This window comes from Sorex araneus, chromosome X (genome assembly GCF_027595985.1).
Source record: "Sorex araneus isolate mSorAra2 chromosome X, mSorAra2.pri, whole genome shotgun sequence".
Classification (NCBI taxonomy): Eukaryota; Metazoa; Chordata; class Mammalia; order Eulipotyphla; family Soricidae; genus Sorex; species Sorex araneus.
The window spans coordinates 182,821,108-183,365,374 of NC_073313.1; the positions used below are offsets into that span (position 1 = coordinate 182,821,108).

General features: G+C 46.6%; 2 protein-coding genes, 1 non-coding gene and 1 pseudogene across 27 annotated transcripts; 1 reads left to right on the top strand and 3 right to left on the bottom strand.

The window, feature by feature from the left end:
* Nucleotides 1-106,578: 106,578 nt before the first annotated feature.
* Nucleotides 106,579-108,026, bottom strand: LOC101540639 (heterogeneous nuclear ribonucleoprotein A1-like; annotated as a pseudogene).
* Nucleotides 108,027-128,796: 20,770 nt separating this feature from the next.
* Nucleotides 128,797-187,978, bottom strand: TFCP2L1 (transcription factor CP2 like 1). Its single transcript, XM_004608149.2, has 15 exons — nucleotides 187,917-187,978; nucleotides 183,601-183,752; nucleotides 152,404-152,480; nucleotides 151,804-151,909; nucleotides 151,083-151,189; nucleotides 149,523-149,675; nucleotides 144,307-144,417; nucleotides 143,306-143,397; nucleotides 141,390-141,438; nucleotides 141,202-141,295; nucleotides 137,358-137,448; nucleotides 136,594-136,697; nucleotides 133,957-134,099; nucleotides 130,125-130,176; nucleotides 128,797-128,843 (listed from the first exon to the last, which is right to left on the bottom strand). Exons 1-15 carry the CDS (start codon nucleotides 187,976-187,978, stop codon nucleotides 128,797-128,799), a joined length of 1,440 nt encoding a protein of 479 aa, XP_004608206.2.
* Nucleotides 187,979-229,340: 41,362 nt separating this feature from the next.
* Nucleotides 229,341-472,092, bottom strand: CLASP1 (cytoplasmic linker associated protein 1). 25 transcript variants are annotated; one of them, XM_055123306.1, is made up of 42 exons: nucleotides 471,995-472,092; nucleotides 433,531-434,006; nucleotides 384,707-384,785; nucleotides 382,975-383,078; nucleotides 382,155-382,246; nucleotides 378,289-378,364; nucleotides 370,593-370,690; nucleotides 364,884-364,951; nucleotides 347,421-347,573; nucleotides 343,041-343,114; nucleotides 342,154-342,246; nucleotides 340,908-341,053; nucleotides 339,721-339,856; nucleotides 337,614-337,684; nucleotides 335,738-335,797; nucleotides 332,550-332,627; nucleotides 330,246-330,413; nucleotides 328,173-328,222; nucleotides 326,730-326,900; nucleotides 324,146-324,169; nucleotides 318,554-318,658; nucleotides 315,902-315,928; nucleotides 313,554-313,721; nucleotides 306,329-306,436; nucleotides 301,844-301,906; nucleotides 298,809-298,912; nucleotides 296,596-296,619; nucleotides 294,844-295,088; nucleotides 292,683-292,746; nucleotides 289,488-289,651; nucleotides 284,785-284,863; nucleotides 283,672-283,815; nucleotides 274,738-274,881; nucleotides 273,760-273,866; nucleotides 270,420-270,536; nucleotides 265,292-265,442; nucleotides 264,260-264,506; nucleotides 262,079-262,269; nucleotides 259,765-259,893; nucleotides 241,176-241,382; nucleotides 239,554-239,670; nucleotides 229,341-232,577 (listed from the first exon to the last, which is right to left on the bottom strand). In XM_055123306.1, the coding sequence occupies exons 2-42, from the start codon at nucleotides 433,723-433,725 to the stop codon at nucleotides 232,491-232,493; spliced, it is 4,728 nt and encodes a 1,575-aa protein (XP_054979281.1). In that variant the 5' UTR covers nucleotides 433,726-434,006; nucleotides 471,995-472,092; the 3' UTR covers nucleotides 229,341-232,490. The 25 variants fall into 25 exon arrangements, with proteins under 25 accessions (XP_054979281.1, XP_054979280.1, XP_054979284.1 ...); XM_055123305.1 differs by lacking the exon at nucleotides 324,146-324,169 and adding an exon at nucleotides 324,645-324,692; XM_055123309.1 differs by lacking the exon at nucleotides 324,146-324,169.
* LOC129400205 (U4atac minor spliceosomal RNA) lies at nucleotides 385,320-385,445 on the top strand. Its single transcript, XR_008627524.1, has one exon. It is a non-coding gene; the product is annotated as a U4atac minor spliceosomal RNA (small nuclear RNA).
* Nucleotides 472,093-544,267: the final 72,175 nt, after the last annotated feature.

The window sequence follows — 544,267 nt, forward strand, 5'->3', positions numbered from 1 at the left end:
ATCACTGGGTGTGGACCAAAACACAAGCAAACAAAAAACTTCATGTTTTACAGTAGTGGAGGGAAGCTGACACCAACGGTGGGATGATGTTAGGACATCGTATGTCTAAAACTCGACTATCAATGCCTTTGTAAATCGTGCCATTTAATAAAACAATTTTTAAAGATAGCTGCTCATTTACTTGGGCTGGAGAGATAATATAGCATGTAGAGTGATTGCAGACAGCCCAGGTTCAATCCCTGGAACCCCACAGGGTCCCCTGAGCCCAGCCAGGTGTGATCTCTGAGCACAGAGCCCGCAGGAAGCCCTGCACATCCCTGGCTGTGTCCAATCACAATACTAACGGTCAGCAGAATCTCAGGCTCTGCCCGAGAGGCTTCCCAGACACAGCACCCTCGCCGTCCCCCCACCCCGCCCCATCTCTCCCAGGAAAGGGTCACGGCCCAGCTGGTCCCTCCTCTTCCTGCAACTACACCCCTACTCATGGCCCCCAGCCCAGGTAACCTACACAGCCTTGAGCCGGAACTTCAGGGCTCAACCCCCTTTCTTGATCCTAGTCCAGGCCAGGCCCAAAGGGAACTTGCCTATACAGCTGACACTTCCCTTTCCTTGTATGTGTGCTGGTGTGTGTGTGATTATTGTAAAAAAATATAAATTATAAAAAGTAAAAAATTTATTTTTTTTAAGCACAGCAGGTAGGCGTTTGCCTTATACGCGCCAACCTGGGTTTGATTCCTCCATCCCTCTCGGAGAGCCTGGCAAGCTACCGAGAGTATCCTGCCCGCATGGCAGAGCCTGGCAAGCTACCCGTGGCGTATTCGATATGCCAAGAACAGTAACAACAAGTCTCACAAAGGAGACGTTACTGGTGCCCGCTTCAGCAAATCAATGAGCAACGGGATGACAGTGAGACAGCGATACAGTGATATATTTTTATTACTGCTGTGAGGCCAGGGGTCCAGGGCCACCAGGGCCACTCCAGGTGGTGCTGGGGACTGCCCCAGGGCTGCACACTCAGGCCACCCCCCACCCTCTCTGTGCTCTGCCACCTAGGGTCTAGCTCTCTTTTCCTTGCTCAGGAAGCTACACTGCTTGGCCCCGTCTCTGGTGTCCTGCCCAGGCCAGTGCTCAAACAGGCCCACATCACTAGCCCAGAACGCTCTTTCCCTCGCCTGGGAGGGCAGGTAGTCAGTCCATTGCGAAATGAGGGCGAATGCTTTCTGTTCTCAAGGTTTGGCTCCATGAGGGCGCCAGCACACTCCCCCCACCCTCGGAACGACGAGAAACCAGCACCCACCGAGCAAACATCCTTGGCATTCGGGAGCCAGCGGGGCGGGCCCTGGTATTCCGGGGAGCCGGGCACACTGCCTATCTGGCAGGGGGGACGCCCCTGATCCCCCTCCAAGCCAACCACCCAGACGGGCTTTCCAACACAGAGTTCTGGGGTCCGCACCCAGACCCAACACCCCACCCCAGCACAACCCCACCCCCACCACACCGGGCTGGGCCTCTTGTGCCGCTAAAAGGGGGGGGACGTAGGGGCAGTTCCTTGCCAAATGCCAGGGAGGGAGCTCTGACCCCATCCCTCCACCCCCGCACCAGCCCAGAAACTCTCAGATAGGTTTTGGAAGATCACGCACCCATGGAGACTCTGCCCCCAACCCACACGGAGCCCTCCCCCCTCCCCCAGACTGCGGCTGCCACGTGACTGACCCTGGGCTGTGGCCATCCTGGGCCAGTGCTAAGCCCTTTGGCGGAAAAACTGTGCCAGGGTCGGACCTGGCTGGTGCCTGCTGATGGGAGGCGCGGAGCGGAGGAGATGCGGTGGGAAGGTGGGAACTTGTCCACGTCCTGTTTATTCCCGTTTATTCCCTACATTCCTTCCCTGGGCGTCCTCCCCCGCAATTCACCCGGCAAACCTGAGATTGCGCCAAGGGAAGGGGAGGGTGGAGGGAGGGAGGGAGAGAGAGACAGAGACAGAGACAGAGACAGAGACAGAGACGGAGAGACAGAGATCCAAGTTTTCTGCCCCGGTACCCCAGCAGGCCTGGTCCTGCACCCCCAGACAAGGATGCGCAGGTCTGAGCGTCGGGGACCAGGAGCCGGGGATGGGGTGGAGGCGGGGCGGAGGGGAGAGCAGCGCCGGTGGGGGCTTTCCAGAGGAGAGCTGGCCGGATGTTCAAGCCACCTCCCGAGTCCTTGAACTCCCAGGACCGGCAGCAGATGGTCGTTAGCGGGTTAGGGGAGCCGGGAGGGGAGCTGCAACGGGCCGTTTGCCAGAACAGCGCGCTCCGGATCAGTCTGGGTCGGCGCTGCAAGGGCCCCGCGCCCCTGGTCCTGAGCCAGGGTGGACGGGCTGGAGCGGGGCTGGGCAGGCGCCTCGAGGCAGGAGCCGAACAGGCTGTTGGTAATTATTATTATTACTCTTTATTAGGAGCGCGGCTGCCCAGACCATAAGGCCACGTGTGGGCCCCCCTCTCTCTGCTGGAGCGTCATTAGGGGAACACATTTGGGTGAGACTAATGAGGTTGGCTTCGGTTCCGATCGGAAATAAACCGGGCACCCCCGGGGGGCTGTAGGGGGAGGGTTCAGGCCACACTTTGATTTGGAGGCAGCACGTTGCTGCCGGCTGAGGTGCTCGTTAATGGACCCCAGCCGCCTCTGGGCGTTGGGCTCTGAGATGCTACAATTTATTCTGATTATCGGGGCCTTGACACGGAGAGGCGGGCTGGAATTTCCACTCTGATAATGAGGAAGGCGGACAGTGCCGCTCTTAGGGTCATTTTCTTTTCAATCCGAGTAGGAGGAATTTGATCTTGGCCTCCGGAACTCTCCTTGGACGTCCCCAATGCAATGCAAGGGGCCCCTGTTGGGCCCGGCCCGAGCGGTGTCCACCCTGGCTGGTTTATTCTCTCTCCATCATGCAGCTGAGCCCTGAGCCTAAATCCAAACAAGGTACCCCCCATTCGGGGACACCCTCTCCGGAAGGAGCACAGGACTGTCCAGAAGGAGGACACAAGTCTCTGCAAAGCAAAGCTATCTTCACTTGAAAATCCTGGGCTGGCCTTGTGAGGACCATGATGGGGGGGAGTGCAGGTAGCTTGAGGGGAGGCACTCTGGTGGAGGTGTTGTCAAAACATTCATTGCATGCACGAAACTCCAGCACTAACAGTACTATAAATCATGGTGCCTAAAATTAAAAAAAAAATTTTTTTTATTAAAGAAAAAAATCCTTGGCTGGAGAGACAGTATTGTGATTTTGGTACTTGCTTTGCAGGTGACTGACTGTGGCTTGATACCTGACACTGTATGGTCCCCCAAGCACTGCCAGGAGTTATCCCTGAGCACAGAGTGGGGACTAAGTTCTGGGTGTCACTGGGTGTGAGAGGAAAAGAAGGAAATAAAGGAAGGAAGGAAGGAAGGAAGGAAGGAAGGAAGGAAGGAAGAAAGAAAGAAAGAAAGAAAGAAAGAAAGAAAGAAAGAAAGAAAGAAAGAAAGAAAGAAAGAAAGAAAGAAAGAAAGAAAGAAAGGAAGGAAGGAAGGAAGGAGAGAGGGGAGGGAGGAGAGAAGGATGGATGGAAGGAAGGAAGAATGGAAGGGATGGAGGGAGGAAGGGAGGATGGAAGGAAGGATGGAAGGAAGCAAGGATGGAAGGAAAGAAGGATGGAAGGGAGGAAGGGAGGATGGAAGGAAGGAAGGATGGAAGGAAAGAAGGAAGGAAGGGAGGAAGAGAGGGAGGAAGGAAGGAAGGAAGGAAGGAAGGAAGGAAGGAAGGAAGGAAGGAAGGAAGGAAGGAAGGAAGGAAGGAAGGAAGGAAGGACTCTAATCAGGCTTGATCTTGGGGCTTTCTGCAGCACTGGGCTCCAGCTTCCCGTGGCCCCCCTGCCCTGCCCTGCTCTGCCTGTGGGGTCTCATGTCTAAACCTGCTTGCCCCCAGTTCCCCTTCTTTGTGGGGATCCGAGGTACGGGTGTCCTTACAGCTGAACCGTGCAGCCGGGCTGATTCTGGGGGCTTCATCCATAGGGGCACTTCACATGAGTTAGGCCCCCCAGCCAGCGGTCCCTCCATATTGCACACGTCTCTCTCTGGGCACTCCTGGCCCTCTGAGACATGGGGCTGGGATGGCTCTTCGGTTGCAGGTCCTGGTGCATGCCTTCACTCTGCAACATGCCCCAGGGACCCACGTAGACAGGGAGCAGGAGACAGGAGGGCCTGAGGAGCAGTCAGCGGCATTGAACTCTGAGCTCCATGGGGCCCGAGTGCTGCAATCATTACTAATGTGTGCAGGGAACAAGCGTGTTGAGTGTTCTCTTACTCAGGATTCATCTAAGAGCCCCGCAGGTCACAGGGAATGGGAACTGGGGCTTATCCTGGAAGCTTCAGTGGGAGCAAAGGAAAGACTCATCACAGTTGCTCTATTTTCCTTTGGGGGGGGTGGGAGAGGGGTGACAGAGCAAATGTTTGGTGAAGAATGTGCAGAAGGGGAAACCAAGGCAGCCGAGTGCTGTTCTGATGCTGGCTGAGCACTGAGCACTCAGAGAGACACCCAGGCTTCCCTCCCAAAGCACCCGGGCCCACGTCCCACTCAGCCTGACCCCGCAGGCCTTTCTTCTACACCTGATAATGCTACCTGATAATGTAGCCAGTGAGGTGGAGATTCTTGGGTTCAACATCCAGCAGGGAGGCTTGCAAGGAGGCGGATGTTGGGCCCCTTCCCCTCCACTTACCCCCTGTCCTCACCTTGGCTTCCTTCTTTTTGCCCACTCCATTGCCCAGAAGCCACCCGCTCCCTTCCCCCTCCTGTGGGCCCAGGCATCACGCTCATAGCCATCAGCCCCTCCCTGCTCTGCCTGCTTCTCCCCCCGTGCCCCCCACCACAAGTCCCCACTCTCTCTGTACCAATCTCCCGAGGTCGCCCACTGCACCCCGCACCCTCAGTCCTGTGTTCCCTGTTTAACAGTTCGTTCCCTTTCCCCCATCCTTGGCGCCAAGCCACCCTGCCCCTGCCAGCAGTCTCTGTTTTCCTCTCTAAGCCCCTTCTCGCTTCTTGCTCCCTGCTGCCTACCTGGGGGAAATGCTGAGATCCTGGGACAGAGGGAGAGGTCTGAGAGCTCACCTTTGCTCCCTAAGGCTGGGGGCTGAGCCCCTCAGGGTCTGGGCAGCTGGCACAGGTACAAGAGAGTCTGAGACAGTGCCTCCCTGGAGTATGCCCACTTCTGGTCTCCCGGCTGTCTCCAGCTGGATGTGTTCTATGCCTTGGGGGCCACCTGCCCTCCCCTCTCCCAGGACAATCTTCCAGGGAGGCTATGGGCCTGGGCACTTCCCTGCCTGACCCTTCAGATCTCCGTCACCCCTAAGTGTTGGAGTCCCCTGGCTCGGTCTCTGCACCTGTCACTCTCATCTGTCCCCTGGGGAATTCCTGTATCACATCCCACATGTGACATTGCCTGGGTGCCTCACAGTGACCATACCTGAGCTTCTGGCTGGTCTCCTCCCACTGTACTCTAATCCCTTCACCTGAGGCATCACCTTCCTCCCCTGGGGTATCAGAAGAGGACCTGTGTCCCTTCATCACCCCCAGACCCACCTCTGGCCTGGGCCCTTGTGACCATTCTCATCTGTCTGCCAGCGCTGCCCCTTTGCAGACCTTTGTGCACAGAGAACATGTTGTGAGGCAGTGCTGCACACCCTTTTCCCTGCAGACTGGCAGCAGAGGGTGCTCTAGGGCAGTGCTGTTAGCCCTCTAGACTGGCAGCAAAGGACTCTCTAAGGCAGTGCTGTTACCTTTCTAGACTGGCAGCAGAGGGCGCTCTAAGGCATACTGTTACTTTTCTAGATGGCAGCAGAGGGCGCTCTAAGGCAGTGCTGGTACATTTCTAGACTGGCAGCAGTGGGCGCTCTAAGGCAGTGCTGGTACCTTTCTAGACTGGCAGCAGAGGGCGCTCTAATGCAGTGCTGTTAGCTCTCTAGACTAGCAGCAGGGGGCGCTCTAAGGCAGTGCTCTGTGCCCATTGCCCCTGGGCTCTGCCAACAAAACCAGTTCATCAGCACTAGCTTTCAGGGGGAGCAGGGAGCGCCATGCCCTATGCCCCACACCACAGGCTCCTTCTGCGTGAACTTGCTGGGACCAACTCCCTGGGGCCCCTTTCCTGGGGCCCCCTCACTCACAATGTGTCGGCCAAAGTAGCCTTTCCGCCACCCAGCCTCCTGGCTTTTCTTTTCCTTCCTGAATGTGTTTCCAGAGTCTGGGGCCTGAGCACGCGGGGACGGGGAGAGACCTTGTGAAAGGACAGCCCCGGGGGGAGGAAGGACCCATCACCACGTGGATCTGTCTCAGCCTCTGAGCCGTCCGTGCTGGGGTGACCCAGGGGAGACCCAGTACCTCCTCCTTGGGGCAGACTCCTTGCCAGGGAGTCTGGGCGGCTGGAGGGACCCAGAACCAGATTCGCCCCTTGGATGGAGATCAGCAGCACCCAGGGTGGCCTCCACTAAGCAGAGAGGGATGCTGTTGCCCTTCGAAGTCTCTGTCTCGCTGAGCTGGCACAAGAGCTCCCTGCTCTAACCCCAGCTCTGCAGTTGGGCTGAACTGAAGCAAGGGACACAGGTCCCCCAGTACACCCACACTGGGGAAGCCAAGAGACCAGCCCTCCCTTCCTGACTCAGCGCTTGGGAAGTACAGGCAGGTCCCTCGGAGACCAGGGGAGCCCAGGGCTTGACTCCTCGCGCCGCTAGCTCTGGAGGCCAGGAGGGGAGGCTGGCGGGCGAGCCAGCTCCAAGGCTTTTTCATTTCTGGGCAGTTAAGGGAGCTAAGGTGAGGGGCAGTCGGAGAGACCTGTGCACCCTGCAAAATGGGCTTAGTTGGCCGAGTTGCAGCCTCACTAAATTCTGCACCGCGCCACCTCCCTCCCCCGGGGTGGGCTGCTTCTAAAAATGCACGGACTTCCGAGGCTTGGCTCCGCCGAGAAGCTGAGACTCCCCGTCTTTGCAGCGCTCACCGCCCTTTAGGAACCCGGGTGGGTGCATGGTGGGGGCGGGACTATCGACACTTTTCCCCCCACCCCCCCACCCCTCCACCCGCGGTTCCATCCCGCCCGCGCGCGCGAGCGGGCGCTGCTGCCAGCGGCGTGATTTATAAGAAAGGGGCCGTGATTAATCAGCCAGTCAGCACGGGGTGCACCCATCTTCTTTCATTTACCTGCCCCCCTGACCCCCAGCGCAGTCCCAGGCAGCGCCGGGCAAGTGTATTAATCATGCACTTTAAAAATATTTAAAGGAGGCGCGGGGCCCCGAGCGGAGTCTCCTTAATGGACTGCGTTTCCGCGCGGGGGAAGTATGCTAATGAGGAGATAAAACAAACCGGCTGTTTGAAATGCAGATGAGCCCTCGGCCCTCCCGCCGCCCCCCCACCCCGGGCCCGGCTAACGCGCCCTCCTCCCAGCCGCGGCTGGCTCGGTCGCCGCCGCTTAACCAGGACAGATAGCGCCTGGTGGCCGAAGAGAGAGGCGCTGCGCTCGGGCTTTCTCCCCGTCGTCTGCAATTAAAGAAAAAAAAAAAAAAAAGGAGCAAAGACGCACGCACGCAGGCTGGTGTGTTTGCAGAACCCCGCGCCTGCCTGCACGAGCGCCCGCACACCTCCCCCCGCGGTTCTCACCTGGCGCATCCAGCCGCGGGGCCGCCCCCTCTACCCTCTCCACCTGGCGCCCGGCTGCTGCGGGGTCAAAGCCTGGGGCAGTCTCCAGCGCCCTGGGACAGACATCTGAGCCTTCCCGGCATCTCGGCCACCTCCTCCCCTCACCCCGCACCAAGTCCTACCCCCGCCTCCCACGCCCCCACTAGCGTGGACGGGACCTGACCTGCTAGCCCTGCCCGCTCCGCCCCCCCCCCCCGCTCCTCCTCATCCTCCGGATTCCCGGTGCGGGGGGAGTCTCCGGGGTCTCCCCGCTCGCTGCCTTGCACGGTCCCGGCGTGTTTGCGTTGACCGCTGACATTCAGTCACTCGCGGTACGGAACAGGGCTGCCCACCGCAGTGCTGGTCCCAGGTCCCGGGTCCTGGCAGCGAAGGCCTCCGGGGCAAGGGAGTCGCTAAGGAAGCCGGGGAGGTGACCTGGGCTAGGACTTCCCGCCCTGCACCTGCGGAGGGAGGACTCCAGGTGCGCGCGCTCGCCGTGGGGGGCAGCACCTCACTGTCTGCGCCCCGCCTGCTTTTTCCAGCCGGCCAGCTGCGGGTGGCCCGCTCTGCCACTTCGGTAAGGATCTCCACGCACCCACCCACCCGCCCCCAGCCCTGGCCGGCTCCCCACTACTTAAGAGTAATGTCTCTCTCAGGGAGGGGGACACTTGCCTTGGATGCGCAGCCCCATATGGTCCCCCCAGCCCCATCAGGAGTGATGCCTGACTCAGCACTGCTGGGAGTGCCTCCCCACACACACACCTCAAAAACGGATTCTCAACATTTCTAAGTCCCAGCTGCTCCAAGTCTGCTCTCTTTCTTCCCTGGGCCTCGCTGAACGGGTCCCTCCCCGACCCCCAAATTAGTCCCTTAGATAGACTCTTCTTTGGGGCCAGAGTGCTAGTACAGCAGGGTAGGGCATTTGCCTAGCACCTGGGTGACTGGGGTTCGGTCCCTGGCATCTCATACGGTCCCCAGAGCATCACCAGGAGTAATTCCTGAGTGCAGAGCCAGGAGTAAGTCTTGAGCATCATAGGGTGTGGCCCAAAACCAAGCAAAAATTGAATTAGATAAATAGACCTTCTTCAAGTTATTTCCTTCCACCACCCCAATTTTCTCCCTGCACTGGTCCCTTCACTGGCATTCCCAGATTCCTCACGACTCTTCATCCAACTGAGCCTCAGGTTGCCTTGTGGGAGGCAGATTCTGAGGAGACCATAGGGTGAAAAAAAGCCTTGAAGGATTCTCAGAGAGAAGCTGGTGGATGGAACCCTCAGAGCCTGCACACCCAGCAGAGGGCGCTGGAGCTACAGGTCTGGGCGGGGAGACCTGGGTATGGTGCTGCGAGCTCGGTCATGGTCTTGCGCGTCCAGCAGAGGGCGCGGGAGCACGGCGAGCAGGTCGCGGGAGCCAGGCTTAGGGAGACAGCAGGGCAGGGGTGTGGTACTGCGAGCTCAAGAAAAGACTGAGCGTGGATCCCAAGTTGGCAATGCTCACAGCTGAAGGCTTCCCACAAGATACGCTGTTCACGGGCAGGCCGCAGCAACAGTACAGCAGCTAGGACGTTTGCCTTGCATGCAGGCGACCCATTCCAGGCATCCCAAACGGTCCCCTGAGCCCCACCAGCAGTGATCCCTGAGCACAGAGCCCGGAGTCACCCTGAAAATCGCTGGGCATGGCACAAATGCAAAACGACAACAACAAAATATAATATGCCGCTCATAGGTGGGCGGCAATCCCCTGCCCAGGGGCCCAGAGCGAGCCCTTGTCTGCCCTGGGCAGAGCCCAGTTGCGGTCACGGCTTGTGTGAGGAGCTGGGAAGATTGCTGCAGAGAGGAAGAGCAAAGCCCAGAGATGCTGACTGAGTTGGCCGCCCCGGGGTGACTGATCTCCTGCAGAGTACCCCCAGATGCACCGCCCACGGGCTCCTTCTCCCACCCGAGAGAGAAGCCACACAAGGCATTTCTCCATCTGCAGTTGGGTGATGCCAGGGCTAGGGACAGACATTTAGGAGCAGTTGGGGGCTGGACTACATGGAGAGTCGTGGGCTGGGTGAGTCCTCCCGAGGAAGGGGGTGAGATGTGTTTGGGTTGAGCCCTTAAAACTGCTCCTGTGGGCCTCCCGCCTACTGACTGTGATCCTGAGGTCTCCTAACCCATTTTGGCACCAGAGCAGATTCTTGCAGCCATGCATTTTGACTGTGAACTGAACTACAACCTCGTGCAGCCCGGGGAGGGATTTTTTTCCCTCTCCACCCCATTTTTCTGAGTGAAAATGGCGGCAGCGGCAGCAGCCACGCGGTGAGAGCCACCCTCTAAGACCCCTACACCAGGAGGTAGGACTTTCTTTAGTGACGTAGCCTGTAGGTGATCCTGGGAGGGGGGGTGTTCCCGGCGCGCCTTCCGCCCAGAGATGAACCGACAGCCTCGGCACGAGAAGCAGAGCCTCCCGCCTACTGACTGTGATCCTGAGGTCTCCTAACCCATTTTGGCACCAGAGCAGATTCTTGCAGCCATCCATTTGACTGTGAACTGAGCTAAAATATTAGAAACCCAAAACCGCGTGGCCGCAATAGCGGCCGCGTGGACTCAAAGTCTTCACTTTTACCAAGGAAGAGAAATTATTAGATGATGCTTATTCAGCAGGCCTGATTGTTGGGGAAAATTTCCAATCAACAATAGTGAGTTCTGTATGGAAATATGAAATGTACTCAATATATAGAGAGAATAATGGGAATATCATCAGCTACTTAGATGGGGGATGGGGTGGGAGGGGGGTGTATCGGGGTTCTTGGTGGTGGAACGGGTGCACTGGTGAAGGGATGGTGGTTTAATCAGTATTTGACTGTGACTTAAACCTGAAAAAAAAAAAACTGCTCCTGTGGGCCAGAGTAATAGTACAGCGGGTAAGGTGCTTGCTTCGCACGTGGCCAACCCCAGCATCCCATAGGGTCCCCCAGCACTGCCAGGAGTGTTTCCTGAGTATAGAGCCAGAAGGAACCCCCGAGCATCCCAGGGTGTGGGCCAAAAAACAAACCAACCAACAAAAACTGCTCCTAGTTCAGACATGGGGAGGAACCAGACAAGCAACAGAAGGAACAACAGGTTCTCATGTTGGGGCATAGAGAGAAGGGGCTGCCTGGTTGTGTGTCTGTTCTGCCAGCAAGGAAGGCAGAGGGGCTGCCATGGGAGGAATGTCACCCTCCGTGTGTGTGCCTTCACTTGCGCTTTTCTCTTTCAAATCAGTTGCAAAGCTGTTGGCTGAGGTTCCTGGCAAAAGGAGAAGCCACTGAGGGCTGAAGGGAACGTGAAGACAAGAGGGAGCCCCCCAGAGCAGAGGGTGGGACTGTGTGGACTTGCTCTGTCTCTCTGAATGTGTATATACACTTCTATCTGCATACATGCCTGTTGCTCCCAAGGTTTTGCACTCCTGGACGCTCAGAATATTTCTGCCGGGCTGGAGCAATAGCACAGTGGGTAGAGCATTTTTCTTTCACGCAGCTGACCCTGGTTCCATTCCCAGCAACCTATACAGTCCCCTGAGCACTGCCAGGAGTAATTCCTGAGTGCATGAGCCAGGAGTAACCCCTGTGCATTGCTGGGTGTGACCCCCAAAAAAGCAAAAAAAAAAAAAAAGAATGTTTCTGCATCTGGATAAGGAACTGGGGCTGAAGGGTTATTCCCAGGTGGGGATCAGGGTGCAGGTAGAGGATTATTGAGAGACTCAGGGGTGCATTTCATTCTATGGCTCTTTCCTGACCTCTGCTTTACACAGGTCACAGTTGTCTCTTTTGGGGGGGGGGGGTGCACCCAGCATGCTCAGAACTTACTCCTGCCTCTGTGCATTGTGACTCTCGGGTCCCTGCTGAGGAGCTGCGAGCCGGAGGCCCCAGCAGACCCGCTAAAAGCAAGGAGGAACCAGGCACAGCACAGTTCACCGGATTCACTGTGTCTGTCTGATGGGCGAAGGTGACCTCAGCCTTCAGCTTGCCTCCCGCCCCAACTGCCTGCCATTCTGGGGGGTGGTTTCTAGGTACTGGTGCAGGTGGGGGTCCCGGTGCCTGCGGACTGAGTGGCTGAACGGGGGCCCTCCCTGGGTGGTGACTCCTGGGAGCCCCCGTGTTGTCTCTCTCCCCAGAAGGGGCCTTCACAGAGGTCTCTGCCCCCCTACTCCCATCCTTGCAGGCACCTGCAGCTGGGGCTCCTGATAGATGGAGCGGCCCCGAGGCGGGAGGAGGGGGGCCCCCGGGTCTGTGCGGGGAGCTGTGTTGGGCCGTGTTCTGCCTGACACCTTTATTAATCGCTGGGCCAGGAAGATAAACAGCTTGTTAATTAAATTTGCAGATGGGGCGAAGTTGGGAGGTGTTGTGATTATTCCATCCCAGGAAGATAGAATGAGCCCACGTGGCCCTCTGGAGGGGTCAGCCTGGCCTGAGGCCTGGACGTGGCACTGAGGCAGTGTGGCTCAGGACCACAGCGAGGCCACTGGCCGTGGAGAGTCTCCCTGTGCGGTGCTGGGGTCTGAAGTGGCCTCGAGCCTCGCAGGTGCAGGGCCTGGAGCTCCCTTGCGGCTTCCTCAGACTGGATTTCCCTCATCTTTGCAAGGAGGGGGCCCGCCAGAGGGGCCAGATGTGAGCCTAAGTGTTCTCGCTCACAAGTGGGGGGAAAGGCTGCTTCTGGGTCAGGGCTGTCAGTGACCACTGCACCCTCATCAGGCTCCTGCAGGGTCTCTCGGTGGGAGCAGGATGTGTGTGGTGGTGGCAGGGGGGTTTCAGGAGACTTGGGTCTTGGCAGAGGAACATGGTCTGTCTGGATGGCCCAGACAGGCTACAGACCAGCTATATAGCAGTTTGCAAGGGTGTTGAGGGCTGGATACCAGGGGGCTCTAGAGACTGAGGGTTTAGCATTGATCATTCTCAGAAAACTGGGGTTTGGGGCCAGAGCCATAGCACAGCGGGTAGGACACTTGCCTCGCAAGCAGCAGACCCGAGTTCGATCCCCGGCCTCCTGAATAGTCCCCTGTGCATGACCAGGAGTAACACCTGAGTGCAGAGAGGAGCAAACCCTGAGAATCATGGGGTGTGTGCCAAAAACTGAGAGAGAGTGAGCGAGAGAGAGAGACAGAGAGACAAAGAGAGAGAGAGAGAGAGAGAGAGAGAGAGAGAGAGAGAGAGAGAAAGAGAAGAAAACCAAGGTTCCAAGAGTCCAGAAAGTTCTCAAGGTGAAGCCAGCATGGAGTGCATACTTGAAGGGGGCCTAAGGGGAATTAGAGGGGCCCAAGGGGTGTGTGAAGGTTGAGGGGAGGTCGAACGTTCGGAAGTCTTAGTCTGAGGGGGAGGGTATAGAGGTTCTGGGATGGTGTGAAAAGATTTGGGACATCTAGTGTCTAACACGTGATGCTGGGGTGTGGGGAGACAGGGATCCTGGGAGACGGGACCCTGGGGTGTCTGGAAGTTGGGGAGGCTTCCTGTTTAGATATAGTCTTGGGACTTCAGGACAGCTGAGACTAGAAGTTTGCAGGTCAGGGGTGCAGAAGCCCAAGGATGGTGTTGGCAGCCGAACGCGGCTCAACGTCGCCACCTACTGTGCGTTCCTCCACATTACAGGCAGGAGGGCGGGCAGGCTTTCCCGTGCGGGTCCCGCAATCTCCCGGACACTCCCAGGACCCAGGCGGGCGGAGCCGCTGGCAGCAGCATCCTCAAGCACCCGGCAGGACGGGCAGAGAGATCATCGGGTTGGGACTGCGGGAGCAGCCGGGGAGCTGTCGGCTCCCAGGGAAGCTGTTCGGAACAAACACTTTGAGAAGGGGCCATGCAGGCCTACTTGGGGACTCCTGGGGGGTCTCTGGACTCAGGAAATATGGGGAGGGCGCTGAAGATGGGGACCGGGGTGCTGAGGGGGGGAGGCAGAGCCTGCGGGTTATGGCCCTGGGCATGACACGCTGCTTCCTCGGTTAGTGTCCTGGTTGCGGGTGGACACATGAATGCAAGTAGCCGCAGAGGTGGCAGAGGGCTTATTAGTGCTCCAGAGATCCTATTGATAATTGATAGTAGCACTGTAGCACCATTGTTCACGGATTTGCTCGAGTGGGCACCAGTAACATCTCCATTGTGAGACTTGTTGTTACTGTTTTTGGCATATCGAATATACCACGGGTAGCTTGCCAGACTCTGCCGTGTGGGCGGGATACTCTCCGTAGCTTGCCAGGCTCTCTGAGAGGGACGGAGGAATCGAACCCGGGTCGGCTGTGTGCAAGGCAAACGCCCTACCCACTGTGCTGTCGCTCCAGTCTGATAATTAATAGTATTCATGAAAATGGATATTCATGCTTGTGTGGGACATTATCAATATGCTTCTTCATTGAACCTATAATTAAAATTAATTAATGCTTTCAATATTAATCACAACGATGACAATGACGGGGTAATTACGGTGTTCCGTGGATTAGCGCACTGAGTGCTTTTCTCAACTTGATGATCAAACAAGTCCCCCGAAGCCACCCAACTCCGGAACAGGGTTCAGCCAGGACCCCTAACCCCGAATACATCAAGGTGAAGCGGAAGAAACCTTGGGGGGCGGCCTAGTTCTGAGCTATGGCCCAGTCTTCCTTTCCTGCTCCCCTCCCCTCCTCCCTTCCCCCTTCCCTCTCCTCCTCTCCCCTTCCTTCCTCCCTCCCCTCCCTTTCCCTTCTCCTTCCCTCCTTTCCTTCTCTGCCATCGCCCCCCCTCACCCCTCAGACTGAATGCAGATATGCATGCAGGAGGGCCACTTTCAGGGGGCTTTGGGGGCACCAAGCCCCCGCCCCGTCCTGGGGTTCAGAGGAGGCAATACGCAGCGGCATCCGTCTCCCTAGCTGACCCGACCGACTCGGGTAATGGATAATGAAGTGTCCGTGGGTGTGAAGCAGGCACGGAGAGTTAATTTCCTCCAGGAGAGGAAATCCTTGGCACTTCAGCCAGATGATGAGTGGGTGTCTGATTCCCGGAGTGGGGAGGGGGTGCTTGAGCTCAGCACTTGGTGGTTGCTCGGACAGACTTTTCGAAGGGTGACTGGCTCAGTGGGTGGTGGGCGACCTAATGCCGGCACTTGAGATCTGGCATCTTCAGACCTGCTTTGCAGCGGCTGCCATGGCCTCCATGGGGCTGGCATGAGTTACTGTCCAGGGGGCTGCAGGGGCTGTAAGCCGTGACAAGGAAACCACTGGATTTTCCCGTACATGAGAAGACTCAGGGTTTGCCTGCCAGCTTATGTTACATGAAAGTCTTCTAGGGGGAAAAAAATCATTTTGTCATCATGTCTGGATTACAAAGGTTTGAAAGATTTTTTCCCCCAGAGGGAAATATGCTATTTTTTCCCCATAAAGATGTAATATCCCAGGTTTGTGTCAGCTCAAGAGGCAGAGGGACTGGAGGGAGAGTGTGGTGGGCAGGGAGCTTGCCTTGCGCACGACCAACCTGGGTTCAATAATCCCCAGTATCAAGGGTCCCCTGAGCACCACTTCCTGGATACACGGATTCCTGGATGCAGAGCTGGGAGTGGCATCACCCGAGCATCGCTGGGTGTGGCGACAACAGACACGAGAAGCGGTGGGCCTCGTGCCTGCCTCCACCCCTGGCACTGCTTGGCCAGCTGGGTTGCTCCCAAGTTGTCCCGGGTTCCCCGAGCACTGCTGAGCATGACCGGATGAGGAACAACTAAAGATGAGGCTGTAGAGATGGTCCGAGGGTAAAGGCGCTTCCTGGACACGTTGCCTCCCCAGCACTGTGCATAAAGCACCGCTGGGAGTGACCCTGGCGTTCCCAATACCCCCAGACACCCCTAACCCCCTAGGTGGAAGTCAAAGCTGAAAGTCTGCCACAAACCTCTCTGAGCTGCCTTAGCCTTGGCATGCACTGTCCTGGGGTGGGGGTGGGTGAGGGTGGGGTGGAAGGGAAGGGGAACCCCTCAGCAGAAAACCCAGGGTCTCACTAGCCTCTTTTGCAGGGGAGAAAGGGCTTGAGGGGGGGGAGCGTTCCACAAAAATTATTGGGGGGGGGGTGAGGTATCAAGCCCAGGGCCATGTGTAATCTGCGTGAGGCCTGTCAAGCCCTGCACACACCCAACGCCAAGCTGTCCCGTGCATCTGACCCCCTGGAGTGGCAGAGACCAGAGTGTCTCCACAGTCCTGGCCCTGGCGGAGGCCCGAGCCCCAGGGATGAGCCGTGCCTGCCCCACCACTGAGGCTGCTGGGAATCGCGTCTGGTCGCAGGCTCGGCCTTGAGCAGCCCGTGGTTGTCCCCTCTGTCTTCTCTGAAGGGGCTCACTGCCGCCCTGAGGACTCGCAACTCCCCTGAGGCCTGTCCTTGCAGCCGCAGACTATTCCCTGCTGGACCCAGGCCACAGGGCCCGGCCGAGGCCCTCCGCCTCTGTCATCCTGTGGCTTGTGCTGAGTCAGCAAGAGGGGGAGACAGGAGTTCAGTCTGCCACGCCAAGGCTTCTGTCATGCTCAGTCACGTCAAAGAACCTAGTTGCAGGCAGCTCCGCGCCGCTGGGAAGCGGTTGGGAAGTGGTTCACTGTAGTCCTGGAGACACGAGTGTCCCCAAAGGCCTGTCCTCTCTCTGCTTGCTCTGCGATTCTCAGATGCTGGGGCTCCGGCCAGCCTCTCCCTCTTCCAACAGAACCACAGGCATCTGGCCATCCTCTTCAGAAATGTAGGAGCTGGGGGTTGGTGCCGGCAGCAGGTCAACCTGTACCCCCAGGGAGAGCACATCAGCAGCCCGATGGTGCCTCCAGGCTTCCTGAAACCCCAAAATTGCCACTGTGCCTCTGGCCAGACCCCAACAACTTGGACCAAGTTTGCCGAGAAATTAAACGGCCAAAAGTTAGGTATGTGGGAGTCACGCTCACAAACCACCTCCAGCTCAGCTATACAAGCTCATTTATCAGCCTGGCTTCAGAGACCTGTTAATAAGTCTGGAAAGAGATCAAAAGCCGCAGTTCATCTCGAACACTCGAAGGACTGAACAGACCAGGGTAAATTGGAGGGGGCAGGTCAGCTTGGTGCCTGCCCTGGTAGAGCCCCTGGCAGTCTTTTGCTTCCACAGTCTAAAATTGCCACCATGTCCCTGGCCGGACCTCACTGAGATATAATCTGCTGAAAATTGGGGTATGCAGGTTTTGTGACTGAAATCTCCAGGCTTTCTTGGGGCTGGGATGGACCACCTCCTCCGACCTCCCTATACTTCCGGAAGCCTTGGTAGTCACATCCACACCTCAAAGCTGCCACCAGTTAAAATGCTACTCTGGTCTTCCCATCCTGATAAAAATACTGAATGCCCTGAACAAGCACCATGACCTCTTAGCACCTGTACTGCAAACCATACTGCACAAAAGGAAAAGGAGAGAGAGAGCAAGAAGGAAAGTGCCTCCCATAGAGGGAGGCTGGGGTGAGGGTGAGGGGTGGGGGTGGGAGGGAAACAGGGGACATTGGTGGTAGGAAATGTACACTGGTGGCGGGGTGGGTGTTCTATCATCGTATGACTGAAACCTAATTATGAGCAGCTTACTAAAGGTCTATCTCACAGATATTCAATGAAAAAATTTTAAATGTAATGTGGAGTTTATCCCGGCTTCAGCCAGCTTAATCAGTGGCTGAATAAACAGCAGTACTCCCACATTTTAAAAAAGAAAGAAAGAAAGAAATGTAGGAGCTTGGGTTGATCATCACCTGCTGGTGATGAGCTGATGCTGGTTAAGGTGTAGGATTTGCTCTGCTCTGTTTCCAGGGAGCCTGGCCCTGATCCCATTCATTCCAGGTCTTGTCCACAATTAACAGCTTCCTGTGCACTTTTCAGACTCGCTGAATGTCACATTTTCCCTCAATGTGTTTTATTCTGGTGAAATGTACACAACATAAAGCCATCTTAATGGCTTTATCAGCCATTATTCTATTAGCAATTATTTATTTTATTGACCATTAACCAACTGATGAATCAATTCCAGCAATGCATTAAAAGAAACCACGATCACATGGAATTTGGTCATGGGTTTCTTTTAATAATCCAATTATTCTTTTCATAATTCTTTTATTAATTGTTTAATTATTCTTTTAACAGTTCTTTAAATAATTCCTTTTTAAAATTCCATTTGGTCATACACCATGACTGAATGAAATTTCTCCCAGGTGCATGAATGATTCAAGGTATACATGTCATACAATTATATCAATATACCATGAACATTTTTGATTTTTTGGGCCACACCCGGCAAGATGCAGGGCTGACTCCTGACTCTGCTCAGGGATCATTCTTGGAGGGGCTTGGGGGGACCGTAAATGGTGCTGGGCATTGTACCCGGGCCAGCTGAGTTCAAGGCAAGCTCCCTACCCCATGTATTATTGCTCCGGTCCTTGGGTGGTTTGATGGTGGTCTTCCCACAGCACGAATTGGTGAGGGAGGGGGATTAGGGTGCTGGTTCAGTGCTGGAGATACAATAGAAGTCAAGGCGGGGAGAGAATTATCAGCAAACACGCCTTGCAAGTACACTACCTGCCATACCTGCGCAGGCCAGCAGGTGGCAGTGCAGGGTGGGAAATGAGCCTCTTGTGGGTTCAACTGCTCCTTTCCAGAGAGACTTGGTGCTCCTTTTATCCGAGTCCCACAGCACTGGGGCAGCTAGTTGTGGGGCACACTGCCTAGGCCTTTGCAACTGACTTTCACCCCTTTTATTCGTGAGCACGGTGGCCAGCACCATCCTGGGCACAAAACCCAGATTATTCTGGGGAGTGTGCCGGCGGGGGCCATGCTGTGGCTCCTGTGTGCCTTGGGACAGAGTCGTTCTGCAGATGAAGTGAAAATTTTTAAAGAATTACACAAGTTGTTTTCCTCGATTTTTGGAAAATGTATTCTACTTCAGCTTCTGTGCTTGCAGCACAGCAGTGAGCTGTACTGTGGACACTCACGGTCGGTCCCCTCACCTCCCTGCCACGGGAGCGCCCCGGACCACCTACTGTCATGACCCTAACCCTAACCCTAACCCTAACCCTAACCACCCCCGTTAGGGGTCAATATGTTTTACAACCTTTGGGGGGCTGCGTGCTCTAGCAGTGGGGAGGCTGGTGGACGTGGGGGCGGGGCAGCTTGGACTGGAAATGCTCCAAGGCGGCTGAGACTGCCGACCTCGACCCCCAGGCCTGTGTGTGGGGGCAAGGCGGGGCTCGTCATTCTCTTTGGTGGCTGGTTCACCCCCACGCCTGACTGTGCGCTGACCATTCAGCTGCCTTGACTGGATGAATCAGTGCAGCCCTCTAGTGTTAGGCTGTGCACCCTAAACACGCTTCCTTGAGGGGATCTCTGGATGCCTGTCACTTTATTTTTTATTAAATTTATTTATTTTTAATTAGTGAATCACCGTGAGGGTACAGTTACAGATTTACACTTTTTGTGCTTGTGTTTCCCTCATACAATGTTCGAGAACCCATCCCTCCACCAGTGTCCATTCTCCACCACCAATGAACCCAGTATCCCTCCCACCCCCAATCCCACCTCCCTCCACCCCACCCTGCCTCTGTGGCAGGGTATTCCCTCCTGTTCTCTCTCTCCAATTGGGTGTTGTGGTTTGCTATAGGGGTATTGAGTAGCCATTATGTTCAGTCTCTAGTCTACTTTCAGCACGCATCTCCCTTCCTGCGCGGGATCTCCAACCACATTTTACTTGGTGTTCCTTTCTCTATCTGAGTTGCCCTCTTCCCAGCATGTGAGGCCAGCTTCCAAGCCATGGAGCCAACCTCCTGGTACTTATTTCTACTATTCTTGGGTATTAGTCTCCTGCTGTTATTCTATATTCCACAGACGAGTGCAATCGTTCTATGTCTGTCTCTTTCTTTCTGACTCATTTCACTTAGCATGATACTTTCCTTGTTGATCCAGATGCCTGTCACTCTTATTTTCTTTCTTGCCTTGCACGCTGGGTTCAATCCCTAGCACCAAATAAGGTCCCCTAAGCATCATCAGGAGTGACTCCTGAGCACAGAGCCAGGAGCAAGCCCTGAGCACGACTGGGTATGGCCTCCACTCCACACCAAACCACCAAGCAAATGAGAAGCCTTCATATCCAGGGAGGGGAAGCCCACATTCCAGGAAAAGAGCCGGGAAGGGAATTGGAATAGTTGGCGAGGCCCCAAGTGATTCTCACTCCCAGGGAAGATGGCCCCCTCCATCCTGCCTCAAGGGCAAAGGAGTAGCTGGGGGTATCCGTGGCTCTCTGGGCCCCCAGGAGGAAGAAATCTAAGAGTGAGCCCAGGAAAGATGATGCGTGTGAGGGGGGGAGGGGAGGAGGCATCAGCGTCATCACCGAGGCTTTCCCCATGGCAGAGCAGAGGGGATGTAACCAGGGAAGGTTCCTTTCCCTTTTATGTCCCCATTTCGTAGCAATTAACACTCAATAGTGCTGGGGTGTTGGGGGAGGGGTCTACCTGGTGATGCCCATCGTGGCTATGGGCCCTGATGGATCCAGGGACACCAGGGCCCTTGGTGGTGGTGGTCTGGGGGGTGGGAGGCCGGAACAACAGGGCTATACATGGCCGTGTTTGGGGGGGGGTGGAGATGCGGTGACAGGGATTGAACCCAGGACTTTGCAGACGTTGAGCTCTACCACCTGAGCCATATCCCCAGCCTAATTTCACCCTTTCTTAGAGGGTGGCCTCTCCGGGGGTGGGGGGGTGGGGGGGAGGTTTGGGGGACACGAGCAGAGGGACTCTTGGGCAGGTTCACTGTGGGGAAGGGCAGGTGACCGACGTGTCAACCAGGCCCCGCAGCAGGTGTCTCCTGATCGGAGAAGGGGCCCGGGGAAGAGCCTGCTTTGCCCGCACCCTGGCTGGGGCCACTTCCCATCTGAAGTCCAGCCAAGTGTCGTCGCCCCCAGGCTCTTTGTTGCAGCCCTTTTTCCTCATGGCAGAATCCCACGGGGTCAGGCCCGTCCCGGCGCTTCCTGAACCTTTCCTGGGCGGAATGGGGCACTTAGCCCTGATCCCCGAGGCAGGTGTGTGCAGGCAGCCAGGTCTGAGCGCGCTGCACCCCGGCGCGCAGAAACCCCCGCATCTGAGCGCAGCGAGGTGAGCGCGCGCGCCTGGGCACGGCGGACCGGCTCCGCGCGCCCTCTGCTGGCCGCGGCTGGAGGAGCCTGCCACAGCGAGCTGTGGCTTAGCCCTATTTAAAATTGTAGAATTCCTGGATCAACATCTCATACTCTACCCCACTGATGTACCAAACGCAACACACCGTACATGATGGGGTGTAAAGTAGAATAAAACCTATGGATATTAATATATATTTGTAAGATATAACAACCTTCACACACTTTCCTCTAAGGAAACTTTTGGGGATCATTTTTAGCGGATTATTCATAACAAACAATACAAAATAACTTTCTTTAATTAGAACTTGCGTTGGGGCCAGGTTTGAGTGGGGGGATTGGAAAATTCAAAATAATGATGATGGGATGGTGGAATGGTGTCAGGGTGGGTGCTGGAATGTTGGATGTAAAAATGATTGTGGAGAACTTTTAATTTTTATTTATTTATTTATTTGTGGAGAATTTTTTAAAAATCACTGTATCGCTGTAATCCTGTTGTTCATCTATTTGCTCAAGTGGGCGCCAGTAGCATCTCCATTCGTCCTAGCCCCGAGATTTTAGCTGCCTCTCCTTACTCGTCCTTCCCAACGGTGCTGCATTGGAGGCTCTTTCAGGGTCAAGGAAATGAGACCCGATATTGTTACTGTTTTTGGCATATCGAATACACCATGGGGAGCTTGCCAGGCTCTGCCCGTGCGGATGGGATACTCATGGTAACTTGCCAGGTTCTCCGAGAGGGAGAACTAGACAATAAGAAGTCACTTCTGGGAGCTTTGTTTGATAGTCTCTGGATCTTTCTTGTCCATTGAAAATAAAATAAAAAAATTAAAAAATTTTTTTTAAAAAATAAAGGTTTAGACGCACCTGCTGCTCTCTTAGAGCAGGGCACCCCCCTCTCCTTGGAGTCACCCCTCAATCTCCCTACACTTGTCTTCACATTTACTCTGCAATTCCTAGCAGCTGTCCGGTTTGCAGAAATATGCATTCCAGGAGTGGGGTGTGTGGCTGGTGTTAGGGGTGTCCCCCTCTCCAATCATAGCGTCCAACAGCAGTCAGCTGGCTAAGGTTCTGCTCTCTGCAGTAGCTCTTGTTCACAGGGGTGAAGGTGCTTACATGTGGGGACCCAGTTGGATCTGTGGCACCGTCCCCCCAGGGGTCACCCCTGAGCACAGAGCCAGGAATAGCCTCTGAACGTTTTCAGGGTGAAACCTCAGAGCAAACTCACTAGCTAAATAAATATCTAATCGCTAGGGCCAGAACATTCCGCTCCTAAGCCAAGCAATTTCTGACTGGCATGCAAATGAACCACTTGTGGGGCATAGAAGCTCCTGGAAGGCTGGTCCTGGGCCTCTGCAGCTGGGCATCCTGGCCGGGCTCGACCTAACATTTCCCAGCAGTGAGAAGTAGGATGGCTGGGCCTCTTCTGCGTGGCCAGAAAGGACACGTATTTCTAGAGATCTGACTGTGTGCTGTCACCTTGCCCTATGTGGATGCTGCTTCCCACCTACCACAGCATTGACAGTTGTATTTCATGGATGAGTCAATACGGCTCAGAAAGGCTGACTCGATGGCCCCACATTGCTCCAATCTGGTCTGAGCCCAGGACACCTCCCAAGCCGACAGCCTTCTGCTCGTGGAAATACTCCACTTCCCTGCAGGCTGCTGCTCTCTCGCCACCACCCTAGATCTGGAGCACGCACTGCCCCTGCACATGCTCCCTTCTTCTCATTCCTCGTCTCTTTGCTCCCAGCCCCACCCCAGTTCTCACACTGCGAGCCTCCTTGGTGGACAGACGTGGCTGGCGTCCTCCCAGCCAGACAGCTCTCCCAGCCCCGCTGGCCTCCCCCTGCGGCCCCCTTCTCCAAGCCTTGCACCTCTCCTTGGTGAGAGGCTGCATAAATCTGCACCTTGGGAGGCGGTCACCAGATGATGAGCTTGAGGTCTCCTGCCCGCTAGTGCATGTGGCGGGTGCTCGGCAAACTGTGTCCTTCCCAAGGAGTCAAGCCACAGCCACTCGCAGGACAGGGCCTGGACACAGGCTGTGATGAGCTGCTGCCAATGCTCGTTAGGTCTCAAGTGGGCACATTTGTGTGTGGGGTGTGTGCAGAGGCGGAGTGGAGGTGTATGTGTGTATGTGCGTGTGTGCGTGTATGCTCATGCGTGAGTCTGCAGAGCCCTGAGCTGTCACTCACCTTGGGTGGTTCGAGACCTTAGAAACTTACCCAGGTTACCCCCACCCCAGTCATATGCAAAGAAGGCGGGTCCCTTCTTTGGAGAGGTTTGGGGAGTGCAAGAGATGTTTCTCTGGTCCCAGCAGTGCTAGGTAGGCGAAGACCTTAAATTTTCATGCTTGATCCAGGAAGGTGGCATGGGACTGGAGCATGTGGAAGCCTGGGTTCTATTCCTCCGGACAACATGGTCCCCTGACACTGCCTACTATGCCTCTCATCCCCATGCTTGGAAAAAACAAAAATCCATGCTTCAAGCTGGGATGTGGCACATGTGTGTAAATTGATGCCAGTAGAAGAGCATACATGGTGGCACTAGAGTTCGCCTAGTGATCTCTGCACCATAAATAGATATATATGAACATACACACACACACACACACACACACACACACACACACACACACACACACACACATATATATGTTGGGGGGGGGCTGGAGTGATAGCACAGCGGTAAGGCATTCGCCTTTCACACAGCCAACCCGTGTTCGATTCCTCCGCCCCTCTCGGAGAGCCTGGCAAGCTACCAAGAGTATCGTGCCCGCCCAGCAGAGCCAGGCAAGCTACCTGTGGCGTATTGGATATACCTAAAACAGTAACAATAAGTCTCACAATGAGAGATGTTACTGGTGCCTGCTTGAGCAAATCGATGAGCAATGGGAGACTTGCAAATGGCCCTCACTTTTTTCCTACGTTTTGACTTTCCAGGGCCTTAAAGTTTTGTCTTAAAGGTTTCTGCCTGCTTTAAAAGTCAGTGATTCGAGAACTCACTGAAAAATAGAAAGAAACAGTCTGATAAGAATTACCAGAGGCTGGGGTCAGAGAGATGGGACAACGGGTAAGGCCCTTGCTTTGCATGTGGCAGAGCTGGGTTCAACCCCCAGCACCACACATGGTCCCTAGAACACCTCCAGGAGTGATCCCTGAGCACAGAACCAGGAGCAAGCCCTGAGTACCACTGGGTGGGGTCCACCAAAAAAAAAATTACTTGTGGGCTACATCCAGTGCAATAGGGATCACAACTCCTTTGTTTTCCAGGGAGGCACCATCCCAATTCAGGTGTTATAGCTTCAGAAATTCAGACCTCAGACAACCAGAACCTCTGGGTACTTCCTTAGGCCATGCCTTTAGCAGAAGCTAAAGCAAGAGGCCTCTCCGACATGCACCCTCAAGGCAAGGGGTTGGTTTATGGGTGGAGCAGCCCTGTGAGACTTCTGGTGGGATCCGACTGCCCCCAAAGTAGATGGCTGAGGGGCAGGGCTGAGTAAGAGGGGCTGCACAGTAAGTAGAGCTTGGGGACTGCAGAGCAAGGTCTGCACAGGGCCAGACGCACCCACCCTCTGAGGACCTGAGGAGACCTTCGAACAACAGAGTCCTCTGCCTTCAGTAGGAAGAAAGACGTGGTTGGTCAGGATACAATCTGGCATCTCATGAAGTCATGAAATTTGCTTACAAATGGATAGACATGGAGAGTATCATGCTAAGTGAAATGAGTCAGAAAGAGAGGGACAGACATAGAAGGACTGCACTCATTTGTGGAGTATAGAATAACATCACATGAGGCTGACACCCAAGGACGGTAGATACAAGGGCCAGAGGGATTGCCCCATAGCTGGAAGACTGCTTCATGAGCGGAGGGGAGAAGGCAGATGGAATAGAGAAGGGATCACTAAGAAAATGATGGCTGGAGGAACCAGCTGGGATGGGAGATGCATGCCGAAAGTAGATAAAGGACAAAACAGGATGACCTCTCAGTGTCTGTGTTGCAAGCCATAATGCCCAAAAGTAGAGAGAGAGTATGGGGAATATTGTCTGCCATGGAGGCAGTGGAGGGTGGGAAAGGGGGAGTATACACGGTATATCGGTGGTGGGAATGTGCACTGGTGGAGGGATGGGTGTTAGATCATGGTGAGATTGTAACCCAAACATGAAAGCTTGTAACTATCTCATAGTGATTCAATAAAATAATATTTAAAAAAAAAACAATCTGGCATCTCAATGTTTGAAAACAGGGCCGGAATAGCTGGGGGCATAAGATGCCAGGAATCAACTCAGGGCCTCTCACTTGCTGACATGTGTCTGCCACTCAAGTCATTGCCCCCGCCAGCCAATACTATCGGAAAGCTCTGGATTTGTTCAAGGCTAATAACTTCTCTGATCTGACTTCTAATGACCACCCCCCGCCCCTGCCCCAGGTTGCCTGTCCACTCCAAGCCACCCAGAGACACAAGGTGAAATTAGTCCTTGTTGGCTGTTCTAAATGACTGCATGCCTGCAATCTTCTTTCTACCTCAATTCCCAAGTGATCAAACTAGCTGTGGGAAATTTATTTATTTCCTTGCCAGGTGAATGATTCAGTAAATTTTCCATGTGGGTTTATAATGCTTGCAAAGGGAGCCCAGAAAACTAGACGTTGGCGGTAATCAGGTATAAGCAGCAAAAAAGTCTGAAACACTAGCCTCTTTCCTCTTTACTTGCTGTCTTCTTTTTGCAAAAATTATAATTTTAAGATGGAAGAGGGTGGGGAACTAGAGACATTGGTAGTAGGAGGTGTGCACTGGTGAAGGGAGGGTTTATTGGAACATTATATGACTGAAACCCAACCATGTAGCTGTGTGTCTCACAGTGACTCAATTAAAATATTAATTAACTAAAAACTAATTGTGAGATGAGACCAGCTCACAGCAGCCACACTGGGTGTGTCTTTCTCTGTTGTGTGCGTGTGTGGTGTATGTGAGTGGTGGCAGAACTGGTGCATGTGTGGATGTGTTTAAACGCCATCCTGATTCGAGTCATGGACCATTAATAATGTCTGACTGCAAAACGAAGGAGCCACTAAATATTATACTATTTATAAGTAATCGACTGCCCAAGGCATTGAGCTACTTAATGAAGCTTTGAATTAATGTGTAACCTAAGAAATAGATCATTCTACGAATATAGGTTACCAGAAGCATAATTTAAGCTGTTCTGTTTACTTCGCCACTGAGGTGGGACCAAGAGATGGACTAATGAGTAAAATAAATAGCAAATATAATAATAAGAGACAAAATATATTGAGCCAGGTATTACCCGAATGCATTTACATGCAAGATGTCCTGTGGCTGTCACAACAACCTTAAAAGAGACACAGCTTGGGGCGGGGAGTGGGCAGGAATGGAGCTCAGTGGTAGAGCACTAGCCTTGCCTGGGTAAGGTTTGGTCCCACTGCAAATACAAATACCCATATCTATCCATCTATATGATAACACACTGCTGTGTTTCTATTTACAAATGTAGAAACTGAGGCTTACACAGGCGTGTTAACTATTCCAAGATCAGCGAGTGGGATTCAAATCCAGATGCATGACTCTCACAACTGCTTGCTACTACATCTCCAGAGTAGAAGGAATGAGAAAGAGGGCACGTGTGCTGGGATGTCCATCGCTTCGCCTCTGTGCAAGAGTGGAGCGTGTTTGCTTAAAGGATGGTGAGGGCTGGCTGGAGAACTGTGCTGGAATGTGATGAAGCCGGGAGCCTCACCACACCGCTCTCGTCATCCTTGGTGTGTGATTATTTCCCACCTGCTGACCAGGAATGGTCAGCCCGTCTTTGGATGTCCCAAGGCTCAGGGCTGACTCTAGAGCACCCCCCCCCAAGACATTCCAGCCTGGGAAAGCTGAGACCCACACTCATTTTTGGATTCTGCAGTGCCTGGAGCTTCTGGTGATGCCTCAGATTCTAGACCCCAGAGTGTAGTGGGAGGAAGGAAGCTCCTTCGAGAGAGGCCAGTTCCCCAGATGGGGGCCTCAGTCCTCATTTCTGGAGCTAAGAGACCTTCTCCCTGGGAACTGTCCAGCAAGTGGCCTGCTGAAGCAAACCTCACTGAGCTGCAGTCCTCAGCTTGGCGGGGTGGGGGGTGGGGGGGTGCTGTCTCGGCAGGGAGCTGCTCCCCAGCTCCGAGTGTGACCTGTAAGCCTTTGAATTCCTCACTGCTGGGGAATTCAAACAGCCCAGGGGTGGATGGAGGCCCCCGATGCAGGGGAACTTCCACTGCTAGACTTTAAGTTTCAGAATAGAGTGATAGAAAAGGGAAGGATTGTGCAAGCACCTTCTATTGTCATGTGACCTGGGAGATCCTGAAGGAGATAGAGATCTCCCGCACTCAAAGCTGGTGGAGAGTGGCCAGGGGCCAGGTCTTATCTCTAAAGTTGCCCATTCTCTGCTGATACAGTGAGTGTATGTTTAGAGCCAAATTGTTTTACTACCAACTGCCAGTTTTTCTGGTTCTTTATCTCATTTAAATGATGTTATTAAGTATTTACAGTCTGCCCATGCCTGCTTTAAGAGCCTTGGGATGATCTTCTAGGAAATGCAGGATAGTATAGTGGGCAGGGCGCTTGCCTTGCATACAGTGACCTAGGTTTAATCCTTGGCATCCCATGAAGTTCCCTGAGCTCTACCAGGAGTGATACCTGAGCACAGAGCCAGGGGCATTTTCAGAACACAACCAGGTCTGGCACAGAAACAAATAAAACAAAAGAATCGTTATAAAACACATTTCATTTATTTTTTACAACTTCAACATTCAGTTATGTCATTCCATAATGGGTCGCACCCATCAGGGGAGCACTGGGGTCATTGGGGGGGAAGGGGGGTACACTGGTGAGGGGTGTAGTGCTAGAATTTGTACACAGGAAATCCTCATTAACAATATTGTCAATCACAGCACCTCAGTCAATTTTCAAAAAGCCTTCAAAAGAACTTCAGGAACTTCCGTGTTGGAAAGAGGGTTGGGGGAACCTCTGACAGTCGATCCGTCAGCAACACTGATGATAATCTGAGCTTGTGGTGGGCGCTTGACATCTTAAAAGGCAGATGGAGAAGCGCTGATTTGTACAGGTGGGTCAGAAGCACAGGCAGCTGCATCTGTCGGGAAGGGAGTCTGGGAGACGGGGTGTTTCTGCCTGGAGCCTGGCCCAACTGCAGGCAGGCAGGACCTGGCCTCTGAGAATGACTTGCTGTGGGAAAGACCCCCCTGCCCACTGCAGCTGTGCTCACCACGTGCCTAATGGGTCTCTGTTTGAACCATCTTTTTCAAACTGATTGAACTTGATTTGAATAAAACAAATGGTCTTTTTTTTTTCTTTTTGGGTCACACCCAGTGATGCTCAGGGGTTACTCCTGGCTCTCCACTCAGGAACTACTGGCAGTGCTCAGGGGACCATATGGGACGCTGGGAATTGAATCTGGGTCAATTTACCTTGCCGCATGCAAGGCAAATGCCCTACCTGCTGGGCTGCCGCTCCAGCCCCCAGACAAATGTTTTTAAAGGCCTGAGAAGTTGTACAGGGGCTAGGGCACTATGTGCCTTGAATGCGCCCGGTGCAGGTTCAAATCTTGGCACCGCATTTGATTACTCTAGTGCTGTGAGGAGTGATCCCTGAGTACAGAGTCAGGACAGTAAGCCCTGAGCACTGCTGGGTGTGGCCCCAAACCTGAATTAAAATCATAAAACTCGCAGGGCTGGAGAGGTAGTAACCTGACTTGCACACAGTCAACTTGGGTTCTTTCCCCGGACCCACAGATGGGCCCCTGAGCCTCCCAGGATTGATCCCTGAGCAGAGTCAGAATGGGCCATTAAAGCCAAATGACAACAACAATGACCAAAAAATGCAATTCAAACAATTCCAGGACCCCGAGAGTCCTGTACCTCGTGTGCCCAGGGCAGACATGGGTCAGGGAGCAAGGGTGGAAGGCAGCTTTCCTGTTCCTTTTCTTCCTTTTCTTTTGAGTTCTGAAGAATCACATCCATTTACCTTTTTTATAAAGGAGGCAAAATCCACGTACACATAAGTAAGTCAAGGCTCATTAACCTAAGAAAAGGTTGGGCAAGGAGAGAAAAAAGACAATCCACAGCTGAGTCAATATGAGTGGCCAGTGGGCCCTGCAAAATGGTGATGGGGACATGCAAATCACACAGCATCGGGGTTTAACTGGCAAAAGGAAAACTCCTGGCACCGTGCGGTGTTGACAGGGCGTGGGGACTGGGCTCCCTCACAATGAGAGGGGAGTGGTAATGGGTTTAGTCTTTCAATAGGGCAATTTATTGGTGTTTATCCACATATAAAATGCAAATCTCCTTTGACAGGGCACATTCACTCCAACATCCTCAATAGATAAAAATAATCTCCTAGAAAGTTAAAAAAAAATCATGCATGAGGTATATGTAGGATAGCATTGGGTGGACAATGAGAAATAACTTAAATATCTGTAAATAAAGGAAATGATTAGCTATTATGTGCAAAGGGCATCCTGCAAAAATAGTCCATGTCCAAGCTGAATTGAGATACAGCAAGAGAATACTGCATTTTTTTTTTCCTTTTGGTTTTTGAGCCACACTTGACTGTGCTCAGGGCTTATTCCTAGCTCAGGGCTCAGGAGATTGAAGCCAGGTGGACTACATGCAGGGCAAGAGCCTGACCTGCTGGGCTCTCTCCAGCCGCTACCGTATTATCATATGAGGGAAGCCACTTGTAATCTCCTAAGCAGAACCCAACCCAGCCATAGATGTATGTCTGTGCAGATGGACAGGTGCCCCTCAGCCTGAATCCCGGCTCCATTGCAGAGCCTCTACACACTTATCTCTAATTTAGTTATTGCTTTTGGGTGATGCTGGGGGTCCCAGAGCTCACGCAGACACTGCCGACCTCCACCATGGAGTCCGCTGGCCCGGCTTGCAATGCTTCTCACACACCTGGCTCCAGAAATCCATCCCCTGGGCACTGCAGACGGCAGAGCTGCAGGGATCAAGCGGCAATGCTGCCAGGGTCAAGCTGGGCACACATGTTGCCACCAGAGGCCAAACCCTCACTCCCTTACCCTTGCACTAGGGAGGGCCACGGGCCACTCCCCTTCCCTTCATCCCCCAAGAAACTTTAAGAGAATGACTGAAGAGGGGGCACAGGTGTCCACTCAAGTGGGCAGTTCCAAACTGGCCAACATGTCGGGCAGCTACTCCCACATCTGTGTTAGCTGTAGGTTGTTCCCTTGATGGTCCAGGGCTGCCCCCACCTAGTCACGAGGTGTCAGGCCCTGAGAGATGACCCTGCACCCTGCCTGCCACCCTCACAAGCATGTGCCACACCCAGGAGGCTCTGAGCACTCCCCGCCCTGCTCTCTCCTCCCTGGCCCCAGCGTTCCCCACACCGTGCTGGCAGCGGGGGGCCCTTGGGGCCCAGACTCTGAGAGCCCACTTCCCCCCCCACTAGCCGCTGCCCCCCGTGCTGGCTCCAAGTGCTCTTCTGAATCTTCCTCCCAGGGATGCCACTGTTCCATCTCAAGGGGGCCGGGATGGGGCATGAAAGAGTTGAAGGGTGCCTAATGACAGGTCATGCTCTCATCCCCCAGGACCTGAGAAATTTCCAGCCACCTTGTCTGGAAATAGGCCTCTGCAGAAGGAGCCAAGGGAAGGAGGCCCGGAGAGATGTCTGGATCCAGGAGGGGCCTCTCCTTCGGAGGGAGATATGAGGCCAAGACACAGGATCAACCCTGCCAGCTCCCTGATTCGGGATTCTGGCCTCTGGAACTCCAAGAAGAGCTTCCAATTGTGTCGGGCCAGGCCTTACTAAACATTTTCCACTCACAACCCTTTCCACCCGAGAACTATTTACACAACCCCGGGGATGTTGATTTATCAAACAAGCCTTACCAATCAAACATTTACTGACAATAGATCAGAAAGAAAAGTATCTAAAAGTGACCCCCACATTCAGTAACGTGACCGCCATATCACAGTGTAAGAAGCTGGGATAGACACCGATAAGTTGTTCTATGGATCCTACTAATACTTACATGCATCATAAAAGGGAAGAGCCATAGAGCCTGGATTGACAGTCCAGCAGGTGGAGCACTTGTCTGGCATGCGGCCGACCCAGGTTTGATCCCCAGCACCCCATATGATCCCCTGAGCACCTCCAGGAGTGACCCCTGAGCACTGCTGGGAATGGCCTCAAAAACAAAACCAAAATAAATAAATTATGAGGCACAGCACATAGGGTCATAATGCCACATTTCCTCACTGTCCACGGGGACCTGCAGTGAATCATCTGCTGTGGCGTTGGCCCGCAGACCCCCTCTCCTTAGCTGCCCAGTCCTGAAAACAGAACAGCTGGCTTTCAGCTTTACTTCCCAGACCCCTCCTGGACAGCTGTTTTCTGTTTGCTCCCTGGGTACCAGCTTGCATATCTCTTTAGCCGTTTGTTGCAGGAGGCAGGCCCAGCGGATGCCGTCTGCGGCCACAGTGGGCCTAGTCCGTGGGGTTCCTACAGGAGTGTGGGTGGAAGGATGGAGAAATGAGCGTCTACCTCCCTGCTAGAGTCCTGCCAGCCTGTGGCCACTGCTGGTATCTGATGCTCATTTTGGTTGCCGGCTGGAGCTATAGCACAGCAGGTAGGGCGTTTGCCTTGCACACAGCTGACCTGGGTTTGATTCCTCCACCCCTCTCAGAGAGCCCGGCAAGCTACCCAGAATATCTCGCCTGCACAGCAGAGCCTGGCAAGCTACCCATGGCATATTCGATATGCTAGAAACAGTAACAAGTCTCACAATGGAGACATTACTGGTGCCTACTCAAGCAAATCGATGAACAATGGGACAATAGTGCTACAGTGCTATAGTGCTGACCAGGTACCTCGGCCTCCCCACCCTTAGACCTGCTGGCATCTCTGTTCAAGATTCATTGTGCACAGTTCATCTCTGCACAGTTAAACCCAGGAGGACCTCTGCAGCCCTGGCTGATCTGTCTCCATGCCTCTGGCTGTGAGTTGAGGGTCTGTCCCCAGTTTGGGGGATATCAGCAGTGCCCCCGACCATGCCCCATTCCTAAGCTGGTGAACCCTGAAAGTTTACTTCTACTGGAGAATTTGAAAAGTGGCTGGTTTGGAGGCAACTCCCACCTAAGCCAATACTGCAGTGGACAAAAACAGGTCTGAATTGGAATCCCATGTGATTTGGAGAAAGCCCTTTAAATGTTCTGAATTTGGGTTTTCACCTTTGGAATTGAGGTTATAGGCACCATCCTCTCAGGTGGCTTTGATGATTAAATGATTAACTCTGTGACTACTGAGTGCTAGGAACAGAGCTCAGGGCGGTTTAGCATCTCCCTGGCCCCTCACGTGTGCCCACGGGAGAGGACAGATGTCCCTGTCCCCATTTTAAAGAGAAATGGGACCTAGAGCACATCTCTGTAGCCATCAGGGCCTGAGAAGGACAAGAACTTGGGTCTGTCCACAGGCCAGGGGCTCTGGGACACAGCAAACATCCTCTGCCAGGCCCATCCTGACTTCTGGTATATGAGGGTAAAATGACAGAACATCTGGATTTAAAATGCTCCAGCAAAACCCCAAAGAGTTGGTGGGAAGAAGGGAAGCTTAGCAAAGCCCGGTATAAAGAAGCACCAACGCTGATGGCCCGAAATCACTCTCCTGACCTCTGGGTGCATTTTAGATTATCTGTGATAAGAACTTGCCTTTGACCGACCCGGGTTCAAATCCCAGCATCCCATATGGTCCCCTGAGCACGGCCAGGGGTGATTCCTGAGTACAGAGCCAGGAGTAACCCCTGTGCATCGCCAGGTGTGACCCAAAAAGCAAAAAAAAAACAAAAAAAAACAAAAAAAACAAAAAACTTGCCTTTGATAAGAAATTTCACCCATGACTGATGAAACCCCTCATGAGAAAATAGTGTGAATGGCAAGGTGCAGAACTGCATTTGTGTGACGATCCAGGCTGTATGTGTGTGCATGTACATGTGTACATGTGCATGTGTGTATACGTGCATGCATAGTATGTGTGTGTGTGTGCACGCACACACGCATGTATATGTGTGCATATCCACCCAGGTGAGAGAAACAGGGCATGTTGATTCAACCATGTTCATCTTTGGTTAAGGACCGATTATCTTTGCTTCTTATCTTTATTTCCCAAGGTTTCTGAAATGAGCATGTATTAAGCATGTAATCAGCAAGGTAGTTATATTAAAATCAACATGGGAGGGCTGGGAGATAGAACAGCAGTCAGGGTACATGCATGACTTTGACTGACCCAGGTTTGATCTGGGCACCACAGGCCCCCCTACCTCCCCCCCCATGCATCACCGGAACTGCCTTGGAGACCCTTGATGCCACCTGGGTGACCCAGGGAACCCCCCCTCCCACCACAAGACGAGCAGAATTGCATCCTTGAGCCCTTGAGTCTGAACCACCCACCCAGTGAGCTGTAAATCAATTGGGGGGCCCCAGCCCTCCTGAGACCCCCGGCTTGGGAGGGGGATTCCTTTGGGGGATTCCCCCCACACACCCTAACCGACATAATAGCCTACCTTTGCTACACCATGAAGCAGGGGGTCGGAGGCCCGGGCCATGCTGAGTCCAGGGTCCCAGATGGAGCCTGGCGGGGCCTGGCCCTGGCAGGACGGGGGTGGGCAGAGAAGCGGATGCCTGCCACTGAGCAGAAGCGGGTGCCACAGTGACAGGGCACCGCTAGGGCTGTCCGCCTGCCCTCCCACCCTGGTGTCAGTCCTGGGCGTCCTGGCCTGTGTGTGTTTCGGGGCTGCTCCTGCCCGGCGGCCCTGGCTGTGCCTCAGGGCTGAGAGCACGGGAGGGTGAGCCAGGTGTCGGGCCGGAGGCACAGCTGGGCAGGCGATGAGGCGCCTAGTCTGGCACCGGGACTGGTTTCCTCACCTGAGTCCGCCGTGAGGGCTCTGGGCAGGACACAGGGGCAGGAGATGCTGGCCAGGCTGGGCCAGTGTGGCACTGCCCCTGGGCCTGGCTGTTACTGAGGCCCGTGGACGCCCCGGCCCCTGAAGACACAGAGCACCGGGCCCCTCTGACAGGTGGTGAAGTCGGGGCTAAGAGCTCCACCCACCTAGTTGCACGGCCCCAGCCGCAACGGTGCTTTGTTTGAGATGAGGAAGGAGCCCAGCTCTGTCAGGCCCGAAGCCAGCAGTGCTCAGCGCTTGCTTCTGGCTTTGTGCTCTGGCATCCCTCCTGGCAGGGCTCAGGAGGCCATACTGGTTGAACCCGAACCAGCTGCATGCCTTACTCCAGCCCTTCAACAATCATTTATATCAAAATCCCAGGGAAGGTCGGAGTCATATTTACATTCCTGGTTGAGCGGTGCAAAGCTCAGAGAAGTAAAGCAATTTCTCCGATGTCACACAGCAGGCTGACACCAGAGTGAGGACTAGGCCTCCGCTGTGTAGACCCTTCCTATGGCTAAGCCCAGCTCTGTAGACTAGATTTAAAGATAAATTCAGCAAGCAGTTTGTGAGCGAGACCCTTAAAAGTGTGAGGTCCATCGCACTCACCACAGAGCGGGCAAGACCTTTATTCTATATTGAGATTTGCAGATTAAAAATGGAATTGTCTTTTGGAAATGACCCAAAACACGTAAAGCCTCATTTGGTAAATGACATGGACTATTCATCAGGGCGTGCTGTTTGTTTTTACCTTGTTCTCATTGTTCATGGATTTGAGATCAGGTCTTTCTATAAAATGACTAAGAAAAAGAAAACAGAAAGTAAGCAAATTCCAAGAGGGGAAATTTATGTTTAAACTAAAAATAGGGCAACATCCATGCATTGCAAGGATGCACTGACATGGGCAGCACATGTGATCCCGATGCAAAGCAAAGAGGAAAAATGGTCAGATTCCACATGTTCAAATTTCACAAGATGTAAACAAATAACGTGTCCAGAAGCACTGGCTTTCAGGAAATGGAAATCTGAAAGTAGTTTCTCTTATTGCTCCAAATAAACATGTTTATAGTCTATTTATAAGTCCCATTGGACTGAGGGGCCGTATCCAGACAAACATCCCTACAAATATGAGTTTTTGGAGCTCCTTTTAAAATAGCATCCTTGCGTACTGGTGGTAGGAAATGTACACCGGTCAAAGGACAGGTGTTGGAACATTATGTGACTGAAACCCAATCATGAACAACCTTGTAACTGTGTATGTCACTGTGTTTCCACAAAAATAAGTACATAAATAAAATACTATTTAAAAGAATAAAATAAAATGGCATTCTTGGCCAGAGGGGGACTGGGTAAAGAGAGAACACAGAGGTTCAGGCTGACTCTGGTTGGATCCTCGGCACCACAGATGGTCCCTGAGCACTGCCAGGAGTGGCCCCCGAGTACAGAGCCAGGAGTAAGCCCAGAGCACCACTGGGTGTGGCCCAACCTCGCCCCCCCCCCAAGAAATAAAAATAAAGAAAATAGCCTCATCCAAGCACCACATCAAAATGTAATTCAGTAAACTCCTGTCCAAGGGGTGGTCAGTCTGGACCAAACTGGTTAGTCAAGAACAAGGAGTGCGATGAAGGCTCAGAGACGAGGAAATTGATTTCCGAGAAAACTGGGCAGCTGGCCGCAGAGAGAAGCATGACCCAGGCGGCAGGAGGCAGTGTGGCCCTGCCCACGGAGGTGAACCTGGCGGAAGGGCGCTTTGCGTTTGGAAAAGAACGTTCCACCATCACGCTTCGGGGAGGGTGGGTGCAGGGGGCGGGGGTGGGAGGGAGGGGGGTTGTGTGTGTTGTTTTTGTGGTTTTTTTTTTTAGATTTAATTTATGAGGCTGCATCTTTGAATCTTGTGCCTGGGCAGCAGACTGTCATGGTTGCTGACCCTGAGAAACTTCGGGCTGAAGTGGTGACTCACCTTCAGGGCTGGGTGTCAGCAGACCGGGACATGAACCCCAACTCCGAGGCTCTGCGGCTTGGCAACCTTACCTGGACACTTTGAACCGAGGTGCTTCCTTTGCAGAGTGCACCTCTCTGACAAAGATGCTTGCTCTGCGGAGAGAGGGGCGGGGGGCGGGGGGAAGACAGAGAGAGAGAGAGAGAGAGAGAGAGAGAGAGAGAGAGAGAGAGAGAGAGAGAGAGAGAGAGAGAGAGAGAGAACAGGAGACGGCTGGTCCAGTATGGGTGCCAAGGGACAGGAATTTGCAGGGTGAACACTGAGGGAAGAAGTTTCTCCCTTCTCCTACCCCAAGCTCAACCCCTCTCCCCCGCCTCTGCCTGGCGCCCCGCACCATCACCCCCAATGGCCCTTCAGGCCTGTAGGGCTTCTGGGCACGGTTGGGGTCTGCCTTCAGAAGGAAGGAGCCTGGGGAGGAATTTTAATGGAAGTTTATTAGCATTTTTCTCCCACTTCTTAGGACTTGCTTGAGAGTTGGGAGGAATGTTGTCTCTGATTAGATAAAAGTCGGCCTCCCCACCCTACCCCTAATCCAAGAACTGCAGCCCCTCCATCTAAAGGATCCCCTTTAAGATGCTATTTGCATGCCCATCTCTGACCGGCCATGTGCCTCTGTTTCTGGCCCACGATGTGGGGGACACTGGCTCGGCCCCACCAGGAGCTGTCCCCCTGCGGTCTGTCTGGGAATGTGCAGAGCTGACTCTGTCCGAAGGTTGCCTGGAGCCATCGCCCTTGCTCAGCTTCTGATGGCCCTGTCGGTGGCCAACCTGCTGGCCAAGTCTCAGGCCCCTTTCGAAGACTCACGGCTCTGTCAAGCCGGCACTCCTGTCCCCCAGAGTTGACAGACGGTGCCCACGGGACAGCCTGCAGCCTGGTCAGCCTGCACTGGTCCTGGGCTCCTGCCTGGCCCTGGCACCGCTGATGTCTCTGGGCTTGTGTGGGGGTTGTGTGCACGTATCTATGTGTAGCGATGTGTCTGTGGGCATACTTCCCTGGGCACTGCCTCCAGCGCCGGGGCTGCCCCTGACTCCTCTCTCGGCCCCATCCCAAAGCTCAGCCGTCTCCGCCACTCACGTCCAGAGTTGTGCAAGTCCGTCTGGGCCCTCCCCAGCCCGCCTCGCTGCTTAACCCAATGGAAGGAAGCCAGAGTAGAGCTCCAAGAGCCCCGGGTTGAGGATCTAGCTCGCGTAGGAGAGTGGCTGGCACGCATGTGGCTCCGAGACTCCCCATTCAGCTCGTCCCTGCTCCAGACACAGCCAGGGGTGGCCCCGGGGCACCCCAACCCCAGCACCACCAGCCTGAACCCTCCCCGGCTGTGCTGGGCTGAGCGCTGCTGGGAATGGCCTCGTTTAAAGCCCCATCCGGCTCCTCAGGGGTGCAGGCTGCATCTTCAGGGCCCTGCATCTGGCCACCCTATGGAATAGGGCAGGTGTGGATGCTTCCATCACTGTAGAAAGTTCTGGAGGGCAGCATCAGCTGGAGCGCTAGGTCTCTCCACTTGTTTTATGTCGGGGCATGCAGACTGGCAGCAGGCTTGGGTCCCAAGGTACTGAGGGCAGGTGTCTGATACAACCAGGACTGGCACACTTGTGCCAGGCAGCCTCTGCCTTCCTTCCCTGAGCCAGCTTCCCCCTCCCCCCAACCCTGTGCTTGCCATTCCCCCGCTCAGAAAGCAGGCTGCACAGACACTTCCAGCCTACAAGGTCAGCAGCTCCAGCCAGGTGGGACTCAGGGGGGCTTCTCAACGGTAGAGCTCAGGGGCCCTGTTGCATTGCACGGCGGTTGTAGACCTCCACCCCCAGGGGCAGCCGGACACTCGAACCCCTGTGCTTTGACTCATTTGCCCATCTGGGCCTCTCTTCCCAGTTCCCAGTGGGAGAAGAGCCCCTAGTTCAGCTGGGTCTGTCTCAGAGTCAGTGTGTGCCAAGTGAGAGGCCCACAGGCCTCCGCCAGCAGCAATGGGGAGTAGCCGGGGAAGGCCCCATGGCTAGGCAGTCACGGGCCCTTCCTGCTTGCCTGGGGCAGGACTTCTGGCACTTGCCTGGTATAAAGCCAACTGGGTTGGCTCTCTGGCATCACGTATGGTCCCCAAGCCCTGAAAAACCTCTGAGCATAGAGTATGGAAAAAACTCTGAGCATAGCCAGATGTAGTCCCTAAACCAAAATAAAACAGAAAAATGGGGGTGAGGGGAGTGATACTACAGCGGGGAGGGCATTTGCCTTGTACCGGACAACCCACGTTCAATCCCTGGCATCCCATATGGTCCCCAGATTCCTGCTGGGAGTAATTCTTGAGTGCAAAGCCAGGAGTAACCCCTGAGCATTGCCAGGTATGACCCCAAAAAACGCCAATCCTCCCCCCAAAAAAACCCCAATAACAAAAAATATCCAAACAAGCAATAAATAAACAACAAAAAAAAATCCCACTTTTTCATGGGCTAGAGAGATAGCAGAAGGACTATATATATATATATATATATATATATATATATATATATATATATATATACATATATATATATATCTCACTATCATCCTGTTGCTCATCAATTTGCTTGAGTGGGCACCAGTAACATCTCCATTCATCCCTGTCGCAGTCAGGGTCAGGGAATGAGGCCCATTATTGTTACTGTTTTTGGCATATTGAATATACCACGGGTAGCTTGCCAGGTTCTGCCGTGCGAGATTTTGCATTTCTCTCTTCCGGGAGCTTTGTTTTGCAGTCTCTGCTCTTGGCCAATGATGAGATTACATGGCACTGGGGGCAGTTTGTGGGTGTGACTGCCTAGCTACTGAAAAATGGAGGATCTGGGTGGAAGAGCAGTCCCGATCCGAGCAGGCTTGGAGATCTCAGCCATGGGTCCCACATACCTGGGTTCCTCTGCTGGTTCCTTCATGGGTGAGGCTTGTCCAAGCATGTGGAGAGGGGCCTTGACATGGCTGTGGTTGGGTTCAGAAGGTTTTTGGCTGCTGGGACTCTGCTTGGGGCAAGGAGGGAAACCCCCCCCCCACCCCAAGGGGCCCTGGTGAAGACAGCCTGGTGCAGGGGCAAATATATATGTATTTGAGCCTTAGATGGGGGGATTCGATCTCCTGGGGCTCCTGAGGGAGTTGCACCCCCACAGCTGGCCATGCCTCGGGGAAAATCCTTAGCAGAGACCCCAAGAGAAGGAGCCGCAAGCTCGGAGAAGAAAACCGGAGAGAAAAGTGGAAAGGGCCTATGGTGGGTGCACTGACCCCCTCAGTGGGGCCCCCAGGAGATGTCCCGTGCCCCCGACTCAGACTCCCTGAGGGTGCGGGCAGGCCCGAGGCTGGCAGACAGCTGTGCACCCTGAGTTCATTTTCAGATTATTATGATTAAACACGGAAAAAAATGGAGAGAGACAAAAGAAGTTTGTTTTGGCAACTTGACTTTCAGCTTCAGGAAAGTCGTGGCCCAGGTTCCCCCCCCTAAACCCCGCGCTTTGTTCCCCTGGGTCCTGGGTGTGTGGGGGAGGAGGCCAGGGACGGTGGTGCCAAGGCTTCAGTCACACAGACACTTGTTTTGCCTCCGGGACACCAAATGACAGACGGGACTGGCTGATATTTTTCAATTTCCACGGCACAAACCGGGAAGCTGAGATTTGCTTTGGGATTGTTTTCGCGGCTCTGTTTGGCCGGCAGAAACCCCTGGTGGCAGCTCCCGCCCAGCGCCGTCAAGAGTGCTGAGGCCCAGGTGCTGTTCTCGCCCTCTCATCTATAAGGTGCCTCACCTCAAGAGGTCCTGCAGGACCCTGGGCTGTCTGTGGGGACCCCTGCCCAGGTTCAGGGCACCCTTAGACCTCTCATCAGGGGGTGCTCTCCCTAGGAGGTCATCTCCAACCTTCTCACCTTTGATTCCCATGAAATGTTTCCCAAGACCTCACCCCAGTCCCACCTTCCTCAGAATGCTGGCCTGGGGCCCTTTGGCTGCTGGCCACCCTCGAATTCTCCTGCCTGGCTCCACACTGTCCACCTGCAGAGAAGGGTCTGAGCCCTGAACCCGGCTCTCACCTTCCCCGGCTCTCGCGGAGGTCACTTGCCTTTGTGAAGGCAATTAGGCCTTATGGGTGCCATCGTCACTGATCTGGGAGACACAGCCACCATCTAGGAGCTTCCTGTTGAGCAGGACCAGAGCAGGCCACCGGGACAGAGATAGGCAGGTGAGGGACACTGCTTACAGGAGCTGACATTTAACGCTGAGGGTGTGCAGAGCTGCATATTTCTCGTACCCTGCATTGTGATGCCCATGTCCTGGTCCTCAGGTGAAGCCTGCCTCAGCCTACAGCTGGGTGCATCTCATTCTCAGATGCCAATGGATGAAGGTAGACCAACATGAAGGGCTCTTCTTAGGTCAAGAAATTATTCCAAGAACAGAGAGATAGTATAGGAGTCAAGGTGCCTGCCTTGCATGTATCCATTCCTGGTTTGATCCCCAGCACCACTCTTCATCCAAGCCCTTCCAGGAGTGATTCCTGAGCACAGAGCAAAGAATAAGACCTGAGGGTCATCAGATATGGTTCCAAAAACAAAATAAAGAAAAAGAGAGAAGAAGAAGAAAGGAGGAGGAGGAGGAGGAGGAGGAGGAGGAGGAGGAGGAGGAGGAGGAGGAGGAGGAGGAGAAGAAGAAGAAGAAGAAGAAGAAGAAGAAGAAGAAGAAGAAGAAGAAGAAGAAGAAGAAGAAGGAGGAGGAGGAGGAGGAGGAGGAGGAGGAGGAGGAGGAGGAGGAGGAGGGAAAGAAAGAAAGAAAAAGAATAAGGAGAAGAAAGAGAAGAAAGAAGAAGAAGAAGAAGAAAGAAAGAAAGAAAGAAAAAGAAGAAGGAGAAGAAAGAAAGAAGAAAGAAGAAGAAGGAGAAAAAGAAAGAAGAAAGAAGAAGAAGGAGAAAAAGAAAGAAGAAGAAGAAAAAGAAAGAAGAAGAAGAAAGAAGAAGAAGGAGGAAAAGAGGAGAAGGAAGAGAAGGAGGAAGAGGAGGAGGAGATGGAGAAGAAGGAGGAAGGAGAAGGAGAAGAAGGAGAAAGATAAATTATTTCTTCTGTAATAAAAGCAACTGTTAATTGCATAGAAGAGAAGCTGGATCCAGCCCACAAAGCTCCCTTGGGCCACTGACATTGTCACCATCGTCTTCCAAGATGCCAGAGAAAAAGAAATGGTGTGGGATACTCATGAAAAAAACTTACGTTAAGAAATCATATCAAAAAGGGAGGAGAAAAGGAGACACATTCAAGAGAGAGTGTGAATGTCTCGAAAAGGGAGAGTGAACCCAGGAAGTAAAAGAGAGGGTGGATGCGCCCCGTGTGGTAGGATTGTGCACCCAGCACTGGAGCCTGCCCGCATGGAGCTTTACAGTGACAGCACACCACAGTGGCTGGCTCTGACTGCGCTCACACTGGGGCAGACACGCCAGAGAAGAGTGCACAGCCTTGCCCCTGAGAAGTGGATCATTGTCTCTGGCCTGGGCTTCAATGTCAGATCTTCTTGCTTCTGCATTAGCTTCCTGTCTGAGCAGGAAAACAGTATTTTTCTTTTGGAATACAGAAATCCCAACTTCTATTTTTCTCCAAAAAACAAAACCCTATGTGCATTCTTCATCGGTTCCATTGCCCACCCACCTTCCTCTCTCTGGCAGCTGCCATGTTAATACCCAAAAAGGTACTCCTGAGCCAAGTCTGCATTCCAGACAGACAGCAAGAGCAAGATAAGTTTGCTTGGTTCCAGAAGTCTCACCCAGTCCAGCTGCTAACCATTCATTGGCCAGAACTTGGTCTGTCTCCACCTACCTGCTGAGGAGTCTGGCAGATGTGGCCTTTCATTTGAGTTTTGGTGTCTTCATGTACAAAAGAGGTATGAAAACACCTATTTTAATACCCATTGAGGGTGTTCGAGTGAGGCAAATACTATCCTAGTAATAGTAATAATAATAATAGACTAGTAATAATTGTGCTTTAGTACTGGGGAAGTTAAGCACTTGCCATGCATTATAAAACTTCACTCCTTGAGAGAAAGAAAAAAAGTGGGGCAGGGAGTGTGTGTGTGTGTGTGTGTGTGTGTATGTATGTTTGTGTGGGAGGCGGAGAAACTTGGTGATGGGAAATGTACACTGGTGAAGGGATGGATGTTGCAATATTATATGATTGAAGCCCAATCATGAGCAAGTTTTTTTTTTTTTTTGCTTTTTGGGTCACACCTGGCGATGCACAGGGGTCATTCCTGGCTCATGCACTCAGGAATCACCCCTGGCGGTGCTCAGGGGACCATATGGGATGCTGGGATTCGAACCCGGGTCGGCCGCGTGCAAGGCAAACGCCCTACCCGCTGTGCTATCACTCCAGCCCCCCCCCGATCATGAGCAAGTTTGTAACTGCGTATCTCATGGTGATTCAATTAAAAATATTTTTTTAAATATCAAAAATCAACTCCTTCAGCCACCGCCTTTTAACTCCTTTGTTTTTTTCCTATGAGAAAGATGAAAACTAAAGAGTTAATAAGTAATCGAGTTAAGGTTTAAACCTGTGGTTTGACGCCAAGACCCTGTTTGCAATCCACATTTCATTATTTCCTGTAATAACTGGGAACTACCAATGTACAATTAAAAGAACTGAAGAGTATACACCTAGTAGAACAGCTAAAAATGAAACACACTAGCTCAGGGATTCAGAGAAATGAGGACATTCTTGGTGCAAAAGCAATACAGAACAGCTACCAAGAAAAACCCTGCATGGTTTCTTTAAAAGTCAGACATATGTTTTCTACATGACTGTAGAAATACTTATACACCTGGGCATTCTCCCCTAAAGAAATGAAAACAAAGTTTAATTATACACCTGCACAAAATATGTCTATAATGTGTTTCTCGAATTTTCAAATCCTGGAAATAGCCCCAGTGTTTTCAATAGGTAAATGACCAAACATGGAAATGCCAATTGTGTAGTACGCCACAATCAGAAGGAACAAACCCTTCATTAATGAAAAAGTAAGGATGAGAGGCTGGAGCGATAGTATGGTGGGTAGGGAGTTTGCCTTGCATGTGACTGACCCGGGTTCAATTCCCAGCATCCCATATGGTCCCCCGAGCACTGCCAGGCATAATTTCTGAGTGCACCCTGTGCATCATCGGGTGTAACCCAAAAAAGCAAAAAAAACCAAAAAAAGTAAGGATGAATTCTTACTTTTTATCTTTTTTATACTGAAAGAAGAAACATGAAAGACGACGATATAAAAGGAGATACTGGTGACTCCTAAATGTAAATCATGACACTCTGGAAAAGGCAAAATTATAGGATCATAAATGAGATAGGTTATTAGGAGTCGAGGTTGGGGAGGGTTTGACTGCAGAGGGTCCTAAGGAGTGTTTGGGAGTGATGAAAATAGTTTATGTCTTGGCTATAGTGGTAACTATACTATAGTAATTACATAAATAGGCTTAAGTAAATAATTAAGTAAATAAAACACAAAGTTGCACATGAAAAAGGGCATGTTGGGGGGTGTTTTTTCTTTTATTTAAGCACCATGATTTTGTAATAATGTGATTTAGTGGTGTTTCAGGCCCGCAGTGTGCCAGAGTGGCTGTGTTCCTCCATCAGCATCCTCAGGTGTTCACCTGTTCCTCCCCCCCCCTCCTCAGCAAACTCTGTTCAGTAGAATGACTCTTAGAGGCCATTGCCATTTGTTGCCATTTGTTGGCCATTTGTTGCTGCCTTACTATATTTCTTCATATTCCGCAAATGAGAGAGATCATTCTGTATCTTTCCTGGGCTGGAGGAAGGCGCTTGCCTTGCATGCAGCCACCCCTGGTTTCTGCTGGAGCACCCCATATAGTCCCCTGAGAACTGCCAGAAATGATCTCTGAACAAGGCCTGGTGTGGCCCCAAAACAAAACATTCTGTATCTGTCCTTCTCCTTCTAACTAACTTCACTCAGTACGATGCCCTCCAGTTTCATCCACATAGCAACGAGTCGTGTCATTTCACCTTTTTCTGATCACTGTGTGGTATTCCAGTGTGCATCTATGCCGCAGTTCATTCACTCATCTGTTCTTAGAAACTTGGGTTGTTTTCAGATCCTGACTTCTGTGAGTGGGAACGCTTTTCTGTGCTCAGCAAGTCAAGTGCAAACCTCTGTGGCAGGGCTTGGAGGGAAGGGAATTAAGGGGAGTCTATTGACCCCACCAGGGCAGGGCTACGCACCCTCTCGCAGGGAGTGAGAAGAGCCGGTCCTGTGTGCAGGAGACAAAACAGGAAAGCCTGTGAAGAAAACAAGAACAAGAGCACAGCAGAACTCCATAGCCCCGCTGCCTCCGGCAGAGAAACCCTGGGGCTCTTTTGCAAGTTCAGAGACCAGAGGACACTGTCAGGATACCGTCTCAGTTGGACCACCCTCCAGCGGAAAGAAGGAGCCTGGGCGGTCAGTTATCCCAATCACAGCCATCATGAGATTGGTGATGGGTGCAGGCATGCACGGATGCACGTCTAGAGGATGAACTGGATGGTAATAAGAAAACAAACAACACCTTAAAATATAACTCCTAGATAGAATTACATGTGACTTCATCAAACTTCTCTGTATTTTCCAGATTATTAAATGAACAATATAACTTTGGTGCCCTAGTAGGTAGAAGTGAATGAAGTAAAGGGGCATTTAATAAAAACTAAAGCAGGTGCATATGCTGCCCGAGCCCGTGTGCTGCTTGCGCCCATGTGGCCGAACACATGTGGTGCCCGAGCATGTGTCGCCCGCATCTCCCCTCTTAAGATGTATACTTTTATGCTTTCCTATCTAATGCTGGGGTGTGTGTAGGGGCGCTCGCCAGCCTTGGAGAAGCCTGCGTTTTCTCTTGGGCGCGTTACTCTGTGTCTTACTCTCCACTCTCTCCCACTTTCTCTTCCTTCTTCCCTTTAAAGATCCTCCAAATAAAATCTGTTTTACTGAAGATCCGCGCGAAACGGACCCTCTGCTCCTAAAGACTATGATCCGAGAGGTCTTCCAACCCATTTTGGCACCCAGAGCGGCTTCCTACAGAAATTCATCTAGACTGTGAGCTGAGCTAAAATACCAGAAATCCAAAACCAAGAGCTCATAGTCTTCATTCTCAGCAATGAAAAGAAATTATTAAATTATGCCTTTTCAGCAGGCCTGATTGTTGGGGGGAAATTCCAGGCAATAATAGTGAGTTCTCTAGTGAAATATTGAATGTATTCAAAGTATAGAGAGAATAAAGTGAAGATCATTAGTTACTTAGGTGGGGGGCGGGAGGGAGGGGGGTATATTGGGGTTCTTGGTGGTGGAACATGTGCACTGGTGAAGGGATGGGGGTTTAATCATTATATGACTGAAACAAAAGATGGAATTAAAGTGGAATGTTTTTAAAACGAACCATTAAATCAGTCATTTAAAAATAATAATAAAATCTGTTTTACTTAAAAAAAAACTTAAGCAATACAATCTTTGTAGCAAACCAGTACTTCCACAAGCAATGCAGCTTGGAGCAGGGAGACAGCTCACAGACTTTCACAAGGAAGCCCCAGCTTCAATGCCTGGCACTGCCCGGTCTCCTGGGTACCGTCGGCAGTGACTCTGGTACTGACCTGTGTGGGGGCAGTCCCCACACCTCTGGGTGTAACCCTCCACACACACCCACAAATAAGCAAACAAAAAAACAAAAAGCAGTTAAATTAAAGAGCACCCCACTCTGTTCTCCTGAAAAAGACTGGAGATCCAGAAACCAGTCAGACCTGACCTTTAGGAGGGAGCCATTCAGAGATGTGGCCTGCCCGGCCCGTCTCAGGGTAACTGCTCCGGACACACAACACCAGCCAAGAGCTGCCAGAGCTCTTGTGACAAAGATGCAGGGGACCTGGCTCGCTCGCCCTCCCTCATTTCCTTCCTTCCTTCCTTCCTTCCTTCCTTCCTTCCTTCCTTCCTTCCTTCCTTCCTTCCTTCCTTCCTTCCTTCCTTCCTTCCTTCCTTCCTTCCTTCCTTCCTTCCTTCCTTCCTTCCTTCCTTCCTTCCTCATTTAATTCTGTGGCTTTTTTTTTCTTTCTAATTTTTAAAATTCATTTCAGGCACCATCATTTACAATATTGACAATGGCCGGGTTTCATGTAAAAAACATTCCAACACTATACTCTCCACTGAGGGATCAGTTTCCCTTCAACATGCCCTTATACCCTCATATACCCTCACCCCCTTAATATGCTTCCCATTAAAGACCAGTTTTCAGTTCCTGTTGCCTTGGGATATTTGTTATTCCCCTACTATGTTTCTTTATATTCTACATATGAGAGAGGTCATTCTGTATCTGTCCCTCTCTTTCTAACTTCACTCAGCTTTATACTGTTCAGATGCCTTCACCTACTTACAAAATGCATGATTTTGTTTTTTCTTATAGCTAAGTAGCATTCCATTATATATATATATTATAGTTTCTGTATCCACTCCTCTGTTCTTGGACACTTGCACTGTTTCTAGATTTGGGCTATTGGTTCCTGAACAAATTTGCCAATGTGGAACCAAGAGATAGCAGAGGCTAAGGCCCATGCCTTGTGTGAGGCTGAATGAGGTTTTCTGAGAATCAGCGGGAGCCCCACCTCCACCCCAACCTCCCAAACACTACACTGGAGATCCTGCAAGACACCAACTTTACGCCTACTCCAGACGGAATACCAGTGACCAAGAGCTTCCACCAGCAAGGCCCAGCATGTGGGCTCCGGGACTAGGATCTCCAAGATGCATGCAGCAGAGGCATGGGGCTGCTCCTCCCTTCTCTTGGCCTGCTCCGTGGCCTGGTTTTCACGCCCACAAGCTTCCTCCGGGAGCCATCTTAGCGCACCAACAGCCCTGGCCCAGAGACTCCCATTTGAATCCCCAAATGGATTAGTGCCCTACAGAGATGTCTCTGGAACCCAGCCATTTACAAGTAGGACCCCAGAAGCGCATGACTGCAAAATGGAAAAATAAATTATCTAGTGTCTGCCCCTGGCAGGCAGGCTTGAATGGTAGTGGAAAAATTTGGGCAAAACATAATGCCCCAAAGTAGAGAGAGAGAGTATAAGGGAAATTGTCTGCCATAGAGGCAGGGTGATGACTGGGATGGAGAGGCGGGAAGAATATTGGGACATTGGTGGTGGAAAATGTGTACTGGTGGAGGATGTTTGTTCAATCATTGTATGGCTGAATCTCAAACATGAAAGCTTTGTAACTGTATCTCATGGTGATTCAATAAATTTTTTTTGAAATGCAAAAACCAAAAACAAACAAAAACTAACACCAACTTAAAAAAGGAACCCTTGGGGCTGGAGCAATAGCACAGCAGATAGGGTGTTTGCCTTGCACACGGCCGACCCGGGTTCGATTCCCAGCATCCCATATGGTCCCCGGAGCACCGCCAGGAGTAATTCCTGAGTGCAAATCCAGGAGTAACCCCTGTGCATTGCGAGGTGTGACCCAAAAAGAAAAAAAACTTAAAAAAGGAACCCTTGAAACAACCTCAAACCTGAATAGATAACACAACTCCCTCTCTCCACTCCTGACCTCCAGTTGTTTATTCCCCTTACTCCGCTTCTAAACTGGTGCCTATTTCCTTCAGCTTCTGAAAGGAGCACTTTCCCTTGTGAAAGTTGGTGTCACTGAGGGGCTGGGGCGATAGTACAGTGGGCAGGGCGTTTGTCTTGCACGCATCTTACCTGGATTTGGTCCCTGGCATCCCATATGGTCTCCCAAGCACCTTCAGGAGTGATTCCTGAGTGCAAATCCAGAAGTAACCCCTGAGCGTGGCCGGGTGTGACCCAAAGAGCCAAAAAGAAAAGAAAGGAAAAAGAAAGTTGGTGAAACTGAACCTCAGAGAGACAGGGGCAGCACTGGGACTGAACTGCATGTTTGCCCAGCAATCCCATCAACCAAAAACGTGGTGGGCCTTGGCCTCTGAGCTGCTGCGCCTAGCCCGGCCTTCTGACTGCCCTAATCAGAGCCAAGCAGAAGGGAGAGACAGCTGACCTCTCGCTTGCTCTTCCTCAGAAATGTTTCCTTTCCTCTTGAACGGAGTTCAGCTGCCACATTCCTGCCTCTTCACGGGAATTCCCAAGTTAATCAACAGCCCTGACCTGACTATGCCAAGAAATCACAGAATGTTTTCTTTTGTTTTGATTCAAGACCAGAGAGAAAAGGGATAAAGTGTATGTGGTTTGAGGGTCCAAGTAAGACTCTAGAAAGCGCCTTCAAAGCAAAAAACCAAAAAACCAAATAAACAAACAAACCTGAACTGCATTTGTTTCCTTGGTCTATGAAAGTAAGAGGGGAAGGAGAGATGGAGAAGGAAATGTTGACCTTACGGCAGTTTCCTCCTCGTGCTCAAGAACCGGCCATGGCTCCCTATGACACAGCATTAAAGCTGAGGAACTATTGGTTTCTGTTACCCAGCGTAGCTCTAAGGAAGGACCAGCTGTCTCTCCATCTGCTTGGCTTTAGTTAGGGGAGCCCGAGGGCCAGGGACAGGCTCAGCAGTCAGAGACCAATGCCCACTATCTTCTTTTTGACTAAAGGGATTAGTTCTTTCCACCTGGTATTGTTCCTTCCGACACTCCCCCAATTCTGTGACTTCTCCCCTTGCAGATAGTCCTGCATCATCACCACAAGCCTGCTGCTCTCAACTGTGTCGGCAGCAAATGCCTGGTGCCTTTGGGACAGACCAGCCCCACAGCCCTGCCCCTATATAGTCATTGTAGCACCAACTCCCTCAAAATCCTCTAGTCTCTTGCTTGAGTCCTTCAAAGCTGAGCTTGGCAAACTGAATCCCATGGATGATGTGCTTCAGCATCCGTTAGGGGAGGAGAGGGATGTGAACCAAGGGGTAGAACACAAGCCCCACACATGTAGGTCCCTGGGCTCAGCATCCAGCAATGAACAATCCCTTTGAACATCACTGAATGTGACCCAAGTGACCCTGAGCATCTCTGGGCGTGACCCTCACAATAATTTTTTTAAAAGAGTGGGACCACAGCAATAGTACAGCGGGTAGAGTATTTGCCTTGCAGTGCTGACCCAGGTTTGATCCTTGGCATACCATATGGTTCCCTGAGCACTGCCAGGAGTAATTCCTGGGTGCAGAGCCAGGAGTAACCTTTGAGAATTGCCAGCGGTGGCCCTAAAAAACAGAAAATTGAAAACAAAAAAGAAATAGAAACTCTAAAGATAGCTCAATAAGCTGAAGTGCATGCTTTGCATGCGTGAAGCCAGGTTTGATCCCTGGCACTGCATGGTCCCCCAAGCACCATGCCAAGAATTACCATGAGCAGTGCTGAGTGTGCCCCCGGAACCAAAATAAAATAAAACAAAAACAATTCTGGAGGCAAGGGAGAAAGAGGGGCAGAATGCAAATCCCCGACTGGAAAGATCATTACAGCAACTAAGATGCTTGCTTGCTTTCCATGCAGCTGACCTAGGTTCAATCCTTGGCACCACTTATGGTCCTCCCAGAACCACCAGAAGTGTTCCTTGAGTGCAGAGGCAAGAATATCTTTGAGCATTACCTGGTGTGGCCCCCAAACCAAAGAAATGAATGAAAATTCCAGAGCTCTCACTAGAATTACTAAATCATGCTGCCTGGGGGTGGGCAACCGAGCCCTTGCATTTTAATAAACTCCCTGGAATACTTACACACGAGAGAATTTGAAATGCCTGCTTCAGATCTGGTTCAACTGACCCTTTTGCAAAATCTCTCATTCCCCACAGTCTACATGCCCAACCTCTGCCTGGGCTGTCTAGGCATACCCAGAGAGGGGATGCATGGGCCTTCACCTTAGTTCACCTTCACCTTGTTGCATCCTTTCTTCTTCACTTAGTTTTCAGTTCCCACATTGGTCATTGCACCTGCCTTTCTCACCGTGACACTAGTCTTTAGTTAAAAATGAAAGTCCTGGAGCAGGAGTGATAGCACTGTGGGTAGGGCGTTTGCCTTGCACATGCCCAACCCAGATTCAATTCCCAGGATCCCATATGGTCCCCCGAGCACCACCAAGAGTAAATCTCGAGTGCCTGATCCAGGAGTAACCCCTGTGCATCGCCGGATGTGACCAAAAAGCCCCCCTAAAAAAATAGTCCTAGTCCCCCAAGGATGGGGGAAGTTTAGAGAGCAGAAGGGATGGAAAGATAGTACAGCGGGTGAGGCATTTGCCTTGCATGAGGTCTTCCCAAGTTCTATCCCTATATCCAACATGGTCCCCCAGGCTATGCTAGAAATAATTCCTGAGTGCAGAGCTAAGTGTTACCTAGCTCTAAGCATCGCTGGCTGTGGGTCCTAAAAAGAAAACAAACAAAAAAATTACTCACATAGAGAGGTTATAGAGGTGTGAAGTTAAACCTCTGAGTTTCTGCAATATTGCAAACCAACCATTAGTTGGTTAAAAAATAAGAGTTAAAAAGTACCACTCCTGTAGTATTAGGACTCCAAGCCCATGACCCCATTTCACCATAATTGCTTCTTGATAGCCCTATCTCTAGGAGCCGGGAGATGTTCAAGGAGTACAGCACGTGCAAATGCAAAACTCTGAGTTGGATCCCCAGCCCCACAGGGCCCAAGTCCCACAGAGTGCAGACCTGGTGGATCCCATGTACTGCACCATGAAGACTGGGCACAACCTTAGAGGCCCCTTGGCATATCCATACCTATAAATCCCGTCTACAGATTTCACACTGCATACGGTGTTTACAGATGAATGTGGGAGAAACACAGTTCGACGCATAACAATATTAAGTTGCAATAGTAAATGATTGGAGAAAACTCAAGCACTCATCACTGGGGGCACTAGTGGCATAAACTATGGACATACAATGGTAAACCAGAATAAGGGAGATTTCTGTAAACAGGATGGAGTAAAATCTAGCACATGCTTCTCAGTGAGAAGAGAAAATTGGATCAATGTATGCATTTTTCTTACCACTCACATAAGACAAAGGGGGATTCTATTGTCTGTGCTGACATATATAGAAACTAAATGGACTAAAATACCAGTAACCCAAAACCTCATATGCTCTTCATTCTCAGTAATGAAAAGCAAATTATCAAATGCTGCCTTTTGAGCAGGTCTGATTTTGGGAGGAAAATCCCAATTAACAATAGTGAGTTTTCTGTTGAAATATTGAATGCAATCAAAGTAAAGAGAAAGTAAAGTGAAAATCATCAGCCACACAGGCAGGGAAGGGAGGTGGGATGGAAGGTATACTGGGGTTCTTGGTGATGGAACTTATGCACTGGTGAAGGGATGGGTGTTTGATCATTGTATGACTGAGACTTAAACATGAAAGCTTTGTAACTTTTTACATGGTGATTCAATTAAAAAAATTAAAAAACAATTAAAAAAAGAAAAACAAAAAAATTTTTAAAAAATAAACTAAATGGAAAAGAAAAGCATTCTTGTAAAAAATGGTTACCGGGGCTGGAGTGATAGTACAATGGGTAGGGCATTTGCCTTGCACGTGGCCGACTGGGGTTTGATCCTCGACATCCCATATGGTCCCCCAAGCAATGCCAGGAGTAATTCCTGAGAGCAGAGCCAGGAGTAACCCCTGAGCATCGCTGAGTGTGACCCAAAACCAAAACAAAGGAGAAAGGTTACCTGTGGAGGAGAGAACAACCAAGGTGAAGGAAATGGGAAGAGAGGTATGTTTCCACTTTGGAGAAGCCTGTGTTCTCTCTTGAACATACACTTCTCCCTTTCCCTCCCCTTACATCTTTCTGGTAAGTTTTAAGAAAAAAACAAACAAACAAACAAACAAAAAAACTATCTTTTTTTTTACAAAAAACTAACCAAATACAATTTAATAATTGGACATATCTTTTAGTGTAAATAACCTACAGATGGAAAGAAGTACTTCAAAGTACTTCAAAGGATCCTGAATACTCTCAGAGAGCCCGGCAAGCTACCAAGAGTATCTCGCCAGCGCGGCAGAGCCTGGCAAGCTACCCATGGTGTATTCAATATGCCAAAAACAGTAACAGCAAGTCTCACAATGGAGACGTTACTGGTGCCTGCTCGAGCAAATTGATGAGCAATGGGATGACAGTGACAGTCTCTCTCTACTTTGGGGCATTATGGTTTGCAATACAGATACTGAGAGGTTATCACGTTTGGTCCTTTATCTACTTTCAGCACACATCTCCCATTCTGAATAACCCCTTCAACCATCATTTCCTTAGTGATCCCTTCTCTCTTTCAGCTGCCTTCTCCCCCAGCTCATGAGACAGGCTGCCAACTATGGAGCAATATTCCTGGCCTTAGTGTCTACTGTCCTTGGGTGTCAGTCTCATATTACATTATTTCATGTTCCACACATGAGTGCACTCATTCGATGTCTGTCCCTCTTTTTCTGACCCATTTCACTTAGCATGATGCTCTCCAAGACCATCCACTTATATGCTGCTGATTTTTTCACCAGCACCCGGACCCTCTATGAACACCCCAGTTAATGGTTGATCTTAGCCTGGCCCAAAGATCCTGAAACCTGATGGGAGGCAGAACAAGGGCAGAGCAAGACCCACTCACACATCTCCTCAGAACCCTCAGGCTGCTGTTCCTAAAGGGTCTGTCTCATTCCACATTGTTGTGTTTTTTTTTTCACTTTTTTTTCCTTTTTGGGTCACACCCAGCAGTGCACAGGGGTTACTCCTGGCTTTGCACTCAGGAATTACCCCTGATGGTGCTCAGGGGACCATATGAGATGCTGGGAATAGAACCCAGGTCGGCCAAGTGCAAGGCAAATGCCCTACCCGCTGTGCTATTGCTCTAGTCCCAGGTCTGTCTCATTCCAGAGCTTGCTCTGCCAGCTTCTCAGCTCAAGTACCTCTGGGATCCACCCCATCTTCCACGGGTGCTCAGTCCCTCCTCCACATTCTGGGTCAGAGCCAGTAGAATACTGAGGCTTCAGTACCACAGGAAGGAAAGCTATGGCTCTAATGTACTTTACCAAAGAAGGACACCCACCCCCCCCCCGCCCTGCCCAAAAGACATGTTCTTAAGTGCTTACATATCTTGAAGTGCTTGACATATGAGTATAGGGGAAACAGTTCCTGGCATGTTGGTTTTAGTCCTTTGTTGGGAAACCAAACCTAATCTGGGACCTCTACACAGGTCCCAAACTCGGAGAGCACCTCCAGAGAGAGATGAACAGACTAAGTCTAACCTTGTTTGCACTGCCCTCCCCCCAGGCTATGGTGAAATTGTACCAGCCTGGGATCTTTCTAAATATTCCCCATCCCAGGGTTTAGATTGAAAATGCAGAAACTCAAAGAAGGAAAAATAATTCACTTCTGAGTACTTACCGCCTCACTGGCATTGGGCTAAGCCCTTTACATGAGTACTTTGTTTACTTTCTTTCTTTCTTTTTTTTAATTTGCTTTTCCTAGCAACCTGGTTATTAGCTCTCATTTTTTAGATGGGAAACTGCTCCTCCTTAAGAAGTCAGGGCAATTGCCCAAGGACAAAAAGTCAGTCTGGCATCCCCAGCTCCAGTTCTGACTCCAGAGAGGAAGTGTTCCTGGTTTTTAAACTGAGATTGGAGGGTCCCTGGGGGTTCCCAGACTGGACAAAGTAGGGGAATGCTGTGTGGTGGAGCTCTGGGCCCAGCCTTGCTTTGTTCCAGGTAATCCTACTTATTGAATGATTTGCCTTTCATAGGCGTTTCACCTGAGGTGATGTCTTTTTCTTAAATCTTTTGAGCTAATCCAACCTAACCCTCTAGGTGACCCAGAAAGGAAAGGGGCTGTGCTTGTGGACACACTATTACAGTGCCCAAGCTCTGGTCCTAGCTGGATCGTCTTTCAGTGACTTTTCCAAGAGACCTTGAGGAGGATGGGAAAAACCCTCAGTTTATGCCCTGAGCTCCCAGGACCCCTATAGGATACCTGAAACCAAATACGTAGTGGAGGAAAGGGGGGAGGGTATGTTTCCAAATATAAACTAAGGTCCTGGAGGTGTGGCGGGAAGCTCTCAGCACCATGCAAGACTCAGTGGTTGGATTGGAAGGAATTATCTCTGCTTGAGGAGAGCATTGGGCACCTGCCACCTAGAACTTCTTCCTCAATGAATTTCCAGCACTGAGCACTGTATCCAAAGAAGGCAGTTGCTCTGCAACTGTTAGTTGAATTGCTCTGAAGGGTGCTCACTCTTCTTAAGTCCCTACCTTGCGCTAGACCTCAGCTAGGACCCTTTGCCTGTGGGTCACGTTAACCTACAACCTGAGTTACAGGGTTTTATGTGGTTATCACTGTGGCCCCTTTTAGTCCAGTGTTAGGAGAGCACGTGAGAGGCACTGAAGTAGGAAATGACAGAGGCATGACAGGTAGTGGTCAAAGGTGGAAAATACAATAATGGAAGCACAGCTGAAGTTTGCCAAATTACACTTTCTGCAGAACAGCAATGAGCTAAATTCCCTCTCACTGAACTGTGGCAGCCCCCCTCCAGGCACTTGAGAGCGCCTGTTGTACAATGGCTTGGTACAGAGAAGACTTTGTCACCAATGAGACCACAAGCACTCGCAATTCAGAGAGATCAATTCAAAACAATAAGCATTGTTGAGTGCTTACCCAACGATGTGTGCAAGTTTCTGCAGAGGAGCTGTCTGTGCCAGATGGAAAACTAACATCGGAACAAGAAACCAATGTACTAAATAAGCTAGTTCTAAGGAGTAATAGATGCAGTGATCAGAGAACAGAATGACATGGGGAAACCAGCATGCTTACATTAGAAGGCAATCACTGGGGGCTGGAGCAATAGCAGGGCAGGTAGGGCATTTGCCTTGCATGCGGCAGACCCGGGTTCGATTCCCAGCATTCCATATAGTCCCTTGAGCACCTCAGGGAGTAATTCCTGAATGATTGAACCAAGAATAACCCCTGTGCATCGCCGGGTGTGACCCAAAAAAAAAAAAAAAGAAAAGAAAAAGGCATCACTGATGGTGAAGGAAAAACAAGGGTAAAAAAGCACTGGAGGAAAGATGATGTTGGCAAGAAAATCAGGGTGGCTGCAATAGATAAGGGAGAGAGATCAGGCACATGTCTCACCACTGTTATTCTACATAGTATTAAAAATGAATATTATCTCAATTAAAATATTCAAAATATTTGAAATTAGCTTCCCACCTGACTACTGCTCTCTCTGCAGGCCCAGCTCCACATCTCCTGGACCGTGGCAGCTCTGCTCATCACACCTCCCACTGCTCACACTGACACTGCCTGTCACTGGGTGATGAGGGGCAGGGAAGGAAATGAGCAAGTTCCAGCTTCATCCCTCTGAGACACCCACGTGGGTCACAAAGATGCCTCCTCAGCACAGTGGGACCACAGCAAACACCGTCTGAAGACGAGCAGAAATTCATCAAGCTCAACAAGTGAAATTACTAACAGAAGGCTCTGCCCAAACCAACCGGTTCTGTAAATTCTCAGACAGTGATTTTAGTGACACCATGTTGAGGGGGTTTAAGGAGCTTAAAGAAATGACAACGTAGGGGGTCAGCAAAGTGCAAGAAAGTCTGAGAACAAAAATGATAAAACTGTAATCAGAAATGAAGTATACGGTAGGCGATTTAAAACATTCAGTAGAAAGACTGAGCAGCAGAATAACAGCAGCTGAAAAAGAAAAAGAACCGAAGAGCTCCAAGATGAGATATAGGAAACCTGTAGAAAACAACAGAATATGGGTGGGGGAAAGGAATAAATAGCACACCAGAGAACTATGGGGTGTTTGAAGAGAAACAATATAAGAGTCATCAGAAGAACAACAAAGCGAAATTAATGAAAAACTGCTAGTTAAAGAAATAATAGATACGCAACAGAAAAAATAGAAGAGTAAAAGGATAAAATTTTTTAAAAAAAGAAAAAAAGAACTGATAGATAAGAATTTCCCAGAGTTGAGAAGTGCAGGCACCAAGATCCAAGAGTCCCAAAGGGTCCCAGCAAAAATAGATTCTAGGGGCTGGAGCGATAGCACAGTGGGTAGGGCATTTGCCTTGCACGCGACCGACCTGGGTTTGATTCCCAGCATCCCATATGGTCCCCTGAGCACCGCCAGGGGTAATTCCTGACTGCATGAGCCAGGAGTGACCCCTGTGCATCGTCGGGTGTGACCCGAAAAGAAAAAAAAAATAGATTCTATAGGAAGCCTTCCAGACACATTATAATCAGAATGACAGAATCCAAAGATAGAGACAGAATACTGAAAGTAACAAGGTTGGAAAGGAACTTATATACAAAGAAAAACCCATAAGATTCACAGCAGATCTATCAGACGGGTCTCTAAGATCCAGAAGAGAATGATGGGATATATTAAAAATAAAACTTAACAAACAACAACCAAAAAATAAAAAATAAAAATCCAAACAGCTCTCCAAGAGTACTCTATGCAGCTAGATTATCATTCTGACTTATAGGAATGATGCAGAGCTTCAGGGACAGGAAACAGCTTAGGGAATTCATAGCCTTGAAACCAATTTTACAAGAAGCACTAAAGGAACTTCTTTAAAAGACAAGAAAAACATCTCAGCTCTTTGCCTCTGAGTATAGCATACATTTGTGGTATTAATGGTTGCCCTCTGCAAGATTAAGAAAGGTCTGTTTAAGAGATAAACAAATGGGACTACATTAAACTAAGAAGCTTCTGCACTGCAAAAGATACAGTGACCAGAATACAAAGACAGTCTACAGAATGGGAAGGGATATTCACCCAACACCCATCAGATAAGGGGTTGATATCAAGGGTATATAAGGCACTGGTTGAACTCTACAAGAAGAAAACATCCAACCCCATCAGAAAATGGGGCGAAGAAATGAACAGAAACTTTTCCAAGGAAGAGATACGAATGGCCAAAAGGCTCATGAAAAAGTGCTCTACATCACTAATCATCAGGGAGATGCAGATCAAAACAACCATGAGATACCACCTCACACCACAGAGACTGGCACACATCCAAAAGAACAAAAACAACCGCTGTTGGAGAGGATGTGGGGAGAAAGGGTCTCTCCTTCACTGCTGGTGGGAATGCCGACTGGTTCAGCCCTTCTGGAAAACAATATGGACGCTTCTCAAAAAATTGGAAATTGAGCTCGCATTTGATCCAGCAATACCACTACTGAGAATATATCCTGAAGAAACAAAAAAGTATAGTCGAAATGATATCTGCACTTATATGTTCATCGCAGCACTATTTACAATAGCCAGAATCTGGAAAAAACCCAAGTGCCTGAGAACAGATGACTGGTTAAAGAAACTCTGGTACATCTATACAATGGAATACCATGCAGCTGTTAGAAAAAATGAAGTCATGAACTTTGCATATAAGTGTATCAACATGGAAAGTATCATGCTAAGTTAAATGAGTCAGAAAGAGAGAGACAGACATAGAAAGATTGCACTCATCTGTGGAATATAAAATAACAGGGTAGGAGAGTAATATCCAAGAATAGTAGAAGTAAGTACCAGTAGGTTGGCTTCATGGCTTGGAAGCTGGTCTCACATGCTGGGGAAAAGGGCGGCTCAGATAGAGAAGGGAACACCAAGTAAAATGTGGTTGGAGATCCTGCCTGGGAAGGGAGATTCGTGCTTTAAGTAGACTAGAGACTGAACACAATGGCCACTCAATACCCCTATTGCAAACCACAACACCCAATTGGAGAGAGAGAACAAAAGGGAATGCCCTGCCACAGAGGCAGGGTGGGGTGGGGGGAGATGGGATTGGGAGGTGGGAGGGATACTGGGTTTATTGGTGGTGGAGAATGGGCACTGGTGGAGGGATGTGTTTGCAAACATTGTATGAGGGAAAAACAAGCTTGAAAATGTGTGAATCTGTATCTGTATCCTCATGGTGATTCACTAATTAAAGAATAAAATAAATTTTAAAAAATAAATAAAATTAAAATAAAAAATAAAATAAAAAAGAAAGGTCTGTTTAGTCCTAACTTGCTATGATAGATAATAGAGAGATATGTAATAGATACCTCTATTACATATTTGTAATACATATTACATATTAGAGAGATATGTAATAGATATCTCTATTACATATTTGTAATACATATTACATATTAGAGAGATATGTAATAGGTATCTCTATTACATATTTGTAATACATATTACATATTAGAGAGATATGTAATAGAGAGATATCTATCTACACATATTTGGTTTGGGGGCCATAACTGGTGGTGTTTAGGTGTTACTCCTAGCTCTGCACTCAGGAATTACTTCTGACAGTGCTTAGGGACCATATAGGATGTTAGAGATTGAACCCAGATCAGCTGAAGGCAAGGAAAACACCCTAACTGCTGTGCTATCACTCTTGCCCCTTTTATACTTCTTCAATAGTGAACTAATGTTTCATTTAGATTGGATGTTTAGTATCTGTTCAAGTGATTCTTTTTGCATTCATCACTGTTACTGTCACTGTCATCCCATTGCTCATCGATTTGCTCGAGTAGGCACCAGTAATGTCTGATTGTGAGACTTATTGTTACTGTTTTTCGCATATAGAATACAACACAGGTAGATTGCCAGGCTCTGCCGTGTGGGCTCGATACTCTCGGTAGCTTGCAGGGCTCTCTGAGAGGGGAGTAATAGAGGAAAGGCAAATGCCCTATCACTGTGCTATAGAATTTTCTATTAAAAATCTTTTATACTTTTTAATGCAGTTACTTAAACATTGTCAATAATGTAATATTTTCTAACATAAAGCCAATATTCCCCTTCTTGGATAAAATACACTTTTATACTTTTAAATAGGCCTATTCAGATTTTAACTTTAAATATTCTTGGTTCTCCTCTGACTAAATTGTATGTGTGTAGGATTGACCTATTTCATGTAAACTTTTAACTGTACTATCATGTAATTATTTATAATACTAATTTTTATTTTACATACCTGTAAAACATTTTTCACAGTTTCTGCAAAATGTTTTTATCAACTTATCATTTATTTACATTTTGTGGAACTTTGGGAGCTTAGTTTTATTCATTTATATGAGCTCCTGCTTGCCTGAGTCACGAACACATTATGGGATTGAGTCTTCAAAATAATCTTCACGAATTTTAAAATTCGTGAAGTCCATGTGAGTCCCTGAATTCAGTTCAAGGGCACAGAATGAATATGTAACACAATAATATTAGCAAAGCACCTGTCATCATTCCCACTTAAGAAGATGGAGTACCTAAAAATCAGAAGGACAATGGAGCCTGTCCACAGTCACACAGATGATGTGTGAAGGGACCAAATGTGATCATGAAAGCTGCAAAGCTTTTCCACTGACCCTGAGCCCTTCCACACCTCCCTGGGCTCAGCCAAGGAAGGAATGTGATGGATGCACAGGGCTCAACCTCTGCTGCACATTAAAATAAAATCCTATGTGCAAGAGCATATATAGGGCCAAAGTCAGAGTCACCTTAGAGGAATCTGAGCTCTGCACAGGGCTGCCCGGGTGGAGTGAAAGTGGATGGAAGGAGGGTCCTGAGGAAACAGCACCTGAGCCCTTTTAAAAAAACACAAACATGACTTAAAAAAAAATTGTTTGCTATTTTTAGGTCACACATGGCGATGCTCAGAGGTCACTCCTGACTCTGTGCTCAGGAATTACTCCTGGCAGGGGACCAAATGGGATGTCAGAGATGGAACCCAGGTCGGCCTTATGCAAGCAAAGCAGACGCCCTACCCACTGTACTATTTCTCCAGCCCCCCAGATTAATTTTTCTTGAGTAAACCTTAGGAAATAATGATGAGAATGTGAGCATCATTCTTTTTTTTAAAATTTTTATTTTATCACCATGTGGAAAGTTACAAAGTTTTCAGGTTCATGTCTGTTATACAATATTCAAAAACCATCCCTTCACCAGTGCCCATATTCCACCACCAAAATCCCCAGTATACCCCCTGCCCCCGCCCCCCACCCCCAACTGTATAACTGATGAATTTCACTTCATTTTCTCTTTACCTTGATTACGTTCCATATTGCAAAACAAAACTCACTATTGTTGTTGGAGTTTCCCCCCAAGAAAGACAGCCCTACTAAGGAAGCATTTGATAATTGGTTTTCCATTAAAAGATTGTATGTTTTCAGATTTTAGACTAGGTTGCACGGCCGCCTTAGCAGCCACGCGGTTCAGATGTGTCCCAGTTCTGCAAGCCGAAGCCGTGTTAGTTGCTGCTCAGTGTCGCCAGGGCTCCATCTGGAGAAGGTGTGCTGGCTGTACCTCCTCCGTCTGGATCCCCGGTGTTGTTGGCCCGGTTTTGGGTCTGGAGCATTTCTCCAGCCACGTTACTCACCAGAATGCCTGGCCTCTTCTCTGTTGAATGTGGCAAGATGGCGCTGAGGGTGGGTTGAGGGCGTGACTTCCGGCGGCCGGGACCACTTGGAGGTTGGGCTGGCGCCACCCCACTCCAGTGCCCCCCCGAGGCTCGGATGTGTCCCAGTCCCGCAAGCCGGTGAGCATCATTCTTGACATTCTATTACCAAGGGTTGTACATCCAGGTCCCACAGGGCGGCGTCAATGTATTTCAGAGGTACCAGAGAACCATACGCACAGATGCTCTTACCACTATCATATTTCAGTGCAGCCCCATGGGGGACAATCCCACCCAGCAACTTCCCATCACTCTAATACCAAAGCAGGGCCCAGGCTGGTCCCTCCCCCACTCAGTGCTCCCCACAGGGTCCTGCACAGCAGGGTGTGGTGTGCCTCATCCCTTTGGGAACTGTAAACAGCAAGCCCTTCCTTCAAGGCTGCTCACCCTTCCTCCTACCTTGGGTTTCTTAAATCCCCTCCCCTCTCCTATCTCAGGGTCATGCCTGGCGCCAAGCACTTGCTCCAATCGAATCAGATCTGCTTTGTGATCCTCCCTTCCGGGTCACTCATGAAATGTACAAGGACCCCAAGTTCAGATGCAGCCCACCCCAAGGCAGCTGGTTCTTGCTGGCAGCTCCTTAGCCACTTCACGGGGCTGAGTTCTATTCCACAAAGCTCTCTGGCCCCTTCACCTCCAGAAGTGTCTCCTCCAGAACTTCATGCCACACTGGCCCCAGGCTCACGCCATTCTAGCCCCGCTCTTCCCTCCTCATCCACCATCTGTCCCATCCGCTTCCATCCTAGAGGTTCCATTTCCCAAACATCGGAATCTGCCCCAGTCTTTTTTGCTGGAGGTTTCGCTTCCTAAGTTCTCTTGCGCTCCACTCCCAGCCCCTGCTCTGCAGACGAAGCCCAGCCAGACATCCGCCAGCAAAAGAGACTTTCCTCCACGCTTGGAAGAAAGCTGGGATGTTTTGAAGCACCAACCTCCCTCCACACAGAACAAATGCCTGGATCAGCGGATATCAGCCCCGACTCTGTGGGTACTTGCAGGAGCTGTGGAGTCAGAGCACAAGGTCTCAGGTCAGAGATGCATCTCAACTATAGAATGTATGCCTCAGGGTGATTCATTTAAAAAAAATTTTTAAATAAATAAAAGAGGAGGAAGAGTGGGAGCTGGAGGAGGATGTGCCAGCATGTCTGGCACCACCCAGCATTGTGCCAGCACCTGTTAACTGCCGGGTGGATGGAAGCCTGATCACCCTCCTTGACTATGATAATAGTGAAAACTTGGACCTGGCATTCGTCCTCTGAGAACCAGAACATGATGGAAGGTACTGGAACCCAATGATTGGAGAAAATGCCTGTTCTCTGCAGAAAACAGAAACTAGGAAGAAGGTGCTGGACTTTGGTTGGTTGCTGGAGGTGGGGGCGGGAGGGGAAGAGGGTTGTTTGTGGTTTGGGGCCACACTGGTGATGCTCAGGGCCTCTTCCCAGCTCCATGCTTGCAGGGGAGGGGGGCTGTCCTTACAGTGCTCAGGAGACCATGTGGCATTAGGGATAAACTCAGCCTCCCACATGTTGCATGTTGAATTCCACATGGGCTCAAAAGTCCCCAAAGGTGCAGCTGGATCTCAGGACCAGGCATAAAACTGTGATGCAAGGTGAGATTGCACCCCAAGTTAGAGGGGCTCAGCTCTAGCTAAAACAACCCCCTCGAGGCCCTTCCCTGAGCCCATCTGCCTTTCCCCCGAAGCTCCTCTGTCTCTTCCTGCTTCTCATCATTTTCTCTCTCTCTCTCTCTCTCTCTCTCTCTCTCTCTCTCTCTCTCTTTTGCTTTTTGGGTCACACCTAGAGATGCACAGGGGTTACTTCTGGCTCTGTACTCAGGAATTACCCTGTAGTGCTCAGGGGACCACATAGGATGCTGGGAATCGAACCTGGGTGGGCCATGTGCAAGGCAAATGCCCTACCCGCTGTGATGTTGCTCCAGCCTCTCATTTTCTCATCTTATCTACAGTTTCTCTGATGATTTTTCAGGGAAAACTGTTAGCCCAGATGAAACAGCACTGGGGCTGGAGCGATAGTCCAGCAGGTAGGGCATTTGCCTTGCATGAGACTGACCTAGGTTCGATTCCCAGCATCCCATATGGTCCGCTGAGCACCATCAGGAGTAATTCCTGAATGCAAAGCCAGGATTTGTGTGTAACCCTTGTGTGTCGCCAGTGTGACCCAAAAAGTAAAAAGGAAAAAGAAACAGCACCTCTGTTGCTTTGTTGGTGTCTGTCTGTGTCCATCTGTCTGTCTCTCTCTCTGTCATCGAACCCTTGGGCAGTTACCAAGAAGTACCCACTACCCACTGGCAGGCCTGTTCTCAGTGTGCGCCCTCTGTGGGGAGTGGACCCAGAAGCTGGCACTGGAGAAGCCACAGCGCCTGCTTCTCCCATAGCCAGGCTGCAAGAGAGGACCTGCAGGGGTAACCAGGCCATCAGAGGAGCAGAGGAGGCCAGGCCGAGCTGTGGGGATGCCAGGAGACCCCGTGGGAAGGAGCAGAGGGGGAGCTGGCAGAGCCTTGGAGGTGCTTCTGAAAAGCAAAGGCAGGCCAGGTGAGAGAAGTGCTGGGACTCCTTCCTAGCATCGCCAACAAAGAGAGGGCATTGATGCCAGAATATCAGAGGAGGGACTCTGCTGCACTGATTTTAGAAAAATCTTTTTGGCCAGTGAGCTCGCGTGGAAGACCAATTAGAAAACAGGCTCGTTCCACAGGATTTAGTTTCTGCTCATCCCCAAGTGCTGAAGTGATAGCACAGCGGGTAGGGTGTTTGCCTTGCATGTGGCTGACTCGGGTTCGATACCTCCATCCTTTTCGGAAAGCCCGGCAAGCTACTGAGACACGGCAGAGCCTGGCAAGCTACCGTGGTGTATTCGATATGCCAAAAACAGTAACAAATCTCACAATGGAGACGTTACTGGTGCCCACTCCAGCAAATTGATGAACAACGGGACGACAGTGCTACAGAGTTACAGTGCATCCCCAAGTGAGTGCCAGGCTGTGGGCCCCCAAACCAATCCATCCCTCTGTGTCTTCTGCTCTTTGTACACCTTGGTGACACATTCATCTGCCCTGGGCCCCCCCAGCGCTCAGTTTCTGCGGGGAAGACAAATATGTCAATGGATGCCATACAGTGAGGTGTGCATTCAGACACGATGCACCAGCAAAAGTGGGTGCCTTCATGTATGTTCATCGCAGCACTATTTACGATAGCCAAAATCTGGAAAAAACCTGAATGCCCAAGAACAGATGACTGGCTAAAAAAACTTTGGTACATCTACACAATGGAATACTATGCAGCTGTCAGAAAAGATGAAGTCATGAACTTTGCATACAAGTGCATCAACATGGAAAATATCATGCTAAGTGAAATGAGTCAGAAAGAGAGAGACAGACATAGAAGAATTGCACTCATATGCGGAATATAAAGCAACAGAATGGAGGCCTAACACCCAAGAATAATAGAAATAAGTACCAGATTTGCTCCATGGCTTGGAGACCAGCCTCACATGCTGGGGGAAAGGCAGCTCAGATAGAGAAGGGAATACCAAGCAAAAATGTGGTGGGAGGACCTGTTCGGGATGGGAGAGGTGTGCACGGAGCAGACTATAGACCAAACATATTGGCCACCCAAGACCTCCATTACTAACCACAATGCCCAAAGGGAGAGAGGGAACAGAGGGGAATGCTCTGCCAATAAGGCGGGGTGGGGAGGGGACTGGGGTGGGGTGGGGTGGGAGGGATTATGGGGTCATCAGTGGAGAACGGGTACTGGTGGAGGGATAGATACTCAAGCTGTATATGACTGAAACACAAGCATATGTAAACCTGTATCTGTACCCCCATGGTGATTCATTAATAAAAAAATTAAAATTAAAAAAAAAACAAAGGTGGGTGCCCTGAGCAAGTCCCAAGCCCGGGTCACCCACAGAGCCACAGAGGGCAGTTGGAAATAATCGGGGACTGGGCAATACCCTGGAGTCTTCATCAGTCCATGTGAATTCTCACCTTGAACATTTCTAGTCTGGCTGTGCATGTAGAAAAAATTGTAACTCTATGCAGGAGCTAATTTACAACACATATTATTTAAATGCATAATTCCATTTATATAAAATTCTGGGAAACGCAAAACAGATGACTGTCTTTTCTGGAGCTAGAGATGAGCGGGGAGTGGGGGTAGGGGGAGGAGGTTATGGGAAACTGGGGGGATGGTAGAGGGCGTGTTTATTATCCTCATTGGGGTGGTGATGTCATGGGCGGCTTTGCGGGTACAGTTTATCAAGGGCAGACCAGCTGTGTGCACCAATTAAGCTTCAATAAACAAGTTAAACATACAAGCAGGAAAGTCTTTTCACCTGGAAAGGGTGGGGCTTATGATGATACCTGGGAGCTTCTGGGATGTAGAGAAGTTCTAGTTCTAGCTTCAGTGGGGGTGACACAGAAGTGGCCCTTGTAATAACTCATTAAGCTTAATATGGCATTTTAAAAATGTCTGCTCTGGGAAGAGAGAGAGACAGAGAGAGAGAAAGAGAGAGAAGAAAAGCACCTTCCATAGAGGCAGGCTGAGGGGTGGGGATTCCGGGGGGTGGGGGAGTGATGGGAGGGAAACTGAGGACAATGGTGCTGGTAAATGTACACTGGTGGAGTGTTGGGTGTTGGAACACTGTATGACTGAAACCTAATCACGAACAGCTTTGTAAGGGTCTATCTCACAGTGATTCAATAAAAATAATTTTAAATAAATAAGTGTATCCAACATTAAAAATGTCTGCTCCATTTTCTATGATTGCTATATTTCTCTTGGGTGGAAGTAGGGTCACACAGGATGTGATCAGGGCTTATTCTTATTTCTGTGCTCAGGGATGACTCCTGGCAATGCTCAGGGGACCATATGGGGTGCCAGGGATTAAACCTGGATCAGCCAATGCAAGACAAGCACCTATCCCACCCTACTATCTCTCCAGCCCTATGTTTTAGCAGCTTTGAGATATAATTCATGCACCATGCCATCCACCCACTTGAAGTATACTCTCCAGAGTCTTTTCGAAAAGTCTTAGGTATTTGGATTTAATACCACAGTCCATTTTAGATAATTTTTTATCAGATCAGAGGAAATCTTGAGAGACTCACTAATAAACCTCAGAAGAGATCAGCAAGCTGCAGAGATGCCTTCAGACCCCGTGCCAGGCTGAATCGCCTCTCTGGTGCCATATAAGCTCCTTAACTGGCTGTGAACCAGAGACTCACAAATAAATCTTGGAAGAGATCAACAAGCTGCAGAGGTGCCTCAGACCCCAAAGTCACCATCCAGTTAAAAACTTAACTCCAGCTGTATCACCTTGCTTAAAATTTTAGAATTCCTGGGCCATGCAGCTGCATTCTTATACTTCATACCACTGATGTACCAGAAGTAGCATATATTTGGTAGGATGTAAAGTAGAAGGCAGTCAATATCAATTTTAAAAATATTAGCGCACCAGATAAGATCTGGAGCTGCCGCACGCGAAACGGACCCTCTGCTCCTAAAGACTATGATTCGAGAGGTCTTCTAACCCATTTTGGCACCCAGAGCGGCTTCTTACAGAAATGCATCTAGACTGTGAACTGAGCTAAAATATCAGAAATCCAAAACCAAGAGCTCATAGAGTCTTCATTCTCAGCAATGAAAAGAAATTATTAAATGATGCCTTTTCAGCAGGCCTGATTGTTGGGGGGAAATTCCAGACAATAATAGTGAGTTCTCTATTGAAATATTGAATGTATTCAAAGTATAGAGAGAATAAAGTGAAGATTATTAGCTACTTACATGGGGGGGTAGGTGGGAGGGGGAATATTGAGGTTCTTGGTAGTGGAACATGTGCACTGGTGAAGGGATGGGGGGTTTAATCACTATATGACTGAGACTTAAACCTGAAAGCTTTGTATTTTTTTCACGGTGATTCAATAAAATAAAATAATATATATATTAGTGCACCAGGTTCAGCCTGTAACAGCATGTTAGTAATCTCTTCACATACTTTCTTCTAGGAGCGATGGCACAGCAGGTAGGGCATTTGCCTTGCATGTGGATGAGCCAGTTTGATTCCTCTGGCCCTCTCGGAGAACCCGGCAAGCTACCGAGAGTATCTTGCTCGCACAGCAGAGCCTGACAAGCTACCTGTGGTGTATTCGATATGCCAAAAACAGTAACAAGAAGTCTCACAATGGATATGTTACTGGTGCCCATTTGAGCAAATTGATGAGCGATGGGATGACATTTAGTGATACTTTCTTCTAAGGAAACCATTTTGATCATTTTTAGAGAATTATTTATAACAAGCAATACAAAATAAATTCCTTAGGATCTGTAGTGGTATCGGCTTATATGGTGGTTGGGAAAATTCAAAATAATGGTGATGGGTAAGGTGTAATGGTGATGGGATTAGTGTTAGAATATTGAATGTAATAAATTATTGTGAACAACCTTAAAAAAAAGAAGAAAATTTTGTATTCTTTAATTTTATGTGGATGTGCGGAAAACCTCTGCGCAGTGCTCAGGAGCAGCTGAAGAAGCCTGATGGCTCAGTGCTCAGGGCCACCCAGCCGTTGAAGGGGTCATGCAGCACCAGGATCCCACTAGGGACTTCCACGCCTGAGGCATGCGTTTCAGCCCTTTCATCTCTCCCCTGGCTGGAACTTTATACTCTTCAGAGATTCACCCCACCGCCTAGCCACCCACTCACAGTCCAAAGCAACCTCTGCGATACTTAGATTTTTCTATTCTGTGCATTTAACAGAAATAGAATCATTTAATGATTGATATTTGGGAGACTGGCTTTCAGAAGCATAGTGTTTTCAAGGTTAATTTCTGTTGTGGCACATATTCCTGTTTCATTCCTCCTCACTAATATTCAGTTCATGGATACAGAACAATTTGTTTATGTTCTCACCAGTGAATGAACTTTTGAGGATTTTTTCCCCCAACCTGTTTTATGACCTATTTCTGAGCCAAGGTTTGGGGGCTATGGGTGAAGTCAATGATGAACTTCTGTCTTGGGGGTGTCTTTACTCTAACCGCTGATTGATGAACCAACCTGGGATTTTCTTAGTTTTCTTCTCAGCAGAGGAAACTTTTGCTCATAAACGGTTGCTCATAAACTTTACCTCATAAACTAGGATGCAAAACATGGAAATCAAGTGACTACTGTCAAAAAAGTCATCTGTCTTATTAAACTATCAATTTCCTGGCTCTTTTGTGAAAGAGAACAGATATAAAAATTTTAATACAGCTAAATATGACTTAGATCTTAAACATTTGTTACAATGTTTAACACCTGTACTTGGCATTTTGGGTCCTGCCTCTACCATCACAAGATCAGGATATGGTAGACAAAGAAACATTAAGACCCAAGAGCTTCTCATGATCACCCCTTGGGTCCCAAAGTCCCTAATCAACCTGCCTTCTTCTCTCTACTTTCTTAGATCATAGTCTTCTCAGGGTAGTTTCATGTCTAATGCCTGGACTTTTCACTGTGCTAACTAGGATATATTACATATAAGTTAGCATCTTTCATGTCACATCCGAGCTATGGAACTTAATGTGCTATGGAACTCAAAGGTCTCCATTCCCCTTCCTGCCTGCATTTGGACACAGTCTTTTTTTTTTTTTTTTTTTTTTTTGCTTTTTGGGTCACACCCGGCGATGCACAGGGGTTACTCCTGGCTCATGCACTCAGGAATTACTCCTGGTGGTGCTCAGGGGACCATATGGGATGCTGGGAATTGAACCTGGGTCAGCCAAGTGCAAGGCAAACGCCCTACCTGCTGTGCTATCGCTCCAGCCCCTGGACAGTCTTTGCCTCATTAGTTCTCAGAGAAGTTAGGGAGAAGACAATGGCAGAAAGGATTTCTTTTTAGTATTTTTTTAAATTTGTTTTTGCACCTCAAATACCTGAGCTAAAGCACCTCAAATACCTGAGGTGCTTTGAGCTCACTCCTGTCTATGAACTCAGGGATCACTCCTGGTGGATTCAGAGGAACTATAATGGATGCCGGGAATCAAATCCAGATCAACCCTTTCCTTAGCAATGATTAGGGTTTTATAGTCATTCTTAAGGAAACAATTGGTACATATACTAAACACCTCAGTCTTTCAGTGTCACTAAATCTCCTGGGAGAAAATGACTGCCAGCTCCAGGTGCACAGTGACTTCAGGTGGTTTTGTTTTGCCTCAAAATTCATTGGCTGGGGCTCTGGAGAGATCGTGCAGGAGTAAGACACCTGCCTTGTGTGCAGCTGACTCAAGTTCTTTCCCCAGTACCACATGCCCGGTCCCCTGAGCAGAAATGATCCCTGAACACAGAGCCAGAAATAAATCCTGAACCCCACCAGCTGGGACCCCAAAGACAAACAAATAATTAACTAAAACCAAAAGGTTCATTGAGCAGGGGCCTAGAGAAATAGTAGAGGGATGAAGGCACAGGCCTTGCATGTGGTTAAATCCCATTTTGATCCTTGGTATTGTGTGGTCTCCAGAGCTTTACTGGGTGCACCCCTAGAGGCCTCTGAGCACTGTCTGGGGGGTCCACAGCACTGCAGGCCCTTGAGTAGCACTGCATCCTCCGGCCCTTGCATCGATCCACTGGCCTTTTTGGTCAAGTATCATTAGTAGGGATCTCCTGGCTTCCTCCTCTCTACTTGGGAGACCTCCTACAAAAATATTTCACTGGCCAGCTCCCGCATGTTCCAGGCCTGTGGAAATTCAAACAGCGTTAATCTGCTCAAGGTGGCAGGGATACACAGGAACATCTATTAGTGTAATAATTTTTTAGTTTTTGTTTTTAGGGCACACCCGACAGTGCTCAGGGATTACTCCTGGCTCTGTAGTGAGGAATCACTTCTAGTGAGCTCAGGAAACCTGAGATCCATTTGTGGAGTACAGAATAACATCCCATGAGGCTGACACCCAAGGACAGTAGATACAAGGGCCAGGGGGATTGCCCCATAGCTGGAAGACTGCTTCATGAGCAGAGGGGAGAAGGCAGATTGAATAGAGAAGGGGTCACTAAGAAAGTGATGGCTGGAGGAACCAGTTGGGATGGGAGATGCAGGCCGAAAGTAGATAATGGACCAAACATGATGACCTCTCAGTGTCTGTGTTGCAAGCCATAATGCCCAAAAGTAGAGAGAGAGTATGGGGAATATTGTCTGCCATGGAGACAGGGGGAGGGTGGGAAAGGGGGGTATACCGGGGATATTGGTGGTGGGGAATGTGCACTGGTGGAGGGATGGGTGTTTGACCATTGTGAGATTATAATCCAAACATGAAAGCTTGTAACTATCTCACGGTGATTCAATAAAATTAAAAAAAAAAGGGAAACCTGAGATCAGGGTCTCAGGGCATGTAAGACCAGTGCCTTGCCCACTATACCATCTCTCCAGACTCATAGTGTAGCAAGTTTTTGAAGGAAATAATAGAGAATTCTGCCAAATCTTTGGCTGACCAGGTAGAGATAGGTCAAGGTCTGTCTGCAGACTGTTTGGCGTGAGAAGCCGTGCTGTCCTTGATGAGAATGTTCCCAGCTCACCTTTGGAACTCCAGTTGGTTCCGTTGGGCAATCTGCAGAGGTCGGGCCTTGAGGTCTGCTCAGCTCCTGCTCAACGCCCCATCCCTTGTCTAGACTCGCCATAGTCTGAGGGAGCGGAGTTCACTTTGGCCCCTTATGACTTGGCTGTAAAGCTTTATTCAGTCCCTTACTAGCTAGTATGACTTTGGTCACAGTCCCTAAACAATAAACCTCTGTTACTTCCTCTATAAAATTGGAATGGGAACTAACTTATAGAGTTATTGTAAGTTAAATTAGAATTGGCATGTGTGGTCCCGGTATGTAATTTCCATTTGACACACTCCAGCTATTATAGTTAAAGAACTCCAGTATAAATAAATGGTCTCCAGAGTAAATATTTTAGATATTGTGTGTGTGTGTTTTTTTACACACACACACATTTGGGAGGGGGGTACTTGAAGTACATGTTGCATACAGCTATTAACTTCAGTCAGCTCAGTTTCTCAATATGTTCTTGACTCCCCTGCCTGCTTCCTAAAACCTGGAACCAGCCAATTTATTGACAAGGTTATATTGTCCTTATTTTTTCCACATTACGTACTTAAGATGCTTAAAATTTCCTATGCCAAAGGAACATTCTAACCTCACAGCACACAGTCAAGCATTGAGACAGAGGCATGTTAAAAGGATTTCTTCAGCTACGAGTAAGCATGAATGGAGTATAGTTCTTAGCTAATCGTGGATTAAAGGAGCCCCCCTCCCCCTCGGATCAGCACACAAACAAATGAGTCCTTTGTTGTTATGATTACATTAGCATCACTTTTTCCATTCACTTTTCTTAGGTGAACTGTGAGACTCCTGGGAGCAAGTCCTCAGACGAAACAGCTCATCTGACTTTGATGTTCCTAGCCCTTGGATTCATTGCCATTTGGTCTCGATAAAATTCAATCATTCAAGCATAGTCATAAATCTCAGAATGACAAGTAAATTTAATCTCTTGTGTCGTTTCTCATTGATTTGGAATGTCTGCTGGAGAAGTTTACTGAGGCCGGTTCTATGACCTCGACCAGCCCTGTCTGTGAAAAGGAGCTTCAATGGATTAGTTTATCCCAATGGACTGAGAAAGCAGGTACCTTGCCTAGTGGGTGTTGCCATGCCCAGTATATTAGAGCCAGTGGACAGCTCTTCTAAACAATAAAGTAAAGGCTTCAGTTGTGAGCTAACTACAGTGTTTATCACATATCCACCTACCTTCTCTTACTCCTCTCTTCCCTTTTATTTAAAGAATCATTGAAGGGATTGGAAATATAGTACAGTGGGTTGGGTGCTTGCCAATACACACAGCTGACCCAGGATCTATCCCTGGCACCTGTTATGGATATGGCCCCCCCCTCCAAGCCCTGTCTGAGTCCAGACCCAGGAGTAAGCCCTGAGCACCACCAGGTGTGACGTCAAAACAAAACAAGCAAAAGGAATCATATAAAAAAGTGAAAAAAAAAAAAAAAGGAAAAGGCTCTGTGGGGTCCATTAGCAAAAACTCCTGCTTAACGAACCCAAGGCCATGAGTTCTATTCCCTATGCTGTCCAATGCTTTGAATGAAGTCTCAGCAGTTCTGCTCTTGGGCTCTCTGAGGCTACTACAGAGTGAGTTATCTTCCATATACCATGGCCCAATGTGTGACCCCCAGCAAGTGCAACAACTAAAATGTGCATGAATTTGACCCCTCCAGGGAACATGTGTGTGGACAACACAGCTGAAAGGGTGACTTCCCACATACAAGCACATATGCACCCCCAAGCTAGAAGTATGGAGCCCCCATATGAGAAGGGTGCAACCCAGCAGGCACTGTGACCCCTGTATCACAGCCAAGTGACCTGTCCTCATGCAACAAAACCAAGGGGAAGTGGAAAAGGAAAATTAAAACAATAGGAACTTGGGGCTGGAGTGATAGTACAGCAGGTAAGGTGTTTGCCTTCTGCGCGGCTGACCTGGGTTCGATTCCCAGCATTCATGTGGCCCCCTGAGCACCACCAGGAGTAATTCCTGAGTGCAGAGTAAACCCTGTGCATTACCAAGCATGACCCAAAAAACAAAACAAACAAACAAACAAAAACAATAGAAACTTGTTTTATCCATTAAAATCGAGTCTTGGAGTGGGGGCAGAGCACTGGAGTTAGCAAAGCAAAGCATGTGCCCAACGCCAGTTTGATTCCCAGCATCCTTTGGCTTCTGAGTTCCACCAGGTGTGGCCCTGATGGTCTCTGGCACCTCAGATCTTAGCACTGAGCTGCCCAACCTGGTTGGCCAAGTTCCTGCATGCCAAGTGGCCTACAGCCCTCTGGAGCACAACTTGGGAATCCTACAATAAAGCAATAAAAAAAAAAAACATAAAAATTAAGTGGAGTGATAGTACAGTGGCTAGGGGGCTTCCCTTATCTATGTCTCACCCCAAGTTGATCCCCAGCACCCCATATGGTCCCCTGAGCCTGCCAGGAATGATCCCTGAGTGCCAAGCCAGGAAGAAGCCCTGAGCATTGCTGGGTGTGGCCCAGACCTCCCCCCGACAAAAAAAATATTTAAAAGTTTTAAAGTTGACGTTAATGAGGAAAAACAATCGAATGTGGAGTAAGCCTTAAAGATAATGCAGCTCACACACCAATATCATGCAGAGACCCTTCTCTTTTCTACATTGTCTGTGGCAGCTTGCACCTTATAGAGGCGAAACTGAGAGGGAGAGATAGGGACCACATGGCGTGTAAACCTAAAATATTTATGGTTGGATCATTTAAAAGAATTACTGATGGCCATAATGCCTAAAATGAGGGAGAGAGAGAGAGGAAGAGAGAGAGAGAGAGAGAGAGAGAGAGAGAGAGAGAGAGAGAGAGAGAGAGAGAGAGAGAGAGAGAGAGAGAGAGAAGAAAGGTGCCTGCCACAGAGGCAGGTGGCGGGCGGGATTATGGGGGTGAGAGGGAGACTGGGTGACATTGGTGCTAGAAAATTACACTGGTGGAGAGGTGGCTGTTGGAGCATTGTATGACTGAAACCCAATCATGAACAGCTTTGTAATGTTCTATCTCATGGTGATTTAATAAAATTTAAAAATTTTTAAAAATTGCTGATTTGTAGTCTGATTTGTAGTCAGTTGAAGACATATGGAACCCAGCCACAGCCATGCTCAAGGCCACTCTCCACACATTCAGATGAGCCTCATGCATGAAGGAACTGGCAGATGAGTCCCAAGGTGTGTGGGACCCGGGGCCGAGATCTTCAAGGCTGCTCAAATCAGGACTGGGCCTCTTCCACCCAGATTCCTCATTTTTCAGTAGCAAGGCGGTCATACCCAGAAACTGCCGCCGGCACCGTGTAATCCCATCAACGGCAAATATCCAGAGACTATAAATCCAAGCTCCTGGATAGCCTAGTTCTCCCACTTGGAGAACCTGATAAGCTACCGAAAGTTTGTTGCCCACACAGGAAAGCCTGGCAAGCTCCCCATGGTGTATTCATATCCCAAATACAGTAACAGATATATACATACCTCTCGGAGAGCCTGAAAAGCTACCGAGAGTATCCTGCCCACATGGGAAGAGTCTGGCAAGCTTCCCATGGCGTATTCGATATGCCAAAAACAGTAACGATAGGTCTCATTCCTCTGACCCTGAAAAAGCCTACAATCATTGGGAAAGACGAGTATGGAGAGGCTGCTAAAATCTCAGGGCTGAGAAGAATAGAGATGTTACTGGTGTCCACTCGAGTAAATCGATGAACAACAATGGGATGACAGTGATGACAGTGATACAGTAGTCTTGATTATGATAATTTGATACATTTTAAAATCTGGTAGGATTTGTACTCCAACTTTATTCTTTTTTTTTCTTTTTGGGTCACATCCAGCGATGCTCAGGGGTTACTCCTGGCTCTGCAGTCGAATTACTCCTGGCAGTGCTTGGGGGGCTATATGGGATGCCAGGGATCGAACCCAGATCGGTCTCATGCAAGGCAAATGCCCTACCCGCTGTACTATCACTCCAGCCCCTCCAACTTTATTCTTAAGTTTCAAAAAATTTTTGCTGTTCTGGAGCCTTTGAATTTATATGTGGGTTTTAGAATAAGTTTATTGATTTTTATTTTCAACAAACTTGCTGGTGCTTTAACTAACATTCTGTTGACACCATAGATCAGTTTAGAGGAGAATCAATACCCTGGCTTTTCCAACCCATAAACAACTTGTATCACTTTATTTAGTTAGTTTCTTGCTCTTGAAAATATTTTGTGGTCCACTCTATAGGTTTTGTTCATCTTTTTAGCTAATTAAATTTTTACTCCCTCCCCCTTACCTCCTTTTACTGTTGTGAATGATGCTGTGGTTGTGAATGACGCGAGGTTGCATGTGTGCCTCGCTGTGTTGCTAGAACACTGGGCTCTGCATATTTTTCAGTTGCTATTTGTTTCAGACTATATAGAAAAATAATAAATTTGCACATATTGGCCTTACACATATTGACCTTACAATCTTACTAAGCTGGTTAGTTATAATAAGTTTTTCATGAATCTTATCAATTTACCATCTTGGATTCATTATGTGGGTAGTTTTGAATTAAGTTTTGGTTGTTGCAGGGCCTGGAGAAATAGTACAGCAGGTAGAGTATTTGCATTGCACACAGCAGACCCAGATTTGATTCCCTGTACCCCATATGGCCCCCTGAGCACTTCCAGGAATGATTTCTGAGTGCAAAATCAGGAGTAAGCTCTGAGCAACACTGGGTGTTCCCCTCCCCCTTCAAAAAATATTTTGGTTACTGCATGTTTGGAAACATTTTACTGTTATCAAATTTTTCATGAATACTACATTCAGTTATATGACCCCACATGGGGTCATGACCCACAGATTAAGATGCTAGTCTTTAGACTGGGTATTCCGTTTCTTCCTCCTCCTCCTCCATCTTCTGATGTTCCCATTATTCTAATATTTCCTCTCTCAGGGAGTCTGATAGTTCTGGAAGGGTGTCTTCATTTTTACCATGAATCTTCGCCCCCCCCTTTCCTCTGCTGTTTGAATAATTTCTAGAATTTTATCTTCAATTTCACTTAATTTTTTATTTTGAAATAAAGGAAATGTCCCAAGCAAAGTTTAGGGGACCTTAGGGTCTCTTGTGGTGTAGCATAGCCAATCAGGTTGGGCAGGACAATACTAGGGTCCAATGATGTGGCACTGTCAGGACATGGGATGCTGGGGGCCAACAGGGCCACACTGGATGAAGTTTGGGGAGCCACGTGATCTAGAACTAAGGTCCTTTCACATTCTTATGTGTGCCTTTGACCCCCGAAGCAATCTTCCCCACCCCCTCACTTATTCTTTTATCTGCGAAGCCGAGTCTACTAGGTGTGAGATTTTTTAAATTTGATTCACTGTCTGCACACTCAGTATCTCTATAAATTATTTATTTGTGATTTGGCGGGCACACGCTGTTGTGCTCAGGGCTTACTCCTGGCTCTGTGCTGAGGAATCACTCTTGAAGGTGCTTGGTGGGACCATACATGGTGCCACAGATTGAGGCAGGTCAGCTGTGCACCAGGCAAGAGTCTTAGACGCTATACTACCTCTCCAGCCACGGAATTTTTATTAATAACTTTAGTCCCTGGTATTGTTCAATTATTATTATTTTATGGTGAGGAAGTCCCTCTGCTCTTGAATTTGCTATATTATCTCATCAGTATTTTATATGGTGCGTGTGTACATTTGATGTATTTCATTGATTTTCTTCATAATATTCCTTTTAATACATCTCTGTTAGACTCCCATTTCTAACACACTCTGATGAAATGTCAGAAGATGTAGTTCATATTCATTTTGTCAGTGGTTTTGACCTTCTTTGGCATTTGTTCTGTTTTTCCACTAAGAGTCAATGTAGCTTTTGGTTTTAAATCCTGCTTTATTTTACAGGACCTTGGTAAGTGAGGGTCAACCTCTGGGGCTTCTCCTTCAGTTGCTGTCTTGAGTAGGAAGGGCCAGTCTGGGTATGAAATCCCCTGCTTGTCCCCCTCTTCTTATGATCAGATCCATCCAGATTCCATAAGAATATCTACCCACCCCTTCTCATCGCAGTCTACAGATGGCACACTCTGGTAGTACCTTGGTTCAAGTCCATTTATATCTTCAATATTGCTAACATTTTGAACATAATGAACAGCCTTCTATGTTGATTCTAGCATTTGTGTCATTTTTAGGTTGATTTCAGTTGACTGAGCTATCTCTTGATTATGTGTTGCGTTTTTCCTACTCCTTTAAATGTCTGGTGATCTTTGGTTAGGTGTTAGACACTATTAATTTTATCTTCTTGGGTGTTGTTGTCCTGCAAATATTCTTGGGATTTGTTGTGGGGTATCAGTTAATTACCTGAGAACAGATTGACCCTTTCAAGTCTTGTTTTCAGGAGCTGGAACGATAGTACAGTTGGTAGGGTACATGCAGCTGACCGGGGTTCAATCTCTGGCATCCCATAAGGTCCCCGTGCACCACCAGAAGTAATTCCTAAATGCAGATTCAGAAGTAATCCCTGAGCACTGTTGGCTATGGCCCAAAAAAGCAAAAAACAAATAAAAAAAACCAAGTCTTGCACTCATGATTTTTACAAATTTTAAAATTCTTCCTTACTAATGAGGCAAGTCCCTGAGTACTCTACCCAGCATTATGAGAGCAGCTTCTTCCAGACTCTGTGTATGTTCCCTTAGGGAAGTGTTACCCCTCTCTCTTTTCTGACTGATGTGTTTTCCTCATTAAAGTTCAGAGCTTTATACAAGCTCAGGCAGACCCTCTGTCTCTATGATTCTGTGCAGTCTCTCCTCTCGGCCTTGTGGACTCGATGTGCCTCAGTCTCTCTGCATTCTCAGCGTCATCTCAGCCCACAGAGTCTTCCAGTGGTCTCTGCATCGTGGGCTGGAGATGCTCTTCAGATTAACAGGTACCAGTGTAGAGATTACTTCCATTGTCTCCCCTGCATCCAAAATCACTGATCTTTCATGCCCTATGTCTAATATATTTAAAACCATTGTTTCAAATAGTTTATCTAATTTTTTAGGTGATTTGATAAGTCTGGTTCCTGTTTCTTCATTTCATCTGAGTTATGAACAGAATTTCATGATAAATGCAATTAACGAAAAATGTCCAGCTGGTGACCCTGTGTCAGATAGAAAAAAAAAAAGCCAAATAGCCAGATAGGAATGAGAAGGAACTTCCAGGAACATAAAATTTTGATGTTTTAAAAATCACTCTACTCTTACTTATGTCCTCCCACTGTACTTCTGAGGAAGTAAACTCCAAGAAACTGTGGGTAAATGCTCAAGGAGTGTGATATCTGTCTCCTCTACCCTTGGGTCTTTAGCTTCGGTGGAATTTATCACGAGCAACAAGGTCTTATGTCTTACCCTCAAGGAGGCCCTTGTTTATGAGGAAACCCCCAGTTCCTCGATCTTCACAGCAGACTCCACTGTCACTTTCACCAAGAAGACGTTGCAGGGGCTGGAGGAGCTTGGGAACTGCACGGATTTCAGTGCCAGCACCACATGCTGCCCTGAGCACCACTGGAATGACACCCCTCTTCCACCACTGCCCCACAAACACATAGCTGGGAGTGGCCCCTGAGCACAGTTGGATGTGGTACAAGAAACAAGCCAAAGAAGCTCTATCAGACCTAAGGCTGTGAGGGATGCTTCACCCCACTGCTTCCATAGTTCCTAGGCCTGCCTCCATCAAAGTATGCATTATGCTGTGTAAATTATGAACATATCTGGGTCTCCAGTCAGAGAGAGAACCCTGGAACAGGACTGCTCAACTCCTCGCCATTTCCACACCTAGCACACGCAACAGCCCAGAAGCAGCACCGGGAAAGATTTGCTAGGTAACTGATGATGAAAGGGATGGAGAAATAAATGAGGGGACTGGTGGGTCCCTGTTTGGTCCTCTACCTCCAGTCACTTCCTGTGGCTCCAGATCACATACCTGTCTTATCTAAGGGCCTGCCACAGACTTCAGAAGGTAGAAGATAACACCAAACAGCCCTTAATTTCAGGAAGATAGCTGAGTCCAGGCCTAACTCTCTCCCCAGATAAAGTCCTCCTGGAGAGATTGGGGACCGAGCACCCTGGCTGTCAGGCTGCTGTGAGGTTGGCTCTGCTCTTCTCCCTGGGAGTCTGCAGGATGCAGGAGGGAGGTCAGGCGGGGCGTGACTTTGATTTGCCGCCAGGTGGGCTGCAGGCGAGGAATGGATCCTGAAGGTCTAGGCTTATGTCTTCCTACTTGTGTGTTCCCTGGCCCGTGCCTCCCTCTGCATGAGCCAGTGATTGAGCAGGAATGAGGAACTTCAGCACACACCAGTTGATGGGCTTGCCCAAGGCCATGTAGGTGCTCAGGGAAGGATGCCACTAGAATGTTCAGATCTCATATTCCTGGTATGTGGGGTGGGGCAGCCTAAGTGGATATCCCATAGGAACTCCCCCATAAGCGCCACTCCCCCCACCCCCCGCTCTTCTGTGTAAAGGGCACGCAAAGGGCACATGACCCACGAATCCCAATTTGCTCCAAGAAAGATCTTTATTTGAAACAAATAAGGTCAACTTGGACAACCTCTTCCATTACTGGCTCCAGTCCTTTTTCCATTCTATTTTTTCCCTTTTGTACAGGAACTTCAGAGAGTTATGTTAGACTATTTGAATTTGTCCCCTTAACTCCTGATGTTCTTCTTTGGGGGAAAAAGAAACCCTGGGCTGGAGCGATAATGTAGAGGGTAGGGTGCTTGCAGCGCTCAGGGTCAACGTGGGTTTGATTCCTGGTATTCTATATGGTTCCCCCAAGCATGATTGGGGAATGCCAGGAATGATTCCTGAGCACAGAACCAACAGCAATCCAGAAGTGAGTACTGCTAGATGTAGTCCTAAAACTAAAACCAAAATGAATGAATAATCCACAGGCTATGTTTTATTTTACTTTATAACATTTCCTATTAAGGGACTGGGGGAGAGAGTACAACGGAGTAAGATGATTGCCTTGCACATAGTCGACCCAGGTTCCATCTCCCGCACCTTACATGGTCCCTCGCTAGCCCAGACAGGAGTGATCTCTAAGCACAGAGCCAGGAGTAAACCCTGAGCACTGCTGGGAGTGGCCCCCAAGCCAAAACAAAGACAGAATATATTCTATCAAATCAGGTCCAGTTGTTATCATGGAGCTTAACATTTTGTGATAGGAAGGGTGGCGCCACCTGCTCAACAAGACTGAAACCTTCTGGAAATGTGAGTGCGGCTGAGCCTCGGGGCTCACTGGCCAGCTGGCTTCCATTGTGTCTGCAGAATGCTGGGACTGATGGACTGATGGGGAGGGGGGCAGGGAGCGGGGAGGTGCGTGCAATGGGAGCAGAACTGGGTCAGGCAGACCCTGCCAACGTGCTGCCCATGGTCCCCTAGGAGCCCGCCACAACTGGCTCAGCTGCTCCCTCTGTTCTGCCTGTTCATGCATCAGGAAAACCACAGACTTGACTCCTTTCCACCTCCTGGTGGTTCAGAGGCCTGGGCCAAGAGCCTCTTCTTCCAGTTCCCGCAGCCCACCGGGCCAGGCTGTGCTCCCAGGCGCTGTCAGGAAGCAACCACACTTGCTACTCAGGCTCTCCCTGCCAAGAGTCATGACCCCTGCTCCCGGAGGTGAAGGGTCAAGGGAGAATTCAACCCAGACCCTGATGACCATCCAAAGATTGTTTAGGAAGACCACAGAGCCTTGGCGCCATACCCTTCCCAGATCTAGGGCCCCTGAGGTGCTGGGACATGCAGCAAGGCTGTGAGGAAAGAGGGTAGGGACTCACCATGTCCTCCTGGTGCTGTGCTGGGTGAACCCATTTATCTCTGCGCGACTCTGGCTCTGAAGAACGAAGGTGAGAATAAGGCCTATTTACAAGGCCTTGGGAAGGAGCGAAGAGAAACATGTCCCGTGATGGGCCCCTGCCTGCTCCAGCCAGCCTCAAAGCTGGCATCTGTCCCTGCCTTCCTTTGCTCTCTCTCCCTGACTGTGTCCTGGTGTCCACACTCTCCACTGCCCTGTCAGTAAGAGAGGAGTAGGAGGTGGAGGTGAGTGCAGGTCAGGAAGTGAGGCCTCCAGGCATGTGCACAGGTGACAGATTTCCGGAAGCGCCCAGGAGACTTCATGCCGGATGGCTCTTGGAGACCTATCGTGTCAAGCTCTCTTTTGGAAAGTGGAAACGCTCTCATAAGGCTCGCCAGTCAAATCCTTTGAGCTTTAGTGTGGAAGTCTAATTGTGTATAATTGTGTATAATTGTCTTATGATGAACAGGGATGGACATGAGAGACGTAAGGGTCAGCGGCAGGAGAGAGAGGGAGAGAAGGAAAGGGGGTAGTGAGCATCAGCCAAGCCCACCTCACCAGGTGGCATTCCAGCGTGGGGTGTGGGGTGTGTGAGCTGTGGCTGACCCTACACTTCCGGTCTTATGATGGTCTGAGTAACCCCAGGCTTGCCAGAGCACACGCTTGCTCCCTGGAGGCTGGGCCGTCTCAGGGGACAGACTGATGCCTAGGGACACCCTGATGGAGCCCAGGAAAGTCTCCCTCAGGGAGGTTGTTCGGGGCCCCTAGACCACGTTGCTCAATCCTACCTCAACACCCTCACATTGGCTCTTCTCTGACTGCTCACTCAGTCCTTCCAGTTCTTTTCCTGGACTTCCTTAATTGTTCTTAGTTTAAATGTCACCTCCTCAGGGACACCTTCCTGGTTCTCTCTCCTCGCCTCTCTCCTCAAAGTGCCCCCTTCCTTCCCTTCATGGGTCCCACAAACTGGTAGTTGGGGGTGAGGTGACACTTACTGCTAGGACAGTCACCAAAGGCCTGTGAAAAATGAGCCCTGGGGAGGTGTCTGGGGACACCTCCAGAACTTTGCTTCCTGGCCGGAGCTTGGGGGAGCACAGCACCTGAGGGGGGACTCTGGACAGAGCCGGGAGACCGCGGGCAGGTGCGTGAGCAGTGGGCCGCGTGTGCTGCAGGAGCGAGACACAGACCTTTCAGCCAAAGAAAGGGGAGGGGTGGCGGGCTGGACTGAGAGTACTGCAGGCAGGGTGCTGGCCTTGCACGCAGCTGACCTGGGTTCTATGCACAGCACTGCATAGGGTCCCCTGAGGCTACCAGGAGTGATCCCTGAGCACAGAATCAGAGGTAAGCCCTGAGCGCTGTTGGGTATGACCCCGCACACAAAAAGAAAGAGAAACCCAAGTGAATTGGGAGCCATTAAAGATCAACTCTCCCAGTGAAATGAAGTCCCCAGGTAACATTGAATGTGAATTATGGACAATGCACATTATCCTTCCCACCCCTGGACGGGAGGAATGACAGTCCCCCCATCTCATTCCCTGGCTCGGCTGGACTCTGCATTCTGAGCTCGACCATAAGTTCTGACAAGGTGTTCCCTTCACAGCCAGCAGCTCCCGGAGCAAACACGGCACTTGGCACGTGGTCTGCACTTAAGGAGTCTTTGGGGGTGGGGGTGAGGGGGATGTGGCTGGCTGATGAGCAGCGATGGGTTGAGTCTCTGCAAGCCCACCCCAAGCTGGACTCCATGTCCCAGAGGTGTTCTTTCCCTCAGAATCTGGGTCCTGCTTGTCCGGACCCCCTTCCAGACCTGTTTTCTGGGAATTGGCCCAGGATCAGGTCCCGGCTGCACAGCCCAAGGCCTCTAAGGAAGCACAGGGAGGGTAGAATTGGTCTCTTCATTCTCTGCATCGTGGGGGGCTGAGTGGCTGCTTGACAGGTACCTCTGACAAGCTGAACCTGTGAGGACAGGGGGTCCAGGCCAAACCAGGGGATGTGTCAGGAGAGATCCCGGAGGCGGGGGGCATGAGGAGAGAGCCCCTGGGAGCAGGCCTGAGCTCCTGGTCTCCAGGTCTGCCTGTGTCGTCCATGCAGGCAAGAGCAGCCGTCAGGGGAGCGAAGAGATGGGAGCTGAGGTGGGCTCAATGCAGTCTTGGAAATGAGCAAATTGGTCCTCGGAGCAACCAGCCTGCAAGAGGCTAAGACGGTGGGCGAGGCTAAGATGGTGTGCGAGGCTAGCCAGCCCTGGCAGCATGCAGATTTGGCCTCTGAGCCTCCACCATCAGTCCTCTGCCTTGTGGGGCTGGGCCTCGGGGCACTGCCAAGTTTCTGCCTTGCCAGCTGACCCTATGCGACGGTCTGCCAGCTACTGAGAGGCAGCAGGGTCAGCCAGTAGGAGGCACTGTTGGGAGACTGCAGAAAGGGCCAAGGAGCACACAACATACCTGTGGGCTAACTTTGCCATTTGGGGATCATTCCTCCAGCCACACTTTGCCCCGGCCACAGCAGCATCTTCATACAACAGTTTTCAAACTGTCCCATGGTTCCCTGATACTCTCTTCATTTTTCTTTTTTTTTTTTTCCACCTCTGGATGCTTTTCTTCACTTAGTACACAGATTCATTCCTCTGCTTGTGTCATTCTGTTTATTCCCTCCATTGTGCTTTGCTTTGTATTAGTTTGGGGGCCACACACACCAATGCTCAGGGTTACGCCTGGCTCTGCACTCTGGAACCAATCATGGAGGTGCCAGGCATCGAACCCTGGTCAGGTGCATGCAGGGCAAGTGTCTTACCCACTATACCATCCCTTCAACCCCTCCGTTGTGGTTTTTAAAGTTCTTCTGCTATGCTCTTTCCTATTGAAGCCTTCTCATGAACCTTCTTTCCTTGTTGAAACTGTCCTAGAGTGTTTCCTTCAAATCCGTGGATAGTCTAATCACTGTCACTTTTAAATCATCAGTGATATTAGAGAGGTCTTATGTGCTTGGATCTTTCAAGTCTCTTATTCTTATCCATGAGTGCAAGTGAGCTTCTCTGCTTCTTCATATGCCTAGTGCTATCTCAGGGCTCGTAGAAAAGGTGGCACTCAGAAATCTCTCTTTTGTTAAAGAAAATATGGTACATCTACATAGTGAAATACTATATAGCTGTTAGAAAAAATGAGGTCATGAAATTCACTTATAAATGGATGGACGTGGAGAGAATCATGCTAAGTGAAGTAAGTCAGAAGGAGAAGGACAGACATAGAATGACTGGCTCATTTGTGGAATAAAAAAAAAAGAAAGAAAAAGAAAAAACAAAAACAAAAAGTCATAGTATAAGACTAACACCCAAGGACAATAGAAACAAGGGTCAGAGGGGCTGGAGGGGTAGGGCATTTGCCTTGCAAGTGGCTGACCCAGGTTCGATTCCCAGCATCCCATATGGTCCCCTGAGCATGGCCAGGAGTAATTCCTGAGTGCAAAGCCAGGAGTAACCTCTGTGCATTGCCGGGTGTGACCCAAAAAGCCAAGAAAAAAAAAAAAAGAAAAAGAAAAAAACAACGGTCAGATTGAATGGTCCACAGTTGGAAGTCTGCCTCAAGGGCTGGGGTATGGGACAGTTAGGATAGAGAAGGGACTATTATGACAATGATGTTTGGAAAGAATCGCTCTGGATGGGAGATGTGCACTGTAAGGGGGCAAAAGACCAAATATGATGGTCTCTCAGTATCTGTATTGCAAATCATAATGCCCAAAATGAGACACACACACACACACACACACACACACACACACACACACACACACACACACAGAGGAGAGAGAGAAGAAAAGTGCCTGCCATAGAGGCAGGCTGTGAGTCTGTGCGGGGGGTGGGGGGGGTAGCAGGAAGGATACAGGGAATATTGGTGGTGGGAAGTGTACACTGGTGAAGGGACAGGTGTTGAAATATTGTATGACTGAAACTGGATCATAAAAGCTTTGTAACAAAGGGCTGGAGTGATAGCACAGTGGGTAGGGTGTTTGCCTTGCACGCGGCCGACCCGGGTTCAAATCCCAGCATCCCATATGGTCCCTTGAGCACCGCCAGGGATAATTCCTGAGTGCATGAGCCAGGAATGACTCCTATGTATTGCCAGGTGTGACCCAAAAAGAAAAAAAAAAAAGCTTTGTAACTGTATCTCACAGTGATTCAATTAAAAAAGAAAAGAAATCGCTTACACTTCTCTTTCAGGCTTGGGGAGATGAGGAAGGAGATTCTCTTGGTCTCCCTGGGCAGGGGTAGGCAAGCTCTGCACTCATCTCTTCCCTAGGAGTCTTGCACCATCCCCAGATATGAACTGAAATTACAGTCTTCTCATCACTTTATTTGGGGACCACACCCACACCCTTTGCTCTTTCCATCTAAATTCTGTTATCAATCCATGCTCTTACTGAGATCATAGAAAAAAATCTTAGCTGAATGATGCGACACACCCACCCCCAAGCCCACAGAATGGAATTGGGGCTGGGACAACAGTACAGTGTGTAGAGCACTTGCCTTGCACATGGCCAGCACAGGTTTGATCCCTGGCATCCCATATGATCGCCAAAGCCCCACCAGGAATGATTCTTGAGTTTATAACCAGGGGTAAGTCCTGAGAACATCTGGGTGTGGCTCAAACACAAAAACAAAATAGGAAGGAAGAGACTACTGCTGAATCTATTATGTCTAAAGGAAGGAAGGAAGGAAGGAAGGAAGGAAGGAAGGAAGGAAGGAAGGAAGGAAGGAAGGAAGGAAGGAAGGAAGGAAGGAAGGAAGGAAGGAAGGAAGGAAGGGAGAAAGGGAGAAAGGGAGGGAGGGAGGGTAGGAAGGAGGAGGGAGCTAAGAGGGAAGGAGGGAGGTAAGAGGGAAGGAGGGAGGTAAGAGGGAAGGAGGGAGGTAGGGAGGTAAGAGGGAAGGAGGGAGGAAGGAAGAAAGAAGGGAAAGAAACAGAGAAACAAAGAAAGAACAGAAGGAAGGAAGGAAGGAAGGAAGGAAGGAAGGAAGGAAGGAAGGAAGGAAGGAAGGAAGGAAGGAAAGAAGGAAAGAAGGAAAGAAGGAAGGAAATAGAATTTTTGGAAAATAAACTCTTCTCAACTGTCCCATATAAGCAGAACAAGTTGGCAAAACTGAAGCAAAATAGTACTTATTGAAGAAACTTTAAAGAAATGTGAGGAGAGAGAAATAGGGGAGGAGGTGGTGTTCAAGAGAGAATATTGACTTCTCCAGAGAGGAAAAAGCAGAGAATGACTTTTGAAAGAAGGTGATATATAACATCTCCAAATAATCTTGGCCTCAAGTTCTCTGCATAAACGTTAACTTGGTGTTGTCACAGGTAAAATCTTCAGCTCTTTCTTTGGGGGGTGGGTTGTGGGGATCACACTTGGTACTTACTCCTAGCTCAGCACTCAAGAACCACTCCTTGCAGTTTTCAGGAGACCATTTGGGATGACAGGAATCAAACTAGAGTTGACTGCATGCAAGGCAAGCACCCTACCCGCCGTACTACCACTCCAGCCCGGGGCTTGGAGTCTTGATGGTCCTTTCACATTCTTATCAGGACCTTTAGGTTTCCCTGTAGCTAATCCTTTTCTGAGGGGATCCACCCTTCTCTGAATTGTGCCTCAGTTTCTGTGTCTGGGTGGTGCCTCATTTAGATGGGCAAAACCAAATATTCATAGACAACATCTATAACAAACTAGGTGATAAAGGCTTCCCAAGAATCACCTGTGGATGAGACCAACCACAAATTGCACAGCATCAACACAAGCTGAAGAAGGCGTTTGGGAGACAGTTGGTCTTCTGATGCCATAAGGACAGAGAGCCCGAGTCAGTAGTGGGAACGACCAGCGAACACTCTGGGCCAATCTAGAAGATCAATCAAAGCTGGGAAGGCTTTTGAAGGGTCCCTTATGTAGCTGCATGTAATGGGACCGGGATGTGGTAGAGTTGATAGTGCTGGGTTGTTCTATAAATATGAATTTTAACAACAACAAAAAAGGATTTAACGATCAAAGATTCTCATTGAGGAGAAACAAGTGGGAATGAATCCCAAATTGAATAGGACAAAAATAATGGCTGCAAGAGAAGAGACGTTACAGAGGAAGGTAGAGGAGGTACAGAGTTAGCAGCCAGGTTTTCAAATCACCTTATGGAAACAAGCATCGAGAGAGATCAAGAAAGTAACATTTAAAAAGATTTTCTAGCGCACATTTCCACATTTAAGACAAAAAAATGTATTGGAGATGAAAAGTTAACAATAGCAAAGAAGTAGCCAAATTTTACCAGCAGCTAATCATTCTGAGAAAATAAAAGCATTATAGTAATTTTATAATAGATATAATGCAATATAAATATCAGAAAATAAATACCCACCACAATTAAATACCAGAAAAATGTAGGAGAGAGACATAAATTATAATCAAATGTTAGAAATAAGCCAATGTACTATTAAAATAACTAAAAATTCTAAAAACAAATTAGCATTGGCAAACTATATAAACTTAATAAGGAAAACAGAAATATTTGAAAAGAGAAGTGGCAGAACTCAGGTTATAGTTAGAAAATATGGGAATTTATTTCAAATGAAGAGTGGCACAGAAGAAACACAATAATTAACAAACACCAAAAAATACCTTCAGATAAACAGGTGAAAAGTAATACTTATTTCAAACCACTTTAAAAGAGAGAAAGGGATTAAAAGAAAAATGGTATTAGGGGCCAGACTGATAGTACAATGGGTAGGGCATTTGCCTTGCATGCACCTGACCTGGGTTCGATCTCTGGTACCCCATATGGTCCCTCAAGCAACCCAGGAAAAATTCCTAAAAGCACAGCCAGGAGTAAGTCCTGAGCATAGCCAGGTATTAGGCAAGTAAAGACTCACATAGACATAATAAAGGACTTCTCAAGGGCATACTGAACCCATGGAAAAGAACGAAAACAAAAATGTATAATTTATAAAAGATTCCCTGTAATAAGGGTGGAGCGATAGCACAGCAGGTAGGGTGTTTGCCTTGTATGCAGCCAACCTGTGTTCGATTCCTCTGTCCTCTCGGAGAGCCCGGCAAACTACTGAGAGTATCCTGCTCTCATAGCAGAGGCTGTCAAGCTCCCTGTGGCGTATTGGATATGCCAAAAACAGTAACAAGTCTTACAATGGAGACATTACTGGTGCCTGCTTGAGCAAATCGATGAACAACGGGAGGACAGTGATACAGTGATATAGTTCCTGTAATTAAAAATATATATATATGACTATATAGTGAGTGCTTGTTACATATACTGTAAATGTTGGGACAGTAACCAAGATGTCCAGTATCAAGATATATTCTACTGAAATCATTGGACCTCATGAAAAAAAGTATTTCTTTCTCTTCTAGTTCAGTATCTGCATATAGGAATGTGACAGGTTTTAGGGTCCTTATGTCCATTTAATAGATGTGAACACCAAGGCTCATGGCCCTGTAATAACTGCTCAGTGCCTGTTTCCTCAGTGGTGGGGAAGGGCTAGAGTTTACCTCAAGTTTGTTTGACAATGTGACCACCAGCCCAGCGGCTGCCCCCCCCCCTACACACACACACACACACACACACACACACACACACACACACACACACACACACGGCCAATCCCATGACCTGGGAGTGACACCCGAGTAAAATAGCTTTCTTGTCAGTTTGTGGGGAGCAGTCCAGTGGGGAGAAGATTATTTGCTCACCTGGAACAGTTGGTGTCATGCAAAGACAAACGTGTATTGAGTACAAACAACAAGACACCCAGGACTGGCTGCCAAGGAGCTCAGGACTGCCGGGAAGGAAGAAGCTCGGGAAAGGAAGGAGGTGAGGGGAGTGGGGGAACAAAGGTCTGGGTGAGCCCCACCCCCAGGGCCGACAGAACAATGACGAAGAGGACAGCAGTAGGGCGCTCCTCTCTCCCTTCGCTGGCTGTCACCTCTGCTGAAACTGGGGGGTCCTTTGGGCGAAGCCTAGCCCTCCACCCTCTAGGAGCTGATGCAGGAATCTTTGGCCCCTGCCGGGGAGAGTGGCACATCTGCCAGTCACACACTCAAGGAAGGAGATGGTAGATATGCTGGGCAGCCCCCCTTCCATGCCCCCCAGCAAATACCCCAGCAGTGCTTAAGAGCTAAATGAAGGGACTGGAGCGATAGTTCAGCAGGTAGGGCATTTGCCTTGCATGCAGCCAACCTGGGTTCGATTTCCAGCATCCCATATGGTCCCCTGAGCACCACCAAGGGTAATTCCTATGCATCGCCGGGTGTGACCCAAAAAGAGGAAAAAAAAAAAAAGAAAAGAAAAAGAATTAAATGAAGGAGGGAAAAAAAAGTGGACTCACTGTCCTGGAATCTCCCAGTCTAGAGGAGTGGCCAGTGATGAAGACTGGAAGAACCCCAGAGAGCTGCCTGCAGGGGGTGGGATCCACGTTAGACGTGAGGTAGAGAAAGAAGGTGGGGTTGGCACCAGAGCGATAGCCCAGCAGGTAGGGCACTTGCCTTCCATGCAGCCAACTCAGGTTTGATTCCTGGCGTGCCACAGTACCACCAGGAGTAATGCCTGAGCACAGAGCTAGGAGTTAACCCTGAACATTGCCAGGTGTGCCCCCGCTGGCCCCACCTCTGGATACAAAGAAAGTGGCACCTGCTCTGACCGTGAGGCTTGGCTTGATCCCCCAGCCCTTCAGCGCTGTTACCCCAGAGTCTAGATTGCTCCTTCACCAGCACAGAGCAGAGAAAGCAGAGACTGCAGCCCGAGCACCTCTCAGCGGCACTGCAGAGGAGGAAGCCAGGGCTGGGACAGAGGACACGCCGGGTACCAGGCTCCTGGGGTCACCCACACTGCCTGGCCTGGAGCTGCTGCTCTGCTGGGTGGAGGCAACCACAGAAGCCTTGTGAGGCTGCTGGTGCTCCCCCCAGGAGGCTGTGCCCACCTTCTCCACCCTCGGACACCATGGTGCCCCCTGAGGCATGGAGCAGCCTTGACCAAGGTCAGCCAGGTTTCAAGGACCAGAGTGAGCCCGGGATCTGCCCTGATCCATCCCAGTGACCCTGCTGGGTTGTCACTGGGGCGGGGGCGGGGGGGGTGCTGGGGGGTGGAGCCATTTGGGGATCAGGTCCCATTAAGCCTGTCTGTGCACAGGCTGTGAGCCCACACCTAGCCAGGACTGCGGGAACGCTGCTCAGCAGGAACAATGGGTATTGATTACTCTGGCAGCGGCTTCGGGCCGGCCGGGACAGCAGCTTGGTCCAGAGTTTGGGGTGGGTCTTATTTGGAAGCTGCAGAGCAGTTCCTCATTGTTTTGTGTGCTGTCCAGATGCTCGTGCTACCGGAGGGGCTGGTGGGGACAGTTTCCAACTGGGCTGTCCCACCAGGACCCCTTTCCTTAAGGGACGGTCATATGACTGACCCATCTGGCTGGGCCTGGCCTGCCATCGCCTCTGGGCTGGGACACTCCTGGCTGGGACCTCCCATCCTTCTTTGTCCTGGAACAAGCATACTGAGAACTTTCTAGAGAAGACTGGTTCCATGCTCCACTTCTTGGCCATTCCAAATGCACTTGTCATTCCAAATGCATGCATGTATGTATGAGCTTGTTGCTCTCTCTATTTCTCTCTCTCTCTCTCTCTCTCTCTGTCTTTCTTGTCTTTCCTTAACATATGCACACACACACCCCCACACTTGCACCCTCTCACACATACATGAGATACACATACATGTATGCATATATGAACATGTTCTCAATCTCTCCCACTCCCTCTATCATCACCCCCCACCCCCCTCCCTGCAGTCCCCTCAGTGGTCTGGGAGTCAGGTGAACAGTACCTTGAGGGCATTCTTGGGTTCCATTCAATCACCAAGGCATGCTTCCCCCACCCCCACTCCTATCTAAGCCTCAGTCTCCCCCAACCCTAAGACAAGTACATTGGATGCTTCAACCACTCGGCACAAACTCAGACCTTCTGGGTCTCAGCAGCTCCCCTTTAGCTGCCTCTGTTGCTCTGTGCCCCACTCATTGTTCTTGCCCTTTGGACACCCACTTCCTGGCAGCCAGAGCCTGAAAGGGTTGCGGGGTGGGGGCAAGAGCAGAGGGATCACTCTCCCCCTTGATCCCCCTTCTTATGAGTTTGGGCAGCCCTATAGGGTCTGCCATCAATCACAGCCATCTCTGTTCCTCCTGCTAGCCCCTGTCCTTTGTTCCATCTTCCAGGGGGGTGTGGTGAGGGTGAGGAGAGATAGTACAGGTCTTGCATTGGATGCGGCTGACCCAAGTTTAATACCTGGCATCTAGTACTCCTGGCATCCCTGAGAACTTCCAGGAGTAATTCCTGAGCACAAAGCCAGGAGTAAGCCCTGAGCATCACTGGGTGTGGCCCCCAAATGAAAACAATCCAAAGATCTGAGGGCTGGAGGGACAGCACAGAGAAAGAGTCTTGCCTTGCGGGTGACTGATGCAGGTTTGATCACTGACACCCCATATAGTCCCCTGACCACCACCAGGAGAGATTCCTGAGCTTAGAGTCAGAAGTAAGACCTGAACACCGCTGGGTGAGGCCCCAAGCCAAGTCTTAACCATTGATAAATATAAAGATCTCAAAGAAAGACTCCATGGGCTCTGTTTGAGCTAAAGTGGGCCAAGAGAGTGGGTTTGGGAATTTCTCAGGTCTCTGTCCAGAAGGATATTTTCTTCAGGGGCAAAAAATGAATTCAAAGATGTGGATTGCCCTCTCTCCCCACTCCCTCACCCCCACCCCGACTCGTCCCTGCTTCCTGTGCTCGCCCACTGGTGCTGGCTACCTTTGGCTACCTCACTGACCCTTCCGGCTTCCTTCCTCGGTAAAAGGAAGCTGAAAGCACTCAGCTGCCCCAACGCCACAGTGAAACAACACGAGGTCCAGCAGATGCTCAATCATGTAAAACCGGGCAAAAACAGCGCTCGATATGACCCGCATGCACAGCCAGGCTGAGTCAGGAATAACCTCGGGGAGTTCCCAGCTGTCCTCAAGTATGCACAGCAGGCTGGCCATGGCTCTAGGTGGCCCCACATCCAACCAGGAGGGTCCAGCATGCACCCTGACCTCCCTCCCTCCCTTCCTCACTGGCCCCAAGTATCGCCTTCACCGTCTGCACAATGAGCGCTGGGGAGCGAGCCCAGAAACGGGGCCAAGATTCCGGCAGACACTCAAGATCAACAAGCTTCAGGTTTCCTGGTGGAGGTCATGCACGTACAGCATGTTCCCTCTCCCCAGAAGGGGGGAGCAGCCCCCGGACCCAGCCCTCACACTTGTCTGTCACCGTGAACCCCTGCCGCCCCTCTGCCCTCGGTTTCCCCCCAGTTTCTGCCACGGTCCATCCCCCTGAGCAAATGGAGCACAGCCCGCAGGCATTTCTCAGTGCAGTGGGCCCCAGAATAGCTGTGGGGTCCCCTCTGTGCCCATGGCCGATGAGACCACTGATAGAGGTCAAGGAGAGAGAGGGGCCAGGGGATCTCAGGCCTGCTCTACCAGAGGTCAGTGTGTACCCCCCATTTGCTGCACCAACTAGCACTGTTTCCCAGCCTTTTGGCCAAAGGTGTGAGCCATCAACTCACCCCCATAGAGCTGTGTGGTTGCAGGCAGCGCCTGAAACAGCCACAAATCAGCTCAGCTGCTCTTGGCCCCCAGCCCCACCCAGCAAGTCTCTCTAACCTCCCGGCTCTCTCCAAGTGGTTTCTGTGAGAATTTGAAATCGCTGCTGCTGTTTCCCATATTCCCAATATCACCCTGCTCTTGGTGACTTTGGTCTTTCTCCAGGAGCCACAAGTCTCCCAAACTTGCCCACCTCTACAGAAAGTTAGTTCCCAGAAGGTAACTCACATCTTGTTTGATCCTTTGCTCAGAGTCCCTTTTTGTGGCTTGCCAGGCTTTAATAAGGTGATCTGAGTTCTCCTTTCTTCCCAGTACCTCCTTTCTCTTCCCTCTGCCCTTGCTCCCCAGAGGACACTCCTATTCTCCCCACACACCTTGGTTTGCTTCTCTTTTGGGATTCGCTTCGCTTTTTCTTTGCAGATAATCACCAACTCATCTTTAGAGACTCAGCGGGAAACCTTGTGTGTTTCCAGGCTGGGCTGGGTTGCTTCCTCTCACCTCATGGTTGGGCTCCTTTCTTTTATAGCTATCATCTCTTTGGTGTTATGATTCCATCTGTTGGCTGAGTTCCTTGAAGACAGTCTCAATGTTTCCTTTATCCCCTGTAGTTCAACAAAGCTGCAGAATAAGTAGACCACAAAAAAATGGATGGACGGGTGGATAAATGGATAGATGGATGAATGGGTGAATGGAAGGAGGGATGAATAGATGATGGAAAGATGGATGGATGGAAGGATGGATGAATAGATGAATGGATAGATAAATCGAGGGATGGAAAGATGGATGATGGAAAGATGGATGATGGATGAGTGGAAGGATGGATGGATGATGAAAAGATGGATGAATGGATGATGGATGGAAAGATGAATGGATGGGTAGATACATGGACAGACGGATGAGTATAGTGATAGATGAGTGGACAGATGAGTTAATGAATTACCTATCAGCAGCACAAATGTCCTAAATTTCTTTGCAGTATCTATAATCAATAAAAGCATTAAAAATAATTAGATTAAATGAATTGAAATGTTTCCACCAGAATGTTGCCCTTGGGATACTGACCTAATTCCCTTTATTCATATAGTCAGCAAGCCTTTATTAAGTTTATTTTTTATTGAAGTAACATTGGTTTACAAGAGTGTAAATGTTTATATTTTAGGGATTTACAAGAGTGCAAATGTTTATGTTTTAGGGTACAATGTTCCGATGCCACGCCTGCCTGCCACCAAGTGCCAATACCCCTCTGGCATGTTCCATCAGACCCTGTCAGCTCACTCCCTGCCCCCTTGATAATACCAAGGAGTACTTTTTGGTCATGATCTAAGGGTTTGTTTTCTTTGGATGTTGTCTGTTCCCCTGCTTTGTTTTTTTAATTATATCTCACATGTAGGTGAGATCATCAGTATTTGTCTTTCTCCTTCTGACTTATTTGACTTAGCATAACTCTCTCCATTTCTAAGTGGTAGCAAATTCCAAGGTTTCACATCTTATTAGAGCTGAAAATTATTTCATTGTGTGTGCAAACACCACAACATCTTTCCCCACTCGTCTGTCCTCTGACACTTTGGTTGTTTCCCAGGTCTTGACTATTGTCAATAATGTTCAGAATGTTTTTTTTTTCTTTATCCTCCTAAATCTCCTGAGTGCCCCAAAGGAGGAAGAATGGCCAGTCTGTGAGAAGTCAGGGTCCTGCACACAGGAAGTTGGTGTAACCACCTTAGCGAGCTCCTTCTGAGAGTTACACACAAGTGCCCACTGGCCTTCTAGTGAGTGGAGCCAGGAGGTGGCAAGGAGAGGGAAGGGCCAGGACAGAGGGTCACTCAGAGCTGCTCTCTGGTGACCCACAAATTCTTCCAAAGTCTGACTCAAGCTTCCACATCCAACAGCTGAGCAAGAACATGACCCAGAACTTCGCAGCTAACCCTCTGGCCCTGACGTGCACGGACCTGCATCTCAGCCTTATCCTTAAGGAGAAGTACTTAATCTGGCCCCGACTCTGACCTGGACCCTGAGTGGGTCAGATGGGAACCCACAGAGAGTAACCCCTGGATGACAGTTACCACACTCAACCTGGAGACCCTCCCCAAGACTCTGGTAAAGGGCAGAAAGACGGTCAGAGGCCCACCACAGCTCCAATCAGTCTCACGGTCTGTGCCCAGGCGGGTACAGGGGAGACACAGCTCTTCAACTCGGGGCCTCCCACACACCGGGGGCAGGCCAGGTGCCTAGGAGCCAGAGAGGAACACTGGACTCTGGCCTGTGGCTGTCTCCTTCCCAGCCTGACTGTCCCTGCCTGTGCTGGGCCCATTTCTGGGAGAAACACAGGACGATCTTGCACCCCAGGACCAGCTCTTCTGGAGGCAGAGTTCATTCCCTCATTCATTCCACACTGACCACGCATCTGCTACAGGTCCCAAGGTCCCAGGGAAGTCCAAGACTTTGAAACTCTGATCTGGGGACACATGATATTGCATCTCTCAGAATGGCTGATGCACAGTTTCTAAGGATTAGTTCTGAGTGTAATGGAGGCCAATCTTGGCCCATGATTTGGTTCCTTCTCCCTTAAAGATCTGGCTAGATCTTCATCAGAAAACCAGCAGCCATTGGAGGCTGGATAGGTAGTACAGCAGGTAAGGCACTTGCCTTGCACATGGTCAACCCAGATTTGATCTCCAACACCCCATATGGTCCTCTGAGCCCTGTCAGGAGTAATTTCAGAGTGCAGAGCCAGGAGTAACTTCTGAGCATCACTGGGTGTGGCCAAGAAAGAAAGGAAGGAAGAGAAAGTGGGAGGAAGGGAGGGAGGGAAAAAGAGAGAAAAGAGATAGAAAGAGAGAAAAAGAGAGAGAGAAAAAAGAGGAAGGAAGGAAGGAAGGAAGGAAGGAAGGAAGGAAGGAAGGAAGGAAGGAAGGAAGAAAGGAAGGAAGGAAGGAAGGAAGGAAGGAAGGAAACCCGCAACCATCTGAAATAGAGAAACCTGGATAAACTTAGCTGTGCTCCCTATGAGTCCTGGAATTGGACAATGCTTGAACTGAAAAACTTACCTCTCCCTCACAACAGCCATGAGTGCTGCTCACATCTGCCTCTGTGCCCTCTGATAGACACAATCCTTCTTTAGATGTAGTAGCAGACAGGGATATATCTGCTTCGAATAACTGAGAGTGTTTCTTTTCAATTCACTGACTCATGTAACTAAAAAGGCTGCTGTCCCTCTGTACTTCACAGCAACATTCCAGTTAGAAAGAAAAGGGAAGGGCCAAGGACCCAAATCAACAACATCTGTCCACCCCTTCGGACTTTATATTCCTTTTACTCCCAGTGACTTTCTAGACACAATCTCTAGAGACAGCCTATGTACCAGGATCCAGGTCTCTGTCACACTTATTCTCAAGGAGCTGGAGAGCTGAGTCCACTGAGGAGTTTTGTTTTCTGGCCTCTAATGGAAGAAGGCATGGAGAAATGATAGTGGCGGAAGTAGGGCCAACAGTCTGGGGGTCATGGACAAGTTGTGATTCTCCCTCAGGGAAGAGCAGAGCTGGCCGTGCAGGGCACCGTGTCCCCTGGAAACCGCATGCTTTCCTCTCTGGCCAATGTCGTCACCTCCCGGCTTTGTCTGTGTGGGGGGCACCTCTCTAGGGACCCCAGACACTGAAGACTCCTCTGTGCAGGTGACTGGCTCAGTGCTGGGAACTACCAGGTTCGCTGGGTCATAGGTGCTGCCCCCTCAGTCACTCCCAGCGGGGGTCAGAGCTGTAGTACAGAGGGTAGGATGCTTGCCTTGTGTGATGTTGGCCCAGTTCGAACCCTGGAATCCCATATGTTCCCCCCAAGCTCACCAGGAGTGATCCCTGAGTGTGGAGCCAGGAGTAAGCCCTGAGCACCATTGAGTGTGGGCCCCAAACAAAGGAACAAAAACCAGAATTGCTTCTAGGGCATTCTAAGGACACGGGCTGTGGTCCCAAGCCACATTTGCTCTCTCCTGTGGTGGCCCCGCTTGTCCTGTGCACCTGCACCTGCCTCCCCATGGCCACCTCTGGCAGGAGTCTTCCAGGACTGCCCCTCTTCTGCACCAAAGCCCCTTCCACCACCCAGGCAAAACCTCAGCCCACCTGGTCCAAGGCCCTGCGCGAGCCCCACTCTCAGAGACCACCCTGTGTGTGGGAGGTCTTTCAGGCTCCACGGTGACCCTGTCCCTTCCCTGTCACCCGCAGAACTAGCAGGTGTATCCTTTGACATCTGCCAAGGCTCAGCAGGCACTGGCCCTATTCCATGGTATCTGTCTGAGACTCAAAGCCCCCATATCCCAGGTCCTATTGCAGACCCCTTAGTGCAGGGGTCTGGAGCCCACCGCTAGCCTAGCTGCAGACCCTAAGAGTCTAGGAGGCAGGCCCAGTGCTGGCTTCCTCTCCTCCCTTCCCCCCTCCTCCCACCAAAGAGAATTGCCCACTGAGCCATGTGCCCACCTTGAGCCCAGGGACATGAGGGGGAGGTGCTCAGAGCTGCTGCAGTGCAGGAGGCCCAGCGTGGACAGGGCAGCCTGAATCACAGAAGGGTTGCAGCAGAAACAGCTGCTGGGGTTCAGAGGGCCTTGTCACAACTGCCCATTTCCCTGCCATGATAGATTGTCACTGTGCCCTCATTGAATCCCACACAAGCCCTCTGTGCCCGGTGATGCCCATGGGCCCAGGGCACAGTGCTGCTCTGTGATGCCACGTGTCTGCCCCTGTAGACCCCTCCCTTCCCTGATTGGAGGCCTCAGACCCACGTTCTCAGAGGAGAGCGGCAATTCCCACACTTGCCCATGGCCATCACGGAGAGATGCTGATGTGGGAAGGAATGGGTGGGTGAGGGTGTAAACTCGGGGGAAACCAAGGTGAAGAGCCTCCCCACCCAGGGAAAGCACCTGCGTTGTTGCAAGTGTGAGTCCTGGGGTTCAATCCCAGCACCAAGCTACCGCACTAAGGAAGACCCCTGAGGCACGGCCCTGTGGGATTTCCACCCCACCACAAAGTGTGGGAGCTACTAGGCTCTCGTGGTGAATACATGTTTAAGAATCACACCAGGGTGAAGGGAACACAACTGTGTGTGACCCTGGTCATAGAATCAACAGCGACAACAACAAAAAGGGGAAGAAATTTTAAAAAAGAATATCCTCACTGCAGGCCTTCTCAGTGTCTTCAATGTGCTGAGGTGTAGTAGCTTGCCAGGAAAACACTGGGGGATGGCACTTTCCAAACTTATTTGGACGCTGATTGTGAAATCCTAGGATATCTGTGCACAATAGTTTGGGCAACTTTGGAAGAAAGAAATGCATCGTTCACTCATGTATTCACTCATTTACTCAATAATTGTGTTCTTGGGGGCTGGAGCGATAGCACAGCGGTTAGGGCGTTTGCCTTGCATGCGGTCGACCCGGGTTCGAGTCCCAGCATCCCATATGGTCCCCTGAGCACAGTCAGGGGGTAATTCCTGAGTAAAGAGCCAGGAGTAACCCCTGCGCATTGCCAGGTGTGACCCCCCCCAAAAAAAATAATTGTGTTCTTGGCTTTGTGTTGGGAGGAGCAGGAAGGAGGCAGATGAGGCCTTGCCCTCTCGGGCTTACATACCCGCAGTGTGACCTCGCTGCTCTGTCTCCTGTTCATCCCCATTACAGGTGACCCTGATGTGCTGACACTGGAGGCAGAAATGAACACCCCGAGAATGCGACTCTCGGGAGCTTCATCATTGGCTGAGGGGACAGGCACTCTGGCTGGGGACAAGCACAGGAGGCAGGGGATGATCATCTTTGCAAAAGGAGTGTCAAGACGTTTTCCTAATTCAAGCTGCCTCACCCCCTCCCTCTCCTATTCCTGACTTAGTCCCTGCTTCATTCTCTCCTGAGTCCTTCCCCCATGTGGTCAAGGCATCCACTGGTCTGGGGGCAGCTTGGCAGAGAGCTGGGTTATAGCCTTGGGAGTTGGGCCCGGCCACAGCATGGAGGCAGCAATCACCGACTCATGCCGGGGAGTCTGGTGGTGATTCCAGCTGGGTCTCCCCTAAGCCAGGCTTCAGAGAGCTCCCCTCAACTCTTCCAGCTGAAACTGGTGGTCCAGGATGGCTGTAGGGAATGGGGGGCGCCCGGGAGCAGATTTAGGGTGGAGGGTCAGCATGCAAGACATTAATATTTTTAATTTTCATTTATTTGGAAGAGGGTGGGGGTTGGGCCACACCCAATGATGCACAGGGGTTACTCCTGGCTCTGCACTGAGGGATTATTCCTGGCAGTGCTGGGTGACCATGAGATGTGGGAATCGGACCCGGATCAGCCACATGCAAGGCAAACACCCTTCTCGCTGTTCTGTCACTCTGGCCCCACTCTCCTGAGTCGGGGATTTGTGAGGGAGCCCTCTGGGGATAGGAACAGAGTGGGAGAGAGAAGAAAGTGGGTGGAGACCGGGAGCTGGACTGGGTGACTCAGGGTCTCTCTTCACTGGAGCCAGTGTTGGGAGAATGCGGGCATACCACCTCCAGAAGCTCAGACAGAACCACCCCCCTCCCTCCCACAGTCTCTTGTTTGTTTGGTTTTTGTATTTTGGGGCCACACCCTTCGATGTTCAGGAGTCACTCCCGGCTCTACCCTTAGGAGTTAACTCCTGGCAGTGCTCGGGGGACTATTTAAAATGCCTGGGATCAAATTCAGGTAAGTTGCAAGGTAAACACCCTACTCACCCCACAGTCTTTTTTTTTTTTAATTAATTTTATTAAAAACAGTGTGGCTTACAAAGTTGTTCATTAAGTTGTTTCAAGGATTTAGTGTTCCAACAACACCAGTGTGACCTTCCCTCCACCAATATCCCCTGTTTCCGCCCAATCCCAACCTGTCCCCTTAGGCACACAACAAATTTACTTTATGTTACTTATTCCAACAAAGAATTAAGAAATGACAAATAGAATGTTCAGAAGATAAATCAGTTAAGAGCCAATTTGTGATTATGATATGATGTGACCTTTGTAAATAAGAAAACTAAAATGATTTAATACAATATAATAAAATGTCTATCCTCATCTACATACATATGTTTTCAACTCTGGAATCTAAAGTATATTGCACTAAATTTTATTTTATACTTGGATCTCAGTATGGTAATGATCGTGTCTCACCTGTCATTAATAACACCTTAAAAAGCAATTCTGTGTTAACTTATTTTGGAGTTTACATGGAAAAGGGAATATGTAAAATTTCCCCTTACACTTTATATACACACTGCCACCCCATGGTCTTAAGGCGAGGTCAAGGTGAGACCTGTCAGTGCTGCCCAAGTCTTTGATGAAACGGGACAGTTAGGGCAGAGCACCGGCTTTGTCACTCATCAGGCCCGATCAATCCCAGTGCCTTACTTCTGCTGCCACACCCTGGGGAAGGGGCTCCCCACGGGTGACATTAGTGTGACATGTGTCAGTGGAAGGCTGCCTGGAGGAGGAGACCCTGAGCTGAGTGGTGAGGGAGCTGGGGGCTGGGGTGGGCAAAGCTTTGAGGATGTAGTTGTGGAGAGCCGGGTGGGTGCAGGAAGTGAAGGCAGCTGGTGTGTGTGCAGAGGGAGGAGAGGTTGGGCGTGGACAGGGGCAGGTCACAGAGGGGCAAGGGTCCAGCAGGAGAAGGTCGGCCTCGTCCCACCCTTTGGAAGGACCTGCATGTGCATCTGCCTTGTTGTCATTCGGCCTACGATTGTTCAGGGCACATGGGTTCTGGCCGCCCCGAGCAGTCTGTGCGAGTGAGCTGACTGCACCTCCACAATGCGGCACAGAAACAAGGATTATTCGCACCCCTGTTTCCCAGGAGGTAAAAACTGAGGCTCAGAGAGGCTAGACAGGGGTGTAAGGTCACACAGCGCCGAAGTGGCTGTCTGGGTGCAAAGCATACAAGCTTTGGTTTTGTTCTTGCTCTTGGCGTGCAGGGCTTCCTCTTGGCTTGGTGCTCAGTGCTCTTAGGACCAAACCCAGAGCTCTAGCATGCAGGGCATGTGTTCCAGCCCATTCCCCATGCCGCAGAATACATGCTCTTATTTTGTTGCTTTGTTTGGGGGCTGCAGGGGGTGGCAGAGGGCTTACTCCTGATTCTGTGCTGAGGGATCTCTCCTGGAGTGCTCAGGGGACTCTGGAGTTGGGGTCAGCTGCATGCAGTGCAGGGGCCTGAATCAGAGCACATGCTCTTCGCCCCAGGGCCACCACAGCACAGAAGGTCCCCTGGGTGTTAGGGGCCAGAGTGCCAGCGCCCAGAGCTCTGTCCCGGCTTAACTACCTGCCAGGCAAAAGATGCTGCTGCCTTGACCCAGCAGTGCTCCATACCCTGAAAGGGAATATGTCTTCCAGAGACAATGGAGTAGCGCAGGCCGAGCCCCGGCGGGCCATGGGCCAGGGACATGGTTTGGCTCTAGAACAACCTTGAGCCATTCGCAACACCTTCCAGCGCCCTGGAGCAGCCAAGGGAGGCAGGTGATGTGCACGTCTGCTGGAGGATGGCCAGGTATCGGGTTACAGGGGGGTGCCTAGGTCCTGGCAGGAAGGGGTGGGGGTCATCACACTCACACTCTCCCCCTTGCCCTGTGCATTGCCTGGGACCCCCGGAGTCAAGGTCAGCCATCCTACGACCAACTCCTTCAATGCCCTGACTCCACTCATTAGCTGCAGTCAGTAGTGACACCATTCCTTGTGTGCAGAGTCTTCTACCTGGGGCTCGGGGTGAGGGTCAGGGGGTGCTGGCTGGAACCTGAACTGCCGTGAGCACCCATCAGCTTCAGCATGGAGGATGGATGGGGTCACACGAGCAGCAGCTACTATGGGTGGCTGAAACACTACCCATCTAAAGCAAATCATGCTGCCCCGGGGATCTGCCCTGTGCACGGGGCTGTTTCTGGGTCTCCCCCACTTCCACAGGGTTTACTCCACTCCAGGCCTGTTTTCGAAGCTCTTGCAGGTAGCAGGAAAAGCAACCGGCACAGTCACACTCTTGGCAGGTACCAGGTCTCACCTCCAAGAAACTCTCAAGCCAGCAGTGGGCCTGCCCTGGAGCAAGCTTCTATGCGGGATTCCCCTCTGAATCTCTGCGCTGTGCACGACTGTCCTTACTGGCCAGAGGTGAACCCAAGGAGGAGTAGAGAGGTCAGGCAACTTTCCCAAGCTCACAGAGCAGCCCTGATGAAGCAGGAACCCAGTTCTGGAGCACTCCCGAGTGCCGGTGGCCAATCCCCTAGCGTGCAGCCCAGAGGGATTCCTGGTGTGGGGTGGCTGGAGCAGGAAAGAGGCCAGGAGGTGGGCAGGGAAAGGGAACAGAGAGAAGAGCTGTCACTCAGCGGAGACGTCAGAGACACTGTCTCTGGCTCTCTTAGCCCAGCCCTTGCCCTCCCTGTTCCGAGGGTTCCCACGGGACATTCTGTTCCCCCTGAACTTCTGACGGACAGGACAACTTGGTTCTCCTCCCGGAGCAAGGTCAGTGCTGCAGACTGGGGCCATACACAGGACTGGAGGGAAATGAGTGAGAGGACGAGCCGGCCTCTGACACGCAGCTGCCAGTGCACAGGGGGCTCAACTCAAACCTCGGCTGCTGGGCCGGAGCGATAGCACAGTGGGTAGGGCGTTTGCCTTGCACGCGGCTGACCCGGGTTCGATCCCCGGCATCCCATATGGTCCCCCAAGCACTGCCAGGAGAAATTCCTGAGTGCAAAGCCAGGAGTAATCCCTGAGCATTGCTGGGTGTGACCCCAAAAAAAAAAAAAAAAAAAAAGCAAAAAAAAACCTCGGCTGCTGCTCTGAAGTCCGGTGCCCCACCCCCACCCCCACCCCCAGAGTCAGTGTGGAAGATACCACGGACATCCGTGTACTCCCCCCACCGCCCTACCCTGCCTTCAGGTGCCCACACTGCTCCCGTGGCCTCCTGGCATAGAGCATGACACTTGGGTTATGGCAAAATAAAAGGTTCTTGCTTTATGAAATGCCCACAGCTGCAACCTACTTGAAACATCTTAGAAACAATTTATGATAGATAGAGAGAGAGAGATAGATATGTGTTGGTAGGCAGATAAAAGGGAGAGAGGCAGAGACACTACATGGAAAACGTTGACATTTTCATAAATTGAGTGAGAGGACATCTTGCAAATTCTTTATTCTATTTTGCAACTTTTCTGTTTCAAATTATTTTCCTCAGAATGCTGGAAAGGCACCCGAGGGACAGTGCAGTGGGTATAGCACTTGTCTTGCACATGGCCAGCCAGAGTTCAGAGCCGATGGTACTGCACATGAGCCCCTGGGCACCTCCAAAAGTGATCCCTGAGTAATACCGCTGTCTGTGGCCCCCAAACCAAATCAGTTAGTTAAAATGCAGAAAATTCAGGACAAGAAGGACAGCTTAAAGGGGGTCAAATGCATGTCATAAAGCCCCAAGATGAACCCTAGCAACTTCTGGCTTCCTGAGCACCACCAGGATTGGTCCTGGGTTCCTTCCCATAAGCTGGGGAGTTCAGAAGAATAATGCAGAAAATTGGAAAGAGAGTAAGTTTTGGAAAGCTCACTCACCTTGATCTTCTTCTTCAAAAGATACACAGGAACATTCCTACAAATGTCCTGCACTCCAATCTGCCCCTGTGTCTGCTTCCCAAGAACCTTAAACTCCACAAAGTCCCAAACTACACAAAGACAAAAATTGTTGGATTTGGTTGCCTTATAAAAGAACTTTTGCAAACTTGAGTGCCCAAACACAGATGACTGGTTAAAGAAACTTTGGTACATCTACACAATGGAATACCATGCAGCTGTTAGAAAAGATGAAGTCATGAAATTTGCATATAAGCGGATCAACATGTAAAGTATCATGTTGAGTGAAATGAGTCAGAAAGAAAGAGACAGACATAGAAAGATTGCATTCATATGTGGAATATACAGTAGCAGAGAGGTACAAGCTAGCAATGATGCAACTTCTGGCAGAAATTCCTCTGGACTTAGTTACTGAAATACTAATATACAGAAATCCAAAACCTTGAGGCCGCTATTGTGGCCACACGACCTCATATCTCTTCATTCTCACCAATGGAAAACAAATTATCAAATGCTTCCTTTCCAGCAGGTCCGACTGGGGGGGGGGGAAGGAAGCTCCAAACAATAATAGTGAGTTCTTTATTGAAATATTGAATGTAATCAAAGTAAAGAGAAAGTAAAGTGAATTTATCAGCTACACAGGCAGGGTGGGGGGTTGGGGAGGTGGGAGGTCATGGGGGAGGTATACTGTGGTTCTTGGTGGTGGGACATGTGCACTGGTGAAGGGATGAGTGTTTGAGTATTGTATAACTGAGACTTAAGTCTGAAAGCTTTGTAATTTTCCACATGGTGATTCAATAAAAAAATAAAAATAAAATAAAAGAACTTTTGCTGGCCATTAGCAACTTTAGAAACAATTATCTTGTAGTCTGACTTGATTTCAAGTTTAGTACCTCCATATTTTTTTAATTGAAGCATCACGATTTACAGTTATTCATAGCTGAGTTTTAGATATACAATATTGCAGCACTGATCCTGCTATCGGTGTCAACTTCTCTCCATCAAGGTTCCCAGTTTCCTCCAATACCTGCCCCAACCCCCAACCCATAGCCTGCCCTCCTAACAGGCACCTTTCTAAGTTTTGTTGTTAAAGTTTGGATCTCTCTCTTTTTTTTGGCGGGTGAGGGGTCACACCCAGCGATGCACAGGAGTTTCTCTGGCTCTGCACTTAGGAATTACTCCTGGCAGTGCTTGGGGGACTATATGAGATGTTGGGAATTGAACCCGGGTCGGCCGCGTGCAAGGCTAAAACCCTACCCGCTGTGCTATCACTCCAGCCCTAAAGTTTGTATCTCTTGATTTTAGTGTTGTTGTTTGTGTAAAAACATAAAAGAGGAGAGGGCCAACAGGGCTCTATCTCTCCTGCTGCCCAAGTTCCCGCGTTCGGTAGTCTCACGCCACTTCCCCACCCCGGGGGAGGTTGATGGTGATGATTAGGCAGGCGAAGGAAGGAAGAAGGCCAAACTGGTTGCTCAATCAGTTTAATTCGTTCTCTCTCTCTGCTTCTCTCCCAGTTCTCAATCTCTCTCCATCTCTCTCTCTGGATCTTCCTTTATCCCCCTTTTCTGCCCCGCTCACTCTCACTTCTTTCACCTTGTGCTCTGTTTATGTGTGTGCCACTGTGCTCTCTTCTGTCTGTCTCTCTGTCTCTGCCTTTCTGTGTCTGTCTCTCTGTGTCTGCTATCTTCTTCCTCTGTCTTCTTCTTCTCCCTCTCTGTCTCTTCTATCTCTCTGTCTTCTTCATCTGTCTCCCTCTTCTGTCTCCTTCTTCCTCTGTCTCCCTTGTCTTCTTTCTCTCCCCCTCAGTGCCCCACAGTCTTAGTTTATATAGCAAATTACATAGGGTCGTGACAAAAAGGTGGGTTGAACATTAACAAATCAACAAAGAAAGGTAAAATCATTTCTCGAGGAGATTAACAAAATCGCATCTAAGGAAATCTCATCTAAGAAGATCCGCTCAAGGGTGGGGGTCCAAACAAGGGTATGTCAGGGTGTGAGCTAGTAATCTACTTAGGTAGTTATAGTAAATCTACTTCTAACATTTCTAGCAATATCATTCTGTATGAGCACAGTAAGAGATATAACCTCAAAGTTTGGTTCTTCCTGAGGACATTCACTATATAATTCAGACCACAGTCCTCAGGCCAGGTTAGTCTTCCTAACCCCAGCAGGATCCTAATCTTTTTGTTACTTTTGGATCATGACAGCATTGTCCATGATCATGCCCTCAACTTATAGATGAGTATTGTGGCGCTTTGGCCTGGCCCATTTCTATGTCAGGGTAGCTCACAGCTTGCCCTGGGTCCATTCTATCCCTTGTCTGGACCCTGCTTTTGGGGTGTTATGAACTAAGGGCAACTGAGTTGAGAAAGCAGATGCTCAAGAGTAAATATTATTGGAGTCAATCAACTCCCAAGTTATAAGTGTAATATTAACTGTCTTCCTGTGTCCATACAGAAAGGACATTGCTTTAAGGTAAACTATGCAAAAGACACTAACTTATAATACAAGTTCAGAGTCCTTAGAAGGATCTGATCTTACAAGATAACATAATCTGGTTAGGAAAAGGTGATTAACTGGTTGGAAAGGAGGGTGCAGAGAAGAGTTTACAAATAAACAAAGGAATGGGAATGTCTCCAGAGCACTTAAACCTAAACTCCTTGTGGCAAGGGAGGAGGGATAAACCAATGGTATCCTACAGTTGTTGACTCTCTGGTTTGGATATTTGGTCTGTCATTCCTTAACACCACCTGTGTACCTGACTCCCCTGACCTGGCCCCTGTTCCTTCTCATCTCTCTTCTCCCCCTCCCCTCCACTCTTTCTTTCCTTCTCTGCCCTATAAAATGTTGACCTGGGCATCCCCCTTTAAAGCATTGCATTCGCTCATCCAGTTATTCTAAACACCACATATAAGTGATATTATCTTGTGTTTATCCTTCTTCTGGCTTACTTCATTTAACATGATGTCTTCCAGTTCCATCCACATTGCTATGAATTGCATGATTTCATAATTTCTTACAGTCGTGTAGTATACCATTGTGCATATAGACCACATCTTCACAATCCACTTATTGGTCATTGGACTTCTAGGTTGATTCCAAATCTTAGCAATTGTACAGTGTCTTGCAGTGAATAATGGTGTGCATACACTCTTTTGAGTTTTTCCTGCCCGGGGGATAGATACCCTAAAGTGGAATTGCTGGGTCTTTTGGGTGCTCAATTCTGAGTTTACTGAGTACCCTCCATACTGTTTTCCATGGGGTTGGACCAGACAACATTCCTACCAACTGTGGATGAAGAGGTTTTAAAAAAGAAACCTGAGACATTTATTAACATATGTCATTATATTAGTCAATAATTAATTTTATATGTCACAGAATGCTTATCACATAAAGTCTAGAGAATATTCATCATTACACATAGTCACACAGCTTTTTTTTTCTTTTCTGGTTCTTGGGCTACACCTGGAAGTGCTCAGGGCTTACTGCTGATTCTGTGCTCAGGAATTATTCCTGGTGGTGCTCAGAGGACCAATGGGGCTTTGGGGATTGAACTCCGGTCAGTTGTGTATAAGACAAGCACCCTACTATCTCTCCAGCCCCCTTGAAGAGAGATTTTAAAAGGTACTCTGTTAGTAACTTTCAAATATATAATATAATATTATCAACCATAGTTTCCAAGCTATACCTTACTACCCCATGCTATATGTTTTATAACTGAAAATTTATACCTTTTGACCTCATTCACCCATTTGCCTATCTCCATTCTTTTGCCTCTGGCAACCACCAATTTGTTCTCTGTGTCAGTGAGCTCAATGTATTATTGTTGTTTTAAGCTTTGAATAAAAGTGAGGTCATATGGTATTTGTCTTCGAGTATTTCACTTAGCATACTGCCCTTGGGTACATCAGCTGCCACAAATGGCAGAATTTTCTTTTCTAGTGGCCAAATTAATTGTATATATGTTCTACATTTTCTTTAGCATACATCTATCAAAGCATTTATGCTATTTCCATGTCTTGGTTATTCTGAATAATGTTGCAGAGAGCATGGGAGTGCAGATATTTTTCCAAGTTAATGTTCTATTTTCTTTGCATAAAAACCTAGACTTGGTGGGAAGGAGAACTAGTACAGGAGTTAAACCTCTTTGCCTCGAATATAGCAGACCCCAGTTGGTCCCTGGCCTATGGTCCTCTGAGCACAGAGCCAGAAGTAAGCCCTGAGCATAGCCAGGTGTAGTTCAACCATTCCACCTTCAAATCCCCAGACTTAGAATTACTGGAGATATTTGTAGTTCTTTTTGAATTTTGGGGGGAGCCCCATGCTTTTTTTCACAATGGCTACTCCAGTTTACATTCCCACCAAAAGTGGACACAGTTCCTTTGCTTCCCATCCTCACCTCCATCTGATTGTCCTTTGTTTTGAGAATAGGCTATTCTAACAGATAGGAGATGATCTCCACAATAGTGACTTTGATTTGAATTTTTTTCATGATCAGTGACATGAGTATCTTTCTGTGTATCTACAGACCATTTATACGTCATCTTTGAGAATCTAGTCCAACTTCTAATATGACTACTTTAAAAAAAATTTTTTTTGCTTTTTGGGCCACACCCAGCGATGCACAGGGGTTACTCCTGGCTCATATACTCAGGAATTACTTCTGGTGGTGCTCAGAGGACCATATGGAATGCTGGGAATAGAACCCGGGTCGGTCGCATGCAAGGCAAATGCCCTACCCACTCTGCTATCGCTCCAGCTCCTTGACCACTTCTTTTTTTTTTTTTTAAAAAAAAGACACATTTATTCAGCATCATGATCAAACTATTACATTTAGCAATCAACAGCATGGGTAAAAAAAAATCTACATTAAAACCCTTTGTTGGAATGCTTTACACTTTCCACAGAACAGAAACTAAAATAACCTGTTATACAATTAGTCACAAAAACAGTCCTCGAGTGTTTGCCCATACACATGAGTATTGTCTAAAACATGTCTTCTTTGTAGCAGCTAGGCCCTGCCACCTCTGTGCTTGGCTGAGTTCACAAATCTGTTGTAACCTGTAGCTTCCCTGTCACTTCTCTGGCTCTCCTCTCCTGCTAAGCTTTGTTTCCTGGCAAGTAAAACCTTCTGCTACTGCCATAGCTGCTGCTACTGCTGGAACCACCATAGCCACCTTGGTTTCATGGTGTAGTGAAGTACTGGCCTCCACCACCATAGGGGTCTGAGCTTCAACCTCCAAAATTTCCACCCTTCGTGGGTCCAAAATTTGAAGACTGATTGTTGTAGTTGCCAAAATCATTTTAACTTCCACCACCTCCAAAACTGCTTCCACTACCACCACCAAAGCTGCCTCTGCCTCCTCCATTGTTATAGCTGTCATAGCTGCCACTCCCGCCATAGCCACTGCCCTGGTTTCCATAACTCTGTCCACCACCTTCATAGCCTCTGCTTCCTCCAGAGTAACCAGGGCTGCCTCCTCCATAACCACCATCATTGCCAAATCCATTATAGCCATCCCCACTGCCACCATATCCACCACCACCTCGGCTGCCACCAAATCCACCTCGCCCTCTGAAGTTTCCTCCTGGACCAAAGCTGTCATTCCCACCAAAACCAACTCCACGACTACCACCAAAGTTTCCAGAGCCACTTCAACCACTTTGGCTGGATGAAGCACTGGCCATCTCTTGTTTAGACGGGGCTTTTTTTACTTCACAGTTGTGGCCATTGACAATACGTACTTCTGAATGACAATCTTGTCCACAGAATCATGGTCATCGAATGTCACAAAAGCAAAGCCTCTCTTCTTGCCACTACCTTGGTCAGTCATGATTTCAATCACCTCAATTTTCCCATACTGTTCAAAATAATCTCTTGGGTGATGTTCTTCTGTGTCTTCTTGGATGCCACCGACAAACATCTTTTTCACAGTTAAGTGGGCACCAGGTCTTTGAGAATATTCTCTCAAGACAGCCCTCTTTGGTTCCACAACTCTGCCGTCCACCTTGTGTGGCCTTGCATTCATGGCTGCATCCACCTCCTCCACGGGTGGCGTGGGTGACAAACCCAAAGCCTCGGGAGCGCTTGGTGTTGGAATCTCTCACTACCACGCAGTCCGTGAGCGTGCCCCATTGCTCAAAATGGCCTCTCAGGCTTTCATCGGTCGTTTCAAAGCTCAGCCCTCCGATGAAGAGCTTCCGCAGCTGCTCAGGCTCTTTGGGGGACTCGGACTTAGACATGATGGCTGTAGAAAAGGAAACCTCGACCATGTTTACTCGGCAGTGGCCGCGAGGAGAAAGGAGTAACCGAATGAATTGCTGGGCTCTATTTCCCTCCCCCTTTTCTCCTCCCTCCACCTCCCCTCTTTCTTCCTTTCCTTTCCTTTCCTTTCCTTTCCTTTCCTTTCCTTTCCTTTCCTTTCCTTTCCTTTCCTTTCCTTTCCTTTCCTTTCCTTTCCTTTCCTTTCCTTTCCTTTCCTTTCCTTTCCTTTCCTTTCCTTTCCTTTCCTTTCCTTTCCTTTCCTTTCCTTTCCTTTCCTTTCCTCTTTCGTGATTTAACATGAGAGATGTGACTTGTGCATTTTTCTCCTTATTTTTCACTACCTCTCCAATGTAGGTTGTCTTTCTATTTGGGTGGTTTATTTTGCTACGCAAAAGCTTTTTGTTTGGTTGGTTGGTTTTGGTTCGGGGCCACACCTAGAGGTGCTCAGGGATTGCTTCTGGCTCTGCACTTGGAGATCACTCTTGGTGGGGCTCGAGGGACCATATGGGATGCTGGGGATCGAATCCAGGTCAGCCGCATGCAAGACAAGTGCCCTCCAGCTGTACTGTTGCTCTGGCCCATATGCAGAAGCTTTTTAGGGAGATGTGTTTCTGTTTTTTATTATTCTTGTTTTTGACACCAGAAAATTATCACCAAGACCAAGGGATTTATTGCTTATGCTTTCTTCTGGGAGTTTTATGGTTTGGGGTCTTATGTTCAAACATTTGTTCTATGTTTGACTTTGGTATATAGTGTAAGATAAATGGTTGAGTTCTCTGTTTTTACACATGGCTGTCCAGTTTTCTCAGCACCATTTATGGAAGAGATTGTCCTTTTCCCATTGTATGTTCTTTGCTTCCTTTGTTGTAGATTAATTGACCATATTTGTGTGTGTGTGTGTGTGTGTGTGTTTCTGAGATTTCTATTCAGCTGCATTTATCACTGTATCTATTTTTATGACAACAGGTTTAGGCCAGAAAAATAGTACAGGGGTCAAGGCACTTGCCTTGCATCTGGCCAAACTTCGTTCAATGCCTGAGACTATATATGGTCCCCTGAGGACCTCAGGCATGATCCCTGAGTACAGAGCCAGGAGTCAGCCCTGAGCATTGCCTGGTATGACCCAACCCCACCCACCAGAAGTGTCTGTCCAAAGAACAAATATAAACAATACTTGAAAAAGTAGAGGAAGTCATGTTGACAATGACATGTTAAGAGAGAATATCAGTAAGAAGATAAAAATGGCAGTGTCACTGTGCCACCAGGCTTTCTTACATGGTAGATGCTGGTACATGCAGACTCACACATGCTTTACAAACATTCCATTTGTCCACAACATCATGGCCACTACTTGAAGCGAGATCAAGCTGTGCCTAGATCAATCTGCAGAACCAAAGACATTAAATTAAGGGATGGGCACTATTGCCATGGATCTTTCTTCCGCTATGTCCAGGCTCTGGGTTAGAAGAAAATAAATGTGCTTGAGTCTTTCCCCTTCATTACCTGTAGACCTGAGCATGGGCAGAAAGCTCAGGATCCATGATAGGAGCTGTGCATACTCTACTGAGGCTGGGCTTCCGGGCCGACCCCGGAGATGCACCTGGAACTCAGAGCAGACTAAGTCAGGTCACTGTGCTCTGGGAGCTCTTGAAGAGTCAGCATCCTTGCTGGGGACAGCCCAAGGGTCACAGGAGGGAGACAAGAGGTGCCTGATCTAACCTGGGTTTGCCAGGCCAAGAAGGGGACCAAAGAATACTAACCAAAGAGCAGCACAGTCAGGCTAGGGTCGGGACACTCTAGGCCTGCAGAAAGTGAAGGTAGTGTCAGGTCAGGGGCTCCAAGATTGCCTCCTCTCTGAGCAAGCACAATGCCAGTGACTACATTGACCTTGGGAGGTTTCGAGGGACTGTCATTAGTCAATGGGCCCTGAAGCAGAGACCCAGACAACAGGTCAGAGGCAAATGTGCTCCAGTCTGGACCAGAGCAATAATACAGCAGGCAGGGCACATGTCTTGTACGTGGCTGACCCTGGTTCTATCCCCGACATCCCATTAGGGTCCCCTGATCACCTCCAGGAGTGATTCCTGAGCACAGAGCCGGAGTTACACCTGAGAAAACCCAGGTGTGGCCCAAAAGGGGGAAAAAATGTGCCCGAGTCTTTCCCCTGAGTTACCAGCAGACGCGAGTGTGGGCAGAAAACCCAGGCCCGATCATAGGAGCTGTGCCCTAGCTCTGAGGCTGGGTTTCCGGGGCTGAGTCCAGGGCTGCAAAGATCCACTGAGCACCATCATTGTGAGCTCCCCTGTCTTTGTTTCCGCCAAACCCCGCGCTGCCAGGGGAAGAATATGGAGAAACATGCTGGGTCTTGCTTGGCATAACTGTTGTTGGAATATGAAGTGTGGGGCTCCCCAGGGAGGGTCCCTGCAGGGAAGGGCGCTGCGTCTCCCGCTCAGGCTAGCTCTGGGAACTGAAACCAGCAGGAGAAAGGCAGGAATGCACAGAGAGGAGACCCCGGCAGAAGTGTTCCTGGACTCGCATTTGTTTGGTTTGGTTTTGGTTTGGGGGTCACCCCCAGCTGTGCTCAGGGGGCTTCCTCCTGGCTCTGTGCTCAAGGATCACTCCTAGCAGGGCTTGGAAGACCACATGCATCTGGAGGACCAAATGGGTCTGTGGTTGTAGTTTCTCTGGGTCCGTAGGAATTGGACAGGCTGGCTGGCAGTGTGGTTCTTGGCTGAGTGGTCTGTTTCTTGCACTTTCTCTTTTCTTTTTTTGAACCTATTTTATTGTGAAATGCAATCAGCCTACAGAAAAGGACGAAAACACACATGGCTCAGTGACTTATCACAAAGCCTGCCTTCCCTTAAACCACCCCCTGCGGGGCTTGGGGCTGTGGTTGGAGCACTTACTCGCCTTGCGTGTGTGAGGCACTGGCTTCTGTTCCTGGCACTGGCACCAAAAAAGTAAAGTCTGGGCAGGAGAGATATTCAGGGTATATTTCATGTAGCTGGCTCTGGCTCCATTTTGGGGACTGCATATGATTCCCACTGGGGCTGCACCCTGAGTACAGAACAAGGAGCAAGCCTTGTTGATTTGGGGTCTGCCACGTACAAGACACGTTGACTAAAGGAACAAGCCTGAGCACCACCAGGTATAGCAAAACCCCCAATAGCCCCCCCCACCCCCGCCAACAAAAGTGTATCACTGTCATCCCGTTGTTCATCGATTTGCTCAAGCAGGTGCCAGGAATGTCTCCATTCATACCTGTTGTGTGTTAGTGCAGCCACTCAACAACCTCTGGGCACACTCCATCAACCTCAAGAAGATCAACCTGAGGCCACAGATGTCCAGGTGCTGCCCAGAGACGCAGGCGGGTGCGTGTTTGTTAGTGTGCAGATCTTTACAACATGACAGTCAACCAAAAGCTTACATTCGGTAGCTTACATTCTGGCTCTGCACTTGGGGATCACTCCTGGTGGGCTCGAGGGACCATATGGGATGCTGGGGATCGAATCCAGGTCAGCCGCATGCAAGGCAAGTGCCCTACCAGCTGTACTGTTGCTTTGGCCCATATGCAGAAGCTTTTTAGGATGATGTGATTCTGTTTTTTATTATTCTTGTTTTTGACACCAGAAAATTATCACCAAGACCAAGGGATTTATTGCTTATGCTTTCTTCTGGGAGTTTTATGGTTTGGGGTCTTATGTTCAAGCATTTGTTCTATGTTTGACTTTGGTATATAGTGTAAGATAAATGGTTGAGTTCTCTGTTTTTACACATGGCTGTCCAGTTTTCTCAGCACCATTTATGGAAGAGATTGTCCTTTTCTCATTGTATGTTCTTTGCTTCCTTTGTTGTAGATTAATTGACCACGTGTGTGTGTGTGTGTGTGTGTGTGTGTGTGTGTGTGTTTCTGAGATTTCTATTCAGTTGCATTTATCACTGTATCTATTTTTATAACAACAGGCTTAGGCCAGAAAAATAGTACAGGGGTCAAGGCACTTGCCTTGCATCTGGCCAAACTTGGTTCAATGCCTGAGACTGTACCTGAGGACCTCAGGCATGATCCCTGAGAACGGAGCCACCTATAAAGGCGATGAGAAGCCACCCCAAAAGCCTCTGTCCCTCTTGGAGAGCCCAGCAAGCTACCGAGAGTATCCTGCTCGTACGGCAGAGTCTGGCAAGCTACCCGTGGCGTATTCGATATGCCAAACACAGTAACAACAGCGGTCCTCATTCCCCTGATCCTGAAAAAAAAAAGTGAAAAAAATAAAAATCATCCCTTGTGCACGACACAGTGCTGAGGTTCCCCAGAACCAGCGCCAGCCTGGACTCCTCTCAGGCCGTCCTTCCTTCTTGCAGACAGAACCAGCGGCCGCATTCCCAGGAACCACTTCCCTGCCTGGCCACAGGGTCTGACGCCCGAAAGCACTCCAGTGCCTCTTAGCCATGAGGAAACTCCTGGGGAAATGCCTCCTTCCTAGCTCCTTCTTCCCTCTGCCACCCGTAGGGCACAGTGATGTGCAATTCCCAGGAGTTTTTTGTTTTTTTTTAACTAACATTTCCATTGAGAACCCCTGTCTCCAGTCTCCTACACTTGGAGGTCCTGCTATGAACATTGTGGATCCCCCAGGGACCCCGCCAGGGCTGACCTGGCCTGGACAGCACCCCTTCACACTCCAGCAGGATTTTCAGAGCTCACTCTGGGATCTAGTCATCACCACTTTCTATGTGTTTCTGAGCCAGACTTTCCTTCTCTGTCCTCTGTAGATGGTGAACCACATCCACCTTGCAGTGAGGGTTTAAGAATCAGAGATATATAAAGTAACAGAATGGGAGACTAACACCCAAGAGTAGTAGAGGTAAGGACCAAGAAGTCTGCCCCACGGCTTGGAAACCGGCCTCACATGCTGGGGGGAAAGGCAGCTGAGATAGAGAAGGAAACACCAAGTAGAGGATGTTGGGAGGACCCGTTTGGGTTAAAAGATGCGTGAGGAAGTAGACTATAGACCGAACATGATGGCCACTCAATACCTCTACTGCAAACTACAGCACCCAAAAGGAGAGCAAAAGGGAATGCCCTGGCTGCAGAGGTGGGATAGGGTGGTGGGGAATGGGATGGGAGTGGTGGGAGGGATGCTGGGAACATTGGTGGAGGAGAATGGGCACTGGTGGAGGGATGGGTAAACGTCACTGTATAACTGAAATGCAAACACGGAAGTTCAAAAGTTTGTAACTGTACCTCATGGTGATTCACTAACAAAATAAAATTTTGAAAAAGTATGTATCAGCATAATTATCTGTATGGCAGTGAACAAAATAAATCTGGAATGTTAAAAAAAAAAGAATCAGAGATATTGGACTGGAGCTACAGTATATTGCAGTAGGATGCTTCCCTTGCATGCAACTGACCTGGGTTCAATTTCTGGCAACACATATGATTCCTAAGCATCACTAGGAATGACTCTTGAGCATAGAACCAGGAGTGAGTCCTGACCACAGTGGAGGTTGATCCAGGAACCCAAAATGTAGTCTCTGGGGCTGGAGTGATAGTACAGCAGGTAGGACATTTGCCTTGCAAAACCCAGGCTAACCTGGGTTTGATCCCTGACATCCCATATGGTCCCCCGAGTACTGCCAGGAGTAATTCTTGAGGTGCAGAGCCAGGAATTACCCCTGAGCATCACTGGATGTGACCAAAGAGCAAATAATAATAATAATAATAATTAATAATAATAATAATAATCTCCTTATTTATACCCCCCACTGCCCCCACCATGGCATAGTGGAACTAGTTGGTGTAGAGGTCTCACTGACATAGAGAAATGGAATTGGCACCCAGGCACCCTACTATTTCTTGGCAGCATGTCACTGCTGGGCCCCAACGGGCTGGAGTATCAGCAGGACGGCTTGAGCCACTCTCCCTGAGACATGGAACCTGGCCCTAGACCATGAAAACAACCACCTCAGGCACTGTTTTCTACCCAAATCAGGAAGCCCACTGGTCTGGAGTGCAGAAGGGTCCCCCAGAGGAGAAAGGCATAAAAAGGTGAGAGCCTGGCACAGCCAGCAGAAACCCCGCTTCAGAAACCCTCTGGGGACAGGGTCCCCAGCAGAGCGAGATGGGGAGACAGTCCCCTCACGTGGCAAAGCCATTATTCACTCTCAGTCCCCCCCCCCACTGCCCCCTGTCCCCCAGCGGCAGGGTGAATGGTCACCATGAGCTCCCTGTCTCCGCCAGTCAGGGGTCCACCATCGTTGCCCGCTGTAGCTTCTTCCTGCACCCCTGGTTCTGGGAAGGTGGCCTTTCCCCTGATTTCTGGATCCAGTGCCAAATCCCTGGAAGGATGGCACAATGCTTTCCCATGGAGGGACCCCACCAGTGCCTTCCTTGCTGTGGGTGCATCCTCCCCGCAGTAGCTGCAGCCCCATAGGAACAGGTCAAACCTGCTGCTTGCCCACCCAGCTCCACTCAGTCCCTGTCCTAAGTCCATGAGCCCCCCCGCCCACCACCATTCAGCCCCCTTGTGGAGCCTTTGGATTGGCACCACCACACATGGATTCCCAAAGGAAGGTTTGGCGGGGACACCGTTAAAGACCACGGGCCAGGGGCTGGAGCAATAATAGCACAGGAGCTTTTGCCTTGCACATGGCCGACCCGGGTTTGATTCCCAGCATCCCATATGGTCCCCCGAGCACCACCAGGAGTAATTCCTGAGATGCAGACCCAGGAGTAACCCTGAGCATTGCCGGGTGTGACCCAAAAAGAAAAAAAGGAAAAAGAAAAAAAAAGACCACGGGCCAGGGCAGGAAACACAGGACAGATGTAGGGCACTTGCCTTGCTAGTGTCCAACCTGGCTTTGATCCCCAGCACCAGAGGTGACATAAAAAGAGAGGTTAGAGAAGGAGAGAGAGAGAGAGGGAGAAGAGAGAGAGAGAGAGAGAGAGAGAGAGAGAGAGAGAGAGAGAGAGAGAGAGAGAGAGAGAGAGAGAGAGAAGTGCCTGACACAGTCAGTGTGGCAGGCAGTGGGACAGGGTCAGGGACAGGAGGGAAACTGCTGCTGCTGAGGCCATTGGTGGTGGGAAAAGTACACTGGACAAGTGTTGGAACATTATATGACTGAAGTCCAATCATGAACACCTTTTTAAATGTGTACATTACTGTGATTCAATTAAAAAAATTAATAAGGGCCTGGAGTGATAGCACAGCAGGTAGGGTATTTGCCTTGCGCGCGGCCAACCTGGGTTCGATTCCCAGCATCCCATATGGTCCCCAGTAAAAAACTAAAGCATGCCGAAGGGCGTGTGCACTTGCAGGCTCTCCAGGCGGCTCTGTCTCACTGCCCATGTTCGGTGCCTGGAACCGCTGTGTATGGGCTGGATCGGGACGGCTGTTGGCCAAGGACAGGCGAAGGAAGAAAGAACGAGGACCAAGTTGATTGCTGATTAGTTACTGTTTATTCAATCTTCCATCTTTCTCATCTCCCGCACTCCCAGCTCCGTCCTCTCTCTGGATCTACTGCAGCCTCTCTCCCCTGTCTCTCTGTCTCTCTTCCTACTTGTCTCTCCCACCTTGCCCTCTAGGCTACACCCAGCCAGGTAGCAAAATCAACATAAGAAAGCCCTTCCTGAGGGTAGCCAGGTTCAAAGGGAACACTACCTAAGGGCATTCCAAAGCCCTTCTTCTTTCTTTAGTCCAAACATTTATTAACATCTTAATACTAGTTATTTTTGTATGGACATAGCAAAAGATACATTGAGGCTTGCAAGGCAGCTCTCCTGGGAACATCTTGCCAGACTCAATTACAGCACTCAGGCCAGATTAATCATTCCTCACCCTAGCAGGGTCCAAATCTAGTTATCACTGTTTGGATCATGACAACATTTGTCCATGATCAAGCTCTTAACTTATAGTTAAGCATTAGGCACTTTGGCCAGGCCCATCTCGATGCCAGGGTAGCACACAACTCACCACTTGCCCTGGGTCCGTCTTGTCCCTTGTCGGGACCTTGCTTTTGGGGGTGCTAGGGAGTAAGGGCAGCTGAGGCTTAGGTTGAGAAAACAGATGCCCAGGAGGAAAATATCATGTAGAGTCAAATGACTCCCAGGTTACAAAAGTATAGCATTTGCTAAGCCTCCCTGTGTCCATACAAAAAGGACATTGCTCTGAATAAACTATGCAAAGAACTCAAGGAGAAGAGAAAAACAGTATTTACAAGTCAACAGAATACCAAGAAAGAAGTTACAAATAAACACAGAGGAATGGGAGCACTGTGATGGGAGTAACCCAATAAACCTAAACTACCTGAGGCTATGTAATCCTACAGTACCCTGAACACCGCCAGGAATGATTTCTGAGTGCAGAGCCAGGAGTAACCCCTGTGCATCGCCAGGTGTGAACCAAAAAGCAAAAAGAAAAAAATTAATAATGAAATTTAAAAAAAATTTTTTTTTTTTTTTGTGTGTGTGTGTGTGTGTGTGGCGGGGTGAATGTCATGACACTTTGGTTGGGGGATGGGGTGAGCAGTGTCTGTGTGCATCAATACCAGTAGCTTGAACATCCTTGTAGCCCTATTCCCTAAGCTACAATATAAATAGGACACAGACCAGGGACTTGGGAATGAACTGTGCTTAGCATGTTCTTGCATCTGCTGGAATTCAGCTTGACCCTGTGCAGATCACCCCAGCTTCCTCCATCTTCCCTGCCAGAGATGCCCTCTGTGTATCTCTGCATGCCACCCCCAGGCCAGCCTCTGTTTTGTACACAAACACGCGTGACCGTGCCCTGGCAGCCTGCAGGCTGACTTTGTCATTCCCACAACAAGGCGCTTTTTCCCCTTAAAGGCACCCGAGCATGCCCTTGGGTTAGACAAGTCAGGGGAGGCCTCCAGAGAAGCCCAGGAACCTGAGAAATGGCTCAGCGGCAAACCCAAACCCAAATCCAAACTCTGGCCTCGGAGGGATGAGGCCAAGGGTTACATGTGCCACACAGGGGGCCCAGCAACTTTGCTGTGCAAACCCCCGGCCCTGTGACAGGGAAAACTCCGGCACACTCAACTGTACGCGGACACTGCTGCTGAGAGATGGGTGAGCACTGCACCAGGAGAGTGACCGCCCAGAGCACTGCAGCAAAAAGCACAAACACCACAAATAAACGAGTGCAACTCGCAGCAAGCATGAACAAGCCCCCAGGACCCACTCCTCTTCGTGTACAACACAGGGGAGCTAAGAAAAAGGAAAAAAAAAACAAGTCAATGAGAGAAATAATATTTTTAAAAGAGGAAGGTGGAGAAGCAAGGGATACCCAGCTTACAGCCCCACCTCTCCCTTCTCCCTCCCCAGCTAAGAGCGGCTGAACCTCCTGCTACAGGAGTTAAGGGGTTAGGGGTTAAGTCTCGGTCTCGAATGCAGCTGACCCAGGTTTGATCCCTGGCATCCCATATGGCCCCCTGAGTGATTCCATGAGTGATTCCAAGAGTAAACCCCAACTGGGCACTGCCAGGTATGGCCCAAAAACTGAAAAAGAAAGGGAGAGAGAGAGAGAAAATGAGCATTGATAGGAACATTGAGGCAAGATCCTAGAGAGAGATCAGGCTGCTTTTGATCTTGTTATTTCTTTTTTTGAACTATTAAGAATCTTGAGGAACACAAAAGTAGCATTATTTACCTCATAAAGCCATCAAAGGATATCGATTTGTTCTTGGAAAAAATATTTTCAACTTCAGGATGAAGCAATAATCTAGCAGATGAAACATTTGCCTTGCACGCAGTGACCCTGACACCCCAGATGTTCCCCCAAACTCTTGGGTACAAAGGCAGGAGTAAGCTCTGAGCACCACTAGCTGTGCTCCCCAAACAAGAAACTAACAAACAAAAGAATATCTCCAATTTTTTTTTTGCTTTTTTGGTCACACCCAGCGATGCTCAGGGGTTACTCCTGGCTTTACACTCAGGAATTACTCCTGGCAGTGCTCGGGGGACCATATGGGATGCTGGGGATCAAACCCGGGTCAGCCGTGTGCAAGGCAAACGCCCTACCCGCTGTGCTATCGCTCCGGCCCCAAGAATATCTCCAATTTCATTTAAAAAAAGTAATTCCTATCATAATGCTATTTCAAAATTTAAATCCTTCGAGGGATTTTTGGATTTTGTTTGTTTTGGGGTCAGATACGGCAAGGCTCAACTCCGTACTAGCTCTCTAGGCCATAAAATGTTTTTAATGGTCCCTAACTATTTAAAATGTTTTTAATAGTTAGGCTTTCCTAACTAGGATCCATTCCTCAGAGTTTTAAGGCACTGCCAGCAAAAATGGCACCGAGACATTACCCAGAGGACAGGCTATGCCTGGGGCCGAGGGCTCCCCCCTTTTGCAATTCTTTTCAGAACGCAGAGGGCGTGCTTGCCTGTGGGGCCAAGGGGGACATGGCGGGCAGCCAGCATCCGACACCCACTCCAGCGCCCCGCCGCTGAGAGCAGGCTGGAATCCTGGGGATGTCCCCTCCCCGCAGCCCCCCTGTGGCTGTGGTTCCCCAGGGCCTGTGACAATGTGGTGGGGGGGAGCTGTCGGGAGGGAGGGAGCTCTGGGCTCTGCCAACAGAGTGCCCCACGGCACCTAGAGCCGACTCCCCACACGCCGACTCAGATCCCCTCAAGAGCCAGGCTGGAGGGGACCCCAGAACTGGCTTCATGTTGGGCAGAGCCCTGGAGGTCAGCCAACAAGTTAACCTGGGCACCCCCAGGGACTGGCAGTGTGTGTCCTGCGAGAAGGGTGCTGGGGTGAAACTGGAGATCTAGAGCATATGGGAGGAGAGACCCCCGCCCCCCCCACACACACACACACATACACCCGCAGGACAGGCCTCCTTTCCTGGGCCAGCACAGGGCCAGCCCAGGCCCCGTGGTGGATATAGGGAAGAGCCCCCACTACATAACCCTTGATGGAGCTGGGGCTCAGAACCCCACGTCAGGGCTGGGTTCCACCCTGGCTGGTGGGAGGTGGTGTTCTGTTGCTGTGCTGGGAGGGACACGGGACCTGCCCACCTCTTTGCGAGCCTCAGGGGGTACCGTGGGGCAGAAGCAGCCGAGGGATGACCCTGGTGCACAGGCTGTGCCAGAGCAGCAGCTGCTGGAGGCAGGGCAGAAGGTCCAGGCTCCGGGCAGCCCCGTCCCCGCCTCTCCTTCACTCCTTCAGCTGCGCCCGCAGCACTGCCCTGCCGGCAGCCCGGCCCCGGGTCAGGCCCAGCTCTGCACCCCGAAGCCTGCGTCTGTGAGGACTGCCGTCTCGGGGCCACTCGGCCCTCCCCCTGCCGTCAGGAGGGACACACTGCTCCGCTCTCCGAGGTTCTGTGACCGAGGGCGGTGGACACATGAGCAAGAGAACAAACAGGCTTTGTCCTCCTGGGGATGTGGAACTCACAGACACTCGGGGCATCCGTACCAGCCTGCCAGGGCCAGGGCAGGGCAGACGGCACTCGGGAACGGAAACTGGGAGGAAAGAAAGGGAAACAGCGCAGGTTTGTGACTACTCTGGGTTTTCTCCTGGGTGACGCTCTGACCTCGCCCGGGGTCAGGCCCGTGGGACCCTCGGGGAGTGGATGATGGATGCATTATGGGGCGGAGGCTCTGCTTCATGCAGTAGAGTTCAAAACTGGGGACAGACCAGCAAGTCCTCATGGTGGCGAGCTCCAGAGCCCCCCGAGAGACCCCTGGTGCGGGCAGGTACTAGACAGGGTTGGGGAAACCCTCCCCAGACCCCTGCCCCAGGCTGATAAAACCAACACCCCATAATCAGGAAACTCCCCAGTCTCTCTCTGCCCCTGAATGCGGCCCTGTCCCCACCATCTTAGCCCCACATTCCAGATGAACAAGATAGAAACACAGTGAGGACACAGCAGCTGGGGCGTGGTCCAACAAGTCAGGAGGAGCTTTGGGGTCCACCCCGACCTACCAGGCAGCTCATTGCCACAAGATAATTCAGAGACCAAGCATTCCTGGAAAGGCTGGACCCCAGAGTCAGAGTGATGAGTCACAGACCAACATCTGACCTGCCCAGGAGGAGCCTGCTCCATCTGGGACAGGGCCACAGACTCCATGACTGCTGTGGAGAGAACTGGGTCCACAGAGGGAAGGGAGGAATATAAGGTGAGAGGGAGGGAAGGGAAAAGGAGGGAGGGAAAAAAAGAGAGAGGGAGAAAGATGGAGGATGGGGGGAGGGAGGAAGGAAGGAAGGAAGGAAGGAAGGAAGGAAGGAAGGAAGGAAGGAAGGAAGGAAGGAAGGAAGGAAGGGAGGAAGGAAGGAAGGAAGGAAGGAAGGAAGGAAGGAAGGAAGGAAGGAAAGAAGGGAGGGAGGGAGGGAGGGAGGGAGAGAGGAAGGGAGGGAGGGAGGGAGGGAAGAAGGAAGGAAGGAAGGAAGGGAGGGAAGAAGGGAGGAAGGGAGGGAGGGAGGGAGGGAGGGGAGGAGGGAAGGAGGGAGGGTGAGAGGGAAAGAAGGGAAAGGGAGCAAGGAAAGGGAGAAAGAAATGAGGGAGAAAGGGAAAAGGAAGGAAAAAAGGGAGGAAGAAAGAAAAAGAGAGAAAAGTAGAGGAGGAAGGAAGGAAGGAAGGAAGGAAGGAAGGAAGGAAGGAAGGAAGGAAGGAAGGAAGGAAGGAAGGAAGGAAGGAAGGAAGGAAGGAAGGAGGGAAAGAGGGAATGAGGGAAAGAGGGAGGGAGTGGGGGGAAGGATGAAGGGCAGAGGGAAGTAGCCCCCCCTTTCCCCCAGATCTCTCTGTACTGGAACACCCCGCCCCCATTCCTTGTCAGCCTCTCAGATTATCAGATAACCCAATAGCTGCTCCTGCCAGATAAACTCTCTCCAGATAACCCCTTTCCCTTGTAATTGAGTTTAAATATTGATCTGGCCCAATCAAGGTGGGTTAATAATTCAACCCGCTGAGCTCTGGGAGCCTCCCAGCCACCTCGCACCTTTCCCCAGGTGAAGGGACAGGACCCTGAGAAGGGGCGGTGGGGGGGTGCAGCCTTCCCCAGGACACATAGCTTCTTGGGGAGCTGGCCTGGGCCCCTCCACAAGCCGGTCCCTGCAGCATGGCTGCCCTGGCCCCTCCCCGAGCAGACCCAGGCAAGGACAGAGAACAGGCCTTCTGGGAAGTGTGGCTTGTTCTGGTCAGAGACACTCAGAAGGGAAGCCGGCTCTCCCTCGGGCTCCTAGGGGTCTGGCTATGGTGACTCAGCCTCCAGGGCCATCATCCTGTGTGACACAATCTCAGGGAACTCTGCACCCACTCTGCTGACCTCTGGTCGTCCCTGAGGGATACCTCAGTCAGTGTTGTGGGAGCCAGACTGTGGCTCCCCCAGGTTTAGAGGATGTGGTTAGGCCGATGTGGGTTCACAACTAGGCTTAGCCTAGAAAGGAATCGTGTCCCTTCCTAAGCGAAGGGCTACTCTGCAGTTCTGCTCTATACCTGAATACAGTAGAACACACACATGCACACTCATTCACTCATAGACATACATACACCTCTCTCACACACCACTCATGCATGCTCACACATCTCTGTCTGTCTGTCTGTCTGTCTGTCTCTCACACACACACATACTGACTCACAAATATAACATCTGCCAGGCCCAGTTTGAGCGTCAACATATGGGCACAGGCACCAGGCAAGTTAGCCACCAGGCAAGAGTTGCCTTAGGAAAGTTTTGTTCTCTTGTGGGAGTGTCCATTCACGTAAAAATTCATCCAACTCACCATTTCATCCAACTGGAAGAAACAATTGTGCGGGGACAGATGAGGGACACAGACAGAACACAGACAGATGCATGGCAGGCCAGCAACTGGCCCTGGGTAGGGAGAGGCTGCCCAGCGTAAGAAGCCAGGTTTACAGAAGGCGGGTGCTGTGACTCCAGCCTCAGGCACCCGAAAGGGTCCCATGCAGAGGCAGACAGCTGGTGGCAGGAACTGGGGCAGGGCAGGGGGTGGGAATGGGGACAAAGCCTTCCTGGAGGAGGATGGTGATGGTATTGATGTGACTGTATTTCACACCACTGTCAGTAAGCCTTGAAAAAACAAAAACAAAACGAAACACATTTTTATTGAGGTATCGGGATTCACAATACTAGTGGTCACACTTTTCATGTGCACATCATTCCAACACCAGACCCAGCACCAACACCCTCTCCCTTTTATGTTTTCAAGCCACAACCCTCAATGCTCAGGGCTTACTTGAGGCACTGCACTCAGGGATCATTCCTGGCAGGGACTTGGGGAACTTGACCCTGGGTTGGCCACATACAAGGCAAGTGTCTTACCCACTGTACATCTTTCCAGCCCCCTGGCAGTACACTTAAAAGTAGTCAAAAGCTGGAGAAAATACTACAGTGGGCAGGGTGCTTTGCCTTGCATACAGTTGACCCTTGTTGGATCCCAGTTGGATCCCAAACAGGGTCCCTTGAGCCTCATCAGGGGTGACCCCTGAACAGAGCCAAGAGTGAGCCCTGAGCACTGACAGGTGTGACCCCTAAAGCAAAAGAAACAAAGAAATCAAGACAATAAATGCCATGTGGGATGCATGTTATCACAATTCTTTTGTTTGTTTTGGGTTTTATTTGCCTGTGGCCATCCCTGGCAGTGCTCAGGGACTTACTCCTGGCTCCGTGTTTAAAGATCACTCTTGATGGGCTTGGGAGACCATCTGGGGTGTGAGGATCAAACCTGGGCCAGCCACATGCAAAGCAAGTGCCTTAGCCACTGTTACGATCTCAGGCCCCATCACAGTTCTTTATCAAAACAGAAAGGTCCCCCGAGCACCACTGGGAATAATTCCTGAGTGCAAAGTCAGGAGTGACCCCTGAGCATTGCCAAGGCATGGCACTCCCCAAAACTAAAACAAAACTAAACAAAAAAGGGCCAAAGGATGGAGAGACAGGACAGCAGGTAGGATGCTTGCTTTGCAGCTGTTCAATCCCTGGCATCCCATATGGTCTCCTGGGCACGGCCAGGAGTAATTCCTGAGTGAAGTCATTAGTAGGCTCTGAACATTGCTGGGTGTGGCCTAAAAACTTAGGGGGGAAAAAAAAGATGGAAAGAGCAAAGGTCTGAAGCACAGTGGTTACAAATGAGTTTGTTTTATTTGCATTCCAAGCACAGATCCCACATACAGATTTTGTGTCTGCACAATGGTATAGTAACAAGTGCAAAATATGCTTTATTTCAGATATAAAAACAATGTGGCAGTATGACAGCTTCCGCCTGGATGCCCACCTCCCCATGACCTATGGTGTCCCCATGACCCGGCCCAGGGCCACACGCTCCCAAGACAACCTCCCACCACCATTAGGAAAGAGCCCCCCCCCCAACCCAAGAAAGGTGGGAAGTGACATTTTAAGAAATCACTTAAAATCCGTGAGCCTTAAAGAGCACAGCCACCCACTTCCACCCAGTGAGGGAGTTGGGGACAAGCACACTAAACAAACTTTGGTCAGGATACCCACCGCAACGTTCCCCGATCTGGGAGCGCTCCACCAGGGGGAAGGGTCTGGAGGAAGCTGCACGTGGAGGGCACTGGTCAGGTGACTGCCTCGCCCTGAATGCAGGGCAGTGCCAGGCAGCAGGGCAGGGGCTTCCCCGTGACAAACCACTGAGCCCAAAGGCTGACAGGGAGCAGCATTCACTTGGGCGACGCTGTATCACTCAAGGACATGGGGCAAGAGACACCTGGCAGCACCTCACTGCCCCCAGGCCCCTTTGAGGTTTCACTGCCACCTCCAAGACTTCAGGCCTCCTAAAAGTCCCGCCCTATTCCCAGGGGATGACGGCAAGGGGTTGCTGAGAGGTGCTCGGAGAAGAGGGACCTCGTGGCCATGGTAAGATTGAGGGAAACCGGGAATGGCCAACAGCCCTCAGACCCATCTCATCACCAAGCCAGCCGAGACGGGAGAAGGGTGCAGCCCTGACTAACAAGGGAGAAGACAGAGCCATTCCCTTGGGAGTCCTAAGACGCCTCCTGACTCTCGTCCTCTCCCCCCACCCCCGCCCATCATGCAGCACCTCAGACACCCAACCCCACTCTCCTCATAGCTTTTTCCACCTTCTCTGAGCCCCAGGGGGTTTCCTCCCTTCCTGAGCACTGACAACAGCATAAGAAGCTTTTGCATTTCCCCCCCAAACTTGTTAATGATTTTCAGACCCTGAGTGACTCGGGTCAGCCCCGGAAGCCAGGCTGCATGCTCGGAAACTCAGAAACTTGTGACACACGATTCAGCTGGTTCCAATCTGCTCCTGGGCAGGGTCCCTCTCGTTAATGGCCTCCTGGGACAGGTCACCAGGGCAATGCCTGCCCTTTGCTAAGGACCCCAAGTCAAATCCTCTTAATCCCCACACGTTGGATATTTCCAAAGGCGCATCACCCCTGCTGAAAGCAAATGCTTTTGCTCCCCATTCAAAAGTCGCTTGTCTTTAATTTTTAAGATGACAATGAAAGAGCTCAGCATTGCAAACAGGGACTTGCCTGCCGAAGAAGTTTCATGGTCTCGGAATAAAACATTCAGCATCAGATTTCTCACTTAAGATAGAAAAGTGAGCACACGGTGGGGATGACTTGTCTCCGGGACCACAGTGATAAGTGGCTATGGCCCAAGTGAAGTCCCAGCCTGGAAAACTGGGGGCAAAAAGGAGGAAGTGAATCTAGACTTCTGAATGCAGGGTCTACAGGGAAGACAGTGGCTGGAAGGAGGAAAAGCTGCAGCTTATCTGAGAAGGAAGGGGAAGGAAAGAAGGAAGGAAGGAAGGAAGGAAGGAAGGAAGGAAGGAAGGAAGGAAGGAAGGAAGGAAGGAAGGAAGGAAGGAAGGAAGGAAGGAAGGAAGGAAGGAAGGAAGGAAGGAAGGAGGGAGGGAGGGAGGGAGGGAGGGAGGGAGGGAGGGAGGGAGGGAGGGAGGGAGGGAGGGAGGGAAGGAGGGAAGGAAGGAAGGAAAGGAAGGTAGGAAGGAAAGGAAGGAAAGAAAGGCCAGCTAAATTTCATTTCATCTGATTCCTGTGGAAGGGACAGTCTTCTGATCAGGGAGTTAAACATTTCAGTATGGATTCACCAAATGTATTTTGGTGGGGGGCATCTATGGCTTTTACTTTTTTGAGTGACAAAATTTTTATGAAAAATGGTTAAACAGAAGTAAGGAGTGCGGCCAGCAGCAGGTGTTTTCAGAGCTGGTTGGGATCTACTAACAGCCAACAATCAAGGCAACACAAGTTTCCTTATTAGACCCTTCTTTGGAATTGAGAAAAAAAACAACCTATTTTTTAACTTAGCCTCAGTAGTGGCACCCCTTAGGTCTGTGACTACAATATAGCAAAAGCTTGCAAGGCCTAAGACCAAAGGTCTAGTCCTGATTCTCTGTGACCTGGGGCAGGTTATTCCAACTCTAATGTGACTCAATTTCCCCACAATTTGTAAAAAGAAAATAATGCATCTTGACCTTTCCCTAGGACTAGTACAGAGAGATAGGCCAGGCACCAAGAAATATTGCGGGGGTGGGGGGGGGTGGGGGGTGGGGGAAGAGAAAGGAAAGAGAGAATCCAGTATGATTGAGATAAAGGGGAGATAGCAAGAGTAAAATGGAAAGCCAGCCGGAAAAATCAAAAGTTTACATGGATTGAATTAAAAAAAAAACTAATAATGAGGGGCTAGAGCAATAGTACAGAAGATAGGGTATTTGCTTTACACGCAGCTGACCGAGGTTCAATCCCCGGCACCCCATGTGGTCCCTGGAGTCTTTGTGACCAGGGACCACATGGGTCCCTGAGAAGTGATGCCTGAGCAGGAGTAAGTCCGAGCAATACCCGGTGTGGCCCAATTTTAAAAAAATTAAATAATGAAAAAGTGAGCTTCTCCATGACAGTCCCATACCCCAGAGGAAAATATCCAGTAAGAATCTTGGGGCCTTAGCAAAAGTGACAAGGTAATTGCATGGTGATTCTAAGTCTTTCCACATACTGAGGCTAGGATAACCAGATTGCAACTTGCAAAGAAATGAAGTTGGACCCTTACCTCACAACAGAGACACACATGAACTCAGTAACTAATCAAAGACCATTGTGAGACCTAAAACTATGTGATTATTAAAATACATGTATAATAACAAACCTTTTTTTATTTTGTTTTTGAGCTGTACCTGGTAATTCTCAGGGCTTACTCCTGGTTCTGAACTCAGGAATTACTCCTGGCAGTGCTTGGGGAACCACATGGGATGCTGGGGGTTGAACTGAGATGGTGTAATAAAATCTTGGACATCATCAAAAATTTTAAACTTGGGTGCTTCAAAGGATAAGCAACACCAGAAAGAAGGAACATTTTTACAAGTCATATATCTGATAAAAAAAAAACTATCCAGAACATACAAAGAATTCATACAACTAGGTAATAAAAAGACAGCCCAGTTAAAAATGGGCAAAATCTATGAATAGGTATCTTTCCAAAGATGTACAAATGGTCAATAATCACATGTAAAGAAGATGCTCTGTATCATTAGCCATAGGGAAAACAAAAAAAATCAAAAACCACACAGACATACTAATTTGCACCCACTAGGATGATAACATCCCATCAGTCAAAGAGACATACAAGAGCAAGCATGGTGAGGATGTGAAGACAGAGCCCGCAGACACTGCAGGCAGGAATGCGAAACAGTGCAGCTACTTTGGGGAAAAAGTTTCTCAAAATGTTATACATAGTTATTATATGATGCAGAAATTCCAGTCCTATGTATATGTCCAAAAGAAATGAAAACATACCTGCACACCAAAATGTGCACGTGTTTATAGCAGCATTATTCACAATAGCCAAAGTAGAAATGACTCAAACATAGCCACCAAGGGATGAGTGGAGGAACAGAACATGGCAGAACTGTCCAATGGGAATATTCTCCAGCTCTAAGGAGGGCTGACGTACTTATAGTCTTCCTGGGTGGTCTTTGGAAACATTATGCTAAATGAAATAGCTAAGACTGAGGTGGGGGACCCACAGATTGTATGATTCCATTCAAATGAAATGCCCAGAATCTTGATAGAAAACAGATTCCTGGTAGCCATGGGCTACTCGAGTAGCAGGGAAGGTGGTAGAGTGACTGCTAAAGAGAGAAAGTGCGTTTCTTCAGGGGCAGTGGAAATGTTCTAAAACTGGCTGTGGTCATTCTGTGAGTTTACTAAAGAACCACAGTTGTCTAAGTGGATGAGCCTAATGGTTGGCGAACCATATCTTGGCCATGATAGTGCCTGCACCCATGGATGAGGAAAATGTCCTCAGAGGAAAGGAACAGGACTCGGGAGCCTGTCCCCAGTGCTGGGGGCCCTGCTGTACCCATGGCCTTCCACACTCAGAAGCCCCTGGGCGGTAGAGTCAGCTTCTATCACTGTCCTATCAGGTGGTATCAGGTAGGTGCGGCTGATCCTCTGTTCTTTAGTTTCCCCATCTGTAGAACAATGACATCACATTTCTGATCATCTTTGGCCCAAGCACTGTTATTTCCCCCTAAGCTTGACTCCAGAAACTATAAACTCCTGCTCCATTGGTCACAGGGTTCCCCATGCTTTGGGAGATGAACCCCAAACAGGGAAAAGTTGGAGCCCTGGACCATAGAGATCACCAGCAACTGGGAAATGGACCAAAGGCTTAAGTTATGCCACTTAGAAAGATGTTCCATCCTTGCCAATTTCGGCAACTTCCGGAATCGATCACAATTGTCATTGGGTAAAGGTCGAGAGATTAAGAAAAAGGAAAGGAAAGAAAATTCAACCATTAAAATGCAGGCAAAATGCCCTAGACAGTTCCCTTACCAATGAGAAAAGATCAACATTTAAACAGGGAGAAAAATCAAATGTCCCCGAGGAACTTGGTGGGTTCCCCAAGGCTGACTTATCTAGGTTGGATGTCGTTAGTCCGTTCAAGGGGGTCTGGAATCACTTTATCAGAAAATTAAATGTTGACGTCTTAGCCTTCCTTACCCCTTAGGAAATTATACCAACGGAGCAAAAGAGGAATCATTGGTCCTCATCTCTTGGATACTTCTGAGAATGTGCCTGAAATGGCCTTTCTCTCATTCGCCTCCCTGGCCCAAGGTCAGCATGGCAGCTTCGATGTGGGCATGGTGGTCTCTACTAGGCCCTGCAGAGCTGTGAGCCCCTCTCGGATCCAGGCAGCAGCTCAGAAATCAGGGAAAGATGAAAGAAATGAAAGGCACGGAACCGAACCCCTCTTTCCATCCACCTGCCCAAGAGCAGCAAAGATGTCTGCTCAGCAGGACCTCTGCGAGGGGAACCCAGGTGAAAAGGGAAGAAACCGCCCCCACGCAGCTGGCAGTCTTGGTCCCAGAGCCAGTTCCCAGAGAAGCAGGTGAGGGTTTAGGGCGAGGCAGGGCTTTCTCCGGAGGCAGCAGAGTGATCAAGAGGAACAATGCGGGCGGTGCCCAGATTCCCCAGTGAACTCGCCTCCAGCGAAGGGTTTCCAAGGCATCCTGCCCTTTGACCCTCTAGAACAGCAGGGCTGGGGAAAGGAGTGGGGATGATTCAAAGGCTGGAGGCCAAGAGGAAGGGGGAGAGGAGCTACCAGCTTTCTATGCACCAGAGACTTTGCATCTGCTGGTGGCTGTGGCCTCCTGGCCTGGGGCTTCCAGACAGTCGGCCAAACCCCTCCTGGCCACAGCTCACTCGCTGGGTGAGGTTTTGGCTTTTTGGGCAGTGCCGTGTCTACATCCAAGGGGGTCTGTGGGGCCGGGGTCGGAGGCAGTGGCATGCTTGCTGTCTCAGAGGCCACACTTCAGGATGATGTGGTAACCATCATTGCTCTCAGCTGCAAAAGAGAGAAACACAGGGTGTTTCATGGGCAGCAGGGCACGGGGTGGGGGGAAGGGGGTGTACACACACAGTGTTGGCATCCCAGTGGAAGCCCTGCCACCAACATGGGCAGAGACCACCAAAGTCAGGTTGCAAGAGCCAAGCATGCAGGTAAAGGGGGGTGGGGGGTGGGATGTCAACGGGTGTGTCTCCCTGTTGGATCTGCTTTTTTTTTTTTTTTTTGCTTTCTGGGTCACACCTGGCGATGCACAGGGGTTACTCCTGGCTCTGCACTCAGGAATTACTCCTGCAGTGCTCAGGGGACCATATGGGATGCTGGGAATCGAACCCGGGTCGGCTGTGTGCAAGGCAAATGCCCTACCCGCTGTGCTATCTCTCCAGCCCCTGGTTTGGATTCTTGTATGTTGGCCTTCCTACCACACACAGCCCAACGTCCAAGGACTAAAGGACCTAAGTTCTCCAAAACAGATTCTGGACAGTGTCAGTTCTCAGGGCACCTGGCTCTGTAGAGCTCCTCAGCCACCTGCAGTGAACAGTGGGTGGAAATGACCGATGCCTTCAGTGCAGGGCCTACCGCCCAGCCTGTCAGCTTCCAATGCTGACATACCCCAGAAACTCGCCTGGCCCCGAGGAAACGCACGGATGGCCTCTCCCTTCTCCGCCCTAGCAGCTTCCTCAAAGCCCTTCCTCGGATACTCCATGCCAACCCCAGGTCCCCAAGTCCAATCCACAGGCCTGCAGACTCCATGACCACCTTCCCCCTGGCGCTGTCGGGGTAGCCCTATTTCCAAACGGGTGAGCAGCGTCTAGCCCAAGAACTGTTCAAGGTCTGCAATGACACGATGTCTGGCCCTGGGACATGAACTTGGGCTGTTCGTCAACTGTCTGCAATCTGTCTGCCTATAGTGTACGGCCTGCAAACGATGTTACAAATATCCAAATGACCCTTTCAGGAGAAGAGGCAAAACCCTTATTCTAGAAAAACTGTTGCATCTCTCTTCTACGTGGCCTGGACTCATAAAGACACCATCGTCTGATAGGGATGTCCCTCTCAGAAGTGACCTTGTGGGCCCAATTCTCCTGTTTCCGGAGCTATGTGGTATGACAGGTAGTTTTGTTTCCTTCTCTCCAGAGGATGTTTTCCAGGCGACATACTCTTGGAGTCAGAAATGCAGAAAGGTGAGGTTACCCCCCCCCACACACCCCCAGCAATACAGGGCCTAGACCCCACTCTATAATCCAATAAGAAAGGCCGGGGGCGAGTGGGGGGACTTACCTTTTAAGGTACTGAGGACAAAGCACGATTCATCTTGGAAATTCTGCACCATCTGAAGGGCAAAAGAGAGACCAGCTCCTTTAATAATGAGTTTGGAGTGCACAGAGGGTCCCAGTGACTCGTGAGTCAGCCAGGAGAAAGAGGGCCCGGGGCTTCCACAGGCACGGGGCAATGTCCTAGTGAATCTTCACTGAAAAAACCACAATCAAAGCAAATACACAAAACAATCAGTTTTTCATAGTAACAAAATACTGAAAGGAAAAGAACCTGGAAAGTCAGTGAGATATTTAATCACTGTCACTGTATCACTGTCATCCCATTGTTCGTCGATTTACTCGACTGGGCACCAGTAACGTCTCCATCCGTCCCGGCCCTGAGATTTTAGCAGCCTCTCCTTACTCATCTTTCCCAACGATTGGAGGCTCTTTCAGGGTCAGGGAAATGAGACCTATCATTACTGTTTTTGGCACATCAATTACACCACAGGTAGTTTGCTAGGCTCTGCCCGTGTGGGTGGGATACTCTCAATAGCTTCCTGGGCTCTCTGAGAGGTGCATATGTCACTGTCACTGTCACTGTCATCCTGTTGCTCATTGATTTGTTCGAGCGGGCACCAGTAACGTCTCTCATTGTGAGACTTATTGTTACTGTTTTTGGCATATCCAATATGCATGGGTAGCTTGCCAGGCTCTCCGAGAGGGGCGGAGGAATCAAATACTGGTCGGCCGCGTGAAAGGTGAACGCCCAACTGCTGTGCTATGGCTCCAGCCCGAGAGGTGCATATATGTGTATTATATATACATATATATAATACCATACATATTACTCTCTATGAATTGTTGTCTACTGTCTGACCTCCATCAAATATGGTGTGGTAATTGTGGAAAATGGGTAGGAAGTGTCTTATAATGTGTCTGGAAAGCGGCCTGGAGCGTGGCGGCGATTGGGTAGTGGAGGTCGGCTGCCGGGGCTGGGTCCCTTGGGACGGGGAGTGTCCTCACCTGCCCCCCTCTGGGGCACCCTGACGAAAACAGCCTGGTGCGGAGTCCAGGCATGGGTATGCTAGATATGGGCTTAAAATTTATTTCAAAACTAGAATTTTAAAAATGTATGGACATTTAATAAGAAACAGAAGGTACTGTTTGTTTGCCTGTTTTCCCCCTTGGTACTGAATCCTCCAATCTCTATAATGGACGCATGTGTGTGTGTGTGTGTAATAGCAGAGAGAGAAAATTAAAGTGGTAATAATTAAAAAACAAACAAACAAACAAAAAACCTGGGTAATTAGCAGGGTCCATGTATCAGAGCCTTAGCAGGGCCAATTATAAAATGCCACTCCCTGTGTCCACAAACATGGCAGGATTTGAAGCATTAGTCACCAGCCACCTCTCTGCAGGAGTGCTCCTGAGCCCGCCGGGTGACCTTGGCAAGCCAAGCTCTCTCATTTCTGCCCCAAGCCCTCCCTGCACAGTGGGGTTGTTCTGATGAGCGGCTATGTGTATAAACCAGGATGTGAAGCAACAGGACCAGGTGGAGAGGGGTCTCAGCTGTGACCCGCCCAGAGGACCTAGGGTGGCCCACCACACATCTCCCACCAGCAGATGCCCTGAAGCTGGCCTTACTTTTGTTTTCTTCACTCGCAGCCCCTACATGCGTGGCTCACTGAAGCACTGCCAGAAACACCTCAGTACTTGTGACATGTGTGAGCAATCATATCTATTTTGGGTTGCCATGTAGTCAGAAGCCGTAGGTTCTAACTATTTTTCAGTTGCAGGACCACATGTGGAATTTCAACATTTTGAAGCATCTTTTCTAGGGGCTGGAGCAATAGCACAGCGGGTAGGTGTTTGCCTTGCACTCGGTCGACCCGAGTTTGAGTCCCAGCATCCCATATGGTCCCCCAAGCACCGCCAGGAGTAATTCCTGAGTGCCTGAGCCAGGAGTAACCCCTGTGTATTGCTGGGTGTGACCCAAAAAGAAAAAAGAAGAAGAAGAAGCATCTTCCCACACATCCTGCCCTTCCGTAGAGTTGTTTCCAGCTGCTAGTTAGAAGTGTCTGGTCTGGTCTGGTTGAAGGAGGCAACAGCAGGCATGTTCGGGAATGGTGACTACAAAACTCAGACCAGCCATCAAGGGACCAAGCAGAACAGAAGATCAGCCTATCAAAGGGCATCTAACATGACAATCTGCATATCCGCATGCGAATATTGGGCACTTTTCTTAGTCTTTGAACCGTACAAATAAGTTTCCTATACTCTTTGTATACATCTGTTATATCTCATGCTTTCCATTTAAAGCCTACTAAAGATGTGCAGAAATACAACACACACCAGACCACAATCCTTTCCAAATTAAAAGAAAAAAAATGCAGCTTACATTTTATTGCCTGCCCTGGATTATTGCCCCAAATCTTGCAACTCCACCACCTGTTGACCCCTGCCCCTCCCCACAGCACCTAATGATGCGTGAAGTACATTTATTCTATACTGAGGACCTGCAAAGGCCTAAGCAGAGCCCACTTCAGGCTTAATCAGTAACTCCCTTGTTTAATTAAATGCCCTTGCACCCCAGGGGCCGGCTCCTCGCCTGGCCAGGCTGCCTCCAGCACTCCGGGCAATTAAGAGCCAAAGGTTTCCAATTGATTCGGGTTAAAAGGCAAGGAGACTTGGGGGACTAAGAATGGCCTACTTTGCAGAGGTGGCATTTGGTGGAGTTCTGTTCTCTGCTTCATTTGCTTGGCTGCCTGCTCTGGAGGGCACTGGGCAAACTGGGGAAGGAACTTCCCGAAGGGCCCCAGGGCAACTGCAAAGGTTGCAAGAGCTCAGGTCAGTCTTGGCTTTGGTCTTGCCACACACGAAATTTTCTCAGAATTGCACAGTGACACGCTTTCCTCGCTGGGGATAACTGCCCGTTGCTCAGGGGCAGGTCACCTTTCCTGAGGATTCTACACTGATTCTCTCGTGTCAGGGAATTTGGGCCTCATTTTGTTCATGTGTAAAGTGAGTGTTAAAAAGAAAAAAAAAAGGAGGAGGAGATGGAGCCATAATACAGCAGGTAGGGTGCTTGCCTTGTATGTGGCCGACCCGGGTTCGATCTCCAGCCTCCCATATGGTCCCCTGAGCATCGCCAGGAGTAATTCCTGAGTGCTGTCAGGAGAACAGGAGTAACTCCTGAGCACTTCCAGATGTGGCCCCCCAAGCTGATAAATGTGGAAGTCATGCCCAGAGAGGAGTTCCGATTTGGCAACAAAACTAGCAGAAGGCGGATGATTGGATAGCAAGAGCTTTGTGGGGGGTTTACCAGTCCACCCAACACTCACAGAGGCACACAGCCAACACTCCCAATGGGGAGATGACGGGGGAGAATCACACCATCACCCCCACCCAGAAGGACCCTGGGGGTAGTGGTACAGCTGTTTCTGGCTCCTGGCAGGCAGCTGGCCAAGAGTGGGGTCACAGAGGACCCTCAACCACTACTCAGCCCAAAGGCTTAGAAAGGGCCAGAGAGACAAAAGAGTGGGTAAGGCTCTGCACAAAGGGGAGCTGGGTTCGCTCCCCAATACCAGTAGGAGCACCAGGAGTAGGGCCTGAGCACATCCCAAGTGTGGTCCAAGCCCTTACCTGCCTCCACTTCCCCAAACACCCAGCCAGAAGGCTCAGGACACTCCCTCATGCTAGCCAGCGGGCCCAAAAGGCTGAGAGTAACAGGCATGAGGTGAAACCAGTATCCACCTTGGGACCTAGGGCACTTCCAACCCCACGAGGAGTTTCCTGGTGCAGGTCTGCCGTCTAACCTCAGGTCCCCCTCGCCCACGCCGGCCCTTGGGGCTCACCTCGTTGCTCACCACCACGTGGATGCCCGTGGGGCCCTGCCGGTAGACTCGGTGAATGTGCTGCGGGGAGATGCTGTACAGGTTGGCGATTTTCTCAATCAGCTCCACCGTGGTGAGCTCTTCCAGGAAGATGGCGTGGTACACTGCAGAGGGGAGACAGGGGGCCTTCCAAAGACCACGGTCATAGCAGGCGCCTCCCCAGCCTTTCCGGAGATGTCATCCCTGCGCGGCATTGCAGGCTCTGGCTGCCATGGGCCCCCCACCACGAGCTGAGCTGGGCAGGTGCTGGGCCTCCATATGGCCCCATTTACAGGGGAAAAGCTGCCACGAGGCTGAACATGCTTTTTACATGACACCCAAAGCAGCTAGGGAGGAGCAAATCCTACTGGTGACCTGGGCAAATCCCAGAGGTGACCTGATTCAATGGTAGGGGGATGCATGTTCCTCAAAAGTAAAACCTAAATGAGTTTCTGGGCTTCTCCCTCAATCAAACCTTGGTTTGAAACCTTGGTGCAAAAATCTCATCTCCTACTCTCTTCCGAAGGGACATATAGCAATAGCACAGCAGGTAGGGCATTTGCCTTGCACATGGCCGACCTGGGTTCAATTCTTCCAGCCCTTTCAGAGAGCCTGGCATGGAGACATTACTGGTGCCCTCTCGAGCAAATTGATGAACAACAGGACAACAGTGACAGTGATACAGTGGACATTTTATATATTTGATATATATGATAACTGGCACAGACCTAGGCTAGATAAGCCCTGCCAAGACTGTTCCCCAAGGTTCCCCTCTTTCTTTTTAGTTTTTGGGCCACACCTGGCAGGGCACAGGACTTACTCCTAAATCTGTTCAGGGATCACTCCTGGAGATGCTCAGGGGATCATGTGGTGCTGGGGATCAAACCTGGGTCAGCCACGTGCAAGACAAGAGCTCTACCTACTGTATTATCTGGCCTTCCTAAGATCTCTTTTCAGAGCAAAATTTCATGTACTTTCCTTCCATTGTTTTACTTTGCGGTGCCAGAGATTAGACCCAAGACCTCATATATGTAAGACAAATGCATTACCAGGGAGTCACATGCTTGCCCCTGTCACTTTCCTTCCACCTCCCACCCACCAACTTTGCAGAGGAGGTCCCGCTTTTGCTGATCTTATTCCTCAAGCAACTCAGACTAGACTCTGCAGAGAGGGTGGAGAAGGACTCGAGACAGGCCCCTTTGGTGGCACTCATCTCCCCCTGCCTTCCGTGCTCCCAGCTGCACACTGCGGCCACCAGGAGCATTGAGAGCCAGCAGAAGGTCAATCAGCCACTGCTTGGGACGCCTCTCCTCAAAAAGCATGTTCTGTTTCACTTTGCTTAGTTGGGAGACAATATGGCGGGGGGAATAAGAGGCTCTAAAAGGAGCAAATCCTGGGTTTGACCCACACTGTGCCACCCACTGGAAAACAAGTTCTAGGACCTGCCCACTCCCTGGAGCCCAGGCTGTGTGCTGGGGCAGCCCCCACACGGGCCTGCCGCAGGGAGGTTCACACAGGCGCCCTGCGCCCTTCCCCCGTGCACTCCCCCCACAGTCTTAGATGTGTCCCTCACCCGCCAAGAGCTGAGCAGCCAGCAGGGAGGAGCTGGGCAGTCAGCGGAGACAGACAGAGACCTGAGTGAGGGCGGGGAAGCCAGCAGCCAGGGTCTGGGTATCTGGATCCTAATATTGCCACTGAGTGCGTGGGGCAGTTACAGGCGCTCTGTCTCCAACTCCCCATCACGAAAGAGCATTTTCTACAGTCCCAACTAGATGGGGCAAGGAAGTGGAACAGAGGGACAGGAGCTTGCTGGGCACTGATACTGACCTGGAGGCAGTGCCCAGCGGGGCCTGCAGGGGTGCGACTCTCAGCTCAGCATTGCTCAGAGGCAGAGAGCCGCCTCCACATCATCCCACTGAAAACCCCTGCGCTGCCACGAGACAGGCACTGTCTCTATTTTACACACAGAGGCTGAGCCCAGGTCCTCTGCCCAAGGCCACGCGGTCAGTAACAGGGGGCATGGCTAGCAGCACAACCAGGGCCAGCCACTCCAAAGCCAGTGTCCTCCGCCCCACCAGACTGCCTTAAAATGGCACAAGTCTCCACACTCCTGAGGAAGACCAGCTCTGCTCTACAGTTTTTGGGGAGCAAAGGCCCAAACAGGAGAGACCCCATGGGCCTGGGTACCCAGAAACAGGGTCCCAACTCCCAGCTTGAATATAACACCTAAGTGGCCCTGGGGGACATAACCCCTGTTTTGTTTTGTTTTGTTTTGTTTTTCCCTAAAGATTCGGTAACTGGCGTGGGTGTTCTGGAAGATGCTTCCTTTAAACGTTTTGATTTAGGGGCCAGGGAGACAATACGGATAAGGATGCTGGCTGCCTTCCCTGTAGTTGCCCCTGGTTTGATCCCCAGCACTGCTTAGTCTCACCAGGAGCACAGAGGCAGGAATAAGGCCTGAGCACATCCGGGTAGGGCCCCCACACCAATCAGGATGAAGATTAACAAAACACCGCCTCGACATGAGGTGGGGAAGGAGGAGTATTCTTGGGGAGAGGTGTGAGGCTATGTTCTTCTCTGATTACTCTGCCGCCTGAGCGGGGCTCCCCACAAACTCACCACAGAGACTGCTGTCTCCCCCACCATCCCGCTTCTGCTGTAGGGGAACTCGGTTCTGCTCCAGCTCTTGGCACACATAAATGGTCATCTTTGGCCTCACATTCCTGCAGTGGGAGAGGGAATAAATAGAAGATGTGGGAGACCAAGCTCTGTTGTTCCAGAATGTTCCAGACTGTCCCAGAACAAAGAAGTTTTCCATTCCAGCCATGAAAACTCAGAGAGGAAGGGGAAGGAGACTACAGAAATGCAAAATGTCTCTTATTTAGTGGCAGGGGAGATGTGCAGAATCCAACAGAATTCTCTCGCTGCAGAATTGTGCTTGTCCATTAGTGGCTCTACAAACTGCATTTAAGTTAAGCAAAATGTAAAACTCAGTTTGGAAGTTGCTTCTGCCTCGGATCAAGTGCTCTGTGGCCATGTGTGGCCAGTGTTACTGTACTGAATGTTGCCACGTGGCAGTAAGTTCCACTTGACCCAGCACTGCCCTGAAGACCGCTGTATGGGGCTGAGTAATCCGCCCTAGCTCCCTTCCCTACCTGGAGGAGGCGCTTCAAGCCCAGGACTATGAAGGCACCTGAGAACCCAGGGAAACAGATAAGGAGCTGAGATTCGGGGACCATGGCTTCCATCACCCTGAGATCAGCGGTGGCCAGTACTGCTTCCCATCCCAGGGGCTCACTCCCCTGTCACACCATGTGCCTTCGCACCACTGAGAGAGGAATGAGCTTCCTCCATCCCCTGCCAATGCTGGACACTGAACCCACCTGCCCTTGATGGCATTGAAGAGCCGGATCCCATCTGCGGGGCCGCAGATCTGGACCAAATCATCTCGAGACATCTTTAGCAAATCAGCACCTGTGCAGGCAAACAGGGCGGCTTGTCATATGTGGATACCAAGAAAAGGCTCTATCCTTGGGCATCTGCAAAACCCCACATCCGGGGCCTGGGGACTGGGGATAGGCCTGGGCACTTAGTTGGGGGATAAAGAGAGAGAATATGAAAGTGAAGAGCTTAGATAGCTGAAGACTTCAGCCCGGAAGCTGCAAAAGCTGAGAGACAGTGTCCACAGAATTCAGGAGGGTGGGAGTTGGCAGAAGCTGGTTGGTCACTACGGCCAGCGCCTACCAGCTCACCCCTGTGCTTTTCAGGCACAAAACACTGGTGCAGGCATCTCCTCCGTTTGCAGCACTGACCACAGGGACTTGGTTTGTGGGAGCAAAAGCTCACGGGAGGAAGAAAGAGCCAGCACCCAGCATAGACAGCTAAGGTTCTCAGAGATGCTGCTTAGCTGGTCAACAGATGGAACATTCTGCCCACCACGGCAAGGGCTCATTATCATGTGAAGTCACAGAGCCTGTCAGCCTATTTATTTCTATATAATGGTCAGAATTAATAACAGATAGTTATAGGGGCCAGAGCGATAATATGGCAGGTAGGGTGTGTGCCTTGCATGTGGCTGACCTGGGTTCGATACCCAGCATCCCATACGGTCCCCCAAACATTTCCAGGAGTAATTCCTGAGTGCAGAGCCAGGAGTAACCCCCCGAGCACCACTGGGTATGGCCCCAAAAGCAAAAAAATAAAAAATAAAAAATAACAATTATAGACAATTATAATTATGATTGAATGAAGAAGGATTCTGATTCTTCCATTCTCTTCACTGCATGAATCTGCCATGGCTCACGTTCCCTCTCTCTGCCGATGGACACAGGAGTCCTTCCAGCTGGGAGCTAGAGTGAACCTGCTCTGTGAACACCCTTGGGCATTCACAAGAAAAGGGGTCCCTTCCTCCAACCCCCAGGAGCTCCCAGAGAGCTGTTCCCTGGTGCTTTCTCCAAGGCGCATGGAGGACCTGCTGGGGATGGAGAAAGGATCACCATGATGATTGGAGAGATCGCCCAGGATGGGAGATGTGTGCTGAAAGCAGACCAAGAACCAAACATCATGGCCTCTAAGTATCTGTATTGTAAATAATAACGCCCCAAATTAGAGAGAGAGCAAGAAGGATTGTTATCTGCCACAGAGGCAGGGGGTGGGGTGGGGTGGGGTGGGGGTGGTGGGAGGGACACAGGGAACAATGGTGGTAGAAAATGTGCACTGGTGGATAGATGGGTGCTCGAGCATTGTATGACTGAAACATAATCATGAAAGTTTGTAACTGTATCTCACAGTGATCCAATAAAACTTATCTTAAAAAAAAAGGTGCATGGAGGGCCTCAGCCTTCTGCAACAAACCAGCCAGTACCCACGTGGCCTAAAGCCTCTTTTCCAGTTAACATGTGGCTGCAGGCCCAGTGGCTTCTCTCCCCCCGAGAGTCAGAGCCCCACATCCTTGCCTGGTCCTCGCAAGGCCCTCAGTGCTCTCTGACCTTCGCCAGGGCACTGGGCACCCTCACCCAGGTCCTTTGCTCAGTGGCACAAGAGGTGGGCACCCAATTTAGTCGTCACACTTTTCCTCTTCTGGGAAAACCTGCTCCATCCCCAAGACCCACTTGGCCGATTCTGTCGCCTCCTTCCAGCCTTTGCTTGAGGACACAGTGAGGTTCACCACAACCAACCCGCTCCAGACTGCAGCTGACACCCTGCCCTGCTGCGCTGGCTGGCAGGCCCCTCCTCGGGTCCCACCCTTGCTGCCCGTCACATTGCTGGGGCAGGTGGAAAGTTGATGCATCTGAAGGATCCTGGGGACAGAGCCCCCATCTGACTGCTGAGACTGCCACTCCTGACACTGAGGACATTCTCAGAACAGTTAAGCTGAAAGGGGACAGTGGGTGTGGCTTTGGTTTTTCTGGTTTGCTTGTTTGTTTGTTTGTTTGTTTGTTTGTTTGTCTGGGGGCTACACAGGCAGTGCTTGTGTCCATCTCAGGAGACCCAGTGGTGTGTATGCGTTGGGAGGGGCAACACCCTGCATGCAAGCACGTGCTGGGGGCACTGATCCCTCTCCTGGCCCTAGACACTGCTGTTTTCGCACAGGTACAGATGTCCCTGAGAGGATGGTGACGTCTATGCTTTCTGTCCCTTGAGACTGATTCTCCGTGGTGGCAAAATTCAGTCCTCAGTCTTCTGAGACTGGCCCCGGGGATTTTCATCAGTTGGACCCATCAGCCAAGGCTTCAGAATCTTTTTTTTCAAAATTTAATATTAAATTTTTATTTTATTGAATCATCATGAGACAGAACATTATGAAAGTGCTCATAACAAGTGCTGGTATGGATGTGGGGAGAAGGGGACTTTCCTTCACTGTTGGTGGGAATGCCAACTGGTCTAGCCTTTTTGGAAAACAACATGGGAATTCGTTCAAAAACTAGAAATTGAGCTTCCAGGTGACCCCGCAATGCCACTTCTGGGAATATATCCCAAGGGTGAAAAGAAAGCACGGTAGAAATGACATCTGTCATTTATGTCATGTATGTTCATTGCAGCATTGTTCACAATAGCCATAATCTGAAAACAACTCGAGTGCCCGAAAACAGACAACTGGTTAAAGAACTGTGGGACATCTACACAATGGAATACTATGCAGCTGTTAGGAAAAATGAAGTCATAAAATTTGATTATAAGTGGGTGGACATGGAGAGTATCATGAAAGCTTTGTAACTGTATCTCACAGTGATTCAATAAAAATAAATAAAATAAGACTGTTCATGATTGGGTTTCAGTCATGCAATTTTCCAACACCCATGCCGCCACCAGTGTAATTTCTCAGCACCAATGTCCCCAGTTTCCCTCCCCCTCCTAAAGCATCCTCCACCCCTGCCTGCCTCTGTAGCAGGCACCTCTTCTCCCTGTCTGTCTGTCTGTCTGTCTGACTGTCTCTCTCTCTCATTTTAGGCACTATGGTTTGCAATACAGACACTGTCAGAAACCCTTAAAGAAGAAAGAAGCAGCTTTGCTTGTTGCCTGCGGCTTCACTCCGCACTCTGCTGGAACAGGGCCCAGTGGCATGCTGGGTATGCTGAACTGTGGCTGAATGGAACCCAGCCCAGGAGAATCCACAGGCCCCCAGGCTCTGAGGGCAGGTCCCGCAGGGAGCTGGTATTGTCAAGTCTTTCCAAAATCCCCAGAGCTTTGATATTTGGCTCTGGGGTCACACCCGGCAGTACTCCTGGCTCTGCACTCAGGGATCCCTCCCAGTGGGGCTCAGGGTACCAATCACATGTGGTTGTAGGGAATCAAACCTGGGTCTGCTGCATGCAAGGAAAGAGTCTTACCTGCTCTATAATCACTCTAGTCCTGATTTTAAGAAAGAAAATGGGGTCAGAAAGATAGTGGAGTGGGTCAGACACTTGTCTTGCATAGATCCCCGGCACCCCATATGGTCCCCCCAGCCCACCAGGAGTGATCCCTGAGCACAGGGCCAGGAGTAAGCCCTAAGCAGTGTGGGGTAAATTGGAAGGGATGTGTGTGTGTGTGTGGGGGGGGGGGGTACTTTTGAGTCACACCCTATAGTGCTCAGGCTCTGTGCTCAAGAGGGACCCCTGAAGGTGCTCAGCAAACCGTCAAGTAGTACAAGCCCCTCACCTCCTGCACAGTCGCTCCAGACAGCCCCCCTGGGATAATAACTCTCTGGGATAATAATAATAATAATGGCAGCGGAGGTGAACTCACCCGAGAAGCTGGCGAAGAGTCGACAGAACTGTGAGAATCTGTTGCGGTGAAGCCACTGCTGGGCATCCTGGATGGAGGTTGATGGGAGCAGGTGCTGCGGGGGGGAGGAAGGAAGGGAAGGGGCTTGAAAGGACCGCTCAGGTCTCTTCAAAGGGACAGAGAGCCAAACAGGCCGCCCAGACACTTACATCAGTGCCCAGGGGCAAGGCCTCCACTGGGTGGGTCGGAGAGTTGTTGCTGCAAAGAAAGAGATAATGGCATGAGCGAGGAGGACACTAGTGGGCCCCAGTGACCGCTATTTACACTCCCTGGTCCCCGCCCTTTCCTCTGCCCAAGTGTAGCAACTGGGCTGCAATGAGTGGGACCCCCAGAATTCCCCAAGTCAGGGGCCACAGTGATAGTATAGTGGGCAGGGAGTTTGCCTTGACACAGCTGACCCAGTTCAATCCCCTGCATCCCATATATTCCCCCGGGCACCATCAGGAGTGATTCCTGAGTGCAGAGCCAGGAGGAACCCCTGAGCATCACTGGATGTGACCCAAAAGGCCAAAACAAACAAACAAAAATTCCCCAAGTCAGACAAAGGCAGCCAAGTAAATGTGGTTCACAGTAAGTAAATGACACTGCGCTAGTGAGGACAGCTGAGTGAGACTGTTAGGACCCACGTTCCTTTCTACTTGGTTTCTCTCTGAGCCACAACAACAAGGATTTTGTCCTTTCCGTTATTTAGTTTTGGAGGGAGGGTCCAGGCCCACACGCATAGCACTCTCGGCCCGCTGAGCACTCTCTCTCCTAAGAAGCATGGCCCCATGGTGCCCCAGGACACCTAGACTCAGGGGCTGGACAAGGGGACAACCACTTTCCCAGTGCAGTGACATTGGGAGGGCAAAGGAGTCCTTCGGGGCATGATCCTGCAGTGAAGTCATGCCCACACCTTAGCATCATGCCCAAGGAAGACGTTCTCCTGGTTGCACACAAAGGCAGGCACGCCAGCACTCCCTCGGGGCTCACTCAGCAGAGGCCCAACTCCAACACGCTGAGCTTTCCAGTTAAGAGAAAGATGTTTATGAAGGCACCAGCGGAGCTCAGCCTTTGAGCCAGCAGCCTTGCGCGTGGGGAGCCCTGGGTTGGATCCATAGGGCTGCTTGCGCTGGGACCCCCTCCGCCACCACCCAGGAATGGCCCCCACAATGGAATAGAAAACTTCACCCTCTCCCCAAAGGGTGAGGGCACAAGAGAAATACACTTAGTGACACGGACATGTGGCAAATTTCACATGACGTATATTTTACCACCAACAGAAAAAGACCCATTTGGGTGGTCCCGAGCCCAGCGCCCAGAAGAGCAGCTGCGGTTTAATCAGTGTCCCGAGTCCTTTGCCTTTTTCATGTGACTCCTGCCCTGTCCTGACCCTGCATGTGATTCTTAGACTTTTTTTTTTCTCTTTTTTTTGGAGAGGTGGGGATTGAGAGGGGCACACCAGGCTTTGTCCAGTGACTACTCTTGGCTGTGCTCAGGGGACCATATGTGGTACCGGAAATGAAACTGGGGCTGTTTGCCAGCCAATCGGCTTTCCCCTGTACTATCTCTCCAGAGTTCTAGAACTCTAAATCTCTTTGCTGTGTGAAATAGATGCTGAAGGAAGTGAGGCCTGCCGCACCCCTTGCCCTGCCCCCCTCCCCTGAGAAGGTGGAATTCAGACTGGGGCTGCCTAACTCTAACTCAGCTGTCTCCCGGGACCGGAGAGATGCTAACTGGGGAGATGGCCCTGACACCTAACATTTCCAAAGGCCATCCTGCTTTAACTGGAGCTTGTGTGTGTGTGTGTGTGTGTGTGTGTGTGTGTGTGTGTGTGTGTAGGGGGAGATTCTGGGCTACTTCCCACCAGACCTTCTATACAGAAGCTTACCCAAGCCCTTGGATAAAGTTGGATAATGTACCCAACTGGTACTTTTCCCAGAGCTGTGCGCATACCAAAAATTATCATAAATAGATGGGGAGGTACCTGAGGCCCACGCTGATGCAAGACTCAGAGGCTGACTGAGAAAGGGACCTACAGCCACCTGCATCCCAGGGAGTCCAAAGGGAGAAAGGTCAGACGTACCCTTCGCCGAGGCCAAAGCTGTTCGGAGAGCCGTTGTAGCTTGGGGAAGGGGCGCTGTTGACCTGGTAGGCTACATCAGGCCATGGCGAGCACTGCAATCAGAGCACAGAGCAGGCTGAGGGAGGACTTCTTGGAAGCAGCTAGAGTTACCAAGCCACTGAGACTGGCTCCTCTGACCCTCGTGAGCCAGTGTCCAAAGCAGGAAGCCACTGCCCCTTTCCACAGCCAACCTTCATTGACCCACATGGACCAGGGTCTTGCTTTTCCGGGACCAACCCGGAAACACATCACACGTGGCTACCAAGAGACCTAACGTACAGGGAGCCAGCCCCAGAGCAGGCACCATTTAACATGTGTGTCTCTGCATCTCCTAAGAGTCAAAGCAAAGAGAGAAAGACAACTCACAGAGTTTTAAGGTCTACAAGAAAAGAGTCAAAAAACAAACAGGAGGCAAGAGAGGTAGCACAGCCAATAAGGCACTTGCCTGGCAAATAAGTGGCTGGCCCCTGTTCTATCCCCGGCACCACACAGGGCACCCTTGAGCCCCATCTGGAATGATCCCCCTCCCCCCCAACACAGAGCCAGGAGGAAGTTCTGAGCAGTGCCACATATGGTGCTCCCACCACCAAAAAAAAAAAAGGAAAGGTCGCTAAATAAATACACAACAAAAAGTGGCTCCATTTGTAGAGAAGTCAGGACAGACCCCAGGGGAAGCAGGCTGGCACCTGCCCGGGGGGAGGGGGAGACGGTGAGCTGGAAGGGGCCGAGGGGCTGTCTCTGGCAATGCTCACACGCTCACATGTTTAGGACTATGTGGATACAGTGCGCATCTGCAGCGAATGTGGGTAAATGATTGTGGGCAGTAGCCCTGACCACCAAGAACCACCCTGGACACTGAGCCTGACTCGATGCCACACACTGGAACAGGCGCCCTGGGAAGCTTCAGAGGTGGGAGATGGTCCCAAGCCTGTCTCCAACCACAGTGCCCGCGGCCGGCTCACCTCTGTGAGGATGGTGGTCTCGTAGGATGGCTGGTACTTCTCTTTCTCCTGCACAGTTCTCTTCTCCATCTTCTCCCGGTCCGTCTTCTGTTTCCGGTCGGCCCCCTTGGGCTGCAAGAGCAGACTTTAAGGACCCGATGAGTCCCCTCCAGGCAGAGGAGAAAGGGAGGAGGAAGATGCACACCAGACACCTCAAGCTGGCAGGCTCTCAGACTTTCCGGGGACCCAGTCCAGGCTGGTGCCACAGACAGGGCCAGCCCCATGATCAGATACACTTCTCCTGCCAGGAGCTGCTCCCACCCAGGGGACTCACAGCCACCCTGACTGCCCAGACCCCTGGTCCACGGGGATCCACGGCGGGGGTGGGACTCTGCATGGCTCCGGGATGGAGCAGTTTGGTCGAGCACATGGAAGACCCCCAGGGTGAAACTCTTCTCCAGCTCAAAGGCATCTGCCTCAAAAAAGTATAATCGAAACGACATCTGCACATGTATGTTCATCGCAGCACTGTTTACAATAGCCAGAATCTGGAAAAAACCCAAATGCCCCAGAACGGATGACTGGTTGAGGAAACTTTGGTACATCTATACAATGGAATACTATGCAGCTGTTAGAAAAAAGGAGGTCAAGAATTTTGTAGTTAAGTGGATGGGCATGAAAAGTTTCATGCTGAGTGAAATGAGTCAGAAAGAGAGAGACAGACATAGAAAGATTGCACTCATCTATGGTATATAGAATAACAGAGTGGGAGACTAACACCCAAGAACTGTAGGAATAAGTACCAGGAGGCTGACTCCATGGCTTCGAGGCTGGCCTCACGTTCTGGGGAAAGGGCAACTCAGAGAAGCGATCACCAACTATAATGTAGTCGAAGGCCATGCGGGGGAAGGGAGTTGCGGGCTGAATGAGGGTTAGAGACTGAGCACAGTGGCCACTCAACACCTTTATTGCGGGCCGTAGAAGCTAAATAGAGAGAGAGAACAGAAGGGAATGCCCTGCCACAGTGGCAGGGTGGGGTGGGGGGGAGATGGGATTGGGGAGGGTGGGAGGGACGCTGGGTTTACTGGTGGTAGAGAATGGGCACTGGTGAAGGGATGGGTTCCCGAACTTTGTATGAGGGAAGTATAAGCACAAAAGTGTATAAATCTGTAACTGTACCCTCACGGTGATTCTCTAATTAAAAATAAATAAATTAAAAAAAATGGAAAAGTATATCTGTAAGCATTTTAAGTCCCTTTAATAAAAAACAAACCCCCCCCCCCAAAAAAAGGCATCTGCCTCTCCCCCAGGGGAGGAATTTGGATCCCAGCTTGAGAGTTTTAGGGAAACTGCCTTCCGGGTGCTACCCGTGCTGGGAGGTGGCTGGAGGGGGCACACATGGCAGGTCCTGTGCCCAATGGGAAACCAGGTGTGGGACAGTCATACCCCACACCGGGCCTCCCCACTACCTCTGTGCTTCCGAGGGGAAGAGGCATTCTTGCCAGACTATGGCAACGGATGCTAACGGGGAAGGCTCTCAGTGCCAGGGAGGCGAAGGTGGGGGTGCAGGGGATCAGGAAGAGGCCCCAGCAGTACACATAGAACCCCAGGCCACAGTTCAACAAGCCAGGGGGTCCCCAGTGCTGGAGCACCCTGGGATGCAGCTGGACTCTGGGAGCTGCTGCTAGGAACAGAGAGAGCAGGATGGGGTGACGCTCCTCCCCCAGCACTGGAGAGTTCATTTGGGGAGGGGTCTTCTGCTTCGCTTGTTTGCTTTTGCAGCTAGTACTCAATCGACCCCTGGGCATGCATGATGTGCCCTTTACTGTTGAGCCACATCCCAGGCCTCTAAAGAGCTGATTCAGATCATGGAGACTCCAGCTGCCCCTGGAGATGATATTAACCCCTCCCTGGGGTCATTGCAGGGCACCCACCAGCTCAGTGCCCACACAATACCTAAGCAAGGGGTCTCGTGGGAAGACCCCACTCATGGTGCAGAAAAAAAGAGTCTGCGGGAGTCCCAGGAAGGATTGGACACCCCATAAACACAGAGACCCTTCCCCACTGACTCCCCTCTCCTGCCAGAGCAGCGTCTTATCCCAGAAGGCGCAGGACCAATGGGCTCACGGGGAATGGCACTGTGTGGGAACACGAACATATGGGCAGGAGGACAGCGGGTGGGATGGAGGACTCCAGCGGAGACAGTGCTCACCGCGTCGCCTCGTGGAGATGGCCATGAACCAAAGTCTAGAGCAGACTAGGGGGCTGTGTCATGCACGGCAGAGGGGGTTGTGGCCTGCCAGAGACAGTCACGCCCTGATCCCTAGAAGCCAGAGGCAGGCACCCAACAGGGCAAAAGGGGCTAAGCCTGCAGCTGGAAATCGGGCTGCCGACAGTGAGACTAGCGGGAAGCGGGTGCTGCATCACCCCGGAGTGGGGGGGGGGGGCGTTCCAGCCCCCTCGGCCCTGAGATGCAAAGAGGCATCCATTCCCCTCACAAGAGTGAGGGTGGCCACTGCTGCCAAAGACAGGACAGAGCAAGCAAAGCAGGGCAGGGTCAGCACATGCCTTAGATGCACAAAGAACCGAGTTCAATTCCTGACACCGCACAATCCCCTGAGCACCGCTGGGTGTAGCCCTGGAGAGTCCCAAGCACTGCTGCATGCTGCATCACTGGCCAGAGCAGTGAACCATGAACCCACGTTGGCTGAGTATCATGGAGAATAGCCCTGGGTCCCTGAGCACTGCTTGGGAGGTCTCCAAAGATGGAGGTGGAGGGGAAGTAACAGGCATTGCGGAGAGAAGGGAACACATAAGCCCCATTGGTTGGATGGTAAATTGGTGTCACCATTATGAAAAGCAGTAAAGTTGGGACCAGAGCAATGGCACAGCAGGTAGTGCATTTGCCTTGCATGCAGACAACCCAGCTTGTACCCCCTAGTACCCCAGATGGTGCCCCAAGCCTGCCAGGAGTGACCCCTGAACATAGTAAACTCTGAGGACCACAGAGTGTACCCCCAAAACTAAAAACTAAAAAATAAAAAAACCAGTATGGAAAGTCCCAACAAGTTAAAAATAATTCTAGGCCAGACAGATGGTACAATATTGTAGGTAAAGCATTGTATTGCACTCAGTCAATCTGGGTTCAATCCTGGGCACCCCAAATGGTCCCCCCAAGTCTGCCCCAAATGATTCCTGTGTGCAGAGCCAGGATTAAACCCTGAGTACTACCGGGTATGTCTCTGAAACAACAACAACCACAACAATATAATAATCATCTCAATAATCCTACATTGGGTTGTATATAAATACAAGAGCACTAATTTTTTTTTTTTAAAGAATGCATCCAAGCCCATGTTTTGTTTTGTTTTGTTTTTGCTTTTTGGGTCACACCTGTTGATGCACAGGGGTTAACTCCTGGCTCTGCACTAGGAAGAACTCCTGGCGGTGCTCGGGGGACCATGTGGGATGCTGGGAATCGAACCCGGGTCAGCCATGTGCAAGGCAAACACCCTACCCGCTGTGCTATTGCTCCAGCCCCCCAAGCCCATTGTTTATTGGAACATTATTTCTATTTTTTTTTCTTTTTGGAGTATTATTTCTAACAGTCAGGATCTGAAAATAAGTGCTTGGGCCAGGGCTAGGTCCCAAGTGGCAGGGCACAGCCCCAGTGGGTGGGAGGCCCCACCACCTTGTCAAAGCGGCACCACAGTTCTGGTCTTGAGGACCAAATTACCAGGCCTACTTCCCTGGGCAAGTATCCTCCCAGGGTCCCTGAAGACCACTGGGGATCCCCCTGCCCCAGCTCCACCACAAAGGAAACAAAATGTATCTGGTGCATCCTGACCTCCTATGTGAGAGCAGCATAATGGAAGTGTGAGGTCCACAGTGTGCCCAGAGCCAACGGCAGGTGACCCCTGGACATCCCAAACACAAAAGCTACAAGGGAAGAAGAAAGGGGGCACCAGCATGTGTGAACACAGCTCAGGGCCTGAAGGCACTTTCTAAAGGCCGAGCAACCTCTCATACTCTACACCACTGACCTACCAAGAGCAGCACACAGCATTTGGTGGGGTTTAACAAACACGTCTGTAATCTTTTATACAAGGGATTAATGGATCCAGCATGAAATACAACCATCATCACACACTTTCCTCTAAGGAAACTTCACTGGACCATTGTTAGTGGATTAGTCATAACAAGCAATACAAAATTAATTGGTTTGTTCTGCTTTGGGGGACACGGTTTGGGATTTGGGGTGAGAACATTTAAAATATGTTAGTGGAAAGGTACAATGGTGGTGGGATTGGTGTTTGAATATTAAATGTCATGAAATATTGTCAACAACTTTATAAAAATGAAATAAAATTTAAAAAACAAACAAATAAATAAATAAAAGTTAAAAATAAATGAATAAATAAAGGGAGCTCCAGCCATCACATCAACCCCACCCCAGGTGGCACCAGTCGTTGCCCAAAGCATCTAGACTGTGGCTGTGGGTCTCTCACGTGCCATGGGCTCTTGCTCGGCTTCTCCTAGCGCTGCCTTGAGCACGCATTCCCCATGTCACTGTGGTGTGCACACATACAACCAGGCCCCTGGCCCTGTGGAAGGCAACGGTACAGTCCCTGTCTAGCTGGGCAGTAGGTGGGTGCCAGATGTTGTTCTCCCAGAGTATGTATTTCCATGCCCACCCCAGGCTCAGGAAATCGGTGCCCATCTGGCCTCTCTTGCAAGCCCCTTCCTAAGGCAGCTCACTCTGGGCTCTCATGACGCAGCAGAGAGAACTGTATAGCCGGCTCCACGTGTCCCCAGAGGGGACAGAAGGGGACACTAGAGACGGCTCTGTGAATGCAAGCCATCTCTCAGGACGACCTCCCCAGGCCCATGACCCCCGGTCCCCCCAGAACGAGTCAGGCTCCACCACAACCCCACCTTTCCCCCAAACCAGAGGAAATCCACGCAGACAGCTGATGAAAAACTAGACTTGGGACTGCATGGGGTGAGGCGATAAAAGGAAAGAAGGAGGGACGGGCTGTTTTTCTCCACAGGACGGTGGGGGCAGAGGGGCAGAGGGGAGCACAACCAGGGGCATCAATGGAACTTGATGGGAGGAGGAAAGCTGAGTGGGCAAGAGCAGGGACTCCCAGGGAAGCCTCGGGACAACCAGCATGTAGGCAGGGCTGCAGGGTGCAGGCGAGGTGAGGGCAGGGCTGCGGGGAGCGGGCAGGGCCTACCTTGAACACCTTGATCTGGCAGCTGGCCGAGTGCAAGTGCTCCGTGTACTCCCCGTTCTCGTTCTGCTTAAAGGTGTCGATCTGCACCCGGAAAGGCACGCCCTTCTCACCCCCGTGCTTCCTCGGGGTGAACTCCGTGCTGATACAGTGCACCTGTGGGGACACGGGGCGGGGGCCGAGGGGAGGCGCTGGACTCCAGCTGGCCTGTGCTGGACTCCGGCTGGCCTGTGCAGAGCCCCACCTCGCTCCCTGCTCTTCCCAGCCTGGTCCATGCCAGGGTCCAGACCCATGGCCTCCTGGTCCTCTGGACCACAAACAACACACACACACACACACACACACACAAACACACACACACAACACACACACACACACACACACACATACACTTTTGTCCCTTGAGCTGAGCGGCCTGGACCTGACCAGCCAAGTCCTCCTCACTGGCCCAGGCTCACAGTTGCCAGCGCCCCGCCCTCCTCCCTCACCCTTGGGCCTCTCCCTTGTCAGACCTACAAACTGTGGAGCAGAGACAGAGCAGGTCAGCAGAAGGCTGGAACCACTTCTGCAACGAAGGACCTGCTGCAACGCAAAAGGCACTTGAGAGAGAGCCACTAACACTGGGATAATGTGGTGGTGATCCTAAATGTGGTGCTATCATAACAAAGTCAGAACAAGTTTTGAATACAGTAAGGATATTGTAACGAGGAGGAAGAGAAATACTGCTAATTTTTTAAGGACCACACCCAGTAGTGCTAGCAGGTGGTGCTGGGGCATGGTTGAGGGAGGTGGCGGGGGTGGCCTTCAGAATCACAGTCAGGAGTGCTGGGGACCGACAGGGCTACAGCCGACAACAATAGGGTAAGGGGCTTCATGGCAGGCGTGCTTGCAGCTCTCCAAAACTAGGGCAAGGGACTGTGCAGTGCCGGGGGGGGCAAACTCAGGAGTGTGTACATGCAAGGCATGTGCTCAATCTCTGCAGCTACTTTCTGGGGCCCCACGATCGCCACCTTTGACAGAGCACAAACACGATAGCTTTATATTCCTGGGTGGGACAAGGGGGTTCGGAGAGACGGAGCGGCTGAGAAGGGGGGACATGATGCAAGTGAGCAGACCAGGTGAAGCTCAGAAGCCCGGTGCACTGGCCAGAGCAGCAGTGTTTGCCTTGCAAACCGTGGCTGATCCCCAGCAGCCCTTAGGGTCCCCCTGAGCACTGCCAGGAGTCATTCCTGAGTGCACAGTCAGGAGCAGGAGTCACCCCTGAGCACCACTGGAGAAGGAAAAAAAAGCAGCACAGAGCTGGCTGGTCCTGAGCTGCCTGGGCTAACACAGGCCATCTGTACACCCAAGGCTTAGCCGTTCATTTATCAAGGGGAAAATTGGACTGGAATGACTTGCACTGGGAAGTACTTCTTTCTTTTTGAGCTCTGTGATGAAGCAGAGCTCCGTCTCCTGCTGCAGAAAACAGGGACCCACTCGGGCCCTGAAGATGAGCAGGCTTTCGGGAACTGCAGGTGCAAAGGTACAGAAGACAACCTGGCCTGCCGCCCAACCCCCGCTTACCTGAATGAACGCAGAGGCTCTCTTTGAAGGATCCCACAAAAATTCGACTGTGTTCAGCTGAGTCGGGCTGGCCCTGGGGTCCAAGATACCAACAGACAGTGGGATATCTGCACACATACACACACACAAAGGTGCAATTGTCAGCCACTCCCGAGGAGTGAGGGAAAGACTCCCACTGCAGGTCCAAAAATTCCTGAACGACAGTTTGAAACGCCGAGAGCTCTGAAGCTAAGTTTTGACAACTCCGCTGGCAGCGAGCCTGCTGTGCATTGCCAGGAGGCTCTTTGGAGTCTCTATCCCGCTCCCTGTGAATAGTCACTTTATTCTGCTGCAGAAACATTAGCGTGCCTGATTGCCCTTCAGAGGGGTGACCCAGCCTACGGGCTTACACACCTGTGTCATTACAACTCCTAGATTCCACCTGGCTACAAGGGTGTGGCTAAAGGGCTTCTGGGCCAGCACTGGAGCCCCCCCAAACTCCATTCCCCTTGTCCATCTCAGTGACGCCAATCTTTCCTTTGTCGTGTACCCAAAGCCTCGAAAGCCTGGGCCAGAGCTTTTCCTGACACTCCCCCACCGAAAGGGGAATGCAGGCCCAGGGCGCCATGCCCTCTGCCAGTGCCCAGTGTTCTATACAAGACAGAAGTCCACAAAGGAGGGCAGACAGGACTCCCAACAGCATCCAAACAGCGCCGGAGCCATCCTGGTCCAGAAGACTCACCAATGTCCAGGATCCGGTCCCCAGGCCGGCTCCACCGCCAGCCCTCCAACTGCTGGTGCTCCGTGTACTGCAGCCGGCGGTCATGGAAAACCACGCGGATGATGCTCTGGGGAAGGGAGGTGGCAAGGGACAGGTGAGTGGGGGTCCGTGGCAGGAGCAGTCCACACGCTGCCTTCCCCAGCCAGGGCAAGCCTGGGGCCAGTCGTCCAGCTCCGCCCTTCTCACCAGCACAATAGTGCCCACAGTAAGAATAAAGGGGACGCCCCTTCTCTCTGCAATCACCAAGTGCCCCACATACCTAAGCCACTGGTTAACACTTTCATGCCGATGGACAGACTTCAGGAGGTAGCAAAGGCAGACCTGAACCCAGTCCGCCCAGTGCTCACTCACGGCGTCCACCCACGCCACTCCAGCTCCCAACTGACTCCGTGCCTCAGATAATACGCCACAGGGGACAGGCACTCACCTGCCCCTAGGAAGCGTTTCCAAACCGCCCAGCCCCTCCTGAGAGGCCTACCCCACCCCCACCCACAAGCTTCACTCCCGCCAGCCCCACGCCAGCCCCACCCCGGCGGGAGGGCAACCTTCCAGCAGCCTCACCTTGACATATTTTGTGTTCAGATCTTGAAAGTCTCCCAGCTTCCGATTCTCCAGCAGTCGGATTTCGTAAGACTGACCTGGGGTTGGGGGTGAAGGGTTCAGTTTCCATCTCTGAGTGTTTTCAAAGGTGCGGCTTCACCAGCGAGAGGCCATTTTGGCACATGCAGTGTCCAGCCAGGCCCCGGAGCCCAAGGAGCCCACAAAGAAGACAGTCCAGGGCCACTTTCTGGACTGGAAACTCCAGGTTGCTGACCTGACCTAACTGGGCTTAGGGCACCCCAGAGAACATGACATGTGACCCCCTAACAGATAGCACATACATGACTTTCAAAGAGTTCAACAAATTAAGTTCTCATGAAGTCTATGCAACACACCCCCGTATTTCTTTATAAAGAACACTGCCCCTCCCCCGACACCTGGCCAGAGAATACGGTGACCTAAATCTCCCGTAAATGACTGACCATATGCTCGCAGTGAGTAGCTTAAAAGGAACGAATGCAGGCCTGTTAAACATTGCCTCTAACTGCAGAATGAAAAGCATTTTTCCAAGTTCAAAGAATTTCATGTATTTGGATGGGTGTGGGGAGTCCTATTTAGTGACATATAACTAGCACAGGCTAGTTAAAGAATATAAATGGGAAAAAAGTCCACCCACAGTACCAAAATTTAAAAAAAAACTTTAAAATTCTGTGAATTTAAAAAAATAAACAATAACTATGAAGAACCTGGGGAATGGGGAGCGGGGGGCAGTGAAGGAGGGAAATACATTATTTAACTAGAAGGTAAAATACAACTGGAATCATAGGGCAGTCGAGAAGAAATAAGGAGCAGAGCGATAGTTTAGCGGGCAGGGCGTTTGTTTGCTTTGCACTCGAGCAAAATGGGCTCCATCCCAGTATCCCATATGGTCTCCTGAGCACAGCCAGGAGTAATTTTTGAGTGTAGAGTCAGGAGTAACCCCTGAGCACTGCCAGGTGTGACCCCAAAAGCAAAGAAGAGAGAAGAAATGATTTAACAACTGGTGAGTCTAACCTGTTTTTGTTTATTTTTGTTTTTAAAAATTTTTTAATGACTCTGAAAATTTAAGTTATGAAAATAGTTTAGAAAGATACAGAGTAAAAAAAATTTTTTTCTTGGAAATACCATCCATTTTTGGTTTTTTGATTTGGGTTCTCTCTCTCTTTTTTTTTTTAATTGAGTCACTGGGAGATAGATCCTTACAAGGCTGTTCACGGTTGGGTTTTGGTCATGCAGTGTTCCAGTGCTTATCCCTCCACCAGTGTGCATTTCCTGGCACCAGTAACCCCAATTTCCCTCCCATCACCCCCTACCACCCATTTTGAATACCATCTCTTCATTCAAGTCATATTTCTCATGTAACTGCAAAAACTGATTTTTAAGGTGCATTTTCCCCTGAATCCCAAATAGACTTCAGAAGTACACTTTAAATATATATAAAATTTGAAAAAAGGAAAGTTCTGGAATACTATCTCCACCACGGTTATATCCCCCATGTTCTCAATGTTACCACAGACAGGAGTCGGTCCTTTTTTTCAGCTCCTCATCACATAGCAAATATATAAACAAGTTTCTCCTAGATTAAAAAGCCAATTTTGTTTTAACACACATATAAAATGGGTGGCCAGGACTTGCAGGCAGTGCTCAGAGGCCGGAGAGCCCCATCACTGATTCTCAGCCACCAGCCATTGGCTTAGTGCAAGGGCCCATGGATGCGGTGCTGTGTGGGTCCCCAGTGCTGGGGATACCTGGACCACCCCAGCAGTGCTGGGGACCTCCACGGACACACCCCATGACACTCAAGGGACCATGTGGTACTGGGCGAATTGGAGTTGGGCACTTGCTAGGCATGTGCTCTAACTGCTGTACTATCCAAACAAATTTTATTTTACCTATCAAACATTCAATAGAAAAGGATGTTCTGAATCTGAAAGTGAAAGAATCTAACCACACACACACACACACACACAAAACACACACACACAACCCCTCTTAGATGCAAAAAAAAAAAAAAACCAACTAGAAAATACATAAAACCAGTGACCAGCAGTAATGATGTACCTAAAGAAGTACAGTATCAGCCGGAGCAATAGTACAGCAGGTAGGGTGCTTCCCTTGCACACAGCCCACCTGGGTTCAATCCTCGCCTTCCCATATGGCCCCTAAGCTTGCCAGAAATGATTCCTGAGTACAGAGACAGGAGTAACCCTTGAACAATGCCATGTGGCCCAAAAACTGAGTGGAAAAGAGAGAAATACAATACCTCAGGTGGGGCTCAGTAGTAGAGCACACACCTCACAGGCATGAGGTCCTGGGCTTGATCCCTACTACTACAACAAAATAGAGCAACACTACAAAAATACATGACCCCTCCCTTTAGCAGGTTGAATGGTAGACATATACCCACTTCCCCTTAATGTATGTCTTATATATACCCTAATCTCTTGTCAGAAGCTAGAAAATTACCTTATATCTGGAGGAACCCTTTGCAGATGCAATTACGTGAAGAATATTGGGAGAGAAGTTGGAGAGAGTACTTCAGGAAAGGTGCTTGCCTTTCGAGCAGCCAACCCAAGTTCAATCCCCAGGACCCCCATGTATGTGCCCCCCTTGCCCAGCACTACCAGGAGTGATGCCTGAGCACAGAGCCAGGAGCAAGCCCTGAGTATCACCAGGGTTGTCCCCAAAACCAAAACCAACCAGCTGAAAAATACTGAGATTGGAAGAGCATCCCGAAGAGCAGAGGTGCAGAGGAGGTCACGTGGCCACGGAAAAGATGGAAGGTACAGCCACCAGCCAAGGGATGCCTGGAGCCACCAGTATGCAGGAGGCAAAGAAAGGCTGCACCAAGTCCCGGTGGTCTGTGGCCTGCCAGACACTCAACTTCTAGCCTCCAGGACTGTGAAAGAACCAACTTCTGCTTTAAAAAAAAAAAAAAAAAATTGAATCCCTATGAGATACCAGTCGCAAAGCTATTCTATTCATGATTGGGTTTTCGGTCATGATTCCAGATTCCTTATGTATGTTTCCGAACTTGAGAGCTAACACACCCTGGCCAGCACCAAAGGCAGCCTCCCATACCCTAAAAGGTCCGTCCAGTGCCCCCCCCCACCCCCTAAGAAGAATGCTGGGTGCTTGGGATGCTGGCTTTGAGTGGTCAAGGTCACCCTCAGGGCAACTGACCTGACAAACTCAGCTTAGGCCTAGCCATACAGCCCCCCAACCCCCCGCCATGCTTAGGCCTCCAAGAGACACTCAGCCTCCCTCCCCTCCCCGTGCCTGCTCCAACAAGGACGAAGAGCCAGGCAACCTCCCCTGCGCTCACACAGCACAAGGCCATCAGAGGGCCATCAGAGGGCCACCATCTATGACTAGCTGATGAATGAGGGCACGTGCACTGAGCAGGCATACATGTCTCTGCTTGGCCCACATCCCTCTGGACAGAGGTGGGAGCCATGCCCTGTGGGATCTGAAAGGCCCAGTGCATGTGTGTTCTGCTCGCAGCCATCCTACTCGACATGTTGCAGGTACGCAGCAAACACCCCACCATGACGCCACACTCTTTGCAGCCAGAAGTGGTGTAATCATTGCCCTGTTCTTAAGTCAGACCAGCACAACTTGGGGAGGGGGAGGAGCTTTGCATAATGGTCACAACCCACTTTTTAACCAAGCAACTTGGCATAAAATCTGATGCAGACTAGAGCTTGCAAAAGAAAAGACAGCACACCAACTCTCAGAGGACTGGTAACCTTCTGCAGTGTTCCAGGTAGCTAGGAGAGCACAATAAAAGCAAGAATTGAAAAGATCCCAGCAAGAGGAGATGCAGAGCCCCAAATGGGCAATATTCCTGCAGAATGGGAGCTAGGTCGAGCGAAAAAAGGTCTGAACCAAGAGGATGATAAAGTGAGAGGCAGAGCTTGGGAGCAAATGCCTGCCAACCTGTTCCTGTTGGTATGGGAAGGAATGGATAAGGCACTCTGTGTGTGTGTGTGTGTGTGTGTGTGTCTGTGTGTCTGTGTAGTGTGTCTGTGTCTGTGTCTGTGTCCTCTGCTCTCAGTAGTCACACTACATCCATTCCCCACTGCCAGCCCATTTGTGCCAATGACACCTTGGAGACAATGCCAAGAAACCAGGAGTAAAATTCATATTGATCACATGGCAACAATGAGCCTTCACATACCCATGATCTTCCCCTGAAATTTAAAACTACCTGCAGTGTCTTTTTATTTAATGTCAATTTTATTTAATGACTTACTTTTGAGAGGATGGGTGGAGTGGGGAGGGGAGAAGGGGACAGGGTGGACAGCATGTGACAGTGCTCAGGGCTAATCCTGTACTCAGGGATCACTTCTGGCAGTATTCAGGAAACCACATGAGCTGCCAGGATTGAATCTGAGTTGGCCACCTGCAGCAAGCACCAAAATTCCCCTTACTATCTCTCTGGCCTGGTGACTCACTTTTTATTTTAATTTATTTTTTAGAGGCCCATACCTGATGGTGCTCAGGGTTGACTCCTGACTGCACTCAGGGATCACTTCTGAGGGCTCAGGGGACTATAAGGGGTATTGAGGATAGAACCCAAGTCGGTCGTTTTCAAGGCAAGTAGTGTCCTGCCCTCTGTACTATCAATCCAACACCCAAATGCCTTACTTGTTAAACTTTAATTTCCCATATCAAGCCTGCATATGGGAAGCCATAATCAATCGTATATCACAGGCTGTTTACTATCAAAATCATATAGATGTGCAGTGACCCGTGTCCTACAGACTCCTAGAAGTCCTTGGGAAACGTAATACCCCAGTTTGGAGTCTGTTCTCTGTGTCCACCACTAGTGGGTAAATGGTTCCATTTACAACTCTCAGTTTCTGTATTTGCAAAATGGGGGCAATACTGATATGAGCTCAGAGAGCTACAAGAAGATTGAAAGCCCACCCAGCAGAGAAAGGGATGTTGGCTCCCTCTATAGTGTGAGATTCAATTGGAGACAAACCCAACCCCCCCCCCCCAACTCCCCTCCCCTGTCCTGGGTGGCAGCAGGCTGCCTTGCTCCAGCCCCTACAAACAAAGCCTTCAAAGCAATTCCCGCCACAGTGCTGGAGCTTACAGCTTCTCTAGGGCTATTAAAAGTCTTTGCAAAAAATAAAAAAAAAAAAAAGGGCTGGAGCATTAGTACAGCGGGTAGGGCTTTTGCCTTGCACACGGCTGCCCCGGGTTCGATTCCCAGCATCCCATATGGTCCCCTGAGCACCGCCAGAAGGAATTTCTGAGTGCATGAGCCAGGAGTAACCTCTGTGCATTGCTGGGTGTGACCCCAAAAAGAAAATAAATAAATAAATAAATAAATAAGAGTCTTTGCAGGTCTGGAGTGAAATGCAATAGGCCAGACACTTGTCTTGTAAATGACAAATCTGGCTTTGATCCTCAGCTTCTCCTATGGTCCCTTGAGTCTTCCAGGAGTGATCCCGGATGCAGGCTAAGAATTAGCCCTGAGCACCGATAGCTAGGTGTGCCCCCCCCCCAAATAAACAACAACAACAACAAAAATCTCTGGGACATTTTGCCCTCTGGAGAAAAAAAGTTTTTCTCTCTTGATCACATATCTCCTTGCCTCTCACACTTCTCAAAGTAAATTTCTTTCAATCAAAAACTATTTTGCTTCACTAAAGAAAGCAAGCCTGGGATAAGAGTGATAGTACAGGGGCTGGAGCGATAGCACAGTGGGTAGGGCGTTTGCCTTGCACGCGGCCGACCCGGGTTCGAATCCCAGCATCCCATATGGTCCCCTGAGCACCGCCAGGGGTAATTCCTGAGTGCATGAGCCAGGAATGATCCCTGTGCATTGCCGGGTGTGACCCAAAAAGCAAAAAAAAAAAGTGATAGTACAGTGGGAAGGGCATTTGTCTTGTCTCAGTCCCTAGCACCATATATGGTCCCCCAAGCCTTCCAAGAGTTGATCCCTGAACACAGAGCTTGGAGTACCTGGCCCTAAGTACCGCTAGGAATGGCCCCAAAACAAACAAAAAGTCTTTGGAAGCGACCTCACTCTTCAGTGCCTCCAGCTGGCCTAAACACAGCTGAAGGAGAAAGGTTAGGTAAAGGGGTCTATCACAACTCATGCAAAGCCAACTGCACACAAACTGACAGGTGGTAAAACACTGAGGAAGCGAAAGGCTAGGAAGATGCCCACAAGAGTGCACCCCCTACTGGAGGGGTAAAGCATCGTTACAGGCAGCAGTCCATGAAATTAGACATTATCAGAAGCCCACTGAATTTCAGATTCTCAAATTTCCCTTCCAGAGTCTCGTGCAAAATATTGCTCAGAACTTCAAAACAGACCTGCTTCTTTGCAAGAGGTAAGCAAGGTTAATCTGATTGGCCTTTTTGGAGACACCAACCTGTGTGCTCTCCCTGCCAAAAGACATCGAGCAACATTCTGCCTATTATAGAACTTGCTTAAGAATCCACTAAAGGGGTCAGAGTGATAGTACAGATAGTAAGGTGCTTGCCTTGCATGCGACTGACCGGGGTTCGATCCCCAGCATCTTGTATGGTCAGTCCCCTGAGCCCACGAGAAGTGACCCCTAAGTACAGAGCCAGGAGTTAAGCCCTGGGAACAGCTGGGTGTGGCCACAAAGTGGGGGGGGGGGGGGATTCACTATAATGAAAACTGTTTCATTATTTTTAAAAATTTTGCTTACTCTTTTTCCCAGACTGGAATGATAGCACAGCGGGTAGGATGTTTGCCTTGCACACAACCGACCTGGGTTCAATTCTTCCGTCCCTCTCGGAGAGCCGGCAAGCTACCAGTGATGTATTCGATATGCCAAAAACAGTAACAAGTCTCACAATGGAAATGTTACTGGTGCCCGCTCAAGCAAATCGATGAACAACGGGACGACAGTGCTACAGTGCTACTCTCCTTCCTGTTATTGGTAGATCTGAATGTTTGAGTTTCCCCCCTACCCACCCCATGGGGTCAAAGGTACTGAAGTATATAATCACAAATAAAAAATAGGGAACAGAAAACCAGGTATTGGCAGTTTTCCCATTTCCATTTGTGTGTGAATTTTTTATGAAAATGTGGGGATATAAAGCATTAATGAAAATCAAAATGTTTCCATGAATGAGATTCAGAAGTTCAACTTTCTAACAACTATAAATAAACCTGCTAGGGGCAGGTGAGAGTACAGCCGGTGAGGCATTTGCTCTAGTTGTAGATTGGTCCCGGGAACCATCAGGAGTGACCCCTGAGTACAAAGCCAGGAGTAAGACCGAGCACTGCCTGAGGTGGCCCCCAAACAAAACTAAATAAATAAACAAATAAACCTGTTACCTTTTTTCCGGGATTAAAAAAAGCCTTTGAAAGGTGGGACCCACAGCCAGTGCTCAGCAGGCAACTGTCTGCCCAGCCCAGGAGTCAAGGTCACCGAAGCAGAGAGAGCGGGAGAAGGGGGGCAGGAGGGCAGTCTCACCCCATGGGCCCAGGGGCCAGTTGCGCCCTGGCAGACTGCCCCTTTATTCCAGCAGGGGGTAGAGGGCTCCCCAGCTGAATTGAGGCGCAGTGGAAACCACTACTCAGATAAACTGCTTGGATGTTGATTGTTTGGGTTTTTGTTTTGTTTTGTTTTGTTTTGTTTTTCGGGTCACACCCAGAAATGTTCAGGGGTCACTCCTGGCTCTGCGCCCTGGAATCATGCCCGGCGATGCTCAGGGCACCATAAGGGATGCCATAGATCAAACCTGGGTCAGCCACATGCAAGGCAAAAGCCCTACCCACTGTACTATTGCTCCAGCCCCAACAGCTTGGATCTTGAGAGCGCCTCAAGACCCCAATTGTGCCCGGCCTCCCTCCCCTGCTTCTCCTAGTCCATCTCACAGAAGGAAGTGGGGGAGAAGGAGGACAAAGCGCATGAGAGGAAACAAGAGAGAGTTTCTTTTTCAAGCATGTTGAAAGAGGCATGCCTGCGCCAGCAATCCTTTGCTTCCTCCATCTTCCACTTGCCACCCGCAGTACTGATCAACTAGCCCGGGCTCAGCACATCCATTTACATAAAGGGCTGATAATTGCTGTCACTCTCTAGGTCCTAAGACCTGTCACAACTCCTACTGAGGCCATAGATGATGCAGGAAAGAATGGCATACTGCATTCCACTAAAACTGTGCTTATGGACCCTGAAATTTGAACTGACATATAATTCTTATTCTTACTCTTCCTATGACCCTTTCTTCCTCCCAACATTTCTTGGGGGTGGGGGTTGCTTTTGGGCCACACCTAGCGATGCTCAGGGGTTGCTCCTGGCTCTTGCACTCAGGAATCACTCCTGGTGATGCTCTGGGACCAGACCCAGTTTGGCCACAGGCAAGGCACACACCCTAATACCTGTTGTGCTATTGCTCTAGCTCCTCCCCACAACTTCTTTCAGCATTTAACATCTTTGCCCCTTGGCTTCCTGTGGGATGGTTAACTTGAGACTCCCTAATTAGACTAAAAGCACTGTGAGGATCACAGCTGCCTAAACCACCAGATTTGTGTACACACACACACACACACACACACACACACACACACCTTGCCCCTTGTATAATAATGTATAGCAATGACAAGTTTTTAACTTGTCATTTGATGTAAAATCCCCGACAGCAAGCCGCAGAGCTGGAAACGTCAGCCCAACCAAGGGCATGAAGAGATGCTCAGCCCCATGACCCAAAACTACCGAATAAAAACAAGGCAATGCCAGTTCCATGCATCAGACTGGCCACACTTTAACAGATTCACAGTATCCCACTAAGATAATGTAGGGAAGTGGGGCTAGAGTGTGTGGGATGTGGCAGATCCTACTTCACAGCCGACTGGGAGGATGGACAATATCTGCCAATACCAAAAACACACACAGCCCATGGGAACAACTTCACCAGGATTCTAGTGGACAGGACTGCTCACGCAGCCTGCTTAAAAAGAGGTTGAGGCGCCTCACTGCAGCAGTACTATTAGAGGGGAAACTGGAAATAAACTGAAAGGTCAACAGCACTGCAGACACAGCCACTAGAGAGAATAAGGCCTCTGCCTTACCCATGGGCTCAAAGTTAACATCACTTAACGTCACCTGCCTGCTGCCAGGGTTATTCCAAGAAGGGCACAGAGTCGATAACCAGTGTCCTAGATGCACTGCCAGACACCCAAATTGAGAACCGGCCACAGATCATCTGGTCTGTGTGTTTCAGCAATGCTGACATCAGGAGAGAGACAGAAAGGCTGAGGACCTGTCCAGAGGAACGGGGAGCAAAGAAAGGGACAACAAAACACAGTGCCTCATGCTGGACAGACTCAGGGCAGGATAATTGCTAAAATGGACAGTCTGGAAACAACGGGTCCCATTTTAATTTGGCTGTATATAGGCAGTGGGACCAAACTGATAATAAATGTCCTGAGCTGATACCAGAATTGTGGTTAAGTTAAAGAGTACCCTTGCAGAGTAATCGCTCAAGGGCTTACAGCGATGGCCTTAGCAGCGTAAGGTCATAAGTTCCAATCCTCGAGTGTGGGAGACTGAGCATGAGCCCGCAGTAGAGCTATTTGTGAGCAGATTCTGGCCACGCTGTGGCCAGATGCGCGCGCTCGCGAGCGAGCACACACACACGGGGTGGAGGTGGGGATGGGGGGAACCCCGGCTAGCACTGCAACTAAAAATGATGAGCAAGCAGCATAGGCAGAATGTGCAATTCCTGTTGGGCACCACAGACATGCCTGCTAGGCACAGTTCCGTGGGATTCCCCTAGAGTATGAATATAATACATACAGAGTAAAAGGAGAGATCTAGATCTACAGTAGAAACATTCACATACACAGACTTATCAATGAGTGTGGAAAACACAAGTTCCCAAACAGTCTATATATGATAGACTAACAACTATTATTTTTGAACATTTTCCACGGGCCAGAGAGAGCACTCAATGAACTGAGTGCTTGCTTTACATGCGGGAGGCCTGGGTTTGATCCCCAGTACCATCTGGTCCCCCAGCACTGCTAGGGGCAACCATAAGCAAAAAGCCAAAAGGAGCTCTCAGCATGCTGGACTTGTGTGTGCCAAACCTTGTGGCCCCCAAACAAATTAAAAGTCATATGTGTACACTTAAACATTTTTAAGCCTAATAAATGCCTGTAATGGTGGATAAGGACCCTTCCCTCTTAAATTATATCAATTTTCATCACTAAAGTTTGTTAACTAGGAATTACATGTGCATTTGGAAAAATATAAAATAACATTAAAAAGGGGCGGGGAGATTCCCATTTTGCCACAAGCATGCGACTGATATAGAGTGACAGTGATGGGTACTTTTAACCCCAGCATCAGGCTGGTACCCCATTGCTGATTGGACAGGCGGGCATCTGGGGAAAAGCAGTCCTTATGGCATCAGTAGAGCAGTAAGCACACACAGACGAGGTTGGACACTAGCTGTGCAGATGGAATGAGGGCATTCCTTCCAGCCTTGCACGCCTCTCTACCCAGCATCTGGGAGACCACCTGTAGTACCACCCAGCAGGACTCAGGAAAGGGGAGGGGGCACGGATCCCATGAAGCTGAAAGTAACACAGCAAGTTAGTGGCAAACTCAACAGCCTGTGACTCCGCTGGGAAAGATGGGCATGAAGAGGGAGAGGTGCTGGTCAGGCTGCCTGGGCTGAGCCCAGACCCTCCCACATCCTGGCAAGTGCCAGACCTTCTACCTATCTCTCTGCATCTGCAAAATGTTCTCTGCACAATGGCTGTGCAGATGGAATGAGGGCATTCCTTCCAGCCTGGCACGCCTGTGCCCTGGCGGAGCGCCTGTTTCTTGCCAGTACCACCATCTCTGGCCCCAGTGCTCAGAGCCACGGTCCTTGAGCCTCTGGCCCTCACCACAGTTGCACCCACTGGAAGACCCAGAGCCCAAGGCCGCCCAAGGCCACCCAAGGTCATGCTGCAAAGAACAGCCCCTCAGCACCCACACAGGTGACCTGACTCTTCCTGATCCTGACTGAGGGTCCTGAGGGGAAAGGGGGTGCATGTTTGAGGAGACCCCAGAGCAGTCCCAGCCCAGCCTGACTAACCAGGTCCAAGCCCAGCAGACGCTCCTGGAGAGAGGCTTTGCCCAGTGAATGGAACCCAGTGTGGGGCCTCCTGCCCGGATCACTGTGTTCCCAAGAAGGGGAGGCGGCAGCTGCCCAGGCCAGTTGTTTACTTCCCCACGGGTACTGGTTTAGGTAATTAATGCCACATAAACATAATGGAGGCCACCGCTACCCCAGAGAAAGGAGGGCTGGAAGCCAGCAGGCTGGCCGACAGTGGGTAATACCACAGCAGGTGTTCGCCACATGTGTCCTCAGGCTTGGCTCTGGCACAGGTGCATCATGAAAGTGTGTAGCACAGAATCTCGGAGAAGGCTCTGCCATCCACAAACCCAAGTTCTAAGTGCCTGTAACCTCCCTGACCTTGAGCATTGAACCTCCAGGCAGGCCCTTGTGAATGACACAAATTCAACTTCCAGCACAACATGTCCCCAACAAATCGTTGGGGATAGTTAAGTTCAGAAATGTAAGAGTCCAAGAGATAATACAGCAGGTAGGACATTTGCCTTGTACATGGCTGACCCAGATTTGACCCCCAGCATCCCATATGCTCCCCAAAGCACCACCAGGAGTAATTCCTGAGTGCAGAGCCAGGAGTAATCCCTGAGCATCGCCTGGTGTTACCCAAAAATCCAGAAAGAAAAAAAAAGGAATGTATGTACCAAAACCAAAACTGTCCACCATGTCCTGGAAGCTCCTTCAGACAAAGGATTGTTTCCAGAGCCAGAGCAGGGCAAACATAAGATGGTCATCTTCACGCAAAATATCTTGTAGTGTCCAAGTAAAAAAGTGCTAAAACCAAGGATGGAGGTTTCCATGGCCAAAACAGAGAGTCATTAGCTCAGAATATTTTTTTTTAATTAATGAATCACCATGGTTCATTAATTAAACCATTCATTCATAACAGATATTATTAGCACTGAATCTAACCCCTGGAATAAAATGAATAGCCACCAGTCTACGGACATGATAAGTAAATAAACATTAACTAATGGTAGAGAAGAAAAAGTGCTTTCTTCAAGTAGCATTCCAATGCCTACACAGAGAGAAAAGGAAATAAATAGAATAAATAGAATTAGGCAAACACTGAAGCAAAAATTGTCAAAAGGGGCCAGGAAGACAATATGGGGGTAGGTGCTTGCCTTGAACATGGCCAGACCTTGGAACTGCATATGGTCCCCCGGCCATCACCGGTAATGATACCTGAGCCGGGAGTGATCCTGAGCACCAACGGGTATGGCCCAACCCTACCCCTACCCATGCCTCACCCCCCCATTAAAAAAAAATTGTCAGAGACAAGATTCACCAATATAAAGTACAATTAATTAGCTAATGTTTGAAGATAATCACACTATCAGCAGTCTCCCCACGCTATCCATATATCTCCGCACCCGAAGACATTAATAATATTTACTCATTACAGAGGGGCAAACCCTAATGTGGAAATGGAGAAACACTGGCAGTCCTACTGAATGCTCAAGGTTACCACCAGCAGCAAGCTGACAAATCACATCTGTTTCCCAACAGTAGCGGCCTGGGCACAATGTGACTTGTGCCTTACTCCTGTCTAGACATTCAGGCAAACCCAAACTGAGGGACAGTCAGCAGGCTACCTAAGCAGTAAAAAGTCTGAGGTCACCAGAGATGGGGGTGGATTGAGGGACAGGCTGGAGGGCTGAGGCATGACAAGTGCCCATAGGTTGCTGCCCTGGATTCTGAAACAGAGCAAGAGAGGGGCTGGAGAATCAGAAAACTACGAATAAAGACTACAGGAGCTGGAGTGATAGCACAGCAGGTAGGGCATTTGCCTGGCATGTGGCTAACCTGGGTTTGATTCCCAGTATCCCATATGGTCCCCCAAGCACCGCCAGGAGTGATTCCTGAGTGCATGAGCCAGGAGTAACCCCAGTGCATCACTGGGTGTGACCAAGTAGCACTGTCATCCCCTTGTTCATCAATTTGCTTGAGTGGGCACCAGTAACGTCTCCATTGTGAGACTTATTACTGTTTTTGGCATATCCAATATACCACAGGTAGCTTGCCAGGCTCTGCTGTGCGGGTGGGATACTCTCGGTAGCTTGCCAGGCTCTCCAAGAGGGACGGAGGAATCGAACACGGGTCGGCTGCGTGCAAGGCAAATGCCCCACCCACTGTGCTATCGCTCCAGTCCAGGGTGTGACCAAAAAGCAAAAAAATAAAAAACAAAGACTGTAGTCAAATTAATAGAATCAAACCAATAGAATGTTGGTTTTTTTTTCTTCAATATTTTGCTAAGATCAGATGTAATGTTAACAGTATGGGAAACTGGGTAAAAGGGATAAGGAGCTCTCAATTCTATTTCTGACACATTTCTTGACATCAAAACTTATTCTAGGGGCTGGAGTGATAGCACAGCGGGTAGGGCGTTTGCCTTGCACGCAGCCAACCTGGGTTCGATTCCCAGCATCCCATATGGTCCTCTGAGCACCTCCAGGAGTGATTCCTGAGTGCAGAGCCAGAAGTAACCCCTGTGCAACGCCGGGTGTGACCCCAAAAGCAAAAAAAGAATAAAAATAAAAAACTTATTCTATTCTCTCTGCCCTGCCCCTAAATTGCCCTGAATTCCCAAATTCCACCCAGCACTATGGAGAATAGATCTGATGGCCCCCAGCCCCCTGCCCCACGAGCACTGCTGACTAGCTCCTGGACCACGGGGCCCAAATAAGCAATTTTTAAAAAATTGTTTGATATGATAATAGTGTTTTATTGTGCTCAGTTATACCAATTAACATAAAATTCATTCATTTTGCAAGTTAAAACTCATTCATTCCCACTGCTGAAGGGAATGCTTATCTATTAAGATGAACAAGATGAAACTGCAGATTGACAGAGGGAGGGAGGGAGGGAGGAGAGAAAGATACAGACTTTGTGGGCAGTCACTGTCCAAGTAAGCGGGTCTTTCTGGTTCAACCCCACACACCCAAAGTCTCCACATTCCCCTAGTGCCCAGGACTTTAAGGAGAGTCAGCACCTATGGACCATCCTGGGGAACTGCTCTGTCCTAGATCTGCCCTGATTTACAGAGTAGATTGTACTGTGATAAAACTCCTTTTATAAAGCAAGACTAGATTGAAGTACCATACCGAGTGACCCAGGCAAAAGAGCACAGCCTCGCTGATCCTCGGTTTACCACCTACAGGCTACATCAGTGCTTCTCAAACTTTAAATCACTTATGTTCCACACCATACCTTGTGAAAATGCAGGTTCTCATTCACCTGCCTGCAAAAGACCAAGATTCTGCAACTCGAAGCTTTCAGGAGATGCCTGTCCATGGACCACATTTTCAGCAGCAAAATATTGTTGAGCTGAAACCTTGGGATACATATAAAACTACACTATTATCCCCTCCACATATATACAAAGGGCAAGCAGGGACCAATGTGGAGCAGTGGACCACTTCACATTGTTAAGTAGGTCATTTTAATAACCAAGAGAACTTGAATTTTCTTGACAAGAAACAAGATAAGTGGTTTTCCACATTTGCACTCCAAAAGTTTATGTAGACAGGATGGGAAGACAAGTCCAGTAACAGGGTACTCATCTTGCACATGGCCATCCCTGGTTTGATTACCCAGCACCGCCAGAGGTGATCCCTGAGCACAGGGCCAGGAATAAGCCCTAAGCTTTGCTGGTGTGACCCCCAAACCAAACAAAAGTTGATGAGCTGATGTAGAGCCAGCCTTCCTTCCTTCCTTCCTTCCTTCCTTCCTTCCTTCCTTCCTTCCTTCCTTCCTTCCTTCCTTCCTTCCTTCCTTCCTTCCTTCCTTCCTTCCTTCCTTCCTTCCTTCCTCCCTTCCTTCCCTTCCTCCCTCTCTCCCTCCCTCTCTCTCTCTTTCTTTCATTTTTTCTTTCATTCTTTCTTTCCTTTTAGGGTCACACCCGGCAATGTTCAAGAGTTACTCCTGGAGATGCTCATGGGACCATGCCAGGGATTGAACCTGGGCCAGCACATGCAAGACAAACTCCCTACATGGTTTACTATTGCTCCAGCCCCATGAAGAGGCCTTCTTTACCTGGAGTTAGTTATATACATTATTCATAGGGTCTCAACAATACATTTTATCCTAGGCCTATACCCTTGGCAAAGCAAGGGAATCACACACCCCAAGAATAGGGAAGGAAAGAGAGGTACCTCCAATCACCCCCCACACCCTGCTCTCTATCTACAGGCAGAAAAAACCTCCTGTTTGTTTTCTCCAACAGGCCCCTCAAGGATCCCCAAATAGTCATGGCAGACCTCTTCCAGCCCTAGTATTTCAATAATTTCTATGAATTTCCAGAGCAGGTAATGGTCTCTCCTGCCATTTGCGACTCACAGGGACTTCTAACCACCCAGATGGAAGCTTCCAAGGCATGGTCACAGGTTGGAGAATGGCAGAGAATGGCCAAGAATCACCCAAATTTGCCTGAGCACAGAGCACCTAGCTGGGCCCAGGACAGGTCCAAGCTGTAAGGCCAGAACCATGAATGGGGCAGGAGTCATGCTTTGCTTCCAAGGAGCCATCCTCTATTTCTGGAAGAAGTGGAGAACTGTAGTACCTTAAAGGCAACTTTCTCATACCTAAGTGTACCTAACTTCCGGTCACTGGGGGTTAATGGGAACACATCCTGGGCCCTCCCCTCCTGACAGTGCAGGAAGCACAGGAAATCCCGACATGATACCCAAAGACCTAGTATTTCCTTGGTCACTCCCAGAAATGACTCCAAGAGACCATCAGAAACCCACTATTCGTGCTCACAAGCCCATGGTGAGCGTGACCTCAGTTTTCCCTATCAACAAAAGGGGCTTGAATGAGATGCTCCAAAGGATGTTCCTGCATAGAACAATGTGAAATCAAAGCAGAAGGAAGGCAGGCCCTCAAATAAGTAAGTGAGTAAATAAGTAAAGGACATCTCAGAAGAAGGCAGTGCAATGTAGCTGGGTATATGGAAGCAGTGAGTGGTTTGGATGACACCCAGCAGCTTCAGGAAAGCCTAAAGTTGCCTATCAAGAAGATGCTAAAGGGAAGGATGGAGGGAGAAGCTGAAGTATAGAAGATGTGACTGAGCAAACTGAGACACGTGGGGAACTGCCGGACAGTGAGGAGAGAGCCTGTGAAAAACCTGTGAGCTTTACAGCAGGAAGACGATAAACTCCCCACAAAATCTTAAGAAATACAGGGTATTACAAATAGGATTTGAAAGAAAAAGGCTGGAGAAATAGGACAGAGGGTAAAGCACTTGCCTTACATGTGACTGACCCAGGTTTCAAAATCCCCCAGCACCCCATATGGTCCTCTGAGCCCTAACAGGAATGATCCCTAAATGCAGAGCTAGGAGAAAGCCCTGAGCAATGCTGGTCAGACGTGGCCCAAAACCTAATTATAATAATCATAATAATAATCATTGTCACTGTCATCCTGTTGCTCATTGATTTGCTCAATCGGGCACCAGTAATGTCTCTCATTGTGAGACTTATTGTTACTATTTTTGGTATATCAAATATGCCACAGGTAGCTTGCCAGGCTCTGCCGTGCGACGGGATACTCTCGGTAGCTTGCCAGACTCTCCGAGAGGGGCGGAGGAATTGAACACGGGTCGGCTGCGTGCAAGATGAATGCCCTACCGCTGTACTATCGCTCCAGCCCAATAATAATAATAATAATAATAATAATAATAAAACCAAGCCATCTCCTCCCAGAGCAGGCAACTGTCCCTTGTAGAAATGCAGAAAAAGAGCGAGATTCAAAAGTCTAAGCAGCTGGGGTCAGGGAGAGAGCACAGTGGGTAGGGCATCCTGCCTTGTACACAGCCAACCCAGGTTCCATCCCTGGCAACCCTCATGGCCCAAGCCTGCCAGGGTTCATGCCTAGAGTGAGCCTTGATCACCACTGGGCGTGGCCCCCAAACTGGGGTTGGGAGCAAGGTCTAGCAGAAACTCCTGAATTACACCTAAACTAGACCAAGAACACAACATGTAACTCGGCAGCCAAACAACAAAGGAGAGAACTTGCTGCTTAGACACAGAAAGAAGCTTCTCAGTGCATATGAAAACATTCAGCTTATACATCAAAACGTGGACTGTAACATACAGATGGCCCGAAGGCCAGGAAGATCAGCTCCCAGGAGAAAATAGATCCAGCACGTAGGTCGGTGGTTACAGTGTATGTGCGAAGACTCAGGGTCAATCCCTGACACAGCAGTAAAAAGAAAGTGGACTATGGTTTGAATCAGCGTTACTCAGCTTTTTTCTCACTGTGGCTCCCTTTCCTTCTTTCCTTCTTTCTTTCTTTCTTTCTTTCTTTCTTTCTTTCTTTCTTTCTTTCTTTCTTTCTTTCTTTCTTTCTTTCTTTCTTTCTTTCTTCTTTCTTTCTTTCTTTTTTCTTTTTTAAATTTTATTGAATCACCATGAGATAGTTACAAGCTTTCATGTTTGGATTACAATCTCACAATGATCAAACACCCATCCCTCCACCAGTGCACATTCCCCACCACCGATATCCCAGGTATACCCCCCCTTTCCCACCCTCCCCCTGCCTGCAAAAAAGCACAGAGAAATAACATCTGTACCTATATATTCATCGCAGCACTGTTCACAATAGCCAAAATCTGGAAACAACCCGAGTGCCCTAAAACAGATGACTGGTTAAAGAAACTTTGGTACACCTACACAATGGAATACTATAAAGCTGTCAGGAGAGATGAAGTCATGCAATTTGCTTATAAATGAATAGAAATGATGAGTATCATGCTCGGTGAAAAGAAAGGGATAGACATAGAATGACTGCACTCATTTGTGGAGTATAGAATAACATCACATGAGGCTGACACCCCAAAACAGTAGATACAAGGGCCAGGAGGATTACCCCATAGCTGGAAGACTGCTTCATGAGTGGAGGGGGGAAGGCAGATGGAATAGAGAAGGAATCACTAAGAAAATGATGGCTGGAAGAACCAGTAGGGATGGGAGATGCATGCCAAAAGTAGATAATGGACCAAACATGATGACCTCTCAGTGTCTGTGTTGCAAGCTATAATGCCCAAAAGAAGAGAGAGAGTAAGGGGAATATTGTCTGCTATGGAGGCAGGGGGAGAGTGGGAAAGATGGGTATACCTGAGATATTGGTGATGGGGAATGTGCACTGGTAGAGGGATGGGTGTTTGATCATTGTGAGATTGTAACCCAAACATGAAAGCTTGTAACTATCTCACAGTGATTCAATAAAATTAAAAAAAAAAAAAAGAAATCTTTTCTAGAATTAAAAAAAAAAAAAAGGGGGGTAAGGGAGGAGAGGTAGCTAGATTGAAGACTTGGTATTCAGCTTTTTCCAAGTGGTTCCTTCATGCCTACTGTTCCACTTGCAGCCTGCACAGAAGCCCAAGAAATTCATGTACTAAACTGTTTTCTGAGATTTGGCAGTGCAGCTCAGTGGTACAGGTGCTTGCCCAGCATATGTGAGACATATGGGTTCAACCCCCTACACCACAATACATCAATGTGTAGATAGGTCGTAGCACTGTTGTAGCACTGTTGTCCCGTTGTTCATCAATTTGCTTAAGGGGGCACCAGTAACGTCTCCATTGTGAAACTTGTTACTGTTTTTTTGGCATATCAAATACACCACAGGGAGCTTGCCAGGCTCTGCCATGAGGGCAGGATACTCTCAGTAGCTTGCTGGGTTCTTGGAGAGGAACGGAGGAATTGAACCTGGGTCAGCCACATGCAAGGCAAACGCCCTACCCGCTGTGCTATTGCTCCAATCCCTGTATAGATACGTAGACAGAATTCTGTCAAATTCTGAATTGGCAACTAAGAACTTTGAGGATCCTGTCCTACCATGGGTTAACTAACACTTAGAGACAGTAAATGACTAAACTTCACATCTTTCACAGGCAAATGGCACAATCCAGAGACCACCCCAAACACCTCCTCCACCGGGTTCTCACAGGCCTTTATGTGCAATGCCACAGTTCCCCGTCCCTCCAGAGTCAAACACCAGACAATGCGCACAGTCCTAAGCCAGTTTACTCTGACCGTTCATTCTTTCCCCAGCAAACCTCCGCAAAGGCTCTTGTCTATAACTCTCCCTTAATCCTGCCCCTGACTGATGAACTCTCAGCTTTGCCCTGTGCCCTGGCCCCTCCTCTGGGATCTCTCCAATTATCTCTCTGCCCACCCCCCCTCCACCCCCGTTCTGTTGACTTCACAGTACCTGGAAAATAATAAAACCTACGTGTATAGCAGGTCAGAACCATCCTCTGCATCATCGGGTTCCTGGGAGTTTGTGAGGGTTTGTGACCTTTGAAAGCTCAGGGGAGCAGGGTGATGGCAGATGTGATTCAAATCTGTTATGAAGGCCAGACAAATAGCACAGTGGGTAGGGCACTTGCCTTGCACGTGGCAAACCCGGGCTCAATCCCTGGCATCACACAGGGTCCTCTGAGCATTGCCACTACTGATCCCTGACCACAGAGCCAAAAGTAAGCTCAGAGCACTGCTGGGTGTAGCCCGAAGACCTAAAACCAACCCCCAAATTTGATTAATTTGATTTGATTCAATAGCCAACCTCCAAACCTATAAGACATCAGTTGTTTCTTCTCTTTAATTCTTATTGAGGCCTGTTTCACTCAACATGGTGACTGAGGCTGCACTTATTCTCACTGAAGCTTTAATATTCATACTTGCCAATATAGTTTTCAGAAAATAGACGTCACATGCATAGTCACATAGGCAGAGCTGGGGGTTTGGGGAGGCCTGCAGAGCTGGGAATCAAACTTGCAAGGCATGTGCTCTGCCACTTAAGCCAGGCTCCGGCCCCCAGAAAATATGGTTATAATTTAAACAAATATGACATTTCAAATTCATTGGGATAATTTTTTTCATTAGTCCATGACCAAAACATAATTGATATTCTGACATGATCAGGAAGTGACCTAGACTAAAAAATTTTTTTAAATTTGGAAAAATAAAAAATAATAATTTTTTCTTTCTTCCATGTTTCTTCCGCTAGTATCTGGAATTCTTGACAATTAGCTATTGAATTTTCTTCGCTGGTGTTATCATTTCTTTCCTATTACTGTTCAGATATAATTTTAAAAGATCACCGTCAGGGGCTGGAGCGATAGCATAGTGGGTAGGGTGTTTGCCTTGCATGCGGCTGATCAGGGTTCGATTCCCAGCATCCCATATGGTCTCCTGAACACCACCAGGAGTAATTCCTGAGTGCAGAACCAGGAGTAACCCCTATGCATTGCCTGGTGTGAGGCAAAAAGAAAAAAGAAAAAAAAAATCACCGTTAGCCACTAGACCCCTTCTACCCTTGCTTCCTTTCCTTACTCTCTTCTCCCTCCTTTGCAATCTGTTTTGTTATCAATAGCCAATTTATTCTCATTTTGTCTTTTCCATTCATCTGCTTTGTTTCCTTATATTGCATTCATAGGTGAAATCTCCCAATCATTTGTCTTTCTCCTTCTGATTTATTTTGCCTCACCTAATCTTCTCAAGTCCTTTCCAATTTGTGGTGAATGGTAGCATTTCATGATATATATACATACATACATATATATATATATACACACATACATACATACATATGCACTTTAATCCAATCATCTATCAATGTACATTTCAGTTGTTTCCATGAATTTGTCACTGTGAATTATATTGCATTAAACATTGGGGTGTACCTAAAGCTCATCAAGCTAATGACTTCATATTCTGTGGATAGATACCCAAACACCAAATGATTGGATCTTATGGTAGCACTATTTTTCAGCGATCAGAAAAAGCTCCATAGTGTTTTCCAGAATGTCTGCACCAATTTAGTTCCCATCAATAGTATCCAAGGGCTCCTTTTTCCCCATAGCCTCACCAACATTTGTTGACTCATATCAATGTGAGTCATCCTCATGGATATAAGATGTCTCACATCCCAAGTGTCTCATGGGAGTTTTGTCTTGCCTTTCCCTTATAAATTATCATGTGCATTTTTCACATGCCCATTAGGCACCTGTGTGTGCTCTTCAAAGAAGCATCCATTTAGATCTTCTGCCTGTTTGTAAATCTGGGGTTTGATTTTGTTGTTGTTCAGTTGCAGGAACAACCCTTAGAAAGCAAACCTTTATCAGCTAGAGGATATACAAATATCTTCATCCACTCATTCTAGAAATGTTTTCTTTTACTGTACAGAAGATTTTTACTCGATGGTGATCCCTATTGTTGTTTGCTTTTATTTCCCCATTGTAAGGGTCAAGTTCCCCCAAAATCACCTCTAACACTAATTTGTAACAAATCACTTCTGTGATTCAACCTGTCTTATGGCTTCAGGTTTTATAATCCTACAGGCAAAAGCGTAAAAAAAAATTATGAATTAAACATTCAATATTGGGGCTGGAGGGGCTGGAGTGATAGCACAGCGGGTAGGGCGTTTGCCTTGCACGCGGCCGACCCGGGTTCGAATCCCAGCATCCCATATGGTCCCCTGAGCACCGCCAGGAGTAATTCCTGAGTGCAGAGCCAGGAGTAACCCCTGTGCATCGCCGGGTGTGACCCAAAAAGCAAAAAAAAAAATATATATATATATATATTGGGGCTGGAGATATATAGCACAGTGGGTAGGGTGTTTGTAAACATGCAGCAGACTTAGGTTTTGATTCCCCGGCATCATATATGGTCTCTTACACACCACGAGGAGTAATACCTGCATGCAGAGCCAGGAGTAACCCCTGAGCATCACTTGGTGTTGCAAAAAAACCAAGCCAAAACACAAACAAAATCCCACAAAACAGTACAACTTCATCACAGGCAATATGGTAACAGCTATCAAAATGCTATGCTAGCAATTTTTTTTTTTGTAGAAATTTATCCTGAAAGTAATCTCACTACTGCTTAAGCACCTAGTTAAAAAAAATTTTTTAATGGAAGCAAGTCCATCAAGAGAAAAACCTTTACAATATCCATCCAACAGATAAATGCAACCAGTAAAGATCAGTTTTGCTTTGTTTTGAATGTTCCCACATGAAAAGACTTTGGAGATATTGTCTGGAGGAAAAAAAGGTTGCTAAAGAGGATTCAGGAACTATTTTATTTCTCATAAGAGAAAAGAGACTCAGACATTCCTATAAGTATGTGTATGTATTTACATAACACGTGGGTTAATATATGCTGAAAAAAAATCTAAGAAAAGGAATTATGGGAAGATTTCTATTCTCTATAGTTTGGCAGTTCTGTTTTATAAGTATATGCATCTTTCTCAGAAAAACAAAAAATGTTGCAAATGCATTTTTTTTCTTTAAACTAATGTATTTAAAGGTCATTTAGTTTACTCAGTTTATATTCCCAAACTCCAAGCTAAAAATTAATCTGGAAAAGAAAACTTCAGCTACAGAGAAAAGATAACCAACCAAGTAACTAATCCCTTTGCTTCATTCCTTAAATTCAAAGCCACAGATATAATTAGGGAGCCGGGGAAAACATAACCATAAAAATCACCAGCCATTTATTACTCACTTTATTTTCAAGACAACCCCCACCAAATGAAGCTGTCCTGATTCCACAGACAAGAAAACAAGACTCTAGAGATTAAGGGGTTTCCCCAGAGCAGAAGCTGATTTTAGAAGAAAAAAAAATCGGCTAGCTGCCTTTCAGTTTTAGTTTAGGAGCAAAGACACCCCTGGAGCTTTTATCTTTTGAATTCCCCAGGGTCTTTGTCTACAGAAAGCATGTGCCTGTGGGGTTGGGTCTGGGTGGGACAGGCACAACTGATTGGGACTTTTTTTTTTCTCCAGGGAGTATTTTCTCCTTGCTCCATGGTCCTCTCCTCTAGCAAATGTCATTCATATACCTTCCATCTGGGCTGCACCGGGAGTATCAGACAGACACCGCTCATGATCGCCAAGCTATCATCTTGCCCCTCAGAAGTACCAGGGGAAGAGTCTGAAACTCCCTTTGTAGGTGTCTTTAAGAGTCCTCCCTCCCAGCTAAGTCCCTCCATTAGCACATCTTTGATCAACCACTCCCCAGGCCCGCCTGACTAAGGGCTATGGAAAGGAGAATCTATTTGACCTCGATAGGCTGTAGCAAGGAGAATCTAGCTCGCTGCGCCTAGATCAACAGCTAGAAAAAGTAGGAATAGTAGCAGAATTATTCATAAGCAATTATCAGAAAATGTTTCATAAACTTTTCCCATTCAGCTGTGTTATTAAACACTGTGGTTCACAAAGATTTGTTACAGACATTTAACATTCCAACACCAATCCCACCCTGTCACCTTCCCCCCACCAGTCTCCATTTTCCCAATCACCCCGCAAGTTTGCCCCTCCCCCCCCCCATAGCAAGCCCACAGTAATTTATTTTACATTGCTTGTTACCACTAAATGGTTAACGGAATGATGAAAAAATATTTCTGTAGAAGAAAGTTTGTGAAAATTGTTGTTTCTCACCCCGGGGACATTATGTCCTTGTGTGAGGGTTTACTAAGCTGTTATTGCAAGATAAACCTTCTGTGTTTTTGTTAGTTGAGGTTGGTTGGCTTCTGTGTTACATCCCCATTAAATTCTATAATACTAAAGTATCACAGGTATCATCCAACAGATTGATTTTCCAAATAGTCATCCCCAATACAATTCACATGGAAGAGTCCTCATACTGGGGCTGGAGTGATAGCATAGCGGGCAGGGTGTTTGCCTTGCACTCGGCCGACCCAGGTTCGATTCCCAGCATCCCATATGGTCCCCTGAGCACTGCCGGGGTAATTCCTGAGTGCAGAGCCAGGAGTGACCCCTGTGCATCGCCGGGTGTTACCCAAAAAGAAAAAAAAAAAGAGTCCTCATACAGCAGGTAGGGCATTTGCTTTACAAGGGCTAACCAGGGTTCAATAGCCAGCACCCTATATGGTCTCCTGAGCAACACTAGGAGTGATGAGCACTGCTGGGTATGGCGCACACACACACACACACACACACACACACACACATCAGTCTGGATCAAGGACTTTTCTTAGACTGGTTGGTGGCTCAAGAGTGGCTCAGTGGTAGCATGCCTACCTTCCATGTGTGAAGCCTTGGGTTCAATCCCCACTCAAGAGTTCTGGGCTTTTGGCGTCATGATTTGAAAGATGGCATTTTAATACCCATTGGACTGGAATGATAGCACAACAGGTAGGGTGTTTGCGGCCGACCTGGGTTGATTCCTCTGTCCCTCTCAGAGAGCCCAGCAAGCTACCGAGAGTATCCTGCCCGCACAGCAGAGCCTGGCAAGCTACCTGAGCTACCCATGGCGTATTTGATATGCCAAAAACCATAACAAGTCTCACAATGGAGATGTTACTGGTGCCCACTCGAGCAAATTGATGAACAACGGGATGACAGTGCTATAGGTAAATTCTCCTTGGTGTTATGTCTATTTTCTAATCTCTGAGGAGATAAAGAGCAAACAAAAAAAAAAAGGGAAAAAGTGTTTTTTTAACTGTCCCCAAATTACCATCTTTCCTTTTATTTACTTATTTATTTTAATAAGTTAATTAATTAATTAATTTTAATAGGATCCTCAACCTGACGGTGTAGGTCCCACAATTTGGTGCTCAGTCTAATGGTCGGGGCCCACCCTGAAGTGTTCAGGGGCCCATGCAGTACCAGGGAATAAATTTAATCTTTTAATTCTAAGAGGTACAATTCTTAGTTTTAGGTGCAACCCTGACTTATTTAATCTTTGAGTTAGAAAAACAGATAAAATAGTAAGAATTTTCAAATTCTAACCTGATGATCTTGTTGACTTTAAAAATAAGAGAAATTTATGTCCATTTCATTAATAATGGCAAATACATGGTGCACTTATAAGTGCCACACACTGTTTTCAGCACTCTATATGCACTAAATCATTTTATCCAGATATTAGCTCCCATGTTTAGGCATCTTATTTTCCTCTGGCTTGCAGATGAAGAATTGGAGACACAGAGAGGTTAAGTGACTTGCACAGGTGGCTGCCCTGTGGCTCAGCCTTAGTGAGGCGGTTGGAGATCCTGGCCATCTGGTCTACTGCTCCAGCCGTATCAATCACATACCTCCAAACCCTAACTATCCTGAACTACACAGGATTCTATTTAACAGCACCCCCAAACCCCATACCACCAACACACACCCTTGCCCTTTTTTCCCCTCACTATAACTTTCTTTTTATATGATTGTTTATTTATTTTATTTTTGCTTTTGGGGTCACACCCGACAATGCACAGGGGTTACTCCTGGCTCTGCACCCAGGAATTATTCCTGGCAGTGCACAGGGGACCATATTGGGATGCTGGGAATCGAACCCGGGTCGGCCTCAAAGCAAACGCCCTACCCGCTGTGCTATTGCTCCAGCCCCACTATCATTTTCTTTCCAAAGGAGTGGGAAGAGTTTGTCTTTTTGGGGGGTGGGGGGAGTTTGGTTTTTTTTTTTTTTTTTGCATTAATGAATTAAAGACAGAATCCTGTAAAACCCAAAACTCGGTTAACAATAAGATGTAAGAGTTGCCTTTGTAGGAAATAGCAAAGCTTTCTCCATAACAAGCCATTCTTATAACCTTGTTTCTTATCTCAAAGCAAGGAATTCTGCACACAGATTGCCTGGGGTACTTTTTTCTACTTCCCCACCACCACCCATCTCATCCCTCCCCTCTGGCTCCAGCCTGGAGGAAAGATGGATCCTCAGTGACCTTTGGCCAACTAGCAAAGCTCCAGGCAGCAGCTTGCCTCCTTCTGGCCTCAGGAGGCTATTTCAGACTAGGAGACACTTTTGTTTTCACCAGATCTGAAATTAGCCTTTGGGCTTGATGATAGGATGACAATATGTAAGAGATTTGGTGTCCAGAGCACATGATAGCAAAGCACCGGTTAGCGCTACACAAAAACATCTGAGGGTTTGAGTGACTTTCCAGTGTACAAATCCCTTCCACGTTTCAGAGAACTTTAACACATCATTACGAGAGGACATCAGATGAACTTTTTTTTTTAATTTAAATTTATTTATTTTTTAATTAGTGAGTCACAGTGAGGGTACAGTTACAGATTCACACATTTTCGTGCTTGTTTTTCCCTCATGCAATGTTTGAGAGCCCATCCCTCCACCAGTGTCCATTCTCCACCACCAATGAACCCAGTATCCCTCCCACCCCCCCAATCCCATCTCCCCCACCCCACCCCGCCTCTGTGGCGGGGCATTCCAATTTGATATCTCTCTTTCCTTTTGAGTGTTGGGTTTGCAATAGGGGTATTGAGTGGTCATCCTGTTCAGTCTCTAGTCTACTTTCAGCACGCATCTCCCTTCCTGTGCAGGATCTCCAATCACATTTTACTGGGTGTTCCCTTCTCTATCTGGGGTGACTTTCCCCCAGCGTGTATAAGATGAACTCTTGCAACTATAATAAACGTCATAAAACCAATGCAAAAAACATTAAATGCTAAATAATAAACTTTATCATTGAGGCTGGAAGAAGGGCGCTTACCTTGCACCCCATTGGCTGTATTTGATTCCTGGCACCACATAGAGCCCCAGAGCCCGCCAGAAGGGCTCCCTGGGCACAGAGCCAGAAGTGAGCCCTCAGCACTGCTGGGTATGGCCCCCAAACAAAATAGAAAATAAAATTTAAAAAATTTTAAATAAACTATAATAAAATGAAATGTTTGAGAGTTAAACTATTTTTTTAAAAAACAGAATCAATGCCTCTCTTTGTGTCATAAATATAGGTTACTTCAAATAAGGTATACTCTTTCAAATAAGCTATCAGTAGAGGATTACTGATGACAGTGATAAAGGGACAGAAGCAGAGAGAGAAGAAAAATAAAATGAAAATAAAAGAAATCTTGTCAGGTCAGAGGCAGAGATCAAAAACTGGAGTGCTTATTTTGTATGTAGGAGCCCTGGTTTGAACCTTAGCACCAAATGGTCCCATGAGCACTGTCAGAAGAGCACCCACATCGCGTATGGCTCCATCCAAAATATAAAAGAAACCATGTTTATTCTTTAAATATTCTGCATATTTATGGGGTACCTACTATAAAGTAAAACTACCACCTTAATCTGGGGATATAGTATTTTTTTTTTTTTTTTTTTTTTTTTTTTTTTTGCTTTTTGGGTCACACCTGGCGATGCACAGGGGTTACTCCTGGCTCTGCACTCAGGAATCACCCCTGGCCGTGCTCAGGGGACCATATGGGATGCTGGGATTTGAACCCGGGTCGGCCGCGTGCAAGGCAAATGCCCTACCCGCTGTGCTATCTCTCCAGCCCCAAGGGGGATATAGTATTTTTTAAAAAATAGAGCTCTTGGCCTGGAGTGACAGCACAGCGGGTAGGGTGTTTGTCTTGCATGCAGCTGACCTAGGTTCGATTCCCAGAATCCCATATGGTTCCCTGAGCCCTGCCAGGGGTGGTTCCTGAGTGCAGAGCCAGGAGTGACCCCTTTGCATCGCTGGGTGTGAATCAAAAAGAAAAAAAAATAGAGCTCTTGTTCTATTATGAGAAAAAGACACTACAATAATTATTGTAATTTCTCCTAGCAGTTATGACAATATTCTGTCCAAAATAACAAGAATAGTGAAATAATATGCAGACATCTAAAAATAATATCAAAGAGGTTTTAATAGTAAGTGATATTACAAGAACTGTGTTTAACAAAGGCCAAAATTAATTTTATGAAGCTTGGGTCAGAGCAATAAATAGTACAGCAGGTAGGGCATTTGCCTTGCATGAGGCTAGCCCAGTGTCAATCCCTGGACTCCTAAACATTGCCAAGGGTAATTTGTGAGGTAAGAGTAAGCCCTGAGCATCACCAAATGTGACCCCAAAACCAAAACAATATTTTTTTAAAACATATGACTTCACCAATGTTTATAAAAAGGTAGAGAATGTCTGTAAAATACATCTATAAAAATAAATGGTAGTGGGCCAGAGAGATAATATAGCGGGTAGGAGCTTGATTTGCACATGGTCAACCTAGGTTCGATCCCCAGCATCTCATATGAGAGAGACAACCTCCCACCAGGAATAATCTCTGAGCTCACAGATAGGAGTGAGTCCTGAGCACCACTAGTGTGCCCCCTCCCTCCTCCCACATACACATGCCACATACACAAAGTGATTGAGAGAATGCCTTATAAGAATTATGAAAGCACTTCTATTCTCAAACAGGGAACCTATTTCACAGGCCCAATAGTTTACAATAATTTGTTTAATGAGAAACAGTAAGAATTAATGAATATGAGAGGTGCAGGACAACCACCTACACAATTAGCTTCTTGACTAATGTCTTGAACACTGTGTTTCCAAATGTTCAAGAGTTATGTTTTAAATCAATGAGAATTAACTAAACTATACAATGACAACAGATAGTTAGAAAAATAAGTAAATGTTGGACTGGAGAGATGTAGTACAGGGGTGAGCCCTGTACTATTCTGGCCCTTTTCTGGCAGGTGGTGGACCCTAACTGAATCCTCAACACCGTGATCTGATGCCCAAACATATAGCAGGGATCCCTGAGCACAGAGTCAGGAGCAAGTCCAGAGCATAGCTGGATGTGGCAGGGAAGGAAAGCAAAGCGGAAGGGGAAAAGGAAAGTGAAAAGAAAATAAAAGGCGAGGAAAGGAAAGGAGGGGAAGGGAGAGGGAGGGAAAATTCCTGATTCCTGAGTATAGACCAGGAGTCAGCCCTGAGCACTGCTAAGTGTGGGCCAGAAAACAAAACAAAACAGAATATGAAGAAGGTGTAAAACCAATCAATCACCACTACATTGCAATTCCCCTGTAATGAGGTGCAAGGCTCCAGAAACCATTGTGACCCCAGGGCCCTCCTCCACCCTGATTTTAGAGTGTCCATGAGGGGGAAGGGGTGGAGAGGGAAGGGGAGGGAAGCTCTATAGTAAAGCTGGGAAATATACACATATATCTTGTTGGTCTAAAATACATAATCCACTGAAAATGTATCAAAAAGCTTTGTAACTGTATCTCATGGTGATTCAATAAAGATAAAAGAATAAATAAAATACATAATCCTTAATAGTATAATTAAATTATTGATCACTAGGTGTCCCCCAGAAGTCCAAATGCATTTCAATTTAAAATTTAGAAACCATTAAACAAAATCGCAGTTACTAGGCTGATTTGAGTATAGGCAGGCATAGGCATAAAGGAAAAAACATTCTAAAGACCAAATATTTGACCATAGGCGTTTAAGACACATTTATACACAGAAAAACAATCATGACATATATTCCACATCACAAAGATATTTTTATAAAATAAACCACAAATAATATATGCAATTAACATAGTTGAATGGCCATCAACCAACCATATATGCCAGCTACATGGGTGGTAATCTTCGTATATGTTATGCTCTTACAACAATTAAGATGTAAACTTTCTAACAGGCAAGTGCACAAAGAATAAAAAAAAAGATGAGGCCAGAACAATAAATAGTATAGCATGTAGGGCGCTTGACCTGGGATCAATCCTCAGCATCCCGAATGGTCCCCCAAGCACTGCCAGGAATAATTCCTGAGTGCTGGGTGTGGCATAAAAAAATTATATATATATATATACAAAGAGAATGTAAATCACCACTACATTGCAATCTCCCTGCAATGGGGTACAAGGCTTCACAAACCGCTGTGACCCCAGGACCCTCTTCTGCTTTTGGCATTCGAAACAGAGGGTCCTCCTCCACCCTGATGCTATGAGGTGGCCCAGGAAGGAAGTGCACTAGACAGAGAGGCACAGACCACAAAAGCACCATCCCTCAGGACACCGACCCACAGGCCCTGAGTGGGAATCAGCAGCTGAACAGTCATTATCATGCCGCCACCTCACACACCTGCATTCTTCCCAGCGTCACACAATTCTGCTTCTCATTTTACACAGGGACCCACGGAGGCCCAGGGAAACTGGAAAGGCGGCTCAGAGCCACGGAGCGGGGAAAGCGCTGCCACTGAAATCCAAACTCCACAGCCCGAGTTGTCTCTCTCAGAACATGGTGAGAGGATTTTGTCCCTGCTGCCACAATGGCCTTCTGTCTTGGCACGAACGGAATTCAGCCCCTCTTATGTGTCAGAACAGGACCTAGCTTCCCACCTCTGCCTGCTGCAGCTTGGGAAAGAAGAGCAGCCAAGCACTGGCAGGACAGTTCGACGGGCTGGGGCGCAGGCTTTGCGCACACAAGGCTCGGGTTCCGTTCCCTAGCCCTGCATATATGGTCCTCCAAGCAGCACCAGGAGTGACCCCCGAGCAGGGAGTAGCCCCAGAGCACCACCAGGTAGAGCCCAAAGTCAAAAAAAAAGGGTGGGGGGAGGAAGAGCAGCTTAGAATACTGAAGGGAGTATTCTGTGTCCAGGAAGGACACAGTCAGTGGACCTCGGTCGCGAGTCATTACAACTTTATATGGCTGCCAATCACTGATCATTTGCTCTGTCAAGCTACCGTGGAAATGTGAACTTTATTACCCACAGTTGGCCTGAGTAACAAAATACTCATGAACGCATGAGTTCATTATGTCCCTTTTTAGGTCAGGTTTTTCAGTTTGGGGCCCACACCTGGCGGTGCCCAGGACTTACTGCTGGCTCTGTGTTCAGGGACCACTCCTGGTGGGGCTCAGAGGACCCTAGCATTCGGGGAACAATCTGGGGTTGGCAAAATGCAAGGCAAGTGCATTTAGCTCTCTGGCCCTTAGTAATTTTTGTCTCTTTTTGGGTCACAGCCAGCGATGCTCAGGGATTACTCCTGGCTCTACACTCAGGAATAATCCTGGCAGTACTTAGGGAACCATATGGGGTGCTGGGGATCAAAACTGGGTCGGCCTTTTGCAAAGCAAACACCCTACCCACTCTTTTTTTTTCCCCCTCCAGAAGACAGTGAGGCTCAGAGAGTTCTCCTGGCTAGGAAGACAAACCTGCCCCAAGCCCACCTCTCCCCACTCGGTGACCAGGGAAGAAGGCCCAGATGGCCATGGGTCCTGCTCCAGGGAGTCCCCCAACTCCTTCCAGCAATCGCTGCCCTCCCCCCACCCCACCCCATTCTCGCCACTACCTTGGTTCAGGTAGGTCAAGGTCTCTTCATGAAGCTTCACGGCGGGAGAAGTAGCTGCGCACAGCACATACTGCAGGGGGGGCAGGCGGGCTTCATTCTCGGGGGACAGCTGGGGCTCTTCTTGCTTGAAGATGGGCAGGGCGAGCACATCGCTGCAACACACAGGAGGGAGGATCAGGAGTCTGTTTGCAAAGATGGAGCCAGTGGCAGAGGGGGCTTCGGGCCCCAGCGAGTGCAGCGGGTTAGCTGGGCATCTGATACTTCTTACCTCCCATCACAAAACCCTGAGATGTGGGCACAGAGCGGAAACCAATGCTTGGAGACTCTCCTTTCACTCAGAGGCCTCAAGAGTCTCTCAACAAGTCATCAAAGAGGAAGAAACGCAACCAAATCTAATATTCACGAATTGGGCCACAGTGGTCATGCAGCGGGCAAGAAGGTTGCCTTGCACTCGGCTAACACGGGTTGGGTCCCCCCCGCCCCCAAGTCACCAGGAGTGATCCAGGAATACAAGAGCCAGGAGTAAACCCTGACCACAACTAGGTGTGGCCCAGAAAACAGAAAGTAAAAAGTTAATATCCTTGAATGACAGAAATATTAGAGAAAGGGATTCGCGGCCAACAAGGGTCCTATATATGCAAGAGTATTTCTCCTGCATTCAGACACCGCACATGAAAGTCTTGCTGGTAAGGTTAAGGACTGGAACCCAAAACTGAGTTTTGAGCCGCAATTCAGACCCCTTCCACCCTGCCCTCAGGGTTCTGCCAACTATTCAAACGCAGTAGCTCTCCTGTCAGCTCACACAACTTATGACACTCGCTAGGCAATTCTTTCAAAAACAAAACCGAACCACCTGACCCATAAACCCTATTTTAAGGGTCATTGATAGCTCCTAAACACAAAACAGGGACAGATCTTTGTTTCAATTCCAGAAAGAAAGAGGTGGCCAAACATTCTCTTCCTCTTCCTCCACACAAAATCCCCCTATCAGATCCCCAAATTCAGCCCCACATTAGCTGGTGACCAGAGAACTTATTTCTAGTTGCTTTTTTTTTTTTTTAAATGCCCTTGAAGGGGAAAGAAATCCCTGTGAACAAGCAGTCTCTGTGCAGCAGAGATTTGCCTAAGACCTCTCAAGTCAGAGCGGCACAGGAACAGGTGCCCCCCAAGTGCCCACACCCATATCTTGATGACCCTCCTCCCTCCCTGTGCCGGCTGATGAATCAGATTTGCTGACCCCACTTCATTCTATAAACAGCAGAGTCGCTGGAACAAATTGTTCCTCATACAACACAATAAACGAGTGTCTCTAAAGCAAAACCTGCACACACCCCAACAATATCTAACCAGTGCTCGGAAGGGAAGGTCTGGCTCGGGCAGCACCTGCAGCCCCCTCCCCCAGGCGGCGTCGCCCCTGCCACCCTCCACTGCTCTCCTGGCTCCTCCACACCCTCTTTCTTTCCTTTTTTTTTTTTTAAACCAAACTAGGCATATTCCCAGTTGAAGTGTATATCTAGGAACACTGGAGAAGTAAGCAGGCCTGCTCACCTCGGCATTGCATAATTTTATGTTTGCCCAGACCATGTTAAGTTAATAATCCATGGGCTTCTGCCTTCAAGTTAAAAAAAAAAAGGGGGGGGTGGGGGCAGGGAAGGATGGTGGGTAAGAACCATCACTCAACAGTAACTCGTTTCAAGCCTGGCATCCTTATTTGCCAAGAAATAAAAGTCACGAGAACATCAAACAGAGGAAGGGAAGGAGGGAGGAAAGTCACTCTGTGATTTGGACCATGCTTTTGGACCATGCAACCTGCAGAAGTTTTGAGAGAGGCAGGGGCATCCAAAACTAAAATACAAAAACCAAGAGAAAGAACAAGCCAGTCAGTGGCCCCGGGAGACCGACTCACTGACCCCCCCACCTTGGCCTTTAATAAAGCTGATTTCTACCAGAGCAAAAACCACAGCTTCCAAAAAGCAACGTATTTTTTCTCTTTCTACAAAGATGATTTCTTTTTTCCAAATTTGGGGCCACACCTGGCCATGTCACCCAAGGCACACAAAATGCCCTACCTGCTATACTATCTCTCTGGCCCCTTCTAGAAAGGAGAGCTTTTATAAAGAGCATGCACCAGGGCCAGACAGATAGTATAGAGGATTAAAGCGTTTCAAGTGACCCACCCCGGTTTGATCTCCCAGCACTACATATGATCACCAGGGGCCATCAAGAGTTATCCCTAAGCACCACGGGGTGTGGCAAGGATTAAAATGTCTCTCAGTCCGTCATCCCAAAATGATCCCAGAAACCAGGAAACCTTCCTTGGCGCCTTTCCTGCAATTCCCATGCCCTTCCTCACTTACTGCAAAACCCAAATCCTAAAAACACATTCTATGAAGGTTCCAGGATATGGCTCGATCATAGAGACATGCCTTGCTCCATTTGTGAGGGAGGTCCTGGGTTCAATCCCATGCACAGACACACATCTTCTACCCCACACCCCCAAGTTACCTAGTGTTCTACAAATTTCCCTGTTGGTGGTCAGTGGCACTCTAGCAAAGACAACACTCAGGCAAGGAGAGAATTATTCGCTAATGGATGACATTTTAGGCAACCAGGAAGTTTTCAATATACTTACTCACCACTCAGGGTCACCTTCAAATTCATTTAAAAGTATGGCAAGCAACATAATTGACAGACACCAACTAAAATTTGGATCAAACTACAACTACGGGGCCAGAGAGCTAGTACAGTGGGGTAAGGCACTGTCAGCATACACCCGAAGCAGCTTGCTCCCCAACAACACATATGGTCCTTCTGAACACAGCCTGGAGTGATCCATGAGCATAGTCAGGAGTAAACCCTGAGCACTGCCGGGTGTGGCCCCAAAACAAAGAACAAACTGTACAACTATAACTTCCGCACAATAAAAATGCATTCAATCGAAGTGTTTTGGGTTTTTTTTTTTTTATTATGAATGAAAATCTACAGAGGATTAACATCTGTCTAGTGGGCCCCAGGGGGCAGCTTCCAGGAATCCTTGACCCCAAATTTATGTCATCTCCTTACTACTATTCTGGCCCATGAATAAAGAACAGAACCCACATCAGTTAAGCCAAATTCATTCCCTTGCCTTCTAAAAGGGTCATGTCTGCAGGGAGAGCAAACACCCATCAAAGGCCAGGATTACGAATACCTTGTACTACTAAATCTGAACGGGAACGCCTTGAAACCAAAAGAAAAAAAAAAAAACTGAAAGTAGTCCGGGCAACTCTCAGTTTGCAGCTGTCATTGGCTGCAACTCCCTAGGCCTCACAATCCACTTTCTCTGAGCCTATACCAAATGCCCTTTGGGTGAAATTAGGCACATTTCACAAACTGACTAGGATGGAAATAAAGACAGGTTAAAGCTGGTTCAGACGGGTTCAGAAAGTGAAATGACTGCCCATTAGTACCCGGCTTGCTGCAGAACTGGGTGTGCGTGTGCGTGTGCGTGTGCGTGTGCGTGTGTGTGTGTGTGTGTGTGTGTGTGTGTGTGTATGTGTAGGGGGGTGTGGAAATAATAATGATAATCCTTCAGGAACTGAAGCGAACGGTGGCAGGGGTCCTACTTCCTAAAAGGCAGAGAACTTTGCAAAAAGAGGCCAGACTTACGTTTCCCTCTGAAGAGCACTAGTCAAATCCCTGCAGAAGAAGAAAGAGTTCCATCAAGGGCAATAAACGGACAAGCCTCCGACACACGTTAAGACCACCAGCTGGAGCGCGGGGTGAGGCGGGGTGGGGGGATGGGGGTGCCACGAATCCTTGGGGACCCCGCCCGCCGCCCACCCGCGCCCGGAGTGGTGGAGCGCGGGTGTGCCAAGGCCACTCTCTCGCCCCTCGGCCCGACCTAGGGCACCGGGGCGGGCGCGCGGCTTACAGAGGGACCCGGGACGAGAGGGGCAAAGAGCAGGACTGCACGTTCACCGGGACGCGCCGGGGGGCAGGAAGTTTCCGTCCACGCACCGGGGCCGTGAGAACAGAGACCGACCCGGGAGGCTGCGGCCGGCAGGTGCGAGCAGTGCGCCCGGCTGCGGGGTGGTCCAGGGAGGAGCCGTCGTGGGGGGCGGCAGGGTCGGGAAGCCCGGCGACGAGGGGGTCCGCGCGTCGGGTCCCTCGAGCCCCAGCGGGGGCTAAGGGCGGGTCTGGATGGTCGTGCGCCCCGAGGCCGGCCGGCCTGTGCGACTCTCTAGTCCGCGGGTCCCGGACGCCCCGCCGCGCCGCGCGCGTCCGCGGCTGCTGGTTGCCGGGACCCCCCATCCCGGGGGCAGCTGGGCTCTTACCGCAGGTAGCTGCCCGAGTTGTGCTGGTTGTAGTGCTCGGGCTGCGTGTGCCAGAACAGCATGGCTGGAGCGCTCCGAGCCCGCCCCGGGGACGCCGCCCGCAGCACCTGGCGCCGTCACCTGCAAGTCGCACTCGCCCCGCCGCCGGCGCTTTTATAGCGGCGCGGGAGGGGCGGGGCCTCGGCCGGACACGCCCTCGGGTGGCCCGGCTGCTGGGTGGCTCCCGGGCGGCGGGCGCACCTGGCTGACCTGCACGGGCGCGCCCTTCCCGGGCCAGACAACGCCTCCCCGGCCTCTGGCCAGACCCTTTCCTCCCGCCCCCCCAGGGGGTCGGGCCTGCGCCACACGTCCACCGCTTCATGCACCTTCCTCTGAGCCTGGGCTTGGTGCGTGCATAAGGCTGCACCAAGGTTGGGGAGAGACACCACTCTGAGCCTGGATGTCAAGGATCAGTCCCAGGCATCCTCTACCTTGACCTTGCTTTTTTCTTTCCCTTCCCTCCCCTCCCCTTCCCTTCCCTCCCCTCCCCTTCCCTCCCCTCCCCTCCCCTCTCCTCCCCTCCGCTCCCCTCCATTCCCTTCCCTCCCCTCTCCCCTCCCCCCTCCCCTCCCTCCTCCCCTCCCTCCTCCCCTCCCCCCTCCCCTCCCCTCCCTTCCCCCTTTCCTCCCCCCTCCCCTCTCCCCTCCCCTCCCCTCCCTTTCCCTTCCCTTCCCTTCCCTTCCCTTCCCTTCCCTTCCCTTCCCTTCCCTTCCGTTCCCTTCCCTTCCCTTCCCTTGCCTTCCCTTCCCCCTCCCCTCCCCTCACCTCCCCCTCCCTCCCTCCCTCCCTCCCTCCCTCCCTCCCTCCCTCCCTTCTTTCTTTCTTTCTTTCTTTCTTTCTTTCTTTCTTTCTTTCTTTCTTTCTTTCTTTCTTTCTTTCTTTCTTTCTTTCTTTCTTTCTTTCTTTCTTTCTTTCTTTCTTTTATTTCTTTCTTTCTCACTCTTTCTCTCCCTGCCACCCCCCCCCCTCTCTCCCCCGTTTGTTGTTTTGGGGCGCCACACCTGGCGATGCTCAGGGGTTACTCCTGGGTCCTGCACTCAAGAATTACTCCTGCCTGTCCTCCAACTGCCATAGGGGATGCTGAGGATCAAACCCAAGTCAGCTTTGTGCAAAGCAAACGCCTTACTCGGTGTGTTGTGGCTCTGGCCCCTTAGCACATTACATCCTGACTGGTGTTTTATTTTTAGCTGTTTATTGATTCTTTTCCACTCAAATGTAAGTTCCAAGAGGGCAATGCTGGGACTCCAATTCACCAATTCCAGGCAATCACCTGTGCCTGGAACTGTGTTTGGGTGAGTGAGTGCTGGATACTTTTTTGCCTGTTTATTTCCGGCCACACCCAGCTATGCTCAGAGCTTACTCCTGGCTCTGTGCTCAAGGATCACTCCTGGTGGTGCTCAAAGGACCATCATGTGGAGAATCAAACCCAGGTAGTCTGCATGAGAGGTAAGAGCCCTAGTCCATGTACTATCTGTCTGGCTCCAACTAATACGTATTTGTTGAATAAACATGAAAAGAGGAATGCGTTAAGGGAATGAATAATTGGGGAAAGCTAACTAGAGAAGATGATATTAAGCTAATAATTTGTGACAGCAGAGGATGCATCTTTATGCCTATCAGCAAGAAAAGTGGTTCCAGGCGGGTGCAATAGTCATTGCAGAGGCCTTGACACAAACTTTTGGCATGATTGGACTGGGTGACCCAAGAGACACTTTATGAAATGAGATGGGAGAGTTGGGTAGAACCGATAACAAAGGCCCTAGGCAGATCTTGGCAAGGAGATGCAATTTTACTTGAAGTGTATTTTAAGCAGTGGAGCTGCATATGTGTCTTTTAGAAAGATCATGCTGGAAGGAATGGCTGGGGGAACATGGAAGGTGAGGGTCAGTTAGGAGGTAGGGGAAGTAATAGGACTATGACCACGCCCACAGTGTTTGGCAGTGCAAGAGCTGGGTGTGGACTGAATTAAACCCTGCAGAGAGCACAGGCCTACAACTCCCAGCTCCTCCTGTAAGCATGAAGGTAAGTCCATCTCTCCCTCTCTCAGCTCTCCCAGATCTCCTCCCTCCGGCAGCAGGTCACACACAGGCAAGCCACTTTGTCTGAGCAGTTCTCAGCGGCTCCTGCCTAACCATTGCTCTTCTGTCCTATGGGGAACACAAAAATGTGCCACTCAATCCACCTTCCAGAAAGGACTTATTACTCCAGCCACAGAGAGTGCTTCGAGCAGTCTCCCACCAGCAACCTTCTTGGACCACTGTAGTAAGACACCTGGCCCCAGGTCACAGCCCTGCTGGACGCTCCATGGAGTAAAAATGTCTTCCCAGGGGCCACAGAGATAATACAGCAGGTAGGGCATTTGCCTTGTACACATCTGACCCAGGGTTGCTCCTCAGCATCCCATATGGGCCCCTGAAAACTTCCAGGAGTGTTCCCTGAGCACAGAGTCAGGAGTAAGTCTCAGGGTCCAGGATAAACAGGCTTTGAATAGAAGGTGCCCTAGGATAGTGCAGAAAAAACACAGAGACCACCCCCCAGAACACTTGCCATGGGTCATGGATAACCTGGGATGCTGGGGTGTAAACTTAATTTCTAGCTGGGGAAACAGATGTAAGCAATAATTATATGACAGTATGTGATCAAAATTAACTAGAACCTGTTCTGATCATGCGAGAGAGGACTTTGGAGCTCTATAAAACCACCTGGGTAATGTCATTGATGTTTCCCCGGAAGTGAGATGGTCAGAAGCGAGGCCATCTGTAAAATAGAAGATGGAGGAGGGTCTCCAGCAAGCTCACAGTGTGTGTAAGGGCCAGAAGGAAGGGTACATACCCTGGGAAACAGATTACATTGGCTCAAGTCTGGGAGTGCCACCTGGTTGTGTCAGGACGTGTGACTCTGGGTGGGCTACACTGACCGCTGGCCACTTCTCTTATGAACTCCTGAGGTCTATTTCCCCTCATCCCAGCATCCATCTAATTCGCCTTGTGATTGGGTTTTTCTTAGAATGAAATGAAAGGGAGGCTGTCTTTGTTCCAGGCTGCTACCCCATTGTCTTGCAGTTCTGGACCATCACAGAGAGTCCAGCTGCCCCAGAACAGTGGGAGGGTCATGCCTAGCCATCACACAGCCATTCAGCCAACAGCAAAGCTTATCTGAAGTGCACTGATGCCCTTGCTCCAGCTGATGCCACATGGGAGCAAAAGGAGCACTATCCAGAGGCAGGTGAGGGAGCAAACTGATGGCTGTGATTTTAAGTCAATGCATTTTGGGCTGATTTGTGTCATTTTTATGGAGAAGTGAAACCCGGAGGCCTTGGGCCAAGGGATACTACAGTAGGGAGGTTCTTTCTTGCCTTGTACGCAGATAACTCAGGTTCTATCCCTGGAAGCCTATATGTTTCCTCGAGTCCCTCCTGAAGTGACCCTCCTGAAGCCAGGGCCAGGAGGAAGCCCTGAGCACAGCTGGGTGTGGCCCAAAACTGGAAAAAAAATTTAAAAAAAGAAAGAAAAGAGGAAGGAAGGAAGGAAGGAAGGGAGGAAGGAAGGAAGGAAGGAAGGAAGGAAGGAAGGAAGGAAGGAAGGAAGGAAGGAAGGAAGGAAGGAAGGAAGGAAGGAAGGAAGGAAGAAGGAAGGGAGGGAGGAAGGATTTTTTTCTTTTTGGCTTTTTAGTTCATCCGTGGTGATGCTCAAGGGTTGCTCCTGGCTCTGCACTCAGGAATCAGTCCTGGCGGTGCTTGGGGGATCATATGGGATGCTAGGGTTCGAAGCCAAGTCAGCTGCATGCAAGGCAAACTCCCAACCCACTTTACTATCGCTCCTGCCCCTATTGGTCTACTTGAAGGAAGGCAGTGCCCACAGAGATGGCATGAGAGTCACACTTTCTGAACAGGAAAGAGTATTCTTGCTTCTAACTCATGGCTCTTATAAGACCCACGTAACACTGTAAGGGCTGCCAGTCCAGTGAGGCACTGTGCAGGCAATAACCTACCAGCACCTCATTTTTATATGTAAAGTCCCCTAGTCACAGAAGGAGCCGTATTAACTTTTCCTCTGTGCCAGTCTAGAACCGTGCCCTACAGTCTTCCCCACAAGGAGAAGTAGGCACACGGCCTCATTTTACAGATGCAGAAACCAAGGCTAGGCAGGCTGAATGCCACAGCTGGGCTTCGAGGTCAGATCTGAAAATCTATGCTTTTGCCAAGGGTTACTTCCTGGCTCTGCACTCAGGAGTTAGTCCTGGAAGTGCTAGGAAGACCATATGGGATACTGAGGATCAATCCTGGGCTAGGCACATGCAAGGCAAATACCCTACTGGCTTTTTGATCTCTCCAGCCCCTTGTCCTTTGTTTTTCACACATGGTGAGGCTCACCTGCTGTGGTCAGTTACTCATCCACTCACAGGACGCAGCCTGCTTTTAAGTATCTGTCAAGGCCAGTGGCATCAGAGGCCCAAAAGGTGGCGTCGGAGAGGAAAGAGAAGTCTCATGTTTGCCTTCTTGAATATTCAAGTTGTCATATGTTTCACCTGGAGATGAAAGAACGCTTCTGGGTTTTGTTTTGCTTTGTTTTGTTTTCTGTTTGTTTTGACTTTTGGGTCACACCCAGTGATATTCAGGGGTTACTCCTGGCTCTGCACTCAGAAATAATTCCTGATGGTGCTTGGGGGACCGTATGGGATGCCAGGGATTGAACCTGAGCCGGCCGCATGCCCTACCCAGTGTACTAATGCTCTGGCTCTGAGAATCCCTTTAAAACAAGCAGAAAGGCAGGTATGGGCACCTCCAGAACTCCACTGGCTAGTGGGTGGCGTCTTCAGACACTACACACCTAGACTGTCACCTTCCCAGCCTATAAGTGGAGAAGAGGCTGCTTGATTTGTGGATAACTAGACAGAGGACAGAGACTCTCAACAAGGTCTGATCCTTAAAACATCATAGAACAAAGAGATAGGACAGGAGTTAAGGCACATGCCTTGCCATGCATCCCACTGACCCTGATTTCATACCAGGCATCATATACGGTCTCCCAAGCACTGCCAAGGGCCACTCCTGAGTATAGAGCCAGGACGAGCCCCTGAGTGCAGAGTGTGGCTCCTCCATACAAAACAACAATTCGTGTTAGTTACTTGGGTTCCCTGAAGGAGAAAGGAACTGAATTCCCTGCTATCCCTGCTGCTAACTTCAGAATACAGGCAAGCCGCTCTCTCCAGGAGCCCCTGGAGGGAGGCAGGAGCAATCTCCCCTTGGACAGATGGGAAAGCTGAGGTTTAAGAGAGTAAGGCAGATGGTCTGGAGCAATAGTACAGTGGGTAGGACGTCCCCCGAGCACTGCCAGGAGTAATTACTGAGTGACCTGCAGAAGACCCAAAAAGGAGAGGGGGGAAGGTGATGAGAGAAAGGGAGAGAGAGAGAGAGAGAGAGAGAGAGAGAGAGAGAGAGAGAGAGAGAGAGAGAGAGAGAGAGAGAGAGAGAGAGAGAGAGGAGGCAGGGGCTGAGGTTTGGAAAGCCCTGAAACAGAAGAAAAGGGGCAAAGGGCCGAAGGAGGTAGAAATAAGGGCACATGTCACCTTCCTGTAGCAGTTTCTCCTGGAAGCTCCCTCTTGGCAGGGGGCCTCTGCAGAGCTCAAGTGTAGGGTTTTCCTCCCCAGGAGAGCTTCTCCCATGGACCCTGTTATGCCAACAGGCTTGGCGGACCGTGAGTTGCCAAAACTTGCCAAAACAGCGCATGCATTCCTGGGCCACAGACCCGGCCAGGCCTCAGTGCTGTGCACAGACAGGAACATGGAACATGCCTGCTATGAGGAGGGGCTGGACATGATGGATCTGGAAGGGACCCCTCCCAGACCTGGTCTCTAGCCTGCTGGCCCTCCCCATTGTACCTGGGACCTTCACTTGCTTCGTGGGGCAGGAAGTGAAGATAAGGATAAGGAGGAAGGATCACCTTCAGAGCAGGGGCCCTTCATAAAGATTCACTTATTTGGGGCCAGAAAGATAGAACAGCGGGCTGCCTTTCATGCAGCCAACCTGGGTTCTATCCCCGGCATCCCATAGAGTCGCCCGAGCCCCACCAGGAATAATCCCCTGAGTGCAGAGTCAGGAGTAAGTCCTGAGCACCACCAAGTGTGGCCCAAAAGGGGGAAAAATCACTAATGAATTCAACCCCAACCCCCTCCCCTGAAGTGACTATCCCCGAAGGAAAGCCAGGGTGAAGCTGGACTGATTTCTCCAGGGTGAGGTGGCTGAAACCAGGATTTAAACTCAATCCCTTGCACTCTGAGCCTGGTTCTCAGTTCTGGTACATGCCCTCCACTCCCAACCTGGATGTGGGTGGGGCAGCTGTGTACCCAACAGCAGCAAAAGGTGGGGTCTCTAAGCCCTCAGAGGTGACAGCCCCCACCAGGAAAGCAGGGATGCTCCTGGGGGCTGTGCTCTGCAGGACTCTGGAGTTGTTCTCTTTCCTTCCTTCCTTCCTTCCTTCCTTCCTTCCTTCCTTCCTTCCTTCCTTCCTTCCTTCCTTCCTTCCTTCCTTCCTTCCTTCCTTCCTTCCTTCCTTCCTTCCCTTTCTCTCTCCTTTCTTTCTTTCTTTCTTTCTTTCTTTCTTTCTTCTCTTTCTTTCTTTCTTTCTTTCTTTCTTCTTCTTTCTTTCTTTCTTTCTTTCTTTCTTTCTTTCTGTCTTTCTTTCTGTCTTTCTTTGTGCCAGGGATTACTCCTGGCTCTATACTCAGGGATAGCTCCTGGCAGTGCTAAGGGATCATTTGTGGTGCCAGGGATTGAACCCAGGTCTGCTGTGAGCAAGGCAAGCACCCTGCCCACTGTACGATTGCTCTGCCTCCAGGACACTCAAGTATCAGGGCCATGCCAGGCTCAGAAGGGTAGACCCTGCCTCCAGCACAGGATCCATATGGAAAGGCTACTTAGGAGCTGCTGCTTTCACCAGACTGGCTGGAGTTGTTAAGAAAGAACCCACTGGCCCGGAGAGATCATCTAGCAAGTAAGGCCTTGCATGAGCCTGTTCCCAAGCTGCACCAGGAGTTCAGCTGGGTGTGGCCCCAAAATAAAATGAAATAAACACCATCCAGAGGGCTGGTGGCTCCCGGCAGAGTGCCCGCCTTGCAGGTGTAACACCCTAGTCTTGATCCCTGCCTGGCACTGCAAAAAAGAAAAAGAAAAAAGGAAAAGCATGCAAGTGCTTCAAATAGCACGACCTAACACACAGTTAATATTACAGGAATAACACAGAATGAAACGCAAAATTCCAGAGAGGAAAACATCTCCCCACCCAGCTTTCCCATGTGGACACTTTCCCACAGGCCTCTCCTGAGCTGTGTGGGTCTTTGCGCACACCTGAGTGTTCTAGAACCATCCCAAGACCTCAGAAGTGGGGGACCCAGGGAGGCTTCCTTGGGTTGAAAAAAAGGGGGGGTGGTTGGGGTTGTTTAGTTGTGGGCCCTAAGGAAAAGGAAGTTCTGACTGTGAAAAATGAAAGTTCTCCCTGGAGGAGTGGGAAGAAGCAGAGGGAGGCCGGAGCATGGTTCCCTGGGGACCCCAGACAGGAGGCGCTCGGGGGAGCCCCCTGGAGTCAGAAGGAGAGAAGAGACAAAGATCTCCTGCTTCCTTTGACTTTTTTTAAAATTAATTTATTCTTTTATTGAATCACCATGTGGAAAGTTACAAAGCTTTCAGGTGTAAGTCTCAGTTATACAGTGCTCAAACACCCATCCCTTCACCAGTGCACATATTCCACCACCAAGAATCACAGTATACCTCCCCGCCACCTCCCTTCCTTTGACTTTTGAGACGAAAACTGGCTGTGTTTCCTAGGTAAGTCACTTACCCTCTCTGTGGCCAATTGGGTGATTGTAACAGTTGCAGAGCATCTGTTATCCAGGAGTTGGGGAAGGAAGGAATGGGCAGAGCCACCTCCATTATAGGAATGCTGAGACTGGGACAGCCACAGAGCTGTCCCGATGCAGGACAGGGACCAGTCTTTGATAACGCACACTGGCTGGTCCTAGTCATAGACAGGTTGCCACAGGGGAGGGACTGTGATCTAAAGCCACGCAGCTGGCTCTGCTGGTCCTGGAGCTCCCCTGCGCCCCCTCCCCCAGTGCTAGCAGCTGTCCATGCTCCCTGCAGCCATAGGAGAGCACCCGCTCTTGCTGTCTGAGATGCCTGTCTTTTTATTTGGTGACTGGTGGTGCTCAGGGCTGACTCCTGGCTCTGTGCTCAGGGATCACTCCTAGCAGGGCTCATGAACCACATGAGGACCCAACCTGGGTGAGTCGCATGCAAAGAGACTGTGTACTGTCGGTACTAACTGCACGATTGCTCATGCCCCAGAGCTTTTATGTCGTTGTGAGGGAAGGGGAGGCTGCCTGCCTCCAGGAGCGGCTCAGAGAAGGCTTGGAAGTGGTGGTTGCATGCAGAGCCTGCCACCCTCCCGCCTCTCTGCAGTGCTCCCAGCCAGGCATGCCCCAGCTCACTTTCCATTCTCAAGTGCTCAAAAGTGTGCAGGAGATCAAAAACCCCAGCTACTAGTTAGGATTACATCCACTGCAAGTGACAAAAAAAAATCCCTAAATAGAAAATGACTTCAGTGAGAGAGAAGATTATTTGCCCCTCAAATGACCTAAGTCTTGAGTTCAAGTGGTTCAAGACAGGATCACTGAGCCATATGTGGCCATCCAGCACTTGCCATGTTACTGATGTTTACCAACATGCGTTAAGTGACCAGGATAACACCAATTCAAAGATTTCCTGTGAAAAGCATATAGCCTGCCATTAATTTTCTTTCCTTTTTTTTTTTAATTTTTTGGGTCACATCCAGCAATGCTCAGGGGTTACTCCTGCACTCAGGAGTTACTACTGGCGGTGCTTGGGGGACCATATGGGATGCCGAGAATTGAACCTGGGTTAGCTGTGTGCAAGGCAAATGCCCTACCTGCTGTACTCTTGCTCCAGCCCCCTGCCACTAATTTTAAACTGATCACATGACAAATGATCATGTTTTAAATAGAATTTAAATAGACTGTACTGTCGACATTAATCTCTCTCCATTAATTCTCATTTTTTAAAAGTGGCTACTTTGGGGGCTGGAGTGATAGGACAGTAGGTAGGGCATTTGCCTTGCATGTGGTCAATTGGGTTCAATCCTCGGCATCCCATATGGTCCTCTGAGCACTGCCAGAAGTAATTTCTTAGTGCAGAGCCAGGAGTAACCCCTGAGCATTGCCAGGTAGGCCCCCTCTTCCACCTCAAAAGAATGTGACCTTTTGCATGTTTGTTTGGTCTTTATTTCGACAGGTGGGAGGAGGGTAAGGAGAGTTAGGCCATACCCAGCGATACTTGACTCCTATTGGTGTTCAGGGGACCCTATTTGGTGCTGGGGATCATTGAACCAGGCTGGCCACATGCGAGGCAGTTGCCTTACATCTACTGTCTCTATCTCTCTCATCACATTTTTTGTCCTTTCAACTTTATTGACCAGCTGCTCATGGTGTCATCTCCATGACCATGATGGGGGTCAAGAATATCACTTTTCATACAATCGAAACAACATCTGCACATGTATGTTCATCGCAGCACTGTTTACAATAGCCAGAATCTGGAAAAAACCCGAATGCCCCAAAACGGATGACTGGTTGAGGAAACTTTGGTACATCTATACAATGGAATACTATGCAGCTGTTAGAAAAAAGGAGGTCAAGAATTTTGTAGTCAAGTGGATGGGCATGAAAAGTTTCATGCTGAGTGAAATGAGTCAGAAAGAGAGAGACAGACATAGAAAGATTGCACTCATCTATGGTATATAGAATAACAGAGTGGGAGACTAACACCCAAGAACTGTAGAAATAAGTACCAGGAGGTTGACTCCATGGCTTCGAGGCTGGCCTCACGTTCCGGGGAAAGGTCAACTCAGAGAAGCGATCACCAACTACATTGTAGTCGAAGGCCATGTGGGGGAAGGGAGTTGCGGGCTGAATGAGGGCTAGAGACTGAGCACAGCGGCCACTCAACACCTTTATTGCAAACCACAACAGCTAATTAGAGAGCGAAAACAGAAGGGAATGCCTTGCCACAGTGGCAGGGTGGGGTGGGGGGGAGATGGGATTGGGGAGGGTGGGAGGGACACTGGGTTTACGGGTGGTGGAGAATGGGCACTGGTGAAGGGATGGGTTCCCAAACTTTGTATGAGGGAAGTATAAGCACAAAAGTGTATAAATCTGTAACTGTACCCTCACGGTGATTCTCTAATTAAAAATAAATAAATTAAAAAAAAAAAAAGAATATCACTTTTCAAAGATGAGCTTTCAAATCAGAATAACGTGTGAGTTTGTTTAATAGCACTGGAGCAATCTCAGTTTCTTAACTTTGATAAATGTACACAGTAATCCAAGACTAGGTTAACAATGGAGAACTGGGCGAAAGGTGTTCAGGAGTTCTCTGTATTATGTTAACATTATTCAAAATATTTTTTAAAGATTTTTTTTCTAATTAAGGGACAGAGCAATAGTACAGCAGCTAGGGCACTTACCTTGCATGTGGCCAATGGGGTTCTGTCACTGTCATCCCATATGGTCCCCTGAACCCCACCTGAAGTCTCTGAGCTCAGAAACATGAACAAGTCCTGAACACCCCTAGGTGTTGTCCCCAAACAAAGAAACAAAAAACTCAAATAGTCCAGTCAACATATGTAGCCTGGGAGGTTTGGTTTTCCTAAAGCAAAGTTTGTCTACCCCATGGTCATTTATCATTTTCCCAAACAGCCCAGACTGGTGGATATCTGCGAACAACAATCTCCAGCCTGAAGCAGTTTCCCAGTCCTGAGCTGGTGCATTCTGTTCCCTAACCATTTAGTTCTCACAGTGGTCCTATAAGGCAGTGATGTGCCCATTTTACAGATGAGATGATGGAGACCCGAGAGACCAGGCAACTCAGTAGGAATATATGATTCATGAAAAGAAGCTGGAATTTGAAACCTGGTTCCTCCACCTCGAAAGATCCCACTGCTGCCCCCCATTTTTCATCTCCTCCTCCTCAGATTCTCCTCCCCTCTCTCTTTGGACATCCTCCTTCCGATCAGGGCTGCCCTGCTGTCCTCCTGCCCTGCATTCAGAGAGCAGCGCCCTGGGCGGGGTCAGCCATATGCTCTTTGGCACAGAGCCTGCCCTGCAGGAACCCAGCAGGCATCCTATTATCTGCCACCCCTCCTTGTGCAAACTTCCCCACTGTAAGCCAGCCTCTGCAGGAAAGGCCGCATACACCGAGCATCTCAGGGTGGGGTAGGGGTTGCTGTTACAGAGAAATGAGGGGAGCGATGAGGAGGATGAGAGCCCCTCCCCAGTGGCACAGCCACTGAAACTGCTCATTCGTGATCCCATTTTCCTTGGCATTACTGGTGCCCGCTCGAGCAAATCGACGAGCAACTGGATGACAGTGATACAGTGATGTTCTAGTGAGAGGCTCCAGGGTTCAGCCCTTGTACACACTCGCATAGCTGGAGGGTGGTGGGGCCAGGAGGGGCCCTGTGCTGTCTGGCTTGGAAGTCCCTTCCCCTGTCCACTCAGCCAGTCTGGAAGAAGAATGTCGAGCTGGGTCAGTGCTTCGCCCAAGGTTGATGAGACAGGTATGAAAGCCTCAGCGCCTACAAGCTTGAAGCAAGACTCAGACATAACCGGCTGGCGGCTGGAAAAAGAGTTTGGTGAGCAAGATGATTGCCTTACATGTGACCGGCCTGGGTTCAGTCCGAGGCACCTCATACCGTCCCACTGACAGGAAGGACAGCTAGGCAGAGAGCAGGGGTGAGCTTTTGCCCAGTTGGGTGTGCACACCCCGCCTCCACACTCCCATATTGCCACAAGTAAAATCAGACTCAGCCAATTTTCTATTTCTGTGTGCAGGCCATGCTTGGGGAACCCATGTAGTGCCAAGGAAACAGGAGCTCCAATCTTCGGAGTGGTTTTCCTGCAGCTGTTAGGAGAGATGAAGTCATGAAATTTGATTATAAATGGATAAACATGGAGAGTATCATGCTAAGTGAAATGAGCCAGAAAGAGAGGAACAGACATAGAGGGACTGCACTCATTTGTGGAGTGTAGGGTAGCATCACATGAGGCTGACACCCAAGGACTGTAGATACAAGGGCCAGGGGGATTGTCCCATAGCTGAAGACTGCTTCATGAGCGGAGGAGAGAAGGCAGATGGAATAGAGAAGAGATCACTAAGAAAATGATGGCTGGAGGAACCAGTGGGATGGGAGATGCATGCCGAAAGTAGATAATGGAACAAACATGATTACCTCTCAGTATCTGTGTTGCAAACTATGATGCCCAAAAGTAGAGAGAGAGTATGGGGAATATTGTCTGCCTTAGAGGCAGGGGGAGGGTGGGAAAGGGGGGCATACCGGGGATAATGGTGGTGGGGAATGTGCACTGGTGGAGGGATGGGTGTTTGATCATTGTGAGATTGTAACCCAAACATGAAAGCTTGTAACTATCTCACGGTGATTCAATAAAATTAAAAAAAAAAGAGCTTGAACAGTTAAAAGAAAAAAGAACTTTCTTACCCTTTCCTTCTCTTTAAGGAGCTGGCGCCCTGCCTTTACACACTGCAGTCTCCTGCCTGTGGGCCCCTCTTATCTCCTCATTCATCCCATTCCTGGAAAGAGAATGAAAGAAACCTTGCATCTCCCAGTAATCCTTCCTGAAATCTACCGAGACCAAGCGACACTTTCTTTTATTTTAGAATGTGTACACGAGACTATACATGTGAACCCCATTATAACCACACTGCCGAAACAATAATACATTTCTTTAAAATGAAATAAACCTTTAAGATCAACTCAATAAAATTGAAAGGAATGAGAGGGCACAGAAGCCAGGGATGTTTGAAATCTGGAAGAAAGCAGATGGCCAGTCCAGAGCAATGATGCAGTGGGGAAGGTCCTTGCTTTGCATGCGCCTGGCCCGGATTCAATCCCCAATTCGATCTCCATTCGATCAGAAATCAGATGGAGGAAAGATCAGGAGAGAGAGAGGCAGAACCAGAAGGGAGAAAAGTCTAGGAGCACCTCCCAGCTTTGTGTCACCAGGACCCAGAGGCAGTGCTGGTCCTCCAGGCGGGGCTGGGAGAGAGGACCAGTGGGAATCCAACTGGAAGAGTGAAGCTTCCTAGTCCCCAGGTATGAAGGGGCATGACTGCCACCCAGAGCACGTGCACTATTGGAGTGATATCCTTTCTATTTGAGGGGTTGGGATCTACCAAAAGGTGCCCAGGTCCCCTCCTGGTAAATTCCAGCTACTCTCAATGTGAGGGCCGGAGGATGCAGTGCCCCTTGGTCTTGGGGTGCAGGGAGGTGCTCAGGAGCCTCCACGGACACGCCCAGGGCTACTCCAGACTTTCCAGGACTGCACCTTCGATGGCTGGGGTGTCACGATGTGGGGCCGGAGATCAAGCTGTAGGCTCAAGGTACAGACCCTAACCCCCACATGATCTCTCTGGCCCCATCTATTGTTCGAATGAAAGCTTTCGTTTAATTTTTTTTTATTTTTCTAAATTATTTTTTTTATTAGTGAATCACCATGAGTTACAGTTACAAACCTGTGAACTTTCATGTTTGCATTTTGTTTATATCCGTCCACCAGTGCCCAGTCCCCTCCACCAATGTTCCCAGTATCCCTCCCACCCTCCCACCCCATCCCCGCCCCACCCCACCTCTGTGGCAGGGCATTCCCCCTTGTTCTCTCTCTCTCCTTTTGGGTGTTGTGGTTTGCAACAGAGGCACTACGTGGCCATCGTGTTTGGTCTGTATTCTATTTTCAGAGTGCATCTCCCATCCCGTGTGGGTCCTCAAACCACACTTTACCTGGTGTTCCCTTCTCTATGCGAGCTGCCCCTTCCTCCAGCGTGTGGGGCCAGCTTCCAAGCCTTGGAGCCAACCTCCTGGTACTTATCTCTACTATTCTTGGCTGTTAGTCTCCTATTCTGTTATTTTATTTTATATTCCACAGATGAGTGCAATCTTTCTATGTCTGTCTCTTTCTTTCTGACTCATTTCACTTGGCATGATACTTTCCATGTTGATCCACTTATATGCAAATTTCATGACTTCATTTTTTTTTTTTTTGCTTTGTGGGTCACACCCGGCAATGCACAGGGTTACTCCTGGCTCATGCACTCAGGAATTACTCCTGGCGGTATTCCGGGGACCATATGAGATGCTGGGAATCGAACCCCGGTTGGCCACGTGCAAGGCAAACACCCTACCTGCTGTGCTGTCGCTCCAGCCCCGCGACTTCATCTTTTCTAACAGCAGCATAGTATTCCATTGTGTAGATGTACCAAAGTTTCTTTAACCAGTCATCTGTTCTCAGGAACTTGGGTCTTTTTCCAGATTCTGGCAATTGTAAAGAGTGCTGCAATGAACATTCGAGTGCAGATGTCATTTCGACTGTACCTTTTTGCCTCTCTGGGATATACTCCCAGGAGTGGTATTGCTGGGTCAAATGGGAGCTCAATTTATAATTTTTTGAGAAGCAACCGTACTGTTTTCCAAAAGGGCTGAACCAGTCGGCATTCCCACCAGCAGTGTAGAAGGGTCCCCTTCCCCCCACATTCACGCCAACAGCGGTTTCGTTTAATTGTTTTCCCCTGCACAGCGATTATCAAAGGTCAGCACGATCCCAAGTTGCCTTTGGACCATTATGCTAATAATTCTCAAATGCCCAGTGCAGTTTCCTGTATTTTCCTGGGAAACGATTTCAGCAAGGGTGGCTCCCCCTGGGGCTTAATAAGACAAAGGAGCAGTGCCTTTGTGCCCAGCCTCGACAGGCACAGCAGAAGAAGCAGGTGTATTTTCTTTCTCTTTCTTTCTTCTTCCCCCCCATCCCTCTTACCCACCCCTCCACATACACACCTGGAGGTACTCGGGGCTTACTCCGATTCTGTGCTCAGGGATCTCTCTGAGTTGGGTCTGGGGGGCCATATGGGGTGCCAGGGAGCAAACCTGAGTCAGCTCTGTACAAGACAAGCCCCTGTCCTCTCTCCTAGTCTTGCATTTTCTGAGGATCTGGCAGGGGACCCGGGTGGAGGGCCCCCACCTGTGCTGCTCCTCCCACTCCTTGTGCTGGAGCCCGCCTGCTGTCCATGCACTGCCCGGACTCCTGGGAACTGTCCTGCAGCAGGACCTTGGCTGGCAGGGGGACTGGGAGACGGTGGCCCCAGAGTCCCAAGCTGGGAATCCCGGGGTGCGCCCTGCACGCTAAGGCAAGTTTGGTGATGCCATGTGAAAATGGTCAGCAGCAGCCCCTCTGCCACACCCCGTGGGCACTGGGAGGAGAGGCCACGGGAGAGCCCGGGGGATTGTGGGAGGAAGTCTGTCCTGCAGCTGCCAGGGGTGCCTACAGGAATTCTCAGGGGCAGGGGCACCCTCTGAAAAGGGCAAGCAAGTGTGTGCTTAAATACTTCACTTTGCAGTCTCGACCCTCTCTCCAGCCCTAGCTCTGAGCCCGCAGCCAGTGGGAATGTCCCAACCTCATTTCTGAGCATGACGTGAGAGGAAGTTGCTGGAAGAATGTGACAAGGGGGACTCCCCAGTGAAAGGATCCAGCTGTTGTCTGGGAGCTGGGTCGTGTCCTCTCCCGCGTGCTGAGCTGCTAATCCACCGCACTTTTCCTGCATCTGTGAGCTTGGGAATCATCACAGCAGAGAGTGAGATGGGCTCAGCAAAAGGGTTGGAGGCCAATTCCCTGGGGGGAGAGACCTCTAAGGGCTGGGGCTCATGCCTGGCATGCAGAGGCTACAAGTTCCATCCCCAGCACCACATGGTCCCCCAAGCACAACCGTGGAGCCCCCCCAACCCATCTCCCCACAAAGAGAGATCAAACCACACACATACATGGGTACAGGGGACTTAGACGTGGAATAACTGAGGGAAGGAGTGCCCAGAGAGAGGAACTACTGAGAAATCTCTCGGCGTCGGTGTTGACTGCACTGGAGCTTAGGGTGGAATAGAGGGGTCCGTGGCCTTGGAGGGACCCTCGTATGAACTGTGTATGTGTGCATTTACCCAGGGCCGCTGCCTTTGTTCCATGGTCTGCACTGTCTGCAAGACAGGATGTATTGACCAGTGGAGCTCTAGTCCCACTTATGCCCTTTGCCAAATCAGGTAGTCTCTGGGAATGGAATGACAGGACTGCCACCCAGAGCAAGAGAACTACCTGCTCGCCAATTCCTGTGTCATGGGCTGTGCGCACCCAGAACCAAACGTGCTCTCATGGGTTTCTATTCTGTATTTCTGAGCGTCAGCTTATTGCCTATTACTATGCCAGCTTCCTTCATAGCCTGTGCCTCAGATTTCTTCCTCTTCAGCCCACCTTTGCCTGAGTAACTTTCTTGAATCCATGCAGCTCCAAGTCACCTTCTCCAGGAAGCCTTCCCTATTCCCGAGTAGTACAGATATCCTGCTCCTACACTCTGAGCTCTACAGCAGCCTCAGGCCATCACCCCCTAACTCAGACTCAGACTCCAGGAAGGTCCAGGCCCACCAAGAAAGGAGTTTGGACTTTGGAGTAACAGGCCTGCCTTAAAATCCTTCGTTACTGTTTAGCTATGGAACCTTGATTAGCCTCTTAAACGCACTAGCTTAGGCTCCTATATGTGTAAAAGGGGACTTACTGCCCAGGGAAGTTTTGAAGAGTAACTGGAATACTGCCATGATGTGCCAGGCATGGTGCCAAACACATAGTAGCTGCTCAGTCCATCTTTGCTCTCTCCCTTGGGTTCTGTCCAGTGCAACAAGTGTATATTGGAATCCCTGTTGCCTGCTAGGCCCGGGCAGATAGCAGAGAGAGATAGCCCCGGCCCCACATTTGGTCAGAGTCTGCTAAGTCATCCCCTGGACACACACAGCCCCTCACAGAACCATTTCTTCCCATCTTGTGATGACCATATCTGTGGGTATAGCAGGCGGGGTGGTGAGTTGTGGATGCCTTTTAGAGTCGACACTACTTCTGCCTTTCCCCATGTCCAAAAATGTTGGCTTCTGACATTTTACCACTGAGTGCCTCTCCAGGACTTGTCTTTGCTACCATGTCCCCGTGGTAAGGGGAAAGGATCAGTGGACAAGGAGCAGCTCAGAGATTGGTATGTGGGGTAAGAAGGCTTGGCACCCTTGCCCCAATCAGGACAACTCCACAGGGCCATCCCAACATCTGCATTGCAGTTCAACTGTCCGTTCCATGTGGCCATGTCCGACCCTTAGACCCATCCAACACAGATCCCATTGATCCTAATGATGCTCCCCAGGGGACCACCATATGCCTCGCCAGCTCAGAGTCCAGTCCCGGGGCATCTGTCCTCAAATCGTGGGTGGGAGATCCACTGGAATGGAAGAAACTGGCAAGGCTCTCAGTGCCCCTATTCACCAGATCTGGGCAAATAGCTTCCTGGAGACAGTCGTTATCCCATGCCTCAGTCCATGCCTCTGATTAGATGCTGATTGAGCCATTCGTTTACGAGGATTTGCTGAGCTCTACTATCCCCCAGGTCACTATGCACAGACCCTATGTGCATAGCACCGAGGGTTGGGCAAGGGGAGGCCGACACCAGGCCCGTGGCTCTGCAGCCTGCACTGCCCACCCGCATCTCAATGCCCTGCCTTTGTCTCACCATCTGCAGGACCCCATTCCCTGGATCCCCAGGGCTCCCATGAGGTTTCTATTCTGTATTTCTTCTTGAAGAACACTTGGGAGTAACTCTTGCTCTACGGGGCAGCTCCTTGTCCTGCCAAGTGTGACCCCCAGGTCCTGAATGCCAGTCGGTGGGAAGAGGGTCTCTTTCCTCCCACCTGTGCAAGCCCCACATGAGCCCCCGTTTCCTCCTCTCCCACACTCGGTCTCCCAGTGGCCAGGAATAGGGAAACAGTTTTCATTGTCTCATCTAGAAATTCAGGAAGCCCCTGCTTAGAGTCCTTCTCCCTCTTCCCATGCTCTCATAGCATATTTGGGAACTAGAAGATGCTGCCATCAATCCGGACATGCACCTTTCTAGAGCAACAAGAGAAAATGCTAGTGGTTAAACTGGCAACTAAACTACAACAAAAAGTTTTCTAAACACTCTGTTTATCCTTGAAAGATCTTGTTTATATTTATTGAGGCAACTCTCTCTCGGAAACATTAAAAATAAACACACACACGTACACACACACAAGAGGGGGCCAGAGAGATAGTACAGCTCGTAGGGACATTTGTCTTACATGTAACCAAGCTGGAGTTTGATCCCCAGTGTCTTATATGGTCCCCTGAGCAGGAGTGACTCCTGAGTGCAGAGCCATGGGTATCCCCTAACAACCACAGGGTGTGGCCCCAAAACAAAACAAACAAAAATCACAAAAGCAAAATAAATCAGTTTATTCACTGATGCCCATATTATAATTCATATATAACTTTGGATCCCTTATGAAATCAGAGCTGTCTGTATTGTAGGTTCTGCACCCATCCTTTAGTGGCCTTGGGAAATACTGGGGGCAGCTGTATTTGTGAACAGTGTCCCAACACTGGCTTTTCTTCCAAGTCATTATGCTCTATCCACATCCTGTTGTTGGAGATGCTTATTCTGCCTCAGAGGAAAGTTTCAGGGAATGCCAGCCATGTTTTCACTCTGTTACAGAGCTGCCAACAGACAGAAAACCATCACCAGCTGTCAAAAGCATCCTGGTTCTGGAGACATGAATACATTGTGGGTCTTAGATTTAATGAAGTATGCAACTCATTACAACTTTGAACTCATCATCTTAAGCTCAGATTTTTTTTTAATGTAGGAGTACTGCTATTTATTCAGCCACTGATTAAGCTGATTGAAGCAAGCATAAATTCCACCATTACTTTTTCTTTAATTTCTAAATTTTACTTTCATAAAATTTTTCACAGTAATTGATTACATTCAACATTTCAACACCAACCCCACCACTATTACACCTTCCCACCACCATTATTTTGAATGTTCCCACCATCAACATAGGTAGATGCTAAATAATCTTATAAATAGGTAGATGCTTGTTATGAATAGTATGAGATGTTGTGCATCCATGAAAGTGGTGTGCTCCTGGAATTCTAAAATTTTTAAAAATATTTGGGATCTGGAGGCATCTATGTGGCGTGCTGCTATCTTCCAAGATTCACTTGTGAGTCTGAATCATGGCCATTAATGCACTTATATGGCACCCAGAGACAGTTCTTGGGCATCACTGCCAGAAAACCAGAAGGGCAGGGAGATGGGGAAAGGTCATCCACCCCGACTCCTGAAGCCGGGAATTTTTAGTTATTACTCCCGCATACCTGGGGTTTTCATGGATTAAATCTCATTCATGGGGGGGTCTTGGAACTAGTGTGAAGGTCAGTTGTGAGCATGGTGGTGATTGAGTTCTGGAGGTTTGCAGCTACCAGGGATCATTTGGGGCAAGCGGAGGGACACACACACCCTAATTTGAGGTGCCCTGGTGAAATCAGCCTGGCTCGGGGCGGGGAGACGTCTCTGTGATGTATTTCTCTTTTCCAAGAGAGACTCTGAATCATGGTTGGTAATGGGCTTAAGTGGCCTGATTTTGATCTTTCAAGATTTATTTATGGGTCTCTGAAGCAAGGCCAATAAATGAGCTGGTATATCTGAGCTGGAGGTGGTTTGTGAGTGTGACTTCCATATACCTAACTTTTGAGGCTGGAGCGATAGTACAGCAGGTAGGGCATTTGCCTTGCACACAGCCAACCCGGATTCGATTCCCAGCATCCCATATGGTCCTCTAAGCACCACCAGGAGTAATTCCAGAGTGCATGATCCAGGAGTAACCCCTGTGCATCGCTGGGTGTGACCCAAAAAGTGGGGGAAAAACAACAACAAAAAAACCCCATATACCTAACTTTTGGCCTTTTAATTTCTTAGGAAACTTGATACGATTTTTGGGGAATCAGGCTACTGTTATACTTGCCTCGCAGGTACAGGTTGACCTGCTGGGCAGCATCATACTCCCATTAAGGTCAGATTTTTACTTTTAATTATTTTTGGTTTGGGGCTACACCTGGTGGTGCTCAGGGCTTACTTGTGACTCTGTGCTCAAGGATCACTAGTGGCAGAGCTCTGGAGACTGGAACCTGGTTCAGCCTCATGCAAAACAAGTGTCTGTCCCACTGTACTATCCAACCCCCAAGACTGGATTGATTAAACCATACTTCGAGACTTTCTTGAAGACTTGTAACCAAGTTTTCATCAGTAAGATGTTCTTATCAAAAATCCAATTCAAAAGAAACATGAAGATAGGTCAGGGAGCAATCACTCATTTTGCTGGCACTAGAGGCAACGGAAAAGTGTTTCTGAGGTTAATTGGTGTATTAGGCTAATTAACCAGCACTATTCCCGAGGACACCACTTACACTTCCCTTTCCAGCCTTTCTAACATTTCAGCGGGTGATAAATTTATTTCTTCCCCAACTAATTAATCTTTCCCTCTTTCATTAAAAACTTTTTTTTTGGAATCACCATGAGATACACAGTTACAAAACTGTTCATGATTGGGTTTCAGTCATACGATGCTCCAATGCCCATCCCTTCACCAGTGCATATTTTTCACCACCAACCTCCCCAGTCTCCCTAACCCAATCACTCATCCCTCCCCAGCCCCTGCACTTTTCTTTTCTTCTCTCTTTCTCTCTTTCTCTCTTTCTTTCTTTCTTTCTTTCTTTCTTTCTTTCTTTCTTTCTTTCTTTCTTTCTTTCTTTCTTTCTTTCTTTCTTTCTTTCTTTCTTTCTTTCTTTCTTTCTTTCTTTCTTTCTTTCTTTCTTTCTTTCTTTCTTTCTTTCTCTCTCTCTCTCTCTCCCACCTCTATCTTGCTCTCTCTCTTTTGGGGCATTATGGTTTGCAATATAGGTATGGAAAGGTTATCATGTATAACCCTTTACCTACTCTTGGTATTCAATTCTTGTCCAGAGTGGTCATTTCCAACGATCATTGTCATATTGGCCCCTTCTCTATCCTTACTGTCCCCTCTACTCGTGGCAAGCTTCTAACAGTGGACCAGTCTTCCTGGCCCTTGTTTCCATTCCCTCTTTATTAACAAAATCTTAAGCTTGTTGGATTCCTCATTATGTGTCCAGCCTAAAAATCAAACAAACAACATTTTCCATACTATCACAGGCAAAATAAAATTTTAGCCAATGAGATATAAATAGAAGTTGGGCTAAGTTTTGGAGGAAATTTCACAGAAGGTGAAATGGCTTCAATATATCCTAAACATAATGACTCTTAGAATGGAGGTGGGGGGAGAATCGGCACCTTAAAACTAGTGCAGGGTTAAGGCACTCCCATGCAGCTGGCTGTGGTTTAATCCCCAGCACTGTGTGAGAACAAAGCCAGGAGGGACACCCAGACCCCGCTGGATATAGCCCAACCCTCCCACCAAAAAGAAACCTAGAGTTTCATTTTATTATTGTGATTGAATAGGTGCCCTAAACCACAAGGCACAGATTTAAAGGAAGTATCGTCAAAAACAGAATCACACCCTGAAGTGCCTATTTGGAATTATGAAGAGGTGACAAAAAGATGGTGGCCATATTAGCTGGAAAGGATTGCTCTAGGCAGGAACTGAGTCCTGGAAAGTGGTAAAGGGAGATCCATGAGCTTTCAGCACCTGGATCACAAAGCATAATGCCCAAAGGAAAGAGAGAGAGAAAGAGAGAGAAAGAGGGAAGGAGAGAGAGAGATCGAGAACAAAAGTGCTTGCCATAGAGGCTGGCTGGGGCTGGGGTGGAGGTGGGTGGAGGCAGTGGTGGAAGGGATATGGGGCACATCGGTGGTGGGAAATGTGCATTGGTGAAGAGACAGGTGTTGGAAAATTGCATGATTGAAACCCAATCATGAACAACTTTGTAACTCGTGGTGATACAATTAATCTTATTTTAATTTTAAAAAAGAAAACTAGTTTATAGAGAAGGGGTCAATATGACAATGATAGTTTTAAGGGGGCTGGAGCAGTAGCATAGTAGGTAGGGTGTTTGCCTTGCACACAGCAAACTTAGATTTGATCTCCAGCATCCTATATATTTGCTTGAGTATTTAATCCCTGAGTGCAGAGCCAGGAATAACCTCTGAGCACTGCCAGGTTTAACCCAAAAAGCCAAGAGAGAGGGACAGAGACAGAGAAAGAGAAAGAGACAGAAACAGAGACAGAAGAGACACAGAGGAAGAGGAGGAGGAGGAGGAGGAGGAGGAGGAGATAAAAGGAGGAGGAAGAGGAGGAGGAGGAGGAGGAGGTGGACATAAAAGGAGGAGGAAGAGGAGGAGGAGGAGGAGAAGAAATGAAAAGTGGGAGCTGGTGAAATAGCACAGTGGGTAAGGTGTTTGCCTTGCATGCAGCCAACCCGGGTTCGATTCCCAGCATCCCATATTGTTCCTTGAGCACCGCCAGGGGGTAATTCCTGAGTGCAGAGCCAGGAGTAACCCCTGTGCATTGCCAGGTGTGACCCAAAAAGAAAAAAAAAAGAAATGAAAAGTGTAGAATAGGAAAATATAGAAAGAAACCTTTGGTCTCCTGCTGTCTATTGATAACACTCCAAGTAATGGAAAATATTCTTTTAACTCTGTTCACAGTATTGCCTCCACAGCCCCGCCAATGGCAGGAGTTCCTGGGTACAAACTGCTAGTGCTTTTGTTGGTAATGTTAGCATTATCTAATATAAATATTTGACAAGCTAGGCCCTGAGCCTACTAACTTGCTTTTCATTTTTTTGCAGGTAAATTTTCAATTACCTAATCACTGATTTTTGTTTTATTTTGTATGTGTAATATTTGCCATGAGTAGTAATTAATGCTTTTTAACTGTGTAAGGTAATGCATACAGTCATGATCTTGATCTTGCACCTCGCATCATTCCCCTATGCATCTGTATGTCAAACCATCCTAGCATACCCTTTAAACACATCCACTTAGATCTGTCAACTATTCATCAGTGAGATTAGAGGTGAACAGGAATGAAGGTACATATTATTAACACCCATGCATATAATTCAACAAGTGTTAATTCTCCTCTTGTTTGATTTATGTCCTTCTTGGCTCCCTCAGATGTTGGTTTTATTTTCTTGAAGTTCTTGTATCTTAATTTTTAACTTAGTTTTAAATTTGGGGCCATACTGGACAGTGTTCAGGGTTACTTCTGGCTCTCTGTTCAGGGGTCACACCTGGCAGGGCTCAGGGGGCACCATATGGAATGCAAGAGATTGAACCTGGGTAGGTTGCATGCAAAGAAAGCAACTCACCTTTGGTTCTATCACTCTGGCCCCTATTGTCTCTTACTTTTAATTGGAAAACCCCCTTTTTGTGAAGTCTGAAATTGTTATAAATTGCTTTGCTGACCAAGACCAGAGTGATAGTACAAATAGGTAGGGTGTGTGCCTTGCATGCCACTGACCCACTTCAATCCCTGGCACCGTCTATGATCCCCTGCCAGGAACGATCTCTAAGTGCAGAGTCAGGAGTAAGCCCTGAGCTCCGCCAGGTGTGGGCCAAACTTTCCTCCCCTCCTCAGCTTCAATGAGCTTTGCCAATTAAATACTCATTGTTGAATATTTGTTTCCAACTGCCACTTAAATATTATATTATATTCTGCCGAGTTTTGAAGATCAGTAAATTTAGACAGATAGATATAGATATATATGTACACACATATATGTGTATATGTAAAATATATATATAATGTTTGTATGTTTATGTATCTGTGTGTTTGTGTATGTGTAAAAGTTCTCCATGCTTCCATGTGTTAACCCTCCTAAATTTTAGGAATCTTCTCATTTATTAATGTCTCCCACAGAACAAGATGCCAGGCTCTAGTGTGAAGCACGGGATCCTCTGCTCCTCCTGGGAAGGCAAGCCACCCTTCTGGAACATTCCGAGCTCTCACATTACTGGTGCCCACTTGAGCAAATCGATGAACAAAGGGAGGACAGTGCTACAGGGCTACAACCCCAAGTGAGAAACCCTCTATTCTGTTATAGCCCAAACTCTAAACTGACTTGAGGGTCTGGTCATTAGGAATCTTGTAGAGTTGAACATAACTGCTCCCATTCACTTGCTGAGAAGTGATGCCATCCTAATAGGGCATAAGAACATTAACTCCCAGTTTTTTTAGTCCAGTGAGAAATTTCAGCCAGAGGACAGACAGTCAACTTGGGTCACAGTAAGGTTGTTACTTCCCACTAAATTTACTATTTTATTTTTTTTATTTGGGAGCCACACCTAATGGTGCATAGGTTTTACTCTGGCTCTGTGCTCAGGGAGCACTCCTGATGTAGCTTTGAAGACTTTTTGTGGTTTGAACCCTGTAATATCTCTCTGGCCACTGAAAACCTTAACACAAAATACAGAAATATGTAGTGAAAATTAACTTTGAGAACAGCCACATGCAGGGAGGTGGTTAAATCTGGTTTAACCAATATGTTAAACCATATTTTCCTTATGTTAATAAAAAAAAACTCAAGTTGTAGAAGAATTTTTTTATTTATTAAAAAATGTGCAAAACCAGGTCAAATTAAACAATATATTGCTAAGTGATTTTGGGGGAGAATGGGAGGCTCACACAGCAGTGCTCAGGGGTTATTCCTGGCTCTGCACTCAGGAATCACTCCTAGTAGTTCCCAGGGGACCATACGTGGCAAACACCTTCCCTGCTACACTAACTCCCCAGCACCTGTAAGGAGATATTTAAGTAAGCACACAATCAGGATTGTGGGTGCCAGTGTGTATCAGGGGACTTAGGGGGCTCATTTTCTGTTTTATAATGTCTTTGTATATTATGTACATTTTATGAAATGCATGACATATTTTACAACTAAAAAAAAAGCCTTGGTGATGTGGGAAGCAAGTTACTGGGCTACAGTTACTCCCAGACTTGACAGGTACTCACCCCTGAACCAGAGGAATATACCTATGAATAGACTGTTATTATATATATGTATATATATATACACACACACACATATATATTAGAAATAAAATCCTAACACCTAACACTGAGGTCTTGCTTACCAGATAATTTGTCCTTTTAAGAAAATTTTTCATAAAGTTGTTCACAATAATGGATTACATTCAATATTTCAACACCAGTCCCACCACCATCACACCTTCCCACCACCATTATTTTGAATTTCCCACCACCACCCAAACCTGCCGAACAGGCAGATGCTAGATAACTTATTTGTATTGCCTGCTATGAATAGCATAGGATGTCGTGTGGCTGCAAAAACGGCCACACGCTCCTAGAAATCTAAAATTTTAGATAATTAGGGTCTGGAGAAATCTCTGCAATGAGCCACTCAATTCCAAGATTTTTTTGTGTGTCTCTGGATCATCTACGTTAATGAGCTTAAGTGGTTGCTGGAGGCAGCTCGTGGGTGTGACATCTAGGGTCCCATGGAAGCAGGGAGATGGGAAGGGCTGGCCCATCCCCTATCCCATGAGGCCTGGAGTTTGCTGTCACTAATCCAGAGTACCTGGGTTTTCCTTGGGTTCTGGAAGTTGGTGGCCACCAGGATTCCTTGGGGGTAGGTGGAGGGACGAGGCCTGCCCCCGTTTGAGGCATCCCTGTGAGATCAGCCTGGCACAAAGTCCAGAGGCATCTCTGCAGTGAGCTGCTAGGTTCTGAGATTCTTTTGTGGGTCTCTGATTTGTCCTTTAGTTTTGGGTCCCTCACAAGTCATCTTACCCCGCTGGATAGAACTGAACACCATGCAGGGAACGTCGACTCTGAGCAGGACAGGCTGGGCACTGCCTGGATGGGAAGAACGGGAGAGGGAGGCAGATAGCCTGAGGAGGGCATTAGGGTGAAGACTGTTAAATACATCCCATTTACACATGCCCTTTCTTCCTCGGTAACCGACTACAGTAACAACTACTATGTTTAGCAGACTTTCTAATAAATGGGGTGATCATATGACCATCTTAAAATCTAACTCAAGAAGCAACTACCTTTCTACCCTTGTGCAGGTCTTTTTCCTGTTGCCTGGATCATAGAGATGAGTGTTGGAAAAGCAGCAAATATTTTATGATGATAAGGTAGGTACCCTTGAGAATAAAAGCACCAATGTCTGTGTTCCTTCAAAATTTATGCATTAACAACACACACACACATGCACACACTCACTCTGTCTGTCTCTCTTTCTCTTTCCTTCCACATGCACTTCAATGAAAAGCCATGTGAAGACCGAATTGTCTGCCACGCAAGGCCCCTGAGCCAGGTGTGGCCCCAAAACAAAAATATGATGAGAGAGCCATGGGGTCTCATCAGACACAGAACTCTGCCAGAAGCTTGATTCTAGATTTTTTCAATCCCCACACACCATAAGAAAGGAAACTTTGCTTGAGACACCCAGTTTATGGCATTTTATTAGGACTATTCAATCTGACCCGGAAGAAAGTCATGTGCTAGTGATTGTTACAAAAGAGAGATTGAAAAAAATACATAATGAATTAAGGTGCCAAGAGATAAGAAAATTGATTAATAATACTTGGAGATGTCAAATGCACTTTCAAACATGTGTAAAGCGAGGCCGGTCAAAGACTAACAGCATCACAAATGATGAGACCGAATAGATTCTGGCCGGCTCCACAGATGCATACTCCATCAACCATAGCAGGAACATTTTGCAGGACACAGCTCACAGCAGATCATCAAACAAGTCTCAGCACATTTTATTTAATTAATTAATTAATTAATTTTACTTTAACACCCGGGGCTGGAGTGATAGCGCAGCGGGTAGGGCATTTGCCTTGCATGCAGCTGACCCGGGTTCGATTCCTCTGCCCTTCTCGGAGAGCCCGGCATGCTACCAAGAGTATCTTGCCCCCATGGCAGAGCCTGGAAAGCTCCCCAGGGTGTATTCAATATGCCAAAAACAGTAACAAGTCTCACAATGGAGACGTTACTGATGCCCGCTTGAGCAAATTGATGAGCAACGGGATGAGAGTGATATAGTGATTTTAACACGGGGGTGGGGTGGGGTGGGGGGGTGCTAAGAGGCCACTCCTGGCTCTGTGCTCAGGGGCCTTGCATGGTAGTGCTCAGGGGACCATACATGGTGCTGTGCAATCAAATCAAGTTTGGTTACAGCCAACCCTTAGTTTCTGAACTCTCTCTCTCTCTGGCACACAATATATTTACAATATCAGAATCATACAAGATATATTTCTCCACCATAACGGAGTTAAACTACAATTCAATAAATAGGGGAACATCTGGAATTTCACTAGTTGTGGAAATTAAATCTCCTAAGAAATATGCTTCAAGGGGCCAAATAAAGACTGCATCAAAGCAGTCACAAGGGAAATTAGACATTTGAGGTAGATGAAAATAAAAATCAACACATTGAAACTTATACCTGCTGATCAGATATCAGCAAGAATATCCAGGTCCTTATTCTCCACGGAAACATGAAATAAAAACTGAAGACTGGCTAAAGAAATTAGAGGAGTTTCTTTAGCCAGTCTACAAATCTACAGATCCACAGCAAACCACAGAAAGTGCATTTGACACCTCCAAAGTGAATGCTCAAGAGGAAAAAAGACCCAGTAGGAAAGTATAGGGTGCTTTTTGCTTTTTTCTTTCCCTCCCTCCCTCTCCTACTTCCTTTCACATTTATATTTTTGTTTTTGGGCCACTCTTGGCGGTGCTCAGGACTTACTCCTGATTCCTGACCAGCTCAGGAATCATGGGGTGCCAGGGATAAAACCCTGTTTGGCTGTGTGCAAGTGAAGAGCCCTACCCACTGTACTATCGCTCCAGCATCTCTCTCCCACCTTTCTAGAGACATTCCCTGGTATGACTTAATTCAGGGAAGCAGTGGCCTGTTTCCCAGTTTCCTCATGCAAACCAGACAGAGAAGATTCAACTATGTTTTTGACATTGTAATTCATCATGGGCCTGTGAGATCTGTGAGATTGGCCTTTATTTTTGTTTTGGGGCCATACGTGGCAGCACTCAGAACTTACTCCTGTTTCTGTGCTCAAGGGTCACTCCCGGAGGAGCTTGGGGAACCACACGCAGTGTCAGGATTCAAACCGGAGCTGACTCTGCAAGGCAAGCCCCTTAACCCTTGTACTGTCTCTCTAGCCCTGAGATTGATCTTTGTGTGGTTACTTGGAATTCAGTGACCCCGGCCTCAGTCTAGAGCAAACTGCTGAAAGCATCTAGCACAGTTTGTGAGCACTTCAAGGGGATCCAAACCGGCAAAACCCTCAGATTAGAGATTACTAACTGAGGGAGACAATAAAACAGATGAGGTTCCAAGGGAGTGAGTTGAGGATCTGAGGGAAACATAACAAAACGTTTAATGTTCTTGGGTCTGAAAAGATATAGCACAGTAGGTTAGGTACTTGCCTTGCATGAGTCCAACCTGGGTTCGATCCCTGGCACTCCATATGGTTCCTTGAGAACTTCTGAAAGTAATTTCTGAGTGCAGAGCCAGGAGTAACCCCCTCATCAAAAACTAAAAAAAATAAGAGACATAAATGAATCTTGGATGAGAGCAGCTCACTGTAGGGATGTCTCTGGAACTTGTGCCAGGCTGATTTCATAGGAGCACCTCAGACAGGAGTAGGCATTGTCTCTCCACCTGCTCCAAATAAACCCTGGTAGCTGCAAACCTCCCCAGTCGCTGCCACCCTCACGGCCAATCTTCACAGACTCATCCCCAGTCCCCTATGCAAGAGAATGAATCTACTGAAAAACCCAGGTATGCGGGACCAGTGGCTGAAAACTCCAAGCCTCAAGGAGCCAGGAACCGGCCTCCCCTTCCCACCTCCTCACCCTTCCGGGATCCTGGCAGTCACGCCCAAGAACTGCCTGCGGGTGCCATTTAAGTGCATTAACAGCCTGATCCAGAGACTCACACATGAACCTTGGAAGAGAGCAGCTTGCTGCAGAGATGTTTCTGGACCCCAATTATTTAAAATTTTAGAATTCCAGGACATCTCATACTTTTTTTTTTTTTGCTTTTTGGGTTACACTCGGGAATGCACAGGGGTTACCTCCTAGCTTTGCACTCAGGAATTAATCCTGGTGGTGCTCAGGGGACCATATGGGATGCTGAGAATCGAACCCGGGTCGGCCACGTGCAAGGCAAATGCCCTACCTGCTGTGCTATCACTCCAGCCCCATCTCATACTATTTATAACAAGCACTGTCTGTAGCATTGTCCTCCCACTGTTCATCGATTTGCTCGAGCAGGCACCAGTAACTTCTCCACTCTGAGACTTGTTACTGTTTTTGGCACATCGAATACGCCATGGGGAGCTTGCCAGGCTCTGCCGTGCGGGCAGGATACTCTCAGTAGCTTGCCAGGCTCTTCTAGAGGGACGGAGGAATCGAATCTGGGTTGGCCGCGTGCAAGGCAAATGCCCTACCTGCTGTGCTAAATTATCTTGCATCTGCCTGTGGGGCAGGCTTGAGTAGTGGTGGGAAAAATTGAAATAATGGTGGTGGGAAAGTGTAATGGTGGGGGGATTGGTGTTGAAATATTGAACATAATCAATTATTGTGAAAATTTTATGAAAATAAAATTTAAAAAAATTTTAAAAAAGGACCAATAATTGAATGTTCTGTGTTTTATATGTTATTCCATACCTCCCTCTTCCCTTTGTTGATGATGTAACAACTGGAGTTTGCATGCATGCCCAGTCAGTGCTCATAACTTTTTAGCTGTGATGTTCATTGGGAACGCATGGCAGATGGCAGGGCCACAGTGCTCACTGAGGTCTGTACCCCATTAACTCTGGCGCTGATACAGGCTCGCACTTAGTTGAGACACGTAAGTGATGGTTGTGACACTCTCCAGGGTCCCTGCAGCACCACACATATACGTGACAGAGGCTGCACTTATGACCCATGCACCTCACTTTTAGCTGAAGTGCTCACCAGGGTTCACATTCCATTTTGTGGTGCTTCCACACTTCTGGCAGCCAGAAGTCACTTGAGTACTGAGGGAAAGGAGTCACAAACACCAACACTGTTCCCAGGATGGTTGGTGCTTGTGGGACAGAGTGGGGTTGAACTTATGATCATACACTTGCAAGTTGGTGCTCTAAATCCCTGCAACTATTCCTCTGGTTCTGAAAATCAAAACATTTCAAAGTAATCATGTAAGTGGTCAAACACACACACACACACACACACACACACACACACACACACACACGTCCAAGGGAGATGCATGCCCAGAAAAGGCCTGAGAGATCTTAAACATCATGCAGATAGATTGGTGAAGGTCTTCCCTTGCTCAGAACCAGTTTTCAAAGACTGATATGGTAGTCCCAAGTTCAAATGCTCAATTTTTAGCCCCCTAAAAAGGATGTACATAGAGAAAATAAAACATATCTCATTTAAAGAAATAAATATGCCAAACCACCTGTGTTTCTTTAAACACAGGCATAGGACTTGCTACACAACTGTAACTTCTTTGTCAAATATCTTTATCAACTATCAAATAACTTTTATATTAAATAATTATAACTTAAAGTTTCAATGTCACAATTTTATTTGTCAATTAAGCCTCAGTAAAATTGGAAAAAAAACAGGATATAGCCATAAACTGTCTATAAACAATTTCTTTGATTTTTAGATTTGGGTAAATTGACAATAAAATGCTGTGGAAAAAATAAAGTAGCTATAATAAAATTTTAAAAGTGTACTTTAAATTTTAAAAGGTTACAAGAAACAAAGTATTAGAACAGACTATAATAATCAAAGATATGAAACAACTAGAAATATTATAAGGAGAAGCATGTTTATCCCAAACATTAAAGCTCTTTGTAAAAACAGCAAGAGACTTTGAAATCTCATTTTCAATAATGAATGAAACAAGCAGGTGGAATATAGATAAGAAAACAGAGGGCTTAAATAACACTACATAATAATAATATATAATAAATATATGCAGATTATCCATACCAAAGCTACACAATAACTAGTCTCTCGAGTACATCCAGAATATTCTCCAGAACAGATACTAACCTAGGCTTCAAACAAGTCTTTATAAATTCTCAAAAAGGTTGGGTTTTATAAAATATCATTGCTAGTGAAAATGGAATGGAAATAGAAGATAGTATCAGAAGGAAAACCATAAAATTTTTAGTCAAATGAGTCAAACATACACTTAAAAAAAACCTTAATGAATAAAGACTAAATCTTGTGAGAGCAATCTTCTGAGGGACCCGAAGGTTAGCTCAAGTGTTCTGCGTGATCAGTCCTAATGCCACATAGCCCCAGCACCACTAGCAGCAACACCCAAACACAGAGCCAGAAGCAGCCCTGCAAGTGCCTTCTGGTGTGGGAAAAATAAAAAAAAAAATTAAAACAACTGAAAACCTTGAGACAAGGAAAGTAAAACATAATAGACCAAAATGTATTGGACGCTTTTAAAAAATATATAATTTTCAGAGGAAAATAAACATCTTGGGATCAGAGATAGTACAAACTGTAAGGTACTGTCTTGCCTTGCCTCCCCCCAATCCTGGCTTGAATCCCCTGCATCTGTGTGGTCCTCCCAAGCTCCACCAGGGGTCACTCTTGAGCACAGCTGGAAATGACCAATGAGCACCACTGAGTGTGGCCCAACAGTGCCCCCACCAAATAACAACCTTTAGGAGGGAGGGGCCGCAGTGCTCAGTGCTCAGAGCTTAGTCCTTGACTCTGTTTAAGGATCACTTCTGGCGGTGCTGGGGGGACCATATGGCTGTGGGGGATTGAACCCTGGTCAGCTGCATGTAAGGCAACGCCCTCCCTACCCACTGCACTATCTCCTTGGCCCATAACAACCATTTTAATTTTACATACACAGCTGGTGAGTCTGGCTCTCTTGATGCAGCTGTCAACAAGGCTGTCACTCACCTCCACCGGCCTGACTGGGGCTGAGGGCTGCTCGCAGAAGGGTCTCTCAGAAGGCTGTTGGCTGGAGGCCTAGATTCCATGCCGTGGGCCTCTCTTCCTCAAGCTATGCATGTCCTTTCACACACCTGCTTGTTCCTCAGAGAACAAAGGATCCCAGAGAAAGTCAGAGGAAGTCTCTATGACCTAGTCTCAGAAATCCTACACAGCCACTTTTACTATACATGCGCTGAGTCATTAAGTCTAGCTCATGCCAGTAAAGAAATTAGATTCCAGCTCTTAAAAGGAAGAATATAAAAATTGTTGTGCACATTTTTTTTGAGCCACACCTAGCGATGCTCAGGGCTTACTACTGACTCTGCACTCAGGAATCACTTCTGATGAGCTCAGAAATTGTATGGGATGCTGGAGATCAAACCTGGGTCAGCTGTGTACAAGGCAAGCACCCTAAGTACTGTACAATCTCTCTGGCTCTGAGTCTTTCTTCCTCCTCCTCCTCCTCCTCCCCCTCCTCCTCCTCCTCCCCTCCTCCTCCTCCCCTCCTCCTCCTCCCCTCCTTCTCCTCCTCCTCCTCCTCCCCCCCAACCTCCTCCTCCTCCTCCCCCCCAACCTCCTCCTCCCCCCCAACCTCCTCCTCCTCCTCCTCCTCCTCCTCCTCCTCCTCCTCCTCCTCCTCCTCCTCCTCCTCCTCCTCCTCCTCCTCCTCCTCCTCCTCCTCCTCCTCCTCCTCCTCCTCCTCCTCTTCTTCTTCTTCTTCTTCTTCTTCTTCTTCTTCTTCTTCTTCTTCTTCTTCTTCTTCTTCTTCTTCTTCTTCTTCTTCTTCTTCTTCTTCTTCTTCTTCTTCTTCTTCTTCAATAGGCAGCCTCATTGTTCACAATAGCCAGAATCTGGAAACAATCTGAGTGCCCGAGAACAGATGACTGGTTAAGGAAACTTTGGTGCATCTACACAATGGAATACTATGCAGCTATTAGTAAAGATGAAGTCATGAAATTTGCTTGTAAGTGGATAGTCATGGAGAGTATCATGCTAAGCAAAGTGAGTCAGAAAGAGAGAGACAGACAGAAGATGACTGCACTCACTTGTGGAATATAAAATAAGGTAATATAAGACTGACACCCAAGGACAAGAGACACAAGGGTCAGGAATATTGCTCCATGGTTGGAAACCTGCCTCATGAGCTGAGGGAGAAGACATCTGGGACAGAGAAGGGAGCACTAAGTCAATGATGGTTGGAAGGATTGTTCGGGATGGGAGATATGTGCTGAAAGTAGATAAAAGACCAAGCACAATAGCCTCTCAGTATCTGTATTGCAAAATATAATGCCCCAAATTAGAGAGAGACCATGGGGGAAACTGTTTTCCATAGAGGCAGGGGGAGGGTTGGGATGTGAGGGGTATACTGGGGACATTGGTGGTAGAAAATGTGCCTGGTGGAGGGATGGGTGTTCCATCATTGTATGACTGAAACTCAAACATGAAAGCTTTGTAACGATATTTCACAATGATTCAATAAAAAATTTTTTTTAAATAGGCAGCCTCTATCAGATAAGAAAGCATCCTTGTATAACAAGCACTGTGACCACAGCTACTAACATTCTCTTCATGTTCGAAAGCCCCTAGTAAAGCAGAAGGAAAAGTTTTCATCACAATAAAACACATTTGAAACTGTATGGTGGTGAAAGTTAACATAGACTTTTTGTTTTTATTTTTTGGGGGGTCATACCTGGTGATGCTCAGGACTTACTCTGGGCTCTGTGCTCACTCCTGGTCGGCTCAGGGAGCCACATGAGGTGCTTGGGATTGATTCTTGTTTGTTTGTTTTTTTGTTTGTTTGTTTTTGCTTTTTGGGTCACACCTGGCGATGCTCAGGGGTTACTCCTGGCTCTGCACTCAGGAATTACTCCTGGCGATGCTCAGGGGACCATATGGGATGCTGGGAATCGAACCCAGGTCACCTTGTGCAAGGCAAATGCCCTACCCGCTGTGCTATCACTCCAGCACCTGGAATGGATTTCTAATGTTAAAAGCGTGAAACTTCATCATTGTAGTTTATTATAAGATTCAGTTTGGTGATATTTCTTTGGGATTTTTGTATCTATGTTAATGTGAAATTGGCTTGTAGTTCTCCCTTCTTATCATTTTTTATCTGTTTTGATATTAAGGTTATGCTGAAATGATCAGTAGCATTTCCTCTTTTTTTTTTTCTTTTTGGGTTACACCCGCCAATGTACAGGAGTTATGCCTGGCTCACACACTCAGGAATTTCTCCTAGGGGTGTTCAGGGGACCATATAGGATGTTGAGAATCGAACCTGGGTCGGCCGCGTGCAAGGCAAACACCCTATCCCCTGTACTATCGTTCCAGCCTCCCTCTTATTCCATTTTCTGGAGGAGTTTGTATGGAATTAGCATTTTTTCCTTCCTTAAATATTTGGTAAAATACACAAAGATAGCCATCTGGTTTAGTATTCTTTGTGTGAAGGAAGATTTTTAAATTCTGTGTTAATGGAACTGGAGCAATAGTACAGTGGATGGGTCATTTGCCTTGCATGAGGCCAACCTGGGTTCAATCCCCAGCATCCCATATGGACCCTTGAACACCACCAGGAGTAATTCCTGAGTGCAGACCCAGGAGTAACTCCTGAGCATCACCACGTGTGGCACAAAACAAAGAAAACTAACAAATTCTGTGTCCAATTTCCTTAAAAGCTAAATATTATTTACAAGTTCTTTTTTTCTAAAGTCAATTTTGGATTGCTGTATTTTTCAATTGTTTCTTCATTTTATCTTAATATTCTTTAAAATTCTTAGCATTTTAATATCTTAAAATTACATTTTATTTACTTATTTTTGGCTTTCTGCATCACACCAGGTGATACTCAAGCATTACTCCTGGCTCTGCACTCAGGAATTACTCATGGTGGTGCTCAGGGGACCATATGGGAATCCGGACATCCAACCAGGGTTGGCTGCTTGCAAGGCAAACTGCCTTACCTGCTGTGCTATCACTCCAGCCCAAAATTACATTTTAACACAATATTATTATGAGTCACTTTATTTTTAAATGTGCAATAAGTGAATTTAGTATTTCCATAAAGTAACATCACCACCACATAAATCCAAAATATTTTAATATCCAAGGAAACTTCATATCCATAAGCTCCTATTCTCTTCCTCTCTCAACTCTTGGCAACTACTAATCTATTTATAGATTACCTTTTGGGGGACATTTTATATAAAAAAATTGTAGCCTTCTGTGATTGCATTCTTTGACAAAGTATGATGATTTCAAGGTTCACCCATATTAGTGTGTGTTAGTCCTCCACTCCCTTTTATGGACAAATAATACTTTAATGCACAAATACATTACATTTTGTTTATCCATTCATAACGGGCACTTGCCATTGTGTCTTTTGGTTGTTCTATGGACCTATGTATTTAGTTTCCATGGGAAAATGTCAAGGTTTGAAGTTGCTAGATCACTGCATACTCTGTTCATACTGTTTTTAATTTTATGAGATGCCACAAGATTGGTTTTTTTTTTTTTTTTGGCTTTTTGGGTCACACCTGGCCATGCACAGAGGTTACTCCTGGCTCTGCACTCAGGAATTACCCCTGACCGTGCTCAGGGGACCATATGGGATGCTGGGATTTGAACCCAGGTCGGCCGCGTGCAAGGCAAACGCCCTACCCACTGTGCTATCTCTCCAGCCCCCACAAGATTGTTTTTTAAAGTGGCTGCATCATTTGATATTCCCAACAATAAGAGGGTTCCCAGTTTCTTCACATTTTTACAGAAATGTCATTTTCTTTATTAATTTTTAACTACATCCATCATAGTGGGAGTGGGACACAGTGGGGGTGGGGTGTGATAAGTGGTATCTCATTGTAGTTTGATTTGTATTTATTTATATTTTGGTGTTAGGTTCACACCCGGTGGTGTTTGGAGTTTACTCTGGCTCTTTGCTCAGGGATCACTTCTGGTGGTGCTTGGGGGACCACAGGTGGTGTCAGGGATGGAATCCAGGTCTGCTGCATGCAAGGCCTTACCCACTTCAGTATATTTCTGGTCCTTATTAATTTAAAAAATTACACTTAAGGGGTGAGGGTAGCGGGAGGGAAACTGAGGACATTGGTGGTGGGAAATGTGCACTGGTAGAGGGATGGGTGTTGGAATATTCTATGACTGAACCCTGACCATGAGCAGCTTTTTTTTTTCTTGCTTTTTGGGTCACACCTGGCGATGCTCAGGGGTTACTCCTGGCTCATGCACTCAGGAATTACTCCTGGCAATTCTCAAGGGACCATATGGGATGCTGGGAATCGAACCCAGGTTGGCCGCGTGCAAGGCCCTACCCACTGTGCTATCGCTCCAGCCCCAAAGCTTTGTAACTGTCTGTGTATACATGGTGATTCAATCAAAATAATAATAATAATAAATAAAAATTACACTTGAAAAGGAAAAAAGGAAAGGAATCTTAACTTTTGGAGCGATAGCACCGTGGGTAGGGTGTTTGCCTTGCATGTGGTAGACCCAGGTTTGATTTCTCCATCCCTCTTGGAGAGCCTGGCAAGCTACCGAGAGTATCCTGCCTGCATGGCAGAGCCTGGCAAACGACCTGTAGCATATTCGATATGTCAAAAACAGTAAAACAAGTCTTACAATGGAGACATTACTGGTGCCTGCTCGAGCAAACCTATGAACAATAGGAGGACAGGATGACAGTGCTACAGTGCTACAGTGTTTTTCTAAAGTGTTATGATGTATCTAGGTCTGACTATTCTATCACCCACAGTAATACCATGTTCACCCTTTGGTGAGCTCAGGCGAGGCTGGGGTGGACGGCAGCCCGGGGCACTGCACTGTCTGCACGTGGCTGCAGCCCTGCTCCTGAGCTCACAGTAGCAGATTCCTCACTGCTGTCTTTGGCAGAGACTGTTCCTGCTCCATCCTTTCTCCTCTGGGACTCCATGGCATGGATTTTACATCGACTTGTAGCTTCTAGGTTTTTTTGCTTCTGTGTTTTCCATCCTTTGGTTATTCTGTACTTCATTCTTTGTGGGTAAGGTGGCAGCTCCCAAGGAGTGCTCAGGGTACCCTGGAGTCACTTGCAGCAATTGGGGGCTCAGCAGGTCAATGGTTCAATACGAGGCCCTGAGGATGTGGTACTATTTGGGCCTTACGGTGTTGGGGACTGCCAGGGCCACCCCAATGGCCACCTTGGGAGCCTCCAGCATCAAACCCAGTAGGTAACCCTCTGGGGGTGACCCTCTAGTGATGTTGAGGGGACCATGTGGTCCTAGGGATCAAACCAGGGCACGCCAGGCACATGACTTAATATTCTTTTCTGACCTGCCTCCCGACTTGGCTAATCACCTTTTCAAGAATTCTGGGGACAAGGGTTTGGATGCCACGCAGCCAGGACAACAGCAGGCAGGGCACATTCCTTCCCAGATAAGGAGACAAACCCTGGGGCTGGAGGTAGGACACACCCTGGTGACCCTCCTGCTGTTTGGTAGCTACGACACTGGGAACAAGCTAGGAAGTGCAGCTGAGCTGCCCCCAAGAACCAAACAACACCATCGTGTGCATCCTCAGCACAAACTGCTGCTCACCTTGTAAGGTCCAACTCCTGGGCCCAGAAAAAAATTTCGATGAAAGAATTAACATCTCTCCCCTTAATACCCAGGTTCTGTGGGAATACTCATAGCCATGAGCTCAAGGCACCTTTCTATTCACGGGCTAATCAGATGAAGGAGGCAAAGAGAGGCAGGACCCTGTGTTGGCTTTTTCTTTTAATGGGCCCTTGGCCCCGCTTAGGGTCCACTTCTCTGGCCCTCCTCTGGGGGGCACTCGGCTATCCCACCCCTTTCCAAGGCTGCTGCACCTGGCAGCTGTTCTACCTCCTTTGGGCCTACAGCACATCCACTTGCCTGATCCACCAGAATGTGTAGGGCGGCTCCAAGGGAGTATTTCCTTTCAGTTGCAGTTTTTGACTTGGACCCCCCAAGCCCACTAGGTTCCATCTGGGGACATGGCAGCTGCAGTGCCAAAGTGGTACTCAAAGCTCTTGCCCTCAGTCCCTCCTGGTCACCACCTGCACAAACAGATGGGCTGCTTTGTGCCTTTAGGCATGGGTTCTCCCTCCTGGAAGGATGGGGCTGGCTGGCTGCCTGAAAACAAAATGAATGTGGGGTTGGAGTAATAGTGCAGCAGGTAGAGTGCTTGACTTGCATGTGGCTGACCCTGGTTCAATCCTTAGTACCACTGATGGTCCCGAGCCCTAACAGGAGTGCTCCCTGAGCACAGAGCCAGGAGTTAGAACTGAGCCTTGCTGGGTGTGGGTCCCAAACCAAAAAATACAAAGCATTTAATGTGGCAGTAGAGGGTGGGCCACACATTGTAGTGCTTCTGGCTGCTCCCAGAGTTGTTCAGGGACCATGCAGAGCCAGGGTGCACTGGGTGACACTCCTGACCGCAGTGCTCACTCCCCTGGCCTTGCATGAGTGTTGTGGCATGTAGGGGTGGAGTGGGATGGCTGGCTTGGTGCGTGTGGGTGCTTCTGGGAAGCAAACCCAAGGCTTCAGGTGTGCAAAGCAGGTGCTTCCAGCCACAGATCTGCCTCTAGGCCATCAGTTCTACTTCTTATTATCCGTGTGGCCCAGACTTGTCCCTGTCAACCCGGGTCTCTGTTCCTCAACTGTGAAGCAGGAAATCACCGTAAGCCCTCTGTCCCAGGGCTGCTGTAAATCCATCCAGTAACTCAGCTGAGTGCCGGTATAGAGCTTTGTAAACGGTCCATGTGGGTGATTGTTCCTGCAGGTAGAGGGCTGTCCTGTGTGGACAGGGCAGCCTGCAAAGCAGATGGGACCCGCTTCTGGCTACACGGGGAGCGTCTCAAACCCCGACATGTGGAGGTGGCCAGACTGGCACCACTCTTGCTAGGGAAATGGTTCTAAGCCAGACCCTGGACTGGGGCCGCCCTGGCAGGGAGGGCCCCAGAGTGAGGCATCCTGGGGCTGCCGGGCCACTTCCCCAGGGGCCCCACTCCTGTGGAGGCCCAATGGCAGGCGCGGCATCCAAGGAGGGCAATGGCGTGGAAGCATTTAAATGTTTTCAAATACATAATCTGGGATTAGATGCCCATTCACATGACCTTTGTCCGCTCTTGCCTGCAGCCACTAAAGTCTGAGTTAATAAATACTGGAGGAAACGGAGAGGCCAGGAGAAGTTTGCACGAAGGCTCTGTGGGAAGAGCTTTCCCTAGCGGCGAGCTCCTGCCTGTGCCCCCAGCACCGCCGCGCTTCCTCTGGCACCCTCTGCCCGCCAAAGCCTGGGTCTGGGTGATGCGACATGTCACCATCCATCACTGGTCATGTTGGACGGGCAGAGCGCTCAAGTCAGCCATGCCTTCTGCAACAGCCGTCCTTGAGGATTTGCCCTAGAGCGTGGGCCCAAACCACCTGTTGGGTTTTAAAGCCAATGTTCTACACAGGTTTCGGCAGCAGCGGCAGCGCCTTGGCACCAGTTGGGAATGTGCTGCCTCAGCGCCCCAGAATCTACGGCCCCCCAGTGTGGGCTCCAAGCCTCTGCTTCTGGGCCCAGGGACGGGCAGCTGCCAACTTCAAGAGCAGGAGCCCAGGGCCAGGCCCATTCTAATCCTATCAAGTTTTCTCCAGGTGCCTGCGTTACCTTGACTGGAAATCAGCTGTGCCTACACCTCCCGTAGTCCCCTCGCAAGCCTGGTGTGAAAATCAGCAAGGAAACTGCTGCTGAGATTTTAAGAGGTTTTAAAGCTTAGTGTGGGCATTACCGCTGCCTCTGTCCAATGGCCCCTCAGGGCCATGGATGGAGGCAGCGCAGAGCAACCTGGACTCACTCCCTCGCACCGCAGAATAATGCTTTTAAAGAGGATCGAGGGCGCCAGAGAGGCAGAACAGGGGTTAAGGTGTTGGCTTTGCAATGTGGCCAATCTGGGTTCGGTTCCTGGCACTGCATATGGTCTTGCCTGCACTTCCCGGAGTGATCCCTGAGCACAGAGCCAGGAGTAAGTCCTGACTTCCGTTGGATGTGGCCCCCAAAACAGAAAAAGTAAACAGATTATCAATGCCCTCCCCATTCCCCTACCCTGTCGATGCCTAAGAATGGCCAGTGCAGGTGTTTCAGCCACCAGACATTTGCTTTGAAAAGCTTGGGAGGTTCCTGAAACCTTCTATAATTGAGTAGAAATGTTTTTTTTTTATTTGTTTGTTTTTGCACCACACCCAGCAATGCTCAGGAGTTACTCCTGGTTCTGCACTCAGGAACCACGCCTGGTGTTCAGGACATCGGACGCTGCAGATTGAACCTGGGTTTGTGCTGTGTGCAAACACCCTACCCATGTTCCCAGTGTTCCATCTCTCTGCTCCCCACCCATTTTTGCTTTTTTGGGCCACACCCAGCAATGCTCAGGGGTTACTCCCAGCTCTGCACTCAGGAATTGCTTCAGGCACTGCTTGGGGGACCATATGGGATGCTGGGGGTAGAACCTGGGTGGGCTGTGGGCAAGGCAAACACCCTCCCCACTGTACTATCGTTCTGGTCCATTTCATTTTCCCTTCCAGACCGTTCATGCCCTAGCCACACTGTGCTTCCGAAACTGCTGATTGCATTTGTTTGTTGTCCCCCAACGTCCACAACACACCCTGGCCTGTGACAGTCTCAACGACGGCCAGGACTCAGGAAGGGCAATAGCTCCAACAAACAAGGGTGAGAACGTTGGGTCTCCTGCTCGCAGTCCCCACCCTTGGGGCTTTCCATGAGAAATGGATTGGTTGCCCACGTAGGCATGGAGCTCACTCCCTCCCGAGCATCGCCCCTTCATAGCAGGGGGCTGCCGTGGCCATCAGCGGTTTCACCCTGTCTCAAAGAACACTCACAAGCGCCTCTGTGAGCTGCTTCTCCTCCACAGGACAAATGAGATGACAAAGACAGGAAGTGACTGCTGCGTGGCTCCTTAGTCACGGGCCCAAGGAGGGGTGGTGGTGGTGGCCCCCACAGTTGGGGAAGGGGGCTCTTAGCTTCGGGGGCTGACGCTGGAGCTGCCTTGTGGGCCATGGTGGAAAACTCAGCAAAGCAAGGTTCAAAGAAACAGCTGGAATCACAGGGGTCAGGCATGCAGCCTCCAAACACCATGTTCTGCCACTCCCAAGCCCTCCCGAGGCCCTGGCTAGCACCTACCTGCTCTCGGGATTCTGGAAGCAATGTTCTCTCTGCTCAGGTGAGGAAAGGGGTGAGCAGGGGTGGCCCGGCTCCCGAAGCCCCAGCATTTCCATGCCGGAACCCGAACCCCTCTCAACTCTGCAAGCTGCAGCCCTTTGACCTATTTAAGGAGAAAGCAGCCGTGGGCCCCGTCCCAGCCATGTAGCTGCATTCCCAGGCCGGGGTGAGTGGGCGAGAAGGAAGGTGGCACCCACAACACAGGAAACTGAATTAATTTTCATTTATTCTAGGGCAAACTCAAAAGGGTCCTTTTTTTGTTTGTTTTCTTTTTTAGCAAATCCTAGCACATTATTAACAACAACAAAAAAATCTGTACATTTGCCATGATACACTTGAAAGTGAAACAAATAAGATATAAATACAGATATGGATTGTAACATGAAAAAGCCCCAAACAAAACCAAAAACCAAAAACCCAACCTGGGGGTGGAGGTGGGGGGGGGACGGGGGCCATGCGTCGTTGTTGTCAACACGGTGCCACAAACTATTTTGGTGGCTGAGACTTTTCAGGGTGATTTCTTTTTCTTCTTCCCCCCCCATTTCTAAATGTCATTGTTTGCCAAGTCCTGATGGGATGCTACCGAGTTTGTAGTTGCAGTTCTTTCTTGGGTCAAGTAAAGTTTGATAAATAATGGGCGGCGGGGAAAGAAAAAAAAAAAAAGGGATGGATGAGACCAAAACGAGTTGCATTGCCAGCACGGGCTGTTGAGAAGAAGCGAGTGTCTGACGAGCCACAGAAAGGCGGGCCCTGGGAGGGGCTCGGGGCCCCAGCACACACAGTGACCTCGGGAGCGTGCCAGGGGCGCCCCCGACCCTCGGTGCACTGTGGTCCAGGAGGAATGGCAGCAGCTTGAAGGAGAGCAGGAGCCTGACGACCCGGCCCTGTGGCTGGAGGGGTGGTGGTGGTGGGGGGTGGGTGGGTGGAGGGTGGGGGGGCCCTGCACAGTCAGGTAAACAGGGGGCGCAACCCCCGTGGCGGGGTCCCACGCCTTTGTGGTGGTTGCTGCGTCTGAGAGCCTTGTGGGGTGGCAGCGGCAAGGCAAGGCGGCTGCAGCTGGGGGCGCTGGGAGTGGGCGGCTCCGTCCGCGTGAGGTTGGTGGCGGCATGCGAGTCTCCTCCGCAGCACATCTGCGGGAGGCCCAGAGACCTGCGAGTGATTGTATGTCTGGGGTGAGAGACGGGAGGGTGGGCCCGGGGCAGTGAGGCCAGCCCTTTATGAGTGCAAAGTTCAAGGTTCTTCCAACTGAGGGGTGGGGGTGAGTGGGGGAAGGACACCCTGCAGGGACCTGGGCAGCCAGGTCTGCGCGTAGGAAGGTCTTTCCAGAAAGCATGGGAGGGAGAGAACTCATAAATAATTGGAACGCAGATTTCTACAACAGAGGAGTCATCAAGAGATGCTCCGACTAATTCAGAGTGTGGAAAGACTCCCTTGTGTGAAACAGGAACGACAACAAATAAGAATCTTATCGATCGAAGTAAGGTCTGTTCTTGTTAGGTTTGGAACCAAAAGTCAGCCAGCTACTTCATATATACCCCTAGGCTCCCTCAAACAGCAGCAGGGGCGGGGGCCTGACTTCCTCCATGTGCAAAGTGACGCATGCACACGTGCGTGCGCGCATACACACACACACACACACACACACACACACACACACCCTGTTGTCAAGGTGTTCCGGCTTCACTGTTTCTGGACCTTCATTTTCAGTGCCTATTTTCCCAGCAGAAGAATCTACAATAAATTATGAGTGAAAATGAGTGATGTTTGCTAGGGTATCTTTCACAGTCCCAAGGCCAATGAGAGGGTCTGTGGGGCTGAAGGAGGCTGCGGGGCCTTGGCAGGATGGCAAATGTTTCTTCCTCAACACTAACCAGCAGACAAGCATGTTTCTGATGGAAATGTCAGGTCCATTTGGAAGTGATGAAAAAAGACGAAGATAACAAAAGCCATCAAGATCGAATTCAAAATTCCCAGTTGGCTTTAAGAACGTCACTTGCAACTTATGAAGCCAGATGCCAAAACTACTTTTCTTGGAGCAATCAAACTCAACAGTTTTTAAAAGAAAGGAGCAGATTCTTCAGTAGTTTCTCACTGAAGGAAAAAGACTTTAAAAATCATGTTAAAATTTTTTTTTTTTGCAATCTGACACTCATCGTGATTACTTTTTCCTTAAACAAGGACTGTTCAACAGCAGATCAAGGAAATACTTCAGGCCATTTAAAAAAAAATCTGCTCTCTCACTTTGACTTTAATCCCCAAATAAACAAAGTTGTCCAAACTGAGATGGAAAAGATCTGTCAGATTAACGGAGAACATTTCAGGATCGAGCAGTTTAGACAAGGGCTGGGGAGAAGAGGTGGTACTCTCTCCGTGTCACCCGTCTTTTCACAGGACCTTGCCAGAAGTTTCCCCAAGATCGCAGGAGCAAAACAAATGAGTTTTCTTGGGTCTTCTATGCTTCATGAAATGCTACATTAGACAACCCACTGATCTCATAAGTTCACCTTGATTTCTGTGTCTGGATTTAAACTTTCACCATTCACCATTCTACATGAACATGGGGCACGCAGAGAGCTTCGGGAGCAGCTGGGAGGGGCCAGGGGCCAGGAGCCTGGCCTGGGAAGGGACCGTGGAAAGGGACTGTTCTAGGCCCAAACTTTGCCTCGAACCCAGAGGGCGAACTTCCATTTGCCTGTTTCTAAAAAGGCCACACTGTCCTTCAGTCTGCTCTTCACTTCTTGTCAAGACCCGTTCACAATGTTCGGAGGTCTCCGAAGGCAACTGGAAACTCACCCCACCTTTGCATGGTGTCAGGACGAGAGAGGTGGGCGCTGCCCGAACACAGGCCCTGACTGTAGAAGAAAGTCATCTGCGGTGTAAGAGAAACACACACACACACACACACACACACACACACACACATGCACATACGCGCACGCACACGCACGCACGCACTGCACCCAGCTTCCACGCATCACTAACCAAAGCGAACATGTGAGTTCTTCCCAAGTACAGGCTAGAGCTCTGCAGTTTAGAACCTGGGCATCCCCCCCTGACACACATAAGATTTCAGGACCACAGCAGGCTGTACAAAATGAGTCTGAGTATGGCTCTTGGCTTCTCTTTCTCCTTCCTGTTCGGTATGAAGGCTGCAATACAGGCCTTGCTTCGGATACATTCAATGCCAGAAAAATCCTACACAAAAGCTGGAAGGGACCAAAATACTGATTGTAATAAATATTTGCGGGCCTCCTTGCGTGGGTGGGCAGTCGATGACGGGGGGCGGGCGGGAAGGTCTCTGACAGGCACCACTGATTGCTTCTACTTAGGGCTACGGAGAGAGACTCGGGCAAGGCCATTAGCTGTGAGTGGAGACGTCCGAGGAGCTGCTGCTGTTGCTGTTCGTGGTCTGGGCCCTCTTGATATATAAGTTCAGTAGCTTCATCTGCAGGGAGAAAGGACAAAAGTGCATGAAGCAGGCAGGAAAGCAATCAGAGAGCAGGAAACAGGCCCCAAATCCACGGGACCAGAAGGAGACACCCTGGAATGAGAATCTGGCAAAGCAGCTCTCTGAGTGCCGTGTCCCCATTGGGACGGCTGCTGGGCGCTGGGCCACAGAGATGGAGTCCAGTTCAGAGTGCAGAGGAGGGGGCCACGGGGAGTGGACTGCCACAGGAAGGGCAGGGGGCACAGCTTGCAGCTCGGTGGGCCACACAGCTCCCTGCGCAAGGGGGGCACCTCAGGCGGCAGAGTCACATGCTGCTGGGGTGACAGCCAAGCCACAGCTGCGGTTGGTTTCGATCAAGCTACTGGGACAAGTAGGGTGACGGGCCACAGCCCACAGGGAACAAGAGGCTCCGCCAGGGTCAGGGGTCAAGTTTCCCACCCGGGCTGACGCGATTCCTCTTCCCAGCATGCCCTCTCTCTGTGCCCCCATCTCTGTCACTGAGACTGACCCTATGTTATGCGGCATCTGGGACCTTCCTCCGGGAAGCCAGCCCCTATTTCTCTCCTCATGCTCAACTGTTCCCAGGGTTGAGACCACTCAACTGCTCTAGTGGTCCCGTGGCACAGCCCCTCTCCGCCCCCCGCCCCCCAATTGCACACTTAGGTGCCTCAGGCTACAGTGAGCAGTGGCTCTGCTCCTTCGGGCACACCGAGAACACCTGCGTCCAGATGCTGGGCTGCTGCAAGTCCATCAACTGCCTGGTGCTTGCCGAGAAGGGCTTGCCAACTTGAGAATGGGGGTGCCTCTTGCCTCCCCACACAAATCAAACCACTGGGGACAGAGAAGGTTCTTAAATGTTTCCTGGCCACAACTAAGTTGCTACATTGATAATACACCCATTTTGGGGAGGTGGGTGGGTAGAAACAGAAATGCCCACCAGCACCTCCATAATACGTAGCTTGTAAATGCATAGGAATCCCGGGTGGGTCCGTGTGTAGGTTTGCCCCAGCCTGGCTCTACACAGGCTTAGACGATTCTAAGGCGATTGTGGGGAGTAGAATTTAGTGTCTGGGGGACTCAGGAAGAGATGTTCACTGCAGTGAGTGAGGTGTATGAGAAAGTCGGGCCTCCTGGTGACTAGAGGGCCAGAAAGAGGACTACCAGTGGCGCAAGACAATGTCACCTTGAAAGGTAATCCATGCCACCCAATGAGCTCCCAGACAGATGCAGAAGACACCAACAGTGCGCAGTGCTTTCCGCACAGGGAGCGTGCAGGGAGCACTAAGGGCAGGGAACACTAAGACCTGTGGCTTTGACCTCACAACCCACCTTAGGGATCGACCCACACTAGTCCCCACAGTGCTTGTCTTGCTTTTCTGCACAGGGAGTGGATAGTTTCATGTTCGTTCACAGTATACAGCGCAGTCTGCCTTTTTATTTTAGATTTTTACAAATGGGTAGTGAAAAACACGGTGCTTCAGAGCACGAATATGTATGTACAAAGTGAGGGAGCCTCAACACACCAAACCAACTGGGTATGAGGCACACACAGAACCCAATGAGAAAGCAGAATCTGCTGAGGACATACCATCGAGGCCAAACTCTGGGCCACAAGTGGACTCGCAGTAGGTTTCAAAGCCAGACATCACACAAATTATTTTTTCTGATGAACAAAACTGGCAAAACTTTAGCTAAATGTATTAATCAAAGAGAATCAGATTACTAAAATCATAAAATAACGTGGGGTCTTATTTCTGATTCTACAGAAATAAAAAGTTGGTAAGAGAAAACTATAAGTAACTATACACAAACATAGTAGATAACTTACAAAGAAGAGCCAACAGTAGGAATGTATGTTCTAAGAATCGTGTAGCTAGACAATTTCATCTTTGTGTGATCATAGTTGAAAAATATTAACATACTTTGATAACAAAAATACTCAGCTTGGGAGAGAAGACACATTTCAACACATATATGTGTGAAAAACCAACAAGAACTTGTATGTTCCATGGTGAAAGACTAAAACTTTTTTTCTTTCTCTGTTTTTCTTTTGTTTTTTGGGCCACACCTAGTGGTACTCAAGGCTTACTCCTGGCTCTGTGCTCAGGGATCACTCGAGGCAGGGTTTGGTGCGAATATCTGAGGCTGAGGATGAATCCTGGATCAGTCACGTGCATCTTTAAACCTGTCTTCTCTCTCCAGCCCCGAAAGTGTTTTGTTAAGGATACTAGGAACAAGGTAAGACGACCTATTTTAATGACTGCTATTCAATGTTCTAGTACAGAAAGTTCCAGCAAGGGAAATTTGGCAAGAAAACAAAGAAAAGACATCCACACTGGAAAAGAAGTTAATACATAAATGATCATAAATAAGATAAGTCCTAAAGACTCTACAAAAAAGGGATGAGAGAAATTATTTAAAGGGGTGAAATACATGCCTTGTATGCTTGAGGCCCTGAGTTTGACCCTCAGCACTACACGCCTCGCTGAGAATGCTTAGCCCGAGAGACCTCCAGCGTCTCTGGATGTGTCAGCCCGTCACGGCCAAGCTCCTAACTATGAGGCCCAGCTGCTGGGGGAACAATACCTCTACCCTCCCCTCCATAAGAAAAACATTTAAAACTGCAAAAACTGTTAACATTAGTCAATTACTTCAGCAAATCGATGGTATTTTTATACCTCTACAGTGAGCCACCTGAAAAGGAAGCTAACAATACCATTTATAACAGTACTGAAGAGGATAAAATATTGAGCTTTTTTTCTCTTTTTTTGGATCATCCCTGGCAACGCACAGGGGTTACTTCTGGCTCTGCACTCAGGAATTACTCTTGGCTGTGTTCAGGGGACCATGTACAGGGATGCTGGGAATCAAACCCGGGTTGGCCGCGTGCAAGGCAAACGCCCTACCCGCTGTGCTACTCCAGCCCCTATTTAGCATTTTTGGTTTGTTTTTGGGTCACACCTGGTGATACTCAGGGTCTACTCCAAGCTCTGTATTCAGGAATCACTACGGGCAGTGTGAGGGGGTTCCACGTGGGAGGCTGGGGATCAAACCCAGGTCAGGTATGTGTAAGGCGAATGCCCTACTGTCTGTTGTAAAGCTCCAGCTCCCAAATATTTAGCAACTTAACCAAGGAAATGAAAGACTTGTAAAATAAAAACTCCTGAGATTTGAATTCAATTTCTACTAAGTCCTAATGAGGTTCTTTGTAGAAACAGGAAAAGCAATCTTAAATTCACACGCACTTTCAAAGGAGCCCGACTGGCCCAAGGATCATAAAAAAGAATGTTAGAAGATTTACACTCCTAATAATTAAAACGTATTCAAAAGTTACAGTGATTAAAACACTGCAACGCTTTAAGACACAAGATAAATAGCACAGAGCATCCCCACCCCATAAGAAAATCCTCACATATATGTTCAAATGACTCATGACAAGGATGCCCAGACTGTTCAATGAGGGAAAGGATAGCAACACAGGGTTCTGGGAAAATGGAATTTGAGAGGAATGAAGCTGGACCCTCCCATAACAAAAATTTAACTCAAGAAAGAGCTAAATCCTAAATCCCTAAATCTTAGAGGAAAACACAGGGTAAAAGCTCACAACAATGAATTTGGCAATGATTTCTTAGACACTACAACAAAGGCACGAACAACAGAAGCCACTGACAGACAAATGTGACTTTATAAATATTTTTAAAATGTGTGCATCAATTCAATAAAACAATAATAAAAAAAAGACCCTAAAAAAATGTGTACATCAAAGGACACGATTGACAGAGTGAAAAGACAACCACTGAAAGTGTATCAGATAAAGGATCAATATTCAAAATACAGAGACCAACAAGATTCAACAAAAAAAATTCAAAATAAAATTCAAAAACACAGCAAAATTAAAAAAATTCAACAACAAAAATAATGCAATTAAAAATGGGCCAAAGACCTGACATTTCTCTAAAATAATAATAATAATAATAATAATAAATGTATATATATGGCTAAGAAGTACATAAAATATACTTAACATGACTAATCATGAAAGAAATGCGAATTTGAATTATAGAATAAAGGTAGCTGAAGAGACATATAATATTAGGGCTAAGGAATTTGCTTAGCTGTTGACCTGGGTTTGATTCCAGCACCCCATTTGGTCCCCAAGTACTGCCAGGAGTGATCCCTGAGTGAAAAACCAAGAGTAAGCCCAAGTACTCTCAGATGTGGCTTCAAAACAAAACAGCAAAAGAACAACCACAAAAAACCACTCCAGAATGTATGGAAAAGCACTTCACACCAATTATCAGAAGGGCTATGATCACAAAAAGAGAAAATAACTGGAATTCTTGTGCTGTTTATGTAAACATAAAATGGTTCAGTTTGGTTGTTAATCACATAAAAATAAGGTCTGAGAGGTATTTGCACACTTGTGTTCCTAACAGCATTATTGATAATAGCCAAAAAGTGGTACAATTAAAGTATCCTTTATGAAGAAACAGATAAGCAAAATATTAAGATGCACACACACGTGATACTGATCAGCTTTTAAAATGGAGAAAATCTGGACAGTGCTACAACACTGATGGACCCTAAGGAACCAGGTCATCAAAAGACAAATATTGTACAACAGCAGGGAGGGCATTTGCTTTGCATGCAGCCGACCCAGGTTCGATCCCTGGCATCTGTTAGTCCCCCAAGCACTGTCAGGAATAATTTCGGAGTGTAGAGCCAAGAGTAACCCCTGAGCATCGCTGGGGGTGACCCAAAAAAGAAAAAAAAATTGTGGTCACTGTTTTTGGGGACAAGCCTTCATATGTTTGTATGCTTTCACTTTCTGAGGCACCCACATTGTCAAATCCCAACACAGAAAGTCGAATGGTGTGGATCAGGGAAGAACTGGGGTGTCTTTACTGAAGGTGGCACAGAATTCCAATTTTCCTAGATGACAGAGTTTTGGAAACAGTGGGTGATAGTGGTGAACAGGAGTGTGGTCTGTGTCAGTCAACTGTACATTTAAAATGGTTAAGACAGTCAATTTTATGTTATCAATTTTGCAATACACATTTCTTTGAGAAAAAGAAAACTCGCTCAAGGTTACACAGCTGGTAAGTGGTGGGAGGGGAGGGGGCACTGATGACAGGCAGATGGTCTGTCCCCAAAGCTAGAGTTGCGGCCACAGCAATGGGACACTCTTAACACCTGCCCCACAGATTCCAGAACCTGATATTATTTATTAGCCTCATTTAAGCAGCGGAAGAGTGTCCTGACAGGCCCGGTCACATAGAGAAACAGGAAGCCGGAGCCTGGTTCTCTTTGTCTCCGGTCTGGGAAATTGAGACACGGACTTAGCACTGGGTTCTGTCGGTGACCCACTGGGGGTGGGGAATTGTTTATATTTTAGTTCATAATCACACAACAGGGTTTTTGTGTCTGAGCAATGTGGGGGCTAGGTTAACCGAGTTCCCAGCTTCAGAAGGGAGAGAGTCCGCCCAGCTAAGCCTCTGAGAGGACTGAGGCTGCTGTGGGGCGAGGGGCAGCAGCAGGCCGGGTGCAGGGCAGGAACGAGAAGGCGCCCATTTCTTCTCGGGCCCAGTGAGAGGACAGACCAGCTCCTGCTCTCGGGAGCAGTAAAAAGTGCCCAACAAGATCGAGCTCTGACTAATATTATTTTTGGATGCATTCTCTGCTTGGGAAATCACATTCCTTTTTGTGAAGACTGTCCTCTGGGTGCTGCCAGGAGCCACCGACAAAGCCCTGACAGCCAGGGAGAGGAAGGAGGCGCTGGCTGGGGCTCCCGGGTCAGTACTTTCGTGGCGGGGAAGGGACCGTGAGGCAGCCTTGGGAGGCCAAAGAAAGAAGAAGCTGGGCCTCCTTCACGGCCTCCAGCCATACTGCAGTTTCCCTTCTGCAAGAACAATGCAGCCTCCTCACCTTGTGGGGTGGGGGACATGTGGCCATGGGTGGCAATGCCAGGGACCATCAGCCCTGAGGCGTGCAGTGTGCTGCGGGACTCCTGTGGGAAGGGACGATGCTGAGCTTCCTACAACGCTGAGAACAGACCCCAGCCCCGAGTGATGCCAAGGTCATAGACCCTGTGGACCAAGGGGCAGGTGGGACCCAGTCTGTGCAGGACTCTGTCACAGGTATAGCGCTACGGCAGGCCCACCATTCCACTCTCACTCGGGTGAGAGAAGAAACCATGCAGGCCTGCATGAAGGGCACCTTGGTGCCCTCTGAACGACCTGCTTTTGTAAGACGTTTTGCTGAACCAAAGGCCCACCGGGTCCTCTCAGGCCTGGCTGGCCTCCCTCTGATCCCAGCGACAGGTACCAGGTGACAGCCAGGTGTCATCACTGCTGATGCCCACTCAGCAAGGTAGTAAATGTGGTCTTTGGGGCGTCCAGACTGAGGAGACAGCTCAGAGGGAGGAGCACACGCCCAGCATGCTCTAGGCTGGAGTGTGAGCCGGGGCGCCACTCTGCCCTCCCACCCCCCCAACCTTGATGCCAGCAGAGAACAGCCTGGTGGCTTCTGGGCACTGCCAGGCCCAAGCACCAAGGCATCAGGCCCGTACGGATGGCTGGGCATGGCTGGGAATGGCTTCAGGGCCCTGGGCACCGTGGGGGGGGGGTGAGTGCATGGCTCCTATTAAAAACTAATAATAATGATCACCCTAATTCCCTTGGTGCTCTGTGAGAGGGAACAAGCTGGTTTCGAGACAAAGTCAGCTCCCTCCCAGGGCTGGGCGAGCAGCGCCCTCTCACTCCCCAGGGGGAGCCGGGACAGAGGCCACCAGACCACGTCTGCGTCACTTGCGAGTGACCTCTCACTACACGCGGCCGGCCCCCCTGTTCCTGAGAGGAAAGGCTGCTGGAGACGGCAGACCCCGGGGGCGTCCAGGGCGGCAGAGTCTCTGCTTCTGAGGCGAGCTGGCAGGCGGAGGCCAGGTGTGCACCGAGGCCGGTAACTCTAGACGTACCTTGCTCCCGGTGAGCTGCGCGAGGTGAGGTTTCAGCTCTTCTCCGATTACGGAATAAATCGCCACTAAGCAAAACACGCTGGCCTTCCGCACACTGCTCTCGGTGTTGTCATAACCCTGGAGTCAGAGGGGGACACGCAGGGGAGACGAGATCAAAGATCGGCCTCACTGTCAACAGCTGCTCCCCGCGTCCCCCTCAACGCCCGCCCTCAGCGCTCCACACCAGAGCTGCTCTGCGGCTCTGCACGGACCCTGCCAGCTTCCCCCGAGACGGATGGAGACGGGTCGAGAGGGGTCGAGAGGGAGCTGGTTTGGGGAGGGGTGGGGGCGGGGCGCTGGGGGCTGCAGACCGAGGGGGCTCAGGCGCTGCCCCAGCTGTCGCCGAAGCATCCAAGAGACGAAGAGAAAGGGAAATGGAGGGGGCAAAACTAAGGAGCTTCCCCCACGCTGCTCCCCAGATAGAGGAAATTCCACGGGTGAGAGCGCCTGCGAGGGAGTGGAGACCACACGTCACTCACGCTGGGGACTCCAGTCCCACGGCCTGCCAGCCTCTCGCCACACCCCTGGGAGGTCGTCCAGCTGAAGCCCGGAGAGTTTCAGTCTTTGAGCCTCTCCCTCTGATGGGAGCCAGAGAAACTCAGCGCCCCACGGAGCACTGAATCAACTCACACGCTCAGCAAATACCAACATGGTTTTGTTTTTTTTTTGATCATTATTGTTATCATTACCATTTTTTTTTTTTTTGCAGGGGGCCTTAGCAGCAGTGCTCAGTGCTTATTCCTGGTTCTGACCTCAGGGATCACTCCTGGTGTGATCCGGCCCCCACAGCAGCACATTAAATGCGCTCTTCTCTTCTAACCTTCCCTTCTGCAATCTCGCTCTCTGGGGTCCAACTAGAAACCTCCTCTACCACGAGTCCTTCTTACCACTCTCCTAATCCAGAAAACACTTGTCTTGGATCTCGGCATTCTCCACTGCCCACCCCCCACAGAGTGACACAGTGAAACTCAGTGCAGGTACTGTCTCCTCCCCCGTCCCTCCCCCCCCCCCCCGCCCCGTCATCTCCACTGTCTCTCGGTGGGCTAATAATCCTGAAGGTAGTGGAGCAACACCGGAAATGTCTCTTACCTCCCAAAGTCTAACTCAATGCCTTTTGCTAAACAAGGTTTTACAATAAACCTCCGCTCCGCACAGGAGCCAGGACCATCCCTTGGCACTGTACATTTCAGGGTCCACCTTGCCCAGGGCTGGCGCCCACAGGACACATAGTTAAGGGTTTGTTGAAGGAACTGACTCCCCCACCCCCAAATCAAAATATGTTTATAGTAAACAAAGCTCATTCTGTGAGCCACAGTCGTGGGTTGCCAGGAAATCTCCCTGTAGGAAAGCGAAGGCCAGAGGAGAGGGTTTGAGGCGTCCAGGTCATGCGGCTTCAGAGGCCCTAATAGGGGGCTTGCCCGTTGGCTCCCCTGCCTGCCCCCCCACCCCTGCAAAACAACAGGAGCAAAGGTTTGTCACTTGGAAGCCTGCCGCCATAGCCCCTGTTTCACAGCTGCCATGGGACGGGGGTGAGGGGGACGGCGTGGCGTGGCGTGGCGTGGGGGGGGGGCGGTAAGTCCTACCTGCAGCAAGCCCGGGATGATGTCGGCGAGGAGCTGCAGCAAGGAGTCCTTGGCGATCCTCTCGACGACTTTGGTCTGCATCTTGATGGCGGCAAGGTTGATGGGGTAGTCAGCGGTCTGAATGATGGGGCACAGCACTTTGATGCACTGCTCCGGGTGGATGGAGCTGGCCAGTGTGGACGCAGCCTCTTCGGCAGCGCGCACCACCTGCAACACAGCACTCCCGGGAGTGAGCGACTCGGGCCAGGGGCGCACAGAGACCCAGGAACAGTAGGCAAACACCCTCCTGGCTGTACTACTGCTCTGCCCCTGTAAAGGTGTTTTTTTTTTTAAAAAAAAGACCCAGAAGAAAATTCACTTGGGAACACCCCTCATCAAAGGGGTGATAGGATTGTGATTTTTTTCATTGAAAAACTATTAATGTTCATTGAAAGGAAAATACATGCAGAAACATGGTGGCCCAATGTCAGAAGCCCACTGACAAGGACGTTACTTCATGCCAGTTTCCCCGGCTCTCTTGATTAGAGACAGCATGTCAGAGGGGCCTGGTTAAAGGGAGGGAAGGAGGGAGGGAGTGTGTGAGTGACTGAGTGAGAGTGTGTGTGTGTGTGTGTGTGTGTGTGTGATGGAAAGACACGTTCGGAGGGTTCAACAGAACACTCAGAAGAGTGCTTCTCTCGGGCGATTTCCATCCCTCTACAGCAGCATTCTAGAAGCATGACAGGCCAGGTGACACCCCGAACCTGCCAAATCAGAGCACTTGTGAGCGGCAACCCGGCAACCTGCTTTCATAAGCTTTTTTTTTTTTGGCTTTTTGGGCCACACCCGGCAGTGCTCAGGGGTTATTCCTGGCTCTGCACTCAAGAGTTACTCCTGATGGTGCATGGGGGACCACATGGGATGCCAGGGATTGAACGTGTGCAAGGCAAACATCCTACCCCGCTGTATTATTGCTCCGGCCCCAAGTTTTCGTAAGCTCTTGAGAGTCTTATTGCATGAGACTCTGAGTCTGCACAAGCTTAGAACCTGCCAGTATCAGCGCTTTCCACTGGCCACAGAACTGGGATAACTAGAGAGAATGACTTCAGCAGCATGTTTCCTTGGAGACACCTAATTGCCAAGCAGCCGACAGGTCTCTGAGGGAGCTCACTGAGAGTCCTCCTGAGGTCACCGTGCAGCGGGGCCTTCCCAGGAATCTGTGTTCATTATCTCACCTTGCACATTTAGGGAAGTGAGTAAAATGGGCACGGCCACTGCAGGCCCAGACCCTGATGCATCAGGGTACACCAAGTACCTACGCCACAGGTTACCAGAAAGGACACAGTGACACTCTGAAATAAAGGTGAAAGCCTTAAGGGGCGGGAGCGATAGCACAGTGGGTAGGGTGTTTGCCTTGCACGCAGTGACCCGGGTTTGATTCTCAGCATCCCATATGATCCTCTGGGCACCATGAGGAGTAATTCCTGAGTGCATGAGTCAGGAGCAACCCCTGAGCATCACTGGGTATGACCCAAAAAGCAAAAAAAAGGTGAAAGCCTTGGGAAAGAAAGGCATGAGGAAGTCATAGAAAATGCACAAGCTTTAGGCTTGGGGAGCAGGAATCAAAGTTCTGTTGCGCCATTCGCAAGGTTGACCTCCATGTCCTTCTCTGTAAAATGGGATCATTGCTAGGGCTCCTCTGTCAGATGGGACAGTTAGGTGGGTGAAGGACAGGTATGGTCCTGACAAATGGCACAGGCATAGACATGCAGATACTGGCTATCAACAGGTGTGCATTTGCTTACAAAGTACAACGACTTCCTAATGCGTCGAGACTAACCACTAGCTGTACCTTACACCGTCTCTGGCATGTCCCTAGTTCTGAGCGTGAGTGGGCAAAGCAGTCGGTCTACCAGGGCAGGGAGGGCAGGGGCCAGAGGGCAGCCTGAGCTCTGCGGTGGACACACACTGCCCAAGGTCACTCACAAGCAGGGACATGATGGAGGCACAGTTCCCCCAGCCCAGGGTCTGATCCCAGAGATCTCTGCACAGGGCCGGGGCCATCAAGCTGCTCCTTGCCCACAGCTGGGTGGCACTGACCTGTGAGAGCGCCCACGGGTGTGTCTGAGCCACTCTGAGCTCCACTGAGTCCAGGGAGCTCCTCCAACTTCGAACTGGGCATGTGTGGGGCGGGCCACACTCAGGGGGGCTGTTCACTGAGAGGTTCCACTCTGGCTCCTCACGCCCTTACACCCTGCAGGTAACACTGAACGCCAGCTATAAGGGCATTCACGTTTTTTTTTCTTTTTGGGTCACACCTGGCAATGCAAAGGGGTTACCCCTGGCTCTGCACTCAGGAATTACTCCTGGCGGTGCTCAGGGGACCATATGGGATGCTGGGAATCGAACCCAGGTCAGCCGCGTGCAAGGCAAACACTCTACCCGCTGTGCTATTACTCCAGCCCCCAAGGGCATTCACTTTTAATTTTATTTTTGTCTTTGGGCCACACCCAGTGATGTTCAGGGGTTTCTCCTATCTCTGTTCTCAGAAATTACGCTCGGGATGCTGGAGATGGAACCCAGGTGGGTCGTGTGCCAGGCAAACACCCTACTGGCTGTACTACTGCTCTGCCCCTATAAGGGTGTTTAAAAAAAAAAAAAGACCCGGAAGGAAATTCACTCGGGAACACCCCTCATCAAAGGGGTGATAGGATTGTGATTTTTTTCATATTTTTTCATCGAAAAACTATTAATGTTCATTGCAAGGGAAACACATGCATGAAGACTACTCCAACTGTCCTCCTGGGGCTTGGGGATGGCTAAATAAAGGCAGAGTGGTAGCAGAGCGGGCACCAAGGTTGTGAGTTCAATCTCTGGTGCCTTCCCAGGTGCCCTGCTGTGATCCTGGCACCACAGAGGATGTGTGCAACCTCCAGCACACTGCAACCAAGGGTGTCCGGCCTCCCTTGTGCCCCTCAATGCCGTGTCCAGGTCCTGCCCCCCCATCCCAACAGCTATGAGGCATGCAGAGGAAGGGGAAGGTGTGGAGAAAGGCTGGGGCTGAGGTCAGGGAGGACGGGCAAGATGGGCCATGTTAACTGACCTCACAGAAACCATGGCGGTTCTCCAAGCACCCCTCTGCCAACAAGCCCTTGGATAAGCTCCCCGCCCGAGTGCTCTCGCCCCAGCAACTTTCCCCTCAGCATTGTGAGTTTCTCTCCATTTCTGGCATCTAACGTAGGGACCCAGCGGGCAGAGGCTGGAAGTCCCCCTTTGCACCCTGAAGCAGCCCGCCGGGTGCCCGATGGACCGAACTGCACTCTGCATACCTGAGGACATTCCCCGTCTAAAGCAGCCTGATCCACGTGAATATTGAAGGCCATTTTTCTATCCTGTTGGAGGCCTTTAGAACTATATATGTATTTGGGGGAGAGGTATGGGCTGTTGGTTTTTTTTTTGTTTGTTGTTTTTGTTTTTGGGTCACACCTAGCAGTGCTCAGGGATCACTCCTGGCAGGGCTCAGGGGACCATATGGGATGCTGGGGATAAGCACTCAACTACTGCACTGCTGTTCCAGCCCAGGACTCGTTATTTTCGCTTTTTGGCTCAGACCTGATGGTGCACATGTGGGATGTGAGGACTCGAACCCGGGTCTATTGTGTGTAAGGAAAGCTCCCCCCACCTGCTCTACTATGGTTCTGGCCCCAGAACTTGTATATTTTAATTCTTCTTTTTCTTTTTGGCAGTGATGGGGATGGAAGTCAGGGCCTCACATAAGCAAGACAGCGCCCTAGCCCCTGAGCCGCATCCCGGCCCCGGTCTCGGCCTTCCAAGCAATCTCTGGGATGACCTGAGGCCAGGTGTGGCATTAGGTCAGACCCCTGCCCTCCAACACCTGGCCCCACAGCCCCACAGGCCGGTGGACACAGAGCCGACACCTGTGGGGGCCGACACCGGGATTAGGCATTAATCCTTTTAAGAGCCAAAATGGAGGCCTGGATCAACATGATTCAAGGGTAAATACCTGCACACGCACAAAAAAAAAGAAAAGCAGGTGTCGACGGCACCCGAGATTTATGTGTGCTTACTGTATGTGGGGAAGGTCAGCTGGGTGGAAAGCTGAGGACAAAGGCTGTTCTCAGAGACTCCCGTCCAGCAAGAAGCTGGATGGTTCGTAGGAACTTCAAAGCCCGCAGTTTTGCTCCTACCCTCCCTCCTCCTGGCTCTCTGGCACACTTGGTCATGCCCAGCCATGCTCTCGCCTCCCACCCAACAGGCACGGCGCTGGGCAGGGCAGGGGGGCCCACGGACAGGCGTAGCAGAAAGAGGTGGGTGCTGGCTGGTGGGATGATCCTGCAACTGGCTGGGGCAGAGGCTGGAAGGGATGGAGCGGAGCAAAAGGCTTCCCTGGTGTTGCTCTAGCTCCGGCCCTGGGCCACAGAGCTAGCAGCAGCTCCTAGCCCCCCTGTGGCCTCTCCCGGGCGGGCAGCGACACAACTTCCCAGGGTCTGTCTCGAAGAGAGCAGCCTTCCTCATCAGTGAGCCCCAGGGTCTGTCTAGAAGAGAGCAGCCTTCCTCATCAGTCAGCATTAACTTGCCACCACACCGATGGCATCTCGCTCCAGCAAACACCATGTGTGCGAATGAAGCCACTCAAAGCCCGCCCATGTGTGGATTTTTAAAGTGCAGCTTTCCCTCTCCTTCTCTCCCCACTCTTGTTCCTTTTTTTCCCCCCTTTTCTTGACCACCCCAGGCTGTGTTCAGGGTTTCTGACTCTGCAATCAGGGATCACTTCTGGGGACCACCTGGAATGCTGAGGATTAAATTCAGGATGGCCACATGCAAGGCAAGTACCTACCTGCTGGATTGTCACTCTAATTGCTAAAATGTAGCTGTTCCCCGCATCTCCCTCACGCCTTGGCACTGGTAAGCATAACCTTGAACCTTTTACCCCCAGAAAAGCAGCCTAGAGTCAGATGAATTTATTCCAGCCTTCCACCAGCCAAACCTCAGTTTAATCCCATAGCACTGTAACACTGTTGTCGTCCCGTCCCGTTGCTCATCGATTTGCTTGAGTGGGCACCAGTAACATCTCTATTGTGAGACTTGTTGTTACTGTTTTTGGCATATTGAATACGCCACAGGTAGCTTGCTGGGCTCTCTGAGAGGGATGGAGAAATCAAACCTGGGTCAGCCTACCCGCTGTGCTATCACTCCAGTCCACCGTTACTGTGGAGAGGAATGAATTTACTATGCAACCTCTGATTAATCCCATAATTAAAGAAAAATCTAACTGTTCTGAGCCTCAATTAGTAAAAAAAAATTCTAAAACGATCTATTTGCACCATTCCTTGGGAAAAGAGAAAAGACCCTAGTGGTTGCAGTTACAAGGTGCATGAGGGCTATGAGAAAGGCCCAGGTAGAGACGGGCGCAGATGCTGGCAGCATCGGCACTGCAGGAGGAAGCAATAAACCTGGGGCGTGAAGGTTCCCGGAGAGTCGAGTCCTGTCCCCAAACCCAGAGAAGCCGTCCCGCTGGGTCACATGCCAGACTGGACGGGCCTATTGTCTCAAGAATGCTAGCTCGACGACCATATCACTGTCCTCAGCCAGGCCAGCCTCCTCCTGCCTGACCAGTGGCATTTCCTCGCTGTCCTTCTCATGGGACCCTGCTGCCAGACTGAGGGCACTGTCAGCGGGAGCCTGTGTCCTGTCCTTGCTTTTCCTGCGCATCTTGTACTTGTGATTTTCTTCTGGCAAAGCCCAGTGGTCTTTTGGAACCACTTACTCAACAGAGCGCCAGCAAATCTCAGAGGCTCACCTGATTCCTTGCATTTTAATATTTCATTGGTTTATTTCCTTGTAATTATTAATATAGAGCTGGAGTGATAGCACAGTGATAGGGCATTTGCCTTGCACGTGGCCGACCCGGGTTTGATTCCTCCGTCCCTCTTGGAGCCTGGCAAGCTACCAAGAGTATCCTGCCTGCACGGCAGAGCCTGGCAAGCTACCCATGGCATATTCGATATGTAACAAGTCTCACAATGGAGACGTTACTGATGCCTGCTCGAGCAAACTGATGAACAACGGGGTGACAGTGATACAGTGAATTATTATCATTATTATTATTATTATTACTATTTTGGTTTTGGGTACCCAGTGGTACTCAGGGATCACTCCTAGTGGTGCCTGGAGGACCATATTCCCACATGCTAGGGATCAAAATTAGTTCGGATGTGTGATTATATAGATATTCGACTATATTATATAGGTATTATAACATATATCTATATAATTATAAGGCAATTATATAGATATTATTATAAGGCAATTATATAGATATTCGACTAAGGATCTAGTTCAGAAAATGAGGAGGTGTCAAACTATCCACAAATGACCAATGTGGCCTTAGGAAATACCAACAGTTCGAGGACCCAGTGGGTCCCCTTCCAGTGATATCCAGGAAAAGCAACAGGTCTGCTTATTGGAAAACAGACAAATTCAGGTGAACCTTCCCAGTCATGAGCGGCCGGAAGAAGATAAGCGTATTTCTAAGAGTCCATGCTAATGTGCCTTTCCTCCTTCTCCTTCATGCACTCCCCACCCCATCCGCCTACCCGAGGAAAGCCAAGCGTTTGGCATGTGGTGGGGGAGCGAGGGCAAAGGCACAAGACAGGGTCTCCCTTTTCTAAGCAGACATGGAATGAGCCTCTTGCTGGACACGATGGCCTCTCTGCAGGGAGAACTCAGTTCTTTCGGGATCACCAGAGGCTAGAGAGCTGAGTGACACGAGTGAGGAAACCTCGAGTCTTTAGGCGGGGGGGGGGGCGGGGGGGTCACGACATCAAAGTCAAGTTACTGAAAAAGCCACGCAGACACACTGAAGACAGCCGAGCCAAAGTCCCAGGAGAGGTTCCTCTGGCGCAATGCTGGGGAGACTAGGTGCCACCGGCATGGAGTGTCTCCCGGGCTGCAGCTAACAGGGGGCGGCCGTCTGAACACACAAGCAGGAGCTGGCCGGAAGGCAGGCACCTGGGCCCTCCCCATTCGGACCTGAGAGTTTGCCAAGGCAGGGAGGTGTTCCCAACTTGCCTCTATATGCCAACCCCTCTGGTTTCTGGCAAGCTGCCTGACTCGGGGTGAACTTTAGGTTTTGCCCCTGTGTTCTATGTAACATAAGAAGCAAAGATTATAAATGTAAGCAAGCAGAGAGCAAAAGTAAACACGGGCAGCAGGAAGGAAGGCCCTCAGTGAGGCAGGAGAGGAGAAGATACTGAAAAGGCGGCAGAGGCAGGAGGACCATGTAGAGTTCTGGGTTACAACCCACCACAGAGGGTCTAAAGTGGTTCCCAGTCAGCTGGCTTTGTTATAGTCTGACTAGAAACAGAATTCTCACTTTTCAAAGTGAGTGAAATAAGAGTCATAAGAGTGTCTCTAGCGGGGCCGGAGCGATAGCACAGTGGGTAGGGCATTTGTCTTGCACGTGGCCGACCTGGGTTTGATCCCCGGCATCCCATATGGTCCTCCAAGCACCTTCAGGAGTAATTCCTGATCGCAGAGTTGGAGTAACCCCTGAGCATCGCTGTGACCCCTCCCCCCCCAAAAAAAAAGAAAAAAAAAAGAGTGTCACTAGCTAGGAGGAATATCATTTATTTCCTCATTTGGCTTTTTTTTTTTTTTTTTGAGAGAGAGAGAGAGAAAGAGAATTACTCAGGATATTGATGAATGTTTGCTTAAAGATAAAATTTCTTTGGGAGCATTAGAACTTGTCAAAATTTGGACTGCAAGTTTCTGAGTTCACAAAGTTTGATTTGGCTCTCTCACAGATGTATCAGAGAAGCTAGGTCAGTAAAAAAGAGATGTTAAAGTTAGCAAGCATAACTTCAAAAACGATAACTGAGTCAAAGGACTCTTCTCTGAAGAGGATGATAGCCAGCCAGTGTTAGAAGCGGAGGGAGAGGCTGGCGCCACCTTCTGGGAAAAGCTGGAAACCAGCATTTCCCCTGGTTTTTTAAGTATAGGGCTTGACTGACAATCAACCCATTCCATTGAGCTGCGGATCCAACTCAGGCCTCACACATACAAGGCATGTGCTCTACTAATCTACCCTGTCCCTCGAACCCCCTTCCATTCCTCTAAGAGCATACCCCCAACAACTAGGAAGTTGCTTGGGTACAAATGGGAGTTGCCGCTAGAGATGAACTGGAGGCATCTGTGTTGTGTGCATGTGCGAACACACACACACACACGCATGCACGCACACACACCCTGCCTTGCATTCTGCTGCAGCTGTGCTTACACACACACACACACACACACACACACACACACATGAGATGGGTTAAGACAGGAGCCTTAGCCTGCCTCCTGAGCTGGGGAGAAGGCAGCTGGAATGGAGAAGGGATCATGGGATCACTAAATCAATGATGGAGGGATCTTTCAGGATAGGAGATGTGTGCTGAAAGTAGACAAAGGTCCAAACATGATAGCCTCTCAGTACCTGTTTTGCAAACCATAATGACCCCAAATGAGAGTATGGGGGAAATTGTCTGCTACAGAATCAGGGGGAAGGATGGGGCGGGTGGATACTGGGGACACTGGCGTTGGAAAATGTGCACTGGTGGAGGGATGGGTGTTTGATTATTGTATGACTAAAACTCAAACATGAAAACTTTGTAACTATCTCATTGGTGATTCAATAAAAAAATTTAAAAAAAAGAAAAAAGAAAAGAAATTCAAAATGAAATTAAAAAAAGACAAGAGCCTTAAAAGAACTCCCGATACAGTGGAGCTATACAAAAGGACAGCATGCCACAACCAAGGGCACTGAAATGAGAGGTTTCTAACTAGTTCAATGCTCTTAGGGGAAATCCCTCTTTTCTAGGCCTGCTCCCCTCAGCCGAGAAGCAAGGAGGGGGGACTAGAAGCATTTTCACATGGTTTTTGAGGATCAAACTTATTTTCTGTCCCTATCAACAAATGCTTTGGCCTGACATATGTGTGATACAGGAGACAGAGCCTGAATGCAACAAGCTCTTTTGGTCACTGCCACTGCCCTTGAGGAAAGCAGGTACTGACGCTACTCAAAGCACACGCTGTATTTTTGTTTCGTGGAGCCAGGAACTAAACCCAGGATTTCATACAAGCAAGGGGTACTTAGGAGTCACTAGGGTTATACCAACAGTGCTGGGGAAGGGGAAAATGGGGGGCATTGGATGCTGGGGACTGAACCTGGGGTAGCATGTGCACTGAAACTTGAGCTTATCTCTCTGGTTTCTTTCAATGGAGTTTTAAAGCTCATTCCATTCAATTGACTCTGAACAGGCTTTTTGGAAGCCCTCAGAGAAATGCAGTTAGAACTGTTCTATGTAAAACTTAAAATACTCGACAATCCTAATTCACAACTGGCCTACTTTCTTCGGTAGAAGACTGTTAAAAAAAATATTCCAGGATTTTTCATTTGCAGTGATGTTGACCACTGTTACATCACCTGTTATCACTGTTCGTGTGCCGGGCAGGCCGTGTAGGGCATGGCTTGTACCCCCAGCATTTCTGAGGCCCTAGGAGCTTGTGAGACTTATCCACAATCACAGAGCGAGCGGTCTAGCAAGGGTAGGATGAGGGGCCTGCTGTCAAATCCCACATCCAGAGTTCTGACTTAAAGTAACTTCCTGCAGCTGAGTGCTCTCTCCCTCTTCCTCTCCCTCTCCCTCCCTCCTCCTCCTCTTACTTTCTCTCTCTTCTCTCTCTCCCTCCCTTTCTCCCTCCCTCCCTCTCCACCCCCCCTCATCTTCTCTGAAGGTGCAGGGTCACAGCTCGTTCCTGAGCGTCCACGGCTCAGCGAGGACCCACTCTCTCAACGAGGCAGAGATGCAGTCATTCTCAGCGGGACTCAGTGCCTGTCACTCTTCAGCAGCCCTGTGCGGACACGGTGTTTTCACTGGTGTGTGGAACACAGCAGTCTTGCTTCACTGGGCTTCTATCCAGGCAGGTCTCCTAAGCCCACGCTCCTGCCCCTTGACCGCGCTGTCCCGGCTCCTGGCAGAACTCTCTCCCGAACTACAGCAGCTCTGGCGCCTTCCCCGCACTCACGCCCAATCCAAATGCAAGGAATTCACTCGAGTCACATGTTGATTCTGTTGCTTTAACTTCAGCTAAGTCATAAGCTCCTTGAAGACAGAGCCCATGCCTGTCCTCTCTCACAGCCAAAAGTTTGTTTTCTTTTTCCTTTTTAGGTTTTGGGGCCATACCCAGTGACACTCAGGGCTCACTTCTGGCTCTGCATTCAGGAATGAATCCTGGCGGAGCTGGGGGGATGTTCCCTATGGGAATCAAACCTGGGTTAGCCAAGTGCAAGGCAAGAGAGAGCCCTACCTGTGTACTATCGTTCCCGCCTGCAAGCAAACATTTAAACAGGGTTTTTGCTACCTACACAGTGCAAAACTACTCAAACTGTCAGTGTGGTCACCAGGGGTAGTCTCTTCGGCTAAAAACACCAAAACTTACGTAGAAAACAGTGCTTCTAACCATACCTCAAAATGAGCCCAGAGAGACCTAGAGGCTTAGATTCAAGGGACCTTTCGGGTTGGTTACTCAATAGGAACTTGTAGAATCTGGAGGCTGGATAAAACACTGATAAGCCTCTACTTCATTCCCTGGGCTCAGAGATAAGAAAAGCCAAGGCCCAGGAGGTTGAGTAAGGCCCAAGCGCCTGCAGGGGACTGTCGCTCCACCTCCGAGATCTCGCCCTGCTTGTGGTCTTCCCAGGCTTTCTGAGCTGCCAAGGGAGTTGCTCTGGCTTGAATTCACTACCAGAGGGAACTCTGTCTTGGATAAGAGACTGGTACAGGTTGGACTCTGAGAGGTGGATTCTCTAGAATCAAAAGACACGAGGTGGCAGCTGGGAGAGGAGCCCCTGGGTCGTTGCAGAAGGCTGGACTGGGGGATGTGGTCAGACCGTGATTTTCAATGGGATCCAGAGCCGAGCATCTCTAAGGCCTCTGGCACACTCCTGCTTCTCTGGGGTCCTGACGTTTGTCCAAAGGATCACATAAGACAGAACTACACTGGTTGGATTAAACAGAACCAGAAACTAGTTCTCCAGAGAGCCCTTTTTAATTTAAAAAAAGGAAAAAAATTTTTTTTTGGTCCAGTTTTGCTTTTTAAAGAAATCCTTTAAATTCTAGAACTTAAAAAAATGGATGAAGAAGTGCCCCTCAATAAAATCCCTGGAGATATAAAAAACTGGTTGGTTTATATTTCTCTAAGAACCAAACGTCCCAAATAAGCCAGGCCCACTTGAGTTGGATTCTGATGCCTTAAAACATGACGACTCCTCAGGTAAAGGTACTTTACTGGGAACCGGAGAGACAGCACAGGGGGAAGGATGTTTGCCTTGCACTCGGACAACCCGGGTTTGATCCCTGGCGGCAACCCACATGGTCCCCCAACCACTGCCAGGAGTAATTTCTGAGTGCTTGGTCAGGAGTAACCCCTGAGTAATGCTGGGTGTGACCCAAAAAGCAAAAGCAAAAAAAAAAAAGTACTTTACTGAGAGCTGTCATGTTTCTGCAGGTGCCTGATCAGTCCGGTGCTCGTGGGGTGGCTCAGTCCCTCCTTACCATCAGACCCCAGTGGGGGCTGCCCCAGCAGCGCACTCTTCTTTCACCAACTGTGTGGTGCTGTTCAGCGGCACTGTGCCCGCCGCAGACACTGCCTCTGCCAAGTCTCCCAGCCCAGCTGCTTCTCTACCAACCAAGTTGATGCCATACTTGGAATCTTGGTGCCCTCTCAACAGTGCTCCCAGAAGCTTCTCCAGCAGATTCCATCTCCAACAACTACCTTCTTCTTTACTTATTATGTTTTTGTTGTTGGGGGAGGGGGGAGATGGGTGAGGGGTCACATCCAGCAGTGCTCAGGGCTTATTCCTGGCTCGGCACTCAGGAATCACTCCTGGTGGGCTGAGGGGACCATACGGGGTGCCAGGGATCGAACCTGGCAATAGTGTTCCCTACCCACTGTACTACTGCTCCAGCCCCCTTCTTTGTTAATTCTCCTGCGTTCAGTCTGATCACCAGGACTACAACAATTCAGACACATCTAATTCCCAATCTCTTGAGAGTCCTACCAGATCTGCAGTTGCTTCCTCCACGGAAGTCTTGCCCCTTCAAAGCGGTCCACAGGGATTGGAATCTTCTTCCAAACACTTGTTACTATTGATACTTTGACCTACTTCTCAGTAGCACCAAGGCTTTATGTGCATCAACAGATATTTGGTGACTTGGTACAGTGACCTAAAATTATGCCACCATTTTCCTTTTGGTGGCAGGGACTTGGGCCATGCCTGGTGGAGTTGGGGGAGGGTTGGTGATTCAGTTCCAGTTTAGTGCTGGGGTATTGTGAGTGCTTGAAGACTGAACCTGGGGATTCCGACTGCAAAGCATGTGCGCAAACCCATTGAAGGATCTCTCGGGGCCTCATTTTCCTTTTTGAAAAGGTAATTATGTGCTTAATTTCAGGAAAAGCTAAGCCCGATAATCAGAAAGTCTCAAATTCAGAATAGCTTCAAGAAGTGGAGTTGCTTTCTTCAAGTAGGAATAGGGCATTTACCAATATTTTGGGCACTTCACACACGAGACATAATGACTGGGAGTATTCTGTGTGTGGGCTGGATCGATAGCACAGCGGGTAGGGTGTTTGCCAACCCTGTTTTGATTCCCACCACGCCATATGGTCCCCTGAGCACTGCCAGGAGTAATTCCTGAGTGCAGAGCCAGGAGTAACCTCGGAGCATTGCTGGGTGTGACCCCAAAAGCAAATTTTAAAAAAGTATTCGTGTGTGTGTGTGTGTGTGTGTGTGTGTGTGTGTGTATGTTTTAGCCTTGCAGCTTAAGGATAGCCCTTGCTGGGGAGAGGGGGGGCACAGATGTGGGGAGGAGGATCACACCTGGATTGGCTGAATGCCAGGCAAACATCTTACCAGCTGTACTAACTCTGTCCTGGCCCAACTAACATTTTTGTATTAAAAGTAATATAAGAGGGGCTGGAGCACTGCTAGGAGTAATTCTTGACTGCAGAGCCAGGAGTAACCCCTGTGTATCACTGGGTGTGACCCAAAAAACAAAAACAAAAAAAGTAATGTAAGAATTTTTTAGTTTATTAATTACTAAGATAGGGCTGTTTCTAAAATAGGTGAGAGGTGGGTCTGAAAAAGGTTTGTATAGCAATATAGCAGAGAATGGTCTTGAAGGGGTATGTCTATCTATAGCGTGATGCCTCAGGTCCCACACCAGTTGTGCTTGTGCTTGTCCAGTGCTTTCCAGAGATGTCAAAGTGAGAACACAGCTGGGTGGAGCGCTCCACTAACTAAGAGGTTTTTGTTGCAATATCCCTAACACACAAAATTCTCAGATGCTCATCTGTAGTTCTCAATTCTCCGCTTAAACTCACTCTTACTGATGGAGAGATTTGGTACCAGTCCTAACAAATATTACACCTTCTAAAATGAGAAGAGTTGAAAAAAAAAATGAACGAAATTTTCTAAAGAACAAAATGGGCTGAAGATTTAAGGTCACAGTCACAGCCCGATCTCCTGAAGATATTTACTCAATGCTAACACTACTGCAAACTACAGCAACTTCATCTATGAGGCACTGAGCTGGAACAAAACAAACTAGGGGGCTGTGGAAAAACTATGTTTAAGAGCTGACATCATAGTCTTTAAAAATAAAAGCTCCTTGAGCTGAAACAACAGTACAGCAGGTCAGGCACTGCCCTTGCATGTGGCTGACCCAGGTTCAATCTCCAGCACCCCATATGGTCCCCCTGAGACCTGCCAGGAGTAATCCCTGAGCACAGAGCCAGGAAAGCAAGGCCCTGAGCACTGTCAGGTGTGGCCCAGACAAACAAATAAACAAACAGATAAAAATAAAAAGATAAAAAATAAGGCCTGGAGAAACAGATCGGGGTAAGATGCTTGCCTTGTATGCGGCCAGCCCCAGTTCTACTCAGGCACCACCGGGTCACCTGAGCGCTGCAAGGTGTAGCACTGCAGTCCCTCAAAAAGCATCTCTGGGTAATCTCTGGCACTGCAGGGCTTTCCTAGTCCTCTCACTGAGCCACTGGCCCTGCTGACAAAATCACTGAGATGGTCCCCAAGGCACTGGGAGCACTGCTTGGGAAGCCTTGCAAAATCTGGCATTCTACAGAGCATCTATGTTTGTTGTGCTAGGATGGACACTATCTGTGACAGACTGACTACTGCCACTTTTTCAGTGGGCTAAGGAAAACTGGTTGTGCATGGCCAGCTCCTTACAGAAGACCGGGCTTTGAAAGAAAGCAGGTGCTGGCTTTCAGGATAATGAAATAAAACATCTTACCTTCAGCCCTATTCGACTCATCTTCCTTAAGAGCTCTGATGGTGATTTTCAATTTAGAGACACAGCATTTGAAGAGTTCGTCCTTCACTGCTCTAACCCTACAGCCAGATCTAGATTATCTACCCGGGCCTGGCCCACACCCCAGCCTCTGTATGACTGAGACAGTAACTGGGTCTAGGACTATTCAAGACTCCAATCAATGCCCAAATATAAGAAAATATGCCAATACAAACCTGACATGCATCTCAGTAGTCTGCCCTGAACAACACAGAGCATGGAGGCAGACTGATTAAAGACAAAGACTATCAGCATCTGTGCACAAACATGAAAGCATTCATTTGGAAAGATAGATGCACACCTGCGTTCTTTTCCACTCTAATACCACAGCATTAGATATGGAAACAATCCGAGTAGCTAACGATACACGCGTGGAAAAATGAAGCTGTGGAGTGGGGAACCTATTCAGCTGTCGGGAAAGATGCGATCTTATAGTCTGCTGTGACTTGGATGGAACTGGAGGGCAACATGCTGGGTGAAGCAGAGGGAGTGAGAGAGAAGGACAAAGCCTTGGTGGTGAGGGAGATCTCACTCACCTTTGGCATACAGATACATAAGACAAGGGAACAGACAGATGACAAATCTGTCCCCTTGGATCACAAAATCGATGATTAAGCCGTCAGGGGGAAGGGTGGGAAGAGAAGAAAAGAGCAGATTAGAGATGATAGGATGGGGTGGAGGGTCCTGGGCACTTCTGGTGGTGCTGAAGGTGCACTGACTTGGTATATCAATACCATCAAGACAGCAATACCATCAACACCACTGTAACCATGCTACCTAAACTACCGTTGAAAGTTTAAAAAAATAAAACACAGGAGAAAGGTTGGAAGAATTTTAAAGGAAAAGAACAACAAATGCACAGACCTGAGCTAAAAATGAAACATTCAGGCTCTCTGTATATTTATTTAGGAAGCTACTGGGAGAGGGGCAGGACGAAGTTTCCTAAGGAAAGCTACAAGGGCACCAAGTCAAGGTGAGTCTGAGAGCATGCAAAGCAGGGAAGGCCTGCCAATAAAGGCGCTCCTGTGGGGACATGGCGTCTCCTCCACCTGTTTTATCAGGTAATCGCTGGCGGCAGCGTGGAGACCCCTGGGTTACGGGAATTCCAGGGACTGACTGACGGCTGCTAAATAGACTTTATGGGGCAAGTTTCACCTCGTGCCTCTTGGGCAAACTGAAGGGACGTCACACCTGAGAATTTTCTCTCCAAAATACCTTGTTTTGCAGAAAGACACCAAACTGCAACCCTCAAGAAAAGCAAACTGCAAACATACTCTTCCATTCTGTTAATCTTTATTTAAGGGCCCACCCTCAAAGTTTTGGGGTTTCACACCAGGATGCCCCGTTCTAAAGGGGCAGTTAAGGCCACACTGAATTTCACAAAAATGCCACACTCTAGTGACCTCCTCCCCATGGAAAAAGCACACTGCTCTTACCTATTAAAAGATAGCAGTCTGGGTGGGTTTTTTTTTTTTTAAATCTTAAAGAAAGCTGGAGCGGTAGGGAGTTTGCCTTGCATGCGGCAGACCCAGGTTTGATTTGTCCCATTGCTCACTGATTTGCTTGAGTGGGTACCAGGTACAATCTCCATTGTGAGACTTGTTGTTACTGTTTTTGGCATATCAAATGTGCCACGGGAAGCTTGCCAGGCTCTGCTGTGCGGGCGGGATATTCTCGGTAGCTTGCCGGGCTCTCCGAGAGGGAAGGCAAACGCCCTACCTGCTCCTTAAGAAACTGATCTGGTGCTTTAACAAACAGCTATTGGCCTGCTCTCCAAGCCCAGGTGCTCCCTGGCCCGCAGGTCCTGCTGGTCTCCTTGCTTATTTTCACTCTGGAGAAGACTGTTTTCTTTCTCGAACACAGCATTTCCCCCTCTTCCTCCCCTCTCATTTCTTTACACTTGATCTTAGCCAAAAGGCCGAGAAGCGATCCTCCTCTCATTTCTCTCAATAAAAAATACTTGCTTCAAACACACAAAAAAACTAAACAAAACCAAAAAAAAAAGAAAGAAAGAAAAAACAAAAGGTTGGAGAGACAGTCCAGCAGGTAGGGTGTTGGCCTGTGGGTATGCGGCCAACTCGGGTTCAATTCCCAGCTCTTCATGCATTTCCCTGAGTACCGCCATGAGTGATTCCCGAGTCCAGAGCCAGCGGTAAGCTCTAAGTGTAGCTGGGTGTGGCCCGCGAAACAAAAACAAAGCACTACCTTACATCACTTAAAAAAAAAAATTAAATAAATGATAAATAAATAAAAGAAGCCCACAAGGCCAGTTGCTTCCTTATAGGAGATGTGTGACCAGATTTCAGTTTATCCTGCAAGGAATGACTGGACATCACTGAGCAAATTACAGAGCCTTCAGGACTGCTCCCCTCGGCCAGGAATTAAGCACACTGACCTCATTAGCTCATCTGGTCTTCAATTTGAAAATGGAGTGACTAAATAGTAAGGGTACTGATCAAACACGAGCGGTTACCACCATCACACAACCTGGCCAGATTTGGGCAATATCTGTTACCTCTGCATCCACTGGATGGTGCTCAGGATGGCTATTTGGGGGACGATACCCAGACAGAAGCAGCAACTGTGGCCCTTGTGGGGACTCGGAGCAGCCACATAAACTGGTGGCCAGGGCTTGTTCAAGGGGACACTGTGACTCAGGGTCAGAACTTTCCGCTGAGCTAGAAAGATGATGCGAGTCACCAGGGCCCGAATGCACAACTGTGAGCATGATCACTGCACATAAGCCAACAGTCTGAACTCAGCAAAGAGGTTTGGCCTCCCTCTGGGGTCAAATGTGTCATGTCATGATAAGGTAACAGAAGGTTCTGCTCCCTACAGTGCCTTTTATTTGAAGGTCCTTAGTGAAGTCACTTTTACTGAAGATCCCTCCAGTCTGAAGGTGTCTACGAAGTGGTGTCTACACTGTTTGAAACAATGAGAAGGCGCAAAGGCAACATGGTGATAACTGGCTGGGAGCCCAGTGTTTGCCCAGATGTGCCCAGGGTGCAGAAAACAACCTTCCTGGCGCTGGAGGTATAGAACGGTGGGTAGGGCACTTGCCTTCTAGGTGGCCGACCTGGGTTCAATCTTTGGCATTCTATATGGTCTCCTAAGCAGTACAAGGGGGCCGAGTACTGAGCCAGGAATAATGGAAGGAAGGAAGGAAGGAAGGAAGGAAGGAAGGAAGGAAGGAAGGAAGGAAGGAAGGAAGGAAGGAAGGAAGGGAAGGAAGAAAGAAAGAAAGAAAGAAAGAAAGAAAGAAAGAAAGAAAGAAAGAAAGAAAGAAAGAAAGAAAGAAAGAAAGAAAGAAAGAAAGAAAGAAAGAAAGAAAGAAAGAAAGAAAGAAAGAAAGAAAGCAGCCCTCCTGCTCTCCAGGCACCTGAGGTACCCAGACCTGGGCTCAGTTTGCTAGCACTTTCTGTGTCAGGAGCGAGAGGGAGCGGTGCGGTGGAATGCCTGCATTCACCCTGCATGTGCAGAGGAGAGACACCGGCTGGCTGCTGTGAAGGGCAGGCCTGGAATCACCTGGCTTTCTCGCTCAGTTCCTACAAGGCTCAGAGGAACATTCACCTCTGTCTTACACACAATTCATCACAAGAGGGATTCCCCAGCCCAAGGCTCTGGAAAGCAAGGAGAGCATCCGTTGTCCCTAAAACCAGCCTTGACCTCCCACACCAGGATGCCAGATGCAAGTGCCCTAAGGAGAAAACGGCAGATCACTCTGGTCAATGAAACTATGGGAATCACTGCCTTGGGAAACTCCTCAGGGTTGGTGGTGCCCAGTGGACACAGGGAACAGGAATGAGAGAACCAAGCAAGCAGCACTGGGTCTCCTGTGGCACTTTGCTCGGCCCCAGGACAGCAATGGGATTTTCATTCTATTATGGTATGGGCTGCTGAGTTCAAAGGAAGGGACCATTTTTAGTTGAATATTTTTTTGGGGGATGGGTGGGGTGGAAGGGAGTGTGGGGGGGAGGCAGAGTAGGACCATTTGCCCTTTGGGCTACACTTGGTGGTGATCAGGGTCTATTTCTGGCCGAGCACTTGGAGGACCATATGTAAGGCAAGACCATATGATTCGTGGTCAAGTGCTGATGTGCATTCCTCTCCCCTCACCGTGCAAACTACACCCCCAGACCTGTCTGCAGCACCCAGAGGCCAGAGGCCTGGCTCACCTCTTTATGCGAGTCTTTGTGGGCTTCCAGAGTCTTCATGATCGTCAGCTCAGCGTAGTTCTTAAATCTTGCTGGCTGGTTCCTCAAAATTTCCCGTAACACTCTCAGTGCCAGTGCTCGGATGGAATGCTGGAGGAAGAGGAGGAGGGAAGGCATCAGCAAACAAGCAGAGAGACATCCCCGTCAGTTGCTGAGCAATGCCATGCACCCAGCCTGCGTTTCCCTGACACCCTGTAGTCACCCTGCCCCAGAGCGCACTGCTTATGTGACAACGGCTTTCTGGAGGTCCGCTCCCTGAGGACACGCGCTGTGTCTGCAGGGGCCATGCCCAGGACCCAGCACTTCAGAGGAACTTGATGAAAGCTTGAACGAGTCACATGAAGAACAAGGGAAGACAAAATGAAGATGACGGCTCTCTGGTTCATTATGATAAACTGTGGAGATTTCCAGGATTCCTGAGGTTTGGGTGTGCAAGTAACCTTTTTGGAGCTGCCTGTGGCAGTGCTCAGGGCTTACTCCTGTCAGAGCTCGGGGACTACCATGTGGCATTGGCTGCACGCAACACGCCCCCTCTCCACTGTACTACCTTTCTGGCCCCTTTTGTTTCTTTGCTTTGGGTTTTTCTTTTTTCTTTTTTTTTGAGGGGGCAACACCTAGAAATTCTTAGGGACTAGGATCACTCCTGGCAGTGCTTGGGGGAACACATGTGGTACCGGGCAGTGTCCCTGTACTGTCTCTCCAGCCCAGATTACCTTTTTGTGAAAGGAACAAGAGCACAGGTTAAAAGCTTCTCGACACTTCCTGGGCGCACTCTATGGGGCTCTGGACTCCAGGGCAGCTGGAGCTCTGGGGACCGTCCCTGCCCTTTTCTACATGCCGAGGGGGGGACAGGTGCCTGCACAGGCCCCGAGCTGTTTGCGGCCCGAGTCACGCCTCTGGAGGAGAGCCACTCCAAACAGACTCCTAATCTCAATGAAAGAGAAGGGAGTTTACACCAAACAGAGCCAAAAAGTACATCCTGATTCTTTGTCACTCATCTGCACGATGCACACACTGCCCCACTGTCTGCCTGCTCCTTCCATGACATCATCTGGTCTCCGAACAGAGCCCGACCGAGCAGAAGGGCCTCTGTTAACACCGTTTGGTTTTATGAAGTTAATGGACCTTTGCTTTTTAAAATCACCACTCTTCCATGGTTAGTTCCACAGGGAGTCAGTAACCCCAAGCCCCAGGAAGCAGGTAGGGGTCCTGGTGCTATCGGCCGCCTTCTCCTCACGCCTCTTCCTCTGAGGTTTCCGTCATCAGGAGGCCGGGCAAGACCTGCACTGTGGCCTGAGTGTCACCACCCAACAGATCGGGCCTACTGAGTTCTTCACCCCTCTGGGTTTTGTCGCTGCTAGGCGACACTAAGGTCTGGGAAACAGCATTTTACCGCCAGGCAATGCCTAAGTGCACTGCGGCTGTGTATGAGGGCGAAGTTGCTGAGGTGGGTGGGAGAGGGCAGGTCCATGACAAGATCAGACACTCCTCTAAGCCTGTCTGCTGGGTGTCATGTGTAGTTCACACACCAGGCACAGGACTCAAGTGCTGCTAAGCCTGTCACATTCCTGTGTCATGGTATAAAGATACCTGAAAAAATAGGACTAGAAGCATCGTGTCTCTGGACTCTGCCATTTGATCCATTAAGATAACTGTGTACGTATACGGAAGTGTGTCAAGAGAATTCTATGGACATGTATCTTTTAAAAAGTGCTGCATCTCTATTTCTTAATTACACACGAAACATTAAACAGGGAAAATGTTCATTTAAAACATATCCTAGGGGCCGGAGAAATGGCTGAATGGGCTGGGGCAGAGGTGGCCCGGGCTCAAACCCCAGCACTATATGGCCCCCCAAGAACTGCCAAGACTGATTTGTAAGCAGAGTCATAAGTAGACCCAGAGCACCACCAACTGTAAACCCCAAACAAGAATAAATAAAATACAAAGCCCAAAGCAAACAACAAAAATACCCCGAAACAAAACTCAGTCTACGCTAATCAAGATCTTAGAAACTTTCGTGTTACAGTAACCTAACAGTTTCCCAGGACTACTACACACTCCGTAACAGGAAACCTGCATATATGCCAGGGTGGGCTCTCTCTGATAACACACCATCTTACTGATACGCGCTCCAAAAGTACGGGAAAATGGTCTGATGTCAACAGCAAAGCCTAATACAGGAATGAAAGCTGAAGCTAAACCCGGCAAGGACGGGGTGAAACCCCGAGCTGTGGGATGGGGGAGAAGGCGGGACAGAACACAAGTTCCTCACGTCTTTGTCCCCGAGCGTCTCCAGGAGCAGGAGCAGGATGGTCTTGAAGTGCTCCTCCCAGACGCCCAGGCTGTCCTCCCGCGTGATCTTGAGCAGCTCCAGCAGGGCGCCCTTGCGCTCTTCCACCCGCTCGTTGTGGTTCGACAGCTCTTTCAGGAGGTCCGCCACCAAGTCAGAATGGTCAATGGGCACTTGTGGGACAGACAGACAGACAAACTGAAGTCACTTCCAAAGGAAATGCCCGGGACAGTGCCCCCTCGGGCACCTCCAGCTCTGACGGGACAGGAAATGGGCACCTCTCAGAGTCCCTGTCTGCCCCACACGCGCATTTCCTGCTGGCGCCTTACCCCAGGGGCCGGGTACCCAGCACCAACCAACAGGCATTACCTTTCCCCTCCCTTATCTTTTCACGTCAACTCCTCAGAGGAAACACTGGGCTTTTAGTTCTTCCGTCTATCTCAAATGAAGAGGGGCAGCTCTCCACAAGGCCCCTCCCGTCAGCCCTCCTTCTTTCCCCCAGCCCTCTTCTCACCCTAGGCTGGTGTTCCCACAGGCAATCAAGGCCACTCAAACCACACGTTTGCCTCCAGGCTCTCCTCACTAGTGCATCTAACTGATGGACGTCCGTTCCCTTCTCAAATGTCCAGAGCTTAGTAACCAACTTGGTACACAAACATCAGTCGGTGTGTGAACTCTGCAGGATCGCTCCCGCCCACTGCCAGCCCTGGAGCAGGCCACCGGCAGAGGCACATCCTTTCTTTTCCTTAGTTCTTTACAGAGACCTCAACTCTGAGCAGTGACTTTCAGCTTTTAATCGAAAGGATGGAGAAGCAAAGACAAACGAGATTTCTCACATGCATGTTCCTTCCTAAGACTGAAGAACAAAACACCCTCCAAAAGTTTGAGAGGTGACAGACCTCTATGATTATGATTTCCCTCTGCTATCCCACCTTTCCCTTTAAGCATTTTAGTACACTTTGGTAAATAAATAACCCGAATCTCTAAGATATCTCCAAACCAAACCAACAGATGGATTAAGTTAAACGATCTACCAATTGTCTGAGCAAATACAGTAAGATAGCTCATGACTCCCAGAAAGAGCGAGTCATAAACAAACCCCCGGGCATCGCCAACTGTGTAGCAAGTGGACTTGGTCTTCTCAGAGCTGCTACCACCCACATTCACACGTCAGCAGCCCTTTCTGCTCTCAAACGCAGGACTTTGCTTCTATGTGAGCACTATGCTACGGTCAGCTCTGCCCAGAGCATAGCCCACCTTCTCTGTGGCCTTGTGTCCTCAGTAAGCCACATATTTTGTGATATAAAACAACTTAATTGTTTAGAGTTCACCTTTGAGATCCTATTTTAACTCTTTGCTCAAAATTAAAAAATATATGTATATATATATTATCAACAGAACTGGAAACAGAAATATCTAATTTGGGAGGAGAAATCAACTATTTTGGTTGAACTAAATAAAAAGACATGAACGTCTCAGCAAGGTCGAAAAAATAAGTAATTAAATTCCAGATAAAATTACCAGCATACCAAACCATAATTGGGACTTGATAATGAATCCTGGGTTTAACACATGAGTGAGAAGAGAACAGGCAAGTCCTGTTCTGTACACAGTATGTCAGATTTGGGGCAAGTAACTGAACCTTTCTAAAACCGTTGGCTAATCTGCAGAAGGGGTACCGCCCTGGATCCTGGTTGGATAGTATGTGTGAAATACCCGGCAAGGCCACTGCTCAACATGTGTCAGTCTTTCTCTCCCAAAGACAGGGCAGAGTCAACACAAAGTAGCTGCAGGAAGATCTGGACATGAGCCTGCTGCAGGAGAAGGAGGAGTTTTCCAGGAGTATATCGGGGTCTGGCTTGAGAACTCAGGAACTGGGAAGCCGTGCCCCACTGAGAGCTTCCTTTTACAATGGCAGAGCCGTGTGCGGGGAGGCTGCATCTCCACCCCTGCTCCCCACTCAGGGAGCCCCACTTCCCCTTGTCCTTTGGGTTTGGGCTCTGGAGCAGGCTCCTAATCTGTTCCAGCGACGAGAGTTAAGTGATGTGGGGGGGACTCTCCTGTCTCGGGGACCAGGAAACAGGCTTCTAGAGGTCAATGTGACAAGAGGGAGGCTGGGGGAAGGGACCTCTGGACCCGGGGACGATAACCAGGAGGACAAACCATCTCGCAGCTGGTCCATGTCGTCGTCAAACACGGCCTCCTTCAGGGCTGTCTTGTCGTAGGTGTTGATGGTGTCGGAGTAGGGGTAGGGGTTGTACTCCCGTGCTCGCGGCCCCGGGAAGGCGCGCGGTGGCTGGGTATTGAGGAGGGAGGTCTTGTTGTCCAGAGCCGTTCTGCCTCCTTCTACCACATCACTGCCGCCCCGGCCCTCGGGGGCAAGCGGGGCAACGCCACCGTCCCGGGACACCTAGGACACAGCACACTGTCAATTCCTTCTCAGGACTCTGGGTACATCCCCCCAACATTCCCTGAAGTGGTAGGTGAGTTAAGAGATTCCTCCCTTGAAACCTGCTTATCATTCCTATTTCAACTTGTGAGTATCTGGTTTGTCACAGACCTAAAAGGTGACTGAATAGGTTTTATGGTTTTTTTTTTCCCTTTGTGTGTGTGGGGGGGAATTTGTTCCCACAAACAACGGTGCTCAAGGTCCTAAGCAGTGCTCAAGTACTCCCGGCTTTGTGCTCGGGGCTCATGGCTGGAATGCTTGGGGGGATGACACGGGATGCCAGGGATGGAACCTGGGTTGGCAGCGTGAAGGTGAGCGCCTTACCTGCTGTACTCTCTCTTCAGCCCCTTAGGTTTATGCTTTTAACCTAGTAATTCATTCACTTACATGTCAAGTCTATTTTACTTAATAATTGGGGCGCTAATTTTACTCAGACAGTTTTTAAGAGACTTAACACCGCTCACTCGGAACAGCAGTCCTATGAGACCAGGAGGCAGTGTGCGTCAGCCTTGCTTCTACGGGAGCCTTGTGTACTAGCACTGCCTCAATTTCTCTCATTACAAATTGAGTGTTTTCTCCCTCGTCTTCCACTGCTGAGGGTGCTCCCTCCAATTACCATCCTGGATCTAAGGGCACGCAACCACCCACAAATTCCCTAGACTAAGCAGGGACCCCAACACGGGCCTCACGAGAATCAGTACCAACCATGTTGACAGGGGGCTCTCTCCGAGTTTGGGAATACTTACAATGTCACAGTCCTTCTTGCCATCCCGCTTAATCGGCTCATTCAGGTCCTCTTGGCTTCGAAAACTAAACTTTTCAATGGCTTCTGTAACTCCTCGCAAAGAACTATAAATTTCTTCAGAGTTCAAGTTCTCTGTGTCATAATCCAGCATGCTAAAGATCAAAGATAATTTTTTTCTTAAGTTAAAACATACACATAGTAATTAAGGCATGGGTCTATTTACTCCAAATAACTTACAAAGTGAATTTATATTGTTATTTCATTTTTTTTTTTTGGTGACTTGGAATGGAAAGGAGACATCTTTTGTTAGAACACAATCCACTGGACAACTACATAGCTTCCTTGTCAAATCTGGTTCCAAACAGATTACACAACAACACTCCGTAAGAACCAGTGGGAAACAACAATAAACACAAGAATGCATGAACTCAAAGAGTGACAACTGAATGCACGAGGTAATGAAAGTGGGAGAAAAACTTTCATATCTCGAAGATGGAAACAAACAGTTCGGCTGTTACTGGTCTCAAATGTACAAACTTAAAGAGGAATAGGTACTTGAAATAAAGCTAGTGTAGAAATTGCGGAAGAACAAGGCAAATACCTCCTAAGACTGGGTTATGCTCCCCAGAATCAATAGTGTCAGGGAACGATTCCTTTGGAAAGAGGACCTGCCTTGCATGGGTGAAGGCTGCAAGTTCCACCCACGGACCATCCCATATGCTGAGTGTGCTCCCAGCCACCCAACAGTTTATGATCTTTGGTGTACCACAGGCTAGGCTCAGCTAGTGTCTAAGTGTGCAACCACCAAGTGTGTGCAAGCCTTGGTCATGGCAGCAATGAGAAGGGGAATAGCCTTCTATATTAAAAAGCTCAAAATGGAAGAAAACAACCCTGTGATTCAAATTCAGACGCACCCTACAAAACGGCTCCTAAACCTCTCATCACTGAATCCAGGCGACTGTTGTGAATGGCAAACTCTTCCAGATGCGGGTGCTTGTAGTGCTCTGATAGAAGCATCTTGTGCCTTCAAGATGAGGCACACTGATGAGTGAGAATTTAAAAGCACTTTAAGAAACAAGAAATAGTTGTCTTTTAACAAAAAATGACTGTTAAAGGCTGTCCTTTTTTTAAAAAAAAATTGAGGACAGTGAAACAGGAAATGAAACAAAAGTATCCTAAATAGACTTTTGATATAAGGCTGCATGCCAGTAAGTGGCCTTCAGATGTCTGGATAGTGAACTGTCACTAGACCTCACTAAAAACAGCAAAAGTAAAGCAAAGCAGGGGACTGGTACATCAGCCTGAAAATGCAAAACACGGAGCGACAGTGGACCCAGCGCAAATCAAAAAATGATAGCTAAGTTTGATGTCTCTTATATCAAGAAAATATTCGTGATACGACCAAATGGATTTGTCTAATTTAACTTAGAAAAAAGTCATGAGGTCTGCCAGCATCACTCAAAGAATCCTTGGTTGTACTAATAACTCAACATTTACTAAGAGCTAAAGAAGAGCAATCTAGGGGCTGGAGAGATAGCACAGCGGGTAGGGTGTTTGCCTTGCACGCGGCTGACCTGGGTTTGATTCCCAGCATCCCGTATGGTCCCCTGAGCACCGCCAGGGGTAATTCCTGAGTGCAGAGCCAGGAGTGACCCCTGTGCATCGCCAGGTGTGACCCCCCCCCCAAAAAAAGGCAATCTATTCTACAGGGAAATGACTATTGTTTAAACTAAGCTTCCCACTGGCAGGAAACTACCCTCAGCCATCTCTGTACACTTTCGCAAAGGCAACCATTCTGTAACTTAAAACAAACACACAACAACAACAAACCCCAAGTAACATTGATTACGCTCCCTCTCCTACCTTTATTGTTATTATTATTTTGGCCTTTTGGGTCAAGCCTGGCGATGCTCAGGGGTTACTCCTGGCTCTGCAGTCAGGAATGAGTCCTGGAGGTGCTTGGGGACTATGTGGAATGCCAGGGATCAAACCCAAGTTGGCCTCAGGTAAGGCAAATGCCCTACTCAATGCACTATCACTCCGGCCCCCTTTCAAAAAACAATCTAGGAGTTTGGACAAGACAAAGTTTGGAGATTTTCCCCCTTGAGTAACCAGACCTCTACTGGTTTGAAGTCACCACAACCCCAGTGTTTTGTGAGACCTTAGTTCTTAGTTCTGCTGGAGTTGCCAGATCTCAGCTGAGTCTCAGAGATGGAAGCCCTTTACCAAAAACTGCAAAAAATGGCCCAGAGAGAACTCATTTTTCCCTTTTCTGATATATGAAAGAAAACACACACCCTAACTGTACTTGGAGAGATCACAAAAGTACACGCCAACTCAAAGACTGGCGCTGGCATCAAAGAAAATGAAATGTGAACTTGAACACGTTCACAGGTAAAATTCCATGAAGGTACTGACAGGAGGTGAAATAAAAACCTTGGACAGAAGTCAAGATTTCAACCCCTTCCAAGTTCACAGACTGTCTATGAAGCAATATTCCTTTAATGTGAAGAAAGCATGGTTGGGGAGACAGAGAGGCCCGTGACTCCAGTCTATACTCCACAACACTAGTTTACGTGAACAAAGGCATTTATACATCTGACCAGTACGCTACTATATGTATATACACGCACACACACATACACACATATACTGAGTATGGCTTAAACAAACAAAAAATATATATACAAGATGTAAAAAGATGCCTTAAATACTTTGAATCACAAGAACCAAAAATAACAGCATAGCCCATGCAAAAAGGGGGAAAAAAAACTCAAAGAATGACAGAATGGAAAGATTTCTGGCAGAACGTTCAACTTTTAAGGGATGTCACAATATTATTTTCCATGTCGCTTCAGATAAGGTGGGCTTTTATGTACTCAGTGTCATCATTCATTGTATCACTTAAAATTTTTCTGAAATATTTCCTTTCAGTTGTTATGATTAGATTGTTAGAGCAGCCTTTGGTAAAAAAATTAGAAAAATGAAGGATTCTGCCAGCTAATGTTCCTCCTTCTTCTTTTCAATTAAGAAGCCAACTCAGACTTCCAATTTGGGAGTACATGTGGATAGCCAAGTAAAATCAGCAACACTTTCAGATTCATCAGCTTGAGGTCTGAAGTATCTCCTTGGTATGAAGCAAAAAAACAAGTGAGCTCCAGGTGGGCTCACACAGAAACATGGCTTTCTTTTTTGCAATAAACAAGACTTTTTCTTTTTATTTCATGTTTGGGCTTGACCCTTTCCCTCCAGCCACAAGTGCTCCTCATTCTATAAGTAACAGGAAGTTCTGGTGAAGGCGATAAGGTAATACATTGGAGAGCAGCAAAGGGGACATAGAAACTTGACTTACAAGAAACCTGGACAGGGAAACCCCAAACTGTCACTGCCCCCACGCTCTGTCCTGTTATAGCTCAAAGACATAATCCTTTAGGTTAAAGGTGAGGTCCTGGGTAACTGAAACAATGTGATTAGACCCTGAAAGGTTTTCTTAGAATTCCTTAGATTAGAAAGACTTGCTCAATCTGTCAATATTCATTGGCTTAGGGTCAGGCCATGTCATCGCAACAGAATAAAGTCCCAAACTTGCCCGGTGTATGCATTAATTCTCTAAGAAAAGAGGAATTGGACATAGAAAGTTTGCCTTGTGACATTTTCTTGTCCTTTCGTAGGGTAAAGATGCTATGTTAGGGGATAATAATAATAAGGATCATTATTCCTTGTCAAGACATCAACTACTGCTATAGAGAGAAGAAATCAATTTCCTCTTTGTTTTATATAACTAAGTTGCTCTTAATCGTCTCCAGTTAACATACTCTGATGGCTAGCACACTGCTATGGGTATGAATTCAGCATTAGCACTAAGAGCAAAAGTGAATTATGGATTTGGGGGGGAGGGAGGCCCTTGGACAGGGGTTGCAGCTGAGTGCCCATTAGGGCACAGAGGCGGTGAGTGTGGTGGGAGAAAGTCTATATACCGGCTGTACATGGCAGGGAAAGAGAAGAGGGAAAGGGGAAGAGTGGAGGGAGAGGAATCAGGGAAGGGAGGATGGGGAAGAGAAGGAGAGAGTCAGGGCAATGGGAGAGGAAGGAGAGAAGACGCTGAGGTGGAGCAGGGACAAGAGGGAGAGAGGTGACATGCTTTATCAGCCAGAGCTGAAGAGAGTGGCTCTCTCCACCTCCTTGTGCCCCTGCCCTAACTGTGTATCCAGAAACAGTAATTACAGGATCTTCTTAGTACAGTGTTGTCAAAACATCTTTATTGTGTACAATACATACATTGTTTTCTATGTTGCCTGTACACCTTTATTCCACTGAGGGTACAAAAGTAGGAATGTAGACCTGTGCGAAAGCTTTCTATGAAGCACTCAAAAGTCTCATCTTACCAGAGCTCACAAACCCATCGGCTACACTGTCCCCACAAACCCATCGGCTACACTGTCCTCCCGGGGCTTGGAGTCTCTGCCTGCCGGACCTCTAGGAAAAGCACCAACGAACCCCCCAAACGTTCTCCACAGGGCTCCTCGGGGGTGCGTGTTGCAGCGCTGACTGAGAGCAAAGGGAGCCCTGTGTTTTCTCGGGCCTCCTGTGGCACGCAGGCGGGCCCAGGCTGGGGGCGGGGGCTGTTCGCTGGCGGCTCTCTCCCGGCAGCTGGCACCTCTTCAGGGGTGCCTGTTGGTTTGGTTCTCAGATCGTTGCCATGTGACAACTTCATCAGGAGAGAAATCTGGCCATGCCATCAAGGGGAGAAGCGAGAGCGACTGGTGCTGTGGGGAAAACCAGGCCTGTCTGATTCCCTGGGTCCCACCCCGGCACCGTGTTCGGGAAAACTGCCCACTCCTGCCTGCTGGCGCCTCTGCCGGAGCATTTTTTTCTGGGTCCTGATCATGGCCCGACTGACAAGGCTTGCATGGGAGCCATGTCCCGAGGCTGCTGGGTGGACGACACGGCCTTCTGTCCCTGCGACACACCTGCTCACACTTCTCACCAAGGCGCTACTCCCGCTGGCCTCAGCCGGAGGAGGGGCCGAGCTGGAGGCACTTTGAGGCTCTGGCCCAAAGACCTACGACGACCTTGGAAATGCAATAATATTGTGACACCTCAGACAAGTGCAACAGGTAGCGTGTTACCTGGGAGAGTAAGAGCGCCTGAGAGTCTTGTGGGAGGGAGCGGTGGGAATGGAGTTAGGCTGAGAAAAGGGAGGTGGGTGCTTCGATAACCCATCGGCACTCCAACCCCATAACCGACTGCAGTGATCAGAAGAGGAAAATCAGAAAGAGAAACCAAAAAAAGGCAAAGGGGGAGGGGAGAAAAAGGCACTCGAGTCTAAGTGTCTCAGAGGCTCCTCTTTGCTTAAGTTCTAGCAAAATAAATCAAAGAAGATTACTATTTCAATATATAAAGAAAAAAAACAAACAAACTTTGTCTTATAATTTGTTCTTCCCTGAGACATTTTTATTCTTTCCCCTTTTCAACTGCGTCCATTGACAGTTTTAAATCACATCAGATGCCAAAGCGAGATGAGTGTGTGCATATGGGTGGGCGCCAGGGACACCGCCAGCACCATAACGCACAAGGAAACAGGGCTCTGTGGTCTAGGGCAGTTCAAACAATTTTTAGAAAGAACCAAGAAGGCATTTGGGGTCTAAATTCACATGGAAGCACAGGAGTTGTGGCAGGAAGACCCAGCAGATGTGTCCATCTCACACAAGCACTGCAGCACGGGACCTTGTGCTTTGGCTGGGTCCGTGAACCCACATGGGACACAGGGGGTGGAAACCTGGGTCAGCCACATGCAAAGCAGGTGCCCTACCCACTGCACTCTCTCTGGCCCTGCCACCAGCCTATTCACTGAGAGAGCCATAGCACCACTAGAGGGCCAGACTCTCCATCTCGGAGATGGGGCTGCTCTAAATCACCTAGTGCCAGAATTCGAATATCCCCTCAGACAAGAATTAAAAGCCATCTGAGAACGGCCTTCTTCCACACGGTGAATGACAGGGTGACCTGGGCTTGGGGAGATCCTGACGGAAAGTTCTAGCAACTGGCTGCAATCCAAGCAGACTGAAAACAGAAGCCAAAGACGACAGGAAAGGGGTGAGTTGGACTGACCAGGGAGGAGACAGAAGGGCACCAGGGGGTCTCTGGGCCCCTGCTGTAAGAGCAGGGGGCACAGCCAGTCACAATCCGAGGATAGTTCTGGTCCCATTTAGGAAAACAGTGTAGGTAGATGAGAGGTCTCCAGACCTTGTCCAAGTCACTCTGGGTGGGCGGGGTGGGGGCTGGGGTGGAAGCTCTGCGAACGGGCGGGGGTTAAGCAAACCCCTTCCCACCCCCTGTGGGAGCCTGGCCTTCCCAGTGAAGGCCCACTCTGATTCTGTAGGGACTCAAGCCTATGACAGAATGAATCCAGAGTCTACACAAAATGACCTTTCACTGTCACACTGGATGGTGCCCAGGAGTTACTCCTGGAAAAGTGCTCATGGGGTTATTCCTAACAGTGCTTGGGGGACCTTATAGTGCTGAGGTTCGAACCCAGGGCTCCAGCATGCAAAGCATGTGCCCGAGCCCTTTAAACTATCTCCCTAGACCCGCTAGTCAATTCTGGGCTCTGATGGATTATGCTGGCACTGTATATTAGCAACAAATTATAACAACAAAGAACTTGAGTTTTCTAGAACAAAATACTTGAAATCTACTTTTTGCTTATCACCTACTACAAGGAAATTACCACTATGACAGTAAAATAAGTAGAAACTGTATTATAAAAGAATGTTATTAATGAGTATTGTAGAATGCTCCTAAGGAGTGCTATATCACTTCTACACCAGAGCACAATTTATACCATTTACACAGAGCACAATTTAAGGGGAATGTGAATTTCTATAACATTATCTCCCAACAGGAAAGAGACTGTCTTATACAAAAGTTGACCATGTTTTATACAAAAGGTAAACCATATATTTTAGATACAATTTTACCATCGGGGAAGAGTTGGCTAAGCCTTAGTCATATCTAGGAAATTTAGATAGTACTTTCATTAGTTAGATCTCAGATATCTAACTATAAGAACCTGCTGAAATCACTACAACACACGCCAAATTTGGAGATGTTTCATCACATGTAACGCTACTCAAATTAATGTGGGGGACGGGGAAGGGCACTTTAGAGATAAGCAGCAGGTAATAAAACAACTATACAAAATATTTTTTGTTCTTTAAGAAAACTGCAAATTTGTCAAGCTACAAAATATTTACAGGCAAATGAGAACTTCAGTGGTGAGGAAGGCAGTATTTGGAAGACTTGATGACCTAAAATCTTTTTTGCCATTGAAGGGAAAATGGCATACTTGCTGTACTTTTTAAAAATAATTTTAAGATCTTGATGTTAGCGAGTCCAAAGACTAAGTTTCCCGCATCCAGGCACTGGTGACCCCTGGGATCTGGAGTTCTTGTAGACAAAACACAACGTATATATGGTGTCACAGCTCCAGACACTGGCTCTGTCCCCATAAGTCTGATCCACAGGGACACTCTTAAGTGGAGCCTCGAGACTCAAGTCAAGGTGTCACTATGATCACCGTCCAGAGACTTCTAATGCTCTGACCAAATGGAATTAGTTTAAAGAGTCCAAGAAAAAGCATTTTCTAAAGTCACTGTCCTATGTTTAGGAGGCTAATGTTCACATGTGCTCAACGAGGAGTCTGAAAATCAAATTTTACTAATTTGATTCTTAATCCTTCTGCCAGACCACTGAAGTGTTCTACTTCAGCCAGAGTGATAGTACAGCGAATAGGGCGCTTGACTTGCATGCGGCCAACCTGGGTTCAATCCCCAGCACCCCATATAAGTCCCCTGAACCACCAGGAGCAATTCCTGGGCACAGAGCTGGAAGTCCTGAGCACCACCAGGTGTGGCCTCAAAATGAAACAAAAACAAAGTGTTCTGCTTCCAATGTGACCCCATGTCATTTGATACCAACTACACTTCAAATGGCCATTTGGTGGAAAATGACTCAAGAATATGTGTGGCTGGACTATGGAAGTCTTAGAAGACTCACTCCCCTCCAGGCACAACTATGGCTGCAGAACAGGTGGCAGGAGTCAAAGTGGCATCCAAGTGAAACCAGACTAAGTAAAACTTTTGATTTTAAAATCAACAGGGCAGGCCGGGGATGTAGCACTTTGCTACAAGGCAAAAGCACTGGGCTCTGGGCTTGTTTCCCAGCACTGCAAATTAAAATAAAATCTATAGGGTACTACTTGTGTTTAGAAGAAGCAGCAGCTCAGAGAACATTCAGGGAACTTTCACCACCCAATTTTCCCAAAACAATACAGTTAAGATGTGGGTAAGAACTAGACTCCCTGGTCTCCTGATACCAACTTGTTTTTGGTTTGTGTCTTTTGCCTACAATATCTGACATCTGAGGAGGTCTCCTTAGTTCCCGCACTTCCTGCTGAAATGGCATTACCTTGGAGAGAGGCCCCCGTGGGAACAGTTGGTTGGTGAGGTCAAAGGGCTGGTCCTGCTGCTGGTGTGTCGGGAGGGAGTCCGGCCAATCGTATTGCTTGGAGAACTCTGGGGTGAAGAAAGAATAAGCAGCATTATTCAACAGTTTCATATCAATAGTACTATGATTTTCTTGGTCTTCTAAGTCACATTTAAATCAGACGGCAAAATTTGCATAAGCAAAGTGGTAATGGTCAAGATTTAAGTACATATAGATAAGACATGAAAAACATTCTTAAAGCTCAACAATAAATATTTGATTTACTTCCAAAAGGCTGTACTAGAATAACGGATGCAACTGAGCATTTGCATCTTCATATTGTGGAGAAAACAAACAACCAAAATAGGACTAACTCAACTCCATGACTGAAGGACTAAACAATCCAGAAAATTTTAAACTGATGTTGGGGTTCCTGCTGGCAAAGCTCCAAAACCAACTGGACCGGCTCAACTGCGGAAATGCTCCCAGGACCCAGGTAGGGGGTGACAGTGGAGCTGGCAGGAACTCCCAACACTGGCTGAGCAACATAAAGTAAGAAAAAGGCCACACTGGGGCTGGAGAAATAACACAGCAGGAAGGGTGCTTGTCTTGCATACAGCTAACCTGGGTTTGACCCCTGGAACCACATGTTTCCCCCCACCCCAGGCCCATCAGGAGCGATCCCAGAGTGCAGAGCAGTAAGTCAAGCCTGAGCACTGCTGGGCATGCACCTCCCTCCACTCTCTCCTCCCCAGATCCCCCAAAAGAGGCCGCATCTAAAGGCCAGGTTGACTCATTTATTGGTAACCTGGCAGCATGAGACAACAGCCCCTTCCGGAGATTCACAGACTTTTAAACAATAACACGTGAATGCTGGTTCTTCTACTAGAACAAGTTCTACACGGTCCAGCCTGAGGTAACATCCTCCATCCAAGTACCCATTGCAACCAAAGCACTCACCACACTGGTGTTACTAGAATTCTTGAGGTGGTTATGAAGGAGTTTAGTGGCACCATCCTGGAATGTTTTTGGCAAGGCACCAAGTAACATGGTAAATTCCGGAGTATTCAATTCAAACAGAGAGATCAGCACAATTTGTGCTGCCTAAAAAGAAAAGAGAAGATTAATTTAGATAATGCACAATAGCATGTCTTGGTTCAAAAATGCTTCTTAGGATTGTTGTAAAAGAAAAACTGGGTTTCATGAGTAATGTGAATAAAGAGGACATCTTTGATATTCAGAAGCAAAACCAAAAAGGATCTGGGGAAAATGATGCTGCCAATTACAAAGAGTCAAAAATATCAAACTAGAAAGTAAGTCGTTTTCATTTTCGTGCCCTGGTTTTAGGATTTCCACAGCATGTTAATGAATTCTTATATTTTTTCCTTGGTTGCCTAGGAAGTTGCTAAACATATCAATAAAACAAGAAAAAATATGGGCAGTGCTAAGATTACTGAGTCCATTAAGTCAGCGCTAGATAGGCTCCCATTGTACCCTAGAAAGAACAAGTTTCTAAATGAACTACAGTATCTTTTGTTTTGGAGCCACACCCAGTGGTGCCCAGGGCTTCCTCCTGTCTCTGTGATCAGGGATCACTCGTGACAAGGCTTAGAGGAACATAGGGGAAGGGATGCCAGAGACCGAGTCCAGGTCAGCGGCATGCCAGGCAAGCACCCTACGTGTCGTACTAGTGCTCTAGCCCCTAGAGTATCTTTTTGGCTTTTGCTGTGTTATCTTAAGAAACTAGTCTCTTCTTTCTTTTTTCCTTTTTCTTGCCCCTCCCTCTGGTTTTTGGGCCACACACAGTAGTACAGAGGGCTTACCCCTGCTTAATGCTCAGGGTCACTGCTAGCAGTGTTTGATAACCACACATAATGCCAGGAGTCAAACTGGGACTTGCCATGTGTAAGACAAGTGCCAAAATGTCTGAACTATGTCTCTGGCCCTGAAACCACTCTTTCCACCCTGCTCCCAACTCAGAAATATTAGAATACAGATCTTAAACACATCTGAAAAATGCCCTACTTTAGTAACAGCTAGCTGAGAAGAGATGGCTTTTGGGAAGGCGAGCAGCTAAAAGAGTATACAGCAAAATCACATTTTTCTGCTCTTAAAAATGTTCTGCTCTTCTCCACTACTCAAAACAACACTCAACTGGACTGTGTGCAGTCACAGCTGCAGCGAGGCATGTTAAGCCATTAGCTGAAGCAAGTTGTTATCAGAAGAGAGCCAGGCTTCTCCAGCAAGTGATGTGCTTTCTATGGTACTAAGGGCGTAATGCAAGACTAAACAACAGTGCCTATGGGATGAGTTACAAAGCTTTCGATCTAGAAAAACTACGCCAAAAGAAAATTTTAGTAAATATTCACCAGCATTTCTTAAAAATTTCTAAGAGCCAAATGGAAAGAAAACTCTCTTGAGTATCTTTTGCCTAAAAGCAGACTGATTTTCCCAAAGATTGTATTTTTGCTTGTTTGTCTGTTTTGGAGCCATACCTGGTGATGCCCAGAGGCTATTACTGGCTTTGCACTCAGGAATGATCCTGGCGGTGCTTGGGGTTCCACAGCAGATGCTGGGGATCAAACCTAGGTTGGCCACATGCAAGGCAAGGGCCTTACCTGCTGCACTGTCACCCCAAAGGCTGCATTTTTATGGTGATAGCAATTATCCTAATATTTTCTTTAACATAGAAATTACATAAGAACATGGCTATTGAGAAATTCTTTGAAAAATAAATGCTACAAAACATTTCACTGCATTTATTTGCAACACTAAATGTAAGGCTAAATTAAGATAAAACCTGCTATCTGTTCCAGGAGAAGAAAGAAAAATTCAAATACACAAAAGGATTTAATCAAAAATAAAAATTCATCATGACTTTTAAAAGATCATGAAAAAAAATCTTTACAAAATTAAAAATATTTCAACATGTCTAAATTACGTATTAAGTAAAAATATTTTTATTCATTGTCTCACTTTTCCCCACCTTGACCTTCAAATATAAGTCACCTATAGCCATTTAATCCAAAATAAGTCACAAAAGGGGGTGTTCAGTCTGCTTTTAGGATTTGACACTATCATTACTGTTCTAAAATATACAATCTAGCATTTCATTTTGAAAATAGTCATGATAAATAATTATCAGGAAAGACCACATTTTACCACCAATGTAATTGTCACCATGGTATTATATATTTATGTAAGAGCAAATACCAAAACCATGCAAAGTATTATGTGCATTAAAATAAAAAAAATTAGATGTTAGGAAAAACACATGCAAAAAGAGAAAAAACTGCACTTTACAGAGAAAGAAGCTGTTTTGGATTTTAACAGGTGAAAAAAAAAAAATGTGTATTTTGGAGAAAGAGAGTGGGTTTGGTCCACAAATGCCTTTGCTCGGGGCTTACTCCTGGCTCTGTGCTCAACTCTGTGTATGTATGTATATTTTTGTACTATGTCTCTCTAGTCCTTAGAAGTTTATTTTATTTATTTATTTATTTAGCTTTTTGGGTCACACCTAGCAACTCACAAGGGTTACTACTGGCTCTGCACACAGGAATTACTCCTAGTGGTGCTGGGACGGCCATATGGGATGCCGGGGACCGAACCCGGGTCGGCCGCGTGCAAGGCAAATGCCCTACCCACTGCGCTATCGCTCCAGCCCGGGAAGAAGATAGCACTTTTAAATTATTAAACAACTATAACAACTTCCTTCTTATTGTCATTAAAATTGCTTTACAAAATTACCAAGAAGGTATTTTGAAACTTTCACATAGTTTGTAGTTTGCATCTGTATTATTCCATTGAAACTGGGAAGCAATCTAAGCTCAACATTGGCTGTTTCTTTGGAAATGAAGTTAATCATAAAACACACCAAAACACAAACATTTCAGAGGCACACGCACGCACACGGTATTATTTTTAGAATTCTTCAAAATCTTTCTGGTCTTCATAGGAGTAATAAATATTAATAAAATAAAACACAAACAGTGAAGTGTTTGGGTTTTTTGATTTTTAGAATTAGTAGACGGTTGTAAATCTACCTGTTTACAATTTTCTTCCAAGTTTCCTTCTCCAGGCCCAGAGCAGGTTGAAGTTGACCTAGCGGGGAAATCCTCACCTACTCGACTACGCTGAAGCGGGGACTGACAAACAGGAAAGGGGGCAGTTTAATCAGAGACACAGCAAGTGCTGAAACCATGGTCATCTGTGAGCTGACAAAGTACCTGCCTTCCTTTATGAAATCACGGCTCTCTACGTATATAGACTAATTGGGTATTTGTCATCTATATTTGCCATCTATAAGAATGTTTGTAAAAGGAACTACCAGTTTGAAACCTCAATCATTTCCTTATTAGTTTTTAAGAATTATGACCCTTCCTAAAAATAATCATGTTTTTGCATTTACCTGATGGAACGGATGACAAAGGGATTGACGTGAGACTCCAAAAAGGTGGTCACAGTATGGCTGAAACCTCATTTGGTGCCCAAAGCTTTGGCTTTCAGAATCAGTCTTGCTGCTTTCTAACCAGTAATCTTAACTTTTATTAGAAATTTCAACTCCTGCAGATGACTTACATTCCTGGCTTCCGGCAAGAGCATCTTATGAATCTCTGGTTTTCTTTAATATGCTTTCCTCCTCTCTCACATTTCTCACAACACTTGGGCTAAATCTATTTTTACACCTGACAGAATAGGTGCTAAACATTAGCAAATCACACATGACACGCAAACGTGCAGAGTTCTGCATCTGAAGCTATAAACACACCACTCAAAATTTCAACCACAATCCCTGTGATTGACTGGGTGGCGGGGGGCGAGGAGAAAATCTTCTAAATGCTGAAAATTTTAGTTCTACACACAGCAGCAGTAAAACCAAAACAATCCAATAATAACAGCAGTGATCTTTATTACTTCTCGTTTCCCCAACAGTGGCTAGGTCAATCAAGCACTATTATTCCCATCTTATGGACAATCAAAAAGAATGAGGCTGAATCACTTGTTCACACACTACCAAGTGACAGAGATGGAAGTGCAATCGAGAATGAACTGTAAGATGGAATTCTCACACCTGCAAACGGGGTGGCTGGCTACTGGGAAGGGGCAGAGCAGCTGAAGTGTGGACTGGACAAGGCCCACCCCCCTCGGCCCGCCCACCGCACTAGCGAGCACAGCCCGAGAGCACACAGCGCCGGGGCAGCATGTTCTGGTGAGGGCTGAAAGGAGCACGCCTCCATTTCAAAATATCAAATACCTCAACACCTCTTCTCACGAACCACCCCAAAACCCTGAGATGAGGGGCTGGAGTGATAGCACAGCGGGTAGGGCGTTTGCCTTGCACGTGGCCGACCCGGGTTCAAATCCCAGCATCCCATAGGGTCCCCTGAGCACGGCCAGGGGTAATTCCTGAGTGCAGAGCCAGGAGTAACCCCTGTGCATCGCCAGGTGTGATCCAAAAAGCCAAAAAGCCAAAACAAAAAAACAAAAAAACAAAAAAACCTGAGATGAAAATGGAAACAAAAGGTGAAAAAGCATTCAAGTCCACAAGCGAGAGCTGCATCAGCTGCCAATGTCTTGAAAGTGCCTTCCCAAACAGAATCTCATAAACATGAAGAATGACTGTCCGCAAACTCCCCAGTACCGTCTGCGTCAAATCAATACATTCTCAAGGGAGGAAGGGGTCAATATGAGAAAAACTTGAGACTCAGCGCTTTTCAAATATTTGGTATTAGAATATAGCATTGCCCTGCTATTAAGAAAGTAAGCAGGATACCAACAAGAGAACTTGGCTCCTAGTCACAAAGTATGTTTAAAAATATCAAGAGTTTTCCAGTACTTGATAGAATCTTGTACTAATTCTGCAAATAAAAGACGAGAAGACACACATATATAATTAAAATAGAAAAGGGCATTCAACTATGCAGCTGTTAGAAAAAAGGAGGTCATGAATTTTGCATATAAGTGGATGGGCATGGAAAGTATCATGCTAAGTGAAATGAGTCAGAAAGAGAGAGACAGACATAGAAAGATTGCACTCATATGTGGAATATAGAATAACAGAGTAGGAGACTAACACCCAAGAATAGTAGAAATAAGTACCAGGAGGTTGACTCCATGGCTTGGAAGCTGGCCTCACATTCTGGGAAAAAGGCAGCTCAGATAGAGAAGGGAACACCAAGCAAAATGTGGTTGGAGGCCACGCGGGGGAAGGGTGAAGCATGCTGAATGTAGACTAGAGACTGAACACCTTTATTGCAAACCACAACACCTAATTAGAGAGAGAGAACAAAAGGGAATACCCTGCCACAGTGGCGGAGTGGGGTGGGGGGAGATGGGATTGGGTGGGTGGGAGGGATGCTGGGTTTACTGGTGGTGGAGAATGGGCACTGGTGAAGGGATGGGTTCTCGAACTTTGTATGAGGGAAACATGAGCACGAAAATGTATAAATCTGTAACTGTACCCTCACTGTGACTCACTAATAAATGAAAAAATAAAAAAATAAAAAATAAAAGATGTGCCCTGAAAAAAAAAAAGAAAAAAAAAAGAAAAGGGCATTCAATTATTCAGAGTAAAAGGCCTCTCTGTTTCACATTTTAATAGATTTGAAATACAGGTTTTATTATTTGGCTTTGGGTATTCAGGGACCCTGAGGTACTGGGAATCAATCGAAGGCCTTCCTAATGCAATGTGTGCACTCAGCCCGTTGAACTATCTTCTGGCCTCTAAAGTAACAATTTTATTCTTTTCTAGGTGCCATGGATCAAACCCAGGGAATTTACTGCGTGAAGCATGTACTCTTCCAATGAGCAATGATCCACAGCCCCAAAGGTCAAGTTTAGCTCTTTGAGCACAGTGATCGATGGCATTGTGCAATTTTTAAATATAATTTAGAACTCTCACAATAGAATTAGGTACTACATTCATTTAGACAATCTTTCAAATAAATCTCAAATTCTTGGGTAAGTCAGTTGCCTCAATTATAACAGCATCTGTATTTTTAATACATATTCAGTGGGTACTTACATCTGAATAGAGTATTTAAATAAAAGGTGAACTTGTCTCCAGGTAGGATGAATCTGCAGTGCTTAGTACTGCAGTAGCATCAGGTAGTGGGTAAGCGGTAATAAGGCAAAAGAACACAAACTGTACCTTAACACACACACCTCTTTAAATCAAACAACCTTGCTGTACTAGTCAGTACTGGGTGCATACGGTACTGAAAGTCAAACAACTTAAAGCCACAGATAAAAAAAAAAAAAAATCCAGAGAAACTGAGAATGCAGAAATGCATCAGCTAAGCCGAACCTCATCCTAATGGGCACAGCTAGAGATCAAAAGAAAAAAGAAAGAGCTGGGGGCTGGAGTGATAGCACAGCGGGTAGGGCGTTTGCCTTGCATGCGGCCGACCCGGGTTCGGTACCCCCAGCATCCCATATGGTCCCCTGAGCACCGCCAGGGGTGATTCCTGAGTGCATGAGCCAGGAGTGACCCCTGTGCATCGCCGGGTGTGACCCAAAAAGCAAAAAAAAAAAAAAAAAAAAAAAGATCTATGCTTAAGAGTTAAAAGGAGGAGCGAGAGCAATAGTACAGCAGGTAGGCATTTGTCTTGCACACAGCTGACCCAGGTTCGATCCTTGGTATCCCTGTGGGTCCCCCGAGTACTGCCAGGAGTAATTTTTTAAGCGCAGAGCCAGGAGTAAAGCCCTGAACATCGCTGGGTGTGACCCTCACCACCACCAAAAAAACCCTGTAAAGCCAAAAAAAAAAAAAAAAGACTTAAAAATTAAAATTACCAGGTAATGCTGGAAGATTAGGGGATGGGAATGAAGCATAGGAATCAAACCCAGAGTCTCATATATGCAAGGCAAGTACAGCTGAGAGCTACACCCCTAGCTCCACTATGGAAGGCTTTGGCTAGCCAAAAAGAGACTGGAGGCATTGTAGGCAGAACAGATTTTGACAGAATCCCAAGATTCCTGTGCCCTGGTATGCACATGTGTATAATGCCTTGTTCAAGAGTGAGAAGGATCTGTGAGTGGGAGAGAACAGGTCTCAAATCACATGACACAGTAGACAAGATTCTGGAGGGAGAAAGTGCCTGCCATTGAGACAGGCTGGGGGGGGGGGCGGGAGGGGAACTGGGGTCATTGGTGCTGGGAAATGTACCATGGTGGAGGGATGGGTGTTGGATCGCTGTATGACTGAAACCCAACCATGAACAGCTTTGTAACTGTGTACCACACAGGGTATTCAATAGGTATATATATTTATTGAATAAGTATATATAAGTGTATATATACTTATGAAGTATGCTTTGGCATATGAATACACCATGGGAAGCTTGTGAGGCTCTCCCATGTGGGCAGGAAACTTTCAGTAGCTTGCCAGTTTCTCCCAGAGGGAGAAGTAGGTTATAAAATATCTTTAAGATATATATATAGAATACATATATATACATACACACATATATAAATTAAAAATAAATAAATAAAAGATTATTGAACCTTCAACTAAAAAAATTAAATAAAGTGAAAAATAAAGTCCCTCCCTAATTAAAGAACTTTATTCTACCCGCTGGAGCGATAGCACAGCAGGTAGGGCGTTTGCCTTGCACACAGCTGACCTGGGTTTAATTCCTCCGTCCCTCTCAGAGAGCCCGGTCAGCTACCTCGAGTATCCCACCCGCACAGCAAAGCCTGGCAAGCTACCTGTGGTGTATTCGATATGCCAAAAACAGTAACAAGTCTCACAATGGGGACATTACTGGTGCCCGCTTGGGCAAATCGATGAACAACAAGACAGCAGTGCTACAGTGCTACTCTACACGCTGCCTTCACCCCCTGTTGAAATGACTGAGTGATGACCAGGGGCCACACACACAAGCTTGGTTGTGGTGCTCAATGAGGCCCCACTCCGCTAAGTTAAGGAGCCTGCACGTGTGCTGGGGAAGGACACGCAGCTGGGGGCCTGGGCCCTTGCTGGCTATAGTGCTTGCCGGGCACTGGAGACTGCAATTCAGGGCCACACATCTTCCAGTTGTAGGACTCATGGTGGCTGTACTCTGCCGTTGTGATGCGAGCTGGCTCTGGTGTGGCCAGAACAGCAGAGGGCCGAGCTGCCAGACACCAGCTCAAAGAGCAAAGCCATCTGGACCACGTGCCTGCCCACCTGACCTCCCAAATCAAAGACGGCGTGTTACAGGCCTGGGGTGTGATCACAAGCTTTTTAATTTTTTTGTCCGCTTGTTTTGGGGCCACCTAGCAGTGACTCCTGGCTCTGTGCTCAGGGGTTGCTACCAGCAGTGTTGGGGATAATGCACTGCCAGGGATCAGACCGGAGTCAGCTCCATGTAAAGCAAGCAGGTTAATCCAGGTACTATGTCTCCGGCCAATATATTTTTACCCTTTTCAAATTCAAGAATTCATTATGTCTTAGCAAACATTCAACCCCAGTTTACTATTAAGCACCTTCGGATTAGGTAACCTTGGATATGTGATCACACCTTTGTGTTTCCACCTTAGGGGCAAAGGAATGATTGGTCGGTAAGTCTGGGAACAAGCATGGCACATGCCACAAAGCTGGTCTAAGGAAAACCAACGTCCTCGTGAGAGACAGTAAGCGACTGGTACTCATATTCTAAAACACAACAACATTAATGACTCTGCAGAAAGCCATGACCCTTCACACTAGACTTATATTTCCATTTTTATATTCAAAGATTAATAAGTAGGTGGAACTAGAGAGAGAAGGAGATACTAACAAAGCTTTAGTTTTCACAAGAAAAGCAAAACATGATAAAGGTTTGCATACAGTAGAATACCACTGAGTAATAAAGACAAGGTTTTCTAACAATGGTCTGTACATAATGTAAAGTTTAGTGCCCCTGGACATACCTTTCTCACGTCTGAACTCTTTGGTTCTGTTGTCCAAGTTATAATTCTAGAAACAGCAAGTCTTGTCTCACTGGAGTTCACAAAGTCTGTGGGATCCATCTGCCTAGCAAGAGACTCAATGTACTTCAGGATTGCGACTTTGACCTGAAAGACCCAACAGTTAGAAGCATCAGCACATGGTGTGGCTCTCTGAATAGAATTCTGAGTGAGAGACCAGCAGACATTACTGAGAGGGGCCCTTCTTTTTCCTGGCATTGTGTTCCTACCACAGGGGAAAAGGAATAACTGGTGCTAAGTCTGGCAGCTGAGTCTTCATTCCTAGTCTGCAGAGCTGACCAGGTGTCATCTTCACTCATGCCACAAGCCACTGACAGGGATCCGACTGAGTAGGTTGTGGGATTTCTAACACCTCTGTTACCAGAAAGGCACTCTGCACTCTGAACTTATTTCTGTCACATGTTCAAGAACATGCCTTGCAAGGCAGCATTTTCAGTCATCAAGCAGATACTCTGCCTAACTTCTCTGCTGAGCTCTCAGACCTTTTGACCTCAAAAGAAAGGGGTCACCCCAAATTCCCAAATCAAATTAACAATCAGGGCTGAGCCGGGGGCTCAGTGATAGAGCATGGGCTTCACATGTATCTGGGGGTCTATTGCTGGCACAATTAATAATAATATTCATGTATTAGAATGTGAAATTTTACAAAAATTACAATAAGATATCTACCTCAATAAAGAACACATTTCTAGTTTAAACATTATTTGTAAAAAAAATATATATCCAAATATTGGTGATGTTATGAAACAACCAGAGCTCTTATACTGCTGGTGGAAATATAATAGATGATTATGGTTTATTATTTCCTTTTTATTTTTAAGATAAGGTTAAAAATAAAGAGGAAAATATATAAAATAAAGTCAAATATATACCGACCCAATGAACAAGCAATTTATCTAATAGGTATCATTAGTAGCATTTCCACAGTTATATAAAAATGTTCGCAGCAGATTTATTCATAAGAGCCAAACACAAAGCATATATACAAATATACAAAGTAACACATGTTAAGCAAATGTGACTTGTAGAGGCAGAAGAGTATTAACAGTTACCAACCTTGAGGTTAGGAGTTTGTGTCTGATCCACAATAAATCTCATCAAAATATTAAATTGTTGATCAAATGGAAAGGAATCCCTAATGTTAAAAAAAGAAAGCTTGTTTAGAAAGATTACAAAAATAATGTCAAGCCATTATTACTTATTACTTATTAACAGTAATAAGAAACTTATTACTGTTAGATTACTATATTTCAAAAACAAGCCTGTACACATTTTGAAAGTACTTTTTCTTATGTTTAACTATTGATATACATTATATAAAAAATTTAGATAAATAAAAATTTTGTCCCAGAGTACACAGTACACTTCACAGTGCTATCCTAAGAATCATGGCTAATAAACTAGAGAAAAGATTCGTAACTGAATTCCCATGGATCTGGTCATCACCTCTCTGGCTATCTCTCTGACTATGGTTAACATGAAAACTCTTCCTATTCCAATCTCAACTTCTGTCCCAACTCTGCAGCTTTAGAGCTAGTGCTCGTTAAGTTAATAGCACTGTCCCCTTCCCTTGATCCTGGCTAGGTAAGTGCTCAGGATCTCTAGCCTGTAGCATCAGCACAGGAGAGCACGTAAGGGATACTTAGCAAGAAAAATTCCCCAGCCAGTTACCAAACATACAGAAGCCCGGGGTCTGGGCAGCCCTTCTCTTGCTCCACTGCTTTTCCTTTACTCATCTCATTTCTTGCAGTTAGCACACATCTTTAATCCAATCAAGTGACTGGGAGGGCTCTAGGCCTGTCAGTATTTCCCTCCCTGAAAATGCTGCAATCACTCCAATAGGAGTGATTGAAACTGCATGGAGTCCATGCGGATAATGCAAACGTTAATTTCCATGCTAAGAGGGAAGATAATGCAATGCAAACTCAATTATAATTGAGACTGAGTGATTTTCATTGCTTTCTTTGGCCTCTTGAAGATCTTTCTCAACTTACAGAAGGATTATAAAAAGAATAAATCTAGGGCCAGAACAAGAGTACAGTGGGTAGGACACTTGCTTTGCATGTGGCGGACCTGGGTGTGATCCCCAGCACCCCAGTCTCCCAAAGTCCTGCCAGGAGTGACCCCAGAGCACAGAGCCAGGATTAAGTCCTGAGCAAAGCTGGATGTGGCCCCCATCCCCACCAAAAAGCAAATAAAGAACAGATCTGTAAGATTCGGTATTTGAAAATTAAATTAAACAACGCAGTAAAAACACAATGTGTATGGCACAGAAATCCAGTATTACTATCATTATAATTTTTAATAGTCAAGTTGATCCAATAATCCCTCCTTTTTACCCACATTTATTTGCACACAGAAAGCTTTAAGGACCACTTCAGAAAGCAAAATACACTTCAGTACACATGACTTAAACAAGTCATACTAATTCTATAGTACTGACAGAGCACACATGAAAAGAAATCCCTTTCTTCTGCAGTAAGGAAGCACAAGAAAACACTCAAGGAAGAGTTGACCAGTGATGCCCTGCTATTAGTCACGCGAAGGGAAGGAAGCAGATGTGGAATCAAGTCTATCCTTTGGGCAGTAACTCTCACCCATCACTAGGACCCCCCCCCCCCCCCAACATGGCCACAACTGAGAGCAACTTTAAAGGCCTTCACACCTTTCTAGCTTTCTCTCACCCTTTCTTTCCTAGCCCTTATGACTCCATTCTACATAGTCATGTATGGGAACGCTCCAGAATCCCACTGAACCCCAAATTATGCAACAAAGTCTGGCTGCAAGCATTATACTGAATTCACTGAAAATTAAATGAAAAGTTTATAGGTATAATAAAATTCTATAGTGGTGCATGTGATAGTGTCAGATTTCCTTTTTCACTAAAATTAAAACAAATGGATACTTTGGTAGTGTAAGGGTGTGTATCTCCTGAGATCATTTTCTTTCTGTTTTTACAATGAGAACATATATTTGCACTGGCAAATAGTTAAAAGAATTCCAAATGATGACACACAGAGTTTTGTTTTGTTATGTTTTAACACCTTTTCTGGTAGGAAAACTTTTTTTTCCCTCAGGGTCAGAGAGAAAGTACAGCGGCTAGGCACTGGCTCTGCACATGCTGGTGCTGGTCAGACCCATGGTGTTGCAAACGGTTCCCAAACACTGCCCAGAGTGGCCCCCAAAACAAAACCAAGCAACCAAAACACTATCCTAATTTCTAGCTTGAGAGCTGGTATGGTTAGTAAGGCACTTGCCTTGCACACGGGGTCCCGAGTTTGATCCCTGACATGACATATGGTCCCCTGTTAAATGGCAGGAGTCCCTGAGCACAGAGCCAGGAGTAAGCCTTGATCATAGCCTGGTGTGGCCCGCAAACCCAAACAAAGAAACCTGCCTTTTTTCAAAACTTTTCTCATTTCAAAATATCCAGAAGACAACGGCCATGATCCCAGAGGCACACAAACCAATCTCAGAATGCAGCAGCTGCTGGCAGAAATGCTCCTGGACTGTGAACTAAGCTTTGGCCCCGTGCCGCCCCGGGAAGGGAAGGGTTTTTGTCCCTCGGCCTTTTCCCCTTTGCGGCAGCATGGCGACCGCCACTGGTCAGAGCCAATTGGACAGAGAGGTAGGAGCTTGCAGTGATGGGGTGCTTGGGAAATCTCGCAATGGGTGGGGTAGGGGGCAGTCCTGCTCCCCGCCCAGACAAGATCCCGAGTGACTGTCCACGGCTCCTCCTCTCCTGAACAGCCACGATCCCAGAGGCACACAAACTAGCGGCTGCTGGCAGAAATACCTCTGGACTTAATTACTGAAGTACCAGAATTCCAAAATCGCGATAGCAGCCACGCGACATCATTTGTTCTTCATTATCAGCAATAGAAAACAAATTATCAAATGATGCCTTTTCGGCAGGTCTGATTGTTGAGGAAAATTCCAAATAATAATAGTGGGTTTTCTGTTGAAACACTGAATGTAATCAAAGTAAAGAGAGAGTAAAGTGAAAATCATCTGCCACACAGGCAGGGTGGGGGGTCGGGTGGGGTGGAGGGTATACTTGGGGTTCTTGGTGGTGGAACATGTGCACTGGTGAAGGGATGGGTGTTTGATCATTGTATAACTGAGACTTAAACCTGAAAGCTTTGTAACTGTTCTCACGAAGATTCAATTAAAAAAAAAAAATCCAGAAGAGTTAGTATCCGTCTGTGTTATCAGTCTGCTAGGCAAGGGCGGCTGCTGGATGAACACTAGAGATTATGTGGGCAGAAAAAATTTCTAAAATGACATAAAAAATTAAGGTATTGAAATATTAAATTCTTCCAAATGGTGTCAATATTAGAAAATATTTTCTACTAGACAGAAAAAAAATCCATTTTAAAAACTTCCCATTTGTTTTTGTCTGTCCTAGCCATTCGCAAAAACCGGACCACTCATAGAAGATAATATTTCAGCTCATAGTGGGACATTTCAGAGAACGTGAGGATGGAGTAAGAGTAGATATTGTGTGGGTGACAAAAAAACAGTCATGAGAATCTTTTAACATGAAAATAATCTTTCCCTTCTAAAAAGACATCGTAGCAAAGGTGACGTAAAAGCATATGGAAATGTGCTCAAAGTCACTAATTATAGGGAAAAAGAAATTAAAACCACAATGACAAATTATCTCACACCTATTTGAATTGTCATTACCTGAAAGGTAAAAGATAAGATACAAGGGCTGATGAGAATACTGAGAAATGGGAACTCAAACACTGCTGGTGGAAATACTGCTACAACTATGAACATAGTATAAAAGTTCTTCAGAAAGTTAATACAAGTCTACTATGTGACTGGGGAACAGGATCAGAAGGAAGTAAAATCACTGTCTAATCCAACCACCCCTCCTTATTTTTTTTTTTAGCATTATTTATGACAGCTAAGACTCAAAAGCAATCTACAAGGCCACTGGGGGCTGAATAATAAAGGACATGAGTTACATAAACACAGGGGAATATTACTCAGTTGCTTAAAATGAAGCATTCCTGTCACAACATGGACGGACCACAAAGCGTTCATTTACTAAGCTAAATGAAATGAGTCGAAGAAGATAGATATTATATGATCTTGAGATGGACTCTGCTTTAAAATATATATATATATATCTCAAAGGACCAGGCTTGTGGCTCCAGCGGCAGAATACATGTTTTGCATGTAGGAGGCCATGGGTTCAATCCTTGATATTCATACCCCCCACAACCATCAACTGTTGGGTATATACAACAAAAGTTTAAAAAAAAGACAAAAACAATAAAACCACAACAGGGTTCGGGAGATGATAAAGTTCGAGCACATGCAGAAGCAACAGGTTTGATCCTTAGAACTGCATGGTTCTGAGAGCACTAACTCATAGAAAGAGAGGAGAATGGTGCAGGGTTGTCAAAGGCTAGGAGGTAAGGGAAAGGGGAGATGTACATTAAAATGTACAAAGCTCCAGTTATTACATGAGGAAGTTCTGAGGACGGAATGCATGGCATAGTGATTATAGTTAATAATGTATGCTATATTGGAAAGTTGCTAAGAAAGGGGATCTATGTTACCATAATATCCAAAAAATGGTAATAGGAGACTAAGAAAGTGTAGACTATCCTTATTATAGGTATCATTTATCAATAAATATGGTATATCAAATCATTCTGTTGCACATCCTAAACTTACCCAATGTTATCTCAATAATGTCTCAAGAAACTGAAAAACAATTGATAAACCTGCTAAACATTTACCTTGTGACATCGAGAGCCTTCTGAACTTTTGCTTGTACAGACCCAAGTAAATCTGCTCCCATTTTCTTAAGCAATTGTGTCAGAAGAACAAAAAGCCAGTCTTGCAAGTCATCTTTATGAATTATTATAAAATCCACGAGAGTCTCCAAAAACATACTGAAAACCTGGACACAAATAAAAACCAAATATTTCACATTCATAAATCATGATTTCTTCCAAGTCTATTAAACATTATAAATGTCCCAATTTGCTTTTCCCAGACTTAGAATTAGGTGACACTGTTAACCATTGGTCATGTTACAGAGGCATATGTAGTAAAGTAAATAAAGGAAAAAGGATGGAAACTTACTCTCTGTAGTGAATTCCACCGCAAAGCAGGCCATGCAACAAAACAAATTTCATGTTAGTTCACAGTGAATTAATACCATTTTCATGCAGTTTCTCATAAGATTTGAAAATGGCACAAATTGCTAACACTCTCTTCTTTATTACTAAGACTTTGAAAATCAATACAGAGAAACTAATCTTGCTGAAAAGTATCACTGTAATCCTGGAGGACTTCCTCTTTTTTCCCTTTCCTTCCTTTCACATTTGAATTCTATTCTTTTATTGTTATCTGGCACTGAAGACTATTAAAGAACTGGGGGGGGGGGAGGGCCACTCCTGTTTATTTTGTTTTATTTTCAATCATGTATCTTGATGTGCCAAGATACTATGAGGTAAGAAAGAGTATAGCTCAGAATACTGCTGGTTCATGGAATCCTCAAATTGCTATGTAATTATTACTACTTAAGGTGAGACAAACCACAGCAGAATATCTCTGAACCAGCTTCAGAGACATTAGCAGTGCTGTGCCTCTACTTGGGTCTACCGGGAAAACTCAGTCATCATTAACACCTACTTAATTTTGAAAGCAACTATTAACCACCAGGGGTCTCCCTTGAGACAGCTCAGAAAAAAGTCAGTGAGCCTCAGCTGTGAGATGACTTAACTGGCAAATATTAACTAAACTGAGACCCCCAAACTCACTGTACAAGAGCCTTCTGATGCAAACAAAATTCCTTCTTTAGTCTCATATTCTGGTGCTGAATCAGCAATCTAGAGGTAATGGGTAACAAAAGTTTCATCAATGTCAAAAACGATCTAATAGCCCTTATGCCACGTATGCTTTAAGTTTTACTGCTTCCAACAATAGCTTAGACTTTAAAATCTGATGATTCTATTTTTGGCTATCTGTGTGGCCATTAAATGCAACCTCTCCTGAATTTTATAGTTAACATTAACCTTGCTATGAGAGCACTGAAGACATGCTTCAGGATACTGAGTGAGAACTCTCCCAGCTGCCCCTGCACTCATCCTCTTATGCTCTTATGAACATCTAAGAAACAGAGCTAATAGGTTTCTGCACAAGGTTATCAGTAAGTAAGTGCTCAGTGATTGAAGGGATATTTTAACGTTACAAGGGCAATTCCTAGAAGGAAGATAAGACAGAAAAGAGGAGGGAGATCACAGTAACTGACTTTTTGGACTTTCTGGCTAAGCAAAGGTTTTTTTCCCCTTGTATGACTTTTAAAAGAGACCTAGTTTCACAATGAAAACCATGGCATAAGAGAGCTACATCGCACACATCACACACTTTATATGCTTCTGCTGATTTAAGATTCTATCAATTCATCAATTTCTATTCTGGTTTCTGTTTACCTACATGCTAACTTGCCCTCTATCACTACCTCCCATTTGGGGGTGGAGGGAACCGGGCCATACCCAGTGGTGCTCAGAGATTATTTCTGGCTCTGTGCTCAGCAGTCACTCTTAATGGTGCTCAGAGAATCATATGTGGTGCCAGGAATCGAACAGAGGTCAGCTGCATATAAAATACAGGCTTCCCTAATTTTTTTTTTCTTTTTGGGTCACACCCGGCGATGCACGGGGTTACTTCTGGCTCCCGCACTCAGGAATTACTCCTGGCTGTGCTCGGGGCACCATATGGGATGCTGAGAATCGAACCTTAGTCGGCCGAGTGCAAGGCAAACGCCCTACCCACAAGGCAAACCCACTGTGCTATCGCTGTAGCCCCAAGTCTTCCTTAATTCTGTACTATCGCTCTGTGCTCCCCACTCCAATTTTCTTCCCTAAAAAGCATCTAATAGCTTCCAGAAGCTTCCTTCTAAACAAAGGCATTTAGTACAGATCTAGACCCCAAGTAAACTTTTGCAAAGGCACTGCTTCTAGAAAGGCCTGTTCCCTGCCCCTGAATTCCCCATCAGGAGACATTCCTTTGGTAAAAAGACAGTCCTTAGTCTCAACGCCCTCCTTAGCCACAGGACGTAAGGCCAACCAGCTAAGCAGCCGTGCCCCAGCCAGTTCTTAGGGAAAACAAAATCCCATGGAGAGATATCGAGAACCTTAAAAAAACAAAAACAAAAACAAAACATTACATAAATGCTCCCATTTTTTTTCTATCTTGTCCTAAACACACAAATTTAATATGGGTTCCCAAAAAAATCAACCACTACTATCCTTTTTAAAGTCACTACACTGTTACCCAGCATTGGCCCACATTTTTTTTTTTTTTTGCTTTTTGGGTCACACCCGGCGATGCACAGGGGTTACTCCTGGTTCTACACTCAGGAATTACTCCTGGCAGTGCTCAGGGGACCATATGGGATGCTGGGATTTGAACCCGGGTCGGCCGCGTGCAAGGCAAACGCCCTACCCACTGTGCTATCGCTCCAGCCCCGGCCCACATTTTTTGTCAAACAGAAGGCACACCAAAATATCTGCTGAGTGACAGACTCTCTCTCCAGTGTTACTCTTACTTAAAACACACTTTAACTTGATGTTTTTTAAGTTCAATTGGTTGGGTAATTGGTTGGTTCAATTGGTGGAGTTTTGGTATTTAATTTTGCATGATCTAAACTTCACTATAGGAAACTATTTCTCATTCTTCTTTTACTTTTGGACCACACCTGGTGGTGCTCAGGGCTGACTTCTGGTTCTGTGCTCAGGGATCACTTCTGGCAGGCTTGGGAGAACAAATGGGGCCGGGGAGCAAATCCAGGTTGGGTGTGTTCAAGTAAAGCACCCTGCAGGTGGTACTATCACTCCAGCCTCTATGTCTCATTTTGAAGTAGTGTATTATACGGTTCACACAGACATGCAGATAGGAATGTAAAGCACGACTCTCAGACTTACCTTGCTATGAGGATCAGCAAACATTCGGGTGAAGATTTCACATAATCTTTTCAATTCTACTCGACTAGGGAGAATAATACAGAAAAAATATATTTAAAATGCAGTAAGTTAGCTGAAATTAGTTAAAGATCTGACTTTTTTGAGGGGAGGCATATCTGGCTCTGCACTTGAGGCTTACTCCTGGCGGGGCTCCGGGGACCACATGGGGTGCCAGGAACTGATCTCAGGTTAGCTGCGTGCAAGGCAAGCTCCCAACCTGTTGTACTATCACTCAAGTCTCATGTGATTTTATATTTTTTAGTTTTGGGGTCTCACCCAATGATGCTCCGGAGTCACTCCTGGCTCTGCACTCAGGAATTGCTCCTGGGGGTGCTGGGAGGGACGGGCATACAGGATGCCAGGGATCGAACTTGGGTCAGACCAAGGTAAGGTATGGTAAGCAAGGTAAGCGCCTTTCCCACTGGGCTATTGCTCCAGCCCTCCATGTGATTTTTAAAATCCCTTTATTTTAGTCAACTTATATACTTTCTTTTTATGATTTTTTATATACCAATAAGTCTTTTTTTATGAATTCATGATGAAGTTAAACAGGAAGATAAAACCACAGTGGTTTCTACCTTCAAATCCTCTTGTATTATCATTGTGTGATCGTAATCCAAACATCAAAGCTTGTAACTATCTCACAGTGATTCAATAAAATTTAAAAAAAAAAAGGATTAAAAAAAGATAAAGAAAAAAAAAACACAGTGGTTTTGCTCTCATCTTCAGATGAGAACACGGAGTTATTAGAGACTGACTGCCCAAGTTCACAGATGTAAAAAAAGACAAGGTCGTGAATGAAATCCATATCTCTCTCTCTCTCCTGCCACAGGTGAAAGACAATGGACTCAAATGGGAAAAGCATGTGTGTGGGGGTCCGACAGCGTTTAATTTAGTTCTACCACTGACCATGTACTCGGATATTTTTATAGCCAGATCATTTAGCAGGTCCAAAGCTCTCTCATGGCCGCTGAGGACTGAAGGAGAGAGCACATCTTGCCAACAACGTGCTGGAGGCAAAGCCAAAACTCATTTCATCCTAGCAGCTCTCTGCTTTCTCTCATCCTTAACTGTACTACTGAATCATTTGCTCCCCTTCATTGGGGGTGAGGAAAAAGTTTCGGCCACTCCCAGGGGTGATCAAGAGCCTCCTGGTTCAAGGGATCTTGAGCTGCTGGGAACCAAAGCCAGCGCTTTACACACACACGGCAAGTGCTCTACCGCTGAGCCATGTCCCAGGCCGCTGAATCCCACTCACATGTCAAGGCTGGATAGAAGGGTCATCACTTGCTGAAATCATTCCTGAATAACGTCCCCTCATAGAGACGAGACAGCTGGGACCAATGATACTTTGACGATATTAATAACTCAATCCATATTAGATGGGTGCTTACCAAGAGATTTCTAAAGAGAATACTATTACTAATTGATGGCCTCCATTTTAGTCTCTTACTATGCGAGTGTGTATATTTAAACATTGCTTATCAAATTATCCGAAAGTGTAATGAATGATTTCAACCTGCAAAGTTGCTTTATTTTTATTATTTTGGCTTAGGGCCCACATCTGGTGATGTTCAGGGGTTACCCTTGGCTCTGTGCTCAGGAATCACTCCTGGCCATGCTCAGGAGACCACCTGGAATGCTGGGGATCAAGCTTAGGTCAGCTGCGTGTGCAAGCGCCTCCTCTCTCTCTCTCTCTCTCTCTCTCTCTCTCTCTCTCTCTCTCCCTCCCTTCCTCTCCCTCCCCCTCCCCTCTCTCTCTCTCTCTCTCTGTTGGGTTTGAGGTCACACCCAGCCATGCTCAGGGCTGACTCCTAGCTCTGCGCTCAGGGGATCACTTCTGGAAGACTCAGGGGGTCATATGGAAGCTGGGGATTGAACCTGGGTTGACCGTGTGCAAGATAAGTGCCTTATCGGTTGTAATATCACTCCAGCTCTCCATCCCCCCACCCCACAAATACTTTCATGTTTTTGGAAGGCAAAGACCTTAGCCCTTTCAGTGTCTTTTTTTCCCAGCGCCTGAAACTGTATCAGCCCTCCATTAATGACAGAAACGAGTTAAGCCTGAGGAGTGCAAAACAGGACTCAAACTGAACCCACAAATTTGTCCTCTGGTCCTCACCTCAGCGTTCTTTGGCTCTTCAGTAAGTTCTGCAGGCCTAGAAGCCCTTCTTTCCTTTCTGACCAGTTTGAACTAGCACAGTGGTTGAGAACTTCCGCTACATCCTCAGTCTGCCGCAGATAATGGGGAATGCCACCATTCCTGGAGCCATAGGAGCGCTCAGAGCAAACACTCGAGGCATCACTGTTGGCATCGTCATCAGAATACATCCCATATGGCTCATATCTCCTCCTCACAGGCTTCTTCTGCCAGATCCAGTGAGAAATGGGGGTGATTGAGGAAGAAATGGAAAGGCGAAATGACCATGAGTCATACCAAACAAAATCAACAACAAAGAGTTTAAATGAAAAAGAAAAACACACACATACACACACACGCACACACACAAAACAGATAAACAACACACCACATTTTCCCTGTGCTGTTTATAGATTGGGGAAACAAAAACAGAAGAGCAGTCACCTAGAAGGTGTAGTAAAGTGAAAAACAGAGCGGTCCAGAGAAAGGAGCAGGTTCCCAGGAAAAGTGTGTATGGTGCCAGCCAAATGGACCTTGGGTGATGGTCCTGCTGCCATCTGCAGGGACTGTGTTACCCCCAGGAAGCCCGGAGCTCTTGAACTTCAGTCCTTATCTTTAAGATGGGGACAGGGTGACTTTTCACAGGCTTGTTGACAGGGCAAGATGTGTCTATTAACTGATCTGGCTAATCTCCTAATTTATGGCAGGTATATGCACCCGGCAACCTCCTCAGAATTAAGAGCAATGGATCATGAGGGTGATTAGTCTATGGGCAAATGTGCTCTTAATATTCAGGATTTCTTCAAGTATAAAACTGAAGAATCAAAATAAATAAAACTGATTATCAGTGGCAGAGAAACCTACATAAAAGACCCTTAGATCATCATTTTGTAACGTAAGGAGGAGGCTTCCTGTAAACTACAATGATCACTTTATTCATTCCTTTGAAGAGAATATGTTCATTTACTCAGAATTTAAAATCATAAAATACATAATGAATATATCAACAGTTATATAAAACTGATAAAAATTTTAATACAATTTTTTTTTCTTTTTGGGTCACACCTGGCGATGCACAGGGGTTACTCCTGGCTCTGCAGTCAGGAATTACTCCTGGCGGTTCTCGGTGGACCATATGGGATGCTGGGAATCAAACCCGGGTCAGCTGCGTGCAAGGCAAACGCCCTACCCGCTGTGCTATCACTCCAGCCCCCTTAATACAATTTTTGAGAATAAGTTCTTGGCCTAAACTATACAAAAATCATTTTCTAATAATGTGGTTTTTTTATATACTCCAATCAGCTCAGCACAGTTTTGCTTTCTGAGGTCTGCTATGCCATCATAATTATTAACAGCACCTCCTTCCACACTCAAAAGTATCTTTGTTAGAATGATAAATTGGTATTTATACAGAAATTAGGTTCCTAGAATAAGAGAAGAGTTGAATAAATCCATTCATAAAATAATGACATCAGAGTAGACACACACTGAGTTAATAAATAAAATGAAACATTAATTGGAACAGAAGAGCTTGACAATCAAAAGAAACACTAAAACAAATGTGAAAGGTGACTGATTCCATCACTAACAAAAGCTTCACCAGATTCAACAAAATCATAATTCAGACCAGAATTTCTAAACAATATTTTTTGGGGGGGTTGCTCTCACTAGCTCCTAAAATACTTGCAACAGCAAAAAATGAAAGTTGTAAAACAAAAGTTAAAGCACCGGTACCTTGCTCCTGGAGTCTCCTAACAGCTGTAGGCAGGAAAATATTGAAGGGTAGGGAAAAAGCATAGAGAATTATGTCAGAAGCATATGTGGGGATTGTTCTTGCAACAAAAGTGTACAGCAAAACATATCTGAGCAAACAAAAAATACAGGTTAGCAAGCGGTTCATATCAAGCGCATAATAATCAAGGAAGCTTCCACAAATGGCATTTCCTACACTCTCACAGCTCTTACAAGACCTGTGACCACTTAACTCTTTCTTGTAGTAATTAGTTGCTTAAACTGTCCTCCTACCCCTGAGGTGCCACTCTAACGTCACCATTTGTTCCACTGTCTATTCCTAAAATATGTTCTGTCTTCCTGTCCCAGAACTTCTCGTCTGTAAGGCAAAGACTGTGTACCGTTCCTGTGCTCGCTCTACTGAAGCAGCTCGCTTGGAGAGACGGAGAAGTATGGGCAGAACAGTGATGACTGCAATGGGAGTTAGAGCTCAGAAGAAAGTCCAAGTTCAATAACGCCTAAGCTCAAACTCTCACATCCTGTTCTGAATCTTACAGTCCCTTGTAAAGTTCTTTAAAGAACTATGAAACTCTCCTGCATTCACTTGGAAGATCCATTTAACAGGTGTTTCACATGTTCATCATATTCCACTTTGTTGACCTGCATTTCTGAAGGGTTCTGATTAGACAGAAGACTCTAAACCTGCTGCTTGAACTTCAGCAGTGTCACAGAATTGTCCCAGTGCATGAGACTCTGAAGGCAAAGGTCATGGAGAGGGTCATTACCCTGAATCAGGGGTTAAAAATAAAAGTAAAAATAAATAAAACCCTTCATGTATCAGGCTGAGGAATAGAGCTGGCCGGAAGCCTGGATTGCTCACAGATGTTTGTCAAAGAAAATCTGACAGAGCACGAATAAATGAGGAAGAGATGAGAAGGGACAAAAAATGAGAGTCCCTGGTGCTGTAGAGTGTAAAATTTATCGGAGAGAAAATGACTGTATTTAAAATGTTTAGGGTCTGGAAACAGGATATTTCCTAGTATCTTTTTTCCTTAGAACAGAGGAAGTCTTGAACTGCACAAGCAAGACCAAACAGTTCTCAGGAGTTCCCTGTTTTAGATGCCAGGCACATAAACTAATATGCAGAGACTGTCTTACTGCTAACTGGAATGTGTCTTTAAAAAGCCATTTGACTAAAATCTGGTTCTACCAAGGAACCTGTTTGCTAGAAACAGTTTTGCCATCACTGTCACTGTCACTGTCATCCTGTTGCTAATCGATTTGCTCGAGCGGGAACCAGTAACGTCTCCATTGTGAGACTTGTTTGTTACTGTTTTGGGCATGTTGAATATGCCATGGGTAGCTTGCTAGGCTCTGCCATGAGTTTTACCATTAGATACAGAAATAGATACCACTTTTTTTATGTGTTAGTTTATCATGAAGTAAAAATCTATTCTACCACCTCTTCATAGCCTGCAAGAGCTCATCTTAAAATCTGGAAAAGTGGGGCTGGGCTAGTACAACAGGGAGGGCATTTGCCTTGCAGGTGGCTAACCCAGGATCGACCCCCGCCATCCAATATGATCCCTGGAGCACAGTCAGGGCGACTCCTGAGTGCAGAGCCAGCAGTAAGCCCCAAACATAGCTGGGTCTAGCCCCCAAAACAAAACAAAATAGAACAAAAATTTAAGAGAATCCGAGAAAGTGTCTAAATAGTGACTCAAAGACACATTAAAAACCAAAAACTAGAAACATAAAATCATATGGAACAACTGGGAAGAGAATCAATAAAAGATTATGTTCTTTAAGCCTCAAACTCCATTACTTGACTGGTTTAACAATATGTTTAGACATGCCATCAGAGCCTGTAAAGCAACAGAAGCAGTAGAATGGAAATAAGAAATGCTGGGGATGGGGGGAGAGTGGATAAAAGAAAATGAGAAGCCCATGGCATCAGAGAAACCCGATGTCATCTAAACTTCCTTGTTACTTAGGAGCACAGGAGTTACACTGGACGATAATACTTTCTGGTGAGGCCATTTTCTCTTACATGGAGAAGGTAAACATCTATGAAGAAAAGCAATGCCAATTTACCCATACCACAATTTTCAAGACTGTCAAAGATGAGTTAGCACGTTGATTTCGAGGCAATTTCCTGTTAGATGGAGAAAAACATGAGAGGTGGGTAGCTCAGACACTTGATACACGACTCTTACCAATGCATCTGCAACTGCCGCTTCAAGATCTGTACTCGTGCTCAAAACCCGCATGGCGTTCACGGAACCTGGTATCCGGCCTGCCTGGCCAAGTCCAAACCGGTCTATTTAACAGAAAAAAATAAAAAAAACAAAAGATGTGTCACTTCAATTCAAATTTTCTCAGTTCTTCGCAAGGGGCCCTGCCTCTGCCCATCTACTGGATAGAGGCAAAGGAAGGTCTCCGGCCTGACGGGTGGTTTTAGCTACAACTGACTGGTTTATCAGTGGCTGAGGTTAAGTTGTTCGTATTTAAGAATATCATGCCATAAAGCATCCTGACCTTTTAAAGAGGCCTTCAGTGGGATTTTATTTTTGAGAAGTTGAGATACAGATGATGGGTGGGACCTTTTTTTAGAGGAGGGAGCAGGCTTATGAGCAAGTTTTCAAATCTATTTAGAAAGCATCGTGGTTGGACAAAAGTTCTAATGAAATGTGCAGTTTATTATTTTTTTTAAGATAGTATCTGAAACAAATTCAAATAACTGACTTGTGGAAATTATCATTAGTGCCATTACTTTTAGCCTTTATTAAGTGCAACTAATCTTAGGAACCTGTTAATAATGATAGCTGTATCATGAGTATTTATAAATAATTTTGTTAAAGAATTTTAATAATTACTACAAAAAATTAACATCTTCTCTGCAAAACATTAAACATTCAGACAAGACCAATATAATTTTTTCTTGAGTTCTGTATGGGGATTTAAAATGACAGTTTTTATACATGAAAACAAAATTTTAATTTTGTTTAAATTTTATTTAAAACAAGTTTTAGCTGTTCAGACAACTATTTTAAGTTTGCTAATAATGACAGATAAATAAAGATTAACTTGGGGAGGACAGGGACATAGAGGTGCTGGGGTGAAGGGCTTCTACATGTGTATGGTATGAGGCTATGTTCCAATCAAGATCACATCCCTGCCCAAGATGAACTTTTTAGAAGTCCCACTAAGCCTTCCTTAAAAAGTGCTGAGATTCAAACTATAACAGGAGAAACAATATAATTTATTTTTTAAAGTATATCAAGCTATCTGTTCATAATAGCTTATTTAAAATGTTATTTATTATTTTTTTAAAAAAGAACCTTTGGAAGAAAAAGGTTAAGGGGAAAAATATTTTGTCTGTTAACAAAGGAGAAAGTGTTTAGACAAGGAAAAATCTGTTAGCCATGTTCTAGTAAATAAAAGCTAGCTTTTGTTTTTTACAGTGCTTCTAGTAATGAAGCATTAGAATAAAAGCTAGCATTTCTTTCCTATAAAATAATGTATTTAATGTTTTAGCTACAGAGTAAGACATAACCTAAGCAACTGGTTAACTTTAAAAGTGAAATACTACTTTGCTTTTTTAAAATATCAATTTCAAAACATTACACTTTCCACTGCCACAGAAAATAAAAACAATTAAACATTGCTAATCAGAAGTTATATACAATCATGAATTTTATAAACAAAAATTGTATGTATACTATCCCCTTTTTTAATGTACTTACTGATTATAATGTCAGTACACTGAATTGTTTAAAATTAGTTATATTTTAAAATCTATGTGCCCTTAAAGACAAAATAGTGATGTCTACATATCTACAAATATACATAAATTTATCAGTTGAAATGAAATGTGAAAATTTTATGGTTTATAAACAAACTGTGTTTATTTTTCCATTAAAAAAGGGTAGATAGTAAGGGATTTATGAACAAAATGAAAATAATTCAGTTATAAGCCATTTAAAAATTACCCAGCATAAACTTAAATAGAAAGAGTTTAAAAAAAAAAAAGTAGATCTCATGCCAGCAATTCTTGCTCCAGGGATAATACTGATTTTTCAGACAAAATTAAAACTGTAAGAACAATGCAATTATTCTTCCCAGATGCATACTGCTTTGCCATACACAGTGACTGCAAATCATTTGATATCTAACATAGATAATTTGAATTTCAGATTTTAAGGACAAATGATTGTCTGGATCCACACAAAATTATAAGCCTTTGTTTTCACCAGACGTTGGTCTGTTTTGCATTCTCATTACGGTAACTCTGATGAAGCTCCATTTCCCAAAGAATGGATGCTTATGACTGTGCCCTCCCTCTGCAGGGGAATGGAATACACTCGTCAGAGTATATCTGATAAAATGCAAGGCTAGTCTCGGGGGAACACAGGAAACGCCTCACTCAGTGAACTCGCCACAGCTGTTACCATGGATAGTCTGCCTTTGAAAGATATGCCTCACTTAAGTTGCGGGTGACCAGCATATCAAAATGATAACAGCTAAATCTGGCAGACTGTCGTATAATTAATTGTTTGCTTATTGCTTTCTGCCCCAGTAGCTGATCAGTGGGATTCTGGTATTACTGACTGGGGCGGAAATGGAAGATTTTAGGGCCTGCAGGCTGCAAAGGCTACTACCTTTAGCCTGACTTTATTATCATTTAAATGGTGATCTTATTTTCCTGTAAAAGTAGTAGGACAATGAATTTATTTTTATACATATGAAATTCCACATACTATGATTTGGAACAGCTGGTGGCTAAACAGTGCTCCCAAATGATGAGCACCTTGACATTAATAACTTACACTAATAATCACCGCTTTATTGGGAGCAAAGAACTTTGGAGATGAAAGAGCCCATGGGATGATATGCATTCCCGAAGGCCAGAACGACCTTTCAAGATATTTATTTTTGGTTATTCTCCTTGGGGAGGGAGTAAAAAGAGGAAAAGAACGGCTTTCTCATTTTTGTTGTTGTTTTTGTTTTTTAACACAAATATGGACACTGGAGAAATGATATTGTCAAACAGGCTAAAAAGCATCTACAGCCTATTAACAGAACCATAAACATTCAACAACTTAAAAAAAATAAAGCACATCAGGGAAAAAAAACAAACATGAGGTGCATACATGCCAAGTGCTAGCCGACACTGATGAAAACAAATGTTCAATGAGTGTGAAACTAGAACATATGAAGAAGCCGAGTCATGCAGTTAGCACTTGTTCACCTGACTGCCCCACAGAGTCAGCAGTGGAGAGAGCACTAGTGGACCTGGAATGACGTCGAGAGGCTGCAGGTAAAAGGAACGGCAACACCCACAGGATTAACACAGAAGTACCGGAGACAGGAAATGCCACAGTCCAGAGGGGATGCAGGGACTGCTACCAACAAGGCCGTGTTTGCTCATGAAAAGGAATGGTGCTGGGTGTGAATGACGGCAAATGCCAAGTCCCAAACCTCAGGGCCACCTGCTGGCTCTCGCACAGCTATGAAACACACAGGCACAACAAAGGCACTCTGTGACATGTTCCATACTGTATGCATCAACTAACTCAGACTCCGGGTGGAGAGTCACGCCACGAAGCCTCTAGCAGCCATTATGGAAATATGCAACATGAAGAACACCGGGAGTCACAGTGTACCGTCTACACCCCAGAGTGGAACAGGAGGAGGATGGATTATTAACTTGGCTCACGAGATGTCTCATCAGTGTGTGATGCATATGCAACCATGCACCAAAAACAAAAGCATAGAAGTTCATAATGTTATTTGAACAGAAATAGAATGAAATCACAAGGGGGCTAAACAATTGGAATTCTTTTCCCCAATCTAATTTTTTTGTTGTTGTTCTGTTGCATTGAGTATCCTCATTATCAATGCCAATATAATCTGACTGTTGGAAATTTAGTTGTAACTGGCTGAATGACATTCTTGGGAGAGGCACTTGCTGTGTACTTTGGCTGTGAACAACCAGTTCTGAACTACAACTGGAGTCAAAACCTAGGTTTGCGGAAAATCAGCTATAGGACATAGGGCAAAGTACCAGATCTCCCTGTGCCTCAGTTTTCTCATACCCACCTCTTGAGAGTTCAAGGGATTAGATATTTATATACATATATGTATATACATATATATATGCACACACACACACATATATATATCATATAAAATGGTGCCAGAGTAACTGTCATAAAAATAGTAGGGCTGGTGGTGCTGGTGGTGACAGGATTGTATACGAACTCCACTTTACATTGAGACGTTAAACATTATTTTGTTTAGCAAATTTTCACAATAAGCATATCATTCACCATTCCAAGGACGTGCACGCTAACTCCATCACCATGGAGACAGCAACTTCTCAAGATAACCATGAAATATTAGCATTAGTTCAAAACATGATACCATTACTATATGGCTTTTCTTTACCTCAGGAAAAATTTCTTTTAGTAATCTGTAAAAAATATGATAGTACCACAGAAAATTCATAGGTTTAACAGAGTATTACTAAGCATGCAATGTTTCATCCATACAACTATAGTATTTGTATACATGTAAGCATATATTTAGTTATGAAATATGAAAACCTAAAACTCTTCAATAGAATTTAAAGTATTTAACTTCATGCCACTTTATGAAATGCTCATACCTGTGGTATATGTAGTATTAAACAGCAAAGATTACCTGATCAATAAGAGCAATTTTACCAGCATGCAGAAGTTAAAGACAAAATAGAAAAAGAAAATTCCTAATTCCTCATGCTGCACAAAAATAAATGGATAATCTCTAAGGCAGATACTCTACAGCTTTCACAGCACTGTATTCTGATAGTTTAAACAGAATACAGTACTTAAACCAAGATTTGATCTGAAATTTTCTTATAAAAAATTCTTTGTATCAATAGAATATTCCACAGCAAATCAATCATACGATGAGTCTCTGTCACATATGTTCATGAACCCTTAACAAAATTAACTGACTTAGATCTAAGTCTGATTTACAACAGTTCCTAGCCCATAATTTCATTTTCAAGTTTTCAGTGTCGTCATATATATTCGTGCCATTGAAATAACCCCAAATAATCTTGCAGTAAAAGTGTAAACCAGTCAACTATATACTCACTGTAAAACTTTCCCTGTTAATTAAGTGTAGCTGTATGAGTTGAAGGACAATAACACACAATCTCACCAATCTATAAAGGGAATAGGAAAGGTTTGCACCTACTCACACCCCTGAGCCTGGACTTCGAAACTCAAGTAACGGTAATGGTCAAGCTTTGAGGTCAGACCTGTATTCAAACTCCACCTCAACCTCTGAGCTATGTAATCTTTAGACAAAGTGACTTTGTCTGGGGCTGGAGAGAGAGTGGGGCTACCTGGCCTGGGTTAGATTCTGGCACCCCATATGATTTAAAAAATTAATTAATTAATTAAAAAAGCAAGTGACTTAATCCATCTTTGTTTTGTCATCTGTCATAGAGGAACAATATTGTCCTAGAGGGCAGACACAGCACAGGAGATTATGCCTATGAAATACTCAGAATCATACCGGGTGCATGCAAGCACCATTTTTTTTTTTAAATTGGACTACTAAGCTTCAGATTTAACTCACGGGGGGCTAGGGGGAGATAAAGAAAAGCCATGGAATAAAAATTCAGCTCAAACAATGCTAACTCTTGCCCAGACTACAACAAAAGACATGTGCTGATGCTAGCTTTCTGTAGGAAGGGGAGATAGTGGCTAATATTTTCTGACTGTGTATACATTTGTACATGACACATTTCAACATTCTTCAGCAGACATTTAAGCAAATTAATTTTTACCAAAGAAAAAAGTGAAAAACAGACTTAAGAGCACTGAACTACTCAAGCTTCAATCAGGACCTCAAGAATTCAGCACCTCTTGCCTGGTCCACAGACAACATGCGGGACTACAAAAGCTGCTTCCGTGGACTAGAACAGAAGGACAAGGACATGTATGAAATTCAGACGCCGAGCAGCTGCTAAGAGGCGTGAAATAGTCAGGAAAAGACTGGACTATTCACTCATACTAGGTTGCTGGGAAGGTCAGATGCTGAGCAAGGATGCATAGGTTTATAGCCTTTAATTAAAAGGAAAAATCACCAGTTCATTCAGGGAAAAAATAAAAATAAAAAAAGCAATCATCATCGTCCTGATTTGTTGAGAATTCTGACCTAATGCATCAGATTGCTGTGGGATGGCTAGTGTGTCCTGGGGAAGTGTCCTCTCAGAGTCCAAATGCCAGTAAGACAGACCGTCTCCTAAAGGTGCTTCTCTCACAGTCCAGGGAATCAGGGGGCAGGCCTCTGCATGGGCTGACCTACTCTTTCACAGCACTGCCTAAAGGACAATGAGTCATAAAGAAACATGTCAGGGCTTGAATACTGACACTGACTGAGAAAAAGATATTCAGAAGAAGTGTTTGACATTAGAAGAGGACAGAGGCAAATATTAAGACCTTCACTCTTTTGATGATAGTACCCATCTCCTGTACCGACCTTGACACAGTAAGAGACTGGCTATATGATTAGAATTAAAACTGCAGACTGCTCCAGTCCAACAGTTTCAAGTAACTTCAGGCCTAGGGCTAATAGCTATAAAATTATTTCCACCTATTACACTACCCCAAGAAGAAAATAAGGGCTGTAAGTACTTTGCCGAAGAACTAAAACTGCATTGACTGAAGAATACAAAGTATCTTTTTTTGTGAAAGTATGTATTGATAGTTATCTCTGAGGGTTAATAACTTGCACCAGGTGAAAAAGTTAAAATATGTCCATTTTAGAGACAGGGCGAGACTATTAAAACTAAAAAGAAAAGGTAAATGCAATATGTAAAGAATACAAGCTTCTCTTTTTATATGAAATCCTAAAATTTTGAAAATATAAATTCTGGCTATAAGAAAAACTGAGGGGATTAGAAGTGAGACAGCTTCATGGGCATATGGCTAGTTATATGAGATATTGCACTTACAGTACTTCCTGGCGAACCAATATTGATTGGGGTGGAGGGCAGGGCAGGGTGGGTATGGGGATGGCATCAGTCACAGACATTAAATAGCCTATGGATCCCAGGAAGAATAAAATTCTCTTGTGTTAACTGTGAATGTCATACAGTTTTGCATTGTGTTGCACAAACGCAGAAGTTTAAGCAAAATGCCATTTTAGTATGGCATTAAAGAAAGCTTGGACTCAGCAAAAAAACAGGGCTAGTATCGTCTTGCTGCTGTAAGACTAATGCTATCAACTCGTTTCCTAAATATCATTGTGCTTTTCTTTGGTTTCTTATTTGAACTCAATCACATATGGCCTAATTGCCGCTAATTTTTTTAAAAACAGGGCAATTCCAAAGTCAGTAATTACGGCTATGCTCTGGTGCAGCGTTACTTTTAAGCAGAAAATGTTATTACCACAGAGGGGCGTGCCTTGAAGCAAGTGGCCAACTACGATGGCTGTACAAAGTGAAGTGGTGCTTTTTTCCTCTAATAGTATCAAAATCGGAAGCTGCTGAAATTCAAGCATGCAGAGGGGGGGGGGAACAATGAAGGGGAACTAAGGAAGAGGAGAAAAAGAAGAAAAAACCACAAGACAGCAGAGGAGGGAAAGCAGGTCATTCCACCCGGCGGCGTCTCGGACAAGCGTTTGGAGCGGGGGAAGGGGCTCTCTGCTCCGAGAGCCAGCGCCTACGGGTACTCACCAAGCGGAGGGAAGCCCCGAGCAGGGCTCGTATCGCGGCTGCTCTCACGGCTGGTATCGCGGCTGCACCCCTGACTCATGCTGGGTCGAGGGATACGGCTGCTCCGTGCTAGTGTGCAGCATGAGGGGTTTCAGAGAAGTGAACAAGTTTAATGAAGGCAGAGAAACTCACAAAATGTCAAGTCATATTCTGTTCAAGTCATCCCGAGTGGCGACATGGCCAGCGTGAGGAGTTCTGAGCACTGAACACCGAGCCACGCTGGTCTTTCCCTGACTCACTTTGACAATAGGAGCGAATTTTGCAGGATGCTTCTGTTGCGTTCAAAGCCTCCAAAAGCTACACGTTTTAGTAAGGAAGGTGAAATAACACGCAAATGTTAGACATGAAAAGAAAAGCTTCCAAAGAAAAGACGGCTTTCCAAAGAGCAAACTGGCAATGGAAAAAAAAAAAAAAGCAAGATCCAAAAGTCTTTTGGACATGATCAGTTTTCATAGTTTTAGTAAACATCTCAAGAAGAGGATAAAAGACCAAAGCCATTTTCAAATGCACTAAGTTCTTAGATAATTTTAAGTGGATTTTAAAAACAGAAAAATAAGAAAATCTGGTCACTGAAATCCATGAACTTACCTAACTGAAAGGAAGAGTGTTCACTTTTCCCAGCCTAGCCTTCTTTGCAAAGAAGTCTAAGGGATTAGCACAGTTAGACACTGTCCATAGTTCAAACATATTATCTGAACCAGCAGTTAAAGAGACTGGACATTGCTGACCCACTTTCTCCTACTGGTCCCAATAACTTATCCCTGCTTTCCACCTCTGGTACTGTTAAGCGCCTTCACTAACCCAGCCCTACACGTGAGTTTATAGTCAGTGTACTGTTAAGTTCAAAGAGCCATATTAAAAGATCCCTCCACTGATTGAAAATTGCCAATTACTATGATTATTAATGGATGAGTTTACTACTGTCATGTGTAGAAAACTGAGAAGATAGTCACTCAGAGTGTAATGTCTAGTATAATCTGGCTATAATGCACAGAAAAGACCATAGTGCCCTGTTTTCCAACTTAATTGGAAAAAAATATCAAAATGCAATAAGGCAAATATACAGAAACAAATCTGCATAGTGACTATGTGTACTTATTTCAGTAGAGCCATTGCAAATAGTAATTTTTTCCATTTTGAAAGGACAGACTAATTCTGGACTATAAAGAAATACCTTTCAAAGAAATGTTAAAAACCAACTTGATTCACATACATAAACAGCTATTTTTACTATACAATAATAAGCATAGCCTATTATTTCAGAGCAATGGTCAATTTACTGGCCAAATTAAAACTGCAATGAACTGTATAGAAATTAAAAAAAAATTTAAAAAAAAACTGATTTCCTACTGTGTTCTCTGTCGATAGCATGCTAAGAGTTGAATTAAACCCTAAATATTGGTGAATAATGTTCAAGTGTTAGCTTTGGAGAGACAGTCTGGTGCCTTGCACACACCAAAACCAGGTTTGACCTCTGGCAACACACATGGCCCATACCCTGGTCAGGAGTGGTCTCTGAGTGCAGAGCCAGGAGGAAGCCCTGAGCATTGATGGGAAAGGCCCCAACAAACAAACAAACCACCAGGTTTGTCCTGGCAAGCACAGACAGGTCACGCACAGGAATAATACCTGAATCAAAGAAAGGTTTTGCTTGAGACTCTCTGTAAGGCATTCCTAAATCTGCTGCATGTGCCTTAGCAACACAAAATCCCTGAGAATTTAAAGTAGCTATGATGAACTGGTAGTTCTTGAAAACATTCTTCATAACTTTAACATTCTTATGAATATAGCTTTTATGTTAAGGACTAACGCAGCAGGTCCTAAACCAAATCCTTAAAAAACTAGGGACTATCTATTGACCCCACCAATATATAAGAATTTGTCTTGATTAAAATGCAATGCCGCTTAGGTTCAGAGGATTAATACCGGATTTACTTTATAAAATGTCCTTTCCAGTTCCACAGTAATTCACCAGTCCAGTCACTTGGCCTCTCTGGTTCTCAGTCTCCCCTTGAGAGGTTTAGAAAAAGTTCCATCATTCAAATGAGAAATGTATTATGAGGTAATGATCCCTTTAAAAAAAGCATACACGAAAGTCTTGTTCCACTCACTGCAAATAATCAATATGTAACTTTTAAACAATGAGAGTTTTTGGTTTATATACATACTCAATTGTGCATTTTCTTAGAGTTCTTGTCTGATTACTGAATTTTCACTCATCTTCCACTCCCTTATCATTGCTACATCAATGAGAAAATTCTGTTGTCTCCCAGGACTGTGCTGATTTTTTATAAAGATAATAAAAAACATGCAAAGGGAAAAGCAGATAAAATTTGAAAGTAGATCATTTAAATATATATGTGTGTATATGGACTGGAGCGATAGCACAGTGGGTAGGGTGTTTGCCTTGCACTCGGCCGACCCGGGTTTGATTCCTCCATCCCTCTCAGAGAGCCCGACAAGCTACCAAGAGTATCCCGCCCACACAACAGAACCTGGCAAGCTACCCGTGGTGTATTCAATATGCCAAAAACGGTAACAAGTCTCACAATGGAGACATTACTGGTGCCCGCTCGAGCAAATCGATGAACAACGGGACAACAGTGCTATAGTGCTAAGTGTGTATGTATATGTGTGTACATACACATGTGTATATATACATATGCATATACACACATATATTCATATATATGTATATATGCATTCCTTTCAGGGATTAGGGGTGGGCTTGGGGCCACACCTGGTGATGCTCAGGGGTTACTCCTGTCTCTGCACTAAGGCATCACCGGTGGCAGTGCTCGGGGGACCATATGGGACGCCGGGGACTGAACCCAGTTCAGCCTCATGCAAGACAGGAACCCTATCTGCTTTACTATCTTGCTGGCCCTATATTTGTAACAATGCTTATTTACCCCCTGGCATTCCAGGAAATTCATTCACCAATTCTTTGACAGGTCTAACATAAGGGTATAAGCAGGCATTCAGAAAAAGAAAAACCCTTCACAACCCATAGCTGTTTTAAACTACTAAAGTGGTTTAGTGGTGATGCCAATAGCTCAAATGTTGAATAATGTAACGCTTAAGAAGAAAAACATACACTGAAAACCACTTCCAAAGATCAACCTACAACGATTTTTTTCAAAGTATACATAGATAAATTAGATTACAAAGATTAAGTAACAAGATGATAAAAATTAAAAAGTAATATACCAAATCAATGGCCTCATTAAATGCCAAGACTAAGCACAGGATGTGAGATTATTTTAGGAAGGGAAAGGGCTAACAGGAGGAAAAGACAATAAAAACCAATGAATTTTCTAAAAGCTGTATTCCTCTAGAGCTTCTATGAAAAGCAGTAAAGTCTTTAAAAGATCTTATTTTTTTAAAATTTCTTGAGAGATACTCTAGACCCTAATATTTTAAGGGTAATCTCCTGATTTTGCCACTTAAGAAAGGGTCCTAGTAGAACTCATCAAAAGCAGAAGCATAAAGATGAGGGAGCTTGTTCGAAGGACTGGAGCAAACGCTCTGCTTGCCGGAAAGTCAGTCTAAGGGACCACCCGCAGCAACCCCGACCCCTGCACCAGGAGTGTCCCCAAGCAGTGCTGAGGGTGGCCCAAAAACCAAAAAGAAAAAAGCACAGAAGACTAAGAGCAATAATAAAACTACCCGAAAGTTCAACAAAGGAAATCTCTCTGTAGCACAGATATTTTCATGTTTTGGTCTTGCACAAAGTGATCTCAATTAATAACTGAAATTATTATTTATTTTCAATTATTAAAAAATATTTTCAATCTGTAAGTTTATTTCAGAAAATGTACTCTGTTAAAAGTAAAAAACTTTGGGGACCAAAGCAATGGTACTGTGGGTTTGCCTTGCATGTGGCTGACCTTGGTTAAATCCTCAGCATCCCGTATGGTCCTCTGAGCACTGGCAGGTGTGATCCCTAAGTGCAGAGCCAGGAGTAAGCCCTGAGCACCACTGAGCATGGCCCCAAAACAAATGAACAAAAAATTTTCCTATAGCCTTTTTCAACAGTTGAGTGGAGAAAAAGAAAATGAAAGGCAGACTTTCAAATATTGCTAGATATTAGCTATTCATCCAGATTTTTATTTGTCCAAAGTGGGATTCAAAACAAAGATAAAACAATTTAAATATATATTATTCTAAAATGAATAGTTTATGATAAAATAAAGAGTCATACTGTAGGGCCCCAAGCAGCACTACATCCTCCTATGTGCATTAAACCACTGGCTCATGGGGCTGGAGAGCAGGTAAGGCCACTACATGTGGACCCAAATAGCAATTTTAAAAATCAGGAAGCTCCAGGTGGTACTAAGAAGTGGGAAGAGAGGCTGGAGCGACAGCACAGCGGGTAGGGCATTTGTCTTGCACACGGGTTCAATTCTCAGTATCCCATATGGTCCCCCAAGCACTCCCCCCCAAGCACTGCCAGGTACAATCCAGGAATAATTCCTGAGTGCATGAGCCAGGAGTAACACCTGTGCATCGCTGAGTGTGACCCCAAAAGAGCAAAAAAAAAAAAGGTAGGTATATATAATTTTGTATTGGTGTGGATGTGCGCAGTCTCACAATATACAGAAATTTCTTCTCCAATGAATCTGTCTAAACTTCAAAGCCTTACAGATAACTAATTCTTTTTCAAAAGTATCAAATGTGGCTGATTATGGCTGATTAAATAGCAGTACTCCTACATTAAAAACTAAAAAAAAAAAAAAGTATCAACTAGGTCACGCTACTCAAGCTACTCAAAATAATGTTTCAAGTTAAGAATTATTTGGAAGAGAACAGAATCTATGTACTCCCTATGATAGTTCATAGTACAGCTAACAGGCTTGTTAACTGCAGTCTTTTCAACTCTCCACAACACAAACTTCAAGGTTAAGACCAGGGACCATCGGAGCTCAAGGTTACATTAGATAACTGGGTTCATCAATTTTCCAGTTTCAAAAATGTCAAAATGGCTTGTTTAGTTAAAAAAAAATAAAATCCAAAAAAACAAAAATTAAAAATATGAAATTAATCTGTATGTATTGCCAAGATTTATCTTGATTTATTTTTTTAATCTTTATTTGATATTCTTTATCTTTTATTTATCTTAACAGCTGAAGTCTCATGCGTAGAATTCATGAAGTCAAATGTTTCCCCAATGAAACCAAACCCACACAAATAAGACTACCAGCATCAAATTTGAAATTCAAGATACTCCAGTCAAGAGATCTTCTCTGGATTATCTTCTCTGGGCAACACATGTTACTCACTGTTACTATTTCCAAGTAACTTGTGGTTCATTTATGCTATGAAATACCAACAGAAAACTGGTTACCACACAGATCAACAAAGCCACTGCTCAATATTTCACCTACTATGGAAATGTCAGCCTGTCAACATTTTACTTCCACTTCTTAAGTATCTACCCCATGTTCTCATAGTTTACCCCCAAACCTGGCCCTCTTAAGTGTTATGCTTCTTTCTGGTGTAGGAGGGACACATGTGGCAGTGGTGCTGGAGGAACAGGCAGTGTAGGGGATTACCTGGGCTGGGTTCCTACCTGCAAACCATGCCCTCTCAGCTACCAAGCCATCCCATCAAGATTTGGGTTTTGTTTTGTTTTTTTTTGAGATGGGGGGGTCTTTGGGGGTCACACCCAGCGATGTTCAGGGGTTACTTCCGGCTCTGCACTCAGGAATTATTCCTGGTGATGCCAGGGTTTGAACCCTAGTCAGACGTGTGTAAACCTACTATCTTATCGCTCCAGCCCCCATCCCATCAAGTTTTATCTTGACACTTCACAAAGTACAGAAAGGAAAAATAAAGAAAAAAGAGGAAAGAAAAAGAAGAAAAAAATGTGGGGAGGGTAAGGGAAAGGTTTTGAAAAGCTGGGCTTATTGTTCCACTGTCCTAATCTCCCCCATCCCACTACACAAACCACCTACGCTTAAATAATCACTTGGTTCTGCAGACACATGCTACTCCCTCAGCTGCTAATAACATGCCCTCTTTACCCTAAGAATACCTTCCTAGTCCTGTCTCGCCACCACTGCCCAGTTCCTAATCTCACCTGCACTACATCTAAACAGTCTCATCTGGGAACTCTCACACAGCAGGAAAATCCAGAAGGGTTAGGGAGAAAAGGCTTCACACGAGGTATCCCTTTTTCTATGGTCTCAGAACACCTCTCACGGTATTCTGTCATATTATACCTCTGAGATCACATGCTCTTTGAAGCTAAACTTATCTTCTTTATTTTCTAATCCAAAGGTTAAGTAATGTCTATAGTCAATCACAGTAAATATCTAAGTGGTAACTGCTGAGAGGACAAATTATTAAGAAAAATATGCAAGTCTAAAAAAATATAATTCTCATATAGGCTTTTATCCTCAGGAAGCAGGAAAGGTGAGGGAAGGTACAAGCAGATGTTTTTTCATTAAACCACATACATAACTTCTATTTTTAAAAGGCAGCATAAATAAGAAATGCATGAATCATCAAGTAGTTAATAAAATTTGGTTAATAAACTGGCAAGCAAAAATTAAAAATAAAAAGGGTAACAGACCAATTAGCTTTTGAATATAAAATGTCCTTAAGCTCCTGAGTAATTTGTATTATTTTACACATTTGCAAAGAAATTAAAGACTATAGCACAAAAGTAAATATTATACATTTGGTTTTCATCTATGCTTAGTTTTTATATTTAAACAGTATTATGTACAAATTAAATAGTCTTTTGCCAAATATGCTTTTCACCAATTAAGTGAAGGAAGATTAAAATCAAAACAAACATTGCTCTACGAACTGCTTCTGAAACTTTATACAGGACAATGGTTATTAGGTGGTAATTAGTCAAAGAAAAACACAGCTTCAGAATGGGAGGAAAAGACGCCAGCCTGCTGCCAACTGTAATGCTTTTCCAGCAGAACTACAAAACAAATGCCAAAGCAATGTGATTCTTTTCTATCAACTTGAATAGTGAGCACTGCAAATTGTTTTGCATTAATTAAAACTTGAGTATGCCATAATTTTGTTAAAGGGACACAAATATATTTTAACACTGGCAGAGTGACATCCTTGCTTTGAAAAGACCCCATTTTTCTTCTTAAGACAAAGTAATTAGATTATAGCCAAACCAAAATGCTCATCAGGCAAGACCACTGGGAATCCTTACCTAATCCTATTCGGTTTGGACTTGTCTCTCGGCTGCAACCCTGACTCCGAGGAATCTTGCTTCGTTTTTCGGAAGAGGGTGTCACAGGAGGGCCTCTTGAGGAGCCCCCAGCGAGGCCACCGTAACCACTTCCCAGCAGTTTCCCTGGGGAACTTGATCGGCTGCCAGCTAAAAATGAAACAAAACAAAATGGGAGAAGAAATATAAACCAGAGCTCTGGGAGCCAGTTAATACAGTAGTTTGGATATAATAAAGATAACTATATAAAAATAGCTTTGATTTAAAGTAATGCTAATTTCTAAAATTCAAAAGCATAAAAGAATATAAAGCTACCATGAAAGAGTACTTATACACAGAAAAATTATATGTAGCATTTCCAGAAACGACCTTGAATATTTTAATTCGAAAGAGTAAGCCGAGTACAGAATGCTCCTGTTCCACATCAAATTTTTACAAATAATGGCAAAGGTACTCATTTTTCATTTTCATTTTGGGCTACTGGGGGTGGCAGGCATGCCTTGCAGTGCTCAGAAGTGATCCCTGGTGGTGGTCGAGGAACCACCTGCAGTGACGGGAATCAAACAGGATGGCCACCTACAAGGCAAGCAAACACAGAATCCATCGAGAGATGGAAAGATGGATAAAGGTACTTCTTTAACGCTTTTTTGGTGAGGCTTTTTTTGTTTGTTTGTTTTTCACTTTTGAGGTCACACCCGACAATGCTTAGGGGTTACTCCTGGCTCTGCACTCAGGAATTAGTCCTTTCGGTGCTCAGGGGACCATATGGGATGGCAGGGATCGAACCCAGGTCAGTCATGTGCAAGGCAAATGCCCTACTCACTGTCCTGCTTTGATTTTTGTTCTGCAATAGCTGATACATTAAAAATTTAAATATAATCGACAGAACAGAAAAGCAACCATTTTTAAACATTAATGGAATAAAATGGATCAGTGAAATTACTAACCTAACAAAAGAAAAAAGTATATAGAATGATAAACAAAAATGACAAATTAGATGGCAAAACACGATTAATTATAGCCGTCCATGTTCTGGATTGAAGTCCTGTGTTGAAAGACAGATATTCAACGCCAGAGTGACAGAACCACAGCTGACCCAGCACACATACCCTTGAGCCTAGGGCCAGAAGTAAGACCTGAGCACGGGCAGTGTGGCCCCAAATAATAACAACAGCAGAAAAAGAAAAAATTCAGATGTTTGGGATGGGTTTTTAAAAATAAAATGGGAGCTGGAGAGATAGGCCTGGAGTTAAGGAGCTTGTCTTTCATAAGGCCAATTCTCACTTCATGAATTAACCGCACTGCAGAGGGGCTCCCCAGCACTGCCAAGAGTCACCCCAGCATACAGAGCCAGGAACTGCCCCCAGAGAATGGTGATGTGGCCCAGAAGACCAGAAAAATAAACGAAATGAAATCCGTATCTAAAATAATAAAATAGGGTACACCACTAAAGAGGTGAAGAATATTTCATATTGCTAAGAGCAACTGTCCATAAGTATATAATTATGAATCTTTATGTACCAATTAATACAGCTTTAAAATATAAATGTGTGTATGCTACAAATAATAACAATATTTTCCCCTTTCCATCTATGGGTATCATAAAAAGTAACTGTGTATGAAGCCTCATTGTAAATCTCTAAAATCTACAAAGTATAAATCATATGGAACATATAAATTGTAAGTTACATGATAAAAGTAAAAATTTAAATGATATAATATGGTCAATAAACTTTATCAGTGACTAAGTATAGCTAGATACCTTTATGATCATTTTTATGGACCTAAATTCTTCCTTAGAAAACAGCAAAACATTAAGGACCATACCAAGACACCAAATGGCAGTCATTTACTTAGATCATCTTCTTTAGTAGAGAAGACAATAAAATTCTAAAACATAAAATGTACATAATTATATACCAGAACAGAATGACCTAGAGGTAAAAGACATTTAAACACTTACCTGGAAATGAAACAAACACCCAAACACATGAAAATAAATAAGAGGACTGCCCACAAAAACCAGGACTTTACAGTATTTTAACAACACTCTAAAGTGAAGTTCATTGTGAAAGTCAATAGTACACAGTTCATAAAAAAAAAAAATGTTTCAGGACTTGATAGTTTTTCCCATAAACTATTCAACTGTGTTAAAAGAGGGGAGGGTGGGGGAGGAAATCCACTTCAAATTCTAGAATTTGAACAAAAAATAATGAAAGCTTAATTAATCTCATAATAAAGAGAGCAATCAATATCATGCAAGGAACATAGGAAGGAGGAGAAAGCCAAAAAAAAAAAAAAAAAAAAAACAAGCAAGAGAAATGGCTTACCACCAGCAGGATTAGCAGATCTGGATCCTTGATTAGGAGAGCAGACCAAAGGACAGGCAAAAAGTGGATTAAAAGACAATAACACAATACAGAAGGTCAGCATGCAGCACAACACAAATGTCTTGGTTCACAAACACATTAGCAAAATCGCTATTTTTTTCTAAGTCTTCTGGACTACTTTGGACTTAATGTTTATTTATATTCTGTGTATGGGTTAGTACTGATATCAAGTGTGCTTGTGAAATACTTACAAATGTATTATGCACTAGGCACAGTGCTATCGAACAGAGAAAAGAAGTGCTCCAGTCTGAACAACTGGAGAGAAGTTAATTGTTTCTTAATCATCTGTGTACCACTGTCCCCCAAACACTGTTTACCATATGGGAAGTGCTTAACAAAGTTTAATGACTTGAAACAAACTTCCCTTAACTAGATTCATCTGAATTTCCTATGCTAACTCCTCAAATATTTAAATTTTAATCTGCTAAGGGTCCAAAATGCAGTAATAATAAAACCAACTTTTTATTAAATCAGGACTATGAATGCTATTACACCTGCACAGGTGTAAGTATATAGACGGATATATTTGCAGTTATCTGTTAAATAGATCTTAAAGTATTTCATTTTTGTGCACGGATTTAAGATGCAGGCTTGAGCATTTGCTGGGTTTTTCTCTCTTCTTGGGAGTGTAATGTGTCCAGTAAAGTAAAACCAAGGATGTTGTTGTTTTGTTGGCCAAAACAACCTTAAGGGGCAGAGAAGGAAGGAATATGAGGTGCAGAAGATTAAACTTGGGTCTTCCCAATGCAATGCATGCCCTCCGGCCCTTTGCATTCTCTCTCCAGACCACAGTGAGGAGATTTTAAAGAACCCCAGGACAGAATGGAGGTGTTCGTATGAGGCTGCAGAACTGGATCTCCTACATCACCTTTACCCCTACTACAAAAAGGGCTTCACTCTGAAGCACCTCATAAATTGAGAAAGGCAGCTGGAAGCACGGAGCCCTTGGAGGCTAATGCCAACCAACAATAAACAAAGGGATGTAAAATACTGTCTAACACTCCTGCTTCAAGAAAGGCAATGCAGGGTGCCGGAGCTACAGGGCTATACGTTTAGTATTCACTTTCAACAAACTGACCTATATTCTGAGGTTCCAATATCTTTTGATACAGAACATGTGGTGCTCAGGACCCCAGAGTGCCCTGAGGGGGTCACACAATGTAGGGATGGATCTCAGGCCCTCTCATATACACGAGTCAAAATCCCCAGGCCCTGGATATTAAGCAGGTTTTCCCCCAAAATTTTCTTTGCCATAAGTTCTGAGCCATAAGCATGAGGTCATCAGCAGAGTCTCATATCTACTATCAATGACTCCAGGAATCAACAGAATAATCACAACCAAGATGCTGTTCTCAAGGTAGAAGCTTCTAGATTACATTTTCAGAATCTGTAGTGTCTTTGTGTTGTGCAGTAAAGTGAATGATAAACGTCTGTGAGGCAAACCTGAATCACCAGACGCATTAGTAGGCTTGATCTTGTGTTTTCCTTCCAGACAGGATCTAAGTTCTTATACTTGAGGACTGGATTTATCAAAGGGACATGGAAAAGTAAACTAGGAAAGAGCTAATCGAGCCATTCTCAGTACTGAAAGAGAACCCAAGGTCTCTTTGAAGCGCTCTCTAGGCGAGCCAGGCGGCTCCTCGGGCTAGAAAGCAGCAGACACACGTCAGCACAAGAGTGCTCTGCTGGGGGAATCACACGCTGCTCCTGGCAAAGGGAGACTCTCACCCAGCCTCTCGCTCACCTTGCCCGGGAGAGCTCCGGCAGGCAGGTTTCTGCTACATGCACAGAGAGGGCTGGGGACTCCAGGAAGCTGGGATGTGGGATGCCAGTGTTGTATCCTGAGTGATCAGAATACACTTTCTCCAGCTATTCATTCTTTTGGAAAGCAGTGAGTGGCCACACCCAGCAATGCTTGGGGGTTACTCCTGACTCTGCACTCAGGAATCACGCCTGGAGATACTCAGAGGACCATATGAGATGCCGGGGATAGAACGTGGGTCAGCCAGGTGCAGGGAAAGCTCCTTACTGCTGTACTGTCACTGTAGCCCTCTCCAGCTACTCATTCTACTTTCAAGGTTAAAGGTACTAAACTAACTGACTGACATATACAAGAAGCAGTAATGGAAGCAAAAGCAGCTGAGCAAAGCGAGAGTCCACACTAGCAAGAGAAGAACAGGCTGCAACTATGAGAAGAGGGTTAGAGGGGAGTGACTCATCACCATTGGGAGGAGAACCTGGAATTCAGAGAAATCTCCCCAGGTACAGCCACTCAATGACATCAGAAGGATTCCTTATCGAAAGAAAAATGGGTTGTGCTTCAGATATGCTCCAACTGTAGAGTCTTGAAGGAGGGAGTAAAGCTCTATTTTACCAGTCATTTCTAAGCTATATGAAATTTTTAATCACCTGGAAAGGAGATTACGGTAAGGTTTCCCAACCAATGAAAGACAATGCACAATCTCATAGTCGAGGAAGTGTGAACTGTCCCACCCCCCTGCCTCCCTTAGGTCAAAGTAAATATGTTCAGCTGGAGAAAGGGCTGAGGGAGTGAACCATACAGTAACTGAGAGCATAAAATATACTTCTTACGCTGGGACTGTGAAACCACTTTCGCTCGGCTGCGGCCACGATTATCGGGCGTGGAGGCAACGTTGGTGGCACTCCCGGAGCTCTGCCGTCTCGTGCGGATCCGACCTGGAGAACAGAGCGAGACAAGGTTTCTACACTGTATCCAGTAAGTTCGAGCAACTCAGGAAAACACGGCTCACATCAGGAGCAAGGGGCACTGACGGGCCATCTGCAGGGGCAGCTGAGTGCCTCACACATCTCCCTGTGCACACAGGAGACTCACTCACACAATATGCACACACTGAGGAGGGGTCAGGCCCCCAGAGTGAGTCAGGAATCTACCAGGTCCCCATGACTCTTGCATATTCTGGCTGCAGAAAAGGAGAGGATATCTATTTGATAGTTCATATTTCCTTATTTGTCTATAAATCCATCCACTTTCCAGAAACAAAAATGTTAGTGGTCATCTTGAGGGGGAAAAATACAGAAAAAAAAATAAACGCAAACAAACAAGCAAACAAAAAAAACTCCACAGTAACTCAACTTCTATCTTAAAGTAGGCTTGCCAACAAATCTAAGCTGCAGAAGATGAAGAAGAAAATGAAAGAACTTCCTGTTAAAGAGTACTCAGGAAAGTAATTACCTAAAAAGAATTCGATGTTATGGAGATTTAATGAAGAGAATATTTTGACAGTGCGATGACACTTACTCACAATGAAGACGTTACTGGTGACCGATTGAGCAAATCAATGAACAATGGGATGACAGTGCTACAGTGCTACAGTGATGGCATTTGCTAAAGTAAGTAAAGCATCTACTAATGTCAATGGAATCAAAACTATAAAATCTTCGTTGGTTTTTGTTGTTACTGTTGTTGTATGGGGGCTACACCAGGCAATGCTCAGAGATTCCTTCTGACTGTGCTCAGGAATCACTACTGATGGTACTCAGGAAACCATAAGTGGTGGCAGAAATTGAACCTGGGTTGGCCACAGGCAAGTGATATTAGTATCTCTGCAGCCCTCGTATCTTTGATTAATTTTTGTCTACCTTAATTCTCCTAGTAAATGTTTAGTTCATAGGTTATAAATTTCCCCACCTTTCCCTTTCATCTGTTGTCGTCAAAGTTCCTACATCTTTATGATTCAGAATGATAGTACAGTGGGTAGGTGTTTGCCTTGCATGAGGCTGATCTAGGTTGATCCCTGGCACCTGGTATGGTCTCCACAATCTATCAGGAGTGATCCCCGAGTACTCCGCCAGGACCAAGCCCTGAGTACTGCCAGGTGTGGTCCAAAAAAACAAAACAAATAACAAGTTGATACACTTTCCCACTACTTTATTATACTGCTATAAAAATGCATGTTTCTAATTTCTTTGGAACATTTCGTTTCTTTATAGTATATAAAATATCTGAAATTTTAAAGGATTGTTTTTTCAATCTAAAGAATTAAAAAAAATCCTCGTAATCACCCCTTTTTTACTCAGGGATGAAATTCTGAACCACAAGCTCGTCATTTAACATATTTATATCTGTGGGAATCCTGAGGGACTGGATTCGAGAGTGGCTTTGGTATAAACACAGTGGTTTTTCCTGTCAGCCACCCTGTGGGTTGACCGTGCAGATCACTTTAATGTGCTCATCAGTCTGACAATACAACACTGTCAAATAATCAAAATTAACCACACTCAATAGAGGAGTGCTCTGCCACAGGTCAAGTAATACTGGCATTTCCCCTCTGCCCAAATAGATTTCATGTGAATTTGGAGGTAAATAAAACAAACTCTCAGCCAAGTGTGCACAAAGCTCATTTCCTGTCTTCCCTAGTGAGTCACTCGGCTCAGTAACTAGGCCCTGGGGAGCCCTTAAAGTCCATTTGGGCCGTTTGGGCCGGGTGGGGGTTAAGGGCCTCAGCTCTTTGGGTTCAGATGGATACATATTTTTGAATAGAAATAGGTTTCCTGTTTTTTGTTTCATCCCCATTACTGTTCTAATATTACTCAAAGTGTCTTTTCATGTTATTTTAAAGAGATGATACTGGAGTGATAGCACAGCAGGTAGGGTGTTTGCCTTGCACGTGGCTGACCTGGGTTCGATTCCTCCGTCCCTCTTAGAGAGCTTGGCAAGCTACTGAGAGTATCTGGCCCACATGGCAGAGCCTGGCAAGCTACCTGTGGCGTATTCAATATGCCAAAACCAATAACAACAAGTCTCACAATGGAGACGTTACTGGTGCCCGCTCAAGCAAATAATGAACAACGGGAGGACAGTGCTATAGTGCTACAGATATAAACTACTGTGGTCACTGGGAAAAACTGTCTACTAAGAAAATGTAACAAACCATCAAAATATACTTTGGTTCTTTATTTTGATTTATTAATGGAACATTCATATTTATTCAGTGTTTTCACGGAGAGAATGATAAATAGAAAGAAGACTGAGTAAGAAACACAGAAATGAGATAGTAGAGAGCTGTACCAAAAGAAAAAAAAAGAGAGAGAGAGAAATAGGGGAGGGAGAAGAGCTACAGCAACAAACCATCCTAGGCAGAGAACACCAAGAAATGGAAGCGGAGAGTCCGCCTACAGGCCTCCATAAACAAAGAAAATCCTGGTCTCATTGCAGCAAAATGAAGAACATTTTCCAATCCACTGTCATTCTTCCAGAAAAGTCCTCAAACAGGAAACTGAATCTATGTACCCGGGTTTCACTTAGAAGCATAATTTCCATATGTTCTGTTTAGCCAAAGGTAATCACTTCGATAATCTCTGATCACTGGTGTGGTCTCTCAAGGTTCAAAATTTCAACCAAAACTCAAGTTAAAGGTAATAAAAATCAAAACGTCCTCAAGAGAAATCTCAGTTATCATCATATGGGGATATTGTGTCTTCCCTCTTTTATAACTCACTGGGGGCATAATTAAATCAACTTTAATTATGTGGCATTTTGGATAAAATCAAAGCTGAGTAAAAATTGATCACTTGTGAGTCTTGCTGCCTATGAACAGTTACCATTCAAAGAACAACTTTCCTCAGCTTTTAAAAATACTTAAGGTAGAGAAATTTAGCACTGCTTTTGCTTCTTTATAAGCACATATGCTTTGTCCCTACACATAAGGGCCAATTGCTTAAAATTCAAAGATTTGGGATAGTCATTCCCAAGTTTTTTCCCCCAATAAAACTTTGCTAAAATATGGTCTAAAGGGCAGACAAGTTTAAAGAGTTTTTATTGTGTTAATCTTAATTCAAATTTTTAATAGTTAAGCAGGGCCTCTGACCACAATACTTATTAATATACCTATTTTCTGAAACTATCAATAAAAATATTTGTACCCACAAGTCCTCCAGGCCTTTATTATAATCCTTCATGGAAAAGTATTCAGTTTGGTGAAAACTATGAATGTGTTTCCTAAACACAGTAGATTAACAGTATTAGATGTAAATGCATTCCTTATATAATTTCAACATCTTTCTCATGAATAATGTAACAGATGATATATATTATTCAGCTCCCAAGACTCATAAATTAATGAGCAAAATAACAGCTTCTCAAAATAATGACAAGATAACCTAGAAATAAGTAAAATCTTTGGTTACTTATAAAAATTATTTTTTGAGTAGTACTCATAAATACCAGAAGGTAAGCCCCAAAGGATATAGATTTTTCTTGGGGCTGGAGAGATAGCACAGCGGGTAGGCCATTTGCCTTGCACGCGGCTGACCCGGGTTCGATTCCCAGCATCTTATATGGTCCCCTGAGCACCACCAGGAGTAATTCCTGAGTGCAGAGCCAGGAATAACCTCTGTGCATTGCCGGGTGTGACCCAAAAAGAAAACAAACAAACAAAAACAACACAAAGGATATAGATTTTTCTCAAAGTGAGAAATACTGAGATGCCTGAATTCAAGCACTCTTGTCAACATTTTGATTATTATTATTGGAGGTCTGTGTGTGTGTATGTGTGTGTTTTGGGGTCATACCTGGCTGGTACTCGGGCCAGTGCTCAGGGATCACTCCTGACAGGGCTCAGGGCCGGGAATTAAACTTGGGTCAGCTCTACCTACTGCTCTGTCGCTCCAGCCCCAACATTTTAAATGTAGAGCAACCGACTACTGATTTAAAAATCATCTTTGCCTACTAGTGATACAAGTAGCTACCCATCCTCTTGTCTCAGGAACCTGTAGCACCGTCATCCTGTTGCTCATCGATTTGCTCAAGCGGGCACCAGTAACATCTCCATTGTGAGACTTGTTACTGTTTTTGGCATATTGAATACACCATGGGTAGCTTGCCAGGCTCTGCTGTGCGGACGGGATACTCTCGGTAGCTTGCCAGGCTCTCCGAGAGGGGCGGAGGAATCGAACCCGGGCCAGCTACATGCAAGGCAAATGCCCTATGGGAGGTGCTATCGCTTCAGTAATCTCAGGAACCTAATGGATTAACAAACTTGGAAAAAAAGAATCCTATTGATTCCAAAAACTGTTAGAAAACAAGGTAAGTTGTGATTTATCCCACAGTCTTTATGTTTAATAACCACTGTCTTTTCTAAGCACCACCTCTCTTAGTCTCACTGCTGGAAGAGAGAACAGCTGATCCATGCCAGAGTTTACAGGTGCCCGTGGCCATATCTCTTTCCTTCTCAGCACTAAGTGAGGGGCAGACCAGCCCACACAGCCCTGGGAAGCCCAGAGATCCAGGTTCACAGGGCAAACAAGTTACTCTGAAGACTGGTGGGTCTCAGGAGATGACATTTTTCTCAATCTCAATAATTCTGAAGCACTGTTGTATACTGCATCCAAAGGCTTTCAGAATAACCTAAACTTCTCTAGCATGAGTTAGTCTAAGACCTGCACAGTTTAGAATACCATCTAAAATCCAAAAGACAATGCAAAATTCAGGGGAGTTTAAGGATCGCATTAAAAAAAAATAAAATAAAATTTGACTTGTGAATTTCTGTCACCATTGTATATCCCTGTGTATAGCATAGAGCATGAAACACAGAAGGCACTTAACCTACAGGTGATGAGTACATGAGCGAGTATATATGCAGGGGGTATGTGTAAAGGATGCAGCATCTTTGGGGAAAAGAAAGGCATTATTATTATTATTGTTATTATTATTATTATTTTAATTATCTGATAGAAAACCTTAACTGTCTTGGACTTGCATAACTGACACCCGTTGAACTTTTCTTTTGAGAACAAGAAAGGCAAATTTGGAGAGGCCCACAAAAGCATGAAAGGAAAAAGAAAACCAAAGGAAACCAGAGCGAGGGTGAAGCTTCTGTGCAGCCCAAGGGTTGAGGCCTATCCATGAGGAGGACAGCACACACCATGACATGGACGCTCTTCCCCAGGTGGGCCATCAACACCAACACAGCACACGTCAGAACCCAAAGAAACAGAACTTCGACGACGGGCGAAGGAGGAGTGAGCTGAGGTGGGGGTACGATCGGAAGTCAGCGGGGACAGAGTGAAGAAGAGTGAAGGGGAGACAGCGTGCAACGTGCCATGCAGGGGCCCGGGGCAGACAGTGGACACACCACACAACACTTGGGGTAACAGGACCGGTGGGAGGCAGACACACCTCATTCACAAAAACAAACCGCTTACCCTCTGCTTTAGTGGCAGTACCATCTTTAAGCAAATTAAAAACAAGGGAAGGGATAACAAGGGAAGAGTTAGTCACACTAAGAAACTAAAAAGCAGAATGTTATTAGCTACGCAAAATGCCAAAGTCCCATTGGAAATCAAATTCAAAGGGAAACACGTTCAACAGCGAAGCGGTGTCTGAGGCAGGTCAACCTACTGGTCTGGCCGAATTGGTCAGATCAGGAGGTTGTGCTCGGGCTCAGAGGACCCGAACCCAACAGGGCACCGGCGAGTGGATGGCGTGACTGCTGTTCCAGCTTAGCCAACGGTTTCCTCTTAGGCGTTCGTTTTCCTCAGGACAAAGTACGAGCAGATTTAGGGGTGAGGTGGACACGACTAAAGAGCTAAAATACTAGAGTCACCCAAGGGCAGAGGCAAGAAAAAAAGCTCAGAGAAGCTGATTCTAGCAAGGCCTATTCCCACTACATCTCGAGCAGCAGAAAGCTGGCCAGCATGGTACCTGAGTCAAGGCCTATGGACTCCGTATCTTCCCTCATGTGTCTGGACTCTAGAAGTTTGGAAAAGGATCATCAGCTTTAATACTACTACCCTCCTGCATGGAAGTCATATGTCAGCCTAAGCAGGAATTCTAAGAACAGCACAGAACTATTACATTATAGTTCACGTTTTTGTTTGGGGGGCCTAAAGAAGGTAGAGACAGTTCTCAGGAAATGGTCAAGTGTCTATTAAATATTAGCATGGGATCTCATTAATACTCTGGCCCTGTGAGCTGGGAGATCATGGTGGGATAAAAATTCAGCTTCAGCTGCTTCAAAAAGGTCAACTGGGTATCATCAAACCCAAGGACCTTAGCGCTAGTGTTGGCTATAATGACGAGGAGTCAATGTGATCCATACTAAAAAATTTCAAATAGGCACTGAAAATCAAAGTGTACTGAATACCCCGCAAGCTGCTCCTTATTCATGTTTTCAATTAAAAGACATACCTAAAATATAAATTAAGGTGTACTGAAACACAAGTATATACTTAAAAGTTGGACTAAAATTAATAGGATCTTTTCACCATAGGAGAAGTCTAACTTCTCCCAAACTCATTAATCTTAAGCGTCATAAACATACCTACCAACTGCTGGATAGTTAAACTGTAGAACAGCACCTAGATTCCTAGACTGGGTCATGACCCCATGTGGGTGTGTTCCTGAAGGTGGGGGTGATGAAAAATGTGTTTTAAAAATAAATCTCTGATTTATTAATAGTGATTATTTGATATTGTGTGTCCATTTTATATGTTGGGGTCTCATAAAAATTTCTCAGGTAGAAAGGGGTCTCACTTAAGAAGCCCTGGATTAGAAGAGTTCTTACTAAATTTCTTCCCAATTGAAATGTATGGATGTCTGAGTATTTCTATAAAGAAAATGAGATTGACATAACAAATCTTCGAAGAACATATACCTCTCAAATGAACAATGTTCCTACCGTATCCAGTTCCCTTCATCTTAGCATGATAATATTCCAAATGACTTTCACATAATTTGTGTATCCCTACTAGATATCTAAGTTACAACTCAGAAAATTATGACAGTTTATGGGTACAGAAAACAGGCTCCAAGATTCCATGACCTGATCATGGTTTACCAAGCAAATAAATAGCAGGCCTGATAACCACTTGAATTTCTCTTAAATGCTCAAAACATTTTAAGAATATTCATTTGTAAACTGTTTGAAATTAAGTCTGTAAGCAGCATGAGTAGTTCCATCTCAATATTTCATGACATTTAACTAATACTCATTACTTTAAAATTCAAGATAAAGATCGTCTAGCTAAGTCCTCATATGTTGGCTTTGAACAACTTTGCTCTTACAAAATGCAGTAAGCTATAAGCCCTGTAAGTACACACATACAGCCTGTAAACTTGTATGTTTATAGTCAGTGTTGAGTGTTGAAAAACTAATAAACTAACCTTTAAGTTTGTCACATAGTAATTCTTTAAAAAAATGTTTAGAAAAAAAACCAAATTTTGTACTATCATTAGAATAAGTGCACATGGAAGGACGACACTTCCTTGGGCAGGTAAGGTCATGGTGATAAGACCACCACAATCCCCTAAAGATCCCCCTTATTTTTGTCCCCAAATCCTACCCCAATCCCCCAACCTCTACCACTCCAACTACACTTTCACAGTGAAAACTAACTACAACTGCCTCTGGCAAATCCTTCACTAACATTGTCTGGCTCTGCTCCCACGAGCTTTGTGGGCAGGAAGATGGCCTGGGCGCTGGCTGGCCTGCGGTGCAGGGGAAGCCAGGTGGAGAGAAAGGTGGACGGTTCCATGTCTCCGTTGCCTGTCCCGCCAAGGGAACAGTGTACTCACTCATCACCACCAAGGACGAGGCTCCAGGGAAAGAAAATACCCAACAAGCAGGGCTGGGAACCAGCAGGAGGTGGACAAAGTCAATGACAGCCTTGCAACCTCGAGAATTTCAATTATGTGTTTTCCCCCCTAATCTGCTCATTAAATTGGAGCAGAGAGTAAATGTCACCAGATCGAGAAAAACCAGGAGCCGAGGCATCGGGGTGTGATTACCTAAGGACGCATAGGAGCCGGGAGGCAAGGCTGCTGCGGAGCTGAAAGGTGTCGAGCCAGAAGCCGAAGAGACCTTGGATTTGGCACTGGCTGCCGCGTTCACATCGATGTCACTTCTAGACCGCTGGAGGGACCCGGTCGTTGCCACCGATTTGGTACTAACTGTGGAACCTTCCATGGGGCAGGAGGAAACATCAGTAAGGACCACATTAAGATTTGACCTGTACTTTCTGCGGCTCTGCGGAGATCCCGGCCAGCCGAGGACGTTGGCTTCCGAACCTACCCACAAGACACCCTCCTCCACACTCTCCTGGTGAATAAAATGCTTTGATCCCCCCTTCCAAAAAAGATAAGATTTGACATGCATTGTTCGAAATTATTTTGAATTTCTTGAAAACAAGTAGCAAGCATTTTTTTTTTTAAATAAAAACTCCTGACTACTGACGACAGACTGCAGGTAATGCTGAAGGATATTAAAAGTGAACATGGCTATACCCACACACACTGCCATCTGTTCCCCCGTAATCAGAGACTAGAGGCCCCACAGAAAAGGGCCATATGACTGGCTCAAGCAGCACAGGCCGAATGCAAACTGCTTCTATCTAGCCAGGTTTTAATTTGCTTGGTTTAGTTAGGTCTGGCTTGGTTCTTGAGTCACACCCAGGAGTCCTCAGGAGTTATTCCTGGCTCTGTACTCAAGAATTACTCCTGGTAGTACTCAGGGATGCTGGAGACTGAGCCTGGTTCCAGCGCATCATGTGCAAAGCAAATACTCTACCCACTGTACTATCACTCTGGCCCCACATCTAGCCAGTTCTTCCGTTTTCTCTTAATGTGGCAAAAATTACCCAGAACCCCTCCCCACTGCTACCCTAAGCAGGTTCTCCTCACTTTCGTATCAGAGCAAAGGAGGGGAGAGAGATGGTCACACGGCTGTTTCTCTCGTGGAGGCCCTATGCCATGGTGCCAGGGAGTCCACAGAGTGCTAATCCAGGGTCGAGCACATGCAAGGCTTGTGCTCTGCCACGTAAGCATCTTCCTGGCCCCTCAGAGCTCAACTCCTTTCTGCCTAAGTCACCCTGGAAATGTCTCTGCCTTGCACAGAGTGACCCTGAGAAAAGTGGAGCTCGGACGAGGACGGTGAGAGCACAGAGCAGGGCGTCACCCCAGCACCTCTCAACAGGAGCAGAGAGGAGGCCATTCATGGGCCACTGGCAGCACAGCAGCCTCTGGACTTTTGGTGGTTAAGCCTACCACATTCTCCCCGAGAGACACCCCTGGTTTCTGTCCCCTCATCCCATTCCACCAATTCCCAACCTCTACCACTCCAGTTACACTTTCACACAGAAACTAGCCACAACTACCACCTTTGGCAAATCCTTCACCAGGGGCAGAGAAACAAGCCCGGCCCATGGACTGCTAATTCATGTCTGCAAGTCCTACCTCGTGAGGTGGTGCTTCCAGTGGGACTTCTTTTGGCAGAGAGTGGTCGGCTGAAAATAAAGAGACTTCTGTTTACTCTCAAGTGCACACTTCATCTGCATTTACACAGGTTAGACTGTACCTATGGAAGTGTACCACAGGAATATACCATAGGAGACTGTGATACTGAGTGATTATCTCAAGTTATTTCGGACTCAACCTTTCAACTCCTAATTTCAACAGTTTTAAAACTTAACTTTCTAAGCCTGAAAGACTTGCACCTAGAGATAAACTATAAATAAAGAGGGAAGATGATAAATGCTGCTCCTTTCCAAATTTGTCTGATTCAAGTTGAGTTCTCTTAAAAAAAAAAAAACCTTAAATAATTCATTTATACTACTCCAAAACTGTATCCTAGGATAGTGATATAAATTTTCCTAAAAACTAATATGGCAGGAAGATATTAGTTTTTTAACTGGATGTTTAACTGGATCAAGAAGTTATAATAGGGGCTCAGAGTGATAGTACAGAAGGGAGTGTGTTTGCCCTGCACACAGCCAACCCAGATTCGACCTTCAGCATCCCATATGGTCCCCCAAACATCGCCAGGAGTAATTCCTGAGTGCAGAATGCGGAATAATCCCCCTGAGCATCACTGGGTATGGCCCAAAGAAAGCATTAAAAAAAAAAAAAGAAGAAGTTGTGGTATACACACAGCGGAATATAATGAAACTGGAAGGACAAAAATCATGCAATTCCCTGTGACATGAATGCAATTACAGAATATTATACTGAATGCAGTCAGTCGGAAGGAAAGAAGTTGGAGTGACAGTATAGCAGGTAGAGTGCTTGCACTTAGCTGACCCAGGTTCTATCCCCGGCATCCTATATGGTCCCTCAAGCCCACCAGGAGTGATCCCTGAGTGCAGAGTCAGGAGTATGACCTGAACACTGCTGGGTTTGGCCACCTGCCCACCCCATCAAATAAAGGGTGGGAGGAGGGGGAGCGGGAAGGGAATAGGAAGAGGGGGAGGAAAAGAAGGAGGGGGAGGAGGAGAGGGAAGGGGGAAGAAGGGGAAGGGGTGATGGAGGGGAAAGGGGAGGAGGAGATAGACACAGAATGATCTTTCACATCTATGGGACCTAAAACAAAAAATAGCAATAAAGCAACAAATGGCCAAAAGCCCCAGAACCAGAGCTGTTTCACAGTTATCTTATAGGGGTGAGGAGCAGAGGTGGTGGGAGGAATAGAAGAGGCATTTGGGAACTTGGTGGATGGCATTCGGGTGGATATAGTGCTGAAATGACGTCTGCATGAAACTACCACTAACAGTATTGTAAATCACAGTGCCTCGATACAGATTTAACAACAAAGAAAACCCTCCTAGAGTAGAGACCAAGGCCAGTTATTTCCTAACCTAACCCACGGTATCATCCAGCCTGTCACATCTAAAGTTGGAGGGTGGGGGTGGCTTACAACAGAAACAGAACAAAATACCCAGCCAGGATTTGTGCAATTCTCACTACACAAAAAGCATACCTGCGACTGGGTCTGGTAGCTGGGCATGCCGCCCCAGAGGACACGCACCCCCCCACCCCCCACTTTGTGCCTGTGGAGGAGGGGCCACTTCGGTGTCTGTACAGGGCTGGCCAGGGTAAACGGGTTAGGAGGACTGGTCAGTGGTTGGAACTAACCACAAGTGTGGGACTGAGGGTAGGTAAGACAGAGAAGAGACGAGTGTGACAATAATACAGTAACAGCTGGGAATGATCATGCTGGACAAGGGAGAAAAGTAGGTAGGGGATATTCTTGATAACCTTTCAGTATCAATATTGCAAACCACAATGCCCAAAAGGGGGGAGAGAGAGAGAGAGAAGGAGAAGTCAGGGAGAAAGAGGGGTGGGGGTGGGGGGAGAGAGAGAGAGAGAGAGAGGGAGAGGGAGAGAGGGACACTGGTGGTGGGAAATGTACACTGTTGGAGGGATGGGTGTTGGAATACTGTATGACTGAAATTAATCATGAATGGCTTTGTAATGCTCTTTAAAAAATAATAATACTTTTTTTTAAAAAAGAAGCACAACTGGATTCCTTACTTCAGACTCTCTTGGGAGCTAGAAGAGGAACGATCGGACTGCGGCAGGGACACGATGCTATCCGAGTTCTTCAAGTGGGACTGCAAGGCTTTCTGGTAGGAGGATTCCAAGGTGTGGTATAAGTGCTCCGCTTCTCTGCTGAAGTGACTGTGGAAACCCCAGTAACACCTACGGAAAACAGACAACTTCCTGTCAGCTCCTGGTCGTCACAAGTGAGCGCCACAGAATGCCACTGAACACTGTTCAGGACCCTCAGAGGTGACCTGCAGCATGGAGTAAGGTGCAGAGCATGAACAAAGAAAGCCCTGAATTCACGGCGTGCTGGTTTTTGAACACTGGCAAGTTACTTAACTTCTCTGAATTCGAGACAAGTTTATAAGTGGAAAATTAAAGGACCATGGGTGCTGGAACATTGTAGGACTAAAACCCAATCATGAACAGCTTTGTAAAAAAAAATAATAATGATTAAAAAATATATAAACTAAAAAAAGAAAGAAAGAAAGAAAGAAAGAAAGAAAGAAAGAAAGAAAGAAAGAAAGAAAGAAAGAAAGAAAGAAAGAAAGAAAGAAAATCAAAGGATCTAACTTGAGAAACTTCTTAGGAAGATGGAGTCAGAACATTTCGTGTAGAACATGCTTCTCAAGCCCCAGGGGTTGGGGGGGGGGGGCAGAGCGTGGGCAGAGTGGTGATGGCCTCTGTGCAGTGCGGGGTGCTTTCCAGGGGTGCTTAGTAACTGTTTCAGGAAAGGGGACAGTGGGCCAAACAGTTTGGGAACCTCTGATGTGGAGCTGAGCAATCTGATATTCACTTTTTTTTAAAGTACTTGTCTCTACAAACAAAAATGGAAAGATGGTCAGAGCTTGAAATCTCTTTTACAACTAAAGAACTAGAAGAAATTGGGGGTGGGGGGAAGGAGGTGTGGAGAGAATAAAATACTAAAATAAAAGCAGCACAAGCAGATTATTTGAAGCTCCATTCTTACTAGTTCTTAACAACTGCTGAGTATACCAGCTACTGTGTAAGAACTCCCGAGACGAAGCTGTGGGGAGCACTCTGATGCTAAAGTGAGGATCTCAAGGGCCCTTGGCACCCAGGGAAAGGTAAGTCGACTAGGAGAGCAAAGAGCAGCAAGTACTTGGGTAAAAAAATGTATTTTAGCAAACAGTATTCACACGTAAAACAATAATGTTCTAAAGGTGCTAAGGGTAAACTTTAACCTATGTCAATTAAAAGAGCTTCTCAATTAAGGAGTCAACAATAGGCACAAAATTAGCAATACTGGGGCTAGAGAGTTCAGGGGTTAAGGCTCTGGCCTTGCACATGGCTGGCCCTGGTCTGATACCCGGCACTGCAAAAGGTCACCCACGCACCTCCAGAAATGATCCGTGAGCACAGAGTCAAGAACAAGACTTGAGCACTGTTGTCTCCTCACCTCTAGTCCCCACAGCCCTACCCCAGCCCCCGCCACTGCCTGAGAGAATCTAAGTCATAGCAGGATTTACAGTCTTGATGCCAAGATCATTCCCAGGGAGACAGTGAACAGCAGGGACACAGCCACATGACTGCAGCAACATCTGTCCCATCAGCAAAACAACTGCACTGGCAAGTGCAAGTCAATTGTGATGACGCCCAAGCATCATGGAGATCTGTTCCCCAAACCAGGAGTCACTAGTCACCACAACTCCTGGAAAGACATGAGATGTGATCACAGGGAAAGAATCTCATATCCTGATCAAATAAATCAAAGGTAGTACGATACATCCAACAGGCAATCCAGACCCTGGTTTCGTTAACTGCGAATCTCAACCCCTACGAGTCACAAATTTTTAAAAATTTGTTTTACAATATGGGGCCCCAGAGATAGTACAGTGGGTAAGGCCTTGCATACAGCAGACCAGGATTCAATCCCTGGCACTCTAGATGAATCTCCAAACCTAGCCAGGAGTGTTTCCTGAGTGCAGAACCAGGAGTTAGCACTGAGCACTGCTGAATGTGGCCCCAAAATAAAATAGACAAACAGCACCACTACTCCTTGACCCCTGAGCACGAGCATGCACACGTGCACGCACGCTCGCGCGCGCGCGCGCGCGCGCATACACACACACACATACTTCAAACTTGTTTTACAATAAGCATCTTGGGCCGTGGAGAGAGCTCTAAGGTCGGGAATTCATGCCAAGCATGCAGAGGCCCTCCGTTTAATCCCGGGTCCTACACTGTTCCCTGAGCATCTCTCAGGAGAAGCCCCCAAGCACCACCATGTGTAGCCCCAAATCTCCAACAGACAAATAAAGAAGCACTTACTTTCTGGCTTCTATCCTGGCTTCAGAATCAGCGTCATGTATTCCCTTCTTGATTGTTTCGGCTAATACTGATATATGTCTAGATATTTGGAAAAGGAAGTGGGAATAATCAATATACGGTTACATACAAATGATCAGAATTGTGCAAAAGAACTTGCCAACAGAGTCCTTATTGACCAGCATAGCAGCTTAAAAAAAAAATCAGAACTCTCTTTGTGGGTCTTTTAACTTTATCTTGTGTGCCACTAAGCTCCACTACCTGTCCTAAGTTCCTTGGTAACCCCACTCTCACAATTGAAGGCTTTAAATAACTGACACATTTTCCAGTTTGATCATTTCTGAACCTAAATCACAAAACCCTATTTTTCTATGGTTAGAAACTAGTTTCTATGGAAATTCAGAGAAAGATAATTTTAATACTAAAGAGATCATCAACGACACATATATTTGATGCTTTTTTCACTGCTATTTAACATAAACAATGCCATAAATTATGCAACCATTTTAGAAATAGTCTCTTGAGTTATGCTCTACCGTAGCTGAGAAGAAATCACAAATTGTCTCTTTGAATAATTAGCAGTTCTAAGAAATGGGGAATGAATGTAATGAAGAATTTCACTGAACAAAAGCTATTTAACCAAACTTACCAGATGATTTACTCTCATTTCATCAACCCTTTCAATAAGTGTTTATTGAGCATCTGCTAAGTGGCAGACGGAGATATATGGGACTCTTAACACTTTCCTGTGCTATCCACCTATGCACACATTAGTTCCCCTGTCCTCATTCCACTTCCAACCTCTAGATTCTAAAACTACAACTAAGAGGATATGATACTTGGGACTAAAATACAAGAAAAGTGCTGGGAAAAAAAAAAGTGACAAGCACTCTAGATTCAAAGGAAATTTTCTTTTTCTGGAGGAATTCTCTTACAGGTTTGCCTCTGTTTTATTTCTAACTCTAACTGTCTGGAATAGAACTCCCAAGAATATTCATTTGGGGAGGCTGGAGTGACAGCACAGCGGGTAGGGCGTTTGCCTTGCACTCGGCCGACCTAGGTTCGATTCCCAGCATCCCATATGGTCCCCTGAGCACCGCCAGGAGTAATTCCTGAGTGCATGAGCCAGGAGTAACCCCTGTGCATTGCTGGGTGTGACCCAAAAAGAAAAAAAATTCATTTTGTTCAGATCATTACGATGACTTGAAAAGACAGCTCAACTGGCTGAACAGATGTTTTGCAAGCATAAGTCCGGGTGTTCAATCCCCAATCACATGGACCTCTGAGCACCACTAGGAGCAACCTGGAGCAGAGAACTGGGAGCAACCCCTCAGCAGAGCCAAAAAAATCAAACAAATCCCAAATCCAACTACTACTAAAACGGTTTTTAATATGCCATAAAGGTCTTCAACAATACACTCTTAAAATGGATGGCACCGAATCACCAGTTGTTTCCAAATTTAACACAGAAAAAATGAAATGGCAAGGAATGAACCTCAGAAGAGAAACATGCCTCTTCAAGAATTCTGCCATATTAGGGCTGGAGTGATAGCACAGCGGGTAGGGCGTTTGCCTTTCATGCGGCCAACCAGGGTTCAATTCCCAGCATCCCATATGGTCCCCTGAGCACCGCCAGGGGTAATTCCTGAGTGCAGAGCCAGGAATGACCCTTGTGCATTGCTGGATGTGACCCAAAAAGCAAAAAAAAAAAAAAAAAGAATTCTGCCATAATGAGATTACCAAGCAGTGCAAGGAGGGAATAAGGGGAGAAGAGGAGGGCTAGGGAAACATAAAGATGACAATGGTGAGTCTTGGGAACTTTGCTACTGGTGGAGGTGTAGCAACTTTATAGATCAAAACCATGTAAGTCAATGCTATTGAAAGTATGCTACCAATATTGCAATTTTTGTGGGTTTTGTTTCTGTTTTGGGGTCACACCCGGCAATGCTCAGGAGTTACTCCTGACTCTGCACTCAAGAGTCTCTCCTGGTGGTGCTCCAGGGATCACATGTGATGCTGGGCATCTAATCTCCGCCAGCCCCACTCAAGGCAAGCACATTTCCTGCTATGCTATCTCTCTGGCCCCAACAATTTTATTTCGTTTTTACTTTTATTTAAGGTTAGAATGATAGCACAGTGGGTAGGGCATCTGCCTTGCATGCGGCCGACCCGGGTTCAATTCCTCTGTCCCTCTCGGAGAGCCCGGCAAGATACCAAGAGTATCTCGCCTGCACGGCAGAGCCTGGCAAGCTACCCGTGGCGTATTCAATATGCCAAAAACAGTAACAATAGTTCTCACAATGGAGACGTTACTGGTGCCCACTCGAGCAAATCGATGAGCAACGGGATGACAGTGATACAGTGAATATTAAAAAAAAAAGCCGTAACTGTTGATACAATTCTAGAATTAACATTGATTAGATAACAAAGTGAATATTAAATAGATATAGAAAATCCATTTATGTGAACATTGCTATTATCTGATTCACAGGGTTGTTACATCCTTGTCTAAAGATTTACTAAGCTGCTTGTTGCTTTAGGAGGTGTTGTGCAGTCCAGAGACCACTGTTGTGGCTATGGAGGTGGGATGGCTACTGGGGCTTCCGGAATATGGGGAGTTGTGGGGAGGCTACCCACCCCGACTCTGAAAAAAAAAAACAAAAAACAGAGTTCTCAGAGCCTGGGAACAAGGCCCTAAGATTTATTCGCCCCAACATTTTTTATTTTAATTAAAAGAATTCTGCCAAAATTCTACTTTGTATCATGATGGCGAGTCGCTGTATACTAACTTGAACAAAAATAAAACTGCCGACTTTCTTTCTCACACCCAAAGGGATCCAAAAGAGCTCTCACAAATGAAGAAAATCTCTGTAAGGACCTAAGAGATGCATCTTGCTACAAAGAGCAATTCTCAGCATTCTTCTCACTGGAACAGACAGGAATGATGGGCAGCAAGAGTTGATCCAGAGCCAGAGTTAATCCAGGCTTTGTCACTGTCCTCATCTCTAGGCACACAAATATCTCACTCAATGGAATTCACTAAAAGCTTCTATCAATACTATGTGTCTAACAAAAACTAACCGAAGTGGCAATGCAAAATCTCATGCACAATGTGGGTTAGACTGCTCACTGAGGTATTAAATCTCGAGATTCAATTCAGAAGGAAAACCATCAGCAAATGAGGTACTCACCTTTCCAGCGAATGTGTCTGCCATTCTTGTAAAAGTAAATCTAAAAATTCAAAACAGCGCCTAAAAATTATAAAAGAGATGACTTAGTAATGTCTGTGTTCATAAAAATAAAAGCTTTTTCCTCTTTCAAAGACCAACAGTACTCTTTACTGCTGGAAATGGTAACAATGCCAGTGCAAAACACTTTATTTTTTTAAATTGAATCCCAGTGAGCTACATAGCTACAGAGTTGCTCCTGGGCGGGTTCAGTAATGTAATGTTCAACACCAGTCCCCACACCAGTGCTCATTTCCCACCACCAATGTCTCTCTCTTCCCTTTGGGCATTATGGTTGTGCTAAGCACTTTACTAAGGCAGTTCCAGAGAACAAAATTCTAGTGATTAACACTAAAATCTACACTAAAATCCAGCAGTGGGTCATAACAAAGATCTGCACACTTCATAGGAACTATGCCTTCCAAGATAGAAAAGATTTCTGAATTTCTCCTGGAAAACCTAAAACAATAGTGAAAACAACAATAATAGCAAACTCTAACAATATCTACTCTTTATGAGACTTCTACCAAGTTTCAATCCCCTTCCTTAAATGACAGCAAAGTCACAGAGGAGACTGCACAAAGGTTCTCTGCAAACAAGACAAATAACAAAGCAGCAACAGAAGGGGTAAAACTTCAACAAAAGTCAGCCAGGTACTAAAGTTTATTTTTATCCTTCTACTCTGCACTCTGCTAACTGTATACTTTCATTTTGTGAGAGAGAGAGAGAAGGGGGGAGAGGGAGAGGGAAGAGAGAAAGGGAAAGAAAGGAGGGAGAGGGAAAGGGAAGAGAGGAAGGGAAAGTAGGGAGGGAAAGGGAGAGGGAGATAGACAGGGAGAGGGAAGGAGAGAGGGAGAGAGGGAGAGGGAAGGAGGAAGGGAGGGAGAGAGGGACAGGAACAGGGAAAGAGAGGGAAAGGGAGAGGGAGGAGAGAGGGGAGGGAGGGACAGGGACAGGGAGGGAGAGGGAGAGGGAGGGAGAGAGAAAGAAAGAGAGAGAGACGGAGACAGAGAGAGAGAGAGAGAGAGAGAGAGAGAGAGAGAGAGAGAGAGAGAGAGAGAGCAGAGAGTATTCTGCTCCACTCACTATAATCCCAAGGTCAGGAGCAATCCTCAGAGAGCGCTCTATTGGATTATTAATTTAGAAATTAAGGTGTTCAGCGGGAGCAGCCAATTTCTCTCTTCCTGGTGCAACAGAGTTGGATGCACCACGTTCCCCACTCCTGACTTTAACTTCCATGTATGTTCAAAAGACACATAAGGAGCCAATGATGCTTAAGGTGACATCCTGCCTGGACAAACCTGGCAGAACCAATGTGACAGGCCAGGGAAGGAGGAAGCAGACAGCTTGGCAAAGGTGCACTGCATCTTAAAGAGCATTTTTACCAGGCAGAATCTGGACTGAATTATGGGAAGGGGTTGGAGGAGCAGCAGCCTAGTCCTGCCATTTACTTCTCCTGCCTCCATCAGTACTGAGTAAACCACTAGTCAATTTTAAAGTGCTTTTCCCCTCCTGTTGCATGGAGTTACTGCCCTCACTCAGACCAACAACAGAGTAGACAATGTCAGGGGGAAATGTGCAGGGACAGGGGCTCCTTTCTTCTTCTCCCTCCACCCATTCAACTACTCACCCCTTCCAACACACAAATGTAAAAGCAACACAACACTGTACAAATTTACTTCCCAGACGAAGAATGTAGATCATGACCCTTCAATGCTTTTACTACAGCTCTCTTATCTAAGATTAAACTTCCCAAACATGAGCTTTCTTTTCTGAAGTCAATTTAATATGATCTTTGGATTTAAAAAAAAAATAATGAGGGAACTGTTTAAACATTTACCTTCTAACTGCAACAGACTTGGAGGTACAGTTGCTTGTTATGACAGGTATTAGCCTAGGGATGTGTGTATGCTGTGGAGAAAAACGAAAGAGAGGAGAACAGTTGAAAAGACCAAACCAAGACAATACTAATACAAGAGAGAGAACAGTGGGGAAGGTGCTTGATCCACAGCATCTCCTATGACACTCCAAGGAACACTACGAGGAGTAATCCTGGAACATCACTAAGTATGGCCCCCTAACGAAACAAAGACAAGGACTTTATTGCTAACCTACTGGAATTGCATATGCAGGTCTAAGAGTTTCATTGATTTGTTTGTTTTGGGGCCACAATATGCACTCAGGAATTACACTTGGCAGTGCTCTTAGAACCATGTGGGATGCTGGGGATTGAACCTGGGTCTGCTGCATGCTAGGCAAACATCCTGCCTGCACATCTCTCCAGCCTCACAATAATTAAAAAAAAAAACACAACAATTTATTGAACATTGCCAAAAATTATGATAAAGACTACAGATGCCATTATATGTCTATGAAGTAAGTGTAAAGTCAAAATATATTGTTTAGTAGCACTGTAGCACTGTCTGCAGCATTGTCTTCCTGTTGCACTGTCTTCCTGTTGTTCATCGATTTGCTTAAGTGGGCACCAATAATGTCTCCATTGTGAGACTTGTTGTTACTGTTTTTTGGCATGTCAAATATGCCAGAGGTAGCCTGCCAGGCTCTGCCAAGCAGGAGGGATACTCTCAGTAGTTTGCCAGGCTCCCGAGAGGGACGGAGGAATTGAACCCAGGTCGGTCATGTGCAAGGCAAACACCCTACCCGCTGTGCTATCGCTCCAGTCTAAATGATCTGAGCAGTAGACATCAGACTGAGTCAAAAGTGGTGAGCAGACCAATATACCTCAACATGTTTCAATGAAAATGTCCAATATTGTCCAGAATTTGATTTCACATTTTAAATTAGGCTGTTCAAAGCATCTACAAATAAAAAGAATACTAATCAACCTACAATGATGGTATATTTTAGCTGACATCAACAAAGCCTAGTTTCAAGGGTTGCTTCTGTAATAAAGGGACTTGAAAAGATGAGAAGGTGATGTGAAGAACATTTCATTCTAAGTCTTTCTAAACTAAAACCTGCACATAAATTACTTAGAGAATTGTTGAAATGTAAATAAGTGTTTAGAGAAGTTAAACAGCATTTTTGTTCTGTGTTTATACGCAGTGATATCTGGACACAAAAAATATATATTCATTCAGAAGTAGATACAGATGGCCACTTTTATTTTTTTCCGGTTTTTGGGCCATACCCAGTGATGCTCAAGGAATTACTCCTGACTCTACACTCAAAAATAACCCCTACAATGCTGGAAAAACACCGGAGATGCTGAGGTTGAAGCCGGGTTGGCCATATGCAAGGCACATAAGTGCCCAACCCACTGTACCATTGTTCCCCAAAATGGCCTCCTATTTAAAACCAATGGTGAGGCTGAGAAAATTACGCAAAGGGTGAGCACACACTGGCCCCCAGCACCATGGGCCTGAGCAGAATCCTACGTCCCAGCCAAGCAGTGAAAGTCAGGCTGGAGACCTGGGCTGGGCAAGCCTGAAATAGTCCCAATGCCCCTGAGCAATACTTGGGAGGCTGTAAATAAATAAATAAATAAAACCAACAGAGTCAATTATCAACACCTCACTCATGACACAGTATATCCTTAATTTATATTATAGAATGTATGTGTAAAAGTCTATGTTGTTATTAAAGGGGGGCATATTGGTATGCATATCATGATTTTTATTATATAAAGTCACTCTTGTGCTGGAGCAACAGCACAGCTGGTAGCGCATTTGCTTTGCATGAGTCTGACCCAGGTTCGATCCCCAGCATCCCATATGGTTCCCCCAGCACTGCCAGGAGTAATTCCTGAGTGCAGAGCCATGAGTAACCCCTGAGCATTGCTGGGTGTGATTCAAAAAGAAAAAAAAATATATATATATATATATATAAATAATAAAGTTACTCTCATGAAAATGCCTCCCATATTGATCAATCACTAATTAATATATCACATGCTTAGTCTATGTATAATTTCAAAATATGCTTACCCGAATGATTAACCTAACAGCTACAACACCAGATGTGGCCATGATTTTGGCACTGTTTGGAATTAAATTAAAGATAGTTGGCATAATGGCTTCAGCTCCATGGTCAAACTTATTCCCCAGGACAGATGATAGATGCCTAAAATAAAAAATAACCACTGTAATTTTACTTCTTACAAACAGTAAAATATACAAACCACCATATTTTAGAGATTTTATTTTTAAGTTACCTGGGGAAAAGGATAGTGGAATACAGAAGATACTTTTAAAATGCTTCTAATTACATGTGGAAGACTTGATATGGAGCCATTAGCTTAAGAGTTTGCTTCTTTTTTAAAAAATAAACCATTTCAAAAGTCTTAAAAAAGGAAGAAACAAATCCATCATATACCAACAAAATAGTAACATGAAGAATGATCCTTGCCTTTTTTTGCTTTTGCCACTTAGTTTATTTCTCTGGTTTGGGGGCCATGCCGGTGGTGCTCAGAGCTTGCTCCCGGCTCTGCACTCAGAGACTGTTCCTGGTGAGGTTCGGTGGACCATATGCAGTACCAGGGATCAAACTCAGATCAGTCGCATGCAAGGTAAGCACCCTGACCCCTGTACTATCTCTCTAGCTGCTCTTTTACTTTTAACAGTGTCCAAGTTTCTGTATCTGGCGCTAGACGAAACTGCAAACCAGATGCAATGCCTCCTTACTTAGGCTGCCTCTCTGAAATACGGACATACTTTCTACCACCGAGGCTCTAATTTCAAATATTGATTCAGGTAAGACTTTATTGCAGTACATGCCTCCTATCATTTTAACTTTATAGCTACAATCTTCTCCTAAGCCACAAACAGAATTTTGATAATCATGCCATATTCTTCTAGCTAAATCAATGAAAAAACAGGTTTATAAAATCACACTTTGATGTATCATGGCATCAAGCTTACAATAAAGGCTTCAGAGCTAAGTCACCGAATACAAGTGAAAATCTGTTGTGTATCTGCCACAACTGGCTAGGTACTATTGTGATCCCACTGGCAGAGAGTAACTGGAATGGGTCTCAGTGACTAGTCAGAAGTGAGTTCCAGAGACCTGGCAAGCACATTCAACGAGCCATCTCTGAAGCACGCTTGTGCCTTTCGAGAAATGAAGCATCAACAAGGGGTTTTATCATGAGAGAAATGAAACGAGAAATCCTTACCCCAAGGTGATACAAGCCTCCCGCACGACCTGAGAGCGCAGGTCCTTAGCAGAGAGTTTAAAGGCTCCATCCAGAAGACGCAAATGTTGAAAGAAGTTATCATACTCAGCAGCACCAGCCAAAAGTAAAGATCTGATCTTCTTCAGCTGGCGGGTAAGAGGACACTGAGTGTTAAACAAACCTCTTAAAACAGAAAATATGAGACAGCATATGTCATCAAATATGAGGTCAACATCAAGGTTAAATGACCAAGAAACACTTTCCAAAAAGATTCGGTCAGGTAAACATTAGCTACTTACTAAACAAATCTACATAGAACATTAAGAACCAACTATTCTGATAATGTAGTATTTGGTGATCACTCCTAAGTCATTTAAGCACTATAAAAATATTTTTAAACTAGGAAACAGGTTCTGATAATAATGATGAAGTAATCAAAACCTTTATCTCAGCTTGAGACAGCTCTCCCTTAAAGTAACCTTCCCCTACCCACTTCTAATCATAGAAGCAAACCAATCCTACAGTATTTTATATCACTATTAAAAGGTTAGTCTGAAATTGAAACAGACTATAACAGGTACTTTGTTACCTCTCTCCTTACTAGCCAATCAGTATCTAGTACCTTTCTTTTTCACAGATAAGCTAAAAACATCCTCACCTAAGTGCTCACCAGTGCATTTATTTTCATTAATCTACTCTTAAAAATAAAGAGGAAAGTGATGGAGTAGGGAAGAACTGGGGATACTGGTGCCGGGTAATGGACACTGGGAGAGGGATGGGTGTTGGAACACTGTATGACTGAGACCTAATCATGAACAGTATTGTAAGGGACTATCTCACAACGGTTTAATAATTTTTAAAAAGTAAAAAAGGGGAGAAAATTCTAAGAAGTAACATGAAGGAAGCAATCGAGGGACTTATACTAAAACTTCCGACAAGCCCCTTTTCCTGGCAGGCTCCCATAGAATTCAACCCATGCTAAGGTTAGAGTGCAAAGAGGAGAAAACCCACACTTAGGGATTTATTAACATAAAGTAAAAGCTATACAAAAAGCTGTAACTCAGCACATTTTCACAATAGAGTAGTGAGGTACTCCACCAAAATAGTAAAGTACAAGTGAACAATTATATTTTAAATATTTATGATTTAATCCACTAGACATTTGTAAGTTGTATATAACTTCATAAAGCATTTGGAAAATTCAGGTATATCAATGAAACTACAACTGCATGAGTCAAAGGCTTACAGCATTTACTCTTTGTTCCCAATCATGCTTGTCATCAGATAGTATTTCCCTGATCTTGTTTATGGATTCCTCAAGGTCTCGGCTGGAATAAATCTGCAAGCAACGTTAAATTTATAATCAACATTTTAAAACTTATAGAACAAACAATGGTTATTTCTTAACTACATAAAGTCAACAGTATAACAAATAGCAAATGAAATAATTTCTCCCATCTCATGAATATACATGCATGATTTTGACGTTTATGCATTTGGAAGACCTCAAATGCAAACTTTAAAATTAACTGGTGATTTTATGTACAAAAGAGAAAAAAGCCTACATAGGAATTATCACTGACATATAAGCCATTTACTACTCAGTATTATTTATAGAAACACATTCTAGCTATAACTATAAATACTTTCAAATCTACTTTCTCATTTATCCTCAGATCTTAGCTACCTAGGGAAATAATTGCCCAAGAAAGAGACATTCTTCAAGGTCTTAAACTTAAGAAGCCTGAACCTACAGTGCTTGAAGGAGGTACTGAGCCATTCAGACAAATACTGAAATCCTTCAATTTTACAAAAATAAGGCTTCTTTGTTCTTCTCACCAAATCTTACCAATCTGTTATTTTCCTGTCTTTTATTTGTCCTGACCTGAAATATGTATCACTAAAGCAAGTTACTTCTCTCCAATTCTTATTGATGAGTCATCTTGATTTTTGTGCTCTTGGCTTTAGCTGCTAAGGGCTCCAGCATTTCCTAACTTGCAAGCTCAGTTCTCCTCTCACCTTGAAAGTTCAAAATACCTTACATTTCAAAAAACCACACATACACACACTGCAAAGTAAAGTTTAGCCAGAGTAAACCTTACTTTGAATCAAACTCAGGTAGCCTCCACTCACCTGCACCACAGGTACATCATCAAACGCTTTGATAAAGTCCTCCTCGTCCACAGCACCAGCGCCTTCTTTTGCAGCTGTAAGAGATTAATTTTCAAGATGTAAATAATATGCACTAGAGTCTGAACAGACGGAACTAAAATTTCATTTTGGAGGACTTATAACTTTAAAAAAATATTTAAGTGGGGCAGAATTAACAAACTACTAATTCCTGATGTCAGGATGAAGTATCACTGTCACTGTCATCCCACTGCTCATCAATCTTCTCGAGCGGGCACCAGCAATGTCTCCATTGTGAGACTTGTTGTTACTGTTTTTGGCAAATCGAATACACCACAGGTACCTTGCCAGGCTCTGCCATCCAGGCAGGATACTCTCGGTAGCTTGCCAGGCTTTCCGAGAGGGACGGAGGAATCAAACCCAGGTTGCCCACATACAAGGCAAATGCCCTACCCACAGTACTATCAATCCAGCCCAAGATGAAGTAGTATAATTCTATAATATTACATACATTAACTTAAATTGAAAGACTATTTTTTCTCAGGAGGTGCAGCTTGGTTTTTAACTGCTTTAGATAATTTATTAAGATTCAAAACAAACAGGCATAAGGGAAAATTTAATTAAACTAAACTAGGTCAGTTGTGGAACCAAATGGCATGAATTTGTGAAATACTAACTTCTGAGCAATTTAACAATTTCACTTCACTTCATCTTCCCATTAGTCTCAAAACAATTGCATTTCCCCGAACTTATAACAGTGTCAATTTTTCATCCGTGCACTATTTAGAAGTGATGCTGCTGGGTCAGGGATGTGTCAGCGGTAGAGCATGCATCTAATATGTGTAAAGTCCTGGGTTCAAACTCAGCCACTGCATGTACACACATGCACGCACACACATGCATGGACACACACACACACATAACTGCTATCATTTGAAAGAAATTTTTCCATTTGTTCATGTAAACTCTACAAATAAAAACAATGTGGCAGTTATCAGATTTATTTTCCATAATAAAGGCTTGAATACTGACTTCTGAATTTGTACTCTCAAAACTATTTCACACTGATAGTTCTGAGAGTTTTGCTAGTTTTTCACAAGACAGGCTCTCAGAGTTTAAGTCAACATGACAACCAGACAGAAAAGGGCCTTCAAGACAATCCTTACTCTGACTACTCATACTACTATTGCCTGTTTTTCCTCATTTGAGAACATAGTATGAGTAGTCACAAGAAAAAGAAGTGTTCTAAGTCCTAAGTTTTATTCAAGGAACTTGATGTCACCAAGAGGAGAAAGAAGACAAGAAAGAATAAGTACTGATACATGCTACATGCTACAACATAGATGAATCTCAAACACATTACACAAAATGAAACACAGATCACTAAAGTCCATACACTGTATAATTCCTTCTCTAAAAATTATCCAGAAGAGGGACCAATACTACAGTACGGTGGATAGGATAGAGTGCTTGTCTTGCATGTGACTGGCCCAGGTTCGAATCCTGGCACCTCATATGTCCTCTGAGCTCACCAGAGGTGATCCCTGACTGCAAAGTCATGAGTCTGCCCTGAGCACAACCAGGTGTGGGCCCCCCACCCCCCAAAAAAAACAAATGAAAATTATCTAGAAGAAATAAATACATACTACAAAATACAGACTGTAAATGGGAGATTTTGTGAAAGTAGGAGGAAGAAACGGGGAAGCAGCTGTGAGGGGTACGGGGTTTCCTTTGGAAGCGACAGTTATTCTGAAACTAGAGGTTGGAGGTGCACGACCCTGCAAACAGACTAGAAGTCACTAAACTGTTCACATTTTTTTTTTTTTTTTTTGCTTTTTGGGTCACACCCAGCGATGCACAGGGATCACTCCTGGCTCTGCACTCAGGAATTAACCCTGGTGGTGCTCAGGGGACCATATGGGATGCTGGGAATCGAACCCGGATCGGCCGCGTGCAATGTAAACGCCCTACCCGCTGTGCTATCACTCCAGCCCCAACTGTTCACATTTTTTAAAGCTTTAGTTATTAATTTTTTTTATTGAATTAAGATGGTTAGACAGTTAAAAAGTTGTTCATGATTGGGTTTCAGTCATATAATGTTGTAACACCTTTCCCTTCACCAATGTACTTTTCCCACCACCAATGGGTTCCCGTTTCCCTCCCTAACCTGTTCACTTTAGTTATGTATTTATTTATTTATTTTGATTTTTGGGTCACACCCGGCAGTGCACAGGGGTTACTCCTGGCTCTGCCCTCAGGAATTACCCCTGGCGGTGCTTGGGGACCATATGGGATGCTGGGAATCAAACCTGGGTTGGCTGCGTGCAAGGCAAACCCCAACCCACTGTGTTATTGCTCCAGCCCCTAAACTGTTGACTTTAAATTGGCTAATCCTATGTAATGTGAACTTAAGTTCGAAATTAAACAAATGATAATTTTATATGATTAGAAAGAATTACATTAGATTAGAAAGAACTAAGAATAACAACAACAAATGCAAAAAAGAAAAGAGCAGCTTTTCCTGATGTGAACTCAGTCTGTCGGGGTAGGAGTCCTTTAACAGGTAGGATGCAAGTGATCTGGCAATAGCACCAACTGCAACTAGAATTCTAAAGCCAGTCAAGAAGCAAGACCAGCGTTCCGACAGGAATTTTCTCCTCCGCTTTCACCTTAGCTCACTCAGTCAAGCTCAAAAGTCCAGAGCTGAGCCTGAGTTTAAAAGCATGGCCAAGGGGCTGGAGTGATAGCACAGTGGGTAGGGAGTTTGCCTTGCACGTGGTTGACCCTGGTTTGATTCCCAGCATCCCATATGGTCCCCTGAGCACTGCCAGGGGTAATTCCTGAGCGCAGAGCCAGGAGTAACCCCTGTGCATCACCAGGTGGGACCCAAAAATAAAAAAAAATAAAATAAAATAAAAAATAAATTAAATAAAAGCATGGCCAAACATTCTTTTCAAACCCAGGTTAAAAAGGAGGAAGTCATATTTACATGCATCACTGTCACTGTCACTATCATCCCGTTGCTCATCGATTTGCTCGAGCGGGCACCACTGTGAGTAACATCTCCATTGTGAGATTTGTTACTGTTTTTGGCATATCGAATACGCCACGGGTAGCTTGACAGGCTCTGCCATGCGGGTGAGATACTCTTGATAGCTTGCTGGGCTCTCCAAGAGGGGCGGAGGAATCGAACCTGCGTCGGCTGCCTACAAGGTGAACACCCTACTGCTGTGCTACCACTCCAGCCCCATTAACAAGCATAAATTTAGTAAAATAAAAGAGTACAATGAAATAAGAGTTATCTGAAAGCCAGCACCACAGAATCAAGACAGATTAGGAGGAGGATTAAGGAAGAAATCTTTGTAAGTCAATTTTTAAAACCTCAAGGAGTTAACCCCTACTAAATCTGACTTCTGAGTTCTGGATGGTCTCAGTCTTGATAAACAGAAAATTGGTTTTTTGGTTTGGTGTTCCCCCTCCCCTTTAAACACTGTGGTTTACAAAGTTATTCACAATGATATGTTACAAGCATTCAATATTCCAACACCAATTTCACCACTACTGTGATCTTCCCTCTACCACTGTCCTCATTTTCCCTAACCACCCCTCACTCAAACTTACTTTACTTCTATTAACTGTTAGCAATACATGGCTAATGGAATGATCAAATAGCTCTGTAGAAGAAAATTTGTGAAAATTGGTTGTTATCTCACCATGGGGACATTAAGGCCTTGTCTGAGGGCTGACATGTGTTTTTATCTTTTCTTCTTCTGTGTTAATGTTTATGTTAATTGAGTTTAGCTGGTTTCTACATTATATTCCCATCCAATCTCGCATGTTCCTCCTACCAGGATGTTAGTCCTGTGGAGTTTGAAGATGTCGCTCCAGAAACTCCAGAATATTTACCTGGGCAGTGAACTTACATGGCAGTCATGATGGCATGTGGGTGTGGCAGCTGGGGCTTCAGGAAGTATAGGGGAGACTTATAGACTCCCCTATACTTAAGACTCCTCACTTAAGACTCCCAGAAGGCCCAGAATTTAACAGAAAATTGGTTTGAAAGGTCCTGTGGCAATTTCAAGCATTGCTGGATCCTAAATGATCAATGCCATCAAGACACACTCTTGGGCCTTTCTCTAGCTTGTTTTTACTCAATATTCTCCTTCAGGCTCTTGTCTTATCACACACAGGACAGCAACTCGCCACTTCCATCCTGCCAGCCTATACTCGTGGCCCAGTGCTCATTTAAAGAGCAACAGCAGAAATATACTATAAAGTTATTATTTCCTTTCTAAAGGGCAGGAGGGCAGGGGCCATGCATGGCTAGTTTTGAAAGCTTTCAGAGCTGGTCCCACACTACCTATCACACAAGGTCAGCCTTACCGGAAGACTTGGAGCCAAGAGTGGAAGATCCAAGCCGGCGGGTAGTCCCCATTCCAACGTTTCTCCGAGAGCTCGGCGGAGCTTTGGATGATGTAGAACTGGCAGAGGATGGTCTGTTACCATCCACAGAATCTTCATCATCAAAATTTTTATCTGAAGAGTAAGCACAAAAATTAATGGTGTTTTTAAGGTACTTTTGCATGTGCATTTACAACAGTGACTAGCCTTAGAGATGAGAGGCTTGACTATGCTTCTGGGAGCTGAAGTCCTAGGGATCTGGGACTCCAGGGTTCGGAAAGGCCTTTTAAGTCCAGAATGCAGCTACAAACATCATAGATGCTTCCACATAGCTAGAATGTTCTTCCACCCCAATACTGGAAAATAGACAAAAGACAGAAAACAAGCTCATAATGCTACCACCTAGAAAGTCAATTTCACTTGTTACTGACCAATATTCTTTCATGCACTTTTTAAAAATCAGCTGACATAAGCCTCTATATCTTTCTGAAATATTTAGAATTCCAGATGGTGAACTTCACTGGCACCATTTCTCTGTAGCAGGAAATTCTCTCACCTCTTCCCTGGTTCTGAAGAATAAACCCAGGGTCTCACACATGCAAGGCAAGTGCTCTACTATTAGGTGATGCCTCCAGTTTCACATATTCTTAAAGCGCAGGGCACATTCAAGGCCCTTCCCAAGAGTAAAATTTAGCTCAATGTTATAAACAAGAAGCCAAATGAGTCCCCCACTGAACACTGCCGCAGGAACAGAGGCAGGCGCTGATCTAGGCAGTCCTCAGAGGATCATCTAAATACGTCATTATCTGAAAATGATGGATAACAATTGTTACTAAAGTGTCCCAAACACTAACAGTTCCAATCTGTGGGAAAGGTAAAGAATGAGAAAATGAAGGCACTAGCATACTTCACTAAAAAATCGTGTCTGTTTTATTAAGTTTAGTTTTTCCAACAATGGCAGTGTTGCCATTTTAGAATTACATTCAGTTAGCAAAAATTATTTTTAGTGAACAAGTTTCTTTGGAATTCCAGGGATTTCTCCTTACAGCAAAGGTACACTAGCAATGACCAGCCCTAATCAGGTGTAGTAAGCAGCGTCCGAGAGACCACACAGAACGTGTGCCAACACAACAGGCAGTGCAGAATGGTGATCCCAAGAGAAGGCAAGATGATGGAGGCAGCACAGACAGTCACCTATGCTTGCAAACAATTCCTGGGCCCTAAGAACAGGGGACGGAACCGAAGTGAGCCTGATTACCAAATGAAGAGGAGAAAAAGACTTAGGGAGAAAAAGACTTAGGGAGGATGAAGTGGAAGTTTCAGGACAGTGTGCTACAAAGAAAAAGAGCTCTACTGTAGACTATCAGTCGAACACAATGGCCACTCAATGCCTCTATTGCAAACTACAACACCCAAAAGGAAAGAGAGAACAAAAGGGAATGCCCTGCCACAGAGGCGGGGTGGGGTGAGGGGGAGAGGGGTGGGAGAGATACTGGGATCTTTGGTGGTGGAGAATGGGCACTGGTAGAAGGATGGGTACTCCATCACTGTATGACTGAAACACAAGCACTAAAGTTTGTAAATCTGCAACCGTACCTCACAGTGATTCACTAATAAAAAAAAGAAAAAGTTCTACAAAGGAAGTGCTTCTAGGCAATGAATGCATGCAAATTCCTCATAAATTGAGGGGCTTGTGGGGAACTGACCCTACACGGAACAATTCCCAAAGGTCACGAAAAGGAGGAAGATGTTCACAGAGCACAGTTAAGTATTTTCCCAAGGGAAGCGCAGAGCAGGGAGACATCAGCAGTGCTGAAGAGCTCTTTCTAAAGCCAAGGCTGCGTCACATGGGGTTTGGGAAAATAAAAACAAAAACCCAAAGCATTCTTTTTCTTTAAATGTTTTATTTAATAATTTATTTCTTTTTGGGTCACACCTGGCGATACACAGGGGTCACTTCTGGCTCTGCACTCAGGAATTACCCCTGGTGGTGCTCAGAGGACCATATGGGATGCTGGGAATCGAACCCAGGTCGGCCGCGTGCAAGGCAAATGCTCTATCCGCTGGCTATCGCTCCAGCTCCAATAATATTATTTAAAAAAAAAAAAAACCTGTGATTTACAAAGTTTTTTGATAGTTGAGCTTTAGGCACATAATATTTCAATATCAATCCCACTGTCACTGTCACTGTTATCCCGTTGCTCATTGATTTGCTCGAGCGGGCACCAGTAACATCTGCATTGTGAAACTTGTTGTTACTGTCTTTGGTATATCGAATATGCCATGGGCAGCTTGCCAGGCTCTGCCGTGCTCTCCAAGAGGGACAGAGGAATAGAACCCGGGTCAGCGGCATGCAAGGTGAATGCCCTACCCATTGTGTTATCACTCCAGCCCACCAATCCCACTACCAGTATCAACTTCCCTCCATCAGTGTTCCCAGATTCCAGCCCCAGCCCCAGCCCCTGCCCGTCAACCTCACAGGCACATTACAGAGTACCAGTGGCTGCAGCTTAGAGATCATTTTTTCAGTTTTACTGAGTCTGTTTTGAATATATGGCTATGCCATTCACCCCTGTCACCAATATAACTAAAGCCCTGACACCTGTTCACCCATTACATCCCCCCCTCCTTCTTCCATCCCCCCTGACTTTTTCCCTTCTCTTTCTCCTCTCTGAACACCCAGGTCAAGGGAGATCTAGACATTCCCCGTTCACTACTCTACATTTCCTCATCCAGTACTCTATAGTCCACAGATAAGTGAGAACATCCTGTAAAACAGCAGTCTTTAAAGAAACAACAAAACTATGATATTCAACATGGTAACACTTAGAAAATACAATACCAATTCCAAATTTCCAAAACATATCAAGAAAGGGTTGGAGAGACAGAATATTGTTTAGGGCATTTGCCTTGCAGACGGCAACGTGGGTTCAATCCTCAGCATCCCATATGGTCCCCTGAGTACTGCCAGGAGTAATTTCTGAGTGCAGACCCAGGAGTAAGCCTTTATAATCGCTTGGTGTGACCCCCAGAACAACAACAAAAAAAGGAAAATGCAATAGTAACCAACTAAGAAATATTGGAGAGTGGAACAGATAAGAACATTAATACTGCCTTTTTAACTTTTTCTGAGGACCGACTGGATGTCAAGAAATTAAAGAAATATAGCACCAAGGCTGGGGGAGAATATGTGGGCACATTCACTGCATGTCAGAGCCCTGGGTTTGATTACAGGCACAGTATGGTACCCCAGAACAACTCTGGGAGCGAACCCCAAACACTACCCCAAAACAAACCCAAAAAACGGACAAAAAGCAGCACTGAAGAGAACATTCTGCTGCAGAATTAACAGAGTATAGAGTGCAGAAGGGAAAAAAAACTCAGCTGCTATAAGCATATAGCAACAAAATTTACCCCAAATTAAGCACAGAGATAAAATAGGCTGAAAAAATTATGAGGAAGAATCTCAAAGACCAGTGGGCCAGTATCCAGCAGTCTAACACACAAGGAACTGGACTTCCTTACAGCAGGAAAGGGGAAAAACGCATAGCATAGGAAAAAGGGATAAAATGACAGTGAGTGTCACCAGCGAGGACGTCAACCAGAAGACAACGGAGTAACACCTTGGGAACAGTGAAAAGGCAGCCTGAGAGATGGTGGGAAGGGCTGGAGCACCTGCTCTGACTGCTGGCACTGCAGTCTCCCAAGTACCACCAAGAGTCCCCCCCCCACGCCAAAAATAAAACAAGGGGGGAGGGGTGGTAAAAGGAATACTACATTGTATAGAAACATCTTTTAAGAATAAAGGCTAAGTCCCAGCACCCCATAGGGTCCCCGAGCCCCAGCAGGAGTGATGCCTGGGCACAGAGCCAGGAGTAAGCTCTGAGCACCACTGGTGTGGCCCAAACCTCCAAGAACCAATAATTTTTAAAATTATTCAGGCAAAGGCAAACTGAAAAAAAAAAAAAAAGAATTCATCACCAGCAACCCCACATTGAACCCCACAAGAAATGTTAAAATCAGATGGCCAGGCCAAAGGATGATGCCAAATGGAACTTCGGATTTACAGGAAGAAATAAGGAGCACTGAGGATAGTTGATAAATACGACTTCCTCCTCGTTCTGTGATTTCTGTACAAGATAACTGACTGAAGTGAAAAACATAGAGCATTCAGCATTTAGACTCCATTCTTTTTAAAACTCATGCTATGGGCAAATAGCCGGGTCAGGGACAACAGTACAGATGCGGGTGGCCGGGCTAGATGCCAAAAGGTGTGGGAAAGCAGAAAGAAGTTTGGATCCTGTGTACAGGGCCACAGAGACAGGATTCACCAGGCTGTGTAGATGCACTGCATGCAGCCAGAGGCACCTCAACACCGTGGGAGTGGTGCAGATACAAACAACCGAACAAAAACCAGATTTTGTGTAAAAAAGCTTTAAAAAAAAATCTGTCCAAATTTACTGACAGTTTTACACAATCTCATGTTTTCTCACTGATTTCTACACAGAAAGGCCTCACAGGGAAGGGGAAGCAAAGACAGAAAGGGCAGTCACTCTAGCAGTCAGTTTCAGAACTCAGCTGTCCAGAGTCCCACTTGGTTTCTTTTATTGGCCAAATTTCTAACCTATGAGAAACAACTAAGTATAGGAACAGTGAGGAGGGCGCCCTAGTTCGGCAGCAGGAACAGGAGTAAGCATAGTGATGGTAATAAAAAGTGAGCGTGAAACACCTTTGAGTTAATAAACTCAAACACACAAATGCACACACACAGAAATCCCCTAGGCCCCGGCCGCCTCGAGTGTCAGTGTCAGGACTGAGCTTAAGTCACACTTCTCTCAGTTAACAGGGCACAGAATTTGAAGCCACAGCCCTGTACCACGAGCTTATTCTAATATGATTTGCATTTTTAGGAAGCAGCAATTTCTACTTGAATTGGAAATCCATGGACCAGGGAAAAGGACATACTGTTTACTTTCGGACCAGTGAAACTTAGAGACCTCCAGTTGAAATCAGGTGGGTGAAGGATAAAAGTGGAAAGCTACTGGAGGAATGAATGCACCATTTCTCAACTATTTACCCTGTTTCCAAGTTTCAAGACATCCAGAAATTTTAAAAATGGTTGGGACCTGCGAGTCCCCATTTTCAGTTACCTGAGAAGCTCTTACACAGGAATATGTTGCTCCGTCAGCAGACAGACAGGCTGCCACTGAGAAGGGGGGTGGTGCAGAGCAGATGCCTGGCCTTACCTCACATATCAGAACAGTTCTCAACTGAATCAATCCATACCAAGCTCCACCAGTCATTTAAATCCCCAATTTTCTTTAGGCGTTCAGTTAAACAGCCATCTGTTAGCATGCAATTTCTTTCTCAAGAGCTTTAGCTGGAGCAAGAATGTGTGGGAAGTGAGTAATTTTAGCTATATGAGCTTGCAGTATTAGATTAATGTAAAATTTCCACATAATATAGCATATGTTACACGGAAAATGATCGGCAGAAGGGTAAATTCTCCCTGAGCCCAAAGAAATAATTATCTCCAGACATCTCTGCAAATACGGTCATCTAAAGGTCACTTCTCTCATTTCACAGTCTGAGGGGAAAATCTGGAATAAGCACATTGAAACCTACATTCTCTGCTGCTGTGACTTCACCTAAGTATCAATTCTTCTTTCATGGAACTAGGTAAGACAGTTAAAAATTGACTCCTGCAGAGGCTGGAGCAGTAGCCCAGTGGGGAGAGCATTTGTCTTGCATGCAACTAACCCAGGTACGATCCCCAGCATCCTATATGGTCCCCCAAGCACCACCAGGAGTAATTCTTGAGTGCAGAGCCAGCAGTAGCCCCTGACCATTGCTGGGTGTGACCCAAAAAACAAAACAAAACAAAATAAAATCAGAAGGTTTTTTTTTAAAAAAAGAAAGTCTCCTGTAGTTCCTATGGAGTGTCCTATAATAATTTCCATCCGAATTTCAATACCCAGTCCTTTGAAAACCAGTTAGTAGGCACAGTAGAGAAAAACAGCTACAAATGGGAAGAGGAAATAGGCTACTCATGTAAAAGAAAGTTTACAACACAGATGAGACGGAATCCTTTTAAAAGCAAAAATAGGTCAGAGTACAAACACAGTCAATCTGTCAGCTCAAAAAGCCAACAGGCAGAATTTTAAACTGGCTAAGTCTGTGAACTGGCCCCACTAACCATGACCAGCAGTTAAAATGCTCATGGAGGCTGGCCTAGGAGACACCGGGAAAGCAAAGCCTTTGATCGAGTCTCAGCTGACTGGGTTCTGGAACATTTGGGAGCACTAGCAGAAACCCAACTGTTCAGAAATAAACTTTTATTTATTTTAATCCCCAGAGAGATTGTCTAGGGGAGAAGAGAATTGCCTTGCATGTAGCTGACACTACAATACGGTCCCCTGAGCACTGCTGGGTATGGACCACCTCACCCCACCCCTGCCCCCCAAAAAACAAACAAAACAGAAATGAACTTTATTCAGGTACAAAGAGGGCAAAATAAAGCAGCAAGTCACAGACTCAGAGATGATTCTGCCTACATCTTTATCACTCTGCCTCTAGCTGTGGGTACAGAAGAGGCAGAGAAACCTACCACTCCCCAACAGACTGCAAGACAGATTCCAAATCTGCTGTTTGGGACCGAGAATTACGAGCTCCAGATATTATTCAATGGAAGACTACTCATCTCGTTTCAATTCTCATCTATTGTTCAGTGAGAAAATACACACACATCTCTGAGGACACAACGGCAAAGGAAATAAGAAATGTCTACACCATTGTCCATGGGCCCAGAAGACCAGGACCTAGAGGACAATGGTTTCCCTGCCTGTCTTCCCCTCAAGCAGGCTTGGACTGGACCGACATGGGAGGAAATTCATCATTTTTTAAAAATTTTATTTTATTGAATCACCGTGAGACAGTTACAAGCTTTCATGTTTGGGTTACAATCTCACAATGATCAAACACCCATCCCTCCACTAGTGCACATTCCCTACCACCAATATCCCCAGTATACACCCCCCTTCCCAACCTCCCCCTGCCTCCATGGCAGACAATATTCCCCATACTCTCTCTCTGTTTGGGGGCATTATGGTTTGTAATACAGATACTGATAGTTTATCATGTTTAGTCCATTATCTACTTTCAGCACACATCTCCCATCCCAACCAATTCCTCCAGCCATCATTTTCTTAGTGATCCCTTCTCTATTCTAGCTGCCTTCTCCCCTCCGCTCATGAGCAGGTTTCCAGCTATGAAGCAGTCTTTCTGGCCCTTGTACCTACTGTCCTTGGGTGTCAGTCTCATGTGATGTTATTTTATACTCCACAAATGAGTGCAGTCCTTCTATGTCTGTCCCTCTCTTTCTGACTCATTTCATTTAGCATGATACTCTTCATGACTGCCCATTTATAAGCAAATTTCATGACTTCATCTCTTCTAACAGCTGTATAGTATTCCATTGTGTAGATGTACCAAAATTTCTTTAAACAGTCATCTGTTCTCGGGCACTTAGGTTGTTTCCAGATTTTGGCTATTGTGAACAGTGCTGCAATGAACATATAGGTACAGATGTCATTTCTACTGTGTTTTTTTGCATCCTCGGGATATATTCCCAGAAGTGGTATTGCGGGGTCATATGAAAGAAGCTTCTGCACTTCAAAAGAAACAGTGACCAAAATACAGAGAGAGCCCACAGAATGGGAAGGAATATTTACCCAATACCCATCTGATAAGGGATTAATATTCAGGATATACAAGACACTAATAGAATTGTACAAGAAAAAAACCTCCAACCCCATCAAAAAATGGCTAGTAGAAATGAACAGAAGTTTCCTCAAAACAAATACAAATGGCCAAAGGCACATGAAAAAATGCTCCACATCACTAGCCATCAGGGAGATGCAAATCAAAACAACAATGAGATATCATCTCACACCACAGAGACTGGCACACATTCAAAAGAACAAAAGCAACCAGTGCTGGCATGGATGTGGGAAAAAAGCGACGCTCTTTCACTGCAGGTGGGAATGCTGACTGGTCCAGCCTTTCTGGAAAACAATATGGACAGTCCTTCAAAAACTAGAAATGCATCATTTTCTAAGGAAGAGAACATGGTCTCACTGTTTTGCTGCATTAGGGTCATTTTGTGGCTCCTGCGTCTGCTGGCAGGCTCGCACAGATTCACCCACTCCACAGAGATTCACCCACTCCGTTACTGAAATTCTCCCAGGAGTGAGAAGCTGAGTAACTAGAATCTAATCAGCATTCCCAAGAGAAGGCTGCACAGAGACATGATAATAAGCGCAAAGGCTGGCTGCTTTTCTGAGTATCGCCAGACATCTTCTTTTGTCCTTTTTTCTCTCATCTACCTTTCTGTTTTTACACTATTTTTAAAAACTACATGGCTTCTTTCTTCAGCCACTTTCATAGCTCCAAGTTATTGGTTATTGGTTACCGGTCTCTGCAAGCCTTCAATAGCCCAACACACTCATATGCACCCTTGAGAACACTGACCCTGCCCTGCTGAGATCTTGCCTAGCTCAGTCCAGAGAGCTGGCCCTAGCCTTCTCTGTGTCACATGGCCATGCATTTGTCCTAGAGTCCCTCTTTTTCTGCAGTGAGCTGTTTGTTCTCATCTGTTTCTTCTTCTGAACATCTAGAACGTAGTCTAGGTCATGCAAAATTCTGACAGTCCATTTGATGAAAGGGAAAGTATGTGTATGGAGGCAAGCCACTGATTATCATGTCTTTTAATAAAAAAGCTTTATTAAATTTTGTAAGGCCTCACTAGATCCTCAAGCAAGTCTATATAAAAAAAAAGAAGACAAATCCAAGAAAATAACTTTATTCCACCTATAAGTAATTTTAACCTTACTAGTCTCTCTGATAGAAATATTTGTATTCTCTTTTGATAAAAACACATGCCTATGCTTACTTTATTGGGGGGGGGAGAGAACCTGCTGACCCCTGGAAATCTCAGGGTTTACCCTCAGCTGCAGCTCGGGGGTCACTCTTAGTGGTGGTAAGGCTTAAGGGGGGCCATACGCAGTGCCAGGGGTCAAAGCAGGGTTGGCCACATGCAAGGCAAGCACCTTAATCTCTGTACTAGCTCCCAGTTCAAACATAAGCCTAAAAGCCAAAGTTCTCTAAGTTTCCTACTTAATGTTTCCAAGAAAAATTTCAGGTAGCAGTGACTGAGGGGGACAATGTGGAAGAAATTATCATTTAGAACCCATTTCTTCTCTTCTCCCCTCCTCCTCCCCCTTGCCTCTCCTCGTTCCTCCTCTCCCCCTTGCTCCTGCCTCTCATCACCTCCTTCTCCCCACCTCTCTCCCTTTCTCCCTCTCCCACCCTGCGACTGTCCCCTCTTCCCTCTTCCTCTCTGGCTACTCCCAGTAGAACAGAAGGACCTGTAGGGTGCAAGAGGTACCTAGGATTGAACTCAGGGCCTTGCTCCACTTAGTCTGTGCTCCTTCACTAACAATATCTCCAGCCCCAAACAGTCTTATTTAAACTCAGATCCACCAGGCTTTCTCCATGGCCTTTAATATGAAACAGCCAATGCTATTTTGTCATACCAGTAATTATTTTGCCATACTGCTTTAACAACAACAAAAAGACAAAACATGAAAGTTTAAGACAAATGATACTCCTGAGGGACACACCTACCAATCCTCTGATGAAGGAGGCCTCTAAAGAGGCCACATCAGAACGTGAATTATTTAACTGTGCTGCCAGGTATTGATTTTCTCCAGCAGCTTAACCTGAACCAAGAATACTGTGTGGAGGGAATGAAGTGAAAGGGGAAACCGTCACCGTGGGCTTTCAGTTCTCAGGTTCAAACCAGAGCATGCAGAAACGTGGCGTCTGAACACAGCCCTTTTCCACAAACTTAACCAAACTGAGTGCAAGAAGACAGATGTGCGCCTCTTACAGATCGGCCACAGAGCAAGGACCTGGCAGTACACCAAGGTCCCGCCGAGGGAGCACTTGTTATTGTGCGCAATTCTGCAGGTTTCAAAGGAAGGCTTTGGAAAGGCTCCTGAGGAAACACATTTAAGGCCTGTCGGGAAAGCCATCCCGCTGCCAAATGAGGCGGTGGTCCTGGCTGTTCCCAGGACGCCAGCTGCACTCTCCCTGCAAACAGCCAGGCAGCGCTTCCAAAGCCATGCCGGCGCCCTCCAGCCCGTGTAAACCGCCAGGGGAGAAGGAGGGGACTTATCAATAAGACCAACTGTAGACAATACTGCCTTTGGGGTTTCGGTTCTATTTTTTACCTTCAACACAGGCAGATCTTTAAAAGGGGAGGAAACACTTTAAACAAGACACTGGTAGCATCCCTGCACTACTATAATTTCTCTGCGTCTTGTCTGTCTACGGTGGGGAGCCCTGAGAAACTTTTAGGAAGTAGGTTCCTTTCGAGAAGGCTTATACTTTTTAATAGCTAATCCATGCACTCTGCATATGAACAGGAAAAATTTTACAAGCACAAGGCACAAATAGTAGCTGATGAAAACACACAACCATCCCCCAGAGCAAACAGCACCTACTCCTCTCCCCAAACCCCCTCAGTCCTCAAAGGTCAACATCTATTAACACTGTCCGTTTCATTGTACCTTGCCTAATTGCAAATATTAAGTCACAAAAAGTTATTGCTCTAAGCAGCAGAAGGGGTTTTCAGATCCCAAAGGTAGTACAAAATTTCTTAAAACATCATTTTTCCGGGCTCGCTGAGCAGCAGTAATTAGAAATGCTTTTCTGAATCGATCGAGGACCCTACCTTTCCCGGTCGTCATGACTGTCCGTGATCTTGACACAAACCAACACGACTCGGAAAGCTGCACCTACTGGCAGCGACTTAAGCTCCAGCACTCCCCACCCACAAGGCTTCTTGGTGCGATCCAGCACCAATGACAACAGCCACCCTCTTCCAAAATAAAAGCCTAAGATATGCAGCACAACAGGGCCGCTTCTTACAGGGGGTGTGGGGAGGTAGGCGGGAGTGGGCTGAGGGAGGAAAGTCACTTCATCTGGCTTTACTTATAGAAGAGCCTTCTTCTAGTGTTAAAAATATTTTATAGGCAATTATCTGATTTTTGCAACTAAAAAGCAATAATAATAATTTTTAAAAAAAACAACCTCCAATCTTCCGGATCTTAAATAAGAAGGCTGTTGAAGAGCAGGAAGCTATTAAATGATTGCAGCTTAAGCTACTCTGAGCAACAGTCTCTTATGGATTGTCATTTTAGCCCAGCCCACTTGCTTTGAAACATATTATTCTGAGCTTGTGACCATGGAAACACTTTCCTAAGATACTGAACCAGTAAGTATCCCACAGCATGCAGAGTCTAATAAGTAAGTGGGGGGTTCATTACCAGTATCTGTACAGTTATTATTGTTTTAAAGGACTAATCAAGATAATAGTGACCTAGCTACTTAATAAAGACAACAGATTCATCTACAAATTAATGCTCTGACCTAGCTCCACTGGGTGACATTGGGATCTTATCTCGTAACTTACCACAGGCCTATTGTCTTCAGACAGGCACAGGTCATTTCTCATCTCCTACCTAAAAAGGGAATCTTCTGCATCTCAAATTACTAAAAAATTTTAGTGAAAGTAGTCAGGCAGAGCAAAGTGTCTGGCAGCCAAGATAAAACCCTTGGTACATACATTCACATATAAGGACCAATTATTTATGCCTATCAGTTCAATAGTTTGTAGCTCTTTTGGCTAATACTGAGTATTTTTCTTGAGCTACAGATTAGGGTTTTTTTAAATTTTTTAATTTGTATTAATTTTTTTAATGAATCACTGTGAGGCAGATTACAGAGTTTTCATGAACGTATTAAGCAGCATACTTCTACTCTTTCCGCATAACCAGGTGAGGTTTGCTTAAGCTCAAAAGCATGCATATTTTTAACCAAATTAACATCCATGGCCTTGACTCAGTCAAATCCAATTAAAGATCATTAACTGTCTATGGACAAAGGACACTGACTAGTCTGTAATTACTGACTCTTTCATGTTGAAAAAATCCAATTCTTCTATGAGCATAAGCACATCTGCATGGTTAGAAAAACTTACATAGAAAATAATTTGCTTTTTGAAACCCATGGAAAGAAAAACTGTAATTTTTGCTTCAAGGCTCCTGCTAATTATATGGAAGTAGAAAAAAAAAGGGAAAAGAAACATTTATAAAACAATATATTTTTAACTGCAGATTCTTGCCATCCAATGCTAAAAGGCCTTCAAGTAACCTAGCAACAACAAAAAAATCATACAAAGATGAAGACAAGATGCTCATTTCAATTGCTACCCAGCTGCTTTCTCATTCCTGCTTTAGTCACAATTTTACACTTAAAAAAAAAAAAATTCAAGTTTAAGGATTTTTACATGATTGTTATGCAACCCAGAACAACATTTTAAACATGGTAAGAAATAAAGCTCTGGATAGACTCCATTTCTTCTCTAGGAAGTTCTGTGGTTATTTATAGTGACAGTTTCTGCCATGGGTCAGAGAGAGCGCACAGAGGTCAGTTAAGGCACTTCCCTTACAGGAGGATGACCCCACCGAATATAGGTCAAAAACAAAAAAACAAAAAGTTTCTCCCACCTTAGTTCAAATTATCTGTCCTACTCAAACAAGCACTGTGTTTACAACTACCAAAGGCTAAAGTGATTGACTTATTTCATCAATATGTAAAACTTTCAAATATCAAGTGAGTCAAAGATAACATGCAAAGTGAGGGGGGAAAAACTCACAAAGCTTACACTGAGACTCATATCTAAAACTCTGAGAAATCAATGACAACAAAGACAACTCAATTTAAAAACGGCCAAAAAGTCTGAGTTTTCCAAAAATCATCTGAAAATACAACAAGGGGCCAAACAGGCAACAGGACTGAGGCTCGGGCGCAGGTTCCATATGCGCAAGGCACTGGACTGAGCCCCTGAGCACCACACAAGAGGGCATCAGTTTCTATGCATGATTCCCCCCGTGTCTTAGCCCCCAAAACCAAAGGGGGACAGAGAGGGGCACTAAAGTGCATGCTTTAATGGCTTTTCCTACTTCTGACGTAGCCTGCAATGCAGGTGATAGCGTGCTTTATTGTGTGGTTGCTCTTCAACAGTCCTCTTATTTAAGATTAGGAAGACTGGGTGTTTGTATTTTGTTTTAGGTGAAAAAATCAGGTGATAGTTTATGAATTTTTTAAAACTTTTTTATTGAATCACTGTGAGACAGACCCTTACAAAGCTGTTCATGAGTAGATTTCAGTCATACAGTGTTCCAACACCCACCCTCCACCAGTGCACATTTCCCAGCACCAGTGTCCCCAGGTTCCCCCCATCACCCCACACCCACCTCTATGGCAGCTAGCTCGCTCGCTCACTCTCTCTCCCTCCCCCCTCCCCTTTTGGGTATTGTGGTCTGCAATACTGATACTGAAAGGTTATCAAGAATGTTCTTTAGCTACTTTTAACCCACAGATCTTGTCCAGCGTGATCATTCCCAGCTATTATTGCCACACTGGTCTCTTCTCTACCTTCTCTACCCTCAACCCCACACACACTTGTGGTTAGTTCCAACCACTGACCAGTCCCACTAGCCCCTGTTTTCCCTGGCCATGGAAAAGATATCTACTATAATAATTAGTATTATTATATAATTATATTATATTATAATATAATTAGTATTATTATATAATTATATTATATTATATTATATTATAATATAATATAATTATATAAGAATTATATACTACAATAATATATCTACTATATATTATTTTTATATACAACAAATGTATGCAGTAATTCTATATCTGTCCCTCTATTTTTTGACTCATTTCACTCAGCATATTCTCCATGTCTACCCAAGCTTATGAAATATTTTTTAACGCTAGTTTTGAAAAGGGCTTATCTGTAATTAAAGCCAGATGAAGTGACTTTTCTCCCCTCAGCACACTTCTATCTCCCCCTTTAAGAAGCGTCCCTTAGGGGACGGGCTGGTTCTTCTAATCCCTGACCCTCCATCCCCATGGGACCCTGGAGGTCATGCCCACAAACTGCCTCTGGCTGCTACTTAAGCTCCTTAAGGGCCATGATCCAGAGACTGTCACTGTCACTGTCATCCTGTTGTTTATCGATTTGCTTGAGCGGGCACCAGTAACGTCTCCATTGTGAGACTTGTTGTTATCGCCATGGGTAGCTTGCCAAGCTCTGCCATGTGGGTGAGATACTCTCGGTAGCTTGCTGGACTCTCCAGCAAGAGGAATTGAAGCCAGGTTGGCTGCATGCAAGGCAAAAGCCCTACCCGCTGTGCTATCGCTCCAGTCCTAGAGACACACATAAGAACCTTCAAACAGAGCAGCTCGCTGCCTAGACTTCTCCAGATCTTAATTATCTAAAATTTTAGAATTCCAGGAGCACGCAGCTGCTCTTGCACATGATATCTTATGCTATTCATAAAAAAGCAGTACAAAAAAGAGTATGGGGGAGATTGTCTGCCATAGAGGCAGGGGGAGGGGTGGGATGGGGGCCTTGGTGGTGGAAGATATGCACTGGTGGAGGGTTGAGTGATCGATCATTGTGTGACTGCAACTCAAGCAGGAAAGCTTTGTTTAACTCTATCTCGAAGTGATTAAAATAATAATATAATAAAAAGCATCCCTGTTGTGCACATGTAGTCCCTGGGTCCCTACAGGATTCCCCTCAAGCACCCTGGGGAGTGGCCCCTGACCAGTGTCAGATATGCCTCTACCTCCCCACCCCAATGGCCAGTAAACACATTAAAAATATGTCTGACATCATCTGTCATTAAGAAAAGGCAAATCAAAGCCCAATCACATGCCACTGCATATCCTCTAGGGTGGATACAATACTTAAACTTCCTTTTGTTTGCACACGCCTAACCCCAGTCTGATCACTGACGCTATGTGCCTGTCTCCCCTCCCTCTCAGCTCTCCCCTAAGTTATGTCCTTTGCCCAAAGCCTCCAAGCTAGACACCTTTCCTGAGGAGAAAAGATGGCCAAACTTATTTCGGATTCTCTTGGACACTGACCATGCTTCCCTGTGGGAAACTGTGGGCACACACACTTCAAACTGAACAGTGAAGCCCACGGCCACCGGCTATCACTCAGGGTATGTCAGGGACAGCTGCAGGCTGTTCCCCAGGACAGAGACTGAGTCACTGCCGGGAACCTTCTCCTCAGTTCTAGAAAATCCTAGAATTTTTCAGCCTAGAAAATCCCATCTGAGAGCACAGTGTTAGTCACATGAGACCGCCTTTAGCTGATTCAAACGTCTATAACCTGGACATGAGCCCCATCACGCCCATCCCTATTTCACTTCACTCTGCCTCTGTTCTAACTTTCACACTCAATGCTCCCGAATCTGGCTGGGACGGAAGAACCCATAGGAACAAGGAAAGGAACACAAGGACTTTATAGGCACAACATTCATATCTTATTCTCGAGCAAGATGGCACCAAGAGTCACGAATAAACCCTGAGCACTTTTGAGTGTGGCTCCCCCCAAAAATAATAATGAAAGAGGGGCCGGAGCGATAGCACAGCGGGTAGGGCGTCTGCCTTGCACGCGGCCGACTCAGGTTCAATCCCCGGCATCCCATATGGTCCCCCAAGCACCACCAGGAGTAATTCCTGAGTGCAAAGCCAGGAGTAACCCCTGAGCATCGCTGGGTGTGATCCAAAAAGAAAAAAAAAAAAATGAAAGAAAGAAAATTTTATATATATAAGTAGCTGAATTAAATTAAATTTTAAGGAAAATATTTACTGTTTCTTTTAATACTGTATTTTTATAAATAAAAAATAGAGCTTATAAAATCATTTTGGGAACATCATTTTATTTTTTAATGAAATCTAAAGCCAAATTCCTTACTGATAATCGTAGCAAAAATCTGAATTCTGTCCCTGCTTTGTACTTATGTATTAAACTGCCTTAGGTGATATTACTCAGTTTTTCACATATTGAGATACTCATTTTGAAATGTGACCTAAGCTCCCTAATAATCCTAAAACAGCTGTAATAAAATGACGCATCCAGAAAAAGAAACAATTTTGATGGCATCTGACTCTTTGGCAATTCATGTTCATTTTACCTCTCCCCTTCTAGAATTTTCCATTTATCTTCCAATAGCATTACCCAACATAATGAAAGGAACAAAGACACTGCAGATCATCGGTCACAATTTAAGTCTGTATTTCACTTATTTAACAATTGTTAAATCCCTCCCCTGGAGAGGTTTGTGTTCTCTCCTGAATACCCCTCTCTCTCTTTCCCCTTTGTCAAAGCAAACTTCTTTCAATAAAAATATTTTTGCTTCACTTTATTTAACTTATTTATTTTTGCTGCATTTCTACCACATTCCAGGATCTTTTGTTTGTTTGGGGGCCACACCCGGTGGTGCTAAGGGCTTACTCCTGGCTTTCTGTTCAGGGAGCATTCTTGGCAGGGTTCAGGGTACCATATGTGGTGCCGGGGATCAAACTTGGATTGGCTGCATGCAAAGCAAGCAGCCTTCTCACTGTACTATCACTTGGCCCCACCAGGAACTTTTTAAAGCACTCAAAAAAAGAGAGTAAAACAAAGCTCTTATCATTATGAACAAACAAACAAAAATGTTTGCAGTGATGTTGGCTGAGAAGGAAAATCAAATAAGGTACAGAAGGCCCTTGGAACATAGAACTGGTATTCTGGACAATCTTATAATCAGGTAATACTGCTACCAAGTCCTAAATGGATAAGGAAAAGAGCCATAGTGACACTTGGGGACAAATGTTTCAAGTAGAAGAAATCATAAGCACAAGGGTTGTTGTAGTAGGAAAAGCTTAGAATGTTAAAACTTAGTGAGGGGACCAAATGGGAGTCAAGCCATGAGAACATCTCAAAAGAACCAACCATCTACGGTGACATCAGAATGGTGCTTGACATCAAATCATGCCTGGCCCAGTGGATTACTGAGCTGGACTTCCTACCTACACGGAAACCTTTGCAGGATTTTAAACAAGGGTTAACGTCATTTCGTTACACTCTAAGAGAATTACTCTGGTTGTGTGGAAAAAACTGACACTCACGATATCCGAGAGAGTAAGAGCAAAGATACTGGTTTGGAGGTTACTACAGAACACCAGTAAGACACAACAGCTTATGTAGGAAGAGAGTGACAGTGACGATAACTGTCACCAGGATTCTAGATACCATTTTCGAAAGTCAAGTCGACAAGATTCAATATAGATTTAAAAAATGACTCAATAGTTTGGGGTTGGCGAAGATTGTTAAATGGAGATATCTCTGAATACACAGAGGCTCTTATCAAGAAACCAAGCCCACCTCTTCAGAAATAGCACAACATTCCTGGCATAAAACTGAAGGGCAAAAATAGAGTGAGAGCTTATTCTACTCACCATTTGCAGATTGTATCATATTGCCGGATTTTTGGACTTCATCAAATTTTGTAAAAATTACATTCAACCTGTGTGGAAAATACATACATTTATATGTCTATATGCTATCAATCATCATTATTTATAGAGAACTGTATTAAAACACTAACATGAACCTGAATCTTATAACCCGAAAATCTCATCCCCACCCTAATAACTAAAAGTAACCACAGTAGTATTAAACAACAGTCAACAATAACAGAGCTCTTAGGATCATCGAAATACTGGCAAAGAGCTACTCACAAAGATCTCAATCCTCTAAACAACTTTATAGAAGGTGATTATCTTCATGAATTAATAAAGGACCTCTACAATTAAGATGACTAAGAATGGGTGAAATCGCCAGTCAGAAGTATAAATAAATATACTGTGTGCTTTCAAACACTGTATTAAACTGAGTGCAAAATGCATATCTTAAGAAAGTATATTTTTCCCAATTTCTAAACACAGATTGTCAATTACTTAAATCAGGAGTTTTAAAATGCACTGTATTACAACACAAAGGCTTTTCGGTGACTTATGCTGAATTCCAAAGAGCTATAAATAATTTCTCTAGAAACAAATATTGTGACTGAATGATCTTCAGCTTCATATTCTCTATTAATGGATCATTTTCACTTTTGACTTTACAACTCAAGTAAAAGGTCTTGAGCTGGTTAATATATTCCATGCTAGTGAACCAAAGGTGAGAGGAAAATTGAGGGTGGGACTAACAGGAAAAAAAAGATGTTCCTAGGAAAGATTCGTTGGACTATGTGTACTATATGTGTACTATATGTGGAATAAGCATAACAGTTGAGGTGTCAACAAAATCTTGCAATTTAACGTATTTCAGAGACACAACAAATTTCAGAGGCCAGACAAATAAATGGTGTGCACTTTCTTACAGGTCATCCGTCATGCAAGTTCTAGTCATTTCAAATACAGTTGCCTTTTTTCACAACCAGGATGGAAGATCCCTGGGTAGGGTGATAACTGTTCTGATATTCAGTACACACCTACAGTACATCATGTAGGGACAGTTATATCACAGCACGAGAAAGCCAACACTTCAGCCAACACTTGTCCCTACACTCTCCATAGGAAACTGCAGTTATTCACATTCTGGTCTTAATGGACTGCCCCAAATTGCTTGATGCTAAATGTGTGGAGCACCCCCAGAACTTGTACTTCTTTACAGCCCATCTTTTGAAACCTAGAAGAGTCCTCAAAAACTATCTCAAAACTATTCCATGTACCCCCATCAATTAATCCAAGTTGACATCAGCTGCAAGTCAGTCTGTCTTGTTGGGGTCAGTGAAATATTGCTCACTTGTAAACCCAGGGGTGACTCAAGATCTGTAAAGATGCTTAGAAGCAGTTTCTGATGATGGTTCCGTTATCTTCCTTTTTACCAAAAAAAAAAAAACAACAAAAAAAAAAAACCTAGAATGTTGTGACAAGCCCCTAAGTAATTTCACTACTCAGGTTGCTAGGACATGTCCGGTCCGAGTCACCATTTTATTGAATCATAACCAAACCCACTGAGGTGAACATACTTGCATATGTGCAAATTAGTGCCTGGGAAATCTCTAGTCTGGCTATTTTTGAAATTACTGGGAGGAGGTATTTATTCTGTTCGTGGAACAACAGAGAAAAGGTCTGTAGAGTATATAAGACAATGTCTATTTACAGTACCTGCAACTGGCAAGTATGAGAACAGTAAAAAGTTTGGAGACACATACATGTGAATTCAGAATCCCCTCAGTAGACAGTCCTTTCCCTCAACTCTCACACTCCTGTATTGTTCCAAGTCAACACCACCTATCAAACGGAGCCTTGTAACAGGAACCAGATGCAGCCCTGTTTGATTCCCAACACCATATGGTCTCCTGAGCATCGATGGAAATGACCCAAAACAACACGTATGTGTGCGCACGCATGCATGCTCGCGCACACGCGCACACACACACAGACACACACACACTGGAAAGTCTGCAAGTTGACTTTGTGACAATTTTACACCAACAAAACATTCATTATAAATAATTTTTACCTGCTAGCTCTAATAACCATAGAAAATGCCTGTCTTGAGAACAGAATTTGCCTAAACCTAACCCAAATGAGCTTTAAACAAATTCAAAAGAACAGGTAACTAATCATTACCATCCAATCACCTTTTCCTCAGATGAACAAAAACTAACAGGGGTCTTTGGACCAGAGATACTGCTGGGAATAGACAAATGAATCCAATTATTTTCTGGAACACACAATTCCACGGACCACTTGGAGTCACATAGTGCAAGACCCAGCATTTCCCTAACAATGTCATCATTCTTTCAAAATACCATTGTTTGGATGTGTTCTGGACAAAATAAAGGTATTAGCCAGTCTCTCATCCTTACACTACTGGATCTTGGCTAAATGTCATGCAATGAATAGAAAGAAATATGAGGTTCCCACACCTTTTATCAGAATAAAGAACCTAGAACTAAGTTCGCCAAGCAGTGTTTGTCAGAGCTTTATAATAATGGTGGCAAACTACGCAGTTCCATTGCCTTAGATGGATAATGCTCCATTTGAGCCTGAATTTTTAGGAAGGATTTAAGTATCAGGATATCGCATAAATCTTCATTCCAACTGACAGAGGCCCAAATGTTTGTGTAATTTCTTTTAAAATAAGTTGTCTGTTGGCTTTTTAAAAAAGGAGAATAGTCTTGGAAAGAAGAGGAGTCTGGGCAAGAGTGATGTACAGTGGACAGGGTGCTTGCCGTGCACATGGCTGGCTCAGGTCCCATCCCCAGCACCTATGTGATCCTTAAGCACTGCCGGGAGTGATCACCTAGACCTCTGCATGTGGCCCAACCCTCCCACCCCACAAAAAAAAAAAAAAAAAAAAAAGAACAACAACAACAAGAGTCTAACCCCAGCTCTAGTTTGTTTTTATTTTTGTTTTGTGTGTTTTTTTGCTTTTTGGATCACAACCAGCGATGCACAGGGGTTACTCCTGACTCTGCACTCAGGAATTACTCCTGGCGGTGCTCGAGGGACCATACAGGATGCTGGAAATCGAACCCAGGTCAGCCGCATACAAGGCAAAGACCCTACCTGCTGTGCTATTGCTCCAGCCCCATCCAGCTCTAGTTTTAACTGTCTATGGGATCTTAAACTGATTCTCTGTGTTGCTGGAATGGAGGTGGGCATGGGATATATCCCTCACAGGCACTGGGTCCACCTCTAGGGTTTAAAACTTCACTATGTGGGGCCAGAGCCTTAGTACAGGGGGGAGGGCGTTTGCCTTCCTTGCACCTGGCCCACCCAGATTCGATCTCCGCATACCCTGAGCACCACCTGGAGTAATTCCTGAGTGCAGAGCCAGGAGTAGCCCCTGAGCATTGCCAGATGTGACCCCAAAAGTGAAAATAAGTAAGTAAATAATAAAAAATAAATAAAAATTAGGCAGTCTTGAAATTTTCAAAGTATAGTCACAATCCAATTATGATTAGTATAGCGAAAGGACCAAAAAATTAGCAGTAATAGGACAAAAACAAAAGTAGCAAAGGGAAAGGTGCTGGGGTGAAGTCCAGAGGAAACCAGGCACCAGCTTTCTAAACCCTCCCTGGGTGAGTCACACAGGTGTGCTTACGTCTCCCAGCAATTCTTGCAGCATATGGGCCCTGGTTCCATCCCTAGTAGCATCTGGTCCCCCAGCAGTGCTGGGAGTGACCCCACCCACCGTGCTAGAAGTAGTCCCTGAACACTGCCAGGTGTGGCTCAACAACTCCCCCTGCTCTTTCTGTTGAATAATAATAATAATAATAATAATAATAAAAGAATCTCCAGGGACAGGGCTTGCACTGGGACATTCGCCCTCTGGGGGCACTTGGGCTCAGCGCAGAGCCAGTGCGGGCCAGTGAGCTGCTGGGACCCGCTCGGAGAAAACTCCTCAGTCACAGCCACGAGGCAGGCCAAACTTGTGGGCCCGGAGCTGTTCTCTACTCACGTCTCTAATTTCAGCTTCACCATGTCATTTCCCTGGGCCGATTTGCTTGCTTGTAGGAACCTTCAAACTTCACAAAGGAACTCCCTGGTGTCAGGTGGCCCTTCATGGCCTGGGGCCACCAGGAGCTCTGAGCATAATGGAGGCCATCCGGAGCTACAGAGTGTCACACCTGCCCAACACCTGTGTTCTAACAATGCCACTGATGTCACAACTGGACAGCCTCTGCCACCCCTCCCCCTCAGCTGTGCCCCCCAAACCCCTAGAACTGTGGCCGTTAAATACGCAATTCTCCTTGGAGTTTTCTCACCAAGTATTCAAAGACCAAAAGGCTGAGAGACAAAGACAGAATTTAAAAAAAAAAAAGAAAGACATCTAGTTCAGGTTTCCCAGATTCCTTCTTTCAGCCTAAATTTAAAAATAAAAGCAGTTTTATGCCGAAGTTTCTTGCCATGAGTCAATAAGACAAAATCTAACTCCTTTCCTTGCCATGAGTCAATAAGACAAAATCTAACTCCTGGAAGAGTTGGACGTGACTACAGAATAGCAGCCTATTTGCATACTCAATGGAACCCTGACTTGAAGGCAAGGGATCCATCTCTTCCTAGCTGTGAAAGGACCGTCTGTCAAAACAGGAGTCCTATATATTTCCTATTCTAGCACATATCTAGATACTCACTACTCCAAAAACTGTATCATGAAGTAGAGACATTAAAAGGAGAATTTGAACAAAAGGGTTCCAATCTTTGTTATGACTCTTACTAAGTGCATAATGCTACTTAAGTCAGTTTAAGTCTCTGGGCTGGGCTGTTACCACAGACACCAAGACGGGCTTTCAGGAGCTGCTGTGAGTCTAGTCCAAGTCTAACTTTCCATAACTCGCCAGGATTTTCATAGCCCGGTGTCTCTTAAAGGATGGGGTGGGACACACTTGATTTTACACTAAGGTGTTCCTTTCATGGTTAAAGTGATAAGCATCTAATTGTTCTTTGTTTTCGTAGAAACTCTGGCAACAGAGACATCTGTGGACTCCCACTGCCTTGAATTTATGAAGAGGCGCTAGTTTCTCAATATTGAGACTGGCATCCAGGAACAGAAAATGAAAACATCTCTCATTTTAAAGAGGTCTTTCAGAATTATTCTATTTCTCAACACAGACTCATTCTGGGAGGATTTCATTCATTCAAACAAAATCTATTTATTTACTTATTTTGCTTTGGGGATCATATTCAGCATGCTTAGAACTTACTTCGGGCTCTGCACTCAGAGACAGATAACCCCTACCGAGACTGAAGGACTATATGGGGATTGAATCCAGGTTGGCCACATGCAAGGCAAGTACCCTACCCGCTAAATTATCTCTCCAGTCCCCAAACAAAATATTCTAAGCAACTATTCTATACAAGCCATAGACCCTTATGAATCAAAAGAATGCCAAATATTTCTACATTGCTTGCATGAAATACACTTCTGGCATCTTTAAAATACAGCACGGGACCTGGCTGGAGGTGTAACTGAGGTGGGACTCGAACAGAAATAGGATGGGGGACCTGGACAAGAACTCCAACCATCCATCCTTTAACCAAATACACTATTTGAGTAAAATTACAACAAATTAGTTGTGCAATTCAAGATATTGAATGAAAAGGAGCAGGGGAAGAGCAGAAGGAAGGAAAAGCAGCTGCACTCACCGAGACTGTGGCAATCCTTTCTTACTGAGATCTGCCCTCACACGTTCCCCTACGTGTCTGTAAATTTCCACTAAGCTGTTTATTGCTGCATCCCGAACCTAGATGGAAAAGAAGAAAACTTAGTGCTGCTCAGTGTCATTCCATAGCACTTCCTGCTGGGACCCAAAGGCTACACACATCCCAACCTTGTCACCCATTTACCAGTGTGGCTGTGAATAGCATCCCTTATTTGCACTGGGTTAAATAAAGCCATGTTGAACTTTTCACTCCATGGGTACAATTCCCAAGAAGAGAAAACTTTGAACCCAACCCTGTGTCCATGTTAAAGTAGACATCCCTTGGTTCTTTGTATTCTTCAAAGAGATGTCAGAAAGCTCAGGTTTTCAGAACATCTTGCCCAAGTGGGAAACACTACAATGATTGTACTACAAACAAAACATCATTAACGCATTAAATACTTAAAGAAACAAAAATAAAATGGGCTGTGTGGATTATAAAGAGCTCTATATTCAAGATGCTCAGAGTTCAAAAAAGGAAAAAGTAAGAAAACTCCATGAGGCCTATTTATAAACATACATAAATACAGGGCAGACTGTAGCAGGTGTCACCTACATCAGAATACAAAGACTGGGCCAAGGAGATAGTCTAGGGGTAAGGCGCTCGCCTTGCATGCTGCCAAGCCCAGTCTGAGCCCTGGTACCGCATGGGCCTCTGAGCACCACTGGGTGTGGCCCAAAATTTTGAAAATTTAAAAAAAAAAAGAACAAAAATTTAATACCATTAAGGGAGGGCAATAAAAACATGAGCGAATACCAAGAAACATTTAATGGAAGAGGAAGGAATGTTCTTAGACCAGCACTGTACCAGACAGGTTCCAGACAAGGCACATGGGATGAAGGCAAAGCTGCACAAGAACAAGCACCTGACCGGACACAAAACCAAACCAAAAAGCAAAATAAACAAGGCCCAAATGAGAGAAAAAACAAAAATAGCATGGGGAAATCTAAGTATAAACTCTACATATCCAATGTTATCATTGTACTAATCATGAATTTCTTGGACGTAAAAATGACATGTGGTTACATCAAAATATGTGTGTGATTAGGGGCCACACATCAAAACATCTAGGGATTAAAATACCATGGCTGTAAGGTAATTTTGTACAGCTTCAGGAAAAACACATTATTTCTCCATGGACGTGCACACGCACAGATTACAGAAAGCTAGAAAACAATGACAAGATGTAAACTAGTGACTATGGGAATCTGCTCTATTATTCCTCACTTCCTCTTCTAAATTAAAAACTTTCCAAGTGAAAGACAGGAAGAAAATAAACACTACCGAGGCCAGCCGAGGAGGTAGGGGTACAGTGAAGGAGCGAGATCTAGGGATGGGGAAAGAGGTAAAAGTAATTCAAGGGAGTTACATGATTTTAGATTTGTTCTCAAGCAATCAAAAACGCCCTACCCGCTGTACTGTAGCTACAGCCCCAAAAGCTTACACTATGGGTAACTGCATCCACCAAATTTATGTTGACCCCCTCAGCCTCAATGTGACTAAATTTAGAGACCAGACCTGTAAGATAAAGGCAATTAAAATTGGATGAGACCATAATAGTGAGGGTCTGTCAGGAAAAAGATTCTATTTTTGTTTGCTTTGTTTGGGGGCCACACCCAGTGATGCTCTGGGGTAATTACTTCTGGCTCTGTGCTCCGAAATCACTTCTGGCAGGGATCCGGAGATCCCTACAGAACTCAGGAAATCAAACCTAGGTCAGCTGAGTGCAAGGCAAAAGTCCTACCAGCTATACTGTCGCTCCAGCCCCTTTTTTCCTTTTTATAGGGTTACAACCTGCAGTGCCCAGGCCATAGTAGGGAGCAGCATGTGGTGGCGGACATGCACTGCGGGGACTCAAACTCAGAGCAAGGCATGTGCTCTACCGAGTCATCACCAGCTTCCAAACGATTATTTCTTTAAATAATAAAGGGCACCAAAGGGCGCGCACCATTCTCCTCACATACTCGAGTGTTGGGGGAAGCGCTCAGTGAGGTGTTTTTCTGTAGGCTGGGAAAGAAGCTGTCCCCCAACCCATCCACGTAAGGTCTGTGAGCCCAACCTTACAGACCCCGAATGGAAAAGAAAATATTGCCGTCTTTTAAGCCACCCAACCTATCAATCATCTATGACATCATTTTACGGCAACTAAGCTCATTCATCCAGATGTTGCTTATTTTGGAAGAGAATTTCTCATAGCAGGGAACAATTCTGTGCCAGAATGTACTTGTGTTACAAAGGCAGACAATCCCCTAGCATCCTGAGTGTCAGTCCTAAGAGTGGCACCTGTTTGCCTCCCAATGGTGGATTTGCTCCAAACCATCATACATCTGCTTCCTGGGGGAGGTGAGGGCAGGGGTGGGGGGGTTTGAGGATCAAACCTACGGGATGTACAACTGAGCTCCATTTCCTGCCTGAACCAGTCCCATCGATAAAGAGTAACTAGTCCTCCCTGTTGCTACTCAGAAAACTTAGGGCCATAGGGTATAGGTGAGTGAGAGGAGCAACTGCTGGCTTTGGAATCAAAAAAGTAAATTCGGGCATTGACTTGGCCACAGCAGCAATGTAACCTTGCACAAGAATCTTTAAACTCCAACTCATAATTTGCTCCTGTTCCCTAGGCTGAATGTTCGAGACCAGAAGACATGAGCAGGGGACTGGTCCAAAAGCATGGGCATGGGCCCCGGGCAGACGGAACAGTCTCCACCTCGGAGCCACCAGGGATGTGACACATCTAGTCTCTCAAGTCACGTGGACTACAAAGGTGAAATGAAAACACCTACATCGCATGGGTCCATCCACACGGTCCCCACGACAGCTGGAGGCACACACAGGTTGTATGCAAATCCCTCCTGCCCTTTGGGCGACAGCCGGTGGGGCTCCCCACACCAGAGGTGGGGACCTTTGGACACCGGCCCCAGTCTCTGGACTAGCAGCTGAGAACAACCATTGACCTGCTTCACGTTTGGACTAACATCCTTTGCCTTGAAGGTAACTTATCCTACAGGCTGTGAAAGTGCGAGGGGCAAAGGCCAGTTGAGGGGATGAGCGGCCCCTGACCCCGGACACTCAGGAGACCAGATTCTCCCCAGCACTACTCTGCTCTATGCTCGAGTCAGAAGGGAAGACCCAGCAGAACAGCTCAGCCCAGACTGCAGGGACAATGTCAAACTCACGGGGACACACCACCCAGTGGCTCCCAAACTGCCTGTGCCCACCCCACGGAGAGCCCAACATTTCAGGCCACCAAGACTGGGAAAGAGAAGTGCCGCCCACCCCCCCCCCACCAAACCCCCCGCCAGGCCTGAGCTGGACGCTGCTCTCTGGCATCCCCACAGAGCCACTGCCGGCTGGCGCAGAGTGGGATGCGGGCACTGGGAGGCCGGCCACGTCCCGGGGCCCACAGCAGGTGAGCGCAAGGTTGGGTACTGACCATCTATCTCTCAGAATGGGGCCCCACCACCCTTCTTCACTGCAGTACAATGCAGCTGTGAGGGGGATCAAAAGAAAGAGCTCCCTCAGAGCCCGAACATCAAGGGAGAACTTCCCTTCCAAGGGGTGGGTGTGTGGACAGGGGCACTGTAAGTCAGCTGCACAGCCCTGTGGGACACCAGCACGGTCCCCAGTCAGCTCTGCACAAAGAAGAGAGCCACACGGCCCAGTGCGGCTGCCTCCTCGCAGCCCACCATCCCCGCCTGAGTTTTCAGGAGGAACCTCCTCCACCCGTGAGCCCGGGCGCACAGCACAGCCTGGGGCCAGCCGCAGGGAGCAATGAGATCAAGGGCGACCTCAGACTTTTGAAAACATGCTTTTAGGTTTCGAAGATGCGTATAAGACTCCAGAACAAGATATACTGGCAGTGGGGCCCAGGAGAGGCAACCGTCACGGGCAGCCCCAGGCTAGCTGAGGAGACACAGAGATGGAATTTGGGGCTCTGGAAGACCAGGCACTTCCCGTGGTATCTGATGTTTCAGGCTGCCTGAAGACACAGCCTCGTCCACCATGTCAGCAAACACAGTCCTGCCCTAAACCCATCTGAGGCAAATCTCAGAGACGGCCATCCCTTGGGGCTGGAGAGAAAGGTCGCTGCATGTGGCAAATCCAGATTCAATCCCCAGCATCGCATCTAGTCCCCCAAGCAGCGTCAGGAATAACTGTTGAGTGCAGAGCCAGGAGCAAGCCTTGAGCAGTACCGAACAGGGGAGGGAGAAAGGGAGGGAGGGAGGGAAGGTGGGAGGGAGGGAGGGGAAGGAAGGAAGGAAGAAAGAAAAGGAAGGAAGGAAGGAAGGAAGGAAGGAAGGAAGGAAGGAAGGAAGGAAGGAAGGAAGGAAGGAAGGAAGGAAGGAAGGAAGGAAGGAAGGAAGGAAGACCTTCCTTTAATCTAAGTTCCTTCCTAGCAATGAACATATCAGGGAGGGGAGTAGGGTCTAATTTCCCTCAGTGAAGCGCAAGGCAGAACCATGGGAAAGCCAATGGAACACATTTTCCCACTGTTCGGAAGAGAAACACCAGAATCTCTAAAGATCATGAGACAAAGGGAAAAGGGAGACGATGAGCTGATATTTGACGATGTGAGAGAATCCTGACCTCTCAGGGAAAAGAGGCAATCAGATACCATACAGTATGTTTCTGAGAGAAAAGGAGTACTTATCTTTAAGGATATTTAAGAATTAAGTGAGGATGTTCCCAGAGCGATAGTACAGTAGGTAAGGTGCTTGCCTTGCATGCGGCAGACCCAGGTTCAATCCCTGGCATCCCATGTGGTTCTCTGAGCACTGCCACGAGTGATTCCTGGTTGCAGAGCCAGGAGTAACCCCTGAGCATCATCAGGTGTGGCCCAAAGACAAAACAAAACAAAAGAATAAACAGAGGACACTGATAAAGGGAAGGTCACTCTGGTGGTGGGACAGGTGTCGGGAACTCAATGCCTGAAGCGACTGTATTATGAATAACTTCACATTATGAATAACTTCATAAACCGCAGTGTAAAGAAGAACATGCAAAATTAAATGAAATGATGCCTAACAATTGTTTGCAAAAAATCTAAATCTTGCTTCAAAGTAATGGGGTGGAGAGGAAAAATAAATGAATGGAAAACTGGCTTTGTCACCGTTTCTGAGCTGGGCCGGGTGGCAGACACCTGGGGCTGCATTCTGACATTTTGAGACCAGAAGTTCATGCTGCTGTAGGAGCTGCAGCCTTCCAAGAAGCCAAAGGTGCCCAGAGAGGAGGAAGGCAGAGGGCGCCAGGCCTGCCTCGCACCAGGGGCCCAGTTATGCTCCCCATGCCAGGCTCGCAAGGGAGCAATACAGGCCAGGCTTCTTCCCACGCCTAGACAGATGGACTCGAGGTCTCTGGGACCAACTGAGCCCCTCACGAGTCTGATGTCCCCCTGGTGCTCCTCATTCAGAGTTGGGTTTTCCATTGGCTTAGAGCCGCAAGTCCTCGGCCCCTCACCCGTGCGCCAGTCCGAGCAGTCTTCCCGTGCTCTACGCCAGCCCGACCAATACTGAGACGATTCTGATCTCCTCTGCGGGGGAGTGCAAGTCACACTGAGTGCAAGTCCCCTCCGTGTCAGGGGCGGCCAGGAGGGCTGGGGAAGGACCCTCAGCCCCCAGGGTGTGGAGGAGGAGAGCTAGGGCTGACCACAGCATGGGACCAAGTGCACTACAGCACTGTCCAGTCCAGCTTCCCCGTTGCCGGTATGAGCCCTAGCCGCCTACAGGAAGCCACCCCAACGAGGATGCAATGCCCACTTCACCCCAGGCAGTCCTGGGACGACAAAGAGCAGCGTGTCCGACTCCTGACCTTCGAGGTTAAAAGACCAGTGTTCAAGACTGATGAGAAAATCCAAAGGAAGGAAAGCATGACAGCAGAGGCCCCGGGAGGGCGAGTCACCACCAAGTACCAGCAAGCGGGGTGGCGGCTTCCTGACAGGTGGGGTTCCGGGAGCTGTGGGCTGGATGCGCACGCGGCATTCCTAAGGCAGTTGTGAGTACACAGTCCTCACTGTGGAATCTTTGAGCTATAAATAAACCCTGTTAGGGTCTGTGGAAGGCAGCCCACAGAGCGCCAGACTCCTCATGGGCCCAGCAAGTCTATTCACCTCACCTGCCTGGCCCTGAGCCTGGGAACTAGGAATAAATCACCTCGGTGAGCCGCACCCACTCTCCTGCTCGACAGATGGGCACCAGCAACAGCAGCTCGGACTTGTGACAGCGAGAAAGGATTTCTCTCTCACACAGAAAACCAAACTGGAGACGATATCCAAAGCACAGGGTGGGCAGTCAAAAACCATCCATTCAGTAACAAAGCATTCTTTTTTTTAGATTTTATTTGGTTGGATGGGGCAAAGGGTGTGGGTTGGACTCCACCCAGAAGTGCTCAGGGCTTATTCCTGGCTCTGTGCTCAGGGTTCACTCCTGATGGGGCTTGCTCAGAATCCCTATGTGGTGCCAAGGATTAAAATGGGGTCAGCCACACCAGACAAGCACCTTGCCCTCTGTACTACCTCTCCAGCGCAAAGAAAGCTGAAGCTAGTGTGGACCATAAAAACATGACTTGGTAATAATAATAATAATAATAATAATAATAATAATAATAATAATTATAATAATAATAATAATAAACGTGTGTGTCTTTTATCTGCCATGTTAAACGTTTTCCATGAAGGCTGGATAAGGAGTAGATGAAGGGAAGTAGGAACGTGCCAGGGAGACCCAGAAGAACAGCAGTGAGCCAGCACTAGGAGATGGGAGAGAAAAGGGAAGGGAGGCAGGAGCCCAGCACCAGACAGAAGGGGAGAAAATGTGGCTGGAACTAGGGGCAAAGCTATGGACGAGCAGAGGGCTCGGACCACAGCCTCAGAAGTAGACGCAGGGCAAGATCTACTCACACATCCCCATAAACCAAGACTTGCAATGAGATGCCTGTTTACCACTTTTGTAAGTCTGTTCCCATTTTGGCGCCTTGACAGAGGGCCGTTTCCCCAGTGTGTGTGAGCTAACAAGATAAAAACAGTCGGTAAGAGTCGGAACAAGATGAAGCAAGAGGAGAGGCTCAGGAGCTGCCTGAAAAAGCTCCCAGAACTGGGAGCTTCTCCCAGAAGGCCAACTGCACCCCCCTTCCACTGAGGGACTGGGGCATTTGGGGCAGGGGGATGGGGGGGTTGCTTATCAAGTAAAATGCACACAGACTGGCACACCCAGTTCTAAAGGGGGAGTTCAAGGAGTTTCCGGTGCGAGATACCAGTGGGGCCACCAAAGAGTGAACAGGAACATTGCAGTTGCCTGAGAAGAGTGCTCAGGCCCTTTCCTGTCCATGCCACCCCCACAGTGGGCAACCTGTGGCGTGCTCCCGCTCCGGGCCAGGGGAGAGGGGCCCCGCAGGGACGCTGTCTAGGAGCGGCCTGGGCGACATCCCTTTCCAGGCTAGTGATGCCTCGTCCTTTCCAGGGCCCAGACGGGCCGGCACACTTACCAGGGCATCTTAGACATGCTCGTGGGCAGTATCTTATGGCAAACACACACTGGAAGTTCCCCTCCTCTCCCCCCCATCCCCCACATCAGGCACCCCCAGAATCCCCAAAGGCATCGTCATTGTCTGTAGCCATTTGGTTTCTCCCACCTCAAAATGCACTCACCTGGCTATTGGGATCTCCAAGTAAGTTACATATATGTGGCACTATCTTGTTTAGTGTTAAAGTATGTGCTCCGGAGCTGGGGAGGGGAAAAAAGAAAAGGATTGTTTTATTATTGGTAAGAAAGAAAGACACTTCCCTGCAGGGGAACAAGACAACCTTCCCCTTCCTCTTTACCTCAGGGTCCCACGGCCACCTCCCACCAAGGCTCTCTCCTTCCCATATGATTCCCAAACACAGACACAGACACACAAACACACACACACACACACACACGACAATCTCTTTATAGAGTTCAAACCCTTGAGGGCCTCTCACTGCCAGGTCTTCCCGCCGTCCCCTCCTCCCCCAGGCACTTGAGGGTCTCTCCAGTCTGGTCCCACCCTCTGATGCCAAGCCAAAGCCTAGACGTGCCCACAGTCCCGCAGGCCTCACTTACAGTGGTCTCAGAAACGACCACCCTAGCCCTGTCCTGTCCCCAGCTCTGCCCAACTCATCACAGCCAACCCAACAAGCCCCTGGCGGATTTGTGCCGCATTCTCCACCCACATGTCTCTCAGCTGCAGGGAGGCTGGTGAGGAGATGCTGAATGGGGACAGCTGAAACAGTCCCGCAGGACTCCGACTCGCCACCGCCCTACTCACTCCTCTCAGCTCCTCACCATCGAAGCTGCTAGTGTCGGCAGCCAGAGTCTTGGTGCACCAACTCTCACTGATAATCTGATTATTCCCTCAGGATAAACTTTCAGGAGTGGAAACTGCTGTGATTCAAGGCTAGAAACAGTTCTAAAATGGGACCAAGTCAATGGCATGGAAATGGCTAACATACTAAGAGGGAAAAGTTTCAAAGTAATAGAAGCAATCAAACACCAATTTCGGTTTTAAAAAAATAAAACTAGAGGCCAGAGCAAGAGCACAGCAGGCAGGCCACCTGCCTTGCACATATCGTCCCCTGAACCTCCCCAGGAGTGATTCCTGGGTGCAGAGCAACGAGGAACCCCTGAGCATCGCCAGGTGTGGCCCCCCAAAGAAACCAAAAATCAAATAAAAACTTATAGACTAGAAAAAAATACAATCCATGTTAAGAGTGACTGTGGGGATGAACCAAGAGCCGCGGCACGAGAAGCAGAGCCTCTGCGCCTACTGACTGTGATCCTGAGGTCTCCTAACCCATTTTGGCACCAGAGCAGATTCTTGCAGCCATGCATTTTGACTGTGAACTGAACTACAACCTCGTGCAGCCCGGGGAGGGATTTTTTTCCCTCTCCACCCCATTTTTCTGAGCGAAAATGGCGGCAGCGGCAGCAGCCACGCGGTGAGAGCCACCCTCTAAGACCCCTCCACCAGGAGGTAGGACTCTCTTTAGTGACGTAGCCTGTAGGTGATCCTGGGAGGGGAGGTGTTCCCGGCGCGCCTTCCGCCCAGAGATGAACCAAGAGCCGCGGCACGAGAAGCAGAGCCTCCCGCCTACTGACTGTGATCCTGAAGTCTCCTAACCCATTTTGGCACCAGAGCAGATTCTTGCAGCCATCCATTTTGACTGTGAACTGAGCTAAAATATTAGAAACCCAAAACCGCGCGGCCGCGGACTCAAAGTCTTCACTTTTACCAAGGAAGAGAAATTATTAGATGATGCTTATTCAGCAGGCCTGATTGTTGGGGAAAATTTCCAATCAACAATAGTGAGTTCTGTATGGAAATATGAAATGTACTCAATATATAGAGAGAATAATGGGAATATCATTAGCTACTTAGATGGGGGGTGGGGTGGGAGGGGGGTGTATTGGGGTTCTTGGTGGTGGAACGGGTGCACTGGTGAAGGGATGGTGGTTTAATCAGTATTTGACTGTGACTTAAACCTGAAAGCTTTGTATTTTTTTTCTTGTTTTCACGGTGGTTCAATAAAATATTTCAAAAAAAAAAAAAAAGAGTGACTGTGGATGACATGTATAAATATTACTAGTTCATAATCATTAAAAGTAACCTGTAATTTGTTTGATTTTGTTTTGGGGCAACATCTGACAGTGCTCAAGGGTCAATCCCAGTGGTGCTCAGGGGACCACGTGGTCTAAAGATCAAATCAAGGCCTTCCACTTGTAGAGCAGGTACTCAGTCCAGTGAGCTATCTCTCTAACCCTATCTAACATACATATGTATATACATATATATATATATTTTTTTTTTAGGAGATGTCATACTCAAAGGTGCTTAGGGTTTACTCCTGGCTCTGTCTGTGCTCAGGGATCACTCCTGACAAGGCTCAGGGGAACATATATTGTGCTGGGGATCAAATCTGGGTCAGTCGCATGCAAGGGTAAGCGCCTGACCCAATGTACTAACTCTCCAGATCCTACTATCTAATTTTTTTTTTTTTTTGCTTTTTGGGTCACACCCAGCGATGCTCAGGGGTCATTCCTGGCTTTGCACTCAGGAATTGCTCTTGGCAGTGCTTGGGGGACCATATGGGATGCCGGGGATCGAACCCGGGTCGGCCGCGTGCAAGGCAAACGCCCTACCCGCTGTGCTATCGCTCCGGCCCCTCTAATTTTTTAATACCTCTCCCATAAGCATATGGAAAAGGTTCAACATCAACACCCATAAGACAAATACAAACTAAAACTCAAAGAGTTATCACTATAAAGATACCGAAATGGCTAGGATGAAAAACAGTGGTAAGTCAACACTAGCCAAAATGTAAAGAAACTAAATGATACTTACATTGATGGTGCGACTATAAAATGCTAAAGCAAAACAAAACCCTGGAAAACAGCCTTCAGTCGTTTAAAAATTAAAATGGAGATCTGGAGAAACACTACAGGAAAAAAAGTCCTAGCATCACACGTGGCCGACCCTGGTTTGGTCCCCGGCACCACAGCACACCAAGGAGTTACTCCTGAGCACAAAGCCAGGAATAGCCCCTGAGCATTGTAGGCATGGCCCAAAAAAACAAATAAAATTACGTAAATAAAACAAAAACAGGGGCCAGAGAGGCTGCTCAGCTCTCTGAGTTCTGCCTGCTCTGCATGCAGGTAGGCCAGGTTTGAGTCCCGACAACACCTGGTCCCTGAGCTGCTCCGAGAAGGAACCCCAAGAACTGAGCCAAGAATAGCTTCTGAGCAGTGCCAGGCACGACCAAAACAACAACAAACCAAATGAGGGCCAGAAAGATGGCTCAACAGGAGTGACTGCAGATGTGCGTACTGGAGACATGAGTTTGATCCCTGGTACTGAGGAAATCATACTGAATAAAGAAAGCCAACCTCAGAGGCTTGCATCCTCTGTGATTCCATTTATATAACATTCTTGTTTCTTAATTTTGTTTTGGGGCCACACCTGGCAGTGCTCAGGGACCAGTCCTGGTGGGGCCTGGGGGGACCATATGGGGTGCTGGGGATCGAACCACCTGGATCAGAGGTGTGCAAGGCATGTGTCCTGCCCACTGAACTATCTCTCGAATCAAGATGTGGAGATGGTGACTAGGGGCTGCCTGGCGTTATGCCCAGGCTCTCTGGGGGATCATGATGATGCCGAGCCATGCAGATGATGATCACAGTTCCAGCACCCGCTGCACACGACTGCACAGAACTACTCCAGGCATGACCATATCTGAACACACATGCACACATATGGGAGAATAACTGCTGCACTTTGACGGAGCTCTAGGGAGGCGTATCAACTTGGATCTCCTGGTATTGAGAATGAACCACAAACAGACCGGAGGCTAACTCGGGGGAGGGGGGTGGGGGTACAATGCACCGCCCAGGACACGTCTCCTGCAACTTCCAAGAACTCTATTAGTAACTCAAACTAAGAATTGAAAATTAAAAAGCTCCCAGATGGAAACCCCCAGGCCCCGCCCCCCAGACTTACGCATTGAGTGTGGCGACAAGACAGAGACACGTGCCTTCCCGAGTCCGGAAATTCTTGTGTTTAAAGCCTCCGAGCATTCGATCCCACACGTACTGTGGATGGCAAAGGATGAGTGAAAAGGGGGACAGCGGGGCCTCCGTCACCTCCCAGCTCCCAGTGGTCAACAGGAGGGGGACCCTGCAACAGGCTAGCCCAGCCCCTCCAGATAACCCACTCAGTTCTGGCAAGAGCACCCAAAAAATGCTCTGCTCTGCTGCATGCAGATCCTTCCAAGTTGCATTTCACTCTCCCAAGAACCTCCCTGGGAGGGAAAGGATGGTGAAAGGAGGGAAGCCACTTTCCAGATCAAGTCCTCAAACGGTCCTCACAGCTGTTGCCACCTCCCGTTGGTCAAACAGCTGCTCATCTTTAAGGCCCGTCTGGGGGTTTCTAACGACATCCCGGACGCACCCGTCCAGGAGAACAGACAGCTGAGCCCCGGGAGGCAGCGCGGGGCTCCCCGTCCATCCCACCCCAGCTCACTCGCCGGCCGGGACAGGGCCTGCAGCCAGGCCTCCCGACTGTGCAGCCAGCACAGCTGCCTCTTGGCGGAGAACAGAGGGGGGTCAACTGTGTAAGTGAGCCCAGGAGTCTGGCGGAGGAAAGCAGGCACTCATCACCTAGGTCCAGCCCGCAGTGTTAGCAGAGCATATCCTCTGCTGCTGACATCATGCACTTAAATACCCTGTATGGGGGTACGATAAGCTTTTTCCCCCTCTGGACTCGCACACGGATGTCATGTAGACACAGAAACACCAGCGAGGCACTTTACTGGTCCTACCTGGGGATTAGCAGCTTGATCCATGATCTTCAGCAGCAGAGTTTGGTCTTGCTCCCTCACGGAGTCTTTAGCATCTCCCAGTCGGTCTATTAAACTTGGCAGCACTAGAAAGCAAAACGCACATTGATCCAGTGAAAACCTCCAGTGGGAGAGGGGGGTCTGTATCACCCACTCCTCATACTTCAGCCGCGGGAAAGACAGAACCCCGCCTGAATGCTGGTCTCAATTCTGAGTCCACTGGTCATCAGAGCTCTGCTCTCTGTGCTGCAATGCGAGGATGTTGCTCTAAGAATCTGCAGAATCCTTTGCAACGAGCAGACACAGCAGGTGTCTTACCCCACCTTCCTCCACCCTAACATACTTTAAGCCGTGAAATATCACTAAAAATAAATGCCAATGAATGACCTCAAAAGGAAATGCAGGTCAGAGAGCGGCGTTCTGGTCTCTCTGCTAGGGCCGGGCAGTTATGCAGCAATCTCTCAGCTGCGCTGTGTTCTCAAACTTATGTAACACACAAGCACTTCAGAAGGGGGACCAGAGCGCCATCCCTCTGCCACACTTGGGTGCTGCCAGCAGCAACTGCTTCAAGGGCATCTGCGTATACCTGGGGTCAGCTACTCTGCATCTCAAAGAGCCTATAAAAACATCCTTTTACAAGAGATACTACTGAACAATTTGACTAATGGAGGAGAAAAATGGAATGCCATAAATATACTAATTTTCTAAAGGTGAAGGAAATTTTTATTCATTTGATGAGTGGAGTACCAGAATGGAAAGAGTTTATGACCTTATGTAAAGCAGCATTCTGGTCAGATAGTTAAAGGAAAGAACACACGTGTGCTGACTTAAAAGGAGAAATTATAAGGAAACGCACAGCCACTTAGTGCTAATAGTGCCCTTATGAAATGTCATCATGCCAGAGCTGCCAGTTTAGAGGCACTTAACTCACCTCTAAATGTACTAGATCTGTGGCTGTTTTTATTTCATTTTGCTGACATGGTTTTCAAGTCAGGAGGGAACACTCACTTTACATGTGTAATGACATTTATAATCAAAGTGCACAATGTCAACAATAATCATCGAGGGGATATATGGGAGCATCAGATTTGCAGGAATTCTCGGGAAAAAAAATGTCTCTCAAACGGGAGGAAGTTGGGAATAAATGTGACTCTAGCTGAGCCATGTGAGTGTGGTGGTTAATCTGTGTAAGAGAAAGGATCCGGTGGCCGTTGAGATAACACCAGGATTGAGGCACCGGTCTTCCCGGCAGCAGGGACCCCGGGACCCCTGCTTGGCAGGGCCCAAGCAGCGCCCCATCCACCGAACCACAAGAAGTCCCCGGGCCTCCAGAGAATCTTCAGCAGGAGAGGAGAAGAAAGAGGGAGCGAAAGGAGGGATTAGAAGTAATGGTGCAGGACGATCAGTAACATCCCTTATTGGAACACGGAGTTGGGGAGAAGGGGTGGAGGGACAGGTGAAATTGGAAGCAGCTTGCAGAAGGGGTCCAAGGACCAGCAACCACCCTCCAGAAGAGAGTCAGGGATGCAGATGCAGCAGGGGAGACTGACTGAGTAGGGGGATGGCGCGGGGGCTGACAAGCTAAAGGGGAACTCAGGGGAGCTGGCGGAAGGAAGAAGGCTAGGGGACACTGGGAAAAATGTGGGGTCAGAGGGGTGGAGACCTTGGGAGCACCCCTTTCTTGCCCCGCCCCCCCCACCTGTCCACAGCTCACCTGTGCCAATCTGCGCCTTGAACCGATCCTGCAACCGGGTGACCAGTGCCGACAGTATGTCCATGCCCAGAAGAACCACCTGCAACCAGAAACACCAGGAACCCGTTAGCCTTGGTCCCTGGGGCTCAGCGCTCTCGCGCACCCGCTCCCGGGACCCCCCCGCATTTCTGGCTCCGAGGCTGTCTGGAGCCCAGCGGGATCGTGCCAGCTAGGAGGATAAGCGCGCTGATGCATAAGGCGGCTGTTCTTGTTTTGAAAAATCGCTGTTTGCGATTTTATGGTTTTAGCCGTATTAAAAAAAAAAAAATCTGCCAAGACCGCGCCGCCCCGAGAGCCAAACCACGCCCCGCGCCGCCCCCTACTGGCCCCAACCTCAGAGCCGTATGCAAATGAGACGTGGCGGACGCTTGGCCTTCTGGGTAAAATCGTGCGGTCTCTCTGCCACCTTCAAAGGCCTCGGAAAACACGGAGTTGACGGTAGGTTTCCGGAATGGTGGTCCGAGCCCATACAAAAACTGGCTCTGGGCGGCTGGAACCGGACTGACAAATTAGTCGCCGCAACCCAACCTGGTATTGGCCCTTCCCGCATGCAGAGCAAGCCCAGCCTCAACCAACCATCCTTTTCTTGGGGTTGCGCTACTGTCCAATGAACGTCTAGTGAGGACAGTACTGCTAACACCTAAACAACACGCTCGCATCAGTTAGAGCTCTGCTTTATCTTGGTGCAATTTTTGGAAAAAAGAAAAATCTCTTTTTCCACGACATGTAAGTTAAAAGTAGCTTGCAAATTACATGAGCTTGGTTAAACAAACTCAGCCACTAGAGGGTGTGTTGGGCATAACAAGTAAGTAAATTCGTCGCTCTCTATGCAGTGGATTTTAGGCGTCTAGAATAACAGTAGCGCCTTGGAGTACTATTAAGTTAACAGGGCAAATGAGTGAACTGTATTCTAGACAACTAAGTATTTCTTGCTATATACTGTCAACACCACCTGTGGTTTTTCAGCTACAAGGCAGCGAACAACTGCAGTCCTTTTACTGAATGAAGCTCATAAATTGCAGTGGATTGACTTCATTAAGATACTAATGTAATTTTTGAAGTCCTATTAAGTATTCATATGAGTTAATACGAACACTGAGTCGTCTTGTTGGTATGATGCACTGCACATCCACCTGTAATCATTCTCAAAATCTCTGCTAAATTCCATCCAGTAAAATAAAGAGAGGCAAAGAAAGCGTCAGCAGGAAGGTGAATGCCATTTCAGGCACCTTCACAGCAGAAAAAACAAATGCACTCTGGATCTACTGGAGGGATTCATACATATTGTCTATATTTACCCTTAGTCACAGCACTAGAGTTTAAACATAAATGTTTATGTTTAAACGTTGAATCAGGATCGTTTACACAACAAGCAAATCCAGTAGCGGAAGGGGCTAATTATCACTACCATATAGGTGGCGTGCTTGGCTACGCTTTGTCCAGTGCTTTGAATCCGCCTTGGTGTATATAAGGAGTGACTGCACACATCTGACTTACCACCAGATCGGCTGTGTCATAGGCATGGGTTCTAGATCGATCCTGACCAGCTGCCCAATGGAGGTCAGTTCCTCAGGACAAGGACTGGGCTAGCAGAGAGCTTCCCTAGGAAGGATTACACTGTGTGCACGAAGCTAATATTTTAAAATCTAGCCCCATGCCAAAGAGAGTCCTTTTGGCAAAAGGAAGAGCACATGCCAAGAGGTGAAGGTCAAACAGAAGATGCACAAGGGAGGCCCCTTCCCCTGCCTAGGATAAGGTCAGATCTTAAAACTGGTGGTGGATTGTGACAGTTGTAGGATAGATGTTCTTTACTGTCAGTAGTTTCCCCAAGTGCAGGCTGACTCCGGTTTCGGGTTTCTTCTCTCTCTCTTTTTTGTTTTTGACCACACCCAGCAGTCCCCAGGGCTTACACCTGGCTCTGTGCTCAGGGATCACTCCTGTCAGTTTTGGGGGGCTATATGAGGATAGAAGAGGCCTGGTCAACCATGTGCAGGCAAGTACCTTACCTCGGTACTATCTCTCTAGCTCCTACACTCTTTCTAGTGGTGTATCTGAGTTTCTACTAATGCATAATGACAAAATAATAACTTATTATAAGAAAACCTAGAAAAAAGTGTACTATAAAAATTCATAAATGAGTTTATCAAGACATGATGCAAAACCAATAAACAGAAAAATACGTTTTTATATAAACAAGCAAGAGTAATATTTTAGAGTTTCATTTTTAATTACATGACTATAAACACCTAGGAATAAATCTAGCCACAAGAAATCAGTAGTACCCCCAGAAGAGTGGAATGATTATTCTTAAAGACCCAAATAAATAAAAAGAGATATTACATATTAGAATTCCCAATGTTGCAAATTTTTAACTTCTCCCAAGCTGATCGACACATTCAATAAAATTCCACTGAAAATCCCAACTGTATTTTAGGAACTTCACAAGTTGATGTAGAAATGCAAATAGCAAGAAACATTTGGTAAAACAAGGTGATGAAACTTGCTCTCACTGAATTTCAAGGTTTATTTTAAAACAGCAGGAATTAAGGCAATGTGGTATTAATCAATCCAAGGAAAAGACAACTACATCAACAGAAAAGAAGAAACCCACATGTATACTGGGGTTCTCTAGGACAAAGTAAGTACTACAAAGTAGTGAGAGTAAAAAAGGTTTTTTGGAAGAAGATCTTTATAAAGACCCTTTATTCAAGACCTTCTATGCACAGTGTACAAGTCAAGTAATGGGCAAAGCAATACACACTTCACAGAAGCTAATAATAGCTGCTCAAGAGAGTTATTCACCTTCCATTTTTCAGAAGCAGAAATTACAAAACATGGTATTACTATAAACCCAACAAAATGTTAAAATTAAAACAGCTGACAAAACCCAGGTTTGATAAAAACTTTCACATGGTGCTAAGAACGGAAACTAGCACAAACAACACTTTTTAAAAAACACCTTAGGGGGCTGGAACAACAGCACAGTGGGTAGGGTGTTTGCCCTGCACAAGGCCCACCTGGGTTCGATTCCCAACATCCCATTTGGTCCCCCAGCACTGCTAGGAATAATTCCTGAGTACAGAGCCAGGAATAACCCCTGTGCATCGCTGGGTGGGACCAAAAAAAGCCAAAAAAAAAAACCACATTTACATCATTTGCCAAATTGGAAGCCACTCATTAGTAGGATTACACCCAACCAAAATACATGCACCTGTGCAACAGGTAAAATACACACAAATGCTCAGAGCAGAGCTATTCATAATAATCCCAAATTAGGATCCATATGCCACCCAATGCAGAGTATGGAAGTTCTGGTTTCCACACCAAGAAATACAATAAACACTGAAAGCAAGGGAATCAGTACTGTGAAATCTTGTAATAATAAGGAGCAAGACAGAGCAAATACATCTTTGAGGTTGAAAAACAAGCAAACATATAAACTAAAAATTTAAGATGCATACTCAGATATTCAAATGTAAAAGAAAACAAAGTGGTTGCCATAAAAGTCAGGAGAGTTTTTTATAACTTTTGATTGTTTGGGGGCCACACCTGGTGGTGCTCAGGGGACCATATGGGATGACGGATGGTGGGTTACACACATGCAAGGCAAATGCCCTACCAGCTATACCATCACTCCAGCCCCGAAAACATTTTTAAAACACTGTAAACACAATACCTTAATTAGAACGATTTTTTTTAAGTTAAGTCAGGAGAGAGATTATTTTGGGAAAGGCTGACAGTGTTCTATTTCTTGTCCTGAATTAACAAACCACTGTTCACTTTTTAAAAGCTCATTGAGCCAGGTCTATGTGTTTCTATTTAAAGAAGAAGAAAAAAAAGATTCAGAAACCAGAACGGTAGGAATGACCCAGGATCACTCCGCTGCAAGTCTAGGACTTGCAAGTCGATTCCTTGCTCTCGAAAATATCCAAATGGCACCACCTCAGTCCTTTTTCAGCCGTGCCTGCTCTCATCAAAGGAAGAACTTCAAAATCCTTCTCCCGGAGGCAAGAAGTCAAGTAAGAATAGGCTATTCCTGAAACTTTGAAGACCGGATTGGCTCGATTAAAAACAGTATCTTACTTTCATATTGTACTTCATTGTTTTTAAGGAACTTTTGAGAGAAATCTGTTTAATCTATTCTCACAGTACTGATGTTCTATATATTATCTTTGTTTTGCAAATGAAGAAAACAAAGATAAAGAGGCTAACCTATGAGCCAAATAGTTTAGTTACCATGTTGAATGCAAACCCCAAACCTCCTGGCCAGGCCCTTTTTCAGTCTCACAAAAGTACATCACACACACACACACACACACACACACAAAATCCAGGTTTATAGTGGTTCTCAGCTTGCAAGGTAATTTAAGATGTTGTGCAAATTACCACTGCGAGGCCAGAATCAGCAAACAAGACAGGTGGACTCAGCTCTAAACCCCATTATTTTGATAATGGCTGGGACAGAAAACAGACAGGGACTGGCACATACAGAGCTGGGTCTGAATGTCACCTCAACCACCCCAATAGAAACAACTTAGCTGCCTATCCCTCACCATGCACAACTTTCATCAGGAAATCCAAACTTAGAATCCATTTGCCTTAGAGGCTAGGAGGGAAGGTTAAAAGTTTTTACAAGGTGCCTAGGCACTTAAGGCCTGGGTGCTAGTACAGCAGGTATGTCCTGCATACATACTGGATATATATATAGCTGGATACCCCCCCCGCCCCAGCCATGCCAGGAGTGACCCCTGAGCACAGAGCCAGGAGTACACTCTGAGCACTGCCAAATGGGAGCCACAAAAAAAAACCATAACAAAACCAAAGTGTGTAGGCTCTTCCTAGTGCCTGGTGCTTGTTTTAGGAGAAGTACTTTACAAATTAAAAAAGTGTGGAGCCCTGGCTTACTAGGGAACGTAGGCAAAAATCCAAGGGAAGTAAGGGTACTGAAGATCTCAGCACCCAAAGATAATGCCGTGGAGGGAGAGTGAGTATCCCTCACAGACAACTTGGCACACAGACACACACACCCATGTATGCGTGCATGCATGTGTGTGCATACAAGGAATTTTGTTCTATGAATAGGCTCGGACCGGAGGGGTAGTGCAAGATTTCCAGGCACTGTCTTCCCGGCATCAACCCGGGTTGGAATCCCTGGCACCTCACACGGTCCCCTCAGCACTGCCAAGGGTCACCCCTCAGCAAGAGCCAGGAATAGCCTCTGAGCAACAATACACGTGGCTCGAAAACCCACCCTCCCCCAAAAAAGGCCTTCATAAATAGGCTCTTTATAATGTGTATGTTCTAGGCAATACTCCATCTCATATATATATACACACACAGTTATATATATATGCATACACATATTTATGTATCTGTTTCACTCAATATGTTCTAGAAATCTTCCCAAATCATAACTAAAGATGTATTTCTCTTTATTCAGTACTGTGTGATACAGTTGTATCTAAGTATTGTTGAGCCAATCTTCCACATCCCTACTACCATTCAGGTTCAGTTAGAATTTTTCACTATTTCCAACAATACGGTGGTAGGAATCTATGCCTACACATGCGCTGCTATTCCCTTAGTACAAACTGTGGGGAAGCCAGGAATCTGCTGGGCTTGTCACTTGGGTGCTGCTTCTCGAACCAGGCACCAGCTCTGTGCCCCCACCCCACTGCATGCTGCTGACTGCTATAGACACTAGTTGGCGTCTTAAAAAAAAAAAAACCTTAAACTGCAACCTTACTCGATAAGGCAGCAATTAACACTTCACAATGCACTCACTACTTTCAATTTCAAGAATAAGAATGCAACACAAAGACCAAAAAAACATTTGTGAAAGAGGGCAGGAAGAATTGCTCCTCCACATCAGCTGTCCTTCAGAGCTCCTTCCACACTCCACCCAACACTAGCGGTACGAGTCTGTCTAAACCCTTCTTCGGAGACGGTTCATAAGCCACAAAAGTTGTAGCTCCTAGTCTACTGGGGACTGGTGCAATACCAGAGTTTGTCTAAATATAAAGCTTTTCCCACTAAGAGGTCTTAGGCACGCTGAACCAACTATCTTGCTTGACAGAAGACCAGCAGTCCCGGAGCAAGGTTAGGAGGTGAGGTCTAAATGGCTGGGGAGACAGTCATAGTGCTGGCACGTGGGCATGCTTCAAGCCCTGGCACTGCACGGGTGGCTGGCATACGCATCCACGCCCTGGAAGACCAAGTCTGTAGCCTTTGTGTAAAGCTCTAGATGGGTCCAATACAACGTTCAGTAACCACCGAAATGTTCTGTGCTGTTGCCACAAGCCACACACACCTGCCAAGCAAGTAGCATGTGCCTGAATGGAAGGGGACAGGAACTTTTGACTTGGTTACTTCGGGACATAAGGCAGCTGGATGGCACCCCGAGGGAAAGCAGGACTCCAGGCCAATAGCTACACACTGCAGCAGACAGAAATGAGGCGGCAGTGGTCCCTGAGGGGGGACAGGGGACCCACAGAAACCTGCGTACCTTGCAAAGTTCTAATCACAGAACACCACGTCTGCTGAATCCCTGGACTCTCAACCCTGGCCACTCAGGGAACGATTTCCTAGCACTAAGGAGCCCGAATCAAATACAACTGGAGTCGAACTCACCCTGCGACTTCTAGCGTGCAGGGAGCCGACAGGCCTGGGGAGATGGCTCGATAGTGGAACACACACCGTGGCCTGGCTGAGGTCCGAGGAGTTGGATCCGAGGTGCCACATGCCCCCTTCCCCCAGTGCCTCAAGGCCCCAGCACACCCGCACCGGGTCCACATCACATGGAGTGGCCCTGTCGCTGTGCGGATTAAGCAGAGATCAAAGTCGGTCATGTTCACTTCCAAATTTCTCCATGGTACGTTCCACAGCTGAGTGATCTGACCTCCCCCAGACACTAACGGCCAGTTTAGCGGGGACCCCCTGCGCCAGGCTCTCTGCAAGAATCTCCCTACACTCACCTCCCTCCAGACCCTGGTCTAACCCCTCTAAGGTACCTTTCCAGAGAGGCTAGTGGCAGGGGGGTCCTGAGGATCTAGCTACCCCCCCCTTACACCCCCACCCAGGCCACTGCTTGCAAGAGCTTCACCCTAGCTCCTGTGCATGTCAAAACAAGCTGCAACCGACTGTAAGCACTCAAAGCAGGATTTGAATGAGGTCCCCTCATTCCTGCCCCTGTGCCAGAGACTGACAGGATAAGCAGGAGGGGAAGGCAAGGAGCAGCGGACACTTGCAAGCATCTCTTCCAGTTAATACTCTAAGACATAGAGTATTAACTATGAACCCGACCCAGGTTCAATCCCCAGCATCCCATAAGGTCCCCTGAGCACTGCAGAAGTAATTCCTGAGTGCAGACCCAGGAGTAGCCCCTGAGCATTGCCAGAAAGGAAAAAAAAAAAAGATATATATGATATCTTTTAAAGATAATATGGATTGGTTCTGGAGTTATAGCACAGAGGGTAGGGCGTTAGCCTTGCACGTGGCTAACCCAGGTTCGATTCCCAGCATCCCATATGGTCCCCTGAGCACCACCAGGAGTAATTCCTGAGTGCAATTCATGAGCCAGAAGTAATCCCTGTGCATTGCTGGGTATGACCCAAAAAGCAAAGATAAATAAATAAAGATAATATGGATCATCTTGTTTTTTTGGGGGGAGAGGGGGTGACAGGGATGGAACCCAGGGCCTCACACACATAAAGCATGTTCTCTAGCACTGAGCTACAGCTGAGGTCGTGATCCTCACCATGACACCTAGAGCCACATACCAAAGCCATAAATAGTCCTACATTACAGATAAGCAAACTAGGCCTGGTCATTCAGTGATTAGCTGGAGCAATCGCCTTACCACTGGGCACCGGGCTTACAAGTGGACCACGAGCCCGTGTCCAGAAGGGCAGCAGACACTCTAGACACTCGGGGGCGGGTGCGTAACCAGAGCCAGCCATGCAACCAGGGCTCACTGTGTTGCCCACTGTTTCTTTTTTTATTTTAATTTTTTTAATTGAATCACTGTCAGATACACAAAGTTGTTCATGACTAGGTTTCAGCCAATGTTTCAACACCCGTCCCTTTACCAATATATGTTTCCCACCACCAATGTCCCCAGTTTCCCTCCACACATCTCTCTCTTCCTCTCCCTTTTCTCCCCCTCCCTCTCTCTTCCTCCCTTCTCCCTCTCTTTCTCTCTCTCCATCTCTCTCGTCCTCACCCTCTATCCCTCTCCCTCTCCCTCTCCCCCTCTCTCCCCCACTCTCTCTTTCCCCACACCCCCCTGCCCCACTCTCTCCCTCTCCCTCTCTCTCTTCCACCCCCACCCCCACCTTTTGGGCATTATGGTTTGCAAAGATACTGGAAGGTTATCATGTAGATCTCTTTACCTGCTTTAAGCGCTCAGCTCTTGTCCAGAGTGACACTTTTCTACCCAAAAATGTGGTGCTCTAACAGTCAGAGACTGGAAGTGGTCCAAATAGCCATCAACTCAATGGCGGAGAGAAGGTGATAGTGGTGGTGGCACTGGTGCTGGAATACTAAATGCCTGCAACAAGTCATCACGAACACCTCTGTCAACCAAGGCGCTTAAATAAAGTGTGTGTGGGGGGGAGGGGGGTGGAGAGTCATCAACTCAAATGTAAGGGCACAAAACGGACAGAGCCATAGAATGAAGCACCATGAATAAAGAACTACAGCGACATGCTGCAGCCCAGAGGAGCCTCAACACATGGGGCTCAGGGAGAACAGCAGGGCCTAGAGACTACACACTTGGGTGTTCTTTTCTCCCTCTTGTGTGCTGGGGCCACACGGGCTGGTGCTCAGAGAGTGCAGGGACCTGGCAGTGCTCGGGATCCTGTGGTGCTGGGAACTGAACCTAGGATGCCAGAATTGGGTTGGCTACCTCTCTACCCGTTTGCTCCTGTTTGCATGAAACGTCAAGAAACGCTACAGGCAGCAAAAAACAGACTCCTGGTTTTATGCAGCAAGGAGAGGAACTGAGGACTGATTAGAAGTGGGTCCGAGGTATCCTTTGAGAGGGACGGAGAAGCGTTCTCAAATGGCACAGTGGGGGGTGGTTACACAGCTCAGCAAACCTGAACCCACGGGTCAGAGAATGAGCTCAATGACTGCAAAAGACCCGGGTTCCGTCTCTGATGCGGCGTGGTTCCCCTGAGTCCCCTCCAGGACTGCCCCCGAGCGCAACACCACTGCTTAGGGCACAAACACTGAATATAAAATAATAAAAAATTGAATCGCCGGGCTGGGGAGCTGGGGCTCTGTAGGAGAGCACATGCCTGGCCCCGCATCAATCTCTGTCACCAGCGAAAGAGAGAAAATAATGGGCTTGTACGCTTACATGTCATGGTACAAAACTTACTCTTCAATACAGCCCCGAGAAGCCTCAGCTTGCAGGTCACCAAGCGCTCATCCATGGTGACCGGGTGTCGAGAGAATCCAGCACCCCCGCCCAGCAGGGCTGTGTGGGTCCATGCAGAAATACTGCCTGTCAGACAAGGGCCCCGGGGCAGCTGTGAACCAGGAGGATGCACAGTCCCAATGGGGCTCACGAGTGCTGAGGCACACACAGACCGCAACCGTCTCAGGTCCCTTCCTCCCCGCAGTTCTCCTGAATGTGCCCTGTTCCTGCAGCGAGGCTCCCCGCCTGCCCCCTTCTGCTTCCCTCTTCCATCTGCTCCTCTGAGCATCAGCTCCGGTGTCCGCCACCACGTGGCAGAGAGTCCGTTAAGTCCAGCACACCCCCACTGTCCACTGCCCCCGAGAGGTCACTCCAGCACGATGACAGCGTTTTGTTCCGATTTGGAGGTCACCTGACTACAACACTATGTGTTTGGGTGGTTCCATTTCACACCACAACCAAAGTGTCTCTCCACCACGGTCCCCTCGGCTCCCGTCCAGCTCCCCTCCCAGCTCCAGCAGCCACCTCTGCCTCCTGAGAGCCTCCATCTAGATGCTCAGCTTCCTCGGGGCAGATTCCAAACCCCCTTGTTCTCTCTGTCGCCAGCATCGGCCAGAAAGCTGGCAATCTGCGGAAAGAGGAGGCGGCTGGCTGAGTGAGACAGATGATAAAGTGAAAATAACAGACGCAGCATGTTAATAACAGTCCCAGACAGCACAACTGCCCTCAAGCCATTGACAATTGATCCTGTTTGTATTCGTGGTTCCACTCTGGCTCGCCTCTCCCGTCTGTTCTCTACCTGCAGACTGTCCCTTTAAGAAGGAGATGGGGGCCGGAGAGCTAGGACGGGGGCAAAGCAGTTACCTGGTACACAGCCAACGCACGTTCAGCCCAATACCACGATGGGCCTCCCAAGCCTCTCCAGGAATGACCCCTGGGTGCAGAGCCAGGAATAAGCCCTGAGCACTGCCAGGGAAGGCCCCCAAACAAATCAAAAGGTGGTACCATTCCCAGGGGTGTTTTCTGCACCTGATGCCCTCAGTGTCTGGAATACATTTCAAGACATGCACCCAAGGGGCCCCTAGATCTTCTGCTTAAATGTCACCTCAGCTGGGCCCACTGCCCCACTGCTGAATATTACAGGCATGTACAAACAGATTCCCTATGCTCACTCCGCCTAATTTCTCTCTTAACGCACTTATCACTTTCCATTATTCTATAAAATTACTTCACTCCATGTACCAGCTTATGGCTTCTTTCCCAGAGTGGAATGTAAATTGTACGAAGCTGAGACTTTTTACTTGATAATCCACTTTATTTTGGCCCATCTTTTGTCCAGACCCTCATCTGTTTAATAAATGGATAAATTCCACTGATAGGTTTTATTGCTCTCTGAATTCAAAATTCCCCTGAATTCAAAATTAAGTTGAAAATGAATGAATAATTTGCAATGTAACTGGCTTCTTCCATAAAATTCCTTTAGATGGAGAAGAGAGAATTCAGCAGAAACCAATAGAAGGAAAGGCCTTGAGAGCTGTAGCACTGTCGTCCTGTTGTCATCGACTTTGCTCGAGCGGGCACCAGTAACGTCTCCAACGTGAGACTTGTGGTTACTGTTTTTGGCATATCGAATATGCCATGGGTAGCTTGCCAGGTTTTGCTGTGTAGGATACTCTCGGTAGCTTGCCGGGCTCTCCAAGAGGGATGGAGGGATCGAACCCAGGTCGGTCAAGTGCAAGACAAACGCCCTACCCGCTGTGCTATGGCTCCAGTCCTTGAGAGCTTGAGAGCTGTATGTCTACAAAAGGCACCATGCAAAGGCCCGAAGCCCGGGTACTGGTTCTGCCGCCAATAACTGCATGGCCACTTGTACTCTTGGGGGCTGATTTACCAAACTAATGCTAGTGCTGTCCAAAGTTGGGGGAGGAGGTTCAGATTCTGTTCTTCCTTCATCCTGCCACGGGGGTGCGGGCAGAGAGTACTGCCAGTCTGGGGCTGGCCGCTGCACGCAGGGACCTCCACCAGACACTGCCATCAGATTACTTTGTGTGCATATCGACTAATCATCTTGCACTATAAAACACACACAAAGCAGAACCTTGGTGAAGAGGAAGACTGCGAATCAATATCAACAGCAGCTCCATGTTCCCCCTGCAGCCCTGCCCCCACCATGAGTTCCAGTCTCCTGAAAGCAAGAGCAACGGGAGAGCAGAGCGCTGCGCCTGGCCCCAGCTGGAACCATAAAGGAACGACAGGACAGAAAGCAGCGCTCTCGCCTCCCAGGACGCCTCCCTCCGCCCACTGGGGCTGGAGTGACAATGAAAACAATATTACTCCTCAGTCATCGCAAATTGACTTTTATCGACGTACTGGCTGATAATTCCACTTGCTACCCCTTAAAGTTTCACTGGAGCAAACAATAAAAAGTAAATTTGTCATGTGCCTGCTAAGGGGACAGGCTGGAATGGGGGGCCACTGGGGGTTCTGGAGGAAGGAAGATCACACTGCTTGTGGGATTGGTGTTGGAACACTGTATGCCTGAAATTACTGTATCATGGACAAATTTGTAAATCATAGTGTCGTAATAAAGATTAAGTCCTTTTAGAAAATAGCATTATTGGCTGTGTGACACCTCCAAATGTCACAGTACTGACAGCCCAGAAGGAGCGAGCAAATCTGATGTGGAAGCCCACCAGGCTCATGCACAATGTTTATTGTTATTACACAGAAACTCAAAGAGTACCAACCAGATCAGAAAATTCCCAGACAATGACCTCAGTAACACCATGGTGAGATATAAGAATTATCACAAATTTACTTGTACTGATCTATTTTCTTATAATTCTGTTTGCCAATTTTTTGCAACAAGCAATAAGAAGTAAATATGCTTGTTCCTGGGAAGTGGGTGGGAAACGGGGGAACTGGTGGAAGGAAGGTCACGATGGTGGTGAGACTGATGCTGGAACGCTGAATGCCTGAAACAACGATATCATCAACAACTTTGTAAATCACGGTGCTTAAATAAATGAGTCAATAAATGAACAAAAAAGTATTTAAAAAAATAACATTATTTTCCAGTCCCTCAGACTACCAAGGACAAATGACTTCAGAGCAAGGCAGATTTTTGCCCAGTCTGTTCAGAATATCTAAGAATCACCTTAAGAACCAATGCTCATGAAGTCCTCCCGAAGTTGACCTAAAGGTTCAGGTCATTTTCTAACAATGACCGCTGTCTTGCCAAGGTACCCAATCTCGAAATTCATCAAAATTCATACAGAAATGCGATGAGCCATAGTAGACGATCTTGAAGACAAAAAACAAAGATGGGGGGACTTCCGCTGCTCTATTTTGAAATGTACTACTTGCCTGGAGGAAAAGCAGGAGGCTTAGAGCACCCACCTGCCCTGCAAACAGGGAGTCAGGTTTAGATTCCCTCTCCCCATGCCCCACGTACTCCAAACACAATCTAGGCAATTCCGCTAGTGGAGCCTTGTAACTGTGCGGTCTGTGATCACCGGTGCCACAGGCAACTACCAGCCACACCGTACGTAGCCAGGTGTGTGTCAGCACCACCGAAAAGAAGGGTACAACCTCCAGTGAGCACCTCAACAGGAAAAAAAAAAACGTGTACCCTGGTCAGGAAATGCATCAGTCACCCGAGCACCACAAGGAAATTGCAGGGCCAGGAGTAACCTCAGAGCCTCCTCAGGTGTGACCCAAAAAGCCAAAAAAAAAAAAAGAGAATGCAGAATCTAAGTAACTCAATGCAGTAACAAAAAGACTACCCAATTATAAAAGGGGTGGGGGGTGGAGGGCCCTGCAAGGGATAACCTCAGGCTAAACACCTGCCCTGCAGACAGAAGGCTGCAAGTTCGATCCCTGGGACCAATCTACATGCTGGTGTGATCTATTTGGGTTCCTTGGCATGACAATGGAAGTGTAGTGTCCGGCACACCCCTATACAACCCCTCATAAGCACGACTAAGGTGTGAGCACTGCAACCAAATAGGCAATCCAGCCGGCAAGCAGCTCAACCAAAAAGCATGCACCATACCCTAGGACACCCTCCCTGGCAAATACCACAGTTAAACGGCTCAAGCCCCCACAGAGCACCAGCAAGTGAGTGTGTGAGCACTACAAGCAAAGGTGCAAGCCCTGGTCATCACAACAACACTAGAAGTGAAAGGAAAGGGAAACTTTTTTTCAATTTTTTTTTTAGGACCTGGAAAGATGCACAGCCTGTTGGATTATATGAATTCAACAGAATTAAACTGAGGGTCTAACATCCCACATGGCCCCCTCAGCACCACCAGGCGTGATCCCTGAGAGCAGGGCCAGGAGAAACCTCTGAGTATCACCAGATGTGGCAAGGGGGGTGGGGAGAACTAATTTTTTACTGGGCAAAAAACTTGAATAAGATATACCTGCAAAGATACACCATTTACCAATTTTAGCACACAAAAAGAGGCTCAATGTCATTAGTCATGAGGAAAATGCAAATCTAAACCACAATAACTCTTCCCACTCCTGAAGAGAGCTAAAATTAAAACACAATGACAACTTTTGTAAGAATTCAGAGCCGGTGCAGCCCTGAGACTATAGGGAGGGCTGTGAAACAATACAGTTACTCTGGAAAACAACTTGGCAGCTCTTCTAAGCACTCAACACTCCACTTCCGGGGAAGGGAAATGAAAACCTCTGTCCACACGGGACCCCAATGTTTACTGTAGCATTATCCACATGGAGCGGAATGACCTGAAATTCATATAATTGAAATATTATTTGGCTGAAGTGCTGATTCATGCTAACTAGATAAATCTTGAAAACGTCACATTATGTAAAGAGGCCAGATATAAAATGCCAGATATTAAATGCCAGATATTATGTGATTCTACTTTATACAATGTCTAGAGACAGGGAATCTGATAGACTGATAGCAACAGAGAGCTGACTGCGGGCTAAGGGGATTAAGGCAGGGACACTGGCAAGTAGCTACTTATGAATGTGGAATTCCTTCTTGAGATGGTAGCCACTCCCGAATTAGTATGACTCTGAATATAAAAAAGAGCAAAATGAAACACTGAATTGTATACTATACAAGTGAATTTTATAACACGTGAATTACAGTTTGATGTAACAGTTAATTACCCTCCTCCTCATCATCATTTTTCTGGCTAAATGAAATAGGAGTATGGGGAGGGCAAGAAATACAGTTTTGTCAAGTTCCTTGTATTGCTACAATCTTACATTTTGATAAAGATAACATGGAACATAAGAGCCTAGTTCAGGGTATGTGGAAGCTAAGTGCAAGGTGTATAGGAACTCTTCCTATTATCTATTCCGAAGTATTAAAATATATATTGAAACAGCAACTGTGAAGATAATTACAGAACTCAATACTACAAAATATAATGCAGCCACTAAAACATCTTTGCTCAGCCTCTGTTCCACACGCAGGAAGTCCAGGCTGCCCAAACAGAGGTCCATGGTATGTGCAGGACACTTGGCAGCAGCAACAATTTTTAAACCCTGTCCTGCGCTGCATACATCACTATTTTATAACACTTTCACAAGCAGCACACATTAATCTATAGCTGATGAAAATCACAACCAACATCTCTTCTATTTTAAACACTGATTTGGTTAGGGGCTACATCCAGCAGTGCTCAGGGCTTACTCCTGGCTCTGCACTCCTGGCAGGATCAGGGTGACTACATGGGATGCCAGGGATCAAACCTGGGTCGACAGTATGCAAGGCCAGTGCCTTATTGCTGAACTATCGCTCCAGCCCTTACTATCTTACATTAGTTAACAAATAAACCTAAATCCCCAGACAGGCGGCTTTTCTGTCTTCTACCTGGCTTTCCTCTGCAAAGTGGAAGAGTCACAGCCCAAGAACATGCACCCGCTCCAGGGCTGCAGGAGTCTTCAGAACCAGGTTGTCCTAACAAGGCAGTACTGACAAGTACTGACACCAGGGGGTAGATTCATCACAACTGTCGGCCCATTGCTCATCGATTTCCTTGAGCAGGCACAAGTAATGTCTCTATTGTGAGACTTGTTGTTACTGTTTTTGGCATATTGAATACCCCATGGGTAGCTTGCCAGGTTCTGCCATGCGGGCGAGATACTCTCGGTAGCTTGCCGGGCTCTCCGAAAGGGACGGAGGAATCAAACCCAGGTAGGCCGCATGCAAGGCAAACGCCCTACCCGCTGTGCTATCGCTCCACTCCTTCATCACAACATCCTCCCTATTATGAACAACATCAAGTTTACACAAAAATAGAAAAACAATCTGGAACCTATAGCTTTGATCTTCAGGATCCATCTTCAACTGCCTAGAAACCGGGATTAAGATGGAGTAGGATTCTCTTGCCTTCCCCTCCATCCTGCAGGGACTATAAAGAGTTCCTTGGGATGCACTGACCACACCAGCAACTGTCACAGGGAAACTCAGACACTATGCACCACGGGAAGACATGGGTTTGGAGTCGAGAGGAGGCCTGGGGAGTCAGCTGCCTGAAACACTGGGCCTCTTGAATAATGAATGGATAGATAATGCGAGTATTTAAAGAGCTGTTCACAGGTGACTGGTTGAAGAAACTTTGGTACATCTATACAATGGAATACTATGCAGCTGTTAGAAAAAAGGAGGTCATGAATTTTGCATATAAGTGGATCGGCATGGAAAGTATGCTAAGTTAAATGAGTCAGAAAGAGAGAGGCAGACATAAAAAGATTGCACTCATCTGTGGAATATAGAATAACAGAGTAGGAGACTAACACCCAAGAATAGTAGAAATAAATACCAGGAGGCTGACGCCATGGCTTGGAGGCTGGCCTCACATTCTGGGGAGAGGGCAACTCAGAGAAGGGATCACCAAGTATTATGGGGTCGGAGGCCATGTGAGGGAAGGATGATGCGGGCTGAATGTAGACTAGAGACTGAACACAGTGGCTACTCAACACCTTTATTGCAAACTATAACACCTAACTAGAGAGAGAGAACAAAAGGGAATACCCTGCCACAGTGGTGGGGTGGGGTGGGGTGGGGGGAGATGGGATTGGGGAGGGTAGGAGGGATGCTGGATTTACTGGTGGTGGAGAATGGGCACTGGTGAAGGGATGGGTTCTCAAACTTTGTATGAGGGAAACATGAGCACAAAAATGAGTAAATCTGTAACTGTACCCTCATGGTGATTCACTAATTAAAAATAAATAAAGAATAAAGAACAAAAAAGAGCTGTTCACTCACCTATGAGTGAATCTATTCCTGGACCACGTGGCTACATTTGCAGCCATGTGACATCTCATACTTTACACTATTGATATACCAAGAGTAGCATACCACATTTGATGGAGTTTAAAGTAGAAGGCACCAATCTTAGGGGAAAATATATATACATATATATACATACACACACACAAACACACACACACACACACACACATATATATCTGTCACTGTCACTGTCATCCTGTTGCTCATCGATTTGCTCAAGTGGGAACCAGTAATGTCTCCATTGTGAGACCTGTTGTTACTGTTTTTGGCATACCGAATATGCCACGAGTAGCTTGCCAGGCTCTGCTGTGCAGGTGAGATACTCTCAGTAGCTTGCCGGGCTCTCCAAGAGGGGATATATATATTTATGTATATATATGCACACAAGGCTCAACCTATAAGAGATGTTACTAATCTCTTATAGAAGGGCTTAATGGCTCCTGAGTGAAAGACAACAATCTTCACACACTTTCCTCTAAAAAACCTTTTTTAGATCATTTTTAGTAGATCATTCATAACAAGCAATACAAAATAAATTATTTCTGCTTTGGGGACAGGGTTTGGGGTTCAGGATGGAAAAATCAAAATATGGCAGTGGGAAGGTGTAATGGTAGTGGGATTGGTGTTTGAATATTAAATGTAATCAAATATTGTGAACAACTTCATAAAAATAAATAAAATTAAAAAGGTAAAATAAAGAGCTGTTCACTGCCACCAAGGCTGGTCAGCGCTGTGCATGGCTCCATGAGTGTCACTAGGCGTGACTCGCAGTGACACCGTGAGCTGTGGCTCCCAAACTGAGTCATGGTGATGGTGATGGCGAGGATGTGAATAAAGAGTTGCTGCTCTGCTCTGTTTCTTAGGGCCGCAGAACTGCCGCACTCCCTCTGCCATCGTGGGGGAACCCTCAGCTCCTCCCCTCTGGGCTGTCTCCAGGGTCAGCCCTGGTCTGCAGGCAGCTCGCTCCAATCAGAGGGAAGGTGACCTTGGGAGGAGACCAGGAGCTCCCAGGAGAGGGTCCCACAGCGGCACTTATGTCAGTGCTTGGGGTCAGACAAGGCGATCTCGGTCTCCTGGGGAGGGTCTCAGGAGGAGCGCCCACTCTCCAATGGTGGCACCAACATCTCCCTGTGGTCGCCACACGGAGTGGATTCCTTACCTGGGCTGGGAGGGGGCCTGCTCAGCACCCTGACTTCTCAGTCTCCCTGGAGCAACGCCCGCCCTGGAAAACAGCACAGGAGAGGCGGCAGCGATCCCCAGCCCTGGGTGGAATAAACACCTGCCCAAGGTGCGCAGAGCTCGTGGCCACGTGCTGCCTTGTAAGTGCAAGGCCCTGGCTTTGATTCCCACAGCCCGTAACAACAAACCAATAAGCACTCGTTGGAGGAGCCCCCCCAGACTGGGGCCAACGCCAGGGCAAGTGCTTAGCACGTGGCAGCAAGCACCGCTCAACCCCACCACCTCTCCCCCTTTACCCGGGTTCCCCCTTTCACTGACTTACCTAGTCAAGCACCGGGAACAAATACCTCTAAAGCTCTCTGGGTGATAGAAAGTGAGAGAGAGAAGAGAGGTGCCTGCCATAGAGGCAGGCTGGGATGGGAGGTGGTCTGGGGGTTTGGGAGGTAGGAAACTGGGGGCAACGATGCTGGGAAACTACACTGGTGGAGGGCTGTATGTTGGAACACTGTATGACTGAGAGGCAACCATGAACACCTATGGAGTGCTCTATCTCACGGTGATTCAATAGAATAAAAAAATATTAAAAATATAAAGCTTTCGGGGCTAGAGCAAGAGCACAGCAGGAAGGGTGTCTGCCTTGCATGCGGCTGACCCAGGTTCGATTCCCAGCATCCCATATGGTTCCTCCCGCCCCCAGCACTGCCAGGAGTAATTCCTGAGTGCATAAGCCAGGAATAATCCCTTTGCATCGCGGGTGTGACCCAAAAATAAATAAATAAATAAATAAACAAAGAGCTTTCTGGGCTGGGGGCGTGGGGAGGTGACCCTGGGGCATGAGTGGGCAGTCTTGGGCAACAGACTGGATGGTGGTGAGGTGAGGTCACCGTGTACATCAAGACCATGAATGTCAATGACACTGCCAACACATTGCCTTAACTCTCAAGAAATTTAAAAATAAGCCAACAAATCATTTTTTGGAAGCCTCCATTGCCAGGTCCAGCTAAAGTAGCTCAGCACAGCTCCGCCTGGGAAAAGGCCCTTGACTTGCCTTCACAAAGCATCGATTGTGCAGAATATTGAACAGCTCTTCCAAATGTGCTCAGATAAATATCACTAAGAAAGTTTTCAGCTTTGGAGCTCTCCCAAACCCTTTAATTATTTATTAGAGGCTCAAACACAGCCCAAAAATATAGCAGGCTTGTTTTACTGAAACTGGGCTTCTGGCCTCCGAGGGCTTAGATTTGGAGGCTGTTCACATTTGAGGGCTGGTTTTTTTTATTTTTGTATATAGTTTTATTTTTGAATCTGTTGATTTTATTGAGTGAAACATGACTGAATCATTTTAAGGAAGGTTATAAAGCTATTTATATTTTAGCAAAATTACAGGTTCCTCTGTACCAATAAAGGTAATGGAATACCAGAGATGATAGCACAGCGGGTAGGGCGTTTCCCTTACAAGTGGCCAACATGGGTTCGATTCCTCCATTCCTCTCAGAGAGCCCGGAAAGCTACCAAGAGTATTGCGCCCGCACAGCAGAGTCTGGCAAGCTACCCGTGGCATATTTGATATGCCAAAAACAGTAACAAGTCTCACAATAGAGACGTTACTAGTGGCCGCTCGAGCAAATCGATGAACAACGGAACGACAATGCTATGACAGACAGACAGTGCAGTTTCATTTGGGGGCCACACCCAGCAGTGAGCAAAGCTTACTCTAGGCTCTGTGCTCAGTGATCACTCCAGGCAGGCTTGGGGGATGGTGGGGATTGAACCCAGGTGGGCCATGTGCAAGGTAAAGGTAACTGCCCTATCTTCCCCACCTCTCATTGGGATCTAGAGAGTCATCAGTCCCATCTAAAACTACCTTCTTTGTGGCAAAACTGCTGATGATTTGTGCCTACATCACCCCGGAAGAAGAGGCAGGAAGATAACAGGCTTTCATCAAGCAGAGGGAATCAGGAGCAGCTTCCCTGTGGGCTGGGCGACTCCGCCTCCATTCCCCAAGTTCATTCATGCTTTCAGACAAAGGGTACAGTAGACTCGCCAACAAATAAAAAAAATCACACATGCCTACACACTTGATGAATTCACTTAAGAAAATATGCCAACTTGTTCAAGCACAGAAGAAAGCTACAGGGCAGGCTGCAGAAACCCAAATAAATATGCTGCTCTCATTTCTTCTAACTGGGGGTAACTCCTCGCTCCACACAGGAGGGTCTGGTTTCTCCTGCACGGCTCCTACTCAGAACTAATCCTGAGTTCAACTTTCCAGAGTCGGCACTGCCACGCTGGGGGAAATGAGCAAACCAGAAGAGGCAAGAGTTGAAACGGGCAGCTCGGGATGGAATGTTCAGAAAAGAATTCACTACTCAGTCAAAAGTGAGAATGAAATGAAAAGAAAGGGGCAACTGAACAGGCAGTCACTCTCCGAAGGGCTCCACCAGAATCCACCTTCTATTTTGAGTCTCTGGCTCCCAATCTCTCTAGCAGGACACAGGTGAGCTCAGAGTGTGACCCGAAAGTGGTCTGATTTCTATAATTAGGGCTCCTCCTGAGCGCAAAACCACTGAACAGGAGTTATCAAAGGTTTGGAGTACGAAGGGCTTTGGACCTAATCCCGGGCCAGATTTCCCCTATCTCGCCAAACATGCTGAACATCTGAACTAAGGGAGTCTACCTTAGCCCCCCTTTCTCTATGGCATTCTTTCCTTCCCGTGGTGGAGAGAAGTAGAAATCAGAGTCCAGAGGCATGCCAGTAGGCAAAAAATAAACACCAAGCAAACATTTTGGGGCAACATTTACTTCTAATGACCCATCAAAAAAATATATAGAAATATAAAAGATTAAGGGCCAGAGAGGTAGTACAGTGGGTAGGGTACTTGCCTTGCATGCAGCCAACCCGGGTTTGATCCCCAGCATCCCATGTGGTCCCCTGAAGCCCCACCAGGAGTGATCCCTGAGCATCACTGAGTGTGGCCAAAAGCAATATACACCCCTCCCCCTCCAAAAAAAAGAACAGAAAGTGGGAGGGTGCTTCTTTTAATTTACTAATGGGAGGCCATTAGTAAATGAAAAAGAAGGAAGGGAGGGAGAGAGGGAGGGAGGGAGGGAGGGGAGGCCACAACACAGAAATGGCATCCAGAGACCTGCAGCACAGGTGCTCATCCACCCAGACCCTCGGGAAGCCCTGGTGGGTAGGCAGCCATGAGGCATGCAGGGCTTTGGGACAGTGCGGGTGCAGAGGGCTGGGGACTGCCCCAAGAGGAGGGGAGAGAGGCAGAGTGAACAGGTGGGGCCTGCAGAGAGAAGCAGCTGCGAGCAGACGGAACAGGATCCCCTTTGCACGACAGGCTTAGTTCTGCGACGAGTGTCTGAGTCAACAATCTATTACCTGCTCTGGGGGCCTTCCGCACTCAGAGGCAGCAGCAGTAATTACACTAGGTCAGCAGGCACGGGCAGGGCGGGTCCTGGGCAGGAGGGCCATCTGCTCTCCCGTCTCACGCACGCCCGCCGGGCAGGAACCATGCCTCGCTCTGCTCCGCAGTGCCAAGTGCAAGCAGGTTCTGCATCCGTGCTGGCCGAGCAACCACGGTTATTATCTTCACTCCTTCCGAGTCCCCCCCAGGGCCACCTCTGGGTTACTCCCACGGGGCTGCAGAGCCAGGAGATGCTCCCGAAGCCACTGCAACAAGTGCAGGCATAAAGCCACGGTGTTTAATTCTGTTTAATTCTGTTGGAAACACACCTGCCCGCAGCTCCAGCCAGTGAACTGTCCGAGGCTCCCCACTGAAGACATGGGGACCTGCGATGAACCCCCCCCCCCCCACATACACACACACACTCAGAACCCCACACCCGGCATGGCAGAACTGTGGGGAGGGCCGCGGATCTGCTGATGGCCCCAACCCGGCCACTCCTGGGCATTCTTTGGCTTAGGAGCACCAAAGATTGCCGGTCAGATCCACACACTCCGGGTATTTAAGCACACAGTCATGCGAGCCGGAACAAGGAGAAAGACTCTGGAACCTGTTTCTGGGTGTGTCCGTGTCAGGTGGGTCTGTGCTAAGTCGCCTGCAGGGAGGGCGTGAACATGAGTCCAGGGTTGTTCCAGCAAGCACCAAGGGCACAGGAGACAGGGGCTCCTGCGGGACCCAGCCCTGGGCACCTGGCCCTGGCCTCAGCTGGGAGTCCTAAGAAAGGGTCTCTAAGCGCCCTTCTTAGATTTCACCCGCTTACTCCAAACTGCCAAAGAATTCTGATGAGACGGGTTCATAAACTACCCAGCTGCCCCTGGAGCTTCAAGTGCTCCCATAAAGACGGGGATGGGGCGGCGTGAAAGAAGAGAAAGGGAAGGCAAGCAGCGTGACCTCTGTCCAGCCCTCAAGGAGCTTGGGATGCTAATATCAGATCACAGGTCTGACACACACTCTCATTTTTAAAATAACTGTTGGAAATATCAAAGAGTTATAAAAACTGGAACAACAAAATGATAGTACGTTTGGCATATGGTCTGTGCTGTGTTCTCCTTTGTGTTAAAAGTACCACTTTATTCCATTTAAACAGTTACTGGAAATAACCTAGGCCCCTCTTTTTCGGAAAGACATGATTGCCTTTTTCGGAGCTAGGGCGGGGGTCCATACCAGGTAGTGTTGAGTGGTCACTCCTGGTGGGGCTCAGGAGACCGTATATGCTGCTGGGGTTCAAGTTGGCTACATGCAAGGCAAGCACCTTACCTACTGGACTATCTCTCTGACCCCTGAAAGCTATTATTATCAAGTGCAACTGTGATGGAGAATGAAAGAACCTTAATTTTCTAAGCAAAATTCCTCAGATATGTGCAGACAAAAATATCTAAATTCCAAAGTAAAAAGCATTATAGAGAAAATTCACCAATATATATGCTATTGAAAATTTATGGTCTATGAGGGCTGGAATGATAGTACAACAGCTAGGTCATTCGCCTTACACGCAACTGACCCAAGTTCGATCCCTGACATTCCATGTGGTCCCCTGAACCCACCAGGAGTGATCCCTGAGCATAGAGCTAGAAGTAAACTCTGAGCATCACAAGGTGTGCCCCCTCCCCCCTACCCCCCAAAAAAAAGAGAAGGAGGAAGGAGGAAAGAAGAAAAAAGAAAGAAGAAGAGGAGGAGGAAGAGGAGGAGGAGAAGGAGGAAGAGGAGGAGGAGGGGGATCACAAGTAGATGTCTTGAATTACTCTCTGATGCCACTAATTCTGGTAAAAATATAAACATTCCAAAGCCAATGCTCAAATTATGACCCAACTTCCCCCAACATTCCAGTAATCAACTCTCAACTTCATTACCTCTCGTCCCACTCAACTCTGCTCTGGTCAAGCTCCCAGTGGTCCCCAGCTCAGCACAAGCATACTTTTCCTAACTTTGCAAAGTACCGCTCGGAATGCCTTAGAGACCTGGCCCCCAAATCTTTTCAGGACTCCCTCACTGTCTGTTTTTAGAAGCAGTTTAACTGCCTGTGGATGGCGTTCAAGTCTTCCAGTGCGGCTTTCTAGGAAGCAGGGCTCAGGTGAAGGATTCTGACGGCTGACAGCCCAGCCTCAGAGGCCAGTTCTACCACACCTCTTCTAGTAAAAGAGAAACTATAACAGTGACTAATGAGACAGTGGTGAGGGCTAAGTGAAATATTGTGCATACGAGAGCTCGGCACAAGCCTACAGGTAAAACGCATCAATAAACATCTCTCATCTCCTGCAGCTTCCTTCATCCAGACAACAAAGACGCGAATTACCCCAGGGAGCCGGGGACTGTTGTCCACATACCAGGCAGGGCGAGAATCCAAGTCCAGCTCTTCTGGGGCTTCTGCACAAATAATGGAGGGCAGATCCCACACACACCCGACCCAGAGCAGAATCCTCTCACCCTTTGACACACACCCACATGAAATAGCACCAAAAGTCCAAATGACAAAAGCAAGAAATAGATTATTTGGTCTACATATGGGTTTGGTTTTTTGGTTTGTTTTTTTTTTGTTGTTGTTGTTTGGTCTTTTTGGGTCACACCCGGTGTGTGGCTCCTGGGCTGGAGTGATAGCACAGTGGGTAGGGTGTTTGTCTTGCACGCGGCCGGCCAGGGTCCGATTCCTCCGCCCCTCTCGGAGAGCCCGGCAAGCTACCGAGAGTATCTGACCCGCAAGGCAAGCTACTCGTTGCATATCTGATATGCCAAAAAGAGTAACAATAAGCCTCACGATGCAGACGTTATTGGTGCCCGCTCGAGCAAACTGATGAGCAACGGGATGACAGTGACAGTTGTTTTTTGGTCTTTTTGGGTCACACCGGGTGATGCTTAGGGGTTACTCCTGGTTCTGCATTCAGGAATTACTCCTAGTGGTGCTTGGGGAACAACAGAGAATGCCAGGGATTGAACCTGGGTCAGCCGTGAGCAAGGCAAACGTCCTACTCACTTAAGTATCTCACTCTAGCCCCTATTTGGTCTACATATGAATAGAAAACTTTTATGCTGAAGTCATGCCAACAAGAAAATGAAAAGACAATTCACAAGACGATGAAAGGTTTCCAAATACAGTGAGGGATTTGCAGCCAGAATATATTGAGAACTTCTATAAAAATACTAAAAAGAAATAATGCAGTTCCAAAAAATGGTAAATGGTCCTGGCTCAGGCATAGTCTGCACCGTCAATGCTTACTTCCACTTGTGGAATGTGTAGCATTGCGGTGGGGCTTCCTGCCGGGAGGTCTGGCTGGGGCGTAAGCTCCCACCGAAGGGAAGCCTTCAGGCACATCTGCAACTCCTTCGTCTAGACAGCAGGAGTCCAGAACACGGTGCCGAGCAAACCACGACAGCTCTGCTGCTTTGCTGTCATCATGTACAAGACCATCGCAAGAGTAATCCTTTCGTCCAACTCTTGAGCCAAAGAACTCAAAGAAATATCTGGACTATAAAAAGTCATCAGGCTGGAAAAATAGGACTGAGGTGAAGGCACTGGTCTTGCATGCAGCTGACCCTGGTGTAACTCATGGCAGCACGTATGATCTCCCAAGCATTGTCGGGAGTAATCCCTGAGCGCAGAGTTAGAAGTAAACCCTCACCATGGCAATGGCCCAAAATTTTTAAATTAAAAAGAAGAAAAGTATCAGCAAAGAAAAGAACTACCATACTATCAGAACTCCACATATTAAGAATTCAGCGTTTCATCTCTGCAACTTCACAGAACGTCTCTTCTGTCATGTAATACCTTTCATCTTCTTAGACGAGATCGGCGCTTTGGCACGCTGGCAAACTTCTAAGTCCTCCAGCTTTCACGCCAATGAAATGAAACAGATTATTTAGGCCTTCCTTTTCTCATGATTAAATTTTCGCTGAATGCCAAGAGGGGAAAAGGTTCATGTAGAACAGAAGGATTTACACAATTGTCCAGAGGCCTTTTGATTAGTGTGGAACATTCCCTCAGGGTCACAGCGGGGACAGAGGACAGGCTGTCCATGAGGGCCAGTGTTCAAGAATTCTCTCAGGATCAGGAAATCCTCACTCCCTCCCTCAGGGAAGATTAGGGATGATCATGAACACAGCCGAGTGGCTTTCGGAGCCTCTGCCCTCATGGTCAGTGCCATCAGATAACAAACGCCCCTTGGAAAGCTCAAAAGGTCCTTGGTTTCAGATAAAGAGCATGCTGCATTCCAGACAAGCTCAGGAGCAAAGGAAAGAAACACAAATACATCTGTAAGAAGCTCAAATACAACTGTATCAACAATTCCCCAGCCGTGACGGCCCACCACGGGACGGCAGGACAAGTCTACCTGGACAGAGAATTTTTTTTCCAGAAAGTGGATGACCAACTCCAAATGTCTAAAATGTCTATCTGGTTTGTGGAAAGCTCTTAAAATGTACCATATAAAGTTACTGCAGAGAATACTCTAGAATTTAGACTTTCCTGATGATGTCAGGGTCACCAAGCTAAAGTTCAGGATTTCCTTTCCTGGATCATGGCCTAACCATAGAGCAGAGGAACCCTTCTGTAATTTTCAGGCACTGGGTAATCTTCTCCTAACTGCACTTGCTGCTGAAACATACTGGGGGGCTCTCTCCCCAAGTTTTAGTTTGGGAAGGGGATAAGTTTGGGGGAGTCGAGCTGACATGGTAGCTTCTAGCGGCCCTGAGCTGGTGGCATAGAATCTCAAAGCCACTGGGCTCTTAATGGCTGGTGTTAGAACAACCAGGGGCACTTAGAGACATGACTCTGTGATCACCCATTATGTTCATTTACTCCATTAATATTTACTGAGCTGGGGCTGGAGCGACGGTAGTACAGGCAAGGCGCTTGCCCTGAGAGTAGCTGATGCAAGCTCCATTCCCGGAACCCCACAGGATCCCCCAATCCTCCCAGGAGTGACCACCGAGCACAGAGCCAGGAGAAAGCCCTGAGCACCAATCTGACCGCCGCCCTCCCCCCCCCAAAAATAATACTATTTACCGAGCAGGCCCCTGGTATTGTTGCAGGCTACGGAGAAAGTAGTTAAACAGGACAAGGGCTCTTGCTAGTCTGGAAACACGCACCCAAGTAGGGCAAAGTTTAGACAGGGAAAAGTAACTAGCTAAGGGTCCAGACAACTTGTTACCCAGCCCAAGTTGGGGCATCCCTGCCCAAAAGTCAGTCACTTGAGACAAACGGGGGTGGAGGGGGAGATTGTACTTTTATTTAGGTGCCAAGAACCCGAGAAGATGATGGACTTACTCTTATTCCAAAGTTGGGGTGAGGAGTTAGGATAGGGCTGGCTGGAAAAGTAAGTTAGGATAAAAATGGGGTGTTGGGTCAGCAGGTAAAAGGGGCCTGGCCCAGCTGGTATCAGCCGGTCAATGAATCCAGGACCATGAGGAAGACAATGCACTCCTTATAAAAGCTTGACATAATATCTAATAATAACAATGAACATATATGACAGCCTCTGGGAATGTCTCTGGAGGCGCTGGTGTTTGCTCTTTTGCTTGGACCTTAAAAATGACGTTATTAAAATACACAGGTCCTGAGAGAGAGCGGGTCTGAGAATACTGTATGCAGGAAGCCTGGGCTCAGTTTTCCCAAAATCACACTGACCCTCGAGCACAGAGCCAGGAGCAGTCTCTGAGCACCACGCAGTATGGTTGAGGGTGTGAGCATGATTTGAAAACAAAAATCAAACCCCAGAAACCGGTTAAAACATAGAATGCTTTAGGAATAGGATTGGAGAGAGGGCAAAGGCCAACAAGGAGTGAAAGACTCTAGAAGGACAATATGTGGAGGTCCTGTTCACATACACACTGGGGGGAGGAAGTCCTCAGTGGGGAGGGATGGGTCTGGAACCCAAGGCTTCAGGAAGAAGGGATCTTCTAAAGCACTTTCTAGAGGCAGGAAAACCAGGGTAAAGCTGTGAAAGGTATCTGGAGTAGGAAGAAGAGCAAGAGAAGGACGAATTCCAGTTCTCAGCAGACGGTCATTTACACTATCATTTACACGTATGCTAAGTGTGACAGTAAAGTAGTAGCGAAGAAGTGAGAACTGACAGACTACACGCTGTCATTCAGGAGACTCTTGGGCCTGCCGTACCGGAGCCTCAGCTGGCCAATCCGTGCAGACGACTCTGGGCGGAGACTGTCTGCTTGTGGCCTGCGCAGTCAGGGACAGAATACTACCTCTACTGCCTCAGTTTCTTGATTTGTGTTGTGTAGTTGTTTGAGTTTCAGTTTTAAGGGCAAAAGCAAAAAAGAAATATAAGTATCTAAAATGGCAAAAGAAACATGGTGCTTATTTCAGAAAAGCTTCTAGCATACTAAGTCTCCTTAATTTCCTTCACTCTCTCTATCCCCCTCCCTCTCTCTATATACACACAAATATGGATATATGCATAGCTGATATATGCATATATAGTATATATACATATGTATCAGTACATGTATACATATATGTATAGTATCTGTATAGAAAGATACATGTATGTGTGTATATATATGCATATATATGTATACATATATATATATCCAGGGGAAATGAACCATTGGTTTGGTCTTACTAACAAAGTAGAAAAAGTCCCTCCTTTTTATTGTTGGCAGTTACTACAATACAAAGGAATACAAAGGAAACAGCATGCCCAAATTGTGAAGTAGAATTTAGCCCATCAGCCGGGGGGGGGGGGGGGGGGGGGGGACGACACATCATTGTTTCTGAAGTGAAGGCAATCTCCTGCCCAGGAAAGCATTTCCTCCTCTCAGTGAAGACCAGCTGGGGGTTACAGTTTTTCATGCTGGGCTTCTGAACGACATGCTCTTGTCCCACATGCCTAATTGTTCATTTCTAACAGCTACAGACAAAATCTAATGAACCTTTAATGATCCACAGGGCGGCCAGTCTGCCAGGCATCCTGTGTCACAGAACATACAGAATCCCAAGAACAATCAGGAAAGTCCAGCTTCCCCCTCCAAGAAGGGGCAGGGTTCGACTATGCCTCTTGAATAATGTTTCTTGAACAATGTCAAAACTACACTTTAAGTATCTAAATGCCCTTCCCTGGGACTTTCTTTAACACTTGTAGTTCTTCTAGTTAGAGTTTGGGGAGTACAAATCAAGGCCAAATCAAGTGCTAAAATTACTAACAAAGGTTAGGATGGATGCCAAGGCGTTCACCCAACCAAAACTCATTTTCCGGGTTTACTTGGATAGGAAGGAAACAAGGAATATTCCTGGCTGAATCTCAGGGGCCCCCTCCCACTGCCTACACCCCTCCTCTCTTTATCCTCATGAAAGATAAGTCACTTCTGGCAGTGGGAGGTCCATCAGAATCCTTGTGCCTGACAGGCACCATTTCTTCATCTCATCCTCTCTGGCTAATCCCTCTTATAAAGCTACACTAACCTAGGATATCACCATAAGGAAGGAAATTTGTCAGTGATTCTTTTTTAATGACACAACAGGTGAAACAAAACACAATTTTTTTTCAAAAAACTATTATCTCAAATGCATACAAACAGAAGATACTTATCAGACCACTGACTGTAATTAAATTTAATCATCAGTTACTCCATGGTGTTACTGTGCAAGCAAGGGTTTCAGGGACACAAAGAGAAATAAAGATACTGAAAGTGTAGCTAAGCGCACAAATGACTTCAATATAAAAAGCATGCTCTCCAGTCCTTTCAGCTCTCTGCCCAAAGCATTTTTTTAAAAAAGAAAAATGCTGGAGCGATAGTGCAGTGGGCAGGGCATTCACCTTGCACGCGGCTGACCCAGGTTCAGATTCCTCTGCCCCTTTCAGAGAGCCTGGCAAGCTACCGAGAATATCTTGCCCACACGGCAGAGCCTGGCAAGCTACCCTTGGCGTATCCGATATGCCAGAAACAGTAACAACAAGTCTCACAATGGAGATGTTACTGGTGCCCACTCGAGCAAATCGATGAGCAATGGGATGACAGTGATACAGTGATCCCTGCCAGGCTGGGATCAGTGGTGCTCAAAGGACCACTGGGCCAGAAAACATGGAATTCTAAGCACAGGACTGAGGCTGACAAAAGCTGACAAAAGCATACAAAGGCAAGTGTCACTGAGGTAACTGGATACCACTAGCTTTAAGCATACTCCTTTAGTTAGCAGTTTTAGAGTTCACTGAATGTCTTTCTTAAAGTGCCCTGGCATGCCAAGAATGCACATGCTAAAATCTTCATAAAACACCTGCTACATAATGACACTGCACTATTCAACCCTAGATATCAGTGTGTATTGATACATTCACAGGAAGTAAAAGGATGCTGCATTTCTCCTGAATCTATCAATTAGTTCTCTGATATCAAGTGTGCTATTATCCCATTTATTCTATTACTGAAAGACTGAGATGCTAGGTGAGGAAAGTTTTCAGTTCAAAAAGCAATTCGCAAATAGAAAATGGGCATAAATGAGGGACTAGGAAGTTACCCCAATGGGCCGGAGTGCATGCATGCCTGGCCCCAGCCCCAGTCCTCAGAACTGCCTGGCCTTTGACCAGGAGTGACCCTAATGGCCCCTGGCACGGCAAGAGATGCAGCCCCCAAATAATGAGTGTAAATAAGACTGAATAAATCTGATTATTGTTGAATTATATCAATCTCTGTATCCTGGTTATAAACCACCGTTTAGAAAAATATAAACATTTTTAGAAAAGTAGGCATTTGTATAAGGATCTCATTTCTTAAATATCAAACTATAATTATGCAATCATCTCAGTTTTTTTAAAGACTTCTTAAAAAATACAAAGTCTTAAAATAATAATAATAATAGTCCTGCAAAATCCTACTGTATCCATGAGCATCACTGGCACTGTGTCCACTGGACAGAAGTAGCCAACTCTGGGGCCAGGTCCAGTTCTGAGCACAACACGACACACTGCACTTCAACTACATTTCTCATCTATTCATGTGTAGGCTGGAGGAGGGAGGGCAGAGAGATACTGAGGTTTTGGTTTGTTTCTAGTTAGAAACTACTGTTTTGTTCTCAGTTTCATTTCATTTGTGCTAGGGAGTAATTTGATGACTTTTCATCTCTTCTCCTTACTCCTAGAGCACACACACACACAAACACACACACACACACACACACACACACACACACACACATATATATCTCTTTTCAGGCATCAGTAAGTAACATTAGGAGAGAGAAATTGCTCCTAACTTCAAAACAGATCTGTGCTTCCAGAGGAGACCAGTGACACAGCAGGAGGCAGGCAAGGCCCATCTGGTTGGCTTTCTGAAGATACCAGCCTGCGCATCCACGCTAAGCCTGTAACTGGAGCCAGCATTCTGCATTCCTGGAAAACATGCTTAAGAATCCACTATGGAGTCCAAGGAGATAGCTCAAAGGGATACTGAGCATGCCAGTGACTTCAGGTTTGCTCCCCAGGACCGCCCCCCCACCGTGACCCCCTGATCGCCCCCGGGGAGTAATCTCCGAGCATTACACAGAAAATAGCCCTTGAGCACTGACAGGTGATGTCCCCAAAAATAAAGGGAAAAGAACATTTAAAAATCCATTATGATGAGAAATATTTTATTCTCAAAATATGTATTTTTTTCTATTACCTGATAATTATCTAGATGGTAGGTATTTCCCCCTATGGGATTGTAGGTAATTCAGTATATGATTTCAAGTGAAAAATTTGAGAACAGATATCAGGTATTGGCAGCTTTGCAGGTTCACGTATGTTGATGTTTTTTAAATAAATGCAAGGATATAAGGCATTACTGCAAACCAAAATGTTTCAGTGAACAAGTTTTAGTTACAACAATTATAAGTGCTATATTTTTTCTATACATTGCCAAAATTTGGATTGTTTCAGAACAAATTCCGTAGAGGTGGCCAAATCAAATCAAATCAAAACAATCTAAGGGCTGGGAGACAGATCAAAGGGTTACTGTGCATATTGTGTGTGCAAGAGGCCCCAATTCAATCCCAAGCACCACATGGTACCCCAAGCAATGAGCAGGACTTGCCTGAGCATCACCAGATATAACCAAAAAGAATAATAAAATAATACAACCTAAGATGGGCAATCAGTTAAACCCAGCATAAAATCCTACAAGAAAAGTCACAGAACTTATACCCCCCTCCCAAAGAAAAATGTGGGCTGGGAAGAACCTATAACCAATCTAAAAAATAACACAATGTGTGACAGTATTTAGATATGGATTCTAACAAATAAAATGCAAAAGTATTTTGGAAACAAGAGAATAATTTAACAGATGGTGCTAAAGAATTTTTGGAAATTTTTTAGAGTGAGATTACGGGTAACAAATTTAGTCTTTATGTGGTTGAGATACATAATAAATTAGTTACCAGTGAAACGATATGTGTAGAATGTACATTAGACTACTCTAGGAGGAGTCTGGGGAGATGGCTCAAGGACTGGAGCACATGCTTTGCATGCAGGAGGTTCACAGAGGGGTCCACGGAGGGTCCCAAGCTCCTCCCTCAAAGCACTGTAAGTAATAATGCCCCCAGCACTGAAGGGTGAGACCCCAAAACAGAATGAGTAAGTAAATCAAACAATCAGGGGAAGGAGGACAAACAGAGGAAAGTGTGAGAATGCAAACAGGTTTTCAGCCAGCTGACGGGAACTTGGAGGTTCGATGCTTAGGTCTCTTTGTGCTTATGTATATTTGAAATCAATCCATGATCGAAAGCCGGGGTCAAAGATAAACACTTATGCTCAGAAAACGCCTCATAGTGCTGTTTCCATGGCAAAAATACACCTGTAACCTAAATTTCTAGGGGAGACAAAGTAGGTCAATCATAACATAAAGAAGGCTGTCGTGTGTAGGACAAGCATACAACCCCCCTACGGGGTCCAAGGAGACAGCTCAAAGGGCTACTGAACAACCGGGCAACTTCAGACTTTGAAGTTCCAGCCTCATGTGATCCCCTGACTTAGGAACTAAGTAACTAAGTTATTTAGAGATGCTTACTATCACTCTGGCCTCACAGTTATCACATGAAAGGGAGTAAGAAATGGGGGCTGGAGCCATAGCACAGGGGCAGGGTGTTTGCCTTGCACGTGGCTGACCCGGGTTCGATTCCCAGCATCCCATATGGTCCCTCGAACACCGCCAAGAGTAACCCCTATGCATTGCTGGGTCTGACCCAAAAAGCAAATAAAAAAAAAAGAGTAGTAAATGTTTTCCGTTTCTCAAGCTTAAACTGGAAATGAATGTATGGTTTGGGAGGCTGGAGATATGACAGCAGGCAGGGTGCTTGCCTTGTAGGTGGTCAACTGGGGTTCAATCCCCAGCCCCACCTAGGGTCCCCAAAGTCCAACCAGGAGTGATCCCTCAGCACCACTGGTATGGCCCCCCAAAATTTATATTTTGCAACTCACCCAAAATATATATTTAATTTTAGTGAGAAAAAGAAATTACACCTTTTATGGTGTTAAATGACAAAGTACTAAAAGTAACTGTCACAAGATCTGATATATAAGTAGACATATGTTAAAGTGGACACATGTTCAAAACATGTTAAAGGTCTTTTTTTAATTTGAAAACCATAAGGCCATTGTTTCCTTAAAAAGAAAAAAAAACACAGTACTTCCCTTCTCTCTTACTTTGTAACATAATATATATTTGTTTCATTTTAAAACTTAAAACAGGATTCATTCTTCATTAATCCATCCCCACGATGTTTCTTTTGGGAACCAATCACTGTAAATACTGCACTGTTAAAGGCCTTGGATTGTCTTCCCATAACAACATTTCAGATGTGACCAATCACTGGACCACATGGAATTTTTCACTCTCGTCAACTGTCTCTGGACTGATAATGAGATGTCAAACGATATTCTCTCACCACCATGTAATTTAGTATTCGGAGCACTAGAGGAACTGGTGCAGCATGTATGGACTACAGATTACTTCCTACATAGAATCCCCTCCCTTTCTTGCCTTGTTATTAAAAATCAAGATATCTACATAGCATAAAACCAAATTCATTCTTTTGAAAGTATAAAATTTAGCACCTTTCAACATATCTATTTAAGAATCACCACATCTAGTTTCAGAGCCTCTTTATGAACCCCCCAAAACTCGTACCCATTAGCAGCAGCTTCTCTCTACCGCCAGCTCCCCTTCCCTCCTCCTGAGTCCACCGCATCCATCCCCGAGGACTGCTAACCCAATTTTAATTTGGGAGAGTTAGATGGTAGAGGGGGTTGGGCCATACCCAGGAGTTCTTGGGGGCCCAGTTCTGTGCTCAGGACTGCTACCAACATGAGGGCCCCAGGAGCCTGGCTTCCAAAATACAAAGCATGCAATCCAGCCCTCAATTTTGATCTTTACTAGAGGCTAATGTGGAGGTGAAAGGGACAGGAAGACAAACATATTCCTTCACAGAAGATCTCCACTCTGTGAGGTTCGAAATATTCAAAGCACATGCTTCATCTACACATGAGTAGCTATGTATTAGTAAGGATAGTACATTTTCCCTCTTGAATTAATCCTCATTCTACTATAAAGTAGAAATCAAATCAAAAAGAAAGATTTGGCATACTCTGCATTGCTAATCAACTCTGAACAGTTGGCTACAGCATATTTCAAAATTCTAATCTCAAAATTCTGAGGCAAAAACAAAACATTTAAAATCTAGCAATTACCACAAAGAGAAAAACTAAATGCAAAAAAAAAAAGTAGCAAATTAAGTCATTAAGATACACTAATTCATACCAATGTTTGTTCATTTCACTGGCAAAACTTATCAAAACAGTTTATGCATTTACTTTCTACAGATTTTTTTTTCATCTTTGTAGAACAACTAGACAAAATCATTAAGAAAAGGTAGGGCTGAAGCAGTTGAACATGTTTAATGCCTTCTTGATTCTAATTGCAATACTGCTTGGGTACACCCACCTTAAAAATAATTTTTTTGGGGGGTCACACCTGGAGATGCCCAGGGGTTACTCCTGATTCTGCACTCAGGAATTACTCTTGGTGGTGCTCAGGGGACTGTATGGGATGCTGGGATTCGAACCCGGATTGGCCGCGTGCAAGGCAAAAATGCCCTATCTGCTGTTCTATCGCTCCAGCCCCCAAAATTTTATAAGTTATTTTACTATTAAGTCAAATCTAAGAGAAAGAAATAACCATAAATTGTGCAACCTTTACAATTGTGCAACTATCAAACACATTGCTTTTAGCAAAAAAAAAAACCTTGTTTATCTTTCATGTAGCAGATAATATAAATTATATATATATAAAATCTTTATCATAACCAATCTTCTCAATACGAGTTATAAAACAAAATTTTTAACTTTTATTTTTAAAGCAACCATGCCCATTATGGAAAACAAAAAAATAAGAAACATAAAAAGAAAAATTACAATTTCATCAGCTAGATTAACATCATTAATAGATTCACACCTCTTCCCAGAGCTTTCCCTACACATTTGCACATAGTTCAGATCTTTCTGTGTAGAAATTTTTATACCTGCATTTTTCACATTTCACGTTCCCTTAACATTTGCCCAAGTCACTGAAAACTTCTTAAAAATGACACTTGCGGGGCCGGAGCGATAGCACAGTGGGTAAGGCGTTTGCCTTGCACTCGGCCGACCCGGGTTCGATCCCCGGCATCCCATATGGTCCCCAAGCACCGCCAGGAGTAATTCCTGAGTGCAAAGTCAGGAGTAACGCCTGAGCATCGCTGGGTGTGACCCAAAAAGCAAAAAAAAAAAAAAAAAAAAAAAAAAGACACTTGCTATAAGAGCATACCAACTTCTACAAAGAAGATGAAAATAATTACACACATGCACCTTACATTCTCCTCATACTAACCTAGGAGGCTCGTTTCAGGCCTGAGAGACAGCACAGTGGATGAGGAGGCACACAGCTGACTCTGGTTTGACTCTGGCATCACACATGGTCCTTTAAGCACTGCCAGAAGTACACTTTTAAGCATCTCTGGTGTGACTCCAAAATCAGAAGTAAATAAATAAATAAAAGCCTCCCCTTTTTTGTTTCAAGCAAATTTTAAAACTGCTTTTTAAATGCACTCATTTATTTCATGGACACACACCCCATGCCCAGAAGCAACACACTTTGGCTCCCAAAAATATGGTGATTTTCAAGCATCTGTGATACAGGGCCAGTGCCAAAAGCCACACTCCTGTCTGTTGAGAAGTTGAGAAGCATCTGTATCGTTGACTTTGGAATGAACACACAACAGACCACAAATTCTTTACACCACTTAGAAATGAAAGGCCACACCCTTAATCAGTCAAAAAGCCTTCTCTCCTACCCTCAGCTCTGCAATCAGACACCCCAGCCCCCCATTACGAAGATGAATGATTCATTTGGTTTGCCCGAATGTCACTTTGGCAGTGGCTCTCTTACAGGGATGACCTTGAATTTCTACTTTAGAATCTCCTCTTAAGCAGACCAGCACTTCCAAAAGGTGACTGCACTGCCAAGAATCCACCCGAGAAGGCTGCACAGGCTCTAAGCCACCAGGCCTCGAGCACAAGAGGCCTCCAAAGCAAACACTTCAGGCCCTTTTCAATGATTTTGCCCAGACAAATAAAGACAGCAGCAATTCCCAATTACACGTTGTGTTCCCTCTATCTGCAGCTCTCCTATATGGAGCTACTCCTTCTATGAAGCTATCTCAGGTACTATTAAGTAGTACGAGCATCATTTCTCTCCCACCCAAATGGCCCTCTAGTTCTTCACGAGAAACAAATGGATCTTTTCTTCCTAAACTTGGTTTTAAAGTAACCAATGCACTTCTAGCCACCAGCATAAGGATGTTAGTCCACCTCAAATCCTTGTTTTTCCTTACTCAACTATGGATAGAATCAACTCCGGTGAATCTACTCCAATTTCCAGTCACTACGAAGAGATAGCTGTTCTTCCAGAGCTCTGCTGTTCTTCCAAGCATCATTTCACTTCCACTAAAAATTTATGCTCACTACCCACCTCCATTGGCTCAGTAGGAAATCCAAGTCTTTTTTTATTTTTCTTACCATAATCTTTCAGCAAGGTAGATTTATTACAGAGCAGTGACATCTGGCAGCCAGAAGCTAAATAAGAGTCCAATAGGCCTTCAACTGCTAGATTTCCATTCAAATTCCAGCCCAGGAGACAAAGAGATGATACAGTGGACAGGGCCCTTGCCTTGCATGCAGCTGACCTGGGTTCTATCCTCAGTACCCCCATATGGTCCCCAAGCATGCCAGGAGTGATTCCTGAGCAGGGAGCCAGGAGTTAGTCTTAAGCACTCCTGGGTGAGACCCAAAAAGTCAAAAACAAACCAAAAAAATCTAATTCCCGCCCAATGCTGACTCTTTGCATAAGATGAGTATATTTCAACTGAGGCCCAGGATATATATATTCCACGGGGTCTACAGGTACAAAAAATGAACAAATAAATATACGATGCCAAGGCAAAAGACAGTGAGAACCACTGCTCTAGGGAATAACCTTCCTCCTTTTCTCACCAGCACCCCAGCAGCCCGCCTGGCAGTTCTGACTGAGATGGCAGACCTGTGGCATCTCTGCATTCCCCTCAAGGAGTCTCAGAACTAACTAACCTCTGAGATGTATGGTAATATTGAAGAACAATGCATTTTCAAACCTACCATTTTTGACATGTGCCAGAAGATCAAATATCTACTGACTGTCTTTGGCTTCACTCAAACAAAATCATCTTCTTCCCACCACAATGCTCACCCAGTGCCCACACAGTACCCATGAGGCTAGCATCACTCCTTTCAAGTCCTTTTCTATTCTTGCTCATAGGTGTTCTCTTCCGTTCTTCACTATGGTCAGCCTATTGCTCACACAAGTGAGTGCGATTTCTCACAACACTTCAAGGCCCTGTGATGTGTGGTTTGTATCACAGCGCGGTTAAATCCTCCCAAGTGACTCTGACAGGACTCAAATAGGACTGCCGTTTTGTTTCCCAAAAGGGAAGGAGAAAGGAAGCAAGGAAAGGTTAGAAGGCAAGAAAACGGCACTATACCTCACAGTTCATTTTAAGAGTCATTTCAGCACATCGAGATCTCAATCAGTAAAAATGCAGTCACTACCTCACAAAGTCACGCAGCCAATGCTCCCTCCACTCCAGCTCCTGCACAGAGACCATTTCTGAACAACCAGACTGTTTATTCCTCTGTGGCCACTCTTTCAGCTGCTGCTGGTGGTCCTGGTGCCATTTTAATCCAATAAGATACCCAGAGCAAGCAGTGACTGTGAGGCACCAGTCACAAGACAACATGCCTGCTCTGTGCGTCAGGCTCCGCCTGTGCGTGGATGCACAGCCAGCAACTCATACCCTCAGAGCGACACTCACCCTATTGACAGATGAAGAACTGAGGCTGAGGATTAAGGAATTTATCCAGCATCCAGACATAGAATGAGGAGATGAGCATGGGAGATGGAAGAGTGGAAGGGGCATGGAATCTAACCCCAGAAGTCTGGTCCCAAGCTCTGAACTTTTCCATCAGAAATGGTCAATTCAGGGGGCTGGGAGCAGTACTACAGAGGGTAACGCATGTGCCTGGCACATGGCCGACCTGGGTTTGACCCCGACACTCCAGACAATTCGCCTAGCCCCACCAGGAGTGATCCCAGAGCAATGCTAGTGTGCCCCTAACCCCACCAACGAAGAAGGAAGGAAGGAAGGGAGGGAGAGAGGGAGGGACAGAGGGAGGGAGCAAGATGAGGGTCAACTATGACATGCTGAAATCCAAAATTACAAAGGGCTTCTTCCTAAAAGTCTCTACAGTGTGGGAGCAATTGAGGGGAAAATAAAAACAGCTGCAATATATAGGGGGAGGCCACAGTTTGGGAAAATATGAAAGCACCCCCAAAGTACGATTCTAGAACTCTTTTCCACAGAAACCAGGCACAGTAGCTCCCTGTTGTCAGTGTTCCCATTTCCAAATGTGCCCCCCTGTCCTAAGCAGTTGTCATCTCTAGTTTTAGAGATGACAAAAGGAGACAGATCCACTTCCCCAAAATAAAAAGAATAAAGAACTTCATCGGTAAAAAAACATTCTTTTTCCAAGGAACTCAAGATTTCTCTGCAAAATGCAGAAATGATGGTGAGTTCTAGTTGCCTTCTTGTTCTGCCACATTTGGCCTGTTCCTTTGTCAAGGGTAAGTCCTGGGCAGGAAGCAAACAAACATATAACCAATAGGAATAAAGCTGGCTTGTACAGAAATCTAACATTTTTAGGGTCCCGTAATCTTTAAAATAATTATTTATTTCTAAGGTCTTTTATCTGTCTTCTTATTGTTGTCTCCATCTTTCTTTCCTTTTCCTTTCCCTTCCCTCTGTTACGGTGGTAGGGTCACAGCGCTGAGGATCACTGCACCTCACACAGGCAAGGCAGGTCCCCCTCGACCAAAGAACCACACGCCCAGGCCCTAGAAAGACTTTTAACAAATGCCACTGTGTTGTTTTAAATGTTCACCGCGAATATTGGAAATAACGGTGGTGAGAAGGTGCAATGGTGATGGGATTACTGTTGGAATACTGAATGTCTGTGACAAATGATCATGAACAACTTTGTTGAGAAAATAAAGGACCAAAAAAATAAAAGAAAAGAAACAAATAAATAAATGCCCATCACGGGACCCTAGCAGGTAGGGCACTTACTTGATACCTGGCACCTCACATGGTCCCCTGAGCCATCTGAGGAGAGACCCCAGAGCAGAGCCAGGAGTAAGCCCTGAGCACTGCCAGATATGACCAAAACAACAGCAACAGAAAGCCTAAAAATGCCCAACACAATTATACAAAAAACTGAATATAAAACTCAAACATACCCCTGTTCTTTGGAAACTGTCTTTTACTTTGGCAGATATTTTACTTGGAAGTCTAGTATTGAAATGCTTAATTGCATTAAGAAAAAAGTCAGCCCCCCCTTCTGAGCACTCACAGTCCAGTGAGTCTGAGACTCCTCTTCTCAGGACATAAGGAATAACAAGGCCCAAAACAGATGGCCATGGGGTAGCGAAGGGACACGGCCAGAGAGTTAGCCCTTAGGCTATGCTTAGGGTAAACTCGGCACAGGTTCATCTGGTCAGACAGCTTTTTTCCCCTCGTAGAACAAGAAGGCTGGTTTGACTAATGTAAGTTGGTCAAGATCTATCCCAGAGAAGAATAGATCTGGCCCTATGAGAAGAGATCTGAAAAGGGGGTTAGGGGAGAGGGGCAAAGAGAGAACGACTCGTGTCTGAGAACGGGGACCTGGCCCTCACCCAAGAGAGATCTGAAAAACTACTTTCCTTTTTCCAGACACCCCCATCCCCATGGAACCTCCTGCTAATTCCCTTGATATCTACTTCCCCTTCCTTTCTTCCTCCATTTGGAGGAAGAGAAGGAGAGGGTCCCAAACTGGCTTTCATAAAAGTCGCAGTGACGAATAAACATGAAAGGATCAACAACACTAGTTCAAATCCCCGTCATTACTCCAACAGGATACGTAGGATGGGCCTTCCACGGGGCAGGCATGCAGTATGGACACTGAATCAAATCTAGGTCTGTCACGTGCAAGGCAAATGCCCTACCTGCTATACGATCTCTCTGGCCCCACATCCAACTTTGGTCAAGGTGACACAAGAACCTAAAGAGAAGACTGTGCATACAAGAACAAAATGTGTGGGGTCAGGAACACAGCTCAGGAGCAGAACACTTGCCTTTCATGTGTGAGGTCCTGAGTTTGATCCCTCCAAGAAGGGAGAGGAAAAGCGGGGAGAGAGGGAAGAGAGGTAGAGGGGAGAGATTCCACAACCATAGGTAGCAAATCAACCCTGGGCGCTGTTACTTTATGTCTGTAATACTGAGATTACTGCAGTGAATATTCTCCATTGGTGGGAAATTACGCACAGTATTTAGATGCAATGGAGTAACATGTCTACAACTTTATCCTCAATGCACTAACCATAGCAATATGCTTAGAGAGAGAATAGTAACGCATGTGTAAAGTGTTACAATGTGATCTAGATATATAAAAGTTCTTTACATTTAAAAAAAAATCCTGGGCTGGAGAGATAGCACAGCGGGTAGGGCGTTTGCCTTGCACGCAGCCGACCTGGGTTCAGATCCCAGCGTCCCATATGGTCCCCTGAGCACGGCCAGGGGTGGTTCCTGAGTGCAGAGCCAGGAGTAACCCCTGTGCATCGCCAGGTGTGACACAAAAAAGCAAAAAAAAAAAAAAAAAGCTAAAAAAAAATCCTGTAGGTTTGAATTTTATTTTATTTTATTTTATTTTTGCTTTTTGGGTCACACCCAGCGATGCTCAGGGGTTACTCCTGGCTTTGCACTCAGGAATTGCTCCTGGCAGTGCTTGGGGGTCCATATGGGATGCCGGGGATCGAACCCGGGTCGGCCGCGTGCAAGGCAAATGCACTACCTGCTGTGCTATCGCTCCGGCCCCCAGGTTTGAATACTTTCCAAAATAAGAAGCTAGAAAGTATGTAAGATGGGAACTCTACCGAGACCAATCAAATAACTATCTCAATAGAGAGACTTAGGAATCAGAGAGATAATACAGCAGGCAGGGCACTTGCCTTGCACAACCCCCGACCTGGGTTTGATCCCTGGCACCCCATATGGTCTTAAAATCCATGGCTTACTCCTTACTCAGAACCCTGTCTCCTACAGTAAGCATTGATTGTGAAGTACACCCTCCCGCTCTTTCCATCATGCTATGAGAAGCAAACAATAATACGGTTGCAACATTAGGAGACTAGCATTGCTCTGGATTGGAGTTCGCTCTGAAGTTAAGACTATCCAGATTAACATCCTGCCTCTCATACTTTCTATATATGTGACCCTGGGCAAGTTTCTTTATTTCTCTGAGGCAGTTTTACCAGTTGTAAAACGGGAATAATCACAGGGCTTATCATAGAGCACCTACCTAACGATTAAATGAAGCAACAATGTGAAACACTTAGCGGTCTCTGGTAACTGCTTAGTAAACGTAGCTGTTGGTAAATATTAGCTGTCAGGTACTCGTCAACCTCTTTGACTAAATCTCACACGAGCTGTTCTTCTTTCTTACTTTGATATCCAATGTAGTGATTCTTCAAGTACATGTATCCTGTTTAAATGTTTGCTTCCTAAAACAAAGTGAAGTGAGTTTTAAAAGAACAACTGAACCCATCCTAAAACAGGGTCCGTTGTCGCTGGGTTGGCTTTGACTGGTAAGTTGCTTCCCTTGTCTGGGATGAGGCTGAGGTTGTTTGTTTGTTTGTTTGTTCACTGAGGGAGGTAGCGGAGAGGGGAACACCTGGCCATACTCAGGGAAACACATGTGGTGTCAGGATTCAAACCATGGTGTCAGCCACAGCTGCACGAGGCAAGCACCTTAACCTTGATACTCCCTCTAGCCCCTTGACTGTGAGTTTTAAACACACACGGAATCCCTGGCCAGCTACTGCCTTGCTCAGAAATTTTAATAGCTACACAGCTCCAGTATTAGGGATCCGGGCTTAGGAATCCAGTCTGGAGCAATAGCACAGCGGGTGGGGATTTGGCCTTGCACGCAGCTGACCCAAGTTCGATTCCTCCGCCCCTCTTGGAGAGCCCAGCAAGCTACCAAGAGTATTTCGCTGTATAATCAGACCTCATCAGAGATGAGATAAGTCACCAGCTCAAAGGTCTAAGTCGGTGATCTCCAAACACCGGTCTCTGCTCATTGCAACTTTTCTACTTATGACAGAGCAGACTACTATTTTTTGTTGGTTTTTTTCTTTGTTTTATTTTTCCATTTGTTTGGGGACAACACACAGGGCTTGGTGGCCAGAGAGATAGTATAGTGGGAAAGGCGCACAGCTGACTGAAGTTCAATCCCTGTCACCCCATACAGTCCCCCAAACCCTACTAGGAGTGATCCCTGAGCAGCATCGGGTGTCCCCCACCTCACCCAGAGGAAAAAAAAAAAGCAGGGCTTGGGGAGGACCCCTCCTTCAGTGCTCCGAGGAACCATGGGATGCCAGGGCTCAAACCAGGGCTCTGGCACAAACAAAGCCTAAGCTCTGGTCCTCTGAGCCCTCCCCCCAGGCCCAATACCTGTCACTTTCAGTTAAACCCAGGGAAGTTCTGCAGCCAACAGGCACCCCTGCGGGGGAACATGGGGAAAGGTACTGCTCCAGGAAGGACTCGGCGCTTGATGGCAGCATGGAGCGGAGAGCCAGAAAAAGAAACAGAAGTCACTTCATCTGAATCCAATAATCTTTTCTGGCTCTCCTCTCAAGGACACGGGTGGGCGGGGGTGCGAGAGGGAGAACAAGGACAGTGAGAGCCAAGAATAGGGAGATGGGCCGGGAAGGGAGAAGACCTCCCTTCTCTGTCAACACCTTCCCCTGGCGCCCTTCAAGTGCACTTGATCTAGGGCAGGGGCTACCCCGTGCTCTGGACGGGCACATACGGTCCACTGACGGCACCACGCAGGCGGGGAGGAAAAGGAAAGGAAGAAGGGCTGGAGCCTCTGAAACCCATTCCCTTTGGGTCTACCCTCTACTCTGCCCCTCAGCCAAGGCCTCTCCAGCTAAGCAAAGCCTCTAGCGGAAGCTTCCTTCTCTACACCCCAGCACTGGTAAGAGGCTTTGGGGGTAGGATGTTCACCTTGCACGCGGCCGACCCGGGTTCAATTCCTCCATCCCTCTGGGAGAGCCCGGCAAGCTACCAAGAGTATCACACCCACACAGCAGAGCCTGGCAAGCTCCCTGTGGCGTATTTGACATGCCAAAAACAGTAACAAGTCTCACAGTGGAGACGTTACTGGTGCCCACTCGAGCAAAGGACAACGGGATGACAATGACAGTGACAATGACAGCCTTCACTGAGCACTTCCCTACATCACTTCCTTACATCACTGAGCACTTCTCCTACATCAAGGCCCTGCTACCCCCAGTTAGACCTTCAAGACCATTAGGGCAGTGGCAAAGTAAACATTCAAAGTTCAAACCGAGGCATGCACCTTGAAGAGATACATGCTTGGGAAGGAAGTCCTGGGCTTTGGACTTCGACAGCATGAGTCTGCTCATGCCATATCTGGTTACAGCAGGAACCACGCCTGCCTTGCCCTTTACTACAGCGGGTGCAGGACACCTGAGGTCAAGTCCCGTCATCTTTCGTGACTGGCCCCATCACCCACAAGGAGTGGTTTGGTTATTCTGAGCATCAGCATCCTCGGCACCAAGGCAAGTGCGCCGTGGGAAACATCAGGTTTCCAGAGCTTGCTGGGTTGTGGAAGAGTGCCAAGAGGTCTTTGGGGTCACGGCACCTGCTCCCCAGCGGGAAGCTTCGTGCCCACGGAGCACGAGGCCAGGCTGGTGGGAGCTGTGCCGTCTAGCAGAACTCCCCAGAGCCACTGGACAAGCCACACAGGGTGAGTCTCTCTCGGCTCCCTTGGCAGCCCCAAGTACAGTGGCCTCCCAAAGTCAGATCACTCTTGGGGCTGGCGTGATAGCACAGCGAGCAGGGCGTTTGCCTTGCACCGGGTTCGATTCCCAGCATCCCAGATGGCCCCCTGAGCACCGCCAGGAGTAATTCCTGTGTGCAGAGCTAGGAGTAACCCCTGTGCACCACCAGGTGTGACCAAAAAAGCACACACACACACACACAAAAAAAAAACCACCAAAGTCAGATCACTCTCTTCTGTGTCAGGGCCTCACCTGGCAGTGCTCGGGACTTAGTCCTGGCTCTGTGCTCAGAGGTCACTCCTGGTGGTGCTACAGGAGACATAGGGCGTGCAGCGAATCAAACTGGGGTCAGGCATGTGCAAAACAAGTGCCTTAACCCCTGTATGGTCTCTCTAGTACAAAATTTTTAACCCTTGTTTCCTTCCAAACGAGTCACAAATGGGTCCTCTCACTGAGAAAACGTGTTTACACAGAGTAAGTGCTCAAAATTTTAGTGCAGAGGTTAGCAAACCATTGTCCAGGGTCCAACAGGGGCTCTCCACCCACTTCTATAAAAGCTCTGGTGACTCCCTCTTATGAAACAAAAACACTAGCTAGAAACTCAAGAGAAACCTATACTTATAGGCCAGTTTCAAAAGCATTAGTAGAAATTACCTCAGGATGCTGGGTAATCTCAGTGACATATACATAACTCTGGGCTCCCAACAGCCACCTCTCAGGTGGTAAGAAGATTAAATGAGATAAGACCGATTAAATCCCTACCACGGGGCAAGCAGTAAGTGGTAGCTATTAAATTGCAATTAATACCAATACAAATTTGTCTACCACACTGAGAAAGATGCAAGGGTAAAGTAACTCAATCTCCAGACAAATATACTTATTTTGTTTGTTGAGCCACACTCAGGGAGGAGCTTTTCCCAGCTGGGTGTAAAGGGTTGCTTCTGGTAGTGCTCTTAAGAGGGACCACACGGTGTCTGGAATCATATCCAGGGCTCTGGCATCCAAAGCATGTGCTACAGCCCTTTGAACCTACGCCCCACAAACATACTTATAAATAAGACAATGTATTTACTGGGTAAAAGCTGATGCCTCACCCAATGACTGGCATTCATCTATATTCTCTGTTCAGAAAAGGAATATATGCTGGAAAGAGCACAGGGGGTTAAGGAATATACTTGCAGCTGATCCCAGTTTTACTAATCCCTGGCACCACATGGTCCCACAAGCATCACTAAGAACAGAGCCTGGAGCACAAAGCCAGGAGTAGCACAGAGCTACAGAGCATAACCACCCCTCAAAAATAAGAAAAGAAGTAGAAGAGGTTAGGGAGGTAGCGAAATGTGATGGAGTACATGCTTGGCATGCAGAAGGCTCTAAGTGCGATCCCTACACTGCACAACACCCCAAGTACCACCAAGCATGACCCCAGAGCACTGTGCCAGAAGCATCCCCTCCATCAGTATAATGGTGACTCCCCCACCCACCCAAATCCGGAAGAACAGTACCTACACACTATTGCTCAGGGAAACCAAATTATTTCACTTTTTCTCTTCTTTGCTTCTAGATCTTAATTTTAGAAAAGTATTTTGTTTTGTTTGATTGCTTAGTTTGCTGGCTTTAGTTTTGGGGTCACATGCAACAGTGTGCAGGGACTATTTCAAGGCTTGGTGCTCAGGGGGTCTTGGGGCACCTAAGATGGAGCACAGGCCTGCTGCATGCAAAGCATGTGCTATAGCCCACTGGGCTTCTCTCCCGCCCACCAAAGAAATGTGTTTTGTTGTTATTGTTGCTTTGGTTTGGGGCCATGTCCAGTGGTGCTCAGGGCTTATTCCTGGTCCCGGGCTTAGGGATCACTCATGGTGGGGCTCAGGAAACCACATGGAGTGCCGGGGATTGAACCCACGTGCAAGACAAGAGCCCTACCGGCTGCACTATCAGAAAGGTGTCTTTCTAAAAAGTCAAACTTCAAACAAAGCTTGGTTTAATGTAAAATGAATCCTTTGAATACATAATATATAAACATGTCAGATAAAAATCTAAAATTTACCTCAGCCTCAGGCTCTGAATGAGAAATTGTGATCTATGATGGGGGGAGGGGAGGGAGCAGGGGGAGGGAGGTTGGGGAACTCAAAAAAGTTGTTTCCAGATTTCATCATGCTGCCAGAAACACTTGCTGAGCTTAAGTCCAGACATCACATAACCAGAATTTGCTGAGAACCTACTATGTTCCAGCTCAGACAAGAAGGAAGCACTTTGTCACCTGCTTAGCTTATGAACAAGGGGTGGGAGGTGCTCAGCACTGTGTAAGAGGAGGAAGAAGCACCAAACAGGACTATAAGGCAAACATCTGCACTCCAGATGGGCAGAGAGATAAAGTTCAAGGTCAGAGGAAGTCAGGCAAACTGCCTTCTTGTCTTTCCATCACACCAAGAACTGTCTGGGGAATAACTCCACAAAGGGTCATATCTTCAACTTGTTTTTCTCTGTGCCAGAGAAACAAACGCCAGTGAAGAGAAAATGTTCCAATCAGCAAATCAGGATTCCTCTGCACATTGTCACTACTTTCCTATTTTTTTTTTCCTCCTCCCCACCAAATTCTGTGTATCTTATCACTGCACTCTCTAGACTGGACTATCACTATCTCTATTTATTTATTTTTAGTTACTTTGGGAAACATACCCAGCAATGCTCAGGGGTTACTCCTGCCTCTGCACTCAGGAATCACCCCTGGTGGTGTTTGGGAGACCATCTGGGATGCTCGTGTCCGGGGCCTCAGCTGAGCTGGATGGGATACACATTCTCTTACTGAGAGCTGACCATCTCCATGGCCAACAGCATCAGCAGAAGAGCTGATGCTGGGGAGAGGGTAGGAAAACTCATTCTGACCCTAAGCGACTCATTCACCATCCATGTCATCCCTCTGTCTCACAGGAGTCTGCACCTGCTCAAGTAACCTCCTCCTTCACAGGGCCAAAGACTATCCAGGGAGGCCTGACTCATCAGACCAGGAAGTTAGGGAGCTGTAGGGAAAGCACAGCAGGGAGGGTGCTTGCTTGGCACGTGACGGGCCCCGCTTTGATCCCTGGCACCCTGTATGGTCTCCCGAGCCTCACCAGGAGTGATCCCTGAGCACTTCTGGGTGTGCCCCAGAAAACAAAAAATAAAAGTAAGTTAAAAAATCAATGGGGCTGGAGCCATAGCACAGCTGGTTGGGCGTTTGCCTTGCATGCGGCCGACCCAGGTTCGATTCTCAGCATCCCATAGGGTCCCCTGAGCACCGCCAGGAATAATTTCTGCATGCAGGGCCAGGAGTAACCCCTGAGCATTGCCAGGTGTGACTCAAAAGGAAAAAAACAATTAAAAAGACCAAGATGTTAGCATGATTGTGTGATGGAACTCGACTGTCCAATGGGCAAGCAGAGTCCTTCTAGCCACACACAACATGTGCGTCTGCTGAGGAGCCTCTGAGAGAAGTTTCCTTCCCAGTCAATGACACAAGCAGACCCCCTCCTTCCTTGGACGCTGCCTTTACTATTTGGGCCTTATTAGATACGAAGGCAATTGCAGGAAATGGCGAGAGAAGGCAGCAGCAAAGATGCCCGTCGTGCATGCAGTCGATGCAGTGTTCAGTCCACCACACCACACATGATCCCCCAAGCATACCCAGGAGAGAGCCCTGAGGTCTGCCAGGTGTGGCCCAAAACCCATAAATAAATAATTGCAATTTCAGTTATTGGTTACTCTCAGTCATCAGTACCCTAACATGCACACAGAGGCTGATGGCACCATGATATCAACACAGACAAGGTAGCTTTAAAGACCTCAAAAGTGTGGCGCTTTCCTTTCTCCAGCCCCCTTCTTCCCCACCCCCCTCCATCACCTATGCCACACACAAACAGGCAGGTTAACTTCGGATGAATGAATAGAATTAAAGTACAGTTTCACAGATAGGAAGGTTATGTCTTGTTTCCAGTTACAAATGATGTATCAGGACACTAGGCAGCATCCTAAACAAGTATAAAGCTTGCTGATGCTCAGGAGAAACCAAAGTTTCATGTATTTGGAAAACAGTCTATTACATCAAACAAAGAAATCCTTTAAGAGCCAGCTTACAAGTGCAAATCAATCTCAGAATACCGGATCAATGAGGAGCAACACAAAAAAATTGTGTCTCTGTAAGTGCCTCTCACAATGTGTCCAGTCTCCATCAGCTGTCATACAAATGTCCCACTCTGCCTTCCAGCTCAACTTTGCTCCCCACGGGCCCCTCTTGGCATATATAAACTAAGGGGAAGGAGGGGGAGGAGAGAAAAGACACACTTCAGCATTTCAAGTTAAGTACAGCTTTTATTCATGAAATTTTTATTCATGAAACTTAATCCATCTTCACAACTCATTTGGGTCAAAAGGGCTCCCCCTGGTCCCTCCCAATCTCCCAAGCTTTATGACCAGGTTTGAGCTTTAAAACCCAAAGGATGTCCTCTAGTCCAGACCTTACATGCTGGTCACAAGAGCCCTGAACAACCCGTGTTTTTCTGGCCAGACACCTGGGCACTCCAAAGAACAGTGATCTGAAGGTAAAAGACCACACCTTTCATTGCCAGTTCATCCCCGAGAGCAAAAATCAGTGAAGACACTTGCTATTCTTCAAGGGTCACCACCAAGGTCTTATGGCCCCTTTGCTTCAAGACACAATCATTTACTTTAAAACCTCAAGGAGGGATGCTTGTAAACTTTCCAACACAAAAGCCTCTCTTTATTTGTTCACTTGTCCTTCTCTTGGGATTTTGTTCATCTCCAAGAAAAATCAAAGAAACCTCAACTTGCCCTAGAATGGAAAAGTCCTAATGCCACAGTCTGAGTGTCTCACTGGAAGCCAAGGCATGATGCTGACTGCTCACAAAGCATCTTTTCCCCCTAAGGACCAACTGTGATCCCAGGCGGCCCAGTCACTGCTAAGAGCGCCTTCCAAAGCACAGCTTACCTTGTAATTGCTAGAGTTCACCCAAGAGGTAGCAAGTCCATCCACAAGCTTATCTAACATGGTCTGGTCATGCTCAAGGTCAGCGGACTTCTGTTTGTCTGAGAAATAGTCTATAAGTTCCTGGCCGACCTGCAGCCGCTTCCCCACATCCTTCTGCAACACCTGTGCCAGGCAGGACTCCATGCGAGGTTCCATGGTGAAATTCAAATCCAGAGCCAGCGAGAGCTAGAGGGCAGTCAGGGTGACACCCTCCCAGCACACCCGGGAGGTTGCCTCTTTGTTTGCTGAAGGTTACTAGGAGTCTGTGTTTCAAAGATGCAATCCGGGGAATGGCAACAATGCACCATGTGTGTCTGAGGAGCAGCTGGTAGGATATTAAAAGTCCAATTTAAATAACTAGTAGGAGATAAAGGAGCGCGTGGCAGAGCGATGTTCTACTAGTGGCTCTGAAATACTTCATAATTCAGCAGTCCATTCTGAAAAAGAGAGAGAGAGAGTGAGAGAAGTGGACGACAAATCAGGACAGAAAACAGAATATTCAAATGTTATAAAACACCAAATCAGTGACAGAGTGGCACACATTGCAGCATCATTTACAATCACACGCAGAGGGAGAAGCATGAATACTTGGCAACCATACCAGAATAACATAATTATTATTTTTATCAGGAAGAACATCAGAGCCCAAAGTAAAGAGTCAATGAGCTACACAGTTGGTGGGTTGATGTTTTTCACAATTTTCCAGCTTGTAAATGTACCAGTCAGAAAAGCCATCTTCTGCTTTAGTTTGCATATTTATTTGTAGCTTACATTTTGCTTCCCACCGAAACCCAGACACCCCTCTGAATCACTGTAGGCACTGTAGCTTATGCGTTCTCAGATTTCTAAAAAGAAAAAATAACACACACACACACACACACACACACACACACACACACACACACACCACTATTGACTCAAGTGGCTTGGCTGGTTATACTAACTAGAGTCAAAGGCATCGCCCACATTAGATTTTTTGTTCAGCAGATGAGCAATTGAGTGAGCTGGAGCCCCGTCTCCCCACTCCCTCAACAAAGAGTTGGAAAGAGAAAAGCAGACGGGTTCCCATTCTGATCTGTCACTGACACAGTATTCTCGACTGACATCACACCATTTGGGCTTCCGAAAATAAAGAGATCTCAAAACCACACTGGGGGAAATTATTCTCATCAAACAAACTGAACATGCTGACCCAGCTAACCTTTAACTTGCCAAAGCAATTTGCACACATTTCTTTCTTTCTTCAATTTCTTTTACTGGATTAAATGGAAATAGTCATCTCTGCAACAATAAACCACAACTCTCAAGGGATCCAGCAGGTAACTCTGCATTTATAAACTAAGAAAATGTCAGTTATTTTGAAGGGAATCGTATTTAGTCTAGGCAGAGCAATTCTTTCCTTTTTTTTTTTTAACATGATCCCACCCTTATTTTCAGCATAAAAAGAAGCATGCTCTATCAAGCTCTAGAATCTGAGATGTTGCGTACCAACAGGAACCATGTAATGACGAAACACTCCTTCAAAGCCCTTTTATCTTCTTTAACAAGGCAGGAACTGGGCAGTCTTCAGAAAGACTAAGATGGGAATGAAGGGTGGCACCAGCTATTCGCCCTTCATTCCCATTGTCAGTCCAAGCATATGGATCTCCAGGGAGATTGCTCAATGGGCTGAGCACATGCAAAGCATTCGGGAGGCCCAGATCCAGTCCCCAGCACCGCAGAGTTCCCTGAGCACTGCCAAGAGCAACATTGAGCACAGAGACTGGAGTAGTCCCGCGCACCTCCAAGGATAGCCTTCACGCAAAATAAAACTGGAGAGAATAAATATGATTATCTCCAGCTCCTGAGCAGGATCACATGTTAGATTAAATAACATACCAATGATACAGTGGGGGGGGGGGAGAGAATCATTCTTTCTGGGCCAATATTAGTGCAAGAGGCAGAGACCAAACAAGCTATGTTAAAAAATGGTGATCAATTCTTCATGGCTCCTCTCCACCACGGCAGTGGCCCCAGTCTGATCCCAGGGGACCCTCTAACTTGCTCTGAGCAGTGGGGAACAAGCAACTGCAAAGCAGAGACCTGAGAGCCAGCAATGGTGCTCACCCTCCGAGAACAGTGCTTAGGAACTGCCTTGCTGTAAGTCTGGTCCCCAGAGGTAGGGAGGGGAAAGAAGCCAAGTGAGGGAGAAGTAGCACGTTCCTACCGACAACAGCAGCTACAAGACCTGGGAGTGATGCCACAGGAGACCACCCACCCTGACAACAGTGACACGACCAAGCCTAAAGAGACCATGAGAAGCCCAGTCAAAAAAACTGGGTTCTGAGAACAGCTTTCATTGTTGTCTCAAAGTCCTCAGATGTATGGTACTTTGTTGTACATCAAACAGACACACTCCTTCCCCTAAACCGCTCTCATTCCCAATGAAAAGAACCTCCCCTATCAGTAATGTCAATAATGATGACACTGCCACTTTAAATACCTATATGAGGGGCTGGAGTGATAGCACAGTGGGTAGGGAGTTTGCCTTGCAGGCAGCGGACCCGGGTTCAATTCCCAGCATCCCATATGGTACCTTCAAGCACCGTCAGGAGTAATTCCTGAATGCAGAACCAGGAGTAACCCCTATGCATCACTGGGTGTCACCCAAAAAGCAAATAAATAAATAAATAAATAAATACCTACATGTGGTAGCTAGTTCTATACAAGAAAATTTATAGACAAGAACTCTCCAACCAGCTCTCTTAAATTGGCACTAGCCCCCCTCTTTCACAAAGGAAATGTAAAGTAGTAAAATGAAAATGTGAAATAAGTTATTTACAATTCAATTTTACAATTGAAAAAGTAAAGGAAGGGTAAATAATTTCCCAAGTTTGCAGAACCAATAAACTTTCTTTTCCCACAGCTGAGACAGAGAAGGGAACACCAGGTAAAGGATATTGGGAGGACCCATTCAGGTGGAAAGATGAGTGCTGAAAGTAGACTGTAGACCGAACACCATGGCCACTCAATACCTCTACTGCAAACCACAATGCCCAAAAGGAGAGAGAATAAAAGGGAATGCCCTGCTGCTCAGGCATGGTGGGGTGGTGGGGGTTGGGGTGGGGGTGGTGGGAGGGATACTGGGAACATTGGTGGAGGAGAATGGGCACTGGTGGAAGGATGGGTAAACAATCACTGTATGACTGAAATGCAAACATGAAAGTTCATAAGTTTGTAACTGTACCTCCCTAATAATAAAAAGAATTTTAAAATAAATAAATAAATGCAATGTTACTGTGAAAACAAACAAACAAACAAATAAATAAACTTTCTTTTCTCACCTTCCAGTCCTTGGTATATAACCCTGGCCCAGTTCTGTTCTTGGGGAAAGAAGGTCAGTGCTCATGCTTGGCTCAGGAGCAACAGGGCAAAGAGCAAAGTGGCCACTCCTTATGGGAACACTGGGAATGAATGACCTCACTCAAGTCAGCTCTGATAGGGTTTTTAAAAGAGCAACTGAAACTGTCAGATTTCTAACAAATAAGCATGTTCTTGTTGAAAGCAATTATGCATACAGGTTTATTAACCTCAAACCAGGTCACAAAATCCACAGGAAAAAAAAGACACTGGAAGTCCCTAGGCATTAAGCAGACCAGGTCTTTTTATATTCTTAATTAAAAAAAAGAAAAGTTACTGGAAATTTTGACCATTTCCCACCTCTACTATCATAGGTGTTCAAGGACTATCAATTCCGAAGTTCAAATCCACAAAGCACAGAAGTGTAGCAGCCACCCCATTTCCTGACCTAACAGCAAATACTGTCACTAGCTTCCTGTATATTCTTTGGAGCTATTTTTGACTCCCCAGGCCAAAAAAAAAAAAAAGATATACAGTCCTCTCCATTTGTCCCCATGAAGATTTTTTAGCAATTACAATTCAATCATAAAATGATAAAAGCCAATCATAAAATGATAGAGAGGTAGGACAGTGGGTAGGGTACTTGCCTCGCATGTGGCTGACTGGGGTTTGACCCCCAACACCCTACATATAATGGTCCCTAGAGCCTGTCAGGAGTGATCCTTAAGTGAGAGCTAGGAGTAAGCCTTGAGCACTGCTAGGCAGGTGTAGTCAAAAAACTTTTTAAAATAAAATTGCTATTAACAAATAAAAGCAGGGCTGGGCTGGAGCAATAGCACAGCAGGTAGGGCTTTTGCCTTGCATGCGGCCAACCCGGGTTTGATTCCTCCATCCCTCTCAGAGAGCCCAGCAAGCTACTGAGAATATCCCGCCTGCACGGCAGAGCCTGGCAAGCTACCTGTAGCATATTCAATATGCCAAAAACAGTAACAACAAGTCTCATAATGGAGACATTACTTGTGCCTGCTCGAGCAAATCGATGAACAACGGGACAACAGTGCTAAAAACAGGGACTAAGAGATAGTGTAGGAGTTAAGTGCTTGCACTGCATGCGGCTGATCCTGATTTGATCACCAGCACTGCATAAACACTGCCCAGAGTAACGCCTGGGCCCAGATCGACACTTCAGCCAAGAGCGAGAACAAGCCCCTAGCACCACTGGGTGTGGCCAAAGCAGAAAAAGATAAAAACAAATTTTAAAATATAGGCAAAAACATCATAAAGCATTAAATTATATGAAAATGTTAGGGACAGGAAACTCACTCAACAGTAAGAGGACAAACTTTGTATGCTGGAGCTCTGAGTATGACCCCCAGCACCATACAATCTTCCAAGCCATCGCCAAGAGCATCACCAAGTACTGAACTGGGAGTAGCCCCCGAGCACCTCCAGGTGTGGCCCAAAACACCTGACCCAAAGTAAAAACGAAAGATACATTAGAAGCCAGAGAAATAGCTCTGATGAGAGAAAAGATGCTCATCATCATTAGTTGGTAAGCGAAATGCAAATCAAAACCAAAATGAGATTATCGCCTCTAACTTGTTAGAATGGCAGTTACTACCAAGATAAGGGTGCTGGAGAGACAGTACGGCTGGAAGGGTGCTTGCGTTGCCTGTGGCTGAGCTGGGTTAGACTTCTGGCATTCTGTATGGTCTCCTAGCCCCCCAGAGAAGGCTGTAGGAGATGCATCCAACAGCGAAAACAGAGTTTGATCTCTGGCCCCACATGGTCGCCCGAGCAGCAAACTTTAAAAATCAACAAGATGTAACACTTGGAAGAGGAGGGAGACCCTCTCTATCCACCCACATCCTGCCCAGGCTCTCTACCAAGGAAGACTACACAAAGAAAACTGCAGTCGGAAGTTAATCTGGAGTCTGCTTGGAAATCATAAATGATGCCGCAATGAACACAGAGCTGCACATAACCTCAGTGTTTTCATCTCCTTTGGATAAATACACAGCAGTGGAGTTGCTAGGCCATCCTACTCTGTTTTTAAGTCTGCGTGAGCACCGTGCTGTTTTCCCTGGTGGCTGTATCAGTGTACATGCCCAACAGTACTCAAGGGTTCCCTCTTCCACCTCTTTGCCATCATTTGTTGGTGGAGGTGGTAACAGTTGTTTGGGGTTTTTTAAATATTTTTTAATTGAATCACCATGAGATACAGTTACAAAGCTTTAATGATCGGGTTTCAGTCATACAATGATTGAACACCCATCCACAGCTGCATATTTCCCACCACCAATATCCCCAGTATCACCTCACCCTTCCCCTACCAGGGAAGACAATTTCCTTCTTTCTCTCCACTTTTGGGCATTATGGTTTGCAATACAGACACTGAGAGGCCATCATGTTTGATCCTTTACCTACTTTCAGCGGTGGTGGCAGTTTGAGGGCCAGACCAGCAATGTTTGGGGGCTACTCAAAGCTCAGTAAGTGGTGGTGAGCCCCAGCAGTACTCAGGGACCATATATATGATGTCAGGGATCCTAGGTCTGTTTTTTCTTCAATTGAATCACTGTGAGCTACAATTACAAAGCTTTCATGATTGAGTCTCAGTCATACAACGATCAAACACCCATCCCTCCACCAGTGTACATTTTCCACCACCAATGTCCCCAGGATCCTAGGTCTTGTATGTAAAGCATGTGCTCCAGTTCTCTAAACCATCTCCTCAGCCCCATCACTTTTTTGTTTGTAATTCTTTTGGGGCCATGCTGGGTAGTGCTAAGGAATAACTCCTGTTGGGGCTAGGGAGACCCTACAGAATGCCAAGGATCTAACCCAGGTCAGCCACATGCAAAGCAACCAGCACTCAGCCCTTCCATTCTCCAACACCAACATTCTCTATCCCAGCTATAAAGATTAGGCCCCACCTACATTTCTTCATCATCTTGATGGTTAGGGGCAAAACAATAAAAGTGTGAGACAATGATCCTAGTCATTCTCCTTTATAGCATCCTAGAAAGTAGAAATTATCAGAGCAAACTTTACATGAACAATAGACTAACTGCTGCAGGGCAACAGGAAGAGATTTAAAAGTAACAGCTTTCATAAGAATGAAAAATAAAGAGTAAGAGAGCCTGATATAATGATGAGTTGAGAATGCTGCCTCTAGTACTGACTTGCGGCTTCCTGAGTGACACTGAGGAGAATACTGACACATTAATTAAAATTAAGGCGAGAAAAGGGCCTGCACGGGACTTTTTTCTTTTTTTTTTTACTTTTGCTTTTTGGATCACACCCGGCGGTGCACAGGTGTTACTCCTGGTTCATGCACTCAGGAATTACTCCTGGTGGTGGCTCAGGGGACCATATGGGATACTAGGAATTGAACCTGGGTTGGCCGCGTGCAAGGCAAATGCCCTACCCACTCTGCTATCGCTCCAGCCTGCACGGGACATTTTTAATAACAGCTCCTATCTCTGTATTCCTTCACTTGTCATAATTCTATAACACATACAAAACTACAGCGGTACATTAACAACTGAGGACAGGTGGACGGGGTTGGAGAGAGAACCACAAACTCGGTAACCTCTTAATCTGCTGTACACTTCTCCAAAGAGAAACTAAATATAGAGTCATTTTTCCTTCGTGGCTTAGAGCAACAGGAGTTTCTATTTCTCGGCAGGCTGGGGGTTGGCTGCGCTGAGGGTGGGCGCTCTGCTAACCTCACCAGCCACTGCCCACACAGCTGAGAGCTGGAGCATCTGCCATGGCATCACTCACATGTCTGAGGTTGGTGGCTGGCTGCACCTTTGTCACATGTGATCTCTAACCACTGGGTGTGCAAGTCAGCGGTTCCTTATCTCATTGACATTGCCTTTGCTCTTTCTTGATCCAAGCCCAAGTTCTCACCTCCCTCATTGGCTTATGCATTTATGCTATTTTTCCCCTTTCAGTCCGATTAAGACAGAGTTCAGGCTTATTTATGCAGTTTTGATTTTGCTACTCCAGGCTCCTTTGATCCATCCCCTCTTTCAATTATTAGTGCCACTGCCTGCAGCGATGGGGGTAAAGCTGTTAGACTGCTCTGAGTCCGGGGGCCCGAACATTCAAGTCGGTTCTGCAATTTCTGGCATTTCTTCCGGTCAAAGCAAGTCAGCTCGGGGCTGGAGCAATAGCACAGTGGGTAGGGCATTTGCCTTGCACTCGGCCAACCCGGGTTCAATTCCAGCATCCCACATTGTCCCCCGAGCACTGCCAGGAGTTATTCCTGAGTGTAGAGCCAGGAGTTAACCCCTGTGCATCGCCAGGTGTTACCCAAAAAGGAAACAAAAAAGCAAGTCAGCTCCTATTAAAAGTATGATGAGGAGACTGGAGATAAGACTCAGGTGGTAAAGTGCATGCCTACTAGGCACAAGGCCCTGAGCTGAAACTGGGCACCATTGGCCCAACTCTCACACCACCAGGAGTGACCTAGTGGCCCATAAGCATGCACTGATATGGGCGCAGGCCCTAAGCAGCCCTGGTGTGGCTCCAATTATAAAGACAAGTATGAGGAGATGGATACTGCCAATAAGAGAGGAAACAACATTGTGACTGTGGTTTTAAATCTAACACACATTTCCAACAGATACTTGCAGAATTAAGAAAACTGTCAATGTAAGAATCCAACAAACATAGGACGCATAATAAACAAATTTCCCAAGTAGAGAGGTGTACCTTACAAATAAGGAATATGCTAACAGAGAAGGGATTGGTCAGGTCAGCCAGAAGCTGTATAACAGATTCAGCTTGAGCCTTGTCTTCAAATGTAGATGGGGTGTGCTTATTAGGGCTTACTAGTAGATGGGGAAGCTATAAGCAAATGAGAGAAACTGGAACTTACGCGTGGTCATAGGTAAAACTTGAGGCAGTGACAATGAGATACCTGTAAATTAGGCATTATCACTCCCGTTTTGAATAAAACACAATGAAGTTACAAATAACCTTTTTGAAAAAAGAATTTTGACAGGGTTTTAAAGAGAATCACTATTAGATCATAATTCAAAATTAGATCTTTCTAGGCACCCAAGTCTACTCAACTCAGCCATGAAAGAGATGAAATCTTGCATTTCGCTTTAATTTGAATGGAATTGGAGGGTCACGCTAAGAGAAACACCTCAGAAAGATAAAGACAAATACTAAATGATCTCATAGTTGGGGTACAAAGAAACAAAGCAAGGGATTAGACATCAGGCAATGAAAACTGAGATACTGTTAAGTGCACTGAGAAATGAGACTGCCAAAGTGAGGTGGGGGAAAGAATGGACTTAGGGACAATAGTGTAGGGACACAGGTACTCCTGGTAGTGGGTATGGCACAGCGCGCATATCTTAAGGTAAAGACACACAGGCACGCATGTGCAAGCGTGCCCCCAACACACGCACTTGCACGCACTGTCTTTTAAAATGATCATCTCAAACTTCAAAAAGCCCCTAAACAATCACACAAGGCAGGTGATTTACTTAAAGTCTTCATTTAAACCCCAGGTGCTTTATTATTATTAAACAGTAATACTACCATCATGACACCTTGATTTTTTTTTTTTTAATTGCAGGGCTAGAAATGCACAGAGCTGCAAGAGTATGCAGAGAAGTCGGAAAGCAGAGGCTTGGGGAGGTTCTGTAGGTGGCAAAGAAAGGGATGTAAAATGGTGCCAGAGGGCGTCCAGCAGTGATTCACCGAGAGCTGCAAGGAGGAGGTACGAGGTGAATGCGAGGCGGTATCCACTCCTCGGCCTGCAAATTGAGACTCTGGCCTCCCTCTCTCCTTCTGATAGCCAAGTTTCTTAGTGGCTTCAACGTCCACAGGGCTGACACCATCCTCTCCTGTCCCCCTCCTCAGATCTCTAGCCCACAGCAGCCAGTTGCCAGGCCTGATCTCTCCCGCCCGGCTCTCTCCACTCCTCAGTGTACTCTGCAGTCTACTTTCCTGCCACACGGCCCATCCTCCCTGCTCTGTGTTCAAGCACCTTCCTGAGTCTCCTACTCCTTCCTTATTTCACTTTCCTTTCAGTCCGGGTTGGAGTCTCCAGGACTATGAGCCAGCTCAAGTGACTTGGGCGAAGGCAGCTGATAGGGTGTGTCTTCACCAGAGGTTTAGAACACTGTCTACAGACTTGATCTTATTACTTAAAATGTTTTTTGGCCATGTCTGCTTGTGCTCAGAGCTATGTTCTAATATGGCTCTTGATGGGGGAAGAGGGGTAAGGCCGGAGCTGAGGCTGGTAGAAGAATCATTTCATGGGGACCCCATGTTTAGCCAAAGATAAAACCCAGGATTCCCACATGCAGATGAAGACACACCTGCCTAATCAGCTGCCTTCACCATGCCTGTGCAAAGTCATCACGGTAGAGAAGACACATGTGCATGCATTCACATGTGTGCCCCCCAACTCACGCCTTTGTGTGTGCTGCCTTTTAAACTGATCTCCTCAAACTTTAAAAAGACCTTGAACACAGGCGTGCAAGGCAGGTGCTTCACTGCTGAGTCACATCCTCATCCTCCCCAAAACATCCAGGACAATTTCTAACTTATTCAAAATTAGAATAAGTTTAAGTCTATATTTTTGGGGGGAGAGGGGTGAGAAACATTTGTAGTAAAATAATTAAACAAATTTGATATGGAGTTATATTAAATTATAAATGTACATAATTTATATGCTATTAACGTTTGAATAGTAACTTTTTTTTATTTTTTTGGCTTTTCTTTGGGTCACACCCGATGATGCACAGGGGTCACTCCTTGCTTTGCACTCAGGAATTACTCCTGGTGGTGCACAGGGGACCATATGAGATTCTGGGAATCAAACCTGGGTTGGCCGCATGCAAGGCAAACGCCCTACCTGATATGCTATCACTCGCAGGTAAGGTGTGCCTTGCACACAGCCAACCCGGGTTCAATTCCTCCGTCCCTCTCGGAGAGTCCGGCAAACTACCAAGAGTATTCTGCCCGCACAGCAGAGCCTGGTAAACTATCTGTGGCGTATCCAAAATGCCAAACCAGTACCAAGTCTCACAATGAAGACGTTACTGGTGCCCGCTCGAGCAAATCAATGAACAACAGGACGGCAATGCTACAGTGCTACATGCTGTTAACATGTGGGGGGAATGATAGAAATGTCTGGGGCCAGGGCTCTTCCCAAGCAGCAGAGCACTTGCCTTGCCGGTGTGAAACTGTGGATTCAAATCCCAGCACTGCCCAAAAAAAAGTAAAAAGAAGAAGACAGTGACAACAATGAAGTCCATAAAGCATTAAAATGCAATCTCTGAGTATAAAATCTCTCCTCTTAATTTCTTCTACCTTCCAAATTTTCCAAAAAGAGAAGATAAAGACGCTTTAACTCTCAAGATAGAAAAGCAACTATTTAATACCAATTTTTATTTATTTTAGAAATATTAAACCAAAGCTGAACACAATGACCTCTCACTGTATTCAGCGTTGACTTATCACCTCCCACTGCAAAATATCTAGCACACAGACAAGACTCAGGTCAAAGTCAGCACACCCAACTGTTACACTGCAGGACCCCAATTAGGAGAGAACAGCAACTTCTTAGATTACAGCTATCTAGGATGGTTCTTGGTGGAGACAAGAGGCCTCAGCAGATGGGGCTAGAGTGATAGTATAGCAGGTAGGCCCCCGTCCCTCCCCACTAAAATAATTTTTTCTAAGAGACCTCAGCAAAGATTTAAAAAAAAAAACCTAAGTAGGTTCAAGAGAACCTCATTACAGACAAGGTGTGATCAACATGCTGGCTCAAATAGAATGAGGCCGTTACACTCTTAGTCACTCTGTATTTTTTAAAGTATCATTTATAGTTTCACGGCGCTGCTCCCCCACGTATTCTGGGTGTTGGGGGGGGAGCATACTCGGCTGTGCTTAGGGCTTACTCCTGGCAGGGCTCGAGAGGGAACACATGTGGTGCCAGGGATCAAGCGTGCAAGGCAAATGCCCTATACACTAGTATTTCACTCCTACCCTCGCACCCCTTTTTTTTATTTCCCACTCACATACCCTAAATAATTCTTTTTTTTTTTTTACAGTCCACTAACTTTATTTTTTTTTAAATGTTAGCATATTTTTTTATTAGTTTATTTTTAATTAGAGAGTCATCGTGAGGGTACAGTTACAGAACCATACATCTTTGTGCTCATGCTTCCCCCATACAAAGTTCAATAACCCATCCCTTCACCAGTGCCCATTCTCCACCACCCGTAAACCCAACATCCCTCCCCCCCTCCCCAGACCCGTCTCCCCCCACCCCACCCTGCCACTGTGGCAGGGAATTCCCTTTTGTTCTCTCTCTCGGATTAGGTGTTGTGGTTTGCAATAGAGGTGTTGAGTGGCCATTGTGTTCAGTCTCTAGTCTGTATTCCACCCGCCTCACCCTTCCCCCACATGTCCTCCAACCACATTTTACTTGGTGGTCCCTTCCCTGAGTTACCCAGAATGAGAGACCAGCCTCCAAGCCATGGAAATATTCTCCTGGTACTTATTTCTACTATTCTTGGGCGTTAGTCTTATAGTCTATTATTCTATATTCCACAGATGAGTGCAATCTTTCTATGTCTGTCTCTCTCTTTCTGACTCATTTCACTTAGCATGATACTTTCCATGTTGATCCACTTATATGCAAACGTCATGACCTCATTTTTTCTAACAGCTGCATAGTATTCCATTGTATAGATGTACCAGAGTTTCTTCAACCAGTCATCTGTTCTAGGGCACTCGGGTTTTTTCCAGATTCTGGCTATTGTAAACAGTGCTGCGGTGAACATATAAGTGCATATGTCACTCCGACTATACTTTTTGGCTTTTCTGGGATATATTCCCAGCAGTGGTATTGCTGGGTCAAATGGGAGCTCAACCTCTAGTTTTTTGAGAATCGTCCATACTGTTTTCCAAAAGGGCTGAACTAGCCGGCATTCCCACCAGCAGTGTAGAAGGGTCCCTTTCTCCCCACATCCTCTCCAACAGCGGTTGCTTTTGTTCTTTCGGATGTGTGCTAGTCTCTGTGGTGTGAGGTGGTATCTCATGGTTGTTTTGATCTGCATCTCTCTGACGACTAGTGATGTAGAGCACTTTTTCATGTTCCTTTTGGCCATTCGTATCTCTTCCTTGGTAAAGTTTCTGTTCATTTCTTCGCCCCATTTTTTGATGGGGTTGGATGTTTTCTTCTTGTAGAGTTCAACCAGTGCTTTATATACCCTTGATATCAACCCCTTATCTGATGGGTATTGTGTAAATATCCTTTCCCATTCTGTAGATAGTCTTTGTATTCTGGTCACTGTATCTTTTGCGGTGCAGAAGCTTTACCCTAAATAATTCTTTACAATTAATATTTATCAACAGCTTTATTGAGATATAATTCACATAGCACCCTTTTAAAATATACATAGTTCTGAAGCCAGGGAATATGCCAGTGAGTAAATTACTTGCCTTGCATTCACCCAAAGTGGGTTCATTCACAGGCACCCTGTGATCCCCCGAACCCAACCAGGAGTGACGCCTGAGCACAGAGCTAGGAGTGCGCACTGAACAGAGGAGTGGCTGGCCCCCAAACAAACAAACAAAAGTATATATAACTTTAAGTTGACAGGGAATGGCTGAGTGGCACAGAACACCTGCTCTGCAAGCGTAAGCCTCTGAGTTAAATCTGGGTGCCACTACATGTGCCAAGCATGATCCTGGCAGCTTTGTTATCTGTGATCCATGGCACACAAATAATTTCCAGCTGCCCTGCAGCCAAGGCCTATAAGCGCCACAAGCAAAAGCATGCAAGCCTTGGAGAGCACCACAAAAAGATGCGCCAAAACCATGGCCAAGAGGCACAGTCCTTGGCAAGTAACAAGCCCAAGGATGCAAGCCTCCCCAAGCATTGTGGCCAAGTGTGCAAACACCAAGACCTCATGTGCAAACCCCAGTGATCAGCATACTCACCTATCTGTGCAATGGGGAGGGGGCGGGGGTGTCTCAGCCCACACCCTACAGTGCTCAAGTGCTCAAGTACTCCTGGCTCTGTGCTCAAGGATCACTCCTGTTGGGGCTCGGGGGACTATATGGGGTGCCAGGGATCAAACCTGGGTCAGCTGCATGCAAGGCAAACACCCTTCATGCTGTACTATATCACTCTAGCGCTACTTTCATTTTCTTGATGGTATCATTTAAAACACAAAGTTCTAAACTTTTGATGAAGCCAAATTTATCTATTTTCTGTTATATACTCTATTACCTATTTACCGGTTAAAGTGAAGAAACTGTTAACTGCACCACAAACGAAAAAATAAAATCATGGAGTAATCCAAGGTCACAAAGCTTTACAACGATGTTTTTTTCTGAGTTTTAAAGTTCCATATCTAACTTAGATGTGCATGATTAATAATGAGTCAACTTGTATATGAAAGTGAGAAATAATCTTATATTTAGGTCTATGACTAATTATGAGTCACTTTGTATAAGAGTGAGGTCAAGCTCAAAGTCCATTCTTTTGAATACCCACCAACCCAAGCACCACTTGTTGAAAATACTATTCTCCCCCCATGAAGCTGTCTTCATACTCTTGAAGAAATTCCAGTGATAATAGGCTTCCTCTTCAAGGCCCTGTTCTCCCATGAACAGGTATTCTGCATGCTTCTGTTTCTTTACCAATTTGGAGAAGGCTATGTTCTTTCCCCTCAAATGTACTTCTCCCTTTCTCTCCCCTCACAGCTTTCTAAGTTTCAATAAAAAGTTTCTGCTTTAAAAAAAAAATCAGGGGCTAGAAGAATGATAGCACAGCAGAAAGGGCATTTGTCTTGCACACAGCTAACCTGGGTTTGATCCCTGGCATCCCACATGTTCCTCCTGAGCCCCTAAAGAGTAATTCCTGAGTGCAGAGCCAGGAGTAACCCCTGAGCATCATCAGATATGGCACAAAGCAAACAATAAAAAGTGAGTTGTTGTTCTGAAATTGCATTCCATTCCTCCGATCTGTAGAGTTCTACTCACACCAACCTATCTGGATTACTGTTGTTTTATAGTTTAAATTACATAACTTATCCTCCAACTCTTTCCTTTTTTCACAAGACTGGTTATTCTGAGTCAAAATTGTGAAATTTTGCAAAAATGGCACTGACAGTTTTCGCGGGGAGTATGCTGAGTCTGTGGATCAATTGGGGAGTAGTGCTGGCTAACAATGTTCAGTTAATCAGGCAGAGAACGTTTTTCATTGATCTAGATCTTTAATTTTGCAAGATAATATTTTTACAGTTTGCATAATTTACAGTTTTTTTACAGTTTTTTACAGTTTACAGTTTACTCTTTGTTAAATATTTTTTGGGGGGAGTGCTTTTGGGGCCAACATCCACCAGTGCTGGGGGGGGCAATACAATACCAGGGACAGACTCTGGGTGGGCTGCAAGCAAAGCACATCAGTCCTTTGAGCTCCCTCTCCAGCTATCTTCTTTGTTAAGTTTTTAATTCCTTGTGTTGCTACTGTGAATGAAGCTGTTTCCCTAATTTCATGTTTGGATTACTCATCGCAAGTTTACAGGAAAAGTACTGCAATCTTACTGAAACTGTTTATTAGTTCTAATAGATTTTTTGTTGCTTTTTTAGAATTATGATTTTCTAAATATAAGGTCATGTCATCTACAAATAAACTGTTTTACTTCTTTTCCAATTGTTTCCAACAGTTTACTTCTTTGCCTTTTCTTTTTCTTGCCCAGTTGCATTGCAAAGAATGTCTATCCAGCAAATGTGTTCAATAAACATTTATTGTTGAAGACTAAGGGAGTGCCAGGGTTTTATCGAACTGAAATTAAAACACACACAGGATTTGCCATCTGGACTAGAAATACAGCTCAGTGGGAGAGCAAATGCCTTGAATGTATGGGGCCCTAGGATAGACCTTGGAGTCTAAAAGAAAAACTAAAGTTACTAAGTCCTGTTTTATGCAATAACATGTATTCTACCCTACCCTAAATGTAGGCTAGAGAGAGAACACAGGAGCTAAGGGCCTTCCTGCAGGAATATTCTTGCACAAGTGAGGAATAGTTCCACACCCATCAGGGAATGTTTCACACGCACTTGGTAATAATGGGCATTCTGCTGCTATGTGTGGTGTGACACGGAGGCCTGTCCCTTAATGATTTTAAAGTGTCTATATCAGACCACATTTACTTTCTTCTTGGGTGGGGGATCCATACCTCGTGGTGCTCAGGGTTTAATCTTGGCTCTGTGCTCAAGTCCCTCCTAGAGGATGCTAGGGCTTGAACTAGGACTGGTCTCATGTAAGGTAAGCATCTGAACCCTTGTACTCTGTCTCTGGCACCTCCAGACCACACTTAAGGGGAAAAGACGAACTATAATTTTAAATTTTTCCTGCTATCCCCATATTTTATTACTGACTACATATGCCATACATATCTAAAATTAAAATCAGGTTTTTGCTTTAAAAATATATATCTATTTCAAGCATCATATTAGTAGCTGGTTTCTAAAAGTGAAAACTGCTAAAGAGGTAAGCAGAATAGATATATGCTAGCAAGAGAGATTTTCTAAGAGGTTTCTGAAACATGAAAATCTCCAAACGTGGGTAAGAAGGGAGAACATCTGATATGTTATTTGAGAGCATGGCAGCTGACATGGCCATCCCAAATTTCCCATGGGAGCTGGGTCACCGCCAGAATGGAAAAAAAGAAAACCCTATTAAGTACTGGTAACGTAATTCGGAGACAGAAGGTGTAAGAAAGCTTGGGATAGATAATAGGGGAAACTGTTCTCGGTAACTAAAGAAATCAAACTATTAAGAAGTAATGTCCACAGTAGTTTTTAAAAACTGACTTGCAGGACTTGAGAGATAGCAAAGGAATAAGGCACTTAGCCTGCATGAGGCCGGCCAGGTTTGAACTCCAGCGCCACGTATGATCCCCAGGACACTTCCAAGAGTGACTCCTGAGCAGAGCCAAAAATGACCCCTGATTACCACCCACGGTGGCCCAATAAATAACTGAATATAGACTTTCATGTCAGTAGTTTAAAATAAGTCCGGAGGCAGAGGAAAGACATAACCCAACGGGCCGGGCACAGGTTCAAGTTCCAACACTGCATGGTTGCCCTGGGCATGAACAGGAAAGACCCCCCATCAGAGACAGCAGCCCCTGAACACAATCAGTGTGTGGCCCCCAAAAAACTAGAAGGGAAGAAGAGAAAAGAAAAAGAAAGGAAAAGAAAAGAAAAGAAAAGAAAAGAAAAGAAAAGAAAAGAAAAGAAAAGAAAAGAAAAGAAAAGAAAAGAAAAGAAAAGAAAAGAGGAAAGAAAGCAAGACAGAAAAAAAGAAAGAAAGAGGGCAAGCAAGCAGGCAAGACTGGAGCAGGGAGATGGTTCCAAGAGTTGGAGAATGTGCTTAGCACGTGGGCGCCTTAGATTCAACCCCGAGCACCACAGGCAGGCCCCCAAAATAAACTTAACATAGTATGAGTAGTTCACATTTGAAACATCCTTTATAACTCTCCCAATGATTACGGACATGCCACGTCTTGGGCCAGGGAGCTAATATGCCAAGTAAGGAGCTTGACTTGCACACAGCTGACCCCAGTTTGATCCCTGGCACCACATATGGTCCCCCAAGCACAGCCAGGAGTGATCCCGAAGCACCGTCAGGGTGGCATAAAACCCTCCTCAAAAAAAAAAAAAAGTCCCTTTCTTAATGCTCCCATAAATCTCTACAAGACTGTTAAGCCTATTTTGCAAAAGAGGAAGCAGACTCAGAAGTACCTTTACGTCCACAACTGCACAGCAACTACGAAGCAGAATTAAGACTGAACCTGGGCTTTGAGCTTTAAGGACTATTTCCCCCAAATCACAGCTGCCTCTTCTCACAACACATTTCTCACAACACCACACCACGTCTGCGTGCTTCATATGCGGCTATATAACTAAGGAGAAAAAAATCTATAGAAGGAAGGCTATATTCACCATACTTCACACTCCCAAAATAAGAGCAAAGAGCCTAGACAGAGAAGTAACCAGTACCCGGCACAGCACACTCGACTTACTAAGCAAGTGCTAGAACAAAGAGGGAGAAAGAGAGGTACATCTCCCCATCGGTGTGTGCAGGAGAGCAATCAGAAATCTTTAGTTCTTGCAATCAGCTTAATCAATGGCTGAATAAATAGCAGTGCTCCTACATTAAAAGAAAAAAAGAAATCTTTAGTTCAGGGGTTTAGTCGTTCCCCAGATACCTATAGCAAGCTAAAGAATGATCAAAAGTAAGAAAAACTGAGAGGAAAAAGTGGTGAAGGGTAACGTAGAGGGAAAGAGCAGAAAGAAACAGCAACATGGAAGAACTCACAGAGAAATGCATATGGAAATACTGTATGTGTGTGTATATATATATGCGGTGCATATAAGTCTGTGGGTGTGTGTAACAGGGAAATTGGGGAGATATAAACAGAAACTCCCTGTACTATATTTGCAACTTCTTGTGACTACAATTAGTGACAAGAAAAGAAGTGAAGGGGTTGGAGTGATAGCACAGCGGGTAGGGCATTTGCCTTGCACACAGCCAACCCGGGTTCGAGTCCCAGCTTCCCATATGGTCCCCTGAGCACCACCAGGGGTAATTTCTGAGTGCAGAGCCAGGAGTAACACCTGTGCATCGCCGGTGTGACCCAAAAAGCAAAAAAAAAAAAAAAAAAAGAGAAAAAAAAATAATAAAAAAATATACCTGATGTAGACAGGCATCTGCATCTCATTTCCTAAATTCACTGGCTACCAAATGGGCCAGCCAATCTGCCAGGCACAGCCTTCACAAGCTCCAGTCTCACTTTGCAGAGAACGATGGGTGACCGTCCATTCCGAAACAGTACATGAGGATGCAGGAGAGCCACCACAGAGAAAGGAGCTTAAGGCGACCATAAGCAAGACCATCTCAGGCGTACACTGGCATGGAAACTCCTGCTTTGCATGAGCCTCCATGCCATTTCCCTTCTATTGCTTGTTCCACAAAGCTTCATACTGAAGACACAAAATTGAATGGACTGAGAAAACCTACATGGTCACAGAGCCTTCAGAGGGGTCCTGAGCTTGCCGAGGAAAAAACTAAAGTAAGAGATCTAATGTTTAATCTACTCGTTGACAGAGCCAAGTCAAATCATAGTGAGTTTCATGTTATTTCAAAGTGACTGGGCAGAATAAGTCACATGAAGCAACAGCTGATCAATGTCAAAGACTTCAGAAAATAGGGGCCGGAGTGATAGCACAGCGGGTAGGGTGTTTGCCTTGCATGCGGCCGACCCAGGTTCAAATCCCAGCATCCCATATGGTCCCCTGAGCACCGCCAGGGGTGATTCCTGAGTGCATGAGCCAGGAGTGACCCCTGTGCATTGCTGGGTGTGACCCAAAAAGCAAAAAAAAAAAAAAAAAAGACTTCAGAAAATATTTCACGGACTGCTTCCTACTACCCAGCCCCATTCAAGCTTACTTCAAGGAAATAGACTTTAAATCTGCACTTTTCTAAGCTTTCATATAAGAACATGGAAAATTTCCTATATTTCTCAGATCAACCATAATAAAACACTGCTATTAATAAAATGACATTTTTACATACATGCTTTACAGATTTTAGGGGAAAAATTCCAAAGGGAAGCAGAAATCTGTAGCTTAGCTGTGTTAGTATAGGAGAATTGTACATGCAGATGCTCCGAGTTTTCAAACTGAGTTCTAGCTGCCTCAATATTTTACCACTGTTGACTTTTTCCTACTCATTACTAACATGGTTTTCTTCAAAATACTAAAAACCTTACTCTTTTACTCCAGTCCGACATTTAAGCAAAAGGATCACTTGTGAATGTATGTGAACAATCATCAAAGCACCCTCCTTACCCATGCAAGTGAATATAATCAAATATACACATTTTTTAATTTTCTATTTTATAAGTCAGTTCACAATATTTGATTTCAAATATAAACTTTAATATGCTACTGATGAGAATAAAATTCATAGGTAGCTAAGAAAACTTGGCAACATAACTTTTAAATATCTTTTCATTCGACAAGTCCAAATCAAAGAATGTCTATAAGTAAATTTTGTCATATAAAAAATATATTAGGGGCTGGAGTGATAGCACAGAGGGTAGGATGTTCGCCTTGCACACAGCCAATCCAGGTTTGAATCCCAGCATCCCATATGGTCCCCTGAGCACTGCCAGGAGTAATTCCTGAGTGCAGAGCCTGTGCATTGCCAGGTGTGACCCAAAAAGCAAAAATAAATAAATAAATAAATAGTTGTTTATAAAAAATATTATGAAAGACCAAAGAGATCATACAGCAGGTAAGGCACTAGCCTTACATACCGCCAACCAGGGTTTAGTTCCCAGCACCACATGTGTCACCCAGGACCACCTTGAGCGCAGAGCCAGGCGTAAGTCCTGAGCACTATCCCAAAAAACAAACAACAAAATCAAGAAGAATAACCCTCAATGCTCAAGAACAGGGCACTGGGAAAGAAATTATGAAATATACAGACAACAGCATATCATACAGTCCACAGAGAAAAACGGTAAAATCGAGTTCTTGTACTGGAAAGACATCTACAACCAGTTTCATAAGAAAGAAAACCAGAAAACAGCATGCTTATGGTTCCTTCATCATTTTTTAAAAGTACTGTATTCACTAATACTCTCTATGCACAGAAAAACATACAGAAGGAAAGACATCAAAATGCAATAGTGTATTTTTTATGGACTATGCATCTAGTAAAAAGATAAAAATATATTCATAGTACATAGAAAATGTAAAATGCAAAGTACATATGAAGTCCTGGGTTTGATCCCCGTCCAAAGAGTAACACCTGTTAAATACAATTGTGGCACTGGGGTTACAAAGACAGTTCAAGGGCTAGAGCTCTTGCATTGTACACAGCGGACTACTGTTCAATCCTGGGTACCACATAATGGTCCACTAGCACCATCATCGAGTCCCTCTGGAGCACACTCAAGAAAGAGCCACTGAATGCCACCATGTGTGACTCAAAAATTATAAGGAAAAAAAATTTAATGTGAACAATTTGGCGATAAACTTTCAAAATTTTAAAGTACCTCATTTTCAACTCAATATATCAACTGATAGGAATTCATTCATATATATGTACACTAGCACTGTCTGTCAACCTGTTGTTCATTGATTTGCTCAAGTGAGCACCAGTAATGTCTCCATCGTGAGACTTGTTACTGTTTTTGGCATATCGAATATGCCATGGGTAGCTTGCCAGGCTCTGCTGTGTGGGTGAGTAAAATTAATCATTAATTATAAGAAATTATAATCACCTAGAGGCAATGTTTATAAACTCAAAACACTAAAAGAGGCTAAAAAAGCTAAATGGCTTCTCACACTTGCCTCGAAAGCGTATGGTCTTGAGTTCAATCTCCAGTGCCACCATATGTCCACTAAGCACAACCCTAGAACCTCTGAGTCTGTGACTCCTGACTCCACAGAGATTTCTAGCCTCACCACAGCCAGGTACGTGTGAGCACCACAGGTGTGAGCACCCCGTCTTTTGGACAGGGATCAAGGAAGGGGTGCAACTCCAGGTGATCACAGTGGCTACATGCACAGGTACTGCAACCAGAAATGCAACCCGTGCAAACACCACAGCTGGAAGTATATGAGCACCACAATCGACATGTGGGAACCCCTCCACTTCAACATCGATATCAAAGGGAAGGAGGAATTTAAATTTTGAAAAAGAGTAATAATGAACAAAATTCAATAGAGGGCTGTATAAATTATGGTATATGCTCTTCATTTGAAACAAGGAAGGGGGTTAGATAGGCAGTGGGTAAGGCATTTGCCTTGCACATGACTGATCCAGGTTTGATCCCTGGCATCTCATCTGACCCCCCATGCACCACGAAGAGTAATTCCTGAGTGCAGAGTTAAGAAGTAATCCCTGAGCATCACTGACCCTAAAACAAAAATTACTTCACTGAAAAATTTTCAGGATATATGGTCCCCTAAGAACCACCAGGAGTTATGCTTGAGCACAAAGCCAAGCGTGAGCCCTGAGCACAGCCAGGTGTGGCCCAATCTCTCCCGCAACCAAAACAGGGGGGAAAGAGAGAAAAGGGTGGGGAGAGAGAACTGGAGACATAGTCCAGGGGTTAAGTCTCTTGCCTTACACTAACCCAGCTTGATCCACAGAACTGCATATGGTCCCCCAAACTCCACCGGGAACGATCCCTGAGCACAGTGTCAGACATAAGCTGTGAGCACTGCTGGGTGTGGCCAGAAAAATTCTTTCTTTTTTTTAATGTAGGGCAGTCTATAATAGGCACCAAGAATAGGTACCCAGAAAGGGTGTGTGTGTGTGTGTGTATGTGTGTGTGTGCATTTTTCATGTGTGTGTATGCATTTTTCACATACGTAATTAGTGATATTGATGTCTCTGAGAGCTACATTGGGTAGAAGAAGGCAGATAGAACTGGTGGAAACCTTACATTTTTAATCACATGTATGTATTACCTACTCAAGAACTAAATTTATTCTTTTTAAGTTTTAATATAATCAAGTGAGATCAGCAGGTTGGGTGCATTTTAATATGACAAATGTAACCTCTAAGTAGAGTCAACCAACAAAATAAAAAAATAAGCAAACAAAATAAAATACAAATACATTTAACTAGCCATTTTATCTCTCCAAAACTATTCTGACAAGATGAGGAAAAGTTCAAATACAGCAACCAACTTAAACTCTCATAATAAAAAGGAACATACACTTATCTTACTTACCCTTATTTTCCTAGTTATCTTTTGAAAAGAAAAACCTCTAGGAGCCTGGAAGAGAGTGAAGTGACTGGGTACGCAAGTCCTAAACTGGTGCTACTCCAACACCTCCTGGTGTGGCTCTGTTGGTACCCCAAGCATCGCTGGCATGGCTCTGGGGGCTGTTAGAATCATCAGGAGTGGCCCAGGAGTCCCCAGCACTACTGATGTGATCTTTATATTTGAAAATAACTGGTTTTGGTTTGGGGGTCATAACTGGCGGTACTTAGGGCTTACTCCTGCTCTGTGCTGAAAGGCCAGATGGAGTGCCAGGGATCAAACAAGTGCCCGACCAGCTGTACTATCTTCCTCGGTCCCTAAAACTAATTTTCAATAAATAAATAGGGCCAGGAGCATAGCTTGAAGGGATAGAGAGCATGCTAAGAGCCCCAAATTCAATCCACTGGAAGTGACCCCCATCACCAAGCTGGGAGGAGTCCCTAAACACCGGTGGATAAATAAAATTTTTTTAAAAACTATGGGCCGGAGCAATAGTACAGCGAGTAGGGTGTTTGCCTTGCACACAGTTAACCAGGGTTTGATCCCCAACAACCCCATTTGGTCCCCCGAGCACTAACAGGGGTGATTCCTGAGTGTAGAGTCAGGAGTAACCCCTGAGCAATGCTGAGTGTGACCCAAAAAGCAAAAACACAAAATAAAACTCCACAACTACTTATCTTTCAAAACTTCACCACATCTAATAAGCTCTGACTGAAATAAAAATCTTATTGCTTTTATAATGCCATCACTATCCAGAAGCAATCTCAATAGCAACCAGTTTCCTCACAAAGACATTATCTAATCCCCACACCCAAAATTCCAAAACTGAATCATCAATCAGTTAGTAGATTCACATAAAGATCTGAAAATAGCAGAGTCCTACTTTTAGCAAGACCTAGGGCTTCCACCAGAAACTGAGAACAGGTCTTCAGAAGGAAGCTCACGAGGGGGGAGAGGGGCTGATTGGGGGGTGAACAGGATAGGGAGGTGACACTGGACAATGGTGGAGGAAGCAGATACTCTGATGGAGGGTGTGGTACTAGAATGATTTATGCAAAAAGTCCTGCCATTAACAATATTACAAATCAGTGCCTAAAATGAAATAAAATTTAATTTAAAAAAAAAGAAAAGAATAAGAAAAGCCAAGGGCTCCCTGTAAGTTAGTTCCAGGGCTAAGAAAGATAGAATGCACATATTATATGCAAGAACCTGGAGAGAAGGGGGGAGGGGTGTCACTGAACACCACTGTGCCCTTCGTCTCCTGCATCCCCCAAAAAAATAACTCATGTTATTTCTAAGGGTTTTTTTTCAGCAAGGTTTTTTTTTTTTGGGGGGGGGGGGTCAGAGAGATAGTAGAGAGGTAAGATAATTGGCTGCCTTACACGCAGTTGATGAGGACTCAAACACTGGCACTGCCAGTAACCCCAGGTTCTGTCAGGAGTGAACCTGAGCACAGAGCCAGGAGTAAGCTCTGAGCACTGCCAGATGTTTCAAAAACTAAGCAAAACAACAATAACAAGTGCTGTCTTGGCTTTTGTCTGTAGACTTCAGTGCTAAACAGTGTGAGGTTCTTATTCAGAATTATAAGCTAAGTCTTCTCAGCCTGGCTTTCTCATAAGTGGAAAGCACCTGAGCACACGAACAAGAGCGTTTGTTAATCTGGTTCAGAATCTCACATTCTTCTGAGCAGGTCAGACAGGAGGAGAATACATCTCTTGCCCCATTCCCATCCATCTTTCCATCTTCAGTCTTCCCATAGGAGACCCGTATCACATGAAGCACAACCTTTTCTTCCTCATCTGTCTTCCCTCCGGGGGACAGAGTTCTTTAAGAACAGCACTGAGGGGCCAGTGTGATAGTACAGCGGGTAGGGTGTTTACCTTGCGTGTGGCCGACCCAGATTCAACCCCCGGTATCCCATACGGTCTCCGAGCACCGCCAGGAGTGATTCCTGAGTGCAGAGCCAGGAGTGAGCCCTGAGCATCACAGGTGTGACCCAAAAAAGAAGAAGGGGGAAAAAAAACAGCACTGAAAGCGTGGCTCTGTGTCCTTGGCAAATTGAAAAATTTGGTAAATGAAGACTGCGATCAAAATAAACAGCTTGTGTGTTCTCTACTAATTACTGAACTTTTGGGACCAGACCAATAGTACAACATATAGGGCATTTGCCTCACACGCAACCAAACTGGGTTCAATCCCCAGCATCCCCTAATTCCCCAGAGCACCACCAGAGTACCCCTAAACATCGCCAGGTATAGCGCCCAAATTTAAAAAAAAAAATTTAAAGAAAGAAATCTCCACCTCTTTGGGGGTTTTTTATATAGTTTGGAGGCTCAAACCCTGGCCTCATGCACATATGCCCTCTGTTGCTGACCACAGCCCCAGCTCTCTTACAAGTTTCACTAAAGTCTGTTTCGAGTCCATTTCTCATTCATACCTACATAACCCATTTCTGCATCCCTTGGTCACCCCACCCTACCCCAAAGTAGTCCAGCAATTGAGAAACTGCGATGTGGTTCAAGTGACTAAAGTCATGCCTTGCGTGTACAAGGCTCTGGTTCCAAGACAGTTAAAAAAAAAAAAAGCAACATAATTTTTCAAAGAGTCCAGCATGCAAGTGATGGCAAACTGCGCCTAATCATCCAGCACTTAGTCATTCTTTCATCATTCCAAGAAACCACTACCATGCAATTTAGTTTAAAACTATTATGAAGTTCAAATAAATGCTTTTTGGTAGTTTCAAAAATTTATTCCAAGTTCTGAAATGAATGAGGGAATAGAAATCCATCATGTTTACTTTACAACAGCCACAGAACACAGGAAATCTAGTTGGCAAGCTAATCACTGCCAATCAGTAAGCTCAATCAGCAACAGGCTAAAACACCCAATTCATCAGCTCCACTCAGTTCCCCAAAGGGCAAGGTGGCATTGAGAGCATTTCTTTGTAAAGTCACCTTTCTCAGAATGGGATCTGGAGGGTGACTTGACAAGAATGCTACCTGAACCCAACTTTCAGACAAAATAGACACAAAAGCTATAGATATTGATATATAGCAAAATCAACAGCTCCATAAATAAGACCAGTGGTAGACAAAGAAAATAGTATCTCTCCTCCCTACTGTCTCTGGCATAAACCATCATTATTCCATTAAGGGAGTTCAAGTTTTGCTGAATCACTTTCCTGGTTGACAACTGTCTTGAAGGCACCTGCAACAGCGGATTTGCTCTGAGCTCTCTGATTGGTATGTTGCTTGGAATTAGAAAACAATAAAACAAATCCCTTCTTTGTTTTCACTGTTAATAATATCTACTAAATATTATTATTTTAGCAGTATCTCAGATGGTATTTATATAACAAGAAGCCAAGTAATACCTACTTAGGCATCAAAACCTACTGGACAACAAAACATCAAATAGCCGAACTTGAAGCTGAGTCACCCTTTACTGACACACTGACAGAGTACAAACAGGCTCCCAGGAGAGAGCTGATCACTTAGAACAAGCAACTTTAGAACGCTCTGAACACTGGTCTCTCATGGATGGACACCTGATCATATGGACCCTGTGAGAGCAGATAGCTAATGTTTGGGATTGCTAGGCAAAATAAGCCTTTTTTTCTTTTGCAAGGAGGGGGGTAGCATAGCTAAAGATCAAACGCAGGGCCTAACACATACAAAACAAGAGGAGCTCTCCTGCAAAGCAAGATACATCATGTCCCCCAAATTTTCTAATGACAATTCTTTTTTTCATCAAGTGTCAGAGAGATGGTAGTGAGTGAGGTGCTTGCCTTGCATGTGGCTGAATGGGTTCAATCTCGGGCATGGCATACTAGGATCATCACTCTAAGTGGCCCTGAGCACCATCAGGTGTGGCCCAAAAACCACAAGCAAAAACTGAAATCTGAAATCATGACTAGCTTTACAATACACTGATCATTAATCTTTCTGCAGTTACCCAAATGTTTTCATGCAGATTTATGTTTAGGACCAGAGAGACAGTAAAGGTTGGCAGTGTGCAAGGCAACTGCAACCCACAAGCTGTACTATCGTTCCCACTATAATTCACAAATTATTTACTAAAGACAATAGAAAATTAAAGTTTAAAAGAAAGAGAATGCATGGAAGAAAATATTTCTTTTTTTCATCATCATATATCTGATGACTTGAATATCAAAAACCGGAGAACTCAATGGGCTAGAGCACATGCTTTGCATACAGGAGACGTGGGCTCTATCTACCACATCACATGGTCCCCTGAGCACCTCAAATGACCCCTAACAGAGACGTGGGAGTAGTCTCTGAGCACTCACTAACAAAAAGCCCAATTTAAAATTGGGCAAAGGGTCCAGGAATGTGGCTCAGTGGCACAGCAGCTGACCTAAGACTGTGAGTTCAATCCTGGGCACCAACCCACATTGCTGCCAAATGTGATCCCCATCTCTGCCAATGTATTCCTCCGCACAAGAAGCAAGTACGTGACCCCTGGCACACCCCTGGCACAGCACCACCCAGCAACAACAAAGAAAAGGGGAGGGGAAAAATATTTATTTTTTATTGGGCAAAGGACTTGAGCAGACAATTCTGCAAAGACAAGTGGTGGGGTTGGATCGATAGCACAGCAGGTAGGGCATTTGCCTTGCACTCGACCGACCCAGATTCGATTCCCAGCATCCCATATGGTCCCCCAAGCTCTGCCAGATAATTTCTGAGTGCAGAGCCAGGAGTAACCCCTGAGCATTACCGGGTGAGATCCAAAAATAAGCAAAAAAAAAGGAAAGAAAGACAAGTGGCCAAAGAGCAACTAAAAAAATGCTAAACACCTCAGTCATTAGGGAAATGAATATCAAAATCAACACAAGTTTATACCAGATATAATGGCTATATATTTTCTTAAGCAAAAAATTTAGGTTTTGGCAAGAATATAGGAGAATTGATGCCATCATACATGGATGATGGGCATGTGAATTGGTATAGTCCATTGTGGAAAAGTTAAACAGTTCCTCAAAAACCTAAACACATAATTAGTCACTAAGATCCAACAATTATATGTGGAGTATATAATCCAGTCATAGGCTATACACCCAACAGATCTGAAAACACAAACATCAATAAACCGATATTCACTGCAGCAATCATCACAACAGTCAGAAAGTGTCAACAGTGGCCCAGGGCTGAGAGGACCTGCCTGCCTTGCACGCCTGAGATGCTTTAGTCCAATCCTGGGCACCACCTGCGCACCAAGCACTATTGTGACAGCTGGGATCCCTGCAGTCTGAGATCCCTGGCACCTCAGCAGTGTGTGATCTCTAGAACTGTCATGTGAGCAGCAAAAGTGACGTGTACAAAGCCCACAAGTACTGCAGCAGTGGGTCAAGAACCAAAAGCTCAAAGAACACGAGTCAAAGTTATCACCCCAGCCACACAGTGCTCCCCAACCAGGATGCTCAGGAATATTTGGGAAAAATGAGGGCAAACCCCAGGAAGTGCCAATGCCATGACTGAAATGTGTAACCCTTAGGGCCAAGTGTGTCGGCACACAAGCAAAGTGTATGTGACCCTCCCCGGTCATACCAACAGTAAAAAATAATGGAGAGAGAGGACAGGAGGTGGAAACAACCCAAGTGCCATCAACAAAGAAACAGTTCAATGAAATGTAGCTAAGGAGAATAGTTCTCATCCCAGTCAGAATATATTCTAAGACCCACTGGACACTTCCTAAAAACTAATACATACTATGTCGTTCCCCAAGCATATATACTTCTCATGAAGTTTAACTTAGAAATTAAGAACAGCAAGAGATCAGCAACAATAATTAAACAAATCAGAACAATTAGTACAGCCATATACAATAATATGTTACATGAATGTGGTGTCTCTTATAAAGGAAAACCACTACATTGTACATACGACAACATGACTAAAACATTTAAAAATTAAAAGAAAGAAAGAAGAAGAATACCTGTCATAGAGGGAGGCTGGGGGGCTGGAGGGAAACTGGGAACCTTGATAGTGGGAAATGTACACTGGTGAAGGGAAGTGTGTTGGAACACTGTATGACTGAAATCCAATCACAAACTATTTTGTGACTGTGTATCTTACAGTGATTCAATAAATTTTTTTAAGTGGGAGCCAGAGCGATAGTACAGTGGGTAGGGTGTTTGCCTTGCATACGGCCAACCCAGGTTTGATCCATGGCATCCCATATGGTTCCCCAAATACCACCAGGAGTAATTCCTATGTGCAGAGCTAGGAGTAAGTACTGAGCATTGCTGGGTGTGATCCAAAAAGCAAAAAAAAAAATAAATATATTAAAATTATGCTAATGGTCAGGCCAATAGCTCAAGATTGCACATGCTTTGCATGTGGGAGCCCCAGGACCATTTTATTTTTGAGCCATCCCCAGTGGTGCTCAGGGCTTACTTCTGACGCGGATTAAACCTGGGTCAACTGCATGCAAGCAAGAACCTTACCTACTACAATATCACTCCAACCCCAGGAGTACTAGATTTGAGGTCTAGTACCACATGGTCCTCTGAGAACTGCCAGGTAATGCCTTCCAAAATCAAATATTAAAATGAATAAAATAATTTAAACTTGAAAACTTCTCTCTGTGATAGGAAAGCTCTGGAGGGAATGTCCTGATAGATATACAGCAGTATGAACTTAATTTATGCCAATTATACACTTAAAAGTGATTAAAATGACACACTAAGAGCAGGAGAGATAGTACAGAGGGTAAAGAGCTTACCTTGTGAGCAGCTGACCTGGGTTTCATCCCCAGAATCCCATTTGGTCACCCAAGCACCACTAGGAGTAATTCCTGATTATAGAACCAGGAGTAACCCCCTGAACATCACCGGGTGTGACCTAAACACACACACAAAAATCAAAATGACATGCTTTATGTTAAGTATTCTTTACAAAAATTAAAGAATACTTAACTTTAAATTAATTTTTTAATTTAATTTAAAAGTTATACTTAACTTTTATTTTTAATTTAATTTAATTTAAGTTACTTTAAATTAAAAATAAAAGGTCATTAGTGATCTGGATTGTCCAAGAGTAGGTTTCAAATAGGCACTCACTCCAGTTTTTAAGTTGACTGGGGCTAGAGCAATAGTACAGCGGGTAGGGCATTTGCCTTGCACGCGGCTGACCAGGGTTCAATTCCCAGCATCTCATACGGTCCTCTGAGCACTGCCAGGGGTGATTCCTGAGTGCAGAGCCAGGAGTAACCCCTGTGCATTGCCAGGTGTGACCCAAAAAGCAAAAAAAAAAAAAAAAAAAAATAGAATTAAGTTGCCAGATCTAACCCTCTGTAACTCTGAACCTCCGTGTCTTTCTTGGTGAGTAAAGCATCAGCCTCTCCAGGTACTGCAGGAGAGGGGAGCAAAAGTCTTCCTACAGTAGCCAAAGGCCTCGGATGAAGAAGGAAAAACCTGTGCCGAGGGAAAAAAAGAGACTAATGGAAAGGACTTCCAAACCTGAGAGTCCAAGCAGCCAGAGAGATAACTCAGTGGGCCGAGCATATTCAAGAGGTCTGCTACAATCACCAGGAGTGACCCCCAAGAACTGGGAATAACCCCAAGAACCATCAATTGTGACACATATCTCCCCCACCCCCAAAACAAACTAAAGAATCTGAGAATCCCAAGGAAGTGGCTCAGCAGTAGGGCTTTTGCCTTACATGCATGAAGCTACAAATTCAATCCCTAAATTCAATCCCTAGCACTACTCCAATCACTGACTGCATTCCCCAACCCAAAACAAGTACAACTCCTAGCTCACCCCAGTGAAAAGGGTGCAGGTGTGTAACCAAGTGTATGATCACTGACACAAGAGCAGTAAGAACAAAAATCTTAGAAAAGGCCAGGGAGATCGCTCAAAAAGCGAGAGCACACACATACTTCATAAACTGGATCCCGGGGTTGAATCCCTGGCACATGCACCAGGAGTAGTCCCATTCCCAGGACCACCAGATTAAGCCCCAAAACCAAACAAAGAACACCAAAGTCTGACAGCCAAAGTCTCCTACTCTGCAGCTGCATAACCTATGGACAAGTCACTCAGAAATCCCCCAAGCCTCCATTTCCTCTCATTATACAAAGGAAAATAGTGCCTGCCTTTAAGTGTTGCTCTAAGTAAGAGCATACCTCCAATACTCACACATCCACCAGGCAAGAATTGGCAGCTCCCATTACGTGGACACTGCATTGTGATTATAGGGCTAAATTCCAACCTAGGGCCAGCCAAAGGTTGAGAAGGGTATGGCCTGGGTCTGGAAAACTATGACTGTTTAGAACTTTTTGTTTAATTTTCACGCCGCATCCAACTGTGCTCAGGGAATCACTCCTAACAGTGTTTGGAGAACCATATTGGGTGCCTGGAATAGAACCTGGGTCAGCTGAGTGCAAGGCTAGCTTGACTATCTTCCCAGCCCCGATTAGAACTTTAAACCACAGCCACCAGTACCGAGGAAGACATCAGAGAAGGAATTGTTTTTATGTAGTCCAAATACTCGTAGGAAGACTGGCTCATTGTTCCTAGAAAGAACCCGGCTACTCTCCATTAGGAAGGCTCTGCTACACAATTCTGTCCCTCAATACAACTGAACTCTGTATGTGTGAGCAACTTTTCTAAAATTTGACTGGACCCAGAAAGAAAGCCCCATTCCTCAATGAAACTGAACAGAAAATCCATTATAGGGGCCAGAAAAATAATAGTGGGTAAAGGGCTTGCCTTGCATGCAGCTGATCCACAGTCAATCTCCAGCACCCATGAGTTCCGCAGAGGGTATCAGGAGGAATCCGACTGCACAGAGCCAGGAGTAATCCCAGAGAACCCCCAGGAGGAGAGGGACAGAGGGAGAGAGAGAAAAAGGAAATTCACTACAAAGGTAGCACCTGACACACTTTATATTTAGGTGGCCTTAGTATCCTTGGAGAAATTTATTTTTGATAATAGCTGCAGCCTCAACCCTACCATCACACCTCTCATCACTAATAAATTTCAAGCAGCACCTTGAGCTCAAGTGTTTAAAGAAACACTAGCAGGCAAGTCACAAAAATGTTACAAGATTACATTCTGTTGTTGACAAGTAGACCCAATCTAAACTTCAAAGCAAAGATAGCATTTTCCTCCACACCTATCTAGAAAAGCAGTGACTTTGGCTGCAAAGCAAGACAAGACTGGAAACCAAGGAGTAAGAGATTTTATCTCTATGTTTTCATCAATACAAGTTGCTTAGTTAGTTCCTATAAATGTCTCTCACTATTGGCTGGGAGACAGCTCAAAGGGCTGGAGCACTTCTGTAAGCAGGAATACCCATGTACCATTCAATTCCCTGAACCAACAGGCCCTAAGCACTGCTGGTGAGCACTGTCCGGAGCAGCCCTAAACATCTCTGGGTGTGGCCTCAAAACGAGTCCTTCATTATTGCTGACTCTTTTAAAATATATATAATATTAGGGGCTGGAGAGATACTACATCACATAGGGTGCTTGCCTTACACTCAGCCCACCCAAGTTTGATTCTTGGCATCCCATATGGTCCTCCGAGCTTGGAAAGAGTAATTCCTGAATGCAGAGCCAGGAGTAAGCCCTAAGCACGGCCAGATGTACCCCTCCTCACCAAAAAAGTGACTATCAAGGAACTTTTTCCCCTGTAAACCTGAATATTATTATTATGAAGATATTCACTATCACTGTCACTGTCATGCTGTTGCTCATGGATTTGCTCGGGCGGGCACCAGTAACATCTCCATTGTGAGACTCGTTGTTACTGTTTTTGGCATATCAAATACCCCACGAGTAGCTTGTCAGGCTCTGCCATTCGGGCGAGGTACTCTTGGTAGCTTGCCGGGCTCTTGGAGAGGGGCAGAGAAATCAAACCTGGGTCGGTTGTGTGCAAGGCAAATGCCCTACCCAATGTGCTATCACTTCAGCCCTTCATATGAGTATATATTGTTACAAAATGGCAACAGTGCTTAGAAGGACAAACTCTAAACACAATATAAGTGGATATGCCTCCCAAGGAATCTGGAACTAAAGTCATGTTTCTCTCTTTATCTGCAGTATCCAAAACTTCTAAGATCATCTATTCATCTAACACTTAGGCTATTTTTAATCTGTTGGAGCAAATCCAATCACTGAAGGAGTTCATAAGGCACAAGGGGCTCCCAAATGGTGGGTTTCTAATAATGACCTGGGAAAAGGGAGGAGGAGCACTCTGTGGTTAAAGCCTTATGCCAAAGTGCATGGAGTGGAGCATTGCGTGCAGAAGGCCAGGGCTCGACACACAGCACCACACGGAACCCCAAATTCTCCTGAGCACTGTCAGATATCATCCCAAAAAAAATGCCTAATAAGGCACCTGACTTGAAGGCATGAGGCCAAGAGTTCAGACCCTGGCACCAGCCTCCATGCAGGGTGCTCTCCAGCAGTTGTGCAACCTGGGACCCCTTGAGGCTCCACAAAAGCATATGATCTCGGGGCTCTATGAGCACCTCCACTGCAGTGTGCAAGCCCCTGCAAGCAAACGCAGGGTCCCTGGCCAGTACTGTCACTGAAGTATGAACAAGCACAACTCAAGGGTGCAATCCCTCTCAAGTGAGGCCACAAAAGCCAGGGCAAGCATCACCATCCAAGGTCACTGTAGCCAAGAGTGTGGGAGTCCCCCATCCCCCTTGCCCCACCTCCATCATCACAACAATGACAACAAAAGGGAAAGGAAGGAAAGGGGGGGGGGGGGAATCACCTCAGATTGTTAAAGCCAGCTGCCTTGGCTGTGGCTGCGGGCAGTCTTAACTGACCAAACTCCTGCTGGTTAGACCGAACATTTGTCCTTTAACAGACTCCTTGGGTGATTCCAGTGACTTGATTGATGTTGCTGCTACTATGTTATTAGTTTTGGGGGGTTTGTTTGGCTTTCTGTTTTGTTTTGTTTTGTTTGCTTTTGAGGTCACACCCAGTGATGCTCAGGGTTATTCTTGACTCTGCACTCAGAAATTACTCCTGGTGGTGCTCAGGGGATTGAATGAGATGCTGGAGAGCGAACCTGTCAGCTGCATTCAAGGCAAATGCCCTACCCTCTATATTATTGCTAAGACCCTATGTCGGTAGTTTTAAGGCCACACACACCCATCAGCCATATAGCAGTCACTGCCCTTTAGTCTTTACCTGTATTGCCCTACTTAATCCTTAGAACAACCCTAAGTAGTTAACTACTTACACTGTCCTTCCCTCACCCTCATTTATAGATGAAAATGCTGGAATATTCATGAGATGCTTTAACTGGCACATGGCCCAAAGTCACAAGGCTAATAAGTGGCAGAGTCAGAAGGCACAACAAAGCTTGAAAATCTTCAGTATCATTTTCAACCTAAGACAAAAATCGAGCGTATATTTTGGTTAGGTCGTATCAGATCCTGTTTTATTTCAGACACTGCTTGTTTTGTTTGCATTTCTGGGCCATACTCACTGGTGCTTCTCCCCAAGGGTTTCTCCCCAAGGTGCTCCTGGAACCATATAGTACCAGGGATTGAATCTGGGCCTCCAACCGCGAAGCATGCACTCCTACCCACGGAGCTATGTCTCCTGCCCATACACTGCATTTATGTTTTTTTTGTTTGTTTGTTTGTTTTTTGCTTTTTGGGTCACACTTGGCGATGCACAGGGGTTACTCCGGGCTCTGCATTCAGGAATTACCCCTGGTGGTGCTCAGGGGACCATATGGGATGCTGGGAATCGAACCCGGGTCGGCCGCGTGCAAGGCAAATGCCCTACCCGCTGTGCTATTGCTCCAGCCCCCATACACTGCATTTAAAAGACACTATCAAAACAGCAGTCTACAGAAAGCATGGTGAAAACATATTAAGTCAGGAGGAGACAAAGTATCTAGGGCAGCTTATACACTTTCAGTATTACCAACATCAGTCATAACTTCTTGTCTGTCTCCATTTTAAGACGGAACCCCAAGGCGTGGGGACCTGGTATGTCTCTTCAGTTTTACCTTCTTGGGACCCAGTGTGTGACTAAAGAAAAGGATTTAACAAACGAATTCATTACAAATCCACAAAAAGCTTGATGGTTGTCTTAGGAAATGAAGAACTCTTCTATAGAGAAGACAAATCTGAAGTTTATGTTATTTCAGTGGGTTTACTTAAGTCAACAAGTAAAGGGGAAGGGCAAAGACTTTGGTACAGTCTAAATAAAATGCCTTAATAGCATCCAAGACCTATTTTTGTATGTCTGCAGGTTTAGGACCTTAATATAGTAGAAAGAAGGTGGAATGTGAGATTAATGGGCCTCTAACAGCTCTTCCAAGGAGCAAGTTCTATTATCCTAAGTGATGATATGTGCTTTTCTTTCCTACACTGTACCATAACAAAAAGGCAAGCAACAAAAGATACCACAAAATGCTTTTCTAAGTCCCAGTGCCTTCAAGGAAAGTGGGGAGAGTAAACACACAGGAATGACTCTTCCAAGGTAGTAGATACAACAGACAGAGTCAGGAATAAGTAAACTTCCAGGCAGGAAACAGGAACAGCAAAAGAGAAACCCAGAAGAAATCGTAGCTATCTGAGTTTTAAGGACTCACAGGGAGAAGTGGATTGGGGTCATCTTCAGAATCTGGGGAGGAGACTCAACAGGTAGCTCGATAGGCTGGGGCACATGCTTTTGCATGCAGGAGGCTGGGGTTCAATCCTCACTTGGTCCACCAGGACTAACCCCCACAAGCATATAGAACCAGGTGTGTGGTCTAACAACAAAGAATTGGGATGAGGACTACAGAAACGGCTCCAAGTGGCTAGAGAGCATGCCTGGCATGTAGAGGTCCAGAGTTTAATTGCAGCAGCTCCCAGCAGTGCTAGGAGCAATCCTGGAGATCCCCTGGTATGATCACTGGGCTATCCAGCCCACACTTCAGGCCTGGCTCTGAAGTCCCTAGACAATGGCTGCAGCCAGGACCCACAATAAAGGAACACAGAGGCAGGGAGATAGTGCACGTGCTTTGAATGTCTGAGGTCCTGGGTTTGAGGTCTAGCACTGAAAAATTTTTTAAATGAATCTAGGTTGGAAAAGCATTCAGAATGGCAGTAAGAGTCTGAGAAGACAGAACGCTAGGGCTGAGGAAGAACTAAACAGAAACAATAAATTCTGGTGCTAAGAAAGGGCCCTTGAGGTCATTTCATTCAGTCAACCATGCAAACACAAATTTTATGGATATTACCCATCTGCACTGTGTAAAAAACATTTCAATTGGTTGTTGATTGTGGGGTTTTGTTTATTTGGGGGACACACCTGGCAGTGCTCAGAGCTACTCCTGACTCTGTGCTCAGGGATCACTCCTGGCAGGGCTCAGGAAAGCAAATACAGTGCCAGGTCTGTGGCACTCTGCTATGCTGCATGCAAGGTAAGTTCCCTTACCCACTGTACTACCTCTCCAGCCCTACTTTACTTTTTTAATTATACTTTTTAATAAGCCAAAAATGATGTCATCAGTGACTTCTTGTTACTATTTTTAAAAAATAAGACTCTAGTGTGGGAGCAATAGTACTAGGGTTTTTGCCTTGCATTCAGCTGACCAACCCTGGTTCAATGATCTCTGACATCCCATATGGTCGCCCAAGCACTGCCAGGAGTAATTCTTGTACAGAAATCCAGGAGTAACCCCTGAGCATCACCAGGTATAGTCCAAAAACAAAATAAGACAATAAAAAATTAATAAACCCTTTTCCTCTAGGAAATCATTTAGGTGATATAGTTTTTAAGCATTCATATTTTTTTGCTTCCACTCAGCCAGTCTAATATTTATAATCCTTTATTTACCAATAGTACAACTTTGTAGAAAATACAAAGTTTCATACCATATTCTGAAAACAAGTCTACTAGAAGTTAAGAATAAATGAAGGGTCAAGAGAAACCCAACTCAGAACCCTCAGAAAACAATAAGAGTCAAGCAAAAAAAGCCTCATATCAGTACACAAAATACAACAAATAAACTTAAATGTTCTTCTGACCAATTATTTCTCAACATCCCTGTCAAACTATTTTAAGAATATGAAATCTTGCTCTATAAAAAGCAAGTTCCCATCATCTCAACTACACTTAGAGTCTGTCTCAATAGGTACTGAAGCATAACACACTACCGGCTTCAGATTTTTGCTTCTTATCAATACTTAAAATATTTTCCATAAAAATATTTTACATTAAAATCTTTTACATAAAATTCACTCTTTGTCCAAAAGCCTGAAACACTAGATCTGGGTTTTCACTTCAAACACTAACTTAAGGAGTAAGCTTGGCAAAGATCTTTTCTTTTACCACTTACATTTTAACATGATACAAAATTCCACTCTCAACAGTGTTCTCAAAGGAGTTCTGACTTTCCTTAACCTTTGTTGGGAAAACGTAACGCTAAGACAGAAAATTCCTTAATGAAAATTAAACCCTGAAAAATCTAAAACAGTCCTATACAAGGGCTCACAAAGTGGGAGTTTAAAAGAAAAAAAAGTAAAATCTGAATAACAGATGCCATAAAAGGTACATTTATACAACTTTACATTTGAAGAAACTAAGAAGTCACCAAAATTGAAATCTTTCTTAGCCAGTGCAGAACATAAAACAATCTTCAGGAACTCTAGGACACTGTGGCATTATTTCTCTTATCAATACGGTCTCTGCATCAATGTTACTATTCTCCCAGTTCTTTGATGAGCTAAAGGTGTCCATGGTCCAAGATCCCTCAGACCCAAGAAATGGTAAATGTCACGAATAACAATAATAATAAAAGCAAGACCTTCCAAAGCCAGATGTGGATCGGAGAGTGGCATCACAGCAGGGCACAAGGCACATGGCAACCTGCAACTGTTTCCGCACCCTGACTCCCAAAGGACTAGAAAATCTCAATTTCCCCCCTCTGCCACCGCTACAAATTAAAGTCTCTTTAAAGAACTTAAGAGGCCAAGAGGTCACTATTTCATCACGAACCTACTCCCCGCACTCCACTCCAAATTTACTCGCATGCAATACAACAAACATGCTTTGTGGCTCCATCCTAAAATTCAAAAGAAAAGATTTTTTTTTCTTTTACAGAAATAAAACTATTTCAAAAACATTATGTAATAAGTTAAAAACTCTGGAAAACCCCATCTCCATCCGAGCTGGCTGGGGGCAAATGGAAAGCAAAATTCGATTAGCCCCATTGTACCCAACAAGGCTAACGTGCAACATCACACACACACACACAGACACACCACACACACACAACCAAGCTAAGGTGCAACATCTCTCTCTCTCTCTCTCTCTCTCTCTCTCTCTCTCTCTCACACACACACACACACACACACACACACACAAAACCAAGCTAACGTGCAACATATCACACACGCACACACACTCACACTCCTCTTCGTCAGAGCGTCTCTGCCAATACCAAAGAACAACAAAGGCAAGTTGGGGAGGCTGCCCTGGGCTTAACTCAGCACCGCTCCGCTTTCCCAGCCGCTTCCCAAAGCAGCTCCCCGGCGGGGGGCCTCCCGGGGGGGGGGGGCAAGGAGGGGGACCCCCGAGTCTCCCGCCCGGCCGGCCCCTGGGCTCGGCGCCGCTCCATCAGCTTTTGTCTGGCCGGGCTGGGCGCCCCAGCCGCCCGCCTCGCCGGCACCCTCCTCCTCTCTGGATCTTTCTCCACACCCATCACTCGGCCCTGACTTCGGGTGGTGCATTTCTCTCCCTCGCCCCCTCCGCGTGAACCCCCCAGCCCCACACCCCCCGCCCCAGGGAAGGCGACTCCGGGGGCTGGGAGTTTCTCCCCCCGCTAGGCCCCGGGAGACTCGGGTCCAGGCTGGGGGGAGGAGGGGGGCGCCCGGGGTGGGGTCTGGGAAAGGAAAAAAGCAAGAGTGGGGGCACACAAAGCCGGCTGACCCCACTGCCGACCTCCCCCCCTCACCCCACCCCACCCCAGCTCTCTTTGCAAAGCAGCCTGGGGGTCCGCGACCTGGTGCTGGGATCCACCATCCTCCCATCCCGCTCCTCGCACGGCTCCCACCTAAAGGGCCGGCCCCCTCCCCCCCTCCCCTAAGTGCACCCCAAGGCGGATGACAGCGCTGGACATGGCCCCCACCTCGACTAAGAGCCCGCCACCCCGGGAGAGGAGAAGACGGTGGGGGAGAAGGGGGGGTGGGGGGGTGCCTGGGAAGACCCAGCTCTAAATAAATCTCCTCGCCCGAACCCGGGTACTTACAGCCGTATAATTCGGTACAGCTGCCGCTGCGGACCCGGCAGCCGCCGCCTTCTCCTCCACCCCAATGAGGTTAAGCGCTTGGTGCGGGGATTAAAAAAAAAAAAAATAGGAACCCAAGGCGCCTGCGCAGTGCGGTCCCCCTTTTTTTTTCCCCCCCTTACCGCCACTGAGCCGACTGACCATAGAGAGTATGAACTGAGACCAGAGAGGCGGCTTCCTCTCTATGGTAACACCCCCCGCGCAGGCGCCGAGCAGGCGGCACAGGGACTGCGGGAGCCGCCAAATCTCCGGTGATTTGGACTCCGTGTCGAACGTCTTTTGAGCCTAGTGGGGAGCCGTAGCGGCGTGGTTGGGGCGGGGGGCGTGCTTGAAGGGAAGGATTCACAGGATGTAGGTGGCTCCCTCGGGGAGTTGCGGCAAAACTTAGCTCCGGCGGCGGGGATCAGATCCAGGCGGCCGGGGCCATAGGGCGCCGAGCGCGGCGATGCGTTGAGCTCAGGAGGAGTCTGAAAGGCCGGGAATAAAAAAGTCAAACCAGGGGCTGGAGCGATCGTTCAGCGGGGAGGGCGTTTGCCTTGCACGCGGCTGACCCGGGTTCGATACCCGGTATCCCATACGGTCCCCTGAGCACCGCCAGGTGTGACCCAAAAAAAGCAAACAAACAAACAAAAGTCAAGCTAGAACTTCCTTCAGTGCGAGTTCTGAAATCGGAAGGAAAGGCGTTTTGCTTCTGGGTTACCCGCCAGCCACCCCGCCTCCCCAGAGTGTCTCCTGGGGTGAAGGAAACTGCAGCCTGCGACTTCCTGTATCGGGAGTCGCCTCGGTCCCCCCCTTTTTCCCTTCTCGAGTTGGCGCCCATTCTTGAGCCGGAAACACAACTTTCTAACGGTCCTGAGCCCCGGGGGAGACTGGCGAGGCCAGCCGGAGTCCCTTCCACCCGGAACGCCGCTGTGCCCTTGCGCTCACGGGACGCTCAGAGACCGTCGGGGCGAGTATCTGGGCAGAAAGTTGTGGCAGGTCCAGAGCGCTGCCTTTAAGGGTCCCTGCAGGACCTAGGGGTTGGCCCCGCCAGACCCTGGACCTGGGGCGGAGCGTTTGACATTGCAATCTTCCGGTTTGTGCGCAGCCCTCGTGCGCGGGAGTTGGCTTCACTGCGTCGCGATGTCCCGTGCCTTTGCTTTTCCCTGGGAGCTCTTAGCTTTGCCTAGCTAAGGGAGTGTGTGTGTGTGTGTGTGTGTGTGTGTGTGTGTGTGTGTGTGTGTGTGTGTGTGTGCATCTCTGCCGGTCCCACTTAGCTTTGCCTAGCTAAGGGTGTGTGTGTGTGTGTGTGTGTGTGTGTGTGTGTGTGTGTGTGTGTGTGTGTGTGTGTGTGTGTGTGTGTGTGTGTGCATCTCTGCTGGTCCCTCTTAGCTTTGCCTAGCTAAGGGTGTGTCTGTCTGCCTGCTGGTCCCTCTTAGCTTTGCCTTGCTGAGGGTGTGTGTGTGTGTGTGTGGTGTTGTTGCTGCTGCTGCTGCCAGTCCCTCTAATGCAGAAAGGAAAAAAGACTTCTGATAGGAAGGGCAGGACTCCTGGTTGGATATAGAAATGGTGAAGAACCTTTGGGAATGGTAGGGCAATGATGCCAGAGCATTCCAGAACTGCAGCACAGAGGCAGAGGGTTGGGGGGAGGGTGTGGGATGATCACAATAAGGAGCACTGTCCACATGGCCTGGGACTCGGGGAGGAGGGAGAAATAGACTTGGGGCATTTTAAATCAATCCCAGTAACATCCCGCTTGTGAGCCATCCGTGAGAGTACCGCTTGGTAAAGTGCATTTACAGTGGCTGTGGGTCTGTCCCACAGTTTTCTTGTTCATCTTACAAACCCCCCGCCGCCGGTCAGCCCCCACCCTTTTTGTCTCTGAATTCACCCACCCAGTAACTCAGCCAAGTGGAACCACACGGTATTTGTCTGCCTGTGACAGTTTTCGTTCAATTAGCACTGTGTGCTCGTGGTTCATCATGTTGTAGCAAGTGTCAGAATTTCCTTCCTTTTTAATGAGGCTGAATAATATTCCATTGTACAGCTCTACAACAGCCGCCTCTTGGGTGCCGTCCATCTCTTGTCTATTGTGAGCAGCACTGCTGTGAACATAGGTATACAAATATCTCTTTGAGACCCTGCTTTCAATAAGAGTGAAACCAAGGAAGACTGGAAACCAGGTAGAGAAGTCTATACTGTATCAGGTCCTCAAGTCGAGGTGGTAACTGAATGGGTGGTAACTGAATGGGTGAACTGTTTTTATGAAGACACAAGGACAGGGCAGCTCAATACACTGCATTTATAGGAAGCGTCTATAGAGTCTGCATTGTACCACCACTTACATAAATTACTGTTAGGCCACTGAATCCTTCCAAATAAATGAATCCACTTTTATTCCACGTTTTATGGGTGAGAAAATCAGGGTAAAGGATGGGCTGCGGAGAGGCTCAACAGCCACACCCACTCTTCATACAAATGATTAGAAAACCAAACTCCCTTGTGAACTGGACCCTTTGACTACTGACTGATTGATTTTGGAAATTGATACTGAAAGAGTTCACACATAGAAATGATCTGTCACTGGAGAAAGAGTAGGCTGACATCACAAACTTTTACTATCAAAACCCATGGCCTATATGAGGGCCTAACAACAAAACTACATTTCCCAAGGCCCTTAAAGATACTAGGGGGTGATTTCAAGTCTGTTCACTACCTTAAAAATGTATAAAATGCCCAGCAAGCCTACTTTTCTTTTTTTCTTTTTTTTTGCTTTTTTTTTTTTTTTTTTTTTTGCTTTTTTGGGTCACACCCGGTGATGCTCAGGGGTTACTCCTGGCTCCTGTACTCAGGAATTACTCCTGGCGGTGTTAGGGGGACTCTATGGGATGCTGGGAATCGAACCCGGGCAAACACCCTACCTGATCTGCTCCTGGCTCGTGTACTCAGGAATTACTCCTGGCGGTGTTAGGGGGACTCTATGGGATGCTGGGAATCGAACCCGGGCAAACACCCTACCTGATCTGCTATCGCTCCAGCCCCCAAGTCTACCTTTTTTTTTTTTCTCTTTGGGTCACACCCAGCGATGCTCAGGGGTCACTCCTGGCTTTGCACTCAGGAATTACTCCTGGCAGTGCTTGGGGGACCATATGGGATGCCGGGGATCGAACCCGGGTCGGCCGCGTACAAGGCAAACGCCCTACCCGCTATGCTATAGCTCCGGGCCCCCCTAAATCTACCTTTTAATGACTACAAAGGATAGTCCTCAGGGGGTTATTCCTGGCTCTGTGCTCAGGAGTGACCCCTGGTGGCAGAGGTAAGACCATAGGTTGTGCCTGGCACTCAGAGCTGGGTCAGCCGCATGCATGATAAGCACCTTCTGTACTATCTTTCTGGCCCCTGTGTAAACAAAACAGGGTGGAAAACAAGCCCTAGACCTCTTTACCATTTAAGAACTAAAATAGCAGGCCAGAGCTATAATATGGGATGTAGCTGGTAGAATGCTTGCCTTATACATGGAAGACCCAGGTTCGATCCCTGGCATCCCATGTGGTCCACCAAGCATCGCCAGGAGTAATTCCTGAGTCCAGAGCCAGGTGTAACTCCTGAGCATCGCTGAGTGTGGCCCAAGAACCAAAATATAAAATAGGACTGGAGAGATAACTCAGTGTCTGAGCACGTGCTTTGCATGCAGGAGTCCCGGATTTGTTACCTGGCATGTCGTGCTTATTAGGCCCACCACAGCACTGCCAGGAAAAATCCATAGAGAAGCCACCAAACCTCTTGGAGTGTGAGGCCCTGATAAAAAGATAAAAATAATTTCTATGACATTGAAAACACCCCCAAAACAAACACATGAGCATGCAGCCATGATTGTCTTTTAAATCCCAGGACTCCACATGATCCCCTGAGAATTACCACATCTGGCTCATGAATATAACTGTGCATAACTTCCCACCCAAAATTAAACAAGTGACATATTTATTATGTCACTTTTTTTTCCATTTGGGGGCTATACCCAGTGGTGCTCAGGACTTACTCCTGGTTCTGTGCTCAGGGATCACTCCTGATGTCACTTGGAGGATCATATGCAGTATGACAGATTAAATGTAGGTGGACCACATAAAAGGCCAGTGCCCTACTTGCAGTCCTATCTCTCTGACCCCTCACATTGATTTATTATGTTACGCATTTATTCTTCCTAACTTAGACATCTTATCCCCAGCATGTTCATCGCAACCAATGTTTATTAATCATTAGATCCATTCAGATCTGTCACAAAGTCAATAGAAAGCATCTTTTAGGTTTCTTTCAGGACATTGTTGAGAAGGAGAAGCTATTGCAGGAGTCAGTACTCTCCCTAACAAAAACCCTGAGGTTCTAAGCAAGGAACCATAGCTGGAAGTGTTCAGGGATCACTCCTGGTGGTGCTCTGGGAATCATGTGGTGCCGGGAATCAAATTTTAGTTTAGCTGTTTGCAAAGCAACCACCCTGTATGCTGTGCTATGCTTCATATTTTTGCAATTTAAAAAATTATTCTTAAATGATTTTATAGCTTGTTTTAAATAGCATATCTCTATAACAGAAATCATTACACTCTGGAAAAGAAGATATAGTTTTCCTTTTTTTCTTTTAATTTTTTTTTTCAGTGCTGGGGCCTCACATACAAGGCAAGTGCTCTTGTACCGAGCCATATTCTTGACCCATATTTCTTTTTTTCCTTATGATTCAGTTAGACATTATTTTCCCATCCATGTTAGCCTAAATACTTTAGTAACAGGTACATCTGATTAGATAGCTTTACTTAATCTTCAGTAATCTAGGCTAGATGTTCAGTGAGAAAATACTTCATGCCTAAAGGAAAAACCACACCTATAGATCCATGCTGTTAAGATCTGTACCATAGCCCACACAGAATCTGGATTTATACTACTTAGGGACTGGAAGTTTGCTGGAAAAGTGGTGTATATTGTAGAAACGTGTGGGCAAATGCCGAGCAAGTCTTGTAGATGATGAAAACAGGAGATTAGAAACTAGTTTGCTAAATCATGTTCATAACCACTCCCTGGAGTACAATTACTCTTATTACTTGACTTGCCAGGTAAGTATCACCCACTGAAGGAGTCAGTACAAGTATCTGGTTTACCTCTCACAGGCTTCCTCATCTGGCAAGCTGTTCTGTTCCCTTGTGCCTTTAAAACCCCTTTAAAATGACAATGGCAATTAGAGGATAACTGGTAAAGTTAAGGGTGTTAACTCTTTCAGCTGACAATTTAACTGTATGACCCAGACAAGTCATTTAGGCCAGTCACAAACCAAGGAAAATTTACCTTTACTGAATAGGATACCTTTAGTTTCTAGTGATGTCACAAGTGAAATTGATATACCAAAAACTTGCCTCAGGGCTGGAGCAATAGCACAGCGGGTAGGGCATTTGCTTTGCACGAGGTGGCTGACCCAGGTTCGATTCCCAGCATCCCATATGGTCCCCTGAGCACCGCCAGGGGTGATTCCTGACTGCAGACCAGGAGTAACCCCTGTGCATCACCAGGTGTGACCCAAAAAGAAAAAAAGAAAAAATCTTGCCTCTCAGTAACAAAAGCAGTTTTATTTTTTTTATTTATTTATTTTTAATTTAATAGTTTATTTTTAATTAGTGAGTCAACGTGAGGGTACAGTTACAGATTTATACATTTTTGTGCTCATGTTTCTCCCTTACAAAGTTTGATAACCCATCCCTTCACCAGTGCCCATTCTCTACCAAAAGTAAACCCAACATCCCTCTCCCCCCTCCCCAGTCCTGTCTCCCCCCACCCCACACTGCCACTATGGCAGGGTATTCCCTTTTGTTCTCTCTTTCTGATTAGGTGTTGTGGTTTGCAATAAAGGTGTTGAGTGGCCATTGTGTTCAGTCTCTAGTCTATATTGGGCCCGCATCATCTTTCCCCCACATGACCTCCAATCACATTTTACTTGGTGTTCCCTTCTCTGAGTTGCCCAGAATGAGAGACCAGCCTCCAAGCCATGGAGACAACCCCCTGGTACTTATTTCTACTATTCTTGGGTGTTAGTCTTATAGTCTGTTATTCTATAGTCCACAGATGAGTGCAATCTTCCTATGTCTGTCTCTCTCTTTCTGACTCATTTCACTTAGCATAATACTTTCCATGCTGATCCATTTATATGCAAACGTCATGACCTCATTCTTTCTAACAGCTGCATAGTATTCCATTGTATAGATGTACCAGAGTTTCTTCAACCAGTCATCTGTTCTAGGACACTCGGGTTTTTTCCAGATTCTGGCTATTGTAAACAGTGCTGCGATGAACATATAAGTGCAGATGTCATTTCGACTATACTTTTTTGCTTTTCTGGGATATATTCCCAGCAGTGGTATTGCTGGGTCAAATGGGAGCTCAACCTCTAGTTTTTTGAGAATCGTCCATATTGTTTTCCAAAAGGGCTGAACTAGCCGACATTCCCACCAGCAGTGTAGAAGGGTCCCTTTCTCCCCACATCCTCTCCAACAGCGGTTGCACAAAAGCAGTTTTAAAATCAGTTTATTTACCATGAGAGACATGACAAATCCAGGGAGTTCTATGCACAGCACTAATGCAAAACAAATGATCATATTTGTTTGCCCTTTAAACATTAGCCATTGCCCAGTGTATAGTAATCTGGCTGTGTTCAGACACATTGAAGACTTTTGCTTAGACTTAGTAAGAAAAAACGGGATATGCCTGAGAATAAATAAGTTGGCAAAAAACTTTAATTTCAGAATTTCCTTTTGAATGGCTATTAGGTTTCACAACACTGACCCAACTCACAGATGGACTTATTTAAAACTAGGTAGAAGTAAATTTACTTGAAAATGCATATACTGAACACTTCAAAAATTTCTATGTCAGCCTTGCTTCTAGATCTGCATTACAGAAGATTCCTTGTTTTACATTCAAGTTGGTTTTCTATTTTTAAAAAATTGAGCGATATGCCAAATACAGTAACAATAACAGGTCTCATTCTCTTGACCCTGAAAGAGCCTCCAATGGTTGGGAAAGACAAGTAAGGAGAGACTGCTAAAATCTCAGGGCTGGGACGAACTAGAGACGTTACTGGTGCCTGCTCGAGTAAATTGACAAACAATGGAATGACAGTGATACAGTGATACAATGCAAAAAAATGAACACTTTATTTCAGAAGAGTGTTTGGGGCACACCCAGTGGTACTCAGGTACTACTCCTGGCTCTCTGCTCAAGAGTGGCTCCTGGAAGTACTTGGGGACCATATGTGGTTTGAGGTTTCAACTGGGGTCAGTAGGATGCAAGGCAATCCCCTGTACCCCTGTACTGTCTCTCTGACCCCAAATTAACTTTGTGGGAAAAACAGATTACTATCTTGTCCAGTTATTACATTATGTCATAAAAGGGCACATAACAGGTGTGGGAGGGTCAAGGAAAGCAGAGGAAGAATAAACACAATGGTCTTTTGTATGCTTGTGTGTGGGTGATTTTGGGCCACACCAGCAGTTCTCAGGGACTATTCCTAGGTCTGTGCTTATGGGTCACTCATGGTAGTGCTCCAGCGACTTTTATCATGCTGGGGATCAAATTATAATTGGCCACATATAAGGCAAGAACCTTAATCCCTATGCCGTCTCTTTGACCCTACTTTTTTTCTATATTGACAGGGTACTTAAAGGTTTTACAGAGATTGTCACTTGTCATCACGTTGATCTTCGATTTGCTCAAGCAGGTGCCAGTAACATCTCCATTTGTCCCTGTCACATGCTAGTATAGCCCAATGGCACCTGCTTACTCCAGGAACACGAAGAGCTTCAAACTGTTTGCTCAGGGTTTTGACGAAGAAGTTTGACCATCTCATAGGTGGGCGGCCACACGGTCTTTTGAAGTCCCGTAGAACCCAGTTGGTAACAGCTCTAATTCAGCGGTCGTCTCTGAATCGCATTACATGTCCAGCCCATCTGATTTTTGATGCCTTGGCAAATGAGAGAGCATCCCTGATTCTTGATCATCGATGGAGGTCGGGACTCCGGATCCCTTCTCTCACTGAGTGAAATGTGACATTCCAAGCATAGTTCTTTCAATTCCTCTTTGGGATACCCAAATAGCGTTCTCATCCTGGTTTTGTACAGCCCAGGTCTCTGAGGCATATGTTGGTGCAGGAAGAACGGTGGAGTCGAAAAGATGTGCCCAGAGCCAGAGGTTCTTCATCCTCTTAATAACTTCTTCAATGCTCTTGAAGGCGTTCCACGCTGCTCTCTTCCTCCTGCACAGTTCTGGCGCCAAGTCGTTCTTCATGTTGAGTTCTTGACCCAGGTACACATAGCTGCTGCATTTGGAGATGTTTGTTCCATTGAGAGCAAATGGAACATCAGGGACTAGTTCATTTTTCATGAACATTGTCTTTGTGAGATTCAGCTGCAGTCTGACCTTTCCACACTCATGGTCGAAGTTGGCCAGCATTTGTGCCACTTGGTTAATGTTTGGTGTTATTAGAATGATGTCATCAGCGAAACGGAGGTGGTGTAGTTCCTTACCGTCTATCTTCACTCCCATTTCTTCCCATTTCAGTCATCACATGACGTTCTCGAGGATGGCACTAAAGCGTTTCAGTGAAATGATATCGTCCTGCCAAACCTCTCTCTCAATGATCACTTCCTTGTAGAATGGTGAGATCCTGGTGTTGAATCTGTAATACATCTTGCAGAGGATCTTGATGTACTGAGTTTGAACACCTTCTTTGGCTAGGGCTCGATGACCACTTCAGTCTCAACAGAATAAAAGGCCTTCTTTAAATTGATGAACGTTAGACAGAGCAGCTTCTTGAACTCTCGCAAAACTTCGATGAGTTTGGTCACCGTGTAGATATGGTCGATCATGCTGAATCCTTTTCAGAACCCAGCTTGTTCGCATGGTTGTCCTTGGTCTAGTGTTCTGCCTATTCTATTCAGGATGACTCGAGTGAACAAGTTGTAGACGACGGACAACAGGCAGATTAGGCGATAGTTGCTGATGTCGTGGATGTCTCTCTTCTTGTACAACAGAACGTTCCTGCTGGTTTTCCATTGGGATGGAATCTTGCATTCAGACAGGTAGCATGTGAAGAGCCGAGCCAGTGTATTGAAGAGTACTGGCGGCAGATTCTTCAGGTGTTCGGATCTGACCTTGTCTGGACTGGGTGCTTGTAGTATCTTTACCAATGAAATGGCATATTGGATTTCTGAAGGGAAAATGTTGGAAACGACATATCCATTATGCGAAATTTGGTATGTGGGCAGGTGGACGTGGCTATCGAAGAGATCCGAGTAGAAGTCATGAATAATCCTCTCCATTGCCCTTCTGGAAGATGTGATAGATCCATTAGGACGTCAGAGAGGAGTCATCTTGGTCTGGTAGTTGGTGAAGGACAGTCAAGCATTGCGAATACTTTTCCCGGCTTTTGCCGCGTCAGCAAACACTGCTGCTATTCTCCTTGAGGTCTTCCTTTATTGCTTCTCTGAACAGCTTTGTAAGCTCGGATGTTAGCTTGTTATTACCTGAAGCTCACACCAAACCACATTGGTGAATGAGTTCAAGAGTTTCTGAAGACAGGCATCTGTGGCTTTCCCACTCTCGGCATTCCTCAAGCAGTCATGGAGGTGCTGAACCAGTTGATTGTATTCCTTGTCCATGTTGCCAATGACAATATCTTCCCATGTTACCACAATAGTAGTGTCAAAGAGCTCACAGTTGGTGGTCATTTTTGGAGTTCTCTTTTTTTTTTATGGAGTTCTCTTTTTAAACTTAAACTTTGCAGTCCTTTCTCCCTGCTCTGTGAAGTAGAATTTTGCACGAAGGAGACGGTGGTCTGATCCCGTTTGGAATTTTGGGACAACAGCAACATCAGTCAGGCAAAACCATCAATTGAATATGATGTGGTCAATTTCATTGTGAAACTGTCACCGGGAGACTCCCATGTCCACGTTTAGATTTGGCCTTCTGGAACTGTGAGTTACCATGGATGGTCTTGGTCGACATGATGAACTCAGACAGTCTCTCACCCTATTCATTCCATTCTAGGCCATGGGTCCCGATGTGGAGTTCTTCAAGCGACCTTCTTGGTCCTATCTTGGCATTAAAATCACCAACAATGATCTTGTAGAAGGTGTGGCGTTCTTTATAGAACTTCTCCAGCTCCATGTAGAACTTTCCAATTTCTTCTTCATCGTAGTTGGATGTTGGTGGGTAGACAACAAAGACAGAAACTGCCAGCAGTGAGCCACATCTATTCAAGCATAAGCATCTGATTCAGGTTGTTAGGTATTTGAATGAATCAATGCTCATGGCCAATTGCGTGTTGACAAGGACACCGACACCACCGACACCTCTATTGTCACATGTTCCAAGGAAAAATTCTTCTCCAGTGTCAAAAATGGCGTGATGTGGTCGATGCCTTCTTGTCTCAGACAGACCAATGCTGTCGTACTTGATCTTCTGCGCTTGCGCCATCAGGTCCTCGATGGATGCTTCCATGAGTTGAAAGTACAGACAGTCATTTTGTCCTTCATTTTGGCAGCCTAATTCGTCCCTGAGATTTTATCAGCCTCTCCTTGCTCATCCTTCTTAATGCTGCCATATTGGGAGCTCTTTCAGTGTCAGGGGAATGAGGCCCATTGTTTTTACTGTTTTTGGCATATCGAATATACCATGGGCAGCTTGCCAGGCTCTGCTGTGCAGATGGGATACTTTGGGTAGCTTGCCGGGCTTTCCGAGATGGATGGAGGCTTTTAGGGTGGCCTCTAATTGCCCTTACAGGTGTTCCCATGGTTCACACCATATTTGAACCCTGTCAAATATAGTGTGGTAATTATGGAAAATGGGCATTAAGTGTCTTATTATGTGTCATGTGGCTGCAAAGCACATTGGAGCATGGCAGCGGCTGGGCACAAAGATTATTACTTCAAAATCTCATATTGTAACATTTCATCTCTCTCCTCTCTTTGTCTCACACAAAAACACACACACACATACACACACACACACACACACACACACACACACACACACACACCCCTTCAAGGTCATCTACATAACAGTGTATGTTCATTAGGAAGATTGAAATGAGTAAGCAAAACTGCCCTTATTTTATTAGTAAATATAATAGGTGTCTATCTGCATTTGTTTACTTACAAACACTTAAGGTTAAAATAATTTCATCTATCTGCTGTAAATATTGGAACACTGCTTGATTGTCATGCATGGGAATCTTTGCTATTCAAAATTGCATAGTTTTGCTTCGAATGATTTTTGTTTTGCCGCATTATGTCTTGTAGTACTTGAAATGGAGGTGGAGTCTGTCACTCTGCCAGCTTTCAATTTAAAAGGTTAAATAATGCATTAAGAAATCAGAGATTGGGGCTGGAGTGATAGCACAGAGGGTAGGGCATTTGCCTTGCACGCGGCCAACCCGGGTTCGAATCCCAGCATCCCATATGGTCCCCTGAGCACCGCCAGGGGTAATTCCTGAGTGCATGAGCCAGGAATGACCCCTGTACATTGCCGGGTGTGACCCAAAAAGCAAAAAAAAAAAACAGAGATTTTGGGATTGGGTATATGATTCAAGTGGTAGAACATGTGTGTTACATATGCAAGGCCCTGCACTCAATCTCTGCTCCCTACCACCAGGGCCCACCAAACACCAGTGAAAATGGCCCATTGGATAAGTTTAAATAACTTAAAACAAGGAAGATATTTTAAGTTATACTTGTTTTTTGGTTTACAGCATTATTAATAATGGCTTCTCATCAGCAAATTTTTACATAGTGAGATTTTTACTTGTTATATATCCTAGCTTGTCTTAGTTTCCTATTAGTGGATGTAATTCTTTTTGTTTTCTGTTTGTAGTAACTAAAGCCCATTTTCTTTTTTCTTTATATTATCTATGTATGTTCAGGATCATGCCATATTTCATAATTTTTCATATGAATTCATCTAACTGGGTGGTGTTGCCCCGGGTCAACCGAGAGGTGTTCAGAGGCTACTCCCAGTTGAGCGCGTAGAAGGTTGTTCCCTGCAAGAGCTTAAAGGACCATACAGTGCCAGGGATTGAAGGCCTCCAGCTTGCAACGAACGTGCTCCAGTTCTTGGAGCTGTCTCTCCCACCCTTTATCTAACAGTTTTATTTCTTTATTAATTTTTTATTTGGTGAGAAAGATGTTTGGGCCGCACTCAGCAGTGCTCAGGAGACCATATTCAGTGCCGGGGATCAAACCAGGGTTGGCAGCATGCAAGGCAGTTTCCTTAACTTCTGTACTATCTCTCTAGCTCCTATCTAATATTTTAAATCTAATTTTAAAAGAAATCTAATTGTTCACTATATAATCTGGGCCCAGATATCAAACTAACAAATATCCTCTTATATTTTGATTTCATCATTTCCCAGAATTTGCTTCTACTCGCACAGGATTTGGCTGTGTAACTACCCTAGAACAGTGCATCTCTCAAGAACTTGTCCAAAGTACATTTTCTACACCATCTACTTCACTAACTGGCATTCTGAGTCATCTGGAATTAGGCACCACCCTGCTATTAACTGTGAATAAATTTCACTTGCATGTCTCCTTTCTTTTGAATTCCAGCACCATGTGAATTAAACTGCTTGTTGTTGCTTTCAACCTGTAATTCCTGACTGCAGCAAGTAGTTGCCAACTCTTGAAACTAACAGGTTTGACCAGAAACTGCACTTTTTTTCAGTGTGAGTGCACTGAACTTCATAGAATATATATATACTTATGTAAATTCAATGACAAGATCACAACCTTGTCAATGGGTATTTTGTCCATTGATAACATACTATCTCAATTTAAAGAAAAGAGTTGTATCATAATTCAGAGGATAAATCGAATTCTTCTTCATACTGAACTGGAGAAAAGTAGAAAACTATTACTGCCAAGAGACTATCCACAATGCGAGTTTGTAAGTTTTTAACTGTATCTCACAGTGAATCATTAAAAAAATAGGTAGAGAAATAAAATTTTTAAATTTTTAAAGAGAGAGAGAGAGAGAGACTATCTACAACTTCAAGACAACTAAGGACCAATTCCAAAGACAAAGAAGTCTACATGGTGAACAAACAAGACATTTGCTAACAACAGGGCAATTATTAGTTCTTTTCAGTCAACTTGTGCAAATGAAAAGTAAACCAGCCAAAAAAGTCATCCAAAGATTTATTTGGGATCACCAGTTTTTTATCCAGTCAGTGTGAGGAAATGATTAAAAGAAGGAAAAACCAAGGCCAGAAAGATAGTACAGCATCCAAGTCACTTGAGCTGAAATGGGTTTGATCCCTGACACCCAAGTACCACCAGGAGTGATTACTGAGCGCAGAGTCAGAAGTAAGCCCTGAGCACTTCCAAAAAGAAAGAAAAAGAGGCATTTCAGAAGCAAAGAAAATTTGGGGGTCAGGGAGGAGGGCACACCCAGCAGTGTTCAGGGCTTACTCCTTGCTCTGTCCTCCAGAATCACTCTTGTCAGGACTCGCAGAGCCATATGTAGTGCTGGGGATAGAACCTGATTCAGTTGTGTATAAAGCAAGCACCCTACCCATTGTACTATCTCTCTGGCCCGCCAAGAAATTTTTTTAAATGAAGCTTCAAATTTTTTCTTCTTAGAATCATGGAAAATTCAAGGGAAGTGCCTTAAGGCTGAGTCCAAAGGGCTAAAGTGCATGCAAAAGTCCCGGGTTCAATTCTGGATACCACATGAGTGTGCTGGGCCCAAGTAGATGGGGCCAATTATTGTCAGGATTGGCTCTAGGGTCCCCTGAGCACTGCGTGGAAGACTATTTTACACCAAAAAGGAGATACCTCTGAAATGACTTAATCTGCCACTGTTAGCTGACTGCAAGAAAATTGAAGTCAAACCAATTAAGGGCTTCATCTAAAGTGTCTGTCCTTACTCATGACATATTCAGAACAGGAACTGGTTGATGGTTCCTTTCAGCAGATTTGAAGAGAACTAACAAGTAAATCTGACAGCACACATCTTGAATCCATATTCCTAAAAGCATCCTCTATGTAGCTCTTTTGTGAATCCTCCTTTCTCTGAAATTTAAACAAATATGTACGAATATTTCAAGAAGAAAATGCTGGCTATAAGGTGGGGAGAATACCTGTACAGACTTGTTCATTGGAAGCAAACATTTGGCTTCTCCAAGGCAATGGAGAATCTTACTCATGAGACTGAAGTTAAAAACTGATTGTGTCACTAGGCAGAGAGCAAAGAACCTGTTCTGAATGTAGCACTATAGCACTGTCGTCCCGTTGTTCACCGATTTGCTCGAGCGGGCACCAATAATGTCTCCATTGTGAGACTTGTTGTTACTGTTTTTGGCGTATGGAATACGCCATAGGTAGCTTGCCAGGCTCTGCCGTGTGGGTGGGATACTCTCAGTAGCTTGCCGGGCTCTCTGAGAGGGATGGAGAAATCGAACCCGGGTTGGCTGCATACAAGGCAAACACCCTACCTGGTGTGCTATCGCTCCAGTCCGTTCTGAATATAGTAGGTTGAAATTAAAACAGAATAAAAGTCTATAGAAAAGTGATTGTTTGGGGGCTACCTCTGACTGTGCTCAGGGCTTGCCCCTGACTCTGAGCCAGAGATCACTCCTTCCAGTGCCAAAGATTTAACCCAGCTCGGCAGAATTCAAGGCCAGCACCTTTCCCACCATAGTATCTCTGTGGTTCCAGGAAAGTTAATTTGGAGCTACTGCTGTGAGTTATTGCTGTGAGTTTTGTTTGCTTGCTTTTGTTTTCAGTGTTCTTAATGGAAGCTGGGGAGGGAAGGGTCACACCAGGTGATGCTCAGAGTTTATCCAGCCTCTGTGCTCAGAGATCACTCCTCACAGTGCTCAGGAGACCGTACCGGTACCAGGAATTGAACCTGGGTCAGCTTCATGTAAGGCAAGTACTAACCCTGTTTACTGGCTTTCATTTTATGTCATTTTAATTTGCTTTTGGGCCACACCTGACAGTGCTCAGGGCTTACTCCTGGCTCTGTACTTAAGGATCACTTCTGGTCAGGCTCAGAGGACTTGCACATCACAGCTTCAAAATTCTAAACTTCTTAGTGAATCGGAAGTGTGTTGACTAATATTTTAGTACATTTTGAACTAGTATTTTAGTATGCTGCCAAAGCAAGGTCAGTAAACTAATTTTTAAATGTTTTAAATTTTATTTGACAGGAGGCATTCAGGATATACTGAGCTGTGCTCGGGAATCACTCCGTATGTGGTGCTGGGGATTGAACCCAGGTCACACACTTGCAAGGCAAGCATCCAATTCTGTACTATCTCTCGGCTCCAAGTGTAAATTTAATGATGGTATTAATTTGCACTTCCCTGGTCCTTCAGGGCCATGACTGTCCTGGTGATCACTGGCAGTTTGGAGCTTTGTTACCAGTTCTTTGCTTCTGCTTGAGACATTTGTCAGATCAGCCGCTGGTCTTCTTACTCTTGATGTTCAGAAGTTTTTTAAAAATTTTCAGCTTGAGGGGGCCGGAGCGATAGCACAGCGGGTAGGGCGTTTGCCTTGCACGCGGCCGACCCGGGTTCGATCCCCGGCATCCCATATGGTCCCCCAAGCACTGCCAGGAGTAATTCCTGAGTGCAAAGCCAGGAGTAACCCCTGAGCATCGCTGGGTGTGACCCAAAAAGCAAAAAAAAAAAAAAATTTTCAGCTTGATTATTTTTGCTTCTATAATGGTATCCTTTTGTTATTGTACTTATGTTTCTCTTCCTGTTTTGCTTATTGTTAATTTTTCTGTTTGTTTATTGTTGTGGGAACCACTCACCTTGGTGCTTGTTAGATCAGGCAGAACCAGGGATCAAATCCAGAACCTCAAACATGCAATGCACGTGTTCTGCCATTTAGATCAGATCCCCAGTCCCTCTCCTTTACATCTTCTTATGTTCCCTCTAGTTGTTGTTGCTGTCATTTTTTAAGATTTTTAAAAATCTTAAAGTTTGCTTTCCCTAACATATTAGAGATATATATTTTTTCTATTTTGGGTCACACCCGACAATGCTCAGGGGCTATTCCTGGCTCTGCACTCAGGAATTACTCCTGGCAGTGCTCCGGGGACCATATAGGATGCTGGGGATTGAACCTGGGTCAGCCACATGTAAGACAAATGCCCTAGCCACTGTACTCTCACTCTGGCCCCTTTTTCTTGGCTTTGAATCACAACCAGCAGTGCTCAGAGGTTACTTCTGGATATGTGCTCAGGGATCACTTCTGGCAAGACTCAGGGAATTCTGTGGTGTCAGGGATTGAATCCGGGCCAATTGTGTTCAAGGCAAGTGTGCCTTACCTGCTATACTATATTTTAGACTTCTTATTGTTTTTAATAATGAGGGGTTTTGTTTTGTTTTGTTTTGTTTTGTTTACTAACCTATAATATTTTGTTTTTTAACTTACCTAGAATCTCCTGTCCCTGCACCAGGCTGGCTTTACTGGGGCCCCTTGGAGGGGGTGGGTTGAGTTTCCCTCCCTGCCCCAAGCAGAACTCCAGCAGCCGAAACCCTCCAGAACCCAACCACAGCCATGCTCAAGGCCACTCTCCACACACTCAGATGAGCCTCACCCATGAAGAAACCAACAGAAAAACCCAGATCTCAGCATGGCTGAGATCTCCAAGCCTGCTTGGATTGGGACTGGGCCTCCTCCACTCAGATCCCCAGTTTTCTAGTAGCTTGGCAGTCACACCCACAAACTGCCCCCGGTGCCATGTAATCTCATCAATGGCCAAGATTCAGAGACTATAAAACAAAGCTCCTAGAAGAGAAGGACACAGAATATCCTGCCCCTGCGCCAGGCTGTCTTCACCAGGAGCACCTAGAAGGGTAATTAGAGGCTGCCCCAAAAGCCTCCATCCCTCTTGGAGAGACTGGCAAGCTACCGGGGGTATCCTGCCCGCACAACAGAGCCTGGCAAGCTACCCGTGAAGTATTCAATATGACAAAAACAATAAGAATAATGGGCCTCATTCCCCTGATCCTGAAAGAGCCCCCAATATGTCAGCATTGGGAAGGACAAGTAAGGAGAGGTTGCTAATGCTCTTCGTATTCCTGGAGTGAGCAGACGCCATTGAGCTACACAGCACACAACAGGGACGAATGGAGACGTTTCTGGCGCTTGCTCAAGCAAATTGATGAGCAACAGGATGACAGGTGATACAGGTGATACCTAGAATATGTGTGTGTGAGGTAGTAAACTAATTTTCCCCCCAATGATAATCAGTTGTCTTCAACCTTTTATTTCTTCTTTTATTTCATTCATTATTTATTTATTTGTTTGTTTATTTATTTATTTATTTATTTTGGCTTTGCAGTCATATCAAAAGTTTTGGGCCATAACAGTGCAGTTTATACCACTTTTGATGTATTATAGTTTGTTTATGTCAGGTTTTGTCAAGGTGTTCTTCCACTCCTGTACCTTAACTCACCTCCTTAATTACTAAGCATTTATAGTAAGTCACAAAATCTGAAGAGCAAGCCCATTCCTGTCAGGCACATACAGCAGGGCTAGCTGCAGTAGTTAAGCTCTCTTTCTTGAATCCCATCCAAGAAGGTACATGCCACAGGGAGGAATACACAAACAAAACCTCTGGGTGTGTGGCTAGGCCGGTAGCTGAATGGTGAAGCTGGAAACCCAGAAGTGGAGATCAGTATTCTGAGTTCTGTGTGGACCCGTGGGACCCTTCAATGAACTCCCAGGTGCTCCATGAGAGATCATGCTCAGAGCCCACTTATAGTAGCCTCTGAACTTAGTATTGCTGCAGCAGGCTGCAGAGGATTCCATTTGCTTTTGCTTCGTTCTGAAATGAAGTTGAGGGGCCTGAGAGATGGTAGAATGGGTAAGGTGCTTACCTTGAACACAGCCAAACTGCATTCAATCCCTGGCATTCAATATAGTCACCTGAACACCACTAGGAGTCATTCCTGAGTGTAGAGCCAGGAGAAAGCCCTGAGATCACCAGATACAATGCCAAAAACCAAAATAAATAAATGAAGTTTAGGAAGCAATTTCTGGGGTCAAAGAGATAGTATAATGGATAGGGTAGCTTTCCTTGCACATAGCCAACGCAGGTTCAATCCCCAGCACCCCATAATCTGTGGTTCCTAAGCACAGAACCATGAGTAAGCCCTGAGCACCACCAAAAACCAAAACAAGAAAGCAAGTTCTGGGAATTAGGGGATAGTTCAAAGGACTATAGTGCATGCTTTGCTTGTGGGAGCACTGGGTTTAATTCCTGACACCATATGGTTTCATGAGCACCACAGATGCTAATTATTAGGGAACAAATTTGGGGAAATACCAACCAGCAAAACTAGCTCTCAGGCTCTGTGCAAACTATGGTGGTTACCTGAGGAAGGCAGGGAGGGTGAGGTAAAAAAGAGAAAGATCATTCTGACAGTTGGACTATGCTAGTGGGTGTGATCGGGCTTGAACACATGTCAAGTGGTGAAGTTATTTTCCAGCAAATCTACAATATTATCACCCAGTAAAATAAACATTAGATTTCAAAAGGAAGAAAAAATATCTCTTGTGAGAGCATTGTAAAAACATTGACAACATAAGCAGACTTACACACTGAACATTAATTTTGTTGTTGTTGTTGTTGGAGCTATAGGATAGTGGGTATGGCGTTTGCTTTGCATGCGGCTGACCCGGGTTCAATTCCTCCATCCTCTAGGAGAACCGAGCAAACTACCGAGAGTATCCCACCCGCATGGCAGAGCCTGGCAAGCTACCCGTGGCATATTCAATATGTCGAAAACAGTTACCAGTCTTACAGTGGAGACATTACTGGTACCGCTCCAGCAAATCGATGAACAGGACCACAGTGCTACAGTGCTACAGTTTTTGGTTTTGGTTTTGGGACCACACCTGGTGGTGCTCAGAGTTTATTCCTGGGTCTGTGCTCAGGGATCGCCTTACAGGGCTCAGAACACCATATGGGTTCCCAGAGATCAAATCGGGGTCAGCCATTTGCAAGGTAAATGCCCTACCCACTGTACTATTGCTCTGGCCCCAACACTGAACTTTGCTGAAGGAAATTAAAGAAGATCTAAAAAAGTGGAAAGACATCATATGTTCCTGGCCTAATATTGTTAAAACAATTTCCCAATTGAAATAGAGATTCAATGCAATTCCTATAAAAATCCCAGCTGGCTTGTTTTCAGGACTTAAGAAACCGATCCTAAAATTACTATGGAAATACCAGGACCAATAAATGTCAAAACAACTTGTAAAGGAGAAACAAGTTGAGTAATCTGTTGTTCCATATTTGAAAACATATTACCAAGCTACAAGAGTCAACACAGTGTAGCCCTAGATTAAGGGAGACCAATTAGATAATTAAGAGCCAAGAAAAAAACTTTCATTGTGCTCAAACGGTAATCAGCAACGCCAAGACAATTCAGTGGAGGGAAAATAGTCTCCAGTAAAGGGTGCTAGGACAATTGAATATCTACACGTAAAAATCCTAAAACTGGACCTTCCACCTCATGTCACATATAATGAATGATGTGAATCTAAAACTGCTCTTTTAAAAGTAAGTCCATTTGGTACTGGAGAGAAAGTACAGTGAGTAGGGCATTTACCTTGCATGTAGCAAACCTGGTTGGATACCCAGTATCATATCTTCTACTGAGTCTTGACAGGAGCAATTCCTGAGCACAGAGCCAGGAATAAGCCCTGAGCACTGCTGGTGATGGCACAAAAACCTAAATTAATTAATTAATTAAAAGTCTATGTAAGAGTGTTTTTTTTTTTTTTTGGTTTTTGGGTCACACCTGGCGATGCACAGGGGTTACTCCTGGCTCTGCACTCAGGAATTACTCCTGGCGGTGCTCAGGGGACCATATGAGATGCTGGGATTTGAAGCCGGGTCGGCTGCATGCAAGGCAAACGCCCTACCCGCTATGCTATCACTCCAGCCCCAAGAGTGTTTTAATAAATATAATTCAAACCAGTAGAGTCTCTTGCCTGCACACCTGGCTATTTTCCCTGGGGCCCTTTAGAGGGGATGAGCTCCAGCTTCCCTCCCTGCCCCAAGCAGAGCTCCCGGCAGCCAAAGACCACTGGAACTGAGCCACAACCATGCTCAAGGCCCCTCTCCACACGTTCGGACAAGCCTCACGCATGAAGGTATCGGCAGAGGAACCCAGGTGTGTGTAATCCCATCAACGGCCAACATCCAGAGACTTAAAAGCAAGCTCCCAGAAGCTCGTGACCGCAAAGTGGCCGCACAATATCTTATAACCTACTTCTTCCTCTGGGAGAAACTAGCAAGCTACTGAGAGTTTCCTGCCCACATGGGAGAGCCTCGCAAGTTTCTCATGGTGCATCCACATGCCAAAGCCAGTAACAAGCTGGATTTCATTTCCCTGACCCTGAAAGAGCCTCCAATGTGGCATCGTTGGGAAGGCTGAGTAGAGAGAGGCTTCTAAAGTCTCAGGGATAGGACGAATGGAGAGGTTACTGAGATGGCTCGAGAAATTCGATGATCAATGGGATTTCGTGATTCATGATTCGTGAATTCAAACCAGATCAAAGATGCACACAGAGGGGGCCAGAGGATCGCTCAGCGATGGAGCAGCTGCCTTGGAAGTATGAAGCCAAAGAGGCCCAGAGTCCGGTCCCTGACACCTCCTCATATGCCCACATTCAATCCCATTGGTTCCTATTTGGGATTGTGGGCACTGCAGTATGTGTGAGCTCTACAACACGAAGTGTATGCCTCCTCTCCCCTGGGGCATCAAAGAGGGGAAAAAAAGAAAAAGAGAGAGAGGGTTAAAAAACGACATAAGTGGGGGCCTGGAGTGACAGTACAGTGGGTAGCATACTTATCTTGCATCCCATATGGTCCCCTGAGCCCCATGAGGAGTGATCCCTGAGTACAGAGCCAGGAGTAAGTCCTGAACATCACCAAGTATGGCCCCCAAACAAACAAACAATATACAACTATAACTATATATATGATCTGGACAATGAAATTTTACAAAGAAGACATAGGAAGAAATCCTCAGGCCCTTGTCTTAGCTTAGACAATGGCTTCTTAGACATGACACTAAAAGCACAAGCAAAGGGGCCAGAGAGATAATATAGCAGGTATTAGTAGAGTACTTGCTTTTCACACAGCTGACCTGGCTTCGATTCCTGGCATCCCATGTAGTCCCCCAAGCCCACTAGGCATAATTCTTCAATGGAGAGCCATAAATAATCACTTGAGTACCACTAAGTGTGGCACCAAAACCAAATAAATAAATAACTGCACAAGCAACAAAGGAAGAAATAGGAATTGCATCAAAATATACAACTGGAGGCTAGGGATGTGGCTCACTGGTAGAACACATGTTACACGTGTAACTTTCTGCATTTCATCCCCAATGCCATATACACACAATAACTTTCATGCTCTATAAAATACTGTTTATGGAAAAAAAGGAACGAGTGACAATATTTGTAGATCATCTCATAGAAGTCTATTACTCAGATATGTAAAGAACTCACTGTTTTGAATATGGATATGTTAGTAACAATAATAGGAGACTGCTATGTGATTTGAGTGGTAGAGTAAATTTCTTGCATGTGTCAATTTCCAGGTTCAGTTTCCAAAACCACGTGTCACATCACTGCCACCACCATAGCACAGATGGGTGTGGCCTTAGCAGCCCACAGACATGGCCAGGTATGGCTCCATACATAATAAAAATAAAAGAACTCCATGGATTTTTTTTGTGGGAGGACCATACCGGGTGGTGGTCAGGACTGACTCCTGACTCTGCACTCAGGGATCACTCCTGAATGGCTCAGGACCATATTGGGTGCCTTTGACAAATCAGGTTAGCCAAGAGCAAGGCAAGATTCCTACCTGCTGTACTATGTCTCCAGCACACACATGCTTTGCTTTAGTACTGAAGGATGGCTCAGTGGTAGAGTGCCTGCTTGCAGGCCTGAGGTGGTGCGTTTGATGCCTGGTACTGCTCCAAGGACTGAGCACAATCCTGTAGCACTGCTGTCTAGGTCCCCAGCACCACCACAAAGCCTGCCATCCCTGGTGCACTGCAACCCAGCATGTATGAGCACAGTTAAGTGTGGGTCCCTGGCAACCAAGCATACAAACACGGCTACCAGTGGACAACCCCTGGTGACAACAACCATGGGAAGGGAAGTGGGGGAAATAAAGAAAAGTACATATTTATTTGTTTATTTATTTATTTTTGCTTTTTGGGTCACACCCGGCGATGCACAGGGGTTACTCCTGGCTAGCAGTGCTCAAGGGACCATATGGGATGCTGGGATTTGAACCCAGGTCAGCCGCGTGCAAGGCAAACGCCCTACCCACTCTGCTATCGCTCCAGCCCCAAGCACATATTTAAAGAGACAAGTTGTCCAGTTTTTCAGTGGTCCAACTGGGAGGCCAGAGAGATAGTACAGCCTTGCATGCTGCTTCCCCAATTGGTTCCCCAACATCTTATCTGGGTCCCTGAGCAATACTAGGAGTGATTCCTGGGCACAGGGTCAGGAGTATTCCTGAGCGTTGCAGGGAGTGGTCCAAAAACCAAAAATAAACAAAATAATGGGGCTGGGGATATAACTCAGCAGTAGAATGATTCTTTGCAAGTGTGAGGCTCTGGGTTGTGGTTCCCAGCACCCAAGTAAATAAATATCTGGGGCCAGAGAGCTAGTACAGCAGGTGCTTGATACGCACTTATCCCCACCAGGTTCCATCCTGCACTTCCCTCCACCATTCCCTCAGGGCCCCTCCCATCCTCCTCCTCTCCTCTAGGTAAGCTCAGCTCTGTGGATCAGTTCTCAGGTTCTGTTGCCTTTGATTGTTTGTAATTCCTGATTGAAAGACGTGGGAATACAATGATTTGTGTTTCAGATGTCCTGAGGTGTGGAAAGGAAGGCTTATTAGGGCACAATTAAAGGCGGGGATGAGACAAGACATAAAATCACTTTATGTTTAGGTCTTACTGACCTAAAAAAATACTCAATAAACTGGTTACATTAATATATGTAGAATTCCTTTTGTGTTGACAGCACTGAATAAACAAAGGGTATTACTGTTGTTCTTGCTTGGAGAAGACAAAATAAGTGCATCAAAAGCAAGAGTATCAAAACAAGCTACACCTAGATATTGACCTTTAACTACCATTCCTTATGGAAAGAAACTCAGAGAAAGTCGCCGGTCCAGGGTCAGGGATGTGGCTCAGTGGTAGAGTGTGCAAGTGTGCACCTTGCATGTATGAAGCCCTGGTTGGAGCTCTGGCACTGAAAAAATGAAATGCTATTTTCAGGTTTGGAGCAGGAAATGTACACAGCAAGCCTGGAATAACTTGTTTTTTTTTAAAAAAAAAAGAAGGAGGAGGAAGAGGAGAAGGAGGAAGAGAAAGAGGAGGTAGAGGAGAGGAGGAAGAACAGGAGGAGGAGGAGAAGGAGAAAGAGGAGGAGGAGGAGGAGGGGAGGAGGAGGAGAGGTGGAGGAGGAGGGGAGAAGGAGGAGGAGGAGGAGGAGGGAAGAAGAAGAAGAAGAAGAAGAAGAAGAAGAAGAAGAAGAAGAAGAAGAAGAAGAAGAAGAAGAAGAAGAAGAAGAAGAAGAAGAAGAGGAGGAGGAGGAGGAGGAGGAGGAGGAGGAGGAGGGAGGAGTAGGAGGAGGAGGAAGGAGGAAAAGGAGGAGAAGGAGAAGAAGAAGGAGGAGGGGGAGGAGAAGGAGGAGGAGGAGAAGGAGGAGGAGGAGGAGGAGGAGGAGAAGAAGAAGAAGAAGCAGTAGCAGCAGCAGCAAGGGGACTAGAACCATAGTACCATGGGAAAAGCACTTGCCCTGCACACACCTAAGCTGGGTTCCATCCCCAGCACCACACAGGCTCCTGCAGAGCCTGGAGCAAGCGCTGAGTACTAACAGGTGTGGTCCGAAATAAAGGAGGAGGAGGTGGCCAGGAAGAATGCTAAAAGGACTGCAGTGCATGCTTTGCATTCAGGAGCCTGGATTAAATTCTTAGTACCACATGCCTCCCCACCCCCACCCCTGCACCCAAGTATCTGGAGGAGAAGTTGTCTACCAGCTGAAGTTCAAACAATTTCCAATATTATTAGAAACATGTTTACTAAGAATGAAGTATTAATCATGTGTTCTGTCTTTGCAGTGACAAATGTATGAGACCTCAGATTGAATCCTCAACACTGGCAATAATTATAGTAATAATAAAAAATTCTGTATCATTAATACACCAGAATTAATGCAGGAAAGCTCTTCCTTAGGAATGCCAGATAATAAACAAAGGAAAAATTATAAAATAAGAAAGTATAATTTTTCCCAACCCTCTTGAAATAGTTGATTGAGCCAGCCATGAACAAACACCAGAATGCTTGTTGGAAGTTGATGTTGAACTTTATGGTTGCCGGGTACCAACCTCCTGTCCCACCATAAGTGTAATCACTCAGTTGACACTGTCACAACCTTAGCACAGGGATCATGGCAGCATTCAGAAAGGCAGCAACAAACATGGTGTTTCTCCTGATGTGATACAATGTGAAGGAAATATCATCTGTGAATGATACGTCTCAAAATATTTATACTTGTTTGTGGTTCCCGGCATCAAATCCAAGCATAAAATCAAATGCTCTATAATGAGTTGCATACCTTTCCTCCTCTTCATAAAAAAGTTAAAGGACATAGATCCAACTTTCAATTTACAGAAAACACAAAGGACAGAGAAACAGAATAAATGAGATAGAGAGTCAAAAAAATAGATTAGTCTAGAAGCTGAGACATTCTGTAAGATTACTCTGCTGGCCTCTTCAAGACATGGTGGAAGTGAGCTGAGGGAACCTTTTTTTTTTTTTTGGCTTTTTGGGTCACATCCTGAGATGCTCAGAGATCACTCCGGGCGGTGCTTGGGATATCACATAAAATGCCAGTGATCAAATACAAGGTACCTTACCGCATGCAAGGTAAAGGCCCTACCTGCTGTAATATCATTCCGGCCCCCGTAGAGAGACTTTCTTTTCTTTTTTTGCTTTTTGGGTCACACCCAGCGATGCACAGGGGTTACTTCTGGCTCAATCACTCAGGAATCACTCCTGGCGGTGCTCAGGGGACCATACGGGATACTGGGAATCGAACCCGGGTCAGGCCGCGTGCAAGGCAAACTCCCTACCCGCTGTGTTGCTCCACACACCACCCCCCCCCCCCATAGAGAGACTTTCATTTGGTATTTTCATATGTTTCTTTCAGGGTCATCCTCAGAAGCATGGAGAGAGCATGCAGGGCTGAGATTTAATCCAGTGCATCCTCATGAAAAACATACCTTCCAGCCCTCTGAGTTGTCTCCTGGGCCCTGGCAAGAATTTAGATTAAAACTTAAGAGAGTCAGGATGAACCAAGAGCCGCGGCACGAGAAGCAGAGCCTCCCGCCTACTGACTGTGATCCTGAGGTCTCCTAACCCATTTTGGCACCAGAGCAGATTCTTGCAGCCATGCATTTTGACTGCGAACTGAACTACAACCTCGTGCAGCCCGGGGAGGGAATTTTTTCCCTCTCCACCCCATTTTTCTGAGCGAAAATGGCGGCAGCGGCAGCAGCCACGCGGTGAGAGCCACCCTCTAAGACCCCTACACCAGGAGGTAGGACTTTCTTTAGTGACGTAGCCTGTAGGTGATCCTGGGAGGGGAGGTGTTCCCGGCGCGCCTTCCGCCCAGAGATGAACCAAGAGCCGCGGCACGAGAAGCAGAGCCTCCCGCCTACTGACTGTGATCCTGAGGTCTCCTAACCCATTTTGGCACCAGAGCAGATTCTTGCAGCCATGCATTTTGACTGCGAACTGAACTACAACCTCGTGCAGCCCGGGGAGGGAATTTTTTCCCTCTCCACCCCATTTTTCTGAGCGAAAATGGCGGCAGCGGCAGCAGCCACGCGGTGAGAGCCACCCTCTAAGACCCCTACACCAGGAGGTAGGACTTTCTTTAGTGACGTAGCCTGTAGGTGATCCTGGGAGGGGAGGTGTTCCCGGCGCGCCTTCCGCCCAGAGATGAACCAAGAGCCGCGGCACGAGAAGCAGAGCCTCCCGCCTACTGACTGTGATCCTGAGGTCTCCTAACCCATTTTGGCACCAGAGCAGATTCTTGCAGCCATGCATTTTGACTGCGAACTGAACTACAACCTCGTGCAGCCCGGGGAGGGAATTTTTTCCCTCTCCACCCCATTTTTCTGAGCGAAAATGGCGGCAGCGGCAGCAGCCACGCGGTGAGAGCCACCCTCTAAGACCCCTACACCAGGAGGTAGGGCTTTCTTTAGTGACGTAGCCTGTAGGTGATCCTGGGAGGGGAGGTGTTCCCGGCGCGCCTTCCGCCCAGAGATGAACCAAGAGCCGCGGCACGAGAAGCAGAGCCTCCCGCCTACTGACTGTGATCCTGAGGTCTCCTAACCCATTTTGGCACCAGAGCAGATTCTTGCAGCCATGCATTTTGACTGCGAACTGAACTACAACCTCGTGCAGCCCGGGGAGGGAATTTTTTCCCTCTCCACCCCATTTTTCTGAGCGAAAATGGCGGCAGCGGCAGCAGCCACGCGGTGAGAGCCACCCTCTAAGACCCCTACACCAGGAGGTAGGGCTTTCTTTAGTGACGTAGCCTGTAGGTGATCCTGGGAGGGGAGGTGTTCCCGGCGCGCCTTCCGCCCAGAGATGAACCAAGAGCCGCGGCACGAGAAGCAGAGCCTCCCGCCTACTGACTGTGATCCTGAGGTCTCCTAACCCATTTTGGCACCAGAGCAGATTCTTGCAGCCATGCATTTTGACTGCGAACTGAACTACAACCTCGTGCAGCCCGGGGAGGGAATTTTTTCCCTCTCCACCCCATTTTTCTGAGCGAAAATGGCGGCAGCGGCAGCAGCCACGCGGTGAGAGCCACCCTCTAAGACCCCTACACCAGGAGGTAGGGCTTTCTTTAGTGACGTAGCCTGTAGGTGATCCTGGGAGGGGAGGTGTTCCCGGCGCGCCTTCCGCCCAGAGATGAACCAAGAGCCGCGGCACGAGAAGCAGAGCCTCCCGCCTACTGACTGTGATCCTGAGGTCTCCTAACCCATTTTGGCACCAGAGCAGATTCTTGCAGCCATCCATTTTGACTGTGAACTGAGCTAAAGTATTAGAAACCCAAAACCGCGCGGCCGCGATAGCGGCCGCGCGGACTCAAAGTCTTCACTTTTACCAAGGAAGAGAAATTATTAGATGATGTTTATTCAGCAGGCCTGATTGTTGGGGAAAATTTCCAATCAACAATAGTGAGTTCTGTATGGAAATATGAAATGTACTCAATATATAGAGAGAATAATGGGAATATCATCACTACTTAGATTGGGGTGGGGTGGGAGGGGGGTGTATTGGGGTTCTTGGTGGTGGAACGGGTGCACTGGTGAAGGGATGGTGGTTTAATCAGTATTTGACTGTGACTTAAACCTGAAAGCTTTGTATTTTTTTTGTTTTCACGGTGGTTCAATAAAATATTTCTTTAAAAAAAATAAAAAAAAAAAATAAAGGCAGGATGTTGCCTTGGCATCTTTGAAAAAAAAAAAAAACTTAAGAGAGTCAGTAAATTAAATATGTGGAAAGATAGCACATAAACATATGGAGAAGATAAGGTGCACCCCTTGCATGTGGTCATATCCAATACAGTCTCTGGCACCATATATGGTCCCCTGAGCAGCATCAGGAGTGATCCTCAAGCATAGAGTCAAGAGCAGCCCCCCAGGATCACCAGGTATGACCGAAAGCAAATTTAAAAATCAACAAATGCAATGTATGTCCTTGACTGAATCTTTTTATAAATTATAGATACCATTTTAAGAAATATTGCAGTAATCTGAACAAGCTCTCCTATTAAATTTGTGTAACAACAGTATGATCACACAGGAAAGTACCTTTACCTTTTTAGTAAAAAAGGTTTTAAAAGTTTGGTGTTTTGTTTTGTCTTGTTCTGTTTTGTTTCTTTGCTTTTTTGGGTCACACCCGGTGTTGCACAGGGTTACTCCTGGCTCATGCACTCAGGAATCACTCCTGGCTGTGCTCGGGGGACCATATGAGATGCTGGGAATCGAACCCGGGTCAGCTGTGTGCAAGGCAAATGCCCTACCCACTGTGCTATCGCTCCAGCCCCAAAGGTTTTAAAAGTTTAAAAAATACTCACTACTTAAAAGCTATACCTGTAATTTAATGTTGGGGATGTAATTTTCCTTAAAATACTTGAATAGGGGCTGGAGCGATAGCACAGCGGGTAGGGCGTTTGCCTTGCACGCTGCCGACCCGGGTTTGATTCCCAGCATCCCATATGGTCCCCCAGCACCGCCAGGAGTAATTCCTGAGTGTAGAGCCAGGAGTAAGCCCTGTGCATCGCTGGATGTGACCCGAAAAGAAAAAAAATACTTGAATATTCTAGGACCAGAGCAATAATACAGCAGGTAGGGTGTTTGCCTTGCATGTGGCAGACCTGGATTTGATCCTGACATCCCCTGTGGTCCCTCAAGTACTGTCAGGAGTCATCTCTGGGTATAGAGCCAGGAGTAAACCCTGGGAAAAAAATGGGTATGACCACAAAACAAACAATAAAAAAGTAAAGTATAGGGAGCTGGATAGATAGTACAGGGTACCGTGATTGCCTTGCATGCAACCAACTACAGTTCAATCCCTAGCACTGTGTATGGACTCCCGATCACCATGAAAGACCCATAAGCAGAGAGCCAAGAATAAGTCCTGAACACCGCCAGGTTTGGTCTAACTACCCTCTCCCCAGTGAAAAAGAGTAAAGTATATGATAGGAGAGATAGATCAATAGGCTGAAGTACATGATTTGATCCCTGGTACCACAGATCCCTTGAGCACTGTTGGGACAACTCCTGTGCACCAAACTAGGAGTAACCCCTGAGTACTGATAGAAGTGACCCCAAAACAAGCCCCCCCAATTTTTAAATTAAAAACAAAGTGTAACTGTATATTTGGAGGTAAACCATTCTGACTCCATTGACTTCAATTTTTCAGTTCTGTTAAAGTTGAGTTACAATTGTTTTTTCTATTCTTTTACTTTCTGTTTTAAATTAATTGCATTTATATAAAATTACCTGCAAGAAGTTTGGAGATTCAAAATTGGGGCCAGAAACACCGGGGTGCCGGAAGGAGGAGGTGCCGCCAGCACACCTTCTCCAGATGGAGCCCTGGCGACACTGAGCAGCAACTAACACGGCTCCAGGATTCGGGACTGGAACACATCCGAGCCGCGGGGGGGGGGGCACTGGAATGGGGCGGCGCCAGCCCAAAACTCCAACTGGTCCCGGCCGCCGGAAGTCACGCCCTCGACCTACCCTCGGCGCCATCTTGCCACAGTCCACAGAGAAGCGGCAGGCATTCTGGTGAGCAACGCGGCCCGGAACATGCTCCAGACCCGAATTGGGGCCAGCAACACCGGGGTGCCGGAAGGAGGAGGTGCCGCCAGCACACCTTCTCCAGATGGAACCCTGGCGACACTGAGCAGCAACTAACACGGCTCCGGGATTCGGGACTGGGACACATCCAAGTTTAAGAAATGGTCTAAGACCTTTTCTTAAACCTGAAAACATACAATCTTTTAATGGAAAACTCATTATCAAACGCTTCCTTGTTAGGGTTATCTTGTTTGGGGGTATAACTCCCACAACAATAGTGAGTTTTGTGTTGAAATATGGAACATAATCAAGGTAAAGAGAAAATGAAGTGAAATTCATCAGTTATACAGTTGGGGTGGGGGGTAGGGGGTATACCGGGGATTTTGGTGGTGGAATATGGGCACTGGTGAAGGAATGGTGTTTGAATACGGTATAACTGAGACATAAACCTGAGAACTCTGTAACTTTCCACATGGTGATAAAATTAAAAAAATAATAAAATAAAAATAAAATAAAATAAAAGAAGTTTGGAGATTCAAACAATCTCCAAATCAAATCTCTTGTCTACACTCTTTGATTACTTAGGAGTATATAGAAAGCAATAACATTAAAAAATAAAAACAGGGGCTGGAGCGATAGCACAGCAGGTAGGGCGTTTGCCTTGCACGTGGCTGACCCAGGTTCGATTCCCAGCATCCCATATGGTCCCTCAGCACCGCCAGGAGTAATTCCTGAGTGCAGAGCCAGGAGTAACCCCTGTGCACAGCTGGGTGTGACCCAAAAAGCCAAATAAATAAATAAATAAAAAATAAAAACACTGGAGTCAGAGAGATCAAGGAACTGAGGATATAGGAGACCCAGATTTAGTCTCTGATAATACTTGATTCCCCAACACTACCAGGAATGATCCCTGAATACAGAGCTGAAAGTTGGCCCTGAGCATTACGAGGAGTGGTCCAAGAGAAAGGAAGGAAGAGATAAAGAGAGAGGGAAGCAGGAAGGAAGGAAGGAAGGAAGGAAGGAAGGAAGGAAGGAAGGAAGGAAGGAAGGAAGGAAGGAAGGAAGGAAGGAAGGAAGGAAGGAAGGAAGGAAGGAGGGAGGGAGGGAGGGAGGGAGGGAAGGAAGGAAGGAAGGAAGGAAGGAAGGAAGGAAGGAAGGAAGGAAGGAAGGAAGGAAGGAAGGAAGGAAGGAAGGAAGGAAGGAAGGAAGGAAGGAAGGAAGGAAGGAAGGAAGGAAGGAAGGAAGGAAGGAAGGTAGGTATAGCATAAGTCCATGGGTTCAATACTGCTATTTGCCACATGGGGATGTGTGGTCCTAATGACTCTGGGATCCCTGGGCTCTGAAAGAGTATGTGACCTCCAGCACCCAGCCAGGTGTATGCAAGCACTAAAACTAAAGATGCAGGGGCCAGAGTGATAATACAGTGGGTAGGGCATTTGCTTTGCATGTGGCTCACCTAGGTTCATTCCCCAGCATCCCATAAGGTCTCCCTGAGCACTACCAGAAACAATTCCTGAGAGCTGAGCTAGGAGTAACCCCTGAGCATCACCCGGGTGTGATCCAAACAGCCAAATCAAACAAAATACCTAAAGACACAGCCACGAATGTGACTCCCCTTCCAGTATGTGCCTCACAGCCACCCCCAGTGAGCATTACAACTAGAATGTACACAGGGCTTCAAGAAGTCGATTCCTGATGAGAATGTGAGCAAACCTGCAACTAAAATAACATTGTGCAAGCCCCCAGAGAGTACCACAAGCCAATGTGCAACCCACGGTCATCCCTACAACCACCACAACAAAGAGAACAAATGAAGACTCATCATCATTATCAAAGCCAATTAAGATAGGGTAGTGTGAAAGAAAGGTTCTGCCATTTGTGAAAATTGGAAAGGTCCAGGGCTTACTGGCCATGGTGATGACAACCATTGCCACAGAACCCAGGAATTTAAGTTAGACTCATCTTGAAGTTGAACCAATGATGCTGGGTTCACCCATATCTCCAAAGCTGGAGATCATGCCTAGTTCTTATCTTGGTTTTTAATGGGAGATTTATCAGCTCCAGTGGTTCCACAACCTCCATCAATTAGTGGCCCTTCGGTAGGAGTCATAGAAATGAGATCACCTTTACATGCAGGTTGATTACCACCACAACCAGTTGCACCAGTTCATAAAGACAAAAATGGAGCTCCACCAGCCGGAAGTATATATGATGATATTTCCAGCCCAGGACCTGAAACGACTCCTTTAATTTCCAGAAGACAGTCAAACATTTCGGTAATTCAGTTTTCCTGTTGGAGTAGTTGTCAACTTCTCCCAGAATGGAGCAAGTCTAAGCAGGCCAGCAAAAACAGAAAACAATATTATATCCTGTCCCATAGAATCTTTTTATATCTAAAGAGAATCTCTGACTTTGGAAGAAAATCTCCACGACACAGAATTCGCTGTTTGGTTTTTTGTCAAGCATTTGCTTCCCCTGCGTTTCTACAACTTGCACTACATGGGAGTATCTTAAGCTATGTCATTTCTTGGTGCATATGTTGCCTGAGCCCATGTGTTGCTTGTGCCCGCGTGGCCAGGCACATGTGTCACCCGAGCACATATGTTGCCTGCATCTCCCCTCTTGAGATGTGTACTTTCATGCTTTCATACTTTTGTGTCTAAAGCTCGGTTATGTGTAGTGGCTTCCTCCACCCTCAGAGAAGCCTGTGTTCTCTCTTGAGCGCGTTATTTTCACTATTCTCTCTCCCACTTATCCCTTCCTCCTTCCCTCAGAAACCTCTAAATAAAATCTATTTACTTCAAAAAAAAAAACTATGTCATTTCTAACAGGATTTGGAGGAATGTTTGCTAGCAACTGAAGTTTTATGCAAAAATGGGGAGATGTTTGAAGTCTATTGTGATTGTGTAAAGCCTCTCTACGGGGAGAAGGAGACAGTATAAAGGAGTACAGTAGAGGCTTACCTTGCAAGTGGTTGACCCTAAATTTCTCTAGGAGTGATCTAGGAGTGAGCTTGTGCCAGGAATAAACCTTAAGCATAGCTGAGTATGCCTAAATACCCCTCCTCCATGACACACATACACAAAAGACACCTGTTGGGGGCCAGGGCACTTTCCTTGCATGTGTGAGATCCTTGGATTCAAACAGTAAACAAACAAAAGCCCCACAAATAGATAAAATTAACTGGGCTTTATCCCATTTTTCTCACCTCCACTTGTTTATGCCACCAAACAAAATCTTAAACACACTTACCCAACATGGAAATACTCCTAGGTTTTCTACCATACAATTGCTTCAGCATGCAAAGCTTTCACTGTAGTCTAGAAGAAGGGTATGTCTGACAGGCAACTGCCAAAACAGAATGAGAGTCTTGAATTCTAATCAATGAAGTACTTGTTTGGATAGTAATAGTAAGAATTAAGAACTTAGTTTCTGGGACTGGAACGAAAGTACAATGGGCAGGTACTTGCCTTGCATGTGGCCAGCCCAGGCTTGATCCCCAGCAACTCACTGATATGGTTCCTGAGCGCAGAGCCAGGAGTGATCCCAAAGCACCGCTGGGTGTGACCCAAAAACGAAAAAAGGACTTTGCTTCAAGAGGAGGGCAGACACATGGAAAGTAAGTTGGCAGAGTATTGCTGAGTTTCCTTCTTTTAGCTATATAGCTGCCTCTGGCAATATTAAATAGTTACCTCATATTCACTTCTGGAAACTCAGGAATCACTTCCAGTAGTGTGGGGGGGTAGGGGAGGGGTGGCATATGGTGCTGGGGAGCAAACCCAGGTCTCCTGCAGTCAAAGCATGTGCCTCAGTCTTTCAGAGTATCTCCCTTACCTCTCTCATGCTTCTTTAAAAAGACTTTTTTTTGGGGGGGGTCACACCCAGTGATGTACAGGGGTTACTCCTGGCTCTGCACTCAGGAATTGCTCCTGGCAGTGCTCGGGGAATGATATGGGATGCTGGGAATCGAACCTGGGTTGGTCTCGTGCAAGGCAAATGCCCTACCCGCTGTCCTATCACTATCACTCCAGTCCCTAAAAAGACTTTTTATTAAAGTATATAGCATATTTGTACCTTGCATTTTAAAGGATATTTGAGACATGTTTTTTATTTTTGGATCATACGTGACTGTGGACTGGAGCGATAGCACAGCAGGTAAGGCGTTTGCCTTGCACGCGGCTGACCCAGGTTCAATTTCTCCATCCCTCTGGGAGAGCCCGGCAAGCTACCGACAGTATCCCGCTTGCACTGCAGAGCCTGGCAAGCTACCCGTGGCGAATTCGATATGCCAAAAACAGTAACAACAAGTCTCACAATGGAGACCTTACTGGTGCCCGCTCAAGCAAATCGATGAACAACGGTCTGACAGTGACAGTGACAGTGACCTGACTGTGCAAGGGGACTACACACTGCTCTGTGCTTGGGAATTGCTCCTGATGGTTCTCAGGGGACCACGTGGTACTGACCATCAAACCCAGATCTCCATATGCAAAACATTTCTTCAGCTCATTGAACTATCTTCTCTAGGCCTGAAATACATGTTTTTAAAAATTAATTTAATTTTGGTTTTTTTTTAGGTGGGGAGGGGGGAGAATAGTCAGTGCTTCAGGGTTACTCCTGATTCTGTGCACAGGGATCACTCCTGGCGGCGGTGCTCAGGGGACCAACCATATGGTACCAGGGATGGATTCCAGGTTGGCCACATGCAAGGAAAATACCCTAAGGCCTGTACTCTCTCCAGTCCAGGTTAAATATGTTTAAAAGAAGCCAAAAAATATCCCCATAAATAAAATTGTGTGCTTTCAGTAGTAATAAGGCATGCCTAAGATTTCAAAACAAAACAAAGCAAAGTAGCAGTAATGTAGTAAATTAAGCCAGTGAGTTTGTGGTTGAGCTTTGTAGTCATTCTGAGCTGTGGGTGAATTTTATGAGGGATAATTGTACAAGTCACAAAGAGCATAATTAACAATTTGGATTAACCTCTCCTTCATTTAGATAGTTTAGATCCTGTTTAATGATTTAATTATCCTTCTTTGTATATAATCTGTTAGGGATTGTCATCTTTCAGTATTCTAAAACCAAAACAATTTTTAAAAACTTTCTAAAGAGCCAGAGGGCAAGCTCAGTAAAGTGAGTGCATGCTTTGTTTGCAGGAGTCCCCGGGTTGACCCCCCCCTGTGACACACAGTCCTCTAAGCACTGCTGGGACTCCTGGGCACAGAGCCAAAAGTAGTCCATGAGCATCATCATAACCAAAAAAAAAAAAGGTAATAAACAGAAATAAGAACTGAAAAAGCTGAATCATGCCATAATAAGCCTTTGCCCAGCTTGCTGTAAAAATGTGAAAGCAAGTCTTCAGGGTAAAATCCTGGAAGTGATAGTGTTAAAGCTAATTTCACATGTAATTTCACATGTAACTTTGTTAGTCAAATTCACTCCGAATGATTGCTTTATTTTATATTCCCCCTAATAAATATCTTCCCCCCCCCCATTGGCTCATTGACATACCTGTACAGTTAATAGGATCCTTAACAAGTTGTACCTTCAAACTTGCCTAAAGGGCCTGCCACGGGAGAATTAGGCGACGAGTTCAGTTCCTAGTGCTGCCTGAATACGCTGGACACAATCCTAGAAGCTGTCTGAACTCCTTGCTGCAAACAGTTTCTGTCTACACCACAGTTAGGTGTGTGGGAGTACCCCAATTAAAGAATGTGATTTGGGGTGAGCACTGCAACTAAGAAGATACGCAACTGGGGGGATGCCTAGATCACTTTTGATTCCAAAGTATTGGGAGGAGAAGGGCAGAGAAGGAAAGAAACTGTAACAGGGGTCAGGGACCTTGGGTACATCAGTAACGTGGGGGGGGGGCTAGCTTTATATCCAAACCACACACTCAATGACACTGAGAACAAGAGATCCAAACTACAGCCACCAAATTTTAAAATGAGCTTGTCGAGGTGGCAGACTGGGGGTCGGGGAACTTGGGCAGACTGGTGGAGGGATTTGACATGGTAGAAGAATTTGTGCTAGAGCCTTATGTGTCTAAAACTCAATTATTAATAACTTTGTAGATCATGTTTCTTTAAGCTGAAAAATTGTTTTTAAAAGATGCTCGAGCACTACTACCTGGAGTTTAGTCCTAGGGAGAAGACAGCGCTAAATGTATGAGCACCACAACCAATTATGTGTCAACTCACAGCTACTATAACTCAACAGAGGAAAGGGGGGAAAAATCAATCAATCAATAAAGGGGGATTCTTTTTTAAAATCTCAACCCAGGGGCTGGAGCGATAGTACAGTGTGTAGGGCATTTGCCTTGCATGCGGCTGACCCGGGTTCAATTTTCAACATCCTATATGGTCCCCTGAGCACCGCCAGGAGTAAATTCTGAGTGCAGAGCCAGGAGTAACCCCTGAGCATCTCCGGGTGTGACCCAAAAAAGCCAAAAAAAAAAATCTCAACCCACAAACTCAATGCATAGGGTGTATAGGATACAAAACCTTCTCTCCCATGCCCCCCAACCCCCGTCTCTAAGTTCCAGTACTTTTGGCAACTAAGAAATTCAACCTTAGTCACTTTTGGTGCTTCAACCTTTTCCAATCAGCAAAGACCATACTTATAATAAAACATAAGTATTTTTCAAGAAATGAAATAGAGACTACTAAAAGCATAAGAAACCAAACTTGGGGCTGGGTAGAGAGTAGTGGGTAGGGTGCTTGCCTGGCATGTAACCAGCCTGGGTTCTATTCCTGGCTCCCCATATAGTCCTTGAGCACCATCCAATTATCTCTGAGAATGAAGCCAAGCCCTGTGCACCATTGGATGTTACCCCCCCCCCTCAAAAAAAAAGTCATAACCTGGGAAGACAGTGCCAAATGCCAAAGACTGTGATGGATATGTTGCCTATGGAAACCCTAGGTTCACTCCTCAGGACTCAGTGGTCTTCTGAGCACCAACAGGAATGCCCTCCATACTTAAAAGATAATAGAATTAAAAGGAAATTCAAAGCAAAACAAAAAACAGAAGTTCAGGGCCCATGGCACTAGCAGGGTGCTTGCCTTGCATGTGGCTGACCTGGGTTCAATCCCCAACCCACATATATTTCCCCAAGCACTGCCAGGAGTAATCCTTGAGCACAGAGCCAGGAGTAAACCCTGAATATTGTTGGGTGTGGCTCAGAAACAAAGGGGGAAAAAGTTGACTGAAGATACCAAAGAGATCGCTGAATGGACTGGAGTAGATGCTTTGTTTGCAGGAGGCCCGGGCACTAGCTGAGAGTAGCCCATGAGCACTTCTGGGTGTGGGGCAAAAACATACCAAAAAAATTCACTGAGGATCTGTGGCAAAGTGATAAAATGAATACTTGTATGCATGAGATCTAACTTGCATAAAGAGAAAAATAAAGAGAGAGAGAGAAAAAAAACAGGAAAGAGAGAGAGAAAGAGAGGAGCACTAAATGGTTCTCTGGGGGGGAGATAAAAAATATTTTAAGTCTTAAAGGGGATATGCTAAACTAAGCTTTGGACACAAACACTGTAAGAAGAGAATGGGCCCATAAGTTTGAATCCAGCTGGCTTAAGCAAATCTGTTCATCTATTGGTCAGTTAGGTCCTGTAGGATCTGGGGTCCTGGGGTCATACCAACTTCATTAGTTATTTTATAAGCTTTCCCTGATTCATACCAATCAATGATGAAATACAATATTCAATTTTTATATATTTTGGCTGTTATATGCTTAGTCCTCCCTAATCCCATAATGTCAAGATGACCATATAGAGTACACAGTTTCAGACTTCAAGTCTGCACCAATATCTTCGTTTCACATGACACAACGTGTTTGCGTTTATTTGAATCATGTTGGTCTCTTTTGGTGTAGAATCTTGTGACTTGTGAACCAATGACCCAATGGCTGCATAGCACCATTTAAGGTCATGCTAACAATATACTATCAGTGACTATTGGGAACATGACCAATGTTTGCAAATTATACCTTAACTAGCTTCCAGTCTGTCTGGGCCTAGTTCTCCATTGGTTGGGCTTTCCCACAAAGAATACTTGATTTGTCCTTGCCTTTTATAGGAATCACTCTCTTACCCTAATTTGCATCTCCTCTAATGCAAAAGGTGTTAGTCAGGGTTCAGCTGGCATCTTGTCTTGTCAGCATTAACTAAAGCAAGTCTGTTGTCCAATATTATTGCAGTCAGCAGGTTAAAGATTTTTCAAAGCTGAGTCTGAACAATAGACAGGTTTATACAGTTCTACTTGCGATCACTGCCATTGTAAGTACAGTTTTGAATGTAGTCCTCTTAATCCAGAATTCTAAACCAACCGTCAGCACCACACACAGTGCTGGAAACAGTCTCTCCAGGCACAGGGAGGAGAGAACTGAGACATCACCAGTGCACAGGGATTAGAACTCTTAGTGAGGACCAGAGAGACATCTCAGAGGGCTGAGCTCACTTTCATTCTGGAGGCCTGGGTTTGATACCAGCAGCTCAAGGTTCCCCGAGCATTATGTGGAAAGACCCTCAAGTATTGAGCCAGGACAAACCCCTGAGCACCTCCAGGTGTGGCCCAACATATGGACCTTTCCAGGGAATGATATACCCTGTCCTGTCTCTGAGGCCCCATTTTGAGGTACTGGTGGTAGTATGACATAAGTCATAAGACTAGGAAGGCTGCCTCCTGTAGTCTTGATAAATTGTTTGAGTCTATTTCTCAAATAACTGAGAACTGTTGTACTGAAATGCCTTAGTTTACAGCAAAAAGTATCACTGTATCACTGTCACTGTCATCCCATTGCTCATTGATTTGCTCGAGCGGGCACCAGTAATGTCTCCATTGTGAGACTTGTTGTTACTATTTTTGGCATATCGAACATGCCATGGTTAGCTTGCCAGGCTCCGCTGTGCAGGAAGGATACTCTTAGTAGCTTGCCAGGCTCTCTGAGAGGGAGGAAATGAACCCAGGTTGACTGCATGCAAGGCAAACACCCTACCCTCTGTAAGATCGCTTCAGTCCAAAAAAAACAAAACAAAATAATCACATCTAAAGCATGCACTTCCACTTCCTGTGTTACCTCCCCATCTCCCTCAATCCATGAAATTTTTTAATGACAATCCTGGGAAACTAACATAGATGTCTCTACACGCAAAAGAGGAAGAAGGAAAGGGCTGTTTCCAGGAAGTTAGTAAAAGTTGCATCAGACCCATGATTGCCTCAGAGGGCGTTCCCTTAGGGGCGATGTTTTAGCTCTAGTTTAATATTTGAACTTAAAGAGGTGGGAGTGTGACTTGATGGTACAGCATCTGCCCTACATGTGTGAGGTTTGAGTTATATTCCCAACACTGAAAAAGTTAAATAAATGATAACTAATAATAAATTTTAAAATTATTGTAGGGAATGCTTCTTATTTATTTACCTCAAATTTTAATTAGAACATTAAGTTCAAATTTAGTGAATTTGGAAGCAGGCAGAGGAAAGTAGGCACTCTGGGGGAAAATGTAGAGTTGGAATGATCTATCCATGAAGTTTTCTTGTGCTATTTTCCACTCTGGGGAAGCCTGTGTACACTTGAGCACGAATCTCTCTTTCTTTCTCCCTCCCTCCTTTTCTTTTTTTTTTCTCTTGTTAGTCACCACAGAATTACAAAATTATTAATGACTGGTTTCACACATAGATTCAACACTTCCACCAGGGTTGAATCAATCCCTTCACCAGTGCCCACTTCCCTCCATCAATTCCCCACCCACTTTTTACCTCCCACCCACCAGTCTGCCCCTATAAGGGGTACTTTATTTATATATATATATATATATATATATATGTGTGTGTGTGTGTGTGTGTGTGTGTGTGTATACATATTTACATCAAATTTTAATTAGAACATTAAGTTCAAATTTAGTGAATTTGGAAGCAGGCAGAGGAAAGTATATATATATATATATACATGTATATGTATATATATATATATATATATATATACTGAAATAATGAAACAGAAAACAGAAGATGTTTCAGGTCTGTCCTTGGAAGAGCAGTTGAGGAAGTTGCAAGAAGAAAGAACTTGTAAAGTGTGTATGGACAAAGAGGTTTCTATTGTATTCATTCCTTGTGGTCATCTGGTAGTATGCCAGGAGTGTGCACCTTCTCTACAAAAATGCCCTATTTGCAGGGGCATAATTAAAGGAACTGTTCGTACATTTCTCTCATAAAGGAAAACTGGCTATGCATTAGCTCATTATAAAAGGTTAAAAAATATTTAACAGGCCATCTGAAATATAAAAAGAAGAAATATTGAATCTTTAATTGGTAACATTTGTGTTCCTGATTTGGTATTAGTGATCTTTTTTAAAAAAGGAGCACTAATACCATATTTATTCTTTTTTTTTTTTTCTTTTTGGGTCAGACTAGACAATGCTCAGGGGTTACTCCTGGCTTTTCACTCAGAAATTACTCCTGGAGGTGCCCAGGGGACCATATTGGATGCTGGGAATCAAACCCGGGTCAGCGCGTGCAAGGCAAATGCCCTACTCGCTGTGCTATCTCTCCAGCCCCCACCATATTTATTCTTAACTTTTTTCTGTGAAGGAAAGAGTTAGTTTGTTGAGCTGTATTAGTGTATCTGTTTAAGCTTAGACATTAAAGTGTTATCAGGAGCCAGCTCAGGCTGGAGTGTGGGTCTGGCCTACACGGGCCCTGTTCCATCCCCAGCACCACATGCTTAAAACCAAACTAGTAAATGAAAGGCACAGTCCCAGCTCTTCTGTGTCATTTCAAGAGGGAACTGGACTGTGCCAGAGATCGGTCCCAGAACCTCATGATATATGAATGTTCAACCACTGGGCCACAGACGTCTGCGGCCTGACTTGGTGTTCTTTTGGAGGCTTGGGGTACTGCATTAGAATGAAGTTTAAAGGAACAGGAAACCAGAAACTCTGGGGTTTATTAAACTTGTGGTGCCAAATAGTCTTTGAAATTTTTTAGTTTTGTCATAAAATTAGAATTTTTCTCCTACTAGCAAATAAGGTTTACCCTAATTTGTGAGATATCTTAATAAAGATTTTTGAAAAAGATTACATTGTTTAATTTTTTTCTTTCAATTTAAAAGTAATTTTAATATGTGTTCATAGACTGGATGGTGCTGGAGCACTGGTATAGCAGGTAAGGCACTTGAGGCCCTCTTCAGCACCCCCTTCCAAATATGAAGGTAAACTGACATACTTCATACACATCACCCATTATACTTGCCACATTCTCAGTGCCTAAATGCTACCTAGTAAGAACTTGACTTGATAAGCCCTGAGTTTTAATAGTAATGCTATTTATGAAAATTCTTTCAGATGACAGTAATTTGCCTGTCTTTGATATAAACAGCATGTGAATTTGAATCCTATATAAATTAAAATTCCAAATTTTACACTGTAGCATAGTTAGGGCGTTTGCCTTGCACATAGCCAACCCGGGTTCGATTCCTTCATCCCTCTCCGAGAGCCCAGCAAGCTACCGAGAGTATGCCGCCCGCATAGCAGAGTCTGGCAAGCTACCCATGGCGGATTCAATATGCCAAAAACAGTAACAACAAGTCTCACAATGGAGACATTACTGGTGCCCACTCGAGCAAATCGATGAGCAACAGGACGACAGTGCTACAGAGCATATATTACGTTGAGGTTTACTGTACTGCTGCTGGTAGGGTTTTATACAAAACACTTCACCACCTTGCACTTGCCTCTTCCCCCTGGCTGATCATCCTGCCATCAGAACCATTGGCCCCTCCCTAGCCCATCCCCTGTCCCCCTGAGGTGGTTTATTTCCTACAGTTCTCTGTTTCTTTGTTTTCATTGTCTTTGGGCATTCATTATCCCCCCCATTAGGTTCCCTTATACTCTGCATCTGAGAGAGATCATTCTGTGCTACTCTCTCTTCCTCTGCCTAACTTCACCGAGCATGATACTTTCCAGGTCCCTTCATGTAGCAGCAAACTTAATGACTTTGTTCATTTCTTATGGCTGAATAATATTCCACTGAGTATATGTACCATAGTTTCTTTATCCAATTATCTATTCTTGGGCACTTGAGTTGTTTCCAGATTTTTGGCTATTGTGGATAGTGCTGCCAGGATCACAGGGGTGCATATGTTTTTTTCTCCATTTGTTTTCAGCCTCCCTTTATTACTGAAATAAACTTGTTTTACTTCACTATTCTTGTCTTCTGAAATTCTTTTCTGTGAGTGGTGGTGAAGGACCCGGAAGGCAGAGGCCAGTGATGGAGACATGTGAACCACTGACTCTCATGCAACTTCCCAGGATTCCTTGTACCAGGGCATGGTGTGGCATCCCCTCCTGTACTCTATAAAGAGATTAGCTAATCTACAAGTGTAAACTCCTTGCTTGTTTCCTTGTAATCTATGTGAGTACTTGATTTCATTTGTTTTGTTGGGGGGCCACACCTGGTAGTGCTCAGGGCTTACTTCCAGTTCTGCGTTCAGGGATCATTCCTGGCAGGGTTTGGAGAACCTTATTGAGGTGCCAGCTATTAATGTGCCATTAATGTGCCATTAATAGCTGGCACCTGGGTCAGCTGCATGCAAGATAAATACTCTACCTACTTGTACTATCTGTCTAGCTCCATCTATGTGAGTGTTTCAAACTCTTTAATATGTGTTTTGTTTTTTCTTAGAAGTCAAAATTCTAAAAATAAAATTGTTAGGTACTAGTGTGCTGTGGTTAACTCACAACACGGAGCAAACATTCTTGCAAAGCATCATATGTTTACAAGATATTTCATTATGGGCACTCTAGCGTCTTTTGCCATTTATAAAACTTTTATAAACATAGAAGCCATTCGTGGCATTTGTTGTTCCATATGAATTTCAGGAGTGCTTGATCCATTTCTTTGAAGAATTTCATGTATCCTTATAGGAATCACATTGAATCTGTATAGTGCTTTGGGAAATATTGCCATTTTGACAATGTTAATTCTTCCTATCCATGAGCAGGGGATATGTTTCCATTTCCTCGTGTCCTCTTTTATTTCGTGGAGTAACATTTTGTAGTTTTCTTTGTAGAGGTTCTTTACCTCCTTAGGCTGATTCCGAGGTACTTGATTTTCTGGGACACAATTTTGAATGGGATTTTTTTTTCATGCCACTTTCTTCTGTCTTGTTATTTGCATATAGGAGGGAGGGCCATGGATTTTTGGGAATTGATTTTATAGCCTGTGACTTTATTGCACAAGTCTATTGTTTCTAGGAGTTTCTTGGTAAAGGTTTTAGGATTCTCTAGATATAGTATCATATCATCTGCGAATAGTGAGAGCTTGATTTATTCCTTTCCTATATGGATGCCCTTAATGTCTTTTTCTTGCCTAATTGCTATTGCAAGTACTTCCAGTACTGTATTGAACAGAAGTGGTGAGAGTGGGCATCCTTGTCTTGTCCCTGATCTTAGAGGAAAGGCCCTTAGTTTTTCCCCATTGAGGATAATGCTTGCCATAGTTTTGTGGTAGATAGCTTTGACTATCTTGAGGAAAGTTCCTTCTAAACCCATTTTGGTGAGGGTTTTCATCATAAACGGGTGTTGGATCTGATGGGAACCATCACCCTCCCCAACCTCAAACTCTACTACAAAGCGGTAACAATTAAAACAGCATGGTACTGGAACAAAGGCAGAGCCGCAGACCAACAGAACAGGGTGGAATATCCCTACACATAACACCAAATGTACGAACACATAATCTTTGATAAGGGAGCAAGAAATGTGAAGTGGAGCAAAGAAAGCCTCTTTAACAAATGGTGCTGTCATAATTGGACAACCACATGCAAAAAAAAAATGGGCTTAGACCTTGACCTAACACCATGCACAAAAAATTAGATCAGAATGGATTAAAGACCTCAACATCAGACCAGAATCCATAAGGTACATTGAAGACAAGGTGGGCAAAATCCTTTATGATATTGAGGCTAATGGTATCTTCAAAGATGACACACCACTAACCAACCAAGTGGAAACAGAGATCAACAAATGGAACTATATTAAACTAAGAAGCTTCTGCACTGCCAAAAGATTCAGTGACCAAAATACAAAGACAATCTATAGAATGGGAAAGAATATTCACCCAAACCCGTCTGATAAGGGGTTAATATCAAGAATATACAAAGCACTGGTTGGAATCTGCAAGAAGAAAATGTCCAACCCCATCAAAAAATGGGGCGATGAAATTAGGAGACATGTGAACCACTGACTCTCATGCAACTTCCCAGGATTCCTTGTACCAGGGCATGGTGTGGCATCCCCTCCTGTACTCTATAAAGAGATTAGCTAATCTACTAGAAACTTTGTCAAGGAAGAAATACGAATGGCAAAAAGGCATATGAAACAATGCTCTTAATCACTTATCATCAGAGAGATGCAGATCAAAACAACCACGAGATACCACCTCACACCACAGAGACTGGCACACATCTAAAAGAACAAAAGCAACCGCTGTTGGTGTGGATGTGGGGAGAAAGGGACTCTCCTTCACTGCTGGTGGGAATGCCGACTGGTTGAGTCCTTTTGGAAAACAGTATGGACGCTTCTCAAAAAATTAGAAATTGAGGGGCTGGAGCAATAGCAGAGCGGGTAGGGTGTTTGCCTTGCATGCGGCCCGACCCGGGTTCGATTCCCAGCATCCCATAATTACCCCTGAGTACCGCCAGGGGTAATTCCTGAGTGCAGAGCCAGGAGTGACCCCTGTGCATCGCCAGGTGTGACCCAAAAAAGCAAAATAAATAAATAAATAAATAAACAAATAAATAAATAAATAAATAATTAGAAATTGAGCTCCCATTTGACCCAGCAATACCACTTCTGGGAATATATCCCGGAGAGGCAAAAAAGTATAGTTTAAATGACATCTACACTTGAATGTTCATTGCAGCACTGTTTACAATAGCCAGAATATGGAAACAACCAAGTGTTTGAGAACAGATGACTGGTTAAAGAAACTTTGTTACATCTACATAATGGAATACTATGCAGCTGTTAGAAAAGTTGAAGCCATGACCTTTGCATATAAGTGGGTCAACATGGAAAGTTGATGCTAAGTGAAGTAAGTCAAAAAGAGAGAGAGACAGACATAGAAAGATTGCACTCATCTGTGGAATATAAAGTAATAGAATGGGAGACTAGCACCCAAGAATAGTAGAGATAATTATCAGGAGGTTGGCTCCGTGGCTTGGAAGCCAGCCTCACACGCTGGAGGAAATGTCAGCTCAGATAGAGAAGGGAACACCAGGTAAAGTGTGGTTTAAGGACTCGCTGGGGATAGGAGATGTGTGCTGAAAGTAGACTATAGATCAAACATAATGGCCACTTAATACCTCTATTGCAATCCATAACACCCAAAAGGAGAGAGAGAACAAAAGGGAATACTCTGCCACAGAGATGGGTTGGGGTGGGGGAGATGGGTTGGGGGGATGGGAGGGATACTGGGATCATCAGTGGTGTAGAATGGGCACTGGTGGAGGGATGGGTACTTGAGGATTGTATGACTGAAATACAAACACGAAAAGTTCTAAGTCTGTAACTGTAACTCACGGTGATTCACTAATAAAAAATTTGAAAAGAATCTTGATATTCCTAAATAAATAAATAAATAAACATAGAAGCCAACTAAACTCAACAAACAAAATAATAACACAAAAGCTCAACTAGCAACAAACAGCTTAGTAAATCACTAGACAAGGATTTAACAATCCCATGATGACATATAACAATTTTCACATTTAAAAAATGATTTTATACTTATTTATTTTAATATTACAGGTTTGTTATATAATCAATTTGAAGTCTCGAACTGTATCAACAGTTGTAGCTTTTGCCTTCATTAAAATAAAATAAATAAATAAAAATGAATGGGGAATTCAATTAAAAAATAAATAAAAATAAAAGGGGGAAAAAACCCTGTCCCAATGTCCTGTGTTCAGAGAGGTCAGCAAAAAAAGATTTAGCAAGTACTAGAGAGAATAAAGTTGTCATGTAAATGAAAAATGATAGGAAATCAAGGTTTGTAACATGGGGTTAAGTGGATTAGACAAATAAAATTCTGTTATTTAAACTGTATGCTTTAGATTAGAGTAATATAGTACAGTGGGTAGGGCGTTTGCCTTGCACACGGCTGACCCAGATTCGATCCCCAGCATCTCATCTGGTCCCCGGAGCACCACCAGGAATAATTCCTGAGTGCAGAGCCAGGAGTAACCCTGAGCATCACCAGATACAGCCCCCAACCCAAAATATAATATAAAATAAACTGTATGTTCTTCCTCTACAGATTTTTAAATGCCTCTTTTTGACCTCTATGACCCACAGGTAGATATCATCTTATATGAGCAAAGAGAAACAATTCCATGAGGCTCCCCAATGAGTAAGAAATTTTTTTTTTCTTTTTTTTTGGGGGGGGTCACACCCGGTGATGCACAGGGGTTACTCCTGGCTCTGCACTCAGGAATTACTCCTGGCAGTGCTCAGGGGACCATATGGGATGCTGGGAATCGAACCCGGGTCAACCGTGTGCAAGGCAAATGCCCTACCCGCTGTGCTATTGCTCCAGCCCCAAGTAAGAAATTCTTTAACTAAACATGACCATAAGCAAAGTAACTCAGAGCTGCTTTGGGCTGTTGATGAACCTAGTGAGAATCCTGGGCCTCCTTGCCTGGCACCACCTGTTCAGCATCCAGGAGCCTATCCGGGGGACTGGCACACAGATGCCTAACTGCCCAGGGTACAAATATTTATTGGTTCTTATTGACACCTTCACCGGATAGAAGTATCCTGTCCACACTGAGAAAGCCAGAGAAGTAGTGTGTCGCTTAAGGAAATCACTATCAATATTACTATCATCCCGTTGATCGTTGATTTGCTCGGGCAGGCCCAGTAACGTCTGCATTTGTCCTAGCCTTGAGATTTTAGCAGCCTCTCTTTACTCGTCCTTCCCAATGATGCCATGCTGCATTAGAGGCTCTTTCAGGGTCAGGAGAATGAGACCCATCGTTGTTACTGTATTTGGCATATGAATACACCACGGGGAGCTTGCCAGGCTTTCTGGCTTAAGGAAGTAATCCCTAGATTTGGCTTACTCGGGTCATTACAGAGTGACAATGGCACTTCTTTCACATCTGAAGTCACCCAGGATTTAGTCTTGCTTTAAAAATCAATCATCAGTTCCACATAGCTTGGTACCTCCAATCATCTGGAAGGGTGGGGAAACTTAATCACATCCTCAAAAAGGGATTAGGGAAGGATTGGAGAAATACTACAGTGGTAGGCACTTGCTTTGAGCCTGGCCAACCAGGCTTCATCCCTGGAACCACACATGGTCCCCGAAGCACTTCCAGGAGCGATCCCTTAGCATAGAGTTAAGTCTGGAGCACAACTGGATGTGGCAAAGAAAAAAAGAGAAAAAGAAAAAGAAAGAAGGAAGAAAAAGAGAGACAGACAGAGACAGAGAAAGAGAGAGAGAGAAAACCAAATACTGTTATGTTTATTCACTTTGAACATATATTTACAGTTGGTCAGTAAGAGCAGAAGTATCTCTTTTGCAACAAGTTCGCCAGTACACAAAACCAGGAAACCAAAGCTCTTGCTGTAACCGTTGCCTCATTAAGACACTGCCTCTCTAGAGAGCAAAAGGGAATGCCCTGCCACAGAGGGGGAGTGGGGAGAAGGTGACAAGGTGGGGTGGTGGGAGGGATGCTGGGACCATTGGTGGTGGAAAATGGGCACTGGTGGAGGGTACTCAATCATTGTATGACTGAAACATAAGCATGAAAACTTGTAAGTCATAACTTTATCTCATGGTCATTCACTAATAAAAAAAAATCTTAAAAAAAAAAGAAGACACTGCCTCTCTCTTTCAGAATCTAATAAGTAATTGCCTGGGCCCAAATCATATTAAGTTAGTATGAGATTTCACACCCTCGGATAGGGAGGGTCAGTTTCTGTTTGTCAACATAAAGAAATTACGTATTTCATCTATGTACCCCTTAAAGATTTAAGGGGGTGAAACCTTTGAAGGGGGAATGTTGCAGGTATATATTGGGACAAACACTGTCAGAGCCTAAAGGCACGGAGGCCTTTAGAGCATATGACCCATTTAGGAGGCCAGAAAACCATCGAGATGCAGAATTCCAGGAACAGAAAGGCACCAGGAATGCACCCACCCTTTTGGAAAAACATGTGTTTCTCTGCTTGCTTTTCCTTTAAAATCCACTCTTCTTGGGACCAGGCAGGAGCAATGTTGAAAACAGGAGTTCCTGTCTTCCAACCCGCAGACATGCTGCCAGTTAAGCTCTTTCTCCAAGGTCACCGGTTAATGTCTTTCCCCTGTCTTTTCATTGTCTTTCCCAATGTCTTTCCCACGGCTCAGGCAGCAGTGACAGGGGAAGTTTGTGACCCACCCCAGTTCCACAAACACTCGGTGCTTTCTCTGCGCTGGGCTCTGGTAAACCAGGAACACCAGAGTAAATGAGTACATTTCTGCTTTCCAGGAATCCCCTTATCTTGGGAGGCTCTGTGGACTTTCTCAGAGGCCGCAGAGAGCAGTCAAGATAACGTCACTTGGAAAAAAATTTTAATTAGAAAAAAAAAGGAAACTGATAAGGTCCCTGCTGCAGGTGACTGAGGACTGAAACAGAAACTCGGGAGTTTTGGCAAATTCTTTAAGAGAGGAGGCAATGCGCTGAGTCTTGAGAAAGGTCTTTCTGGGAATTGGTCATGGTCAGTGGGGCCTGGCCAGGGGCCAGCTTGAAAGGCCATGTGCCTGCTGCAAGGGCAAGGGCTCCCTTTCGGGCAGCCCTTTGGAGAACGTGTACAGAGAGGCTTCCAGAAGACAGAGTTGGGTTAAAAAACCAGTGAGAGCTGGACTGGATTGGAGCAGAAAGCAGGCCTGAGCATGGGCACACAGTGAAAATCAAAAGGAACACGGAAGGTGAGGAGAACTGCAGAGCGACCTGGCCCTCAGGCCAGAACTAGGAAAGCTTCACTATGTACTCACTGTAAAGTGAAGGCCTTTTCACCCTGCAAACTGAGGGGCAGGGTGGGGAGGTGGGGTGAGGGGGTGCTGCACACAAACTCTCTAATGAGTGCATTGTGCTTTTGGGCCCTTGGAGTATATTTCCAGGATACATATGGAATCACGAGTTGTATGGAAGCTCAATTCCTAGTTTTTTGAGAGATGCCTCTATCATGTTTCAAAAAGGCTAAAACAGTCAACATTTCCACCAGCAGACAATGAGGGTCTCTTTTCCCCATGTCCTCACCAGCACTAGTTGTTATTCTTTTTGATGAGTGCCAGTCTCTATGGTGTGAGGTGGTATCTCATTGCTGTTTTGGTTTGCATTTTCCTGATGATTAGTTGATATAGAGCATTTTAATATACTTTTTGGCCATTTGTATTTTTTTCTTTAAGGAAGTTCTTGTTCCTCTTCTCCCTTATTTTTGATAGGGTTGGATATTTTTTTCTTGTAGAGTTCTGCCAGTTCTTTATAGATCTTGGATATTAACCCTTTGTTGGATGAGTGGTACACTCCTATTTTTATACAACGCACAATATACAATAACCAAAATATGGAAACAACCCAAATACCCATGAACAGATAATTGGATAAAGAAACTATGGTACATACTCAATGGAATACTACTCGGCCATAAGAAAAGATGAAGTCTGGGGGCTGGAGTGATAGCATAGCGGGTAGGGCGTTTGTTTTGCACACGGCCGACCCGGGTTCAAATCCCAGCATCCCATATGGTCCCCTGAGCACCGCCAGGAGTGGTTCCTGAGTGCAGAGCCAGGAATAACCCCTGTGCATCGCCAAGTGTGACCCAAAAACCAAAAAAAAAAAAAAAAAAAGAAAAGAAAAAAAAAGATGAAGTCAGGCAGTTTGCTTCTACAGGGATAGATCAGGAGGGTATCTTGTTGAGTGAAATCAGTCAGAGGGAGAAGAGCAGACTCAGAATGATCTCTCTCGTATGTGGGATGTAAAGGAACTTTGTAGGAAAACATCAGATGCCCAAAGGTAATAGAAACACAGGAGCAGGAGAACTGGTCTTCAGTAGGAAGCTTGCCACTGGGGCAAGGGTGGGAGGACTAAGTTAGGGAAGGGAACACTAGGACAGTGTGGAAGGGGAAAAGTTCCTGCCACAGAGGTAGGTTGTGGGACGAGAGGGAAATATTGGTTGGGAGCTGTGGATACTGGTAAAGAGATTGGTGTTGGAACAAAGTATGACTGGAACTCAATAAAAAATGTCTTCTAACTTTGTAATTCATGGTGATTTGATTAAAACTAAAAACTTCAGCTTAATCAATGGCTGAATAAATAGCAGTACTCCTACATTAAAAAAGAAAAGGGGGGAGTTATGGTGCTGCCAGCAGGTTCATCTGTACCTGTGGGGCGAGTGCATCAGCAGCCTGATGGTGCCTCAGACTTCCTGATACCCCAAAATTGCTGCTGTGCCTTTGGCCAGACCCCAACAACTTGGGGCCAAGTTTAGCAAGAAATTAAATGGCCAAAAGTTAGGTATGTGGGAGCCACACCCACAAACCATCCAGCTCAGCTATATCAGCTCATTTATTGGCCTTACTTCAGAGACCCATAAATCTCAAAAGACATCAAAAGACACAGTTAGGGCCAGTGGCACAGAGGTAAGCGGGAACCCATGACTGAGATCTCCAAGCCTGCTTGGAACGGGACTGGGCCTTCTCCCCTCAGGTCCCCAGTTTTTCAGTAGCTTGGCAGTCACACCCACAAACTGTCCCCAGTGCCATGTAATCTCATCAATGGCCAAGATCCAGAGACTATAAACTAAAGCTCCCGGAAGAGAATGACACAGAATTTCCTGGACATTATAGTCTATCCGTAATAAGTAAAACAAAACAAATTGTCAAGCTTTGCCTTTTCGGCAGGTTTGAGTGGTGGTAGGACTGGTGTTGAAATATCGAATGTAACCAAAGTGGAGAGAGAGTATAAGGGAAATTGTCTGCCACACAGGCATGGGAGGGGTTGGAACAGGGCAGGGAAAATGGGGTGCAGAATGCTGGAGATTTTGGTGGTGGAAAATGTGCACTAGTGAAGGGATAGGTGTTTGATGATTGCATGAAGCTCAAACATGAAAGTTTTGTAACTGTGAAAAATAAATAAATAAATAAAAACTACTCTCTCATGATCCTTTTAAGAAATAGATCAAGGGCTGGAGCAATAGCACAGCAGATAGGGCGTTTGCCTTGCACGCGGCTGACCTGGGTTCGATTCCCAGCATCCCATATGGTCCCCTGAGCACTGCCAGGGGTGGTTCCTGAGTGCAGAGCCAGGAGTGACCCCTGTGCATTGCTGGGTGTGACCAAAAAGCAAAAAAGAAAGAAAGAAAGAAAGAAAGAAAGAAAGAAAGAAAGAAAGAAAGAAAGAAAGAAAGAAAGAAAGAAAGAAAGAAAGAAAGAAAGGAAGGAAGGAAGGAAGGAAGGAAGGAAGGAAGGAAGAAAGAAAGAAAGAAAGAAAGAAAGAAAGAAAGAAAGAAAGAAAGAAAGAAAGAAAGAAAGAAAGAAAGAAAGAAAGAAAGAAAGAAAGAAAGAAAGAAAGAAAGAAAGAAAGAGATCAAGACAGTATAGAAAGCAAGAAATACACCTGGCAGAAAGCCAACACAGGTTCGATCTCTAGCATCACATAGGACACTGAGCACTTCCAGAGGTGGCCTGTGCATCACTGTTGTGCAGAGCCAGTAGTAAACCCCATTATACTGCCAGGCATGGACCAAACCATGACCACCAGCATCACTCCCCTGCAAGAAAACATAGACCAATGACAGAGCTGCAAAGTGACTCAGCAGCTCAACAGTTTGCAAGTGCATGGCCTCGAGTTTAAGCCCAAAGCTGTCACCTGTGCCCAGCACTGTCCTGGCAACTCTGTCATCTGTGATCCCAGCACCTCAAGTGATCTCCAGCTATACCACAGCCAGGTTTGTGTGAACCCAGCAACAACAACAACAACAATAAAAAAGCTTAGCTCTTTGACCCCTGAGAGCACTCCAACCAAAATGTGTGGGAATACTCCAACAGAAGGAGAGTTACCCTAGCAAGCACCACACCCATACGTGTTCAACCCTCTGCCCCCATCATCACAACAGCAACATCAATAGAGGCAAGGGAAGCAAATATATTTAAGATAAAACAATAGAGAGCTGTCCCCCTCAGAGGAGCCTGACTCGGTGCTGATGGGGTGCTCCCTGCAGTGCTCAGGACACATAAGAGTCCTGGGGACCAAATCTGGGCCTCTACATGTACTCAGCCTTTGAGTTATTTCTCCTGACCCAGTGAATGGATTCTTAAGGCGTGGTCTATATATCCAATTATTTAGCCATAAAAAAGAAAATTCTGACTCAGGCAACATGGATGAAACTTGAGAATATTATTGCTAAGGAAATAAGCCAGATCCAAAAAAACAAAAACAAAAACAAAAAAGGATAAGCATTGTGATTCTAGTGTTACGAGGTTTCTAGCACAGTCCATAAGCTGAAAGTGATCTGTGAGGTGGTTTCCAGCACTGGGGAAAGAGTGACTCAGACTTGTTGCTTAGTAGGTACAAAGTTTTAGTTTAAAAAGAAGGAAATGTGGTGGAGATGGATTATGGTAGCACAACCGTGTGAAAGGCCCTAATGTTCATGAATTGTACCTTTAAAAATAGTGGTGGTGGGGGCCAAGTGATACATAGCAGGTAAGGTGCTTGCCTTACCCGCAGCCACCCCTGGTTTGATCTCTGACACCATACCTGATTCCCTGAGTGCCATTGACAATGATCCCTAAGTACAGAGCCAAGAGTAAGCACTGCACACAGCAGGGTGTGAACCCACAATATAAAACAAAAAAATTGAGGGGATGGAACATTTTATGTTAAGTTTATTTTGCCACAGTTCTCATTCCCCTGACCCTGAAAGAGCCTCCAATCATTGGGAAAGACAAGTAAGGAGAGGCTGCTAAAATCTCAGGGCTGGGACAAATGGAGACATTATTGGCACCCACTCAAGTAAATCGATGAACAACGGGATGACAGTGACAGTGATACAATGTTTTGCTACAGAAGAAAAAGAGTGACAAGAATACTGCTCTAGGGGTGAAGTGGGTAGGGCACTAGCTTTGCACATCTAGCTGACTGTTGTTTGATTCCTGATACCCCATAAGGTTCCTTTAGCCCTCCTGGAGTCATCCCTGATCGTAAAGCCATGAGTAAGCCCTGAGCACTTCCAGGTGTGGCCCCAAAACCAGAGAGACAGACAGAGAGACAGGGAGACAGATAGAGAGACCGAGAGAGAGAGAGAGAGAGAGAGAGACAGAGACAGAGACAGAGACAGAGACAGAGACAGAGACAGAGACAGAACAATGCTTTCAGTTAAGCATTGTATGTGGGAGACCCAAGTTTCTTCCCTGGGCACCTGAGAGTGAGCCTTGAGCCTTGAGCCAAAAGTATCCCCTGAGCACAGCCAGGTGTGGCCCAAAAAAACCAAAAGGATAAAAAACAAGAACACTGAGAATACTGCTTTGTCATTCAGTCTGAGTGAATAGGAAGGATGATGTCATTGACTAAGACAGGAAGTAAAGGATGAGCAGGTCTGTGGGGCAAAGATGAAGCCAGCACCCCAGTGGCACTGTTGGAGTTGTGTACTGGGAGGGGGTGGTGCTTTGCTCCTACTAACACTGATCCCCACAGGCCACCACAGTTCTTGCTTCCGTTTCTTCATCGCTGAGCTGACAGGCTAGATGTCGCTGGCCGGCCACTTAGCCTGCCCACCTGCCGTGCTGAACTGGGGTACATTGCCCACGTCTTTGGCCCGGTAGCAGGTGGAGGGTGTGGTGCATGGAGGAGGGGCAGGGAGAGGAGCACAGCTTCCTGAGAGCCACCCTGGCAAAACCCCAAGAGTCATGAGGCCTCCAGGAAGGGTGACGAGGAAGAGAAGGGCAGGTCTGTCTGGGACTCCTCCTGGACGAATGTCCACCCTCATGTGTCCAAATAAAGATCAGGCCTCTCTTGACACCTGTCCCGCTCCCTCTGGGGCCTCAGCCAGCAGAAGCAGAGTCGTCGGCTCATGGTGACCTCATTCTAAACCAGGCCGATTCCCTGTCCCTGTCTCCCTGCTCATCGGGCGGGGAGGGAGAGGCTGAGGGATGGGGGACCAGCCGTGGCGGAGCCAGAAGCCAGGCGGTCAGGGGCAGGGCCTCCTTGCATGAAGGTTGAGTTTGGTGGGTTGGAGCAGGAGGCCACTGAACAATTTCTGGCTGGGTGAAAAAACCTGTGCCTGTTTCAGAAAGGAGGTGCTTCCCAGCTATAAATAATAGAAGCCTCCAGAAAGAAGTAACCCAAGGCTTCTGTGCCAATTGATCTGCAGACTGGGAAAAGGTCCCACAGTTTATTAATAACCTCTGGGTTCTGGGAACAGATTTCATGCACCAGACAAAGGAGTTGAAAAGTTGCTGTTGCAGGCAAAGTGGTTCTAGCCGCAGCTTCAGGTTCTTCTCTCCAAATAAAGGAGCACTTCTCTCTGTGGGAACGCATCGAGCTGATCGGCCTCCTGACAAATGGGGGGATATGGGAGTCCTGCGGTGGACTGGCACACTGAACCCTCACTTAGATATAATGCTATATACTATACACCGAATAAGCTATGTAGTTGAAAGTTATAAAACATAACCTTTACATGTACTGGGGAACCAAAAAGTCCCTGTGATTGCCTTATTTACATATTTACTTTGAAGCAAGTGCTATTGTAACACGGAACTAATCGTTACAAAACAACATGAGCAGGAATTGGAGCATAGTACAGCCAGCGGGGAGCTGGACTTACTCGTGGCCTACTGGCTTTTTTTTCTTTTTTCTTTTTTTTGCTTTTTGGGTCACACCCTACAATGCACAGGGGATTCTCCTGGCTCTGCACTCAGGAATTACTCCTCCTGGCGGTGCTCAGGGACCATATGGGATGCTGGGAATTGAACCTGGGTCGGCCGCATGCAAGGCAAATGCCCTACCCACTATGCTATCACTCCAGCCTCCCTATCAGCGTTTGATGCATGGCATCCCATAGGGTCCTTCAAGTCTGCCAGGAGTGATTTCTGAGTGCAGAGCCAGGAGTAACCCCTGAGCATTCATGCTGTGGCCCAAAAAAGAAAAGAAAAAATAAAGGCAAACAAGAAAAGAAATATGCAGCCCTCAACTGGGTCATCAAAACAACAACTAAAGGAAAGGAAATATAGAGAGAAAAGAATGTACGATTCCGATTTTTCCAGACTCTCAATGGGATAACACATCCGTAAAACCTCATCCGTTGAAAATGTAATGTTAAAGTGCACTAAATAAGCCTAGCCTACTGAACATCAAAGTTTAGCCTATCTATCCTGAAACATGCTCAGTACTCTTACATTAGCCGATAGTTGGCCAAAATAACTACCACGATGCCTATTTCATATGAAGTGCTGAATATTTCGTATAAATGACTGAATTCAATATGGAGGAGAGAACAGAATGCCTGCCTGGGTTCTCAGTAATATTCACAGCGAAAACACTCTGGGACTGGAACTTGGAAACGTTCAACTCATATTAACACTGGGTATAATAGCACTGACTTTCTCTGGTCCCGAGCTGGTAGATGTTTCCGAACTCCTAAGCGTGAGGCTGACTGGGAGCTGGTGTTCAAGCCTTGCCCTGCATTTCCCAAATATCAATGTCCAGGGAAAAGATCAAAATCCACCATTCAAAGCATCTTTTTTGTTGAATCCCTAACACATCTGCATCTGTGCAAAAACAGGAAAAATTGTTAAGGTGGGCCAATATAAATTTGAGACAGGTCAGTAATAAGTTTCATAATAATTTTTAAAATTGTTGTTGTGGGAGCCACACCCAATAGTACTCAGGGACCTGGCAGTGTGGGGGGTGGGGGGTGGATTGGGAGGGGATCGATCCCAGGTCCTGGTACATGCAAGGCATATGTTTACCACTTCAGTTTTTTTTTTTTTTACCACCTCTCCTGAAAATATTTAAAACCTATTCAGCTTTTGGAGAATCCACCAGGAGCTGCCTTCCCAACTATGCTTTTAGATAAAACCATGATTAGGGCTGGAGAGATAGTAGAGGGATTCAGATGTCAACCTGGCTTTGATCCCCTGTGCAGTATATGGTGTCCTGAGCACTGCCAGAAGAGATCCCTGAGCACCACCATCTGTAGCCTAAAAGCCAAAATACAAAACAAATAACCATCTCACTCTCAGGATGGGGCTAGGGGTTTATGTAGGTTTGTTTGGGAAAATGGTTTAAAAGAAATATCAAGACAGGGGAGAGTTCTGTCTCGAAGTCATTGGGGTGGGCGTCCATGGGGTGCCTGCATGCAAGTTCAGTCTATTGAGCTCTTTCCAGACTGGAGGAACTTTTTTTTGGTGGTGGTGGTGTTGGAGGTGGGGGAACACATCCAGCTATACTCAGGCTTACCTCTGGCTATGAGCTCAGGGTTCACTCCTGGCAGGCCCGGGGGACCATAGAGGGTGATGGGGATTAAACCCAGTTTGGCTGCATGCGAGGTAAGTGCTCTACCAGGTAAGCAAGGTAAGTACTCTTGCTCCAGCCCGAAGCCTAGAGAATCATTTTGAGTGTAGGGTTGAATGGATTTTTTTTTTTTTTTGCTTTTTGAGTCACACCCAGCGATGCTCAGGGGTTACTCCTGGCTTTTGCACTCAGGAATTACTCCTGGCGGTGCTTGGGGGACCATATGGGATGCCGGGGATCGAACCCGAGTCGGCCGAATGCAAGGCAAACGCCCTTCCCGCTGTGCTATTGCTCCGGCCCGGGTTGAATGGATTTTGGCCCCTGCATACATTGGACACCCATTGTCACAATCAGCACTTCCCCAGGTCCCTTTGCCACCACTCAGTTCCCTGAATTCTGGCTGCAGGGTAACCCTGGCTCTCACTTATGACCCCTCAGCTGACCTGTCTTTCATTGGAATGAAATCACTCAGCATGTGTTCCTTTTTTACCCCCTGTTTCTTTCCGTTCAAAAATCTTGCGTCATCAGTAGTTTTCCCTTTTTATTCCTGGTAGTTCTGCTGAGGAATTAGTTTGTCCCTTCAGCAGCTGATGGACATGTGGATAGGTTCCAGTTTTGTGCTGTCATTAATCAAGTTGCGCTAAACACTCAGACGAGGCTTTGAATGAACACATGTCACGTCTCTCGAATAAATACTAGGGATCTCTGAGATACACGATGCACATACTTTGACTTCACAGGAGCCTGCCAGACTGTTTCCAAAGCAGTTTTATGTTTCCAGCAGCCATGGACATGAGTCCCAGCTGCTCCACATCCTTGCCTGTACTTGGTAGAGTCAGTCTTTAATTTTATCCATACTTCAAGGAGTTTAGAGATATCTCTTTGTAGTTTAATTTCTGCCTCTTGTGTTCACGCTAATCTAAGGTCAGAGAGTCAAAGCTTAAGACTGTAATCATGGTTTATCTGTTTTATTTTTTTGTTACTGGGCCACACCCAGCAGTACTCAGGGCTTCCTCCTGGCTCTGTGCTCAGGGGTCACTTCTGGCAGAGATTGGGAGACCAGATGAGGTGTTGGGGACCAAGCCTGGGTCTGCTGCATGAAAGGCAAGAACCCAGTCTGCTTTACTATCACTCAGAACCACTTAAAACCTTTTAAATAGGGGCTGGAGCAATAGCACAGCGGGTAGGGCGTTTACCTTGCACGCGGCCAGCCCGGGTTCAATTCCCAGCGTCCCATATGGTCCCCTGAGCACTGCCAGGGGGTAATTCCTGAGTGCAGAGCCAGGAGTATTCCCTGTGCATCACCGGGTGTGACCCAAAAAGCCAAAAATTAAAAAAGAAACCTTTTAAATAAAATAAACAACATTGCATTGTTTGTAAGTGATATCTCAGTAGTTGATTTTAATTTTTGTTTGTTTGGGGGACACACCCACCAGTGTTCAGGGCTTGTTCCTGACTCTGAGCTTAGGGGTCATTCCTAAGCAGGCTCGGTGGACCCTATGGGCTGCTTGGGATCGAACTAGGGTTGGCCGCATGCCAGGCAAACACCATACCTACTGCACTATCACTCCAACCCAATTATATTTTCCTCCTCTCTTGAGAGTTGAGTCACAGTTGGCAATGTTCAAGAGCTGCTCCCATGCTTGTTCCTGGTCCTGCTCAGGAAATCACAGGATCAAACTGGGTCCAAAGATGACTTTTCAATGGATTTCTGTTGCTTCAGAACCACACTCAGTAGTACTGGGAAGACCATGCAGTTCTGGAGGTCACACCCAGGACTTCTGGAAAGCATGCACTTAGGCCGTTGAGCTATTTCTCCAACCCAATAACAAAGGTGATTTTTGGGGTTTTGTTTCTGTTTGGGGACCACAACCAGGAGTGTTCAAGGTTTACTCCTGGCTCAGTGCTCAAGGATCACTCATGGGAATATATATATATATATTATATATATATATATATATATAGTGTCAGGAATTAAACCAGGGCTGGGTGGATGCTAGACAAGCACCTTAACTGCTGTACTATCTTGTTGGCCTCTAAAATATATAGATATAGATAGATATGTGTATATACATATATGCATTATATATAATATATACTTTATTTGGGGGGCACACCCAGCTGTGCTCAGGGCCTACTCCTGGCTCTGCACTCAGGGGTCACTCCTGGAAGTGCTCAGGGAATTATAGGGGTGCTGGGGATCGAACTCAGTTTGGCTGCATGCAAGGCAAGAGCCCTACCTGCCAAATACTATCTCTCCAGCCTCAGATTTTTAAATTACATTATTTTATATTCTATTCTATTTCTTCTCAGCACCACATAGGGACCCCCAAGTATCACCAGGAGTGACCCCTGAGCACCACCAAATGAGACCCCAAGAGACAAAAACAAGTTGCCTCTCCTTCACTGATAAGGTTGGAGGTGGCAGAAGGTGCTGAGGATCCAGCACTGGGCTCTTGCAGATTCAGAAATGCTCTTTGGCCTATCACTAAGCTCTGTGACATTCAATGAGTGACTGAGCCTCTCTGAGTCCAAGTTTGCTTGCCTGTGTAACACTTGGTGAAAAAGAAGAGGAGGAGGAGAAAGAAGACAGGACCATACATATTCCCCTCCACAAATGAGGTTGACTCTCTTGGAAGTGTCTCTGAGTATCTCCTTTGCAGTAAAGACAATTGCACCAGCAACAAGTGCCATAAATAAAGTGACATAAAAGTCTGTTTTCTTTCTAAGGGTCACATGGGAAGCCTCAATGCACTTAGCGTAACAAAACTTTAATCTTCTCTGAAAACATGGCTTTGGGAAGGAAAAGCAAACAACAATGTTTGCCATTGGGGTTTGGGTTGTCTGCTGAAGAGATCTGCTAAGGAATCCACGTGGGGTGGTTTTCACATCAGAGAAAGTCCCGCCTTCCTAACACTTGGCACATCTGGAGAAGCACTTCCCTCCCCATCCCCCTCCACACAAGTGACTTTTACAGCCATCACTCAGGTTTTCCTGCTGGGCTGGTGGGGGTGGGTGGACAGGGAGGGAGGGGATTTGTTGACCTCTTTTTGCTTTTTCCATCTAGTAAGCAGCTGTGGGTGATGTTTAACCAGAAAAAAAGAGGGAGGGAGGGGGAGAAGAGAGGGAAAGAGGGGGGAGAGAGGGAGAGAGAGAGAGAGGGAGAGAGAGAGGGAGGAGAGAGGGAGAGTGAGAGAGAATTATTCAGACACATTTATAGTGTAAGGGCAGCCCACCCCCCCACCTCCCACCCTACCCCCCACATTGGCCATGCTGAGGTGGGAATGGGTCTGGGCTTCCTTGCATTTACTAGCAGAAAGGTGCCAACTGTAGACAGCCCAGAGCTTTTGCTTGCAGCTTGCTGAGACTTTGAGAAGTGCTTTTTGAAGGTGGTAACACCTGCTAACAAACAGGAGGACACTGCATGCAGCTTCTATTTCCTGTGTACATGGGGACCAGAGGAATGTTCTTTGATCCACTTAAGCCCCTGTTCTCCATGGACCACATTGTTGAAGTATCAAGGTCAGCTTTGGAGGTGTGCTTCCTCCTGGTACTCTAACTAGGTCTGTGCTGACATTACCATTCCTAATTGTCCCCATAAGCTGGAGTGGGCCTGAGGCATGCATGAAAGGAGGTGAGAACTTTGGCTTGTATGTGGTTCACAATTTGGTCACCCCAGCACCACTAATGAGTGATTCCTGAACACAGAGCCAGAAGCAGATCCTGAGCTCTGCTGTGTGGAACCCAAAAATCAAACAAAAGATGGGGCTGGAGCAATAACACAGTGGGTAGGGTGTTGCCTTGCACACGGCTGACCCGGGTTCGAATCCTAGCATCCCATATGGTCCCCCGAGCACCACCAGGAATAATTCCTGAGTGCATGAGCCAGGAATAACCCCTGTGCATCACCGGGTGTGACCCAAAAACAAAAAAAAAATATGGAGTGGTCTTCCCCATTGATTACTTCCCAGCCACCACCCTCAAAAGTAAAATCTGGGGCTGGAGACATAGTATAGTTGGAAAAGGAACCTGCACTGCATGTGGTTGGCCCGGTTTGGGCACCACATGTGGTCCTCCAAGTTTGCCAGAAGTGATCCCAGAGCTCAAAGACAAGGGTAGTCCTGAGCACCACCATGTTTGGCTCCACAACTCAAAGAAATAAATAGAAGTTAAATCTGCTTTTAAAAAAATTAAAGATTGGATCATTAGGTATTCCCACCAACAATGAATGAGAGTCCTTATCTCCCTGCATCCTTGCTATCACTGGTTTTTAGAAATTGAGCTTCCATATGACCCAGCAATACCACCTCTGGGAATATATCCCAGGGGTGCAAAAAAGCACATTAGAAATGACATCTGTGCTTGTATATTCATTGAAGCACTGTTCACAATAGCCAGAATCTGGAAACAACCCAGTTCTCTTTGTCTGAGAACAAAGGACTGGTTAAAGAAACTTTGGTACATCTACACAATGGAATACTATGCAGCTGTTAGAAAAGATGGAGTCATGAAATTTGCTTATAAGTGGATGGACACGGAGTGCATCATGCTAAGTGGAATAAGTTGGAATGCACTCATTTGTAGAATAGAAAGTATAAATATAAAACAACATTGTATGAGACTAATACCCAAGGACCATAGAGACAAGGGCCAGGCAGATTGCTCCATGGTTGGAAGCCTGCCTCATGTGCTGGGGGAGAAGGCAGACTGGTGGTCCTTTTACTAGCCCTGGAGGAGCTCTTATGGGACAAAGTTCACCCTCTCAAAAGCTGATCCACCAGATGTAAGCACATTTATTTGAGCCTCTTGTTCCTACCAAGGTTAACTTCCCCTGGACAGTTCCGTAAGGTGTGCAGTTCTCTTTTTTCCCTTCCTGAAAACATTTTTGAGTAATGTCCCTGTCACAGACAACCCAAAACACCCTACTATAAGTAACATTTTTTTGAAGGAGATCAATCCTGGTAATGTTTGGGGGAATCACACGGCAAACTGGACACAGATAGGGCCAGGAATGGGACTCAGTGACAAAGCACATGCTTTGGAGGCATACACCCCACAATACTCAGAGTTTGCTACTGGCTCTGTGCTCAGGAAGCACTCCTGGCAGGGCTTGAGGACTATGTGTGGTGTCTTAGATCGAACATAGGTTGGCTATGTGCAAAGCAACTGTCTTGTTTGCTGTACTATCTGTCCAGCCCTCTGGGTTTGACCTTTTCTTTTTTTAATCAAATCACCGTGAGATGCAGTTACAAAACTTTCATGATTGAGTTGCAGTCATACAATAATCAAATGCCCATCCCTCCACCAGTGTACAATTTCCACCACCAATGACCCCAGTATCCCTCTTGCCTCCCCCACCCCACCTCAACCCCTGCCTCTATGGCAGGCACTTTCCTTCTTATTCTCTCTGCTTTGGGGCAGTATGATTGGCAATACAGTTACTGGGAGTACAGCGTGTTTGGTCCTTTATCTACTTTCAATGCACATCTCCCACCCCAAATGATCCCTCCAACCATCATTGACTTAGTGCTCCCTTCTCTTTCCCAGCTGCCTTCTCCTCCGGCACATTCAGCAGGTTTCCAACTATAGAGAAATCCTCCTTGCCCTTGTGTCTACTGTCCTTGGGTGTCAGTCTCCTATTATGGTATTTTTATATTCCACAAATGAGTGCAGTCCTGGGGCTGGAGCAATAGCACAGTGGGTAGGGCTTTTGCCTTGCACTCGGCTGACCCGAGTTCGATTCCCAGCATCCCATATAGTCCCCTGAGCACTGCCAGGAGTAATTCCTGAGTGCATGAGCCAGGAGTAACCCCTGAGCATCGCCGGGTGCGACCTCAAAAAGCAAAATAAAATAAAATAAAATAAAACTTAAAAAAACAAACAAACAAATTAGTGCAGTCCTTCTATGTCTGTCCCTTTCTTTCTGACTCATTTCACTCAGCATGGTACTCTCCATGACCATCTGCTTATAAGCAAATTTCATGACTTCATCTTTCCTAACAGCTGCATGGTATTCCATTGTGTAGATGTACCAAAGTTTCTTTAACCAGTTGTCTGTTCTCGAGCACTTGGGTTACAGGCGGGGAGTCAGAGGAACCTTAGAAGGGGTTGATTTCCATTCACCTTTGCAAGATTTCCAGGAGGGACAGTTAAATTTGGGCCACATTTCTGGGTGTGATTCCAAAATTTAAAAAGAACAGGGGCTAGATTTTGCACATAGGAGCCTAAGTTTGATCTCTGGCACGACTCTGCGCATTGCTGGCAGCAGCTTGCAAACTATCAGGTGTGCCACCCACATCAAAAAATCCAACAATAGTACCCCAAACAAATGAAGAACTCTATTAATATTGGTGTTGGGATCACACATAGTGCTCAGGGCTTACTTCTGGTTCTGTGCTCAAGAATCACTCCTGCAGGGCTCGGGGATCACATGGGGAGCCAGGAGGATTGAACCTACCAGCCATGTGCCCAGCTCGCTGTACTATCACTCCAGCTCAGTGAAGCTCAATGAAGAGCTTTAAGTTAGATTATGAAAGGCCATAGAAAGTGGGTAGGGTGTCTGCCTTGCACGCGGCCAACCCAGGTTCAATTCCTCCATTCCTCTAGAGAGCCCGGCAAGCTACCAAGAGTATCCTGCCTGCACAGCAGAGCCTGGCAAGCTCCCCGTGGCATATTCGATATGCCAAAAGCAGTAACAACAAGTCTCACAATGGGGACGTTACTGGTGTCCGCTCGAGCAAATCAATGAACAACGGGACGACAGTGCTACAGTGCTATGATGGGCTTCAGAGGGCCTTTTCTTGGAGCCTATTTCCCTGACTCCAAATGACAGGCACAGAGAGGTGAAAGGATTGGACTGTGGCCACTAGCACTTTTTACATGGCCCAGTTCCTTCCCACATCTTCCGCCCTACCTCTGCTGGTGCCTGGGCAAAAAGTAATAATGTCAATTTTTATTTCCTGGAAGGACAAAAATATTGATCAAGTGAGAAAACAAGTAAAGGGCAAGACCTTTGGATAACAGATAGCTGTTTCCACAGAAGAACAGAGATGAGTTACTGGGGAATATTTCTATTGTACAAATAAAGGAAATAAGAAAAATAATAAGTAGTTAATATTGGTTGAAAAGGGAGGTGTGGGGCCGGAGCGATAGCACAGCGGGTAGGGCGTTTGCCTTGCACGCGGCCGACCCGGGTTCGATCCCCGGCATCCCATATGGTCCCCCAAGCACCGCCAGGAGTAATTCCTGAGTGCAAAGCCAGGAGTAACCCCTGAGCATCGCTGGGTGTGACCCAAAAAGCAAAAAAAAAAAAAAAAGCAAAAAAAAAAAAAAAAGAAAAAGGAGGTGTGCTTGGAACTCAGGTAAGAGAGAGACAAGCAGAAGACGCCTAGGCAAGGAAAGAGGCACTGTTGCCCTGAGGGCCTCCAGGGATAATCTGCATGTTTATGTCAGGGTCCTGGTTAGCTGACACTGTATCACTGTCATCCTGATGTTCATTGATTTACTGAGTGGGCGCCAGTAATGTCTCCATTCATCCCAGCCCTGAGATTTTAGCAGCCTCTCCTTACTCGTCTTTCCCAACGATTGTAGGCTCTTTTAGGGTTAGGGGAATGAGACCTGTTATTGTTACTGTTTTTGGCATATCGAATACGCCATGGGGAGCTTGCCAGGCTCTGCTGTGACTCACGATAACATTATTTTATGCATTACTAAGAAAGAAAACAGGAATGGAGACATAATACAGCAGGAAGGGTGCTTTTCTTGCTCACAGCTGACCTGGATTCGATCCTTGGTACCACATGTGGTTTCCTTAGCCCCACCAGGAGTAATCCATGAGCACAGAGCTAGGAGTAAATCCTGAGCATCACTGGGTGTGGCACCAAAACAAAACAAAAAAGACAAAATAAGAGAAAGAGAACACTCTACCCATTGATTTACCATTGCTGAATGTCTGAGGTTCAAATGGCAGCAAACACATAGAACCCTCAGAGGAGAATGAACAGCCAAGGACAGACCAGGGGTCCCCAGCTCCTGGCAGGCTAAGACCTCAAAAGGAGGACTTATACCTGCTATACCAGCGTGGGTGCAAGCAGGAAAAGTGGAGACAGGCTCCCTAATAATCCACAAGAAAATTACAGTTTTTGATGAACTGGGTATGTGTTGCCTTGTTGCACTCACTGGGATCCAATTTTAATTAGAGGGCTGGGAATTTGGGCTTCACCTGGCAGTGCTCAAAACGTTTTCCTGAGTCAGTGCTCAGGGATCACTCCTAAGAAGTGCTCATGCAGTATTGGAGTCAACTGCATGCAAAGTAAGTGCCTGTCTCTCCAGTCCTCTCATTTCATTTTTCCCCATGGTACTTATTACTTGCTGCCAGTAAATCTACGGATTTTACTTCTTTGATAATTGCTGGCTTCCCAGAACTGGTAGGAACTGGTATGTAACCCACATGAAAGGATTTTTGCTGTTCTTATTCATGGCAATTCCCTGGGTCCTGATATGTGGCAGGCCCTCCCAAATCCATTTTGAATGGGTTCACTAATGAAACAAAGAGGATGTCATTGACTCAGTCAATAGGGATATAACTAAAACATGTCAGAATCAGAATGTGCTTGGGTGGGATGGGGAGACAGACAATACATGGAAACAAGCAAAGCATTTTCCTTCAACAGCATGGCTGGCAGTCTCAAGGCTGGGAAAATAATTGATGATGATGATGATGATGATGATGATGATGATGATGATGATGATGATATGATGATGGGTTTGAAGATTGTACAGAGGGTAGGGTGCTTGCCTTGCACAGCTGACCTGGGTACAATCTCTGGCACCCGATATTTCCTGAGTCCTGTCAGAAGTGATCCCTGAGTACAGAGCCAGGATTAAGTTCTGAACACTGCCAGGTGTACCCACCCCTCTCCCACTTCCATGAGAAAAAGTCACAATATCATTTAGCTTTGTATCAAAGCAGAAATAAAAAAAAAATAGACTCACTTCTTCAGAAGAAAATTCTTGCCAGTGATTAACCAGCATCATTAAAAAATAAAAAGACTAGTTTCTCTTTGGGGTGAATATTTAGGATTCTCTTCCTGATTTCTTTTTGTTTTTATGTTTGTTTGTTTGTTTTTGTTTTTGTTTTTTGGGGGCCACACATAGTGATGTCCAGGGGCTACTCCTGGCTCTGTGATCAGGAATTACTCCTGGCAGTGCTCAGGTGACCACAAGTGGTGCTGGGGATCAAACTCGGGCGATCCGAGTGCAAGGCAACAGCTCTACCCCCTGTGCTATCACTTCCTGATTCCTGTTGCAAATGTCACGCTTCCCACTACTCCCAAGCCAGCGTTATACTTCCCTGATGGACCAAAGCACAGACGAACCTGTGAATGAAACTGAACTGTAACAGCGTTACTTCAGGACACATTTGCTGCAGAAACCGTGTCTGGCAAGGATCAAGTGTCTGCATTTCATTCCCTGGCCAACTTAGGTCAACAGAATCTATTTATAACGGAGGAGATTCTAAAATTAAGCACTTATCAGCACAGAAAAGTGACTTCTATAATACCTCTGCAAATTTGTTTCCTTTTCTGTTAGCACTTAGAAAAGCAGATCAGACCTTGGTTTCTTGGTTCCTAAGATGCTTGCTTAGCAATTTAGTTCTATTTTGTTGTTGTTTTTGTGTTTTGGGGGGGGTCACACCTGGTGGTGGTCAGGTGTTATTCCTGGCTCTGAGTCCAGGCATCACTCCTTGCAGTGCCTGGGGGAACATGTGGGATGCCAGGGATCAAACCCAGGTGGGCGCATGCAAGGCAAACACCTACCCACTGTAATATCATTCCAGTCCACAGTACTAAGAGAGATAGGCTACTGGCACAGAAAACATTTTGACACAGGTGTGTGGCACATTCTCTGATTGGACCAGCAGGACATTCATTCCTGACTCCAGGGGAGCACTCATCTTTGGGACAGTGTATGGTTTTAAAAGGGAAAACAGGCCAGAAATATATTGTCTCCAGAGAACTTGAGAAAGAATTCCAAAATGTTAAAAAAAATCTGCTAATTGAAGTAAGAAACTGTGCCCCAAGTTCTAAACCCAGCATTTACTTCATGCTTCTAATTCAGTCCTCATGAATGAAAAATGAACCCTACAGGACCATAGAGAGCGGAAGGAAACTAGGAAATGCTCTGAGCACCACAGGCTAAAGACTGTGGTCAGAGTGATTACGTTGGTAAAGCAGAGTTCTCTTTTGTGAAAAAAAAAATTTTTTTTAAATGGAGCCTCCCAGTCAGAGAGCTGAACGAAGATAAATAGCTAAGGCACCACGTGATCTTTAAGCGCTGTGAGGAACAACCATCGAGTACCAAGCCATGAGCACCCCTCAAGCACAGCCAGGTGTGAGACCAAACTCCCAGAATTAATGTGAAAAAGTAAATTTAATAGAGCCTACAAATTCTAATAGACACTAGGGAACAACAAATTATAAATTATTTCCTCACAATTATTGCACAACTGCCCTAAGCTATATTTATCATTGTCCATATATAACTTCATAAGCTAAAGAATTAATATAAAAAGTAAATTTAATAGAGCTACAAATTCTAATAGACACTAGGGAACAACAAATTATAAATTATTTTCTCACAATTGCCCTAAGCTATATTTATCATTGTCTGTATGTACCTTCATAAGCTAAAGACTTTCATGGTTTTCCTTATCAGTTTTTGTATTGCTGATAATCTGAAATCTCTTGCCAAATGTATATTCAACAATAAGGAGTTATTCAAAGGAAATTATTCGGGGCTGGAGCAATAGCACAGCTGGTAGGGCGTTTGCCTTGCATGCGGCTGACCTGGGTTCCATTCCCAGCATCCCATATGGTCCCCTGAGCACTGCCAGGAGTTATTCCTGAGTGCATGAGCCAGGAGCAACCCCTGTGCATCACCGGGTGTGACCCAAAAAGCAGAAGAAACAAAAACAAAAACAACAAAGGAAGTTATTAAACACTCAATTACTTAAGAATCATTTCTTGGGACTAAATAGCACAGAGGGTAGGGCATTTGTCTGGCTCAAGGCTGACCAGGACTTGATCCCCAGTACTATACATGGCCCGGAATTACACCAGGAGTATGATCCCTGAGCACAGGGTCAGGAGTCAGGAGTAAGCCCTGAGCATAGGTGGGTGTGGCCAAAGCCCAAAACATTTAAAAAATAATTTCTTAAGAAGCCTGGGGGAGCCAGCATGATAGTACAGAGGGTAGGGCACTTGCCTTTCATGTAGCCTAGCTAGGTTCAATCCCTAGCACCACATATGGTCCCTGAGCAAAAAGCCAGGAGTAAACCTTGAGCACAGCTGGGTGTGGGTCCAGAACAAAACTAAACAGAAACCTGGAGGCTTTAGAATGCCTGTATTGCAAGCACAAAGGTGTCCTGGTGTCTCACATGCACAGTGTGTGATCCTGGCAGCTCTGTCATTTGAACCAGGCAGTTCTGCTGTCGGTGATCCCCACCAAACCATTTCTGGACATGCTGAAGCCAAGCATCTGTGAGCCTCACAACTAACGGGGTTGGCCCCTGGCAAGCATCAACACTAGAATGTAGTGGTGAGTGCCATAACTAGTTATGAACCCTGGTGATCAGGTGTGCAAGCAGGAAAAAAAAAGGAATGCAATCCTCAGTGAGCATTGCAGTTGTGTCTGTGAGTGCAGCACCCAAAGATGTGATCTGGGGAGCACAATTCAAATGTGTGAGCACAACAGCTAGGTGTGTGTGTCAACTCTCGTCATCACAATACCAATGAAAGGGAGGAGGAGGGAAAGTTATAAAACTAAAAACTGGTCTGCGGCAAGAGATGAAGCACAGCAGGTAAGGCAGTCACCTTGCAGGTGACTGACTTGGTTCCAAACCCAACATCCCATATGGTCCCCCAAGCCTGCCAGGAGTAACCCGAGTGCAGAGTCAAAAGATATGAGCACACCTTCAGGATGTGGGCTGGGACAGAGGGATAGCATACGGGTAAGACATTTATGTTGCGTGCAGCTGGCCCTGGTTTTGTCCCAGCACTGCATATGATCCCCACAGCACTGCCAGGAATGACCCTTGAGCACAGTGCCAGTAGCCCCTGATTACTTTATAGTGGCTCAAAAACTCTGCCTGGTGATGTGGATAAAAAAGTGTGTGCCTTGTAAGCATGAGACCTGGGTTTGATGTGCTGCAAAAAATAAATAGCACTGTAGCACTGTCGTCCTGTTGTCCATCGGTTTGCTCCAGTGGGCACCAGTAACATCTCCATTTGTGAGACTTGTTGTTACTGTTTTTGGCATATCAAATACGCCACGGGTAGCATGCCAGGCTCTGCTGTGCGGACGGGATACTCTCAGTAGCTTGTCGGGCTCTCCAAGAGGGACGGAGGAATCAAACCCAGGTCGGCCAAACCCAGGTTGCAAACGCCCTACCCGCTGTGCTATCGCCCCAGCAAAAAATAAATAAATGTATATGTTAAGAAGACATAGTGAGGGACTGGAGCAATAGCACAGTGGGTAGGGTGTTTGCCTTGCACACAGCCAATCTGGTTTTGATTCCCAGCATCCCATATGGTCCCCTGAGCACCGCCAGGAGTTATTTCTGAGTGCAGAGCCGGGAGTAACCCCTGTGCATTGTGGGTGTGATCCAAAAAACTGGAAAAAAAAGACAGTGATAGTTTTTTCCCTCTAGTTGTCTAAAGATTGGTGGTGCTGTGTTTAAAAGATGCTTCTCTAGAAGGTCTTTGAAACGCGCTGAGGAGGTAAGTCAGTAAGATTGGTCTCTGTAAGAGTAGTGAGCCGACTGCGTTAACATGCTGGCTTCTATCGCCACCTAGTGTCAAGTTGCTTTCAGTTATTTCAAAGTTGAGTTTACCAGACTCATTTGCCTGGGTCCCCACAGGCCCCTCCCCCGCTGTTGGGCCCCATTTCTGCCTCCATTGAAAGTTGCCAAGCCTTGACACCCAAGGACAGTAGATACAAGGGCCAGGAGGATTGCCCCATAGCTGGAAGACTGCTTCATGAGCAGAGGGGAGAAGGCAGATGGAGTAGAGAAGGGACCACTAAGAAAATGATGGCTGGAGGAACCAGTTGGGATGGGAGATGCATGTCGAAAGTAGATAAAGGACCAAACATTATGACCTCTCAGTGTCTGTGTTGCAAGCCATAATGCCCAAAAGTAGAGGGAGAGTATGGGGAATATTGTCTTCCATGGAGGCAGTGGGAAGGGGGGGTGTACCTGGGATATTGGTGGTGGGGAATGTGCACTGGTGGAGGGATGGGTGGTTGATCATTGTGAGATTGTAACCCAAACATGAAAGCTTGTAACTATCTCACGGTGAATCACTACGATTAAAAAAAATAAAAAAAGAAAAAAGAAAGTTGCCAAGCCTTGTCACCATAAGGCTTGGTATCTTTCCTTTTTAAAAATTCAAGTTCATCACAGCGGCTGCTGGCAGATATACTCCTGGACTATGAACTAAGCTATGGCCCCAAGCAGCCCAGGGAGGAAAAGGGTTTTTGTCCCTCAGCCTTTAACCCTTTGCGGCAGTATGGCGACCGCCACCATTCAGAGCCAATTGGACAGAGAAGTAGGAACGTGAAGTGATGGGATGCATGGGGAATCTCCAGATAGTGGGGGGGGGGGGGGCGGGGGGGCAGAACCGGCCCTGCTTCTTGCCCAAATGAGACCCCAAGCGGCCGCCCACAAACAGCTCCCCCGCTCCTGAACAGTCATGATCCCAGAGGCACACAAACCAATCTCAGAATGCAGCGGCTACTGGCAGAAATACCTCTGGACTTAATACCAGAATCCCAAAACTGGGTGGCCACTTTCACGACCGTGAAACATCATATGCTCTTTGTTTTCGACAATAGAAAACATATAATCTAATGATGCCATTCCGACAGGTCTGACTGTTGGGGGGAAAACTTCAAATAATGATAGTGAGTTTTCTGTTGAAAATTTAATGTAATCAAAGTAAAGAGAGAGTAAGGTGAAAATCATCTGCCGCACAGGCAGAGGGGGAGTGGGAGGGCGGGTATGCTGGGGTTCTTGGTGGTGGAACATGTGCACTGGTGAAGGGATGGGTGTTTGATCATTGTCTGACTGGGACTTGATCCTGAAAGCCCTGTAACTGTTCTCAGGGTGACTCCATTAAAAAAAAAATTAATTAATTAATTTTAAAAAATCAAGTTTTCTGTTTGGAATATATAAACTTTTAAGGGCTTGAGTGAGAGTCACTGGCTAAACATACCCTATGTGTGGGCAAGTTAACAAAACCCTCCTCGTTTTGGGAATGAACCCTATTTGCTAAGAAGCAAATACTCACCATACTACATCCTAACCCCATTTTCTTATCTTTAGATAAGATATTTTAGCTATTACTCTTTCTTTTTTCAACACACCTGGCAATGCACAGGGGTTACTCCTGGCTCAGCACTCAGAAATTACTCCTAGGAGTGCTCAAGGGGACTGGCCATATAGGATGGAGATTGAATCTGGAGAATCGAACCCGGATCGAATTGAATCCGGATCAGTCGCATGCAAGGCAAACGCCCTACCTGCTGTGCTATCGATCCAGCCCATATTTCTTAAATAGACACAGTAATACCTGCTTTTCTGATTAAATTTTTGATAAAATATCAATTATTCTTATATTTAAATAAAATACTTCATATCATGACTGAATCCTTAAGTAGAAAATAAGTGCTGGAATTACTGCATATCTTAGTTTCTTAAACTGGGGCACAGGACTCCATATGGGGTCAGGTACTACTTAAAATGGAGATGGCCAAAAAAAATTGGTTACGATAGTTTCTGTATGCACAGCAGTCAAAAATTAACTGAGTCAAATATATAATAAACCCAGGCAGTGTTCCCCTGTGCTGCACCATGTGACATGACTGCAGTGTTGATTTTTAACACACATGCATACTGGGCATTGGACAGCTGCCCCAAGGAACGCCACTGACCACTACACAAACACCTCAGCTATGATTCTAGGCTACCTTATTTATTGTATGTAATGAATTGTAGTGTGGCATCTTGTACTATTATTTTTTTTGCTACACCTGGAGAGCACATAGCTTACTATCGTACTCCTGGCCGTGTTTGGTGGACCGTGTCGGATGCCATTGACTGAACCTTGCACATAAGCCCTGTGCAAGGCTTATGAGCTGCACTCTCTTGTCGGGACTTGTGTGTTTTGTTTTTCTGTATGTCAAGTTTTCTGTACCTACAGAAACACACAAATTACTGAAGATAAAGATTTCTAGTATTTCATACCTCCGCATGTTGTAAACAGCTCTCATAACAAAAGCAGAAGCAAGGTGGCTCTTGAGGATGAAATTTAAAGATTACTAAAACTGATAGTTACATTTTTCACCGAGCAGAAACTTAGTAATTTTTTTTCCATAATTATGGTTTACAAAACTATTGTTGCTTTCTTTCTGATTTTTGGATCACATCCAGTGATGCTTAGGGGTTACTTCTGGCTCTATACGCAGGGATTACTTTCAGTGATGCTTGGAGGACAACGTGGGATTATGGGGAAGGAACCTATGTTGGTCTAACAAGTAAATGTCCTTCCTACCAACTGTACTATCTCCCCAGTCTTCTTGCTTTATTTTTGGTCAATGATTTAAATGTCACTTTAAGAAAAGCACATTTTATGTCAAAATGGAAAGTCTTACTAAAAAAATATTTGTGCAAAATGAATTAGAAATGTTTATAGCTATGCATGACTTTTCAATGGAAAACAGCCTTCCTAATGATTTGAGTTATAGTTTCAGCTGAGTGTCCCAAGAGAATTTGGGAAATGTTTCCCTTCAAATTTTGATTTTAAAAACAAAGTTGGGCTCATGATAAACCATACTCAATCAAAATTAAAGATGCCAGTTATTTGCCATTAAGCTGTCAAATAACCAAGCAACAAGGTTTAAAACTTGAGCATCTTCATGGGCTGGGGATGTGGCTCAGGGCTAGAGCATTGCCTCGATTTTGTGAAGCTCTTCGGGTCCAATTCCTGAAACTGGGTCTGCTGACCACTAAGCCAGGAGAACTCCTCGTCACTACTGCGTGTGGCCCGAAAACAAAACAAAAAGACAAAACACTTGTTTTCTAAAAAAAGTTTTGGTTTGGGCTGGGACAAATTCTCAACTTCTGAAACAATGGCTGGCATACTTATGCAATTTTGATTTTG

Coding starts and splice junctions, on each gene's coding strand:
- TFCP2L1 (XM_004608149.2), bottom strand. CDS start 187,978: ATGCTGTTCTGGCACACGCAGCCCGAGCACTACAACCAGCACAACTCG. Junction 183,753..187,916: donor AACTCGGGCAGCTACCTGCG/GTAAGAGCCCAG, acceptor TGTGTGTTGCAG/CGATGTGCTCGCCCTGCCCA. Junction 149,676..151,082: donor GAGCCTCTGCGTTCATTCAG/GTAAGCGGGGGT, acceptor GTGTCCCCACAG/GTGCACTGTATCAGCACGGA.
- CLASP1 (XM_055123305.1), bottom strand. CDS start 433,725: ATGGAACCTCGCATGGAGTCCTGCCTGGCACAGGTGTTGCAGAAGGAT. Junction 292,747..294,843: donor AAGAGCCAAAGAACGCTGAG/GTGAGGACCAGA, acceptor TATTCTCCCTAG/TCGAGTAGAATTGAAAAGAT. Junction 241,383..259,764: donor ACAAAGACTCGCATAAAGAG/GTGAGCCAGGCC, acceptor GCTGTGTTGCAG/GTGGTGCGCGCTGCCGAAGA.